The following is a 497,174-nucleotide window of genomic DNA, read 5'->3' as shown; positions in this document are numbered from 1 at the left end:
GATCCAGGTAATGGAGGCCCTAAATGCCAGGCCGAAGGAACTAAACTGAAATGGTGGAATTCCAGGCACTGTGTCCCCATAGCGGGAGAAATATTTGGAGTTCCAAGGAGTTCTTCAAAGACACTCAAACTATAAACTTAAGTGATATCCACTATTTAACTTTCTTTTTGAAAGCAGGACAGTGTGGGGTGAAGAGTAGGAGCTCTGGCGTTGGAAATGTGGTTCAAATACACAGATTTATTACTGTGTGGCTTTAGACAGATGACTGCACCTTTCAGAGCTGAAACTTCTCCATTTCCACATGAAGATGACAATATGGACAAACATCTATTGCTATGTCACTAAAAGGTCTGAATGCGAGTGTCTGATTATTCAGGTGGGAGAGTAAATGCCATGAACAGCAGGTGAGTTTAGCAAATATGCCTGTGCTTTAACTTTTGCATTTTGACAGAAGGGGGTTCATTGAAACTAAAAAAGGACATAGCTTCTGGGAAGAAGCAGGTACCAGGGGGTATTGCAGGTAGAAAAGTTAGTTTCTAAGTTGACAGAGGCATGTGGGCAATCCCGGTATAAAGAATCTCAGCCTCTGGATCAGAAGAGACCAAAGAAGGCAGTCTAGGGCCCTAGAAAGTGCTCAAGAACAATTGCAACCCAGGCGTCTGATAGATTGGCTCTGAGCTTCTATCCTCCCCCTCATACCTACTCATTCTTGAACTCTCAACCTAACTTTTAAACTATCTAGTTGTCAAAGAGACTGCTATGGTTTGAATGTTTTTATCCCCTCCAAAATTCATGTTGAAACTTAATCCCCAATGCAGCAGTGCTAAGAGGTGTGGTCTTTGGGAGATGATTGAGTCTGGAGGGCTCCACCCTCACGAATGAAATTAGGCTCCCATGTAAAAGTGCTTGGTTGAGGGAGTTTGCCCCTTTTAGCCCCTTCTGCCCCTTCTTCCATGTGAGGACACAGCAATCCTCCCTTCTGGAGAAAGCAGCAACAAGGTTCAATCTAAGAAGCAGAAACAAGACTTACCAGGTGCTGAACCTGCCAGTGCCTTGATTTTGGACTTCTAGCCTCCAGGATTATGAGACATAAACTTCTGTTCTTTATAAATTACACAGTCAGGCATTTTGTTATAACAGCACAAAGTAGGACAGGGTCCTTGGATTTTTCCTATGACACTTAATATCTGTGGGACCAGAGTATTCTATTCATTTATTCATAAGTGAACAAACAATGAAGCTGTCATTCTTCTGGGTTAAAATCTCTAAGATGTTTTTAAACATGGTTTGCTCAACACTGCACACATGCTTTGAAACCGCAAACTAAATTCTCACAGTAACCTTCAGGTCATGTTATCATCAACATATTACCAATAAGGAAACGGAAGTCCAGTGAGATTATATTACTAGAGCAGAGTGAGCCAGGATTTTGTACCCAAACCTGAATTCTTCACTGTATCATTTTCTATACTGATAGCTACTTGAGGGCAGAGAGGGAAGTGATTTTGTTTTGTTTTGTTTTTCCATCTCTTAATCCTAGCTCTCAGCATAATTTCTGATGCTGATTGGTTGCCCGATAAGTATTTGTTGAACAATTGATGAATGAGTCAGTGAGCCAATCTCTCTATGTGTAAGGACCACATCTTGTGACCTCAGTAGGGTCACCACAGAGATGTCCATGTTGTAAGGAGATCTGGCAGGCTCCCCAGGAAGGGTGTCCTATTCCTCTGGTCATTGCACAGTTCCTCATCTTGGGAGGAACCAAAATGTCGGATCAGATCTGGTTCCAGGGGCAGAGTCTTGACAGATTGTCCCAGCCGTCTGGTGGAGCAGGGGAAAGCTTTGGATGATAAAGCGGAGAAACCAGGAATATCTTCTTTATAATTTGTCGGGGGCCAGGCTGGGCTGGTTATACTGTGTCCTTCCTTAACCCAACATCACAATCACCGTGTTTCTTAGAAACAGAACACCCATGGGGTATGAAGGACATGTGTGCAATGTGCTGTGATTGTTACAGTCCACTGACAGGAAGGAAAATTGGGAAATAAATCACAATGTGACAACTCCAAGTAGAGTCAAGTTCATTTCACTCAAAGTGAATGAAGTAGTTTAAAGTGTTATGATGTGTGTCTGTTTATGCAAATCGTTGTTCCAAATAAAGTTGTTTCCTTAGCTCCTGGAACTATAACAAGAGGAGCAGTGCTTCCTGAGCAAACTGCTGCAACATTTTTGTGTATATATGTAGAAGAAATAAATCTTGAAGATAATTTTTTTTAGTTCCAGTAATAGTAATATAGGCCTCTTATAGTCTTTTGTGCTGGATAAATTCCAGGGACATTGACTTAGAAAGCGATTTAGTTCATTTTATTTTCACTGTTATATAAAATTTAGTATTTTATGATGTGTAACCAATACTAAGGTTACAATTCCATTGTACTTGCCTTAATTTACCTTTAGAAGGGTTTCTTTATTGTCACTTTATGACAAGTAAACCAAGCTCTCAAGTTTACCAGCACCTCTACAATGTCAATTTATTTCTTCCATCTCCCTCCCTCCCTCCCTTCCTTCCTCCCTTCCATCCATCAGCAAGTATCCAGTGTCTTCCATATACTAGGCACTGTGAGGACAAATTGACACAGTACACATAAAACCCTTAGAAGAGTATTCGACATGTAGGAAGCGCTCAGTATGAGCTAACTACTCATTTTTGAAAACAAACTAATCTCTTCCATAAATAGTAACCCTAAAAAGTGGATACCATTAGTATCCCTATTTTACAGGTAAGAAAATTCTACTTTGTAGCAATCCAATGGAAAAGATTAGAAAAAATCAAACTAGACTGCTTTACTTGTCTCAGGGGAGACTGGAGTAGGACAGCATCATTTAAGTTGGTCTGTTGGATCCGTCTGAAGAATGACTTCTTATCCCATCTGGTAATGACAAAAAATGAGAAGAGAGTTAAGAATAAGAAAACTAGATAATTTTCCCAGAGTTTTCTTGACCCATTTCTATAGGAATGAATTTGTGTTGTTAGATAAGAATTCTCCAAATATCAGACACCCTAATAATCAAATGGAAGTACAAAAACACATTTCAAAATCAAGTGTAAAATGAATTTTAAATGATTATTTTAATTCATGTGTCCAAATTTCTGCCCATCTCTATTAGTTTAATAAAGGCACAAGTTGTCATATTAGGAAGGACTTTTACTATTATAATTTGAATATACTCAGAGGAGAGTAACTAGGATGTCCCACTCCACCACTGAGAGATCAAGTACAGGGGCCTTATGCAAATTACTTAACCTCATGGTGTCTCAGTTTCCTAATCTGTAGAATGGAAACAATTAAAATAGATTTTAACAAGGTTTTAAAAAGATGATGTATAAAGTGTTTGCCCATAATAAATGTTTAATACATCTTGGTTTGAGATGTGAAGGTTTTAAAACATGACTACAAATTATTTGACATTCCACTCAATTGAATGATTATAGCTATCCCCCTTTCCTTGAATCCATAAATGCTTCTGATCATTTTTACCAATAGCATACAAGGGAAGAAACACTGAGTGACTTGCAAAGCTAGTTCATAAAATCCTTGCAGCCTCCGCTTTGCTGAACACTGGCTCTTGGGGCTCTGAGCCACTGTGTCTGGAGAAGCCAAGTGTAGGTGCTCCCTCCAGCCAAGCCCCTTCCAGCCCTACCTGCACAGGCACCAGACACAGGAATGAAGCTGTCTTGCACCCTCTAAACCAGCCCATCCATCAGCTGAATATCACTAAATGACTGACCTCCACCAATGCCTCATGAAACGGATGGATCACCCAGCTGATCCCTGCCAGAATTCCCGACCCACAAAATCATGAGCTATATTCAAATATTTGTTTCAAATTTGCAGATAGTTTTAATACAGCAAAAGATAGCTAAAATGTTAGAACTGACTGATGTTGGGAAGTGGACAAGTCCCTTTTACTGCTGTGTTTAATGGAGTGAATCACCTCTGCAGGATAGTGATGCCTCATTTAGGTAGGAAGCCAGATTCAGATTCTGTTGTTTTTAAACTTTATCTTAGCAGTTGAAGTTTTTTGTACAAAATTCTTTTTTTTTTTTCCAAGACACAGTCTTGCCCTGTCACCCTGGCTAGAGTTCAGTGGCATGATCATAGTTCACTGCAACCTTAAGCTCCTGGGCTCAAATAACTCAATTCTCCTTCATTAGCCTCCCAAGTAGCTGGGACCATGCCTGGCTAATTTTTCTATTTTTTGTAGAGACGAGGGCTTGCTCTTGCTCAGGCTGATCATGAACTCCTGGCCTCAAGCAGTCATCCCACCTTGGCCTCCCAGAGTGTTATTATTACAGGTGTGAGCCACCACACCTGACCTACTTCTGTACAAATTCTAATACATAAGACTCATAAAAAGAGGATCTTGTCAGGTTGAAGCAGATGTCAATGACCCTGAGCACCAACCTGAGGGGAGCTGAGACAATCCAATCCATTATTTGTCTATGTAGACCTGGGAAAAGAATGGTATGAATTTGATTTTGTTTGATGTTGAAGGCAGAACACATGGTCCCAGCTCATGGGGAACTCCACAAAAGTAGGGCTTGAAAACCACTGAGCTAACGTCTCCCTCGGACTCCCTCTGAGCCTACTGAGCCCATTCTCTATGTGTCCAGGACAACCAGCCAGCATGCCCCGACCCCCAAGGTGGTCCCCAGAGCCCCTTCTCTGTCCAAAATTCCATAACTATAGATTCTCTTCCTGCTTAACTAAATCAATAGTTATCACCTGAAAAGCAGAACAGCATAAAATACTGGAGTTTGTATTAAATCCCATTAATTAGAATCCCATTAATTAAACTTAAACCCTTTACTGTCAAAGCAGATTATTACACTTCCGTTTCAGTAAATCCTCCATTACACCCCCACAACATTGCAGGGAAAAGACTCAGACCCAGTTAATCATTGCCAAAAGGTACAAACTCTTACTAGTGGTAAATCTCTAAAGCACCCAGGGTCCAGGGGATGGGACAAAATGTTTCACTTCCCATCAGGTCAGACTCTCTTGGATGGGCACCTGGAATGCCCTCTTCCTTTTTGGTCTCCCAACCTGTTTCTTTGTTTGCTGGTCAGCCCAGCCTTCTCCTCTGCCTCCCAGCTCCACCCCACCAGTGCCCCCAGGGATCAAGGCATTGGCTGTTCTGGCTCCTATCCAGCCTCAGTGGGAGGAGATCAAGTCTTCAGATTCTTCTGAGAACAGCTAACACAGCATGGATTCTTGCTCTTGTTGATCATTTCTCACAGTGTTACTTTTGAAGAGGACATTTGCCATGTTTCCATGCCCCACATCTATTCCCCTGTGTCTTGTTGGAGGGCAATTCCAGTTACCAGTTTCCTACTACAGAAGCTGGAAGTGACCTCCACTGTTTTTCTTCCACCCCAGAACAACAACAATATGGGGACACATGACCTAAACTTGTCCATATAGACCTTCTCTTGAGGGCACACCTGTGCACAGAGAGAGCAGGGGAGGCCATCGCCATGGTCCTGGCTGGACCGTTTTTCCTGGAGAGTGGTTTGCGTGCTTCCTGCCTCTAGCTTCTTAGCACTCTAAAGTAGCTCCAGTTCTCACCCATTGCAAATTTTGGTGACTCTGTGGTAAATTGTTAAGGCCAACTACAAACTTTTACAAGGAACCTTCTCCACACAAGGCTGCCTTCACTTCTGACACCAACTGCAAGTTCAGGGAGTTCCCCAAACCACTCTCAGTTTCAACAATTCATGAGAAGGACTCACAGAACTTACTGAAAGCTGTCATACTCACAGTTACAGTTTATTACAGGGAAAGGATGCAATTTAAGATCAGCCAAAGGAAGAGACACATATGGCAGAGTCCACAAGCTTTTGTTTTTCTCTCCCCATGGAGTCAGGGCATGTTACTCTCCCAGCACCAATGTATAACTTAAGTACGGAGTACTGCCGACCAAGAAAGCTTGCCTGAGCTTTGGTGTCCAGACTTTTTACTGGGGCTACTGGGGCTTCATAACGTTGGCATGATTGACTGATTGCCCATGTGGTTAATCACAGTCTCTGGTCAACTAATACCATGTGACCCAGAGTCCCCATGCCCCCCACCAATTACAGTATTGGTCTTTCTGGCATGGACAGCCCCCCCCCAAGACTACATGGGGGTAGTCAGCCCCTGCTCTAAATCATATTGTTAGACTAACCACTGTGATCCAATGTTTCCGAACAAATAAAAACACCAGAGATTACCTCCCAAAAGTTGAGGACATGTCAAGGCCAAATTCTTTACTACACACCTACTCTGAGTCTCATAATTCCTGTGCTCTCCCCAGTATTTTTCCAATCCTTTTGATTCTGTTGCCAAGGTTGTTTTCATCACTAGCAACAAAGAACCCTAACTGATGAAACATTGATGCCTTGTGGTGCTAAAAGATACCCTCCCCATTGGAGGAGGAAGAGTAGAACCACAGGGTGAAGGAGATAGAGAATTCAATGCTGCCCCTGTTGCCAGGTGAAGTCTTACCCATCAGCACACGTTTCTTAAGACTCTATTGATCTGAGAAGGGTGGTTTCCAAGGGTTTTCCTTGGTTAATTTATTTGCTTCAGGAGTTTTGTCATTTTTTGACACTTCCTAGCAGACAAGTAGTAGCAGGTGCAGCAGGCCTAAAAAATATTATAAGAGAAAAAAACCTTAAAAAATGTATCCACTAATTTGATTTTCTCTGAGAATTGAGTAAACAGTGGCTTTATTCAGTTTTAGTGTTAGAACACCTGAGTCCAGCTCATAGAAAGCCTAGTATCCACAAGATTATTATTTGAGACACATTGGGTTCTACTATGGATAGAGACATGAGTAAATGAAATCCACAAAAATTAAAACCATGTCTCCAGAAACATTAAATCTTCCTAATATAATCTACTAGGATAAACTAGAAATGAAGCCTCTGGGGAAATTGCAAGTAACTGCCAATTTTGCTAATGATAATAAGTTTATTTTAATTGCTAACATATTCCTAATTACTCTGGTTCTAAAATGTTTACTTCACTGTCAGTCATCGTCTCTGATTTATGTTCTTTGTGAAAAGACTTTGTCATATCAATCAATCCTTTTCAAGTTTGGTGGCAGCTGCTGAAAATGATCTCACCTTTTTTGTCACACAGCTCTGCTGGGTAACATTTGTCCAAAACCAGAAAGCGGCCTTACCCACAAAATCTTTCAGAATTCATGATTGCCCCTTCTAGCTTAGAGAGAAGTTGTATTTTCAAGGCTTTGATTACGTGAATGAAGAGGACTGACATTGTCTGTTTGGAGCTCTATTTTTTATCTACCACCTGCCTTGTATCTCACCTACCTGAATGTGTGTATGTGTGTGTATAAAAATAAAATCGCATTTCCAGAGGATGATGTTTACACTCATGAGCATGGATGAGACCTCTCTAGGAGTGAGTGCAGACAGAGGAGAGGCCTAGCATACCCCAAAATTTCAACATCGATGAAAATGTGGAAGATTTAGCAAAGGAGACATAAAACCAATGAGGTAAACCAAAAAGCCAACTAGGAAAAGTGCTTCGAGAAGGAAGAGTGATGAACTACATCAAGTACTGCTGCAGGTCAGGTCAAATGAAGACTAAAAATGGACTGTTGGACTTAACAACATTGAAAGTTGTTGGCATCTTTGACATGGACTATGTTGGTGGATGGTAGGAGTGAAATCCTGATGGGGTGGGTTTTAGAAAGACTTGGAGAAAAAGAATTGGAGACAAATAAGCGTAGAAGACAAATTCACTGAGGAATTTTGCTGTTATAATAAGCAGAGAAATGGAGAAGGGGAGTAGTTATAAGTGATGTGGAATCCAAAGAGACTCTTATTTAAGACAGGTGTTATTACAGCGTGCTGGCAGGCCACTGCTGTGGGAGAGAAGGGACAATTCATGGAGCAATTTCTATAAGTAGAGAAGAGAGGGTGGGCTGCAATGCATGAGTGGTGAATTGGCCCTAGACAGCAGTAAAGATTCTCCTTCCATAGAAACAGGAAGGAAGGCAGAGTAGGAACAGATGCCCGTAGGTGGGATATATGTGGCAGCAACAGCTAGTTGTGTCTTCATAATTGCTTCTATTTTCTTAGTAAAATTGGAAGGAAGGACATCAGCTAAGAATGTACTGGGAGAGGATGTACTGAAGGTTGGAGGAGAAAGGACAAGGTATGAGATAGTCACCTGGGGGATGGTAAAATGAATAAATAGGACTAGATAAGATGATTGCCATGTACCACCAAACACATTTTGAAGCTTGCAGTTATGAATTTAAAGGAAGGCTTGAATATGTGTTTTTTCTCAAGCCATGTTCAGTGTGGGGGTGAAGTTGTGTAATAGAAATAATGTTAGATTCCACCAGAATTATAGTTTTATTAGGAAAGCACAATGAATGGAGAGAGGTGCATGGGAATGATTTTATTGATTGCCACAGAACCTAAGCTGAATAAAAACACAAATGAAGACATGATACAGGACGAGTGAAAACGTGTCTGGATCAATAGAATTGATCCCAGTAGTTGAAAATTGTTGGTGGTGGAAAGGGAGTGAGCTGGAAAGATGGTGATGGTTAAGAGTGGAATGTTCAACATTGACAGTGCAGGGAAGGTACAGTTACTGGCAATGACAAGGTCCAGGGTTTGACTGTGAGAGTGTATGTTTAATTTAGAGTGGAAGACAAGATTGTAAGCAGAAAAGGAGTAAAGAAAGTGGGTGGCCAGACCAGAAGTATGTGAAGAGTTACTCAACCCCATTAGCCACCAGGAAAATACAAACGAAAACCACAATGAAATACCACTTCACACCCACGCGGAGCTGGCTATAATAAAAAAGATAGACATTGTCAAGCATTGGAGAGGATTTGGAGAAACTTCAGCACTCATGCACTGCTGGTGAGAATATAAAATGGTACACCCACTTGGATTTGATCTAGCAAATCCATTCCTGGGTAGCTACCCAAAAGAAATTAAAGTATATGTCTCCACAAAGTCTTGTATGCAAATTTCATACCAGCATTTTTCATAGTAACCAAAGAGTTGAAACAACTCAAATGTCCATCAATGGGTGAATGGATAAACAAATGTGGTATATCCATATAGCAGAATATTATTTTACTATAGAAATGAATGAAGTAGTGATTCATGGTACAACATGGGTGAACCTTAAAAACATCATGAAAGAAGTCAGACACAAGACCACATATTTAAGTGAAATGTCCAGAATAGGCAAATCTACACAGACAGAAAGTAGACGAGTGGTTGCCTGAGGCTTAGGAATGGGAATGAGGAGTGACTGCAAATGGCAGGAGAGGTCTTTTCAGGGTAATATGAATGCTCTAAAATTGGAATGTAGCAATGGCTGCATAACTTCGTAAATCTAAAATATCATCAAATTGTACACTTGAAACAAGTGCATGTTATCATATGTAAATTATAACTCAATAAAGCTGTAAAAATACATATATCCAAAAGTAAAAATAAAAGAAAGAAACTGATGGACCAAAGTATTGTTGAGATCATCAAGAAGAATGACAGGAGTTGTGCTGGAGAGAGTGACAATGACGGAGGTTCTAAAACTTTCAAGAAATGAGATGGTAGTTGACTACACCAAGACGTGGCAGCAGATGGTACAGTCTGGTGTCATGAGCTCCAAAACTGGAGGTTTCAGGCAAGGAGAGAGGAACAATTTACCCAATAGTAGAAATATCAAGAAGCAAGGAGGACACCAATCCTGCCTTCAGGTCCAGTGATACAATGAGTATGAGAGAGAATACAGAATGTATGTGCTTATAGTTTATAATTATTCAACACAAATAGGCAGGGAAGTGCAAGCAGAAAATGCCCTGGCCTTGGATCTTGTCTCCTCCAATGGTTAAAAAGTGACCTTGGGCAAGAAACTTACCCTCTTGGATCCTCAACTGTCAAATGAGAGTGATAATCCCTGCCAACCTCACAGCACAATACAATGTGGATGAGAAACCTGAACTTCAGAGAACTTACGTGATTTGCCCAAAGCCACACAGCACTGAAGGAGAACACAGGTCTTCTGACTCCTCCCAGCAATGATGCTGCCTCCCTGTTGCAAAACTGCCTCTCAGGAACAACTTTCTGAGGGTTTTTATGCTGCTTTGAGACAGAAATAGTAAGCAAGTATTCAGTTCCCTTCAGTGCTATAAAACAGCGGTCCCCAACATTTTTGGCACCAGGGACTGTTTTCATAAAAGACAATTTTTCCACAGACTGGATTGGGGTGGGGGTGGTTCCAGGATGATTCAAGCGGATGATTCAAGTGCATTACATTTATTGTGCACTTTATTTCTATCGGTATTACATTGTAATATATAATGAAATAATTACACAATTCACCATAGGTTGGGCACTCCTGCTATAAAATAATCACACCGGAGAATTTCTACAGCTAAATTAGGATGAGCCTGGTATAATGAGGGCATCTTGGGAAATCTGGACGCTGTTGACATTTGCACCACACCCTGTGCCCCTGAAGCTCTCTTTCCCTGCACTAGACACCACATACTCCCTGCCAGTTCTCCAGTGGGCCATGCCAGCCATGGGCTCATAAACAATTGTTTATTGAGTATTTTCTATATGCCAGGCACTGTTCTGGGCATTAGGGGACTTATTTGTTGGGGCTTCTGTTCTGGTGAAGAAAAGAGGGAAGAGCAGAGAGAAACCAAAAGCAAAAACTAAATCAAACTAACAAAAATCACACTGAAAATGAACAAGAAGGGTAATTTCTGATAATGAGATAGTTGAACGACAGGGGTGGTGCCGGTGAATGTCCCTAAGGTGGTAGAAACAGCCTCTCTGTGGAGGTAGCGCTTGCACGGTAAGAGGAAGGTGGCCTTGGTAAGTTCAGGGAGAAGAGTGTTTCCACCAGGGTGTCCCGCAGGTGCGAAGGCCCTGAGGTGGAGCCGAGCTTGGAGCACTGTAGGAACAGAAAGGAGGGCAGCGTTGTGGCCTTGACACAGTGAGCAAGAGGCAATGTAGAGGGTTGGAGTGTACTTAGCAGGGAAGTGAAGAGACCTGATGTGCGCTTTAGGAAGATCATTCTAGTTCCTGTGCAGAGACCGGACTGCAGCCTGGAGGAGAGTGCTAAGAGTAGAGCCCAGGTAGGAAAATTTCTCTGCCCTGGAATAAGCTGTTCCCTTTCCTTAAATGTCTTTTTTCATTTTCTTTACCTGCCAAACTCATACTTCAAGAGCATTTCAGAACTATTCCCAATAGCCAAAAGGTAGAAACAGCCCACGTGTCCATCAGTGAATGAAAGAATAAATAAGATGTGGTTTATCCCTACAGTGGAATGTCCTTGAGCCATAAAAACGAATGAAGTGCTGGTACATGCTAGGGTGTGGATGAACCTTAAAAACATTGTGTTGAGGGAAAGAAACCAGACAAGGAAGGTCAGATATTGTATGATTCCAATGATATGAAATACCCAGAATAGGTGAATCCACAGAGACGGAAACAGACTAGTGGTTGCCAGGGGCCGGAGAAGGAAGGAATGGAGAGCGCTGCTTAATGGGTACAGGGTGTTCTTTTCAGGTGATGACAATGTTTTGGAACTGGAGAGAGGTAATGGTGTACAGCACTGTAACTGTGCTATATGCCATTGAATTGTACATTTTTGAGTGGTTAGTGCTATGTCATGTGAATTTGATCTCAATGAAAATTGTTAAAGAAAAAGGAATATACTAGATATATATACATACAAGGGCTGCCCAGAAAGTATACAGTCATGTAACTATTCTCATTATATTAACAAAGAATGGATACTTTCTGGACAGTCCTTGTAATTTTTTTTCTTTTTTATAGCAAGCAAGATAAATTTAGTGTTCTGACTAAATTACATTAAAAGGAGCAACCTATTGGAAAAGTACTGAGGTTCTTCAGAGATGCCATGAAAGACCCGGACAACCAGGCTTTGGGGGAGCCAGCGGTAGGAGTGAGGCCGCGCTCAATCCCTGGGCTTACTCACAGCCTTCCTCCCAGCACCTTCTGTCCCTGGGGGAAAGAGAATCTGATTGGCCCAGCTTGGGTCTTGTGCCTCCATTGTCCCCAGGACTTGGGGGCTGAGTTCGAGATCAGGAGCCCCACTAAAACCCAGGGACTGAGGGAGGGGTAATTGCCCAAAGAAAGGGGTGTTGTAGGCACCAGAATAGGGGAGGAAGGGATACTGAGTGTCATTGTCTGTTTTGTGCTGCCGGACAGAACACTACATACCATGTAATGTATAGGTTCCCAGTTCTGAAGCTGGGAAGTCCAGGATCGAGGGGCTGGGATCTTTCGAGGGCCTTCTTGCTCTGTCATCCATGGAGGAAGGTGGAAGGGTAAGAAAAAGCAACAGGCGGCCCAACTTGCCCTTTTATTATGGCACCAATTCCACCCCGAGAGTGGAGTCCTCAAGATCTAATCCCCTTTTAAGCATCCCACCTCTTAATACTGTTAAAATGGCAATTAAATTTCAACATGAGTTTTGGAGGGGACAAACATTCAAACTATAACATCGGAATACAGAATAAGACAACAGCTGTTCACTACAAACACCACCCTGTTCACGTAGTTTTTCAGTGGCATCCGTCTGGTCAACATTTACTGAGCACCTCCCCAGGGGCACTGGAGATAGAGTGACAAGCACGACTGTAGTGGTCTCTGCTCTCCTGGAGCTTGTAGTCGTGAGGAAAGACAGACACTGGACCTAGCCCAGTAGGCTCAGCTCTGTGCAGGGAGGTACAGAGGATGCCTGGGAAGCCTCTCTGCCTGCCTCTCGGTTATCCAGGCACAGGCAAAAATGGCCACCTCAAGTCGCCTCCTTCTTATTGCCTGTCACACTGATGTCACTACCTCTTTGTCTACCCTGCTCTTAAGATGGTGAGCCCCTGAGCTCCAGGGACCTCAGAACTAATAACACAGTGGCTTAGAGACTAAAGAGGAAAGGAAGGAAAGGAGGGAGGGAGGTACACTGAATGCACTTGATTTTTGTTTGTTTCCTGCTTCCTGTGTGATAAAGTGTATTTAAAACTAACTTTCACTGTGTGTCCATCTTGCCCCCATGTTGGGGGTGGGGAGGAGGATGACACTGGCACAGTGTGACAGCTGATGGCACTTCCCTTGCAATAAATCCTAGCAGGGGGCTGGGCCCGTCATCTGCTAGAGCCCCCCCACTTCCAACAGGGGAATGGCCACATGATTGACCCCAGATGGTGGATGCTCCTATGGCCAAAGTTCTCTCTAGGCGGCCTGCTTTCAAATCTCATCAACCTCACAACCAAGACCCTTTTCCTGGATGAACACCAAGATGTTGGCAGTGACTGTCCTTGAGTTGAGGGATGATGGGTAATTCTTTCTCTTTGCTTATTTGAATTTTCTCTTTTTGTGTAAATAAAATGATGACGAGTCACTTTCAAAATAAAGGAAATTGAATTAAAGAAGTTACTCTTAAAGTCAATCCTTTTCCATGCCTCTATATATGCTCACTGTCTCTTATTTGGTCTTCTCTATAACAATAAAGTTCTATGATGCCTCCATACTGTAGCTAGCACTTCAGAGAAGGCCACAAGATATGAAACCATGCTTGTTTTATAGATGAGAAAAATGAGGTTTAAAGAAGTTGGGTGGTAGGTTCAATATCACAAAGATAGAAATGGCAGAACAGCCAGAAGTCTATGTCTATGTCTATGTCTACGTCTATATCTGTGTCTGTGTCTATAGGTCTGTCTGACTTCAAAAATCCATGTTTTTGTCTTTATATCACTCTGCCTTATGTTAAATATTGAAAGAAGTATATATTCAGCTAGATTAACACAGCCTTGGCCAAACCTCAACCCACAGCTAGTTTCTCCCTTCTACCATCTCACCCAGTAACTGAAAAATTCCCAGTGTCCTGGAAGTCATGAATAGTAACTACGACTGTTATTACCACTACTGCAATGATAAAAATAGTAATAATAATAATAACAATGGCAGCTCTCACTTTGGAAGAGCTTACTATTAATATAGTACTCTGTTAAGTGTTAAGCACTTTGCTTGTATGGACTCATTTCGTTTTCATAAAAATGCTATGAATTAAGTAATATATTTATCTCAATTTGAAGATCAGGCAGTTAAGGCTTAGAAAGGTGAAATAGCTTATCCAAAGTGACTCAGCAGTTAAGCAGCTGGGTCACAGCCTAGCCGCAGGTCTAGTCTGACCCTAGAGCTGGAGTATCATGCCCCACTGTTATGCTTGTGTTCAAAGGAGGAGAAGAAACAAGGAAGACGGGGAAGGTGGAAGGCTCTAGAATGTGGTTCTTGATTTTTTTTTTTCTTTTACTGAAAAAGAAAAGAAGAAAAGGAATAAAATGGAATTGCTGGCACTGAGTTTCAGCTATCTCCCCCACAGCAGATCACTTGCAGCCTGAACATGAGTTTCACCCACACAAAGGTATGCTGTTTCAATTTGGATTGGGCTGGAGGATGCGGGTGCCTGCTCTCTCCACAATGCAAATGAGCAATGTCATATTGCAAGTCCTGATACACCAGGCTTTGTTTTTCCTTTGCATTTTATTTTCTTTTCTTAAAATTTCATTTAAGGCTACAAAAAGATTAGAAAATTTTTGTAAAATGGTTGCCAGCTTTTAGCATCCACCTGCTAAATTGCCCCCCACTCCCAAGGTAGCCAGTCTGGCTCTCTAGCAGGTGTAGCTTGCAGCTGTAGCAGATTTCACCCAGCATGGGACAGATGGAGGGGATATAGTCAGCACAGTGGGATAGATTTTTTTTTAAAAAATGCATGATCAGACCTTCATCAAGGCCTGGTAGGGAAATGTGGCATTGATACAAAGTATGCCAAGTTGGCAGGTGTCTGTGTCTGCTGCATCATGTGAGTAACATTGGGATTCCTTCTGGGGGTGGTGGTTGGCACCCCCTGCAGCACAGGCAGATCATTTTGCATCTGAGCTGTTTTGCAGTAACTACAGTAATCTGCTTGGAGAATCATTGCAGCGGAGGTGTAGAGGCAGGGTGGAAGTGGCCTTAGACACCTGGGGTGAAAAGCCCAGCTCCACCTTTTTTGAGTTGTATGACTTAGGGCAAGCTATGCATCCTTGCTGAGATTGCCTGCCTCGTCTTTAAAATTGGGGTGGGTGTGGAAGAGCTGCTAAAGCTCTCCAGAGATCCACATGCTTACCTACTTTCCCCACTGCCTTACAAAAGTGGGGTCATGTGACCTACCCTATAAGGAAAGAGACATGACACTCCCCAGTCTGAATCTGTTACGAGAGGGCACACCAGGCAAGCCGATGGCACGATTACAGATGAAGGAGGGCTATCTGGTCCCATCAGATATTATGTGGGTTTGCCTATTGCAGCAGCTGACCCAAACCAAAACTAATCTTTGGTCAGATTATAGTGAGAATTGCAGACAAGGAAGATAAAACCTCTGGCATGTAGTAGATGCTCCATCAAAACGGCAGCTCTCTTTATGAGCTGCTGTAGCTACATAAGCCTCTACAAGCAGAGATGCTAAAGCAGGCTGGACAATGTGAGATGATTCCTCTTTTACTTTGCATCTTGCTCCTGCCAAATCTCTGACAAACTTGACTTGAGAACCTTGAGATATAAGACAAAAGGTAAAGGGCACCATCGTCCCTGAAAGATGGCCATTTTTATGTGATCTTTTGCCTCATGAAAAATGTTCCCCTGAGTTAACCATTTCTGGCAAGAGTGATTTGTGCAGCATTTTATCTTCACAGCACCAGGCCCCTCTCCTGTAACCTCAGGAGCAATCAATAGTGGGAGAGCAAGGCCTGTGGGTTAAACAGACCAGGCTTTGAAGCCTGAATCTCCCACTTACTACCTTGGTAAAGTTATTAAAACTCTGGAAGGTTATCTATTATTAGATATACAAAATGGAATTTATCATACCTGCTATATTAATCATGATTCTGCAGAGACACAGACCCAGTGGGATATGTATGATACATTTATAACGTATCATGTATCCCATTGGTTCTAATATAATGTATTACAAATATATGCTTTATGTATATTACATATATAATATACATATATCTATATTATATCATATATCCTATTGGTTCTGTTTCTCTGGAGAACCTTGACTAATACCGTGTATATATATAGAGAGAAAGAGGGTGGGGGTAGAGAGAGAGAGATTTTAAGGAACTGACTTACACAATGTGGGGGCTGCCAAGTCCAAAATCAGTAGAGCAATCTGGCAGCCTGGAGATTCAGCAAGAGATGATGTTATAGATTTGAGTCCATAGGATGGAAACTCAGGCAAAATGTTTATGTTGTAGTCTGGAGGCAGAATTCATTTTTCTTTGTTCAACCTTAATGTTTGCTGTTACGGCTTTCAACTGATTGGATGAGGCCCACCCACATTATGGAGGGTAATCTGTTTTATTTAATATCAACTGTTTGTAAACATTAATCACATCTACAAAAAAAAAAAAAAAAACCTTCACGGCAACATCTAGTGTTTAACTAAATAATTGGGCACCAGAGTATATCCAAGCTGATGTATAAAATTAACCATCACACCTGCCTAGAAGGGCTGTTATGCAGTTTAATAGAACTTGCAATGTGAAATTCACAGGGCAGGATTGCATACAAACAGGTAAGTTTCCCAATGACTGTATTTCCTGTTACTGTTCACTTATTGCCACTGTGCTAATTTCTTCTATTTTCTTCTCCTCTCTCCCTGCTTTTGATACTTGTCTTTTTCTTTCATGCCTCATCTTCTGTTGTCAAGAAGAGAATACAATACCACAATTCCTGTAAACCCAGAAAAAGAATTCACCTAAATTAGTGAAAATTCTGACTTAGTAAATGTTTTCAAGGAAATGCATTTTTTTTTGGCTCTTAAGTATATTTGACACTTGCAATTACATGCTCAGCCATTTCTCAGTCTGCCATGACATCTGCTCCTTGAGAATAGGATTGTACTATTGCTTTCATTTAAAAAAATTCCTGGTTCCTAGCAAGTACCAGGTAATTATCAGGCGATCAATAATTGTAATGATTGACTCAGTTATGGATGAGCTACAATAAGTATAAATTATTTGTACTTTCTAGAACAACACAATAATATCTCTAATGAAAGTCTTTACAAGACTTGCAAGTCAAAACGGTGATGTTCAATTCAGCAAATATTGAATCTCTACCATGTATTGAGTGGACATTTTGTGTGAGTATTATGCACTGAATGTGTCCCCCCCAAATTCCTATGTTGAAGCCCTAATCCCCAGTGTGACAGCATTTGGAGGTGAGGCTTTGGGAAATAATTAGGCCATGAAGTTGGGCCCCATGAATGGGATCACATCCTTATAAAAACAAGAGGAGACACTGGATCTCTCTCCCCTACATGTGAAGATACAACTGGAAGACGGCCATCTGCAAACCAGGAAAATGGTCCTCACCAGACACTGAACCAGCCAGCGCTTTGATCTTGAACTTCCCAGCCCTCAATTTTTTTAATTGTAAAAAAATTATGTGCATTACTTAAGCCAAGAAAACTACAGTATTCTATCAGCCCATGCTGACTACGACAGTGGGTGAGTGAGAAACCTCTGTCCTCCTTCAGCACCTCCCATCAGTACTGGTCTTGTGGTTCTCACCCTTCTTGCTTTAGGTGATGCTTTGTTCCCCCTATTAGAGATCAAGTTTCTTGAGGGAAAGCACCAAATACTAGTACATCTGTACCTGGCTCAGTTCTTACAGGTAATATGCTGTTAAAAAATAAATGCACGTTGAATTTTAAAAGTTGAGTTATTCTCTGTGCATTTTTTCAACACTTAACTTACTTTCCCAATCTTTTCATCATCTTGGTGAGATACAAAGTACATAGAGTTTGGGAGCTGGAAGGTATGATTTCTGAGCAAATCTGTGTATGAAACATAGTTTCTTCATATATATAGAATGATGATGATACATAGCATCTTGGCCACCTTTGAAAGAATAAACTAACTCCTTGCTTTGAAAATTCATAAATAAAGGAAAAAACTTTAGCATTCATCCTTCCTTTTCTATAAAAATGGAACCACTGGGTAATCATGTGGCAGATGTTTCTCTGTACAAACAAATAAATGATGACATGATGAAATTGGAATATCACCATTATTTAACCCCTATTAAATTAAAAATCTAAGCATTGAGCAGAAATAGCTGCTGACAACACAAAAAGATATTATGTCCAAAGCCTATGACACCACCCATGAAACAGTTATTCCTCATAAAGCTCAAAACTAAAAATGATTAAGCCTCTATAATCTACCAGCAGTTGGCAGGAAATACAGAAGACTGAGGGAAACATTAAACTTTACCACAGGAATGCAATCAGCAAAATTCTGATTGAGTAAACTCTGCAAGACAAATGATCCAGTTTTTAAAAGAAACAAACTTGAAAAGTCAGACAGGGATGGACGTTGGATGAAGAACCTATTCATTAAAAGAGACCCCAAAGACATATTAAACAAACAAACAAAAACAGGCAGAGCTATACTATAGTATTTAGGAATGTACACTGGTAAAAAAAAAATTTACAAAGCAAGGTACAGAGGTGATTATCATAAAATCAGGAGAGTGGTTATTCTGAGAGTGGGAGAGTTGGCAGGGGCACTTGGAGGGCTCCTGGTATAGCTAGCAAGATTTTGTCTTTCTATTTTAATGTTTGTTCTTAAAAAAGACATGCTTTTTTGGTTTGAATGTGTTCCCCCAAGTTCGTGCTTTGGAAATTTAATCCCCGATGCAACAGTGTTGAGAGGTGGGGTCTTTAAGAGGTGATTAGTTCATGAGGGCTCTGACCTCATGAATATCTTAATACTGTTATCATGGGATTGGGTTAGTTTTCACAGGAGTGAGTTCCTGATAGAAGGATGAGTTCAGCCTCCTTCTTCTCTCTCTCACCCTCTTACCTTCGACAGTGGGATAATGCAGCAAGAAAGGCCCTTGTCAGATCCGACACCTTGTTATGGGACTTCCCAGCCTCCAGAAATATGATCAAATACATTTCTTTTCCTTATAAATTACACTGTCTATGGTATTCTGTTGTAGCAACACAAAACAGACCAAAATTGGGCATTTGCCTTACAGTAATGTATTAAATTACATATTTGTTTACATCATTTTCTGTATTTTTGGTATTTTAACAATAAAAGGTTTTGCTTTTTTTTAACGGCTGTTTTGCCTATTTCACAGAGTTAAAGAAGTCTACATAAACATGATGTCTCATAAGTGCAGGAATCTCCTCTTTCTTCATTGTCATATCTCCAGGGCCTAGACTTGTTCTTGGCATGTGGTTGGACCAAACATGTATTTACTAAATGAATTAATAAGTGAAACTGTAGAATCAAATGCACACATACTGTCATATTCTAATTATTACTATAAACTTCAGTGAAGTTACAAACTCCAGATCATTGGGAATTTCTTGTGTCCTTCAGACAAGTTTCTTTATACCGGTGTTGCCTGCTAAGAGGGCTGCAAAGACAAATAGGACTCTCCGAGGCTTCAGGCTGGCCATTGGCAGAGTGATGGCATCCAGTGATGCACAGTCTGCCTGGCTGCAGGTATGTAAGCAATCTGTCACAGGTGGATCTGCAGAAGATGAAGGTCATAATAGCTGCTCCAGGTGGTGGGGCTCCAGAGCAGCCATCTGGCTGGAAGCCACTGCTAGGGGACAAGTCCTAAAACCATTTTTCACAGCAGCACACTTCATGAAGTAACATCATGGAGGATTCGTGGATATTGTGTTTGTTATCTGTTGTAACAGTATCAGCACAGCCCAGGAGCTTAGAACACACATTTATTATCTCACAGTTTCTGTGGGTTGGGACCACAGTTTAACTGGGGCCTCTGCAAAGCTGCAAAACAAGGCATTGTCCAGGGATGGGCTCTTATCTGAAGGCTCCACTGGGGAAGGCCTTAGCCATTGGGTCACAAGAACTGAATCCTAACGACCATGTGTGCTTGGAAGTGCATCCTTCCCCAGTTGAGGTTTTAGATGATGACAACCCAGTCCTGGTTGACCTCCATTGCAGCCTCATAGAGGATGCAACTAAGGTGTGTCCAGACTGCTGACTCACAGAACCGTGAGATAATAAATTTGCTGTTTTAAGCTGCTAAGTTTGTGCTTATGGGGAGGAGGTTAAAGCCATTTCCCAAAAAATACATTATCAATAATTCTCAGTGAAACTCTGTAAAGTAGAAATTTTTGTGTCTGTTTTATAGTTAAAGCAACTGAGGCTCAAATGTCACCAAATAAGTGGAGAGCAGGATTCAATTCTAGCTTTGTGTCTCCACGAAGCCCATGTTCTTTTTATCTCAGGATTATGCCTCTTCACAAAGCTTTAAATGAATCTTAAATCCTAAAGGAAAATTGTGTTTCTCTACTTACAATGCTTCTGACACCAAATGTGTGCATTTTCCACACCAAGCAATTTTCCAATTCTCTGTAGACACCTACTAGGTGTCCTACAATTTAGCTGCATTTTGGCACTAACTACCTGGAGTTCACACAGATCCCACAAGGTAAGAGCTCAGTTCCACAGGACTGTCCTCCACCTCTGATGCCAGTTGCAAGTAGCTACCCAGTTACCCACACTTCTGTCTGACTCAGCAGCAAATTGAGGCTTGCCACAGCTCCCTCCGCAGGTTCAGTAATTTGCTATAATGGCTCACAGAATTGAAGGAAACACTTCAGTCACATTTACAAGTTTTATGATAAGGGATATTATAAAGGGTATAAATGAACATGCAGATGAAGTGAGGTCTGGAAGGCTTCTGCCCCTGTGGAGTTGGGGTATACCACCCTCTCAGCATGCGAATGTGTTCACCAAACTGGAAGCTCTTCAAACCCCATAGCTTAGGAATTCTTATGAAAGCTCCATCGTGCAAGCATGATCAATTATTAACTCCATATCTAGCTCTTGTCCCCTCCCCAGAGGATGGAGAAAAGATCCTTGCACACAATAAATTATCATATGCATATAAACAATTATTATTATTTCAGCATCTTACTTTAAAAGACATTTAAATCAAGGGACCCTGTAGAAAAATGTGTGCAACACACAGGACACATAGCAATTGTCCATGAAAGCTCTCCTTATAGAGACCAAATGAAAGGCTCTCTGTGCATTTAGTTCTCCAACAAACCCCTCTTCAAAGCAATTATAGGTGTGGATTGAGGGTCACCTTCTTCTGATCTCTTATTAAAAGGCAAATGTATGGAACACATCCCAGACCTACTAAATCATTGTACAGATCTATTTCAAATAAGACTGTGGTAGGCTTACTAATGGTCCCTGAAGATTCTCAGGTTCTAATCACAGGAAACTGTAAATGTTACTTATATGGCAAAAGGGGCTTTGCACAAGTGATTAAGTCAAGGATTTTAGATGGGGAGATTACCTTGGATTATGAGAGTGGGCCCTAGATGTAATCTCAAGTGTCCATTAAAGAAGGAGATGGGCAGATTCGACTGCAGAAGAGGAGAGGATGTGATGATGGAAGTAAGGGATTGGAGTTGTGTGCTTTAAAAAGGAGGAAGGGGCCACGAGCCAAGGAATACAGGCAAGCCACTGGAAGCTGAAAAAGGCAAAAAAGCAGATTCTTCCCTGAAGCCTCCAGAAGGAAAACAATTCTGCTGACATCTTGCTTTTAGACTTCTGACCTCCAGAACTGTAAATAATAATTTTGTGTTGTTGTAAACTACCTGGTTTGTGGTGATTTGTTAAGGAAAATAATACAGTGTTCAATTAATGACCTTTCTCTGTGATTGCTTATATATATATAATTTCCTGATGACTCCATTTATTTATTAGTAAAATTTCTTTCAACACCCAAAGGCACTAGATACAAATGATATAAAAAGTGATATTTTGGGATTACCATTTTAAGCAAAGATAATTTTCTCCTTGCAGAATTTCTAGTCAGAGAATACCACATGGAGCAAATCTGAATTGCAGGCTGAATTTGCTTTGTGAACGACGCCGAGTGAGAGGGATGGAAAAAGAGCTCCATCTACAACCCTTCAGTCAGTCGTACACCTGCACCATTTTCACGCATTTCAAAGCACTCTGGTGTTTTGCCTTTATTTTGCCCTTAAAGCATTTCCTGTACTACCATCTTTATTTTAATTGCAATTTGAATGAAAGGAATCATGAGCCCCAAGAAGGGTAAAAACTTGGTAAAGAAAATGGTTCAAAAGAAGAATATACCTTCCAGAAAACGACTCTTTTCTGCCCATTTTCTATCAATCATCACCCACTGTCAGTACCTGATATTGAGCCACTACTTTTGGGGAAATAATGAACTTTTCCAACATGATATTTTATGTACAAACTGCCTTTAATCATATTCAAGTTGATATCTATTACACAAACTTGCTTTCATTGTTCAATTAAAGCAGTTCAGCAGGGGAAGGGTGCATGTGGGCAGGCCCAGGAATCTGCCCTGTTACAAATTCCTGGCAGAATTCTCTAATGAAAATTAACGTCTGAGAACCACTGCCTTAGAGAATAATAGAGGAACATGTACTCCAGGTGATCTATCCCATTCCCCAGGCCTTTCCCTTTCAACTGTTAGTGTTTGCAAAAAAAAACGCAAATTAATATTATTTTCATGAGGATATTACAATTATGAGGGAAAAATTGAGATTTTTTTTTAAATCACATAGTCGAATTAAATTTTTTTTCTCAATTATCCAGTTGCTCATTCCCTTCCAGTGAAGCAGTTGATTCCAAGTGGACTGCAAGTTCGACAATTTCTGGATATTCAGCTTGAAGACATTCATCAGAGGCATTGCTAAATGGTTGTCAAATTTTAGCTAACCTAGATTAGAGGAAGGAGAAAAGAAATGCATAATTCATCCACATACATGTGAAATGCAGTGTCTAATCACTGCATGCACCTGCATGCACACATACAAATGCACACACACAACTGGCTCAAATCATGACAACTAGGAAAAGTGGAGTTTCAAACTAGAGTAATTTTGTTTTTGTTTTTACCCCAGCAGTTCTTAGTGCTCTCTTTTTTCATCTGAAAGGCTCTAGAGGTTTTAACCTCTCAGCACCCTCTGGTACTTAGTTAGCTACCATTTCATACTGTTTTCTCTTCCCCTCTATACCACCCCAAGGTTAACAGTCTTTTGGGTAACACGTTGGTTTTCCCCATATTTTTATTCCCCAAAGTTTATTCATTCATTCACTAAGTATATGAACATCCATTCCTCCATCTAAGAGTAGAGAGAACAGGTGTTACTCATTTTGTTATTATGAAGTCAATGCATGTGCAAAATGTGCACTACTGATGGCAGCACAGGATACTTGTGGTGACCTTCATCTGCAAGGGGCATTCAGGGTGACAGTGAACAAGGTTGGATAGTCCCTATATTCACAGACTTCAAATTTAATGAAGACAGTTGAAGAAGAATTACATCGTTAGAAAAAGGGATATGACTTGAGAAGTAAGAAATGCTAAAGAGGCACCTGATCTAACCTACCCTTGCACAGTACAGGATGGGCGGGGGCGGCTGCTGCATTAATGTTTGCTGAACTGAAGTCAGCGCCTGCCCTCCACTTCCCTAGAATCTCATCATTGATTGTAAGAGACTTATGAGTCATTCTTGACTCTTGAGATGCATAACCTTATCTTTGGCTTATTAGCTTCTGGATATGTTTATATAAGAGGGAGAGTGTTGCAAAATCTTTAATATACAGGCAGAGCTCCTGGCTATCAAGGAAGTACTTCAAGAAATGATGAAGCAAATATATTCAATTTAATGAATATTTATGAAATACCTACTATTTTCAAGGCATTGAAAGGCATTCACAAAAATGAAGTCAATTGTCCTTGTTTTCACAGGTCTTAAATGCAAGTGTGGGTATGTATATAACACTGGGTGGGCAGAAAATAGGAAAAATGGAATGAGAACAAGAGAAGGACAAGTTAAAGTATGTACATAAAAAAATCAAAGAAGGAATTTTCCTCTGTAAATGAGGTGGTATATGAGAGTGTTTATTTAGGAGACAACAATGAGCTCGGAACAGTAGGAGGTGCTGAAAAAAACAACAGGTGATATGACCCCTGAAGGTCAGATATTGGCTCTTGGGAGACCTTCCTGCCCACACTCCCCACCCCTCCTAGTCTGGGGAAATGTCTCTCCTGTTGTTCCCTTGGCCTCTATGCTAACCCTGTATTTGCACTTATCATATTAAACTGCAACTTCACCTTGTCTTTTACATACCTGTTGGTCTAAGGAGACACTTGACATGCCTTGGCATTGCCACCCTGGCACCTAGCAAGGGTGTCTAAACTATGGTAGGTTACTCTTACTCACTTTTTAATGGGGCTGTTTGTTTTTTTTCTTTCTGATTTACTTGAGTTCTTTGTAGATTCTGGTTATTAGCCCCTGATCAGATGTATAGCTTGCAAATATTTTTTCCCATTCTAAAGGTTGTCTGTTTGATTTGTTGATTATTTCCTTAACTGTGCAGAAGCTTTTTAATTTAATCAAGTCCCATTTGTCTATTTTTGTTGTTGCTGTGATTGACACTGGGGTCTTCTTCAAAAACTCTTTGCCTAGCCCAATATCTAGAAGAGTTTTTCCAACATTTTCTTATGAAATTCCTATGGTTTCATGCCTTACATTTAAGTCTTTTTTCTATCTTGAATTAATTTTTGTGAGTGGAGAGAGTTATGGATCTTGTTGCATTCTTCTGCATGTGTCTATCCAATTCTCCCAGCACCATTTATTGAATAGGGCTTTTTTATGCAGTGTATATTGTTGTCTGCTTTGTCAAAGATCAGTTGGCTGTATGTGGATGGTTTTATATGTGAGTTGTCTGCTCTGTTCCAGTGGTCTATGTCTCTATTTTTGTGCCACTACCATGCTGTTTTAGTTACTATAGCCTTGTAGTATAGTTTGAAGTCTGGTAATGTGATGCCTCCAGATTTGTTCTTTTTGCTTATTGCCTTGGCTATTCAGGCTCTTTTCTATGAAGCATAGACTTATTTTTTCTAGATATGTGAAATATGCCGTTGGTATTTTGATGACGATTGCATTGAATATGTAAATCACTTTGGGTAGTATGGACATTTTAACAATGTTGATTCTACCAATTTATGAGCATGATATGTTTTTCCATCTGTTTGTGTCATCTATGCTTTCTTTCCTCGGTGTTTCATAGTTCTCTTTTTAGAGGTCTTTCACCTCCTTGGTTAAGTATATTCCTAGGTATTTTATTTTTTTGTGGCTATTGTGAATGGTATTGAGTTTTTGATTTGATTCTCAGCTTGACAGTTATAGGCATATAAGAATCCTCCTGATTTGTGTACATTGATTTTGTAACCTGATACTTTGCTGAATTTGTTTATCAACTCTACTCCCTTGATGGAGTCTTTGGGGTTTTCTAGATATGAGATCATATTGTCAGCAAAAAGTGATAGTTTGACCTCCTCTTTCCTGATTTGGATGCCCTTTATTTCTTTCTCTTGCCTGATTGCTCTGGTTGTATTTCTGATTAATTGTATATGCCCATCTTAAAACCCAGAGAGAAGGAATTTATGTAATTCACATTACCTGACAAACCATAATAATGTCTTCATTTCTGAAAGGTGGGTAACAAAATGGCTCTTTGGATGGAAATCTTTTACATTATTAATCCAGTCCTGACTAGTATATTATCACAGCCCATGAAGCTAAGCACACATGCAAACCTGTAGTAATGTTACATAAAATATGCCTCTAAGCCTCTGTATAGACCTAGGGAGCATCCTGTGTCTGGAGGGAGGGAAGTGGGTATCTTACAAGAGTTTTAAATGAATGTCATTAATTTCAAAGGTCAAAGGATAAGGATTTCTCAGATTACCCCAAGATCCAATTTTCTAAATATCAGGTTAAACAATAGTTAGCTATATCAATGCCCATCACCAGAAAGCTGGAATATGTAGAAATTACAGGAAACATCACTCAAAATGTAAGTCAATATTGACTAGAGTCCTAAACAAAACAAATCTTCACTAAACCCCATTGTGATTTCAGAATTAACACAAAGATTTCATAAACAGGGAAACAGAGTATCAAGAGCATCATAGTGAATTATAGACCTCGATTTTCAAGACAAGGGAGTTTGCCCCTGGAAGCCATATTGAAGTGAAGGTAATTAACACAGTCCATCTTGCAAGAGGATGGTGCCTTGCAGACTGTTTGAAATTCTGTGAGCATCTCACCCAGACCTCAATAACCCTTTGAAATATGCTGAACCATGGCACTCGGCACCCAGAGGGATCATAAAATGAGTAAGAGAGGGCAGAGAAATCACAGTTTGTAACTGAGATCATTTCATGGGCAGTTTGCCAGCTATTTGGGAAACTATAACATAAAGGTCTTCTTAATATGAGGTATTTATGAAATGCAGTGCTATGAATCTATAAAAGCCCATTTAAAAGGATTCGAAAGGACACTTCTTTTCTAAGTCCTGCTGCCTTAAAAATTAGTAATTAGTTCTATCTATTTTGATGTAAGAATTTAGGATGCAGCATGATAATACTATTAGATTTTAGCAGTAACAGAAAGTAGTCTTCAGGACGAATGATCAGGACATTTCCTGTATATAGTCATTGCCATCTATTATGCAGCAGAAACAATTCTCAGATATCAGATTATGGTCATCCTTGTCCAGACAATGATGATAACATAGGCAACACTTACCGAACACACGTGGTGGCTTCGAAATAGCTGGCAAGGCTGAGAAACAATGATTTCATAGCATCTTAGGTGAGAAAAAAAATATTTAAAAATTATTTTAAAATGACCAAAATTGGAACAAAATACAGGAATCATAGCAATATTTTTGGAAACAGTTACTTACAAGCTATAGTTATCAACAATGAGCATATGAAGATGCTGGCTAATTTTCCTTCCATAAACCATCTGAAACAACAGGATTGCTCAAGTTTAGCATGCTAATGATGCATTTCTAATCCATGCAATGTTCTTTTAGACTTACTATAGACTTATGATTTCGAGGTTTATTATAAAACTGCAGTAATAAAAGTAGTATGGTATTGACAAAATAACAGACATGCAGATAAATGGAGGAGAATACATAGCCCAGAAATAGACCCACCCAGACATAGTAAACTGATTTTTAACAGAGGTATGGGAGCAGTTCAAAGGAGAAAGGAAAGTTTTTTTGACAAATGGTATTGGAACAGATATTCACATGCAAAAGGATGAACCTGCACATATATACCATGCCTTATACAAAATTTAACTGAAAATGAGTCATAGACCAAAATGTAAACCATGAAAGTATAAAACTTTTAGAAGAAAACATAGGAGAAAATCTACATGCCCTTGTGTTCGGCAATGAGTTTTAAAATATAGCACCGAATGCACAATCCATGAAAGAAAAAAATTTATTAATTGAACCTTATCAAATTTTTAAAAAATTTGCACTGTGAAAGACACTGCTGAGAGAAAGAAAAAACAAGGTATAGTCTGCGAGATATTTGCAAATAATGTGTCTGATAAAGGACTTCTATCCAGAATACATAAAGTACTCTTAAAACTCAACAGTAAGAAAATAAGCAAACTGCTTAAAAAATGAGCAAAAGATCTCAACAGACAGGTACTTCACCAAAGAAGGTATACAGATGGTGAATAAGTGTAATAACATATGTTCAACATTATTCATCATTAGACTAGTGCAAACTAAAATAATGAGATATGATTACACACCCATTAGAATGTGAACCCAAAAAGCTGACAATCCCAAATGCTAGGGAAGATGTAGAGCAACAGGAACTCTCATTCATTGCTGGTAGGAGTGAAAATTGTGCAGACATTTTGGAAGATAGTTTGGCACTTCCTTACAAAGTTAAACATAAACTTACCATACAACCTAGCAATTGCAATTCCCTGGTATTTAGCCAACTGAGTTGAAACATTATGTCTATACAAAAACCTGCATGTGATTCTTCATGGAAGACTTATCCAAAATTTTCAAAAACTGGAAACAACCAAGATGTCCTTCAATAGGTGAATGTACAAACAAACTGTGGTATATCCACATTGTTTTTAAGGTTCATCCACATTGTAGCATGTATCAGTACTTCATTTTTATGGCTAAATAATATTCCATTGCATAGATGCACCATGTTTTTGCTATTTTATTTATTCATTCATTGGTTAATCATTGTTCCCACTATCAGACCATTATGAATAATGCTGCTATGAACACGGTTGTACAAGCTTTTGTGTGAACATACGCTTTCATTTCTCTTGGGCAAATACCTAGGAATGGAATTTTGGGGCATACGGTAACTCTCTGTTTAACATTTTTAGGAACTACTGAAATGCTTTCTAAAAGGACTGCACCATTTTACATTCCCACCAACAATTTACGAGGGATCCCAATTCTCCTCATCCTTAACAACACTTGTTATTGTCTATCTTTTTGGTTAGAGCCGTCCTAGTGGGTGTGGTGTGAATATAGCATATTTCCAGCATCTTATATTGTTCCTATCTCACTGTGGTTTTAATTTGCATTTCTCTAGAGGCTAATGATGTTGACCATCTTTTCATGCTAAGTGATTGAAACTAGACACAAAAGACCACAAGTTGTATGCTTCCATTTACGTGAACTGTCCAGAATAGACAAATCTGTATGACAGAAAGTAGATTAGTGGTTTTCAGAGTTTTTTGTTGAGTTATGAGAGGGAATGGAGAGTAAGTACTAATGGGTATGGGGTTTCTTTTTTCAGTGATGAAATTGTTATGGAATTATAGTGGTGATAGTTGCACAGCTTTGTGAATATACTAAGAACCACTAAAAAGTACACTTTTAAAAAATAATCTTTTGAAAATATTTTAAAATGCATCAAATACCTTCTACATGTCATTTTACAAATGTGCTAGTGTATGTGCAAGATGAATTCCTAGAAAGGGTATGGCCGGGTCAAAGAGGACATGCAATTTTAAATTTAGTAGAAATTGTCAAATCTCCATAGCTAGGGACCTTAATTATAAATTTTTAAAAATTTTACCAGCAATGAAGGAACATGTCTGCTACTTTATAACCTTGCCGAAAAAAGTGTGTTACCAAATATTTGGATTTTCTCCACAAGGTAGATTAATTAAAAAAAAAAAATAATGTCAAAAAAATAATAATATCTTTATTGTTTTTCCTTTCTTTTCTTTTTTTTTTTTTTTTAGGTCCTATGGGCTCTTTTTATTAGAATCTATATTCAGTTATCATTTGGTTATAATATGTTAAAAATAAATGTATTTAGAAAAAAAGAAGACTAAAACATAGAAAGTGATCTCATGAAGTTTATGATTGATGGGAAGCAGGAAAGAAAACTATGAGATTCAAATCACTGAGAGGAACTTGACCTGTCATTCTTAGCTTTAAAGGGGGCCATGAGCCAAGAAATGCAGTGGCCTCTGGAAGCTTAGAACTACTCTTGGATGACAGACAGCAAGAAAACGGGGACCACAGTCCCACAACCACATGGAACTGAACTTTACCAGCAGCCTAAATGAGCCCAGAAATTACTTCTTCCTCTCCTGACCCACTTTTGGTGCTTCCCATTGCTTCCCTGGTGAATCCCAGCATTTTCTCCTGGATAATCTATTCTAAATGTGAGAATCTGCTTCCTCTTCATGGAGGAGGCACACAGTACCTGTGTCTAGTTGGCCATCAGGATCCTATCTCCACTGGCCAACTCTTTTTTTTTTTTAATTTCAGGATATTGTGGGGGTACAAACATTTTGGTTACATGTTATGACTTTGCCACACCCAAACCATGATTTGAGGCATTCCCTTTCCCCCTTACAATGCTCACCGTGTCTATTAGTTATGAGTTTACCCACCCCCAAACCCCCAACCCCTGAAGAATGTTACTACCATGTGAGCACCATAGTGTTGATCAGTTAGTGCCAATTTGATGGTGAGTACATGTGGTGCCTATTCTTCCATTCTTGTGTTTTTATTTTCAAAATATGAATCATTGAAAGATATTACAAATAAATACAGAAGAGAAAGGAAAATATCGTAAAGAAATCCCACCATCCATAATCAGTAATTACTAAAATCTGAAGCATATCCTTTTAGACATCTCTTTATATGCAGCTTTAAAATTCTTTTTCTAAATTGAGCTCTAACATATGTACAATAAAGTATATAAAGTACATATATTTTGATTTTTTACATAAACCCCCATAATTGCCAGATCAAGATATAGAATATTTCCAGCACCCTATATTGTTCCTTTGTTATTTCTTCCAGTCTATACCCCTATAATTAACCACTATTAACCACTATTCTTATACCTATGATAACTGGTTAGTTTCACCTTTTCTTGGAGCATCCCTAATCTGAAAATCTGAAATGCTCCAAAATTTAAAACTCTTTGAGTGTCAACATGATGCCACAAGTGGAAAGTTCCACACTTGACTTCATGTGATGGGTGCACAGAATTATTTAAAATGTTGTGTAAAATTACCTTCAGGCTAAGTGTGTAAGGTACATGCAAAACATAAATGAATTTTGTGTTTAGACTTGGGTCCTGTCCCCATAAACATAAAATTATGTATATGTAAGCATTCTAAAATTAAAAAAAAATCCAAAATCCAAAACATTTCTGGTCCCCAGCATTTCAGGTAAGGGCTACACAACCTCTATGTGCAATCAATCATACAGACCCTTCTGTCTGTCATCTGTCACTGACATATCTGTGAGAAAATTGCATGCTCTTATAATCTTTTTTACCTAAATAACTTTTTATTTAGAGTAATTTAGATATGCAGAGAAATTGCAAAATATGGTGCAGAGGGTTCTCATGTGGGCCTCAGTCAGCTTCCTCTACTATGAGCATCTTATATCACTGTGGGACATTTGTCATCATTAAGGAAACAACATTGGTGCATTCCTGTTATCTCAATTCTGTATTTCATTTAGATTTTTTCAGTTTTTTCCTTTTTCTGTTCCAGGATCCCACCCAGGCTACCACACTACAGTTAGTCATCATGTCTCCTTAGATTCCTCTAGGCCATGGCAGTTTGTCAGCCTCTCCTTGGTTTTGATGCTCTTGACAGTTTTGAGGAGCTCTAATCAGATAACGTGTTGAATGCCCCTCCATGTGAGTTTTTCTGCTGTTTTCACCATTGTTGGACTGAGGTTTGGAAGACCACAGAGGTGAAGTGCAATACTCACCTCGTTACACCCAGGGTAACACAGTCAGCATAACTTATCACTGCTGATGCTGACCTGCTCACTGCGGTAGTATTTGCTCAGTTTCTCCACTGTAAGTTTACCTTTTTCCCTCTGTTTCCATACTCTTTGGAAGAAAGTTTCTAAATTCAGCTCACACTCAAGGGATTGAGAGTTAAGCTCCACTGCTTAAGGGGGGAGTATTTACAAAAACTAACCTGGGGAACATTTCATTAATTGTTCTGTGAAATAAGAGAGGGGTCCATGATCAACTTGGAGGTTTGGAAAACACTAAGTGAAATAAAGCTGAACATTTTCTTCACTACGTTCTTTCACTGAGCCTCTATTATATCAATGCACATTATGATCGTCCAGCTTGGAATATAGAATGCAGAATTTTGCAAATTTATTTTTAACCATAGGACCTCCCCCCTTTTGTTCTTTTGGTCCCATTGTGATCTAAAAATGCTTTTCAAACCCCATAATTATCTGGGAAGCTATTTTGAAGCACCGATTCTCACTAGATCTAAATTAGTATCTCAAGAAATAGGATCTAGGACTTTGTATCTAAGAAAGCAACACCCCCAAGTGGTGCTGAGGTATTTGACCCCCAGAAGGTGGGATTCGAGCAGGTAGCACTTGCTAGCGAGAGTTCAAGAACCATGAAGACCTCCGGACTGAACTACTTAGCATTGTTTCATTGATGCAACAAATATCAATGAACCCCAGCACTGAGGATAGAGCGGTGAGGGAGACACACAATGTCTCTGCTCTCAGGTAGTTCACATCCTTGAATGGAGAGATAGATCTCTGATGTTTAAACAAGCGAACAGATAACAGGTTAGGGGTGATAAGTGCTCTGAAAAAAGGAAAAGCAAGGTGTGTGTGACAAAGAGTGGTGTGCTATTTACGAAGAGTTGTCAGGGAAGGGCTCTCTGATGATGTAACATTTGGACAGATTTCAGAAAGAAGTAGGGTCACATGTTTTGAGGCTACCTGCAGAAGGCTTGTATGAGGCACAGTATGCAGCAAGTGCAAAGGCCCTGAGGCCCGAGTGGGCTTAGCACCAAGGAGTATCATCACTGCTCTGGAGACTTGGGCAAGGAAAGGACAAGAAGGCAGAAGAAGGACATGCAGGACATGCAGGACAGAGGGAAAGGCAGAAACATGCTTATAATAAGGCATGAAGAGACACTTTACATTAGCATATGCAAATATAGCAGGAAAGGTGGAGTCTCAGGAGGGACTCCAAGTGCCCTTGAACCCCAGGCGGTGTGCTTAGACTGCACCTATAACAGGAGTCACTGAAGCTTTACACAAAGGATGAGACATGGTAAAATCCAATTTTAAGCAAGATGCACTGGCTTTTGTATGCTTTGTGAGAAGATGGGAGGAGGTTGGTGTGAGATAAAGAGGTGCTTATCATGAACAGACAAATGAACCAATCTTAACAACAGAGCTACCTAAAAATTTCTGTGGAAATATGCCAGGAAGTTGTCAACCAATTACAACTTTGGTAAGTATGAAATCCCATTGCATGAAAACAAAATATGAATTACCTTGCACATGCAAAAATGATTAAGCACACAACAAGCAGGATTGCCTGAAAGGAGAGCTCTCGCAACAAACTGGTTTCTAATAGAAAGGACAAAAATAAATGAATTAGAAATCATTGCTGGTTAAATAATCTTGGAATAACAAAATAATACTAAAACTTATCTTCTACACACCAAAAAAGTAGTTGTCAAATGTACTTCAGTTTAAGCAATTTGGCATAAATAACAAAAATAATATCACATAATGTCATACAAGGTCATTCATCAGAAAATTTCCTCAATTTCTATCGATTTCTTCTATAAAGTAAAGACTATGCTATTTATACAGTTTGGGGCTTGCCTTTTGCTTTAGGGTTGGGGGAAAAGCTTTGTAGAGTTTATGCTAATGTCAGAAATCTAACTCTGATGAAGATGATAACAGTGACAATAATGTCTAAAATTTGTAGAGTGCCTTATAATTCACAAAGAGCTTTCATACATGAGTTCGTTTAATCAGCACAGCAATGCTGTGAAGCAGGTACCACTTTCTTAGTTTTGCAACTGTGAGAAGACTGAGACTGAGAGAAATGATGAAATTGTCTAAGGTCACACAGCTAGGAGGTGTGAGAGCCAAGATTTAAAAACCACATCTAGATGGAACATAATGTTTTTTCTGAAGTGGGGCAAGGATGGACAATTTCAACTTTGCATACCACAAGTCTCTAAGGACCAAAAAAGAGAGCATATATTATGAAATATTCCTCTTTGCAAAACTCTTTGCAATCAGTAAAATATTTCAGTGCTGTCAAGCTACAGTAGAAACTAAAAACCCTCCAGCAATTATAAAAGTAAGACTTAAACCAACCATGAACCTGAGGATTGCTCTAATTACCTCAAAGAAATCAGAGCTGGCTTAAGGATTACCACATAAAGACCTAAAGAAGAGTATAAACAGACCTCAACTTAATTTTTGCCAAATGCTTCAAACGCTCGATTTTGCAACAGTTCTTTAAAACTTGGAATGACTTTATGCTATGAATGCATTTATTTTTGCTATTTATGCTATGAATGAGGATTGAGTCAGCGAACAAAACCTATTTAGCCCACAATGCGGGTGGAATACCGAAGATTGGCAATTCAAAACATTGCTGTGGTAAATTATGTGACTGCAAATGTACAGTATTTCATGTACACTGTGAACTAAGTGTGTTATTGTGAGTTCAATTGAACACTAAACCACCCTTCTAAACTATGTGTCTATTCTTAGCCTCTCTCAATTTCATGTGGAATTTGGAAAACATTTCCTCACAGAAACAAATCCAGCTTGAAAAATTGCAAAGAGCACTAGACTTGGATACTGAAGGATGAATGGGTTTAAATTTGAGTTCTACAAAGAAATGAGTTGTGTGATTTTGGATGACTTATTTGCTGATTCCTTCCTTCAGTAGCCATTTATTTATGACCTATTGGGCTCAGCTCAAGTGTAACCTCCTTCAGGAAGCCTACCGTGATTCCTCCAGCTCCTCCCTAGCTCTTTACTGCTCCTCCCCTGTGCTGTCATTGTACCTTGCTCCTGTCTTCTTTAGCTCTCTTTTCACACTGTTAAAATTTCTGTTGTGTTTCTCTATATTCCCCTACTAGACAGTAAGCTTGTTGGAAACAGCCACCTATTTCTTGTACTCTGGGGGCAATGCCCATATGTTCCTTGGGGAATCACCTCTCTCCCTTCTCTGTTCACTGTTTAGGTGGAGTGATTGATTTCTCTGGTTTTCCTCCCAGCATTTGATTCCTTCCAAGCCTTTTGGAGTTTCACATTCTTATTGACAAAGGTTTGTCGATATAAATGGGCACTTCCAGAGCTAATGAATCTCAATTCTGGGCCTCTCATTTTAAGTCTAGACAGATACAATCTCTTTCTGCTAAACTGGAAACTGGAAAGGCTGAAAAGTTTAGGCACAGAGCCACCAGAACCCACCATGGAGAGAGAGCCTTTTAAAAAGCAACATAACACATAAGAAAAAAGGCAACAAAACAGACTGACATGACCCTGAACTCTATACCTGGAATTTTCACTAATATGAGTCAATAAATTTGGCTATTGATTAATCCACTTTGAGATGAGTTTCCATTCATTGGAACTCAAAAATTCCTGATATAGACGATGTTATACATGCCTATATGCTTAGCACCTGAAACATCACCTGGAACAGAATACACACACAAAATCTGCATGTGAAGGACTTAACTGAAGAGGGAGAGCTTGTCCACTCAGGACTTCATAGCCTTGTGAGGAAGACTAAAAGAAATAGTTTCAATAGAGATACATACAGAGTGCAAAGGAGTCATGGTAAGTAAAATACTGCCTCCACCAGCCAGAATGGGAGAGAGCTGGCCACAGAGGTGGTGCTATTTAATTTGGGCCTTGAGGAAGAGTAGGGGCCATCCAGGTATAGCAGGTAGGTGGGAGAAACATTCCAGACACAGAAAAGAGCGTGTATTTCTTCTTACAAAACTCTTTGCAAAGAGTACAAAGGCTTACTTGACCTGTCTGCATTTCAGTATTCTTCTCTGTAAAACAGAGGTAGCACACTTATTAACTGTTCCACCAATAATCTGCTCTGTGTCTATGTGGCAGTTTGGAATTCACAGATGACTGCCCTATAGTGCCCATTTTTAGGGAGCTCATGGCCTGATGGGAGAGACATGGAGGTAAACATGCAACAGCAGTGCAGACAGTGGGTGTGAGAGACAGAAGCCCTGAGAGCCAGAGAACACCAGGAAGGGTGGGCTCCCTGGAGGAGGTGGCTGTCAAGCCATCATAGGCGTTGATAACCCAGAAACTATCTAAACAATAAAATCTGCTTTCTCTGTCATCCCAACACCTGGAAAGGGAACTAAAAACAAAACAAAACAAAAATCAACCTTTAACATTTATCTAGTAGCTATACTGGGGGAAAAAATGATACAGAGAATATTGGTCTTTGGGGGTAGAAGAGTGATGGCCAGTGAAGTGAATATTCATGACGTTGTGAAGGCAAATAAATAGAGAAGATTATTTTTCCATTTAACCTCAATCTCATGTAATAATAGCTTCACATTTCCTGAGTATTCAGTAGACATGACGCAGTATGCTAACTGCTTTACATGAGTTATTTTTGTCATTACAAGACAGAAGCTATGAAGATCTCCATGTAGAGATGAAAATGTTAAGTTTGAGAGAGTTTGGTAAACTGCTTTTGAGTTACAGCTATTGAGTGGGGAGATGGGCTTTGAATCTCAGATGATGACAAGCTGATGACAGAACTTCGACCTGATGCAACATCACGTCCGAACACGATTAACCTAATGTCAGCAAGCTAGAGATTATGGGCTATGCTTGTTGAACGCATTCCAGATTTACTCCTCACAGGAAATACCAATATCTTTATATCTTTTGACTTTTCCTTGCCAGAGGCATAGCATTAAAGGATGTTCTTTTCTTCTTTGCCTTCTTTCTTTTTCTTCTTCTTATGTAGTATGTGAAACACACAGCTAAATATTAAGAGCAAAATAGTAGACACCTACGTACCCTCTACTCTGCTTTATTAAAGCCTAACATTTTACCAAATGTTTTCAGGGCTTCTAAAAAATACAACACCACAGACCCAGTGCACAGATGACACCCAAAGGCAGTCATCTCCGCTGTGAAGGTGGCACATGGGGTCTGGCAGAGGCCCCGTGTCCTCCCCTCCTCACACAGGTTCATGCCAGTTCCTAAGAGCACATTAGTCATCCTCGGGCCCTGAAAGGAAGGATTCTTTGGGTGTAGCAAAGATTAAAGAACAAAACAAAAAACCTGGACTCACTTGAATGATCCCAAATGTTCTCTTGGAAATGTTCAGATGCCACCAACTCAGACTGAAGCGAGGAATCGTGGGACTTTTCCCTGGGAGGCTGAGATACGATGTGGCTGGAGGAGAAGGTTACCGCAGTCTCTGCATTCGGCATTTCTGGCTCCCAGGCATCAGTCAGAGAAAGACAGTCAACATCACCTCCTGGAAAAGTAGAAGGATTCATAATGTGTGTGTGTGCGCACACGCTTATACACACTCACATGCATGCACGGTGTTCGGTGACTGTTCAATGCATGGTCCCTAATAACCACAACAACAGTAACACTGATACACTATTGGAGGAGGATGGGAGAAAGATGTCTGGCTGAGATGACATTTCAATTGTCCTTGTCTTTAAAGGTTGAAGAGAAGTATTTTCAATGCAGAAATAGAGGCCAGAGGCATCCCCAAGTGATGTTGGGGTTGTCTGAATGGATTTAAAGGATGCGTAGTGGGTATATGAGCCTCATTTCTTTATAGCACCAAACCTTAGAGCAGAGTCAATTCCTTCTTCTACTTCTGATTCATTTATTCATTCATTCAATATTTATTGAATGTGACAATGTATCAGAAACTGATCTAGCTGCTGGGATACAATGGCAGATTAGACCGAGGTCTCTGCTTTCCTGTGGTTTACATTCTGGTGGGGGTGGGGCAGGGGAGAAAATATCTTGTAATCAGTGTCATGAAGGAAATTCTTCCTCTATGCTAGACAAAATATAGCAAGCATCCATTTACGTATTTTTTTCATTCAAAGAGGCTATTTTATACATACATAGTTTCAAGAACATGGGCCCATTTTCTTCTATGATGGCTCATACACAAATAATTTTACCGGCCCTAAAATTAACCTGACATTCTCTCCAGACAAAAGTTGAGTTCATCTCAAAAGCATGCATGCAACATCAAGTTTTAAACATGCTAAGATAACTCCTAGTGAAAATTGACGTCTTCAATGTGAGGTCACCAAAGAATGATAATTAATCCTTGATTCTTGACTTGAGTCAGGAATGAAAGGGTCCAAAACTCCCCAAGCCAAAGCTTCCTTGGAAAGGACGAATTGTTAAAAATGCCTTTCAACCACAGGGAAAGTTAAGCACTGTACCTTTGACTCAACCACTGGTAGTCTCCCATTTGGTTCATCTGGAATAAACATGCCTACAAATTCTCTTGGTTCTCTTTGGTGATCTGTGTGATATCCACCCAAGGTGTAACTTTGCTCCTGTGCCCTTTGGTAAGAATTTGAGCCAGTTCAGAGCTCACTGACTTGGAGGCAAAGCTACTCGGAAAGAGTAGCTAGAAATCCTGCCTTGGGATATAGGTGTCTAACAGACGGCACATACCCATCAAAGGGTTTTTAACTCTGTGGCTGAGCTCAAAAGAAAGGGCTAGTCCCAGAGGCCATGGCTAGGAAACCTAGAACTTTAAACATGAACTGTAGCTAGGGCTGCTCTGATGGGTGGAGAGGGGGACTTAGAGAAGCCATAGTAACCAGAGGGCTGTGGTTTAAATAGCACTATAGGGAAAGAGAAAAGGCCTTGGTCTCAAGAGAGGAAGAAAGTTGAAACTGAATCCCTGCAGGGATTCAAAATGTTATTTCCCTAATGAAAAGACAGGCTAGGGGGAAAAAAATCTGCTATTTCCGGGAGAGGGCATGAAAGCTTATCTGTTTTGGCTTAGGCAGTGAGTGGGAGGAAAAGTTCTCCTCTAACATTTTATAAGTAAGTTTTAAGTTAAAATGTATACTAATCTGAAAACTTAATATTTTAAAAAGTCTCGGGCTGGTACTAGCCCTGTGCTGTCTGCCGGAAGCCAATGTAAAAAGCTCAGTACAGAAACACATTCTTAGCCCAATCTGCACAGATTTCCTCAGATAAAGCCCAAGGGACATGAGCTCACCTTACACAGCTGTAAATTACGCAGGGAGATGACCTTCCAACGGTACGGAGAATAAATATGGTGTTTGCGGAAAGGATGATCCTTCCCTGGGAGATGATACAGTGGCCATGAGGGTACTGCCTGGCTTTAAGCATTGAGTAGTGAGTATAGTGTTTGGGGAAATTTCTCTAATTTGCTTTACTTTGGGGTAACTATGAAAGGGATCTGTAAACTTTAATTTTTTTCCGCCCATATTATCCCCTTGTTTTTACTTTCTATGTCCCATATGAGTCTTACCTTCATGACTAAGGAAAATACTCAAATCAACTGGACAAATATTTACCAGACTCATACACTGTAGGACACTTAGCTAGATGGGAGGGATACATGAAAGATTAAGACACCAACAGTTCCTCAAATGAAGTTAAATCCTAGCGGGGGGTGTGTGTAGGGGGGTGGGTGTTTGTGCATGCACACGAGCCACCAGCAGGAGGCAGTAAGGAGGACACTGCTCATGGATACGGAATACATGTAAACAGATATCATGTGTTAAAAAGAGATAAAATGTAGTTTGGTGGAAACTTTGAAGACTTAGGCTTCAAAAAGATTGGAACATGAATCCTTGTAATAGTAATGCAGGCAATTTGCTGCATTTTTCTGGCCCTGAGTTTCTTCATCTGTAAAATAGGACAATGGTGTCTACTGTCATAGTGTTGTGATAATTGCAAGCAACAAGGAAAAAATGCAAACATCCTGACACATAGTAAAGAAGGAGGGAACTGGGATGTCTATCATGAACAGGAATTATAATAGATATACTCCCTAGTTCTATGACCAAATGGATAGTCAACTTCATGGTGAGGTGGGAGGGTGCCAGCTGTCATCAAGGCATGTTTCAAGGTGGAAGGGATTCTTAAGAATTTAACAACCTATAATAAAAGGAGCTTATTACTTGACCTTGGGAAAGGGAACTTTTTACTTTGAATTGGATATATAGAAAATTGCTATTCCGTGAAGTATTCCTTAATCTGTTTCTAGACATTTCTAGGCACAGTGTTTATCCCACATGGCTGCTTTATTCCCTTGGCTTCACTATGTAACGAGGTCCCTTCCTCTAGACAGTGCCCCAGGGGAGTGAAAGGACTGTGGGCTCTGCCACCTTCCCCTTTGCAGAGCTGAATACACATAGCAACAGGGTCTCCGGGAAAGACAAACTTGACCTGTGGTGGGGAATAGTCACAGCTCCTGAGGGTTTAGAGACAAAGACAAAAGAGCAGAGGAGAAGAAAAGAAGGAGTCAATGTTATTTTTACTGTTTAAGAGAAATTTCAAGAGAAAGAAGCAGGAGAATCTTAGCAGCCCCAGTTGATAAATAGCAAGACTTCCTCTGCTTTAATTTCTGTCACAGGATGTCTGGAGCATAAAATGATTAAGGAAAGGTACCAGCTGGGAGGAATGACTGAGGCAGCCCACAGGTAACATCCCCAGAGAAGACCCCATGCCAGAGGATGTGGGGAAATGGAGCAAGAGTAGAGGAGTATACAAAATCTGCCTGGCTTATATCCATTAATATATCTATTAATATATCTATTAATATTTATCCATTTAATGCAGAGTTATTGTATATACCGCACACATTGCATTGTGCAAGGAGCTGGAAGAACTGAGTCAAATTAGATACTGCTGTGCCCTACTCGTGGTCTGAAGAGGGACAGACATGCAAGTGAGCAACTGGAATACAGTGAGGTCATTGCGGTGATCAAGGCTGGCATGAGTTGCCTAGTGGGAGTCTAGGAAGGAGGTTGAGTCTGTCTGAGGGAATCCAGGGAAGCTTTCCAGAGGAGGCAGTACTTAAGTAAGAACCTGAAGGGTGAGTAGTTCTTCCAGAGAGGCAGCAGGAAGAGGAGAGGCCAGGCAGTGGCAAGAGGAGGATGGGGAGGAAGAGAACGAGGAGAGGGGGAGCGAGTTCTCCAATATGGCTAGACAGGAGCGTGTGTTGGGGAGTCCCAAGAGATGATTGTGGCTGAAATATTGGAAAGAGGCCAAATCATGAAAGGCTTTATGTCACACTCTGGAGCTAAGATTTGTGGGCAATGTGGAGTCATTAAAGAATTTTGACCATGAATGTCACATGAGAAGCTTTGTGTGCTAAAATTCTCACTCTACAGTGAGAGCTTTGAGAAATTCCCAGTTCTCCATTTCAGGAGCTGAGCAGCTGTGGAACTCCAAGCGACACTTGGGGTCTTTATTAACAGTGGCTCTTAATGGGGGCAGGATTCTCCTTCCAGGGGAAATTTGGCAATATCTGGAGACATATTTGGTTGTCACAACTTGGGGTGGAGGGAGGGGTACTGCGGGCATCTAGTGAACAGAGGCCAGGGATGCTACTAAACATCCTCTAATGTACAAGAGAGTTGCCACAACGAAAAATCATCTGGCCCAAAATATCGATAATGCTGAGGTTGAGAAACCTTGTCATTGAGAGAGCAGACCGAAATGTACACAGTGTCTTGATCACTGGACTTCTTTCAACGACTCTGGTAAGTGTTTAAAGTAGGGATCATGTGTCTGCATTTTCCTGGCTGCGTTTACTCTTGTCAAAACACCTGCCTTCTGCCTTCATAGGACATATTGCAATTTATGATTTTATAATTATTACATAAACACAGACTATAGAATATGTAATTTATATGATTTTTGCTTAATGTCACCTCCCTGACTTGACTAAGAGCTCCATGAGGAAAAGGTCACCTCATCTGTCCCAGACACCAGCAGTTAGTACCCAGCTCATAGTTAGCACTCAATAAGTCTCATTGTGTTAATGAGTGGAGAGTTCCAGGGAAGGGTGGGAGGTTGACACATGTGACATTGCTATACACAAAATCTAAGCTGGACCTGTCATAACAGGGCTCCAGTAACCATAGAGACAGTGGGTCACTTTTCACCCCCATGAAGGCTGGGGCCAACCTAACACTGAGACTTCAGGTGAGGAGTGTGGCCTCCTTGCCCAGGCCAGTGGGCCAACTCCGCCTATGGTCTGAGCCACTGAGCTAGCGCTTTTGGACCGGGGAATTGCAACAGCCCTGCAGGTTTCCTCAGGTCATCCTTCCCTTAACTTTTGGCCACTTGACAAAGCAGTCTGTGGTAGCATTCCTGCTGGTCGCCAGGGAGAAAGGAAGGAGCAGAACGTGAAACATACAGATCCCCCAGGAACGACCAGGCTGCAGAGGACGTCCTGGACCATGTGCATTGCAGCACTGTGCACAAGAGCCACGATGTGGAAACAACCCAAGCGTCCATCTACAGATGAATGGGATAATGAAAATGAGGTATTATATGTACCATGGAATGTTACCCAGTCTTAAGGAAGGAAATAATGTCCTTTGCAACAACATGGATAAACGCGGAGGACAGTGTGCTAAGGGAAACAAGCCAGTCACAGAAGAATACATACTACATGCTTCCACTTCTATGAGGCATCTAAAATAGGCAAACTCATAGAAGCATAGAAAAAAATACTAGTTGCCAAGGTGTGAGGTGCTGAGGGTGGGGAAAATGAGGAGCTGCTGTCCAATGGGTATAGTTTTCAGTAATGCTGGAAGGATGTGTTCTAGAGATTTGCTGTGCAACATAGTGTCCACAGTTAACAATACGGTACTTATTAAGAAGGTAGCTCTCATGTTAAATGTTCTTACAGCACACACACATACACAAAGGGACACAAAGAACCTTTCGGAGGTGTTAGATATGTCTATTACCTTGATTGTGGTGATGCTATCATGCATGAGTGTTTGCTTATGTCCAAACACATCAAATTGTATACATGAAATGTGCAGTTCTTTGTATATCAGTTATGCCTCAGTAGAGCTGTTAAATGAAAAAGGAGGCTAAATGATCAAATTAATGTGGAAGTGAGAAAGAGCATGGAACCTTCATGGCTAATTATTCATTCATGAGTGGCTCTCAGCTATGATCCGGGGAGATGTGGACTAGACTGCAACAACATTTAGAGGATCCCTGTGCTGTTTCCCAAGGCTGCCGGGTTGAACTTAAAGCTTTGCCACTGGGAGTTGGATGAAATAAAAAATGTATCCTATGTGGAATACTGGAATTTTACACAGAATTTTTGAAAGAAAAGATAGCATTCAACAGAGAAGCCACAAAAAAAAAGTGGTTTACAAAAATGATCAAAGAGTTTTTTCATTTCTGAAAAGACCTAATTTGCCTGCAAATCACACTTTTCCAAACTGACATTAATTTTTTCCTCCAACCTTAATACTAAATGAAAGAATTATGATGCAGAAAACATTTTAGCAAATAGCTTTCATTGGGTTCAATTTGAATAGTTAATTTCATTCTGTTTTGCCTGATTTTTTAAATTCAAGGTAGTTGACTTCTATTGGGAAGACTCTGTATCGTCCAAGCACCTCTTCCATATCGTTGCATGTAAAATGTGCATTATTTGTTACAGAGAGAAGCACAAAGTCACATACAGATGTTGCCACCAAAGATATTTATGGACAAGGCATTAGTTCTAGAGAAAACTGAGGCCTTCAAGCTCAGGTGACTTGCCTGGGGTCACTTGCCTTTTCCAGGGCTGCAGAAACAGAACCAGAAAGTCCTGTTCAGTCCTCCCTGTGTGAATGCTCATTCCCTTCCAGTATGATTCACAGGCTCTAGGAACACATCCTGAATTGCAGTATTGGGGTCTGGGGAGCTGCAAAATGCCATGGCTAAAGAATGAATTGCAACTAATGAGGAAAGGTGTCAACACAGCTGGGGAAGGGGTGAACCAAGGACAAACAAAACAGGCAAAAATCCTCTCTTGCCTAAAAATGAAGCAAGAGAAAATCAGGGGAAGTAACGTTTGATTGCATCCATTGCATAGAGAGAAAACAGCAAAACAATTTAATTTTGATTTCTTCTGGAGTCTTCTAACTAGGCATTTCCAGAGAAAAATAAATTGCTGGTAAAAGTCATGGGGCCTTGCTTGAGTAAATCCGGAAAACAAGAAGTCTGGGGAACATTTGATTACCATTGACAGTAGAGATGAGAGATGTTCAAAGTCCTCTGTGCATCCAGGTTGGCTAATTACTGATTTTGGAGGGGGCTGGTTTGATTTGTTATTTTTAGAAAGTATTTGGAAACCATGAGAATTTTAATAAGATACCTAATGCGCATGCAGCATTGCTGTGGCCTAATTGCTATAAAATGGGACATATTTTGAAGAGGCAGCTACGGGAAAATTAGATATTAATTTCCAAAAAAAGTGAAATAACTGCCTTTAGAATAGTGATTCCCAAACTTTAGTCATCCAAGCATCATTTTCTTGATTTTTGCCATATCTTGGAAACTGCTTGCTCTTAGCCATTTAGTATTTTCCTCAACTTGTCTCACTTTAGATTGTTACTTTACAGGTAACTTTGTATCAATCACTTAAATGCCCCAAAGAGAAAGTGAATGTAAAAATAAGTACAATGAAAATGTAATTTTATTTAATTTGGGTGAAATGCTAGTGTAGCAGAAAGCTCTGATACTGTTCTTTGTTAAAAAGAGATTTGTTAAAAGAAAAAGTAGCAAGTATTAGAGAGTCTGAAAGCCCCCAAAGCCTTAAACTTAGCTTATGTTCTTGGTTTTATCAGGATTGCAAGGGAATTGGAAAGGGAGCCACACCTTTTCTCTCATTGTGTGATTCCCTGTTCATTTCTGCTGTGTCCTAGAGGCATTTCCTCGCCCACCCCACACTTTGGTAAACATTGCTTGAGAACTGGGAATAGACTTGACACCTTGCTCCACAAAACCAGTCTGAAATCAATGGATGGAAACGTGAAAGAGCACATGCTAGGTCAGCCGAAGTAAGCCATTTCTGCAAGCAGTATTAACCACTGAGAGGACGAGGCAGCCTCAGAGAGTAGGGACGGGGAGATGTTGGTGACAGGGTATAAAGTCTCAGTCAGACAGAATGAAAAAGTTCTGGAGATCTATTGTATGGCATGGTAACTATAGTTAATGACCATAGATTGTATACTCAAAAATTGCTAAGAGAGTAGTTCCCAGATGTTCTCACCACAAAAAAAAAAATGGTAAATGTGTGAGGTGATGGATATGCCAATTAGCTTGATTTAACCATTTCACAATGTATACATATATCAAAAGATCACATTTTCCACTTTATCAACAATACCTTAATTAAAATTGTTTATAAAAATAATGAGAGTCCAAACTAGGCAAATCCACAGAGACAGAAAATAGATTAATGGTTGTCAGGAGCTGGTGGAAAATAAGGAATGATGGCTAATGAGTATGGGATTTCTCTCCGGAGTGATGAAAATGTTCTGGAATTAGAAAGTAAACTACCTTGTGACTGTACTAAAAATCACTGAATTGTACACATTAAAATGGTAAATTTTATGGAATGTGAACTATATCTCAATTGAAAAGTAATGGGAGCTCCTTATTACTGTCAGTATTTGTGCCAGTCTATCAGGGACAGTGAGAGAGATGTCCTCTCCTTTGCCTTCTGAGTGAAGCTTCCATGCATAACACACTTACCAGAGACTTCTTTAAGGCCACAGAATAATTGGATTGACTTCTTTATCAAGCTATATACCATTAGCCATTTCTGTATATTCTTTTCTTTCATAACACCACACTCTTCTGGTTCCTTGAATGAGAAATTTTCCCCCAAAGAGCCTTCCCCTCCATGTGACCAAGTGGTTAAGAGTGCACACTCAGAGTCTGAGCTTTCAATCCTGGCTATGCTGCTTACTCTAAGTGTGTGGCCTCGTAAAATGTACTTAATGCACCTTAGTTTCCACTTCTGGAAAATGGGTTTGGAGAGAAGTGATGACATGACATGTGGATTTGTGGAAAGTGTGCTGGCCCCTGGCACTCTCTGCTGTTAGGGGTTGAGACTACTGGGGCTTCTGTTCAACCTCCTGAACTCCTTTCTTGACTCTCCTTTCTGCTCATTTCCTTGTTTTCCATAAGTAGACTCCTTTATTCCAAAGAACTCTACTGCTTCTCAGGTTGGCTTCCAAATCGACACCTCTAGATCCTTCCTTACTCCTGAACTGCTTTCTCACATTTCCTAACCTCTATTGGTCATCTATTTCCCATAGGTACCTCAAATTCAACCCATGTGAAATAGAATTCATTGTCTCTTTCTCTGACCCCAACCTGTTCTTCTTCACCTTTTTAGAGCTAATTTACCTCAGCCCCTGTGTTGATATGGCACTTTTTATAAATTATTGCATTTCATCCTGACAACAATTCTATATGCAACTATTTTTCTTCTTTTATATATGAAAAACTGGAGGATCAGAGAGGTTAATTAACGTGCCAAAGAACACTCAAATGTGAAAAGGTGGTTCCAGGACTTAAACGAAGGTTCATCCAGCTCAAAAGCCCATTCTCCTCCCCACTCTGCCATAATATCTTCCAGCCCTTAGTGATTGGCAGAATTTTTCAGGCAGTCTTCCAAATTAAGCACTTCTATTTTCTTTGATCCCCCTCCCCCTTTCTCACTACTCCATTCAATCTATCACCAACCTGTCAATTCCACCTTGAAAAATATTCCTTAAATTTCTCCCTCCCTTTACTTCCAGAGCCACTTCTTTAGGGTGCTTGTTGGTTTTAATTGCCTCTAAGTTTCCATGAACTACTCTTCATTCAGTCCTCACATCATGCTACTGCAAAGGTAATTTGGAAAATCAAAATCAGATTCTGTTATTGCCCTGCTTTAGCTAAACATTTTTGATTGTTTAGATCGTTAGATAAAACCCAAAATCCTCAACGTGGCACAGAAGGCTCTTCAAATATCTCCCGTCTATCCTTCCAGTTCTGTCCCCTCTGTTCCCGTCTCTTTCTCCTTTCCTCATCCTGCTGATACATCCTTGTTATTGTGGGGAACTAAAATACACTCAATTTAATTAATCATATAAGGAATTGTTTCCTCATTTAACAAGCACTTATTGTAGTTTTGAAACTAATCTAGTATTACACACTACCGGAAAAAAAATGTAGTATTTGTGTTTTCTTCCCAGGAAGCAGGTTGATAAAAGTAGCAGACATATAATTAGTACACATTTAAATTATAAGATTATTGCATTATGTGACGCCTTTAACTTGCACTTTGGGGCTGGGCTATGAGACACATGCTGGATTTCTCCTTGGAAAGGAGAACAAAACCCTTCCTGGCAGTAGAGCAAAGTCTGGACTTTCAAATGAGACAGACCTAGGTTGAATTGCAACTCTGCTGTTTATAAACTAAATGAACTTGGGCAACTTACTTAACCCTGAACCTCAGTTTCATCATAATTACAATAAATATAATAATATGATCTACTTCCCAGTAGTTTTGGGGATATTTAAATAAGGTAATGTGTGTAAACAAGGTAACATTTTTAAAAATCAGAATGTAAAGTGTTCAACATATAATAAGCACCCTTGACCTCTCTTTCTCTCACAGCCCACATGGGCAAATCCTGTTGGCTCTACTTTTGAAAGGAATCCAGAATCCTATCACCTCCTACCACCATTCTGCTATCACCTTAGTTTGAGTCACCATTAATCTCCCACCTGAATTATTCCAACAGACTCTAAACCAGTTTCTTGCTTCTGTTCTTGGTACCTGACATCTAATCTGAACCCAGCAGCCAGAGTTATCTTCTCCAAATGTGCATTGAATCATATTTTCCTCAGCTTAAAATCCTCCAATGATTTCTCCTCTCTCTCTGTGCAGAAGGCAAAATCTTTGAAATGGCCCCACAGCTGTCCTTGTCCTTCCCCACTTATACCTTCCCCAACACCCACATCTCTGAGCTGCTTCCCTTGTGGCCTCCTTGCTCTCTCAGCCACATGCAGGCTCCTAGTCCAGAACCTTTGCTCTAGCATTTCCCCTGCCTGGACTGTTCCTCCCCCAGATGTCTGCACAGCTGTGCTGTTCTTGCTTTAAAGTCAAGGCTCAAAAGTCCTTCTCCAGGAAGCCTTCCCTAACCACCTTATTGAAACTTACAATCCCCATCAATTCCCTCTATTGTTCTTCATCCCACTCGTTACTTTTTAACGTGCCATATAATTTATCCATTGTCTATCTCCCCCTAGAAAAGTGCGAGTTCCAAGAGAACAAGTTGTTTTGCCTGTTTTATTCACCACTATGTCCACTGCAAAGAATGGTGACTGGCACAGAGCTCATCCTCAAAAAATCTTCCAAATGAATGAATGAATGAATTCCAGTACAGTGAGCAACATTAGCAAAGCCATGGCTGTGTGGAAGAGCATGGTCCTTTCAAAAAACTGAGAGCAGATCAGTGTGATCAGAGTGAAATGCACATAAGGGAAAGGAAGAAGATGGAGTTGAAGACAAGACCAGCAACATGGGCATTCAACAAGTGCCATGCACAGGGACCCACGCTCAGAAGGGTCTCATGTTTGGTTTAACGCTCTGCTGTCGACACGTGAAATTCTTAAACATTTTTGAACATGGGGTCTTGTAATTTATTTTGCACTGGACATGTAAGCTATGCAGCCAGTTCTGGTTGAAGTAAGAAATATTCAAAGGACTTTGTATGCTTTGTTAAGGAATGACAAGGCCACATTTATGTCTTAGAAAGCCCACCTCCCCCCAGTTTGGAAGATGGGTTGGGGAAGCAGGGAATATCACTCTCGGTCATCTCTGCCTAGCAATCTTACTCATCCTTTAAGACCTCCTCAGATATTGCCTCCCCCTGAAGACTTCCCAGCCTCCTCCAGCTAGAGTTAACACTGCCTCCTCTGAGGAACCCACTGGCATTCTCTTCACCCATTGCTCATAAATCTCTTACAGAGCTTCAGGCATTATACTCAAATTATTTGCAAATATTATTTATCTACCTGTTTTAAACCAGGGCTTCTCAAGGTTAGGGTCATATCTTATTCAGCTTTGAAGAACATGTGATTAGTACAGTGGCTGGCACATAGCATGTGCTCACTGAGTCTGATGAGTGAATGAATAAATGAAAGAATGACTATTAAATGAGTGTGTATTAATAACATGTCAAAGTAAGTAGATCTATTAATATAAACCTACTTTTATTTTAGGCCTGCTGTTGATGAAATGTCAGGTGCTCAAATTTTCCCCATTGATGATAGAAGGAGGAGAAAGAGGAAGAGGAGGTGGCAGAAGCTCACTCAATCTTCTCACTTGCCTCTACCTCCTTCCCAGCAGACATCAAAGAGTCTTCTACAGAACATGTCTTTATTTTTTCACCTCCCACTCTTCACCCTATTCCTGGTTATCTTCTGCCACCTTCACTCCACCATCAGTAATCTCCAGGTCAATGACTCCAGTGAACAAACACTCTCAGTCCCCATCCTACTTACCTTATCAGTGTGATTTGCCACCGTTCAGTGCTACCTCCCTCCTGAGCCACTATTGTTCCTGGACTGTCATTACACAACACTCTTGGTTTTCCACTCACTCTGCAGATGCTTCCTTCCTATCTCTTCTGCAAGCTATTCTGCCCTATTCACTCACTCAATGTTTGAGTCCACAGAGTTCCATTCTAGGCTCTCTCTTCTGCCAACTCTATGCCCTCTTCCTAATCCATCCCATCCACTCCAAGGCTTCAGTGATCACCTAGACTGAGACAACTCCCAGATGAATAACTTTAACTCAGATTCCTCCTCTGAGCTCCAGATTACAAATATCCACACCACCTTGACATTGCCCCTTGGATGTCCCAAAGGAGCTTAAACTCAACGTGCTCCAAACCACACATGCAGTGGTCTTCCCTCACCCAGCAAACCTGCTCACTAGGTTCCTCAGACTCTAGTCTTTTTTGTCTCCACAATCCAGAATGTTCTTGCCTTCCCCCTTTGCCCAGAAAATGCCCCTCTCCTTGTCTAGCTCTCGGCTCCACTGCCACTTCCACAGAGAAGCCTTCCTTGAGTTTCCAAAGGGGTCAAATTCCCTGTTATATACATTTTTTCATGGCACTTACCACAATTATTATATCATGCTTGTACAATTATTTGACCAAAGGCTGAAGCCCACCCCCAGTAAACCTTAAGAACCAGGAAGACAGGAGTTACATTGCTTGCATTCACCTTTGTATCCCCAGACCTAGCACACGCCTGGGAAATGGTAGGTGCCTGGTAAATATCTATTATTTCCATTGCAGTAATACAAATAATTATAACTACAACTTATTGAGCACCAGGCATTGAACTATGCCTGACAGTCATTTTCCTATTTTAATCTTTAAAACATGTTTTGAGTTCCCATCAATGTGTTTATATACATATATGTATATACACATTTATATATATTTATTTTAATATACATCACATAATATGTATTATATATCTAACATATACATATGGTATATTTCAACAGTTTTTAATGTATATTATGCATATAAAATATATATACATATATTTTGTTTTAAAAATGAAGACTTAGCAAAGGTAAGTACTATCCAAGTGTGCCCAGACTGGGAATTAAACCCTGACTCCAGCACACTCTCTCCAATACAGATCTTCTAAATCTGATTCCAGAATCCTCTCTCCAGCTATATCCTGTACAGAGAACATACATTGGAGATGTGCAAATATTTTTCTGGTATAATCAAATTAATAATTTAAACATTTAAATTAGGGTAATTTGCATGACATGGACACATATCCACTTTGATCACACAAGTAGTGTGGGAAGAACTTTAGGTGAATTTTAAAAACATGGCCCATCTCTGTCTCAAAATAGCTGTCATCTCTGGATTTAACATTGGTCCAGAACCACATGGTTGTCACTGCCCATTTGGAAATGACATTTCACTATGGAAAGGAAGGCTCAAACTCACCATTTCCATTGCAGTGGTCTCTATCCACACTTCTGACCCCTTCCAACCAGACATCTTCACTTGGGGAAGAGTCAACATCACCAAAGAAACTCCCATGCAGCCAGGATTGAGAGGCACTGGGGTTGAAGAGAGAAGGAAGAGAATGGCGGATTCTCTTTTTCTTTCTAAATATCCTGGAGAGAAGTGAAAGCACAGTGAACAATGAATTGCAGTTACCTCAGGTTCAAAACAGAACCTAGCAAAAGTGACTTGGTGCACAGAGTACATCTCTACAATCCAAGTCCATTGACTCCATTAATTCTACAGACATTTCTCAAAATCCTCCTGTGTGCAAGGTCCTTGGATTAATGTCAAGAATACTGAGATTTATAAAAGACGAAACTTTTGTGTGCAAAAAGTTCACAAACTATTATGGGAAAAAGACAAGAATAATGCCGATACAAGTTAATGCTTTCATAGAGCTTATTCTGTGCCAGGCATTCTTCTTAGTGCTTTACATGGATTAATTCACATTATTCTATCAAAACAGCTCTATAAGATAGATACTATTATTCCTTCATTATTCAGATCAGGAAACAGGCACTGAGAGGTTAAGTTACTTGGCTGAGGTCATGCAGCTAGTAAGTGACATAGCTAGGCTACAAACCCAGAGGGGGAATGGGACCCTAGAGTTCTGATTTGGCTCCTTCCAATTTCTTTTTTGCTTTCTAATCTCAAAAAATCTTTAGATGGGACCCATTTTTTTCTTCAGTTAATAATGTAAGAAAGACTGCATTGATGTGGTTAAATTTCTAAGACACTCGGTTCTTTAGAGATGGACCGAATGGCTGGTATCATCACTCACAAAAGTGTCTTGAACTTGATGGAGCATATGCTGAGAAATAAAGTTTATATTTTTTATTTTTATCTTTTAATTCCATTTTTCCACAAACTTTCTGAAGTCCCCTAGTATAAGTCTGGGGATCACCAATGTGGTAAATTGAATTATTGTTCAGGAAATATGCATCAGCAGGGTTAGAGAGTATTTTCTTTACCCGTACTTCAGCTTGCCCATGTGACGTGAACTGACCAGTGGGAAGTTAGCAGATTGATATACACACACACACACACACACACACACACACAGACTTGCCATGTACTTGCTGTTGGGGCATGTATTCTTGCATTTATGTGATTACAGTGGGAAAAACATTTTTCGTGTTCGCTGGTCCCAAGAAAAAGACTTACATGGGACATACTTCATTTAGGGACATTTAGCCAAGCTCAGCCTAGTCCGGACTAGATAAACCTACCCCAATTGACTTCCAAACATGTGTGCATTCATTGCTATATGTCACCGAAAGTTTGTAGTTATTTGTTACACAGCATTATTATGTTAATAGCTGACAGACTGATATAGTCAGCATGTGGGTGATTTTCAAGCAAAAGAAAATGAATATGATTGCCCAAATTCACTGATCTAAACTGAACACATTCATCTCCTTTCCTCCAAGCATGTTCCTCCCCTATTTCTGATCTTATTAAATGGTCCTGCTAGACATCCAGTTGACAAAGCCAGAGTCCCAGGTTTCATGCAAGTGTCCTTCCTTTGCTGACCTCCCACATTCAAACAATGACCAAGTCCTATATCTTTACTGTCCCTTTCATCCATTTCCCTAACTCTTTTATCCTTGCTACTGACTTTCTTTCAAGCCATGGATGGAAAGCCTTCAGTTTTCCCATTCTTTTCACCCTCTACTCACAAATCCACATTTCCAACAATCCATCATCTACATTGCAATTACTATTATCTTTATAAGACTAAATCTGATAATTTATCAGTGGCTCCTCCTTATCTACAGAATAATACCCAAACTCCTTAGCCTGAAATTTAACCCCCTCCATCCAGCCCCTGCCTTTGATCTCAGTCTTCTTTCTCACAGAGCACCCCTTCCCACCCTAAGTTGTATCCCTACCAAACTAATTGTCATTCCCCATGTTGTATCAGAGTCTCTCAGAACCCCATGCCTGTGGCCTCTCTCCTGAAGACCTCTTTCCTACTTTTATTTTAACTAACATCCTACATTTTTCAAGATTCAAATCAGTCATCACCATTTGTAGGAAGCTTATTTTTACCTATTCCTCAAGTAAAACAGGCCTCCCTTCCTTCCCCCCCCAACCATAGCATCTATGCAGATTTCTATCCCAGCACCCTAATCATTGCATTAATTTTGTTTGTTTTCATATTTCTATCCCTTCCCCTTATTTCCCTTTGTATTTCCAGTCTGAAGCAATAATGGCCTCCCTATAAATGATTGTTAAATGAATAGATGAATGAATGAATAACTAATGGATGGATTGGACTTGAGATTCGTTTATGTAATATCCTCTACTCACCTGACTAAGTTCTCCTTGTACATAACCCGGGTCTGGGATGGGTTCAGAGTTATGTTGCCATCTTTGTCGCAGAGGAAACTATCTTCTGTCCAAATGTAGTAGCCGTTGGTGAGCAGTCTGGGACTTCGGCGACAGGTATAGTGAGAGCCTGTCAGGGGATCTATGGAGCAACATTCAAAGGAACTGTCACCATCCAGGAAATCACAGGCAAAACTAAAGAAGGAAAAAGGAAACTCCTTTAAATCTCTACCCAGTACATACAGTCACACGAAAACCACATCTCTCCTTACTGTGAAGGAAAACAACCACTTTGCATTCATGACTATCAATTACTTCTGCCACCATTAAGAATGTCACTCTTAACCTTCTGGGCTTCATCTCCTCACTTGTGAAAGCACTGAACTAGAGGACTTTTAGTGCTTCTTTCTGTTTAAAACTTTGACAAAAACACTATGGTTAATCAGTTTCACCATATGATGAACCCACACTCTTGACATTAGTCTATTTTCTTGGATGGAAAAATTGTAAAGCAGCCTTTCTGAGATGTTGGAATCTCATAATCCCCTCCACCCTTTTACTGTGAATAGCCCTCCAATTTCTATCTCTTCATTCTTGTCACTGTAATAGAGAAATTATAACTATACTGTCACCAGAAATATCTAAGGTATTGGGGGAACAACATGTAGTCAAAGAGATCTTTTTACCCTTTGCAAATTTCCTTCTAGGTTGGCTAAACAAATAGTCTCCTTTCCTGATTTGGTATCCAGGAAAGTCTTATAATTCCTTGAGTAAATCTGTATGTGTCTTAGATTCAAAAAGCAATCACATTGAGTTGGGTGTTGTGGCATGTGCATGCAGTCCCATTTACTCAGGAAGTTGAAGCAGGAGAGCTGCTTGAGCCCAGGAGGTTTGAGGCTGCAGTGTCCTATGATCATGCCTATGAATAGCCACTGCACTCTAGCCTGGGCAACAGAGCAAGATCCCATCTCTAAAAAAATCACATACCCCTATAATTGAAAGGCAACTAAAATTATTATGAAGATATTTCAGAAATTTAAAATTTCTTGAGATGAGGTTGGTCAAAGCCTGGTGACAACAGTAATAGAACTGTATTGGAAAAAAGAATATGTTATTTCCTCAGGCAAAATGACTTGCTTTTCCCTCTCTTCTCCTACAAAAATTATTTTTCTTTGCCCTACACCCTAACTATCACTGTGATTTGTGTGTATGTATGTCTGCCTCAATAATTATTTTATACATTTCTGGAGGGCAGGGCTGTGAGACTAATAAATGTTCAATACATAAATAAATTCAATAGTAGTTGCTGCATTAAATCATATGACAGGCTATGAAAATCTGGTCTTTAAAAAATAGTGTGTGAATATATTTAAATTCTTGGGGTGTTTTTTTTTTGTCAATCAATCAATACCACTGGTACTGTAATATCTCTCATATGCTCTTTACCTTGATATTTTCAAAGAAATTCTGCATACATTTATCCTATGCAATTATATAAATCAGGAGCATATGTTTCCAGAGAATCATAGATTCTAAGAATCAGAGGAATTTTAATGGTCATGTCTCCAAACCCACCCAATTGTGCTTGTCCCATCTGCTGTATTTCCGACAAACACTGTCCCATCTCTGCTTGTACACCTTCAGTGATAAGGACCACACACATACTAAGCCACCCTACCCTTCACTGAGTATGGACTGTGGTGTAGTGGAAAAAACATGGAATTTAGAGTCATTTCACCCTAAGCCTATAATTTCAACTCTGTCATTGATTAGGTGAGTTAACTTAATCCAGTCATTTAGACTCTCTGGTTGTATTTTTATCTGTGAAATGATAAAATACAATCATCTCCCTTTATGGTGTTGTCTTGACAATCAAACAAGAAAATGAATAGAATGTGCTTAGCATATAGTATGTGCTTAATAAATGATTACTTCCTTCCATCCCTTCTTTCCCTTCCTTTTCTGACCCTTCCATTTTGCATTTGAGAGTTATTCAGCTATCTGAGGAGACATTTCACATCCTCTCTGGGTCTTCTCTTACCAATACTGAAAGTCTTCCAGTTCATCTAACTCACCCTTGTATGACACAATGTGGTTTTGATCCCTTCACTATTATAGTGTGACTACTCTTCTCTGAGGATTTTCCAGTTTTTAAAACACCCCTTAATATGTCATGGCAAGTATAGAGCCCAAGCTCTTAGGTGTGTGTCTGTCAAGAGGAGATTGGGACTATCACCTCCTTCATTATAGAATCCATGTCTTTAGGGATGATGCTTAAATCATGTCAGCTTGATTCTTTTCTCTTTTTCCTCCCAGTCACCAACATGTTGTTACAGTACTGAATTGATTGCCAATTTTTAGTCTTTTACCCACATATTTAGTCATACTTTCCCTCTTCTGGACTTTTGAACCAATTTTATCTTAGAAAGTCAATGTATAATAAAGACTTTGCACCTAGATAGAGCTAGGTTTATACCCTGGGTTTCAATTCTGGTTCTACCTCTTGCTAAGCGTTTATTCTCTCCAAGGCTTAGTTTCTTATAAATGGGAATCAGTACAATAAGTATTATCCAAAACCAGTCTCATAGGGTTGATGTAAATAATAAATGTCATAATTTCATGGAAGGTTATTAACGTGTATGCCTTTCATAGCCTACATGCTATAAGCTAAATCTGTTGGCTACAATTTGAACGAGCCCATAGGATTGCACTCTTAGAATTTTGAGGAATTTTATTTACATTATATGAAATTTTTAATATCTTTACATGATGTCATCCAAAAATGTTATCACTGGAAGCTATGTTTTCTTAATTTAAGTCATTGATGAAAATATTGAATAGTACAAGTAGAGATCTGAGATTTGGGCAACATCAGAAGAGACTACTTTCCAGACATGTACTGACCTACTTTATCAGCACATTTTGGTTATTGTTACCCTACTAACAGATAAGAAAATGGAGATTCCAGTAGGATGTTAATTGCTCAAGATCTCAAGGCTTATGAATGGGAGATGCAAGGTGAGAATCCAAATCTTCTGTCTTCTACTCTAGTACTTTTTCCCTCTGCATCATTTTGTGTCCCCAAAAAGTAATGGGGCAAATATAATGTGCTGGATGCTTAGGAGGGTACAGAGTTCTGCACCTGTATTTCTATCTGCACTCCAGTCTCTGAGGTTTCAACGTCCAACAATTATCACCTGCAGCCTCCCTAACCCCCTAGCAGTATTCCTTTTTAATGTCCCTAACTTTGTTCCTCCTCTCTTAGTCATAAACAAAATGAAGACACTTTTTCAACACTTGGCTTATAGTTAAAAAGATATTCCTCTCTACAATCTCAAACTCTTAGAATGAATACCAAAATTATCTCTAGATATTGACTCTTGCTTCGTTCTGCTATAATAATCCTAGTAGCTGATTCTTTTGAGTAGGTCCTTCCCGATTGGTTTCAGAAGTGCAACCCCACCCAAAGCCCAGCCACTTGCTCAACTGCTCAAAGACAAAGCCTTTCTCATCTTGTGAGGCTGCTAACTAGGCTTTGGAAAAGTCTGCATCTCATGCCTGCTATAATAGACTGGTTGGTGAAGGGACAAATATCATTAGGACCTTATAAAAATTTTTATATAATTATTTATACATTGATAGGTTGCAAAATGTCTCTCGTCCTTCTATATATCTCCCTCCTGCACTACTGAATTTCTGATATTTTTTTCATTTAAAAGCCTGCATGCAATTAACATATGCATGCAAGTTAGTATTAAAATACTATTTTAAATGAATTTTATTTATTGAGCACTTACCATGGGTCTGGGCCCACACTTTGTACTTTATTCTTCACAAATCTCTCTAAAAGCTAAATATCATTATTATCCTCAATGTAGCAAGAAAAAAATGAGGTGCAGAAGAGCAAATCACTTGGATATTTTATACAGTTAGTAAGTGGCAGAGATAGGATATGAACCCTAGTCTATCTGACTCTAAAACATGTGCTCTTTCCACATGTTCTGTTTGTTCATCTTTAGCTGATTCATTTGGTAATATCAGGAGCCCTAGAATCTACAAGAAAAGGACCAGGTCTTAAATTCAATGCATGATCCTTTTATACTACAGGAACATTTCCTAAAATACTAGCAGAAGCATCAACTGATGTCTGCATAAGGAATAAGAGACAGAGTCAGAAAAAAAGAAAGGAAAAGAAAAGAGACTCCGTTGCAATACTTGAACAACATGGTAGAATCTATATGTCTTAGTGGAGCATAAAATTTGGTCAACTTGTGCATTAGTATAGAATCCTGTTGCTCTTGTAAAACAAGACAGAAAGCACATTTAAGAGAACATCAATTTGAGAAAACGTAACCATCCATCAGTATTCAATGGTTGTGTCACTCACCAGAAAAACAATTCACACCTGCTCACACACTCTTTCTCTCACACAAACACACACACACACACACACACACACACACACAATCATTGTTACATCAGGCAGGTTTTCATTCTGTGTATGCATAGAACTAAGAATATATAACCATACCAAAACTGGATGATAGCTAAAATACTATTTTTAAACAAGGAATACAACAAAATGAGACATACAGGGAAAGAATTTGATTGCTTTTTGAGAAAAGCCCCATACCATACCTTGGGAAAATGTATGTGGCAGATAACTCTCCGGTATATTCTCTCTCCAACCCAGAAGAACCTGCATGAACACATGAGAGGGAAGTAGAAATTTAGCACACCTCACCAGCATGCATGACTGCGAACAGTGGAGCATGTAAGAGGGTGGGAAGAGCGGGTGCCCCAGCCTCTGCAGAAAGACTCCAACTAGAGTAGCTGCCCACTGCATCAGTCTAATACAACTTGTCACCAGGGCTCCACGGGAAGCAAGAAATAATCTAGGAGCTTCTATTTCCTGTCCCTTCACACACATAACGCTCCTTTAGAAGTTCCTTAGTGCAGGATGAGACAATAATAAATCATTAGCATCAAACTGAGCTCATGAAAAGAAGAAAGAAAACACCTTGTGTCGAGCTGGAGAAAACCCAAATCAATTATCCAATGTGTTGGTTATTGTAGCTTACTCAGTAGTCTAAGGAATTCAATCATCATCCCAGATTCTCCCTCATTAGTGCATTTTAAGACACTTCTACTGTAAAATAATGAGCAAAAGACATTAGTGGGGGAAAATAAGGTTTTGTTTTGTTTTATATATGACTTTCCAATGTATGAAGCCTGTGAGTAAGTATTCTTAATTATCAAAAAAAATCATCCATTCATGCATTCCATTTTAACCAAAGGCATGGCAACAGACTTCACTTGGGGAAAGTTACAGTTGATTAATATTCTAAACTCAAAAGCAGAATTTTATAATGTACAGTGATGCTATCAATACTTCTAATAGACAGGCTCTGTGAAACTTGATTCCATTACTGACAATATCTAGGACAAAGAAAGGAATGTAGACTTTCAGATTCAGTGGGTTGATTTGTAAGGAGAAAATTGTGGGTGTGTGAGGGAGGGTTAGAAATGGGGTTTGGGAAGAAAATAACAAGAGGAAGGAAGAAACTTGAAACCACTACCGTTTTAACAACGCCCTTATTTTCTGCAAGTAGCTATCAAAATCATTCAGCATTTTTTATAGACAAACAGTTTTGCATCTTAATAGTAGCTGATAAACAATCTCCTTTCACATTTATGCACAGGCGTCTAAAAAAAACCGGTAATTTTTTTTTCTACTAAAAGGAAAAATACCACATTTCTCTCAAGGAAAGAAATGAAGTCAAAATCATTGCCAAAGTGAACACTGGCATTTAAGAAGCACAAGCTACTGACAGATGGTTAATGGTCTGAGTATCAGCAAAATCAAAGCAAGGAAATTGCTAAAAGGAGTCTAATCGTTCAAAAGATAATTGCGTATAGCAGTTCTCCTACATTTACTTGCTACTGGTGTTGACATCAGTTGAGATATTCGGTACATCTTGGGAAGGCCGCTTGTTCAAACTTCACAGAGTCTCTGCAAAAGATGATAAAAAAAGGTGGACTATATATCAAAAATAGAAAAATTATGCCAAAACAGATGGCATCTACTAATTGCACTAGTCAGATTTGTCTACTGAAATAATACAGAGATAAAGAATTGAAGGCAGGAGACTAGACTGAAGACACAACTTCACTAAGGTTGCGTCTGCCTCCATGACTTTGTGTTACATTTTCCATGGTCTCATTTAGTGTACCTAAATAATCTTTTTATGAAAATAAGAACAACACTTTATTTGCAAAAGCTAGACTTACAAAGGTTGATTTGTAATCCAAATAAAATAATGAAAGTGAGTTATTTGATTAAAACATCTGAAAAATGACTGGTTCTAGAGCCCCCCAAACATTTTTTGTATTTCAATCAGTCAATGCAATTAATTTCCTTATCAAGTTTCAGACAGTGCTTGGAGATTTGTACCTGTTCTTTGCCCAACTGCTTGAACCATTGACAGGTAGTCACAGAGAATGCTTTTTTGTAGTTGTTATCAGCCTTTTACCAGCCTGAACATTCCTAAACAGCATAAACAGCATTGTACTAAAAATAGTTTACCACTGGCCAGATTTCAGAACTTGGTTCCCATGAACATATAATTTACTTTCTTAATTACAAATCAAACATGTATCAAAATGTGCAAATTATGTGAACTTTGATCCTTGACTTCTTATCAAATTGAACCACTTTCTGTTGACTATTGAATTTTGTGTATAGTATCATTATCGTAATAGCTTTATAAGGTAGGACTAAATTATTTTGTGATTCACCACCTCTATCCACATCTTGTACGATAATAACTAGTAATCGATTGTTTTTGTAGCTGTAATGCAATCAAACCAGGCTAATTCTATAGCTCCAGATTATTTCAATAAATTATAAACCAACCCTGCTAGAAAATTTAGAACCCGGTTTATAGAGACCTTTAAAGATGTCAGGAAGCTTTCTGGCATTCCTTGGAAGATGTCTAAATCAAAGCACACATTTATAGATTTCATTTGTTTAGGATATAAAATAATACTGTTTTCAATATATGTATATATTAGTATGTTACTTGTCCTTTTAATTTTCGATCAATATTCTATGAACATGCCCACCCCAAATTACTCTGTGTTAGTTTTTCCTAAGCATTAAGCTTAATTTTAAGTCAACAAATCCTGTGGCAGAAAGCAAGGTCTTACTGTTCCATATTACAAATGCTTGTAGCAGTCTACAGGCAGTACACTGACAGCTAATTGAAAATTAGAAACAGTGAGAAAAAAAAAAAACTTTAGTTACAGCTCTAAAACTTTTCAAGAAACAGACTCAAGCAGTTCCATTAAAGCAATACATCTGTTCTAAAACATATTTGCCTATACATGTTCCTTCCAAAGGGAGTTCCCAGTCTCTTCCAATTGACAAATGACAAAATAATAACTGAAATACAGAGCTTCTTGTGGTTGACAGCAGAGAAATCAAGGACTGAGCAGTTCTGAAGCTGAAAAACAAAATGTCAGAATGTCAACAGGTGCAGAAGTCTCTTAATAATGGGAATCCCACCTTCCCTTCTGGTAGATGGCTGCACACATTGCCATGTGCAGGCATTTGCAGAGAAGTTCTGTCTTCAGCAGTCTCTTGTTCTTTTGGCTGTTTCCTGGTACAGACGAGCATGTAGTTCCTGGGAAAGTCAGCCTTGCAACCCCTCTTGTTTTCTTTCAAAAACAGCCTGCGTAACCAGAGGCAGAGAAGCAGAATGAGGTCACACTTCCTGCTGGGCTCACATCAGTGGCATTTGCGCTGAGGAGCGTGGTGAAGATTTAAGATAGTCTCCTGGGCTAAGAGAAGTGAATGTACAGCCCATGAGTCAGGCCAGCTGGGGACACCATGGCCACTCGAGAGATGTTTTTCTGAACTAACTTGTCACCCCTATCTGCAAGAACATGAGAATAATTTTCAGCCAGGTGACATTTCTTGCTCATCATCTTCTGGCCACATTTGGTTATATTAAATAAGTTGTACATGGCAGTGCTCTTTGCCAAAATCATTTAAATTTATTGAGGATGATGCACTGATGCTATTAAATTCAGAATACCTTTAAATAGCAGGAGTCTGATCTTATGAAAATTTCTGTAGTGGCAAAATGTTGATCCACTGAAGGCAACTGAAGGTTGAGCTTTACAGAAAACTATAGATGGTATTTTGCATTTTATATTTATATTTTAGTAGAGCTGAAAGACTTGATACTATTCATGGTTCCCTACATATCTGTGCTATTCTAAGTGATAAAAGAAATATGAATTTCAGCAACACTGAGGTAGCTCTGAGTAGTGAAAAGAGCATGGGTTTTGGAGTCACACAGACTGAGATTCAAACTGTTAGCCATCCTGCATTGTGACCTCAGATTTGTGACTTTGAGTTGCAATTTTCTCAGTTATAAATGTAATAACATATACTTCACAGGATGGCTTGGAGAATTAAGTGAAATAAAAGAAATGAGAAAGAATTGAATCCTCAGCACAGACATGTAAGATGTAAGTCTTATTTGTTTTCAGTAAGTCAATTTCTCTTCTGAGGCACCAGTTGGCCAGGATGGCAGAAAAGTTAATCTCATCCTTTCTTGGGGTTCCCTTCTCCCCTGAGATTATACCGCATAGCAGGATCTTCTGTAAAACATATCCCAGGCGATAGAATCTATCAGGAGGGAGGCCAGTGTAATTTTAAGGTTTCCTGTCTCCTGAACTTCATGTCCTTGTCTAATCCCTTCCCCTTGAGTGTGGGCTGAAGCTAATGACCTGCTTCTTGTAAATAGGTGCTGGGTTGCCACTCTGTGATTAGGTTTCTGCTCTGCTGGACTCTCTTTATTACCTTCTTGGGTTGCCCACTTCGAGGAAGCCAGCTGCCACGGCGGAGAAGCCCACATGGCAAGGAACCAAGGGTTGTCTCAAAAGCCAGTAAGGACTGATGCCCTCGGTCCAGTAACCAGGAATCCAGCCAGGACCCACGTGTGTGAGCTTGAAAGTGGATGCTTCTCCAGTCGAGCCTTGAGATGATTCCAGCTCCAGCCAACACCTGATTGTAGCCTATGAAAGACCCAGAAACGGAGGACCCAGCTTAACTCTGCCCAGATTTCTGGCCCATATAAACTGGGAGGTAATAAATGGTGCTTCAAGCCACCAAGTTTTGAGATAATTTGTTGAACAGCAGTAAATAACTAATATATAGTCCTAACAAATGCTCTCTCCTGAGCCATCTGACCGCTGGTCAGTGGTTCTCTGCTGCTTTAGTGCCTCCCATAGAACAGACACATGTTGATTCAAGTCTGCCTCTGTGCACAACTGCCTGGACTTGTAGGATAGCCATTCTTTTCTACAGCTTGCTGGGAGTCTGCTGTCCTCTTTCTAGTAATTCACCACTCTCTCTGCTTCCTCTCTTCTTCCTGTTTCCCCTACTCCTTATTCCTCATCCTCCTCCTTCCAGCCATGGCTAATCTCTTCTAGATGACTGAGAAACTCCTTCTGACTTTTTAAAGACCCTCTGCTCTCTCTGTACCCACAAATCCACTTTCCCAAAGAGCTCACATCAGAAAGACTTTGGTCTATCTCTTTAAAGGTCTGACACATATTAGGACCTCATTATTAATGGTCATAATGATTCCTAACTCTATGGAGTTCTTACTATGTGCCAGGCACTTTTCTAAGCCCTTTCCATATATCAGTACATTAATCCTCATACCAACCCCTGGAGAGAGGCTCTATCATTACCCCCATTTTACAGATGAGGAAATCGGGGCACAGGGAGTTAAATATCTTGCCCAAGTCACAGAGCCAGTAAGCCATGAGTCATTAGAGTTGGGATTCCAACGCTGCCAGGACAGCTCCTGAGTTTGTATTTTTAACCTGTAAGTAGTAAATGATCATATCCAATGTGTTCAAGCATTTCCTATGATCCAGGCATTGCCCTAAACATTGTACATACAAGATCTTGTTTCAACCTCATATGGCCCTAGAAAATAAGCACAATTATTATTCATGTGCAGGACAGAGGTTTAGAGAGTTTACATAAATCTCTCAACATTGACAAGGGCCAGGGCTAGAATTCCAAGTCTGCGGCTCTGCCTCACTCTCCTCTCTTCACGTCCATTCGTCTCCTTGTTGTGTCTCAAACACTGAGCATGGGGCTACTTTGGGATCTTTGAGCTTAGTGTTCCCTCTGCCCCAGAATGTCCCGTAAAGACCACAGGACTTTCTTCTTCCATTGCCTTGCTGCTAACTAAATAGCCCTCCACACCACTCCCTATTCTGTATCTGCTTTACCCTTCCCCCTAGTGCTTTTCACCACGCCAGGCAATTTATTCTTCACAGTGATAAACATCCTCCTCAACTATAACATAAGCTTTAAAAGGGCAGCGAATATTGTCTCTTTTTCATTTCTACAGCCCCAGTATTAAGAACAGTGCTTCCCATATAATAGGTTATCACTAAATATTTGTAGAATCAACAAATAAATGAATTAAATCCAGGTGACTTGAGAGCCTTAATTCTGCATGTCATAAATGAGTGTTTCTAAAAGTGCGTTCCACAGAATGCTCAATTCTCTGCTATTATCAGAGGTTATGTGTGTTGGTGGAGAAGGACATGAGTGGTAAATTTAAGTACAAAAAGTCCTAGAAAACATAAGTCTCTTTAATGGAGGTCACTATGGAACCTTTTCAATGATATTGGGACTTACAACTGACTATGTGTAAGGAAAATGGTCTCAACATTTCCCAAAATTTTTTGCCCTGGGAACTTTTCAGTCACGTAACATCTCCTAAGACCAGTGATCCCAAGCTGAGTTTTGCAAACTTTAATGTGCTGTGAATCACATAGGACCTGGTAGGCGTAAGTAGGTCTGAGGTAGCATTTCTGACCTGCTCCTTGGGAAAGCTGACTGCTGGCCCATAGGATACTCTTTTGACAGGCAGGATGCTAAAGAACACATTCTGGGAAATGCTGACATAATTTGGCGAATTTGACAAATTCATTTAACAATACTATAAGCAATAAGCAAACACACCTACATGCTTGCTTCAATCCCTCATGCACTCAGGCTCTCCCTTCTACCCAAACTTCGTCCTCCTCTGGGACTTTGTGTCCCCTTGGACAGCATCCCTTCCACCCAATCGCTCATGCCAGAAAACTGGAGAAATCACGGTTACTCCCCATGTAACTCTCAAATGTGACACTCTTTCTGTCTCCACTGTCTCCTCTGGGGCTCCAGCTGCCACTTTCTCTTGCCTGGACTTCTGTACCAACACACTGTCACTTGGCCTCTCTCCAATACATCCACCAAGCCATGGCCAGAGCAATCTTTTCAGCGTGAATGTCTAATTATGTCTCTCCTCCGATTAAGTCCTTTGGTTGCCTGACCTTGCTCCTCTCTCACAGAAAGTTCACAACCCTCTTCATGGCCCACCAGGCCCACGGGGTCTGGTCCTGCCTATTTTCCGGCCTTGCCATTCCTTTCACTCGCCCCGTCCTTCTTTTAGAATTCCACCATATTGGCCTTCCTCTAGCTTCTCTAGCTTGCTCTACCTCAGACCCACAGCAGGCCCTTTGCTATTCCTTGGTCTCTTTATCTCTTTCCCTGGGAAGCCTCTCTGACCCTCCCAGAAAAAGTTATAGGTCTCATAGCTCTTTTCCTTCAGAGTATGCATCACAATTGCAGTTAATGAACCAAGTTTTGATCGATGTTGATCTTCCCTCCTATCCTGTGAGCTTTGGGAGAATGAGGACCATGCTTTTCTAGTTTGCTATTACAGTTTTTATGATTAGCATAGAGTCAGGTGCACAGTGGACACTTAATAATACATGAATAGGATTTTCTATCATCTCAGTCTGTCTGGGCTCTTTGCCACACATGGTACAGAACTTTATGGGGGCTAGAAGGGGATATATGGGCTAGAGCCTGGACAGGTTAATAATCTGGAAGGAGTTGGAGGCTAGCCATTTTATCACAACAATTATGCCTTAGTAAAAATCAACCTCCACATCTTAGTGGCTTATGGCAATAAACTTTTATTTTCCCACATGGTGGTTTGTAATATGTCAACATGCCAGAGCTGAACTCCATTCCCAGAATGTCTTTTCTTGTATGCTCCTGGTTGGGATGGGCCATAAGAGCAGTGTGTGCAAGATTTGGAAGGTAGAAGTAGACAGAACAGGAGCCTAGTTTGTTCCTGGAAGGTCCGTGTAGGTCAGACTTTGTTGCAGGTCATGCACATTTTCCCAGATCTGCTGGCTCACTGTATGGACTCAGTCCAAAGCTCCAGTCCCCAGGATTGCTTCCTTAAGCTTCACAAAACCTGGTTCAGGAGTGGGTCTGGCTCTGCAGCAAGAGCACCAGCTTCTCTGTAAAGCACCCCAGGCAATGAGGGTGGAGGCTCAGAGATAGGAAGAGGCCAGTGTGGCTCTCAATGATAGACAAGAGCGTGTTCTAGCTTCTTCTTTGTGGATTCCAGTTTTCCCTGCTCTCTCCTATTTCCTGCCCATCTTCTGATTCTAACCTACTGCCTGTGACTTCAGGTTCAGCACCCCTCCTAAGAAAAAGCCAAATTGAACTCTCCTATCAGTATCCACAGTTGTATTAAGGTTCAATCCCTGTCTTAAACAATTGCACATTCTATATCATTCTTCATGGTTCTGCTTCTCTGCTTGAATCTGACTAATACAACTTTTCCTGGGTTGGCTGCAAGTTGGCTGTAAGTTGGCTGTAACTTTGCTCCTTGTGCCATCATTCCAGAAGCCATGCTGGAGGATCAGGCCTTGTGAGGGATATCCTCTTCTTGGTGCAGAGGGAAAAGAACAAGAGAGCTGGCAGAGACACATATGGCTTTTCAAGCTTTTCAGGACTGGTATCTGAGATTTCCACTCATATTTCCTTGGTCAAAGCATATCGTGTGGCCAAGTTTGGGGAAGGGAAGTACATTCCCCTGAGAGAAAGCACTGCAAGTCACAGGACAATGGGTGGGAATGTATAGTAGATGCATACAGGGAGGAAAGGGAATAACTGGGAATGATTATGTAATCTACTACTGTCCTCCACATTGGTCACAAATATGTACATATCTCTCTTTTACTTTAAAAAGTACTGTATTCACTTTCTCTCCCCAGAGGATACCCCAAAATCCCATTCAATCATGACTTCACATCCAGGATCTCATAATAATCTCTACAGCAATGTGGTTCCTTCTAAAACATCCCACCCGCTATGCCCAACATTAGATACTTGAACAGAGACAGAATAATTTCTACCAAAACTGTCCCGTTCAGAAAGGAGTAATGGCAGATACCCAGCAGTGGCTATTGCATGGACATTCTAAAATGCAATGATCAGCTGTTACAAGAGCCCTGTATCCTGTGAGTAGGGAATGTTCTTTGATAATTCTGCTCCTCAGGTGTAGCAACTCAGGCAACTGTTTGTGGCTCTTGGCTCCACCCTTTGGAAAGTATTCCTTTTCCATCGCTCTCTTTGGCCACCTCTGAAGACTAGAGAATATGCCTTCCTTGGGAGCTGTGCGATTTTCTCAACTTACTTTCCATTTGTAGAACCTGGAAAATGGAAAGACACTTTGAAACCTTGAATCATCATAATGTCTTTGATACCAAGCTGGTGCATCTTTGGCTGTACATTCTATCAAGAACATAGCAAACAACTCTTTGGCTATTTGATTCTAATCAGCAATCTGTGCCAATATCCATACCTACAATTCTTTCAATACATGTCTACCTTCTGTTTTTAATTTATGGTGCCTTGAACTTATCAGACTGAGACTTATCCCATTGCTTAGGTATCTGTCATGTGTCATGTGAATAATTCATGGGTGCTGTTTTTGAGAAATTTCAAACTGTTTGGCTTTATGAGAAGTAGGTTATGTTGGCAATATGAGCAGTGATCAGACTGTGAGGTCAGAGTGCCACTAAGGGGTTGTCTTGCCTGTAGGTAATATAGGGATAGTGATGGGGATTATATATACAAATATTTGGAGAACATAAGAATAATTTAGTTGTGAATGATAAATATGTGAGGATTAATTTAGATTTATTTAAATTGGATCACTCTGATTCCCTTCTAGTAACACTGTTGTATCTCATGTCCAGATAGTGATAGAAGAATGAAATCTCTGATGGTTTCTTCAGATCCGTAGAGTCCACAATTACTACATAGTTAAATTCACTGCAGTACTTTCATTATTTGCGTTTAGATTTGATTTTCTTGTAATTAATGTTCTCAAACTTCCTTTGTTGCTAGTGTGTCTTTATCGGATTTATACAGTATTTCTTGTAACTAGAATTCCTGTCTCTCAAAAATGCTATAGATAATATCCCTACTGTTCAGGGTTCATAATTGAATTGCAGTAATTTTTTTTTAAGAGAGAGAGAGTGGGGCAAGGAGAGAGAGACAGAGACTGAGGGAGACAGACTAAAGAATGGGGGGAGGGAAGTGGGGTGTTGAGAGAGACTGATTAACTAGTGGAAACCCTGTAATAAAGCCTTAACAAAAGCTTACATTCTGAGTGGCAAGAACAGTGTTTTATTCATTTCTGTAATCTCCAGCAGCAAACACAGGGCTTGATGAAAAGTAAGTCCTCAGAAAATGTGTGTTTTCACAGAACTGTAGAGAATAAAACTTGGACTGCTCTCAGAGATTACAATGTCTAGATATATGGGTCTCTAAAAAGGGTGACAAAGGAATACTAGGAAACACCTGGCATTTGAATATCAATTATAGTTTGCAAAATATGTAAGGCTTGTTCTACCTAATTTTAATCCTCATTACAACTCTGAAAAGTAGGTTTAAAATTTCCATTTACATGTGAGGAAAGGTAAATCAGAGAAGTATCTAGTCCCCAAACATACCAGTAATGTGTCAGGTCTAACATATAATTCCTGGTCTTATTCCAAATCCCTTGTTCTTATATGGTTTAATATTTTAAGTTGCTATTTTTTAAAAAGACTAATAGCAAGAAGCAAGTTAATGGATTGATTTCTTTCAAATTTACAGTCTCCTATGATCTTCTAGATACTTACTGTTCTCAAAAAAAAAAAAGGGAAAAAAATAAAGAAAACCAAAGGTTATTTACCCCCATCCTGATAAAACTGGCTGTGTTTAATGTTTTGTAAAATACAAAAGAGGAAGTAATCCAATATCTGACCACAAGGTTGTGTTACCTCAATATCTTTGCTAAGGCAAACCATGGGCTGTGGCAATACTTGTGCTGACAAATTCTCTGCCCCTGCCCTGCCTCTGCCCACCTCCCTCCGCTTGCACAGAGGAGGAACTATTTCATTTGAATGTCCAGCAGTTACCTTGGAGATGTGGGTATTGTTTTCTGCTCCTGGCCATGAGGACAGACATTTAGACAAATTGCAAGTGACCAAGTTAGAGCACAGATGTTGATCTTGCGGTTCCTCCATAGCAACCATGACTTACACTATCAAAATTACCCGTTTGTGTGTTGGTCTACTTGGCTACACTGTTAAGTGACTTAAGGTCAGGAATTAAGCTTCTTCATCTTTATGCTCCTTGAACCTAGCACTGTACTTGGCACATTGCCGAAGTTCACTAAATGCATGTGGGAAAGAAATGGAAGTAGAACAATACTTTTTATTTGTAAGCACGTGAATCAAAACTACAAAGAACTATAAAGCAATAATTATGGAGTCTGTATAGAACTCTTATCTGACCCTTACTCACCCTTCAAAGCATATTTCGAATGTCGCTTCCTCTACACAGTCTTCTGTGATTTGTCAAGTCTGAAGGAACATATTCCTATAGTATCACTATTTCAAACTGAGGCATATTGTGTTTCTTATTGTGTTTGGTTGTTTCTGTACCCATTTCCCCATCATGGCAAGTCACCTTAGGATGGGTACCTAGTTTTATTTTTCTTTCGGTCCCTCACTCTTTATCAGGGGTCCCCAACCTATGGTGAGTTATATAATTATTTCATTTTATATTGAAATGTAATAATAATAGAAATAACGTGCACAATAAATATAATGTGCTTGAATCATCCTGAAAACATCCCCCTCTCCCCTATGCCCTGCCCCCAGTCCGTGGAAAAATTGTCTTCCATAAAAACAGTCCCTGGTGCCAAAAAAGGTTGGGGGACCTCTGCTACATCATCGAGTTTCTAGCATTAGGTAGGAATTCAATAAAAGTTTGTTGAGTGCTATGGACTTAATGTTTGTGTCCCCCAACCCCTCCTAAATTCATGTATTGAAGCTCTAATTTCCAATGTGATGGTATTTGGGGGTGGGGTCTTTGGGAAGTAATTATATCATGAGGGTTGAGCCCTCATGAATGGGATTAGTGTCCTTATAAAAAAAGACACAAGAGAGATGATCTCTTTTTACCATGTGAGGACATAGTGAGAAGGCAATCAAGTGCAAACCAGGAAGAGAGTCCAAGAAATCAAACCAATTGCCACCTTGCTCTTGGATTTCCCAGCTTCTAGAACTGTTAGAAATAAATTTCTATTAATTTAGCCTCTCATTCTATGGCTTTTTTGTTATAGCAGCCCAAACTGACTAAGACATTAACTGATTAAACAAATGAATGATGCATGCATGCTGTCTGCTGTATTTGAGGATGCCACTGAATTGCTACTAGCTCTGTTTTCAAGGCAAGCAATGATCACTAAGAGATTAAAACAGTTTTTGGTTACTGTTAATTTGCATAGTTGCTATGTTTTTACATAGTTTTAACAATCTTCAGCAATGGAAATTGTATGTTGTTGAGACTGCCTCTAAAGGCAAAGACCTTTAGGTCAATGTCTCACTAGATTTGCCTCTCAGTTGGCTTGTTTTTCTAACTTTGCAAACCAGGAAGAGCATTTTCAGCTTTGTTGGAGGGCTGTAACTTGTAAGTTGGAGTTACAGTTGCATTAATTATAAGCCAGTTGCATTGAACACAAGTTAATTTTGTTGTCCAAATTTCATTCTCTTTTTTTCAGCTAACAGCACCCAAATTTTGCATTTAAAAACTCTACTCATTCCCACCTCTCAGTCCATGATGTTTGGGACAGTCTCCACTCCTACCTGCCTGATTGGGAATTGGACCCCAGTTTAAGCCAAATCAGTACAAGTCATTCCCGTGGCCACCTAACTTAATTTAGACCAATGAGAGAATGAATTCTAGCACTTGTTGTTATTTTCACCAAGATGTTTTAACAAGTCTGAAGCTGCTGGGGACCAGGATGTGGATCATAAAAATTAAGCCAATGTCTAGGAAGTAGAGTGAAAGATGCTATAATTTGATTCCTAAATCAAACTGATCCAGAAGGCAGACTTATCCCTTATCTCTTATTAATTCCCCCAACTAATAAATTCCTTTTATGCTTAATCTTGTTTCCATTAAATTTTATGTTACTGGCAATCAAAAGAATCCTAACACACTGTAGGTCTGAAGCTTTCGTGTGTATATAAGAATCATTTAGAGTGGCTTGTGAAAATACAAATCTCTAGTCCCCAAACTCAAGATACAAATTAGGGCCCAGGAACCTGCATTTTAACAGAGTTGTTGCATTTTAACAGTTTTGTTAAAATAGTGCATCTGAACTGTATGCACACCTGCATAATGCAGATGATTAGTGGACCAAAGCTTGAGAAACACTGACATAGTGAATGTAAGTGATAGTAGTGAACAAAAACATCAAAAATCAGAGGAGGTGCAAAGTATCACATAGGGTCTGAAAGGAGAGTCCATCGTTTTTTTCTGGTATCACAAATGGGAAAATCCATTGAGGAACCAGGAGTGGACTCCATATTCCATGATTTTGTATTTAGAAAATCTTTACTCATTTCCCATTACTATTAATATTTCTTCATGCTTTATGTGACATGATCATATATCTCAGCTTGTCTGGGACTGCCCAGGGATCCACCTGTTATTCTGGTATAATTATTAATAGTACTTCTATACTCAAAAGTATCCAGGGTTGGATGATAAATTTTATGATCACTCCCTTGCTTCAGGGCAATCTGCACAAAAAGGAGTTCTTTGTCTTTCTTGCTGCATTTGCTGAAACAAACATATTTTTTTCTATTTTATGACCTTTAATAGCAGAGACTTTGATATCTTAAAATTGTTACTGCCAAGACTAAAAGTCTTAAAATCTCAGAAATACAAGTGTCTCTGGGTACCATATGAACTTATAGTCATGTTATAAAGTCATCTGTGACATCCCATTATTATTAGGATTGGCTTATTCTAAGAAAGTGGCACCTAAAACTACAATGGGAATCACAATGGGAAATACATCAGAAATGTGAACAGAATGCTATATGAACCTTGGGAGGAATGGTATCTCTGCTAGTTTGTATACAGCCTGGAGGTACACTGCCAGGGATTAATTCTGGAACAACCATAACTTCTGGCCAGTTGATAAAGAGATATGGTGACAGAAAGACAAGATGAGTGAGCTCTTTAGCAGTTAAAGGAAGTGATGTCAGTGTCATTGTCAAAGATTTTTAAGCACCTGGAATGGAGAGATTTGTCAGAGGTGTCTATCCCAGCAGTTTAGGTTTCCACTAAACTAGTCTATTTTTTAAAAATCTTGAATTTCTTTGATTTTCTTTACTAATGCTAATTACAAATATTAAACACACAAAATGCCTTTCTTGTGTTTTACACGTAATCAAGGAGTAACTGGTATTTAGTAGTGACCTTTTCCTCCCTTAAAATAGGTATACAGTTGTTAAATATTCCAGGAGATATTATGGTTCCATATTCATATTTTTAATGTTGGAAGAATTTAGTTCAGTGATTTCTGCCTAACAACTGTTGTTTCAAGATAATTTGCCCACTGCTTGTTTGGTTTTCCTCAAACACAGCTGTAAGTTCTTTCTTTCTATATTTGGAGACGGAGTGACTGGTGGCTAGGCATCAACCATCTGCAAGAGGGGTGTGTTAGGTGGAAGAGAGGAGAGGGGACACAGCAATGCATAGCTTCACTATATGGCTGGGGAGTCACTGCTAGACTTTTCTATGTCCTGTATCCCTGCCCTGATCCTGACCTCTGACTCTATGTGGTCAAAAGAATAAATGATAGCCTACATGAGGTTTTTGTCAGTTTTATTAGGCTTAATGCCTCCTTTTTAGAGTATTTTGTTAACACCCTTTCTACTTTTCTGAAATTAAATTCATAGATCAAGCTATGTACTTGCTCTTTTTTAAAAAAACAAATCAATATGACAATAATAATATAAGAACAAACTTTATGGAAACAAATCATAATAAAATAATATATATTTCAGTACATAATGTTCAGCCATGACTCCCAAAGAGACATAATAAAGTAGTCAAGTGCTTGAACCTAAATTTAGATTTACGCTGAATGTAATAGCTACAAAAACAGAGTGATATAGGTGCATTCTATCAGTGCCTCAAATAGTATGAGTAGCTTAGCCATTGGTGACACAATTTTTCAAAATGGGGTAAACTCTTGGTACCGTTCAGAAAAAAAGGACAGTCTTCGGTTATATTACATCGTCGTTTCATTCCTAGAAATTTAATGTATATTAAAACATTGCAAAAATATTTTGTGCTTATATGTGAAATTCAGTTCTAGGCACAATTATAAACAGGGTTTTTACCTATGTGAATGTCTGGAGGAACATTCAAAAGTCATGCATGACTTGGGGCAATTTTTCAAGGTATGAGACTGCACTGTGCATTTCAGCATGTCTAGAAGCCCTGATGCCTTCCCACTAAATAGTAGCAGTGCTCTCCACCCTAATCACGTGAGAACTAAAATACCATCCCCCGTTTCTGAAGTCCCCTTTAGGGGATGGCATTAACTCCCCTTAGAGGATCACTAGCCTATACAATCTACTCCAGCCAGGAATCATTTACATAAGAACTTGTTTCCATTTTCTTTATTTCAAGTTGCATTATTGGAGGGATCTATTGCTAAGTCCCAAAGAAGAATCTTTTCAGGATGGACTGGTGGACTGTCAGCAAATAGTGGAGAACAGATAGAATCTGTGTTATTCTTTATGAATGTCATTTTATTTAAATTACAAGCAATATCAAATTTTCAGTGGTGTATAATAATAGATATTTATTTTTTCTCACTTACTAGCTTGTGGGTCAGCAGGGGTTCTGCCAGTGTTCAGTAAAACTTAGCTCCAGTCTGAAAGTCAAAAACGATTGTTGGTACTGCCACTGATGTTGGAGAAAATTTTTCATACTTTGAACATCATTAGAAACTTTTGACACAACGTCCCCAGTAGAAGGGTCTAACTGGCATAGCTGAGGCCAGCACTTTAGCTGCAAGGGAGAATGGGAACATGAGTTTCTGACATTTTCATCTTACTTAGTAGGTGGTTGACTCTGCCTTCAAGATTCATAAGGTGGGTTTATCAGTCAACTTGGGTAAAGTTATGCTACTGACAAACAAACTCCTCCCAAAATTTCAACAGTTTAAAATGATAAATATTTGTTTTTTCTTATACGGCATATTGGTTGTAGAGTTTCAGTGGGTCTTGGGTTCATCATAATCTGTCTAGATTCTGGGTTGCTGGAGCAGCTATCATCTCAAACATTGCTATCCCATGTGCCAGAAACAGAAAGCTTGGTGAGCTGGCTTTTAGGATACCAAGTGGCCATGACAGAACTGACTTCTAATTACATTTTATTATTCAAAGCAAGTCAAATGGCCACATGTAATTCTAAGGACGGTAGAAGGTATAATCCTGTCATGTGTCCAAAGGAAGACTCTACAAATATTTGGTGTACTTAACTAATGACAACTATGGTGGGAAATTTCCCAAACATGGAAAAGGAGTTCAGATGTTGTGCAACCTAAAACACAAGAAAACCAATATCCACTAGAGATTGTTTTATTTTTGTCTTTTCTGTGTTTTACCATGCTCAATCTAGCTCAGTAGCTATTAATAACATAGTAGGTGCTGAATGAATGTTTGTTGAATAAAAGAATGAATATGAATATGGTTGTTTAATTTACCCAATCTCACTATAATTAAAGCTTAAAGAGAGTTACTTTGCTATTTTAATTCCACACTGTGAAGCAAGATAAATATAAGTGTCATTTGTATGCAATGTTGCACTTAGAAAACTTGAGACCCAGAGTGGTACAGTGGAAAGAGACAGAAAAAAGATGTTGTTTCATCTCAGTATCACTTTGAATGTATTCACTTGTTGGTTTCCCATCACAGCAGGGGCACTGTCCCCTGCACTTAGCACACAATTTAGGACGTGTTAGGTAGTCAATAAAAGTAGTTCTGCTATCTCTAGTTGTGTGGTCATAGGAAAGTGACATCAATGTAGCCATAGTTTTTTTTTTAGGTGTGCATGAGTGCACACATTCATACGCAAGCGCGCGTGCACACACACACACACACAATATCTTAGTATTTGTCTTGTGTATTGTAAGGGGCTCCAAGACTGGAGAGCAATACAATCGTACAATTGTGATTGTCATGTGATATATTTATATCATAGTGTCTGCCACAAAGTACCCATTCACGAACCGTTTATTGACACGTAACAGTAACCATCTGCTCTATTCTTAATGTGAAATAATTGGTGGATATCTAAGAAAGTGTGTGGTGCAATTAGAAGTTTGCCTAGGGTGCTGTGGAGAGCGGTTTACGGAACCTATTTCCCATCAAATAAACAATAATAATCAATGGCCTTCGTCGTCTCTTTCAAATGTCAAAGACTTCATACAGCTGCCAATGGGCACCCAAAGCTCGCGTTCATTCCTTTGCTAACCACGGCCCCTCCCGCTAGCCGTCGGCCAATGCCTCAAAGCCCCGCCTCCCAGGGCGGCCCTCCAATCGGCTGTGCGGCCCGGGCCCAACCCTTGGGAGTCACGTGATGCAGCCAGGCCCGCTTCCGGCACGTCGCGGGCGGCTGACGTCGCGGGGCCCGGCGTCGCGTCAGTGCTGGCCGGCGGCAGAGGCGGCGGCAGCGGCGATGGCAGCGGACTCTGAGCGCGCTTGAGGGCTCAGACCCAGCTCGCTCCCACGCAACCTCGGGCCGACCCGGTGCTGCAGCCCCAGCTCGCTCCGCTCCTGCTCCCTCCTCAGCCGCTGCCTGGGCGGAGGCGGAGGCGGAGGCCCGGGCTGGCCGCCCTGCTCGTGCCCCGGCTCGGCCCCGGACTGCCCGGCTGCTGTGCGGAGAGGAGGCCGAGTCGGTAAGAGGCGGCGGCGGGGCCTGGAGACCGCCTGGCCCCCGCCTGGCCGCCCGGGACGCCCCCGCTCTGGTGTCTGTCCCCGGCCCGCTCCCCTCCCGCCTCCCTCCCCATAGCTCGCCGGCCCTATTGTCTGGGCGCCGCCGCTCCCTCTACCCCTCCCTTCCTTCCCCCCTGCGGAGGGCCGGACGGCTGTCAAACCTGGAGGCTTCTCCGGCTGCCTGCCAGCCCTGTCTCAGCCTTCCTGCCTGTCTCTTGCCATCCCCCTCCCTGTCCCGCCTCACCTCCCTACCTTTTTTGGCCTTGCGGTCGTTCTCTGACCATTGCTTCACTTTCTCTGTGTCTGTCTTGCTAATTTTCTCTTCCCTCCCACTTGTCATCTCCCCAAACTTCCACCATCCTTCTATTTATTACCATTCTTTCTTGCTGTCCTTTCTGTTTTTACTCCTCTACATGCTTTCTGCCCCCTTCTTTCTAGTCCCCCCCCCAGTAGACTATCTTACTTGATAAAAAGTTCCTTCAAATCCCTCGTCATCTTTCCTCTTGCCCCAAGAAAAAGGAAATCTTGTCTTTTCTGGTACCTCATCTCTAAGTGTCAATAGGGGATTATACTTATTCACTCTTTCACTTATTATGCGCTCTAATTTGATGATAGAAGATGTTAGTGTAACTGGTGAACTACCCCTTACTGAGTTCTTATCAAGGACAGCATAGAAGGTTGATTAGGTTTCTACACAAACATTTAAGTAACTGCTTTACATGTTGCACACAAGACCTCTATTAAAAACACTCAAACGTGTCTTCCTTTTGCACCAATACATCCTGGCCAAACTTCTTGTTGACTTCTTAATACACTAATTTTTGCTAATGCCATGCCAGGAGGGTATCTCCCTCCCCATCAGGATTTATGTTTGATTTCGCATATTTTCATGACAAGTGTTGATGCTATTTTTTCCCTTGACCTATCAATAGAGTCTTTCAAGAGAGAGGAAGGGGCAGTTGGAATTTTATCTTGGCAGTTGTTTTGTCTATTTTGAATTGTGACCAAACCATTATTTTTAAAAAGTGTTACAGTTGTGTGGGTTTTTTTTCCTTTTTCAACTGGAGGGAGAATAGTCTAGTAATCTTAAATATCAAAAAATATTTTAGGGAATGTCTCTCCCAATAACAACAAATTTACCTTCCTGGTTATCTGTTATATTTTGATTAGGCTATTTCAAAATATATTCATATTCTTCAAATACTCAGTGAAAAAGAGGCCACTTCAAGTGTGCCAGGTGGCCAGTATGGCCAGAAAAGATAGGGAATAGTTTGCATGTGAATTATCTAGACTCCATTGCAGTTTTTTGTTTATTTTAACATTACAACCAGTTTTATTATCAATGTGGGCACTGTCCATATTGAAATATAGTAGAAATAAATTCCCAGAGTTAAGGAAATTCGTATCATTATTGCTTGTGAACATAAAGTATAAGAAAGAAATTTCCTTTGCAACATTATATGTTAAAATTATTGAATTATTTGATTCCCAAGTAGGAGATCATAAGTAATGAAAAATCCTAATCCCAAGGGGAATTAATATATCTTCACTTTTGGAGGGGTGTGTCTACTGTTTCGTCCATCTTTGTGTGTTTTTGTGTCTTATCTAGTGTTTTGTATTATGAGGCACTGAATAAATATTTGTTGAAACTAAATTAAAAACTTGTTTAACTTCTCAATAATTTCAATAATCATATTCCAGAACACTCAGCTGTCTTAATTTTTCAAAAACGGGCAAGCATTTTCAGCTGTCCTTGTGGAGAATTTTCTTGGGCATTTTCAAGTTTTAATGTTCTATTTATTCACTCTTTTTAAGTAGTTATCTTTTCTATGACCTTTTTCTTAGTTCATTATCAAGATTGCATGCAAGTTGCATAGTACTTTACCTAGAGATTATGGTAATCATTATTCAAATTTCTTACAAATTTGGCAAGTATTTTAACTTCTCATGTGCTGTTTTAGAAATTCTGTTTAATTTTAATTTTGCCTATTCCCTTATATTATGTTTCCTATGCATTTTATGCATTAGAATCTAACTTTTTTTTTTTCTCTTGAGGTAGTGAAAAGAGAATACTGAAGAATAGGATCTCAAGATGAGTAAAAAACCCCCAAATCGCCCTGGAATTACTTTTGAGATTGGTGCTCGTTTGGAGGCACTGGACTACTTACAAAAATGGTATGGAAAATACAAAACTGACCTAAAGCACAATATCCATAGTCTTACATATGTTGATTAATTGCCATTAATTCTACTGATGGTAGCAGAAACATGCATGTATTCACATTTTTAATGCACATATACATGATTTTTACTTTTCCTACTCTTCAGGTTTTTCAGGGTTAACATTAAGTGTTAATAACTCTTTTTAGCCAGAGTTATTTAGTATAATTATTTTAGGTGTTTTAGAACTAAAAGTAATTGTCTAGAATATGAGGTATATGGAAAGTATTAGTATTCTTATATATGTAACATGATTTATGTTGGTAGAGGTAGAGAGGGGGTTGATTCAGATAACCAGTTTCCCAAGTTTTGGGTAACTTTTCATATAAAGCTGTTTTCCTGGCCTATGTCAGAGGTGGTCTTTCAAACTGCAGAATATATTAATGGTTAGCATAGTATTTTTTCATAGTGTACACATTTGGAAGTATCTTCATTATTTACTGTCTCACCTAAAACCAAAATCACTCTTAACGTCCTCTTTTCTCAGAGGGCAGTAACCTAAAGACAGGTTGTTACTATCTCCAGTACTAAATGGGCAGTTCTCTCAGACATTCCATTTCTTCCCCTATTCTGGCCATTTGTGGTATGTGGCAATTTTAGCCCCTCACCCCCAACATATATAGTGGTGTAGGAAAAGTTGATTAATTGGTATAAAACCACCATCTGGGAAGGAGAGAAGGGGAAGCAACACACAGGGGCCATGGTAGAAGTAAGGAGGATCCCCTCTCTTTCCAGAGAGTGTGTTCCTCACTTGGGTTAGTTGGCCCCTAGTTACATTCTCTTGGCAGATGTCTTTTTGTTGCAGTTCTCAAGCTCCTAACCTGAGAAGGTCATTAGAGAGGTTCTACTTTCGTGAGTTGAGTTGCCTTTGTCTTCCTGAAGCTCATTTATTTTGATGAGGGGTCAAGGTGTTTAGCAACTCCTGGACTTTATCTTTCAGACTTTTTGACATTTTCTTTCACTTAAAATCATGGTGGGAATTTTGTAGATTTGCTTTTGAGTGATCTGCATTAAGTCAATTTCCAGAGTTGGCAGCGGCAAGCAGAGAAATCTTGTTTAGTCATGATATTTGACTTGAACCTAGCCTGGGGTTTCTGTCTCTTGTCCTCTGGTGTTAGAGCTTAGCACACACTTCCCTGATCTCCAGCTCAGTGGCCTTTTGTCTTGGGGTCTGCTTTGGGACAACTGGGACTCCATTTTGAGGTGGGGAAGCACATTTATTTGGCCCCGTACCCTAAGCTGCATCTCTACGGGTAGTTCTTTTTAGGGGGCTTAATTATTGCTCTTGTAAGTTGGAGAGTTGACAGGGTAGTTTTCAGGAGGGGCTTGGCAGTAGCAGTAGTGGTGATAAAAAATGTCTCCAGACATTGTCAAATGCTGACTAAACTGTTGACTAAAAAATGCTCCAGGTCAAGAACCACTCCATTAGACCACACAACAAAAGATGCTAGTTTAGGCAGTAATTGGCTATCTTGGTTCTGATTTGACCAAGAGGAACTTTTTACTCTGAAGGCACACTGTTGAATCTGTGATAAGAGTATGAGAATACAAGAGTAAGAGTACTTGTTACTTCTTTGATGTTTATCTTAAGTTATTTATTTATTATTTTAAGTTACTGGCTTTGTGAATAATTAGTTAATTTGTATTAATATATTCTCTCAGCCTTTCCAACTGACAGTGTTGCAATTGAACTGGCTTCCAGTTTTGGAGAAGCACATTAGTTCTCTTAGTAGTTTTCAGGGATATTAACATAACTTTGGTTTTAGTGAGAAATTTACTTTTGGTGGTGAAATGTTTTCTGATTTAACAGCTGTTAAATTTATGATCCAGTAGTTAGAAGACAAAGATTACAAAAAAGAACTACTTTTAAAACAATGCTTGAATGTCTTTTTAGAGTATTCTGTGCTTTTAGAGTATTTGGAATTTCAGAGAACAAATGAAAATTGTAGCTTCTTACCACAAAATTCATAAGTGCTTATTAGGTTAATATGATGCAAACGTACTCATTGATGAAGTTTAGATTTAATTTTAATGGTCTCAGTAATAATGATCTCTTTAATGTATAATTGTCTCTTTAATGTAAATAAATATTAGCCAGAATAATCACATATAATCATCACTGATGCTTGTCATCACTTTAATTTTTTATGAACTCATTTATATAAATATTTAGCATTTTGCTTCAGGTGGCTCCTTCATTTTAAAAAATTAAGAATATTATATATACATATTCTAGGTAATTCAAATAAATAATTTTCTTATTGTGACTTTGTTTATTAAAGTCAGTAGTCTCAAGAACTATTATAGGCTTGGGTGACCCTTAAATTGACTATTAAGTGGTTTACCATATGACAACTAGGTAATTGCTAAGATGTGTTAAATTTTATATGGGACACAAAAGTTCTATGAGATTAATGCTCTTAAAAGATTTTATTTCTAAATGGGATAGTAAACTTTATTCTTCATATTATTCCATTTGTAAATGACCATTCTATATTTTATAGACATTCTATAAATTTTTGCTTTAGCATTAGGTTAAAGTAAAGGATTATTTGTTGAGAAATTTTGACATTCTTGTGAAGGAGCAAAATACTATAGTTAATCATTGAAACTATACTGAAATATTTTTCTCCCTCTTCCCTCCCTTCTTCTCTTCTTCCCTCCTTTTGTTCATATTCTGGTCTTTGCATTTATATTGAATGCTTAGTTTTCCAAATTTATTCAATTCTGTTTGAAAAGTATTGAGTCATATTTGCTATAAATGTGGTTTGAACTATTACAGGCATGGGACAGGGAGGGAGGAGCAGGAATATAAATCTTGCTTACTGTCGCTGTACTCTAGACATTTACAATAAGCGGTATATTTATTATTGAGAAACTAAGTTATCACATGTCGATGCATTACCTTTTACAGAGAAGTGCAAAAGGACAGTGGTGATAGTGGATCACCAAAAAGCCGATTTGTCCTTAGATGTAAAATATACTTCATATATAAAAAAGGAAAATAATATTTCATATGTGCCTCGAAATACAAGGATAAACTCAAAATTTAGTGGGCAGACATAAACTGAAGTTAAGCTCCTACTTTTAGGTTTGGGGTAGATTTGATTTAATAGGAAGACTCTATTTTTCTCAGGAAAAGTGCATTACTGCTTTAACAAACCGTATCACATATTTTTTAAAGTTCAGAAAATATCCTTGAAAATACACTCTATATTTTTAAGTAGTTTTAAGTAGTGATTTATTACTTTTTATTTTCAAAGTAATTTTACAGCTACTTAAGAAAACTCATTGATGGTTGATTATTTACCAATACTAATCAACACAGGCCCTGAGAAGCCATTGAGAGGTCAGTCATATTCGGTTCCAGTATGTTTTTGATATTTGGATCTTTTTTTTTTTTTTTTTTGAGACAGAGTCTCACTTTGTTGCCCGGGCTAGAGTGAGTGCCATGGCGTCAGCCTAGCTCACAACAACCTCAAACTCCTGGGCTTAAGCGATCCTACTGCCTCAGCCTCCTGAGTAGCTTGGGACTACAGGCATGCGCCACCATGCCTGGCTAATTTTTTCTATATATATTTTTAGTTGTCCAGATAATTTCTTTCTATTTTTAGGAGAGACGGGGTCTCACTCAGGCTGGTCTCGAACTCCTGACCTTGAGCGATCCACCCGCCTTGGCCTACCAGAGGGCTAGGATTACAGGCGTGAGCCACCGCGCTTGGCCTATTTGGATCTGTCTTATACTGACTAAACCTAATTCTTAAATTTATGAAAATTTTGTAATTTTACTTAAAACATTTTCTTTAACTTCTTCCTCAGTCATCTGCATAAAGACTTCAACATGCTAATTGCAGATAACACAGTCAACCATTTTTATCTTATCCTGATGGTATTTTCCATTACAATCTCTGGACATCCAAATCTTGATATTGGGTTTTATAATCTCTTGAAAGCAGTAACAGCATAAGAATAAAAATGGATATAGATGTATTGATACAGGGGCATATTTGGGGAAAGAGAAAGTTCAGAGTTGAAGTTATATTGGGGCACTGTAAGTGATTGGATTTGGATTCAGGCTGTTACTAAGGCTGTAAATATGGGTAAGTCCTTTAAGTTAGTATGCTTATCATTAAAATGGAAGCAGTGTTACTGGCTTTTATTTATAGTTTGATTTTAAGGATCAGATAAAATTATTTAAACTTGCTTTAAATTCTACAAATTAATACATAATTATAAAGCATTGAGGCAAGGGGAGAGGGAGAGTTGAAAAATAAATCTGCGGGGATCTGAAGGCTTAAGTGTGTAAGTTTTTAAATGTAGCTTTGGTGTTGGCATGAGAGTGGCCTAGAATTATGGAAGGAAAAACATATCATTGCAATAAGCTATCTTTTTGAGACGATGATAAAATCCTCATATTTCCACAGAGTTTTACAGTTTATATAACACCCTTGCAAATATTAAAGTTTCTAATCATTCTGAATATTGTTTAGTAAGAAAAGTGATAAAATCAAACTGGTTTTGACTACTGATTTAACTTCTGTTTTTTGATTGAAATTAAAATAGTTATTCTATAGTAAGTGATTAGTTATGAAAACACAGCAGATCACATGGTATGTTCTGCTGTTAGTCTTAAAGGAAATTTGAAATATAGAATCAATTTAAAACATTCAGATGCGTTATGCTCCTCTGACTTCTTTTGGAATATTTCTATTTAATTCTCTTCTGGATCTAAAGAAAAGGAAAATGAAAGATTAAAAAATCTGGAGATGTTTCTAAGTATCAGAGTTTAATAGAACAGTGTAAATTTGAATTGGCAAATGCTGTTTCCACACATTTGGAGTTTTTTGATCTGTATGGAACATTTGCAAATGTGAGTTTTTAAGATGTTCATGAACAGAATTTTAATAAGGTGGGAAAATTGAGGAAATTTAGATTGTAGCAAGTACAAATACTTTCTAATTTAAATAAAAGTACTTATTTTCTGAATAAAAAGTTGCTTTTTTTCCTAATTGGATTTAACTATTTAAAGGAAAATCAAAGTAGGGATAATTTGTGTGATCTATACTTAGGATAGGAGAATGCTCCTGAAAAGTAGTATGTAGATCAAATTTAATTTTGTAGGAACATTAGGTGAATGCTTAATACTTTAATAGTTTAAAACAGAGATTTTTTGGCTAATATGAATAAAATTTTTGTTTTTGTATATTAGGTTTTTCTAAATTTGAAGATACATGAAAAGCAATGATTATTATTTTGAGTCACCACCTTTGAAAACCAATTTCAGCCATAGACCCAGAGAAAATGTACAATTACTGTATACACCAAAAAATAACTGAATTATGTATTATGATCATAAGTTCATAGAAAAATTATCCATGAACTCGAGGCTAAGAACCCTTTTTGCAGAGAATTCAGATTGAACTCTACGATTTTTTTTTTTAAATTTTGAGATACTTTACATTCAGATAGTCACAAATGTTGGATCTCAAGGTCTAAGTGAACCATTCAGTTTATCATCAGGAGGGTCTTTACCAGTACACAAATGTTTTAGTTCTTTAATTTTTAAAAGTTTTGCAAAAGAAAACCCCAAGAATTCCTTTTAACAATGCTAAAGATAAGAAAGTCCCCCTCGCCTCCCCAAAAAAGGTATCAAAAGCAAGATTAGAAATAGGGATGGAATATTTTTAATTATTTTAAAACACACCTGGTCTCACTGTACTTGTTCTTGCACTAGTGTTTTTCTTTTCTTTATGCTGATTAATTTTTTTTACACTTTTTCTGATTTATAAGCTTTTTCTGCTTATCTTAGTTTTCTTGAAAGCAAGAAAAAAGGAATTATTGGAAAAAATAAATTTAACTGGAAGTCAGAAAATATAGGTTCTAAGTGCACCTCTACCATGAACTATGTGACACTGGAGTGGTATTTCTCTGCTTTAATGTCCTTACAATGGAAGGTGTTACATTTTAAATGATTTATCAGATACTGTTGAATTCCAGACTCAAATTTTCTCTATTTCACCTATTCAGGGATGCCAGATTTTTTTTTTAAATCTTACTTTCAGATGGGTAAATAACAAATCTGAGGAAGAAGTAAAATAGACAAGAAGTCATATGTAGTTTGTTCAAAACTGCCAGTCGCTAAAAAAGAAAATGAGTTGAGAAAAGTGCAGAAAGATGAATATAACTTGGAACAAAAATATGGAGATTTGAAGTATTTGGGTCGTAGTCATATTGGGCATGGAGCCTCTCAGGTCTGAGTATAATGATCTTTCCATTACCACCCATTGTCTCATAGATTCCCTAAAGCTTTGAGCCTCAGTTAACTAAATGGGCTCAATGTTCATAAGCCATCTTAATTCCTGATTTACTCCAGTGGTGGTCTGTCTATGTCTGGCATTTAGAAGGACCCTGAAAGTCCAGCAAGCCCATGTCACTGTTGTTCCTTGGAGTTAGAGAGCTTGGAGAAGGCAGGTAAATTTCAGAGCTGTCTATCCTAGAGAGCCTTCCTCTTGAGCTTACCTTAGAATCAAGCCTTCAGGCTGATGACTTCCTAAATTTATAATTGTGTGAAGTTCGGGAATCTCAGGCTTATTGTGCTGTGTTTTGTGTGCATGTGTTCATGAAACAGCAACGGTTGGACCAAAAGAAGACAGTTATATTTGCTTATCTGACATTTGGTTGAAGTCCAGTCATCACATATCACACACATCCTAGTCCTTATTCATTACCTCATTCCTGCTCAGTGTTACTATTATTTATTGTGAGATTTCACACTTGTCACATCACATTAGATAAAGAGGTTGTTTTTTTTTTCTTTGGTGGGGGGTTGATTAAAGCCACTAGCTGGGAAACAGTTTATCTGTTATAGTGGTTAACTCTACTAAAAAGAATGTTTTGCAATTCTAGTTTTGCTGAGTAGACAGAACTGGCATCTGCAGAGCTAAAGTGTTTTTAATTTTGTTTTTAAGTGACTTTTTTTCAAGCTGAAGGAGAAAATACTAGTTTTAGTTTTAAGTTTTAAATATCAGTAGCATAATTTTTAAAAGAAATTAACAGGATATTGAAAAGATAGCTTAGTTTTGCTATTTTTCATAAAGGATCCCAATTTTTTAGTATTTTTACTATAAATTTATATTTTGAAGAACTGTGGACCAACCTTTATCACCACTTATCACATATCATTGTCAGCATATAAGAAGACCCTTCTTAAGTTAGAAATTGATATGCAAGTATTATGTTATTTCAGTTATTATAATTAACATTTAGAGATTTGTTGCAGTAAAGTTGAAGGAAGAATACAGATACTTATTTAATATTCAGAGTGTCTTTAAAAGTCTGTTTTCTCATTACCAAAAAAGAAAAAATAACCCTTTTCAATTAAAAATGAATATGCTTTTAGTATATCATGATTAGTTAAGCTACTTATATGAAATGATTTATATATAAGCCTAACATAGTAACTTACTCATAAAAGGTACCCAGCAAAGTTTATTGAATTTTGGTGGGTTTATAAAGAATGAATACAGTAGTTTGGGGAATATCTTGAAATATCTGGTTACCACTACAGAAAATTATTGCAAATGAATTGTAACTTATGAATTGAAAATTAAGCATAGGATGATATTTGTCAGCTGAGATAAGCAAATTTAATTTCACTTTTAAAGTCACATAATGTTTTCCTTAGTTCTGTAACATATAATATCCTAGATTTCCTAATTTTTAAATTTATATTATGACAGTTTTCAAACATGATAAAAGTTAAGCTACTTTGTTTTCTCTGAGTGTTTCATTTTAATAATATGATATTTCATACTTAGGCATAGTTGTCCCTTTTGTTTTGAGAAATTTTAATAAAAAAACAGAAGAGCCTTTTTTATTTGTTCAGTCATTTTATGCATGGGAGGTATTTATTTTGTATAATACTTTCCATGCTCTTTGAGCTGACAAAAAACAACTTTATTCATGTTTTGTGTGTGTGTGTAAAAAGCAAAAGACTAAAATTAAATTTTCAAGAAAAATAGAGAAAATAATTCAATTTTCATATTGTTTTTATCTGTTTTCAGTACCTCTTGATAAGAGCCACCTGTATTGAAACACTGCTGTTAAGTGTCAAGAAAAAGTTGAAAGTCATCAGTTGTAGGATACAGAATCTGTAATGATTGAATGCATAGTCTCTCTGGACAGGAATACCTGAGTTCAAGGATTCACCACTTACTACCTATTTTAACTTGAGCAAGTTACTGAACCTTTGTGGAGGATGCCTTTGTGTCCTCCCTTTAAAAACGGGGAGTAGTAATATCACCTCACTCAAAGGGTTCTTTGTTGACTGAAGCAAGATAATGCATGTCAAGAGTTTAGCAGTTTCTGCCACATAGTAGGCACTTAAACATTAGCTGTAGTAATAATAATATATCGCGAGCATTAGTTATTTTAAGAAAATAGAGTCAGGTGGAAGAAGAATCAATGTAAATTCTTAAAACTTTTTATTTTTTGTCTTTTTATTTCAGAGTATTATGGGGCTACAATGTTTTGTTTATATGAATTGCTTTTGTGCCGTTTGAGTCAAAGTTATAAGTGTGCCTATCACCAAGATAGCATGCATTGTACCCGTTACATGTGAATTTACCCGTCCTCTCCTCCCCACTCCTACCTGCTTGATTTCAACTGAATTTTACTACCATATTAAATTCTTAAAACTTTAGTCAATAGACATATAAACAGTATAAATGACTATCTATAGTAATAATTTTTTAAGTGCTAAATATTAAGAAATAGAACTGATAACTGCAGTCTGCTAGAATTTTGAGTTTTGCTGGCATAATTAACAAAGAGTTTAGTTGTAGTACACTTAAAAATTATACAAAGTACATGAACTTTGAGTTACATACTGGTGACAGGAAGAGCATGTTTTAGAAGAGTAGGAAAGAAATTCCTGATGGTCTAAGGACTCTTGTGGTAGGAGATAGTATTGAATACAGAGGCCGTGGCACAGGAATTTTGATTTGGTTAGAATTGACAGTGTGAGTGAATATAGACATGATATGAGATCCAAGTGCTAGGAGAGTAAAGGAACAGGAGTTTCAATGCGGTGATCTGAAATGAAACATTAGTTTGAAAGATGGCTGCCACAAGGTTCTAAAGGAAAAGACATAGCTGAGTCTCTTCTTACCCTCTCTTTGCTGCAAAGGTTGTAGACAAGTAGGAAACAGGATGTATCATGGGGATGTATGGGTCTGAAAAGAATACCTGAGAAGTAATGTGACAAGACGCTTAGAATTCGATGTTGGAGAATATGTGTTATTGACTTATAAGCTCTCCTCTGAATATTCTTGAAATTCTAGATTGTTTTGTATTTACATTTTATTTGGAATATAAAGTTTGAATTAATCCAAAGGGTTTTGTTTAAAGTGTGACACAAATTAACATGCAGTATCCGAAAGCACTGAATTTTAAGATACTAGAACAATAATAGGTGACATTGTTATTGCAGTTATAATCAATGGTGATAAAGCACTTTTGAAAATTATAAACCATAATGTAAATTTAAAGTACTTCCAGGAAACTAAAAATTTTAAAGGGTTACTAGGTTACAAGAATATTATGTTTGCTTTGGATTACATCCTACATTAATTTTTATTATTTGGCAGATAATCCTCCCCCTGACAATTGAACGTAAGGCAGTTCTTACCTTTCTGTTTCTAGCTCTCCTAATGTTTTAGTGATTTTTTTATGAATACCTTGTTGTAAAGTTCTTATCCACAAAATTATTTTGAATTGTTAATCTTAACTCCCTAGGATTCTGCTAACATTTAGATTAAGTCTTATTTTAAGTGTATTTCATACACACCATTCTTTAAAACGTAAAGAGCTACCTTGTCCAAGAGAACACCCTTGTTCACATACTTTCTGTGTGCTAGTGTAATGTCTTCATTAGCCATTACATTATATTATAATTATGTTAACTTATTTGATTCTCATTTTTTGTTGATTAAATGAAATTAATGGGGAACTGTCAATTTCTAAATTTACATAAATTAAAAATTTTGGCTCATCAATATAAACAAGAAAATGACTATTATTTAAAATATGTAATTTGAATAACTATTGGGGCGGTTTTTAAAAATATCATTGCCTTTTTGATTGATATGGCACTTATTCAAATTATTAGTTAAATCTCTACTCAAATCTCTCATGAATTCTGTTGGTCTTTAGGACATTTGGTATCATATTCTGGCCTTGCTGAGTCCATTGTAGCCTATTGATGAGGAATTTATCAGCTCTGTGCTTCGGATTAAGTGCAGGGGATTCTAGGCCACAAATATATCAGGAATTTCCCTTGTCATTTTGTCATTGTTGCCTCTCTTCATCAGTACGGATGAAAATCTAGATATATCAAACTAGATGACAAATTGGAATGAACTCCTTAAATTCAAATAATGTTTAATTGTTTTACTGTTTTACATTGAATACAAAGGAATTTTTTTTTATCAGTCCATCAGATTATATTTCTGACATAACTGAAATGAAAAGCCATTTCTTCTCTCTTTCATGCAAGGATAATGGAACACCAATAGTTAATAGATGATCTTGCCTTCGCAGAAGCTTTTCTTTTTATGAACATGGACCCCTTTGAAAATCTGATTAAATTTGGGAGTCCCTGCCTCAAAAGAATACATAAACATCTACACCAGGTACATAGCATTTTGCTTACAGCTGCAGGGAATTCACAGTCTCCTGACAGAATGGGTGAGTCAAGACCTGCCCATGTAAAACAGTTAACAATGTGAACCAGTATAGGAATTAACTGGTAATGGCTATTCCCATTTTGGATTTCTCATATTCTCTTTGTGTTTTGACAACACTCCAGAGTTCATATAATAAGGAGCCAATACAGTCTATTAAGAGTATAGCTCTTTGGTCAGTGCCTGTTCTTATTAGATTATGGGTTTAGTCTGGAATGTATAGATATTGCTGCACTCTGAATAGTCTTGTACAAGTGGGAGGCTAGTCGTAGTGTTAAAATGACAACATATTGGATAAGGCAATGAAAAGTTGTAAGAGTTCAGAAAAGGTGAAAATAACTTTTATTTGTGGTGATGACCTTGTTCTACTCTGTAGTTATGGCCACAATTTTACTTGACCATTAGAGGACTTTGATTCAAAAAAGGGCCCACACTGATTGAAAAAGTGTCCTAAAAAATCAATTGAGAGATTAATAGAATTGGATATATAACAATTTAGCAAATATCATTTTAGAGTCTTCTTAGTATTTTGGAATGTTTTTCATTTCCATTAACCGAAAAAGCTGGAAGGAACACATTTTAGAATGAATTATTTTTCTTGTTAAGTTTTGTAAGGTTAAACTTGGTTCTCTAGGATTCAAATATAAAACATACAAGAGCCAGGTAGACCCAGAGCAGTAGAGGCAATCCCTTATTTTCTGCACAAGTAAATAACATTTACTCAGTGCATACATTTCGAAGTGGGATTATAGCAGGGAAGGTAGACAGTGGAATTTTAAGGTATTTTTCAGTAACATAATAAGGGATAAGAAAGCTCTATGTAGAATTTTGGCATTGAGAAATCATAGTTTTAGTGAAGTTACCTTTTCTCCATCTCTCTCTGTTAAACCCTTGAGAGATGCCAACTATAGTTGTTTTCTTTTCTTCTTGTCCCTAATCATTGTTATTGGTGTCTTATTTATCACACTTTAAACTCTGAAACCCCAAGTCTTCCACTTCTTGAATCTTTTCCCAAATCATTCATAAATGTCTGTGGCTGGGCATAATCACTGTTGTTTACTTTCATAGCTTTCTATGATTCAACCTTCTAAAAAATGATAAACAAAAACATTAACACTGTCTGTTCCATATTCAATAAGAAAAATCTTATGTTCAATTCACAATTGTAATGAAACATAAATAGTGCATCAAAATATTGTTTTAGTTCAAGATAGAGAAGCATTTGTGAATACATTTGTTCAACAATATTTTTCCTTCACTGTGTGTATCAAAACATTATTACTATGGGCCATCTGCTAGAATAGAGAAATCATTTCACTGTATAGAACTATATGTTAAATTGCCAATTTTGGGGGCATTTTGCATGTATTACAAAGATCTTGATGTTTTTTTTCACCTAAGGTGTAACTAATAACCAAATTAAATACAAACTCTAAGTGACTCCCTGTTGTCTGTAGAAAAAAGGGTCGTTTCACTAGTTTGCCATTGCAAAGCCCTTCAAGTTTGAACACAGCTACAAAGTCCAATCTGATGTCTCACTATTTTCCTTTATCTACCTTACTGCTTACCATATAGTCTAGTCAAAGGGAATATTACTGTTTCCTTTAAATGTCCCTCCCAATCTCTGAACATGAGGTCCTTGAGGACAGATACTACATTCTATTTGTGTCTGAATCCTCATTGGTTGCTTGCCTAACCCAGAGTCACATGGTAGTTTTAAGTCAGTGAACATTGAGCAAATAAATTATACTCTGTGTATACACTTTAACTCCATTTGTACTATGTTCGTTAAGTCTAAATCCTAGAAGTCCTCCACCAAATCCAACATAATATCTCCCAAGAACCTTCAAGTAACTCTCAACTTTCTCTGAACTATTAAAGCATTTTATGTAAAATTTTTGTATATACTACCACTTTTATTGTGTATGATATATTCACTTAGATAGAGGCCTTATCCCATTTCTCCTACTGGCATGGAGCATAGGCTTTTGTGCCACTCAGTCTTGGTTTAGAATACTGGCTGTACCATGTGTATTCTTGGACAGGTCTTCATCTGTTAAATGGAAACTGTGCTATCTATACCTTGAATGGTTATCAAGATCAAATGAGATAATGTATAAAAAGAGCAGTTGACAGTAAAAATCATAGAGCCTAACATACTTGTGACAGTAAATGTTCTGACTCTCCTTTCTCCTTATCTGACTCTAAGCTCATTGGTGGTAGGAATTGTGTTTCTTTTTTATCTACCAACTGTGCCTAGCAAGTACATTAGTCTTAATTGATGTTCAGATATATGTTGAATGAATGAACAGAAATTTGGACATTCTTGATAATGGTAATATTTCTGGTAACTTTATTTAAGATTCAAAATTTGATTAGTAAACACTACAGAAATTAAAATAGATATTAAACTTGGGTATTTGTGTTACTTATGTAATTCTTGGGCTTCATCCCAAGTGTACTCATCAGTCTCTAGATAGTTATGTAGAGTGTATACTGTAACGTAACTTCTCCTAAAGAGGATCCCCCAAATACAATTTTTAATCTGGTTGTTGCATTAGGCATCTTCTCAGCCAACAGAATTTGAAATACTTTAGGAAAACCGTAAGTTACTTAAAAATACAATCCAAATTTAAATTGTTTGAACTCACTTAGATTCTGATTCTTTACTGAATTGAATCATGTCATGAAAATAAAAGTGTGTTTTTAACTCTGTTACTGTGGACTATTCTCACTTTGAGAAATGTTTCAACTATATAGAGTTATATATATTTAGAATTGAAGAAATCTCAAGAATAAAGACCTTATTTTTTATTCAAGATTTAAAAGATATGATAAATTAAGCATGTGAAGTTAAGGGTTTTTATGTTTTAAAAGAAATTTATCAATTTTTAAAATTGATAGACAATCTCTTTATAGTAAGTACTTTAGTGACTAGTGAATGTTCAGCAATAAAGGACAACCTTGTTCTGACTTTCTTTAATGCTATTGACAATTTTTATGTTTTAAAAACCAGAACAGCAAAAACAAAACTAGAGCAACACTGCAAAAGACAAGCATTATAGCATTGATTTTAAGTGGGTAGAATAGGTGTTTCCATGTCAGGAAGTATGTTGATCTCCTAGGTTTTCTTATTTTTATGCTTTTCTTTAATACAGTGTTCTCTCACCCACTCCCCCAAAAGACTAAAATCTAACTTAAGATTGTAATTGGGTCACCAGCCCTCTTAGTTCTGAAAAAATGTGCAGATTGCCTTTCTTTAACATCACTTCTTAGTCCTTTAGAACATTCCCTAAGTGGCTGTTGTGTGTTCTATCACTATGCTAAATACTGGTGGCTACAAAGATGAACATGAATCATTTATCCTCAGAAGCTTACAGGCCAGAGTAGCATTTCTAACTTCATATTCCTTATATTGTCTTGAGAAATGTTAATAAATATTTCATAGTAAAAGGGGTTACATATTTCCTTGAGTTTGGTAATAGTGAATGCTTTATCCCCATCTTGTTGACACTACCAAGAAGTCTTTCAGTAAAGTAAGCAGTGTAGCTTTCTGTAACCCAGTATTACTCTAGCTTATTTGACCATAGGACCCTGTTTTTGTGCCACACAAATCAATGTCTCAAGGGATATAAATACTCTTCAGCACCTAGTTTGGGAACCTGTGCAGACATATTTATAATGTGATGAGTGCTATGAGAATAGCAGGGGTAGGGGAGTTAGGGAAGTTTTCACACAAGCAGTTTCATGTTAAACCAAATCTTGAACCACGTGTTTATAAGGGAAGAGAAGAGCAGTTTAGGGCAAGGCAGAAAGAATAGAATGTACAAAAGCACAAATGCTTGACAGAGCAAGGTGTATTTGCTGAAAGTCCAAGTAGCTCAGTATCAATTACCCAAAGTGGGATTGACTGTCAAGGAAGAAGCTATACTAGAGAATCAGTCAGGGCCCTTGCAATGTATTAAAAATCTTGAATAGCATGATTGATTTATAAAGCAAGCAGTAACCTAAATTTCAAAGTTTTATAATGTCACTTGTGCTTTATATTTAAAGCTGGTTTTCCGCAGGGAAAAAAAAGACTTCAAATTTATCAAAAACTAGCAAGAATGTAAGATAAACTGTTATGGCTGAATCATTTACCATGTGCTGCTATTGAGTTCTTAATGTTATTTAATCATACTTATTAAAAAATTTGTGTTGTGCATGAACATTTTCATAAGTACAGTAGGAATGATGAAACAATATTCCTTGTAAAAAACTTCAAGTTAACTAATTTCTATTTTGGAATTAATCCTAGGAGAATCATCACACAGGAATACAGAACAATGAAATATTTTACATTTTTAAATTTAAGGTTTTACTGAGCTTTCTCTTACCATTATTGATGATTATTACAAAATCCTGGAAAATAAAGGAAAAAAAAAAGAAGAACAAAATACACTTATGCCATATAGAGGCAAATATATGTTGGTGTATTTGTATTTTTCTTTAGACAAAATCGACGTTTTTAAATTTCTACTGAATATAGTACTTTTTTACATTTTCCACATTATAAGTTCTTTGTAAACACCATATTTAAAGACTACATAATATTCCATTCAGTGACTATGTTAATATAATGCTAGACAGTCTTCAGTTTTTCCATCCATATTTTTACATGGTTTCTATTTTTTTGTTATTACAAATACTGTTTTGTGTACGTAGTTCCAGAATTGGAATTATTGGGTCAAAAAGAAGGAATATGTTTAAGGCTCTTAGTGCATGTTACCACATTACTTCCCAAAACAGTGCTGTCATTTATATTTCTACTAAGAGCCTATCGAGGGGTTTATTTCCTCAGATCTTGAAAACAGTCATTTAAAAAAGACAACTTTGAGAGACAGGGAATTTTATTACACTATGAATTCACTTAGGTTTATGTAAACCTAGCACATGCTTCAGATATATATTAGCTAGCTGACTGGCTGGCTGGCTAGATGGATGGGTGGATAAATGATATAAAAACTATAGAAGACACAAAGCAAAGAGAAAAATATCTGTGTTTACTAATCATCTATAATTTCTAAAAGTATACCCTATAATTAACTTTATGGTCTCTTTACCTTTTGCAAAATGTTATAACCCTCGTTGACATAGATGTGAAAATTGCATATATGATGTGAAAATAAAGAGTGCATTTATATGACTATCTTTTGGCAATGACCCAATAAAGAACTTTTAAATCTTAAAAAAAAAAAAAAAAGACAACTTTGTTGGTTTGATAGTTTAAAAATATGGACATACTGTTATTTTTGTGGGTTTAATGGTAAGCAATATTTTAGTTAAATGTTTCTATTTAACACTTTTTATAAACAAGTATAAGGATTTTTCATTGATATGAAGCCTTTTTATTTTTGAGGTATCCATCTCGAATTGAAAAAATCGACTATGAGGAGGGCAAGATGTTGGTCCATTTTGAGCGCTGGAGTCATCGTTATGATGAATGGATTTATTGGGATAGTAATAGATTGCGACCCCTCGAGAGACCTGCACTAAGAAAAGAAGGGCTAAAAGATGAAGAAGATTTCTTTGTATGTAGCAAGCTTTTTTCATTTGCTAATTGGGTAGATATGTAATGACATATTTTAAAAGTATTCTGTTAAATTTTACCGAAGCCTGTTTTTGTTAAGGAAATGCTTATTTATTATACATGGAATTTATCTTAAATGTTGTTTGAAATAGGATTTTAAAGCTGGAGAAGAAGTTCTGGCTCGTTGGACAGACTGTCGCTATTACCCTGCCAAGATTGAAGCAATTAACAAAGAAGGTATGTGTTTGAAATGATCTGACACTTAAAATGGGATTGATAGTAAAATTTTACTATGTTTTAATTTTAATTAGTGTATGTAATTGTTACATATATCTCTTCTCTTTGTTTTATATTTTACTGAATGAATTTCCTGCTAGTATTCTTTTTTGGTAGCATTAATTTGTTATATATCTTATAGAATAAAATCACACATAATTTATTGCCAAAATAAACTGTTTAAATTAGTAGAGATAAGTCGTTGGTTAAGATTTTTCAACTTTCAATTCCCAGGCTATTATATTATATGCATTTTATTTCTACTTCTGTTTCTCATTTGTGGCTGTTATATAAATGAATCTCTCAACCAGAGTGTGAAGAAAGGTTAAAGATATAAGGGAATTCAAATCAGTTCAACTCACAAGTGAAATACATACTGTATTAGAGGGTATGGGACTTTATGAGTTTGAGGATTTCGTTTATATGTCTCTCTCCCCTCCCCTATCATTAATTTCTACAAGTTGAGTTAATTTTCCTAATAACCTTTTGTGGACATTGTTAGAATATTAGATACTGATCAATAGTTACTTAAGTGATCAAAAATGTTGAAAATAATGGAAATTAGGTGTATTATTAATAGTATGGCATAAGGCTGGGAAATCTATTGGATAGGTAATGAATTTAAAAAATAGAACTCATAGACTGATTAATTTGGAAAGATGTGAGAATTCATATTTAAATATTACTGAAAATAAACTTAAATATTTTATTTTTTAAATTTCTAATTTAAAAAAGTTGTGAAGTACTTTCAAGGGTACTTTTCAAGTCAGTAATACATTAGTTTTCTATTACAACTATTTGTTAAACTTGACCACTTATAATAGTTCCCCGTTATTTGCAGGGGATACATTTCAAGACCTCAGTGGATGCCCGAAACCTCGGATAGTACCAAACCCTTTATATACTATGTTTTTTCCTCTACTGTACATACATACATACCTATGATAAAGTTTAATTTATAAATTAGGCACAGTAAGAAGTTAACAACTATAATAAATAGAACAATTATTAGACTATACTGTAATAAAAGTTATGTGAATCCTCCCTCCCCTCCTTTCTCTCTCTCTCAAAATACCTTGTACTGTACTTACCCATTTTCAGACCACAGTTGATCACAACCATGGAAAGCAAAACTGCAGATAAGTGGGGAACTACTGTGTTCACTGTTTTTAATAAAGAAACAAATATTGACAGGTTCCTAGCAAGAAGGGCATTTAGTCTAAGTAAAGGGGACAATTCCTTTAAACTGAGTCTAGAAAGACCACTAAGTTTGCTAAAGAAGTGTTAAAAGGGCTTTTCTGGCAGAAGAAATGATATATAGAAGAAAACAGAAGTGAGAGAGGAATGCCATGCCATTTTAAGGAACTGCTATTTATTTGAATTGGTACATGAAGTGTCTTATAATCTTGCTAAAGAATTTTAATTATATTTGGAGGTGATGGGAACCATGGGAGAGATTTAAGCTGAGGATTTAAACTAACAGCAAACTTGAGAGAAAATAGGAGATAAGAGAAGACAGAAGAGGAAAACATTTAAAAAGAGATATAGTAAAGAATGTTAGGTGTGAAAAGGTAAATCATAATAGTCTAGCTAGAAATCATGCTATAACTTTACAAAGACCTTAATCCAATGTATTACCACTTCTTGGCCTTTTGGCTAAGATCAAGTGTAAATACCTTAATCCAGTGTATTATTTTAATGAATTGAAATCATGAATATAGCTATGATTTTATTACCACTAGTTACCCTGCTATAGAAAGAATTGAGAGACATCTTGGTTGTTAGGTGCGGAAGTTATTTCTTCTTTTCTGGTGGGGCCTGTATCTCGCTATGCTCCTTCTCTTCTATGGAGCTGTGTTACGGAGTTTACATTGCTCAGTCTTACTCAGATTGGCCCCTGAGTGTCTAGTCCAGAGCCTAACAGAGAATAGACAGTCAGCGGTGATTTAAGGAAGGAAAGGAAGAAGTAATGAACCTTTTTTTCTTTTTGATCCACCCAAAACAAAACAAAGCAAAATAAAACAGTGCTTTCTATTTAATAACAGTATCTTTAAGTGTGGAGAGCTTTGGGCCTTTCTTCCATGATTACAGTTCCTTGAGTTTATGCAAATGAAAGTACGTACACGCATATGCACAATACATACTCAGGAAACAAAATCACCCTCATTCTTTATCCTATCCCTTTTATTTATAAGTATTTAACATAGAAAATTAACCTTGCATTAGTGGAAGAGTAATGATACTGATTGTGATCCCTGCCATTTTATGAGTAGTTTCAATGAGCCCTTAGTGAACTGTTGGCAGATATTATTTGTTTTTTAAAAATCTTCACTAGAGGTATTAATTTTGTGATTTCTATATGCCCCAAATTGTAGATGAGCCTACCCCTTCCAAAAAAAAAAGAAAGAAAGAAAGAAAAAAGAAAAAAAAAGGCGAAGGAATCCCTCACTTCCATGTAAAAACAAAACTAACAAATGTGAACATTTAAGTATTTCTAATACAGCTTATAGAAGTGAAGAAAAGGGGCCAGTGTGTACTGGAGTGAAGGCGAGATCAGAGAAGTTTGCATCTTGGGGTGGTCCTTGAAGAGTAGATTGGAGTTAAATATAAAGAGAGGAGGAGGTATCACAACAGAGGAAATAGTATGAGCAAAGGCAGGGAGTTATGAATGCCTGAACAGCCTGGTGTGCATCCTGGGCTTGTCTGGAATGCCATATTTAAGAAGGAAGAGGACAGACAGTTGCAGGAATTTTGGTAGTGCAAGGTGTATTTTTCTAATGTCTTTACATCCTTGCTGTTAACCTGATCTGTTCTCATAACTTGAGTTTAGATCTTTGTATCTGATATTTAGTATTATGGTAAATATTCAAATTACAATAGAAGAAAACTCTTTGCACATATATGCCATAGGCTTTGGTGCCAAATCCAAAGCTATTAATAACAGTTGTCATGTTTCTTGTTTATACTTCCTTTGTAAAAGGCCAAGTATCTGTTTACCTAAAGTGACACTCTGTCCTCATTTGGGAAATGGTAGAAAAACATTTATCTGGGAAATGATAGAAAGGCATTTGAATTTTTGTAAGGATAAAACATACATAATTTATATATTTTATAATATTACTGCCTTATATTGACTTGAAAGCATGGGGTCTATAACAAAAAGTGAATATGCTTCGTAATAGACATACAAATTGAGTCCTAAAAATAGAGTAAGTTAGTACGAAAGGCATAGATGTATAGATGAGATTGGGAGTGTTAGTTATGGCTGTGCTGCTGCATAGTTGAATGTCACTGGATATAGCATTTAGCCTTTCTGGAGTTCGGTGTCCTGAGCTGCATATGAAGACTTTTACCCAAATGACTGGTAAAGTATTTTCTAGCTTAAAAGTCTGGGAATCTGTAATTCTTATTTGCCAGTTGGTTACTATTGCAAAAGGAACAATCCTTTCCTGAGAAAGTGATCTTTTCCATGTATTAGATCTTTCTCTATGTTACTTATTTTGAAAGAAATATTCAAAAAGAGCAAATGATAATTCCTATGGAAATATTATACATTTTTTAAATAGGGATTTTATTTTTTTCAGCTATATTATAAATCTAAACATTTATTACAGAATAAATTATAAAGTCTCCCACTAAAAATCAGAATTACATGCAACTAACTTATCAAGACTTAATTTGTGTACTTTTTAAGGGAAATATGAGTTCAGACTTATATTTAGAGGGCCAGAGAAAGTAAACTTAAGAGTCCTTAAAAGAAGTATATGTTTGGAGTTATTGCAGTCCAAAGCATTTATTTATATCAGGTCACTACTTGTTGCTGTAAGTTTGATTATATTTTCTAATGATTGTGACTTGCTCCTATTTCAGGAACATTTACAGTTCAGTTTTATGATGGAGTAATTCGTTGTTTAAAAAGAATGCACATTAAAGCCATGCCCGAGGATGCTAAGGGGCAGGTAAGAGTGTTCAGTATTCCTGACTACTCAATGAGATATTTTCTTGAATGGTGACTGATCAAAATATATATATGTTTTAAAAAGTGAACTAATTGTAGGGTTATGTGCTGATAGCCCCAAATAGCAGCAAGAAAAAGAAGCTTAGAATGTAAAATAAATTATACACTTGATTTGTGCTTCTTTGGTTTTAGACCTGCTAAAGTTATAGGTCACTAGTTTCTGTTCCAGGTGAAATCCCAGCATCCACTAAGCTGGTGTTGTCCTATCGACCCAGCTGGATCGTGTAACCAGTCTATGGGAAGTGAGGTAAGTGCCTTTTTTTTCAAATTTTGTTTTGTTTTTCCTGGTATATAATATCATTTAGAAAGTTAATTTTTATATAAAATTTTACATTGAGTTTCTTTTCTTCTTCTTTCCTTCTACAAATCATAGTTATTCATCTTTCTTTAAAAGGCGCTTACCTGACACTCTGTAGGCTGTTCCAGGCAGGGCTCTGTGAGTTATATGATGGAAGCAGTGTATTATATGCTTTGTCACTGCTCAAAGCAAGAAAGAACGGTAAGCATTTGAAGGACGATCTGGGATGGAGTAAAAACCAAGATTCCATTTGTTGACTGTTTTCTGGAATACTGGAAAGAAAAGGTGCCATTAGAAATTTAAAATATTTTCTTTTATGTTCTGCTGTTATTTGGGATTTTCAGCACCTGGACCTACAATTAATTTTAAGAACTTGAGAGTAGTCTATAAAAATGTCTAATATGGAAATATGCTACATATTTATTCCATACTGTGCAGTGAAAAATGTCATCCTGAAATACGTTGAAATCACCTGGTCAGCTTCAGTCAAGTATCAGTATTTAATGATCTAGAAATGTAGATTTAAAAAAAGTTATTCCTGAAGAAATCTGAGAAGTGTGATGGTTTTAAATAACCTGGTTTTCAAAAATTTAGTTACAAAATGATCAGCTAGCAGAGTTTTTCCCCCATTAACATGTAAATGCAATTTAAAATGAAAATGCTGTTGGTCAGGAAATTGCTTTGTATCTTGCCACATGTATGTATAAATAAAATATTCTTTTAAACATTCAATGGTGTGATTTTTTGGTTACTACACAGAAAGATTGATTAAAAAGTTGGGAACCTAGTTTAGTTACATACCCATTTAAACAAAAGTCTCAGTTTTTTTTTTTGCTTTAAAATTATTATTTTGTTATTCTGCTTATTCAGATGTTCATCAAATGACACTAATACTATTGCCTTAGAACTTTCTTTTTTTCAAAGGGGGGCATTGAGCCAATTTGCTTTGTCGTAATATTGTAGGTTGTAAAAGTTAAATTTATTGGATGTTTTAAATGTTTATTTTTAATAAGTGTTTTAGTCACACCATGATATATATTAACATTCAAATCAGTTCCAAGAAATAAAACTACTGAAAGAATATTTGGGTGGTATATTTCCTTTAAGTTTTCATTTTTTCTTCACAATTCCTAATTACAAGCACATTAACCATGTTTGTAGAATTATTTTTTATAAACTGCCATTTTATGAGTGTTTTTTTCCAAAAAGTTTTTAACTTGTTTTCATGTAGGAAATAGGCTAAATCAGATGTTGTTTGGGCAAGGCTAAAGGAATGCTGTCTTACATATTATGTTCAGGAATTTTTGAGCACTTTGAGAATTCCTGTATAAAGTTATAAAGTAAAATTTCTTTTATTAAACTAGCCAAGAATAATGCATCAAATAAATGCACAGTGGAAATTGCTCTTGCCTAAACTTTCTGTAGGACCTGTATAAAATGTGACATTAATAACACTTTTCTATATGTAAACCTCCAGATTAATTAATATTTCTAAGGCAAAATAAAAGTCTTAATGCTATCATTTCTGACTTTGAAGGAGTTGGTTAGTACTAGTAAACCTCTCCTTGCATTCAGAGGTTAGCGTGAGCACTTTACAGAGCTGCTCATAGTACAGTGGGTGCAGTGTGAGCTGTAGTCCTTCTTACACTGTATCTGTAGACATATTTCTCACTGGGAAAGAAGGTAATGGTAACATGTTGACTGCAGAAAATAAGATCCTCTCTCTCCCTACCTACATACCATTTTTCCTTCTTTTACATAATTTTGAGTGGTGTAATAGTGTTAATACATAAATAGCTATAAAACTGACATATTTATAGAATAAGGATTGATTCCTTCATCTGATGAGACCTTACTTATTGTTACTTCTGATATTCCATCCTGATAAGAGCAGTAGTAATTATAGGGTGAGAGATTGAGCCATTGTATTTTTAATTTGGAGGCTTATAACAAGGCAAGTACTTGCTTTTTCTCTCCTTTTTTCTTCCTCAGAGTTTAATGATACAAAATTTACATTGTAACTCACTTGTGTCAAAGGTTGGCTTATAAAGTCCTTTACTATTTATAAAACATTTTTGCGTACATTGTTTGATTGGATTCTCATAGCAAATCCTTTGATAAAGGTATGACTGATATTTCTATTTCACAGTTGAGGAATTCAGTACTTAGAGAATTGAGTGACTGACTTAAAATTTTATTCAACTATTCTGTGAAAAGTGATTCCTTGCACCTAGATCTTCTGATTTCAAACACAGTGCTCTTTTTAGTGCGGTACTCTATTATGTTATCTACAGAGAACTTGGAAATTTATCATTATTAGTTATGATTCATGGAAACATCACACTTGAGTTGTTTTTGGCAGTGATGCTTTCCTATTTAAAATTTTAAGGGCAATCAAAATAAAATCTAAAACATACAAATAAATACAAGAGCAAAACATGGAAGAATTTAATCACCTGGCTGCAGTGATTGCCATGATTAACATGTCATATGATTAAGAAGCAATTTTTAAATATCTAATTTAAAGTTTTAAAGGTGCAGTATGATTCTTTTTCTAGTTTTCTCTTTATTGGAGGTAGAAATCAACTTGGAATGGAAATTACCCCTGACATTTTCCAGCATTTCTCTATCAACTTAAAATTTTGTTCACAATGTGGGACCCAGAATTAAAAGCTGTACTTTCCATAAGTATGCAAACATATGCTCTCTACTGCATTTAACACTTTGCTTTGCTTGTCTGGTTGTCCTTACTCTTGTTTCTCTTTCCATTTTGTTGATTGCTCTCTTACAATTTTTTTCCCCATTGACGGTGCTTTCTTTCCTTACTACTGAAATGTTAGTCTCAAGGTTCATTTTAGCCATAGTGCTTTTGGCTACCCACGTTGCTCCTTGAACCTTCCATCATTCTTTCCCATTCTGGTGTGCTTTGACTTCCAAGCCTTTGTCTAATGTTTTTCCTTTTGCTTGGAGTTGCCCTTTTCTCCTTTTCCACTGCCCTTTTCCCTAGCAAATTTCTGCTTATCTTCAGGGTTCAAGTCATCTGTCATTTTTCCTGAACACTAGTCTTTCTCTTCAGTTAAAATTAATCTTTTCTTTTCTGTTCTCCTATAATATTTTGGTTATTCCTGTCTTGTGTGTCACATTGTCATGTAATTAATTTTATTTACCTGTGAATTTCTTATGGGCAGGACCAGTCTTTTATCAATTGAATGCTTATCCTGTTTCCTGGCATATATGGCAGGGTATTCAATAGAAAATTGGTGATTGAATGTGTTTGGTGGAATCGTGTGATGTTTTCAGTTAATTTCTATTATGTTGGGGAGAAGTAGATATATAGTTTTTTTTAATGGTTTATTGTCTTCACTGTATATTTTCAAGACTGAAGAGCTACCAACCTATATTGCTTATTGCTTAATTTTGTTAACCTATATTTCTGAAATTTGTTAATGCAACTCATGAATTAGATTCATTTGATGTTGTGAAATTGTTTTTAGTTGCTTGGATTAAGTATTTAATGTATAATGTGTTTTGGATGAATCTGAATTGGTGGTCTGTTTGACAGAGCTTAGTCACCTCAGTGGAAGATTAACTTTGTAGACATATTACAAATATGTGTCTTAAAAAATCTTCCTGATTGTGAAAATTAAAATGTTAGTACCGCTTTACACTTTTTTGCACCTTTCCACATTTTTACAATAAACATTTTTAGTTAAAAATAAAATAGTAAAATTTAATTAGCAACACATTAAAAAAATTTACACAGGAAAAATAAATATTCACACCTCAGAAAAATGCTAACAAATACAGACCTAGGAAGTTACATTGGCACCTCAGAAAAATGGTAACAAACGACATACCTAGGGAGTTATATAGGGAGAGAAATTAATCTGGAGTTTGACAGTGTATGCTTTACCTTGGTCTAGTCAACATAGCTTTTTTCTTCAGTAATATTAAGCTTTTGTGATAAATTGCTATCCAAACTTTAAAAGTTTTAGAAAATATTAAAATTATACCTTCCTTGATTTCTGTGAAATTGACTATAATTTGAATGGCGTATTCTTCCTAATAAGGAATATTAATTTGGTCAATGGTATTATATATTTTTTTAACTTTGTAGAATTGCAGCATAGCATTTTTCTCTTCTTTTATGATGCTTTGTATTATGGAAAAGAAAAACAATGCAGCATTTAAACCCTAAAATACTAGGGTAGAATGTCATGTAGTATTCCATATTTGCCATAGGTTTCTTCTGTTTGGATTTTATTCCTGTAAAAATATTTCAAAGGAATACTTGTTACTGAATATTTTTCCTATTTTATGGAAGATTATATAATCCAGCTAACCTATTAGATTATTAAATTTGATAATCTACCATGTTGATGAGCTATTATGTAAATGTAGTTATCTCGATATTCTTGAGTAGCTTTGAAAATGTGATACTTTATTCATTAGTGTAATTACATTTTGATTAATTTTTAATACTTCACATGTTTTGTGTTTTTCCTTTGGAGGATTGGATAGCTTTAGTCAAAGCAGCTGCTGCAGCTGCAGCCAAGAATAAAACAGGGAGTAAACCTCGAACCAGCGCTAACAGCAATAAAGATAAAGATGAAAGAAAATGGTTTAAAGTACCTTCAAAGAAGGAAGAAACTTCAACTTGTATAGCCACACCAGAAGTTGAGAAGAAGGAAGATCTGCCTACATCTAGTGAAACATTTGGTACAAAATACGTTCTTATGTTCATTCCTTATAACCCTGGTAAACTCATGTAGTGAATAAGTCAAATCCCTTGGCTCCCTGTAATTTTGAAAATATAATAATATTATTAGGCTTTTTTCCCCTTGCATAATATGATGGCTAACTTATTTAGCATCTTACAGATAGATCTGAAAATTAATAGTCTAATATGAGTGTTTGATACTGAATGCCTCAATGTTCTGGAATAAAAATGAGTTGACATTTTGATTTGTAACTTCTTGGTAATAGGTTTTTATTTGAGGTTTTTTATTTTATGTTTTTTCTACAACCTTTTAAAAGTTTCTGCATATATTTCAATATGCAATATGGAAAAAGCAGTAAGTCATTCTTTTCCTGCTTTTTTCTTTTTTAAAGAATAACTAGGCCGGGCACAGTGGCTAACACCTGTAATCCTAGCACTCTAAGGGAGGCTAGGAGGATCGCTTGAGCTCAGGAGTTTGAGATCAGTCTGAGCAAGAGTGAGACCCTATCTCTACTAAAAATAGAAAAGTTAACTGGGCACAGTGGCATGGACCTGTAGTCTCAGCTACTTGGGAGGCTGAGGCAGAAGGATTGCTTGAGCCCAGGAGTTGAAGTTGCAGTGAGCTATGATGATGCCACTGCGCTCAAGCTGGGGTGAAAGAGCGAGACTCTGTCTAAAAAAACAAACAAAAAAGAATAACTGCTTAGTAGTCATTTATTTCTAATGTATCAATCTGGAGGGGTTTGTGTTTTTTAAAGTTCTATATCAAACACTAGATGTTAAAAATTATGCACAGAGCATTTTTACTATTTTGTTATTTTTAAAAAATCATGTGTTTTAATTTTGAATTCTAGATGAACTCTCATATATGTGTTCTATTAAAAGTAGGACTTCATGTAGAGAACGTTCCAAAGATGGTCTTTCCACAGCCAGAGAGCACATTGTCAAACAAGAGGAAAAATAATCAAGGCAACTCATTTCAGGCAAAGAGAGCTCGACTTAACAAGATTACTGGTAAACTACAATGATTCTTTTTTGGGGGAATGGAGGGTTTGGTTTTAGAGTAGTTTGTTTTTAATAAAGTAAAATAAAGTAGTTTATTTTGGGTTCAGTGTCATGAAGTGGTTAATAAGAAAGACAGTTACTTCTGGTTCTTCAAGGTCAAATTCTTTCAACATTGTTAGCTTTTTCTGTTGTCAAATGTGAAAAATACCACGTATCTTCCACCTACCTCACAGGGATGTTGTGAGGATTATTGATAAGATCAAATTCTAAAAAATTCTATAGTTTTCAAATCACTTTGGTGGTAGGAGTAATTTTCTAGAAGAATTGAATTATCTTCTTTTGTCAACCTATGGTGACATAATTTCTGAGATTCTAAATATTTAAACATTCTTATACTTGACCAGGCTTATTTAAGGTTGGTACTATATATGGTTGGAAAGATGAATATCTTACTTAAATTTACTTCTTAAATCTGTTAATTCCTGATGTAAAAGTACTTCTATTAATATAAGTTATTTTTTAAAAAAAAATTCCACCCTTATCTTCAGGTTGGTCTCTAGAATCTGGGCTTGTTTCCATTTTCTTTCTTGTAATTTAGGAAGTAGCAGTGCTGTGGAAAATACTGAAAATTCTATACTGGTTAGTGATCATAGAGGAGGGGATTGAAGTATTAGAATTGGGGCCAGTATTACTAGGCCCTGTCACTTCCAAGGCACTTTCAGCCGAGAAATTCTAGTCTTTAAAAGAAATTATGAACATATTTTATTTTTCTGAGTACAGTTAAAAGGGGGGCTTAAATACTTACATTCCTATTATAAGGATGAGATGGTTTTTAGCACCTTTGGCCTAATAAAACTGTATAAACCTTTGTTGGCATTCATTTAAATAATTTGAAGAAGCTTAGTTTCATTTGTCAGATCTAGGAATAAATTGTTTAAAACATTTTAACCATTTTCTGAAGAGAGGAGTCCACTGAAAGATGACTCTGGAGTTGAGGGTTCTTTTGAACTACTGTTTTATTATAGTGTTCATCTAAGTCAGCGGTCCCCAACCTTTCTGGCACCAGGGGCCGGTTTCATGGAAGACAATTTTTCCATGAACCGGGGACCCAAGACGGTGTGGAGCTCTGCTGCCCAGTCCCTAACAGGTTGTGGACTGGTAGCAGGGGTTGGGGACTGCAAAATTAAGTGATTGCAATTGGTTTCAACAGGTGAAAATACGTAGTCTCTTTCCATTTGTTTATATTATTTTCATGCCTTTCTTTATATTTGGCCAGAACAGGAAATATTTCAGATCAATTCACAGATTATACCTCTTCCCTAGAAACTATTAGCCTTGGAGAATGCCAAAATGTTCTCTAAGTGATTGTTCTGATGGCAACTTGAGATTTTAGTTTTGCCTTAAAGTACGGAACCCAATGCTATGTGCTGGGTGGAAGTGGAATAGTATTTCTACCTCCTGTGATACAAAGATTGAGACAGCATTATTGGAGGAGTGGAGATCAAGGAAGATGAAGATGACTCTGACATGCTACGACTGCCAGCTTACCAGCATCATGTTTTTTCCCTTCCATCTGGATAACCTGGTTTTGGTTTCAGTCATTATACCCTTATGTATGCCTTACTGGGAGGTTCACACTCATCATTTAAAGAGTAAAAAAAAAAAAAAGAAGAAGAAAAAGAAAGAAACATTGAATCAACAATGATGCATTATCTCTGTGTGGTCTTGAAAAGACAGTAGGGGCTGGGAGTGGGGAAGAACCATTTACGATGTGCCTCAAGTTGTAATACTGGTGGTTTAGTAATGCTCTGTGCCTTTCGTGGAGGAACTTTCTCTTCACTTTACCTTGGGAATGAGAAATGAATAAGTGATAGCTTTGTATAAGATGTTACAAATGTGAAACCATTATGATCCCTTCTCTCTGTTTACTCAGAAGATTTAAGTATATAATAATCCTTTTAATAGTTTATCTCTCTTCATCTATTTCTGGTTTCATGTTACAACTGTCATGCAGAAAAACAATAGATATTATAAGATTGTCTTCAATGGTTGAAACTCAGGCTTGCTCCTATATAGTAAATTTCATTTATAGTTTCTAAAAGGAAATTAGAACTAATATAAAATAGCAGTTTTCCATAATATGGAATTATGGTATATTTTAAGTTTATCAGGCTCACCTGTATGTGTCTTTTGTCCTTTTACTACTGAGAGGAATGGTGCTGGGATCATGGCAGTCTGCTCTTCTGTATTTCCCTCGACTCCATTTTACTATTTTTTAAATAGTTCTCTTAATAGCTGAAATAAGTAGACCGGCCACTAGATAATTTTAATTCATGTATTTATCACTCTTCCTATCCCGTTCCCCACATATGTAGCCTACAATGATTCTAAACCTGATTTCTGTATAGAGGATGATATAAGGATGGCTGTTTTCAAAGTTTCCAAATTAGATACACATTGAAAATGTAGTTGCATAGTGTGTGTGTGTGTGTGTGTGTGTGTGTATGTGTACATATATATTTACTATATATATTTTTTCTTCCAGAATCTTATTGATATTATTACATGCTTTATGCATACTGGCTTAAAATAAATTTTACACAGAAAATCAGGAGTCCATACTTTCGTGACAAAGTTGCAAGCAAACTGAATTTGAGTAGATTTTAAAAATACAGATTGTCTAGGGAGTGAAAGAAGAAACATCAGGAGTTGATGCATGGTCTGTTTCTAATAGTTGCTGGAAGTTTAGCCAATTTAGATATGTTTGTGCAACTTAGGGAATTTAAAGTTTAAAAAATCTCGAGGTTTGAATTGACCAGTAATATGTTTATTGATAATATCAAAAATATTTGACTCTTGGTCCAGCAAAAATATTGTATTTTATAATGCCTGGATGAAAAGTAGACCAAGAATTCAACTATTTGTTCTTCCTTTGCTCCTCTTTGCCATTCCAGGGAGCTCTGGCCTCTGCTCCATTTATTCATATTGGCAGGGAGAGACCAACTGTGTGTTTTATAGCTGAGGTTGAATTTTGTGAAGTTGTGAGTTTGTGGTGGGACTCATGGAGATTTGATGTTTTTCCACCTAATGTTTAAGTAATTTCTTGAAGTTTCATAGTGCATTGTTATAGGATAATTTTATCCTATAGATATATTCTTCTAGAGGAGGGCCTATTAGTAGTATATTGATAGTAAGTATTTGCTGATAACTAAAATTAATTTCATTTGTATCTTTATTTTCTTCCAATTCCTTTTCACTTTTTGTGGATATTGCATTTCTTCCCAGAATATTAGCAGGTTAAGATAATAGATTTTGGACTGCCTTATCTTAAGGTGGAAGTAGCCAGAGTCATCTCTTCAAGTACTTATTTTGTTATTTCTTCATTTTTGTTTATATTTAATAACTCTTTTATAAGTTGGTGTGAATATAAAGCATAAAAAACTTTATTGATCATACTTGGGCTTTTGAATTTTTCTAGGTACCAAGTATTGTAATTTTTAATCTAATTTTAAGTGGTTGCTCTTAAATGCCCCATTATTTTCTATCAACACATTACAAAGCTTTATTTTTCCTTCCCAAACTATTAAATGGGAATGGCTCTTAATTAATTGGGTCTGTAATATCCTAAAGTAAATTCACAGGTTTTGGGTTAATTATTTTGTTTCTTTTAAAACTTGTGGTAATTTAGTTTTGTGGTTTGTGCTCTATTCCATTTATTGATGAGTATTAAAATCTACTTCTGTAACCTATATGAAAGGAAACAAAAGATATAGTTATTTAATATATTGAATAGCAGATATTTGTCCTATTTGAATAGCCCTTAGAAATAGAACCTCTGCTCATCTATCTGCAAAAGAAAAATTTCCCTAATTAATTTTATTTCAATAGTTCATTGATTCTTAAGAATATTAGCAGAAGAAAAACCTAGGGAATGTGGTTTTAAATGTTACAGACTCCAAACTACATCTTTTTCAGTCATGTAAAAATATGGTTAGAATATAATTAGGATTGGATTTATGATTTAAAAACTTTTGTAAAATTGTCATATACTTTTCTTACCCATTTGAGTCTACACTTGATATAGTGTGAGACTGGAACAAACTATGTAGATTTTTACCTCAAACTGAGCTAAATGCTGGTTTTAATACCAGACATTGGCATATCAAAATCATTGTTTTATACTCAAACCTTTTTTATTTTAAATTACAGTCCAAGTGCTAAATATTCAACTTTCCAAGAAAGGAAAGGTGCCTTTTGTGTAAGTTACCATTTGGCTTTAGTACTACTTTAAGAATGTAATTTTAATATGTGAATTCATACCTAGATCATTTAACATCCTTGGTTATTTGATTAAGTCAAGTCATGTTGCCTCATGGATAGCTCTACCTTATGTAGCTTTGGGGAGTGCCTTTTTTTCTATTACTTGTGTTATAGACAGCTTCAGTAATATAGGTGGTATAATTGCTGTGGTAAGTTTACTATTGGTTGTTAAACATGCTTTCTGTGAAGCAAACTTTTATGTGGCCCACTTTGAAATGACACAAAAATGATTTTTGGTGGACTTTATGAGCAGGGTGGCCATAAACAAAAACATACTTATTACTATACAAGGCTTATAAACCTGGCTTTATTGAAGGTACCTGACAGGCTTAGCAAAGAATTTAACCAAATAAATGCCTACAATTTACTAATTAAAGCAGGATTTTAATGTTTTGTGAAATTAATTATACAACTATATACTTAAGATAAAATACTGTCTTCTAAAATTAACAATTAATGGTATACATTGGAGAAAACTGGAACTTCCAAGTTTTTTCATCGTTTGTAGAATAAAGCCCTAATATTAAATTCAGATGTTATACGAAGGACCCACACTTTTTTCCCCCTTTAACTTAAATGGATCCATCAGTGTTTTTGGAACTTGTGTAAGAAGATGAGGTATAGCTGGTCAGAGGTACACACATAAAGCTTAGGTTAAAGGATCCAAGTGAAATTAAAAATTGGGAACCTTTTATTTTAGCTAATAATGCAACAAAAAATCCTATTTTGTATTCTAGATGTTTGAAGAGATGTCTCATATCTTAATTTTATATTTTATTTCACTTGTATAGACAAAGCCTGTAATATAAGTGTTAGCAATCGAAGCAATCTTAATATGGACATTAAGCCATAGAACTTTTAATTTTTACAGAATAAATGTGTGTGTATCTGTATATGTGTGTTTAAGAATCTCATCAAGACTAATATTTTAAAAAACCCACACAACTATGTAAGTAACTCTCAAATTCTGATTCAGTCCCTTACTATTTCAGGGTGTTTGTGTTTTTAAAAAGTAAACATTTGAGGATATTAACTTCCTAAATATTGAAAAGTAGAGGATATTTCAACTACTAAGATTTTTGAGAAGTTAATTTGGGTGAAAATAAATATTTTTTCTAATAAGCAATTTCTGTACAATTTTTCTCAAGGTTTGTTGGCATCCAAAGCTGTTGGGGTGGATGGTGCTGAAAAAAAGGAAGACTACAATGAAACAGCTCCAATGCTGGAGCAGGTATGAAATGGTAGCATTTGATTTTTTTCGAGGTTCCCACTGGAATGATCACGGAGCTCTAGTATCTACGTAATTGAAATTGCCCTTTTGATCAGATAAGGGAATAGGAAGCTAATTAATTGATGATATATTTTTAATTCTCTCTTCTCCAAGTTATACAGATAAACTACAGACTTTATTAGTGTTTGTTTTCAATAGACTGGCATTTAAAGCCTTTGTCTCCAAAATTGGAAGGCCTGGAGACAGGCATCCCAGGGTATAAGCTTCCAGCTGGATCACCTTTAACTAGCTTACAAAAAGACCCTTACACAAATACTTTTCATTTGTGAGTTAAAACAGGGTTTTTTGACATCTAATAAAGCTTCTTTTGTAAGAAGTTTCTTTTATATTGTAACAATTGGTGTTGTTAGACTGTGTTTTATGAATTGATCAATGAGCCATACATTTTTGCTAGGATGTATATTTTAATAACTACAAAAAAAAGAGTTTAGAAAACTATTAAGGATCTGTCTTTAAACCACCTAATAGAGGAATTTAAAAGTGAAGGTTGCAGTTGCTAGATTTTGGATTTTGCCTTGGCTACCTTCAGATTCCCACAATACCTGTACATAATGAACGTGCATGCTTTTACATTCTCTAAGGGCTTAACTTCGTAGGCACTGTAAGACTATAAGAACATAATAATAGCCATAACTGGATTTCTTTGGTTCTCCTGTTTTAAAATCTGAGCCTTAATGTAGTTTTAAAATACCCTTTTTGTATTATTTTAATTTTCTTTATTAGTAGTCTAATAAAGAAGACTTTAAAATGAGTATCTTTTGCTCTTAGATGCATTTTAAAAAATAGTCCAAATTTAATTGATATTGTATTGAGTTTTTCAGGGTTATTTTAGGCCTGGTTTGATAACAGTGCATTGTTTTGGTGCCTCCATTAATGTTGTATTAAATCTATGGTCTTTTAAATTGATTAATATGTCATTGAATCATACCTTCTGATTTTCTGTGATCATCAAACGGTTAAGTCTTTGCCGTTATTGTCAGTATATCAACCAAATTTTAAATGACTTTTTTACTGTGTATTATTACTATATTCAACGTCCCAGATATAACAGTATTTTGTATTTTCACCACTGTTTATGGTATTCTCAGAATGCGATAAATCAGGGACTTGGGTAATAAAATGTTTCTGGAAAATTCATTACAATGTCAATCTTTTATTACGCACAATCTTGCTGAGGTGGATGTGATTGTTAAAAGTACTTATTATATATGTAGAAGTTAGTGTAGAGGGCAGTACCCACTTTAGAGAGAAGTACAGAAAACATTTTGAAATTGAATTTATGAAAGAAAGGGAAATTGTGTAACTCGGCTATTTCTATTTGCATAATTTAAAAAATTTTGAGAGTCCTTGCCAGTTTTGTAACAGAGACCAATGATCATTAATGAAAATTTTGTTAATTATTTTAGATTTTAGGAACATCATGCTGTTCCCTAATTTTTTGTCATTTAGGTTGATTTCAATGTGAAAATGTTTTGTAACCAAACTCTTAATTTTTATTCTACATGTTAGTCCTGCTTCAAAGTTAAAAAGCCGAGTTATAAAGCTCTTAATTACATCTCAGTTGGTATCAACAGTAGACATAAAGGAGAGGTATTGATTCTCACTAACCTCTGTTTCCTAATGAGTTAAAATAATGTCAGTCATGACATACGTTGATAATAGGCTTACAGCCAAACTTACTGTGCTAATGGATTTATTTATATTTTTTAAAAATTCAAACTCTGTGGTCTTAAACCCCAACTCTCAGCTTATTAATTATAGATTATTTAATTGTATTAGGGAAATGTCATGTTATATTTACTTTTGGATAAACCTTGCATTAGATGCATAATAATTCAGTAGGTTTTTAAAAATGTTAATTTGTCCTTGTTTAGAAGTTAAGCACCTTATCAAGATATTAATTTAAGTTTCAAAATCTTGTTTTATAACTTTGTAACTCGAGAGTAATGGATGCTGTAGTGATGTCTTTCACTTATGTGAAGATGAACAATAAAATTGTTTATTTACAAGTAATGGCTCTAATTACTTTTCTGGCAACACCTTTTATGATAAGCTTAGGAATACTTTCCATTTATGGAGTACCTTTCAAATAATTAATCCGCACTTATACACATTTATAATGAGTAGATTCAAGAGTAGAAGTGATGACAGCTGAATGAATGGGACACTTGACACCTGGCCTTTGATGTGGTATGGCCAACATGCCATTTGTAGTGCATTGAATACCAAAGATACACTTTTTTTTCCCACCAAAATTTGAATGCCTTGTATTTTAGTGGGAATAGAATTATTTATTTATTTGGTCCCCAGACAATGATCTTTCATATTCCAGAGAACTGCAGACCATAGACCTGATGGTCATCCCTCACAAAGATATGGAAGTAAAAAGGCTTCTTGGGGACAAGCATGTTGCTTATGGTGCTAGCAGTTTGACTCCTTTGTAGAGGTCGATCATAGTATAGATTTTGAAAAAAGGTGTATTATATATTTTGCTCTCAGATATATGTATCAGAAAAAGATATAGGCATTCCAGCACCATAGATTGCAAATTCATCCAATGTGGCTATTTTCTGTTGTCTTTGAACAATGGACACATTCATACATATTTTTACATATGTAGAAAATTTTACTGCCAAATGAATAAAAATATTCTTTATGAAAGAACTGACAGAGTTCTAATTTTTTTTTAAAAGTATCAGTTGGCAGGAAGAAGGTAAAAACTCTCATCTAAGAATGCGACGTATTTTGTTTTTAAATCCAATGTTTTTAACTTACACTTTATCTCTTTGGTTTTTTTTGTTGCTTGTTTTGTATTGTTTTTTAGTCTTTTAACTCTGTATTGCTGGTGGCTCTGATTTCATGATGCATTATGCATATGAAGTCTAGCTTTCAGCACTAAAATGAGTTAAAGATAATGTTTCGTTAATTTGGTCATTGTTTTCCTGTTGAGATCTTTCTTTAAAGGGAAACTGTCTACTTAGACCTCCAAATTCAACTTGATAAAGGAAATTATTTTATAAGAAAACAGTTGAAAGTCAAAAGCTTCAATGTATTCCTCTAATGCTCTAAAACATGAAGATACTGTTTATTTACCTAATTGTTATTAATGTCATTGACAAGGTTCCTAAAGGGGTATATCACAATTTACAAATGAAAATATTTGTCCAGTAAACTAACATCTTATATTCTGAGAATATTATGGATAACATTTAAGAAAACACATTTAGACTGGAAGTTGACAGCATCCCTTTAAAGACAGCCTATTCAACTTTTAGTTAATAATTTGTGGGGTTCTTTTTGGTTTTTCATTTGTAATAGAAATGTTATATGTGGCTTAACAATGTTTTTGGATACTAAAGTTGCTTAACAATCAAAATAGAATACAAGAACAAAAATGAAGAAACCAAAATAAAAATATCAATTTTTTATTATTTATTCAGGCGATTTCACCTAAACCTCAAAGTCAGAAAAAAAATGAAGCTGACATTAGCAGTTCTGCCAACACTCAGAAACCTGCACTGTTATCCTCAACTTTGTCTTCAGGGAAGGCTCGCAGCAAGAAATGCAAACATGAATCTGGAGATTCTTCTGGGTGTATAAAACCCTCTAAATCACCACTTTCCCCAGAATTAATACAAGTCGAGGATTTGACGCTTGTATCTCAGCTTTCTTCTTCAGTGATAAATAAAACTAGTGAGCACAGATTTTTAAAAAATAGTTACTTATCCTATAAGATACATTAAAATAGTTTGATTGTAGTTATATTGTATTTTTATGAATTTGCTTTTTAAAAATCAAACTTAAGTGGAGATGATAGGGAAAGCTTGAAACTATTTTAGAGGCAAAAACCATTTCTTACTGATTTATTGTTCAGAAACAACTGCTGGGTGAGAAACCTTACCATTTAATAACATAAATTCCACTATAGTTTGACTCTTCTCCACTAATAATCCAAGCACAATGAGAGGCCTGATTCATTACAAAAAAAAAAAAGAAAAAAAAAGAAGAAAAAAAGAAAAATAAATAAAGAAAAAAAAACAGATATGAAAAGATCTGTGGTAGATCTTTTTACTTAACTCCTAAAACTATTCCTGTAGATAGATTTACTGTCCCCACTTATCTGGAATCTCCCTCTGTGATACATTTTATTCATTCTTATTCTATTATTTAGTGTAGACTTCAGTTTAATCCTATTGATGAAAGAAAAATACCACCTTGATTATATTTTTAAAGATTTTACTGTTTCAGTACAACTAATTTTTCAAGAGTTAACTTAGTCTTTTTAAATGTAACATTTCAACATGGATTTAGATATGCATAAGACAAGATTTGTGTTGACCCTGAGTTTCTAATAGTACTTATTATCCTAAGTTAGAGACATATGAAAAAGTTATCTGGAAAGTCACTGGGTAAATGATACTTTTGCTCTTTATACAACAAATGAAATAATAGCATGATTAGTAAATGAATATAACACGTTTCCTTATGAACTATTCCATATTATATCTTCCAGAATAGTTAAAGATACTGGCATTGAAAAGACTTTTATTAATCAAACCTATTAACCTCTTTTCCATTCAGTTGCCATATTTTCCACTAAACCATATTTTTTCACTTTTGATCAAGTTTTGTTTTTGTTTTGTTCTTTTTAATTGATAGAAAGGATGGGAACACAAAAACTCAAGTGTTTCCTCATGAGCTTCATTTCATTACCGCATTTATCATGAAATAATGTCATTAGTCACTGGAATGTCACATGACATAAGCATTTTATTTTGAAATTGTTTTATATCTTGGTACTATAACCATAGTATTATAACAAATTTTATACTTTCATTTTTTTAGTTATCACCATGTCTTTTCATTTTGATTGTTATAAAATTACTCTGAAATACCCAAATATCAACTTCTTTAGAAAACTCTTATTTTCTCTTTCTAAATTAATATGAATATTTTGGCCTATGGAATCCTGCCTGTTCTAAATAGTTGATCGTGTTTATGTGCCATGTAGAAAGAAGAAATCTAAAAGTTAAAAGAAAAAGACATACATTTACAAGTGTTTATGTTAAATTGTTAAAAGATTCTTAAATGACTCACCAAGTTAGTTATTTTTAAAAAAGCAAAAAAACACGTGAGGGCAAGAGCAATGTCATAATCTTAGAAATCCTCATTATTTGCTCACAATAAGTATATAAAGTTGTATATTCAATTTTTTTTAATGAATCAGGCCCAGACATATGTTTATAAGACTCCATTTGGGGGAATGATGATGAGATAAAATTATTTGCATTAGTTTTACTTTGGCAAGTAAAGTTAAGCACTAACTCTATAATGTATGTCACTATGCCCCTGCCTTTTTTATTTCCTTAGAGTTTCTAGATTTGTAATGTAGCAAAAGGAATATATATAAATATCTTTTTAAATCTTTTGCTGTAAAGATACTATTTTCCCAAAGGAAAAGTGGCAATTTACACAATAATCTGCAATTAGAGAGTTAACTATAGTCTGTCACTTGGGGGAGCTACTTGAAATTAATGTTCCATGTCATTTTCTTTGAGTTCTAGTAGGTTTTAGAATTTTTGATTAATTCATTTTCTGAATGAGGGCACAATTTTTGCCTTTTATTGCCTTTGGAACATGCCATTCCTTGTGGATATCGTATAACAACATCAGAGGGCAGAATATGAATCCTTTTTCCCATTTATCTCCTTAAATATTTTAAGATGATCCTGGTATGTATCTGCTTCGTGAACATTGAAGATCTTTTTCTAGGTTCTCCACAGCCTGTGAATCCCCCTAGACCTTTCAAGCATAGCGAGCGGAGAAGAAGATCTCAGCGTTTAGCCACCTTACCCATGCCTGATGATTCTGTAGAAAAGGTTTCTTCTCCCTCTCCAGCCACTGATGGGAAAATATTCTCCATCAGTTCTCAAAATCAGCAAGAGTCTTCAGTACCAGAGGGTAATGTATATTGATTTCCTATAGAACCAAACATAAAGGAAGCTAAAGAAAAAACTAAGAGATAAAGATTATTAGTATATTAAGAAATTCCTGCTTTTTTCTCCTTACATCTTGCATCTTTTTGAGTTAGAAGCACTTTGTTTATTTATTGAGTGCCTTCTTTGTGCCAGGCACAGTTTAACCTATGTAACACTTTATTTAATCCACGTTGATATTAACTGAGCTATTTATTTGTGTTGATAATATATTACATTCTTTATTTTGTGTAGTGCCTGATGTTGCACATTTGCCACTTGAGAAGCTGGGACCCTGTCTCCCTCTTGACTTAAGTCGTGGTTCGGAAGTTACAGCACCACTAGCCCCAGATTCCTCTTATCATAATGAATGTTCCAGGGCAGAAAAGGAAGATACACAGATGATTACAAATCCTCCTTCCAAAGCAATGACTGATGGAAGAGGAGCCCCAACAACAGGTAAAAAGACTCAGGTAGCTAGGGTGGCTGTTACTGGATATAAACATTTTGATGTTTAACCGCATTATTGTAATTCCTATATAGTTGCTTTTCGTAAATACTTTTATGTAACATTTATGGAAGATAGAGCTTTTCTGTCTATTTAAAAGTTCTTTTGTGTGATCATTTTATGATCTTTTTCCCTGGACATACTTGTCACTTTAGTCTACTTCCTTTTCCCTGCTGCTTTTTTATATCCTCATTTCTACTAAATAGAAATATTAGAGCTAAATAATTACAAAAATTCTTACTTTTGAAGCCAGAAAATATTTATAGGCTTAGGTTTAGGGATTTTAATAGAATTTAGCATTTAAGAAGCCCTGAACTATATACCTGTATCTTAAATATAATCCAAAATTTTGGGACAGAATCCCCCAAATTGAATGTAATTTGTTGTAAAGTTATTTGGAGGAGTTGAATATGTAAAATCAACCATGTTTAATAATACATTTTTTGGATGATTTTGTGACACTGCAATCTGAAAGCATTTGGAGGTATTTTATCAAGTTGATATTTTAAATCTAACAACATTAATTCATATTTCCTTTATATGGTCACATTGTTTTATTTAGAAGTTTTATAGAATTACAACCTCATCCAAAGAGTACCTATAAGAAAAAAAAGTCAAGTACTAATTCAGTTGCTTTCTAGTACATTACTAATTTAATATCAGATAGGTGAAGGAAGTCTGAATTGAGTCAGTTCTGAGGTGGAGAAAAACATAAAGCAGATTGTAGATTGCAGCCAAGTGTATTGGGGATAATTGTATTTAATAGCATCTTCCCTGAAACCTCTTCATCTGCTTGTTGGATGAAGCATAAAATAAGAATTTGCTCTTTTCCAGTGGTGGCATGTATTGAAATAAAAGATTGAAGTAACTTAGGAAACATATACCTATTTTTTAGTTTACTTTCTTTACCTTCTTTCTTTCCAAAGTAAAAATGTTACTAATGTTAAATATACAATTTTTACAATTCCATTGTACCTATTAAGGTTGAAGTTATTTTGCACATGGTAGTCTTTCCTTATTTTTTTTTTTTAAAAAAGCCCAAATCTGAGTCTTTTTAGATTTTGAAACATTTTTTTTATAGTTTCTCAAGTTTGATCCATTATCTTTTGACTCTCTAAGGCCAGTCTTTCCTTACAGTAATTAATTTTGCTTTCCCCCTTTCCCACAAGATTTCTGAATTATCATTGACCCTTTGAGATATTTTTTCTTGAGAAAAGTCTTCTGTAGTTTTTAACAGTCTGGAATTTGTTACTGTATGGAATATGTGAAAAATATGCTAAAGTTATAATGATGTAGTGTAGCCATCGGGAAAATTATTTTCAGATGTGCATGTGAACCTAGATCTTCCTTAAAATGAATCTATTCTAATGGTAATAACAAGACTGAATTATAGACCAATATAAGTATCTATGTAATAACTAACAGTGTTGTGTTAACCAGGTTATGTATCCTCAAATGTCAAAGTAGTGATCATGCATGGAAATCCTTGACTCACATGATTTTGCTTCTAACCAGAGTATTACCCTAGTCTTTTTTTCAGAATTTCTAGTGTATTTGTGGAGATAACCGCTGATCGCCTTAGAGGGAAGGCACACCAATATTCTTTTCTTTTTTAAATATTGGCAGTAACTATTGGGAAAGTAAACATAGTAAGACTGTTTTCTGGGAAAGTAAAGGTAGAGAGTTTAGATTTATAACTGATGAATTTGAAGATTTGTGGAAGAGCAGGGATCATCTGGGTATGGTGAGCTTAATAGCACAGTGGCTGGCAACTCTAATTGCTTACATCAAAGAAATGCATAGTTTTAAATATTAATTACTGAAAGTCAGTTTGTTAGAGGGTTGAACATAGTATTTGAATGGGGGGAGGTGAAATTCTAATTTGTTTCTGTGACACTTTTTAATTTTTAATTTTTTGAGGGAATAGTGGAATTTAGGCCATATTCTAATTGAACACCTTTTGATTAAAACCTTGTGCTCTTGTCTCACTTGCATTGAAATTCTAAGTGATCTGCATGTTTTTCTCTTTTAACCTTACTGTTATCCGCCACCTGTACACTGTTTTGTGGTATTTATTGGACTTTTGTCTGCTCCCCAAGTTGTCTGTCTTACATCCATAGTCAGAGTGTTTTTATGTGTTTGTTTTGTTTTTGTTTCTTTTATATATATAATATATATATATTTTGTATGTTTCTTTTATATATATAATATATACATATATATATTTTGGTTGGTTGGTATCCATATTCATTCTAAGAGTAAATTTTGTTACTGTTGAATTTTAAAACTTCTGTAGAAACCATTTACCAGAACTTGTATCAAAGACATTTTCTGGATTATTTTTGTCAAATTAAAACTCTTGGAGCATTTATAATGAGGAGGATTTTAGCCATTAATTATGAAATAGTTTAACAAAATTAGGTTTTTACTTTTTTATGTGCAAGATATGGGCACATTTGTGAGTTTAGCAGTGACAATAAAGGATTGATTAAATTATACAAATGCTCCAATTATTATATACACCTGTTCTTAATGGGTTAAAATTTTGCTTTTCATTGGTTTTCCAGTAGAGATAATGACCTTTCACTAACGTATGTACATTCTTCCGCTGGGATGGATGCCAACATAACTAATCAAGGTTAGGAATACTATTGCTGTCCACATTACCAACAAAAGTAATTGGCACCTTTGTAAAAATTGATGCCTTTGTTTTTATTTTATTATCAGAATGCTTTATGTCATGGAGCCAACCAATTTTAGGTAGGGATACAGCCTCAGAAAAATTTAGTTGTGTTAGTATCTGGGAAGGTAGATTGGATCAAATTTTTTAAAACATATCCTTTTGGTAAAGAAGGATGTGCTCATGCGCTCTCAGGTATCTTAGGCCAAGAGATAACTATTGTTCCCTTGTCAGAATTCTCTCTTAAAATAGGGAACTGCCTCAGGAAACATAAAATCTAGAAGGGACACAAAGCTAGTAACTGAAATATAAATAACTATTTTAATGTAATAGATAAGTGCCTGAAGAAGCATATGGAGTGCTTTTGAGTATAAAGGAAGAAAACATGGCTTCAGGTAGGGAAGGAGATGGCTTTTTAGGTGGTCTTCGCCTGCAAAGACCTAGGAGTACTAGGGGGCAGCCCACCTGCCTCCTTTTCTTCCTTCCTCCTTGAAATTTAGTTCTTCATCTATGTGGTAGGGAGACTTCAGTAGATGCTGTCTGTGGTCACCTTTGGCTCTAAAATTTTGATGTTTTATTTATTGTATCATGCATCTGATAGAGTCTAACTTTATTCCAAAGAAAAGATCCAAAGAAAAGATCATGAAATGGTAGGATTATTAATTTTCAATTTATAATTTTCAAATTCTCTTAGAAGTGATAACTTCTATTCTTAGTACCACCTATAAAGACAAAATTGGGATTAGTAGATTATATGAATATAATTTTAAGCCTTTCTAGTTAGTTCTGTGTTGAAGGAAATAATTTCAGTAACACATCTTCATTTTCTCTTTTTTGAGCATATTAGCACAAAATATCAAGGAATATTTACAATCTCTGTTTCACTGCAGAATATTTTAGTTAGTATGAATAGAAAGGTTAGGTTGACATAGACATGAAGACTGAATCTTTATAACGTCAGGGTGGTCATTAGCAGGCCACTGAGTTTTAAGACTGAGTTTTAAGGTAGCATTAGATGAGATTCATTAGGCTTTTCTTCAGTGTCATTCAAAGTCTTACTGTAAATTAGTTTTTGAATGAAATGTGGGCATATGTAAGTAAATATTATATATATTTATCATTGTAGTTATGATAGTTGGACTCCTTAGTGAATTCTCTCTAGAGAGTCCATGAATTATAGTATTGATTGATTAATACAATACATTTATCACCATTAAAAAACAGATGTAGGTCATGGGATTAGTCTGAGATAGTAGGGCAAAAAAGCATGTCATAAACTCTACCTAATCTGAATGTGGCTGGTTTTGAAATGGGCTTCAATTTTATCCTAATATCTTATATAAACTTTACATTTATAATTTAAAAGCCTTTTTATTTTAAATTGTTTTTCAATTTATTTTCCAGAGTTGTTCAAAACAAAACTACAACTGGAGACTCTGTAATCTACCTCCACCCCCACACCAAATGTTCATGGCTTCTACAGAGGCTAGGGTTTCCATGGAGAGTCTCAGGGATTGCCTCTTTTTTATGCAGAAGAATCTGTAATATTTAGCAATCCAGAAAGAGGTTTAGGAAACACTCTACGTTACTAGTTTTAAATTGTGTGCAAGCAGGCATGGTTCAGAGATCTACCTCTCTTACTTTAATCAAAATAACTCCATTTGTTTTTTGGGCTTTGTCTGTGCATTATGCATTAGATCACCATATACTATTTTATTTGAAGAAAATGTTCTGTTGATAAAATTTAGTTTAAAGATCATTATTCTATAAACTAATATTCTAGTTCTTTGGTTTCCAAATTCTAGTACATGGTGAAACAGGGATAATATAGTGAACTTCTGGTAAAACTAAATTTATGCTTTTGTTGAATTCTATAATAGGTTTATGTTGTTATTCTATTTGTGTGAGAGTATTTTTAAAAGTCCTGCCATTGTTGCATATATGAATATTTATTTTAATATCCTTACTTGTGTAAAATGTTGACAATCATTTGTCAGTCCCCCAGTTTTACTTTTGTAATTTTACCATTTACGAAATCTAAAGGTTTGGGAACCACTAGAACATGTGAAAACTGAATCTAGAACTGAGTCTCCTGAAAACACTCTGGCAATGACTGACCATTCTGCTGTACTAACCTCTGTGTTCTAGAGCAATTGCTCATAATTATTTTCTTTGTCTTCCAAGTACCTTGAGGTGCAGCCCACATTCCAATCAATAATGGTAGCCCAATAAGGCAGTTCCTTTAGTCTGACTCCGTGGCCCTACTTCCAGGAGATTCTGAGCAATATAGTTCCATTTTTGCCCTGGAGACTCAGTGCTCCAGAGGAATAGGAACCTAAGAGGGAATATTCATTGTCAGCTGCTGCTTCTGAATATATCTATACCACTGAGGATTTAGAAAGCACATTCCTCATTGTTTGCATTGTGAATGCTTTATGGCTTTAAGAAAATTGCATAAAATTTGTAGGGTTTTCATGGTACAATATTTAGTAAACAGAAGGAAGTGATGCATTTGTTCAGTAGATAATAAGAAAATTTAATTATGTTTCTATTCATTATGGTGTGTTCCTTTTATTTTTTCTGTTATAACAAATGGAGATATTCTTACTTAATTCGAAACTTACATAGAGCCTTATTGGCATTTGATTTGAGTGAGTGGTACTGTTTTATTTTTGTTATGTTTAATTTAAATTATATAAAATGTTTGAAATAAGAGGGATGAAATGCTAGCTTTTTCCATACTATTATAGAGTGATTTAAAAAAGTCAAAAAGTAGTAAATGGTGATATTAAAGCATAATTTAATATACTATAATTATATTTTAAATGCACTGTAGTATTTTTCTGAGATTAACCCTAGCCACAAATGGATATTAGCATTGGGAATGATTGAATATGAGTTGAGTAACTTGATTAAATGTATCTGTGTCAGTTAGCTACACAGTAGTTGAGGTACAATATTGGTTTGAAAATGTATTTTGGACTATTAAATAATAATACCTCAGTGGCATAAAGATTATAAATATGCCTTTGTATTTTACATTTATATATAGACCAAAAATGGTTTGCAGAATAATTCTATTTTGGCTATTATTATTACCTAACAATGCATTCATGTTGGAATTCAAAAGTACAAGTTTGTTTTAGGTAACAAGAGGTTAAATATTAGTTTAAAAATTTTATACAGGTTGTTGAAAACCCGTATATTTTCATATGGAGTTTAATATTTCATTTGGATGATCTGAATAGCATTTATATCACAACTGTCACAGAAGCAGAAATAGTGCATGGACCTAATACCCAAATGTATTTTGATGTCTTCTGGAGTGCCAAAGGCGGTGATGCTAAGAGTAGATCCTAACTGATAGCCTAGTGCAGTTATCTTAACTTCTTTTTAATGGTTAGACATATATGTATGCTATTTCTGGAAATGTTGGTCTCAAATTATTATCCTACCACAAAAAAGAAAATAAGAAAAACTGTTTATGTACCAAGCACTGGTCTAAGTATTTTACATATTTTTGTCTCATAATCCTTTTAACAATGTGAGGTAGATATACTTACTTCTATTTGACAGATAAGGAAACTGAAACACAAAGACATTCTCAAGGTCATATGGCTAGTAATGGTGGAACCAGCATTTGAACCTGGGTAGTCTGAAAGAACAAAAATCATCTTTAATTTATTGCTTTTTTGAAGTAAGAAATCCCACTTCTTTGTTACTAGTTCAGGCAGTAAAATAATGTAGACCTTAAGGAGAAACAGAGTCTTATGTAGCATTTTTTGGACAATTGTAATTTAAAACATCGTCCCATACTTTTTACTCTAACTAAATTTACATATTTTTCCCCTAACCCACAGGAATATCGAAAACAGAAAAAAAAGTGAAATTGGAAGAAAAAAGCTCAACAGCATTTGGTATGAACAGAAAGTAATCTTTAAGCAAAAGACTATAAAGCTTGACAGAGAGGGAGGACATAGTCTGCCCCTTACTCTTTACCTGTTAATGCTTCTTTAGGTGTAAGTGATCATCTGTTTTAGTACTTACTAGTGTTAGTCAGCTCCAGATACATGACTTACTAAATACATACCTTGTTTTATATGTATTTTCTGCAAAGGGAGTCTCTGGCTTTCTTTGAGAACTTTTGTGTTTCTCATCCCTAGCTAAAATTATAGCTATGTAAAACTGAGCCTCTAATATTGTTGAGACTTAGGGTGCATTAAGATAGTCATTTTTTTTCAGACTTTCTTCTTCAACATACCTTATAAAAAAGTTATTGAGTTTTCTGCTATCTTTTCTATCCTTTGTGCTATAATGACTAAAAGTAATGAGATAATGGATAATAGTCTTAAATATTCAGTACATTGGCTAATGGGAGCTTGGGTCACTTAAAGTTGGTTAAATATGGTTGATGAATTGTAGGCTAAACCATTCTGACTTAAAACAATAACTACTAGGATATATGTAATGATTTAATTTGAAGTATGTTCTAGGATACTGCTCTAACATCTTTTTTTTTTTAAGTACATATGATTAGGAAAAAGAATGCTGTAAAATTTGGGAAAAAAATAGCTTAATGAAATAAGTTTTTTTCCTTCATGTTCTTAGCCTTCATTCTTGTACACACAGGGAAAGTGTTGAAAGACTGAAGGAATTATTTATGGATTTTTTTTTTTAATTTTTCCAAAGAAAAGTCCATCAGGTTTTTTTCTAATCTTCTACTATATTTTCTCATTAAATTATATATGGAAATGAAAGTCTCCTCAGTCAAGTCTTTTATAAATTATGGAGTTTAACTTCTTGTCACATCAGAAAATTGACTGTGTTACTCATTTATAGATTTTAACTACTGTCTGTATTAACTTTAAGGTATCAGTGGTTGGGATTTCTCAACATTACTAATGAAGATCCCTCTTACAGTCCAATAAGCTAATCAGCAGTTCCAGAGTCGTGACATGAACAGTTTAATTAAATCCATCCACTCTGGGCAGGTGACTGGAATAGCTGATTAAAACATAAATGCTACTTTTAGGTTAACCGCAAAGGAACAACTCAGGATCAGTCATGATTACTGATGTATTCACTTTTAATCTCTTAGGTAAAAGAAAAGAAAAGGACAAGGAAAGAAAAGAGAAGAGAGACAAAGATCACTACAAACCCAAACAGAAGAAGAAGAAAAAAAAGAAAAAGAAATCTAAACAGCATGGTAAGTATATTAAGATGGTTATTCCCATTTTTTAAAGTTCTAATATTTCTTGGACTCCCCTTTACCAAAATGGAGGTATGACAGGGTCCCCATTTCTTGAGAACTGAGAAGTTCTTATAGCTTTCCTTTGTCTTGTAATTTCAAAAAATATACCACTTTGTTTTACTATGGTCTATAAGTTAATCGTTGCAACTGATTAGAGACTTTCCTTTCCAGCATTATGGTGGACTAGATGCTCTGACCAAGCACCCTTCAGCATGCTCAAGAAATTATTCTCAATCTAGAATCATAGAGTTCCTTAAATTAGATTTCAAGAATGAGGGTGAAATAAAGGTATTTTTAGAAGAACTTGAAAAAGCAACAGAATTTGCTATCAACAGTCCATATCTAAAGGAAATCCTAAAGGGTGAACTTGAAGCCTGAAGGAAAATGATGACAAAAGGAAGATTCGAGATGCCAGAAGACATGATGAGCAAAGTGTAAATATGTGGGTAAATCTAAACACTGACAACATAAAACAATTTGATTTGTGGGGAAAAACAAAATGATAGCGAACAAAAATCTGAAAGAATGATAACTTGTATATTGGGAGGAGCATTCTTATATTTCAGTGTTTTTAAGCTCCTTGAATTGTTCTGGAGGAATGAAAGGAATTTGTTGCTTTTTTAGGCTTTAATAAATTAAATGTGTATTTAAAAATTCTAGCATAAGAACTAAAAGATTAGAAGGATAGGGTATAATCTCTGAAGTAGAGGGGGAAAAATATAGTGAGCATAAACCATCTAAAGAAGGCAATAAGAAGAGAGGAAGTCATAGAAAAAGAAAAATGTAAATTACAAAATATTAGAAATAAACCCACATGTCAGTAATTGTAGCAATATTATAAAGGTTATAAAGATTTTGAAATTGAGTTCTGTGTTACATATAAAAGACATATCTAAATATAAGGATAGAGAAATGTTGAAAATAAAAGTATGGAAAAAATATGGTAAGCAAGTACTAACCAAAAGGAAAATTAGATTAGATATATTAAAAACAGATAAAGTAGTCATTAAGGCAGAAATCATTCCTAGAGAAAGAAGGTTACCATATAATGATAAAGATTCAGTTCACTTTGTATCTTCCTAGATACAAAATTTCTAAATTTTATCACTGAATAACATCATATATTTCTTAGTGATTAATAAATTAATAAAACTAAAAGGTATTCTGTAAGGATAAGAAAGCAGTACAGTTGATCAAATAGATCTATACAGAACACTCCTCAGCAGCTACAGAGTATATAGTTTCCTTAGCCAGACACAAACATTTCTTAAAATTGACTATGTGATAATACAGCTTTAAACAAATCTCAACAAGTTGTAATGATTGGTGTAATACAGACCCCTGGTTTCTGTCCACAATATAATTAACTAGAGCCAGTATCAAAAGTATAAGTAGAAAAGCCCTGAATATTTAGAAATCAAGCAACACACTTCTACATAACTTACGGATCAAAGAAAAAGTCCAAAGGAAAAGTAAAAATGATGTTAAGAACCTGGAGGATGATAAAAATGTTATATGTCAAAACTTGTGAATGTAGTTAAAATGGTACTTACATGAAAATGTATTGCCATACATGCTTATATTAGAAAAGGATGAAAAATTGCCAAGTCTGCAGCTTAAGAAGTCAGAAAAGGAGAGGGCTTCCAGATAGCTCACTCGAGGCATTTCTTACATGCCTCTTTCACAAAGAAGAACCAAGTTAGTGAGTAGATAATCACATTTCAAATAGATCATCTAAGAGAGCACACCGGAATTCAAAAGAGAAGTGCCAGGAAACACCTAAAGCAAGGAAGGAGAGGGAAATGAGGCAGCCTGCTCAGCCAGAATCATCTGGAAGCATGGAGAAACTTCCCAATGCAGGGAAAGTGTAAGCAAGAGACCCCCAGCAGTCCACATTCTCACCAGGAATCCTGCAATCATAGCCACAGGAGAGCCTCTTGACCCTTGTTGGCCCTGAAACTAATATAGGAAACTGCCTGGAGACTGTACAATGACATTGTTCCAGAGAGAGAGTTCACCCTGGGTCCCACACACATGCTTGCTGTAGCTGTTGAGTCCTAAGCACCTTACAGCAAGGTGCCATTTTGAGAGCTCAGTGCCCAGTAGACTGCACACTTCCCTGGAACCAACAGAGCCTGCATCTCCATATCTCTGGAGCCCTACTGACGTCCCTAGCCTACAGCCACTACTGTGGCTGTCTGCTGCTGGTGCTGAAGCATAGCCTACTGGCAGTAAACCTGCTGCCTCTGGCAGTGGATCCTCCATACATTTTCATATACCCAGAGAGAGTACCCCACCCACAACTACTGTCACCGGGGCTGAAGTGCAAGCAAAGTGTGAGCTCCCGTCACCAGGACTGAAGTGCAAGCAAAGCACAGGCTGTCACTACTGTTGCTGAAGTGTGAGCAAAACATGTTCCTTACCTGTCTGCTTAGGCTACTGCCACGGAAAGCAATCTCTCCTTCCCCAGGAGCAGGGTGGCAGCATAGCTGCTGCCCACTACCCAAGAATTCCACAAGGGGCCTTGGGATCACCCTGCACCTGCCTACCACAGTCATCACCTACATGCACCATCAAGAGGCCCTAGGATAAGCCTGCCCAGCCCGGTTTTGATCTTGCCTCCCTTCCACTTGCCAGAACACGTAGTCTAGAGGACTATGGATCGCCAAGCCCAGTCCACCACTGTTGACACCTAAACACTCCTCTTGGAGTCAGGAGGTTGGGTCTACCCACACAGCCACTACCACCACAGCTGGCACCTACCTACATGTGCCATCTGTGGGACTAGAGATTGGCCCACACAGCCTATCAATAGCCACTGCCACACCAGTGTATACTGCTTGGGACATTGAGGGTTGTTCTGCTACTGCTGTTGCCATCATCCATGCCACATCTGCTGCCCGGGGGCCTGAGAACACACCCACTCACCTCGTGTACCACTGCTACTACCAGCATCCAAGGAAGGCATCTGGAGGCCCAAGAATCAGCTCCCCAGGACCCACTAACACTGGTGCCAGTGTATTAGGCTACTCAGAGGCCCAAGGACAAGCACACTCAGCCTACTGCTGCTACCATTGAAACCTAAAAACTACCCCCACCCCTGGCATCCCAATCCTCAGCAAAACTTCACTACAACCTCCAGTAATAACCACACCCTAAACCACTGAGGAAATCAGATACCACTGACACTGTTTCCAGCTGAAGAGATCATACAGAGACTACATTACTACATACAACCAAAATCAAAGCCAAAGTTGCCTATCCAACAAACACCATAGATACATCTTCAGGAAAAAGTCCTCCTCTATAAAAACAAATTCAAAAAATTGGAAGAAGTGTCTGCTGTATCAGATGCACAGATATCCATGGAAGAATGTGGGAAATATGAAAAATAAGAAAATATGACACACAAAGGGCCACGATAATTTTCCACCAACAGATCCCAATCATGAAGAATTCCTTTAAATACCAAATAAAGAATACCAAATATTGCTCTTAAAGAAGCTCATTGAGATACAATAGAATACTGGGAAACTATGCAAAGAAATCAGAAAAACCATTCAGGATATGAATGAAAAATTTATCAAAGACCTATATATCACAAAAATGAACCAAAGAGAAATACCTGAAATGAATTCATTGAATGAAATACAAAATGAAGACAGATTTAAAATAATCCAGTCAGACAAAAATTAAAAAGAATTGAATAAAGCCTACATGACAGTAACACAAAATAAATTGACCAAATATTTGAGGTTTTGGAGTCCCAGAGGGCACAGAGAAAACAAAATTATGAGAAAGCCTATTTAACAAAATAATAGATGAAAACTTCCCAAGTCTAGCAAAAGATTTAGACATGCAGTTATAGGAGGCTCAGAGATCCCCATATACATACAATGTAGAAAGGTTTCCTCCATGGCACATTATAGTCAAGCTATCTAAAGTCAAAGATAAAGAAAGGGAGAATTCTAAAAACAGCAAGAGAAAAGCAGGTAATCACTTTTAAAGGAGCAACCGTCAGACTAACAGTGGATTTCTCAGCACAAAACTTACAGGCCAAGAGAAAGGAATGGTATGTTCAAAGTACTGAAAGAAAAAAAACTAGCAGTCAAGAATACTATACCCAGCACAATTATCCTTCATACTTGAAAGGGAAGTAAAGTCTTTCCCAGACAAGCAAAAGCTGAGAATTCATCACCACTTGGCTGGCCCTACAAGAAATGCATAAGTCCTCTACCTGCAAGTGAAAGAATGATATCTACCATTGTGAAAACACACAAAAATATAAAAACTCTAATGGTAGAGCAAACACACAAACAAGGATAGGAAAAGGCTCAAGTGTTACCACTATAGAAAACCACCAAACCATAATGACAAACAATAAGAGAGAAAGAAAGGAACAAAAGGATATGCAAAACAACCAGGATTCAATTAATAAAATTACAGGAATAAGCCCTCACATATGAATAAAAACCTTGAATGTGAACAGATTAAACTTTGAACTTAAAAGAGACTGGTTGAATGGATTAAAAAAACATGATCAAACTATTTGCTACCTGCAAGAAACTCACCTCATCTGTAAAGACACATAAAGACTAAAAGTAAAGGAATGGGAAAAGATACTCCATATGCTATGGAAACCCAAAACAAGCAAGAACGGCTATACTTACATGAGATAAAATAGACTTTTAGGTCAAAAACAGTAAAAATGGACAAAGTGGTTATATAATGATAAAGAATTCAATTCATCAACAGGATATAACAATTCTAAACATACATACACCCAACACTACCAGACATAGAAAGAAAATATTAAGTTTAAAGGGAAAGATAGACTCCAGTACAATAATAGGAACTTAAACACCCCACTCTCAGCATTAGGCAGATCATCTTGGCAGAAAATTAACAAAGAAATATTGGATTTATACTGCCTCTTAGAGCAAATGGACCTTTTATACATTTACTGAACATTTCATCCAACAGCTACAGAATATACATTCTTTTCATTAGCACATAGAACATTCTCCAGGATAGATCATATGTTAGGGCACAAAATAAGTCTCAACAAATTTTTAAAAAATTGAAATATCAAGTATCTTCTAAGACCAAAATTCTCCTCAAACTATTTTATAAAATTAAAGAAGGGGGAATTCTCCTTAACTCATTTTAGAAGGCCAGCATTACCCTTATTATAAAACCAGAAAAGGACAAAACAAAAAGAGAAAACTGTGGGCCAATATCTCTGATCAACATAGATACTAACATCTTCAACAAAATACTAGCAAATACATCCAACAGCACATTAGAAAGAAAAATAATATACCACCACAAAGTGGATTTATCCCAGGAATCCAAGGATGGTTCAACATATGCAAATCAAGAAAGGTGGTGCATCATATCAACAGAATGAAAGACAAAAACTATATGATCATCTCAACAGATGTAGATAAGGCATTTGATAAAATTCAGCATCCCTTCATGATAAAAACTTTCAACAAACTAGACAAAGAAGGGACTTACCTCAATATAATAAAGGCCATATATGCCAAACCCACAGCTGGCATCATACTAAATGGGGAAAATCTAAAAGCCTTTCTTCTAAAAACTGGAACAAGACAAAGATGTCCACTTTCACCACTTCTATTCAACATAATAGTGGAAGTCCTAGCCAGAGCAGTCAAGCAAGAGAAAGAAATAAAAGGCATTCAAATTGGAAGAGAGGAATTCAAATTATGTACTTTTTGCTGATGATATGATCTTATATCTAAAAAAACTCTGAAGACTCCACCAAAAAACTCTTAGATCTGGTAAATTTAGTAAAATCACAGGATACAAAATCAACAAACAAAAATCAATAGCATTTCTATACACCAATAATGAACTTGCTGAGAAAGAAATCAAGACAGCAATCACATTTAAAATAACTACAAAAGCAAAAAGTATATAGGAATAAATTTAACAAAGAAGGTGAAAGATCTCTACAAGGAAAACTATAAAGCACTGATAAAGGAAATTGAAGTGGATGTAAGCAAATGGAAAAGATATTCTTTGCTCATGGATCGGAAGAATCAGTATCATTAAAACAACCATATTGTCCAAAGCAATTTACAGATTCAGGATTATCGTTATCAAAATACCAAAATAATTTTTCACAGAGTTAGGAAAAAAAAATTCTAAAATTAGTATGGAACCATAAAAGAGCCTGAAATAACCAAAGCAATCCTGAGCAAAAAGAACATTGCTGGAGGTATCACACTACCTGACTTCAAAATATATCACAAGGGTGTAGTAACCAAAACAGCCTGGTATTGGTATTGGTATAAAAACAGACACACAGACCAGTGAGACAGAATACAGAAATAAATCTACATATTTACGGCCAACTGATTTTTGACAAAGATGCCAACAGCATACATTGCAGAAAGGGCAACACTCTTCAAGAAATGGTGCTGGGAAAATTAGATTTCCATATGAGGAATAACGAAACTGGACCTCTATCTCTCACCATATGCAAAAACTGACTCAAGATGGATTAAAGACTTATAAGACCTGAAGCTATAAAACTACTGCAAGAAAACATAGGGAAAACACTTTAGAACATGGGTCTAGGCAAAAATTTTTATGGCTAAGTCTTCAAAAGCATGGACAACGAAAACAAAAAAGAGACAGGTTGGACTATATTAAACTAAAAAGCTTTTGCACAGGAAAGTAAATAATCAGCAGAGTGAAGAGACAACCTGTCAAATGGGAGAAAATATTTTCAAGCTTTAATCCAACAAGGAACTAATATATTTAGAATATCCAAAGAACTTAAATATTAAAAACAAAAAATATTCCCAATAAAATGTGGGCTAAGGACCTGAATAGACATTTCTAAAAAGAAGACATAAAAATGGCCAACAGGCATATGAAAAAATGCTCAGTATCACTGATCATCAGAGAAATGAAAATCAAAACCAAAATGAGATATCATCTCACCCCAGTTAGAATGACTATCATTAAAAAGACAAAAAATACCATTTAGTGAAGATGAGGAGGAAAGGGAACTCTCATGTACTGTTGGTAGGAATGTAAATTATTAAAACTATAAAATAGAACTAATATATAATCCAGCAATCCCACCACTGGGTATTTATCCAAAGGAAAAGAAATCAATATTTGATAGGGATAGCTGCACTCACATGTTTATTGCAGCACTATTCACAATAGCAAAGATATAGAATCAACTTAAGTGTCCCTTAGGAGATCAATGAATAAAGAAAATGTGGTGTATATACATAATGGAATAGTATTTGGCTAATAATAAAGAATGAAATCATGTCACTTGCAGCAACATAGATGGAACTGGAGGTCATTAAGTTAAGTGAAATAAGCCAGGCACAAAAAGACAAATATCACACGTTCTCATTCATATGTGGGAACTAAAAATGTTGATCTGATGGAAGTAGAGAATAGAATGATAGATACCAGAGGCTAGGAAGGAAGGTTGTATGGGTGAGAGAGAGGTTGAAGAGAGATTAGTTAATGGGTATAGACATAATTAGATAGAAGATAAGTACTAATGCTTGATGGCAGAGTAGTGTGGCTATAGTTGGCAACAATATATTATACATTTCAAAGTAACTAGAAGAGAGGACTTAAAATGTTTCCTACATGTAGAATGGTAAATACTCAAGGTGATGGATACCCCAGATACCCTGACTTGATCAGTACACATTCTATGCATGTAATAAATACTCAACATGTACCTGATAAATATATAAAATTATGTATCTATAGAAAGTTAGAAAAGAATAAGAATAAATATATTTAATAAAAATAGAGAAGTAAGTGATAAACATATGAGCAGAAATTAATGAACTGAAAAAAATGCTAGGAGAAATTCTAAATTTCCAAATTTATTTGGGAAAAAAACTAAAAAAAAAAATCAGACCTCTGGGAAGACTGATTAAGAATAAAAGACAAAATGCATAAGTAAACAATATTAGGAATAAATAGAACATAACTATACATGCTCCAGACAAGAAGACTGTATAAAAAACTTTATGCCAAGGTTTATTATAAAAGGTTAGATGAAACTATGGACAGTAGCCAGAAATCAAAATCAAGAAGAAGGTAAAAACCTGAATAGTCTCCAGACCTTAAAATAAATTTAATCAGCATTTTAAAATCTCCCCACAAATAAAAAGGCCAGGCCCAGAAAGTTTGCTATCAAGTTCTACCAAACATTAAAGGAACAGATTACTCCAAGCTTACACCAGTTCTTTTGGAATTTAGCAAAAGCGAGAACACTCCTACAGTAGGGTAAATAGTGTCTCCCAAAAACATACATATTTTAAGTCCTAATCCCTGGTACCTGTGAATGTGACTATATTTGGGATTAAGATCTTTGCCAATGTGATTAGATAAAGTATCTCAGAATGAGATTTTCCAGGATCTAGGATGGACCCAAAAGCCAGTGACTGATGTCTTATTTGAGGCACACAGGAGAGAAGGCCATATGAAGATGGAGGCAGAGATTGCAGTGATACAACCCAAGAAATTATTACAACGCATATATCTGACAGAAAATTAGTATTTAGAATATATTTCAAACTTTTACAAATCAAAAAGAAAAACGAAAATAACACAGTATGAAAATGGGCAGAAGACTTTAACAGATAGTTCACAAAAGAAGAAACCTTAATATGATAAGGTGACTATATAATAAAATGCTCAATCTTACAAGAAGCTGCATAAACACAATTTTTAAAACCTCGTGAAGTCTATTTCATACCTGCCATATTAGCAAAAATGACAAGGTGGATAATATTAGGTATTGCTGAGGAAACGGAGACCCCTGCGCAACTGCCGTGGAAACAGTGGAAGACAGGGATAAGCTTGACAATGTGTGTGCCATGTGGCCTCAGAATTCTGGAGGGAACTCACAGGATACGTACAGAGGCAAATAGGAGAGGGTTCATAGCAGCACTAGAAGCAGCCCGGCTCTGTCAGAAATGATATATTCCCTCAGTGGCGTCTGTATCACTAAGTAAATAAATGAATGAATTATAGCTACAAGAACCTCAGGAACAAAATGTGAAGCTAAAAATTAAATCACTGAAGAAAATGTAGTATGATTTCTTTTATGTAAAGTTCAAAAAACTGTTAATGCTAAACAGTATTTTTTTTAGGGATTCTACATATGTAAGAAAAGCAAGAGAATGATGAACAAAAGATTCAGGATAGTGGTTACCTCTAAGATGGGGAAGGAAAGTTGTTATCAGTTCAAATTGGAAAGTGGCACAAAGGGACCTTCAAAATGAAAATTACATGATTGGTACCTAAATATTTTGTGGTATTGATATTCTTTTATCAATATTTTTATCATTCATTAAATAATAAAACCAGTTTTAAAAAATATAAACCACTTTCATATTCAGTAGTCATTGTTGATAAATTCCTGAGATTTTAGCTCTCTCCATAGTCCAAAAATAACATCTAATTTTTCCACAGGATGTGAAGTTTCTACATTCTCTAACTCTAAAGCTGCCAGAGTAAATTTGAAGATATAGGATCAAAATGGGATTGAAAAGCTTGAAACCACTTTCCAAAGAGAGCTTTGGGGCCCTGTAAACAAAAATCATTAACCACAAATTCATTTGATTACTGAATAACCTCCTGTGAGTGACACATTATAATACAGGAGTAGGAAGCTTCAAACTGCAGATAAAACTGCCAAAATGAGTGTAAATAGCCCAGAATAAATTCTCCTCAAATGTAATAATTAATTACAAAGATGATGGTGATTACCACACTCAACACCTGCTGCATGTAACTAACTAGCAGTGCTTCTGTGAACTCCCAGCTGACCAGAAGCTCTGAGGGGATTTGGCTAGCTCGGATGTTCCAGTGGAGACACCAGCTTGTCAGTGCAGGAAACCAGCTATTTTAAGTTATCTTCTGGTACATCATTGAACTGAGAGGTCTGTTCCATTGTTTAGCAACAGACACAGAATATGCTAAAATAACCTGTGAAAGTGCAGGAAAAGATAACTATTAATATAAGACAAAATAAGAAGGCGGGCCACACTTGGTAGCAAAGTGAGGGATAGGGAGAGCTTATGAGAATACAGTAAGTGGTAACTTGAAAGAAAGACATGTCATTAGGATTAATAGAGAAAAAACTTGCAAAGAAAACTTATACTTTAGAATTATGATCAGCCCTTAACTACGATAACCCTTTATAAAGAGCCATTTGGAAAACACTTTAAATGTTAGATATTTTTACCATTTGATGAAAAAAAATGAACATTATATCTTTATTTACATTTTAAAATCAGGCCTATAAATTAAAATCTTAACCTTATAAATAGAGTCCTGGTAAATACTGAAGGTGCACAGAAGCATTGCTATTTATAAACAGCAGGTGTTGAGTGTGGTAATCACCATCATCTTTGTAATTAATTATTACATTTGAGGAGAATTTATTCTGGGCTATTTACATTCATTTTGGAAGTGACACTTTTCCCAGATGATTGAAGAGTGATCTTTAAGTGGGAAATATAGGATTTTAAATAACTTTAAAATTTTAAGGACTTCATAATGTTAAAGAATTCACGTTATTATTGAATGAGGTTCCTAGTATAATATGGGTTTTAGTCTATAATTAGCACCATGAGGGAGTTTTAAAAATTCTTCCTTTAATTCACCAGATAATGTTATTTTACATACGCTGTGGTACTTATGGACCAAACACTATCTAAGCATTTTATGTGTATTAGTTTATTTGAGCCTCACATTAACCTTTTACAGTAGGACCTGTTAATATTACAAACAATTAAACAACAGAGAGAGGTAAGGAGAGTTTTTTAACTGACATAGCGAGCAAGTGGTGAAAAGCAGGTTCAAACCCAGGCAGTCTGGCTTCAGAGTTTGAATTTTTAACTTTAACCACCATGCTATGTTGTTAATTTTATATCCTGTACCTTAAAGATTATTTACAAGACTATGTATTCTTCCCTTCAACAAGTTTTTACTTGTCTTTGTTACCACACTAAGCTCTTATCCTTATTTGTTGTTTTAAATAAATTTATGAAAAGTAATAATTTAGTTAAATACTTCTTTATGATTATTCCCTGTGGTATTGGGTTAATGTATGTTTTGGTAAACAGAAGTAGTTTATAAGATATAAAACTAACGTTGTATTCAATCTGTATATATGAGGAGTTGCCATGTTGTGATTTAAGAGTGATACCTTTGCCAGTTTTTAGCTTCGTTAGTTTGAGCAAGTCACTTCCTGTCTGTCTTTCATGTGTCTGTAAATATGAGGAAACAAGGCATATGGAGATTAAGAAGAATTAAAGGTAGAAAGGCAATGAGAATCAAAAGCATTGTGGAGTAAAAACAAAGATTTCCTTCATGGAGCTTGTAGACAGACATACAAGTATGTAGTAAGAGTGATGCGAAGCGTATATCAGTGTCTACCAGGAAGGTCTGATTTGTATGGTAAGAGTGGTACAAAATCTATTTGAAACTTAGGAAAGTTAGAGTCATCAAGGAAAGCACCTTATGTAGGAGATTACTTCTGATCTAAGCCTTGAAACGTAACAGTAAACTTTTATTCTTAATAGCCAGAAGGGATTAGAGTGAGGAATACAGGTAGGGTGTAGAATGCCAAGAAATTGTATTCATTTGCTAATAAAACAGAGAGATTAAATGTCAGCAATGTTTTATTTTTAGCACCAAATTGAGATTTCTTTCATTATTTTTGCAGTCAGACTCTACTTCTACTTTTGCTGAGAAGATAACATAGAATGTAGTCAATAAGAGGGCAGCTTTGAAAGTTTAATATAGGGTTTTAGCAAATCCTGTTCATAACACTTAGAGCTGGACAACTTTTGACAGATTATTTAAATTCTCTAAATCTCAATTTCTTAACTTCTAAAATGGTAATGATAGCTTCTACTGCATAGATTTGTTACTAGTATTAAATAACATAATTATTGTAAAGTACTTGACAAAGTAATTAGTGTTTAATATTGCTCTTTTCATGCCGGTGCCTAAATAACATGGTGTTAGTAGACAGACTGCAGTTACTTGCAGGCCACAAGAGACAGAGTAGCACAGTGCTACCCAAAGATGACTCTGTTGTCTAATAGCATCAACATTATCTGAGTGTTCCCACTCCTGATCTGCTAAGGCTGAGGCCCAGGAACATGGGTTTTAACAAGCTTTCCAGCTGGTACACACTTTAAATGTTGAAATCCACTGATTGTGCGTGTTCTTTGAGCCTGCCACTTCTGTAGTCAGGCTCCCTGGGTTTGAATGTTGTCTTTGCCATTGCATATCCTTGGACAGTTCTTTCATTTGTAAAATAGTTAAAATAGTGCTAGCAGTCTTACCTCCCTTATTGGATGGTTGTGAGGATTAAAAGACTTCATACAGGTAAAGAACTTAAAATTGTATTTGGCACATTGAGAGCCCTCAATCAATGTTGGCTGTGTTGTAGAATTTATGATAACCACTATATAAGTTTACCATTGCTGCTGTCACAAATTACTATATATCGGTGGTTTAAAACAATACATATTTATTATGTTAAAGTTCTGGAGGTCAGAAGTCCAACAGGGATCTTGCTGGGCTAAAATTAAAGGATTGGCAAGGCTGCATTCCTTTCTGGAGCTCTCAGGGATAATCCATTTCCTTGCTTTTCTGGCGTCTAGAGGCTGCCACATTTCTCAGCTCATGTCCCCCGCCCATCTTCAAAGCTAGCAGCAGCCAGTCAAGTCTTTCTCAAGACTCTTCTGCCTCCCTCTTTCACTTTTAAGGATCCTTAGGATTACCCTGGGTCTACCCAGATAATCCGGGATACTCTTCCTATTTTAAGGTCAACTGACTAGCAACCTTAATTCCATCTTCTACCTTAATTCCCTTTGCTACGTAACTTAGTGTATTTATAGATTCCAGGGAGTAGGACATAGACATGTTTGAGGAACCATTATTCTGCCTCCCACAACCACCAACTTCAAATGTATACTTGGTATAGACAGTGTTATTACTACTCTTATCTTGTAAACTTGCTTTACTACTCTCTACCTTTCCTCAACTTTCCCACTCTTTCCCACCTTTTATTCCCTAACCTGCCTCAACTGACATCCTTTGCCTCGCACAGCTGAGGAAATAGAAATAGATGAGTAAATTCCCATCAGGTGGAAACTTGCTCATCTTTTATCTACTACCTCTCCATACTTACCTGGATATATCTATGTTCTTCTTTGCCTCTGTTAAAATAGGGGACATGTCTGTCTTTCGATTCTTAATCCTGGCATTTCTTACCACCATCATCCTCCCACCCCCTCATCTTTAGGTTCGTGTAGATGATGTATCAGATCTCCCCTCTGAGGAAGCCCACCCTCTAAACTTGTATGCCTTCTCTGATTCCTCCACCTCCTGTTTACTCTTCAGTCCCCTCTCAGACCCATTTTTACCACCTAGTTGCTGAAGCAGAAACCTGGAAATCAATCTTGATGCTCTCGGCCTCCAGTCTATAACAGCACTATGTCTTCCTCTAAATCTTCCCCTTAGTTGCTATTGTCCCATTCCAAGCCACTGGGATTTCTTGCCTGAACTACTGCTGTAGCCTCTGAACTGTCTCCCTACTTCTCTGTGAGCATTCTTTTTTTTTTTTTCTGAGACAGAGTCTTGCTCTGTTGCCCAGGCTAGAGTGCCATGGCGTGCGTCAGCCTAGCTCACAACAACCTCAAACTCCTGGGCTCAAACAATCCTCCTGCCTCAGCCTCCCAAGTAGCTGGGAATACAGGTGCATGCCACTATGCCTGGCTAATTTTTTATGTTTTTAGTAGAGACAGGGTTTTGCTCTTGCTTAGTCTGGTCTCGAACTCCTGACCTTAAGCGATCCTCCCACCTGAGCCTCAGAGTGCTAGGATTACAGGTGTGAGCCACCACGCCCAGCCCGTGTGCCTTCTTGCACTCCATCCTCCATTCTGCAACTAAAATGATCCTACAGAAATGGAACTGGACTTGTGTCACATCCTGCTCCCCTGTATAACGGCTGAGTGGCTTTTGATTGCATTAGGATAAAACTTAAGAAAAATTTTTAAACTGATACGGCTCCTGTCACTCTGGGCTCATTTCTTATCCATCTCACTCACTGTATTCCAGCCACAGTCTTAGAGTTGCCAAATGAGCCACACTCTCTTCTGCTTCAGAGCCCTCCTACATGCCTAGACTCATACTTTCCCCTGTTTTTCCTTCCCCTCACTACAACTCCTACTTTCTGGTAAGCTGCATATGGCCTCTCCCCTTGTAGACATTTGAGAACTCATTTCAAGTGGAGAGGAACAGAACTTTGACAGATTTCTTCTAGAACCAATCAGTTTTCTTCAGAGTTTGGTTTTTGCTCGAAGGATTTATTGATCAGATTTTCACTACAATAATCAGTGTGCTAGACATCAAGAAAACCTCTTTACAGATCAAAAAAAAGGTTAATTTCCATCTTTAACATCTAACTGCAGTCATAGTTGTGATAATAATGGAAAACAGTGTAGAAATAGTCCTTTTTCACTTCTGGACTCTTTCGCAAGAGTTTACTGATACCAGTTAGAACCTGCTGATCCCTCTGTGTACATGCATTTCCTAAGTGTTCTTGCTAAACCCAATTTATAATAATCTAGCTGTTCATGAATGAGAAGAGAAAGTGGTGGCATGATTATTTTAGGTATCCTGAAACATGACTTTCTCGTTATTTTTATAGTGACCATTCTTGATTACCTGATACTTTATTAATATTTCTTTATGTATTTTATGTTACAGACTATTCAGACTATGAAGACAGTTCCCTAGAATTTTTGGAAAGGTGCTCTTCTCCACTAACTCGATCTTCTGGGAGTTCTCTTGCTTCGCGAAACATGTTTACAGAGAAAACTACAACCTATCAGTACCCAAGGGCAATTCTGTCTGTTGATCTTAGTGGTGAAAGTACGTGTTACCATGTAATGGTTAAAACAGGATTTAAGATTCCTAAATGTGGAACTGAGAATAAAATGTACTTTGTTGAGTGTCTATTTATGCAGGGCACACAATGTAGAAAGTTGTTACATAAACTAATATGAAAAGTCTTAGCGTTAGAAATTTGAGCTACTTTTTAATTTATGTAAAGTAAAATTGGCTTTATAGTGGAAGAGATGGTGATAAGGAAACTAATATTAGTGTCTGCTATATACTGATCTTTCTGTAGGTTTTAACATATATTTTCGTATTATTCATTACCAACTTACCAAGTAGATATTGTTATGCTCATTTTATAGATAAACAAGCAGAGACTACTTACAGGTTATGTAACTTTATGAGCTAGTTAGTGTTAGAATTAAAACTCTAACCAAGGTCTATCTTAACTCCAAAGATAATGCTTTTTCTACTAAATAGTTATTATAGTCTTACAACTATACTTTGAATTTCTGGTGACAGATACATATGTAAACCAGAGGTCTGGGAATGTGGTCAGGTCAGTGATTTAAACTCGGGAACTAAGCATTCTTAGGCAGGCAGAAGGCGATGTCAGGGGTGAAAAGAGCACAGGAGCTAGATTCTGTCCAAGTTTTCCTGCAGGTCCAGGCCTGACAGTGGAAGATGTTGAATACCTTACCTTCCTTCCAAAATTATAAGCAATAGGAAGAGAGGCTGTCCCAGCTCTAGACTTTGAAGGCATTGGCATGAGAGTAGAGCTCTAACAGGAGGGACCAGAGTCAGGGGATGAGGAATAAGGGGTAGGAGCCTTATGAATGAGCACATTTCCTGTGTGTTTCTTTCTTCCAGTTACCCTAGGTAGTGGATACTAGATTAAGTGTTTTCTTTTGCACTGTTACTACCTGCTTTCTTCCAGGTGTTACTACTCTCTGGCTTACTCTGAGGAAAGCATTTTCTTCCTTTTACTGTGAAAGAAGGACATAACACTTGTAAGATTGTAATTTTTAAAAATTTGAGATGGGAGAGGTGATTAAGGAAAAATCACTGCCTCTCTTTTTCAGCAGACACAAGCTCCCCCTTTCCCCTGGTCCAGTGATTCTTAACCCCAGGAGCACCTTACAGTCATTGCTGTGGGGCTTTTAAAATACACTGATCCAGGGTCTTACCACAGAGCGTAATTAAATGAGATTTCTGGAAGGATCCTAGCAAGATACAGTTTCTGGGTGATTACATGTTGCAGCATGTATTGAAAATCACATAAGAATACCCATGCTTCAAGCCATCAAGATCTGGAGATCATCTCTTTCCAGAGAGAGATGGAGCATAGGGGTTTATATCTGGGCTGGTAGTGGTGCTGGAACAAGAACAATTGAGAAAGGGTGGAAAGAGCACAAATGTGCACCCTCAGTTCTGCCTTGTCTCTGTCCTGCCCTTCATATGATCAAGCACTGAGTTAGGAGAAAGGAAGGGAATGTTAATAAGGGCAGAGGTCTTAGGCCAGAGGTTCTTAAATGTTAACGTGTGTCAGAACCACCTGGAGAATGTGCTAAAGCACATTTCTGTGCCTTACCCTCAGAATTTCTGATTTCTAACAAGTTTCCAGGTGATAATAATGTCGCTGGTCTGGGACCCATATTTTGAAAATACTGCCTCAGGAAATAGCAATGATAGCTCAAGGAGTAGGGGTTCGAAGGAAGCAGGTGTTCATGTGGCCACTCAGTTGGAACCATTGTCCACGTAGCTATCTGAGTGTAAACTTGTATTTACTTTTTTATATATAACTTCAGTGACCCATTTGCTCAACTTTCAAAATTCAGCCAAGCATATCTTTAATGCTGGGGAGTTATTCAAACTGGATTTTCTGGGGAATATATTAAATTTATATGCTAACACCATAAAACCTGGCAATTTGGGCCCTGCAAGTATATGTGAGATATATACTAATTCCTTTCAGTGACACAGTTTTCAATTAAATTCATTATTAACTGTGTTATGATTGCCATCTGTTTAATATCATGTATGTGCTGCAACAGTGTTTGAAACTGTTTATCCATGTTCTGCTCTGCCTTTTTGAAACATGAACTTGTATTTGGGAAAGCCAAAAGAAAATACTGATTTTGGATTTGAGCTATCAAGATAATGAATAGATAAAATTTTCTTCTTTAGGTTGTTTTAAAACTAGTTATGTTGTTAATACTAGATTTTTCATATCTAATTGATTTACTTCTTGCTCCATGAATATTTTCAGGTATTCTCTATCATTATCTTGTTTCTACTGACCTTACTTCCTCCCAGATGTCCTAAGACCCCAAAGAGAAGAAAACATTATTTTTCTATAAAACATTAACTTTAGTAAATCAAAAACAAACATTCAAAAACATTGAGTCAGGGAAAAATTAAGATGAGAGACTGATAAAAAGAAGCTCATATGAAATATTTAAAATATAAATAGCATAAATTTTTTTAGTTTGAATCCACCCAACGTCTATCTGGTGCAGTTAAGTCTGAAAAGAAAAATTTCTCTCTGTTGACTTCCTTCTTAGCTCTTCCACAGTCTGGAGTGGCTACTACATGTATCAGATCTCATTCTAAACACTGGGGATAAAACAGTCAGCAGTGCAAGGTGCTTGCTCTCATGGATTCTGACATTCTAGAAAGGGGAAATAGAAGCAGGTGAAAGAATAAGTCAGAATGTGGGGACTAGGATGGTGAGGTGGGAGGGTGACTCCTCTGTCCTTGCGGTACTCCACTCATCAGCCTCCATTCAAGGAGCTGGCAGGAGTGCTGTGGTCTTCTACCATGTGCCCCATGGTGACTCAGTTTTCCCAACATTTCTCCATCTAAACTACTGCAAAACCTTCTTTAGTGTTCTATCATCATTTCTTTCTATTTGTCATAAATAAAGATTCCTTTATGTTCATCTCAATTTATTTTGTAATAGACCGAGCAAAATGGTAGGCTTTGGCACTAACACTGTTATAAACACAAACCTAAAACCTGGCATTTAAATAAGTTGTATGTAGTAGTCATCCATATAATCCAGTTTCTAGAATATGCTTAATTTTTAGGATTTTTTTCAAAATGAAGTTAATATATTTAAAAAATTTCTTGGGGAACTCATAGTCCCATTTTAAGAAATATTGGTGAAGTGGTTAAGAACACAGGCTTGAGAATCAAGCAGTCCTGGTAATCAGTCAGCTTTACCACTTTCCGGCTGCATTCTTCAAGCAAGTTTTATCTTATATTTAAAGTGCTTGGTATAGTACCTGGTGCATATCAAGTGCAGTGGTAGTTGATGCTACTGGTACTATTACTAATAGTATTGGTATTAGACCCTAGGCAAGCTGCTTAATCTCTCTGAAGTTGTTTATACTACAAATAATAAAACCTATAAAACCATCCAGAGTTTTAATGAGGATCAAAAGGGATAAAGTTTGTGAAAGTATATGGAAACTATGGAAGTTTAACTTATGAATATCAACTTTAGCCATAACTTCTGTAAGCATGAAGACTATGGGATACTTTGAGTTACTTATAATAGTATATACATTAAGATGTAAAGCAGTCATAACTACCTAAGCTTCAAAAATCATTTGTTTCTGTGACCATAGACAAGTACAGTATTCTATTCCCATTTGTTTTCCCCCTCTTTTAAATGCTTAATAGCTTAAAATCACATCCCTTACCTCCTTTCTTTCTGAAAAATGACATAAAAATAGAAAAAACATGCTGAGTATACTTTTTATTTATATTCTAGACTTATCAGATGTGGAATTCCTTGATGATTCTTCAACGGAGAGTTTGCTTCTGAGTGGGGATGAATACAATCAGGACTTTGATTCAACCAATTTTGAGGAATCTCAGGATGAAGATGATGCTCTTAATGAAATTGTGCGATGTATTTGTGAAATGGATGAGGAGAATGGCTTCATGATTCAGGTAATTGGTTAACCTCTCTTCCCTGCAGCAATAAATTATTTCAGGTGCACAGCAACAGAGTGTTTTCTCTTTTTACTAACCATCTTACCAAAGACAGAGATTTCTAACTTATTGTTGTGTTTCAAATACCAATAGTAATGATGAGATCTTCTCATCAAGTGAAGTAGACAATGTTCTTATTTTAGGGTTGCTCTCCCTTTACTCGGGTGTTTAGTCTGAGGCCTTCAAAGCTGAAACACTTTTTAAAAGTCATCAGGGTGGATAAGCCTCCACATTGAAGGGTAGGCCACAGCCACCCTTCCCTTACTGGTCTGGATCCAGGTTGCTTAATAATTGACAGTAAATAGTCACCCTTTGGTAGGCAGAAATTGAAACATGAAAGCTACCAATATTTTCAAGAAAGAAAGGAAAACTGTTGCAAGGGTTAACAACCTCTCCCTGTAGGAAGGATATCTTTAAGAAAAAGGAAACATAACCCATATTTTGTGGTGACATATGAAAGATTTGGAGACATTAGTTATGAGAATGAAGAAAATGTAATCTCCTTTTTCTCTCCCTTTTTCTAGTGGTTTTCTAAAATAAAGGATATACAGATTTATAGCTTCCCCACACAAGTAGTGCTTTAAGAGATCATTGCTATAGGCACTGCTTACAAACTTGCTTTTTTTCTGCATTTTAATCAGCTACTTTTTAGAGTTTTAAGGATGTGATTATCTAAAAACCAATGGGAAATACATAAGGGAAATTATGATTTTTTAATGATTTAAATAATTTATCAAAGCACATTTTAATAGGTGTAAGAAAAGAAAGTGTTTGAACTACTTGAACATTTCAAAGGCAAAGTTCATCTCAAATCAGGACTTGCTTTTGTTATGTTGACCAAGAATTGACTGGTAGTGGCAGCAAGAAGCCAAGCCAGCAAATTCAAAGGAAGAGTGTGTACCCTTATTGCTAGTGAGTGGCAGGTGACTCCAGTGCTCCTGTTTCCCACAGTGTGAAGAGTGCCTCTGCTGGCAGCACAGCGTGTGCATGGGGCTGCTGGAGGAGAGCATTCCAGAGCAGTACATCTGCTACGTCTGCCGTGACCCACCGGGTAAGACTTTCTGCACTGTGCTGATCTCACAATGCCTACATGTCTTCTCACGGATTCCAGAGTGTATCAGCTGTGTAAAACACCTGTACTCTAAGTCCTCCCTTAATGTCATTGCAGTTGAAAACTGCAACTTTAATCAAAATGACCGTACTGTATGCCATAGGAATTTAACTCCTGTTTACATCAGTTAGCTTGTGGTAAAATTGGTTTCATTATCAAGTACATTGTTTTACTTGAAGTCACAGTTCGCAAAAACCTATACTGATGACACTAAGTGAGGACTGAGGGCTTACTATGCTTCTTGGTCAGTTAGGCTCTGCTTCCATATTAAAATTTTAATATATTTTTGTACTGTTATAGTTTAATTTTCCATATTAATTAGACAAATATATTAGCATAAACTTATTAACAAAATTACTACTCTACTAAAGGAAAAGAGGTATGGTTTTTCCCTGGAGAAGAATTAGCCTCTGTCTGCTCCTATGTATCAGTTTCTAGCTATGCTTATTTGTGGCAATTTGAGTGGTTCACCATTCTGAACTTGCACTCCTCCTGACCCGGTAGTGCTGCATAGCCAACTCACTTAGAGCAGATGGGGTCTCAGATCACCACCTGTGATCCCTTTAATACTGAGGATATGGCAGACTAAGATGAAACCTGTGCCTTTTGTGCTTTCTACATAGTGCCTTCCTCTATGCTAGAGGAACTAGCATGTTCTGCATATTGAATATAATTTCATCAGCCTCCAAGGCAGGAAATAACTAGGTATTCTCAAATAAAAGGCAAGTTGAATTGGTCCCATGACTATTGAAAAAAAGAAAAGAAGAAAGTCACAGTAAGAAGCAAGAGAATTATTCTGACCCATATGAATGTAGATATTTGTTATTCATTGGATTCATTCAGTAGCAAATGTAGACATTTATTATTCATTCAGCAGCATTTATTGGATGCCTTCTACTTGCCAAACATCAGTGAGGTGATTAAACCATGCCTTCAGCTATCTCATAATATAGTAGGGGACACAGATACATGTGCATCTAATTGTAATAGGATCTAATTTGTGTTAACATTGAGGAGATAGGATTATACGGAATTCTGTGAAAGCACAGACATGGAGGAGGGGGTCCCTATTCACTCAACTAGAAACTTTTTTTCATCTAGTTCAAAACAAAGGCTAATGAGGGATAGAAGAACCCCTGTCTAGTTTTTATTAGCCTTTTAACCCTTTTTTAGAGGACCTATGACTGCTACATAAAAATTGAAAGCAATACACTCAAGGTTCCTTTTGCAACTGTCATCTGCCACTGACCACATCCTTAATGGGGTTTCTTCTCCTTGATGGGCAGGAACCCTGAAGGTGCAGAGGAGCTCTTTCTGCACCAGCTCCTCAGAACTCTGTCTTACTCTTCTTTTGAATCTGCTCTTAGTGCTTGAGAGCTTGCCTTGCTTAATGAGTTATGTTAGTAGGGTAGCAGTGAAGGGAAATCTGAATAAGTGGAATCCTTTGTGACTTTAATGTCAACTTCATCTACAGGTCAGAGGTGGAGTGCAAAATATCGTTATGATAAGGATTGGTTGAATAATGGGAGAATGTGCGGGTTATCATTTTTAAAAGAAAATTATTCTCATCTCAATGCCAAAAAGATAGTTTCCACACACCATCTGCTTGCTGATGTCTATGGTGTTACAGAAGTACTACACGGGTTACAGCTGAAGATCGGAATACTAAAGTAAGTGAAGGGTGGCAAAGGGAGGGTCACACTTCAATACACATTTTCATTAAAACCAACATTCTTGGCCCTTTGAAGGTCCAGAGCAGCAGTTTGGAAGAGAGAACAGGTATTTGAATAAAGTTTCATTTTTAAAAATAAAAAAAGATTGATAACCTTTTTGGACAACTAGCTGCTTTCTGCCTATTGTCCTAGAATAGATAAGCGTGATTAAAGGTGGATACAGCATCTACTATTTAAAAAACTTTTGGTCTCACTAGGTGCACAAAATTAAGTGCTCATGCTGTGGTGAGCCCTATATTTTGTGCCCTCCTTTAGGAATGCTCTCAATATGAAATAGATTCTAGGCAGATGACTATATTTTTCGTTTACCTTAAGATTGCTTTAGAAGGCATGAAAGGAGCTAAAAATCGTGGAATCCACTTCTCTGCTCTGCACCAAATATTAATAAATATGTTTTAGTCATCCCATACAATTTTTCCTTAAAAAAAACCCAGACCCTCCCTAAACAACATAGCAGAATATTCTTGAAGTCCTTGTTTCAGTGCTTTCTAATGCCTGACTGGAATTTTTCTTTGAAAGAACAAACAACATCAACAACAAAAAAACCTCTATATAAAAACAGGATGATTCACTGGCTCTTCACAAGATTTTCTTCATTTCGATACACTTGCCTTGGCCAGAAACTTGCCCCTTCCCTCCTTCCACCCCATCCCTGGGTCTACCACGTCCTATCCATTGTAATCTCTAAACATTGTTCCGTCTACTCCTCTTCCTTCTCACTGGTACTGTCTCAGCCAGGCTGTTACAGTTCACATGAATGGTTGCCATACCTTTCACTTCTCTGTGGCTCCAGTCTTGTTCTCTTTCAGTTCATCCTTTGGACTGCTGCCAGCATGCTCTTAGTAAGAGATAAATATAAGCTTGTCTCCTTCCAGCTTAATGTACCATAGTGTCTTCCTGGTGCCCAATGGACAAAGTCTGAGTCCTTCTGTGACACATAATTCTGTCTACCATTTTGTTGCCACATCTTCCCTCTCCTATACTTTCCCCCCCAAATGTTCCAGCTATACCAAGTCATAATCCCTGAATGAAGCAAGCTTTTTCATAGCTCTAGGACTTTACTCATACCCAAAATAACCTCTGCTACTAGTCCTCCTAGCAGATGCCTTTTCATGATTACCTGCTCAATTAGGGTTGACTGTGCCCTCCTTGGCAAACTCCATGCATACTGGTGTCAGGCACTTTGGTATACTTAATTTTTTGTGTCTGTCTCCTCTTACTAAACCATGGGTTCCTTTAAAGTAGGGCTTGTTTCTTACTCATCATTTTATCCCTAATTGGTAGTGTAGGGATGAGTACTCAGTAACTATTTGTTAAATAAAATTTGCTTCAGTTGTATGTCATAAACCGGAATCTGTATTTCTTTATAAAAAGGCTGCGTAAATGCTAAGACTTAAAAGAGGGTCTAATTTATTAGACCTTTTTTTAAAACCTGATTTTCCTTCTTGGTATCAATATGAGTTTATCTACAATCATAATTTTGCCAACTATTTTAATTGGGCCATTTCTGCATTATATGCCTATAGGTCCTCTTTATGTTAATATTTTAATATTATTTGCTATTATTTATTGTTTATTACAAGTCTACTACATGCCAGAAATTGGTGCTTTTATGTGATATTTGGTCCTTACAATAAGCCTGAAAAATAGATCTTATCTCATTTTATAGATGGGTAGTCAAAGACAGTGGTTATGTAACTTATCCAAGTTCCTCAGTGGCACAGCAGAATCCAGCCTTTTGGACTATCAGACTACAAAGCCAACTTTCTTTCTACTATGCCTTTTACTGATTCAGAATTTTAGTATTTTCTGGATATTAAATCATTAGGGATCCAATTTATAATATCAGAAGCAATACTTGGGTATTATGAGAGGAAAGCTTATTTGACTCCTAGTGTTTATCTAATTTGGAAATTATTAATTTGCAAAGAAATTGAATTTTTTGAAAGATTTATGTCTCCCAAATGTCCTTCTTTCGCTTCAGCTCTAATGATTGTATTCTTGTTTTACTTACTGCAGAACTTTAATTACTGACTATACAATATCGTGCTCACATGTTTAGTGAGGATAGGGTAAATGGGCATTATCATAGACCATTGGTGGGGTTATAATCAGTATAGTCCCTTTAGAGGCCACTTGGGCAGTACCTATCAAAGTAAAAATGTGCATATGTTATCCAGCAATTCGATCTCTAGAAAGTTATCTGACTGAAATATTCTGACTCATGTGCAAAGATATACACACATCTATCAGTGGAGAATTGGTTGGCTAGACTAGATTGGTGCATTAGTACTATTCAGCCACTAGAATGAGAATAAGAGCAATCTGTATGTACTGATATGGCAAGATGCCCATAGCGTGTTATGTATAAAAAAGGCAAATTTTATTGAGTCCCAGTTGTGTAAAAAGAAAAAGCATATGTTTATCCATTTAAAAAATAATTTTATGTGTATAGAAAACATCTGGAAGATTATATCTCATTTATGATTGTCATGGGGGAGGAGATTTTTACTGTATATACGTTTATAGTCAGGATCTTTTTGTCATTAACAATTATCACTGAGTAAAAGTTTTAAAATATGCCCACATAAAAGTTTTTCATATTGTACAATGAAAAAACTATAATGAAAAATCAGTAGAAAAAGAAATGTATATGTCAAATGATGTGAACTGTCAACAGACTTAAATGGATATTGTTTTTTTTAAAATTGAGAAAATTCAAGTTTTGGATGAAATCGTGGAATGAGTTAACCCTGCAGACCCCAACCTCTGGGCTCTGCTGCTGCTAACACCAGCCCCCCAGTCTGTGGAAAAATTGTCTTCCATGAAACTGGGGGTCTGCACAGGAGGAGGTGAACAGCAGGCAAGCAAGTGAAGTTTCATCTGTATTTACAGCTGCTCCCCATCATTCGCATCACTGCCTGAGCTCTGCCCCCAACCCCGACCCCTGTCAGTGGAAATACTGTCTTCTATGAAACCAGTCCCTGGTGTAAAAAAGGTTGGAGACTGCTGAGTTAACCTAATGAATACCTTTGCTTTTGTCTTGAGTCCCTGACCTCCTCCTAACCTGGTTTTGAAATTTATTGTGGTATTCAACTTGTTAATAGATTTTTCTTTTTTATCTGAACTGCTGTTTCTGTAACTTTGTTTTAAGGAATAAACATCATCCTGACCTTCATCTCTGGGCTTGTTCTGGGAAGCAAAAAGACCAAGATCAAGTAATAGCTGGGGTAGAGAAAAAAATAACACTGCAAGACACAGTTAATCTAGAAGAAAGGAAATATGTACAAAACAACCATAAAGAACCACCTCGTTTGCCCCTAAAAACAGAAGGAACTTATATAACAAGTGAGCACAGCTATCAAAAACCACAAAGTTTTGGTCAGGACTGCAAATCTCTTGCAGACCCTGGGAGCTCAGATGATGATGATGTTAGTAGTTTTGAAGAAGAACAAGAATTCCAAATGGGAGATAAAAATCGTTTACAATGCTCAGCAAAAGAACATGGAATGCCTGAAAAGGTAAAACTGGTTCATTTGTGTTTGCCTCGAAAATATGATAGAACAACAAAGGAAAATTGTGTAAAATAAAACATACTGAATTCCCAGGTTTTACTTATATTTCCAAGTTCACAAATACCTTGTTAAGGTAAGGACATTTTTTGTTTTCTCTACAGAAAAACACTGGCCATTTGAACATTTTATTATCCCCTAATTCAGAATTTTAGTAATTTCAGTAAACTGTTACCCTAACAAATGTTTCAGTTTTATAAGCACATTTAAATGCCTCCAAAAACTGAGCCATATTATATTTCAAATGAAAATGTGTGTGAGAACCTGAAAGTATATGTGGGTGTAATAATTTGCCTTTTTTATGTGTGTTAGCTGAAAGGTGGCATTTTGTCTTTTTAAAAATTTTACTATATTTGTAAATGCATAGCGATCCCATTATGCAGTGCAGTAAGCTGGATTCTTACAGATCTATGTACATTGAACAGCTATAAACTTATGTCCTATTCAGTGGGATTATCTTAGAGATGTTGTGCCTTCATTTTTTATTGATTTTCAATTAGTAAGGCCACTTTGAAATTAGTTTTTTATTTTTCTGGCTATCAAGTAATCACTGTAAGTATGAATTAGTACTTAACTAAATTTGGAAAACTTACATTTTATAAAATTTGTGCTAATTTATTTTGTCAAATTAGTATCCCTCATGGGAAATGTTACCTTGGGCAAATCTAAGTTCAGATTCTGTGTATATGTTAAACTGTTTGCTCTTTTGAAGTTTTTGAAAGATTTTTTTGCCTTTTCCTCACCTCATTGATTTAACTGCAACAGTAAAGACCAATCTGTAGTTAGACTTTATACTGGTCTTTGAAAACTTTCTTGATTTTTTTTTCATTATTACTTTGCCCTCACTCCACTTATGTCACCAGTTGAGATTAACTGAGGAAGGGGCCATTGTAAATTAGCTGGGGATTTTAGTTACAGAATAGAATTAGTGACTTCATTTATTTAGCACATTTTATTGAAGCCTTCTTCCCTCTGTAGCACTATGCTAGGCATAGTGCAGAGATGGAGAGAGGTGGAAACAGTGGGCCTATCTGTTCTTAAGGACCACCAAGTGGAATTTGATTATGTGCCTTTACGATATACCAGGAGTCAGATTGGATTTCACCAGTCATTGTGGGTGATGAGGTGTTTAATGTATCTTTCCTTTATGACATTGCATTTCATCCATTTCTTTATGTTTATTTTCCAATGGTCCTTTGGAGAAGAATCCAGCTGAAGGGAATACAGTATTTGTTTATAATGATAAAAAGGGCACTGAAGACCCGGGAGACTCACATCTTCAGTGGCAGCTCAATCTCCTCACACACATAGAAAATGTGCAGAATGAAGTTACCAGCAGGATGGACCTAATAGAAAAAGAAGTTGATGGTAATTTAAGCAAGAACTAAAATACAGTTACTATAGTATGTTGATTATTATTATGAAGAAGTGATTTAAATTTTTTTAAATTGTAGAGTGAAAACTGCAGATGCTCTCCATATTGCTGGAGCTTTATTGCTCTCTTTACATTGTATTTAACACATACAGGACCTTTTAGTCTCAAAACAATATGGGTATGATCTTAAGTTTTTTTTTTTTCAAGATGGATATTTATTAAATACTGCCCATTGCCACTTATGCAGTATTTATTAGTTTTATTGAACTATGCTTTCTTTGGAAGCATAAGAAGTTTAAGAAGCATAAGAAGTTTAAGTATATTTGAAATAGGAGGGAAAAAGCATTTTGAATATTTATTTTTACTTAGGTTAGTATTTGTTGAGTGAAATTAATAAAAAAAAAACTTTTACAAGGTTAAGTAGGCAAACCTTAAGATTACTTACAAATTTTCAAATGGTTTTCTCTTTTATTTTTAAATTTTATCATCACACAGGAGCCCTGAAGAGTAGGCAGGAAAGATATTATCTGTCTGTTATATTTGAGAAACTAGAATAACTTAGATTACCTAATTCCTAATCCAGTGTTCTTCCTATGCTTTCTCATTCCTTTTTCCTCCTAACCTCATAGGTTGTATTCTGCCACCCCACACACACTTTTTATTAATTTTGCAAAAGCATGTGATACTTCTCCACTACTCTAAGTTAGAGTACCTACTACTTTTTTTTCCCCTTGAGGAAAGAAGAAATGGAAACCCATTTCAGAAGCATCTTCCACTTAGTTGTAAGTCAACTGTAGAGTTTAATGTTTTGAGTAGATTTTTGAAGAAAAGAAAATGCAACTTGACACTCCTGTATTATAGGAGTAAATTTCCAAAGAAAACATTAATAAAAAGTGTAGAGGTAATTAATTGTATTTTGCCTAGAACTTTAATACACTTGCATGTTTTTAAAAAAGCAATGATAAAATAGTGGAACTGAAAAGAATGCTGAGAATTGCTACCTCCTTTCCTTTGTTAAAAATAACTTCTAGATTTTTTTTAAAAAGTTTATAGAATAAGTTTTGTTTTAAATGAAATGGAGATGATTTAAGTCTAAATTAATAGAAAGCTTGAGCAGGCATAGGGAATAGTTGTTTCCTGTTCCAGAAGAGAGTAAAAGGAGACATTCAAAATGAAGTTAGTTTATATATATACATATATATGGAAAATTATCCTAAATGACAGATAAAGAGGGACTAGAACTTGTGGAGTAGGATGTGCATAGGATGCTAAACCTCTAAGAAATGGCTTCAGTATATTGGCTTTCTAGAAACAGAGAAGTGAACTCTTCTCTTTATCACTGTTCCAACCTCTAATTACGCCATTTTCTGTTTTTCCAGTTGCCATTTAAATTTGTTTGTTCTCTTCTCTTTTTTAGTTCTGGAAAGCTGGCTTGATTTCACAGGAGAGTTGGAGCCACCAGATCCTCTTGCAAGACTGCCCCAACTTAAACGCCACATAAAACAGCTCCTGGTTGACATGGGCAAAGTACAACAGATAGCAACTCTTTGCTCTGTATGACAACAGTGAACACTTAATGCAAAGAATGTGGCTTTCTTCAGTCAAATCGTTTTTAATAATCCACATGACTAAGTGGATAATTAAAAAGCTTAGTAATGTCTGGTCATTTACTGATTTGTGACATCAGTAGGATGACACCTTGGAAGGGAAAATGAAGAACAACTTTATCAAAGAAGCTAATATTTAAAAAAAATTTATGAGCAAGCTGCAGATGATAATGTGTTATATGCCAAGGATCAATGAAGTAAAATATAATCTATACTGAGGAAATTGAATTGGCAGAATTTTTGAATAGTTGCTTACATGAAGCTCAAGATACCTGTAGAAAGAAATATAGTTTTTAGTAGAAAGAGCCATGTTTATAAACCAGCATTTGGCCAAAAACAAAATTGTAAAGGCAATTTAAATTCCGGAGCATTCTACAGGGTTGCTCTAAGAGCTGTATTCTCAGCAGTTGATCCAGCTGCACAGAAATTTAGGGTTTTATAGAAATTTAAACTTTTATAGGATCATGAGCTATTTCTTGGGTGATGAATGTCCTTAATCAGAAAACTGACAGTAGAAGTCTCACTTCTGGGGAAAACAATTGTGAAATTCTTACTTCATTATGAATGTATTTAAAAACAAACACCAAATAATTGGAATATATTGCAGGCATTAAGCTCATTAAAAACAAACTGGCTTGCAGAAGGGTCTGATGTGCCAAATGATGATGATACTGCTGGAAAGAGGATTTTAAATATTATGGGGAGTTCTCCCACCCCGAGTCTTACATAATGCCATCAGTCCATCTAAAACCTATATATCACGTATGTTATATATATCTCATATATATTGAATGGCAGTATTCAGGCTTCAACGTACAGTTTGATCCTGAGTATGCTTGATGTTTGCCTTCAGAAAAAAAAATTGTAAATAACCTCAGCTGGGATGAGGAGTGACAAAAATATCAAAATGATTGTGGCTATGGATTTTTTTAACTGCTAGTAGTGGAATACTGGAAAAGCTTCATTTCTGAAGATGAATTTTATTTTTAAAAAATATGCGCGCACTCAAAACTTTTAGCTTTGATCACAAATGGACAAATTTCTGAAACCAAAGGCAACTAAGTTGCTGTACTAGCTCTTGCTGGATTTTGAGCCTAGGTCCTACTGTCTGTCAGTGCTCATGTGAGTGGTATGCGCCCCAGTGCTGCCTACGCAGGTATGCGTCAGTGTGTATGCTTGTTTTAAACAGACACTCAACGTACACGTGTACATAATCTACACATATTTATATCACACATATCTAGTTTTATTACCATAGTCTATACGAATTGGTGGTTAACATGAGATGTTACCTTTTAATAGACTGTTTTTAAAAATTAAAAATGTATGTATAGGTTTTGAAATTTTTCTAAAAAGGGGAAAAAAGACTGTTAAGAGGAGGCTATTTGATGACATATAACACTTGAATATTTTATGCCTCATTCTGTTTATCAGTTCTAGAGATCTGTATAAATGCATTTTAGAACTGATAGACAGTTAACTTGAATTTATCTTTGATAAAAATACATGCCACTGTACATTCAGATATTATTTAAATTTGCAAACACATTGTTCTATATGTAAGGGTACTGTATGTAAAACTCCTTATTAAAACGATTCCACATACCCTAAAATTTCAGCTTGCCTTTTTGCGGCCTTATATTTTAATGTAAAGATTAAAAGAATGTGCAAAATAGTCAAATTTTTATTGCCTTTTGAGATTCTCCAATTTGACGAATGTGCCAAAGATCAACAGACATAAAATATAGTCCTGTGTATTTACTTGTGATACTTTAACTGTGTGAAAGATCTCACTGATAAATGAAAAGCTTTAGCAGAGGTGATATTGTGGGCTAGTTGCTTAAATTTGCATATTAAAGTAAAAAAAATAGTGCCTGTATTTCATGCGTGGAGTAAATTTGCTAATGTCTATATTTCAAGATTGACACTCTTTCATTTGTGTTTTATAATAATGGGTCTAATATTTTCTCTGTCATTACTAAATTCTAGACATTGAATTTTATCTTCTTTTTTTCAGATATGGAGCAAATAGCATCCTTAACCCATGAATAGTGGTGTTGCCTAGATTCTTGTCACATACACAGAAGATGCTTTGCACTCAGTAGCATTCATCCTCTCAGTCCCTGGTGAACACTGCACATTTGTTCTTGTAGTTTCTTAAAATTAGATTACTATATTTGTTAGCAGCCTGCAAATTGGAAGTTACATTAATAATTAGATTACTAAAATTTTTGCTCTGCTTATATGTATATGAACTGTAAATCTGAATTTTTAAATTTAGATCTTTAAAATAAATCTATGTCAAATTATTTTATGTACATATCCATTTAATATGGAGTATATCAACAATTGGCTGAAGCCTTTCCTTCTTTAAGAGAGTGAATTCATTTCTGGAAAGTCAATTCATTATGAGAAGTTTCAGATGAGATGATTTTCTTTTCTTTCAGTCTTTAAAAATTTCAATATATATATTTTAATAGAAGCAATAAACCAGAGAGGGTGTTTCTTGAAAAGACAATGTTTTATTGGCCACCCAAACAGAATAGAATGCCCATTGGTGGGGAGGGATCCCTCTTAGTATGTTACTGATAAATATAACTTGTACTTCCTCTTACTGATTTGTGGTTCTACTGACTTCTTTTCAAATATAAGAGTAATGTACTTTTTCCTTAAAGGAACTTGGTTATTCTTTTAATTTCAGGTAAAGCCCCTTTTCTTAACACTCTTATTTCTTATTTCCACTGACTCACTTCCTCTTTGATATTCGTATTTCACATGTTCAAATTGAAGCATACTATTCCCACTCCATAAACTGAATCTCCTGCCAACTGCACTGTCTCTTAATAATGTACCCTAAGAGCCAAGGCTTGAAACACTGAGTCCTCTCTCATATCCATTTCATCAAAATAGATGATGTTGTCTTCCTCCCTCTCAATCCCACTGGAAGTTTAATATTTTTAATAAAATAATGTTATGGAGGTATTACCACTGGCCTCTAGAATTCTAACTTTGTCTTCATTGGAATCCATCAAAATTGTCACTACCAGACTAGAGGATTTACACTTAATGAGTGCCTGCTGTGTCCCAGTCATTGTACATGTTACCTGCAGTATCAAATTTGTTCATAAGATAGGTAAAGTGATTATTTTCTAGGTGAAGATGCTAAAGTTTAGAGACATTTAGAAACTTACCCTGAATAAGAAAATATAAGGAGCAGTTTCAGCATTCAAATTTTGTACAAGGTCATGTTCTTTTTCTAGCATATATGTTTCAACTGTTGTTGTCATTTCAGTTTTCTGCTCTGAAACTTTTAGTGACTCCCTATTACAAACTGTGTCAGGTCTGTATGATCTGGATCTTTTGCAGTTTACATAATCAATTTTCAAATTCATTTAAATATAGCCTGTTACGTGAACTATTCTTGTTTCCATCTCTTGCCTTTATTTTTTTTCCCTCTTGCGGAAAATTCTCCTTTGTTTCTTGTGTCTCTATAAACCCAGACAATCCTTCAAGCTTCAGTTTCTCTTCCTATGAGAAGCAATCCATTACTGAAGGCCTTTTATGATATCCTGCGTTGTAACAAGCTATAGAGGAACTACATCAGTGAATAATCATTTGGTAGAGTGGAACAGGCATTTACTTTGCAATCCTAGACTCAAACTTTGACTCTGCCAATTTACTAGTGGTCTAATTTCTCTGAGCTTTAGTTTTCATTTCTATAAAACGGGAATAATGCCTAACTTAGAACCTTTTTCTGAGAATTAAATAAAGCAAGTAAAGTACCTAGAAGCTATTGTTAAATAAATTGAAAATTCAGTAGACATATTGAGGGTCTTCCATGTCCAGCCATTAAGTTAATAGGCTGGGATGGCTATGGAATTAATGTTAGTAAGACCAGCGTATAGGCTAATGGAACACAGAAAACATTTTTCAATGAGATAGGTGCTATTAAAGAGTACAAGGAGGCAAAAGAAAGGAAAGATAACTAGACTCATAGACAAAGGGGCTTTGGGGAAATAGATAATGCATGTTAAGTAGAACAGTGGTCTCCTCATGTTTTTTGATTGTGACATCTAAAGGAATTTTGAAAAATTCCAGTCGACTCCTGGTACCTGTTGTTTTTGGGTAACCCTGAAAATAAAGCCAGAGACAAGAGACTTTGAGTACACTTAGCTTATTCGAGAGATGATCCAAGGAAGTCAGAGTGAGGAAAAAGGAAAAGGAGGGAAAAAGCTATATAAATATGCATAATTGGGGACACTGCTATGAGCAATGGGGCTTTGATTCTTCCACTTGAAGTTCATAAATTTATACAATTGCAAAGAATTTGTAATTTCCAATTTGTAAATATTGATGTTAAAATTAACCAGGTACATCATTTTAAAATGTATACAATAGAATCTGAATATAGTTTTACTGCTTACCAACATCTGTTTTAAAAATACATGAGCAAGCTCTTCTTTAACATTTAGAAATTTTACATATTTTATATTCTCTTTTCTGCCTTCCCCACAGAATGTTATAGTCTATACTTAAAGGTCTTTATCATCCTCTCATATTTTTGTCCACAAAAAAAGTGCATTGCAATTTTAAAATTTATAGATTTCTTAATAGAGTATCAAAACACACAAAGCAAACACTAATATCACTGAATAGATAAATAGGAAAATCTACAATTATGGTTAAAGATTCAATCCTCCTTTAGTGCTAATTGATAGAACAAGTAAACAGAATCAGTAAGAATATAGAAGACTGGAACAAAAATGATCACCTAACTTAATTGACATTTATGTAACATTCTATCCAACGACACAAGAACAATTAATGTCCTTTCCAAGTGCATATGGACCACTCAAAAAGATAGACTATATACTAGACCATAAAACAAGTCTCAAATAATTGAAATCATGCATAATATGTTCTCTGACCACAATGGAATTAAAACTGGGAATCAATGCTAGAAAGCTATCTGGAAAAATCAAACAACATAACTTCTAAATAATTTATGAGCCCAAGATAAAAGGTTATAAGTAAAATTAGAAAATATTTTAAAATATGAATATGAATTTGAAAACATGCTAAAATTTATGGAATACAGCTCAAATAATGTTAGAAATTTATAGCTTTAAATGCTTATATTTAAAAAGAAAGGGACACAATCACTGATACAAGATTTCATCTCAAGAAACTAGAAGAAAAAGCAAATTAAAACCAAATAAGCAGGGCAGGAAGGAAATAATGATGTATGTTGAAACCAATGAAATACTAAATGGACAAACAATAGGGAAACATCAATATAAACCAAAAAGCTGGTTCTTTGAACAGAGCTAAAATTCATAAACTCCTAGGTAGACTGATCAAAAATTAGAATGGAGGAGGGAACATTACAATGTATCCAACAGGTAATTTTTAAAAAGGAATATTATGACTACATTTCAATCAATTTAAAGCTGAGATGACATGGAAACATTTCTCAAAGGACCCAAATTACCAAAAAAAAAAAAGATTAAAAACATTGAATTTATGATTAAAAATCTTTCTTCATAAACTTCAGGCCTAAATGTAAATTCTATTATACATTTAAGGAAGAAGTAAACTCAATTTTATGTAAACACTGGCAAGAAAAAGAAAAGAACATTTAATATCTTATTTTTTGAGACCAACTTTGACCTCATGCCAAAACCACAGAAAGACATCACAAGGAAAGAAAATGACAGACCAATTCATATTCCTCCTGAACATAGACATAAAATCCTTAACAAAATAGTAGCAGACCTAATCTAGCAACCTATAGTGAGGATGCTATATCAAGGTCAGGTTGAGTTTTCCCAGGAATATGAAGTTGGTTTAATATTAAAAAATGTAACATACCAAATCCATAAAAATAAAAATTATATGTTAATGAAAAAGTATTTTACAAATTTATATATCCACTAATGATTAAAAGTTATCAGAAAGCAAGGAATAGAAAAGAATTTACATAATTTTATAAAGGACGTCTGCTAAGAAACAATCTAATATCATAATGGTAAACTCATATTTTCTTCCCTAAGACAAGCAATAGGCAAGAATGATGTCCACTATCACCACTTCTGTCTAGCACTGAGTTCTTGTCAGTATACTATGTCACCGGACAATAAAGAAAAAGAAATGAAAGGTACAACAATTGGAAAGGAAGAAATATTGTCAGGTGACATGTATACATAAGTCTATGAAATCTATTAATACCAAAATGCAACCAGAACTAATATTTCTATGCATTAGCAATGAGCAATTAGAAATTGGAAGTTTTAAAAATATATCATTTTCTATGGCATCAAAATATGAATACCTAGGGATAAAATTGAGAAAAAATGTGGAAGATGTATTCAAAAAACTACAAAATAATGCTGAGAATAATTAAAGATGACATAAATGAATGGAAAGGTATACCAGGCTCATGCATTGGAGGACTTCGTGTTGCTCAAAAATCAGCTCCCAAAATTGACCTATAAATATAATGCAATCCCAGTTAAAATCCCAGAAAGCTTTTTGAAATAGTAATTATCGTAACGCTTCTAAAATTCATATGGAAATGCAAAGGACCTAGAATAGTCAAGGAAATTTTGAGCAAAACGAAGTTGGAGGTAATACAATTTCTGATTTTGAGGCTTATTATAGAGCAACAGTAATCAAGACAGTGTAGAAGTGTCATAAAGATAAGAGTTGTAGATCAATGGTACAGAATAGAGAATCCAGAAATACATCTAAAATATATGGTCAGTTGAATGAAAATTCTGCTGCTCTACATCTTTGTCAGCATTTGGTGGTGTCAGTGTTTTGGGGTTTAGCCATTTAGATGTGCAGTGGTATCTTATTTTAATTTGCATGTGGATATCCAATTGCTCCAGCATCATTTGTTCAAAAGACTATTTTCCCTTTGAAGGACCTAGATGTCTTTATTGAAAATCATTTAATGATAATTATGTCAGTTTATTTATGCATTGTATATTCTTTTTCCATTAATCCAAATGTCTATCCTTATGCATATATCCAACTATCTTCATTACCATTGCTTTATAGTAAGGTTCGGAATCATGTAGCATAATTTTTCTTACTATGTTCTTCCTTCTTAAAATTTTTTTTGTCAATTCTAGGTTTTTTGTATTTCCATAAAATTTTTAGGATCCCATTATCAACTTCTTTTAAACACTGCTGGGATTTTGACAGGAATTACACTGAATCTATAGATTAATTGCCATCTTAGCAATATTGAATTTTCTGATCCATTAGCGTGGTGTATTTCTCCATTTGCTTAGAATTTATGAATTTTTTCTCAGCAGCTTTCTTGTAATTTTCAGTGTCAGATTTTGCACTTATTTTGTTAGATTTATTTCTATTTTATTATTCTTGATTATATTTTAAATAGAATTGTTTTCTTAATTTCATTTTCATATGTTTTATTACTAGAGTAGAGAAACAAAATTGTTTATATCTTGTATCCTGTGACATTACTCAAATCTCTCATTAGTCCTAGAATTTTTATATATTCTCTAAGATTTTCTGTATACTATATTGTTTTCTGTGAATAAAGACATTTATTTCTTACTAATATGCATATGTTTTATTATTTTTCATTGCCTTATTACACAGGCAAGAACATTTGGTACAATGTGAATAAAAGTGGTGAGAGTGGACATCCTTGCCCTGTTCCCTTGGGGGAAAGTATTCAGTCTTTCAACATTAAAGATGATGTTATTTGTAAGTTTTGGGTACATGTCTTTTATTAGATTGAAGAAGTTACCTTCCATTCTTAGTTTGTTGACAGTTTTTTATTATGAATGGGTCTTGGATTTTGACAAATTATTTTTTTGTTTCTATTAAGATGGTCATATAACTCTTGTATTTTTTTTTCATTTGGTCTATTAAATTAATTGTTTTGGAGGTTAAACCAACCTTGCATTCCCAGAATAGATAATACCCCCACACCCCAGTCATGATGTATAATCCATTGTTTGTATTGCTGGATTTGACTTGCTAATATGTTGCTAAGAATTTTTTATCATTTTCATAGGGATATTGTTCTGTAGTTTTCTTGAAATATCTTTGTCTGGCTTTGGTACTTGGGTAATACTGGCTTAATTAAATGAATTAGGAAGTATTCTCTTTTCCTCTAATTTCTGAAAGACTTTATGTGAACTTAGCATTATTTCTTCCTTAAATTTTTGGTACAGCTCATCAGTGAAGCCATTTGGGATTGGCCTTGTCATTTTGGGAAGATTTTAAATTACTGATTCAATTGTTTTAATTGATATAGGTGATCAGATTTTCAATTTCTTCTTTGAGTTTGTTTTTGAAGTTTGTGTCTTTCTAGGAATTTGTCTATTTCATATAGTTATCTAATTTGTTAGCATGATGATTTTCATAATTGTCCCTTATGATTTTTTTAAATTTATGATCTGTATTGATGTCTCTTTTACTCTTGATTTTATAATTAGCTGCTTCTCCTTCCTTCTCTCCCTTCCTCCCTTCTTTCTTCCCTTCCATCCTTCCTCTGTCTCTTCTTCCCTTCCTACCCTTCTTCCTCCACCCTGCCCCAAAACTCAGCAGTTTACCTAGAGATTTGTCAATTGTGTTATTTTTTTCAAGAAATTAACTGTTTTTTCATTAATTTTTTCTATTATCTTTTATGTTTCCTTCATTTCTGCTCTGATCTGAGTTTCCATTCTTCTTACTTTGAATTGTTTTGCTCTTTCAGCTTCTTGAGGTAGAAATTATGATTGCTGATTTTAGTGCTTTTTTAAATATAGGTATTTAAAGCTATAAATTTCTCTATAGTCAGTGACTTATCTGTATACCATATATTTTGATATGTTATAGTTTCCATTTTCATTCAGTTTGAGATATTTTCCAGTTTCCACTGTGGTTTCTTTATTGACCACGGATTATTTAGAAATGTTTAATTTCTGACTTCTGGTTCCAAAATAGCAGTGTAGAGACAAGCTGGCTTCTCTCCTTTCCTCCTTTGTCCCTTTGACAAAAAATCAAAAACAAATATAAACTGCCAAAATCTTCTCAAATCACAACCCAGAGCTCACGTATAAGGATGAGACAGTTCCCAGGACCGCAGAGAAGTGGAAAATCTCCAAGCAGATGGTAGGAAAACTGGGCTTCCACATCCACAACACCTCTCCCTTCCCATTCTGCCAGGCACCAAATCTGTGGAAAATATCCTCTCAACTCCTGGTGCCTACCCTGGAAAAAGTAAAATTGATGTGGTCAACCAGCTTCCCCACCTTCTTTGGCTCCCTGGCAGGAGACCTATCCTTGCCTTATCTCATGGGTATCATCTTGACTACCTTAAAGAAGAAATATCTTAAAGGGCATGCAAAGACAAACAGGGGAGGCCAAACTGCAATCTCTAGTCCAGAAACTGCTCTGTATCTCAACCACAGAACATACCAAATAAGAGTGACTATAAGAGGTACATTCTCTGGGTCCCCTCGACATGAACCCCTAGCCACTGTTGGGTTATTCCATACTGCTGGAATAATCACTTTGGGACCTCCCCCATCCAGGACAGGCAGGGCTCCCACCATTTACTAGAGCCAAGGTACACCTGAGCTTAATGTGCCACCTAGAGCTGAGAAGGACGCAGTGATCTAGCAGTGAAGAGTCACTAAGCAAGTATATTTAATAAAAAGCAAAGTGAGCTGGACAGAGAAAACTGGAAATAAGTAATCCTTCAATGGAAAGACATAGATATACAAGGTCTGTCCGGAAAGTGTCCAGCCATTGTTAACATAATGAGAATGGTTTGCATGACATTGATGTAACCTGGCAGCCAAAGAGAGTGAACTGGAATGCGTGTGCATGAACAATGATGCCTTCACTATACTAGTCAGTGGAGCACTAGACGCTGTTGAGTGAGCATGTGTACTGTGTGGCTGTCACATTCAAAATGACTGAGCGAGAAGAGCAACGAATTTGTATCAGGTTTTGCCTTAAGCTTGAACATTCCTCTGTGGAAACTATTCGGATGATTCAGAAGGCTTTTGGGGACAGTCCAATGAGTGTGGCACAAATAAAAGTGTGGTACAAATGCTTCAAAGATGGTTGAGAATCTGTTGAAAGTGATCCACATTCTGGAAGGCCTGCAACAAGCAGAACACCTCAGAATGTTGAACATGTAAGGATTAGGTTAAGAGGTGCTGGGAGAACTGTTTGAGGTTCCAAGGTGCCTACTTACAAGGGGATTAAGTAAGGTGTCATTGTCCTATGTACAATGATTCTTATATTTTGTATCTTCTTCAATAAATGTCTGTATTTTTCATATTACATGGTTGGATACTTTCCAGACAGACCTCATATACCCACAGGAAACATCAGCAAACAGGGAACCATGTCCTCTCCAAAAGGACAAAGCAAGAAATCCCAGACCCTAATGAGATGGCGATTTGTTAGTTCTCTAGCCAAGCATTCAAAATACCAGTTTTAGGGAAACTCGGTGATCTCCAAGATAACACAGAAAAACAATTCAGAAATTTATCAAAGAAATTCAACAAAGAGATCAAAATAATAAAAAATTCAGACAAATCTTGTAACTGAGAAGCATGTTTGCTGAACTGAGAAACTCTTTGGAGCCTCTCAACAGCAGAATGAACCAAGCAGAGGATAGAATCAGTGAGCTCAAAGGCTGGCTATTTGAAAATACACAGTTAGAAGAAATAAATGAGAAAAGAATGAAAAGGAATGAAGGCCACTTACAAGATACAGAAATTTACCTCAAAAGACCAAATATAAGAATTATTTCAGATGAGCAAGAGCAAGGGGTAGAAAACTTATTCAAAGAAATAACAGAAAACTTCTCAAAACTTGAGAAAGATATAAATATCTGGGTACTGGAAGGTCTTTGAGCACCAAGCAGATTCAACCCAAAAAAGAATATTCCAAGGCATATAATAATCAAACTCTCCAAGGTCAAGAACAAGGAGAAGATCCTAAAAGCAGCAAGAGGAGGTAAGAAGCAAATAACATAAAAAGGATCTCGAATTCATCTGGCAACAGACTTTTTAACAGAAACCCTACAGCCAAGAGGAAATGGAATGACATTTTCAAAGTACCCAAAGGAAAAAAATTGCAACTCAAGAGCACAGGGGAGAGAAGACGCAGCTCAGGTGTAGATTATAGAGGTGCTGGAGCCTGCCGGGAACATTGTGAAGCAGAGAAGGAAGAAGATAAAGGAAAAAGGATATGGGTGAGGATCAAATCCAGAGAGGCTCGGAGCCCATTGAAGGGATAAGGGTGGATCCCTCTCTCCCTCCCATGTGGCTTCTGTGACCAGTGGGCTACCAAGATTCTTGGAGACTTTTCCACCCCCATGAGCCCAGGCATGGCAGCAAACACAGAATAGTGGGGAGAACATGCATGATGATCCCAGAGCTTGGACATTCCATGCGAGATTCCTCGCCAAGGAGAAGGGGACTCACTACCATGTCATCCCTCTGATCCTGAGGTTGCTAGCCAGTCTGACTTCTCTCCACCTTTCACATGTTCTTATGTTTGTTTCACATACAGTGTCCACGGTTTTAACTATACTTAGTAGGAGGGACAGTGAGAAGTATTTTTACTCCATCTTTCTGGACAAGGAAATCAAGTATCAGAAATTTTTATTATTGCCCTAGCAACCCAGGAGAAGGAGGAATATAGCTTTGGTTCACTGTGTATGTGGAAGAGGGGGAGAAGCTATCCCCAGCAGTGGCTTGGGATGCAGCAATATGGTGGCAGGCTGGAGTTGGGGAGAAGTCGCTGGTAAGCAGTTCCCTGTGGTGGGTGACAGCTGATGAAAGAATGTTGGAAACAGTGGTGTCTGATGTTTCGTTTGAAGCCATTTCCTTCTCTGTATTCCAATTACTCTGCATTTCCTCCCAAATCTTTAGTAAGCACTGATTGTACACAGTACCCTAGTAGTACAGAATGAAGGAAATGAAGAAGGTTATACAGCTGTGTCTGGGGCCAGGGAGAGTGAGAGAGGTGGTGAGGCCAGTGATGAAGGGCCTGCTGGAGTGATGGAGGCCTGACCCATTAGCATCTGCTGAAGACAGAGCAGGACATTGCCAGGTAGAGTCACTGCAGGAGCCTGCATGTTCTCGGGGCTCAGTAGAGAGGCAGTGAAAGCAGGGACAAGTAGCTGAGTCATTATGAGAAAGAGAGTTCTGCGGTGGAGGAGGCGACACCTTGGCTTGGTTTTCTCAAAGCTCACCGCTCTGTTGCTGGGGTGAGGAGAAGCACCTCTCCTCTTGCGTGTGGAGGGAAGCTCTTTGTATGGATTCCGAAAGAAGCTCGTGCAGTTCTGGCCTACTGAGTGCTCTTGCTTCCACACACTGGGGACTTCTTGCTCTTCTCCAGTGGGGTCTGAAGTGGAGTCAGGCCATGGGCCTGCCATTCCTCTCCCTCCAAGTGCTCTTCACTCCAGCGATACCCTAGCCTGCTTCATGGACCCTGAGCTCAGAGTTCCTAAAGCACAAACCCAGTGGAGCAGAGATGCTCTCAGCATGGGCATGGGTGGTTGCTTCCCAGGGTCCAGGCCAGCAAGAATGACTCAGCACACCAGCCAGCCTGGGCAAGCTGGGTGCATGTATTTGGGGGCAATGGGAAGCATAGAGAGCGGGATTTGTAATAAACCTTTAACCATGTTCCACTTTTTCTAAGACAAATTTGCTTTAGAAACCTAGAAATGGAGAAACAATAAGGGGCTGCACCATGCTATGTTTATTATGTTCCTGGAGTGGAGAGGCTGCTGCTGGGTTTCCACAGCATGGGGTGACCTTGGCCCACGCAACAGGGCAGCAGACAGTCAGGCAGGAAGAGTTCTTCATCTGTGCCTGCTTTTACAGTAAACGCCAGCATGTCTCCCTAAACCATCTTTGCCTAACATCTAAGTCTTAATCTAAGTTATTGTCTCCTACTCCCCAGGGTGAACTGATCCCTCTGCCCATGGAGCACCTGTATGGTGAGTCTCCATCCCCACAGCGTGGGCTGTATTCCAGAGGACTGTCCCCGCGGCTGGTGAAGAAGCCCCAGGGAGGGTCAGTGGGGAGGGAGGCCGCTGTGGTTGGCTAGTCCAGAGTCGGGGACCTGGAGGAGGCGGGAGGGGCAAACCCAAGAAATGAGAATGAGCGGACTTGAGGGGAGAGATAGAAGGTGCTCAGAGCTGTTGGCACAGAGACAGCCGAACATCAGAGTCAAGAGAAGTGTGGATGAGCTTGGTTTGGGACGTGTTGAATTTGAAATGTCCTCAGCATGGTCCTGAGCTCCATGAAGAAGTCTGGCTGAAGACTGAGCTAGAGAGAGATTTGTGATGCATAGGAAGGGTGAGCAGAGCAGAGGTTCTTGCCTGGCTCTAATCCCACACCCCGGCACTTAAAATGACTATTGTGTTTTACTTTCATAGTTTGTATCATGAACTTAATAATGATGAGAGTAGCTGTTACCAGCTTAGTTGTGTCCCTCCAAAATTCATATATTGAGTTCCTACTCCCAGGACCTCAGAATGTGTCTGTATTTGGAGAAAGGGACTTTAAAGAGGTAATTAAGCTAAAGTGAGTTCATTAGGGTGGGCCCTAATCCCATAGGACTGGTGTCTTTATTAGAAGAGGAAGTTAGGACACAGACACACAGAGAAGAAAGACCATGTGAGGACACAGGGAGAAGACGGCCGTCAACAAGCCAAGGAGAGAGGCCTCAGAAGACACCAGCCCTGCCAACACGTCGATCTTAGGCTTCCCACCTCCAGAACGGTGAGAAATGAATTTCTGTTTTTCTAGTCCCCCAGTCTGCAATACTTTGTGATGGCAGCCGGAGCAGACTCATGCAGGAGCCAATACTGGATATTATTATTAATATGTCAAATACCGTTTTAAGCACTTTACATATTTTAACACATTTAATAGTCACAGCAACCCCATTCGTAGTAGGCGGTATAGTCCACTGTGCAACAGCTGTACTGGCCCCTTCGGCTCCCCCAGGTGGGGAGCACACCCCCCTAGCCTGTCCTCCTGCCTCCTCCTCTCCTTGGGGCAGTATTCCTCCAGGTTCTTAGGTGCCCCACCCCCTGCCTGCCACACTCAGCTACAGGTCCTGGTTGCCTGCAAGCCCCTCCCCCACCTGTCACCAGCCACTGCCCTGCGGGGTTGTTTTTCTGTATGCTTGTCATTACCTGGAAAGATGCCGTTGGCAAAATATGAAAGTCAATAATGATAATAACTGCTAGCATGTAATGGGCATGTACTCTTCAATGTCTCCTTTGTTCTGCTACAGCCACGGTAAGGAGTAGGGACACATTGTCCTTCTCTTTTTAACTTTGCCTTTTAGAGAGAGAGGGTGGGGCTCAGGGAGACTAGGTGAGTTTTCCCAGGTCACACAGGAACAGGAGTGAAGGAAGGAAGTGGGTTTGCTGGGAGAAACTGTGCTGCTATGCAGGCTTTACATGGAAGGCACAGTGCCTGTTCTCTGTGGGTTGGCAAAGTCTGAAGTCCTGGGACAGAGAAGAAAGGAATATAAATATGAGAATGAACCTGTGTGCATGTATTTGGCTTTTCTTGCTGAAATTCTTATTTTCTATATTAATGAAGGCAGGATTTTACCTGTTTTGTTTTCCGCCATATCCTCATTGTCTAAAATAGGCACCTGTTATTGTTGGGCTCTAAAAAAATATTGGAGACAGGAAGGAAGGAAGGAAGAAAAGAAAGGAAGAAAGGAAGGGAGGGATGGAGGGAGGGAGAAAGCACAGAGGAAGGGATTGCTCTTCTCCCACAGCAGGCCCGAGCCTATCACCCCCAAAACTATAAAGCTTTGACCTTTGTCTGTAAAGAAGAATTTGAAGCCACCCACCCAATGCTCCCCATGGTCTAGAAAAGATTCTTTTGCCCCACTGGCCACACGAGTGTCCTCAGAGGGAGCAGACGCAGGTGGAGGGAACTTCTTGTGACCAGCAGAGAAAACAGGGTGGGGCACAGCCTCAGCAAGTGCCCGTGGGTGGGGGGGAAGCCAGTGCCAGCAGAAGCTCTATAAAGGCTCTCTGGCTAGAGCATCTCCGGAGGGCAGTGGCATCTACCCCTGCATCCCAGGAAGGGGCCAGGAAAATGGCCCTGGTCCTGTGGGTCTTCAGCCTGCTGGGCTCAGCCTGCTCGGTGTCGGCCAACATCTTTGGTGAGTTCTGAGGCCGTGGAGTCAGGGGTGGGGAGGGAGCTCCAGTGTCAGCCAGGCTCTGCCCCGGGGCCTCTGAACATGTGCGATTTAATTTGGCCCCCCAAATGCCCAGATGTTTGGTTATTTGCTCTTTCCTCTTCAGATGAAGAGACAGAGGCTCAGGGAGGTGAACTGAATTGCCTGAGGTCACAGAGCTAGTGGTTGGTGGAGCAGAGATGGAAAACCCAGTCTTCCTAATTCAATCCTAGTTCCCCTCACCCCACCCTGTTAGCAGGTTTTGGTACCATGGCTTTTTATCTGCCTAGCTATCCCAAAGTCTATGTTATCTATGCAAGGTATTTAAGAAGTAGCTAGCGGGTAGTAGAAAAAACTAAACCTGCCTGTGCAGTGAAATAGACCTAAATTCTATCCTGGGCTTAGCCACTTACCTGTGTGACTTTTAGCAAAGTGCCAAGCTTCAGTTTCTTCATTAAAAAGGAAGCAAACAACACTTACTCATGATTCGGTTGTGATTTCTGAGTAAGATCTTGCATGTTGCATGGGTTCTCCATGTAACACAAGTACATTATTAAGTAATTTGTATTCCTACTGTGTGCCAGGAAGGTGCCACGACTGCAAGGAGTAGCTTGATATATTCAAGGACAACGTCCTTAGGGTGTTCTGACCTAATCCAGTAGCCCACAGGGAGTGGGAGCTGTGCCGTCCCCGGGTGGGATTTGTAATCCTTCCCTTGCCAGCTGTGTGACCTTGGGCAGTTACTTTCACTACCGGTGTCTTGGTGCCATGTGAGTAACATAGGAATATGACCTGTCACCTCTTGGGGGAGTGCTGAGCATTAAATGAGCTAACGTCACACTTGGAGAAAATGCGCCTGGCTGCCAAGTTCAAGCTAGGCTGTGACAGGTAATGAGATGCTGCTGGGAAGGCATCTGTGCCCACGAGAGCCTGTCCCTGCCACTGGGGCCCAGGCCACACGCTCCCCTGATGAGCCGCTCCCTTCCCCAGAGTACCAGGTGGATGCCCAGCCACTTCGTCCCTGCGAGCTGCAGAGGGAAAGGGCCTTTCTGAAGCAAGCAGACTACGTGCCCCAGTGCTCCGAGGATGGCAGCTTCCAGTAAGTCTGACGGCACAGAGGACTCTCAGGGTCCTCAGGCGCCAAGGTGCCTTCTCCCTTCTTCCTGAGCTAGCCCTTTCAACCCCTCTGCGCACATGAGACCTGGCCACTGTCGTTTGGAGGTGCCCCTCTCAGTTCCCCAGGCCAGTGAGCACTGGACAATCTGCCTGAGCGAGCCCCAAGCCGTACTTCAACCTGCCCTGCCCACCGCCCACTGCCCTGCCTTCTCTTCCTGCCAGCACTGTTACTGTGATTGTGACTGCTTTAATAAAAGGTGTCTGTGGTGGGGGAGTGGTCAAACGGTCTGTGCCCTGGCACCTCCCCTCCCCTTAGTATCCTCTTGAGAAGTTGGGGCGGAGGGAGGCAGAGGCAGGCAGCCTTTCCGGTCTGCTGCCCCTCACCCAGGCCAGCTGTCTGGGCCGCTGGGCTGCTGGCTCCTCAGTGAGCTCCTCTCTGAAAGGGGTTTCCCAGCTGCCCTAACACAAACTTGGGTCCTGAGACTCTGCAGAAAGTGTGGTGATAATATAAACAACTCTCCCCTGGAGGATAGATAGGAATCCTTGGAAATGTGCCTTCAGTGGAAATTTCCCCATGCTATTCCAGGGGGAATTCCATCTTTATGACTGTTCTGGGAAACAGAACCATGAAACACACCCCCTCACACCGCCCCGCTATCTTATATACGCTCATATGCCCGACCTCCCAGGAGCGCAAAGAGATGCTGCTCGTCCAGTCCCTGCTTGGATCTCTGGGGATTCGGGAGAAGCAAGGAAGGAGCTAAGGAGGGTGCCAGCCTTATTTAGGTTCCTAGTTTCATGTCTCTCATTCCAGCCACTTGCGGTGTCAAGCCTGCCCAGCTCTCAGGAGGCTTTGCATATGCTGTTCCTTTTGCCTGGAGCCCCTTTTACCTTCATACACCCCCTGACCATCCCGCAGGTCTCAGTGCAGCCATCACTTCCCCTGGGGAACTAACTCCACGGCCTGGCCTGATCCACGCCCATATGCCTCCCAATATAACCTGCTGCCCATGGCCTCGCTGGGTCCCCCACACCCTATCCTCATACTGAGGGCACTGCCTTTGCCCCCTGCAGCCTCATAACCACCAAGGGCACTCGGTAGATGTGGCTGAAGCCGTGCGTTCCAGGTGGGGTACTTGCTTCGGGGCTGGCAGGCTGGGTGGCCGAGGTGGGAGTAGGTACAGGTGTCGGCCAGGCCGGAAAATCCTGTCTTTCCTTTCTAAGTCAGCTGCCCCCTCCACCCCACTCTATCCCCAGTTTAAATGAGCTAAAGCTTGGAAGAATGGAAAGGAAGAAGGAAGGTGACCTGGGCTGGAGCCAGGGTGTGGCTTTGGGAACCTATCACAGTGTCACCGGGTGTGTCTCTCCTCCTCAGGACTGTCCAGTGCCAAAACGATGGCAGCTCCTGCTGGTGCTCGGGTGCCGACGGCACGGAGGTCCTGGGCAGCAGACGGCCCGGACGGCCAGTGGCTTGTAAGTGTGAAGGGGGCACCAGCTGGGACAGGAGGGGCCTTGCTAGGATGACTCATCAGGAAATGAGCACTGGGCTTGGGTGGGTGACAGTCAAGTCTCCCCTGGGCGGCTGACTTCTCTTTGAATGAGAATGGTCCTTAAAGACCAGGCAAGGCCCTATTTCCTACAGGACCTCTGTCAAAATCAAATAAGATGATAGAGTTATTTGTGCAGCAAATAGCTACCAAGTCCCTCCCACGTGCCAGGCATTGTGCCTGGTGCTGAGAAAACAGTGGTGAATGGACATTAGAGTCCCCTGAAATCAGACAGTGGCCATGGAAACAGGAAATGCTTTCTTACCTGCAGTGTGAAGAGTTTCTAACATTTGGGACTTGGGTAAAACTATCCAGTTACAATAATTATTATGGTGAGTAGTCAAAGAAATACAGTCCCTATTTAAAGCATGACATAACCCTAAAACAAAGGTCAACTTAAGCCAATCACCTTAAAATGATGAAATTGAGCCTAAAACCAAAGGTATCCTTTAATGGGTAAAAGCTCAGTTTTGGGCACTGGTTTTATGTGGCCGGCGTGGCTGTCAAGGGCTCAGGCTGGCTCTCCACGCTCTCCTGCTGCATGATTGTGGCTGTCATGCACCCTCACTGGGCTACAGTTCCTCCTCTGTGACATGAGTATAGGATCTGCCTCATAGTGACCTTGTGAGGATTCAAAACCCACATAAACACCAGGCACATGGTAAGTATTCAATAGGCGCAATCGCTGTTAACGTCTTAGTTCTTTGTGTTGCTATAAAAGAATACTTGAGGCTTAGAAATGCATAAAGAAAGGAGGTTTACTTGGCTCACAGCTCTGCAGGCTGTGTGAGAAGTACGGGCACCAGCATCTGCTCCTAGTGGGGGACTCAGGGTGCTTCCACTCACCGAGGAAGGCCAAGGGGAGCTGGCATGTGGACATCACAAGGAGGGAGAGGAAGCAAGAGAGACAGGGAGGGCTGCCAGGCTCTTTTTAACAACCACCTGTCCTGGGTGCTGATAGAGACCTCACTAGCCTCCGAGGGAGGGCATCCATCTATTCATGAAGGATCCGTCCCCATGACCCAAACACCTCTCATTAGAACTCACCTCCAACATTGGGGACCAAATTTGAATATGAGATTTGGAGGGGGCAAATATCCAAACTGTGGCAGTCCACATCCCTAACTTGCGCACCGGGAAGCAGGCAGCTGTATCTCGACTGCAGAGAAGGAGAGCAAGGCGCACACAGTGCAGCAGCTTCCCCGGGTTATGCAGCGAGCACGTGCAAAAGTCTGGATACAGACAAGCTCTGGGAAGGCAAGGCCTGGACTCTGTTCCCACCTCCCCTCTGCAGCGCCAGGGCTGTGGGGTGTATGGCTGATGACATGGCACAGTGACATCTGGCCGTCTCTGACTCAGTCCATGAGGTGCTAAAACAGTCTGAAGGCAAGGCCTGAGACTGCCACCAACTCACTGAGTGTCTTCAGGCTGGTCATTTCCCTCCCAGCTGTGTCCCTTGGGGAGGGAGCACGAGTCTCTTTGGGTTCAGCCCCTGGAAGTTTCCTGGCAGCACCACCTGACACTGCTCTTTGTACCCACAGGTCTGTCATTTTGTCAGCTGCAGAAACAGCAGATCTTGTTGAGCAGCTACCTGAACAGCACGGCCACGTCCTACCTCCCTCAGTGTCGGGATTCGGGGGAGTACACGCCCGTCCAGTGCGACCTGCGGCGGGAGCAGTGCTGGTGTGTGGACGCAGAGGGCATGGAGGTGTACGGGACCCGCCAGCGGGGCAGGCCGAGGCGATGTGAGTTTCACCGAGCACCAGCCCTGAGAGGAGGGGAGGGGCGCAGCCTCCCTCACTGTGTAAATCAAAGCATTCAGGGCCCCCTGACAACATGGGCGGAGAGCTTGGCCCCTCGATGGGGAAAATGAAAGCATTATGACGGAAGGTTTTATTACTTCTAATATTTCCGTTTGGTAGACAATCCACACGTGCTGGCTGATCATCGGATGCATAAGCAGGATTTAAATGAGGGTTTGCAGGTCTCCTGTTATAGACCTTAGTCACTGTTTGGGCCTCTAACTATGTGACGGTGAACATAGTTGGGTGTATGGGTGATAAACCCATAAGATTTACATGAAGCTGAAAGATTCCTGGGGCCTAGTGATGTCTTCATGATCCTGACCTGTGTAGGCCAACACAGGGGGTGTGTGTTTGAGTCTTAGTTTTTAACAAAAGAGTTTAAAAAGTAAATAAATTAAAAAATCTAAAAATAGAAAAAAGCTTGTAAAATAAGGATATAAAGTATTTTTTGTACAGCTGTAAAATATGTTTGTGTTTTAAGCTATTATAAAAGAGTCAGAAAGTTAGAATAAGTTTATAGAGTTAAGTTACAATAAGCTAAAGTTAATTTATTATTGAAGAAAGAAAAATATTTTTTATGAATTTAGTGCAGCCTAAGTATACAGCATTTATAAAATCTGCAGTACTATACAGTAATGTCCTAGGCCTTCACATTCACTCACCACTCACTCACTGACCCACCCAGAGCAACTTCCATCCTGCAGGCTCCATTCATGTTCAGTGTCCTATATAGGTGTACCTGTTTTTTTTAATCTCTCATAATATTTTTACTGTCCCTTTTCTATGTTTAGATGCACAAATACTTACCATTATGTTACAGCTGCCTACAGCACTCAGTACAGTAACATGCTGTACAAGTGTATAGTCTAGGAGGAATCGGCTACACCACATAGCCTGGGTGTGTAGTAGGCTGCACCACCTAGGTACACTCTACGATGTTCACACAATGATGAAATTGCCTAATAATGCATTTCTCAGAGCATATCCCTGTCGTTAAGCAATGCATGACTGTGTATACAGCTTGACTGCAGAAACATGTGCACCCACTCATAGAGAAGAATTTAAATTTTTTTCATTAAAATGTTTAGGTCCAAGGAGCTGTGAAATAAGAAACCGCCGTCTTCTCCATGGGGTGGGAGACAAGTCGCCACCCCAGTGTTCTGCAGATGGAGAGTTTCTGCCTGTCCAGTGCAAATTTGTCAACACCACGGACATGATGATCTTTGATCTGGTCCATAACTACAACAGGTGAGGGGACCCAGGCTGCAGAGCTCACATGCTGAGCTGGGGGCTTGTGTGTGTCAAACACACGGCACGATGAAAAATTAGGAGCTGCCTTACTCTCATATGCTGCTGCTAGGCATCTGAATTACTGCACCATTTTTAACAAAGCAAACTGGCTATTGCTATTAAATTAAAAATATGTGTACCCTCTGGCCCAGCCAGTCCATGGAAATGTAAAATACCACAATGTGAAGACAGATGTATGCGGGTGTTTACTGCATCATTTTTCACTGTAGCATAAAACTGGGGAACAAAGTGACTGTGAAAAAGTGGATAACTGAATAAATGTGTATCACCATAAATATTTATGCAGCCATTAAAAAGAATGCATTAGAGCTAGAACAGTTGACTTGGAGAGGACTCCACAATATATTATGATAATATGATTCAAGATACAAAGTGCAGATGATACAATATAATATGATTTACTTTTTAAAGAACAAACAAGCGAAAATATCCTTTATATATGCCTATACAATTATATGATGATGCTGGTGTCTGCACAGGACTAAGTGGGCTTCAAGGCCAATGTGAAGTGGCACATACTGTGTCGTTGTGATGGGCTGCTTCGAGGGTCAGGGTTGTTCTGCAGAAGGAAGAGTGGGCAAAAAGGGGTTAGCAGAAAGGGACAAAAGACAGCACTCCAGAAGCATCGATGTCATCATATTTATGAAGTTTTGTAAACTGTGTGTATGTGTGCACTTATAAATAACTTTAAAGATTTAAATAGAATATTTAGAAAGGGAGTTGCATTAAAGATCTTGGCCCCAATAGCTGGGTAGCTTCTGGTTATCCAAGACGGCCACTTGATTATTATAAAGGGCTCATGCAGACTTCAGTTGTAATTGAACCATTCTGAGTAAACAGAAATAAGAATACTAGTCTACAAATGCTCATATGAATTCTCTTGGACAGCTTGAGCCTCTGTGTGGCTGGCTTCTAAAACAACTAGAGTTTCTTTCCCTGTGTGAGAGAGGAAATTCTCACGGGCTGTGCCAGGAGGAGTCTCAGACTAGCAGCCTGTACACAGGATCTGTTTCTTAGACAGGTTTTGTTTGAGCTGCATAATATTTTTAAAACTGGGACCTTTTATTAGGTTATACTCTGTGAAATTCCTATTTTTTGCAGATAAAAAAATAGTTGGACATGTGTAGTTTTATATGTTCAACCTAAAACGCTAAATTCTGAATTCCTGATTTCAAAGAACAAGGTTGGGAGGCTGCATGCATTCACCCATGGCACTAAGAAACTGGGCTTGCACTGCCCCTTTTGGACCACGGGCACACCCGTCTGTGCTCCGGGTCCCTCTGTGCTCTGTTGTTATACCCCTACCCACTCCACCCATCTGCATTACCTGCCCGGTTCTGTACCACTTACCTTGGTGACCTGCATTCTACCTCTGCCACTACTTAGCATGGTGGCCTGGCCACTTACTTTCTCAGAGCCTCAGTGTTCCCGTCTAGGAAATAGAGGACAATGTCCACTCATTAGGTCATAGTGAAGATCCAGTGAGACCCCATCTATGAAACCATTGCAAATTGACAAAATTATAAATTACTATACATCTGTACGGAATTCTCATGTATTGCCCAGTTTTGGCAAATGTAGGTTGTAGGTTAGATCCCACCCCCTTGCCCAGGCCTAGAAAATGGCCCGTCTATAAACACATATAAATCTCCAACAGCCGGATTCACAGAATGCTCATCGATGCAAACTAATGTGTTCTCAGTTTGAGTTCAGCTGAGTGCTTATCATATACAGGGAATTTTATATCCTTTTATTTACTTGAATACTTACAGAAATAATTTGATACCTGTAGTCTCTAGTATAAATACGAGGACTCTGAAACACAGAGGTTAAGGAACTCACCCTGGGAAGCATAGTGGGTGCTAGAACTGTCTGGCTCCTATTACTAGACTACACTACTGTGATTCATCTTTGTTGCCATACAGTGTATAGTACAGAACTTGCACCCAGTAAGTCTACAATCAATACTTACAGAATAGGTGAATGCATCTAAGAACTTTTTCAGGTGCCATGTTGAGATGGAGGCACAATTCACAGCTACTTCCACCAGAGGGCAGTAGAGTTAAATGCAAAAGTTTAGCACTAAGCATCCATTGTTTAAAACAAACACACAAAAATTTACTCCTGAAATGGGATGCTTTTCTTTTTTGTAAGCAAGCATGTCTCAGAGCAAATTCTGGCTTAGGAAGATCATGGGAAGGGTTGGATGGTTGATTCTTGGAAGCCCAGCTGTAATCAGGGATTTTCTGATGCTTATGTAGACCTGGGTGGTCTCAGGCCCAATGACTCCTCTGGGCAAAGTGGAAGGAGCCACGTGAAGAGTCTAAGCTTAGCACCTAGGGTTGCCAGATAAAATATGGGACAGCCAGTTACATTTGAATTTCAGATAATCAAAGAGTAATTGTTTAGTGTAGGTAATTCCCCAATATTGCACCAAGCATTTTAAGCCTGGGATGGGGGTAAAGTACATCCTAATCACCCTCAGACTTGGATTTCCGAAAGAATGGAGTGGGGTGGGGGAGGAGCGGAGTGGGTGGGCACTGGGAGGCTAGTCCAGGTGAGAGACAGTGATGTGCAGTAGATGATGGAGAGGACAGCTGAGAGGTGGGAGAATTATTTACCCGGTGGAACCCACAGAACTTGGTGAAGGAATAAATATGGAGGGTGAGGGCAGGAGAGAGCCAAGGATGACTCCCACATCAGTTCTAGATGGATGGTCCAGGATGAGTTTGGAAAGGAAAAGCCCCAAAGTTGGTTTTGGAATGTTGAATCTGAGGGTATTTAATTGAGACACTCAAAGGGGGAAGTGGCCTAAGACAGTTGACTTACTTCCCTGGGCTGAAAGCCCATGGGCAGCTCATTTACCAACCCGTTATGAGTTCTTAATGTGCTGGGTGATGATTTGCACTTGAACTTGGCCATAGAGCTTTTGCATTTGAAGTAGGTCCCTTTGCCCTTGAAGAACGCCACTGCTCACTACACCTGTTTGGCTAGTGACTTTCAAAGTACTATGTCATGATGGGGAGTAGGCTTTGCTCGTCCTTTCTAACTCATGTCCCATCTCCAGCCGCAGGTTTTGGCCAAGCAGATTATAGGTAAAAGTCCTAGGAGCCTTCAAGCAGGACTGTTGTCATTACTGAAGACTTTAGTGATCTGAGTTAAAATTCAGTTAATTGGCTTCTTTATCAACGCTTGTCCTTAGTGACTAAACTCACTCAAACTTTTTAGTAAACAGTCTCACCGCAAACCCCTTAGTCACCCATGCTACCCAGATTGTCCCGTGGGAAGGGTCAGATGCATCATAATACTTGGTGAAGGTGCCTTGTAAGTGCAACATAGAAGGGGCTGTATGGAGAAATCAGGTACCATGCTAGGCTATGGCCCCTCCACAAAGGAGTACCCACTCTAGTGCAGGAGAAAATCAAATACATGGCTAATTTATTAACCAACGATTAGATTTCTGGAGGGACTGCCCATGGAGATGCTAGATGATCTGACTGAGCCCAGAGACATGAATCCTGCTCTGCACACGAACAAGACCAGATGCTTGGGGGGGGACCAGTGCTTCACAGACTTGTCGGGAATTTCCCTGCTTGTAGGCTGGGTGCAAGCTCAGAAATGCTGTCACCTGCCCCTCCACTCGCATTTTCTTTCTTGAGGACACTTCTATGATCACCCTGAGAGTTTGCTTTTTATTCAAGAAAAAGCAAGCATCCTTTTCCACTAGATAAAATACATACCATGTCTTATTTTTATTAAATATTGCATTGATTTTATGTTCCTTCTTTCTTCTGATTTTCCCAGAGTAGGATAAACGTGGAAATTAGAGGAAATCATGACCAAGGCAAAATAAGGGTAGAAAATAAGAATAAGGCAGGGCCACGGTAGGCCCACGTCAACCATTCTATGAAGTTATAACAGATGTGTGAGGCTGCGTGTTTGTCTCTGAACTCCCTGTATGACCAGAGAAAAGAGAAAATAGTCTAAGTTATTTGGTTTCTACCAAATAAAAATAAGCTGGTTTCTCAGGGAAACACAACTTTTTCTTCTATTGAGGATGAAGGAGACTTTGTTCCTCTGGTCCTCATAAAGGGGATAATTCCACATGCCAGAGGGGCCTACATGACGTGACAATTTCCTGCTGCTAAAAAGAGTGTCAGTTTCTTAAGGCTGGGGCCTGTGAGAAGCGACGGGCACAACGTTTTCACGTGCTGTATTTCAGTGACTGAGATCTTGGGTCCTGGCATTTTCTACCAGACTCGTACCTCCCTCTGTGACTGCCAGTCTCCCACCTTGAAGTTGGAGGCACGTTAATCACTCTTCTAGACATGCTGTTCACTTCTCCATTTGCTCCTGGTCAAATTGCCATTCTTGGCTTTAGAATTGCACTGAAACTCACCTCCTTTGGGAGCATTCTTTGGCCACATGATAGGTTCCAAACCCCGCTGGCCCAAGTGTAAGGATGGAGTTAGGCTGTCCTGCTTTCTTCAAGACTTTCAGTTCGGTTTCAGTGGTTTGACTTTCCTTGGTTGATGTGGGGCAGGGATCTAATATGAAGGCTGACAGCACGGCAGAAGCCCTGTGCCCTGGTGACAGCAAATCACCAAAGACAACAGCAAAAGCGACAACTAAACATTATAACAGTGCTAAATGTTATGCTGCAGGAAGAATCCAAAATTCATAGATGGTGATGTTGTGTCAGAAATTAGCCAGAAAAATCAGATTGTATCAAACTGAATTGTGGGAACACAGGAAATCAGGAAGATTTAGAGCTTGAACTCACTGTTGATTGCAGGGCAGGGCCCCCAAAGGACTGGGCTCTGTTGAAGTGGTGGTCTCACCTTCTGGCCCCCTGGGTTGCACTGGAAGTGAATTCAGGGTACCTGGCTCCTGGTCTTGGCTAGGTGACTTTGACCCAATCATGTCACCACTCAGAATCTCATTTGTGAAATGGAGATTTTTAAAGGGTTGTTATGAGAATTAAATGAGGTAAAATATGGAGAGTGTTGGGAGTAGTGTCTGATCGTTCAATACATATCACCTGTTATTATTTTTATGAGTGGTAATTAATAGTGACACTCATATTAGCTCTTCTCACCACACACAGAATAAGCAGGAGGCATTAAAGATGGCAGCACAGGGTGTTGGCCCCAGAGGTCAATAGGGGACAGCCCTAGAGAGTCTAGGTGGCAGCAGCTGGCCTTAGGATGGTCTTACCAGGAGTGGGGAGGATCCTCTCTCCAGCTGAAGCCAGGGCCATCTCCAATATGCAGGAAGGGGAGAGCAAGAGCAAGAGTGAGGTCCATGCAAAAAGTAAGTCTGGGTACTGGGCAGTTTATAGGGCCAGAAACCACAAGACAGGGGCTCTGATCATAAAGTGGTGGATGAAGATGGCTCAGAGACCCTAGAGGTTATGTCTGCCCAGGAAATTGAAGTGGGTCTCTGGGTTGAATCACAGAGCATGGGACTAGAGTGATTTCAACTTCTTGTGCCTCACACTGGAATGGGGTTCAGAAGCCAACTTGGGCCAGCACCTGTGTCATTAGCATCTATCAGATGCCAGGAGAAGCTCACTGCTTGGCATATGGAGCACAGTGATGGAGCAGAGTCACAGCCTTTGCAGGGTGTGGGACAGGAACCAGGTGCAGCCAAACACATGCTGAATAGCACCACTGGCAGAGAGAGGTTTCTGTGGGGGCAAGACCAGGGCTGGAACCTGAGTTTGCACCACTAGTTGAAGATAGTGGCCCACATACCTCACCTTAATCTCTAACACTCCTTTTTTTTTTTCAGAAGTGTTAAGTGGATTAAATGAGTCAATGTCTATTAAATATTTTGCAGACTTTTTTTACAAAGTAGTGCTCAATAAATGGAGGTGATTATTATACTCTTATCAACACTTTCAGAATTGAATTATCCCAGGTTTCAATGAATGACCTTTTATTATACACCCCCTGTCAGTGGCAACTAGGCAAAGTGGGTTTTTAATTTCTATTGTGCAATTCTCTTGCTATAACATTCTTTATTTAACCCACATACACACAATAGTGGACCAACAACGTGGGAAAAAACTCCTTATCCATATCCTATAGTGCTTTCATAGATTTTGTTTTGCATATTCATTTCTATTCAAATTAACTAATACTTGTTGCACCCACATGTTTGGGGTCTGAGCAGTTACTCTGCCATACATTGTCTTCCAACACCAGCTCATTTACATAGTGGTAACTGCAGTGTATGCATTCCATTTTATAGTCTACTGTTTTTATATAATGTTATACATGCTCCCTTTTGGCTAGTGTTTAGAAGTATCATCCTCAACTGTAGCATTTTATTCCATTTAGGAGATTTACTATAATTCTTAATTTTTCTATCATTGGATATTAAGGTTGTTTTCAATATTTTGCTAGAATAGATTACACAGTAATAGACCTGTCAGTGCAGAGAGCTGCTGTTTCCACTAACTTATTGTTTGAGGATATATTTCAAGATGTAGGTAGAAACATACTATGCTTGGACCTCATGTACAGCCATATAAGGCATGAAAACAAATCTCTCACTGTTGTAAAAAGATGAAAAATTCCTCACTGGTTGCTAAATCATCGCACAGGGGAAGAACTAAAACGTGGCTCTTTATACCTTTTCTGTTACTTCCAGGATGGGGAACCCAGCTGATGAGCTCCTTACAGCAATTGCCAAGCCAGACATGATTAGGGAATATCTTTCCTCGATTTACAGAAAGGGATGGATAGCCTTTGTTAGTGATGTCATATTGATTCATGTTTTTTCAACTATAGAACTGGAAAATTTCCTTCTTATGGGTTTCCTATGGTGGGATCTGGCTCCTTTTCAAGCTCTTGAAAAGTTGTAAAGGGCCCTGAAGTCATTTGATCTTCCAAAATGAGATCATCTGCAATGTACCATATGTTTGCAAAGCAAACTTAGCCCTTAGTCTCTAGAGCTATAGTCCAGTAAAGTAACCAGTTAATGCGATGCTCATGACTTGTTTTCTGCCTGTCCCTGTGAGACACATGCGTGGGATAAACTGGTCAAATGCCGTAAGTGAGGCAAACAGCTAATTAGTAGGTAACAGCTAAGCACAGCTTTATTTTATAAGGTCCAGCCTGGTTCCAGCCAGGTAAAACTAATTTAGAAAAGAAATGCATTTACTGAAGGAGGCATGGCACAACTGTCAGGAGATAAAAAAGCAGACATTCTTTTTCCCTCGGTGTGGACTTGGCCACATTTATTGCTACAGGAAGAGCTAGTGATGACTTGTCTTTTATAAAATGGTGATCATAAATCTCATTCTCTCTCAGGTTTCCAGATGCATTTGTGACCTTCAGCTCCTTCCGGAGAAGGTTCCCCGAGGTGTCTGGGTATTGTCACTGTGCTGACAGCCAAGGGCGGGAACTGGCTGAGACAGGTGAGTGAGCACACCTCAGGCAATGCTCACTGAAGGGAGGGAGAGCAATTCATCAGGTGCCAGAGCCTGGTATCATTGCTCATAAAGCAGAACTAGTAATGACTGCCGCTCCCCTGCCAGGCCACTGTGGGTATTGAATAGGACTCAGTCTTAGCAAACTTTCATCTGTGGTACTTTGAATGCAGCTGGCCCAAATGGTGCCTTTGTGCTTACTGGAAAGTGGCACCCCTCCCCCAACCCCAGGCAGATGCAGCTCTGAGGTTGGTGAGTGGAACACAGTATGGATTTCAATCTCTTATTCTCTAGGCAGTGCTCCTTTGTGCTGTGAACAACCTGCACAACCATATGCACCAGCCCTGACTTTGGAAACTATTAAAGTATTATTCAGACCTGATGCATAATGATGCTGGTGAAGGCTCTATCCCTCTTAATATCTCTTTGCATTGCAATGTCAGGGCTTCCTTTCTAAACGAGGCCATCCCTGAAATGCTTGCTGTCTTTGCTCAGGTGTGGAGTTGTTACTGGATGAAATTTATGACACCATTTTTGCTGGCCTGGACCTTGCTTCCACCTTCACTGAAACCACCCTGTACCGGATCCTGCAGAGACGGTTCCTAGCAGTTCAATTAGTCATCTCCGGCAGATTCCGATGTAAGTAACAAGCTGCCAACAGATGTGTGTGTTTCTGCTGAGGGAAACCACTTGGGTTTTAAGGTGGCTACAGTTTCCTTGGCTGTTCCATCAAAGTGAGTGCAGATATTTAAAAAAAAAAAAAATCTTAGCAGCAAACAGCAATGCATGCTATAAACATGTGAAGCATTGCTTACACACTGCCTTCTCCTTTCCTGCGTGGATTTCTTCTAGGCCCCACAAAATGTGAAGTGGAGCGGTTTGCAGCAACCAGCTTTGGTCACCCCCATGTTCCAAGCTGCCGCCGAGATGGGGACTACCAGGTGGTGCAGTGCCAGAAGGACGGGCAGTGCTGGTGTGTGGACGCCCGGGGGAAAGAGATCCAGGGAACCCGGCGGCAAGGGGAGCCGCCATCTTGCGGTGGGTTTCCTCTCAGGGGGCTTCCTCTTTTGGTCTCCTCAGATCGTACTACTGTAACTATTCCCCCAGCCCAACTTCTCTCGACCTCATTAATTCAACTGCCTACTGACTGCTCCACAGACCCTTCAAGTGCGACATGACTGAAAACCAGTTTGTCGTCAGCAGCTTCCAACATGTTTCTTATCTTGTGTTAGATATAGTTGCTTTCTCGGGGAGCTCAAGGAATATTGGGGGGCTCATAGGTGAAGAAAAAGAGAACAGAATTAAGTTTCCAGGTGCTGTGAGAGAAGTGTGTACAGGTAACAAAAGGAGCATAGTTGTAGGATGGGATGTGGTCCAATCTATCTTGCAGCACGTGTGAGCAGGGAGCATTTAGGGAGCCTTTGTGGAAGAGGTGACACTTGATCAGAGTTTTCTACAATGAAGATGTTTCCTGAAGGAGGAAAATAAGGAAAGGTGTTTTCTATAGAGAAAGCAGAAGAAACAAAGTTGTAAGGACAGGAATAATAGGCATTGATAGGCTAATGATCACTGAATCTGCAAGAAGGATAGAGAAAAAAATTTTGTAGGAAAGGCAGTAGTAAGTTGGTGAGGTCTTTCTTGTCATAACAAAGGTGTGAGATATTCATCCTGGAGTGAAGACATTGAGAGGTTTAAGCTGGAGAGTGTTATGGTAGCTTTTGTGTGTAAGACAAAGAAATTCTGGAGGAAGGGCTGATGGGAACATTAGACTAGAGGCAATGGGGCTAATTAGAAGGTCACTGCAATGTTTCGAACCAAGACGATGGGGTCTATATTAGTTTTCTAGGGCTGTTGCAATACATCACCACAAACTTGGTAGCTTAGAACAATAGGAATCTATTGTCTCACTGTTCTGGAGGCTGGAAGTCCAAAATCAAGGTGTCAGCAGGGCCACACTCTCTCTGCAGGCTCTAGGGGTGGATCTTTTCCTGTCTCTTTCTAGCTCGTGGTGGATGCCAGCAACCGGTAGCATTCTTTGGCTTGTGGCAGCATCAACAATGGCTGTCTTCCCTTTGCACCTGTCTCTGTGTCTCTGCTCCTCTTCTTATAAGAAGAGCAGTCACGTTGATTAAGGGCCCACCTAAACCAGTACGACTTCATCTTAACTACTCTTATCTACAACGACTCTTTTGGCAGATAAGGTTACGTTCTGTGGTTCTGGGAAGAACTTGAATTTTGGGGGGACACTATTCAACACAGTATGGGGACCAATCCTAAAGCAGAAGCAGTGGCAGATAGTGAGAACTATCACTAGGCATTCTAGCAAGACCCTATTTGATCTTCCCAGTGGGAGTTTGAGGGATGTTAGCGAAGAGGGAGGGATAAGAATCTAGGAGCACTCACAGGCTTCTGACTTGGGTAAGCTGTGTAGATTCAGAAAGGTTTGCAACAGTGAAGAAGAATGCAGGGTTTTTTTGTAGCTTCAAAATAGATATGTATTAACATTCGCTCAGTAATTCCTGTTAAGTCACTCCATTTCTCCAACCTAACATTTTAAATATTCTATGTGGTGTTTGGTAGTGCTCTATCTGCTGAGCATGAGAATGTTGAAAATGAAAATTTGGAGGTCCTGCCTTGAAGGTATTAATACTTACAATCACATTTCAGTTCTATCAAAACCTAGAGAGTGTGGTGCCCTTTAACTTCCAGGAGGAAATGAAGCACTATGGCTTTCCAAATGAAAAACAATAAATAGCTCTATCAAATGCATGGATGGTTCATATATTTTTACTTTTCCTCTATGGCATGTCAGTCCTCTTTCTGTGGAAACAAATGCCACATGGAAATGATATCTGAATTTCTTTGCCTTGGTAACACCACATAACAAATGGATGGAAGGGATAAGCTATGAATTTGGAAAGAGAATAAGCGGTGAACTTTATTCCTTCCATACCTTCCTGTAATAGCCATTAGAGGAGGCCATGGCCTTGGTGGGGGATGTGTTACATGCTATGATGTTGCCAGTCTTCTTTCCCCCCACTTCTCACCACATTTTCCAGTTCTTTCTCTGTTGCCTGGTTACAGAAGGAAATTGGCTGACTTCCTCTTTGGCATCCATGTGCATCAAGAGGAAAAAACTATTTTAAAAGTTGGGGGTGGGTTGAGTGGTTTAAAAGGTCCTCTAAGATTTGTGATTTTATGGAGAAAAAAAGCAGCTTACTTACTTCTACCTATGTGACTGAGGCCTCCACTTGCCATTTGAATTTTACATATTTTTTTCTTTAATATGATTACAGTCAACCTAGGCTGTTTAGATAGAATGACCTGACCATGCATGGAGTTCACTGAGTTGATCACTGTTTAATTAGCAATTTCAAGGAAGGTCAAGAAGCCCAGAAGAATGTCCTAAGTGTGTTTTCTGGGCACTACTGTATTATATTATAGGAAATATTATGTTATAATAGAGGAAAATATTTCTTACTATGGGAAACACCAATAGCATCTAAAGTATGGTTCTTATCCTCAAGGAGACCATAGGTAGCCTGGAAAAGACTATCCATGGGGAGGAATTAGGCAGTCACACAGAAAGCATATAGTGGTGCATTATAGTCCATTAAAAATTTCAATAAGGGAATGCTTTAAAACAACATTTCATTACATACAAATAGGAATTTGTTGGCATACTAGTTTCCTTGGCTGCCATAGCAAATCACCGCAAACTAGGTGGCTTAAAACAGCAGAAATTTATTCTCTCACAGTTCTGGAGGCTGCAAGTCTGAACACCAGGTGTTGGCAGGACCACTCTCCCCCAAAGTCTCTAGGGAAGTATCCTTCCTTGCTCCTTCCTAGCTTCTGGTGGCTGCTGGCAATCCCTGGTGTTCCTGGGCTTGTGGCTGCGTCATTCTAATCTGTGCCTCCATCCTCACATAGCCTCTTCCTTGTGTGTCTCTCTGTTTCTTTACATGATCTTCTAATAAGGACACCAGGCCCTGGATTTAGAGCTCACCCCAATCCAGTATGACATCATTTTCACTTGATTCCACCTGCAAAGATCCTGTTTCTAAATAGGTCACATTCTGAGGTTCCAGGTAGACATGAATGTGAGGGGAGGGACACTATTCAACCCAGTACAGTTGGTGAATGTGGTCAGATTTTCGGAAAGTAGGCCAGTGTCTGTGAGACTTGTTTTAGACAGAGTCAACCTCTAATGAAAGCTGAGAGATGCCACGGGGAATAGACACACCCCTAAATATGGCCTCTACAAGGCGGCTTTGAGGGAAAGGAAAAAATAAAAGGATGCAGAAAAAATAAAAGGACACCCCAATGTAGGTGTCCGTGATTGAACTGATTTAGCATCTTACCACTGGAAAGATCCGAGCAGTTGCCTCAGGACTGCTAACGATGTTAATGTCACTTTTCCTGTTTGGCTTTGTTTCGTGCAGCTGAAGACCAATCTTGTGCCTCTGAAAGGCGGCAGGCCTTGTCCAGACTCTACTTTGGGACCTCAGGCTACTTCAGCCAGCAAGACCTGTTCTCTTCTGAGGAAGGACGAGGCTCTCAGAGAGGAGCCAGGTTTGCCACATCCTGCCCACTGACGGTCAAGGAGCTCTTTGTCAACTCCGGGCTTCTCCGCCCAATGGTGGAAGGGCAGGGTCCACCGTTTTCCGCCTCAGAAAGTCTCCTCCAAGAAGCCATGCGAGTGCTTTTCCCCTCCCGAGAGCTGGCTCGACTTGCTCTTCAGTTTACTACCAATCCAAAGAAACTCCAGCAAAACCTCTTTGCAGGGAAATTTTTGGAGAATGTTGGCCAGTTTAACATGTCTGGAGCCCTTGGCACAAGAGGCACATTTAACTTCAGTCAGTTTTTCCAGCAACTTGGTCTCCCAGGCTTCCAGAACAGAAGGAGACTAGAAGAACCAGCCCAACTGCTTTCTGTGAGATTGGATTCAAATTCTTCCATGGAAAGTCCTGAAGCCTCTGAGAAGGGTGTTGCTATGAATAAGCCAATTGTGGGCAGCTTTGGCTTTGAAGTTAACTTACAAGAGAACCAAAATGCCCTAAAATTCCTTATTTCTCTTCTGGAGCTTCCAGAATTTCTTCTGTTCTTGCAGCGTGCTGTTTCTGTGCCAGAAGAGGTAGCAAAGGATCTAGGTGATGTGATGGGCATGGCACTCAGCTCCCAGACCTGTGAGCAGACACCCGGAAGGCTATTTGTCCCGTCATGCTCGATGGAAGGAAGCTATGAGGAAGTCCAGTGCTTCCTTGGAGAGTGCTGGTGTGTGGATTCCCGGGGCAAAGAACTTCCTGGCTCAAGAGTCAGAGGAGGACGACCGAGGTGCCCCACAGAATGTGAAAAGCAAAGGGCTCGCATGCAAAGCTTCATGGGTAGCCAGCCTGCTGGGTCCAGCTTGTTTGTCCCTGCCTGTACCAGTGAGGGACACTTCCTCCCTGTCCAGTGCTTCAACTCAGAGTGCTACTGTGTTGACGCTGAGGGTCAGGCCATTCCTGGAACTCGAAGTGTAACTGGCGAGCCCAAGCAATGTGAGTCTGTTGTGTACTCAATCTGTAGACTTACCGTCTCTCTTTAGGCCCTGCCCCAATGCACTGTAGTAGCAAGAATCCACTCATGGCTAAAGTCTAAATTTAAACTTCAGTTAATGGAAAAATTAACTGCTGAAAGTAAAAATTATCCAAGAACATCTGGATAATGTTAACCATTCTAATGAGTGAATTGGGAAATTTGTTTGGCCTTAAAGAACTGCCACATACATTGCTGCAGTGCTGTCAATAGCTGGTCTCAATGGTGCTGATTTAGTCATGGGGTGCTCTCTGTCTAGATGGCATTTACAAATTTAAGGTTGATGGAATTTCTATGGCCATATAAGATTTTTTGCTGGAGTTTGGACAGTTAAGTAGTTTCATCTATTATTAAATTTCTTAAACTGAAACCCCTGTTCATTGTTCCTCCCCAGGCCCCACACCCTGTCAGTTGCAGGCTGAGCAAGCTTTCCTCAGCACGGTGTCAGCCCTGCTCTCCAATGTCAGCGTGCCACCTGCTCTCTCTGCCATCTACATCCCCCAGTGCAATGCCAATGGGCAATGGAGACGTGTGCAATGTGACGGGCCCCCTGAGCAGGTCTTCGAGTGGTACCAACAATGGGGGACTCAGAACGATGGTCCAGACCTGACCCCTGCCGAGCTGCTAGTGAAGATCATGAACTATAGAGAAGCAGCTTCAGGAAACTTTCATTTCTTTATTCAAAGTCTGTATGAGGCTGGCCAACAAGGCATCTTCCCGGTGCTGACACAATACCCTTCTTTCCAAGATGTCCCACTAGTGGTATTGGAAGGGAACTTAACTCAGCCCGGGAAGAACATCCTCCTAGAACCCTACATCTTCTGGCAGATCCTGAATGGCCAGCTCAGCCACTATCCAGGACCCTACTCAGACTTCAGCACTCCCTTGGCACACTTTGACCTGCGGAACTGCTGGTGTGTGGATGAGGCTGGTCAAGAGCTGGAAGGAACACGGGTTGAGCCAAACAAGCTCCCAGCATGTGAGTAACTTCTGTGAAGAGCTGAATTTACTGTTTTTTTTTTAAAGGATGCTTAATAGGAGGGTATTGAGTGTCAAAGCTAGAATGGAGTTTAGAGACAGCCAGGTACACACCCCTTCAATGTATGGCAGAGAAAACCAAGGCTCATGAATGGGAAGATACTTCCCTGCATCTACACAGTCAGGTGTTGGCAAGGTTGATATAGTATATTTAAAATTTTTCATATAATTGACTATGTAAATCAATGCCTTAGATTTTACTGGTTATCTTCTGTGTGCAAAGCACTCTCTTAGAGCCAATGAAGGCTATAAAAGAGAAAATGACCTGGCCCTTGTCCTCCTATGGCAAATGTTTAGTAACCTCTCATCAGTTAGATGCACCATCTGACTAATCAACAAGGATCATAATGACCCTGCTATTTGCACAAAACACAATAGGTGCTGAGGACCCCAGGAGAGTGCCACCTAAAGTGACTTTAATTGACTTGGAGGGATTTAATGAAGGGATTAATTGGAGAGCTGCTCATGGAGGTCTCTGAGTTCAACTTTGTGGCAGGTAGACTTATACAAAAGTTGTGGTATAGGAGGCATAAATAGAATGAAACTGACTGTGTTTTCACTTAAAATTCCTTATTCCCAAATATCCATGCCAGCAATTTGAAAGAACAACCAGACAGATTCAGCACTGTTATTATCAAATCAGAATCTCTCTAACCAGCAGTTGCTAGTATTATAGGTAATATAATAGCTGTTCAAGTTCAAAGAAATCTCTCAATTTTTCCTTGCAATGTTCAACATTGTCTTGAACCTTTCTGAGTATATTAAAATTCATAAGGCTATTTTAATATTAGCCAAATTTTAGACTTTAGCAGCAACTGGATTTTTAGAATGTTGGATGAAAGAACCATGTGATGAGAACAGTAGTACCCTCGTCGTTTTGAACGACCTGGAGATAATGCTACCAGAATTCTCCATTAAAATGTCAAATTCTAGCAAAAGAACCCTTGAAGTTAACACCCTGATGTTGGTCTGACTCTTACATAAGAAGTCTTATTTATTTTTGTGAGATCTATAGAATCATTCTCCATACCAATGGTCGGGTCTCCTACATGGGGACTTTCCTATAATTTTTGATGTTCTGAGATTGAATTTGGTCCTCTTTGTATGAAAATTTAGGGGCCTGAGTTGTTGAAACCAAAAGTACCTAGTAACTTTAGTGACTACCTTTATTATACCTTGGTCTGACTGCTGGGCAGATCATTAGAACTAGACTTAGAGTAATTTGCTTTTTCACTGAGTAACAGGAGGCTGTGTAGAGTTGACAGCCAGGTGTACAAGATCATCCACTAGGGAGAAAATATTAGACCTTCCATCTGTATTCAGTATTTCATCACTTCCTTTCACATCTCTATTTTTGTTTGTGCAATTAAGTGTTAACAGCTGAAATAGCTGAGGACACGGCACGTGGTATATTATTATAGTGGAACATACATATGCTTTACAAAGAAATATCCATATCTTGGGGGTACACATTCAAGCTTTTTTATTGATAGGGGTATGTGATAGAAAGTTTTTGGTGACCATTGGTTCAGAGCCTTGATACTCAAAGTAGGGTCTAACAGCATCAGCATCACCTTGGGAACTTAACAAAGATTCAGGATCTCAGGCCCTACCTGCTGAATCAAAATATGCATTTCTTCAGTGTTCCTGGGTGAATCTAATGCACCCACAAGCTTGAGAAGGACTGGCCTGGAGGACAGAACACTAGTACCCTGGCTCTGCCATTTACCACTGTGTGACCTAAAGGAGGGTGACCCGTGAGTCTTAGTTTCATCTGTAAAATGGGAATTATAATACATAGCTACCTCAAAGGCCTGTTGGGGGAATTATAAGAATTAATAGATGTAAAGTGCCAGCTCTGGTACATAGGAGGTACTTAATACATGATAGCTGCATTAATACAATTGATAGTGAACAATGCAGTGACCAATAACTTCCACACACACACACACACACACACGCAGGGATGATGGCTCAGACCTCTAGGAGTGTGAGTCCACACTGCCGACTCTGACCTGTTTGAAATTTTGCTTTTTTCATTTAATACACATTTTTGGACCACCTACTGTGTGCACTGTGCTGTATGATGGTGACACAGTCATGAAAAGAATGATGTCTGCTCTGAGAAGCTCAGAGACCAGTATATGTGTGTATGTGTATGTGTGTGTGGTGTGTGAATGTGTGTATGTGTGTGTATGTATGTGTTTGTGTGTATATGTGTGGTGTGTTTATATGTGGTGGGTGCATGACTCGTGTGTATGTGTGCATGTGTGTGATGTGTGTGTATATGTGTATATGTGTTGTGTGTGTATGTGTATATATGTGTGGTGTCTGGTATGCATGTAGTATGTATGTGTGGTATGTTTAATGTATGTATGTCTGTGTATATATCTGTTCATGTGTATATATGTGCATGTGTGTATATGTGGTATGTGGCTTGTGTATATGTGTGCATGTATGTGGTATGTGTATGTGTGCACATGTATGTGTGTGTGCTTCAGGGAGGTCAGAAGGAGCTATCTATGGTGAGTCCATCTGTGATATTTCTACTCCCCTAGGTCCTGGCTCCTGTGAGGAAGAGAAGCTTCGTGTACTGCAGTTCATTAAGGAAACGGAAGAGATTGTCTCAGCTTCCAACAGCTCTTGGTTCCCTCTGGGAGAGAGTTTCCTGGTGGCCAAGGGGATCCAGCTGACCAGTGAGGAGCTGGGCCTTCCTCTGCGCTCCCCACCCCGGGAGGCTTTCTCCGAGAAGTTTCTGCGTGGGAGCGAGGATGCCATCCGTTTGGCGGCTCAGTCGAGTGAGTGTGCACATGTCAGGTTTGTTACTCTCTCTCTTTGGAGAAGCACAAGCTTAAATCAGTCTCTCCTCAGTCTTTAGGACTTTGTGCCTCGGCTTCCCCGCCTGGTAGGTTTCTGGACAAGAAAAAGCAAAGTGGTTCTGTGACACCAGTCAAAGCTGAAACGCTTCTCCAAAGCACCCCCAAATCCTCCAGCACAGCCGCGCTGGGGCTGGTCCCACATTCTGTACTACGGATGGCCCTACAGCTCCCACGAAGCCCAACATTCTTGTTAAAACGTGAAGGACTCCCACTCCCAAATACTCATGTAACCCTCATGGCCTGTTCCCAAACCTGCCTCCATTTCCAGGGATTCAGGAACACCGCAAAGAGGGAGGGAGAGGAACCCTCACTACTGAGGGACTATCACACGTGCGATCTCATCTAATCCTGACAGTAACTCCAAAGGCACGAATTATTACCTGTATATGACAGAGGAATAAGCCCAGAGAGCCCACAGTCCTCTAGCCCATAATAACAGCCAAACAATACTCAAAACTTACCTTTGACCAGGCCCTTACTGTGCTGCATAGATTATCAGACGCTTGCATTTAATCCTCTAACAGTTCCAGGAGGATGATGCTATATTTGCCACCAGCAGTTCTTCACAAATGGGGAAACTGAGTCTGAGGTTAAGTCACTTGCCTAAGCACAGCCAACTACTAACTGGTGGAGCCTGGATGGGAACCCTAGGGGTCTGGTCCTTGAGCCCATGCTCTCAACTCCTCTGTGCCCCTGCCGGGCTGATCCCAGGTGCAGTTGAAGTCGGTGCCTAGATCTGTCTCATCCTAAAGCTCTTGTTCTTCCTGCATGGCCCCACAGCCTGCTCTGGTGGGAGAGCCCAGTCCCCTTCAAGTTCTCTCAGGAACCCACATCGACTTGGTAGGGACAAATGATTCATCTGCCTCTGGGCCTTACCTGAGTTCCCTGTCCCTTTCCAATTGTCTCAGCTGATTCCCTTTCTGAAGTTTTCTAGTCTTGGGTCACAGAACAGCAAAGCAGTGCTGCCCAACAACATCTGCTCCTAGTCAAAGAGAATGCACTCCCGGGGGCTGGCAACTCCCCGCCTTCCCGCTGCTGGGCTTGGGATTGGGGCTCAGTTGTCTTTGTTCTCTTAACTCTCCAAGAGACTTTTCTAAGGGCCATCTTTGTTTCCTGCCTCTCTCCCTCACCAGACGTCTCTTTAGGAGGACAAGGCACCATGTCTTATTCATCTCTATATCCCCGGTGTCTGGTGCAGCGCCTGGCCCCAAGGAGGAGCTCAATAAACGGTGGTCAGCTGTCCTGTTGTTTCCTTCTGCCCCTTCCGCTTTTTCTTCCATTCACTACCCTTACCCTATGCCCAGGGACCTCTATTCTCTGTTCCTCAGAGACTTGGGGACTTCTGCTTTTGACAAGAAACCCATTGTTTGAAATTTTGTGCATGAACAGGATTTGACGTAACCAAAGAGGGAAGTGGCACTGATGCCCCTTCAGTCGTGACCATTCTGGTCAGGGAGGGAAATGTAGAGAAAGGGGAAAGAGCATTGTTGGTGCCATAGAGATTTGTCATTGAATGGCATGGAGGCATTTTCTTCGGAAGTCAAGCTGATGAAGTTCCTCTCCAACTAACCACATGGTAATTTTGCATGTCTGAGGCTGTGGGGAAAGAGGAAGGGTCCACAGAGAAGGACCGGAACTGGTCTTCTCCCTGGGAGTCTGGGGATTGAGGGCCCAGGACAAGAAGAGACTGAGGGCCACAGTGTGTCTTTGGTCAATAGAAATGGCAACAATGCCCTAGGGCCTCACAAGGTGGTAGAGGATGTGGGACTGTGCCTGGCATGAACGTGGTGCTTAATGCCTATTGGCTCTTTTGATAGACATATCACACTTACCCTGTTAGGTGAGTATTAGACCTATTTCATAGATGAGGAAACTCAGGCTCAGAGAGGTTGGGCAATTTGCTCATAATCACACAGCTAAGAGGTGCAGTGCCAGAATTCAGATAGAGGCTTATCAGACTCCAGAGCCCTGCCCACTACCCCAGGATGCCCCAAAGGTGGGTATTGCTGTCCCCAGATGGGTTCTGACTGCAGGTTGGTGGCATCCTTATATCTGTAAGCTCCCGCTTTGGAGCCACAAAGCCCATTTCTCAAGGGTGGTGAGTTGCGGAGAACTGCCCTGACATGCGGCAGGCGATGGCCAACTGGGCTGCCCCAGATGTGGCCATTCTCCTCTAGGATCCCTGGGAGGAGGCACAGCCCATCCAAGCACCTGCAGGAGTGGAGAGGAGGAGAGAAGTGGCCCTCAAGAGAGGGCCTGGGAGACATTTATGGCCACTGAAGAGGAGGGTGGGGGGGCAGAATGGAGTCTGGTGAGACTCAGGCCAAGCTGCCATGTGTCCTGCCCGCTGCCCGCTCTCTCTTTGTGCTTTCTACCTTATACATTCATTCTTTCTCTTTTGCCCACTCAGTGATTTCTTGAGTGCCTACCATGAGCCAGGCACTGCTCTGTGTGCACAAATCTCTGCACTAAAGAGCGTAAATGCTTGCATTAAAGAGATAAACCTAAACCAAATAAATAAGTGCACTGTTTAGTATGTTGCTGGTGGAGAGAGCCATGCGGAAAGGCCTGGTGGGGCAGGAGGATGCCAGAGCTGAGGACAGGGTGCCGTTTCATTAGTGGGGTGACCACTAGTTCATCACTTAACCTCTTTCATGGAGCTTCTGTTTCCTCACCTGGGGTAAAAGTTCTGACTTCGGGGAGCTGCTGTGAAAATCAGATATGATTTTGTGGATAACCAAGCTTCCTCAGAGGGCAGCTGACTTAGACTGACCTCGTGTTCAAGTCCAGCCTCTCTACTTCCCAGCTGTGAGGTCTCAGTTTTCTCATCCATTAAATGAGATAATATTGCCTTCCTTGTAAAGTGGTTGTGAGGATTAAATTAATTAAAGTGTGTACTTAGATAGTGCCGGGTATATAACAAATGCTTATAATCCTCAGCTTTTATTGCTGTTATCTCATATGCCTGACACTTTATTGACCTAATCAATTCTCTATGGAAGTCATTGTAGAGATCTGCAAAGATTATTTTAATTTTAAGCCTAAATGTTATTTTTAAGGACAATCTACTGAATGCCTACCCACTGTTCAAGATGCCTCTGTAACATTTTGCACTGAGATGTCTGTCAAATAAATTAGAGGACCTCCTTACGTTGGAACAGGGTTGTAATTGGTTGTTCTCAGTGACAGAGCCCACACTGGGCAGGTGGTCACGTTCTGCTTCTCTCCTTCCCTGACTCCAGCCTTAACCTTCTATCAGAGACGCCGCTTTTCCCTGGGCGACAGGGCTGGAGCACCCACCCTCCTGCAGTCAGGCCCCTATGTGCCGCAGTGTGATGCGTTTGGAAGTTGGGAGCCCGTGCAGTGCCACGTCGGGACTGGTAAGGGGTTGTGGGCACATCCAGGAGGCTGAGTGACGCTGCCTACTTTTCATTTAGAGGAAAGAGCCCCACACTTGGAGGCAAGTGAGCTGGACTCTCGGGCCCCTCTTTGGCAGCTGCTGACAAATCCCTTAGCTTCTCTGGGCTCCAGTTGTCTCACCTGTGTCACAGGAACAGGAACCTTCTACCAATAGGAAGGTCAAGTGGGTGGTTGCAGGGGGCATTGGGGCTCTAAGACCTGTGATTATGGACAATGTCAGCCAGGGAGTCTGGGCCAGTGGGACAGAGAGGTGACCTTGCTTTGCACTGCTATGAATGCAAAGAAGAAAAGTTGTTTATGGGACCCTGGGAAGCAAAGCCCCAGTGTGTTTCCTGAACTCCTGGCCCCTGCCTCTTTTTAGGGCACTGCTGGTGTGTGGACAGGAAGGGAGAGTTCGTGCCTGCCTCACTGACTGCCGGGTCCCCACAGATCCCTCAGTGTAAGTGAAGCCTGCGGAGCTTTCCACCTGGGCCCTGGGTGGGCACTCCAGGTTGGCGGAGCCAGCTGTGATCACTCAGCTGTGGGAGGCTCCGTGTCCCAGCCCGTGTCTCAGACCATCTGAGTGCAGCAGACGCATTTCCCCAAGTCCCAGGTCCAGAGGCTCCCGCTCACCTTGGCCCATTCTGATTGGTGCTCCCAGTTTCGCAGGTGGAGAGAGTGATGAGGGGGTCCTGGTTCCCCTCACTGTGCACCTGCTCCCTGGGCAGTTGCAGCCCCTGCTGCAGTTTTAGCATCTCCCATTTGGACTGCCAGCCCCAGCCTCTCCTGAGGTTCAGCAGTGTGTAATCACAGCCACTTGCTATCACAAGCTGACATGTCCCACATGGGTCTTTGTCCTTGACTTTAAGCCTGCTTCTCCTCCGGGCTTCCAGCTCTCTGTGAAGGGCACCTCCGTTCACCCAGACACATGGCTCTGAAACTTGGGGTCCACCTGGGTTCCCCACTTTCCCTCAGCTCCCATAGTCAATCTATTAAAAGCACCCTTCTCCCTCCCACAGGCCCCACGACCTGTGAGATTTCTCGAGCCCGTGGGCTGCTTTCTGGTTGGAAACAGGCTGGATCCCAAGGAAACCCATCTCCAAAAGATCTGTTCATCCCAACCTGCCTAGAAGTAAGGCTCTGACGGCCAGGAAGGGTGTGGGCAGAGAGCCAGGATGTGCTCTTATTGGTTGAGGATTTTTCTGGTTTTTAATACATTCAGTTTAGTTAAAAACTAACATGAAGTTCAGCCTGGGCATTTGTCCTGGGCCTGGTAGACCTTGGCTCTGTGACCTTGGGCAACTTACTTACCTTCTCTGTGCTCTAGTCTGTTTTTCTTTAATCATAAGATCAGGCCACATTTTGTCCTATCTAGTGCTAGGATTGTTTTGAGACCCCAGAGAAATATCTTTCATGAAAACTCTTTGAAAAATAATCAAAACATATACAGTTGCTACCATGTTTTTCCTCAAGGCATCTTGGCCAACACCTTATGCTCATTGCATCTCAGGTTCCCAACATGATGGAGGACATTGTCCTACTTCCCTCCCCAGCTCTCTGAATGATTGTTAAAATTCATAATTCAGTGAAGTACTCATGTAAAAGCTCCTGGAGAAAGGATTTAGGCCCCAAATTTTAACCACTTACTTGCCAAGTGATGAAGTCTCTAAAATAGAGATGACAGGAACACCACTGCTGCTCTGCTCAGCTCCTGAGGACTTTATGGAAATCAGATGAAATCAGCAAAGTAGAAGTTCATGAAACTGTAAAGTATGAGCAAAAGTTTCTTTATTATTATTGTTGGGTACTATGAACCTGGACCCAATTACAGTTAGTTTTGTAGAGAAATTAGCCAATATTATTTAGTCTTTTTATTTTGGCTGGCAGGCACCTACTGTTGGAATACAATTCTTTTCCATTTTCCTGGGCACTGGTGCTTGCTCGGGGGGAAGGAGATGAAGAAGCAACGACTTCTGAGGCAGGAAAACTGAGAGCAGAGCAGAGCTGAGTGGCGCTCTGATGCTGTGGTTCTCTGCCCACTCATGTGGAGGACCCTGGCACCAGTCAACAGCACCCAAGGCTCTCACTGCCCAAACCCCCAGGAAAAGCCAATAGTTAGAACATTCTCAATTTTAAGACTTTATCCCATAAAATTTTCTCAAGCCTTTGCTTGGGTTTGAACCTTACCTCCATAGCTTAACTGGATCTCTTTGGGACAGTGAAGTCCCTTGAATGCCACACTGGGGTGGGGATGATTGTCACAGGAGACCCTCATGGTTACATTCTATGTCCATGTCGGATGTCATGATTATTGTCACTGTTTGTCTGCAAACAAGGCATAGCAGATTATGAAATGAACAAGTGGCAAACAAATCCTGCAGGAAACAGCGATGGCTACTGAGCTCGGCAGCTGCTGCTTTTCTTCAGCACATCTGCTTGTGCTCGTGATGAGGAGAGAGGACATTTCCTACCACCATGTACTTGGAAGGAACATGCGAAACTGAGGCCCAGAGAGTTGAAGTGGCTCCAGACTGGCCAGGGAGGGAGGGGCTGATGCCGATAGGGTTCTGTCCCTTGAGTCCTGGCCAGGCACAGGGCTTGCCTGGTGCCGTATTCTTTCATCCCTGTTACAGACACTTTGGGCCTTCTCTTAGGGCTGTTCATTGAAATAGCCTGTGGGATTGGTGGGGCTGGTTCGGGAGAGCAGCTGGGATTTTGGGGCTGCTGGGTTTGTGCCCTTACCAGCTGTGGGTGCTGTTCCTCCACTTCCCCTCCCTGAGTGAGCCTCAGTTTCCCCCACCCTAGAGTGGGAGAACTGTGGTTCTTGCTTCATGGGGCAGTTATAACTATCAATTTAAATGACACATGGAAAGTGAGGGGAACAGGAGAGTGCCTCCCCCATCTCCTCCTACTTGGAAAAGCCATCACCAGTTGTTTTGGGAGGAACATTTTTGATGTCTTCCCACCAGCAGGTTGGTTGCAAAAGCCTCTCGCCCACAGTGCCTGACATGACCTCGGCTTTGTCTCAGACAGGAGAATATGCCAGGCTGCAGGCGTCGGAGGCTGGCACCTGGTGTGTGGACCCCGCATCAGGAGAAGGGATGCCGCCTGGCTCAAACGGCACTGCCCAGTGTGAGTGGTCCCCTGCCCCTCCCGGGAGCACTGGGTGTAGAGTGCCAAGAGCTGGCTTCGGGTCCCAGCTCTGCTGCTTCCACAGCTGTGGAGGCCCAGCCCCTGACCTCACTGCACCTTAGTTTTCTCATCTGTGAAATGGGGTAACATTCCCCAGCTCACAGGTTCCTAGTTGAAGCAAATGTGCAGGGAGCAGGCTGTGCTTTGTCACTGAGAAGCATAAGCCAGCATGGGTCCCTGTCACAGGGGCACTGGTGCTTTTGTGGGTTGACCCGCTGTGCAGCTCTGATGCACACAGGCCCTGCCTGGCCCTGGGCTTGCAGCCTGGCCCTGAAATCTGGTTCCCACAGTGAAGCCCAGGTGCTGTCCCTAAAGTGCAATGTGCTGATGTCCTTCCCTGCCTAAAATGGGCACTCCCATCATCCTCGGGGCCCCACTCAAGCTCCCTGGCGTGGGGCAGGACCCCATGTGCCTGGCTGCTATGTGGCTGCTTTGGCTTCTCCTGCTTCTTCATTGCTCATGCTGCACCATCCGGTTGTATAATAAATTCTGGTCAGACATTGGAAGATGGTGGATTCTCCTTCCACCTGGGGCCATCACACATTCTGGCTCTGCCACCTGCAATGTGTCCATCCATCCCCTCCCTACCCTCTACCTGGCTGATCCCTGCTTGGATCATGTGTCAGTCCCTCCAGGAAGCCTCCCCTGGCTCGTCTCTTGCATTGCTGAGCTCAGTGCTTCAGAGTCTCCACATGGCTCCTAAATGACACTGTTGTCGCCCTTATCTCACTGAACTATACCTGCTCATCCCTTTCAGACTCCTGGCAGTGGTGGGGAAGAGAGCACAGAGCTGAGCATGCACTGTCTTTGCCCTGCTGTAGCCCAGCATCCCAGTGGGGAAGCCACCCCAGACCCCGGAAGACCCTGCAGGCGGGTTGGCTGTGGGTGGCAGGAAGGACAATTGCACTGGAACGGAGTAGGAGTCCAACTGGCTTGTCTCTGTGTCAAGGCCCAGGCTTCTGTGACGTGCTCGAGAGTGGAGTCGTCTCCAGGAGAGTTGGCCTTGGCTTCATCCCAGCCTGCGGGGCCAAGGACGGGGGCTTTTCCCCAGTGCAATGTGACCCAGCCCAGAGCAGCTGCTGGTGTGTCACGGCGAGCGGAGAGGAGGTGCCCGGGACCCGTGTGGCTGGGAGCCAGCCCGCCTGTGAGAGTAAGTCGTGACCCCCCGGAGGGATCATGGGGCTAGTATATCTCTTCCTTTTCCCAGACTGGGTGGGGTTCCAAGGAAGCAGGGACATTGGGGGTTGCAGGGGAGACAGGAGGTACAGGAAGGATCTAGTTTCAGTTGACTCCCATGATATTGAAATTTACGTCTACTTCCTAAAAATGCCCCGACCAGGGGCTGAAATCAGAAGGAGCACGGCCAGGGATTCTCCAGACCTGGCATCTCAGGGAGCTGGGCGCTGGCCTGCTGAGGAACTCTGGGTCTTGCTCTCTGTCCCCAAATGGGGAGAGGCAGCCTGATTGTGAGTCTCAGTGTGATGGTCCATCCCTGCTGGATGCTCCAGGAATCTGTGTTGACATGTTTATTTTCATTTCTAATTTAAAAATATGTGTGGATATAAAATGTTGAAATGCACATCATATGAATATATGTTAGAATATTAAACTATGTTATTAAATGTAAAAATTATTTAGTTATGAATTACTTGCCTTTTATTAGTATTTCTCCAATGTATTTAAGTCATGGGACATTACAGTCATTTTAAAATTTATTTGAGCAGGTAGGTTAGACTATCTGTGATTCCATTTCAGGACAGGAAATGGAGACATTACAAAATATTTATTATAAATTGGGGTGGGAGTTCCAACAGGGTTGAGACATACTGTGCTGAATGATTCTGATTTTACTACAGTTGCCTTTCTTTTGATGTCGTTATTGCTTTATTTTATTTTTTTTTTAATTTTCCAATCTCTAAGCAACATTTTAGAATTGCAGAAAAATTTAATTAGGTCTAGTGATACTTCTGGTTGACATGTGTGAAGAGATGGGAGGAATCTGCAGGGTGCGTAGTAGGTGCTTGACGGCTGTCTGTGAGTGGAGCTGCCTGCCCTATGCTTCTGAGATGGGGAGAGAAGTGAAGGCTCTGCCCGAAGTCAGACATGATCAACACTCAACCTCCAGGTCATTTAGGAGTGGTCTGCACCAAGACCCAGGATGCAGGCCAATGTGTGGAACAGGTCTGGAGCGCAGCTCCTCTGGGGCTTGGGGAGGCTCTACATGGCTTGGCCCTGCAGGAATCCATGGTAATAGCTCACACATGCATAGAATTACCTGCTAAAAAGTGCTTTGTATTCCCTTATCCCATTTTTGCCTTCCAACGATACAGGTAAATAGAGCTCTCTTATCTCCCCATTTTACAGATAGCAAAATTGAGGCTCAGAGAGGTTTATAAACACATCCAAGGTCACACAGCTATCAAATGGACCAGCCAGGGTTTAACCCAGGGTCCTGCTGACTCAAGCCCTGTGTTGTGCAGCTGTGAGGGGCTTTAGGAGAAGACAGAAGGCAGGCTCAGGAAGGTTTTCACACAGCCTTCTTGAATAAAGAAAGAAAGGATAAATATGCCCAAAAGAACTTTGCCCTCCTCTCCTTACAACTGTGCAGGTTTCCTTAATTTGCTGTGTATTTTCGAGGCTGTAGAGCTAACATTTACCCAGGCTTAGCCATGGGGCGATGGCTGGGCAGGTGCTTGCCTGCTCCCCTGGACCGCACTGGCCTGTGGGACCGGGCTGGACATCTAGGGAGACGCGCGGTTCTTGCTGGGCACAGCAAACCCTCCCTGGGCTGGGCCCACTGTGAGTATTCGGTTAATTTTAGCTTCTGTGCTTCTTCCTTTCTCCTTAGCCCCTCTTCCCCAGCTGTGGGGGCCAGGTGATTCACACCACAGCCAGTGAGTCGCTTCATTTCAGGGAAATTGGGGAAGAAGGTCTTAGGGAAGCAAAGCAGGCCTGCTGGGGAGGTGAGGGGCACCAGCAAGAGAAGTGTCAGTGTCCCGGGCGATGGTGGTGACTGCAGGAAGAAAGCCCCCTCCCAGCCTAGTCAGAGAACTCACTGGCCCACTGCCCCAGAAAAGCCGCAGGTGCAGATCCTTCCCATGAGGTGAGAGGGGAAACCATATTTGTTGAGATCTGGGGGCTCACACATCACTCACCAACCCCTCGCTTTTTACTCATATACACATGTCCCCCTGGTGGGGGACATGGATTCTGGGATGGGAGTGGCAGGATTCACATCCTGGCTTGCTGCTTACCAGCTCTCTGACCACAGGCATTGGCCCTCTGTGTGCCTCAGCACTGGTGTCTGTAAACAGGGATGCTGGGACCTACCCCACAGGGCCGCGGGGAACATTAAAGGAATTGAGAGTAGCCTGTAATCCCAGCACTTTGGGAGGCTGGGGCAGGAGGATCACTTGAGCCCAGGAGTTTGAGAGCTATGATTGTGCCACTGCACTCCAGCCTGGGTGACAGAGTGAGACCCTGTCTCTAAAAAAAAAGTGAATTGATGTTAGTAAAGCTCTTAACAGTTAAACCTGGCACATACTAAGTGTCACATAAGGAGTTTTTAAATAAATACTCCTGCTAGGAATAGGCCTTATTGCTATCCTCTACATTTTATGAGTGGGGAAACTGAGTCACAGGGAAATTAATGAACTTGCCTAGGCCACTCGACTAGCAAATGACAGAGCCAGGATTCACAGCCCCAGAGTCCACACACTCGGCGCTTGTTAAGAACCAACTCGATAAGCCCACTGTAATCACAATGCAGAATCTTGGCCAGAGGCCATCGTTCTTGTTAAAAAGAAGCCCAAACTGTACAAAAGTAATTCTTGTAACCAAAATGTTTGTATCCCTGTAATATTCTGAAATAAAAAAATAAAGGAAATTATTTGACATCCCTTCCCCCATCGGAAAAAAAAAAAAAAAAAAGCCCAGTTTGAGCCCTGGAGATCAAAATAGATCATTCTTCATCTTTGAGGCCCCTGAATACCCTCCTATCACACAGAGATTGCAAGGTTTTTTTTCGTTTGTTTTTTGTTTTTGAGACAGTCTCACTCTGTTGCCCAGGCTAGAGTGCCGTGGTGTCAGCCTAGCTCACAGCAACCTCAAACTTCTGGGCTTAAGCAATCCTCCTGCCTCAGCCTCCTGAGTAGCTGGGACTACAGGCGCACACCACCATGACCGGCTAATTTTTTTTCTATATATATTTTTAGTTGTCTAACTAATTTCTTCCTACTTTTTTAGTAGAGATGGGATCTCGCTCTTGCTCAGGCTGGTCTTGAACTTTTGACCTCAAGCTATCCTCCCGCCTCGGCCTCCCAGAGTGCTAGGATTACAGGCGTGAGCCACCGTACCCAGCCAGAGATTGCAGGTTTAAAAGCCAGATATATACTGGTCAAGGCTGTGTCCAAGAGTCTGATAATTAACTAAATCCCTAATCACACTGAATGTGTTTGCTCATTAATTTACTCATTCACCCACTTATTTAACTCGCATTCATGTAGCTGTGGCTGGATCAGCATGGTGCTTTGGCCTGGGTGAACAGAGGAAAGGTGCCCTCCTTCTCCCTGCACTCGACACAGTGGGGAGATCAATGTGCAGATGGTTAGTGTTTCAAACGATGGATAAGGTGGAGGTCTATACCAGAGGGCCTGGGGATCCAGAGGATGGGACTGAAGTCTGCCAGAGGGAACCACAGAAGGTGTTAGAAAACTGAATGTGTTGAGCTGCTATTTGAGGGTCAAAAAGGAATGTTCTAGACAGATGAGCAGGCAGAGGGAAGGGCATGAGGATGTGTTCAGGGGAGGATGGGAGTGGAGAGAGAGAGGCAGGTCAGCAGGAACACTGGGGAATTGAGAGCCACGGTCCAGCTTCTGCGCAATTTCTCTGCCAGCAGCAGGGACTAGGTGGGACGGGCAGCAGAAAGGCAGGGGATGAGGCCCAGATGCAGGGGCCTGGCAAAGAGGCTGTGCTAGGAGTCCAGGCAGAAGATGAGGGGTGTCTAACTGAGGGAAGAGGCAGTGGGAGTAAAGAAACGGTGTGAAGGTGTGAGCCACGGCAGGGGTGGAGGAGACGGGGCCCTGCAGGAAGGCTGCCAGGCTGCTGGCCTGGGACCACTGTGTGGCTGGAGGTGCCACCCCTTGGGCTGGGGGCACTGAAGCAGGAGTGGGCCTGGGCAGCAGCTGCTGTTTCCAGACTTGGACGGTTGGCTTTGAGGTGGAGACACTGGGTGGTAAGTAATTGGATTAAGAGATGGGAAGGAGCTTGAGTGCCTGAGCTCGAGACGAAGCTACGAGAAGCATCCATGCTTAGCGGCCTGTTCAAACTAAGGGAGGATGAGCTGTCCGAGCAGAGGGCAGGGCACAGCTGAGAGCACAGTGCGCTGGAGAAGGGGAGGGGACGAGGGCCCGGTGTGACTGAGAAGGGAACACCCACAGGTGGGCACGCTCGGCCCTCCTGAGGCCAGGCACGTGCCCACCGTGGCTCTGCTTTCCTCCTAGGCCCGCAGTGCCCGCTGCCGTTCAACGTGTCAGAGGTGGCTGGCGGGGTGATCCTGTGTGAGACAGCCTCGGGCCCAGGGGGGGCCACCGTCCAGCAGTGCCAGCTGCTGTGCCGTCGAGGCTACCAGCGTGTGTTCCCGCAAGGGCCGCTGGTGTGCAACCTGGAGAGCGGACGCTGGGAGTCACCGCCACCTCAGCCACGGGCGTGCCAGCGTGAGTGGCTTTGGGAAGTCTGTCCTGCACCCTGATCCTTCCCAGAGCTGGGGCTGAGACCAGGGTGTGGATGCATCACTGCTTCATTCCCCACCCAAACACAGCGCTTTCGTGGTAAGCCAAGAGAGGAGAGAGGGCCCTGTGGAGCATTTTCTTCTGAAGGAGCAGATGTGCTTCATAGACCCCTGGAGTTAGGCTTTATTTGTGCCTTCTCTGGAACCATCTGCTCCTTGGGAGAATTGCCATCACTCCAGTTCTCCTGGGATATCTTGGATTAAGGACGAATACTTGGCAGGTAGGTGCTCTGACAGCCATCCTGGTGACTCTAGTGTTGGCATGCTCAGCACTGCTTATCCAGCCTCTGAGAGTCAGTCTGCCCCACCAGCCTCTGTCAGACCACACGGACCTCAGGGCTAATGCCTGGTGGAGCAGGGGGCCCTGGGCCCTGGAAACTGCTCCCGGTGGGGCAACAGTTCTGATGGCTGAGGCCTGTGCTCTATGTAAACATCAGCCCTGTCCCAATGCTCTGTGCAGAGAGCTTCTTTCTCCTGCCCACACTGAACCCACCTGACACACACGCAAGCACATGGACATGGCTGGGTGGCAGCACCAGGCTCTGTGCCACAGCCAGACAGGTCAGGGCAGACAGCTGGGACCTAGCACTTGGTCCACCCAGTGCAATGGGAGGGGCGTCTGGGAGAGAAACCAAGATCTTGGGACTGACTGTCACAGGCTCAGGGTGGCTGCCAGAGGGTCAAGGACAGTATGTGTTGCAAAGCACTCTGAGATATAGAGGGTCCCCCTCCAGGGTGGCCTAAGCTGAAATCAAGTGTGGGTCTTGAGCTCCTCAAGTTGAATGAAGACTGCTGTGTATGATTGTGCAGGTTGTGCACTGAACAACCTTAGAGGATGCCATTCCTATCGTCTATGGTGTCTATTCTTAACCTGAAAAACCATGTAATGTGGCTCTGTGTGCAAGATAGTTTGGAAAATTGTCCAAGGAGAATGTCCAGGACCCCCAAATGTAAAGCACTGTGGTTTAGAGGCAGAGGCAGGACTGAGCGTGGTATGAAGGTGATAAGTAATTTCGGAGACCAGCCATCATGTTAGGAAGTATTTAGACTCTGAAGATGATAATGCAAAATGGTGGTGCTTGTGTTCTTCACGCTAAAAAAGGAAAGGTTATTTTTGCAGAGGAAAACCCAAACAAAGAAAAGAATTCCACGGGTCTGTCACCTCTGTCTGCTGACCACTGGTGCTTGCCTGCAGGGCCCCAGCTGTGGCAGACCATCCAGACCCAAGGGCACTTCCAGCTGCAGCTCCCGCCAGGCAAGATGTGCAGTGCTGACTACGCAGGCCTGCTACAGGCTTTCCAGGTCTTCATATTAGATGAGCTGACGGCCCGTGGCTTCTGTCAGATCCAGGTACACACTTGGCCTTCCCCACCGTGAAGGCTTGGACTGAGCTCAGCGCCACTGTGTCAGTGACTTGGGCCTTTGCCCACCTTGCCGAGCCTTTCATCAGTCATCCATGAAATGGGGGGTCAGGTTGAGTGAGATAACACACAGATCCAAGCTTTTGCTCCTTACACTCTGCCAAGAGGTTAAAATTGAAGGTTCTGGGTTTAACAGGGGTTCGAATCCTGGCTTCTCCACTATTGACTGTGGGATCTTAGGCAGTTCCTTAGCTTCTCTGAGGCAAATTCTCCATCTTTAATGTGGAGTAATGACAATCTTGACTTCATAGATTTATTTCAGAGATTAAACAAGCTAATATTCTTAAGGCATTTTACACAGAGCCTGACTAACAGAACATGTTTAAAAATTGTGCCACATTGCCTTCTAAGAATACTAAGTGCCTGGCACATAGCAGGTGCTCATTAAATGAAAACTATGTGAATACCTACATCCACTTACCTTCACCGGGGTGTAGCACAGGGCACAGCACGTAGTAAGGGCTGGGTGCTGGGCTGTTGGAGTGAATGACATCCTGAACCTCAGGCTATGCCCATGTTGCTGTCCAGGGCCAGCTGTCAGAGCACTGTCTGCAACCTGAAGAAGATGGTCAAAGCTGCTATGCTGAGGGCTGAGGGCCAGGGCCATGTTGACTCCAAGTTGTGGGTTGGGGACAGGTACCTTCACTTTCCTTCCAGAACCTTCTGTTTACCCTCTAGACATCCAAGCTTTTGATAAACTAACTTATCCTTGGGCTGTATATAGATTCTGTTGTGATGTTATCTTTTGCTGTGGTCTGAATGTGTGCCCCTAAAATTCCTATGTTGAAATTGTATCCCCCAAGGTGGTGGTATTGGAAGGTGAGGGCTTTGGGAGATGATTAGGTCATGAGGGTGGAGCCCTCATGAATGAAGTTAGTGCCTTTATTTAAAAACGTCCCCCCAGAGAGATCCGTGCCCTTTCCACCATGTGAGGATACATGAGAAGACGGCCATCTATGAGGAAGGCCTCACCAGACACCAAATCTGCCAGCATGTTGGTCTAGGACTTCCCAGCCTCCAGAACTGTGCATAAGCGACCCAGTCCATGGCATTTCATTGTAGCAGCCCAAGTAGATTAAGACATCATTGGAAAGAGGACGATGTGAAGAGGGAAAGATGAAGCTTGTGTTGTACCCTGGACCTGTGCCTGGCACTGCCCTCAGGCTAACAGGCCTCACAACCGTCCATCTTCCCACCCTGCCCCGAGGAGCCTGCAGTCCTTCCATTCACAGACCTCCAGCAGGCACACCTTGGCCACACTCAGGCTGGGAGGAGAGACCAGGCCATGTAGCCAAAATGGAGGAACCAGAGGATGCTACAGGGGTTCAGAGATGTCCTGTTGGATGTATGTGTGGTGAGGGTGTTTGCAGAGTTGGCTGAAGTTGTTTCACCAATGAAACACAAAATTAGGAGTACGTGGCCTTCCATGCACAGAGCTCTGTTCTTCCTCTGCTTGGGCCTCTGCATGCCGTGCAGCCAGGGCAGGGTATTTAATGTCTCAGAACCTCCTTTACCTCAGGTGGGGAAAAGAGGGGTCCCATTGCCTCACCCCCTGAGGTGATGAGGGTTGAGGTTTTGACTCCTGCTGTGGGCCCAACACAACTGCTTTCTACTCTGCGTTCTTGAACTGACAGTGTCTGTCTCTATGTAGGTGAAGACTTTTGGCACCCTCGTTTCCATTCCTGTCTGCGATGACTCCTCCGTGCAGGTGGAATGTGTGACTGGGGAGCGTTTAGGAGTGAATGTCACATGGAAATCACAGCTTGACAACAGCCCAGGGGCCTCTATTCCTGATTTGCATGACATTGGTATGTTTCTCTGTAGCACTGCCTTGGAGAAGCTATGCAGCCTCTCTGAGTCTCAGTTTCCCCATCTGTCAAATAGAGCTAGTGGACCCCAGGGTGTCTTCCTGTGAGGATCATGGGGCAGCTGATTACTTAAAAATATATAAAAAGTAATAGAGCTCTAGTCAATAGCATCCCAAGTTAAATAATATAGCAAAGAGCCCGATTGTGCTTTTGTGAACATCTAATGCTTCTCTTGATTTTCTGTGTACAGAGAGTGTGAAGTGAGAGCAGATGAGGGAGTCTTCAGTGGTTGATACTTTATGTCTCATTCACTTTAGTTATAAAACATCTCAGACCACTTACACTATTTAAAACAGGGCAGTTATGATGTGGACAAATCAAGAGAGGAGAAAAATCTAGGAGGAGCAGACTGGATTTTATGGTAGCTACGTGAACATTCACTGTGTTCAGTTCTGAACTTTCTGGTAGGGCAGGAAATAATCCATATATTTCTGACAGGGGAACAGGAGGCAACTCCCCTCTGTCTTCTACCACTCAGTGGCCAAACCCCCAGCGGGCAGGACTGACTGGAGCTCTCCCTGTCTTCTGTGAGGAGGAACTACTGGAAAACATTTCCAGGAAGGAGACTATATTTCTGTCATTCTCCGTCCCTTAGGGCAACAACCTGTGTGAAAATACCACCCCCCCAATTATGAATTAGGGGTCCCCTTCCTTCTTCCTCCAGAGGGAGTCTGGATAAATTGGGTATGTTTGGAGCTGCCAAAGTGTGGGATACTCACTGCTGGCTTCAATGGAGAGGCAGTGACATGATGACTGTGGTTTCAGGCCCGGGCTGGCTTCACAGGAGCCTGCTGTAGCATGAGTGTCTGCTGCGTGCAGGGGTCCGCCCAGCTCCCCATGCGGCGCTCCTCTGCTTCCTTCATAGGAAACACTCACGGTACCACAGTGAGAGGCTTCTCTGTTTTGGCTGAGCGCCAAGGCAGAAGGCCACGTTGCCTCCTCAAGTCCTTGCCTTCCCTTGAGTGGCCCCTTCACATACATTCTCTCCTGGCATCCTCACCCACTGCAAGAGAGGCATTCCTGGCCCATTTTTCAGGGGGAAAAACTGAGGCTCAGAGGTGTTCAGTGCCTCGTGAAAGGGTGACGTGGATGAGGGTCTGGACAGTGCACCTTAGCTTAGTGACTGAAGACATGATCTCCGGTACCAACGTGGGTTGTGTTGGTGCCACAGCAATGACAAGAGCCAGGAGATAATGCCTATGTCTTCTTTCAGCCAGGACATTCTAGGCAGCCCTGCCCTCTTGACTCTCCCTGACTCTTGCAGAGAACAATGAGGTGACCTCTGCCTTGCCCTTTGTCTTACAGAGAGGGCCTTAGTGGGCAAGGATCTCCTGGGCCGCTTCACAGATCTGATCCAAAGCGGCAAGTTCCAGCTGCATCTGGATTCCAAGACTTTCCTCGCAGACACCTCCATCCGCTTCCTCCAAGGGGACCGCTTTTCCACCTCTCCCAGGACGTGGTATGGGTGCTTGGAAGGATTCCACCGAGTCTTGGCTACCAGCAAGGCCAGTCAGGACCCACTGGGGTGTGGTAGGTTCACCCCTTCTTCCCTGGACTGCTCTCATGGAGCCACGTGAGGCTTAGGGAAAGACCCCTGGAGCTCTGGAGAGAGTTGGTTGAGAAGCATTCATTTATTTAGTCCACAGAAGTTTTCAATCATCCAGGATGCACAGGCATCTGGTATCATCCACTAGACGGCACACAGAAGGAGGGATCTGATGTTGTAAGTTACCATTTCCATTAGTTCTCAACGAGCTTGAACCCTGGAGCCTGGGCTGCACTGTATTTGTGAAGATGGCTGATGCCCACCCTATTATCTGGGGTGGACATTTCTTAGTCTGGTTATGGCAATATGCACAGTCTCCAAATGGCCATTTATCAGCCCAAGACTTTACAACTCCAGGAAATCGATCCTGGTGGAGGCTATTGGGTTGCCCTTGCCTTTGCCCATGAGTAGCTTTGGAGGCCACTTCCACTGGAATGCAGCTGCACACTCCTTTCATGGAAACTATTAATTTCCTGTTGCTACCATAACAAATTACTACAAATTTTGTGGCTTTAAAACCATATATATTTATTACCTTACAGTTATATAGGTTTAAATTCCAATATGGGTGTTACTGGGCTAAAACCGAGGTGAGGTGTCGGCAGGGCTGCCTTCCTCCTGGAGGCCTTCAGGGGAAATCTGTGTCATTGCCTTTTCCAGTTTCTAGAAGTTGCTCACATTTCTTGGCTGGTGGCGTCCTTCCTTCATTGCCAAAGCCAGCAGTGTTGCAGCTCTCTGACCCTCTTCCCTGGTCACATCTCCTCTGACTCACTTTCACTTCTAAGGACCTTGTAATTACACACAGCTGCACAATCAAGGCTACTGCCCCTACTTTAAGATCGTCTGATTATGGACCTTAATTCCGTCTGCAACCTTAATTTCCCTTTTCCATGTAACCTAACATAATCACAGGTTCTGAGAATCAGGACGTGGGCATGTTTGGGGGCCACCATAATGTCCACTGCTGACGCTTCAAGGGTCTCATGATGAGGAGTCTTCCTCCCAGGTGGAGTGAGACAGGAAGTCATTTTTATTGAGCTGCAGAGAGAGGAGATGTTTCTCAGGTTTTTTTTTTTTTCCATTATTTATATTGGTTGCAACACAAAAGCTACATGGCCTTTCCTTTTCTGAAGTCCATGCCAAATTCTAAACTCCACACTGGATTTAAGATGCAGCTAAATCCTAACACAGAAAACAGAAACACAACCACTTTCTACTAATGTTTGCAGAGGATTTTGCAGTTTACAATGCACTTTTACAAACATTTGACTCTCACAGTAGCCCCTGGCAGCCGGTCACTTCCTCATTTAACAGATGGAGAAGCCGAGGCTCCGATGAAATGAGTCTGTGCACCTGGCGTGCCCAGAGCAGGCAGACTCAGGGGAGGGACTCAGCTCCCTGGACTATCAGTGGGCGAGCCACATTCTGGGACCAGAGCCAATGATCTTTCTTTCCCCCACACCAGAGCAGCCCCAAATGAAGACAAGATATGGGAGCAGGAGTGGATGGTGCCACCTGCTAGAGTGGGTGAAACAGGGTGTCAGAGAGGGAGAGTCACACGGAGAACACCTGGAACCTTGTTCTCGGACTTTATTGTGAACAGACTCTGTATTAGTAGTGGTGTGTCTGTGTGTATGTGTACATGTGTGTGTGTATCTATGGGTGTGTGGTGTGTATGTGTGTGCACACATGTGTATGTTGTGTGTGTGTTGGGGGTGGGCGCTGTAGGAGCCTGCTTTTATAGCCACCCCAGGTGGTGTAACAGGGAGTGTGGAAATTGCACCAGGAGGCTCCTCTGGAGCAGGGAGCTGAGAGGGGAGGGCAGGAGGTAGAGGTGGGGGGCAGGGCAGAGCGCCTGTGCTGACTCTGAGCCTGTAAGGACGTCCTGTCCCCTCTCGGGGGTCCTCCTTCTCCCCCACCCCACAGAGGTAAAGTAAAGGGGCTGTCCTGGCAATGTGTTCCCACAGTTCCTTCTAGGGAATCAGTTATCAGTTCCTGTCGTCTGGGAGATGGGAGGGAAACTTAGCTGGCTTTCTCTGAAGGGGGAGCCTGAGTGTGTGAAGGACTAGGGCCTGGCATCAGGGGGCAGGGGCTTCCGAGTGCCCTTGAGGGAGCCACAGGGCAGGGGGTGGTCCTGGGAAGGGACTGAAGGGGAGACCTCACACTGGACACACTTGCTGTAGAGCAGGAGCTGGCAAACTTCTTCCGTAAAGGGCCAGATGGCAGACGCTTTAGACTTTTCGGGCCATACGGTCTTGGACTCAATGACTCGACTCAGCCATTGTGGGAGAAACATGCAGCTGTGTTCCAATAAAACTTTATTTACCAGAAGGCGAGCTGAATTTGCCTCACAGTTGCAGTTGGCCGATCCTGGCTCTAGATAAACCTACCTTCTGTTTTTCAACTGATTAAGGGTTTTACTGACTCACAAATACCTGTCAATCACACCACTCAGCCCTGCCCGCTTACCCCAGATGGTTAGAAAGGTCCAGAATGGAAGTCACAAAACTGTACTGAGAGCCTTGGATTTTCTCAGTATTAATTACGTCCTGGCTCCCCCACTTTCTCATTGTGGGATCCCGGGAAAGTCCCTGATTCCCACTGGGCATAATCTGAACAGTAGGGATAGTAACACTTATTTCATTGGGTTGTGGTTTGCATAGCATGAAATAACTGATGCAAAGCACAGCACTTGGCACGTAGCGAACTCTTGATGAATGGTTTTGCTGTTACAATTGGCAGTACTGAGATCTACACTCAGGCCTCTCTGACCCCAGATCCTTTGTTCTGTCCTCTGCATCACGTCTCCCTTCTCAACACGTCTCCCTTATCAACACGGGGGCTCTTAGTGAAATCACACCCTCCAATTCTTGTATCTATTCTTATTGGATCTTTTCCTTCTAAAGCACATCTGGGGCACAGCTGTGATGTTACAAGGCAGAGCATTGTCTTGTGGCAATGAGCCAGGGTTTCTCTGTGTCATCTCACGGGGGCTAGACTGGATGGCTCCCTGGAAGGGCAGTGACTCAGGGGACCGGTTGGAAGATCCATCCCCCGTGACTCACATAGGCACAGCAGCTTGGACCCAGGGAACTGGATGCTGCCTGGGAGTGGAGGCCTTGTTTGCAGCTCTGATGGCGTCTGTTTTGTTCACCCTCTTGCCTCAAGGCCAGCCATGTGGCTGCCCCTTGTAATTACCTGCTGGCCTCTTTCATGGCAGATGAGTTTATTAAGGAGGATCCCAGAGAAATTGTCTAGATTTTCTGTTTTCTATTCAGGATGACATTAACTTTTACTCATTCACTATTAATTCTTATAATAGAGCTAGTTCCCTTCGGATTTTTTTTCTGAAGTAATATGTTATGTCTTGTTTCCTTGTTCCCTCCCTCCCTCCCTCCCTTCCTTTTGTCCTTTTTTTGTTTCTTCCTTTTTCCCTTCTTTCCTTCCTTCCACTCATCCATCCATCCATCCATCCGTCCAAGCTTTCAAAATATAATTACTTATAAAACACCCTGTTCATGCTCATGAACACTCTACTTTGAAGGAACTAACAACTCACTGTCTAGTTGGGGAGCGGTAGGTGACTAGACAGCTGGAATATCATGTGAGGAAGCCTGCTGCACCCCAAGCAAGGCAGTCAGAGCAAGCTCACTGGGTAGCAAATGCTGGCTCAAGTCTTGAAGGATGAGCAGGAATTACTGCTCAAACAGGATCAGGCAGGAAGTGAGGTATGTGTGCATGTGCACATGTGTGTGTGTGTGTATGTGTATGTGTTTACATGTGCACATCTCATGGTGGCTAGACTGGATGGCTCCCTAGGAGGGCAGTGGCTCAGGGACCGGTTGGAAGATCTATCCCCCATGACTCACGTAGGGATAGCAGCCTGGACCCAGGGGACTGGATGCTACATGTGTGTGTGTGTGCATCCATGTTGGGGTGCTAACATGTTGAAGAACATTCCAGAAATGGAGATGGGTACAGAAGCAACGTGGCTTTATGGAGACAGTGCTCATGATTTCTGCAGCCAAGGAATGAGGAGTGTGGGGAGTATGGCAGGAGGTGAGATCAGAGAGACAGTCAGGGACCAGCCAGGAGAGGCCGTGGGGCACTGTGAGGGGCTTGGGCTGGAGATGGGGCCACATGGGAAAATTTTAAGATGGAGAGTGACAGGACCAGGTATGGGCTTGAGCCACTTCCTAAGGGGCAGAAGACAGCAGTCACTGCTGGGGGTCTGTGGGGGAGGGTTGGCAGGAGGGGTAGCATGACTCCAAAGCTTTGTGATGCTCTCAAACTCAAATGGGCCAAATTGTCTCATTTTATGAAGGAGGGAACTGAGGCCAAAGGGGTTTTGCAAGGATTTTGAGGGAGGGATTTAATTGAGGCTAAGCACCCAGTTGTGGCAGTGGACCCAGTGGCCTTCAAGAAGAAGGATGACCATAACCCAGCTGCTGTCTCATTCTGACTTACAAAGTGTTCTTTTGGGTGGAAAGGACTCTTGACATCAGAGGCAGAGAAGAATGGGGGGAGGAAAGAGCGGGCACACTCCTTGAGTACAGACAAGAGCCAGGAAGTGACTGGGACGGCCGCAGGAGTTAGTCCCCAGCCCTCTTCTGCTTCTTCATCTGCACCTCAGGCTTTGGAGGCAGGGCCACTCAGCCTGGCCCAAAAGCTTTCGCTTTCCTTTAGCGATGAGTTTGGAGGCCACATATTTGAAAAATATAGTCACAGTTCTGGGGGTGAAGTGCTGGAGATAATTATCAACAACTTGACTCACAGAAATAATGAAACTCCACTCTCTGAGGGAGGATATTAATTGCTGGGGTAGACCGAAAAACACAAGATGTGGCTCCAGTTTCTCATTTACTCAGAAATGCCAAGCACCCATGCAGGCCAGAGATAGTAGTTGCTAAATCAACACTGGCTCCATCTCAGCCCATCCCACGCATTTGTGCTGACCTCTCCACCAGAGGGAGGTGCTTGGATTGGTGGATGGAGCAAAGCCTATGGTTTGGAGATGAATGAATGGGGTTTAAACCCCATCTCTATCACCTCCCTGCCTGGTCAACCTTGACTTTGAACCTCAGTTTTCTCCAATCTCGAATGGCCATGATACCTTCCTCATAGGGTTGTGAGTAAAACACAGTAAAACATCTGGTCCTGTACTTGGCATATTCTATAATTTTACTTCCCTGCTGCCCTCGCTGAAAAGCATGCTGGGAAGTCATGCACAAATGTCCTGAGGCTCAGTGTTCCCATCTGTGAAATGGGGATAAAATACTAACTCTTGGGAGTGGAGTGTTAATGCACATGAAGAACACAACAGAGTGACAGGCACAGAATAAGTGTTCCTAAGAGTAGGCAAGATTTTAGCTCCCACATTTTACTGGGTAAAAACTCACTTCTTCTGGTAGTTATTTGGCAAACTCATGGGAACAGGACACTGAAGAAAAAAAGCTAAAAGAACCTCCTTCCCCTGTCCCCTTCTCTGGGCTGTCATGATAAGTGGTCCAGTTCATGCACTTTCCTCAGAGCAGAGCCCTTGCACCCTAACTTAGAACTCTTATAAGAACTCTTCTTAGAGCTCTAACTCCAGTTGGTCTTCTGATTTCCCAGCCTATATCAGAGCAGGAAAATTAGGAGGAATTGGGAGGTAGAATCAGTGGAACAGAGAGCCCTGAGAATGGGTAGATTCATAGGGTAACACCAGGAAGGACAAGATGAGGGAGGCTTCCGGGGCGCAAAATTTAAGGAGGTGCCCACTCCTGGGGTCGTACTTGGCATTTCTGAGTCAACCAAAAGCCCAACAGCCCTGGTAGTGAGAGCCTCCCCTGCCCCCACCTACTTCTGAGTCTGAGCAACACAATTAATGACCGACCAACAGGGAGAGGGGCCACGGGAGGTAAGCGAGATGGTGCTGAGTTGTCGGGACTGCCCCATGCAGAGGGCATCCTATTTGGACAGAATGGGTACTGAGGTTGGCTACAAAAAAGGACTTCCTCCAAGAGTAAAAATATCATTTGTTGAGCATATATGTGAATCTGGCATTATGATGTGTACTTTATGTTGGTTGTCACTACACTACAATGAGATATTATTGTTAATCCCCATTTTATAGAGGAGAAGGTAGAGCCTCAGAAAAGTCCAAAATTTTACAGGTATAGTGGTCAGTGGGACTTTATTCAATCTGTTAGATCCCAAAGTTTGCACCTCCTCATCCCCTACTCTCCACCATGCCCTTAACTTTGTGAAGTGTTCCCATGGTAACCTCGGGATAGGCTCTCATCTTTCGAAGTGTTCTCCTACTTCATGCCATGCCGTTCTTCCTTTTGCAGACTAAGCTCTAGCACAGCATCTGGCTTTGTTTGGCTTTTTCCTTTCCATTCCTTGAATAATCCAAACTCATTCCTACCTCTGGGTTTTTGCACTTGCTGTTACCTCTACCTGGAATTCTTTTTTCCTAGATCTTTGTCTGGGCTGAATCTCATCATTCAAGTCCCAAGCATGATCTCTCGGAGAGCCTTCCCTCACTAACATGCCCTCCTCTCCTGCTTCATTTTACCTGTAGCTGAAGTTCTTCTCTGACTCCCTCACGTCCAACAGGCATGTCAGCTGCTGGAGAGCAGGAAGCTCGCCTGCCTTCTTCACAGCTGTCCCTCTGGCTCTCAGAGCCCGGCACACAGTAGGTTCTCAATGGACACTTGTTAAATGAATGTGCTCTTGAACCAATTTTAGGATTTCACGTACCTTGTGTGCTTTGGGATTGTAACTGTAAAGCGCATGTCTTGTTCTTTAATGTCATTTTTCTGCTTATGTTTTCTAGCTAAGTGTCCTGAAGGAAGCTATTCTCAAGATGAGCACTGCATCCCCTGTCCTGTGGGATCCTACCAAGAACAGGCAGGGAGCTTGGCCTGTGTCCTGTGTCCCATGGGCAGAACCACCATTGCTGCTGGAGCTTTCAGCCGGACTCACTGTAAGTTCTGCAGGGTCCTGCTTGGAAAGAAAAGCTCTGTAGTATAATGGGATGCAACGGGGTTTCTCAGTCTCAGCACTACTGACATTTTGGAACAGTAAATAAATTCCTTGCTTTTGGGGGCTGTCTTGTGCATGGTAGGGTGTTTAGTAGCATCACTAACTCTTAGATGCTGGTAGCACTCCCTTCCCCAAGTTATGACAACAAAAACATGTCTCCATTGTCAAGTGTCTCTTGGGTGGAAATTGGTGATGGTGGGCAGGGGTGGATTTCCCACCATTGAAAGCTACTGGGTACACAGCACTGTAATCAAAGGGGCCACCATCTGTGAATACCTGTCCCCTGTCAGGCTCTGGGCCAGGTATTTTACTGTGTTGTCTCATTCAATCTTCCCAACACCCCTTCAAAGTAAATAGTATTAACCAAACTTTTACAGATAAGAAGGTTAAGGCTCAAAGAAGAGAAACTTAGCCAAAGTCACTCAGCTAACTAATGACTTCACTGGCCTTTGATCTTGGTTTTGTCTGATTCTGAAACTTCCGATTTTTGTAAGTCAACTTTATCAGAATGAGAAGTGAAAGATATTTTCCACTGATAGTTATTACCTTGCATAATTCTTATTCCCTTTCTGGCCCTAGACATTTGTCAGGATGTCAGGACTGCTTGGCTTTCCCGTATGTCATGTGATTTCACTTGTTCTACTTACTTAATAGTCACCTGGGTATTGGGGTTTTCCTAGCAAGGACGCATAACTTGCCTTACTGTACATCTTTTCATCTTGGTCTGAAATTGTGTCAACATGAGGCAAACAGTTATTGCTTAAAATCTGAGTAATTTCTAGAATTTTTAAAACAAGTGCTCAAAAGATACCAAGTCACTCTCTTTGATGAGGGCAGTTTCCTTGGTCAGGAGAACAGCATAATAGGACAGTAATTCCAAGAAAGTAAAAGTAGGAGGAATTTTATAGGCTGAGAGTTCTGACATTCCTCCCGGAGAAGAAACAAACCCTTCCTCAAGTGTGCCTGACACCTGGGCATCACCCTCAGTTTGTACACCGACTCCAGTCCTTGTGCTTTGAGATGACTCAAAGTGCTATGGAAATGCCAGAGGAGCACTTTCTTAAAAGAGGGTTGATGTGATGTACTGATCCTTGTGTATGGAGGGGATATGACAAAAAAGGCAGAGAAGAGAGGACAGAGGCTGAGGCTTGCACTGGCCAGACCGGGTTCCATCCCTGCTGTCCCCTCTTACTGGTACTGTGACCTAGGCCAAATCACCTTCCTTCTCTGAATGTCAACTCCCTTGTCTATCAGGTGGAGCCAATGAGATCTCACTTACAATGTGGTTATCAAGCAGGTGTCAGTTCAGGCTGCCATTACAAATTACCATAGACTTGGTGGCTTAAACAACACTCATTCATTTCTCATGGATCTGGAGGCTGGAAGTCTGAGTCAGGGTACCAGCATGATCAGTTTCTTGGTGAAGGCTTTCTTCCTGGTTATATTCACATGGGCTTTGCTTGGTGCATGCACAGAGAGGGAGAGAGAAAGGTCTCCTGTCTGTCTCTTTTTATAAAGTCATTAATATCATTATGGGGGCTCCACCCTCCTGACCTCATCTAAACTTAATTACCTCCCAAAGGCCTCACCTCCAAATCTTATCACATTGGGGATTAGGACTTTAACTTACAATTTTGGTGGAGAAACATTCAGTCCCTAGCAAAGTGGAAACATAATGTTTAACATAAACAATAAACTTTCATCCCTCACCCCACTTTTGGAGTGAGCTTTGATTGCACTTCCATGCAGTAGTAGAGGCTGTGTTACAACATTGCCCCTCTCCCAGACACCTTTCTTGAGTAATAGGAGAGATTTTGGAGAATGGTTCTCCAGGGTCAAGGTTGGAGTCCTGCTAAGGGTCTGTTTATATCTAGGAAACTTATTCATGACTCATTAACTACATTGTTCTACCTGTTGAATTATCTGGTCTGTGTTCTTAGGTGGAATCGTATTGAAGGGAAGCACAGGGCAGGAGAATCTGCCAAGTTTTAAATGACACCAAGAGATTACAATATTCCCTTGGTTTCCTTTTGTTGTTAGGACAGCTTTTAGAATCCCAGTTTCTCTACATAGTTAGTTGAGGCCTATATTATAGTTCTGACTTATACTCTTCTATATTTCCTAACTTAGCTGGTCCACTGGGCCATGTTTGAAGTTCTGTTGATAACTGAGTAGCTCTTCTGAGTATTTAGTTGTTTGTTTATTGATGTATTAATTCATGTATAACATGTATGGCATGCAAAGTATTCTATTTAAAAAGTTGCTTTTATAACCTCCCCATAAAAGTTGTTATTAATCAGTGGTCAATCATATAACCAATAGTCTTGAAATATAAAACCCCAGGTGTTATCAAGTCTTTGGACTGCTATAAAATACCATTCACCTACTTCCCAGTCCCAGAAAACAAGATTGAGGAATTCCCCTTTGATATCATTCATCAAAAACTTATTGAGCACCTGCTTTGTGCCAAGTTTTACTGGGTATATTAAACAAGTAATGACAAAATCCCTGTCCTCAAGGAGTTCAGAGTCTTCTAGGAAAAGGAAGTGAGGGAGGATTAGCTAGAGGGCAGGTGGAGAGAGAACTTCCGGGAAGAAGAAACAGCTTGAACACAGGGACAGAGGCATTCATCCATAGGGTTGACTAATATTTCTTGATTTTGGAGAGGAAGCTTATTGTATGTGTCAGACACTGAGCAAGGCACTGGCATAAATGGTGAGCAAAACCAGCCCTAGCCCTGCCTTCCCAGAGCCTCTGCTGAGCAGGAGGCAGGAGTCATCAGCCGTCCATCCACGCAGATAAATGGAAATAATACCTGTGCTCCTGGCTGTGAAGGAGAGGCCTGGGTCTCAAGGAGAGGGTGTGACACTTGGGCCTGACCTAGGCAGGAGGTCTGGAAGTGTCTTAGTTCATTTGGGCTGCTACAACCAAATGTCATAAACTGGGTGTCTTATAAACAACAGAAATTTATTTCTTACGGTTTTGGGAGGGTGGGAAGTCCAAGATCAAGGTGCAAACATATTTGGTGTCTGATGAAGTTGTCATAGACTCTTTCTTCCTGTGTCCCCACAGGGTGGAAGGGGCAAACAAGCTCCCTTGGGCCTCTTTTATAAGGACACTAATCCCATTAATAAGGCCTCCTACCCTCATGGCCTAATCACCTCCCAAAGGTCCCACCTTCTAATACTATCTGGGGATTAGGTTTCAACATGTGGGTTTTGGGGGGGATACAAGCATTCAGGTCATAACAGGAGGGCTTCCCTGAGGAAATGTGGGTCGAGGTGAGAGCAGGTGAGCAGTGAAGAGTTCGTGTAGTGCAGATGGGCCAGCTGTGCACCAGGAGAGGGGCCAGATGAGCAAAGCCTGGGTTGAAGGAAATGGTGTCAAAGAGGGCGGTGTATTCAGGGCATGGAACGTAGCGGGTGGTGTGTGGAGCAGAGTGTGTGTATGTGTGTGTGTGTGTGTGTGTGTGTGTGTGTGTGTGTGTGTGTATGTGTGTGCAGGCACTAGGATGGGTGGGAGCCAGATCACAGGGGACTTATTGATCCAAACAAGGAGCCGAGTGTGGTCCTTTAGTCAGGGTGGGGACACTGAAGAGTTTTATGCTAGAATGTCTGGTTCAGACGTGTCGCTTAGACATCTGGTCAATGACCCAGAGCCTGGGAGTAGGAAGGGGAGGGGATCCTGGAGGCCCATGGTTGACCTTTGTGTCCATCTCTTGGTTCCAGGTGTCACTGACTGTCAGAGGAATGAAGCGGGCCTGCAATGTCACCAGGACGGCCAGTACCGAGCCAGCCAGAGGGACAGGGGCACTGGAAAGGCCTTCTGCGTGGACAGCGAGGGGCAGAGACTGCCGTGGTCAGAAACAGAGGCCCCACTTGAGGACTCCCAGTGTCTGAGTATGTTCTGGAGGTTAAATCGGTGGCAGTTACTGGGGAGGGGTTAGTGGTCTTGGGCTTTATGGAAACGGAGAGACGCATGAGATGAATTTGCCTCCAACTTTTTATTTAAAAAAATTTTAATCTATGTAAAGAATAGTAGGATGGATAAATATCCATCACCTAGATCCAATAATTGTTAATATTTTATTCTCTCTCTTTTTAAAATAATTTGGAAATGTAAGTTTCAGACATCATGAAGCCTCACCCCTAAATACTTTAGGATGCACAGAGGTTAATTTTTATAAATAAGAAATCTGCTGAGGCTTTCATTCTTGCAGGCAGCTTGTCTTGGTAAGTCTGGTCAGGACTTCCCCTCCATAGGATGCTACAGAAAGACTGTGCGCCAGTCCTTCTTCTGTAACTTATGCACTGGGTGACCCAGAGCAAGTTGCTCAACCTGTCTGATCCTCAAACCCTCAGTGGCTTCCTGTCTGTCTCCTGAGACATTGTGAGGGTCAACATCAACATATAATGTCAAAAATATTCATTGAGCACTATCCTGTGCACAGTTCCTCAGTGACATACTGGATGGAAAAGTCCCACATGAGCTATCAAATGTCCTACATGCAAGGTATGACAGGTACCTGCAGAGAGGAAGGCAAGAGCATGATTTGTGGAATGAGAAATAGTTAAATCCCAGTGGTGCCCTTTACTGGATGTATATTCTTGGATAATTCCCTCACCCTCAGTGGTTTCCTCACCTGTGAAATGGGGACATTAGTGCCTACCCTGCAGGAGGGCTGAGTGCATCAGCAGTGTCATGCCTGCCAGGGGTAATAAATATTTCAGAATAAGAAGTCTTGGTAACAGTAGTTGCCCTATTCCCTTATCTGTTAAACAAGGAGGGAGGCTGAAGCAATCTGCAAGGTCCCTTAATCCTAACATCCTCGCAGTTTTCAGAACTCCACTTCACCTTTCCACAGAGTCACCATCCTCTGCCTGAGGTCCGGGTCTTACCTTCATATACTCAGCAAGCCAGAGCCACCCCGCCCAGCAGAGTCTCTTAGTATCTCAGTGCAAGGAGAAGGCCTGACATGTGTGGGTTCACTACGTGCCTGGCATTTATATGTTTATCACATTTAAACTCCATGGTAGCCAAAAAAGGTAGATATTATTATTGCCAACAATTTACTGAGGAAACTGAGGCAAAGAATGTGTAAGTTCTTATCTTCATTCCATAGTTAGGATATAATATACCTAGGTTTTGAACTGGTGTGTGTCTGACTCCTAAATCCTTGTTTTTCTGTCATACCAATCTGTAATTCTACCTAGATTTATCTGTTTCCTCAACAAGCACACCCGTGAGCGCACACACGCACACACACACATACACAGCGTGCCTGTTCTCTAGGGAGGTTGGTACAGCAAATGGCAAAATATCAGAGAAAATCCAAGTGAGAAGTTTTCATTTTCTAATGCTCAGAGCAGTCATTTCTCTTCTCTAGTGAAGAGCTAACAAACTGCAAGGACTTTGTGTGCATGTGCACATGTTTGTGTTCTCATGGATAAACTGCAAATTCAATGAAGTCTTATTTTTTTCCAATATCCCTCCTCTTGGGAAAGAATGACAATCAGGGGAGTTAGAGCTGGAAGGTGCTTTAAGAGATCAGTTATGAATTTACCGGTTTCTTCCTCCTCCTCTCAACCTGCTTGGTTTCCATTGAGTTTTACTACTATGTGCACATGGGTGTTGATTGATCAGTTCCAATTTAATAGTGAGTACATGTGGTATTTGTTTTCCATTCTTGCAATGCTTCGCTTAGAAGAATAGTCTCCAGTTCCATCGGGGTTGTTACCAAAGGTATAAATTCACCATTTTTTTTAAATGTCTGAGTAGTACATGTAACCAAAACGTTTGTACCCCTATAATATTCTGAATTTAAGAAAAGAGGCATCAATGAGGTAGATCTTTCACAAATGAGAGAGAGGGTGTCCAAAGAAGGGAAGCAACTTGCCCAATGGCCCTGGTGATTACTGGCCATTCTGGGATTACTGCCCAAGTGCTGCTAGTCTTCTTTGTGTCCCTGTCAATGGATTAACCCTGAGGATTGTCACGTGCAGTTTGTAGGGCATTTCATATCTTGTTCCCTCCAGTGTTCAGAGCAGAAAGGACGGTTCAATCAGTGGCACCAGAAGCGTTCACGAGCCTCAGCTCAGCTTTGACACCTTTGATGCTGCCTCCCCGAGGTGCTGGCTTATGAACAGCCTCCAGATACATCCTCAGCATCTTTGGCTTCTTATTTAAAGCTCTGAGCTTAAGTTTCCCTTTCTGCATCTGCATGGGGATATCTATGTTAATAAGCCAGGCCCTCACTGGGCTATTAGCATGTCTCTTTGCAGAATTGCCTTTGAGAGGAACTTTCTCTTTGGAAGTGGCATTGCGGTTTCAGTTTTGAGGCTTTTGTCCTTCAGAAAAAGCAAAGTACTTAGCGGTTAGCTGTATACCTCCCCGTTGCCACCTCCTTTGTCCAAGCCACGTTGTTACCCACATGGTACTGCCATGCCCTCCTGACTCATCTTCCTGCTCCAGTCCAACAATTTTTCCATGATGCTTCTAATGCAATTATTTAAAAAGGCAATTGTGTTTATTCAATGCCCCTTAAAATTCTTCAGTGGTTTCGCACTGCTCTTGGGATAAGGTAATATTACAATATCTCATCCTCCTCTCTGGACTCTAGCCTCATTAGACCATATGTTCCTCTGGGGCTGGAACTGCCTCTTATTTCTTGTTCTATTCCAGGGCAGTAGGTACTTATTGACAGAATGAGTGAATTGCTCCAGTAATATGGGCTTCTCTGAAGCTATTTCCTAAAGGTCTTCAGGGAAGGAGATTCTCCCACCACCTGAATTCCTGTGGCCAATTTTACAAGCCCTGACACTTAGGCAAGATGTTCTGCAGAGAGAAAGGGGACTTGGCATTTACTGAGTTGTTACCACATACCAGGTATTCCATGCTATAGACTCTCAGAGGTTGAGATGTGCCAAAGGACACAGAGCTGGGGAGGTGTGGCAGCATCAGGACTTGAGCTGGGAGCTGACTCCAAAGTTAGTGCCCTTCCCTGACTGCCTGCTTCCTCCCTGTCCGAAATCCCTCCTGCCAAAGCTCCACGGTGCTCCCTGTGATCTTCTCTAAATTGCCTTAGTTTACTCACAGAGTTACTCTGACCTCGACCACTGGAAATATTTCAAGTTTATCTTCCCTTTAACTTTGGATCCAGTTTTCTTATTCTGTTCTTTGTTGACCCATGCTGAAAATTTCACATACCACATCAAGTGTCTAAACAGTTACACGACTACCATTGGCATTACACCATCGTAATGTTCTCTCCTGGTTGCCAGGTGTTATAACAATGTTGTTAGTCATCCATTAGACCATCCATCCATTCAATATACAGGAAACTAGCATCTCTGTCACTATCCTAGCTAGTGAGCGTTCAAATATAATCAGGACATTGTCTTCGCCCTGGAAGGAGACAGACACATAAATAGCCATGATATACTATGCAAGGATCATTATCAAATATATACTGTGCTCTAATGTTTACCTTTTTTTTTTTTTTTTTGCTTATTCAATAAGTTTATTGTATTTGGAAGATTCTCGTAAAAAATTGCTGTTTGGTTTAGCTTTCAGCAGCCCATTCCTGAGCTCTGAGGAAGCTTGTCTTTTATGCTTTCCCCAAGACATTTTTAAATATCTGCTAAGTAGAAATTTGATACATGGGAAATTGTGTCAACAGAATGTATAATTCTACAAATGGACTCAGTCTTTCATTGGCAGATCGGTTCATGGATTGTTTCTGTTTTGTTCCGCCACGAGCTTCTTCATAGAATACTGTAGTGTGAAGATCTCCATCACCAAGATGTCCCTTTCCTGAAAACCAGCAGATTCTCTAACTGAAGTGCTAAATTTACTGCATTTTTGGGTAGAATTTAATTAGAAGCTGAAAGACCTTTCAAATTTTATTTAGTCTCATAGAGTGTTTCGAGCATCTGGTCTATACCAACCAAGACTTAGGGATGCTATGATGAGTATAGCATGGTGTTTGGTATAAACAAGAGACTAAGGAATATAAAAATTAAAAAAAAGAGAAGAAGATGAAAGAAGGTGGGCTGAGCACATGAACTTGGCAACTTCAATGGTCAATATGGAAGGATTACTTTGTGAAATTAGAATTCTTTACTATTAAATATGTCAAACATTCTGAAGGCTTAAAGCATGTCATTTTTATTACATCAATGTTCCATTCTCCCAACCCCATCATTTTTTTCTGTGCTTGTTATAAAAGCTGAGGAAAGATTGCTTTGAATGACCTTGAATTTATTGACTTGATGAAAACCAATCTAGACAAAAGTTTGTTTTATAAAGTAATGGATGTGTATAATAACGAGTGCTTATGTGTGGTTATAATTATGTTAGCAAAGAATTGATACTCTTGTGCTTTTGGACTTGTAAATAAGTCTTGCTTTTTGATAGTTACCTACAAAATATTGACACTCTTGGGCATTTGTGGCTTGGAAGATAAATTTTATTCCTTGGGAGTTACCCTCCTTGCTTGTGTTTTTGCTTGGTGAATAGTGAGTTCCAAGTCTCATAGCCTTGAGAAATTATATTTCTTCCTCCTCACTTGTCTAATTCCATGAGCATGTGGCTATGTTTTTCCTATCAAATGGAGCTCAAATATGTTGATTGTAGGTGGAAAAACAGATGCTAGTGTACCACTTAAACAAATACTACCTTAAAAATGCCTGAGCCACATGACACATTTTTAAATTTACATGAATCCATATGGATATGTCTTATTTGCATTTTAAAAAAGCTTACCCCATTTCTGAAAGATTTCAAGTTGTTTTATGGAAAGAAAATTTTCAATAAAATAATTAGGTAATTAGCATGAAAAGATAAGGACAGGAAAATATAAGTTTAGATAGAAAATCGATACCAATGAGAAGAGGTGAATTGTAAGGATGAACATAATATTAAATTTTCCCCTTACTTCCTGACAGTGAGGTAGAGGAAGGAGACCTAGTAAGTTACAGCTCTCGAGATTAGACGTGAGGCTGGACCTACCTTCCAAAGGAATTATCTCCCTGGGACGTTTGTGCGACTGAGGGCTGCAAATGGGAAGAGACTTCTTGACCCAACACTCTTTTTGGCTTCTCTGCAGGTGCCCTATACCCTTCACAGTCAGATTTCAATAATATGATTTATTTTCAGTGATGCAAAAATTTGAGAAGGCTCCAGAATCAAAGGTGATCTTCGACGCCAACGTTCCCATGGCGATCAGGTCCAAAGTTCCTGGCTCTGAATTCCCACTGATGCAGTGCTTGGCAGGTAAGGGGTAGTGGGGAGAGGGGCACATGGAGAATGGTGGAGAAATAAGCTCTGCTGACTTTGTTAATACAAACCAAATCAAACCATTAAAACAATAATGAGAAAACATATTTTGTCAAAAACACTGTAAGTCAACTGATTTCCAAAATGTATATTCAATTTATAAGTTCATTGCAGAGTTTATAGTGTGTCTACTATATTCCACAAACTATGCCGAACTATGTTATGGACAGAAATGAACAAAATTAGTTTGGCATAGAGCTATTTGTCTAGGTTAGGATATATATCTTCTTATTTCAACAGTGAGGCCAGAGAGATGGTAATAAGTTACTGTTTACTGAGTATGTATTTTTACCAGGATTATTTCATAATCCCACAACCACCCAGAGAGTAGGCATTGTTATCCTAAGTTACAGATGAGAAAAATAAGGCTTTAAGAATTTAAGTGACTTGCTCAGTGCCACAGAGCTAGTAAGCATCAGAACTTAAATTCAAACCCAGACTACTGATGGCAAAGCCTACAGTCGTATCCATTGGTTTATGCCTCATGTGGTTTAGTTATTAAGTGGTTAACAGTGGGACTATGAATCTGTTTTGGATATCTGCTCTGGTTATGATAAATTTATACTATTGTTTGCATCACAAACACAGTTCAAGGCATGAAGTAGGAGCTGGAAAAAAAAAATGTTTGCAGAATGAAAGACATTTGCTGGAACTGGAGGGACAGAGCAAGGGGTCAAAAGAGTAGATGTCAGGAACCAGCACCAAGGCAGCACACTTGGGGTATAGTGATCGCAGGTGTTTGTCTTGACAAGGAATGCCATACACATACCCATGTGTGCACACGTACACTATGACACAGCTGAAGTTAGAAGGGCAAACTGATGGGATGGAAAGAAAAAGAGGATGCAGTATCCTAGGGGCTGAGGCAAGCAGGGAAGATAGGTCCATCTGTTAGTGTCAGGAGATGGTTTAACCCTGCAGTCCCCAAGCCCCAGGCCACAGACCAGTACCAGTCCATGTACTATTAGGGACTGGGCAGCACAGCAGGAGGTGAGCGGCAGGTGAGCAAGCAAGCTTCATCTGTATTTACAGCTGCTCCTCATGGCTCACCCCCCTATCTGAGTCCATGGAAAAATTGTCTTCCGTGAAACCAGTCCCTGGTACCACAAAGGTCGAGGGCCGCTGGTTTAACCAACTAGGCCAAACTCAGTATCAAAAATATGTTTTTGATACTTGATGTTTGAGAAAGACAGCCATGTCAGGAAGGTCTAGCAAGATGGTGTCCTATCAGACAATTGAGAGGAGGGCACTCCACGGCAGACTGTATTTGCAACTTTGAGTAAGTGAATGAACTGAGCTGTGCTTCAGTTTCCTCATCTATAAGATGGGGATCAATGATCCAATAACACAGAAAGCACTTAACACAACATGTGGCACATGGTTTGTGCTCAGTCAATGTCTCTTGTATGTATATTTGTGTGTATATGCTTATGTATGTGTGCATGTGCATTGTGTGTGTACTTATGTGTGTGTATTTGGGTATGTTCATGGGTGTGCATATTTGTGTGTGTGTTTGGGGGTGTGTCTATTTGGGTGTATATCTGTGTGTGTATCTGTGTGTTTACACTGCATGTGTATTTGGGTGTGTGGGGCAGGGGTAGGGGCATGTGTCTGTTCTGTCCCCAGCATTACCTGAGAGTCAGGTGGATGACTGTCCCATGGTGCTTGCAGAATGTGCAGAGGACGAGGCCTGCAGCTTCCTCATCGTGTCCACAATAGGCTCAGAGGTCTCGTGTGATTTCCACGCTTTGACAAATGACAATGTTGCCTGCATGACTTCTGGTCAGGTGAGGTGTAAGAGCCACCTGGCAGTTCTGCCTCTTGTCCATTCTGTGTCAGATATACATTCTGTGTCTGATGGCATTGACACCGGGGTAACCAGGTGATGTAATGAGATTGCTGATAGCTGATGCCCTATTGCTTCCATTTCTTCAAAGCGATGAGACTTTGGGAAATTGAAGTTGCAACAGGCAGAGACAGACCCAGGATGCAGCTGACGTAGCATCACCTGAGCAGTATCGTTTCCTGGTGGACCAGCCAGGAGAGACCCTTGACGTTGAACACCCCTTCCTATGCCCCAGCATTTACCTCATCCAGCAGCCCAGGCCCCAGATGCAAGGGGGACATTGTTCAGAGCCCTAAATACCATCCGCCCCTCAGTGTCCCATACCCCAGCTCCACTTTCCATTATAGAAATAAAATATGATTATGGTATAAAAAGATATGTTAAATATTTATAGAATTACATGAAATCGCTGTTTCTATAAGTCAGAGCTGGTAGAATATTGGCAATTTTATGTGGTACCATCAAATTAGGATAAAAAGGTATCCAGTGAAAAGCAGAAGTCTTCTGTCTCCTAATTTCTAACCTGTAAGCATATTCAAATTTCTAACCTGTAAGTATACTCAAATCTCCATTTTACTCTCTGGTTTCTTATGGATCCGTTCAGAAAATTTCCACATACTTATAAGTATGTTTTTTGTTTGTTTACATGCTACAATTTTATAATATGTATTCTTGTCTACCTTGATTTTTCATATTTATTTTTCTGTATATGTATTTTAAAAATTAACCTTATTCTTTTCACTGGAGCATACTGATCCATTCCATGGATGTACATAATTTATTTCACATTCTCTTGGTTAAGGGTATGTAGATTTGTAGCAGTTTTGCAATATCATCAACACCAACACTGGTGCATTGCACACCGCTTTGCCCACGTACTTGCATGTGAAAGAGTGTTTGTAAGTGACATTCCAGAAAGGGTGTGGAGGATGGACCCTAAATTTTACGACTCTTGAGCTGGGTTCTGCAGTGACAAGATGTAGAGAAGAGGTAGGGAGAGGTCTTGGGTTCAAGCCCCTGCTTCACCACCTGCTTATTGCTATTTAGCCCCTTGGTTCCTCAGATTCCCCATGTAATATGGGGATAATAATCATTCCCACATCACAGGATTGTTGTAAGGATTAAGAGCTCACAGGAGAGATTCTGCTGCAGAGTAAATGCTCAGTGACTGTTATTATAACCGTTACTGTTGCTGTTAATATTGTCATCATCCTCCTGTGAGGTCAGCAGGAAATTCCATCTCACTCATTATCCACTCCAGGGCCCTGGGTTCTTGGTCCTAAGGCATGGGGGTGAGATGGGGGTGGAGGGCCTTGATCACTGTTCATCAGTGGTTGGTCACACAGCCCAGTGCTGAGCCCCACAGTCCCAGGAGCTGCCTTTAGCCTCTCCAGCTGCTCTTCTTGGGGTACGGAGAAGACTTTGCCAAGGCAGGAGCTCCACTGCATTGGGTTTAGCCTCCCCAGGTGCAGCCATCCATTTGACGTCTTGCTGCCCTCTGCCCCACCAGGGCACAGCCACAGAAGGGGTGAGGGCTCCTGCCACTCTGGATCCCACCTGAGTCCTTTTCAGGTCTTTGGGAATCTCTCCACTCTCTGTGCTCTCCATGTGTCTTCCTTCCCTCCCCAGGCTACCGTCTCTCCCGTGAGTTCCAGCTTTCTGCAAAGCAAGAAGAGCTGTTGCCATCAAACAGCCTTTGCTTTAGCCCCTGCCCTCCAAAATCCCCACAGGAAACTCAAAGTCTGGCAGCCTTGAGGAGGAGGGCAAAATACTGGGGACAAAACACAGATTGAAACAGGCAAATTTATCCTACCCCACCCACATGGCGCGATTGCTGAGAGTAAGTCAGAAAGAGAGGTCAGAGGTGGCTGGGAATGGCCAGATCTCTGACCTCACCATTTCCAAGCTTGAGATCTTTTCTCTAGACACTCTCTAGGTAGAAGCTACAAGTTCTTCCATGAGCTGGCTCCTGCCTCTCTGGTCACTCCCCTCTTATAACTGACAGTCCCCAAACCGTGGGACCTAGTTCTGAAAACACCCATGAAATTCTGTGTCTGTTTCCTACTGCTTACATGTCTGCCTGCTCCAATGGACCGGGAGAAACTATAGAGCAAGAACCTTTTCTTTCTTACCTTTGCTGCCCTAGTGCCTAGCCGTGGTTAGAGTTGGGTAATGTTTGTTGAATTGAATTATTAAACATCACAGGACGATAACACAGCATCTTTCCATCTCCAGGAACAAGACGCACTGGGGAACTCAAAGGCCATCAGCTTTGAAAGTCTTAGGTGCCAGGTGAAAGTAAGGAACCGCCCTCAAGCTTCTCTGGCTGTGTATTTGAAAAAGGGTAGGTTGGTGGGGCTGGTTGGCTGGGGGCTTCTGTGGCTTCACGTGGTCATGTTTGGAGCAAGGTGCACTTGGGGAGGGGCCAAACTTTCCCACATCGCCACCCCATGCCCTGAGCCCAGCTTCCGTCTCCGATATCCTCCGGTAGGCCTGGCACAGCGCCCTCCGCAGACAGGCAATCATCTCCCCATCAGCTGCAAGGGACTTTACACATCATTTTCACTTGTGTCATCAGGTTCGATCCTCATGGCAATCTGGCAGGGATTGGGAGCCTCATTCTGCAGGCCAGAAACTAAGTGGTAGAGCAGACACGACGCTAATAGGTGGAGAGAGTCCGGGCAGAACACAGCTGCATCCGCCTGTGCCCCCAGGCAAGCCCAGGCAGCCCGTGATGTGGGGCACGTCCCTCCTGGGCCTTCTGACTCATGGAGACTCTCCTCCTCCCCTCTGTGGTCTCCACCCTCTCTGGAAGTTGTCAGATCTTTTCCTCACCCACGATCTGGACTTTGTAAAATGCAGATCCTCGCGGTGGGCCGAGATTCTGCATTTCTAATAATCTCCCAGAGGGGGGCCGTGCTGTGGTGGTCCAGGCACCACACTTTGAGTAGCAAGAATATAGTATTTTATAGTTTACAGCTCACTTTCCCGTTCCTCCTTCCCCCGCACCCTCACAGAAACTCTTGGAGGAGGGCAAAAAGGGGGTCGCCAGCCCCATGTCACACAGGAGAAAGCATCCTGGGCCACTGGTAGCACATGGGAGAAGCAGGGGCCTTTCCCCAGAATCCGAGGCCTGCGCTCATCAGTCCTGCCCTGCTCGCCTCTTGCCTTTCCAACACCGCCGAGAGGTGCAGCACTGCAGCGCCATGAGCCCTGGGCCGCAGCTAGGCCTGCCCCGGTGACTGCAGCTCCTCTAACTGCCACTGCTCTCTGGTCCCGGTTTCACAGCGGTTAAGGGCTTTAAGAGCAAGGACCCAGAGCCCGCTTGCCCGGGTTGAACCCCAGCTCTGCCATGCACTAGCTGTGTGGTCTTGGGCACATTCCTTGACATTCTAGGCTTCTGTTTCCTCATTAGGAAAACAGGACTCATAAGTGGACCAAGGTTATTGGCAGCTTGGAATGAGGAGACGCAGGTGAAGCTCTTCGAGCAGTGCTCAGCACTCGCTGGGAGCTCAGCAGATGTACAACATTTCCGTACTTGTTTGCATGCTTGCTAAAAAGTTTCCTGATGGCCTGAGGCTATGGCTGTGGCCCAGAAGACAGCCCAAGGAGCCTGAACTGGGACTTGGATGTTGGAAGGAAGGGGAGTGCGGGAGTCACTCTGAGGTCCATGATTCAGGGCAGGTGCCCGGGCTCCCAGCAGCTTCAGACTGGTGCCAGAGACAGCTGGTAGCAAGTGGAGACTGTGCCATGGCCCAGGCCCAAAGCTGCGTCTGACCTCGGTAGCAGTTTTCATCCTACGGCAGGGAGAAGTGTTTGTGTTTTCTTTCTTTTTTCTCTAGTCCTTTTTTTGCCTAACGCCTCCATCCTGACTTAGCTGAGCGTTTGCTTGGGAGATCGGCGTCTGGCAGAGCTTGGATCTCTCTGATCTGTTGCCAGGGTCACTGGGATTTCTGCCCCAGTGTTTATCCCAATTATCTTTACTATCCATTTTTAAAAAGAACAAAACATAAGGTTTATTTTCTAAAAACAAATACCAAAATAGAACAATAACTCCTACTCAAAATGTTCTTTAAAACCATAACTTGGCCTTTTATGACATTTTGTAAAATGCAATTGTATTTCTTTTTAAGTGTTTGTTATTTTTATTTTTCTTCCTTGTCTCCTGAAAGTTTGTTTTTTGGGGAAGATTGCAAAGGAAATTGGGAAACTTCCTTGTTGCCAAACTAAATCAAAGGCAGAGCTATGTCTTGCTGTTTTTGCTTAAGGCGGGAGATGCACAAACAGCCATTCGGCTCCAGGTGGAGGAGAAGGAGGCTGGAGTAGCCTGGATCTGGCTTCAGGGCCCGCCTCCCTCTTCCCTGCTCTGTCTCTGAACCATTTCTTCATTTCACTTGAAGCTCAGTCTCTCTTCTGTAAAACGGGAAAACATGTCACAGCTGAGGAAAGGACTCAGTTTCTGAAAGCCTCCCACATAGTCCTTGGCTCCTGGTAGGTAGTTAACCGTGTCCATTCACATCCCTGGCCGTTAGTGACCTGGAAGGTGGGACTTGAAAAAGGGCCAGAGACTCAGAGCTTGATCTGTCATCAGTGAAATCTGCTACCCATGCCCACTTAATGCCTGTGGGCCTTGAACGTGGAGGAGGAGCCGTGTGGTCTTTCAGAATCAAAGGGCATCAGTGCCTGGAGCTTCCTTTGAGATTGTCTAGCACAACCCCTCATCTCACAGATGAGGTCTAGGAAGATGAACCATCCTGCTACCTGTGACTTCCAGGTGGGGCCACCCCTGACTCTGTAAGATCTCCCTGACCTGCTGAATAGTCTAGGCCTCGACCGCGGTGTGGGGCAGCTCAGTGCCAGCACAGCCCTCAGCAGTTACTGAGCATCCCTGCTACGATAAACACCTTTGTGCACTCCGTGGATGCGGCTGTGGCAAGACAGACAGAATAACTGAGTGGTAGAGGGATTGAGCCAGCAATAAAATCGTTTCAGAGGGTGGTGAGTGCTCAGGTGAAAATGAACAGGACAGTGGGATAACGGGGGATGTGAGCTGCCCAGAGTGGTCAGGGGTGGAACCCCAGGGGTGGGGGCGGTGGAGCTGAGACCTGAAGGATGGGAAGGAGACCACCACGCAAAGGTCTCAGGGGAGGTGGCATTCTGTGCATCTTCCCTACGTGAAGGAGACCGAGGGGAGCTGGACTGGGGCCCTAGACCCCAGGGCAGCACGGCCCAGTAGGACTTCCTGCAGTGATGGAAATGGTCTATAAATCCGTCCACAATGGTAGTCTTAGTCACTCCTGATGACTGAACACTTGGAATGTGGCTATTGCAACATTAACTTTGATGAACTGAAATGGATATTTAAGTAGTCACGTACAGCTAGTGACCGCTGCGTCAGATATCAGGGAAGAGCTCCAGGGAGTCTCATCCCAGTAGGCGTGGCAGACAGTATCTCAAGTATCTTAAATACAGGGTGAGGGATGGCAGAGCCTTTAGTGGAGGCACAAACAGAACATGAGAGAGATCAAGAGAGAGAGAGATTAATTCTGGCTGTAAAAATCCAGGGATGGACCTTTCAAGTTAAGCTGGGCTTTGGTGAAGGCTGGGCGGGGGCTTTGCCTGGCAGAGCTGAGGGCGTTCCCGGCAGAAGGGGCTGAGTGAGCCAATGCTTGCAGGGAGAAGAGGCGGCTTTTTGGAGACATGTAGAACATCTGCTGAGCATAAACTAAGTGCCAGGCTTGTTGCTCAGCCTTTTAACATATATGACTATTTTTTTTATGTGTTCAATGTTTACAAGGATTACTTGTCATCATCCTCACTGTACAGATGGGCAAACTGAGGCTCTGAGGAATTAGGGACTTGCTTGGCAGGGGTGCTGCAGGGTCTGCACTCAGGGTTGTCTGATTCCGAAGCCTGTGCTCTTGGGCCCCACACTGTAAGCCCCTCCCTGACCTCCAGGCGCGTGAGTCAGTTAAGACCTGGTGAACTGCCAGGCAGATGGGAGGTCAGAGTGGCGAAGGGCACAGGTTCTGGTGTCCCCTCCGCCACTCACCAAACCATGTAAATCTGGGCAAGACAGTGCATGTGTTAAGACTCTCTTTCCTCAAATGTACAGTGGGCATAAGAATAGCGCTGACATTTTGGCTCTACTGCAATCTACTGCACATATCTCTGAAAAATCTCATGTTTGCAAAATGATGCTCAAAAATAACAGGGCTAATGGGAAAACTAGAGTTAGACACAGGCAAAACCCAAACCATGATACTTTTAACCAGAGGGCTGGAAAAAAACAATAACAGCCTTTCTTAAAATTCCAGCACAGTTTTTAAAAAGGCGCATTGAATTCATAATAAAGAAGTGCTACATAAATGTGAAAGGGCAAGGTGGGTGACTGCCCAAGGTGTGAAGAAGGATTGAGGCTGTTGAATCACCAGGACGAGGGCTGGTCGCACAAAGCGAAGGGAAAACCCTACAGTCTTTACTTTGAAGACTGAGCCCTGGGGCCCGGCTGAGGTTCCAACGAAGGCGGATGACGGGTGTGTGGACAGTCCCAGTTGCCCTGCGGCTTGCTGCATTTAGCTGCGTTTGTCTACGCCACATCCTTCTTTTGATGTTTGGTGGCACAAGGCAGTGACATGCAGGGAAAACTAGATAGAGCAGCCAATGTGACTCCAATATCACAGCAGCCAAGCTTCCCTGACTCCCATGTATTCAAACTAATTTGTGTTACAGAAGCACGTATGATAGCAGAGCAGGGCAGTGAAAATTAAATGAGATAATGTAGGGAAAGCACATGGCACAGTGTGTACACAGAGCTCAATAAATGTTTGTTGGTAATAATAAAAATAATAATATGCTCCAGTTTTCCATACATACCCTTTGGACCCTTGAACGTATGCGGGCCATCTGTCCAGATCTGTTGGTTTTGGGGGCACAGCCTTGGCCACCCCACCCTCTCTATGCATAGGCACGTCCAGAAGTTTCGTGGCACAGACAGTGTCTCGTCTTAGACCACACACTGCTCCAGTCACAATCAGAGCTAATTTAGCAAACTATCCTACGAGATCAGTAAACTCTGTTCAACTCTGCCATGTTTTTAGGTCTTTTTAAAATTTTTTTCTGCCTTTTCCCCAGGCCAAGAATTCACCACTGTACGTCAGAAAAGCTTTGAACCGACTGGTTTCCAAAATGTGCTCTCTGGGTTGTACAGCCCCGTCGTGTTCTCAGCCTCAACAGCTGACCTGACTGATGCTCACCTCTTCTGTCTTCTTGCATGTGACAGTGATTCCTGCTGTGACGGCTTCGTCCTCATGCAGGTCCAAGGAGGTAATGCTGGCAGCGAGGATCTGGGCCTAATGAGGGACAGGGACAAGCTGGGATGCAGAAGCCAGGGTGCACAACAGGGAGCTGCTTGGGGAGCTGCAGCATGAAGTGACCACACCCAGACAGAAGGCGGTATTCACATGCACAGAGTCAGGGACAGACCCTAACCCTCTCACCTATCACATACTGTGACTTCTCATCATGGCACTGGTTTATTCCTGACTGTTGTCTTCATGAGAAGTGAACAGCTAAACTGAGGTTCAGGGAATTTCAATCATTTGCTCATGGTCATATAGCTTGCAAAATGACAGAGCTGGGATTCTACCCGAGTTGTGGCTTTGCAGCATCTTACTGCCACCTGTGCAGCCTGGACTGGCCACATTTGGTCAAAAAATGTTACTGGGCTCTGTCTCCACACATGCACAGAGAAGACCATGTGAGGACACAGTGAGGAGGTGGCTGTCTGCAAGCCGGAAAGAGAGGTCTCACCAGAAACCAACACTGATGGCACCTTAATCTTGGATTTCTAGCCTCCGGATTTGTGAGAAAATAAATTTCTGTTTTTTAAGCCATACAGTCTGTGGCCTGTTATGGCAGCCCTAGCAAACTAATACACACACCTGGGTATATACCCAAGAGAAATGAAAACGTATATTCACACACAAACTTGTACATGAATGCTCATGGTAGCATTATTTATAATGGTCAAAAAGCGGAAACAACCTATCTCAGTTTATTTGTGCTGCCGTAAAAAATATGCCACAGGCTGAGTAATTTATAAACAACAGAAATTTATTTCTCACAATTCTGGAGGCTGGGAAGTCCAAGGTCAGGGCACCAGCAGGTCTGGTGTCTGGTGAGGGCTGGTTTCTGCTTCCAAGATGTTATCTTATTGCTGTGTCCTTACATGGAAGAAGGTGAAAGACCAAAAAGGGGTCTAGCTAGTTCCTGACAGCCCTTTTATAAGGTTATTAATCCCATTCATGAGGACAGAGCCCTCATGGCCTAATCATTTCCTAAAGACCCTACCTCTTAATGCTACTGCATTGGGGATTAAGTTTAACAAGAATTTGGGGGAAGACACAAATTCTCAAACCACAGTAGTACAACCCGCTATATATCAATGGATGAATGGATAAACAAAACATGGGAGAAAAATGTTAGTTGATTCCTTTTGCCCACAATCCTTCACTCAGTGATTATCTATTGAGTGCCACTGCATGCCAGGTCCTGTGAACAATAGGACTGTCATTTTTAATAGTCTCTCAGCAGTGGGAATTGCTTCTGCTCCTAGAAATATACCCATGCACATGGCTGTATAGCCTAGTGGTGGAGAGGGACTTTGATGTCATAGACCTGGGTTCTAGTCACTGCTCTGTCACTTTTTGGCTGTGTAATCTTGGACAAGTTTAAACTAAGTTTCAGTTCTCTTGTTCATAAAACGAAGATAATGACACTTCCTATTTGAATACTTACTATAAAGATAATGAGTGCAAAATGCTGGACATAGACTTGGCTCCTGGTGCTAACGGAGGACCTAACTGTGTGACATGAGAATCAACCTGACCTCCTTAGCAGCATCAAACTGTAACCAACTATTTGACTGGTCATATTAAGCTTATGGAGAATTCTAAAGATTTAAAAAAATCAAAGCAGGCCCACACTTGTCAACAACAAACGTTAATGGATCACTATGGATGTGCAATCCAACATTCTGGGTGTTAGGAACAGATAAAAGGGGCTTGGGGTCTAGTGGGAGAGGCAAGGTGCACCATGAAAGGGTCATGACCTTCACTCATTCATTCACTTCTGCTGTCATTCAGCAAATGTGCATGGAGCACCACTTGGCACCAGGCTTAATGAACGAGGCAGTGTACGATGGATGATGCCCGATAGGGCTAGAGACCATACAGCAAAGGAGGGAGATACCAGGGGGACTTAGTGGTCAGGAAGGCTTTCCAGAGGAGGAGGAACTTGGGCTGGGCTTTGTGGGATGAGCAGTATTTAGATGGCAGTGGGAAGGAGCAGTCTGGTTCAGAGTGGGCGTCTATGTAAGCTGAGCTAGAGGCAGAGAGATGCTGTGTGTTGTGAAGACCATTAATGGAGACATTGGGCTGCTTGGGGAAGGTGTTTCCTAGTATCCTTCCCAGGGCTGTAGCTCCCTCCACACAACCCCTCCAGGCTCCGGGCAGAAGGATCCCTCCTGAGAACGACCAGCCCTGCCTGCCTGGTGCCCCCACCCTCTCAGGCCATGCCCCTTCCTTCCTTCATTCCTGCTCCCCACTTAGCAGCCCTGGGCCCTCCCAGCTGTCCACTCTGAGGCATGGCAGTGTGCTCAGCTCCCCTCCCTTCTTAAAAGTCAAAAAGCTCATGGCACCATGCAGCCCTCGACCTCGTCTTCCCTCGAGCGCCTCTCCTTCCCCACCAGACAGACCCTGCATGCTGAAACCCCCTCTCACCCGGAAACTGCTCCCACCCAGCTCGCCAGGGGCCAGGGGCCTCTTCGGGCCGCGCTTAGCCTGGTTGCCTCTGGCAGCTGACACTACTGCCCTCTCCTCAGTTCTTCTGACTCTCTTCTCCCGATCTCCAGGACGCCCTTCTCTGGCTCCTTGGCGAACACCTCCCCCTTCTCATTCAGCTTCCCGGGCTGCCATAGGTGCTGCTTCACCCCTCTTGGGTCTCTGCTCTGGCTGAGAACTCTCTGCAGAGGTCCACATCCCTCACTCATCTGCTGTCTGGATATCCGCTTGGATGTCAACATGTCTCCAAATAAATGGGCAGTTTTTACCCGAAATGAACCTACCTCGGGGAAGGGAATCATGCTGCATTTGGCAACCCTGCTTCCCTTCGGCCAATTCATCACTCCAACTTCAGGATCAAGATTTATTCCATTCCCACTGCTGCTGTCTATTTGGACCTGTGTTATTTTTTCTTTGTATTTGTGCCGGTCTCTTAATTCTTTGTATTTGTGCCGATCACCACCCCCCAGCCACCTGCCTAGATTCCCCATGCTCCACGTCACCCTGCTGACTTGAAGGCCTGCTCATGATTTCCTGCTCCTGGAATGCTATTTTGTCCCTTCTCTTTGTATGCAAGTCCACATGTTCATCTCCCCGGTGGCTTGAAACTCCCCCAGGCTACGAAGCAGCCATTTATCCTCAGCCTTTAGGGGAGCCATGCAGACTGCAGGCGCAGAGTGAGGAAGTGACCTTGCTGACGCCCACCTTCGGCTGGGCCACTGCGTGGAGCAGGACTCAGGTTTCCTGACTCATGGCGCAGACAGCCTGTGCTCTACTCCCCTGTCTCTGCCACCTCCTCTCAGGTCCAGAGGGAGGAAAGGATGGTTGTTAATTGCTACGCTCTGAAGACAAGTTAAATGTTACTTTGAAAACAAATAATAAATATTTTGCCTTATCCAGAGTGATAAACTAAGACTTCCTTAAATCTTGAGCAATATGTAGGTTTAAACCAGGTGAAGAGAAGAGGGAAGCGGATTCTAGAGGGAGAGAACAGCATGTGCAAAGGCCCTGTGAGAAGAGGGTGCAGGATGAAGGGGAGGAGCCTAAGGAAGCGGTGGTCCTGGGCAGGGAGTGTCAGGCGGGAGGCTTGAGAAGGGGAGGGGGACAGGGGAGGCCAGAGCACGTAGAACCTTGTAGGTTGTACCTAAAACCACTGAACATTTTAATCAGGGAGGCGTCATGATCAGATTTGAGTTTTGGAAGGAGCAGTCTGGCTTGAATGTGGAAAAGGTCATGGGTGAGGGTTAGAGTGAATGTAGAGCCCAGCTGGGAACTGCCACAACAGTCTAGGGAGGATGGGGCAGTGGCCGGGCCTAGGGTGGTCGCGGTGGAGATGAGCAACAGGAGGAATATTCAACAGGACTTTGGATATGGGGCGGAAGAAGAGGCATCAAAGGTTATTCTTGGGTATTTGGCTTGTTCACCTGGTTGAATGGTCTAGTCATGTGGTGAATAATGGAATATATCAGATGTCAGATTTGGTGATGGGAGAGGAAGATTTAGAAAGGTCATGAGACCATTTGGGGTGCTCAGATGGGAAGTCTCGGAGGGAGATATAAAGGTGTGAATTACCAGCATTGAGGTGGTATCAGGAGGTGGGGGTGTGGGTGAGGGTCCAGGTGAGGAGAGGAAGGGGCAAGGGCTGACCCTGGTGAACAGCTACATAGGGGTAGAGAGTGTGCAAAGAGGTGGGAAAGCAGCAGCCCGGCAGGGGTAAGGAGACCCAGGAGAAGGCACCTCCCCAAAATGAATGCCACTGAGAGTTCAAACAAGGTAATTACTGAAAAATGCTGAGTTTAGCTTATTGTGGTCAGTGGCGGCTAAAATGAGAAAGTTTTGTTGGAGTGGTGGGCAAGAACCCAGATTAGAGCAAGTTGATTTTTAAAATTCCTTCTAGGTTTAATGCTCTATGATCATGTGATGTGGATGCAGGTTAGTGTTTAGCTAGAGAAAGACATGTTTTATACACACACACACAGGCACGCATGCATATATCTCCACATATATGTATACGTCTTTATGTATGCCTATATTTAGAACACATCCATGATTCCTTCTTTGAACTAAATGTGTTTTCTGAGGATACCACAATTTCCCTAGATGCTCAGTTACTCACCAGACCGTATGATTTTTCAAACTGGAAAGGCTGACTTCATTTTCCTTAGGTTCATATATGGCAGAACTGTTTTGTTCCGTGGAGCAGTAAACCCACAAAATCCTGGCCAGCAGCTCGCTCGCTTCTCCCTCGCAGTGTAACCTGTGATCTGTGAATTATGTGAGCAGAACAACCACTTCGCAATGCTGAAAGTTAAGCCTTCTTTGAGGCACCCGTGAAGTGTCGGGCAGATGTTTTCCCCAGTCTTGTCCAAGGGGCAGATTTGGAGTTTTAACTTACGAAGCTTTGGCAGGCTTTGCTGACGACCAGGAACAGAATCCCGCTACATCCTTCACCGCAGTCTGGAAAGTCATTTAACTCTGGTGGCTTCCCCCTCCTCCCCCTCCCCTCCCTCCACCCCTGCCAGCGACTTTCCAGCCCCCTCCAGCCTCCAGCCCCTGAGTGGCTTTGTTTTCAAAGAATTCATGAGGCCTCTGAATCTACATTTCAGTTGAGGCTGCTTGGAAGAGGGGCACAGAGGGCCTTGCATGGCCGGAAGGTCACACAAGTGTGACTGGAGCTGACAGTATGTGACCAGCGAAGTGACTTCCAGTCTCTCCCTGGCCCCTGCCTCTCAGGCATAGATTTCTCAGGGACACTTTGGCACTAGTTAAAGAAGAAAGCTGCGTTGGTTTCTCTACTGAGATCTGAGAGCAAAAGGAAAAATGTACCCCACCTCTTGTTTAATTCTGCTTTCTGGCTTGCGAGAGGCCAGACCGCAGTGCTCAGACTTCCTCGAGCTCTCGCAGGCTCTGCCTGGGCCCCATGCTGGTGTTGCCCTTGGGCCCAGGCATTCGCTGCCTGCTGGCCATTCCGTGATTCCTCAGCACCTAGAAAAACCACTCTCCCTTTCCTCCCTCAGTTTCCCCATGTTTGAAACGAGGTGGTCTAACTAGGTCAGCAAATCTCCTCTGTGGTGCTCTTTACAAACACTGACTCCCAAATGCCACCCGCCCCATACATGCTACCTGCCAAGTCAGAAACTCTGCGGTTGGTGCCTAGAAATGAGCGTTTTCAAAACTCTCCCTGTGTTTTTGACACCATCAGCCCATGTGCGTGGTTTGGGAACCACCACACTGGATGACCTCGAAGGCCATTTTACCAACGCAGAGACGCTGCTGCTGGTTTTTAACTACTGCTGTTCAAAAGTGGCCAGTAAAAGGGAAAAGGACAAAATGTGAAATCGTAAGCCAGACAGCCATGAGTCATCTACTCTGGGGCAATGTTGGAAATAGAACAGTTTGAAGCTATATCCAGATTTGGACATAAATTAGGAAATTAGGATAAGGAACAAAGTAGGAGTTGTGGGTTGTGGGGGGACATATTTCCTTTTTTTTTCCAGGAGTCTGAATAACCATACAACCTATAAAGGTTATTTATCAAAATGATGCATAAATTATTTAATTTGCAGATCTGAGTAAACTTGGGTGATTTGCCTAACTTATGAGACTCAGTTTCCTCATCCGTAAAAGGGAGATAATCCCTGGCTTGATTAAGTCACATTGTGTGCCTGTGTCAAAACATCGCATGTACCCTGTAAAGATATACAACTATTGTGTACGCATAATGATGCCCCCAGGGCATTGGGAGGGGCTGTCATTGCTGTAGACCCCCTGAAGAAGAGACTCTAATGAAGAAGGAAGGACCGGCAGCCATGGTGGTCTCCCCTAGGGAATTTGCCAGTAAGAAAACTGCAGCACTAGAAAGGAATATCGTCCCAATTTAAAACCAAGCTATTGAGTTCCAGTGTCCCTGTCTTCTCCTGAGATGTTGTCACCTGTCCCCATCCACAGGCTCTCAGGGCACAGAGGTGGGGCTACGGGACCCTGCTGGTGCCCCTCCCGTGACCTCTTCTCCCTCTGGTTGGTCTGCAGGTCCCATCGTTTGTGGGTTGCTGAGCTCCCCTGATGTCCTGCTTTGCAATGTCAAAGACTGGAGGGACTCCTCTGAGGCCCAGGCTAATGCCACGTGTCCTGGTGTGATGTATGACCAGGAGAGTCACCAGGTGACGTTGCGTCTGGGAGGCCAGGAGTTCATCAAGCGTAAGTCTCTGCCTTTTGTCTGTATTCCTTCAAAGTTATTCTTCCAACCAGCAAGGCACTCCTAATAGAAATGACATGTAGCACACACTATGAGTCAGGCACTGCTCTGAGGCCTTGATCTATACTCGTGAATCCTCAACATGATGCTTCAAGGGGGGCACTCTTATCATTATGCCCACTTTACAGATGAAGAAACTGAGGCACACGGAAGTGAGGTAATTTCCCAAGGTCTCAGAGCTTGTAAACATGAGGGCTGAGATCTGAAACCATGTATTGCAATTCCCAAACTGCTATTCTTAACTAATTCTCTGCCTCTGCACTTGTGGATAATACACATGAAGAACTTAGTGGAGTGCCTGTCTCATAGTGTTGTAGATGATATTATTATTGTCATTATTTTTTAAATTTGTCATTGTGTTTTGTATTTTAAGACTGACTGTGTTTCATTAGTGTCTGGATTCACACAATCGGGCATAAAACCTGGCATAGGAAATATACACATCCGTGGAATGCATGGTTACTGAAGCCTGGAAAAAATATTACAGAATTTGGTAGAATTCCATGAGGCTTAAATAGTTTCTTTTGGGATAAATAAAATCAAATAGCTTATTTATATGATGGGTAGTAAACATATGGTATTCATTACTCTGAGAGGTAGCCCAGGGTGAAAACAGGCATTTCAAGAAAGACATATGATAGATTCATGGGCAATAAATCCAGAACTGCTTAACTCAGAGCATGTGCTTGGGATGTGCCCAAAAAATGAAGACTGTGCCCTTGTCTGGCCTCCCAGAAAAGGAATGATTACCAAGAGACTTTTGAAGTTTTTAGTGTTTTTCAGTGCCTGGTATGTGTGTGTGTATTCTGGGGTGAGGGCAAAGGTTCAAGAAAGGTGCCCTATGTTGGGGATTTTAGGCAGCCTGAGGTATATTCTTGATATTTTAAAGTGGAAGTTCCCTTATACATAGACTGATCAGGGGGCTAGCTCCAATTGAGAAAAATAAGGCACAAATTTTTCCTTTCCCAAAGAAGAGGTTAGTCTTTAAGTATAATTAACCCCTGCAAAAACAAATGTAGTGGTTTAAATTCTTACTAAAGTGTGAATAGCTGATAGATATGTTTTCCTAACAACAGATATTCATGGAAGGAAAGAGGAGGAGGATTCTAGGGATATGAACTACTGCAGGGGAGGGAATAGAATTAGAATAGATTGAGAGAACATAGGGAGGGGGCTAGGGACAATAAAGGATAAACTCTATCCCTGCCAAACTTGGTTGAAGGTTGGCTTCTTCATTCCCACTTTACAGTTGTGGATAGATGTTCAAATTTAGACTTTGGAATCTGACTATAGGATTCAAATCCCAGTGTGACTGTATCCTCACTGTATGGCCTTGATGGCTTCCCAATTATAAAGTGAGGATAGTGATGACCTCTGACCCTTAGGGCGGTTGGGAGGAGTAGAGAAGGAATGCATGTGGCGCAGCAGGATGGTGCTAGAGCAAGCAGCCACCAAGGCTGGGATTTAAAATTCTCAGAACTGAGTCCCCTTTTTCCCCTTGCTCTGTGACCTTATTCAAGACACTTAACTGCACTGAGCCTGAGGGTCTCCATCTGTAAAATGGGGCATGTGTTTATATATTACTGAATGAAGTGCTGGCATGCTGTGCAGGCTATAGTATAAGGCATTGGTCCCTGGTCCCTGGTCCCTGGTCTGCCAACTGTATACCCAACAGAGGCACTCACTAGGACCTCTGGGTATGGACATCTCCTTCATTAATCAGCTCACTGGTACTTCCAAGACCTGGTTCAGCAGGTGGCCTGGTTAATGGAGAATTAGCATTTACTTATAAAGCATAAGTGAATTTATTGTCAGGAGTGGGCAATCACAACCCAGCAGAATACACTAAATTCAAATAGTAAGCATGTTGATATCTGTATTGCATTATACAAAGTACTCTTATGTACTCCAACTCAATTCATCCCTTCGACAATCTGGTGAGGCTGTGGGTTACATCACTGTTCTACCCATGAGTGAAGCTCGGAGCTGTGACATGACATACTTCAACGAACAACCTTTGCATTAGTGCCACGGCTGGGCTCAAGCCTTCAGCTTTGAAGGCAGCACTGTCTGTGGAAGCTCTCCACCCATCTCCTAGTTCCATGGTCCCATGTATAATGTCTGCTTCTGTGGTCCCATGTATAATTTACTGGAAGCAGAAAGTGCTTCCGAATTGTCATTGCACCAACAAATTAAGGAGTCTCCAATAACTGAGAGTTTCATTCTTCAGATATCTCTCTGGGACCTGCTATACTCCAGACATTGGTCTTAATGTCAGCTAACAGCATATTCTATGGCAGGGATTTCAAAGGGCTACTGGGAGAAGAGACAGAGTATTCAGGAAAGTTGCAGGGTCAGTGTGAGTTGCAGAGGTGAGCTGGGCAATGTGTGAACAGCTGGAAAGGAGGGGAGTGGGTGGCAAGTCCTCACACAATGGCCACGGCCCTTGTGCTCACTCCTGCCTCCCTCATATCTGAGCGCCTGCTAGGCAGGTATGTGGTGACCAGGCCAGGTGTGGAGTGCAAAGATAGGCAGAGTGGTTTCTGCTCTCAAGGAGTCACAGGTTAGTCGGGGTGACAGATGCAGAAATTGTTAAATACAGCAGGCCTCCTGTTTGCCCATCTTAGTGGACTGATGAGGATTACAGGAACAGAGAGTGAGTTAGCCCACAACAAATAAACAAATACACAAACAACCCTACAAAACACCTAGAGGCCATTTTATCCAATTGGAAGACACAACACTTTTTGCCATGAGGTTTCTCTTTCCTGCTGTCATCAGCTAGAGATGGCTGAGAAGATGAGATTCCTGTGTAACCCTTGTGCCGGCTTTGGTGTGTGTTCTCAAGAGAGGAACCCACCAAGGGCTGCATCTCCCGGATTTCCAATGAGCATCTGTGAGAGTTTGCAACCATTTGGTGTCGGCTGGATCAACCTTCCTACTTCTAAGAAGAATATCTTAGAAAGCTCTGGGACTGCATATGGCTAGTTTGGACAGTATCTTGAAGTGAAAATGGATGAAAAACAGATTAAATGTCCCTTAATGCCCAGGGAAACTTAAAATTTGATAGGAAAAAAAGACCTTGGCAGAAATACTACTGGGTTCATTCTGAATCCAAAAGGCTTAATGCTGTTGAGCAATTGAGAGGCTCAGCCTGATGCCTGATGTTTCCTTTATAGGAGGCTGTTTTGTATTGGTGATTGTCATTATCTTGGGGTTCCAGGAGAGAGGTGGAGAAACTTACGATACATCTATGGTACCCATTGTAACCAGATGCATCTAGATTAGATGTCTGATGAGTATCTAAAACTAGGATGGACCATTTAAAAATGACCCTATTAGTTATTTCCAATTGCTGCCATGGGTTGTGTGTTGCCATGTGCATAGCACTATAGTTTGCATCTTACTTTGAGTTCTCCCAGAATCGACCATGAGACAAGGATCCAGGAGTGTGTCCACTTAGGAAGGGCAAGGAATATAAGCAGAGCAATTGGGAAAATGATGCAAAGAAGACAGCCAATAAAGGGTGAGCTCTGAGGCTAGTTGTGCTCAATCCTGTGAGTCAGTAAAAAGCACACTCTGGAATGATCCCAGTGACTGGGCCAAGGAGCTGGTGTGTCCATTCACCAGCGCTCTGGAGTGCTTGGTTGAGCGCCGCCGCAAGGGTGACTGACTCCTGGTCCACCCCGCCTGCCACTGTGGCAAGGGCAGCTGTGGCTTCCTGCAGCTCCCCAAAAAGAGCCTGGGGCATAGACCAGCAGTTCATTTCGCATATGTTATCTCCATTAATCCCCTAAGACCTGGAGGGAAACAGTGTTTTCTGCCCTCACTGAGGGGGAGAGTGAGGCATAGAAATTCGAGCTAACTTCCTCAGGTTATTCCGCTTCTGAGTAGCAGAACTCAGATTTCATTAACTCCACGATCACATATTCAGCTCTGCTTCATTCTGGGAGGTGCACACGTGGAGATTCTGGTATCTGGCTCCTGCTAAGGCAGCTAACTGTCTAGGAGAGGAGAGAGGTAAACCCACGACCTTCTGGGCGAGTGCTGTTGTATTGGTACAGCTGGCAAGGACCCCGGGAACCATCTGAAGGGCAGAACCTTAGGAGACTGTCTCAGCCTCACTACATGCCCCTAGGCCACGGGAGTCAGGCTGAGCCTGGCCAGGCCTCCAGCAGCTACCACAGCTGTTCTGAGCCTGCCTAAACCAAGCTGGAGGCTCACAATGGTTAGGTGAATCTTAGTAATGGTGATCTTTGACGACTAGAAGTCTCACAGCTCACTAGTGGATTGTAATGCAAGCAAGTCTCTGAATTCTGCCATGTATCCAAGCAGCTATTAGCAAACAGGCACAGAGACTGTCACAACCTGTCACTTGTTCAGTGAGCCCAATGAAGTCCTCGTTCTCTGTCCTTTTAGGTATTCCTATGGCACCTTGTTTGAAAGGTTTATTTAAGACAGAACCTGTAATATTCTCACAGCTGCACTCAACTCACCTTTTCATCAAAATCAGATGAACAAGAATCATTCAGATCGGTGACTAGTCACAGATTGATTTTGATATTGGTCTCAGGAAGCTGCACACTGTCTTCCTGTTCGGGTAGGTGTGAGACTGGGACATATTTAGCCAATCCACGTATTTTGAATGTTGCTAATCTGACCAATAAATATGTACATATTTCCAGAATTCATTACGCTAACTAGCAAAACCCAAGGTGTTAATTGGGGATGGAGAGAATTGAGTTATCTGTGGCTGGTGGGGGAGGTGTTCCTGGACAGCCACTTTTTAATGCTACGGGACCACTCCCAGAGCGCGGTTTCCAGTTTAGCATCCTACCCACTCTGAGGGCGTAGATTAAGACTAACCACCACAGATGGCAGCCTGTGATTTCCTTGGAAATGTTCTGGGTGTTCCACACAACACCCACCAATGCTGAAGAATCATGCCCCATGCCAACCCCTCATGTTATAGGTGTGCGTGTCCCTGCAGCCTGGAGGGTGTGTGTAGCAGGGGTGAGGAAGGAATGGAAGAGACACATGGCCATCAGAGCTGTTAGCATTTGTCAGGGAAGAGGAGGAATAACGCTGGCTTCAGTTCTGTGTCCCTTCTTACCGCCAACGATATCGCACTAGGGAAGTTTTGGGGCGTGGAACAAAGGGTCGGAAATCTGCTTTAGGAAAACTGATTTGGTGGCTTATGCATGGGGGGGACAAAGCTCTGTGTTTATCTGAGGGGCTCTGGGTATCACTGACGGCTTTGGTTCTCTCATGCATTTCTCCTGCGCTCACCTATGTACTGAACACCAGTTCTATACCAAAGATTGTGCCGGGGGTGGGGGATGTAAAATGGAACAAGGGCCAGCTCCCAACCTCAGGAGGCTCAGAGCACATCCAAGGGGCTGCACAATAGCCACCAGGTGTGCGATGAGAGAAAGGTGTTCTCTGAGTTCTGTGCAAATCCAGAGGAAGGGCATGTAACCCAGATGGGAGGGTTCAGGGAAGCCTTCCAGGAGGAGAGGTGCAGAACCTGATTCTTAAAGAATGAGTAGAGGTCAATCAGGTGAAAGAAACAAGGGTTCTAGGCAGAGACAAAAGCATGTGCAGTGCTTCAGGGACCTGATACCAACCATTCAAGGTGACTGGGAGGGGTTGTACCTTGGAGGCAGAGCTGGGCATGAGACTGCTCAGCTGTCGGGAGCCAGATAACAAGGAACCAAATTCTCAAGTCTATGTAGCTACTGCAGGATGGAGGCAAGCTTACCTTTCAGGAAGAATGCTGGGGGTGGTGCAGCTGAGGGATGGGGGGAAGCCAAGGTCAAGGTGAGCGGTCAAAGTTGAATGATGTTACGACATGGGTAAGGCCTGAGCTGGATGGTTCATGGGAGCGGATGGACTGAAGAGCAGTTTAGGAGCTAGCCTGGCGGGATACGCCTGGTGGGACACAGAGACTGATGGGTGGGAGGAGTCAAGGATGGCCGGGAAAGAGGTGGCCCCACTAACTGGTTTAGAGAGGCTATAGAAAGAGGTGTGTTTGGATGTAGAAATGGAGATGGGAGCTGAGGAAGATGAGAGCACAAAGGGCGATATCAGTTCTTTTACCTTGGTGTTCTCTGCACACTCCTATGGAGACCTGGCGATCATTTTAATAACGAAAACCAACAAGTGACTATGACTTTCCTTGTGGTGACTTACAGAGATGCTTCTGAGGACACAGTAGTCTCTGTCTATGCTGCCCAAGTGACTTTCTGGACCTACCCAGGTACTCAATGTGTAGGCTGAATTTAACTGAATTCCACTGGACTGAATTGTGTTGAAATGGGCAAAAACCAAGGCTGAAGTTAAGTCTTGCCATATTTCCCAGGCTGGAAGACACAGGGCTCCACTGCCTTGATATGGGCAAAATATGTAAGAAGGCCTGCTTCATATCACAGTTCAGTGCATTCTGGGCCAAAAATGCAGTCCGAAACCTGTGTGCACCTGTGTGGAGCACCCATTTTTCTCTGGGTGATGGAAGGCACCTATGATTTTCCACTTTATGTAAAGCAGGACACACATACCTACAAAAATAAGATGGTCTGGACAGAGTGAAAGGTACATCAACTCACCCCAGGTCAGAAACTGAGACTGCAGAGAGGCAAAGACCCTCCTCTTGGGATTTCCTAATGGAAAGGGGCAGCTATGGGGATGTCAGTGCGATTTTGCTGAGGACTCATAATCTAAATGCCCAATATTACCCCATGGTAAGCTATTTCTTAAAGTGGGCATTGGTTTTAGTCTTGGATTTGAAAACAATAAAGCATCCTAGAGATAAGACATTGTTTCTCCAACTTTCACAGGTTAAACAAGAATCACAATGCATGACCTAAAATATTTTTAAAACTTTATTTACTTTACATCAGTATTACTAAAGATTATTTTTATATATCTACATATAGTCTATATATTTATCTATCTTGAAAGAGTCAGTATATCAAATAGATTTGGGTATAAAAATATTTAAAAAATAAATTATCTGATTTCCCCTGTGAAAAGTCTAAAGCCTCATAGCCTGACCTTTATAATAAGCAAATGATGCTGTCATGAAGAGACAGTGAAAATGGAACACAACCAAGCAGGTGGCTGGCTGCCCGCTCTGTGTTGGGGCATGTGGTGAGGTCTCCTCTATAGTGTGGAGAACAAGTCTCAGAATTTCAGAGATCCAAGTCCAGGTCTCCCAGATATCATAGGTTTTCAGATATCATAGGTTTTAACTTCCCCAAACTTTTATAAATGACTTCCACCTTCTGAAGAAGGCTACGAGAGAATTATGAGTGGATCCTTTAAAGAAACATGTTATCCCAACATTGGGCAGCCTGAGAAGTTCTAGTATCCTTGTTTACTCCATTTCAGAAGTAAAACAAAACGGAAATGCAACTCAGTATTTGAGGGTCACCCCCATGGCATAGAACATGGTCATCCTTAATGGGGCTCATCACTTTGATAGCCAAATTTTCCGGATAGTTCAGTGTACACCTCTTTAAACACAAGAACTTCTAAAATTTTTACCATTCTAGATGGACCGAATTCTAAAGTACAATCATGTACCTCATGATACTTTGGGCAATGATGGGCCAAATACATGAAGTTGGGCCCATATGGTTATAACAGAGCATGTCTAGAAACCTGATATATAGCACTTGATATTGGCTTTTCAGATCAAGTAGGGGACATGACTGATATTCAGTAATGGTGCTGGGCCATTTTGTTTTCCACATGAAAATACACACACACACATACACACACATATATATATACACATACACACACACACACACATATATATATATACCATCTAGGTTTATAGGTGCATGCAACAAAATCCCATTTCTCAGAACATATCCCTGTTGTTAAGTGGTGCATGACTGTACATTATCCTCTCTCAGTGTGGCAGATAAGAGAGAGTGTGGGATTTGGAACAAAACAGGTGGGGTTTAAATTCTGGCATCAACCTCTCTTGGCTTTGATTCTTCCACCTGGAAACTGGGGACCTTACCTTATAGCATGCCTGTGATATTTAAGTTAGGTAATGTATGAAAGGTGCTCATTATAGATTTAGATTAATGATAATAACTGCTTATCAGTAACTGGCTCTTAATAGTAATAAAAACCAAAATTTGATCATGTCTTGACATCTTGGGTTGTCAGCCAGGCACCTCCTGCCACATGTGGGGCTTTTTGGCTCCATACTCTGCGCTTTCTGAGCAATTTCCTCAGCGTTTCATATCACAAGGGGGTGGGCAGGAACTAAGAGCTGAGTGGGGGCCAAAGAGGCAACACTGACCATCAAGAAATGGTGTGGCCAATCCAATCAAATCCAGGGTGGCACACGAGGGAGTATAGTTTTTAGAAAGGAAAACTGGATATTGGTAATAAGTTAAATAGTGTCAGTTGCCAACAAGTGGTTACATATCAAATGTTGAGGACTCCAGAAGACAGTTTATACACAGTATTCCTATCCTAACAATGACCACCCCCATTTACCAGTGAGGCAAGAGTGTCAGAGGGGTTAAATGATACGGAAAACTAACACAGCCCTCTAGTCCTAAGAGTCTTTTTTTCTTTAAGCCAATCTTCAATTCTTTAAGTGATTCTGTGTCAAAGGTTCACAGCCCCTCACCAAAGTGGTCCCCTTGATGCTCTGAGTGTGACACCTGAGGTCTGACCAGCTCTGGTTTGTACCAGGGAGGTGGAATAGGGCTCCAAAAAACTTTTGGGTTATATCTTATGTGAGAAACAGAGTTCTCACGCTCAGGTAAGGCCAGTGTGAGGGAGATGGGGCAGTTGTGTTAATGGTGGGTTCTTAGTGACTGCACACTGATTCTCACAAAAATAAACATCTTCCTTTGCAGGTCTGATGCCCTTGCAAGGAACTCAAGACACCATTGTCCTTTTCCAGCAGGTTTATCTCTGGAAAGGTGAGCTCCATGGTGGAAGGGGGGGTGGCTTAGCAGGACGTTGGTTGCATGAGATTGTCTGGCTCCACTTCTCATTCGCAGGGCACTCTGCTCCCCATAGGGGAATGTGGAGAGATTTATTAATACTTGCCAAGTGTATGCTTTCTGTGGAATAAGAGGGCCTCAACCCTTCATCAGATAAGACACCAAAGTTTAAAAGAAAAATAAAAAGTGTAGAAACTCAAGAAAGGATGGAGGGAGAAAGCACTAGATTCCTGTGCGATAACGTTCACTGACCACAAGCCGCCCTTGTTACCAGGAGGGGAGTTCGGAGCCACTGCAAATGCAGGAGGCATTTGTCCCAGTGTCCCTGGCCCCGGCCCAGTGTGCCTCTTTCCCTGGGGCTCAGGGCTCAGGGACAGGCCCCCGGTTGGGTGGTGTCATAGTCTCCTGTTTAAAGATCATATTGCTGTGGGCCATGGGGCAGGGTGGGACAAAACATGAGGCTCAGGCCAAGCATACACTCGGCACTTCCTTTCTGCTTATCTGTCCTCCTTCGAGTTTCAATATATTGGACAATAATAGTTCTATTATTGAGAGGTTGGATGATGTTCCACGAAAGGCCAAAGAGTGCTGACCTATGCCAAGGGCCCTGCTCCGGATCTTGTCTCAAGCACCTGGCTGTGGACCAGGAGGATTTCCCACATTGCTATTGCCATTTTGTTGACCCGAGGAGCACCACCCATTCTCCCCAACATTACAGCTACTCTCCTCTTTGTCTTCCTAGATTCTGACATGGGAGCTCGGCCTGAGTCTGCAGAATGTAGAAGAGACACGGGACTGAGGCCAGCATCTCCAGCAGAAACAGGTACCAACCCCCAATCCTTTGTATACACTTGGATGTCCACCTGGAGACAAAATGACAGTGCCAAGGATTTAATCAATGAATAGACCCATTCACATCACTCTATTCTGCAGCCACAGACTCCCCTCTAAACTTCTAACCCGATTTCCATCTCACAAACATGGGCAGCTCCTCAGATGGGTGGTTGGCACAGAAAGTAAGGCAAATTTGTTGCAAATTTACCACTGTTGTGGGAAACAAAAACAACCATAATAACAAAACTGGAAAAAAAAATTTAAAGAGCAAGATTCACCTGTCTGTGGTCAGTGGCTTCATTTATGTCAACCCTGAAGACTGTAAGGACAATGTCAATCAATATTCTGAAATTGTTTAATGAATGAGCCGTCTGTGCGAATCGGAGTGTCATGGCCACGCCAATCCAAACGTCGATAGGGACAGCACATATGTGTGTCTGAGGCTTCCCTGCCTCCACAGTCTATGGTTGTTATTCCTGAGGCGGAGCTAAAACTCAGAGAGAGGGAGAGGGAGAGGAGGGAAAAAAGGAGAGAGAGGCCAATGAGTCTGCTGGCACAGGAAGGCAGTGTGGTGCAATGAGAGCCACCACGTGATAAAGCAGATAGACTAGAGCTGCAGCCACATTCTGCCACTGGCTACCACCTGTGTGGCCATGGGTAATTTACTTACCTGCTAAGTGTAGAATGTATAGAATCTCTCATCTCATTAGGTGGCAAATGCTTGGCATATTGCCTGGTACTTAACAGATGCCCCCAAACTGCCCAGCATACAGCACTCCTGCTCTCCCCTGCCTGATCAGGGGCATTTGCTTCTGTGAGTCCCAACCTTGGCGGTGACTTTTAGGGGCAGCCACACAGCTCGTGGCGATGTAAATGTGAATGAGTTAGCGGCACTTGAGAACATTCTGTAAAATCCATCATTATACACTGTTCTAGGGCAGCGCCTACAAAACTCTCGTGTGATTTCCATAGGGAGGAATGTCTGCCCCCCTCCCTTCTAGGCAGGGAGCTTGGCCTCTGTCCAAGGCCTTGGAGGGATTTAGAGTGAATAGACAAAGCTCAGCTCGGTTTCCCCCTTCTCAGTTGATTGCATTCCTGGGCTTATAAAGATAACAGTGCCTACAGAAGAAATTGCACTGAGCCTGGGCCCGGGGGCATCTCCATGTGCTCACTTACTGGGGCTACGCTTCTCAGCATCCATGAGAATGGCCTGTCTGATTCAGAGTGCAGGGAGGAATCTTCCCCTTTCTGCTCAGGTTACCGCAATCAGTCCAAGTGAGACAAGCATAGGAAGCCAAGGAGAGTGATTGTTCTTGCCTTTAAGGGGGGTGAAAAGATTTAAGAGAACAAGTAGGAAATGTTTTTTCTTCACATGGCATGTAAACTAGGTATAAAATGAAGTGGCTATAGTATCCATTCATTCATCCAACAGACGTTTTTGGAACACATATGCTGTGGCCTTGGACGTGCATAGCCTAGTGAGAATTCCCACGTGCCAGCGACTGCATGACAATGGGGCAAGGGCTGCAATGCAGACAGGTGTCAGGTGCAGTGGGTACGCAGGGGCAGGGGGAGGCTGGGCATTCTGTTGGGGGCAGGAAAGGCTTCTCAGTGGAGCACAGAAGGATCTGCCAGACACTTCAGGGGACACCTAGGAGAAGGTGCCTGTGCCAAGTCTCTGAAGGCAAGTGTGGTTGGGGGCACCTCAGGTGTGCCTTTAGTTCTGCTGCCTTGTATTTTCTCCCTTACCTGCTGTCTTGAGAGGTGGTCTGTGCTCTCCCTGAGCTCATACCCTGTGCTAGGCACATTTCAGTGGGGAGACAGGCATGGGAACTGGCCATTAAACAGTAATGTGCAATGTGTGCTGGGGTGGTAACATGGTTTCAGGTCTCTGACAGCACCAAGCTTCTGGCCTTGCCAGCTGCTTGTAAAGCCTTTATTCCACCTGGTGGTTATTGCTAGTGAGGAAGCTCCGTCTCCATGAGCCTGCTTTATGGAGTGCAGAAGGCAGGCAGCTGAGAGATGCCCAAGTCCATGGCAAAGTAGGGCTGGATGTGGGCCTAAGGCCCCTTATTTCAGAGCCCCAGATGAATGAACATTGTAAACATGCCCCAGCTCATATCTCTGATCTGCTTCATGTCCCCACTCTAAGTCCCTCTGGAAAGACAAAGGCCTTAAAGGCTACACAGCTATCCCCCTGGGCCTGGATGTTGGGGCCCTCAGCCCTGGAGAACCTCTTTATAAGGCCACAGATGTCAGAGAAGGAGGAGACAAAGCTGCTCCTTGAAGCACAAGCAGCAGGAGCAGTCATATGGGGACTGTAAATGGCGTGGTGATGACCTAGCATTACCAGGGTTGCACGCTGCTGGGGTGCAAATCTAGGCAATCAGAGATGAGGCTCAAAATGCAGGTAGATCTCAGACTGAGGACAGAGCTTGGACTTCTGTTCTGTAGGCAGTGGGGATCCCAGGAAGGGGCTTAAACTGGGATCATGGTGTATGAAGACACAAGGAAAGACTCAGGGAATGGTTGAGCTAGATAGAACTTTCAGGTTCGGGGTTGAGCAAAGCTGAAAGCTGTTTTCTTAGATGAAGGCTGCCATATGGGAGAGAGGCTGGGCTTCCATGTGGCTTCAGAAGACAGGAGGCTCAGTGGTTAAAAGTTACAAAGAGATATACTTGATTCTACAACTCACTAACAACAAGGTGAGCTGCTGTGGTTGGCACAGAGATGTCATGCAGGGTGATGGGCATATTAGCCAGAAATCCCAAGGGGAAAGGTGCTCTGTTGGGTGAAAAGGTGGACCAGGTGGCTCCCAAGGTTCCTTCTAAACCAAGACTCTAGGATTCTGCAATTTCATAATTTTTAGGACTTTCTGGGGCCTTCGGAATATTTCCTGCCCAACCAGACTCCCAATTCTACTGACTTTACTCCTTCTCTGACCTCATTTAGGCTAAAAATGTCTCTGCCTCTGTCTCTGACTGTCTCTCTCTGTTTTTTTCTTCCTGTGTCTTTCTCATATTCACTTTATAGCAATAAGGGAAAGCAAGTTGACTCTCTCCTTTTTCAGGTTTGACAACAGAACTCTTCTCCCCTGTGGACCTTGACGGGGTCATTGTCAATGGAAACCGATCCCTGCCCAGCCAGCAGCACTGGCTTTTCAAACACCTGTTTTCAGCCCAGCAGGCAAACCTGTGGTGCCTGTCTCGTAAGTATCCTGAGACCCCATCCTTCTCCCCTGGATCCTGTGAGCAGGTGTAACAGCCTATTTGGCAACTCCTGAGAAGCATAAGATCAAAATCAGTGGTAAAACTCACGGATTATTACACTCCTAATACCATGGGTCACATAGAAGAAAGATAGGATATAACCCTTATTGTCAGGAAGTTCACAGTATACTTAATCTCTACTCTGCTCCCAGAACCTGTCATCCATCCATCTACCCATCCGTCTGTCAGTTATTGAGTATGTGTTATGTTTTGGGCCTTGTGTTTGACTTCAAGGAGAAAAAGAGCCACCACCAAAAGCATGAATCAACCATGTTCCTTGCCCTTGGAGAGCTCATGTATATTAGAGGCAGAGAGTGACATGGGCGTGGAGGCAGGGGAGATCATCCACAGTGTCCACAGATTTTACAGTCCTGTGGCCTTTGGTGTGCAGATCTTGACTGTCTCTGAGATGGTCATGGTTAGACCCAATGGAATTTTATCCTTTCACCACCCGTATTGTCGAATGTGAGGCTTACCCCTCACCCCATTTGACTCTGCCTTTATTTGGGGCCACACGGCCCCCTCCCCAGCTAGCAGAACCCCAGTGTTTTTGCTTGGGCCTTCCAGACTGCCTGGTCATGACTGTCTTGGATCTGTGCCCTAACTAGGAGGGATCCCTGCCGGGTATTTTTCCCTAGATAATCCTGTAGAGATAATTCTCCCCTGCAGGCTCCCCAAGGACTAAAAACCAACTGTTCTCTTGCCCATAGGATGTGTACAGGAACCCTCTTTCTGTCAGCTTGCAGAGATAAGAGAGAGTGCACCCTTGTACTTCACCTGCACCCTCTACCCCGAAGCCCAGGTGTGTGACAGCACCATGGAGTCTGGTGCCCAGGGCTGCAGACTGATCCTGCCCTATCGACCAAAGGCCCTGTACCGGAAGAAAGGTGGGTGCTTGGTGGGATCTGCATAAACCGTATTTCCAGTGGGCTGCTGGCTGTGGTTTTAGAAATGCCCAGATTAATTTCTTCTTTTTTAAAAAATAAAGTTATCCTTGTAGAAATGTGAAGCCATTCAGAAATCCATCAGGTTGACTATAGAGAATTGTCCTGCTCTGGAATCTCACTCCTCAGAGGGAGATGCTGTGAATGGGTGTATCAGTTAGTAGTAGCCCATATGACTGTATGCTACAGAGGATTTCAGCAGCAGTGACTGTAGCAAGATGGAAGGTGATTTTTCTCTCTGAGGACATTAGGGATGCCATTTTTTGGAGTTTTTTTCCACTCAGTACAGTCTCTGTTTCCTCCAGAAGTTGTCCCCCTCCACTCAGTGTCCGTGCTGGAGGCCTTTCTCAGATATCTGGTGACCCCTGTTTCACCACTCAAACATCAGAGGGCCCACAGCTGATCAGGCAGCTCCGAGTGTGTGGTGGCAGCTTCTTGACTTCAGGTTTCTTTGTAGGATAATCTCATTGGGCCATCCTTTGGGGGATCCTTCATGTCAGTACTTTTAGGTCCTTTCTCCAGAGAAATCGCTCAATTCTTGGCCTTGGGTAAAAGTTGGGCTGCTAGTGGTTTAGGTGTCAAATAAAGTTGGAAGGTAGGGAGGTCTCAGCATTCGCCATGTAGTCTGAATTGTGGTGCTTATGCCATTCACTCTGCCTGATGCACCCAAGAGACGCTCTCCAGAGAATGAAACTTCCACCTTCTCCCACAGTGGGGAGGGGACAGTTGTCCACTGTGGAGAGCAGAGGAGGGCGTCTGGAGACCTCGTTGTTTCTTAAAGATATTTTCAGCCAAGCCTTCTGTTCTAGGCACCTCTACATGAGTGCTGCCATGCTCCAACCCTGTGGGATTCTAAAAGGCATATTGAGTTGCTTTTTGGTTCTTCCCACAGAGAACTTGAGTCAGCCTTTTTAGGTCTATTAAGTCCATTTTTATTCCTCTATATGCTTTCTAGCTTCCAAAATCTCCTCTGTTATATCCCCTCTCTTATTCTCCTAGTCTTTGTGGGTTTACGCCTTTATAAGAATCTCTTTACTATCATTTTAGTGAGATTTGGGTTGGGAGCTGAGAGTCAGTACATGATTTTAATGTGTCATTTTGAATTAGAAGCTTTCCGTCTGGTTTTTGCTCCTTTGTCCTCATATTTTTGTGGATACAGCAAATATTTCTCTAAATAATATAATTTCTTTCTTCCTTTGTGCAGTGGTACTGAAAGATAAAGTGACAAACTTTTATACTCGCCTACCATTCCAAAAACTGACGGGGATTTCCATTAGAAACAAAGTGCCTATGTCTGAAAAATCCATTTCTAATGGGTAAGCTAATTCCACTCTACCCCTATTTTGTATTATTAAGACCCTTCTATTAATATTTCCTTAGAGAAGGTGATGCAATAACAGTTAAAGGCAGAAGCATTAAAAAAAAATTATACAGGTGTGATGGTGCATGCTATAGTCCCAGCTACTTTGGAGGCTAAGGAGGATTGCTTGAGGCCAGGAGTTCAGAGTCCAGCCTGGGCAACATCGCAAGACCCTCATCTCATAAAAACAAACAAACAAAAAAACTTTTTTAAAAAACTATAAAACTCAAAGATAAGGGGAAAAAAGATAATCAGGAACTAACCATATCATAAAACCTTGGCTAAGGTAAGTTAGTCATCTTAAACATAAAATTTAGCCCTAAACCTCCAGTTGGCTGATGGGAAAGAGACAGACTGAGCTACATCTTGTCAATTAATAAAAATTATCAAGCTCATAATGAACTTGATCCTCAAAGCCTTATAGTGCTGTATTCAGAATCTGAGAGCAAAGAGAACTTTTACTAGAACCATGAGCTTCTAAGGACTTTTTACGTATTTTATTTGTTATTTTAAAATTTCATTTTACTGTTTATTTATTTGCTCAGTTGTTCTTTCATTAGTTTAATCTCATCTATCAGAATCCCCGGAAGAGCTTTTTATAAACCACATTCCTCGGTCCTATTCTGGACCCACTGACTCAGCATTTCCTGGCATGAGGTTCAAGAATCTGAATTCTAAGGAAGTTCCCCCTGGTCATTCTTTTGTACTTTAAAATTCGAGAGTCATTCATTCATGAATTGTTGATCTAGGAAGTGTTGTTGAGTTTTGACACTGACTCATGTTGCTGGTGTTTACAATCTACTTTTGAAAATGGAGATAAAAAGATGACTCGGCGAGTCTGTCTTGAGACCTGGCTGGATACCATCGTGTGGAAGAAAAGGAGGGCTGGGGCCAGGGAGCAGCCTGACCATCGAGCTGGGACGGGAACTAGGGAAGCAGAACCTGTGCGTCTGAGCTCAGGGGAGGGTAGTTGCCTGGGGACAGTGCACGGCCCAGGGTAGCTTAGCAATGGGTTTCCAAGGAAGGAAAAGGAAGTGGCAGGTGGGCAGGTGGGCAGGTGGGCAGATGGTCAGGGCCCCAGGAGAGGGAAAGGCAGGGAGGTGGCCCACAGGCATCAGGACACAGATGCAGCCATCATTGGTGAAGCTGCCAGCAGATAAAAGCTTCAGCTGCTGGGATGTGACTTGGGTTCAGGCAAGCAGAGCGGCAAGAATGAGGCAGGGTCCCCACACCAAGAAGGGGCTGAGAAAGCTCTCAGGAGTCAGGAATGAGTGGTCAGACTGGGACATGTGGTCAGGGCAAGGGGAACTTAGCACTAAATCCCTCCTTCCATGACTATTCCTAAGAAGCCGGGGCCTAGTAGCTACATTGAGTGGGTGAGCAAGGTAGGTCCTGACAGAGAGCCTGGGTGGGCTGGCCCAGAAAACAGAAATGCATTGGTCCAGTGTGACGAGTCCACGCTGTGCAACGAGTGGGAGAAGAATTCAAGGGGAGCATGGGCTCAGATCCTGCTGCTTCAATAGCCCCCTGCTGAGTCACCCCAACTGCAAGCCCAGGGAGTCTCCCCCTTGTACAGATTCTTCCATCACTATGTTTTCCTATTCCCAGAATCCAAAACGGAGACTTTCTGCTCCCCTGAAGGGATTGTAGAAGCACAGTTAGGATCCTGGGTTAGCGTGGCTCAGTGCCTGGCACACAACAGGCACAGAATATGTGCATGATGAATGAATGCAGGAAGGAATGAGGAATGGCAAGACTACATTCCTGAGAAAAGTAGACTTTGTTTTCAGAAAGAACCTCAAAGCTAGAAATCTACTCATGCACATTGGTCAAAGCACTCCCAATTTAGGTAGTCATAAAAAAGCTGGTCCCCAAAAGTCAGAATGACTACAGCCTTGTAGGACCTGGGCCACCAGCAGAAGCCTTCGGGCCTGTTCTTTCTCTCCTTATGTCAGGTTCTTTGAATGTGAACGTCTGTGTGACATGGACCCATGCTGCACTGGCTTCGGATTTCTGAATGTTTCCCAGTTAACAGGTAATGATAACATACTCACTGTCCCCTGTGTACAGCACTTTACAGTTTAGAAAACACATTCAGATCTGTGATCTTATTTAATCCTCACCATCCCCTCTAGGGGGTAGTGAGGAGTGATCCTCACTCACAGATAAGGAAGTGGGGGCTTAGAAACGGAGGGAAGTGGCTAATAAATGTGACAGCTGGGACATGGGTCCTGGCCCAGTGATGTTCAGCTCTACACATGCAGTTCTACCGACCAGACTTCCTTCCTTCCACATGCCGCTGAGCTGTCTTCTGCTCAGCTTTCAGGCCTTGGGTCAGGTGGAGTGGACTTCAGATCTATGTTCATGATCTGTATTTAATACTTGGTTCAGTCCTTTACTAGTGGTGTCATTCTGGACAACTCAGTTAATCTCTCTGAGCCTCAGTTTCCTTATCTCTACGTAGGGATACAAATGCTACCTTCCTTCTAGGGTTGTGGGAGGATCAAATGAAATGATACAAACAGAGCCCCAGCCCAGCCCTGGGCACAGAATAGGTGCTTGGTAAATATTAGCTGCCTATTAGATCACAGGCTCCTTAAGTTCAGGTACCAGGTTTTCAGCAGTGGCTGAGATTTTACCTGAAATATAGTGTTGCACCCTGGATGACTGCTGAACAATAACTTTGCAGGATTTCTCATTCAATTCGAATATTCCATCATGCTCATTTTCTTGTTCCTGGCGGTTTTTTGCCCCAGGAGGAGAGGTGGCGTGCCTCACTCTGAGCAGCTTGGGACTCCAGATGTGCAGCGAGGAGAATGGAGGAGCCTGGCGCATTCTGGACTGTGGCTTTCCTGACATTGAAGTGCGCACCTATCCCTTTGGGTGGTACCAGAAGCCCAGTAAGTAGCCTGCCCCTGACAGCTGTGTGTGTCTTTAGTTCACTATTTCCCACGCACTAGGGCAGCATCCTTGGGTTGGGAAGTAGATTAGTCAGGATTCATTTGGTGCAAACAACAGAAACTTATTCTGTTTAATTTAAGCAGAAAAGAAATTTATTGTAAGTTTGCCCATTGCCTCAAAGGAAAGATGACAAAGTGGGCCTCAGAAAAGATGGACGTGGACCAGCTCTGTTGATGTGTTTAGCAAGAACAAACGGACGGCTTCTTCATTCTGCCACTGTTGTCACTGATCCACTGCACAGGCTCCGGTTGTTGTAGTCAATCTGTAGATTCAAGGGGGAGAGTTGGCCCTGCTTGGGCTCTGAGTCCACCCACTGCCAGAGGGCGGGTGGGGCGGCCTGACCAGTCCCAGCGATTCTGCGTGCACTGGGGGGGGGGGAAGCTTCTCAAAGCAGAGAAGGAACCGCTGCTGGACAGGCAGAATCAACAGGTGTGGACCCTGCCAGGTTCCCTTGTTCTTCTCACCTTGATTATTCATCAGGACAATGCGGCAATGGCAGTCTCAGGGAGGGAAAGGGGAACAACTGATGTGTATTTGACGATACACACAGAGTAAGGATTTCAAGGCCAAGGTGATATTGGCCCAGTGTGGGTCCTTAAGGCATGTGTGGTGACTATATCCTGGCACATTTTAGAAGTTCACTTCAAAATCAATGAAGGAATGAATGATTGGCCTCCACAGTGTGGTGGAGCAGTTACTGGACTCAGATGAGTAGACATTAGTGTTTCCCAACTCTGTCACCCACTATGGATTTGTCCTTAGGAAAGCCATACCACTTCTCCAGTTTCCCCACTGGTAAAATAAGTGAGTGAAACTCACTGTGGTCCTGTCACCTCTTACTTCCTGGGTGTTTCTGCTATGGCAGTTCCATGGAAATTAAACATCCTCTCCCTGTGTCCCAGAAGCAAATTCACAAAGATGTCCTAGATCCAAAAAGCCCTGTCAGTGCAGGAGGAGTCAAATGGAGAGCATGAGCTGAAGTTTAGTGTTTCCAACCTCTCCCACTAGTGGCTTCCTCCTGGGTTTCAGGGTAGACATAGGATGGTGCTGGCCCTTGCTTAGTATTTGCCCAAGAAATTAGAGTCATGCAATGTCTGATCTGGGAGGAGTCTTGGACCCAATATAACACTTTGCCCAAAGCAGGCAGAGAGGAGAACTGACATTCTTCGTGTGCCTACTATGTGCCAGACACATGATGGGTCATATCATTTCATGCTCATGATACCCCTGTGGAGTAGGTAGCATTTCTTCTACTTTAAGATGAGGCGGCTGTGGCATGGAAAGTGGAAGTTAGTGAGCTAGTAAGAAGCAGAGTCAGGTTGCAAGCCCAGATCTGATGATCTCAAACTTACACTCTTCCCTTTTACACTGTTGCCTCCTGGTGGGTCTTCAATATCCCATAAGTGAAATGGGATATGAAACTGTCTAAATACCTTGTCTGACTGGTTTTCCCCCAACTTAATTAACTAACAAGAAATTGGCTAATAAGTTGAAAAGAAAAAAGAATAATAAATTAACAAACCAAACCAGTTGGTGGTTTGGCCTCTGGTTCCCGAGCCAGGTCCAACCTGAAAGGTCCAGACAGGGCTCCGGGGCAGAATCTGGCCCTCAGCCTCTGTTCCTGAGCCCACCGGTCCCTACGTGTTCCTCACTTCATGGCAGATTGTTTTGAAGTTAATTATTACCAGGTTGAATGGAATCTTCCCGCTCATGTCCACCTTTAGCCTCCTGTGATTCGATCTGAATTTACTCTGTTGGCTTTTTATTTTAGTTTAACATCTTGAATTGTTTTAGGAGAAACATCAGGGTTGTGTAATGAAATAGCCTCAGTGGTTTTCTATTTAGGGAAGATTTTTCCATACATAGCAGTTTCCCTTCTTTAACTCACAGGGGCAGGGAGAAAATGCCTGCCTAGGACTTTAGCCCTGAAGGAGATCCAATGCCAGCTCTAGGGTATTTGGAGGGTTTCAGAACTGAACTCTCATCTCTCAGCACCTCCTTTCCCCATCTGTCCTCTCACCTCCTCACCTTACCAAAGCCTGAAAAATGTCATTTTCCATCTTTGTATTACTCATGGAAGAGCTGGGTAAAAAGAAGCTTAGAAAGTAATTCATTTGTTCAGAAATATAATGGGAATCAGACCAGAGTGTCCCAACATTTTGACAGGAGTTGGCAAGGAAAAGAACCCAAGGTACTCATTGTCCCAACTCATTCCATCTGTTCTGTTTCTTTTCATCTGACTTCACGGACCACTAACTTTTTCCAACATATGTTCTGTAGGGTCATTCTGGGGACTCAGGAGTTTTGACCAGGAACTACAGGGCAGGGAGTTAAAAATTCACAGAGGGGCACTCTTTCAACAAATACTGAGTGATCATCAGACATGCCTGGACTCTCTGGCATTACAAATCTAGCTTCTGTGTGTTGGGCTCTGACCATGTGCCTGGCTGGATGCCAAGAAGTTTGTAAGCATCATCTCATTTAATCCTCACATCCAAGTCAGATGAGGAAATAGGGGCTCAGGGAGGTTAAGTCACTTACCCAAGGTCACACAACAGATAGATTACAGAGTTAGAAGTTGAACCCAAGTCTTTCTGACTCTAAGTCACTGTGTTATATGGCTGAGTGTGAATAAGATGTGATTACTGTTTTCCAGGCACTCTCAGTCTAAGGAGGAGTTATAGACTGTAAAGAAATAAGCCATTCTTGTGCTGCGTCTCTCTTATTGTAAGACGTTTTAAAGCCTTGCTGAGTGTCTCTTTTGGGCCATACACTGTGCTGGGTACCGGGAAAAGTAGGGTTAATAAGATATACTCATTTTCCTTAGATGCTTACAACCTAGTGAAGAAGACATGAGGAAATATGATTGAATATAGCAGAAAAGACTAAGTACTAGAAAACATTCTTATCAATAAAGTGTCATGTGAACACAGGAGAAAGAAATTAATTCTGCCTGGGAGATGTCTTAGTCCATTTTGTACTGCTTCAACAGAATACCACAGACTAGGTCATTCATAATAAACAGAAATGTATGGCCCACAGTTCCAGAGGCTGGCAAGTCCAATATCAGGGTGCTTCTTGCATCATCATCCCATGGAGAAAGGTGGAAGGGCAGAGAGAGAGAAAGGGGGCTGAACTTGTCCTTCTATAGATACATTGATCCCACCCATGAAGGCAGAGCCCTCATAGCCTAATCACCTCTTAAATGTCCCCCCTATTAATACTATTGCAATGGCAGTTTAATTCCAACATGAGTTTTGGAGGGGACAAGCACTGAGACCATGGAGGAGATTCGGAAGTCTGTTGCTGGAGGCTCCTCTGGGCCCTCCTTGTGGCCTCGATGACTAGCTCCTGCAGTCCCCTCTGCCTGCTGGCACAGAACTGCCCCAGCAGGTGGTCTTCACACCATGTGCTGCCTGCTTTCGGTGTTTGGGCGTGTGGGGAGAGAAAGAAAAAGTGCCACAATGCCATCAGTCTCTCATTCTTCCATCCGTGACCCCTGGGTAGGAAACACCTTGGGATGCACGTATTCTGGCCTGTGTGGCTCTGCGGTTCCCCTGTCAGAACTAGAGGAGGAGGTTTGGCTGTCAGAGGATGGTGATGACGCGGTGTAGTGTGACTCCATCAGAGCAGGATAAGGTTCTTTCTCCTCCATCTTCATCAGAAGTGGGTGGTGGGGTAAGTCTTAAGACCCTGTGGACTATCTCCTCCCAAGAGCTAGGCAGAGAAAAGGAATTTTACTTCAGGAGACTGGGCTAATAAATAAGACTATTTTCCCAGCTGGGGCATGTTGGCCAGTACAAAACTATAAAAAAATCTTTTGATTCATGATATATTTTGAGCCAAAACACACTAGCTGAGTTCTGATTATTAGTATGGTCTTGGATTCTACTTTCTCTAGTAGACAAAACCACACCAGTATACTGTTGGAAAATCCCACCACTGAAGCTGACATTGTTATTACTTTTCTCGCACTCTTGTCTTTGTATTAGATAATTGCTTACATAATAGTAGGAAATAGCCTCTATGGGGCTAGGGAGGGCTTTATGCAGGAAGGGGCGCTAGGCCTGGGACTTGAAAGATGGCTAGGACCCTCACCTCTACCTCTGAGGCAGCGCTGGCTTGTGAGATGTACATTTGCTAATGGAAAAAAAACAAACTCGGTAAAATAATTTAAAGAGGTTTATTCTGAGCCAATGTGTTACCATGGCCCAGGGATCCATAAGTCCAAGAAGCCTTGAGCAAGTGGTCCCAAGGTGGTCAGGTTGTAGTTTGGATTTATGCGTTTTAGGGAGACAGGAATTTCAAGTAAAAAATCATAAATCTATACATGGAAGGTATATATTTGGTTTGGCCCAAAAAGGCAGGATGTCTCGAAGCCGAGGCTTATAGGTTATAGGTAGGTTCAGAGATTCTTTGATTGTAATTGATTAAAAAAAAATAAAGCTTTATGTAAAAGCTTGAAATGTTTTAAGTTAAGATAAGAAAGTCTGCTAATTGTAAACAAGCCAAAATATACCCGCTCAAGTGATCTGCTAAGGAAACTGATAGCCTGCAAGTGTGACTTCACATTTGTCTTGCATGGCCTTAGGTCCTATTAATAATTTAGTATCTTATTGTCCCAGAGTCTGTTTTGTCAGTCTTCTGATCTCTGTTTTAACATTACTGCTGGTCAGCTGTGTCTAAACTCCAAAAGGGAGGGGGTAGAATGAGGTATGTCTGATCTCCCTTCCCTTCATGGCTGGGAACTCAGTTTTAAGGTTTTTCTGGGGTTCCCTTGGCCAAGAGGGGGTCTGTTCAGTTGGTGGGGGGATTATGGTTTTATTTTTAGTTTGCACATTTTTACAAAGGAATTCTGATGGAGGATTTCAATAATAGACTTTGGCCTTGCTTCAAATCCATGGTTTGATCGTTCAGTGCAGCAATGTCTATATCGAGTGGTTACCATGATCCCATTAATCTTAGGTCCCCTGTTTCTGAGGACCTACCCCTAGGAAGGATCAGGAACTGATATTTATTGAACTCCTACTATGTGCCAGACACGATAGAGGCACAAGGGGTTGAAGTCCCTGCCTGACAAGGATTGGTGGTCTGGCCAAGGAGGCAGATTGAAAGAAAATGAACCTCTCTTAAGCACTCACTGTATGTCAGCCAAAACTCTAAAGCCCATTTCCCGTGTGGACTTACTCACCCATCTCATGAGGCTGCTGCGATTCCTCTCCCATCCTGAGGCGATAATCACTTTCTCTGTGATCAGAGAATCACAGCACTGTGGCTTGTGTTATTGTGGTGGGATCCCAGGGTGGGATGGGGGTGGCGGTGCTCCTTCAGAGCATGAAAGGGGAACAGAAAATTCTGCAGAAGTGACTAAAGGGGAAAGCTGGGCGTAGATACAGGGGAGTCGGGTGAGGGAGCAGCGGCCTGTTCCCAGCAATAGGCAGCAGGTGGGACGAGGTAAGTAGGTTCCTGCTGTCGCAGACATCGCAGCCTCAGAGGGAGAGACCTGCACACAGGTGACTGTAGCATAACCTTCTTACTGGGTGTGTTCACAGAACAAAGGACACAGCTAAGTCTTCGAGCATCTGTCCTGGAGGAGAAAGGCACAGGCTAGAGCAGGGAGCACCAAAAGGGGAGTCCAAAGAGCCTACAGCCACAGCCTTCTGCCTTTGCTGTCTCAAGTGAGCAGAAAGGTCCATATGTCCCAGCACAGGACCACAGAGGCTCAGCCTAAGCAAAGGTGAATGCAAACGAGGCTGTTTGAGCCCCTTCCTGGCAGTAGGACCCAGAGAGGAAACGTCAACCTTCAGAGGACCAGGGTGGAAGTGCAGGGAGTACTGAGGGGGCTGCTCTGTGGTCAAACAGTGCCCAGAGCTCAGGGCTTCCAGGAAGGGGTGAGCCTTTGGGGCTCTGGTACCTTCTGTTCTTTGCAGAGAACTAAACTGGGACTATCCGCAGCTGCAGGGCAGGGTCTTTGGTTTGTTTACAAAGTTAAAAGTGACTTCTAAAATAACAAAGCCTCCCAGTTCCTCTCTTCTGCTGAGCAAATGCATTTGGACCTTGTTGCAATTCGAGACACAGGAACAGAACCTGGAGAGGAAATGACAAGTTGTCCTAATTATGCCTCTCTGCAGCCCACGTAGAAACTCCCACATGTAGGTAGCAGTTTACTGTACAAGCCGTTCTTTGCCACCATTCACATCATCTCAACAACCGCTACCTTCTCCCAAGCACAGTCTGTTCTAGGCACAAGGCTGGCGGTTTTCCATGTAATATGTCATTTAATTCTCTAGCAGTCCGATGAGGTGGGGCCTATTGTTACCCCCATTTGGTGCTTGCTGGCAAATATTTCACAAGTGCCGAAGGTGGGGATGAAAGCTACTTTTTACTTCAGACACCAAATATGTTGGGTTTTTTCCCCATACCAACCAATTCTACAACTGTCTGGACACCAATTTGGTGTCAATTCAATTCAATTCATTCTGACACTAACTACCTGGAGTCGAAGTGAGAGCCCACAGGGATTAGTCCCAGGAGACCACCCCTCACTTCAGATGCCAATCACAAGGCTTGGGCCTCCTGTACTTCTGACCAACTGGCTGTAAGTTAAGTGGGGGTCCCATGATTCCCTCCTTGGGTTTGATAATGTGTTAGAACAGCTCACAGGACTCAGGGAAGCAGTTACCACTGCCAGTTTATTACAAAGGATATAACTCAGGAAGAGCCAAATGGAAGAGAAGTGTAGGGTGCCGGGGGCTGGGGAGGGAGCTTCCACACCCTTGTAGGCACACTGCCCTCCCAGCACCTCTATGAGTTCCCCAACTCAGAAACTCTCCCAACCTAGTTGTCTAGGGGATTTATGGAGGTTCCATTACTTATGCATAATTGATTGCATCACTGGCCGTTGGTGAAGGAGCTCCCTGCAGGGTTGGGGGTAGGGCTAAAAGTTCCAACTATCAAATAATGCCTTGGTCTTTGTGGCCACTGGCCCCTATTCTGAATCTATCTAGGGTCCCCCTGGCCCCTAGCCATCTCATTAGTGAACAAATAGATACTTTTTTCACTGCAGAGATCCCAAGGGTCTTAGAAGCTCTAGTGTCAGAAACCAATGACAAGATAAAATAGTGTAACAGAGGATGCTTCTATCACCCCTGTCACTCAGGAAATTACAAGGGTTTTAGGAACTCTATGCCAGGAACTGGGATGAAGACCAAATACATATTTCTTACTATGTTACAATATCACATGTGTTTGCCATGCTCCATGGTGTAAATATTCCCATAATGGCCGATTTCAAGCTAACAAACTTGCCGCTGCTGAAAGCAGGGCTGGGCAGGCGCCGTGCACTATTCACTGTTGAAAGCTGTGAGTTGGGTTTAGCACACTGTTGCGTGAATCCCGGGAAGGTTAGTGTGTATGGCATCTGTTTAACTCCCCCAAGGTTACACAGTAAGCGTCTTAGCAGGAGGGTCCCCAAGGGAGTTTTCAGTCCTCCCAGGGACTGAGAGTGTGGAGGTTTCCAGTGCCCCAGGCGCAGAGAAGCTGGGAACACTCAGGGCTCAGCTTGGTCCTGTACAATGAAGAAGGTCCCACTCACAGGCTAATAAGACCTATTATTTTTTCTCACTTTTACTCACTGAGAGAAAGTGAGTGAAGCCACAGCAGCAGAACTACATGACAAATGCTCTGCTGAAGTGAGATGCATGGTAATAGCCCTAGGAGATGTTCTAGAGTCCATTTAGCCACTCTCCTACTGTTAGACCTTGGTGTTTCCAGATTTCCCTTAGTATTGAGAAATGTTTCCTTTGCAAACCAAGCTTGCTTTGAATTACAAACTAAATTTCTAGAAGCTGATTTACTATATCCAGGGGCAAGGACATTTGAATGTCTTTGATACAGTTAGCCAAATTGTTCCCTGAAGATTGTACTCTCAGGATGCTTGTTCTGAGAATCTCTTCCAGGAAGAACAGACATTTTAAACAAATGACAACAAAAGAAGGTGACAAGTGTCAAGCTGGCCAGCTGGGTGTAGTGGAGCATGAGAGTAGTTATTAGTAATTATGAATGTTGTACGAGGAGCTCACAGAATGTGGGATGACAGAAGCCTGAGCTCAGTGTGGACCAGCAGCATCAGCATCTCTGGGGAACTTGCTAGAAATGCCACATCTCAGGCCCCATCCCAGACTTCCTGAATCAAACTCCCTGGGGGTGGGGCCCAGCAAGGTGTGTGTCACTGTGCCATCCAGGTGACTCCAATGTCTGGCGATGTTTGAGAACCAGGGCCTTAGGATGATGGTAGCAAGTGCTTTCAGGCAGGTAGAGCCAAGCCTGAAAAGACACAATAAGCTGAAGGCTCTAGAACCCAGAGAGGCTGGCTCTTGGCGTTTCTGACCAAAGTGAAGGAAGTGGGGGAGGAGGTGGATGTGAGGGGACTCACACAGGGACGTTGGAGACTGGAATAGAGCATGACTCTGTCCCGAGGCTTTTCATGGATGCAAACAGGGACAAGAGACATGGCAATAGTCTGTTATTATAAAATCAATAGTAAGAGTGAATAATGGGCTTATTAAGTGCTTGCTGTATGCCAAAAACTGTACATTTATCCATTCACCTAAACCTCACAACCCTGAGAGAGGTACTGTTATTACCTCCATTTTATAGACAACAAAACTAAGGCCAGAGAGGTTAAGTAATCTGCTCAAGATCACATAGCAGGAAAGTGGCCAAGTCAATCTTACCCTGGGCTGCTGACCCCAAAGCCCCTACTCTTGACTGCAGCTCCCAGTGAAGGAGGACATCCCGTGCACAGTCATAGTTTGGGCCATTGGAAGAGAAAAGAATGATGAGACTTTGAAGACTTATATTTGTTCAGAAGAGGAAGAGGGAGGGGAAGAAGATAATTTGTACTTATGTATCACATTACTGGGTATGAATGGTTTCTTATTTAATTTTTACACTATCCTCATTTTACCAATGCTATAACTGGGGTAGGACACGCCAGTTAGAAGCAGTCCCTCTACACTACTTCCCAGTGGTGTATCAAGGTTCAAATCCAGGCCTGTCTGCCCATAAGTCCTGGCTGTCCACTGTGTCATGCCGCCTGCTGGTAGTAGCTGATGTTTGTTGAGCTTATGCCATATGCCTAGCACAGTGACAGGTGCAATAAATTGCATTAACTCCTGTAATATCACAGTAATTCTTGAGGTAGGTAATACCATCCCCATTATATAGATGTAGAAACTGAGGCTCAGAATGGTTAGGTGCCTGGGCCAAGTACACAGGGTCAGTAAGTGCTGGCAGCAGGCATTTGTGGTGTTGGCCACATGTTTCTGGCTCTCCAATCTCTGGAACATGGTAGGACTACAATTCCTCACTCCTAGCTTTGGTCAATGTCATGGGCACGGAAGTGATGTGTGTCACTTCTAGGCAGAAGCTGTAAGAGCAAGACTGAAATTTACTGCTTCGGCCTTGCCCTGCTCTGGCAATTGTTGAAGCCTGGGGCAAGAAGGAGCTTGTTCGGCCTGAGCCTTGAGGAAGAAAGACATGGAGCAAAGCCCAGGATATCTGCTGTAGTCACGTGGCGAGAGGGAGAGGGACCCTTTGCTGTTTGCAGCTGCTGTGATGCTGAGATTGCTACCTCGGCGCAACCGAGCCCATCCTGACTGATACAGGGTGGTGCAGTCTGTCTGCCTTCCGAGTCCAATTTCACGATCACCATCTTATACCTCTATTAACGCCTTCAGAACTCAATGATATTGAGGGGTAGAAAAGAACTAAAAGTCTGCCTTTTTTTTCTTTTCAGTCACTCAAAATAATGCTCCCAGCTTCTGCCCTTCAGTTGTTCTGGCTTCCCTCGCAGAGAAAGGTAAGTTCGTTGCCTTTTCAATCTCTCTTATGAGAGTACTACCTCGTTCATCTTCTCTCTCTTCTTTCTCCTTTTTCCTCTTGCTTCTGTCTAGTAGTTTACAGCTTGCAAAGCACTATCACATTCATTAATTCCAGCTGCTAGGGATTATACACATGCGTAGGTAGGGCAAATACCGGCAACATGCCCGCTTTACAGATGAGGAAACTGACTCACGGAAATTCAATGATTTGCTCAAATAATGCAGCTGATTGCAAGCAGAGTGGGACTTAAGACCAGTTCTCTCAATATTCATTCTAAGGATTGTTTCACCCTGTCAAGTAATGACTACATGTGCATAGTCCTTGAGCAATGTCAAGAATGATGGTATTTGTGGCCCAAAGTGAAAGATGTCAGCTCTTTACTAGTGTAAAAGTGTTGGGGCCCACAGTTATCGGACACACAGGGCAACACTGTGACATCTAAGGAGGAAGCACTGGCTCTGAGCCCGGGAGCCCAGAGGCCCAGGAGCCCCGGAGCCCGGGCAGAGGCTGCACGTCCTCCTGCAGTTCACACTGACCCTCGCTACACATGCTCTGTTGCCCCATGGGGCATCAGGAAATGCAGGGAGGTTGGGCACAGTGGGGACATCTGGGTGCTCTGGGGGGTGGGTGAGCTGGGAGGGTTGGGGGACAGTGTGGGCCTCAACTGCAGCATCCCCTCTTCTGCTTCCCTTTGTCAAAGAGAGCTCTGCCTGGGCTGCAGACACTGCCAAGAGGCCAAGCGACGTTAATTCCTGTCCTGTGACATGATGTCTGAGGGGTCCTAGACGTCTGTCATTACAGCTCTGGCTGAAGAGCCAGAACATAGCTCATGGAGGAGGGAATTATTTAAAGCCAGGGCTGTGGCTAAAAGTATAAAAATGTCCTCAACCCAAGTTATTAGTTTCTTTGACTCAGAATAGCTAACTTTGGAGATTATATACATCTATATAAATACACACACATGCACTCACGTAAATTTTTTGAGAATTCTGTAGAGAATGTCTATGCCAAGCACTTTACATATATGATCAGGTGTTAGCTTCCTGAAGTATTGTGAGGTTGGTGCTGTTACTGCTATGTCATGGGATGGCAGAGGTGAAACTTAGAAATTAGGACACCTAACATCAAACAGATAATATATGTCCCAGCCGGATTTTAATCAAAATTGATTTTGAGTTTTATCAAGGTAATGTACAAACACAGTTGAAAAAAACAACCCCCCCCAAGAGATTTACAGTTTAAAAAACAAAACAAACTGGTATCCTGGCCCACCTCTACCCACCTGCCCTTTCCAATCCCTGTGGCTACCATCTTCAACTCTTTTAGTTATTTTTTCTCATCCTGGCCTCCATGTTTCTAAATTACAGTCATCCCTCCATATCTGTGAGTTTCATATCTGTGGATTCAACCAACCATGAATCAAAAATATTCAGAAAAAGAATTCTACAAAGTTCCAGAAAGTAAAACTTGAATTTGCTGCCAAGTACTATGTTGACTCATGTGAATGAAGCAATGTGTAGGCATTGTATGAGGTACTATAAGTAATCTAGAGATGATTGCAAGTATTTAACATAATTTTAAGGTTAAATGTATTGGGGGCTTATCAATACTTTTTTTAAAACACAATATAAATCGATTATTCTTTTCCTTCAATATTTGGAATAGTAGAAATTATTTCTGGTCCCTCCTTAGATCAACCAATACCATTTTTCATCATGTAAAACACTGAAATTTACAGACATCCCTGAAAAGGTTTTAAGTAAACGAGTGCGTCACAGTGGAATCTCAATCAGTTAATAGTGTAGATCCATTAAAAAAAAATAACTGACTATTGAAAGAAAATCTTCAAGTTAAAAACCAAAAACAAAAAACCCTCCTAAGAACTAAAACCAAGAGTGTGTTAACACTGATTCTATACTTTCATCCCCTGATTGATTAGACTCTTCCTTATCTATGTTGTAAGACGTGTTTGCTGAAATCTTCATGCCAAGTTTTTGGGATGCTTGCGTGAAGAAGCTATGCTGCTGTAGCATCTAAGGGAATATAGTGGCACCATTTCTTCCCTGATAGACTTGGTATCCAAGAGGAGCACTGAGTCCCACTCCTCTGTGTTCACCAGTGTCTTATCAGGAGATAATACTTGCTGTGAAGATCAATGACAGCTGATCCTCCCACTCCAGCCCCTACCAACATGAGGTTATCATCAGTTTGTCATTGTATGCACTGGCCTGTCACTCTTTCCATCAGAGAAGTTGTGTCTTACTTAAAAAGGGGAGGAGGGAGGAGAGGGGAGCAATGAAAAACCAGAGTCTAAAGGCACAAAGTCATGTAGCTGCTCAAGTTGGAGTTTATTATAGGGGAAATACAAATGGCTGATAAATACCAAAGAGTTTCAAAAGCAGCTTAATTTAAAAAGCACAAAGAGATTCTAGCTTTAAATGCCTAAATCTCAATGCTTTTATAGTTGCTGAGCTAAATAATGTGATTATTGAGTTTATAGATCTAAAAACTGTCACTGAAAGGTTAAAGTATCTTCTGTTTTCATGAAGTCAAACTTATGCTGCCTCAGAAATCCCCTGGGTACTGAAGTGGTGACACAGAAGTAAAGAGGTCAGTTCAAAACATTGGTGAGTCACAATGATTAAAAAAAAGGGTCAGTTTACAGATAGTCATAAAAAGAAAAGGTTATTGAAATAATTACTCAACAGCACATTTACTCTCTAAAAAGTAATCTCATGGGTTGAATTTTTAAGATCAGATTATCATAATTTTGATATTTGTCAAAATCTTGTACCTTAGGTTACTTAGAGCCAAATTTAACATCATGTGGCTTTTTCTTTACTGCACATTTGTGGAACTTAAACCGAATATATTGCTCTTTAAAAAGTAACTTTCTTTTGTTGATTGCAAAATACAAGTCTATAAATAAAACCCATATATATGTATATATATAAATGCTACTTTTATTGCAGAAGTTTGGAAATTATAAATATAGAATTTAATTTAAGTTTGAGTCTATATTGGACAAAAGCACTATGCTTTTCAAATAATTTGAAATTCACATTCATTTGCCTCTTTATTTTGATGGTGGTTTGATTTTTTTTTTTAAGTAAAATCATTGAACTTGTACAATGGTAGCATGGCAAAATCATCTGAGGTGTCCTGTATGATTGTACTTTAGCCACGGTGGACATAAATTATAAAAACTAAAGATGAAAGTGCAAGGAAGTATAAGTTCATGCTGCCTACTTCTAAAAGAACTTTCATTCTTCTTAACTATGAAACGTTACAATGCCCCTACTTCATGGGGGATTTAAATTCCATGGGGGAGTATACCAGAATTATTAGCGTTCATTTTCATCTAAGATCTTTATTCTCTAATGTTCTTGGTCCTATGGAAAAATTTCAGTATACGAAAATACTGCAGTGTTAATACCCAAGAGAAAAGCCATTATCATGTGTGTGCTGTCATCATGATCAGTGTGGTACAATTTTTAAAATAAACTATCATGCCGTTCATAAAAAAAAAAAGTATATGGGAGGATGTGCATAGGTTATATGCAAATACTATGCCATTTTATATCAGGGACTTGAGCTTCCGTGGATGTTGGTATCTACAGAAGGGTGGGTGAGTGCTGGAACCACTGCCCACTGATTCCGAGGGACAGCTGTGTAAGCGAATGCCACTATTTCTTGATTTGTTGATTTTAGAAGTGACTATTTAGCTCTTGCCTTGATAGCTGAAGACTTAGCTCTCTCTTTTTTATCACCCCCCCTTTCAATTTTCCTCCATCCTCAAAATATACTAAAATCAAGATTTGGGGTTGAAACCAGAGTAAATATTTAATTATTATGACCATGTACATGTAAATATGGTTCACAGCAGAGCCCAAAGGAGCAACAGCAGCATCCTGTTATAATTGCCAACCTCTGTGCCCAGCGTCTTCAGCTGCCTTGCTGTGGGTCAGCCCACATTCTGCCCAGCCGGTCCAGGCACCTTGTACTTCTGGGCTCCCTGGGTCTGTGGAGCCACAGGCCACGTCACACCCCTCTGCGGGCACTGGAGTGTGCTTGTTCCCCTCTGCCGAGTCAGTTAACACGCCTCTGTCTCCTGTTCTTCATCTAAAAATGTGTTGAAGTCCTTTATCTGCTGTTTGATTATCCTGTTTTCTTTTTCTTTTTTTTGTTATCTTTGTGGGTTTAGATGTTTTTATTTCTTTACTTCATTTTGCAGGGGATTGTGGATGGGGAGAAGGTAAATGGCTGTATCTAATTAAAAGCAATACTACAGTATTTTTCAGAACTTTTGAATGTTTAATGAAAACTCATTTTGTTTTCAATACTGTGCAAAGCATTTAATCTTTGCATAAACCTCAAGAGATGGGTCCTATTATAATACTTGTTAGTTACAGAAAATTCAAACAATGCAGACATACAGAAGGAAAAACCACATAGTTATTTCGAAGTTATTCCATGTCATTTAATTCATATGTTTATTTTCTTCCAATCTTTTTTAGGTTTTCTGTATGGTCTGATATAGTCATAACCTATATATAATGTTGCATTTTTTGGTTGTTTTTACCTAATATTTCCAAATTGTTACACATCTCTCTAAATCACACGTTCATGCATGGGTGTGTATTCATTCACTCATCCATTCAGTCTTCTACCTTCCTACTTGGTGGTTGCTCACAACCTAGCGAGAAACAAATAGGCGAGGACAGAACAGTGTTAATGGCAACAGGTGTTGTAGTTTTCTACCCGTTCAGTAGCCCCTCCCTCTGTTCTTAATTATTTATGACTCTTCATCATTGTAAAAATAACCACAGCGAATGCCTTGGTACCTAAAACTTATTCCAAAGTCCAGATTATTTCCTGGGGATTGATCCTCAAAAGTGGAATTATTGAGTTGGAGAAATTTATTTCTTAAGACTCTAGATTTATATTGCCAAATTAGTCTTGAACAGTTGTTGCTAGTTGCATACTTACCAGCCATGAATCATCACATACTTGCCATTCTTAAGTACCATCACCAAAAAAATATTTATTAAATTTATAGATAAGGACTGCTTTGATATGAAATATTTACTGTTAGAGATGTATGAAGCAAAGCATAATCATCTTTGGGTGATTTTACAATACTTCCACTATTATGAAGACTAGAATTACCTACAAAAGGTAAAAAAAATATGGGATATTGAACATCTCCTTTCACAAACACCCAGTCTGTGCATCTGAGTAGATGTTTCCAAGGGTAGAGATGTCACAGTATTTTTAAATGTGTCTTTAACAAGTGTATTTAAAAGCAGGAGAGATGTCAGAGCTGACATCCCATCTGTGCTTAGAGTTCCCAAATTGGAATTAAGAATTTGGGCTTGTTTTTGATGTGAAATCATAGGAGGGGTATAATTCTGCCTTCAGAGTATCGATATGTCAACGTGTGATTCTGACATGGTGTGTGTGTATGTGCGTGCACGCACAGGCATGTATACACTGTGTATATGTAAAATATTCATCTTTATGTACTTTCTACTCAGAGAGAAAAGGAAATATTTACTAAATATCTGACATTTATAAATTAGTTAATGCTCACAAGAAATTTCAGTGGTAGCATGGTCTGTTTTTCAAATAAGGAAACTAAGGTTAAATGACTGAGCTGGGGTTTGAACCCACACCTATTCTGGCCCCTCTCAGAGTTAGATAAGGTTACTTGATTGAGTTTCTGGAACATATTGATAGACATGGACTTTTGGTCTAGACGTGTCTGGAGACATGATCTCTTGGCCTCGTATCTTGTATGCATATATGTGTATAAACTGCCCACTCAAAGTCTAATTCAAAGAAAAAATTCTGATGGTCTGATTGGTTGATGGGGATGGTGTGAAGATGAAGGTGAATTGTTAAATCTCACAGGCCTGTCTTGAGTACACACTATGTGCTAAGGTCTGCTCTAAACATTGCATTTCTGTTGTTTTAGAGAAGCCTTCTAAGATACTAGCTTGTTTGAAGATAGCAGGAATTTACCAGTCAGAAAAGTTTTAGAAAACCTTTCCAGAGATGGGGTTTGCATGTGCAAAGGCCCAGAGGCACGAAACAGCATGGTATATTGAGAGACACTGGAAACAGTTCAGTATGGCAGGCATTGGGCAGCCTGTGGGATGACGTCTAAGACAGGCAGTAGAGAAAGACTTTAACTTGAGTGTGGAGCCCATGAAATAAATGTGCGCTGTCAGTGTCTTCAGACTGGAACTAGACCTTGGCCAGATCTCTTTGGGTAGGTGAGTGAGCAGAAATGTGACAGCAAGCTCTGGGGCAGGCAAGTGTAGGGTAGTGTGTTAAGAAAAAACAGATCATCTTTTATTTCAGTTTAGCTCAATTCAAAGAATACATATATGATCGCCACTTTTTAGATAATGGATTCTGAATTCCAAAAATGGCACCATGCTGGTGGTTGGAGATCTTGATTGCAAAGATTGGAGCTCACGGTCTGGTCAGGAGAACGGTGTAGGGAAACAGTGCAGGGTGGTGGGCCATTGCACAGTGCACTTGCTTCTAAACTGCAGTGGGACCCCGGAAAAGGCTCCACCAAATTCACCACAGACAGGCAGGGAAAGCACCACGGATGTGTCATGACCACACTGTGACGTACAGGATGAGTATGCATGTGTGGGATGGTTGGGAGGAGAAAGGGACGTGTCCTAGGCAGAGGGGCTGCGTGAGCCAAAGCACAGGGAAACGTATCAGCAAGGAACACACAGGCACATGCATGCAGTTCAGTGTTGCGGGACCAGCAGGGCAGGGGGGAAGATGGGGGGTACCAGGGCCAAAAGTTAGAGCGCCTTGGGTACCATGAGTCCTTGAAGGCCTTTATGCAGTGGGAAAATGAGCTTTAAAGCTATTTGAAAGCTTTCTCTTTGTGCTATGATGCAGATGCATTGGTGGGTGGACTAGCTAGATTTTGAGAAAATGAGGACGATTGCATCAACTGTGTTTAATGTGCAATTGTACTCTCTTTGGGGAAAAACTGTGTTTTTAAAAACAAGGGGAAAAGTAAAGATGTCATTTTCTTCATAAGAGAAACGTCCATTGCTTCTTATAAGACCCATGGCAACCAACCCAGAGAGGCTGCTGGGGGTTAGCGTGAGCTGTCTTCTCAAGCGCTGGAGCCTGCTGTGTGGTAGCTGCTCTCTCCCCCTCCCCGCGGCCCAAACGTGGGAGCTTCCAAGGCCTTACTCCCAGGACAATCAGCATGTAGCTTTCCATTCGCTATTTCAAGGACACTTCTTTTAGATGTACGTGCCGTTCAAGTAAGTTTAGTATTTGGATCGGAAACTAGGGGAAAACATGGAATACGAGTCTTCAAGATTTTGTCCTCGACAGCCTGTGTGTGTTTCACTTGAGAAACTTCAAAATTCCCTTTGGAAAATGCCCTGCCCTTGGCTTTGAGCCCCCTTGGAGCCTTAGGTGCAGCACAGGTTGCTGTACGTGGAGAGAGTTGGGAATGAGGCTGCAGCTAAGAGCCACACGGCAGGGAGAGCAGGAGGCCTCGTTCACGTGTGCCTGCTCAGCCTTCCGGCACCTCACTCCTGACCTCATCCTGGACCTCAGCAACAGGGACAAGACCTGAATCCAGATAGGTGGGAATGGCAGTGGCTGCACGAGCAGCCTTTTGGGCCATGCTGCGGAGGGAACCCACTTTGTCTCCTGTGCCTCCGCGCTGTGCTTTTGGCCGTGGCAGTGGGAGGATGGAATTCACTTGATCTTTTCTGCAAATGTTTTCCATGAAGCTGGAGACAAAGTCTCGTGATCCTAAAAAATGTCAGCGCTGGCAGGAAGTGTGCACATCATCTAAGTGAGGGGAGCCATGTGACAATTGCGGTGCGACACACGGGCTCTGAATCTCATCTGCTGGCCTCCCGGAGTGCCTGGGTGAGATTTCTCAGCCTCCCAATGCCTCCATTTGCCTCTGTGAAGTGAGAGTGATGGTGAAAGACAAGAAATATCAATCTGGTAGGCTTGCGTCAGAGAGTAAAAAAGCACAGTGCTCAGCACAGAAGTTGCTGTGCAGTGGGTGGTCAAGAGATGTCGGCAGGAATTCCCTAGTCCTAACCCTAGTCTTTCTCCAGAGGGGGGCACTGAGGCTCAGAGAGAAAATATGACTCTCCCAAGTGACAGCCAGTTAAAGCAGAACTATGAAATTATGTAGACATATATATCTTTTTAGGTTTTGATAGAAAACCTTTATTAAGGTTGAGAGTTTGCTAATAGTTATATCATTTTTTCTTTTTTTTTAGTTGACACATAATGATTGTACATGTTTGTAAGATAGAGTGATATTTAGATACATGTGTATAATATGTGGTGATTAAATCAGAATAATCAGCATAGCCATCACCTCAAACATTTATCATTTCCTTGTGTTGTGAACATTCAAAATCTTCTCTTCTAGGGTGTTGAAAATATACACTGAATTATTGTTAGCCATATTCACCCTTCAGTGAATATGGAACAGAACACTAGAACTCATTCCTCCCATATAACTGTAACTTCATATTCATTAATTAACCTCCCCGCTTCCCAGTCTCTAATGAACACATAATATAATTAAAAAATTCCTGTTCATTGAATGACTATGCCAATCACCCTGCTCAATGCTTTCCAATATTTTAATCCTTGTGAATTAAATGAGCATGTGCACAATTGTGTCCATTTTCCAGATTGGAAGCTGAGGCTCAGAGAGGCCCAAGGTCACATAGCTAGGACACGGTAGACCTGGGATTCCAGCCCAATCTGGATCCAAACCCAGAGCCTCCCCACTGAAGATGGTGACTGTCACTGCTTGGGTTCCCCAGGAATGAGACTCAGAGATGGAGTTCAGCATGCAGGTGGATTTTTTAGAGAAAAGAAAAATCTGTCAACAGGGGTGGGTGGGGCAAGAGAAGGCCCAGGACTGGGCCAAGGAGTTAGCTGAGCTGTGATAGTGTCTCAGTGGAGGCCTCAGCTGGCCCCTTAGGGCTGCCGAAACTGGGGTGACTTTCAAAATTGTCACATCCTCATATTGGTCACTCACTGATATGAGGTGCCCTGAGAAGGGGCACGGCCTTCAGCTGGAAGTGGGGTGATGGTGGTCTGTTAGCAGCACCCATAGCCGCGGGGGTGGAGCCCTTCAGTCCTGAAGGGGGCTGAGTGACCCCATAGGCCCCTCCACAGTGGCTTTGCACTTTGCTAGTCCAGGCTGGGACACGTCTGAGGGCAGAATGTGTGCTATTAAACACTGTGCAGGCTCTCTTGCACCAGCTTGGGTACCCTGTCTTCTTCTGACTGTGGCCACCAAACTGATGGTGTGTTAAAGCCACACGGGACTGATTCTTAATCCTTTTGGTCCTCAGACCAGAAGGCCCAGGTGAGCAGGCACTGACTCCAAAATTTTATAATATTTGTATAAATCTTAAATCTCCTTTTCAGATATGCACACAGCTCATACACACACATACCTGCATGCATGCCTGTCGAGGAGGCTCACGGTGCACACTCACCATTGCATGAGAGTAGTTGTCCAGGGATAGGTTCCATGTCCCGGGGGCCAGCAAGGCAAGGCTGGCAGGCGCACCGTTTCCTCCCTTTGGTTGAGAGCACCGAGTGCATCACCTGGTTAGCAGCTGCCATGCTTGGCATGGGCAACTCCACCCCCAAGCTGGATCCCTATCTCTCAGGGACCGCGCTGCCTAGGTGACTGTCATTTCTGCATTTGGCAGGGCTGAGTGTGCTCTGGGCACAGCCTCACATCCGGCAGCCCCTGGACCTCTTCTCTGCCTCTCTGAGACCCAGGACAACTGGTAAACAGGGGCTGCAGCCATGGCAGGTCTTAGGAAAGTGGGAAATGTGGGGGAGCTAGAAGGCTTCACTTCTTCCCACGGGTGCAGAGAGGAACCTCCAGCCAACAGGGGAGGTGCTGGATTCGAAACCCAGTTATGGTTTCCTTTGCCTCGGCTACCCTTCCCCATTATTCACTCACTTATTCATTCAACAAGCATTTACTGAGCACTTACTCTGTCCAGACACCAGGTGCTGGGGCTATGGCACTGAACAAGTGGCATGAGTGTCAAAGAATCTGAACTGTAAGCCCCCTCGACAGGTGTGTGGGTGTGAGTGTGTGTGACTGTAAATTCTGTGTATATTTGGAGAGAAGATTAAAGTTTTACACAAACATTAAAAAATTTTGGAGTCAGTGCCTGCTCACCTGGGCCTTCTGGCCTGAGAATCAAAAGGATTAAGAAATGTGTCTTGTGTGGCTTCCACATGCCATCAACCCAGCAGCCACAGTAGGAAGGAGGCAGTGCTGGTGCAAGAGAGCCTGCACGATGTTGAACAGCACCCATTCCGTCCTCAGACGTGTCCCAGCCTGGACTATCAAAGTGCAAAGCCACCGTGGAGGGTGCTGTGGTCACTGAGCCTCCCTGCAGGACTGAAGGGCTCCACCCCAGCGGCTGTGGGCGCGGCTGGCAGGCAGACCACTGTCAGCTCCCTTCCTGGAAAAGGCAGCATCTCCATAGGCTTGTCCATCCTCTGCTCTGAGCCCCAGGTCACCTCCTCAAAGGGACCTCTGACCACTCCATCCAGAGTGGCTCCTTCTGCACTCTCTACCCCTCCTCAAATAACCCACCAAATGAAATGTTCCCATTTTTTTACTTGTTGGGCATTGGCTTTACCCCTCCGGAAGGGAAACTGCACGAGGACGGGGACCTCATCTGTCTTTTCCACTGCTATATTCTCAACACCTAGAGGAGAGTCAGTGTTCGGTAAATATTTACTGAATAAATGAATGAATGGAATGTTCTTTCCTACGTGTTAGATTTTGTGCTCCCAAAGAGCAGATGTTTCACAACTCATGGTTGGATTCTTCACACTTAGCAAAATGACTGGCATACAGTAGATGCTCAATATGATTTTATTTATAGTTACTTGGTTTTACATATACAGATACAGATCTCCACTTTGATCTAGGTCCATATTTTTAAAGCTAATAGTGATTCAACTAATGATTGTTGAAAGAATGAATAAATAAATAAATGAACCAGTGAGTGAACGGTGGTGGTGGTGTAGAGTATTAAAAGCCACATGGGATATGGGTTTGGGCAGCCTGGTTTTGAATCCTTCTTTTGCCACTCCTTAGGTATGTGACCTTGACCAATTTAATGGATCTTTCTGAGTCTCAGTTGCCTCACCTATAAAATGGAGATGATGATGCCTACTTCAGAAAGGTTGTTATTAAACTTGAAAGACATATTATATTATATGATAAAATTGCTACACTCAATGCCTGGTGAAGGTTGGCAGTGTTGGAATAGTTGTGTTAGGCCATGCACTGCCAGTTCTAACTAAGAGGTCCCTTTTACAGGTATTTTTTGTGAATGCTGCCCCTGCAGTTATATAGTGCACAACCTATACAACTGTACATGGTGAGCCTTGGAACCACTTGATAAATGTTTGCTGGATAATTATGTCTTAAATTCTCGTTAAATCTTAGAGTCTTAGAGGATGGTGAAAACCTAGGATTTTTTTGTAGTAACTACTTCCCCAGACAGCACCAGTTTTGTACCTTGCCCAACAAGAATTTGCTTGGTTGAATTTAATGGATATAGAGCTAAGAACAAAATAATATGCCAATTTAGGACCTACTTTTTGGGTTTGGTTGTCTAGGCTTTATCTTTAAATGTTCTCCCTTCCCCCACATCTCCTGCGTAGCTGTAGAAGATATTCTTTCAGCCTGGCATCAGTCAGAAACCACATGATCAAACATGATCTCAGTCAAAACTGTGAGGTAAAGGGAGTTGTCATTTGGTACCACCTTGTCTTTCTTCTTGTTGCCAGCCTCTGCCCACTCTGGGAACTCCTAACCTCGTGCTTCTACTGTCACCCCTGTACTCTTAAGAGTAAGATTGAAGTAATGAGCTCCCTGTCATTGGAGTATTCAAATACATTGAAGATTCCATTGTTGTGTGAGGGGTCAGCTTAAATGGCCTCTAAGTTTCCCTTTAAGTTTTCTATTTTTGTAAGTCTGAGGATTGTCTCAGTTGTGCTGTAGGGTATGGTTTTCCCTTCTGTTTTGTGATAGCTTACCCACAGGCAAGCAGAAGGAGCTTGGCAGAAGCAGAAGCTGTGAGATATAGAGACTTTGGTCCTGGGCTGGTCTCAGTTTCAATTCCAGTTCCATCCTTGCTCTGTGTATAACCTAAGCAAGCTGTTCCGAGCCTAGGTTTCCTTGAGGTGGAATTTGTAATATTACCTACATCCACAAGTTGAGATTTGGGTAAAGTCATACATGTAAAATGCTCAGCACATTAAGTGCAGTCCCGAGCACACACAGCAGGTAGTTGATACGTGGCTCCCAGTACGGCAGCGACTGCAGCGGCATGGGACATGGAGGGTAAGTGTGCGGCCCCGGGGGTGGGACTGCCTGGGTTCAAAGTAGCTGCGTGAGCACAAGCAAGTTCTCTACAGTCCTCCGATGCTCTCGTGCGGCACCCTGAGGGAGGCCTCCACAGGACTGGGATGACTTTGTTCAGCTCACACTGGTTCTGCACATGCATTTGTGCCTTAGAATTTCTGCAGTGTTGCTTGGCTACCCAGGGTCACGCGCAGTGACCTTAAGGAAGAGAAGTTCAGAAACTCTCAGGAAACCCAATTCTCACACCATTTCCAGGTAGCTTTGTGTGTTTGGGGGAGTTGGTGGTGATGTCCGCTCGACAAGAGTCAGACTTCTTAGAGAAAGAGACTAAATCAGATTCAATCTGAGCCTTGAATTTCCACTAGGAATTTTGCCGGTGATAAACTTAGTAATTTGTCATGAGGGCAGAGAAGGAGTATAAATGCAAGTCGGGTTTCATGTGTGTGGTTTTTTCTTAGTTAGAAATTTCCCTACAAGTGTCTTTGAAGTTAGCAGCATAAAAGATGGTTACTCACCAACACACAAGCTCATAAACTCAACAGTTGCTGGCCCACAGTGATGTCTTTGGAAACTTCTGCCTATGATGGGCGTGCCATTGAGGAACCACTTTATGGGGCTGGAGCTGAGTCACAAGGAGAAGTAGGCAGCTGTGGTGGAGTGGGACTTGAGAGGGGCAGTTTGGGTCAAGTCCCTGCTTTGACAGTCACGAGCTGTGATCTTGGCCCTGTTGTGCAGCACCTCTGAATCTCAGTTCAGTTCCCTGCAGAACAGTAATGCTATGAATGCATGGGCTGAGGTAGTTATAATCCTTGCAGTGGAAGTGAAAGTGTTTTATAAACTGAAATGCATCACAGAAAAGTAAGATTTTATGAAATCAGCTGCCAATCATTGCTTCCTAGGTGACTAATTACATTAACTAATTAATTTATTTAATAATTATTGAGGTCTTGTGGTATGTGAAGAATAATAGCCTTAATCTTTATAGAGATAGAAAAGAGGAATTAGTACCCCATTGCTCCTTTATTAATCAAGGAACCTCCTTAATTAATCCATTCAATACATATTTACAAATGGGGTAGTTTATGAAAAGTAATGATATTATTATGTCTGTTTAGTACATAGAGAAACTTAATGAATGCTAACTCCAACTATATTGCTACATCTATTGTTAATATTTTTTTCACTGGCTATTATGATAGGTATTGGAAAATCAATGAAAACTGAAGCAGATTCTTTGATCTCAAGGAGCTCATGGTTTAACAGGGAGATAAAAACATAAGTGAACTGCAATGCAGTATGTTGGTGGAGCAGCAGACATATCTAGGCACTTGGAGAAGAACCATTGAGGTGGTGGTGGAGGCAGCCGTAGACTCAAAACCCAACAGAGCAGGAGATATCCGAGTTGGGTTTTGAAGGATATGAGTTCATCACGTGAATAACTGACTTCATTTTGTAAGTGAGTAGTGCTGTTCACATTAATAGTGAACAAAGTCACACAACACAGAATGTTTGATAGACCACCGAGGGCGAGTGTGGAATGGTAGGAGGTAGATTGGAGAGAGGTGAGGCTAGAGAGGTACACAGATCATGGGGAGACTTGGGCTAGAAACCCAGACAGAGGGTGTTTACCCCAGGGAGAGTATCCACTTATAATGGTGGAATCTGAAATTTAGACTTGAAAGGATATTTATTCTGACTCTCTTTCTATAGTGTCCTCTGTGAATGGACATTCAGTGCACTTGAGCACCGCTTAAGGACAACACTTAAGGCTTTGAGTCGAGCAGCACTGTGGCTGAGGGTGCCAATTCCCAAGGTAGAGAATGTAAGAGGAGAACGAGTTGAAGAGTGTGGATGAGGAGGGAGGCAAGATTACATGTTCAGCTTTCAACATGCTGAGTGTGGGACATCTGCTTAGAGGGTCCCGTGAGCACTGAGCATATATAAGCATGGAGCTTGGGCTACAGGCCCGGCCTGCCTGTGTTTGGAGATCATCGGCATGTCAGTGGTATTGGACGTCATGGGGGTAGTGAGACCATCAAGGAGGGTGTGTCAGATGTAAAGAGCAAAGGCCATGGACAGCCCTGCGAGGGCAGTGGAGGAGGAGAAGCCCGAAGGAGCAGCTGGAGAAATGGGAGGTGCTCTGGTCACATATGGCATCGCAGAACCCAGGCGGGGAGACGCTGTCAGTCATTTCGAGGAAGACGGACACTGGAAATGTTCCCTGAGTTAGTCATGAAGAGCCCTTTGCAAATTTTTGTGGAGTACAAAGGGAATTGTAGCGATTTGAGGAAGTGGAAACTATTAATACAAACCTTTCCCAGGCATCTTGGCTATGAAGAGAAGGAGAGAACAAGATTGACAGGTAAACAAAGAATTGTGGAACATTAGTTGGTAATCATGTTTAGGTCATGGACCACCCATGACACTGAATTAAAAACAGTATGCCTCTGTATACATACCAAATTTTGCTTATATTTTCAGGAAATTGATCACCTGAAACCCAGACCATGAGTTAAGAAACTCTTTGGAGTGTTTCTTAAATCTTGAAGTGTTGTTTTTGTAATGGGGGATATTTGAGCCTGTTTTTGTGCAAAGAGTAGTATGAGTGTCAAGGAACAGACTGAAGATATAGAAGGCATGGGAGTGGGGCTGGGTTGGAGGGTAAGGGCTAGATGGATGCCTGCGAGGGGGTGAGGAGGAATGAGCTGTACAGCACAGGTGGAGGAAGCGGCTCCGGCAGCCATCCTTCTTCTGTATTAGGAGAAATGAAGAGGAAAGGATGTGACGGCTTACAGAGGGCAGGAGGGAAGGAGCCCTTGCTGAGAACACAGGGCTTGGGATGGGTCTAGGCCTAAGAGAGCAGCAGGCGTTGGAAGCAGTGGTTGTAGAACATGGGAGAGGGTGGTGACTGAGTGATGGGGCTGTGCTGGGGTCCAGCTGAGGCTGATGATCCCCCAATCTGTTCCGCTGTGGCTGTGGGATAGCTCTTTGGACATGCGCAGTGGGCTGACACAAGCTACAGAGAAAGCAGCCCACTGGGTTAATCCAACTGGGAGGGAAGGGAATTGAGGGCATTGGTCAGAGAGAATTTGAAATGAGAGACCAATGGGAGGGCTTGGTTGGATGATAAGCCGGTGAAGACGGATGACACAAAGGAGGTAAGAGAGTAGAAATCATGGTGAAACTAAAGAGCGGGTTTTAGTGGGATCAAGTGTGCACGTGCTGGAAAGAAAGGGAATTGTGATAGATGTAAGCAAGTGGAGCTTAGAAAACCTGAGATCTACATGGCAGTGGAGTTCAGTGCTGTGGCAGGGTTTGGGGTGTGGTCCTGGAGGGTCTTGGCTGGAGTGAATTGAAAATAAAGGTCTCAGAGTATTGAATGGGCTTCTACCTTCTGCAGAGATGATAAAGCAAGCCCGGATTTCAGCGGGCATTGGAGTGGCAATGACGTTGAGGAATGGGGGAGAATGACCAGGAATTCCAAGCTAAGAGGATGAGAAAGACTAGAAGATTCCATAGCCAGAGGGTGGGGCCTCCAAGGAGCTGTGCCCCATAATGGAGGTGGTGGTATTGTGGTCATGGTCAGGACCCTTGTTTCCAGGATACAGTAGATTGGGGAAGGCGGGGACAGGTTCGGGGGTGAGCAGTGAGACCACGTGAGATGATTTCAGAGATGGGAGCAGCGGAGGCCAGACCGGAGTGAGAAAGGCCGGCTGAGAGGTGCAGACGGGATGCGGGGGCAGACAATCTGCTTTCTTTCTTTTATTTTTATTTCTTCGAAAACACCTGAATCAGTATATAAAGGCATTCTGCTTTCAACTGGAGGACAGTGTATGGTTGCCAACCTTTCATTCTACCAAATAAGAATAATTTAAAAACAAAACAAACTAGAATCCCTCCCCACCATTATTTTATAAAAGAACTTTCACATCCCATGTTAGGAAGGACAGCTATCAACATGTCATAAAATTATGGTATTTTGCCTTCCAGATGGCATCACCCACGCTACTGCTTATTCCTGGAAAGAGCATAGCTCCCTGTCACGTTGCCTGTAAGATTTTTGGGTCCCAGATGTGGACTCCCCACCTGTCATGGTGCATAATGACTGAACTCATGATCCTCCTCAGCCTTTTCTGTCTGGACCAAGGGTCGGCAGATGGCAGCCCATAGCCTGCTCTTGTATAGCCATGAGCTGAGAATGACATTTCTAAAGGGGTTTGTGTCCAAATTTCTCCCTGTTACAAGGACATGAGTTGTATTGGATCAGGACTCACCCTAATGACCTCATTTTCACTTGGTTACCTCTGCAGAGATCCTATCTCCAAATACAGTCACATCCCGAGGTCCTGGGGATTAGGACTCCAAGATACGAATTTTGAGGGATGCTATTCTGCCCTAAAACTCACTGTCACTCCTCTGCTGAGCACTGAGACACAGAGGCTAAGAGGAAAGCATGCTCACTGGAGAGCTCAAAAATAGGTACTTGGAAGCAGAACAGAGGTCCATATGTCTGGGTACTTTTCTAGTGTTATGAATGTTAAAAGAGGCCTGGTAGCGTCTGCTGCAAGTGTAAGGAATTCCTCTCTGGAGAAATCTGAAACCAACAGGCAGCTGTTGTCCCATTTTCATCTTTCAAATGATCACAAAATAACAAGCGTGTCTTTGTTTTTTCTTCTCTTCTTTCTATTATCAAAGGAACATCTGGTTTTTCGTGAGTACTATCAGGGCAAAAATAGCCCTGTGTGACGCGGTTCTCACTCGAAAGACGTTCTCTGGCGAGAAACCAGGATGTCTGAGTGTCGGTCCTTTCCTATGATGACAGGCGTGCGCAGTGCGCTGGGCTTTTCCCTCGGGTGAGCGTGTTGTGGCCACACAGGCTGTGAAAACAGCGTCGAGTTGGTTCTATTCTGCTTATCCTGGAGGTCACAGAGGTTTTCTGTGCCCTGAGAGGCTCTTCAAAATTTCTGCTTGCCGCAGCCAGGCTGGGCAGCCTGGAAACCACCTCTGCCACTTCCTCCGGCTTTTCCATGCGCAGGACCCATTATTTTGAGTAGTGCTGAGGAGCTGAGAGGAACTTCTTTTGGGTTCTGATTGCAAGGAGAATAGTGAGAACCCTGTATGCTTCTGGACGCCTTAGAGCTTATACTCATTGTTATTTTTATTTTTGGTGATTTTAAGAAAACCATGATCTTTTTACTAAAAAAAAAAAAAAATGGTTCTGCAGTTATTTGAACATTGGAGAGCATGTCAGACGTTTGCTACTGGTTTGACATTTCTGTACTTGGAACTGATATGAAAGTGCAGGAACTTCCCTTCGGTTCCCCAGCCAGTGTGGCAGACCTCTTCCTGCTCTATTAACATAGCTCTGCAGTTATGTGTGATTGTTTTTTCATGGCAATTTTTAACAATTGAAAATATTTTAAACTTTGAAATCAAACATTTTCTTCTTTACCTGATGTCTGGAAAGGAAAAAAGGAAAGAAGTAGAAGAAATGAGAAAAGGAAGGAAGGAGGGAAGGAAAGAAGGAAGGAAGGGAGGGGAGGGGAGGGGAGGGAAGGAAGGGGAATTAAAAATGGTTCTCTATATATCAATGAAAAATTGCAAATATATTCTAGTCTAGCTTTTTCTACGTATTATACATTAAAAAGGGAATCAATGTGAAATGATTAAATCAGTCTAGTTAACATATTCATCACCTCAAATACTTATAATTTTTTTGTGGTGAGAACATTTGAAATTTACTCCCTCAGCAGCTTGAAATATGCAATACATTGTAATTAACTGTAGTCACCATGTGGTGCAATACATCTTAAAAAACTTATTCCTCCATATCATATACATATATCATAACATCATATTATACTCCATAAATATATATAATTATAATTTGTCAATTAACAAATAAAAAAATAAATTTAAAAGAAAAGGGATACAATGCTTTTCCGAAGGGAATAGAAGTGTCCCTATGTCTCCCAGAGGCCTGCCATTGCCAAAGCTGCAGGCCGTGCTGCTTGGAGTTGTGGGGTGGCCCTAGCTGCCCCTTGCTGCCTACTGCCTCCCTCCCAGACCATCCCCTCCCCCCGTCCATGTCCCCTTGGCAACTCTGTGGCTTGCAGGGGGATATAATGCCAGGGGCTGTCCTGGGTTCGAATACTGACTTGCTGCCTTTTAGTAGCTTTTCTGTGGTCTTGGGCAAGTCAGTGGCCCTCTGTGAACCTCACTTTTCTCTTCTGTAAAATAGAGATAATATTGTTCACCTCAGCAGAGTATCATTAGATGGTATCAGACAATCTTCACAGGAATTTTCAAGCCTCAGGCCTGCGTAAAAGGTGGTTGCACTTGTCGGTAGTTTATCTGGTCAAGAGGAATGGGGCTGTGTGACATGGGTGAGTCTCTCTTCCCTTCAGGGCCACCGTTTCTCCTCTGCTAATGGAAGGGGCACGGCCTCTTTCCTCCAAGGGCGTGTTCTCCTCCCAGGTCTTAGGACCTGACGGTGAACTATTTCATAGCCAGTGAAAGAGTCACCAGACCCTTAACCACCGCAATGTGGGCCTGGCCGCTGAGGTGTACGCTTGCTGCTGGGCTGATCTGTCAGTCACAGCCTCATGGACGAGGTCCCAGACTACAGCATGGCAGAGGGCGAAGAGCACAGTCCCTGTGCCACACTGGCGGGGTCTCAGACTGGCTCCGCCCTGGACCTACTGGGGGGTGCCTCTGTGACCTTGGGGGTTGCCTCTGTAGCCATAGGGGGCAGGTCTGTGACCTTGGGGGTTGCCTCTGTAGCCTCAGGGGGCAGGTCTGTGACCTTGGGGGTTGCCTCTGTAGCCTCAGGGGGTGCTTCTGTGACCTTAGGAGCTGGCTCTGTGACTCTGAGAGGGTGTCTCTATAGCCTTAGGGGATGCCTCTATAAAACTGGGAGGTGTCTCTATGACCTTGGGGAGTTCCCTGTGACTTTCCTTTCAGGACCTCAGTGTCCCCATCTGTTGTAAGGAGGATCAAAGTGAGTTAACCTAAGTAACCCACTTACATATTAAATCGATATCTGTTTCCACTTCTTATGATTGTGCGGTGTGTTTGGGGAGTGGGTGAGAGTAGGGGGCACCCAGGCCCACCCTGTAAAAGCAGAGGGTCAAGATGTAGCTGCAGACCCCAGCGGCCTGGCCCTGCCGACCACAGGTGTGCCTGGTGCCTGGAGGGCATAGGCGGTGCGTGCCGTAACCAGCTGTGGAGGTTACAGTGGCTGCCCTGGCAGCAGCCTGAGAATGGCCTGAGTGGGGAGGAGGCTGGTGACAGGGAGGCCCGTTGGGAGTCTGCAGCAGTAACTGCAGTGAAATTGACGAGGCCAGAACTGGATGGCAAAGGAAGGACAGTTCCCAGGCTGAGAAGGCAGACTGGACAGGAAGAGGCGGTAGGATGGTAGGACTTCTGGTTTGGACAACGGAGTGGGAGGTGGAAACATTCCCTGAGGAAAGAAAGAACACAGTGTGGGAGTGCAGAGGGGGGTTGGGGGCAGCAGTGGCTTCACTTTGGGTTGCGCTGAGCTCATTTAACCTTGGAACGTTGCTGTTTATAAATGTTACTGCAGGTCAGCAGCAGGTCCCCTGTGGAAACTGAGGTCCTGCTTATGGCATAGGGAGCACACTGCTTGGGCTACTGTGTAATGACCTAGAAATTGCAGGGCTAGAGGGCAGGAGATGAGGGGCCGGAGACCCTCCTGGGCAGGAAGCAAACTACCCTGGAGCCAGGCGGGTGGTGGGAAGAGGGAAGGAGGGGGCAGATAGAAGGCAGGAGAGGAGTATTTGCTGGAGACATTGCTGGCCGTGGTTTGGGCTCCTGTACCCCTTAAGGAACGTCCCCTGGTACTTCAGTCTAAGCTCAGACCTCCAGGGTTTTGGAAATATGGTGACCGACTGCAGCAGGAACACAGCGGCTTGACCCGGAGACAAGGAGGGAGGCTGGGCTTGCTGAGCGTTTCCCTGTGCCGGCTCTGTGTTGAGCAGCTCATGCACCAACTCATTCATTCCTGATCACAGCCCTAGAAGAGAGTATCTCTTGATATCCCCGTTTTACAGAGGAGGAAACTGAGCCTCAGAGAGGGGGTGTGGTCACAAAGAATAGTCTGGCTGCTGAACTGTGCGTGTCTCATTGATGACGTACACCAGAGCCCATCATTAGTTTCAACTGCTGGGTGTGTTCAACTCTTTCTCTGGTCTCTGGCAATTTGAGGGGAACCCCTGCATTCTTCTCAAACCAGTGTTGGCTCCTGGGGAGGTTCCCAGAGGGCTGTGTGGTCCAGCACAGATAGGGAGCGTGCCAGTGGGCACTGAGGGACATCTGTTCCTACCAGGCAGGGCTGTCACCCTGGAGGAGCCAACTGATCCTGTCTCCCTCTCTGGTCACCTCTCCCTCCTGCTCCAACTTCTTCCTGCTCTGGGAGAGAAGAACTAGTTTCCTAAGGCCTGACTCAAAGAGGCTCAGAGCAAAGGAGCTGATGAGTTAATTTATGCCACAATGTCATTGGTCAATGTCTTATCTACTCAGGACATCTACTCAGGACACCCTGGCAAGTGCGATGCTTAATACAAAGACATGATTTTTAAAAGGAGAGTTTCTCAGAGTAGTTAAGAAACTTGCCCAAGGACAATCAGTGTCAGACTGAGTGAGGTTTTGAACTCATAATGCCTCTTTTCACTTAGCCTGAGCTCTTTTCTCCGGCACTTATGGCCAAAGGAAATAAAACAAAAGACCAAAAGGAATATTTCAGAGTCTGTGCTGGGCAGTCGTTCTCAGAGGTGGGTGTATGTCAGAATCACTGGGAAAGTTAACAAAGAACCCAGAGGGCAGACTCTTGGAAGTGAAAACAGGTCCTGGACTTTGGAATTTTTGTCACGTTCCTCAAGTGAGTCTGATGCTCATCAAAGTTTGAGAGCTATTGATGGACAGTAAGAATGATCCTAGTTTTGTTGACAGATTAGCCTGTTTTTCAGGCTGCTGCCTTTGTTGGGAAGTGTAGTCCCCAGGGTGTTGAAGGAGGCCGCTAAATATTATAGTTGTTGAATGAATAGGGGAATGAAAGAACAAACACGCAGCTAAATTAGTTGATATGGCGGGTTCTCAAACTAGAGCCCCACTGAGGCATGTCCTTGCTAGATCTGGAATATAGTTTTGGTCCTATATTCAAAGTAGCCACATAGCAACGAGCCCAAGTTTCACCCATGTCTCTGAGCTGCCTTGGTGATGAGTTCAGTACGGTGTCCTGTTAGAAAAAGTAAACACACACATAAATAGCTTTCCTTTATGCCAACAAGAACCATTTTGAAAATATAATTTTAAAAATCCTATTCCATTCTTAATGGCGTCAAATATTAAACCTAGTAAGTTCAAACTAAAAACTGTTCTCTCTAATTAATGTTTAACTTTGAGATCATTCCAAGTAATAACCCAAAAAAGATTTCTTAAAACTTGACAAATGTTTTTGAATTTCATTCTCCAAAATAAATAGCCAAGAAGATAATGTGGGGTGAATTTTACCTTTAGATGATAAAATGTATTAAAGTGACTATGATTTAAGCAGTGTGAGGGTAGAGCCAGAATTTACAAAGAGATAAATGGAAAAGAAGAAATACCCACCAAAATAAATGTATTCACAGATAAGTATTTAATATGATAAGTATGCATTTCAAATTCCAGGGGAGATTATATTTTCTAATAAATAACACTGGCATTACAATCTATAAGCTATTTTTTAAAAAGAAAGAAGAAAACAAAATGAAGATGAATCAATGAACCATACTCTGGTTTTTAGGAGAAGAGTCACCCTGTGGGTGAACTTGAAAGCTGCTACCACCTCGTTCATTCAGAGAGGAGGTCACTTTATGATGACTCTGGGTTCTGTACCCGAGGGCACTGGGCCCCCGCCCCAGCTAGCACTGCACTCAGTCTGCCGGGCGAATGCTGGCTAAGCCAGTGGGCTAAGCAGGAGGGTGTGTCACTGGAGCACCTGCTTCCTCATCTGTGAAACTTGAACAGTAACGGTGCCCACCTCGTGGGTTATCATGAATATTAAATACAATCGTGTTGCCGGTTCCTGATAAACAGTAAACTCTCACAAAATGCTACCAAGACCCCCAGCTTTCCTGCTTTTGCATCCACAGAGTTCGTTCTCAGAAGTTTCACGAGATGCATGTGGGCCCCCTAGATGTTGGATTCAGCACAATAGCGGTGGTTCACCCAGGGGGCTTGTGCAGGCCGGGAGGGGGGCGAGGGGGTGGGTGCGGACATGACAGGGACTCAGCTCCAGGCCCTGGGACGGCGCCAGATGAGCTGGCTTTCCCTGGAGATGAAATTCACTCTTCAATTACAGCACTGTCCCCCAGACTTCAACCCAAACACGGAGTGCAGCCAAGCCTTCCATTTTAAGACCATAATTGGCAAGTTTGGTCCTGAAACCCCATCATAACTCTTCTCTAAAATTGTAGTGTACTCACCCTCTAAAAATACGCAGCTCAGTTTGGTCATGTTGCAAAAATGCCATTTGTATTGACCATGAAAATAGCACATGTGGCGGGTGCTTAAGAAAATGAAAGCCCAGTGTCTCTCACCACCAAGCCAGGTCCTGAGTTTGTAAAGATACAGTGCCTGGTTCCGAGGATGGAGCCCACCGTGCCAGGACAGAGGGTGGGATTTACCTTCCTCTTGCCGAGCTTGAATGAAATCTGCTTACGTTATTTGGCAACTTCTCTGAATGAATTTTTTCTATTTTTAATTAAAAAAAATAGTGGTATATTATGGACTCCATGTTTGTGTCTCCCCCACAAATGTATATGTTGAAGCTCCCAGTGGGATGGTACTAGGAGGTGGTGCCTTTGGGAGGTGATTAGCTCATAAATGTGGAGCCTCAGTGACGGGATTAGTGCCCTTCCAAGAAGAGACACCGGAGGGTGCTTGCACACTCTCTTTGCTCTGTGCCCTGTGAAGGCAGAAAGTAGTCATCTGGAAAACAGAAGAGGGGCCTCACCAAGAACCCAACCATGCTGACTTCCTGAGTTCAAACTTCCAGCCTCCAGCACTGTGAGAAATGCGTGTTAGTTATTTAAGCCTCCAGTCTGTGATGTTCTGTTAGAGCAGCCCGAGGCAGCCAAGACATGGCAGTAGGTGGTTTTGTTGCTTTATTTACCCTTATAATTTTAGTGACCCCCCTACCAGTGTGCTGGATGTCAAAAATAGGTTTAAAGTAAAAATTATAAGCTTCTCTATATAGTCAAGGGCATGGTGCTCTCAAAGGCAAAGACCCTTTCATACCAGGGATGATGCTCCCTAAAGGTTGCTTGGCTACATTGGAAACTCAGCAGGGATGGAAAGAGCTTTGACTTAGAGCCAGGAGGGCTGATTCTGTGCTGGCCTGGTCACTTTCCAGCTCCTTGTTCTTGACAAAGTCATATAACCTCTCCTAATTTCTGACTCCTCATTTGTGGAAGAGACATTAGAGCCCCTGCCCAATCCCTCATTTGGGTGCTGTGGGAAGCAAATGTGATGATGAAGTGAACACACTTTGTAAACTGTAAAGTGCTATACCTATGCTTGCCACTGTGTTCCTCTAGCATAAGGTTAGTGCTCACAAGTATTTATTAAAAGGGTACATTACTGGCTAGGCGTGGTGGCTCACGCCTGTAATCCTAGCATTCTGGGAGGCCGAGGTGGGAGGATCCCTCGAGGTCAGGAGTTCTAGACCAGCCTGAGCAAGAGTGAGACCATGTCTCTGCAAAAATAGAAAGAAATTAGCTGGACAACTGAAAATATGTAGAAAAAATTAGCCAGGCATGGTGGCACATGCCTGTAGTCCCAGCTACTCAGGAGGCTGAGGCAGAAGGATTGCTTGAATCCAGGAGTTTGAGGTTGCTGTGAGCTAGGCTGATGCCACGGCACTCTAGCCTGGGCAACAGAGCAAGACTCTGTCCTCCCCCCACCAAAAAAAAGGGTACACTACTGTGGTCTTCTGGAAAAAAAGGAAAGAGAAAAGCACGAAAGAAAGAGGGAGAGAGACATTGTCTCCATTAATTGTCAATGATGCCCCCACTAAACATCTCTCTAGGGTGATCTAGAGTCAGTGCTTCTGAATGGTGATACAAGCCTATGTTGAGAGAAAACATCTGGTCTCTTTAATGTTATCTGTGGACAGCGTAAGAGACACTGACCACTGTTCAGGATTAGCTCTGTCCTTAAAGGGACACCCAGCCTGGCTCTAGACGTGGCCTTTGCACCAAATGGGACGAGCTCCAACAGACCTCTGCCCCTTGGCCCAAGCTGTCCTTCTGGCGCACACCTGCGTCTCCCTCCCTTGTGTGGAGACAGCCATGCCCTGTGCACAGGACTGGGAGGCAGGCTGGAGAGCAAGCAATGGGAGGGCATAGGCTCCCTAGATACAATGAGCCAGTTCCAGTCTTGTTCCACTACTTAGGAACAGTGCAATCTCGGGCAAGTCATTTTAATCTCTGTGTCTCATTTTCTTCATATTTAAAAGAGGATGTCTTAGCTGGGGTTTTCTAGGAAACAGACTCGGACATGGAGATTTGCATGCAGGCAGTTTGGTGCAGACTGATCTTGGGATCAGCACCTGGAAGGAAGTGGGGGCAGAGGAAGAAGAACTTTGATGCAAATTAAGCAATGGCCCCACAGATCCCCTGAAGCTGGGCTGTCCCTTCAGAGTTGTCCCATCTTGAGGTCAGGGGGCCAAGTCTTTGTCTACCCACATGGGTTTTTGGATGCAAGCTGTCACTGGGAAGGGGAGGCAGCTCTGTTTGGCCAAGGGAAATTCCTGGAGAGGGGCTCAGCTGGTAGCCACCAGCTGTCAACTTCCCAATAGTTGGGGAAATGAGAGCCTTGGTCTTGCAGGGGGGCCTGGGCAACACACCACAGCATCCACTACAGACAGGGAACAGCGGGCTTGGGAGGATCAAATGGTACAGTGTCAGTGAAGACCTAAGCACAGTACCCCATGATAAACCTGACAAGTCTGTTTTTGACATTATTACCTAGTATTATTCTAACTATTACTTTGTAACAACTGCATCATGACATTTTTCTTATCTTCTTGAATTCTCTGTCATTCTGCTGTGAACTGCTTCACAGAAATAGCCATGCTCTTCGTTTGTTTTGTTTTTAATTTTTGTATTCCTAGGCTTGAGCACAGAGCTTGGCTCATAATTAGTAAATAATCATATAATGGAAAGACAGATAAAGGTGCAGGATTGTACAACAATGAGACCACAAGGAGTATGCCCCGGAGGTTGCCTTTGGGGACATTAGGAGTGTTCTGAGTTCTTCATCATGCACCGGGTAACAACTTTGTGTAACTGTCCCCTCCTTTCTGTCCTAGTCTCTCTGGACTCCTGGCAGGCCCTGGCCCTCTCTTCAGTTGTTATTGATCCATCCATCAGGAACTTCGATGTTGTCCACGTCAGCACTGCTGCCACCAGCAACATTTCTGCTGCCCGAGACCTCTGCTTGTGGGGTAAGAAGGATTTCCACCCCCCAGATAGGGTGGGAAAGGGCCTCACACAAGTGCCACTTAAGACTCTGATCTCAGAGAAACACACAAGACCTGAGATAATCTGGGGTGCTCAGCAGGAAGGGATTAACCTGGAGGGGTCGACCTGGGTGGGGTCTCCTCATGTCCCTGCAGGGCAGCCCGTAGTTGAGGTCTCCAAGGGGATAAGCCAGCCAGCAAAGGAGGCCATAAAACCAGGTCAGGGGCAGGTCAGAAGGATTTAGCAAGCTTAGTCTGAGGCAGGAGAGATGCATGAGAGCTCCGACGGCTGTCTTCAGGTGACAGGTGGGCCATCGTGGGGAGGAGGAAGTACCCTTGTTCTGGCCAGGCTCATGGGGCAAAGGTAAGACCTATGAGTAAAACTACAATTTCAAGAGACATTTTTCAATGCAATTTCAAGAACTTTCAAATAGGCAAATCTGTTCATAGGTGCGTAATTCCTCTAGAGAGTTTCCAGTCATTGGTGGCATTTAAACAAGAGTTAGGTGACCACTTGATAGGAATGTTCTACAGAGACTTTTTAGCTTCTGAAAGAGGCTCAGATCAGTTAAAATTTACACCCCTCCAAGATTCTGAACCCCTCTGGAATGTCATGAATTCCATGAGTCTCTTCCTCTACGAGTTTGGATAATAATATGCACAAAGCTATGTTTATCTTACAGATTGGGCCACCATGTGCAGATGTGCAAGTTGTGCACTGCACAACTCTGGGTGGTACCATTCACAGAGATTGAGCTATGCAAAGGGCCTTTACGCTGTGCACAACCTGCCCAATCAAATGTAACAGCACTATTTTCAGAGCTATTATTAGTACTGAATGCTGTTGAAATAGTTTAAATTATCCAGTGCAGAACCTGGCATGCATGGGAAAGGGTGTGGTTCCTGGCAGAACATGGTGGGTATGATGCTGGACGGGGAGGCTTTGGAGGAGGCCAGAGGGAGACAAGGCTGGAGAGGAAGGCAGGGCCTGGAGTACGGAGAGCCTTGTCTGGTATGACTTAACCTTTAAGCCTGTGGGGATCCATGGAGGTATGTTAGGAAGGGAAATTACAAGGGAACACTTATGAATTAAATAAACAAGAAACCTGAATCTTGCGTGAAAATACATTGATGGGAGGTTTGGGTTGCCCACTGCCACCATTTTAATTCCCATCATCTGGCACAGTGCCTAGAATTTGTAGTAGGTACTCAAATAAATGAGTGATTCCATGATGAATGGATGGATGGATGGAAGGATGCATGGATGGATAGATGGATTGATGGATGCATGATTAGGTGGAAGGGTGGTTGATGATGCATGGATGAAAGAACGGATAAATAGATGATTGTATGTATGGTTGCAAGAGAGAGGTAACATCTCTGAGGCCCAAGCCTCACTCTTCTTCTTCTTCTCTACAGAATGCTCCCAACACGAAGCTTGCCTCATCACCACTCTGCAGACCCGACCGGGGGCTGTAAGGTGTGTGTTCTATGCTGATACCCAAAGCTGCACACACAGCCTGCAGGGCCAGTACTGCCAAGTTCTGCTCCATGAAGAGGCTGCCTACATCTACCGGAAGCCAAGTAAGCCAAGACCTGAGCCTCTGCAGCCACTCCTGGGAAACGGGACATGGCTGGGAGGGACTGTTCAAACATGTGGTGACTGGGTAGGCTGTGGCTTGGTTGGCCAACGTTATCCTGGGCTAGCTGGCACTCACCTGGAGTGGACTGAAGGAAGGTAGAAAAAACTCCTACTTCTGTATATCACTTTTCTTCATTTATTCCTTTGAGTTCTAGAAGCCATCTTGGCCTTTGAGTTTCTTAGTAAAACAATTAAGTAGCTTTTTATTACCACTTTGTAGTTTAGAAAGTTCTTTCACAGGACTTATCTCATTTGGTCCTCATACTAGTCTTGTGAGGTGGCAGGATAAGGCTTTATCCCCATCTCAGAGATTGGGAGACTCCAGCCCAGAGAAGTTAAGTTACTTATCTGGTTTCACACAGCTCGTGATGATAAAGCAGGAACTTGGAGCCAGATCTCCTATCTCGAGATGCAGTCCTCTCCACAAAACCACACTGCCTGCCTGCCACATCATAAGCACATTGGAGAGGGAAGCTATTCCTGGCTGAGTTTAGTGTAAAAACATGTGGCAAACATTGTGTTAGGTGCTGAGGCTCCGGGGATGAGTCAGGCAAGGGGGTGTAGCGTATTACATCGCTAAGTAAAACTGCTAGGAGCTGCAGACTGGGAAACAGGAACTGGGAATCTGGGGGAAGCACCTCGCCGCTAGACATGCTTATTGGATGGAATTAATAACTGTTAAGGTGTTGGCTGCACCTGCTATCTTGTCTACTAGAGTAGATGTTGCAAATTTTCTCTGTAAAGGGCCAGATGATAAGTATTTGTGGCTGTACAGCTGTATGTTTCTGTTACAACCACTCAACTGCCATTGCAGCATGAAAGCAGCAATAAACAATATGTCAACCAATAGAGATGACTGTGTTCCAATAAAACTTTATTTACAAAACTAGGTAGCAGCTGGATTTGGCTCTATCCCATCCTAGAGCATTGACAGTCCTTCAGTCCTCTCTTGATGCCAGAGATATCCTCCTCTTCTGTCCCCTCCTCGACTTTAGCCTTCAAACCATGAGAGTGTCTCCCAGACGTGGAAATGCTTTGATTCCTATATGCTGAGATCTTAGCCCCTCAATCTCAAGTTTTATCTTCTATCTAGCTGGACACTTAACATTATTTAGTCAACCTAGATAGATTATAGTAGTATATGTCACCAACAGTATAGCTGATCTATGTGATAGTTCTGCTGAGACATGTCTTAACATTGAGTTTTGGGTTCTGTAAAACAAATCAGACTGCTCCTCTATTAATTCAGTGTGACTAAAATTCAATGTGAAATGCTCACTTCCAAAAGAAGGTGCATGTACACATGCATCTACAAAGATGTCAGCTTTCACTCAGGCATTATGTGTTTGCAACTAATGTTCATAGCCACAGATAATTTCTTTAACCCAGGTAGTCACATGGCCTAAATATATTCTGGAAAGAATCTACCGTTTCTGCAAAAGAATTCAAAAGAGAGAACTTCACATCTAACATTTTTTCCATGTTTGATTTCATTTGGTTTGGGAATCGTTGGGCAGCCTCTGAAGGGAGGATTGAATGCCACTGTCCCTGGGAAAGCAGGCTTGCATTCCCTCGAAATTCTTTAGCCTCTGTGTTTGTTCTGGCTTTGCTTCTGCCTTTGGGAGGTGCCACGTTTGTGAAATGTGGCCGTTTTTTGCATAGCAGAAGAAGGTTTTGCCACTGCAGCCGCCATGGTCCTAAGTGCTTGCCTGACACCCTTTGATTTACGATTGTGACAGGAAACCTTGTGAGAAGGAACTGTGTGGGTGAGATCAGTCATGATTTGTGATGGAGGGAGGCTAGATTAAAAAACAGCAACTGTTTCTTTCCATCCTGAGTTTCCATTTTGAGTGCTAACTCAGATTCCAACGTTTCTGCAACAGAGGTGGTTTCATTTGCTCTTTCTCTTTCTCCCTGCCCGCCCCCCATTCTTTCCTGTCTTCCTTCTACTCATTCATTCATGTGTTGAACTCCTAGCATTTGCCAGGCACTGGGCTTGGAGCATTGTAGGTATTGTTATTTATTACTGACATTGCTGTGTTGTAGGAGCTGCTGTTGTTCCTATGCCACAGATGGGACAATTGAGGATCAGAAAGATTACAAAGTTTTTCCAATAAGTAGCTTTTCCATAACATAAAACACAGGTCAACTTGTCTTCCCAGACATCTTCTCAGACCATCTATTGGTTCCACTGCACCATGCTGCCCCGCAGTGACCTGGAAGTCATGAGCAGACATTATACCTGGGTTTCTCAACCTCAGAACCCAGTGACATCTGGGGCCAGAGAATTTCTTTGTTGTATATTGGTGGGGGTTGGTGGGGTGGGACTGTCCTGTTTATTGTAGGATGTTTAGCAACATCCCTGGCCTCTCCCACCAGATGCCAGTAGCATCTCACCCCCACCCTTGTGACAACCAAAAATGTCTCCAGACATGGTCATATAACTCCTGGGGACACAGTAACTTCAAATTGAGAAACACTACATTATACCAAGCTCTTGAGGAATGGGTGGATTTCTGCCTGTCTGCCTATCTGCCTGCATGCTTCCTTTCTCCATAGTCCTGTTCAGTCACTATTGTAGCTTATATATAATTTATATATATATATGTGTGTGTGTGTGTGTGTGTATAGAGAGAGAAACAGAGAGACAGAGACAGAGAAAGCAGAAAGGCTTTGTCTTTCAATCGGCCAAGTGTGCAGTTGAGCAGACCAAACCTACCTTTTAGAAACCCTAAGAGACTTCTCGCACAAGAAGTGTCTCTTCAAGAGTGTTTATTGCTTCCTTTGTGAAAGGCTTTAAGTCTTTCGGGGAATCAGACAGGCCTGTCTCAAGTCCCTGAAAATGGCACTTGGCATTGAGCTCAGGCCCAACAAAATTTATTGAATCAATCAATAATTGAGTCAATTATTTAATTCAATGAATGAATGAAAATGACCTGAAGGAAACCAGACCAGGCTACAGAGAAGGGATGAAGGTTGAGTGGGGAGGGCAGGCCGCTCAGTCTTGGCCTTCAGCAAGTAGGAGGGAGGGACTCACAGGCAGGGGCACCTGAGACGCAGAGAGGGGCAAAGCTCCGAGGTGGGTTAAGAAAGGTGTGGCTTTAAATCCCACATCACCTTGTAGTCCTGGCAGGCGCTAAGCCCCCACCCCTAAATCTATTTCCTTACCAGTGAACTACAAATATGGGTTCGCAATCCCTTGGCTGCAATTCTGAAATCCAAAAGTTCTAAAAGTTAATTTCTTTTTCTAATTTTGCAGCAAACTCATTTGGTGACAGATCTGACCCAAAATGCCTAAAGAAATGATATGCTTTACTCATCCCTCTTAGTATGAATAATGCATACATTTCACCACATAAACGAAGGCTGATTGCTGTTTGGTGAAGGAGCTTGGCCCCCGACCACCCTGGGAGGGTTGAATGTTGTCCACCATGTGCCACTGTGCTCTTTCGAAAGGCCCAGGGTGCTGGGGGAGAGGCTGTGGGCCTGGGTGAGTGGCCCCTTGCAGGCCAGCTGGGAAGACCCACGTGTGGAAGGGATCTGTGCTACACTTTGCACATATCTGGTGCCTAATAAACATCAACTGTCTTTGCTATTATTTCTTTTTGTTCTCATTGAAAACTTGACTAGACTTAAGTTATGGAGGTCTCAATGAGTTACTGACATTTTCGAGGCACAAAAAGCAGTGATTTTTCCCCCTTTTGCTTAAAGCATGTTTAGAATGCCAGAGGAGAGGGCACTGACTTCTGCCCCCCACCCGCACCCCCTCCCCTCCCCACAGGCACCCCTCTGCTCAGCTATGAGGCATCTGCACCTTCCGTGCCTATTGCCACCCATGGCCGGCTGCTGGGCAGATCCCAGGCCATCCAGGTGGGCACTTCATGGAAGCAAGTGGACCAGTTCCTTGGAGTTCCATATGCCACCCCACCCCTGGCAGACAGCCGCTTCCGGGCACCGGAGCCCTGGAACTGGACAGGCTCCTGGGACGCCAGCAAGCCAAGGTATGAGATGAATGGAGTATGTTTAGTGAATGCCCAGAGAAGCTCTTTCCCATCCTAAGCCATCCAAGTGAGTCTCGGTAGCAGAGCAGTGCATTCTGGTATGAGCAACATATGAGGGTGAGGGATGTATTAGTTAACGTAGCGTTAAGTGCTGTAATAGATACACTCCGAAATATCTGTAGCTTAACCTGTTCCCTTCATGTGAAGTACATCTCGTGATGCAGGGGCCTGTGTGCTCTGCTCCAATGCAAGGATCCATGGACCCAGCCCAGGGGAGGCTCTGAGTTCTTCCGAGGTCCCCTGGGTGTTGCTCCGGGAAGGAGAGGCTGTGGAGTAATCAGCAGGAGGTTCCCATGCCCGAGCCTGGAGGTGGGGTACACACACCACTTTCCCAGGATTGCAGTGGCCAGGCTCAGCCTCCTGGCCACCTCTGACTTTAATGAAGCTGGGAAACACAGCACTGAAGGAAAAGTCAGTGAACTAATGAAAACCATTTTGATGATTTCTTCCCCCCCCCAATATTATAAGTTTTTTTTTTTAAAACACCCATATCTCATCTTCTTCCCTCATCAAAATTTTCAATTTTCCTTTCCATGCATGCACCACTTTAAATAGCAGATGTATTGAAGGACACTTTTGTGATTTTTTTCTAATTGAAGCATGCTCAGAGTACCTGTGGGAAGAGCACCCATTACTACTGCCCCTCTCCTCCCCACCCACTCCTCCCTCCCAGCTGGCATCTCCTGGCTCTGCCTCAGGCAGCTGCACCCTCCATGCACATTACCACCCACAGCTGATGCTAAGTGGGTCCACAGGCCCATGGCCAGGCAGAGTGGTGAGCTAGGAGGCTCTTGAAGTACTCCAGGACAAGGATAGTGAGGGTTCAACCAGGACAGTGGCAGTAGGAAGGCAGAAAGGCATGCCTGTCTGTTCTACCACTGGGAAACAAAAAGAACAAATACACATGAATTAGAATACCTTATCACATTAGGATGTACCCATCTGTCAGATGAGGTGATCCAGAGACATAGGTCTTGAGTGGAGAGTGATTGCAGAGTGTAGGTCACTGCGGCTCAGGGGTTAGGTGATATTCAAGTCACCTGTTGGGTGGCTGACCACCATGCTGCTGTTAGGCATGGTCTCGGCTGTGGTCTCAGCTCTTACCGTAGGACATGCTCAAACCAGCACCCTGGGACTCTGTACTGATGTAGGATGCAGGTCAGACATCCCTTCCAGAGAAAGGTCTACACACTGGAGCAAGGAAGAGCAATAGTCCCCAGAGACTTCCATTGTCCTCTGCTCTATCCTGGGCTGTTGGGTCAGCACCCTTCTCTCTGGGCTGGTGCATTGTCCCTGGGAAACATTCCTCCACAGGCCAGTGGCCAGAGAATGAGGGGCACCCTGTTGTTCCTTCCATGGACTGGCCAATCCCATTTCTGGAAGCTGCCTAATTTCCACAGAGCTGGTGGGACATCAAGCCTTCGGAGTGGGGTGGTGGGCTCTGGCCATAGGCAACAGGTCTGGAGGGGAGATGGGGCATGTGCCCTTACCTGTTTCTCCTGGAAGTCACACAGTCTGTATCTGCAGGGCCAGCTGCTGGCAGCCAGGCATCCTGACACCCATGTCTCCAGAAGTCAGTGAAGACTGCTTGTATCTCAACGTGTTTGTCCCTCAGAACCTGGTGAGTCCCAAAGCACTTGCTGTGTCTGCCTTGAGAACTCTCCCCTTGGAAATTGACTGTCCCCCAGTGCCAGCACTGTCCGATCACCTCCCCAGTGGCCCACGGAGCCTGTGCCCCTTCAGTGCTGCCTGCAGCTGGCTCTGAGTTTCGTGGAGGCTGGATGGCAGGGAGTGAGCGGAGGGGTCTCCCGCTTCATACGTGGCCCCATCTGCTCCTGCCCACGTCCTCACCCACTGCACCAAGGGGGTGGATGGCGCACGTCAGTCATTCTAAGGGCCTGTGACAGGCGTGGCACTGTTCTGGGAGGGGCACAGCTGTGAACCAGAGCCCTCGTGAGGCTTATATGTTAGGGAGAGGGGCAGGAATAAATAGATAGGCAAATAAATATTGACTAATTACAGGATTAATAAGCACTGTGAAGAAAAATAAGCAGGGCAAGGAGATACCAAGTGACAGGAGGTGTCAGCAGGGGATCCTGAGGTGACACTAGCACAGGGGCATGGAGGAAGGAGGGTGTTGAGCCATGCAGCTACATGGGGGTTGGGATGAAGGCCACAGCCCTGGAGGCCTATGGGCTGTGGAGGGAGGAGCCCAATTCAAATGAGTCTGCCAGTGTGGAAATGGGGTGCTTTCCTTGGAAAGACCCTTCCAGAAGCATTTCTCTGGAACTTTCCTTATGGACTCTTGTCTGAGGCAGAAGAGGGGTGAGGTTTTGGACTGTGACCTTAAATCCAGTTATGCCTGTTTGAAGGCTTATATCTTGCCTGAGTAGTTGCCACAATCCTGGTGCTGAGTGTTTGGGTCTCCTGTTTAGGGGCAAGGGTCAGAGCTCCCCATGACAGAAAGAGGAAATGGCGAGCTTGTCCTCCAAAGACCACCAGGGCGGCTACATAGTAGAAAGGAGAGCATCATTTGCAGTACCAGTTTGTAAACTGGAAAGAGCTAGTCTCTGGTGTGTACTGAAGGTGCTTTCTCCTTGAAGAGGGAAAGAGCAGGTGGGGTTTGTTATACCTCATAGGGTCCATAGTACATAATAGAGTCATACATATTCAGCAGGTTTGGGGGGAAAGCTATACATATTTATGAGGGGACTCAAGCTCATGCACAATGGGTAAACATGTATATAACATACATCCTGTGTTCAGTTCGGGATGGGGATTAAGCACTAAAATGGGGTAGATTTGGGCTCTTTACATGGAAAGATGAGCTATAGGACACACAAACAGTTTGTGCACAGCCTCTATAATTTGGGCGAAACTGGCTCAGGGTCTGCAGGCCGGTTCTTTGTCTAATCAGGGCTGTAGTGGTCTGGGCTGTAAACCAGAGATGGAAGGGGGCTGATCATTTTCCTCATAGCTCCTACTGTTAGAGGGTCTAGAAAGAATGTGGTTTTCCTTGTAGCCATAGGAATTTAGAAAGCTGCCATGTCAGCTGAGCCTTGACCCCTCAACCCGTAAGTAACTTTTGCTTCCTTAACATTAGGGTCCGTGGTCTGTCTTAGTGGATAAAGGGGCATCTATTTTGATCTTTCAGATCACAAGTTTTAGGAAACATGAGTTTCTGAGGATGCGGACCTAGTCAGTGTAGAGGGGTCCAATCCCATGGCAAGTGTGACAAGCCCACCTCTTTCTTCCTGGTCCCCAGGCTACTGGCAGTGAGAGCAACTGCACTTCGGAGGTTTGGCCCCAGGTCTGCAGTGAGCTGCCATCCCTGCCACTTTCTTCCTCTGCAATGTGGGCTCAGCATCTCCACCTTCTGTGAGCCTCAGTGTCTTTATCTATAAAATGGGGCTTGATGGTTTGCCCAGGCTGCCGTAGCAAAGTACCACAGGCTGGGTGGCTTAAACGTAGGAATTTATTTTCTCACAATTCTAGAGATAGGAGTTCAAGGTTAAGGTGTCAGCAGGGCTGGTTCACTCCGAGGCCTCTCTCCTTAACTTGTAGATGGCCATCTTCTCCTCCCTGTGTCTTCACATGGTCTTTCCTCTGCACCTGCTGTGCCTTGGTCTCCCCGACTTATAAGGACACCAGTCCTATTGGACTAGGGTCCACACTTATGACCTTACTTTACCCTCATTACCTCATTAGGCCTTATCTCCAAATACAGTCACATTCTGCAGTCCTGGGGGCTAGGACTTCAACGTATGTATGGGGGGGATACAGCTCAGCTCATTGCACAGGGCTAAGTGTGCCCACAGGGCAGAGTCAACAGGGGGAGCCGGCATAGACCCAGAATCTGGCTCCTAGCGTGGGAACGGCCTCACCAAGCTCTTGCAGGTGAAACAGGCATCAGTTCCTCTAGCCATGTTTCTCCCACCCTGCAGGCCCCCAACGCCTCAGTGCTGGTGTTCTTCCACAACACCATGGAGGGGGAAGGGAGCGCAGGATGGCCAGCTGTCGACGGCTCTGTCCTCGCTGCTGTTGGTGACCTCATCGTGGTCACTGCTGGCTACCGAGTGGGTGCCTTCGGCTTCCTGAGTTCCGGTGAGTTACTGACCCCTGAGCCAAGGCTCAGCCCCTTCTTCCTAAAGCCCCAACCCCTCACTGACCCTGCCCCTCCTCCAGCACAGCTAGGCACACAGTGGAGATTCCAGCATATTCTGAGACCTTCCATCAATGCCGACACCTGTAGATGAGAACAATAGCTGCCACTTATTGAGAACTTACTGAGTATATGAAGCTGTTCCAAGTACAGCTATGGGTGTTAGCGTGTGTGTGTGTGTGTGTGTGTGTGTGTGTGCGTGCACGTGTACATGCATGTGTGTGTATGTGTGTGTGTTGAAGAGGAAATTGAGGCCCAAGGAAGGTAGAAACTGGCTCAAGGTTATATAGTTAGGAAATAGCAGAGCCAGGATTCACCAGGGCTGAACTTGCTCTAAGAGTGGGTTTTTGCCCTCCTGCCCACGGGGAAGCCATCTGCCTTGGAGTGAGGGCCATATAAATAGTGATTTCCACCTCCTTTAATTCTGGCCTCACTTGTGAATATTGTCCTGTCCCATACCCAGGCACAGCCCTGTTTATCACCCCGGCTGTGCCTCTATCCTCCCCACCGACCACCAGGACAGAACTGAGCCCTGGACCAACCCCAGCATCCTCCACCCATGTCTTCTCCTCCATCTCCAGACACCACCAGGGGTAGCGGAGGTGTCAGGCCTCAGTGGCAGAGAGTGGACGCACTGGCCTTGGAATCTGAAGAGCCAAGGGCCAGCTCTGCCACTTGTTGGCTGTGGGACCTCAGACAAAACCCTTTCTTTCTCTGAGTATCAGTTTTCTCCTCCAGAAAATGGGGAATAATTTTACCCAGCTTCTGTAGTTACTGTGTGTTCAGGTGGGGGAATACCTGGGAAGGGCTTTAGGGACTGCAGTGTGTTGTACATGCCCTCAAGGATGGGGACTGAACTTCATCTCTATTTAAAAAAGGTCTCGTTGAAGACCTGGAATGTTTTACATCCTAAGTAGGCGCGGGAAGGTGGGAGTGATCTACAACAGACTAGGATGTCTGGAGGGGAGCAGGTTTCCCGAGGAGCTGAGTGACCACATGGCATGAGGCCTTGGTGCCACAGTGAAGGTTCTAGGCCTGGACCACAAACAAGAAGATATCAGGCTTAGGAAACAGGCAAGAAGTTAGGGCAATGTGCAACCAGATGCCAGTGTGGGAGTCGGGGATGATGAACACATTCCAGATTTTCCTTTAGAGATAGCGAGGTCAGCTGGGAATCCAAGAGTGGATACAGCTTCCCCCTTCCTGGCCTCTGTTCTATGTCTTGGAGACTCTGGGTCCCTCATTGGACCTTTCCAAATCCCAGTTTTCTCACCAGTAAAACAGGGAAATTATTCCCACCCTCTTTCACATGTATGTGGTGTTGAGACACCAATATGCTGACTGGGGTTTTGTGGAAGCTTTTTGGAGAGTATAGATAATTATTCACATGTGAGTTTATTTTCTTTTTTAAAGAGAGAAAACTCTTTGCCTGGATTTTCTTTGCTCTTTTTGAACATAACACTGACCATGATTTGTTAAGTCAGGAGCCCCTGTCTCTGCAGAGGTGGTGACATTCAGGAGGGGTCCTGCTGGAGGCCCCTGGAGCTTTCCCAGGCATGACTGACTTTTTGGCTTAGAGCATTTCTAGACAGAAGAGAGCGACTTTCCATATGTCGTCTGTCGCTGAGGGGGTGGAGGATTCTGATTTCACGGAGTGTAATCTCGTTGTGAATTCATGTGTTTCTGGAGAGGCAAACTCATTTTGGCTGCTGGCAGGGGCAGCCTGTGGGGAGGTGACGGAAGCTTCCAGAACACTCAGCTCCACTCATTCCTGATTGGCACCAATGCTGCCTATTCATTTTGCTCAAAGGAAAACTATCAGCAAGAGAGAAGGAAGACTGCACTGACGGAACGCCTCTCCTTACCAGATCCTTCTCCTGGATGCCCCGCTTGGCTCTCACAGAGCTGCAAGGCCGGCAGTGTGGCCATTTCACAGATGACACAGCGAAGCTCAGTGGGACTTTATCACCCACGGTCACACGTGGCAGCCTGGGTGCTAAACTCCTATGGTTGAACAGTAGCAAGAAATATGTGTTGCAGCTTGCTCCCTCAGGTGTCTAGAAATGCCCTTTGATGCCTTGTTCCTCAGCTGTACAAAGCAGGATCGGTCTTTATTTAGCCACAGGCCATTTTCTTTGCTTTGTTTAGGAGCCTTGTAGCACGTCCTGCATTCCCAAAGAGCTTTTGGGTCTTTTGCATTGCACTTCCCTGCAGTTCACCCTGAGAGGGGAGCAAAGATGTTAGTGTCCTCATCAACTGGTCAGGAAACTGAGTCACAGAGACAGGACACTGGGCAGAGGACAGCAGAGCCATGATAGGGACACAGGCCTCCTAGCTGCAGAAGAGCCGGTTCCTGCCCATCTCCTGCACACTTGGTGACCAGGCTCTGCAGAGCAGCACTGGAAGCAGGTGCCCACCTCCCCGAGAAGAAAGGAGCAGGCCCCTGGCCTCCATTAATCCCCCCAGTAAACCTGCGGCACAGATACATCATCCATCCCTTTTTCCATTTAAAAAAAATGATCAGTAGATTTTGCTGTTTAAAGCTAGTTTAAGTTTACAGAAAAATTGAGCTGAAAGTACAGAGAGTTCCCAAACACTCCCTCTCCCCTGCCCTTGGTTTCCCCTGCTGTTGTTAACACCATGTCCTGGGTAGGTACATTTGTTATACTTGATGAACCAGGAGGGATATTTTATTATTCACTGACGTCCACAGTTTACATTAGGGCTGGTGTTCTAGGTTGTGCATTCTCTGGGTCTTGCTGAATGCATGACGTCCTGCGCCCACTGTCGCGGTACCCTACAGCAGAGTTTTATTAACTTACAGCTTCCTCATGCTCCTCCTATTCATCGCTTCCTTTTTCCATTTTAAACAGTTGCAAACTGCAGTTCAGAACATAGGTACGGAAAGAGCTGGTCGTGCTGAGTGCCAGCCTTGGCCTGGGGTCCTGGAGGTAGTGCAGCTTCACATCTGAGCAGGACGGGAGCTGAGAGCTGCTGTCGCCCCGTGGGGCTCTGGGCAGTTCCTCCCTTCTACCTCCCATCGCAGGCTGCCCATGCATCAGTGGAAGATGCCTCCACATGTGGAGCAGCTTCCATGAGCTGGGGCAGGTGAAAGACAAGCACCAGGACCCTGCCTGGTACCTAGCAGAGCTCACACATGTCAATCCTTCTTTCTTCCCCCAGACAGGGGCTCTTTCAGGGCAGGGCTGTGTTTCGCCATTTCTCAGCCCAGTATCTGGCCAGACTTGGGCACAAAACTGCCTCTTAATGGCAGTTTCAGCTGCCTTGTCATTTACTGTGTCAGGCAGAGTAGCTGCTGTGTGTGTCATCTCATCTCATAATGTGCTGCAGCATCTGCTGCTGTGTCCCAGTGAGAAGACAGTCCCCTAGAGCCCTGTGCTCCAGAGGCTATTTTCAAAAGAGACGGGAGAAAGATAAAACAGAAGCTCGTGCCGCCCTGAGGCCGACTAGACAAACCCACTCTCTGGTGAGGAAAGGCAAGCCCAGCCCAGTATTTAGAGGGAGCCTCTGCTCCTGTTGAAATGAGCTGTTGGAATAAACAGTGAGGCGTCCCTGGTGTGCCGGGGGAGCCATTTCCCTAAGCCTGGGTCTCGCAGGCAGGATAGACCCCAGGGGCATCTGGCACTCAGTGATCGTCCTCTGTCTGGCAAAGCAATGCAATGAGGGGAGCTGGGGGGCAAGCCAGACGAGGGTGGGCAAGGTGCTTGCTCACGGGCCCTCCACAGGGCGTGGGGGTGGAGGAAGTGTGCTTTGGCCAGGAGCCAGACAGAAGGCCTGGCTGCCAAGGGTGACCACTCAGTGCATGACCTCATCGTCCCTGGGACACTCAGAGGCTTGTAGATAGAGTCTGCTGTCCTTCCTAAGCAGAAAGGCAGGCATGGAGTGCGGCCCCAGTGGGCACCCGTCACAGGGGCTATTCCTGCTGCTGAAGACAGGACAGGCCCTGCTAAGAGCATCAGTGAGATAATGTTAGGACCTGAACCTGTTCTATTTTAATAAAAAGTTAATCTTCTATAGCACTTTATGCCAGGCTCTGATCTGTGCCCTTTTGCAAATATTAGCTAATTTATTCATCACAACAACCTAAAGAGGTAGGTGCTATTATCATCCCCATTTTACAGATAGGGAAAACCAAAGCACACAAACATAAATAACTTGTCCAGGGCCCCACATGGCTAGTCAGCGGTGGAGCCGGGACTGCAGCCAGCTGGTTTGGCTCCATAGCCGCTATGCCATGCTGCCTCTCATCCATGTGCATTGGCAAGACCTGGTTGAGGACCTACCATGAGCCCAGAACTGCACTAAGGGGCTTCTGCCAATGGAGCTGTTGAATGTGTGCTGGCTGGTCCTGATCCAAGGGGTAGGAACCTGGAGGTGGCAGGATAGATCAGGGTGGACAGGGTGGATGGGATAAGTGTTATCACAAGTCCAGAGCTTCCATTCACATCATCTCCCCACCAAGCTGTGGCCCCTGGGCAGCCCAGAGCAGCCCTCTCCTGTCCTGCCTGCCAGGGCCAAGCCTTCATGCACGTTAATCTGCAGTGCAGTGTGTGCTTGTGGCAAGACTGAGCGAGGTGGGACCTGAGCGGGCCCTGAGCATGAGAACTGGGGCTGAGCCACACAGACTGCAGCAGTGTGGGCCTGGGCATGGCGGGCAGCCTCTGGGCAGCAGTGGGGACCCAGACTGCTCAGACAGGCTGACGGCACATCTTAGTGGGTCTGAACAGCCAGGAAGATGTTCAAACTTGATACAGTAGGAATGAGGGAGTTACAAAGGCTCTTTGGGCAGAGATAGTTCCAGAAATAGAGCACTTACATTTTTTAATGTGCATCATTGATTTTTCAACAAATGTTTGTTGAATTGGATTGAGTGTTGGTTGTGAATTAGGATTTGAGTCCCAACTTGATCTCAAATTTACTTTTTGCATCTAAACAAACTCTCTCATCCTTAAGTTTTAATTTCTTCACCAGTAAAGGGTTGAACTAGACTTCTCAGACTATAATTGCTTGTTAACTGCCTTCTGAGTGAGTGTCTGAGGCTGTGTGCCCACGGGGCAGCACCTAGCACGGTGCTGGCCCCAGCTGGAGCCCAACTTGCACTGGTTTGATGAGGGGCCCTGGGGCACACCCTCACCTCTGACCTCCTGAGAGTGTGACCCCAGAGGTCAGTACTGGCCCTGCTCATGCAGTGGGAAGCTAAGGTGATACATGGGAAGTGAGAGTCAGGAACGCCCCCCCTTCCCCATCGTCACTGGAAATGCAGGCCACGGACATCACCTCTCAGATTTGCAGGATTTGGTCCTACTTGGTTGGCACCCTGCTTTCCTGGGCTCCCTGACAAACAAACACATTCATCCTAACAAATGGAACATACGTGCAATCCAGAAAAGTTCACAGCGGGGACCATGTCCTACCAATGGCTTCACCAATCCCCAGAACATGAAACACATTTGAAGATATTCTGAATGTCTCCCCAGCTGGAAGAATAATTTGTATTGTTATGCGCCTGGGCTGGTGTTCTCTTCAGCTTTGTGAATGCTAGACTGCAGAATCAGGATGCAAGATTTTTTCTATTTTTCCCTCTGTTTTTCCTATTTGAGAATATGGGGTCTTGTCAGTAGTTTCTCGTTGGATACTGAATCCTGTTAATCACAACTCTGGCGCCTTGTGGGGAAATGTGAGGGGCTGGAGCTCTGGGCGTGGTCTGAGCTGCTGATGGACGTTCACTTGACAGTCATCAGCATGTAGGTGTCATGGAAGCTGTGAAATCTGTTTCTTAGAGCAAAGTCAGAAAAGAAGGGTGGGAACCTCAGTCCAGATGAGAATGTGGTTTAGTGATTCAAGGTTTTTAAAGGAGGACAAGTTAGCGAAATAGCTTGCCAAGGAACATCCACTGAATTCACAGGACAATCAGAAGGGTGTGGGCATGGAGTGTCCCGGAAAGCTAAGGAGAAGAGCATGTTTTTTCTACACTTCTTTGTGTCTGAATCATTTCATTAAAAAAAAAATAGTGCTGGGTTTTCAATGAATATTTATTGACTTCCATGAAAAAGGAAAGAAATCAGTTCAGTTGCATGATATTAAAGGCACAGAAGATGAGGCAGGGGGAGGAATGGGATCCAGAGCCCCAGCCTGGCCTGGCCACTGTCCAGGACGGCCACATGCCATGGGGTCCAAGCTGTGGGGCATTGCTTCTAATCTGAGCAACTGCCCCCATCTAATGATGTGGAAGCCACGGCCCAGGGAGGTAAAGGGATATGTCTAAGGTCTCCTAGCTGGCAAAGGCTAATGCTAGAATTCAAGCCTAAGTGTGTCTGATTTTGAAGCCCATGTTCTTTCCATTGTCCCTCACTATATTTGGAACCCTTAGTCCTGACCTATAGGACAAGAGCCCAGGTCCCCTGGAGGAGCCACATGCCTGCCATAGATAGCACCATGCGTGTTAAATCCGAGGTTGCAAAATCACAAGGGGTAATGGCTGTTCTCTTTTCTGAAGGGTTGGGAGAGGTGAGTGGCAACTGGGGGCTGCTGGACCAGGTGGCGGCTCTGACCTGGGTGCAGAACCACATTGGAGCGTTCGGCGGGAACCCTCGACGTGTGTGCCTGGCAGCAGATCGTGGCGGGGCTGACGTGGCCAGCATCCACCTTCTCACAACCAGGGCCACCAACGCCAGACTCTTCCGGAGGGCTGTGCTGATGGTGAGTCTCCAGCTCTCTCTCCAGTCTTACTGCAGATGCTGGTGGGGAGGTGGTTCTCCCCAGATGGCTTCAGTTGCTTGGGTTTTCCTCGTCCTTTGTCCTGAGTATGGATCCTGCTTATCCTTCCATGTGCATGTGATTGTAGGATGCAGGGCTCCCTGAATACTTTCCACTCGTGCCAAATTCTAGGTGGTGAAGTGTTTCGTTTCCCGGGAGTACCTCATTAGTGTTCAGTGGTGTGAACCACCCATTACCTCCCTTGTCAATGAATGGTAGTTAAGAAGAGAAGTCAGTACTCATGATTCTACTGGATGGTCTGAAGTGATTATGGTGATGATGATGATGATACAATGATGTTGATGATGACAATAATTAGGGTGATATAATGATGTTGATGATGATGATGATGGAAGGAATAACCTGGTTGGCCACAGCATAAGCCCTGATGTCTGTTGTTCTGCTATTAATCAGTTTGTAATGTTTTTGTGCATCCAATTAGTGCCAGGTGTGCTGTGCTAGGTGCTGGAAATGCCATGATAAATAATACATGTCCCAGTTCTTAGGAAGCTTGTAGTTACTGAGGGTGGGAGACCAAGACTTAAAGCAGATATTTAAAAGAGGATCTTTAGGTGGCCCAAAGGGAAGACCCCAACCAAGCACAGGGGACAGAGCGAGTATGGAGGGACACATCCCTGGAGAGGGACTGTCTGAGCTAAGTGCTGAAGGTTGTGTAGGCGTTTAACTACAGGCAGAGTCCTGGCAGCAGGGAGAGCTTGGAGGACAGGGCCCTGGTGGGCAGCAGCGTGGAGGCAGACAGGGGCCAGACCACCCTGAACAGCTTGAGTTTTATCCTGAGTCCATGAGGAGCCTTCAAAGGGGTTTGTCTGTTGGTTTGTTTGTTTGTTTCATTTTATGATTGTAACTATTTTAAAATGTCCAGTTCAATAGCATTAAGTACATTCCCAATGTTGTGTGACCATCACCACTACCCACCACCAGAACAGAAACTCTGTATTCATGAAACACTAACTCCCCACTCCCTATCTCCTCGGCCCTTGGTGACCTCTATTCTACTTTCTGTCTTAGGAATTTGCCTGTTCCAGTTACCCCACACTAGCAGAATCATACAAGATTTGTCCTTTTGTGTCTGGCTTATTTCACTTAGAATAAAATCTCCAAGATTCATCCATGTTGTGCCATGTATCAGGATTTCTTTCCTTTTTAAGGCTGAATAGTATTCCATTGTGCAGATAGACCATGTTTTATTTATCCAGTCATCTGTTGACAGACATTGGGTTCTTCCCTTTCCTAGTGTGAGCAGTGCTGCTACGAACACTGCTTTGCTGTCAAAATGTTTTTAAGCAGGTGGGAAACTTGCTTAGAGCAGCCCTTCAGGAAGACTTCTATTAGGAAGGGATTGAGGATGGAGTTAAGAGGGGCAACACTGGAGAGAGAGAAAGCAATTAGGAGACTATGAGGTCCCCCATGGAGAACCACTGAGACCTGCACCATGGACTGGAGCCCTCGTCATTAACCTGCTAGCAATTCTAAGACCATATAACTGCACCCCAGCCTTGCCCAGCCTTTCTGGGATCCAAACCCTTGATCACAAGACAGAAGAAGTACCACTGCATAGGGCTTTAGGAAAAAATGATGCTAGATGGCGTTGTCACCATTCCCAACAGAAAGCAGTGACACCTGTCACTTCATCTCTCTCCGTCAGCCACAGGAGCCCTTATAGTTCCTTGGAGTCCATGCTCTGTTCTGCCTCCTGCAGGTAGTGTCCTTTGTGTGGAGCACTTTTCTCCCAGCCCCCTCTTTGTCTGCCCTTCTTGTCCTTTAAGAAAGCCTTCCTGGCTTTTCAGCCTAGAACAGGGCCTCCTGTCTATGGCTTGTGCTGCTTGTACTTCTTCACAGCATTTTCTACTATTTCCATCAGTAAGTAATCGCTCTTAGGGCCAAGGCTGCCCCCTTACAAGGCTGTGAGCTCCAGCAGAGCAGTGTATTTGCCTGGCTCTCCACAGGGCCCCGGGCACCCACACAGCATGGCCTGCAGTGAGTGGATGCTCCATAATTAACATGGCGGCAATGAGCAGATGGCTGGGGGAGTGTTCAGATGTTGTTCTTGGGGACCCGGGACTCACAGCTGGCTTCAGTTCCCTCCCTCCCACCTCTTCCTCATGTTTCTTGCCCTCTGATTCCAATTTTCTTCACTCTGTCTCTCTGAAGTTGGTCCATCTCAGTGGCAGGAGATTTGAGCACAAATATCTTTCAATTCCTGGTGTTGAAAATAGATTATCCTGGCCGGGCGCGGTGGCTCACGCCTGTAATCCTAGCTCTGGGAGGCCGAGGCGGGTGGATCGCTCGAGGTCAGGAGTTCGAGACCAGCCTGAGCAAGAGTGAGACCCCGTCTCTACTAAAAATAGAAAGAAATTATCTGGCCAACTAAAAATATATATACAAAAAATTAGCCGGGCATGGTGGCTCATGCCTGTAGTCCCAGCTACTCGGGAGGCTGAGGCAGTAGGATCGCTTAAGCCCAGGAGTCTGAGGTTGCTGTGAGCCAGGCTGATGCCACGGCACTCACTCTAGCCCGGGCAACAGAGCGAGACTCTGTCTCAAAAAAAAAAAAAAAAAAAAAAAAAAAAAAGAAAATAGATTATCCTGCTTTGGGTTGATCCTAGAGGGATTTCTCCAGGGCTTTCTCAGAAATAAGACACTCACTAGGACCCAGAAGATGCTTCAAGTACCTTCTAATAGGCCTAGAAGACAGATTTTTCTTTTTGAAGGTTTAGGTGTTTGGGGAATTTCAAAAACTAATCTGTTTTAACAAATGGCAGCGTATTTAAAAATAAACCCTCCCGTCTGTTTTAGTCATTTGGAAGCAGATTTTACAACTGCTCCCAGCAGTCTTTGGGATGCATGTGAAATTATTTGGAATCAAGAGAACTAAAATACTTCAATATATTAGCAGTTCTTAAATGTGTTCTTTACCAACAGATGTTTGGGGGAATGAATGTGAGTTGGAAGTTTATTCTTGGATAAAATCTTAAGTCTCTCTGCAAATCTTGGGTCCAGAACTGTTGAAACATTGGCTAAGGGAAATTCTGGTGATGATAATTAATAACCTATTATTGCTTAGCACATTGGAGACCACAGAGCACTTTCAATATCTCATCTCATAGATTCCTCACATTGATTGGCATGGGGTCTTTATTTTATTTTTAATCTAGAGATAAGAAATGTGATGCTCAGAGAAGTTCAGTGACCTGCCAAAGAACACACAGCAAAGGGGTGCTGCATTAGGGTCTAGAACGTCATGCCAACTCCTGTGTTTTCCCACCCTTTATGAGGCTGCTGTTCCAGGAACTTGGGACTCGGTTAGGGTCTCAAGGTGTAAGAGAAAGAGCCCAAGGCTAGAATCAGATAGGCCTGCATTAAGATCTTGGTCTTGGAGGCAACCTTTCATCTTTCATTCTTCACCTATAAAATCAAATCAGTATGATTAATTCTATCTCTCAAGGTCTCAAGATGCTGTCATGACATGAAGGTTGCAAAGTGTCCTGTACACCATACGAACTCAAGACATCCAAGTCCCTCCTTCCCTTGCAAAGGGAAGGGAACTCCAAACAAATGCAAGTCCCAGGACATTTCACCTGTCCTGGGGCCAGGTCAGACAAGGAAGGGAGGCTTCTTGCAAACATGCATTCTGTGGCTCTGCACCCGGCCACAGTTTTAAGAGAAGCCAGAGGAGGTCAGGTCCTCTGTGGTATGATTCTTGGGACCCAGAAAACATTTTCCTTGCTGTCCTATGACATTGCCCCAATTCTGTGTTCCTCAGGGGGATTCCTAGCCTCATGAGTTGGCCTCAAGCTAAACTTTCCCATCTCCTTTCTTGCTCTACTCCTGCATGAACCCTGTGTGAATCCAACACTCCAGGCTCACCAGCTGTCTCCCTTCCTCCCTTCCTAGGAAATGCCATGCCTTCTTCTAGGCCCTTCCATCTCTCTTCTGTGGTCAGCATATTTAGTATCCACCTGAAAAGTTCCTCGCATCCTTTGGCTCAGCTGAAAGGAGCCTCCAAGCCTTTCCTCACCTCTCAAAGCAGAAAGAATCTCACCTTAGTAAAAAGGCTTATGTTTAGCAATTTTTAGAAATTTTGTCTTATTTTGCATGCTTACAACTTTTCTGTTATTCCAATTCTATGGTGGTTTGGGCCCAGAGTACAGTTTTTCATTGTTTGTAGAGACAGGATCTCACTCTATGGCCCAGGCTGGAGTTCAGTGGCATGATCATGGCTCACTGCAGTCTCAAACTCCTGGGCTCAAGTGATCCAACTGCCTCAGCTTCCCCAATAGCTGGGACTACAGGTACATACCACCACGCCCAGCTAATTTTTTATCTTTATTTTTTGTAGTGATGGGGTCTTGCTTATGTTGCCCAGGCTGGTCTTGAACTCCTGGCCTCAAGCAATCTTCCTGCCTTGGCCTCCCAAAGTGCTGGGATTACAGGCATGAGCCACCATGCCTGTCCTGTTTTTTATTGTTTTTGAAACATATCTCCTAGTGTGAATGCCCTCCCCATATTTTCTAGTTCATACATACTGGCATAGGGAAATGAGTTGATTCAACAATTTGCTAAGCTCTTTCATCATGTCTAATGGTTTCATTGGGTTTTCCATGAAGTTACCTCATCATTTGCAAAGAATAGCAGATTTATTTCTGTACCTGTTGGAGCAAAATACTCAGCTGCTGCTATAACAAGGAAACCCATCACTAAAGCAGCTTAGAGAATAGATAAGTTCATTTTTTTCCCTTTGTCTTTCTCATATCATTTCCCAAGGTGAGCAGGCCAGGTGTCTCTTGACTACTGGGCCCTAGTTTCTTCTAAGTGTTTCTCTGCCATCCCTTGGGGACTTGTCCTTATCTTCAGGGTTGAGTCTGGGCTGCCAGGGGTTCCAGAAAGCAGGGAGGGTATGGAGAGGGTGGAGCGCTACCTCTTACTGTCTTAGGGCTTGGCTGGGAAGGACACACTCTCTCTTGCCGGCACAGTGACAAGTGGAGCTGCATTTGATTTGCTTTTGTTCTCCTTCTTTGTCTTTCTTGATCATGCTTATTCATGTTTTTCGTCTATCACATTAATCTTACTGTTTACACAATTGTTTTTCTTTTTAAAATCTTCTCTATGATTATATTTTAAAAATGCTATTTCACTAATGTCTGCTCTTATTATCCTCTCTTTTCTTCTTTTGTTGTTCTTTCAGCTTCTTCAGCTGAAAACTGACGTCATTGCTTTCATTCTTTGTTTGCTGATCAATGTATTTCAGGCAATAAATTCTCCTCTTACTATTTTATTAGCTATGCTCCAGAAATTTTGAAAAGTAGCAATATGTCATTTATTTTTTTCTTGCATTATTCTTAACCCAAGGATTTTTTTTTTAGATTTTATTAAATGGATCCCTAGAATTTGTATCCATCCTTTTGCTATTAGATTTCCAATTGTATTGCATTATTATCATAGAGTGTGAGCTGGAAGATGCTGACTCTGAAATTTATTAGGACTTTCTCGGTGACCTAATGGAGTCTCCATTGGTTGTCAGAAAAATTATATAGTGTTATCGAAATTTATCTACCTATCTATTTATATACTTATCTTTGCTTAGTCTATCAGTTTCTGAGACTTTTGTATTAAAATCTCCAAATAAAATTATTGATTTATCTATTTGTTCCTATAATAGTTACTTAATATATTTTGAAACCATATCATTCCATTAAGAGGTTGCAATCATTGTATCTTCTTAATGTATTGTTCCTTTTGTAATGTCTTTGCTCTTATGTAATTTATTTTCACCTTAAATTCCATTTTGTCTCAAGATGCAGCACAGATTTTCCTTTTGTTCATTTTTGCATGAAAACTTTTCCACCCCTTTATTTTCAACCTCTCTTCTCCTTTCCTTTTAAGTATGTGTCAAGTAGACAACACAAGGCTGGAATGTTAAAAATTCACCCTCCAGAGTGATCTTTGAAACATATCAATGAGATGGTATCACTCCCCTACTGGGACCCTCCCATTGGGCCCCCATTTCTCCTAGAAAGACCATGAGCCCCTCCCACTCCCCCCTCCAGGGCCCTGCAGGACCTACCTGCCTCCTCCCCTAGCTCACTCAGCCCAGCCACCTGCCCTTCCTTTAGTTCCTTCAGCAGGCAATCTTATTCCTGCACACAGGAATGGCCCCGCTATTCCTACTGCCTTCATTCGCTGCTTAGATCTTTGTGGGGCTGTCTGCTGCTCACCTTTTGGGCCTCAGCTCAAATGTTGCCTGCACTTGGAAGCCTTTCCTAAGCACAGATCTAAAGGACGCCAGCCTGGCAGGCTGCTGCTTCAGAGCTTGCCATTTTCTGTACTTCACTCACCATCGTCACAAAGTGTCTGGTTTATTATGACATCAGGGACCCTGATTTCATGGTATCAGAGACCTCATCTGTTTTTCACTGCTCCAGCCCCAGCCCCTGAGCTCTGTCTATTTAATAGCTTTCCAAAAATTACTTGTAGAAAGAAATTCTTGTAAGAATACATAGCTTAGGTATGGGCCAGGCGGTGGCTCATACCTGTAATTCCAGCACTTTGGGAGGCCAAGGCAGGAGGATCGCTTGAGGCCAGAGGTTTGAGACCAGCCTGAGCAACATAAGAAAGGACCTCTACAAAATCCATCTCTGCAAAAAATAGGAAAGTTCGCCTGGCATGGTGGTGTGCACCTATAGTCTCAGCTACTCAGGAGGCATAGGCAGGAGGATCCCTGGAGCCCAGAAATCTGAGATTGTAGTGAGCTGATTACACCATTGTACTTCAGCCTGGATGACAGAGCAAGAACCTGTCTCAAAAAAAAAAAAAAACAAAAAACAAAAAAAAAACCCACAAACCAACAAAAAACAAACAAACCTAGGTCAGGTGTCATAAGCAGTGTGCAGAAGAATCTAGGCTGGACACAATTTTCATAACAAGAATTTGTTCTCTCCCTCAATCTCTCAATCCCCTATGCCTACCTTCAAGTTTGACAAGATACCCTCAAAAGTCATACAATCTGGTTTTCTTAAGGCTGCACTTCTAGAAGATGCTGAGCAACCAGTAGTGGGGTTCTCTTGATGTCCTTTGCTCCCCTCTTTCTTTCCAGTTGCATATTTACTTGAAAATTTGCAACCCATAGAGCTTCTGAATGAATCACCCACCTATCTCAACCCAGAGGCTCTGCCCACATCCCAAGGGTTAAATATTTATTAGGTTTATTTTAATAAGGAATAAATACATGATTTAGCAATGTGTAATGCTTTCCAATTAAGAAATCCCTCCAAGTGTTCCCCAGACATTCCAGTCACATTCGTCACAACAGAAAACAATACATGAGACGCTGTACAGACATCTGGAGCTCAGGAGGTCGCCCTGCCGGATGGTGGAAGTCAACGTCCACAGTGTTACATTCACATCCCAGACGTCAGCTAGGCCCTCCGAAACAGCCTTTGGGATTCTTGAGAAAACCACAAATGCCTCCTTGTGTAAACACACTGGAAACCGAAGGTTCAGAAAATCACGTCAATGCACATAGGCATACCACCGGCACAGTGAGCTCAGACGGACGGAACGCCGGTGGCAAGCAGACAGACTTCACAGGCAGCAAGCACGCACCCTGCCTGCTCCAGAATCCCTTTCAAACAGGGAAGAGTAGTCACGGATTCATCTGTCGCCCCCTCTCTTCCTGGCAGGAGCCAGATGGGCAGCCTGGAGATCCCTGCTTCTTCTCGGGTATACTCTGTTTTCTCCTTCATCTCTTAAAACTCTGTATGACAGAAGTAATCCACTTGGACTCCCTATCTTTCGTGGAGTTCAGCGTTTTTATTCATGTGGATGCCAGAGCCTTCTTAGAATAAAATACTGGATAAATTAATTCTTTAGAACTTAACAGTTTCTCCTCCCCCCCAACCATTCCTACCTATCCAATCCAGCCAGCTGGCATACTCTCCGGGGATCAGCTAAAATGTTACCCTCATCTGCCCCTAATCTCCTCCTAAGCCAGGAGTTGATTTCTCCTTTCACATACTATTTTCTAATACACTTTTTTCTCTGTCTACATTGTGAGCACCTCTTTTGAGGGTGGGTTTATGCATCTTTTCTTTTCTTTTTTTGGCCTGACATCTTACACAGGACTGCACAAAATGCCTCCTCAGGCACTTATGAATTAATAGTTGATGTGTTAATACAGGCAAGAATCCCAGCAACCCAGAGAAGCTCTTTCTGCCCTGCAAAGCCATGGCTGGGGACAGCGGGAGAGCTGGTGCAGTCCCAGGCTGGCTCTCACTGGCCTTGCCCTCCTCACAGCAGGGGGGCCATCTGGCGTCTGTGCACTGGCTTGCAGGTGCTTGCCAAAGGCTTCTCCTGATTCAGGACTAAGAAGTCCTTTGGACTAACATTTAGTGTCACGGAGTTCCCTTAAAAAGAGAGGATGCAACCAAGGGTCCCTATGGTTGGCTAACAAAGTTCCATTTAGGGGATGCATCTGCAAATCTAGACCTTCTGCCAGGCAGCAACTTTTGGTTCATCTTCCTCTCAGGCTCGCTGTACAGAGGTTCTCTCCAATGACCTCCGAGTGCAACCAGACAGTTTTTTGGAGAATGGTCCTGGTGCACTTTCTTGTGAGAGTGGCTTTGTCCTTCCCACACACACAATGTGCACACACACACATGCTGGGCTCTTCTAAGTGTTGCCCAGTGACATCATGATTCAACATTAAGTGATGTCCCAGGACTGGTCAGACCCCAGGGTGGGGCTCCTTTGGTCATGATGTGGACAGAGAAGATGCGAGTTTGAGTCGCTACATGGCTTCTCTTGGCTTCTGAAAGACATGAGGTTTCCCCGGGGATCAGGGGACCTTTCTTTTTGCAGGATCCCAGGTGATTGTTGGAACCTCTGTTCCTTTTGGGTGTGAACGATGGAGTGTTTTCTCTGGCTAGTCTTCAAAGTAAGGTGGGGATGAGAAGAACGAGCTCTTCCGCTTGCTCCCGCTGTACATCAGGGAGACACTTTTCTTCTTTCGGTCAAAGGAGGCGCTGTCATCGCTGGTCAGAGACAGGTAGGAGGCGATGCTTTCCCGAAGGCCATAGCTGAAGAGGGACTCATCCACCCCCAGTGGGTTCTCCGCTCCCTCAGGGTCCTCCTGCAGTCTGTGAGTCCGAAGAAAGGGGGACAGAGGAAGGGAAAAAGAGAGGGACATGGAGAAAGGAGGAGATGGAAGGAAAGAGAATGAGGAAAGGAAGCAAAAACAAAAAAACAAAGAGCCTGGTTAATATTTCTCTAACTTGCTGTTCTCATTCTGGTTCGTACATCTGTGGGCTGTGTGATCTTGGACAAATCACTTAACCTCTCTGAACCACTGTTTTCTTGGATGGCTAAAACTTCCAACTGTAAATTTTAGTGAAAATTTCTTTATGTTGCTTACAAGGAAGAGCAATTTTATTCATCTCCCAGGTAATTTTGATCTCTGATTTTCTTTGAATTTGACAATAGTATGCCTGGATTAATGTTTAATTATTAAGATAACCCACCAATCCCAGACTACAGATAACCCTTAAAAATTCAATAGCTGGCAATGGAATAAACAGAACAAATCAGTGGGAGATGTTTTTCCTTTAGAAAAATGAAAGTCACCCTAAAATCTTGCTGGTGTGTTTAATCTCTGTGAGTAGGTTTTAAATAATATTAAATTTATGCAAGATGTGAGTTACTTTCTAGAATCCTGGCTATTGGAAAATCAAGGTGGTATATTTCTGCTAGAAAATGTACTGGTCACATTGAATAGGGACTCAGCAGATGTTTCCAGAACCAGGGGGCTGAGGGCTTGGCAGGGAGTTGCCATGTGCCTCATGAGGCCTGAGGCTGGGTCTGCCTCCCAGGGTTAGTGGGATTCCTGGGGGCTGCACCTGCTTGGAGTGCCCACCCCCACATTTCAGCAGGGCCGGCTGACACTCACTATGGTTTCCATGTGCCAGGCTCACACACTGTTCTGTGCTTACATGTCCACGGAGGACACACAGACACACACACACACACACACACACACACACACCTGGACACCCTCTTCCAGTCCACAGGCTTCTGGCGCAAGGTGACAGGTGAGCTGGAAGCCCTCACTGCTGGGGCAGCTGTGCTTTGTGTCAGGCAGGGCGTGGTGAGCACACAGCATAGGCCATCAGCCACCTCTGAGGAGGGAAGCAGACAGTGGATCAGGGACTCTGGGGACGTTCAGCTGGCGTGGAGGGCAGGCCTAAGGAATAGCTCCCTGGTTGTCGCCATGGGGAAACTGAGCCCAAGATCTGAAATGCTGAGAAAATGTTAATGTGCCCCAATATGCTCTGCAGTTAGCAAGGCACAGGAAGGGAGAGAGGCTTAGAATCTAGAATCAACCAAACTTGGGTTTGAATTTCAGCTTTGCCCTGATAGTGAGTTACCTTGAACCTCTCTGAGCCTTGCTTCCCTCAGTTGCAAAATAAGAGGTAACAAGTGATGCCCACAGGAGGACACAGCCTTCAAAGGCTTCCCACTGAGGCACAAGCCCGTTAACATCACGGGGTGAGCTCCTGTGTTCAGGAACGGGGCTGTGTACAAGGCCAGCTCCTCCAGATAGACAGAATAGCACTCAGTGCAGCACGGGCGCTAAATGCATTTGCAGTAGGGAAGGAAGATAAAAGAAATGGAAGGAAGAAAGGGAGGGAGGGGGAAGAGAGAAGTAGGAAAAGGCAAGATGAGAGACAAGTAGAGAGAGGAAGGGAGGGAGGGAAGGGAGGAAGTGAAGAAAGCACAAAAAGTGTAAAAGGCACAGGAAGGGAGGGAGGAGAAAAACAAAGATAAAGGGGCAAGAGAGAGAAAGTGCACAAAGAAAGAATGAAGGAACATTTCTCTTCTATTCTAGATACCTGCACCCAAAGAGAATTAAAATTAAGCAAGGCAGATTCTTATTTTCCCCTGGCAAGTACGAAATCTCTGAGCTCCCAGGTGCCCTCACCTTCCCAGGCACATTAAGTGGTGCCTCTACCTCTTGAAGCCCTCCCCAGCCCACGCCATGGGGACAAAGTTGTGATTCTGCTGTCCCTGGGCATCTTAGAGACTGAGGAAATCCTATGCAGCCTTCCTTATTCAGGCTGAAGACCCCCGTGCTTCTCCTGTGCTGGGGGAGACAGAGTGGCCAGGGATGCCAGGGGCTGCTGGGGTCCAACAGGACTGAGCCATTCCCGCCCCAGAGCTGCTGCGTGGCCAGGGTCTAGGAAGCACACCACACCTCTGGCCGGCCCCACCTCCCGTCTGGTTATGGAGCTCTCTTTTGGCAAGGGTGACCTTGCCCAAGGACAAAAGGAAATTGTAGCTGAAGAAGCACCCCTAGCCTCTCACACGGGGACAATCAGCAGTGCCTCGTTTCGTGGTGTTCAGTCTGACTTTCACTGTGAACTCACATGTGCCCTTGCAGAAATGGGAGGTGGGACCATGAGTTGAGGGGGAAGCTTAATTGGATGTGAATCTAAAATAATGACCTGTCACGGGTTGGAAATTGAAATGACCTCCCAAGTTATGAGGCCAGGAAGATGGAGTCAGATGCAAAGACTAGAGAAACCAGCTGAAGTCCACAGCTCAGGCAAAGACACTTTGTGAATGTTCTTCCTTACAGAGAAAGAACATAATACTTGGAGTGAAAAATACATTTTGATGAAGAGCAAAAGAATGAACATTTGTATGCATGTGCCTTGGGCCCGCCGCTCAGCCAGCCTCACCCACTTTGTCTCGTTGAGGCTCCACATCCACTTTGTGTGGTCAGTGTTTTCATACCCGTTTTAGGTATGAGGAAACTGAGAATCCTAGGGCTAAGTTACTTGCTCAGAGCTACAGAAATGTGACCAAAGCCAATTTTATTGACTCATTCCAAAAGCAACTCATTGCCTCTTAAATGGGGAAGAAAAACATCCTACGACTGTCTCCGGTGTCTGGGTACACTGATCTAATTCACCCTCGCCTACACGGCTGGCCAAATGCTCATTCCTCCCACGCCCTTACACTCCAACAACTCTACATTCAAGGGTTCAATTCCCCATCGCTCTGTTTTCCTAGCCATAGTCTGGAACTCATTTGTGCCCCCTAACCCTGTTCTCTAATTAACCACCATACATGGAGTACTTTAGGTGCCAAACTTGTCACAAGCATAATTTTTTTTTGGTCCTAACAACGAGAAGATAGTTGCATTTTAATCTTCATTTTATCAATGATAAAACTGAGGCTCTGAGGTGTTAGGTAGTTTGCCCAAAGGCACCAGGATAATAACAATAAGCAACCTTAAAACACAGATGTTTGTTCAGAGCCCCGGCGCACAATTCCCGATTCTGTGCCTTTAGGAAGAAGCTAGGAGGAGGTGAAAGGCGCTGTGCTCTTTCCGCTTTGGGATTTTGAAGGGGCACAGAAAGCATTTTAGGTTTTCAGAACCTCTTCAGTGTTTCACAGAGATGAACTGATGACTGCAGCCCATTGGGTGCTGCAGTGGCCAGGAACATGTTTCCGAAAGGCACGTGCTCTGCACTAGTGTGAGAGCCTCCCCGTGGTCACGCGGCTGGCACCAGGTGGACTTGGGTGTTCCTGGCCTGGTAGCCTCGTGGCCTCCTGGTCCTTAAGAGATCTGCTGGGGCAACACCCTCTTCGTGTTTGCTTTTGTCTATGCAAAACGTATGGTCTCCACACCCCTCAGATGATTGTTATTAAAAGCCAAATACCACAACCAACATTTACTCATTAGCAGTCTAAGTTGGCTGTTTCCAGGACTCCCTTCCTCTTTCATTTTCAGCTAGCTGCTAAGTTTTCTGGTATTGCAGAAGTAATGTTTGTTATTTATTTTGCATCTGCTCTGTGACAATCTGTGCTAAGCACGTCACAGGAGCGATTACTCATTCGATCCCCTGCTAGGGGGCCGTTCTTACCCACCTCCCGTGAATGGGGAACCCAGGCTCCGAGAGGTGGAGGACGGGCCCAGTCTCACACCGTGCAGATCCGAGCTTGGGTCTCCTTCATGCCCTGCTGCTTTCTCGTGGGCCAGCTGTGATCACTGCAGGCCATGGGGACCCCTTTCTTTTTGAAATGACCTTTGCTTCTTCAGTTCAAGGCCCCTTATCCTACAGAATGCTAGCCAAGTTGCCCAGGGCACGAGGTCAAGCATCCAGAACCCGGAAGGGGGAAGATGTTAACAGAGCAAAAGCAGCTTCTCCTTTACCTGCCTCCAACACGGCACAGGAAGCAGGGAAGAGGGCCGTGTTCTGCCTGAGTAACCGGGGCTGATATTTAGTAGGAGCTCGCGGTTTGTGCCAGGCACTTTTCTCCCTGCTGTCTGTGCGCTAACTCCCTGAATCCTCACGATGTCCCAGAGAGGTAGGGACTGTTAGTATCTGCATGACGCAGATGAAGAAAGTGAGGCCCAAGGTGCAAATAACCAGCCTGAGGTTGCCCGGCCAACAGTGAGTGGATCTGGGACACAAACGCAGAAATTCGCCAACCTTTTACAATTCCTCCCTTTTCCATAGGGAAATGCCAGCCCCTGACCTGGCATTCAGGCCTTTCACAGTCTAACTCAACCTTCTCTCTCCTGGCTCCACCTTAAACCATGCCATGCTTCCGCCACCTCGGAGGATGCACACTATCTTGGTCAGCCTAAGAGTGTTTGGACCTCTCTCCTGGGTCCAGGAAGGACACACAAACGAATGAAATACAATCCCTAGGCTTTAGGAGCTTATCGGGAAACACAGACTAGTACAAAATCGACTAGGCCATGTGGCAGAAGGATTAGAATGCCGGGGACAGAAATACCTGGCAGGCTCAGGGCAACTGCTTTTACTCCTATGGCTCCATCAGAGTTGGGTTGATGTTGGCTGTGAAGGGTCAAGAGGATTTTGACAAGCCGAAAGGGAGAAACGAGTGGCATTTCAGGACAAAGCCCCAGAGGCTCAAAAATGTATGGCCTCACTCAAGGAGGTGCCCCCTGTTTGTGGTTGTGACCACAGGAGCACCCCGGTTTGTCTTATCTCCAGGTAGAGGGCGGATTTGAGATGAGCTGCCTTTTGCTTACTAAGGCGGCATTCACAGCAGTCTGTTTCAGCCTGAGTTTACAGCTGGGATTAGGGAGAAGAGAGTGTATCAAGGGGGCAGCGTGGGTGGAAAGTGAGAGCAGAGCGCTGGCGTTTACTGGTGACTTGCGCCACTTCCCAGACAGATGGCGCCACCGGGCACTTAGCTAAGGGGGCTTCCTCAACCACAGTTGCCCCCGAGTGTTTCTTACCAGAATAGTGATTGACCAGGTCCTCCAGGCACTGGAAGGTGAGCCGCGGGGAGATGTAGTACCAGTTGTTCGGCAGGCGGAAGATGCGGTAATGCTTCACCTGCCTGTGCCTCACCGACAGCGAGTAAAACCCTGTGGAGGTGGGGACAGGTCAGCAGTGTTCCACGTGTCCCCACCACCAGCGGTGGCCGTGAGGTAGCCAGCCCTCCACCACAGCAGCAGAGAGATCTGGTCACCATTGGGACACGGCGACAATGCTGGGACGTGGCCCTCCCACCGCTAGGACCCTCTCTGCTGAGACATAGCTCCCTGTTTAGCAAGCGCAGGCGTGTGTTATTTCAGCAACCCAGATGTACTGATCACATCGTCATTATGGGTCTTCAGGTGCACGGGCCTAGTCCTCTTCGCTTTTAGGGGTAAATATATGGGCGCTTCCACATTCTTTTGTGACTCCTGAGGCCAAAGTGAGTGATTACAGTTTGGTCGTAACCTGTAGATCCAGGACTTGTGGTTGTTCTTGACTCCTTCCCGAGGACTCTGAACTGTTCTCCTTCTTCATCCCCAGCCCCCAGAGCAGCTATACCGCACCTTTGGGGGGCCTTAGAGTTATGCCCCCCTTCCTGGCTCCACACCCTCTGACTTACACTTGGTTTTCTCAGAAATTTGGAGCAGTGGAGACATTTTTCTGGGTATCCTTAAGAAACACATGAAAGGTGTATTTCTCCATCTGCATCATTAGAGTCATGACCCATCTGGGTTGGTGAGAGGAGCAGCTAGGGCATGTGCTTGTATTTCCCCAAACAGCAAGTGAGAGAACTGTACTTAGGTCACATTTGAGGGTCCTCCCTGTTCTGTCTTTGGGGGTCCTAGGAGGGATAAATGCTGAAAAGGTGGTGAGAGGGGAAAGGGAGCTGGCATTTAGCTAGTGCTTGCTGTCTGTGCTGGGCAGGGGGCTAAGCTATTTCCGAGCAGCATCTCTGTTAATTCTCAGAAAGGCCCTGGGAGGTATTGGCTGCAAGTATTTTGTAGATGGAGAAAGGGAGACTCAGAGCCTCTGAGGGGTGTGGCCAGAGGCACAGGGCTTGGGAACAGCTGCCCTGGAGTGTGAACCTTGTCCTCAGCAGGTCCCTTGGGTCAACCTGGTGGCGTGTGCCTTCCTGTAAGGTCAACCGGAACTGGGAGTGCGGTGAGCAGGTCAAGGGTAGCAAGTGGAAACTCATCAGAACTTTGCATACCCAAGGGAGGGAGCTCGCCACGCCCACCCCACCCTGGAGTGACTGTAGCGCCTCCCTACAGCATCTTTATTTTAAGTGAGTAGTGGCACCTATGCTCTGTTCTTCCCCATGACCAGGCTGGCTTAGGAGTCTCCATATGAGTCTGGGTGTCCTGCCCCAGGGGACCCCAGGCCATGCACAGGATGTTTGGTCTCTGCTTTGATCTTGCTCTCCCCAGCACATTTGGGTTTTTGAGGGAAAGGTTGTTTGTTTGTGTTTGTTGTTGTTGTTGTTGTTGTTGTTGATATATATATGGCCTCTGCTCCCCCAAAGCTAGGCTGGTGCCCATTTTGGCGAAGGGCTCTAGCGGCAGGTAGCTCTAGCACTTAATAGGTGCATGGAAAATACTCCTAGATACTATATTTTGTCTTCTTTGATAGCATGTGTACAAGAAGCAGGCTAAGAATTTGAAGGTATGTTCTATATTTTAAAAGTTATTATTATTTAGCCTGAAAAAGTTCCAGCTGTTAAGTGTTTTGCTGCTGTCAGTTTAAGCACTTGGAATGTCTCAGACATGGAACTAAGTGCTTTCCTGTCGTTAACCCTGTATTACAGATAAGGGAGCTGAGGCTTAGGGAGAAGAGGTCACTTCTTGGTAATTCAATAAGGCTGAAACTAGAATTTGGGACCCCTGCTCTGAACCATGACAGATAGCCCCTGTTATTTGTGAATTAGTGCACAAGATGTAAGGAAAGTACAATACAGATCATGGTGAGTACGTGAGAACATGCACCTGCTTGCCCTGATCCTCTGAGCTGTCTAATCTAATTGTGGGGCACAGAGGAACTGATATTGGGGCCTCCTGCATGGCAAGAACACTACAAATATCATCACATTTGAATCTCACCACAACCTTACAAGGGAGGGGTTTTCTCTCAATTTCACAGATGAGAAAACTGAGCTCAGGGAAGTCAGTCACAAAGCTTGAGAGTCCAGGCTGGGCCTGCAGCAAAGCCCACGTCCTGCCTGCCCAGCACGCTGCCAGCACATGGCTTTCAGTTTCCCGCTCTGTTGATGGAACATTTTCCAGCAGGAGTCAGTGGGGCCTGATAGTGGCCAGGCCCGGGGCAGTGCCCTGATGGGTCCCCACAGCCTGTCGCCAGTCCCTTTGTTTTCATGCTGGCCTCAGTGGCAGTGTGTGGGCTTCAGGGAGCTAAGGATCCATTTGCCGGTGTGTGGGAGGAGGGAAAACTAAGCCATGTAATGAGTCAGCCAGGGACAAAACCTGTCTGTCCCACCCGGGCATGGAAAGATGAGTCGGAAGCCAGTCACCTTTCTTTGTCTCACTCTCTCTGATCATGAACGAGCCGACTTTCGTGTCTGGCAGCTGCAGCAGTTCCTCCGCCTTGTCTCTGCCCAGGCCTTCAAACAGCCAGCTGGGGAGTAGGAAGACAGCCGTGAGCATCCCGAGTGTGCCCTACCCAACAAAAGGCGGGAAGGCAAATGCTAGGATCTACTTAATGTAAAAGACAACATAAAATTCAGGTCCAGTTAACGTAAAGCTGCTGTAATTAAAAGAGGAGGGCAATTGGCTGTTTGCTCATGCATTCATTCATATTTTTAATCTTTCAGATAAAATTTCCTGAGTACCTATTATAAGCTGGGTGTTACATTGGACAATGGCACAAGGATGCATGAGATCTTACTTACCCCAGCTACAATGTGTCCATGCCACTTTATGTAACATATATGCACTGTACAATGTTGCAGTGTTTCATGTGTGTCTCCCTCCCACTCCACCCACCATGCCCCTTCCGCACAGCTCTCTGAGGGCAGGGACTGGGTCTGTCTTGTTGTTTCATCTCTGTGGCCAGGGTATGGTGCTTGGTATATATGTGAGCATGAATGAATGGACACAAGAAAGAAGGTAAGGAATAGTGGAACTTGACTTTACCACCTTAACAAGCCCTACTTTGTATTCATTATATTTCCTTCTTATCTTCTCTACTTTAATATATGTTAAACACACTGTCATGGTGCCACACACTTATATGTGTTTTGTGTCCTTTCCACTTAGCAGTAAGGAAAAGCAGTCGTAATGCTGTAGCCCTGCTATAGCCCGGTTTTACAGTAGATGCTTCACCTTGCACGGGAGAGCGGACATTTTTCAGTGCTGTTCGAAAGCTGCTCTGCACACAAAGGCATCTGTGTCCTACGGGAAAGGGCCCCTACTCATTTTCCAGATCAGGCTCTGCCAGCTCTCGGCTTGGAAGGAAACACTTTGTTAGCAGTTGGCTGGTGTGTGTACTTGGAAGCAATTGCCCATCGCTTCTTAACAGACTCTGTGTTTCAGTGAATAGATCCTGGCTTCCATGGGTCCAAATTAGTGTATTCTCTGGCAAATATTAATACTTTACTATTTCTCAGGCTTTAACGTTCACCGAGGTGCACAAGCAGGTCGTTGCAGCAGGCCCGCTGGGTGCTCCCAAGGCACCATGTGTGAGAAGACACGTAGGCGTAACATCAGATTCTGTCTATTTATGTCCTGGTTGCTAGATCACTTTTGTTGTTTAAGAGCATGATTATCCCATATTTGGCCAAATATTTCAATGATTCTGTTTGTTCTGCACCATGCATGACATATTAATTATTTTAGTGTATGTGACAAACATCTTTATGCATTCCAGTCCTTACATGAAGTTCTGCTTATAAAGGTGAAGACAGTGAAACAGTAACGACAGCCCTATATGTGTCCTAATTATGGGCCACCCGTCATATTAAGCACTTGAACTCTAATCCTCATCTCAACCCCGTAAGACAGGTAGTAGTCTATCTCTTTCACAGATGAGGATACTGAAGGCCTGAGTGATTATGTGATTTGTCTAAGTCACCATGTAGCAATTGATAGAGCTAAAATTAGAATGCATTTTTCTGATACATTCAATTCCATAACCACTGTACTTCACTACTTCCCTTCCTACTAGATATGTGAAGGAATTTTATTGCATCTACAGCCTGGTTGCCCTGCTGGCTCATAACTATGCTACTTCTCTGGGTTCCTCCCCACTCCCAGCTCTTGCAACTGAAGCCCCACGTCTTCAACATGAAGGCACCCATGCACGTTTGCTACTGAATGAACAAATGGACCCATGGCAAGCAGCTGGCGCAGGAAAGCATGTGACTCACGTCTCTTTCAGAACGTGACTCACACACACAGCAGCTGCTGCTCCACTGTTGTTCACCTTTGCCATCCTAAGCACGGCAATGATTTCTAATATTCATAATTATGATCATTAGTACTGAAATTAAATGCCCTGAATTCTAGTGATCTAAGTTTTCGGGTAGTTATCTGTGCCTCACCAGGCCAGCATGTGGCCTGCGTTTCTCTGCATGTAAAGTCATTATTGAACATTTATAAAAGTGGTGTTCCCTTCCTTCCTCCTCGCTATGTCCCTGATGCTCTGCACTTCTTTGCCGATGTCTGGCCTTGGTAGCTTGACAGATGAGACTGGACTGCAGCTTAAGGAGGTTGAGGAACTTTTCCAAGGCTCTTACTTGGAAGGAGGGTGGCCAAGATTTGAGCCCACCTGCGCCACACTCCAGAGCCACCCGGAGGCTGCAACAGCCTCACCTGCATGACTGGAGGAGACAGCAATGCACTGTTTTCTCATCTGCCAAACCAGAGTTTTTTAAGTTTCTCTTTCTCTTTTTCTTATCCATTTGTCTAATTTGGTACATACAGTAAGCGTTCTCTGGGTGCTTCTGGGTGTGTACTTGATAAGAACGTAGCTGGTATTTATCAAGTGTTTGCTGTAATGCCTGGCATCACTCCAGGAACTATACTTGTGTTATCCCATCTCAATCTCCTGACAGCCCTATGCTTTGGGCCATGTTATTATGTTATTTCCCTGTTATTCTATATCATGATCTCTATCTGACAGGAGAGGAAAAAACACTCATGCATAAAGCTGAGTAGCTTGTCTGTTGTCACATAGCTAGTAAGTGACAGAGGCAGGAGCCCAGACAGACTGACTTTTAGCCACTGCACTGCTGCACCCTATAATCCTTGTTCCTGAGTGTGTACTGTTCCGTGCCAGGAAAGCCGTGCTAGATCTGAAAGGTCCAACTTCCTTCATTTTCCTGATGGATAAATCAAGTCCCAGAGAGCAGAGGGGTTCCCCAGCCCACGGTCACACCTGTCCTTATTGCCTGAGTGGGGAACAGCAGCGTCCCCTCTTGGCCCAATGCCTGCCCTCCCACGACACCAACTTACGAGTCACCAGCATGAATATCATACTTTATCGATTCTATTTGAGAAACAGACTCACCCGTGGTAAACTCTGGCCACGCATATCCCGGGAATATAACTCTCTCGACCGGTGCTGAGAGAGATGGCTTTCCACCAGCCGCCTTCACTGCGAGAACAGAAACAGAGAGGGATGGGAGTGGGTGGGGGTGAGTGGCACAGCAGAGGGATGAACAAACAGAGTCACCAGATGGAACCCACACACGGCAGGTTGAGATGTTCCCCTTTTAAGCTCTGTCACTGGCTGAGTTGACCCAAATTTCTGCATCTGAGAATTAGTTGTTACAGTATGTGTATCCAGTGGTTGTCCCCCATTCCAAGCCAACTGGTGTGCTCCCACATGCTGCCAGTAGCTGCCTTTCAGGGGTCAGCAACTGATGTTCCCAACTGATGTCCCATTGTTGGAAGGGTTTTTAAAAAATAAATGTTTACTAGGTTGATTTGTACCCTGCAATATATCTAAAGACAGTCTCGTGTATCTACATCAATGAGGATCCAAATAAAAGGGGCTTTGAGCTTCTAACTTGTTCTACAGCCCATATTGAATCTGACTGGAGGCAAGAGGAGAGAAGACGATACTTTTTGTTTATAATCAGAAGAGTTTTCAGACCCTGGTCCTCCTTCCCATCTTTCATTGCTGCACATCAACACTGCACATGTGGTGGGCAATGAGGCCAATGTAAGAAGAAGTTGGATCCCAACGGGTCTCAAAAACCAAGTCAAGGAATTGAAATTTTATCTACCAGGCAATAGGGAGCCATAGAAGGTTTTAGAGTACTGGCCACATTAAAGAGGAGGGTCACAGTATGGGCCCAATTCCTCACCTCCCAATAGGACCAGGGCCCATGTGGAACTAGATTACTATAGCTAAAAATCTCATGATTCCTGCTGAAACTGAGTTTACCCTCTTCTGAGGATTGTAAAAGTGTTAGAAAGCTAACTCACTCAGAAATGATGCGCAGTTTCTCCCCTCGGCGGAATATAGGGGGGCTGATGTCAGGAGACGGGTAATCACTCAGCACAGCAAGGAAGTCACTATCCAGCCCTGGGGAAACAAAGGCAAAGCGGTGTTTTTATTTACAAGGAACCTAAATGCAGCCCAAGGAAGGGAGGGTGCAAAGGTGAGTTGCTCTTGGGCATTTTTCAGCAGGAGATGCCTCACTTGTTTTGAAACACTGTTCACCTCAGCCCTCCTCTCTGCAGAGATGGTGTGTAGGTGCTGGAGGGAACCCTGAGGGGCAGGTGATAGACTCCTTTTCTCAAGCCTGCCTTGACCCTGATGTTCTCGTCTGAGAAATGGGCATCCTGAGGCCTGTGAGTTGAAGTCACAGGATTCTGTGAGTACAGCTCACTACAGAGTAGAAATAGTGATTAGATGTGAGTTTGCCTTTCAGCACTACGTGATAACTCTGTTTTATGCTTTCATAATTTGACATATTAATAATTCAGATGCATTAGATGCAGGATAATATTCAGGTACATTTTGGGGGAACATAATAACATATTTTACAAAAGCAGCAAACACAGTAATTGTTTGCTATGATGTTTATCACTCCACCTGCTGGCTGGGCTTCTGAACTCAAAATTCTGGGTAAGATGTCACCTGTTCATGCCTTCAGCAATTATTTCCTGAGCACTGACCACAAGCCCAGTGTTGGTGAGCAAAGCAAGCCCAGTCTTGCTGCTCTCATGGAGCTCACATTCCAGAGAATACATGTATCATCACAGGAGAAGTCATTCCCTGGTCCCCTCACCCCAGGAAAACCTGGAGAAATCCCCGCACGCAGGTATGTGGGCTTGGGGGCCCAAACAGGCCACTTTCTAGGATCCAGACACCCCCATGCTGGAGGGTGAAGACCTCCAGAGCCCGCCTTTTCCAGCTCATATGCCCTGCAGTCTGACTCAGAAGTCTCTTGGACAGAGTAAGTCTAAAGGGAAATTAAGTACTAGAATAAGTAAGAAAGATGAATGAGGTTTTTGGTAAGGGGTTCAATTGTCAATTGATAAATGAATCAGGACCAAGTTATCACAGTGGGATGGTGCACTCACATATATTGTTCACTTGGGGAAGCTGAGTCACAGGCAATAAGCCACGTAAAGGCAAGAGTTGGGTGTAAGATAGAAACCAGAAGTGATCTTTGGTGACCTTATGGGTCTTAGAAAGGGGTCAGAGCTTCTAAGAAATATTTGTAGCCATGTTGGGTCTCTGATCTGTCCTACCATGGACCTTCCCCAAGCCTGCTGGGGGATCTCCCTCACAGTGTGCTTCGCTGAATTAAAAAAAAAAAAAAAAGAGTGAGGGGGGAATTCTTCTGTTGTGTAGCCCAGGCCCCACCCCAAAAGTTAGAGGCAGCATTAAAGTTGAGTTGGGTTTGAAGCCAGAAGTCCCAAGTTCTAATAAGGGGTGGGTCCGGATTTGGCGAGGCATGAAGCATATGCAAATGCTCGTTAAGGTCCTCATTAAGGAAAAGAGTATGAAATTGCAGATACAAAATGAGGTACAGACCCTAGGAAGGTGCTTTGTTTAGCTTCCCAGCAAGTGTGCCCAGACGCTGAGGCTGACTCTACCACTCACTGCATGTGGACCAGTCCTTCCCCTCTTCGGCCTGGGTTTCCTACTCTGGAAAATGAGGGGTTGGAAGATGCCTTCGTGATGGAAATCTGTTCTTCTTTGACGAATGGCCCCGACTATGAAAGGGCCATTTCCTAACATGCGCTGCCTCAGCTAAGTGTGATGGACTTTCTCAAACTTGCCAGTGTCCCTGGTCCTCAGCACCTCTGAGCAGGCTGTTCTGTCTGCCAAGAACACACCAGCTCTCCCCTCCCTCAGCGCTCCCACCTCTATCAGCTCCAAAATCCCCTACCCAGAGGAGGCCCTGCTGCTATGCCAATACCCACTCTCAGCCTCTAAGATTCTCCTTGGAAGCAACTACCCCAGATGTGTTTTCCCATCTGTGTGACCGTGTGGGGAATGTCCATCTCCCCACCTGGCTGTGAGCTCAGGGAGGGCAGAGCATGCGTCTTCCCTGTCTTAAAGCTCGGTGCCGTGCCTGTTCCCACGCAGGATGCTCAAAGCAGGTTTACTGAGCGGAAGTGTGGCGTGGTCCCTGTGCCCATAAACACACCCACCCCACTGCGTTTCTAAAGCGATCCAGGCAGGAAACCTGATGTGTGGGGGTGGGAGGGGGCTGTCATGGAACCCGCCCCTGGTGCAAAACGAGTGTTGAAATGAGAGGCATAGCAGGTGTTACCTGTGACAGTAACAGAACCTTGGGAAGACTGTGTGTCTACAGAGGGTTTGGGGGTTGATGTCTGATTCAAGGTTAAGACTGTGAAACCAAACAACCGTCTTTCATAACATTAAAATGAACAGAAACAAAAACAAAAGCAAAATCCCATTATAAAAACAATCGTTCCGATGAGGGAGAAGGGGGCTTAACTGGGTGGAGAGTTTCCATTCACAATAACAAAGTTAAGTTTCCTGTGGAGTTTCCATAATAGTGGCGTTTTCATAGCTGTAACGCTTAAACACCACTGAGGACATTTTGCATGTGGGCTTCTGCTTACAGGTCTGGTGACTTGTGCCTGGTCCTTGGCAAGGGCTTCCACCTGCGTCCCTATCGCCCTGATCGTCAGCGTTAGAAACTTGCAGTTTGTCTGAACTTGTGTGGAGAAGGCGGCCGTTCTAGGCCAGGTCTGGTGCCAGGATTCCTTCCCAGTCTTGCCTGAGCTTTGGTCCCTACGGTGAAATAAACGCGACGTAGGAAATTTAAGTTTGCTTATAAAGTTGAAACATATTTTCATGTGCCTCCGGGAGCCCCTTGGCTTTCTGAAGAGCTCAGCATTTGAATTCAATCAGATAAATGAGCAAGGCAGCACAGAGGAGAGCGGAGGAAGTAGATGGGATTATTGCAGATTTAAAATAAGGACATGAGTTAAGTGAAGACATGTGTGCTGGCCATGAAAGGAGGAATCCAGAGTGAGTTTTTAGAAGAGCTTTATGGAAAGAGAATGGGCTTTGGAATCAGTTAGACCTGGCTTAAATTCTACCTCCACCGCTTAACAGTGCTGTGATGTGAAGAGAGATTTGTTTTTAACAAATCTGACCTTGATTTCTTCATGTATAAAAATGGGAAATATCAAAATGTGCCACCTGTGATTGGGTTAAGGATTCACGACGCATCCTGTGTGTAGGGCCTGCCTCAGTCAGTGGTGGCTGATTTCATTTTCATGGGGGATGAGGTTACTATGCTATAATCCAAGACCAATTTCAGCCAATAATATTCTAAATTTTGAAAACTGGTAGTGTAAATTTGAATATCATCTTCTTACTGTCTAAAAACAAACACCATTTGGTGAGAACAGAAGATAAAATTCCAAAGACCAAATATTTGCTGACAGCCCAACTCAAGAACGAGTCAGGTTGAAGAAAACGTACAACAATGTAAAACAGGAAGTGAGTCCAAAAACAGAAGGGGACCCAGGCAGGACTTACTGAAGTTGGTCAAAAGAGGACAGGCCCTTTCTTCATGGTCATTCCTTGGAGCATTATGACCATTTCGTTTTAAATGCTGAAAACATTCTCAACAGCTCCCACTTCTAACTGTCTAGCAAAGCTCATCTTTCCTTACTTCCTATGCTCTGCTCAGCGCTACAGAAAATAAATGATTATTTAAAGTGTGAAGGAATGAGAGCTAGGACAGTTTTAGTGATGTGTCCGGGAGACAGCATAAGGATTTCAAAGCCCATGGTCATTTCACTGAGCCACATCGCTCTGCATGGCACGTAATTCCAGGCTCCCCCCACCTCACCCAGTTAACACTTGATCCTTAACGGGATCTGCGAAGGCTGACTCCACAGTAGCAGCTCAGGGCAGCTGCGGGTGAGGAGCTACGCAGCCCAGTGATTTCAGCTTCTGTTCTTGCATTCCCTGAAGTCATGCCCAAACTCATGGCCTCCTGGGGGTCTAAGCGAGGTCTGATCTTAAGTATCTCTTTTGGGAAACACACACACACACAACGAACTAATAGCACGGAGCTGGGCGGGCCAGCCTGACAGAAGGTCGTCATGAATCGTGGGGCCCATGGGTCCTCTTATTCATATGTCAAGGGCTGGATGGCGAGGCCCAGTAGTCCAGAAAGCTCTTTTCTGCTCAAAGCTTTGTTTTCTCCACTTGTTAGTGGGAGCATATTGGAACTAAATGGACCCTAAATTTTTTCGGGGTCAGTTTCAACACTTTTAGCTGCTACAGGGACTCAGGTGGAGCTAGCACAGAGCAGAAGCAGAAAATAGTCAAAACAAATATCTGGGCTCCGTAGACTTCAGACATTTTCATTCTACTTTCTCTATGTCCTCGGCACCAGCAGCAGCAGGGCGCACACTTCTGGGGGCAGCCCGGCACTGGGCTGTGCGCTGTGCACACTCTACCCATTTAGTCCTTACAACTTCCTGTGAAGTCGACGCACTGTAGCCACCTTCCTGTAAGTATGAGGATGCAGACGTACAGCAAGGTCCAGAAACTCGCCCAAGAACACACAACTAGTGAGTGCGGCGCCAGGCTTCAAAACTAGGTCACCCCTGGGCAGAGCATGCACCTGCGCTCTGGGTCACCACTCTCCTTTACCACAGTCAAGTGCCACCTATGCTACTAGTTGCTTAATAGCATTTTTCTTAATATTATTTCACTTAAAAAAACTTTTTGTGCTGTTCTGAGCAATGTAAAAATCATGGATTTGTTGAGCCAGTTATATTTTTTATCACACTGATTAAGCATACAATGATATAAAAGCTGGATGATCATGTTCCACCTAAAACCGTCTCAGGTACCAGCAGTGCTATGGGTAAGACCCGAATAGGAAACGAGAGTGTGGTCACAGGTCTGCCACGGGTTCTAGTGTACGAACCCCTCGCAAGGGCACTCAAGTGTCTGTGTGATTAAATCGGGTGGCCAGGACACGATCCCCCTACTCCCTCGGTCTAGAGAGAACCCACCCTCTCTCAGGACATGTTGGCTTCTCGAAAGCGCCTCCTCTCCAGGCATAGACTGTGGTGGGGACAGAGGGACTCTGGAGTCAGGCAGCCACCTGGCTTTGAATCTCAGCTGTCTCCTCTGAGCTGTATGGCTTTGGGCAAGTAATTTTACCTTCTTGTGCCTCAGTTTCTTCGACTGTAAAATGGAGATGATAACAGTGACTACCTTGTGGAGCTGTTGTGAGAATTAAGAGTTCGTACGTGTAAAGCATTTGGAATTATGCCTGGCTCACTGTGAGCACCTAGTAACTCACCAAGTGAACAGAGAGATGCTAAAGAGATACATTCACTTCTTACTTCTCATGCGTTAGTGCAGACGCAGGACTAAAATCTGGTCTGTGGTCTGCAAGCTTTTGGGGGCTTAAGATTCACCAGGGTCTTATAAAATATTCAGCTTGCTGCTACCCACCATCCCTGGGTTCCGATTAGTAGGTCCAGGGTGGGGCCTAGGAATCTGCATTTTAACTGCTGACCTGGGGATTCTGAGGCAGGTGGTCTGAGGACTGAGAAGCTGTAAGGCCATGAGACTTCCCTGCCCTCTTCTTCCTCCCCTGAGCATCTCTCATCTCCTTCTTCCCCACCGGGGCAGCTATGGGAATCCACTGCCTGGAGTTATTTCTAGAAAGGGGGCTTGGGTCTGCACTGCCACCTCTATCAAAAAGTGACATCTCACTTGAGGTCCAGTGATAAGAAGGGAAGAAACAGAGGGGTAAGATCACAGCAGAGTGACTGAATTCTCTTTTCAAAGTGGGAATATGCTGTTTCCCGCCACACTGGGAGTGCCCCAGGCCTTACTCAGTGCCGCTCCCCATGTCTGGCACAGAAGTGTGTATAGAATTGCACAGAAGATTAACTATTTGGGATGATTTAGAAATAAGTCATGGAATTGCCAATGCTACTGCTTTAAAATTTTTGGGGAATGGCCATGTGGATACAGCCCTGTGCAGTCAGACAAGCCAGATGGAGTTTTCAGAAGTTTTCACACCTTCCTTCATCAGGTAGCTGCTTTGTGCCACGCTGGTGCTGTGAGGGAAGGACTGTCCTGATCCCGGTTTACAGCCAGTCCCTGGGGGAGGCTGAGGGACTTACCAGAAGTCACACATCTTCCAAGGGACATTACCAGGAGCTCAGTCAGGGTCTGTTGCCTCTGAAACTTGCCCTGTTTCTACCAAGGCCTCCTTCCTCTGTGGGTTTTGTGACATTAGTCCCTGGGAACTAGACTAATGAGGAATGTTCTAGAAAGTTTAGTTTAGGAGAAAATAAGTGGGCAAAGCCATGTTCCAAGGCATCCACAGTCCCGGTCTGAGAGGAGAATGATCTCCCTAAAGCTCAGAAAATTTGTCTGTCTGAAAGTCCACAGGTGGGGCTCGGTGCCTTGAGCTGTCTGCCGGACTCAGGCTAATGTCGGAGGAGGCTCTCATTGCCTGTTGGCCTAAAGCCATCAGCAAGGCCCACACTGCCTCCCAGGTTGCTCGTCTGAGACCAACCAAAGGAGTAACCATGAGGAGCTTTGGCTGGGCAGGAGCCCATTCCGTGAGACCCTAACCCTTCACACCAGGCAGACGGGTACTAATTAAGGCAGCATCAACCATACCACCATCTCCCTTATACACGGTGGTCCCCAACCCTTTTGGCACCAGGGACCGTGTTTATGGAAGACAGTTTTTCCACAGACCAGGGAGTGGAGGGATGGTCTCAGGATGATTCGAGCACATTACATTTATTGTGCACTTCATTTCTATTATTATTACATTGTAATATAAAATGAAATAATTATACAACTCACCGTAGGTTGGGGACCCCTGCTTATTCAAATAGGCATGAGAGAAAAGAGGAAATAAAGTTAGGACCCATGATAAGGGAAACTTTCTAGAGGTGGGGGGTGGAAAAGCGACCCACCAGTGCTTGATGTGGTCGCCTGGATCACAGACTGGGTATGACCTGGGGAATTCTCTCACCCACAGGTGGTGGGGTGGGGAGACCCCTCTCTCTACCTCCTTTTTAGGGGTGACCTCCCACCCACACAGTGGAAAAAGAAAAACTTATTTCATGGCGATTTGCATCTTAAAAAATAAAGGCAAATGAGCAAGTCCTTGGAGGCTGCTGTTTTCATGGGGTTTGCTCAAGCGTGCCGTCCCCTCCACCCCAGGCTGAGACGTGGCAACAGGAGACGGGTTTAGTGGGTGGGTGGGTACGAGCAGAGGAGGAGGCTATGAGCCAGTCTGGAGGAGGTGAGGAGGGTGCCCAGGGCCCCACACGCTGCTCCACCTCATCACCTGGTTCCAGCCCTTGGTCCTAGGAGACACTCTTTCTGTTTTTCCTCCTTTGGTTTTGGGAGGGGAGTAACTAGGCTAGAAAAGTCAGAGCCCCTGACCTGAAAGGAAGGTGGGGTGGTCGGTCTCGGCATGGTTACTTGGGGACATCTGAAGGGCCATCAACTGGGCTTCATGAGCGGCCCTGTCCACTTTGGAGGAAGTGAGGAGGTTCCTCTGTTAAGGGGCCACAGAAGCTGTGGATAAGCAGTGGCTGGAGGCCACAGGGCCCTGGCTCAGTCCACTCTCGTGTGGAGCTTGGCAGAGGGGTGGCCCTCTGTGCCCCATGAACTCTGCCCAGCGCACTGCTGAAGGGGTACTGGAGACCAGGTATGGTCGCCTTGCCAGGAGATGGACACCAGGCCCCGAGTGCTAGGATTTAGAGGGTTTTGAAAGTGTCCCAAAGTGTGCCAAGTCTCACTCTGTGGACACTGATGGATAACTGGCCTCCCTGACTGTCCCCTTCCCAATCCCCCAGGGGACCCAGCCAGTGCATCCCCCACTGCCCCACTAGGAATCTGTGGAAACAAAGCAACGGGGTTAGAAGCAGCCAGAACAGCCCAGCCCAGAGAACAGTGGACTTGACTCAGCCTTTGCCTTCTGCTCACTGATGATTCCTCTCAGGTCTCTGGCCAGTGGCTTTGGGGATCTGGCCCAATCTGGCATCTCTCCAAAAAACTAACTTTTGCCATCACTGATTAACCTGCAGCGTTAGACTCCTCCCTCTAGAATACTTGGCACCTTGCAGTCCTACCAGCTGGACACAAGGATTCCTTTATTTTCAGGAAGATGTCACAGGGATAGTGTCTAGCTTAGTAAAGTAGCACCGATAAAGCTCTTGCACAGATGACTACATGGCTGATAATATTATGTCCTGGGCTGGCATGAGTCTAGATTTCAGAATCAGATGGCCTGAGTTAGAAATCCATTAGCAAATTGCCAATGACATGAATGCCATGCCCTTTGTGGGCCTCAGTTTCCCCACCTGTAAAATAAAGGGATTGAACTAGCTGATCCTAGAGCTCCATCTCAAAATACCAACAGTTTAGCATCCTTCAAGGGTGCCAAGCACCCATCGTTTTTAAACTTCTAATTATGAAGTATTTGAACCACAAACAGAGCTAGAGAGACAAGTATGATGAGCCCCTGGGTACCCATCGCCCCATTTCAACAATGATCCGTATCCACTCTCGCCCAGTCTCTGCCCCAGGCTCTCATAGCGCAGAGTTAAGAATCTCACCAAAGAAGTCAGACTTACCCTCGGGGCTGGGCAGAGGCCTCTCCGGGGGCGCAGGGGTGGATTTCATGCTGTTTCCCATTTCTCTCTCTCCCGGGGCTGTCGGGGACGCTCGGAGCCTATGGTACAGGAGATACACAGGGAGAGTCAACCGCGCCCCAAGCCCTCCGAGTGGAGAATGACCCAGTTTAGAGAGCATCGTGCATCATTTCTCGGGCAGCCTGCTTCTTGAAAGGCGGCTGTTTTCATGTGAAGATGAGATTTGTGAAGGTTGGTTACATTTGCGCAGCTCGAGTTCTTTTATCAAGGGAATGACAGAGAAAAACCACAGAGAGGGAAGTTGCTAGCAAATGCTGTTGGTGGCAAAAGTTTCCATTCCTCCACACCCTAGCTGAAGTGGGTGAGCAGCCCCAGCAGTGTTTGTCTGAGAAGTCAAGCAGCATTTCAGGTGGCCCAGGACGAATCTGCACTTAGGAGCCCTCACCATTAATTCCAGGCACTAGGAATTCAGAAAACGTAAAACTCAGGAGTTGCATGGCTATTTAACTAAAAGGAGTGAGGAGAGGGTACTTTCTGCTTCTACTTTTTCTCCTTAATTTGAGTTTTTCAACATCCCTTCTTTAACAAAGGATTAGAAAGGAAAACTTCCTAACCATACTGTGTACTTGCTGCGTGCTTTGCATACTGCTAAGGCACTTTTACGTCTATTGTTCCTTTTGATCATTGCAAAGTCCCTGTCTCATGCTTACACCCATTTTACTGTGAAGGAAACTGAGTCTCAGAGAGGGGAAATGACTTGCCCACAGTCACATCACAAGTAATGGTGGAGCTGGGATTTGAACCATTGATGCTACATCTCTGGTTTGCTCCATGTTGGTTTCCAAGGCGACCACCCGGGCTTCAATTCTGTCTGTACACTTAAAACTGGATGACCTTGAGTGAGACATCAAGCTTATTCTGCCTGTTTTAGAGGGACAATAGTAGAATAGCATTGGGCTGTGGCTACAAATTTAACAGAGATGAAGATGAGGAACCACTTAGAACTTGGCCTGGCATAAAACACGTTAGTTATTGCCACTTACAGTCTATTTTCTAATGGTCCTTAGTGATAAATATTCAAATTCTGGGCTCTCATACAAATATTTTGGAAAGGGACATAGATGATCAAAGAATAGTGTCTCTGGAGGGTTGAGACACGGAGGAGAAGGTCACAACTATAGACAGAGCCGTGCCTGCCCTGTGGGGACGAAGAGAAGAGATGGAACAGTGTCCCCCAGCTGGCATCCAGCCTCCACCTGTCTGCGTCTGCAGTGTTGGATCAAAGCCTTACAAGTTTGGAAGGGCACAAAAGTCAGCCAGTCCAACTCCCACCCTGGCCTCCAATCCTTCTCTGTGCCCTTGTGTGCAGGTTCCAGAAAGAACTACACTCTCAGAGCAAGGCCTTTCTGAGGTTGAAGGAGGTCTACATGGGATTTCTAGTATATTAAGAAACAAGAAAAATCAAAATGAGTTTTTCTTAAAAGTTCATATATTCTAAAGGTTCTCATGAACCTCAAGTCACTTATAGCGCAAACCAATGTGTAGTAGTAGTCCCAAGAAAATTAAAAGGCTTGCAAAACTGTAAACTCGTGGTGCGTTATAGAAACTGTGGCAGTACCAGGCCACACCTCTGAAGCAAAGTGTGAATCTGTCCTCTGAATCCTGTTGGTCTTCATGATGGGAAATGGGGGGGGCCTTGCAAATTCGAGGCTCGGGCCCTTCTTGCCCTCTCTCTCATCTAACCTCCTCATACACAAGCTGGGGATGACCCCGGTGGGTGGGACCCCTCTGGCAGCCAGGTGGGTTCTGACAGCACCACTCTGGCTCCAGGAGGGCAGGGACAAGGTGGGCTTGTCTCCGGCCCCCAGCCTGGTGAAGGCACTCAAGAAAATGTGCCCCCCCCAGCACCTGCCACCAAATATTACGGAAATGACAGGTGAAAGGCCCGGAACCTGCTTTCCCTGCAGTCCGGCAGACGCTTCCTAAGCATCCACCCCGAGCTGTACGGGGCCAGCGCCTTGAGAGAGGCAAGACCGTGGGATCCCACGGACCTAGCAGGGCACTGCCCTGCCTCTGAGGCCCAGCGTAGATGTTTCTAGGGAAGAAGCAAACCAAGTAGCCTTCCCAACTCCGAGGAGCATTTAGCCACAGAGGCTACCCGACGCAGGCTGCAGGTAGCGTGTGTGTGATATGCACAGGCTGTCTCTCGAGGGCCTCAGGAACCACACGTGTGACTCAGGCCTTGGGAAGCAAACATGTGTCGTGAACAGCCTGTCCTACGCAGGCCTGCCTCTGTCCTGCTCCTATCGCTTCCTGGAACCACCAGCTTCCCCCATCCCCCAGCCTCCCTGTCTGGCATCTCCAAGGCCTTTGGGCTTCCGGAGAAAGTTCTCAGCATGCAGAGCAAACTCTGAAATAACGCCACCTCCTTGCCATCTCCAGTGTCCCAGGACACAGTGCATTGGCTCAATGCCTTTTTGTCCTTTTAGCCTGACAGTTGGCGTCAGGTGTCATTAACCACCTAGTGATTGTGCCCAGAGTCCCCTCTGGATGCCCTGGGTCCCCTGCAGCCCTGCTGGCCTCCCCTCCCACCCCATCCTCTCCACCCCCGAGCCGTTTCCAAGCAGCAAACTTCTGCCATTTTTAAAATGTCTGGTCTCTCCCTCCTTTACATCACAACTATTCCATAAAAGAGTCAGGAAAAGACTTCACTCTCCATCAAATTCTCCATGAATTCTAACATCACCCCTTTTCCTAACAACTTTATGATTCTTTTCAAGCATTAGTGTGATGTTTTTTTTTTTTCCCTATACTGGAATCTAGTATAGGGAAAAAAAGAAACAGACTTAAAACTTGCATTTGTCACATGGGAAAACTGAATTCCATTTAAGAAAAGGAACATACCCAGGGTCGCAAGATGAGAAAGGTCCGGTCAACCCAGAAGCCTGGGTTCTTCTACTCTAACACAATCCTCTCTCTATTTCTTGGACTCTGGCCTCATCTGCCTTGCTGGTTAGAGTTCACTCCACATGTGAAAAGGGACTGTATCTGGCTATACACCCACCAAAAGCCCACCAGGTCCCAGCAGCCCCCTGGCAGTCTGCTCCCTGGCCCCATGCATTCTCCAGGAAGGGGTTAACTTATCTGAAAGAAGCTTTTATTTGAGAAGAGTGAAAATGCCCCTGGAGAGTGAGAGCTGGAGTCTCCCTAATGAAATGGCTGAACAATTTGATTTAATCTGTGACAGTTTCATGCAGTGGCTGGAGGTGGGAGAGAGGGTACAAGAGACATAATTGCTTCTAGGAACAATAAGAAAAGGGCAAAAGAGAAATGAGTTAATTAACACTGGCTCTGAAAATCCTTGATTTCTTTCTCCCTTTTCTTGGTGGTATAACTCCTAGGTTTCTAGGTCAAAGGACCATGACTGGCATCCACCTTATTTTCTCTCCAGTCTTTGGACCGATGCTGTTTTCCTTGCATGACCTTGGACCTCAGTTTCCTCTTCCGAAAAATGAGATGAGTGGAAAAGATGATCTCCAAAGAAAGAGCCTTTTAACCCCATTTAATGTTAGCAATCAAGACTCAATGGCTTTTTGAAAATTATTAATAAGAGGAGAGAACCATCAGTACGTTTTCTATGAAGTCCCATTAGGCAGAATCCAAATCTTGTCTTTATCTTCTTCAGGATTGAGGGAAGATAGTTAATGTGTACAACACCCACCTTCTGGTAGGCAGTTTGCAAACCCCACTGTGTTTAATCTTGCTAGCATTCCTGAGAACATATATTCCTCTTTTACCTTCTTAGTGTGAAGGCCAGGGGTTCTCTCACCTGCCCACCATCCCGGAGCTGGAAACTCTGCATGTCCTGACTTCAAAGCCCACACCCTTTGCTGGGGACTATGCTGCTATCTCTCCAGTGGGAGGTTTCTAGCCAGTGTGTGACTAGCCGCCATCTGAGGATGCATGATGTGGAGGGGTCACAGGCCTGCGGGGAGTTGCCATTAGCAACATGGGATGTGCCTGCTCTGACCAGGTTTCTGTTTGAGCACATCCAGCATCCTTTCGTTGTGTGCTCTGTGTTGTCTTATAAATAAGGGGGATGGGGGGAGCAGGCTTCTCAGACCTTCCATTGCTGGGACAACATCCCAGGACAGGTCTGTGCACCTTTTCCACCCTGTGCTTTGAATGGCAAGGCCTTGCTGTTGGGCAGGAAGGTAGCCTGAACCCCTTCATAGTAGCCAAAGGGGAAAGAGCCTGAGGAACTCTGACCAAGGGAAGGCAGGTTGACTCTGTAGTAAAACCAGGAACCAAACCATTGGCAACAGTTGGGATTAATATGAAACTCTACTTAGGTTTGCAACCTTCTCTTTGGCCTTAGTGTGACAGTGGTACATCCATTCGTATGACCTTTGCCTAAGGCACGGGAGCATGATGCCACGAGTGGAGAAGCCTTAATGTCCACCATGTACGTTAACTCCAGCAGCAACAGTGATACCCAGAATACCACCACCACTGCGGCTGGTCCGGCTCACACCCTGCCAGGCACGAGGCTAAGCATTGCACAGCCAGCATATCCTAGGTTGCTCACAAAAACCACACTTTATAGATGAGATAAATTAAGTAACTTGTCCCAGGTTATATGACTAGAAGAGATAAAGCTGGGGTTCCAACCAGGTCTGCCTGAGCCCCAAACCTGTGCTCTTAACCGCCACAAAGGGCTGTCCTGTTTTCCTGCCCTCTGGTTAAGCCTAAGAAAGCAACAGAAAGTGATTTTTTAAAGTCATCAAAGCAACCTCAGGAACAATGAACTTTGGGGGGAACTTTTAAGACAAGGGACATGAAGGCTCCAAGGGGTCTCTTGGACATCACTTGGCAATGCTTGGAAGCCCAGGTGTGGGGATCCAGCCAGCAGGGGTGGGGAGATGAAGGGACAAGAGAGAGAGGCCGGTTGAGGCCTGCTATGGTCAAAGGGGCAGGAGGGAACCGTACGTGATGTTTTCCAGCCTTTCATGGTGGTATTTTAAAAAAACCTGTTAATGCTGTGGGACAACAAAAAACAAACAAAAAGAAATACTAGCTATGCTTATAGTATCTCAGTTTTATAAAAAATTATCATTGAAATGCAGATATATATATATATATATATATATATATATATATATATATATATATATATATATACATACACACACACACATATACACTAAAGGAAAATTTCCAAAGTGTTTCTAAGGGCTCTCTGTAGATAATGATGATTTAGGTGCATATATCAATTTCTTCTTTACTTACACATTTCTAAAATATCCAAGTTTTCTCCTAAATGCATGAATTGCTTTTATAATCAAAAGCTTGGAAAGAATGAGGGAGCCTTAAAGAAGGAGTTTTCAAAGCAGGCAGGTCTGAGTTCAGATTCCAGCTCCCAACCTACCGGCTGTGTGGCCTTTGGCAAGTTACTTCACTTCTCTGAGCCTCGATTTTCAACTCCATCAATTTGGGATACGAATATGTGCCTTACAGGGTTGTTTTGAGCATTCAATTACAGATCGTATCTAAAGCAGATGTGTTTGGGAAATGATAGCTAAAAGCATACCAAACCTGGACCCCTTAGGCGAATTGGGCGGCCAGCTAACTCACTGCGCAGGCTTGAGCAAATCTTTTCCCTGGCCTGGGCCTGCGGGTCCTCAAATATGATGGGGAAAGTGATGGGCCAGGCAGCCACTCAGGGCTCTTTTGCCTCAACTGTTCTCCATGGCGGGTACCCGTCACTCTTGCACAATTGACTCAGGCTTTGCTCGGGGCTGCCTGTGGTCTCTCTTTGCTTCAGGAAAAATAAGAGCTGGCACAGGGGCTTAGCATCAGTTGTTCTCCCTGTCAAGGACCTCACAGGATTTCCGGGGGCACCTGCCACATCCTGTCCTCTCTCGACAGGTGCACCCCCCTGAGCGTGAGGCTCAGGGCTGCCAGGCCTCCTGCCCTGTGACCCACATCGTTCCCTGCTCTTCTCGCGGGGCAGGTGCAGCCGCCACCTCACCCCCATCTGCTCCCCAGTTCCCTGCACAGCAGAGGAGGCCTGTGCACCCCGTGGGCTGGGGGGGCACCAGGTGGGGCAAGGCCTACGGTAGCAGGCGCTGCTCAGAGCGGCGCATGCAGCCCTCCAGCCTCCTTCTCATGCCTGACGCAGAATCAGAGGCCCTTGAGAGCCACTGGGAGGAGAACTTGGCATCCCCTCATCCAAGATATTTTAAAGTTTTTGGTTCAAACTGTATTTTAAAGAAAATTTCCCCAGAAATTCAATACCTAAGCGAGATAAAAGTGAGTTGCTGGCTGGGGCTAGGGTTTCAGCATCTTGACCCTCTACTACTCTTGATAGGACACTTCAATCCTGGGATATTACAAAGCACTGATTGAAAAAGTAGCAATTCGGTGCCCTCATAGGACAAAGAGAAGGCTGGGCGAGGGCAAGCAACCTGCTCAAGGTCACACAGTAAGTTTGGACAAGTCTCGTGACTCCCTGCCCAGCTCTCTGCCCACTCCAAGAGAGGCCCCACGTGTCCACAAGCCTGTGCTCTGGCCCCTTCTGCCCTTGGGGGCCCAGGCCAGTGGGGAGGCTGGCCTTCAGCGTAAGACCAGAACAGGATGGACGAGTCCTAGTACATACTCTGTGGCCATGTTAAGATGTCAAGGAAAGAAGCCAGACTTAAGGCCAGTCAGTGCTGGCACGAATTTCAATTTCACCCTTCATTAAGTCACTGAATCTCTCTCTATATTGTTTTTCTTTGTTTTTAATGGGCATAGCCATATCTGGCTCGCTGGGTTTTCACAAGTAAGGGTTGGCGAGAGTAAGTGTGGAAGGCTGAGCACACTGCAGTCTCACAGGGCTCAGCACCTGCGGATGCGAGGGCCTGGGTGACCCCGCCGGGTCCAAACAGCAGGTGGGCTCTGTGTGAAGTGGCGTCTGGCATCTACAGGTGGGCAATACATGCCATTTCTGGAACAGCTCTAACACTTCATTGAAATAAAATGAGTTTTCCCCCAATTTCTTTCCTTCTTGACCGGCTTTCCATACACCAGGGACCCCGATACCCAGGGGAGGGGGTGGGGTGCCACCCAGTCTGTGACTCCTTCGGACTCAAAAACTGTGTTACAGATGGAGTTTAGGCCCCGGCCAGGCCCTGGATAGCTACATAACCTGCAAGCTGCTGGCATAGCAAACACTGGCAATGAGAAAAGAGGGGTAAAGACAATTATTTTGATACTAGCTATTACACAGAATAGGAAAACAGTGAATACGAAATAGGCCCTTTCATTTCCAATGTGGATGCTTGGGAAATGCATGTTGCCTCAGAGAAGGAGGTAGGTGGAGACTTTCATGGAGATGCTAAAAATCTGGGCACCTAGGCACAGGGATTGTAAAGTTTGTGATTTGTCACATCATATTTCCCAGTAAGAGTCAGTTTTGCTTTTTATTCACATGTTGTGAGTCACCAGCATTACTCATAAACTTCTCGTGTGCGATGGAAATCGATATTGTACCTAACACACTTGCAGATGATGAACGCCCTGCTCTGGGATCTCCACCGTCAATGTCAGCGTGAATCACTTGTCAAAGCACGTGGGTGCCAGAGCCCTGCGCCCTGCAGTCCCCAGGCAGTGGGTCTAATGGGGCTTGCTCTCCCTAAAGAGATCAGCTCCCAGGGGCGAGAGGCCCTCTGCTATTCTCTTTGATCTCCTTGTTGCATCCTTGGCTCCGCAGGAAGCCTGCATTGGCCCTGGGGTGAAGTATGACGTCACGAAGATTTGTGTGGTTGGTTGATGAGTGACTGTCTCCCTAACTTGACTGTAAGAGCCGGGAAGACAGCCACCAGGTCTGTTTCCACTCTCTGCTGTGACACGGTAGATGCCCCACAAGGAAATGGAACAGATGAAAACAGAAGAAACAGCATGCCTAGGAGAGAGTGGATCAGTGCTGTGCTAGTAAATGTTTCGCAATCAGTATTGCAGGGGGGCGGGGAATTCCTAACTTGTGTGTTCACCAATTTCTGTGGTGTAAATCCTCCCAGCACGGCTGATTTCCAGCTTCCAATGTGACCTCTCTGAACATGGAGTTGGGAGGAGATGTTTCGAAGGGGCCTCCCAAGCTGGTGCAAGCTGGCTCCAGTTCACTGGAGTGAATAGACTCATTACTCATCTTTCTCCTGGCAATTACCCTTACTTGGAACAGCTGCCTGCAGACAGACATCTCTATTTGTTTGCAAAAGAAAAAGTGCACTAATCTAAATGGGCATCCACTGTGTCAGATGGCCTAAATTAGATGTTTAAAATACACTGACTCATTTGATGCCCCAAAGATACCATTTCACAGATGAGGAAAGTGAGTCACAGGAAGGTTAAGTAACTTGCTTGGGGTCACACGGCTAACTCAGGGATGAGGCCAGCTTTCAAATCCTGGTTCTTTTTACCCCACCCCTAAATCCTACAGTTACCTTTGTCTCCACTTACTGAAATTTTAGTTATAGCAACAGAGGCTCTAAGAGCTGGACTTGCTGGTGAGACCAGGGGAGCGTGTGCACAGGCGTGGGAACAGGCATGCCCACTGCCCTGTGTCTGCAGGTGCCTTGCTCTGGCCCTTGTGAGGCCACCCCTTCCCACCGGACAGTGACCAGCCAAAGACCCGGCTGCCAGGGCTCCACCTGTTTGCTCTGTGCCCTGAAAGTGTCAATTTTGTCACAAAATCATTTGAATGGTGACTCCGATACTGTGAAGGGGAAGTTACCTCCATTTTTCCTTCTAACTTTTCCTAATTTTTACTTTCTGCACAGTATGCCTTTGGAACTCACAGGGGGCCCGCTGACTTCCCTGAGACTCCGGGCAAGCCACAGTCCCTCTTTGGGTGCCAGTTTGCTTTCCTATAAACGGTGGGTGGACCAGCTGGAGGGCTCCCTGCGTTTACCCCAGATTGGTGCCAGCTCTTTACGAAGCTTAGTGTATAGCGACAGGAGGAGAAGAGGCGCTCGTGTGTGTGGAGAAATCACAGGTCCTGAGTGTTTTATATGGACGCTCAGCTCACTGGCCCTCCACAACTCTATGCAGTATGCATAATTATACTTAGGCCTTTTGTATAACTAGGGAAACTGAGGCCAAAGCATTCATAACTTGCCAAGGTTCCCCCGGCTGGTAAGTGGTAGAGGCAGCACTGGAGTCCGGGGTCTGGCTCTAGAGCCTGGCTCTCAGCTTCTGTCCCTTAGGCCTGAGGCACATGCAGATCTGGCCTTTTCTGTGGCAAGACTATGGTGCTCTCTTGCGTGCTAGAGGGTCGTGCACATGGCAGGCACTCGGTAGGTGGACCTGTAGGCACTGGTAGAGCGGTACATTGACAGGTGGGTCCTGACACTCAGGCACTTGAGATTCGTGTTCAGAGGATGCAGTTTTTAAGCCAATTGTGCATGTGGCTTGGAAGGCTTGGGGGTGGGGGAGGAATGGGGAAGATGGCGCATCTGCCAACTGGGGAGGAACAACCAGGTCAATGGGAGAATTAACCCACCTCCCAGGCTAATGGGACAATGAAATGAAACTGATGGTGCTGGTTCCCCTCTGTTGTCTCTCCCTGGGCTCTCTGTTTCCCTCATGGCACACAGCGTGGTGTGTCCTTAAGTATTTGTTTCATTAAGCCTTATTGACCACCCCCACACCTAAGACAACTTTCTGAGGACAGGGTCCATGTCTCTCATGTTCCTCAATGAGAAACCATGACCTAGCAGGGGCCCGGCATATAATACGTGCTGAATAATAATTTGGCTGAATGATTGGAGGTCTATATAAAGTGCCTGGCATAGTGCAGGCAGGGGGCAGTCTGCTTCCAGGGCTCCCTGACCAATTCCAGGTGGTTATTTTTCCCCTAAAATCTAGTCAGAGGACAATTCCCACTTTCTTCGGAAGCTCTTTGAGTTTCTCCAGCTTCACTCACCACCTACACGGTGCCCTCCAGCCACGGTCCCAGGCTGCCTGGTGCCAAGGAGGGAAGTGTGACTTTACAAAGCTGCTTGACAACAAAAGTGAGCTACTGAGCCCTTGAGGCCTCACCGTTTCTGTCTGTAGCTAGAGTTACCATAATCAAATACGCCCCTCCCCTAGTGGTTCTCAGATGGGAGGAAGTGGTTTGGACATGGTGTACTTATTTCCTCTGGAACTCTTAGGGAGGTTGGGGGTGGGGAGAGTCGGTCACATGGTATGACCTCAATGCATATTTATTGAGGGAAGGATGGATGGATGGATGGATGGATGAATGAACAGCTGGGCAGACAGACACATAAATGTACTAACAGAGCCCTCAGGTTGCTAACAAGAACTAAATGGTTTGGTCTGACATACTGGAAGACCTTGGTGAAAATTTTAATTTCCAGCCTCTCTCAGAGCTAGAGAAAATAAATGATTGATGAATGTCAAATAAAAACTTAAAAACCAGCAGCATCTATTAATGCAAGACACTGATTTGGGTGTACTAGAACGAATAATTTCTAAGTCTTTAAAAAACACGCATTTCCCTTGGAAGAAAATTGCCGGCTTTCACAACTCAGAATGGAGTTTTTTCTGTATTAGGAAAATGACTCAAGTTTGCTGCAATGCAAACCTACCATGTCTGTTTCATTTATATCAGATGGAGGAACAAGCAGAAATATGTATTCAGAAAAATGAAGAAGGAGTGCCCAGCTCATTGGTTTTACAATTTGGATCCATTATATTTAACAGTGTTTGTTAACAGCTTTCTGCTTAGCCATACCAAAGGGACTTGATATACTTTAACTGCCTGGTGTAGGAATGATATTAGTAGCCCCTATTTTGTATTTAGCATCTCCTACATATTACATATAATTTACAGTTCTTACAAATGCACAAGGAAGCTAGTTGTCTTTTTATAAGGAAGAAACTAATGCTCAGAGAGAGAGGCAAAGTGACTTGCCTGAAGTCACACAGCTCTTTGGTGGCTGATCCAGAATGTTGTACTAGAATGAATAATTTCTAAGTCTTTAAGACAGATACATTTCCCTTGGAAGAAAATTGCTAGCTTTCACAACTCAGAGTGGAGAAGTTTTTTCTGTATTAAGAAAATGACTTCAGTTTGCTGTAATGCAAACCTACCCATGTCTGATTACAGCACTGTCTTTCCAAGTTGCTATCTTGCTGCCCTGATCTAGATTCTAGATCTGTTTAAGAAGGAGTGTAAGTAGATTTCAATTTGTCTGTTCCATAGGTTTTCAATATTATTATACTTTCAGAGCATATTAAGCACTGTTGCATAATATTCTTCTCATTGGAGAATATTAGTTGCAATAGAATTTGCTAGAAATTTTGTTTGGTCTTACCTCCCCAGTTTCTCAGCATCTCATAGCAAACCACAAAATGACAACTTACAGACTATGGGATGTAGTCCTTCTAAAATGAAGAGCACTACTTTAAACGCTGTCCTGTCCTGCCCCAACTTGCTCTGGCTGAGCCCCCCACTCAACCCCCAGAGCCCTTGCTGCCTCCACCTGCCCATAGCTGCATGGCTTGGGCCAGTCACTGTACCTCTCTGAGCCTTGTTTTCTCATTTGTCAAAAGCAAATAACAATCACCATCTCACAGGATCATTCTGAAGATCAAAGAGAAATATCTTCCCATGCAGTGTTCCTTGCCGTTACTCAGGATGGTGGATAGGCACGGCCCCAATTTGGGACATTCTGAGGCCAAAGCCCAGGTTGCTTTCCTGACACAAGGCTCTCTCAATACGTAGGTGCCCAAAAGAATGTGGAATGTTCCACATTCCTTAGAAAATTCTAGTCCTCCCAAATCTCATCCAAGTCTAAGAGTTTATATTTTCAGAATTTGTATACCTCACGTTTGCCTTTGCTTTGATCCCCACCCCATGCACACACTTAGAACATGATTAGATTCTTATTATCTTTGGCATATTCCCAAAGGAGATCCAAACCAGACTCCTAGCAGCGCTAATCCATCCCTCAACCCACCTGGGCTGGCTCTGTGTACCTTTAGACGTCATGATTCCAGGATGATAGCATTCGTTGAGCACCTGCTATGTGTCTGAAACTGGCCTGGGCACTTTGCACATATTAGTTCATTTAATCTGCCCAATACCTTTGTGAATTAGTACCATCCTTCTCATTTTGCAGTTGAGAAAATGAAGGCCTAGAGAGTTTTAAATGACTTGCTTGAGGTCACACAGCTAGGAAGTCTGATGGCAAGCCCTAGTTGTCCTTTGTAAGAAGGCTGCTACGTGCCAGGCCATTCTGTGGTGAGAATATCTCCTCTGGCAGTCCCCTGCCCAAGCTCCCCCAGCACTTCTCTCTGTAGAATTATGCATAAAATATCCACTGAGCGGCTGCAAACCTGAGTGCAGTGCTAGGGACGGGGGACACTGCCACACCTGTTCCCAGGGAGCTCTTCTCTGGCTCCAGAAAGCCAGCCCCCTGCCAGCTGTGTGTCGGAGGGGTCCTGAAGTCTCTCCCCACCCCGTCCCTACCACATGCCACATCCCCCAAGATACCTTCAAACACTGGGCATGGTCTCCCCTGGGAGACGGCTGCCGAGGGGCCACCAGGCGCACGGTCACTGCCTCTCCATCAGCTGCTGCTGCTCTGGAATGAGCGTGGCCGGACCTCCCACGGGTGTGGAGAAGCAGCCCATGCTACCAAGAAGAACTGCAGTTGCTAAACCGGCTACACACTTCCTCTGCTAGAAACGAGGAAGGCGTGCGGGGCTTGCAGAAGGGCAGGTTCCTGTTTTCAGTAACCACTCTGAGCAGGCTTCTCTCTGCAAGGACTGGGAAGATAAAGACATTATTAGCCTTTTTACAAAGCACTTGAGACTGTGGGCAGCTTTATTCTCGATGGCCAGGCCACGCTCAGGCTTTCAGAAACTTGGTCTTTTTCCTCTAATTAGTAGGCAAATACATGGGGCCATGAATTTGCTCCTGTGCATCCACAGAGCTCACTGGGCCCACTGAGGCCATGGCTTAGGGCTTTAGCTTCTCTGGTCTCAGTTTCCCGATTTTTGTAGCTTCCTATGTCACTGCTGGATGGACCCAGAGCAGAGCTTCTAGATTAAAGGAGACTGGAGAGACATGGCAGCATGATGTAATGTGTGATCCTCACTTGGACCCGGGGTGAAGGGAAAAAAAACTAGAAAGAACATTATGGGATGGGGAGGGGGCATTTGAACACACAGTGCATAGTATTATAGATAAAATTGTATTAGTGTTAACTATTTTGGGTATGATAGTGACAGTGTGGTTATATGGGAAAATGTTTATTTAATAGTTGTCAGGGGCCACAGACACATGGTGACCTATTGGAGGTCATGTGTCATGATGGCTACAGCTTTCGAATGAATCACTAAAAGAAAAGCTTTCATATGTATATCAAGCTATATGTATGTATATGAAGACATAGAGAATGAGACAGACAGAAAGCAAACATGACAAAATGTTAACACTTACTGGATCCAGGTGAAGGGTATGTAGATGTGCATTGTTCTACTCTTTCAACTTTTTGGTGGGCTAGAAATTAAAATATATATATTTACATATGATAAGAATATATATTTTATATAAATATTACATATAAAATCTCCATATTAATAGTGCATGTCTCAAGCAGGGAAACTGGGGGCCTAAAGGCATGTTGGTGGAGCTGAAAGCTTCTGGAATGCTGACCCCCGGATTGCCTGCGAATTGCCTGGGAATGCTGGATGACGGTGCTGGGGTGGCTCTCAGAGCCCCCCACAGACCCTCCCACCTCCCAGAAAGGACAGAGCGCCAGAGAGTCAATGACCTGCCCACAGTCACATAGCTAAGCCCCAATGCAGAGCCAGGGCTGGAGTCTGGGGCTGGTGACCTACAGCCCCAACCCCGGGACAGTCATTTGGAAACCTCACTCAGTGCAGTTCATGAAGATAAATTAAAAACCTCAGGTCTGCATCTAAATTTAGAAGGCACTCTGTACTAGAGAGACGCTTCCTTAGACAACTTGTGAAAACACCCGCTCTGCGAAGAGCACGCCGGGAAGGGACAGAGGAAATATTACAAAAGACAGAGTGGGCGATTTGCCTAAATGGGGAAGAGAAGATAGGCAGAAATATGCAAAAGTGGAGTTTTTTCCTCCAAATTCACACAAAGAAGTAAAAGAGCTTTGGACTTACAGTCAGAGGTGTGAGCTTTGTGACAATTTTTCCATAGACATTTACCGAGAATCTACTGCGGGTTAGACTCCGTATTCCTCCCCTAATCCTTCCTTCAAGAAAGCTTTATTGAGCAGGGGGCTGTTCCAGGCACTGGGCATTGGCTGGGAACAAAAACCAGCAAAAGCCCTGCCCTTACTGAGCTTACCTGCTCCGGAGGCGTCACATGAGAGAGACTGAATACGGCAGCTGTCACTGACGATAACTGCCCTAAAGGAAATGCCTGGGGTCAGAGGGACAGAGGGCCTGGAGGCGCTGCTCTCCGCAGGTGTCAGTGGCTGGGGGCTGGGGGTGGCTCTCCAGCGGTGTCACTGGGCTGAGACCTGCCGGGGGAGAAGGAGCAGCTTTGGGACAGACCAGGGTGCGAGAGGCACACGCAGAAGGACCTGCTGGTTTAACACAAGCTGTGGAAGTTTGGGGGAAAGACACAATCAGGCCCCGAGGACACCCGAGCCAGGTGGCAGAGGCAGTCGAGCGGGAGGCCTGCAGAGCGGGTTCCTGTGAAAGGCGCAGCCGGGAATGGGGAGCTGCCGAAGAAGGAGCCCCAGGGGTCAGCGCTGCAGCCTCTTCTCTGCCCCTTGCCAGTGGGTCACTGCTGCTAAGCCCTGCCCCGGCCTTGGGTGTTTCATGACCTCCCTTTCATCTCCTGGGGGAACTGTGAGGACACCCAGTGGATTTGAGAAAATGTCCCTCAAATCATACACTGTGCTGCCTGGAAGCCTGGGCTGTGGCCGCAGCAGAGGAGCCAGCCCTGGGCCCAACCAGTGAGAGCAGGGCTGAAGCCCAGGCGCCGTGCTAGGCAGGTGACTTAGACTTTAGGCCTCTGTTTCCAATGACCCCAGGAGCTTCTCAACCTCGGCACCACTGGTGTTTTAGACCAGACCATTCTCTGTCGTGTGGGTGGTGGGGGCTGTGCTGTGCATTGTACGATCCACAGCGTCCCCGGACTCCACCCACTAGATGCCAGGAGCACCCCCGCCCCCACCAAGTCATGACAACCAAAAATGTCCCAGACATGGTGCAGTGGGCCCTGGGGACCAACACTTCTCCTGAGTGAGAACCGCTGGATCACACCCGTGCCATAGAGGTCCTGAGAGCTTTCAGTAAACAAGACACTCCACCCGTGCACCTTGTTCTTTCTCGGGTTGTAAAGTACAACCGGGACCAGTTGGTTCTCTTGTTTCCATAGGGACTCAGCTCTGCAGAGGTCACCCTGTGCTCCCTGGTACATGTCTCAGACAAGTGTCCTATGGCAAGGCACCCATCCTCCCTCTCCACCGTCATATGGGTAGCCCCAGAAGAGGACCGGTATGTGGCAGCCTGTAGTCCCTGGGAATCAGGCCTGGGAGCTACAGCGTGGGTGGCGCATGGGCTGCATCTCTAAGGAGGCGGCCATTTGGCGGAGGGCACGGGGGCAGGAAGCAGTGAGCTGGGAGCCACTCCGGCATGGTGGGGTCCTGTTGATGGTGGAGAACGGGCCAGGGGCTTCTCCCCACAGAGGCCCCGCACAGGAGAACAGATGTCTGCCACGCATCACCCCTGCTCCTCTAGCGCCCTCACCTTTCCCCTCTCTCCTGCTCTCCATGCTGGTCCTAGTAGCTCACACACCTTCCTCTCCCAATCCATGAAGGAGCCCTGAGTCCAAGAACACTGTCATTTATTTAGGCATGCATTTTGTGCTCCATACATTCATTTGTTCAGTCATTCAACATACTTCTGTCAGCACTTAGTATGTGCCAGGCAAGACTAGGCCCCACCCTGGGAGCTCACAGCCAAACACTCTCCATCCCCAAGGCCCAGCACAAGGCAGCGTTCTTTGCATATTTGTTGAATTACTGAATTTAGCAAACATCTGTTATAAACTTCTTGTGTGTGTAACCTGCACTGGGAGGACAGACAGGGAGGGATCCACAGGTGGAGCATGGGTGTGGCTCCCTCCCTCCCTGCCACCCTCCAGTAGGTCTAGTGGAGGAGACAGCACACATCAAAACTCCAGGTGTAAGGAAGGTCACGGGAAGGCGGGGGCCAGGAGAAGAGCTGGAGGGGACTCCAGAACTCCTGGTTTCCCACCTCAGTGGCACTGAGGTGTGGCAGGACAAGGTCGGAGTGATCTCAGCAGCACGGTCTTCAAGGTTGATGTTCTGCATCAGCACAAGGAGCAAAGACAAAAACACTGAGCAGGTGCTTCCCCCCCCATGGACCCAGGCTTCACTGTCCTGGCCCAGTGATGCCCTATCAGGACGTTGGGCTTGAGGGCTCACAGAGACACCCAGGACCATCTGTGTAGAAGGCACCTGATTTCCGGAGGGCTTTGCAAATTAATTAGCTATTAGGGCCTGGACTAATGGCCACAGGCAGATTACCAAGGTGCCGCCATGCATGGGTTGAGGGTTGCTCAGTTAGGTACGAGGGTATAGTCTTCACCTTTATTGAAGTGAAAGTTTCCCCTACGTAAAAACTAGCTTTGCACACTTAAAGTTGTCTGGAGTCAGTTGTTATGTTTCCCCAGCTGGGGGGCGGCAGGTCTCCTAAGCCCGGCAGTAAGAATCCGACTCTCCAGCTTCAGGTCTCAGAGGGGCTCCAGGTTCTGGGATGTTAAGAGCCCCCAAGGTGATTTGGTGTCGTGTGGCAGTGGTGCGGTGTTGAAGCCCCACGCTGGGTCAGAGTTCACGGCGTGGTCCAGTACAAGCAGATTCCCAGTTCTGTTTCCAGGTTTTTCCCCACTTCTTTAAACATAAATGTCGCCAAGCTTGGAAGAAGAGAAAGGCGACCTTGGGAGCCAGCAAGGTTGTTAGGGGAGTCCAGCACTTACGGGGTGCAGGGCCTTGTGCTTGGTGCTGGTGTTGATGGGATTCTCACAACCAAAGGAGTTAAATTGTGTGACCTTGGAGAGTTGGTAGCAAGACAGACGTTTTCTGAGAGTGATGTTTTTGCCCCTTCTGTGGCTGCATGGGTGCTGACTCATTCATTCAGTCGCTTGTTCGGTGACTGTTTGTTGAGCGCCTTGTATGTGTTAGGCACTGCTCCTGGTACAGAGTTGGAAAAACGAACGAGTATTGTTGTAGAAGGGACCTGGGGGATGAGGACAGTGAGAGGGACTCTAGCCTCAGAAGGGCTTTTGAAGTGAGCCCAGAGTGATTTCGGTGTGAAGATCTAGAGGAAAAACCACAGGGTACAGGAAATGACAAGTGTGCAAAGATCTGGGGCTGGAGATGCTTGTGTTCAAGGAGCAGAGAGAAGGGAAAAGAACTAATATTTGGGGAATGCCAGGAAGAAACGTGGCTCTTGCTTATGTTACCCATTTGTTCTTCCCATCTGTATGTCTGGAGTTCACTTGAGGAAACAGGCTCCTAGGGTTTAACATACTTGCCCTTGTTCACACAGCTGATGAGGGACACCATCCTCATCCAAACTCGTGGGCTCTGGAAGCAGTGAGCTCACTGTCACTGTTGTTCTAGTCTCCCACTGGGACTTCCCACATGCCCCCCCTTCCCCACAAGGCTTCCCTCCCACCCTTTGCCAGCCCTGTGTCCTCAAATGAGACTCAGGGCCTGTTGTCCTCCTCCTCAAGCACCTGCCCAGACTCGGACCGACTTCATCCCTTTCGATGCATGTTGGTCTGTTGCCCACCCTCCTCACCACCCCCCACAACAACCTCAACACCCAAGGCCTCCATGCCCTACTCACCGACTCCTTTGCCACTGTGCCCTCCAGACAAGCCTCCCACCTCTTCGTCACATGCTGTGCCACTGCCCTTCCCCTGCCTGTGTGGACGCCTTCCCTCCTGTGTATTTGCCCCTTCACCCGGAACTGGTTGCTCCCTCTCTAGACACCCCATGGAGTTTCATCTGTGCCACAGGAGTAGCGCACATTGCCTACTGGAGTCAAGTTCAAGAGAGGGGTCAACAGACTTCGGGGCTGTGTGACCTTGCATGGTGTTCTGAGTCTCTCAGCCTAAATGAGGTGCTGACACTGCTCAGTCATGAGGATCCATGAAATGATGTGTATAAACCACCTGACACTGTGCAAGGCACCTGGGAGGGTCTGCAGAACGAATGCCTCCCTTTCCGTTCAGATCGGAGCGTAAGCTTGGGATGGCAGGAGTGTGTCAGACGCGCGACCACTGAGCTTAGCACAGAGCCTGGCCCCAAAGAGATGGTCCGTACCGATCTGTCGGGTAAAGGACTCAATGAAGGTTATGCCTTTTGAACAAAAAAAGTACATAAATTATGAATGTTGACTTTTCACCTTTGGGAAAGGCAATAAGCTAACAATGAAAACCATTTAGGGGACAGCAGCCCCAGTTGTTTCATTGGAGATAAGAGTTCATGTTTCTGGAACTGCCTTTAAAGTTGGATAAATAGTCCACGTGGATGAGCTGAATTCTCCAGGTGCAGGAGAACTTAAATGTGCATGTCCTCAGAATCCTTGTGTTTCTTGGGGAGGCTTCCTGGCACTGACAGTATTCTCAGGAAAAACAAAAAGACTCGGTGCTTTATGTGCACCGCCTCTGCCGTGAAGAGTTGCACAAATATGTTGATTCATTAGAGCTGTTCTCTTCTGTTGTTGCTCAACCTCAACCTGCTGCCCCTGCATCCGGGGACCTTACTGTTCTCAGCTCTGCAAGGTTGCTAAAGAGGTCAGTAGCTTTCCCAGAGGTTGGGAAGTCCTCTGAGCAGGGCCAAATTTCAGGTTTTTTGCAACTTTGTCTTCTTTACTAACTTCCCCTAATGCACTAATCTGCAAGCCTTTTTGTGTCCTAGAATCTAACTCAGGTACACATTTATTTAGGTGGATATTTATGCAGTTGCTCCCCTGGGCAGCTGTGAGGCTAAGCCGTGGGGGGGGCAAAGGTGGTGGTGACACACACCTGGCTTCCAGGAGCTCAGCCTGGGTCGAACAGGGGCCAGGAATGAGCCACGATGACAGGTAGCTTGTAGGGCCTCAGTGGTGAGAGGAATGGAAGGAAATGGCTGGTCATGCTGTAGTGGACCTAGGCTTGACCAAAGCTGGCATTCAAGGTTCATCTTGAACATGAGAGGACTCCACTAACGCTAGACATTCAAAGTGCGGGCCAGGATATTCTCTTTGCACCCTCTTGATATATTTTCATTATGGGAGGACTTCAGTTGCATCCTGTCTGGAGTGGGAAGTGACTTCAACGTCTGCCACTCATTGGTCAGCCTGCCTACCACCCTCTTTTTGCCCCTCTTGAATCCACTGGAGCAGGCTGATGAATCGGCCTCCTCAAATCAGTCCAGGCTCCATCCTTCTCCAGACTTCCCTGCCTTTCTTTGCTCTTGGATTTCTCACCATTGCAGGGATTCCTCGCCAGGCCCTCACTGCCCCAACCTGCCTTTCCAGGTACCTGCCGCTGTGGCCTGTTTGCTGGACAGACTCTGCTGGGTTTGGCCTCTGAATTTACCCTTGCTCTTCCACAGACCTGGGATGGATTCCCCCTTCTTAGGATCAGCCAGGATCAGAGATGAATCCATGGCCAGCTAGGGCGTCTTCCTTCCATCTGATGAGTCAGAGTCCGGCGGAAGGACTTTGTGCTCCCTTCAGCCATGCCCCGCCCCCGTCCCCTGTCCTCTGCCCAAAAGGGGGAAGCTCTTCAGTTGTCCAAATGGCCTGTGCCCCAGTCCTGGCTCATGTCACATGGCTTTAGGGGTGAGAATGAGTGGCAGAGGTGATATAATCTGCCTGCAACCAAGACTTTGCCAGGCTGACTTACAACTATCCCGGGGCAGGAGGTCTGCTGACCACTTTCACTCCTGTCAGCAGAGCAGAAACTGTGGGACTCTGGTGACCTCTTAGCTCAACTTTTTTCTTTAACCCACTGACAAAAGGGCCTCTTCTTGTTGTCTAGTGTAGCCCTCTCCAAACTTTTCATCATGTACCCAGACAGCAAAAACAGTAAGCATCCTTAATGTATTCATATTTAGTCATTAATTATACACATAGATGATTCTACTAATATGTACATTATAAATATAAAAATATTTTAAAAGGATAAATTATTTATAAGTAATGTTCTTCCTGCACTCCAATGGACTGTCGTGTGCACACCATTTGGGAGTCCACGACTCTAACAGAAACATAGGGGGAGAAACAGACATCATTTCTAAACAGAGATCTTAACAAGGAAGTTTGAGACATTCCATTTTATCTTCCCTTGGTGCTAATTTACAGTCCTTCTTCTGGGAAGGGCACAGAGATCCCTGTGAATTCTGCTTAAGGACAAAGGGTCAGAGTCTTCCCATGAGAAAGACTCCGTGCATGGCTTATGGTAGTGTTGGAAGGTGCCAGGCTCCGTGAAGGGAATTTCTTCAAGGGTGTCTCATGACACCACCCTTCCCTATCTCTCTACTGGTCTGACTTTCAAAAACTGTAAGTTCTAAGAAGGCAGGGAATGTATCTGTTTTGCCAGCGAGTGACAGCTAGCACTGGCACTTGGCAGGGCCGAGCAACCAGCGAATACCCACTGGAAGGAAGGAAGGGAAGGAAGGACAGAGAATGGAGAGTGGAGACTAAGGGAGCAAGTTAAAAAAAGAAAACTCCCCTCCTCGTAGAGTGCAAACTTCCTTGAGGCCTTAATCATTCTGGATTCCCTGTAGCATGAGGCACATAGGAGGAGCTCCCAGACGCTTATGGAATTATGCTGATAATAGACTAGCTCGCTGCGGCAGAGCCGGCTGTGTCCCAGGGAATGTGGAAACAGCGGCTGGACGCTTAGTGATAAGGCCTTTGCGATTAGCCTCCAGAGTCGGGCCTCTTAACTGCCCTGCCCTGGTGTCTTCGTCTCAGACACAATAGCACCAGCAAAACCTGCTCAGTCACCTCTCAGGTCTGTCACAGAATTATGATGGCTTTTATTAAAGTCCCCTCTAACACTCTCATTCTGTGATGCCTTAATGCTTCTGTGACATACACTTTTTTCTAATGACAAGATTATGTTGCTGTTATCAAAAGAAGAGAGCAAGCTCAAAACGGGCCGTGATGTAATTTAAAATGATGCCATCCAGTTCTAACCGACCGGATGGGTGTGAAATTACCCGTCAGCATCTATTTCAGTGCCCACTGAGCCACATCTAATTACACCTCGCCGCGTGGGGCAGCCGTGGAGGGAGAGCCTGGGATAGGGAGGCCTAGTTGCCATAGCAATGTCCTCAGCCAAAACAAAGTCCCAACCCCAAAAGCCTTTTGTTAGGCTGAAGACTATTTCATTATTTTTTATTTTAGTTTGAGTAGCAATGATATTATAAACAATAATAACTGACATTTATATAGTGCTTTACAAGTTGTAAAGTATTTTTCACATCCATTATTTCATTTAATTTTCACAAGAACTCTTTGAAATATGAATTGTTATTTTAAGAACTGCTACTACTATTTGTTGGAAATTTGACACATACAAGTGCTTTACATGTTATCTTATCAATTCATCTCAACAATAAGTGAGGTATTCTTCTTACCCTAATTTTACATTTGAGGCAACTGAGACACCGGGACTTTAAGTAGCTTTCCTAAGAACTCACAGCTGGTTAGAGGGGGTGCTGGACTTGAGCTTGGGCTGATGGACACCATGGCCTTGCTCTTGGTGCCACACTGTGTTATCGCATACCCATTTTACAGATGATAAAACTGACACCCAGAAAATGAAGCCAATTGCCATGTTGTCAGTTCAGGATTCAGTAAGTTTTCTCTAATCCAAAAGGTCATGCTCTGTCCATTTTTCCTACATCTCTTTAAAATAATAATAATGTATACTTATTTTCATTTGACACATTTGAAGGGGATAATGTTGGAAATGATGTGGAATGAACTCCAGGGGCTAAGCAGACACAGGGATTCAGATACATACCCAGTTAGTTCATAGAGATGCATCAAAAAGGTAGCAAGAGACCCCCCCTTCCCCCCCCCCCCCCGCCGCCGCCACGAGCAAAGTTTGAGGTAAGAATCTGCTTGAATTATGAGCCCAGGGGCTGTCAGGGCTGTCCTCATTCCAGGCCAGGGGCTGGCTCAGAATTCAAGATAAGGAAGGAAACAAGTGCTACAGTGAGAATGCTGAACCCATCTGAACATACCAGACCACGTCAGGGGCATTGGGGTGTGAGGCCCCAGGCTGGAAGAGACAGACGCCAAGGCAGGCAGGGCCAAGGATTCTGATTCAGCTGGTGGATAAACAGTTTGCCCTCAGGAACCCCAGAGGGAGTGTCCGCAGCCTTCTTGCTGGTCAGGACGTTGGGTCAGCATCCTAGATGTCCACTGACAGTGCAGGCTCCTCTCTCCCGTAACCTCGCCTGCCCCTGTCCCTTCCCCCGGCCACTGTGGCCATTGCGAGCTTCTTGAGTTTCAAACTTGATTCAGTCCCCCCCACTGAACTCCCCCAGTGGCTTCTCACTCACCCCTTTCTACATACACACGGAGGCAGGGTGTGGAGGCCTTGCCCAGACACCCGTGGGGGAGCCCTCCAAGGGGTCCCTCCCAGACAGTTCTTCAGTTTGGAATTAAAGGGGTAACAACGTGGTAACACGCAAAGGGCCAGCGCCAGCCTCCCCGTCCAGCCTTTAGTCACCTCCTTCTCAGATGGCCCCCTGCTCTGGGTGGCTTCCCACCTGTGTTCTCGGCCCCTGCGCTTTCTGCAGTGGTCACCCCAGACCCCCCGGCACCTTCTATGCCGTTTCCTCTCCTGTGCCCACCCGGCTGTCCCTACCCACCAGCATCTGAGAACGTTCCGCACACAGGACGGTGAGTCCTTTCTACAGGTCGGGAGCTGGCCAACGGCGTTTACTGGAGGAAGGATGGAGGGAGGAAGAAACTACAGGAGGAAGGACATGGAGAGAGGGAGGCAGTCTGGGGTGCCTGGAAGGGAAACAGGGAGGGAGACTTTGCCTCCCCCGGACAGGCCCGGCTGACCAGCCGTCCTCCTGGGCCACCGGGTCCCTGGAACAAAGCTACGGGAGTAAATGACTAGAAGGAAACAGTGAGGCTCTTTTACAAGTTATAATCATGGAATTATTTTTAAAAGGAAACATATGCCCATGTGTATGTATGAAGTGCTCATTGAGAAGGGGGTGGGGGGGCGGCCTCAGGAGCTTGCATTTAAATTCCCTTTGAAAGAAGAAGGCAGCCATCACCTCGGCTATCACTCATGGTGTCACTTTTAATGTGTGACACCTTTGCCTGGGAAATCAGTAATTTTCAAGTGCCAAGCATTTAAATGGCTTCTGACAGCCAGAAGGTGATGGAGGCAATTAGACTTCATGTTTGTGACAGATGGAAAAAGGCATTTTGTCAAGTCTGCAAGACCTGGAGGGAAACATGACAGGTGCATGCTCTGAGCTAAAGGGGCAAAGCCAAGGCCCGGTTCTCTCCAATTCCAAGCTGAAGAAGTTCCTGGGAGGGACCCCTTTGAAGGCTCCCCACCCCCCGGGTGTCTGGGCAAGGCCTGCACACCCTGCCTCCGTGGGCAAGGGGGCAATGACACAGCTTAACCACATGCACAGCCATGTTTTCCAAAGCTGTCTGGAGAAGGGAGGCTGGGTGCAGATTCTGCTTGGCATATGGAGGCTGGTAATATGGTGGGTTTGGACACACATAACCTGAATCAAACTCCCCAGCAGTGGGTTATTTGGGGCAAGTACCTTATCTTCTCTGAGCCTCTGTAACTCTTGAGTAAAAGGGGCACAGTCATCTCTCCCTGCTTCAGAAGTTTAGTGAGCACAAATTGAGAACAGCATGTAAGCATGTAAAGTGCTTAGAACGCTGCTTTCTGGTACCTTCTTTCTCTTTCCTCTATGTGTAGACACAGTGTTAGGCAATTTAAGTTTGCAAATATAAAAATACACCAGAGTACAATCTTTCTGAAAGGCAGTTGGCAGTATATTGTTTAAAAAACGTTTAAAACCATAAATATCTGTAGAATTCAAGGTGGGACTCCTGGACCTTGGGTTAGACAAGGGTTTCTTAGGTATGACAACAAAAGCCCAAGCAGCAAAAGAAAAAATAGATACATTGGACTTCATCAAAATTAAAAACTTCTGTGCTACAAAAGATTCATCAAGAAAGTGAAGACAACCTGCAGAATGGGAGAAAATATTTGCAAATCATGTATCTGATAAGGGACTTGTATCAAGAAAATATAAAGAACACTAACAACTCAATAACAAAAAGGCAAATAACTCAATTTAAAAAATGTACAAAGGAGCTGAATGGATGTTTCTCCAAATAAGAAATGTACAAATCGGCCCACAAGCACATGAAAAGATTCTCGACATCATTAGTCATTAGGGAAATGCAAATCAAAACCACAATAAGATACCACCTCACACCTACTAGAACAGCTATAATAATAATAATAATAATAATAATAATAAAACCAAAACAGATGATAACAAGTATTGCTGAAGATGTGAAGAAATAGGAACATTCATGCATTGCTGGTGGGAATATAAAATAATTCAGCCACTTTGGAAAACAGTTCGGCAACTTTTCAAAAGATTACGCATAGAGTTGCCATATGATCTAGCAGTTCCACTCCTAGGTATACATCCAAGAGAAATGAAGACATACATCCATACAAGGATTTGAACATGAACTTTCATAGCAGCATCATTTGTAATTGTCAAAAAATAGAAACAACCCAAACACTCATCAGCAGATGAATAGATAAGCAAAATATGGTTTATTTATATAACGGACGGTAATTCATCAGTAAAGAGGAATGAAGTGCTACTGCACTCTATAACATGGTTGAAGTGAAAGAAGCCAGGCACAAAAGGCCACGTATTATATGATTCCATTTATATGAAGTGTCCAAAATAGGCAAATCTATAGAGACAGAAAGTAGATTAGTGATTGCCTGGGGCTGGCAGTGAGGGTTGAAAATGGGAATGCCTGCTAATGGGCACAGCGTTTCTTCATGGGATAATGAAAATGTTCTAAAATTAGATTGTGATGGTTGCACAACTCTGTGAATATAACTAAGGACGATTGAATTATATGATGTGTGAATTATATCTCAGTAACACCGTTTTTAAAAAGTTAGCTATAGATGCCAAGAAACATGGCTTAAAATATTACATAAATGTTCATCATATATGAGATATAAAAATTCTCCTTTAATAAAAATTTTCACATGATATCTATTTAATGGGAAACCACTAAAATGTTATGTAAACAGTCCATTCAATAAATTTTTATTATCTTTCAGAAAAGAATTATACTTTTTGACCGAAAAATTCCTTTGTATAAGGAAATCATGGATATGTGAATAGATTTAGCTATAAAGATGTACATTACAGTGTTGTCTGTAACATCATAAAACTGGAAACAATAATAGCTATCATTTATTAAAAGGTTACAACTTGTAATTTCACTATACTGTTATGTGAAAACCTTCCCATTTCGTCAGTATGTGCTATGGGAAGCTATCAAACTATTACAGTCCTTCTTACAGAGGAAGAAAGTCCCAAATCAGATAGCCACGGATCAGAGCTGGGATCAGGGTGATCATACTTCATGGCCTGCAGGCACTCCTAACTTCTCTCTGACTCTCGCTCTAATAGCCTAAATACCTAAATTTAAGTAGCGTGCTGGCATTAAAAACAATCTTGTGAATGAATAGGTAACAGCACAGAATGATATTCACGATGGACTATTAGGTGAAAAAGGTTAAAAAACAATATGCTCTTTTTATTTCCTACTTATAAATATGTAAATAAATATATATATACACACACACATAAATATATCTACATACACACACACTCATATGGAAGAGACATGCTGGAGGCTAACAATATTTAAAAGTGGTTCTCTTTGGGAAGATTATGTGTAATTTTAATTTTCTTTGTTTTGCTCACCTGTATTTTCTACCTTAGATTTTTGTATTACTATTTTTGCTTTAAAAATTGTGAAAGGTTTTACTTTTAACTAAACTAAGGTAATGCCTGTGGATGTAGGGCAATGGGGATTGCACATGGGCCAGTCTGTGAAGACAGCTTGTTGGGACCTCTCCTCTCAGCCAGCACCACCTCCTTCCCCTCTCGGGGCTCTCACTTCTGCCGCATCTCTCATTTTCCCTGTAAAGTGTCCCTCAATAGACTTGGCCATGCCGCTTATCCTCTGATCCGCTTACATGGTAAGCGATAATGACTGCTTTCCTCTTGACATGAATCAGTGGTATTTTAGTGTGGAGTTCATCTTTTAAGTGTAATTTAAATTTTTCCTAATTAAAAATTTAATATTAATTCATGGGAGAAAAGTTATAATATTCTGAAAAGTATAAAAAGCCAATGGTCATGCTTGAAGGTGCTGACTCAGGGAGGTGAGGGGTGGGGGGAGGGGATGGAGGTATGACTACATGGTGAGTGCCAGGCGCACTGTCTGGGGAATGGACACGCTTGAAGCTCAGACTCGGGGGGATGGGCGGGACATGGGCAATATATATAACCTGAACTTTTGTACCCCCATAATAAGCTAAAATAAAAAAAAAGCCAATAGAATGCCCTCATCATTCCCTCACCTTGAATTGCTCGAGGGCTCTGGGAGTGGTCCAGTCAGACTGTCCAGAGGAACCTGGTGGGGAGGTGCGGTGGGGCCAGGACGCCCAAGACTCTCACTTGACCTCCACCAGGTGGCATGGATGCGTGGGAAGCCACTTTGGGGTCAGAAAACGCGGGTCTTAACCTGTTTCACCTGGAGTTAGCAAGTTCTTAAATGTATTAACCACTCTTTCCTGAGTTTACCCAAATTCTTCTTGGAATGAAGTGGGGCATGCACAAAAGAAGGATTAAATAAGCAGTGTATTTGTGTTTTAAGTAGTACTGGTTCTTCCTACTTGCTAGGATGGTGGTGGGTATTTACATGAGATGATATAAGTGAGAGCTCTGTCTTAAGCAGAACGCAGTGCAGTTGTAAATGCATATCGAAGTGGCCTGGCATGGATTCTGCTTTGTGTCAGGGAGGCCTTTCTAGTTTACAGACACGAAAAGTCACCTTTTGAGCCCTTATGGGACACTGCCTTCCACTGGGCACTCCTGCCGTGGGAGAAGCCAGATTCCCCTCCCCACCACTGTCCTGGCCAGCCTGCAAGGACTTTGGTAATGAGTTACCATCTGCCAGCCACTCATGGGGGCGTGGAAAATAAGGGTCTGTGGTGTGTTTCGTGGTTGCTGTTTTCGGTGGTAGGTGGTACTGTGTAGAGGACGCAGCAAAAGCTTCATAATCCTGGCTCTGATACTGATCAGTTCCAAGACCTTGGACAAATTACCCTACTTACTCTGGGCCTTAGTCTCTGCATCTGTAAAATGAGGATAATAATTCCTAGAGGGTTCTTGTGGGGATCACAGGAGAAAATGTGAATAAATGACCTGGCTCTTAAAGGTTCCTAATAAATGTCTAATTATTTTCTGCTTCTCTTTAAGTAAACACACACACACACACACAAGCACACATTTACATACATAAAAGAGTAGTTTTCAGTACGCATCCTTCAAATCTTCCATGCCAGATACTCTCCTAGGTCAGGACTAGTCCCCGCACACTATGCTAATGCCTTTTAAGAAGGCAAGAGGGAAACCTCATTCTGATATTTGACAGTCATGGAGCAAGGCCTAAGCTGCACTATTGCCTTTCTCCTCCAAGTTCTGTGGGCTTTCACCGGGTAAAGCCAAGAACGGCTGATTCCTAAGAAGAAGAAAGGAAAGTAGACTCTTATGCCCTAAGACTAGGGTTTCAAGATGAAAGTTGTGTTAATTATCATTTCTCTGCTGGAAGTTTTGCCAAAACTGAAGTGCAACAAATTAGAGTAAAACTCAAGCTTTTCGGGGTCAAGAAAAGATGACTTCAGTGTAGAAAACACTCAAGAGAATATGAATATGAACTTGGATGTTTGGCAGTTGAAGAAAAAAGTCTGTCTTTAGTTTCCAGAGTTCTCTCTTTGAGCTGTCCTGGCCACTCAGTAGCATGCCCCAGTTCAACTGGTCCACGGTGCTTCAGGCTTGGACACATTCCCAGGAGAGGATTAGTGTGGGGCAGGGACGTGGTGCTGTGGCTCATGCCCTTCTCCCTTTATCCTTAGATCACACAAGTCACTGCTGGACTCCCTGCCCCAGACGCTGTCCTCCCTGGCTCATTCATCCCACACTTACCTGGTCGAGTCACTGTTCCCGTAATTCACTCCAGTTCAGTTCCGTTCCACACATAGTTCCTAAAGCCCACTGTGCACCGAGCTTTGCACAGAACTCTGGGGTAAAGGAATAATGTCCCCACAACTCCTGCCAACAGGAGCTCATATTCAGGAGGCATCAATGCTCAGTCCTTACTGAGGGCCTACTGAGTGCTATGAACCAACTTCAGCACTGAGGATGCAAAGACAAACGACCCAGTGCCTGTCCCAAATACTTCTCGTAATACCCTGTTCAAAGCTATTCCTGACTCCCATTGCCTGTAGGACACCCGCCTGCTTCCCAGCGTCAGCACCATTTAAATCGCATCTCTTGCTTAGTCTGGGGTTTAACATCCTCTAAACTCTACTCCTCACCACCCTCTATGCAATTTCTCTCTTCATTCAGGAGCAGTCATTGGTCCATCCATTCATCCTTTCACACCCTCACTCACACAGTCATTTGCTCACTCACACGACACATAATTTTTTGTGTTCCAGGCCCTGTTCTGGGGATGCTGGGACACATAGGACCCAGCTCCTACCTACAGCTCCTTTGAGTAACCGGATCTCTGACTCCCTGTTGTCCCTGCCCACTCCTCCAGGAGGGGTCACCCACTCGATTCTTCTTCCCATTCATTTCCTCCCATCCGAGTCCACTCAAGTCCTACTGCTGCTCTGCACTTCCTCTGGGCCGTCCTCATGCCCAGAAATCCCTCGCTCCTCTGAGTTCCCAAAGCACAAGGGCTCTTGACTCTCTCCTGACCCTGAGAATAGAGAGCCTCATTTTGAGGTCACTGGTATGTGTGTCTTGCTGGACACAGTCTGCATTTTCAAAAAGCATCTACCTAGCTGGAGCTTGGGACTTCTTCTTCTTTGTGACCCATTTTGCCTGGAATAAAACAGACTCAAAATAAATACAGGGTTGCCAACTCTCAGATGTTGGTACTTGGTAATGGATTTTGGCACATCCGGTAAACCAGCTAGAGGTGCTTACGTTTCTAGAGCCCAGTGGTCTGGTCAGGGCTTGGGAGTCACACGTCTGATTTCTCCCAGAAGAAGTGAAGAGAATCCCTGAGTGGGGAGTTGGAACCTCTGGATTCAGGTTCTGTTCAGCAGAGAATTTCTCCCTAAAAAGACATAGTCTTCTCTGCCTGATCCTAACTTCATAGTGGTGTGGCAGGAACTAAATCATGAATAGTGGGCAAGTGTCTTCGCCTCAGCCCTGGAGTTTTGTCACCTCTAAAGTTGAGATGACTCTGTGTGAGTCTGGGTTTCTCTGGGTGTGTGCATGTATGCGTGTATGTGTCTCTGTGACTGCGTGTGTTTCTGTGTGTCTGTGTGTCTGGCTCTCCGTGACTGTGTGTGTCCCCGTCTGTGACCGTGTCTGTGACCCTTGGCTAGGCACAGTCCTCGGCTCCGGGCTGACTGCAGTGGCTAACTGAGGTCAAGGCTCCTTACCGTGTTCAGAGCTCTAGGATGAAGAAGCAGTGATCAGCAATTGTGGTTTTGGCCTGCACTATTTTTAAAGTTAAAAAAACAACCACTAGCGGAAACTCATTGCCACTTAATAGCTAGGTCAGATTTAGATAATGCTGGCGCCCAGGGCCGCGGCCCTGCTGGCATGACTGGGCGGACTGAGGAGGCCCGATCCTGCCAAACCCCACGGGGTCCCGTGAGACGCGCTGCGCTAACAGCAGTGCAGCCACCACTCTCGCTACACCGAGGATCCTGCCGTCTTCATCTGCGAGGCCTTGTGCACCCTTGCGATGACCCTGTACAGTGTGGATTATTGTTGCCATTCACAGAGGGTCACATGCCCAGGCTCACTTCATCGGGGAGTCACAGAGCTGGGGCTGAACCAGTCCTTCTGCCTCGAGCCCCTGCCCTCTGCAGGACTCTGCACAGCACTTGCCCCCACCCAGTTCCTTATCTGTAATCAGTGCTTTCAAGTGAGGGCTGGGCCAGCCGTTGGTCTGCTTAACCACTGATTTTCCATGGGGAAAGAGGCTTCTTTCAGAAAGATCGATTGCAACGAAATACTTTAAGAGAGAGGAAAGTATAAGCCACCCTGCAATATCAGTGTCACCCACGCCTTTAACCACTTCCTCACCGTGTCAAGAACACAGGCTTTTTATAGCTGAAGAAAATGTTGAAAACATCAGGGACCCATATTAAAGTTCACGTCCCACCCTGGCAGTCCTACAGTTGGCTGTTCAGAACACGGGGCTTTGACCTTGGGTATCTCAAGTGTGTGTGTATGTGTGTGTTTTCTGCTAAGAAAAAATACATCCGGTGGTTCTCAGAAAAGCTTCCCCCCCTCACTGCTGGAAAAAATAAGCCAGAGGGCACAGGAACCCAACGACAGCACTAAATCATCTGGCCCCTGCACGTTGCCCCGTCACTGCATGTCAGGCCACAGACAGGCTAGGTATTTCACGCTTTTGCTGCTTATTCTCAGAGGAGCCTGGGGGTTGGGATTCTCCCTCTTTTATAGACACTGGAGCTCAGAGTGAGCCATGGGCTGGTGATCGCACAGCTCAGAAGCCTTACTTTGTGCAACTGGCAGCGACCCAGTCAGTACCAGGAGACTCTGAGTTGATCCGAGTGCGTTAAGGACAGAAAACCGTGCAGTCCACCCAGCCCAGTGCGGGCTCTGTGGACCAGGCTACGGGGCCTGCTCTAAGCAGCTCAGAGCCTTTGGAAAGGGCTCCTTGGACACCAGGTCACACAGTGGCTGTGTCTAGGATACCCCAGCTCCACACCCATGTGCTTTCCTCTCCCATGGCCAAGCTTCCGACTGCCCAACCTTGCCCCTGACTCTGGCCATATGGTCCCTCCGTGGGCCTGACAGCTAAACAGAGATAATAGTAGTGATAGTGCCACCACCTTTCATCAAGAACCTGCCAAGTGTATGAAAGATCCACTTCATGGTGGCTGAGCGCTTGGTCACCGGATTCAGACCCTGGCTCTGCCTCTTCCGAGCCCTGTGATCTTGGACAAACCATTCTCCTCTGTGCCTCATCTGTAAAGTGGGACGATGGCATCATCTGCCCTGCAGGGTGGTTGGAGGCTTAGGTAAGTTAATATCTGTGCAATGCTGAGAAGAGGCCTGGCACAGAGAAAGCTGCCCCCAGGGTGGCCTGTGATTATTAGGTGTCTCACTCCCAGGGGAGCCCCACTGTGTCCAAGTTGCCGAGGAGGAAAAGGTGTTAATTGACTCTCTGAAGTTGTCCCTGTGGAGTTGGAAGCCAGGTCTGGGGGCTGAGAGCTTCTCCCTATGCTGCCTTTAGCTGCCTCTGACTACATTTAGCATCTTGGATTTGGGGTCCCCGTCCTGGTCCTCCCCAGTGGCCTTCGGGCTTCTGTCCACGCTGTGCCGCCCCCGCTCTCAGGCCTGCCCACAGCACAGCCCATTCTCACTGCGACACCCACGCTTTGCCCGTGAGGCTTCCATCCTGACTCTGAAGCGCAAAGCCCGCCGGCACCTTCCACGAGCAGTGCTTAACAGCATCCCGTGTGCCAGGATGTGTGTCCAGTGTCCCTCAGCCTCCCAGCCGGGCCCCTGGGAGAGTGGGTCTCCTCCCATCTGGGCATCTATTGTCTCTTTCACACAGCGGGTCGCGGCCCCAGTGACAGGGGCAGGCGTGGGTACCTCACGTCTGGGTTGCAGGTCCTGTCAGGGCCCAGGGACAGCAGCACGACTCCAGTACACCAGTGTTGTGTCCGGGGAAACAGCTCCGCATGTCTGGTATTTTTAGGTTCCGATTTAGTTAGCTCAGGGTAGGGCCTAGAATTGAGACAAAGATACCCCGTGGAGTCGGCCAGGCCAGCGCTGTCTTACAGCAGAGTAAGAGCAACCAGTTCAGCTCAAGGATGCACCACCTTGTTCCCGATATAAAAACTCAATCCCATATACAGAGTCCCGGCTCTGACACTCACCAGCTGTGTGACCTTGGGAAAGAGATTGAACCTCTCTGTGCCTCAATTTCTTCCTCTTTAAGATAAGGAGGTAAAGGACAGCTACATCCTAGGGTTGTGGAGATTTAAAGAGTTAATATGTGCTGAGTGCTCAGGACTATGGGCCCAAAACTTAGTGAGTACTCAATAAATGTTAGTTGTCATTATTATTTTTTGTTGTTGTTGTTAAGCTCCTAGGTCCTGGTACATATTAGGAACTTGATAAATGAGAATTCTCTCTTTCCTTTCTGAGCCTTAGTTGGCTTGTCTGTGAAGCGAGGCAATAATTGTACCCACCTCATGTTGTTGCTGTGAAGATTACACGAGACGTAGCAGACCAAGTTCCTGGTAGGATGGGAACCTGGCCGGTGGTGGTAGGTGGTCCATAAGTAACAGTACTCTCAAGCCCAGCTTCCCCTCGTTACAGACGAGGGGCCTGTGGCCCAGCAAAGTGACTGATTCAAGGTCAGGCAGCTTGTTCATCATAGAAGTTAGAGCCCTTCACTCTCCACCGGGGTCCTGCGGCCGAACGTGCTCTGGAGCCCAGCTGTCTGCAAGCACAGGCTGGCTCTGCCTCTTACAAGACCTTTGACCTTGGTCAAGTTACTTCGTTCCCCTATTTCTTTATGGCTGTGTTTGTAAAATGGAACAATAACAGCAACTAACCCACACAGTTGCCGTGAGGATCAGATGAGCTAAAACTGGGGACGCTCTTGATTTAATCTAAGCCCCGGATCCACAGTCGTTCCTCTGACCACCATCAGTCACAGCAGCACCAGTCACGGCAGTGGCACGAGTGCCACCACCGCCATCACCCCGTGTTGTCCCTGATTCGTCAGGGCAGCCAGTCTCTGAGCTGAGGTGGGGTGACCCGCAGAGGAATACCCTGGAATCCTGCACTGGCCAAGACCCTACCCAGCTCCTCCGTCCCACCCGGGCAGAGGACCCGATCACACCAGTGGTCCAGGCAGAGACTGGCTCCCTGGCACCCGGCTCCCACCAGTTACGCACGTTCTTAGAAAGGCCGTGCCCAGCAGCCTGTCATTTTGACAGAGGTTACACTGACTTTGAGGGAACAATTTACACTCACAGTAACGGTGTTTTCATTGCCTTCTAGGTGGGCATCTATTTTAAAGTCAACTCTATTTTAATTGAGCCAAGAAAGCTTGCTGTTTATGGAGCCCCCAGGAGGTGGTGGTGGGATGTGGTCCCACCTTTGCAGAGTTGTCTTCCCAGAGGGCTTTCCTAGTCTTTATCCCTGTTCAAAACCCATTGGCTCTTTGCCTCCACATGCACTTCCACTGCACGGCCAAGACCGAAGACCACCTTGCCTGGTGCCCTCACTGCACAAGTGGGCAGACGCCTAGGGAGAGGGACAGCTGTTCCAGATCACGCAGCTGACATGCTGTGGACCAGGCCTGGCCTCTCCACACGTGCACATCCCCTGGGACCTCCAGGTGTGGAGGAAGGATGTGAGCTCTGACGTGGCCTTGGGGTCTCTGGGCTGAGCAGGGGCAGGAGATGATCCAGGCTTGACCTGCTCTCTCTTCCAGGGAGGCTCTGCGCTCTCACCGGCCGCCGTCATCAGTCCAGAGAGGGCCCAGCAGCAGACAGCTGCTTTGGCAGAGGAGGTTGGTTGTCTCACCTCGTCCAGCCAAGAAGTGGTGTCCTGCCTGCGCCAGAAGCCCGCCAACCTCCTCAATGACGCCCAGACCAAGGTGGGCACTTGTGTGCAGGTTGGGGAGGGGCATTCTCTGGTCTTTTACAAATGGAAAACCAAGGCCTAGAAAGTCGACGTGACCCACCCAAGCCACACAGCAGGTTGAGGGGCAGGTGGAGATAGAATGCATATTCCCTGACCCCCAGTGCCGTGCCTGGGCAGCAGTCCGAGATGGACCAAGCATGGGCACTGAAGGGAGGCAGGCCTCTCTGCAGCTCGGGTTTCTTATCTATAACATGGGCATAGTGATGCAGACCTTAGACAGTAGGAGGATAAAATGAAGTAGCAGAGGTTAAGGGGCCTGTCCCATGCCACATGGCTTCATAGACGGGCAATAGCCTGGGGCCACATCACTCCCTTAGGACAGCTGTGTGCTCCCTTTCTAGCTACAAAAAGCCTGCTCAAGGCCCAGGTCTCTGGCTGGCCCTGACATTAATGAAGGGGACACTAGCAGCAATAAGTGTTTTCATCTCAACTCACGGCTCCATCTCCTCAGCAATGAGTTGGGACTCACAGCCTTGAGTGGGTCTTATCCTCAACTCCCCAAAATCTGGGCTAATCTGATCATGACTGAAGCTGATGAATTTCACCTGTCAGAGCCAACACCTCTTCTTCCAGCACTGTATCCCCTGCCTCCCCTGCCTTATCCACCCACCTGCAGGCTCAGGCACACCCCCTCCTCCCTGTGGATCTGTGGTTACCTTGGCAGGGAGGCTTTGGGGTGCTCCCCTGGGGCCACCATCACTGCGTGTGAGCTTTGCCTTGCAGCCCCCGACAATGCTGTGTGGTGTTCTCCTGCCCGTCATTCTGGTCATTTTACTCTTGTTTGCCCAAGAGCCCCAGATAGACAAGAGCACTGGCGTTCACTGTGGTTAAGACCTGATTAAGCAAAGCGATGCCGCTGGTTATCCCAGTACCATTTTTGCCTCTGATGCAGCTCCTGGCTGTGAGTGGCCCTTTCCACTATTGGGGTCCTGTGGTCGATGGCCAGTACCTCCGAGAGGCTCCAGCCAGAGCGCTGCAGAGATCCCCACGGGCGAAGGTCGATCTGCTCATTGGGAGCTCTCAGGACGACGGGCTCATCAACAGAGCGAAGGCAGTGAAGGTGGGTGGGGCGTGGCCTGGCGGCTCTGCGCTGCCCTGTCTGACTTGGTCAAGAGTCACTGACTAACTTGCTTGTTTACAAAACAACTGGTGAAAAACTACTATGTGCAAAGGCTGTATGAGTTTGGGAAAAGGCAATGGGGGGAGAGGGAGTTCAGAAATCAGAAGACCCTTGCAGGATAATGAGCAACACATATACATTCACAAATGACAGTTGTGAATGAATCACTGTAGAATCATTGAGCTGGAGCTGATCCAGGGGCTCTGCAGCTTCAGGGCTCCAAGTCGGAACACCCAGGTTATGGGCTGTTAACACCCCTGAGCCACAAAGCGTGCTTGTCCTGCTGAGAACCGAGGTTAAGAGGCAGGTGGTTGCGGGGACTCTTGTGAGAACGTTACCCTTTCCTGACCCTGAAAGGGAAACCCAAACACCAGCCTTCCGAGTTGGTTTCTTACCCGAGAAAGCTCATACAATGCACCTGGCACCCACACAGCTTTGTGCAGCTTGCTGGAGGCACAGCAAAGTGGGAGTGAGCTGTGAGGTCTTTTATCTGCCTGAACACACAGTTGCTGCTCTGACCAGGAGCCGTTCACTAGGATGAGGCTAAGCCTGCAAGAGGCTCAGCACACTTTCCTCCGCCCCACCCACTGGACAAGCAGCTCTTGGCCAAAGCCCTTTAGGTAGTCACATCTGGGGTGGGGTCCCCGTGTGCATGTCACACAGGGAAAGGACAACTCTGGATGTGGGAAAAATCCACTCTCCCTACATGTACCAACACGGCTCTCTGTTGGCTCTATTGAATATAAGACAGTATTACTGGAATTTCAAAAAACAAATCATTAATGCAACCAAACAGGGTCCTACATTTCTTTGCATTATTCTATTTCCTTTGGGTGATATATCTCACTTTAGAGACTCCATTTTACAGCAATAAAAACTCTAGTTTTACATGACATATGTACAAGGGTATTTATCACAGCATTAATTACTGTGGCAAAAAATTGGAAGCAACTCAAATGTCCATTAACAGGGAAATGGTTGACTAAATTAAGCTACGCACAAACTATTAAGCATTATGCAGATGTTAAAAAGAATGAACTAGATATATCTCTATTGGCCTGAGGGATGCCTGTGATATGTTGATAAATGAAAAAAAAGATGTAGAAGAATGTGAAATTAAGATAGCATTTATATTTTAAAAAACAATATGTATGTATCTGTATATATAAAAAGGTGTTTATTTTTGTGTGTTTCTACATGAAAGGATAATGGTATGGGAAGATATACAACAAGCAATTGACATTGGTTACCTCAGGAGGTGTGGAGATGTGAGAAAGAATAGTATGAATTAATTACTAGTCTTGCTATCTATACATATATAATATGTTATGTATTATATATGTACATTTATTTGTGTGTATATATATTTTATATATATATATTATATGTGTGTGTGTATGTGTATAGTGAGGAGAGAGAGAGGCAGAAGCAGGGCTGGTGTGGCCCAAATAAGGTTGATTTCTGGAGGTTCCCATCTGGAAGGTGAGGTAGCACGTAGGCAGTGGCAGAGGGTCCTTTCCAGGGCCCCGTGTGTAAGTGTGTTGGAGGGGGTGGGCTAGAGTAGAGCTTAGTCACTCTTAGCTTCCATCTGGTTGACTCACGACCATGGAGAAATACCTTTTGCACCGGATCCAGCTCAGCGTTTTTCTGCCGAGCACCAGTATACAATATAGCCCTTAGCCCAAGGGGCTGCAACTTTATTCTTGGACCAGACCACGATTCAGGAGGTGCTGAAAAGATGCCAGTCCTCCACTAGCCCCCGAGTTTTCTTCTCTAAAGTAGAAGTCTTCGAGTTGTTTTTGGTCAAGCCCCTCATCAGTTAAGAGATAGCATAATCATTTAAGTGTAAATTATATACCTGTTATATTCCTGCACTAATAAGGCTGTTTATATTATAAAACATTTATACAAGCAAAATATGTTAAAGTATGAGAAAGAAACGCAAATCCTAATATTAGTATCCTCTTGCTGCCCCTAAACACACTCCACTCTGGAGCCGGTTCTCTGAAGCGTGGGCAAGGTGGGAGTGAGCTGGCCATCGGTCCCGGACCCTTTTGGGCAGCTCCTCGTTCAACATTGTCCTGCAAGGGAGGATGTGCACTCTTTATGCAGAAGATACTGTGTCCTCACAGCTCTGCTTCTTTGGACCATGTGCTGAAAACTTATCCCAGCCATCTCTGACTTTTAAAAGACAGAAAGGTCTATTTTTATATTCCCAGGAGCCTTGGGATCACCCTAGACAGGGCCAGTGGGGGTGGGGAGGGAGGAGCCCTTGCTGGCTGTTCCCAAGCCCCTCCTGCCACAGTGAGAATGCCATCCATCAGGGGAGGTGAGGGGTGGGTTTCTCACTGGCAGATCTGGGGCTGTGGTGGTCCAGAGGGCAGCCCAGGTTTGCACTCTCTGATTCTGCCAGCCCACTGTGAGAGGGTTGCCGGGGCATGTAGCTGCCTTCGATTTCCTGGTTCAGCACTGCCTTAATGGTGTCTTTGGGGGTTCCTAACTCAGTCATGAATTTCTCAGCCACTCCAGCCTGAGCTCGAATCTAGAGGACTGGGATCCCTACGCAAGGATGCATTTCAGTTTCTCTCTATCGATGAGTTTCTCTCTCTCTAAGGTTTTTAAGGAGAAGTTTCCATTGCCCACTTGCAAAGAAAGATGGGCCCACCAATAGGAGGCTCACTGCCCAAACCAGGCCTGGCTGGGAAAGCACACACTCAAGCCCGGGACCCTGGGATAGAGAGACTCCCCCAAGGGTAAGGCAGAGCAGTTCCCAGCCCGGTTCCACAGCTGCTACCCAGAACCCCACCCACAAGGCAGTGTTTTGGCAGCACATGTATTTGTTGGTTAGACCGTTCCTTTCTTTGCTTCACTTCTTCATTCTTTCTCTTGGAAACATGAGTTAGTGCAGCCATTGAGCAGTTTTTGTGAGCCTGCATCCTGTCTGGAGCTCATCTGGGTGTTGGCTGGAGGGGAGGACTATGCGGAGGAGGGGAGTAGTGGCAGGTGGGATCGGAAGCCAGCCTGCGGCTTTCCGTGCCATTTCATGCTGACAGCTCCTAAATGTGTATCTTCTGCCTGGACTTGTCCCTCGAACTCTGGACTGGTTTAGCCAATGGTCCATTTGACATCTTCACTGAGATGTCTCCTAACTTCCCACCCTATCATGTCCACATCCACAGTGGGCCTCTGATCCCACTTCTGTCCCCCACCCCGAGCCAGCGTGCTCTCCTGTAGTCTTTGTCTTCGCAGCAATACATCTCCTCAACTCAGGCTCAAAACTAGGAGCCATTCTTGATGCTGCTCTCTCCTATCCCACCAGCATTCTATCAGCAAGTCCAAGCAGTTTTCTCTTCAAAATGTATCCAGAATCTAACATCCTCTCCCCACCTCTTCCACATTCAGCCTGATCCAGCCATGCCCTTTCTCCAGGATCTTGCCGTAGCCCCCACTGTCTCTCTGCGTCTGCCTCTGCCCCTTAGAATCTGCGAGACCCACAGCAGCCAGAGCAGTCCCTTTGCAGTGTAAGTCAGAGCGTGTCACTCTTCCACTCCCAGCCCTCACCCCCATGGCCTCCTCTCATGCAGGGGAAAAGCCACAGTCCTTCCAGTGGCTTCCAAAGCCCCGTTTGATGTGGCCCCTGCCAGCTCTCTGACCTCACCTCCTGCCTCTCTCCCGGCTCACTGTGCGTCAGCCTTATTGGTCAGTCCCTTTGAAGTTTCTCAAATATGCTGAGCACACTCCCGCTTTAAGTCTCAGTATTTTCTGTTCCCTCTTGTAGAATGTTCTTCCCCAGGTAACTCGCTGCCTCACTTCCTTCAGAGTCTGCTCATCAGAGAGAACTTACGTGGCCACTCTGATTGGAAGGGAAGCCACATCCCTGGCATTCTCTCCCCTCTCATCCCATGCCCACCCCAGCACTCATATTTCCAGATATTGATATATTTATTTGTCTCTTGTCTTTCTTCCCCAACTAGAATGTTTGAAACTGCTATATTTCTGGTGCCCAGAAGTGTGTCTGGTTCTACCAGACACATTACACACAGTAGGTGCACAATAAACATTCATTGGGTTGAATGAATGAAACTTTGAAGAACTCACTATGTGCTGAGCCTTAACCCAGGCATCTTCAATGAAATAATTCATGCTCACAACTATTCTACGAGGCAAGGATTATTACCACTATTTTTCAAATGGGAAACTAGTTCAGAGAGAAGCTAGTATTCAAATCTAGGTCTATCTGCCTCCAAAGGCATCCTCTTTACTTTGTAGTACTCTGAGAAAAGCGAGGCCTTCCTCCAAGAGCCTTCTGTCCACCGGTACTCAGATATGTGCGAACCCAGCTAGAATGAGGTCTACTGTGTGCAAAGCGCTTTGCAATCCCAACCACCTTCTTACTTTGTCTCAACCGTAAGGCTGTGAGGTAGGGAGCCGTGACCCAGTATTTAACATCATTTGCTCAGGAAGAAAGGCTTAGAGAGGTTTAATGATTGTCCCAAGGTCAGCCACATAGCTATCTACAAAGCCAAGTCTCCACTCTGGCCCCAAATGGGGTGCTGTGTCCATGACCCCTCTGTTCTTGTCTCCAGAACAGGGGTGGTAAATGCACTCGCACCACCTCTACCCTGACCAGACATGAGCATCACCCAGGGGAATCCAGAGCAGTCCTGCCCCACACAGGACCACGGTAGGGTGCTGTGGACACCCGGAAGAACCCGAGCTACCAGCCGTGCTCCCACACTCCCGACAGTGCGGAAGCTCCCCCTGAACTTCAAACCACGCTGCTCCCGGGTGCCCTCAAATTGCCTGCCCTGCCTCAGCCTGCTCATGACCTGCAGTTAGAGTTGGGTTTGTGCATTTTTCCATTCCCCGCCGACGGCTCCATGGCACCTGCGTCCAGCCACAATTAGCTGAGGGGGACCCGAGGATGGCACATTCCCAAGGGTCTTGTTCCCACCAACTCCTTCTCCTCCTCCGTCCTCTGTCCTTTCATGCCCACCCAGACCCATCTGGGGCTGGGAAGCAGGACGTACCAGTTGCAGAAAATCACCACATCCACCAAACAGGGTGTCAAGCATGTTCTTTCTAACACCAAGACCTGTTTGTTCAGTTATACAACATTTACGAGGTCACTTACTATGTGCCAGATTCTGGGCCAGGTGTTTGGGAGATAAATACAAATTAAATTCCTCCCCTCAAGGGGGCTCACAGTCAGCTATGGAAATAGAAAATGAACAAGGCAAGCAACTGAAGAACAATTTGATACACACTATATGGAAAGATAGACATCTATCTATTCCAGGACCTCAGGGGGTGGGGGTGGGGAGCTGTAGCCTCACGGCCAGCTGGGGTGACACAATGGCCAAGGAACTGACCAGGACACTGCTCCCTCAGCTGTCTGTCAACAGAGTGGGGGAAGTGTCCTCAGTGTCCTTGGCTTGTAATCAGGAGCATTCAAGTTTCCCAGAGCCTGAGCCTCCGTTTCCCTAACTGTAAAATGGGGAGATTATATTAGTAAATATCCCCATAAAGTTGCTCAGAGGATTCAAACATTTACCAATATCTGGAAAATAGTTTTGCCTCCATAAAGGTTAGTTTTTTTTATTTAATTCTTTAATTTTACTATTAAGATTAATGTCCAAAGCTATTGTCCCTGGTCCAGAGAATTATCCACGGAAAGCAGGAATACAAAGAACATGCAATCACTGAATCACCTCGCCTGACCTGAGACCAATTGTCCCAGTCGTAGCACACACACACACACATACACACGCACACACACACACAGTGTCCTCATGCCAACCTTGCATAAATACCCCCTGAAGCCCACTCCACAAACACATACAGTCCAGCTCCCTGGGGAAGTCGCAGGAAGGACAGGAGCCCCCTTGCCCCAAGTTCAGCCCCCTGGACCCACCCATCAGCTCAGCAGAGACCCACCAAATTCCATCAGACCCAAAGAGGGTGGGTGGGTAGAGGCTTACCCACTTACCACCCCAGGCCAACTAAGGCCCACCCAAGGAATCCTAATGACACCCAGAAAAGTTAGCAACCTACCGGTGGAGCTTCAGGGCTGCCTGAGGTGTTCTCCATTCGCCGTGAACGATCTTATTTTCTGAAGTAGCAGCTTTCTGTTGAAATTCTCCATCAGTCGCTGTGGTGGGGAATTGTCCCCCCTTTTCTCTCTCTCTTCCTAACTGGTGAAATTGACAGTCTGCCTACATTAACGGGGCATTCATTTGCATGATCAAAAGCAGATTTGTTCCAAGATACAATGTTCTGCCTTCCCCTCCAAGCACAAGCATCTCCAAGGAAGGCAGGAAAAATCCGAAGCAGAGCGCGCTGCCGTGCCCCTGAGCTTGGCCAGGAGCAGGTGGAGTGGGGGCCTGTGGGGAGCCGTGGGGGAAGGGCAGCCCGTCTGAGAGTTGGAAAGCAGCACCTGGCAGCCCGAGGCGCTGGCACCAGCCCCAGCACAGGAATATCGAGCCTTTGGTGACAGATTATAGTAAGAGGAGCATGCAGGAGTCCCCAGCGTGTGCAAGAGCTTTCCTGGAAAGAGGCGCTGTTGCACCAAATCCCCAGCACTCAGGGCGGGGGGTGTTAGGCACTGCACCCAGGGCCTAATGGGGACCTGGATTCAGAAAAATGTGTCTCAATTCCTGGCTTTAGCCACGCAATTTAGGCAAGTTGCTTAACTAGTCTGAATTGCAATTTCTTTAGCCTTCAAATGGGCACAGTGAGAACCCCCCTGCCTGTCTGCTGTGGTGTCATAGGAGGATTCTGAGCAAAGGAGACAGGTCCCAGCTCCCGGGGAGCCCTGTCGGCCTCGCAGCTCTGGGCTGCCCTGGCACCCTGTAGAGCCTCACGCCAGCACAGTGACCCAGGCCTCAGAGCCAACGCTTACGTGGCAAATACTAGAAATTATATTTCATAACTGTGTAAGTATTAATATGATGATGAGTGCAAGCCAGACTGGATTCTTTATTATATCTTTGTTATTATATATTTATTTATTCTGATTTTAAAAGATGTTAAAAGGAAAATACTTTCGAGGGTCCCTAAAAATGTCATGAGCCCTCAGCACTGAGCCAGCCGTGCCTGATGAAGTCAGCCCCTGTCCCTTAAAACCACGGTGAGTGGCACAGTCGGGAGTCACCCGTGTGTCCATTCACACATGTCCCAACATCAATTTGTTAAGAGGCTGCTATGTGCTGGATGCTCTTCTAGGCTCTAGAGGGAAAAGTTGTAACCAAAACAAAGCAAGCCCCTGACTTGTGGAGTTTATGTTCTCATGAGAGGACACAGACCATGATGTGTGCGTAAATAAAGAATTTCAGATCTGAAAAATTCTGTGAAGAACATTGAAATGGGGTCATTATAGAGGAAGTGACAGATGGGAAAAGGCTTTTTCGAGGAGGTGACTTTTGGACAGACCTGAGTGATGAGAAGGAGCCAGCTCTGGGGACATTGAGAGGAGCTGATGCAAAGGCCCTGAGGCAGGAATGGCCTTGGCTGTTTGGGGGACATGGGAAGGCCAGTGTGCCAGGAAACCCAGGGGGAAGGAGGGAGTGGGAGGAGAGGACGCCGATGTGTGGAGGGCAGCAGTCAGATGGGACCTTGCAGCCCAGCAGAAAAGTGACTCCATTCTCCTTACATGGGCAGCTACTGGAATGTTTCCAGCTAGAAAGTGATTATATTGATTCACCTTTCTTATTTTTTAGCACTTTTTTAGAGACAGGGTCTTGCTTTGTTGCCCAGGCTAGAGTGCAGTGGTGCAATCATAGCTCACTGCAGCCTCAAACTCCTGGGCTCAAAGGATCCTCCAACCTCAGCCTCCTCAGTAGCTGGGACTATAGGCATGCACCACCACGCCCACCTAATTTTTTAATTTTTTGTGGAGACGGAGTCTTGCTATGTTGCCCAGGCTGGTCTCAAACTCCTAGGCTCAAGTGATCCTCCTGCTTCAGCCATCCAAAGTGCTCATATTACAGGCATGAGCCACAGCACCTGGCCAATTTACCTTGTCTGAAAAGAGCATTCTGGTAGCTACATGGAAAATTAAGGAGAGGTAATAGAAGAAGTAGAGACTAGGTTGCACTCTGTTGCAGAAATCCAGGGAGCAAGCTAGTAACTTAAATTAGAGTCCTAGACTTGGTGACAATGAGAAAGGATCAGATTTGAGACATAGATTGGAAGTTGGGTGTATGAGTTGGGAGTGTAAGAGAGAGGTCAATGCTGTAGATACAAATTTGGAAGAAAATTAGGAAAATGTGTTGTCTGAAAAGCCAAAAAAAGAAAGCATCTCCAAAAAGAAGCATAGGTCAAGTGTCAAATGTTGCAGAGTGGAATGAGGTGAGGGAAGATAGCAAGGTCTTGGGCCTGGGATCGTGGGGTGGAGGTCACAGGAGGCCTTGATAGGGGGGCTTTCAGTGGAGTTGGGGGAAGGGAGGCTGATTGGAGGAACAGGGGAGGGAAGAAGTGGTCACTGTGCATCACTCTGCATCCCAAACCCACCCTCTTCCCACTGGACGTGAAGGGTCAGCCACTGTCATGGAGCATTCTGCTCACTCCCGAGTTGGCCTCTCTGACTTTACCAGGCTCTGTGCCAGGGCAAGACTTGTGTCGTGTGCATTTCGAATGCTCAGGTCCTGGCCAACAGTAGGTTGGTCTTCAATTCATGTCCCTCAAATGAACAAAAGGATGTTTATGTCTCTATCTACCCCAGCGCTCCAGAGAATTCTGGGGAACATTCATTCATTCATCCGCTCATCCATTCATACAGTCTTGCAAGAATCAGATCAACTCTGATAGGCTTCCTGTTTTTCCTTTGAGGATTCAACTCTGGGTCTCCTCCTTCTCAAACCACTTTGCAAAACTTTAAGAGTAACCAATGCTCAAAAACTGATCACAGACCTTCTGTGTACAAAGCAATCCTTCCACCCCCCACTCTCCAGAGCAGCACCCCGGCTTCGGCTCTAGGATGGGTAGGGGGTGATGGGGAGTGAGCTAGGGCAGCAGCAGGGGTGGACAGGAGGGTGGGGTCAGTCTCACTCAGAAGGAGAATCATCAGGAAAGGCTACTGCAGAATGTCGGGGAGGAGAGGGATGCAGGAGGAATCAGGAAGCATCTGCTTTTTGATTAGGGGCCCGGGGGCTCATCTTATCTTAGTCCCTGAAGATAGAAAAAGAGAAAGGGAAGAATGTGCTAGAGATGAAGAAGAACACACGTAGATGACCATGTTAAACTGTGCATATGTTGAGTTTGAGGGGCCTGAGAGATTTCCAGGCTATGGGAGATATTTGGATGTGCAGGAACTGTTAGCTTGCAGGCTATTGTCCAAGCAGAGAGGAGATGGCCCCACCCCTGAGCATGTGTGGACAGAAGGGGAGGAGAAGGGGGCAGGAATGGCAGCTGGGGCCTCGAGTTCAAGAGTTGGGTCCAGAACTGAGCCTGAGGCAAAGTTTACTGGGAGAGAAAAATGCAGGGGTGGGGGTTGAGACCATCAGCGACCTTGCGTGGGGTCTCCTGGATGGGACAGGGAAGCCAGATGGCAGTGGGGTGAGGAGCAAAGGAGGGTGGACAGATGGAGACCACCATGTAGACATGCTCACTGAGTGCCTGCCTGGGCTGGGAGCGCCAGGGTGCAGCAGATGGAGGAGACCCTGCTGTCGAGGACTCCCATGCTGTGTGCCCTGGCAGGTCGCATCTGCAAGCCACGGTGGAGGAGCCCTTCTGGGCCCCATCTGAAGCAAAAAGTGGGGTGAAGCCACCCCGGCCACCCAGCACCCCGTTCCCTCTGGCCTCACTCCTGCTCCTCTGCCCTGCCAGCTCCACCGACCACACTGCTGCGTTCTCACCCAGCTGCCCACAGGTCTGACCCACGCCCCGTCCAACCTGGGCCCACCTCTCCTGCATGCTGCCCACTCCGACACCCCAGCCAGCACCCCTCCCCCTTCCCTGCTCTGTGCACTGGTCTCCTTCCTCCCCGAGTACTGGCTGCCCCTGGACAGGCCACATGGCAAGGTGTGCTGTGTGTCGGCCGTCTGTCCCGCTGGCTAGAAGCCCCCTGCGGGCAGAGAACAGCCTGTTTTGCTCACTGATGTGTCCCACATGCCTAGAGCTGCTCCTGGCACCGGCAGGCACTTGACGGATAGCGGTTGAACGAGCAGTGACTTGAAGGGCAAGGGCCAGCAACCGAGAGTTTTCCTCACACTTCTCAGACACCACTTGGCGTGAACACAAGGACATTTCTCACCTGCCTTATAGATTTGATTTTTAATAATTTACTAGCTAGAGTCTGTCTCCAATACATCAGCCACTTTATAATCATTAATTCATTTCAGTCTAACATCGACCCCATGTACTGGCCCGACGTGGAGGCACAGACGGGCACATTCACTGAGCAAGTTTGCTGTTGGAGATGGGTCACCTGCAGCACAGCCCAGGGCCGGAACTGACCCTGGGTCTCTCCAATGCCAAGCTCCATGCCCAGGCCACTCGGCCGCAGGCATCCAGGCTGACACCGAGTGTCTCTCAACGATTCCGAGGTGCTCTGACGTCTCATGAGGACGTGTTAGTGGAGGGCCTATAAACTCACACCCCGAGGGCTCACCCTTTGTGGTAGCCCCTTCAGGGAGGCCCTGCCTGTGACAAGTCCGCTGTCTGCGGCAGATCCCGCCTGTAATTACAGCTCGTGGCAGCCAGCGTCGCAGGCACATGGTGGCCCCGGCTCCCTCCTGCTGACTCTCTAATTAAACTGACAATGGCATCTGCGCCCCTGGTTCTTGCCAAGCATGAAGAGATATGGGTCCCAGGTCTTGCTGGAAATGTGCCCCTCCATGCTCCCTGGTGTCCCCGTGGTGCTCGGGCCCGTGCTCTGGCCGGCTCTAAAATATTGACTGGTCAGCAAGGCCACACCCAATGAGTGGCTCAGATCCCCTGAAGAGGTGGAACTCTAGTCTCAGTCCCGTGGAAGCATAAACTGGGCCCCTCCCTCAAGCTTCCTAGCTGGGAAGCTCTTTAGACCATTTACGTAAGAGGCACTTCCTTTCGCAACACCCTGCGCTTGGCATCCTGGTGCTCTCCCAAGCTATCGCATCGTGGAAGGAGTCTCCCCAGCACCCATGAAGGAGGCCCCTTCCTTGAGGTGGGGTTGGTCATTCTCCAGCAGTGATTTGGAAGAGGGTTCCCAGTGCTTGGGCCCGCTCTCCATGGGGACAAGCGCTGCTCAGGCCTGTTTCTCTAAGACAGGGGCTCTCCCTGGCCTGTCTGAACTGGCCTCAAGGCCTAGTCTCCAGATATCTAGCAGCATGACAGCAGACATGGCGCTAAGCACTTCATGGGTTTTATCTCACTTGACCTCATGGCGGTTTGATGAAGGGCAATATTGCTTTGTGCCTGTTTTATAGATGAGAAAACAAGGCACAGAGAGATTAAGTAACTTGCCTAAGTTCGCACAGCGGAGAAGTGGTACAGTTAGCATCCAAGACCAGATCATTCCAGCTCTGAGATTTGAACCCAAGAGGCTTGACTTTAGAATCCTGCGTTCACCCTCTGCCTGTATAACCTCCACAAAGGCCAGTGCCGCCTCTGCTCATTCACGCAGCACGTATTTACCTGTGAAGTGCCTGGCACTGTGCTGCCCCTGGGGCTGCTGCCACGACCCTGGCCTTCGCTGTGTGCTGGTTCTGGAGCAGGAGGCAAATAAACTGGCAGCAACAGCACCTGGGGCCCCGCCTGGGACAGGCTAATAGTAATCACTCACATTTATTGACCACGTACCGCGTACTGTGCTAAATGCTTTAATGCACATTTCACTGGAATCTGACGGTAATTCTATGGAATAGGCAATTTTCATTATCCACTTTGTATAAATAAAGAAACTAAGGTACAGAGAGATAGTAAGTGAGTTATTTGCTCAGGGTTGCAGACTGCAAGGGTAAAACTGGGCTTGGATCCCAGGAGGTTTGAGGCCAGGGCCTGCCTTCTCAGCCATTACCTGTCCTGCTTCCTGGAGGAGGTGACCCCTGAGCAAACTTGGATGTTCTAGCACCTTGCTACTGCTCGTGAAATCCCCAGACCAAGAGCACCAGCATGACCCGAGAGAACTTGGTAAAGTGCACTTCCTTGGACTCCACCCTAGACCTGCACGTCTGACACACGATGGGTGCTCAGTGCATGGCGCCCACTCCGTGGCTGGCTGCTTCAGATCACGACTCAGTCAACACTATCCCCATAGCTCAGTGGTCTCATCTAAGTTCCAGCAAGCAGCCTTGTACAGGGCAGATATACCTTATTAACTCAGTTCTACCGCTCTGTAGCCCAGGAGGGGCTGGTACCTGGGCTGGAGGCCTCACTATGGCCCCCTTGTATGTTATGTATGAGGAAATGGTGCCCAGAGAGGGACAGCCACTTCCCTGAGTTTGCACAGTGATTGCCAGCACAACTGGTGCTGGGACTCAGAGGTCCTGTTGCCCAAGCCCAGCTGTGCCTCCCTCATGTCAGGACTTGAAGCCAGGTTGTGTCTCCCAAGTGGCAAAGCAGCCTGGGGAGAAGCCACTTCAGTGCTGCTGGTACCCTTGTGCTTGTACACCCCCGGCGCCCGCAGAACTGAGCCCCCCTCCCAGGGCTTTAGACCCACCCAAAATCTTGGACAGAAATGTTATGAATCCCCTTATTATTATGTAAATTCTCTGAGCAGTTGGCCACCCTGGAGTGCGGCCACTTCCACCTGTCCCTCTCTGCCCTCACTTATCACCCAGTTCCCTTGGTCATGGAGCAAGGCGAGCAAACAGGCTGTGGCATCGTGACAGCCACCAGAACAACTGGGCCACTATATTGTCTGCACAGTTTTTTAAAAATTTATATGAAGAAATGAGGACAGAATGAAAAGTAAGAGGTAGCTTTCTTCCACGAAGATAGACACACATAGAATGTTTAAATGTTTTCCTCCTTTAATAAGGTGGTTTAGGGCTTTGTGTTCATCCTTCAGTTTTCTAATTGAAGTCAATGAAGCCCACTATTAATAAAAATAGGTCTGTTTTATTAAGTGCTGTATGGCAGACCTTTTGCTAGGTGCTTTAAAATAGTATTTCTTCAAGACAACACTGAAGTAGATTTTATGTAAGTCCATTTTGCCTATGAGGATCAGAGAGGTTAAATGACTTGCCCAAAGTCACACAGCTGGAAAATGCAAGAAATAGGATGCAAACTTGTGTTGCTGGCTCTGGGCCCATGCTCTGTGCACTGAGACTTGCTGTTCCTCTCAGCCCACATCCACAAAAGGCCAGTTGCGACTTGCCGTGGAGCACTTTGCAGGTGGCTGCTTTGGTCCCTTAATCCTCACAGGAGATAAAAACAGGGCCCATCTCAACATGATCCTACCCATTTTGAAGATGTAAGGCTCAGAGAGAGATAAAATATTTTTTCCAAGGGCCCCCAAAATTTGGCAGTTGGCACTTGGACTCTAAATTTTGACCCCAAACTTAAGGCTTTTTTCATAGCTCTGGACAAAACACCCCACAGGCAGACTTTCCATCCTGCCGTGTGCTGAGTCCCCAGTGTCACAGCTCTGATGTGGGGTCCTGGTTAAGTCACAGCCAGGGGGAGAGGGCCTGACTCTCACCAGCAGCAGGACCTGGGGCTAAAGCCCGGCTCGTGCTTCCTGTGTGTCACCCCAAACCAGCTAGGTAGATGCCCTCAGCCTCAGAACTATGGTTTGTACAAAGGGATAACGTGATGCCCAGTGCACGTGATCATTTTGATGCTTCAGCGAAACACACATGTGAAATGTTTAGCACAAAGTTTAGAAATAATATGAAGCGTGACAATGGGTATTAAAATAATCTTTGTAATAAAATATTGCAGTCAGAAAGGGATAGAGAATAATATAATGCGGTTTTCCCCCTAAACCATTGGTAGATTGTGAGGTCAAGATAATAGATTACAGTAAGCATTTTTTGAATACGCTAGATTGGACTAGAATGGAACAGAAAGGAAATTGTCAGAGACATCGTATGTGGTAAGAGTAAGGAGTGTGAATGTTATTCATGACTTGTTTCAGGTGTGTGAATGTGTGTGTCTGTGTGTTTTATATGAATAAAATAACTTTCTTACATGATCGAGGGCTTTGATGATGCTCAGAAACATTTAAAAGTCGCTGATATGATGAAAACTTGTGTATTGACTATTCAGATTTAACAGATGTTAATATGTTGTCATATTTACTCTGGGCTTTTTTCCAAGAAATAATAACATGTTACAGATAGGATTAAAGGAAGCCTCTTTGCACACTCCCCCGGCTTAGCTCCTGAACCTCCTCTGAAGCTGGCGCACAGCTGCCGGTGGACGTGCCTTTGATCAGCGATTCCACCGCCTTGGTCCGGTCTCTCCTCATTAAGCCGGGCTGAGAGGCAAGAATGTCCTCACCCAGGAGGGGGCTGCTCATGGATCGTACCCACTCCTTGAATCCTAATCACAGGCCCTGTGTGCTTGGAAATGTTTAGAGAAGCAATTTAAACATGCCAGGGTGTGCTGATAAGCACGTTTCACTGCTTCCATGAGATCCTAGAAATATGTAAACACGTATCACAGGGCTGCGCGAGGGCCGAGGAGCCCAGGCCTCACACCCGGAGCTGTGTCCCTGACATGCCGCCGCCCCTTGTCTTCCTCAATGAGGAAAGTGAGCCCTGGGGGAGGAACGATCTGCCCCGGAGCCCCATGTAGCAGATAGCAGCAAAGCCAGGGCGAGGGAGGAACGGAGGGAGGGAGGAAGAACAGAGGGAGGAAAGAAGATAATGGGGAGGGAAGGAAGGAACGAGAAAGAGAGAACATTGTTCCAGTCTGGACATGCCCCTCGCAGAGAGCCACACGCCCTCCCTGGACATCCTATATAGAGTGGCCCCTCACCCCGGCGTTCCCGAGCCCTCGTATCCTGCCTCATTTTTCCTCATAGCACCTTTTCCCTGACGAACTGTACCCGTATTTGCTTATTTCCCGTCTCTGCCCACTGGAAGGTGAGCCCCATGAGACAGGGAGCTTGATCAGCGTGTCCACGGCTGCTTCTCCAGGCCTGGCATGTGGCCGGCCCTGGACGAAGACATGTTTATCCGTAGAGAAGAGTGCACAGAGTGTCAGGTGATGGACGGCGGAGCTGGGGAATGAAGCTGAATGTAGCTCTCCCAACATCAGAGCCCAGTGACTCAGGAGCTGGCTCAGAGAGCCGCCCAGGTGAAGCGAGTGAGACACAGGTGTGTGATGTGTCCTCCGGTTATGACAATGGCTAACACCAACTGAGCACTTACTAAGCACAGGCACCATTTTAAGCACTTCCTGTAACCCTGTGTGGAGGGAAGCACAGAGGGGCATAGCCATTTCTTTAAGGTCGCACACCAGGCGGCAGAGCTGGGATTCAAACTCAAACATCTGGCTCCAGCACCCATGCACTTAATGCCATGTTCTGCTGCTTCCCAGAGAGAAAATTCTGGAAGAAAGTCTTGAGGGACGCTGACTTGGCCTTTCAGAATCTAACTGAGGAATTCCATGTCTGCTTTTTTAGCAATTTGAGGAAAATCAAGGACGGACCAGCAGCAAAACAGCCTTTTACCAGGCGCTGCAAAATTCCCTGGGTGGCGAGGACGCGGATGCCGGCGTCCAGGCCGCTGCCACGTGGTACTACTCCCTGGAGCACTCCACAGACGACTACGCCACCTTCTCCCAGGCCCTGGAGAATGCCACCCGGTAAGCCAGGCCACGGGGGGCCCCAATTCCCGCTGCTCTGTTTGGAGCTGATTCAGTTCAGGTCGTGAATGAGAAACGAGGGCTTCTGGCTCTGTTTGTGGTTCCCTGTGCGTCACTCATTCAGTCTACAGCATGGGGTGACTTCCCACCAAGGGGCGGCCCTGGGGGATGTGTGGGGTAGACCCTCCTTCCAGGGAACCCCAGGCCAGAGGGAGAGATGAAGGGAGGCCCCAACTCTCCGGGAGCCATGGAAGGGCAGAGACTGCACCTGCCAGATGTGTCTGTCCAACATGCTCCGCGAGATGAAGGCACCGCTCAGCAAATGCTCAGGGACAGCCTGCTACACACCTGGCCTCGCACTCACCAAGCCCAGTGCCCCAGAGCCTGGTGGCACATCAGACCCTCATGGGGGCATTTAAAGGGCAGTTGACACACAGGCCTGATGTCAGCTCCCCCGGCTGACTCCACTGGGTGGCCAGAGTTCTGGGAAGCAAGGCCTGGTTGGGGAAGGTTTTGTGCCTGAGGCCACACCCCAAATGGGAACAGGCCCAGGCTCTGGTGGCCACGCTGGCCCTCTCCCTGGGGGCAGCTGTTTCTTGTGCCCGCTGCTTATATACCTAGACCTGGTGCAGCCTGCTGGGACCCCACCCCTAGATGGCACAGGCCCTGCTGTCCCCAGTGTCCCCAGCGTGAGCTTGCTGGGGCCAAGAACTATCTTACGGGAGCACACAGCAGATACACAAGGAATGATTTTTGAATGAAAATAAAGAAATAACCAGGGTTCCATTTCTCTCTTTCTTCAGGGGCCCCTGGGGGTAAGACCAAACTGGGGACATGGCTCTTGGGTCACCTTCGAGCCCCTTCACAGGCCCTGACATGCCCTCAGTTTCCTTTGCAGGAAGAATGTGGTGTGGAGTGTGGGGTGGTTGCGGCATCCCCTGCCTTCCTTTCTCTCTCCCTCTGGGGGGTCCGCGCTCACCTACTCCCTTCTTGCTCTTTGTCCCTGGGGACAGAGCCAATATCGTGGCCTTCGCTGAACTTGACTCTGTGGGTGAGGGATGGGCTGGAGGGTGTCAGACACCCACTGCTCTGCTGCTCCCTCAACAGGGAGTTTGCGGTTTCCAACCTGAGGTCATTAGTTGAGAATAAAACTTTGTACCACCCACTTGGATCTCGGGGACCAGAAAGCCTTTAATTTTCCCTCTAGTGGAGAGCTCCGCTTTCAACCAGACACCCAGCAAATGCTATTACTGGAGGCCTTGCCTTGGGCTGGACTGTCAGAACTCACGGATGTCCAGTCCCTGACCCTGAGAGGCTTGTAATCAAGTCAGCACTGGCCCAGATCATGCGTGGAGAGAGCCCAGGGCTGGAGGTCAGAGAACCTGAGCTCTGGTTCAACTCTGCCTTGCCTGGCTGTGAGGATGAGGGCTGGGCGAGGGCTGAGGGCTGAGGGAGGGCGGTGTGACCAAGGGAGGCGTCACTGCAGTCTTGGCTCGAGGGCCTCCCTGCCCTCCGGTGTCCCTGGCAGGGCCCCTCCCTCGGCCGGCCAGTGTGCGACTCTTCCCATAGGTCTGAGCCCATCCCTGTGCTGTGGCTCACACACCTTAGGGGGCAACACAGCTGCCTTCATCTGACCCCCACAGCTGCCCCACTGGCCTCACCTAGAAGCACTCGAGCCGCCCTGCAAACTCACCAGAGGTTTCCCTCTCAACGACCAGAAAGGCGGGTGGGCCGCCCTCCCGGCTGAAGGCCTTCTGTGGGTGTTGCTAGACTTGGTCACTGCAACATCCATGCAGGGTAGGGACATTGGCCCCATTTCTCAGCTGGGAAGACGGAGATTCAGGGAGGTGAAGGAATTGCTGAGAACCTCACCTCTACTCCACGGCGCAGATGGATTCACACCCGGTGGCCTGACTCTCACCGGGCCTGCGCCCTCTTTGGGCACACAGCCCACACCTCACCACATGTAGGACCCCCAGCTGTGAGCTGGTGCTTCTGAAATTTATTCATGTTACCCACAAAGGGGGAGCACATATGAAACTTCGGGAGTCTAAGGCAGAGTTCCGCCACCTCCTCACTCCTGACACTTGGGCTGAATCCTCCTTCCCCGTGGGGAGCCTGTGTGTTGGAGGACGTTCACTGCCCCCTGCCCCCTACCCCTACCCACCAGACACCTACCCCAGCTGTGACAACCAAAGATGCCTGCAAACATTGCCAAATGTTCCCTGGGGGGTGGAAGAGTGGGGGGTGGCAAAATCCCCTGTCGAGAGCCACTGGTCTCAAGGTGTCACAAGCATGGGCTATCCTTGAGATATCTTTGAAATACACAATTATTTTATGTTCTTCTCCATAGTATATTGCATTTATTTTTCTATGACATGTTTTGCTCCCAATCTTAAAGTAAAATGGATGTTCTAAGATGATGTATAGCCCATGGGTTGACATGAAGTTGGCCCCTGAGATACATCACCACGGACACCAGTTTCCATCATGGCTACATATCTGAGGGACCATGTGCTGTGCCCGGGCTCTGCCTTCAAGGCAGCAGGGGAGCCACGTGGAGAGGACCGCTGGGGAGTGTGAGGAGGGCGTCCTCTACAGGGCAGGGCAGTGGGGGCCGAGGGAGCCCTTTGCCGGGAGAAGCCCTTGCCAGGCACAGTTGTCCACAGGGCTACGTGTAACCAGACTTCCTCCTGTGTCCTCCTTTTGCTAGGGACTACTTCATCACCTGCCCCGTGATCGACATGGCCAGGGTCTGGGCAAGGAGGGCCCGAGGAAACGTTTTCATGTACCACGCTCCGAAAAGCTATGGCCGTGGCAGGTAAGGCAAGGAAAAGATTTTCAGAAGAAGAAGAAGAGAAGAAGGTTTTCTTCTCATAACTCTGTTAGCTGAACACAGAAAGCAGAGATGCTAAGTGATGGGGAAACACGGTCTGAGCCACAGAGTCAGAGACCAGTGAAGGAGGGCGGGGGACGTGGATGTCCAGGGTTTTGCAGGGAGCACTGTGAGGCCGCCTGTTCTATGTCTCATGACCTCGCAGTCCTGAGCCATTCACCATGTGCAGAAACCCCGGAACCCTTCCCAATGTGGCAGTGACTCCTCCATTGAACCACATCAAATTCGCCTCTTCACATTGCAGCATCCTTGGGAAGACTTGATACTCCTCCAAAGGTAAGAAAGTACCGAGGTCCTCATGCCCCCCATAGGCACTCACAGGTAGCAGGCCATCAGGGCACCCATCTCCAAAGAGGCAAGAGTGTTACTATTTTCTTCTATATATGAGTGGAAGCAAGACCTGCCATGTGGGGTCAAGGGCATTAATCACCCACATCCATGGTCTCTTTTATGGGCAACAAGGAGATAGGGTGCAAGGATACCACTTTCAAGGTGGGGGTCCAGCCCCACCACTCCCAGCTGTGCCATCTTGGGCAGGCTCCTTTGCCTCTCTGATCCTCAGTATCCTCATCTATAAAACGAGCCTCATAATCTTCCCTCTCAGGCTTGGCATTAACAATATCTGGGACATAAATCATCCAGCGCGTAGCAGGGTTTTACCCTGTGTTACTTTGCAAGCATCAAGGGAAGTCTTAGGAACATACATAATTTATTGCTATAATTAGCAATGTCCTCAGAGCAGGCTGAGTAATGGCCAACTAGAGATATCAGGTCCCAGTCCCTGGAACCTGTCACTGTTATCTTATAGGAAGAAAAGTCTGGGCAGGTGGACTAAGTTAAGGCTCTTGCCATGGGGGAATTATCCCGGGTTATCCTGAGTGGGCCCTAAATGTAATCACAAGTATCTTCATAAGGCAGAGGCAGAGGGAGGTTCGCTATATAGAGAACAGAGAAGACAATGTAACCACAGAGGCAGAGATTGGGGTGGCGTGGCCACAAGACAAGCAATGCCAGTGGCAACCAGAGCTGGGAGAGCAAGGGAAGGATGTTCCCCCAGAGCCCCCGGAGGAGTGTGGCCCTGCTGCCACCTTGATTTTGACTCAAACTGATTTTGGACTTGTGGCCTCCAGAGTTATAAGAGAATAAATTTCTATTTTATGCCACCAAGTTTGTGGTCATTTGCTACAGCAGCCATGGGAAACTAATACTGTCCCCGAGGCATTCTAATTTCCCCGAAGCACCCGTCATTTACCTGGTTTCCTCAAATTGATGATTCCATTTTTATAGCACTCCACAAAAGCGTCCTGAGTCCTTGTGGGGTTGGCAGGGTTGAAGCAGTTATCTCTATAGGGACACAGACCTAGACCATAGTGTGGTGTTGAAGGAGTTCCACACGATCCCATAGAGGACAATCAGCTGCTTAGTTACAAAGGAGCAACCTACTCAGCTCCTCTGAGCCCCAGAACTCCCTTTCAACTAAAACATGTGGTCTCTCTGCTTAGAACTATTTATAATTTCAACCTAATCCACCTCCTAGACTCAAGCAACTGCCTCCAGGTTGTAAGAAGGAAAATGAACATCAGGCCAGGGTTCCGGTAAGGTCCGCAGGAGGGAGCGACGCAGAGAGCCGTGTGGTTTGGGTGGAGGTGAAAGGTACCCTGGTAATCCAGTGGTCTGTGGCTGCCCACGACCGAGGAGGCCCAGCGAGGGACATTGTTCCTAGAAGCAGCCTTGGCAGTATCTCCCAACACCAGGGCTTTCAAGAATCCACTCCCAACGCGCTGGTTCTTTTGTCTGGTTCTCTGCCTTCCTCCCTTTCAAGGCAGAGATTATAGTGGAAGGTATAATTCTCCTGCAGCAAGTTCAGTTCATTAAAAGCCTTACAGATGTGCATATACCTTTAGACCCCAAAATTTGCAGTGGCAAAAAGAAGAAATACATCTTTTCCATGGGGCAAAAGCCATCAAAGCAAAGCAAAATGAAAGCATTCATCTGGGTCCAGCCAGAATCAGTAGTGCTTGGGCCCTGCCTGGATTGGTTTCACAGGCTGCTGTAACCAAGTGCCACACAACTGGATGGCTTACAGCAACAGAAATGCGTTGTCACGAGTTCTGGAGGACGGAAGTTTGAAGTGGAGGTGGCGGCAGGGCCACGCTCCCCATGCAGGCACTAGGGAAGGATGCATTCCAGGCCTCGCTCCGAGCATCTGGGAGCCGCGGGAGCTCCTTGGCTTACAGACGGCAGCCTTCTTCCTGGGCTTCCCCGCATTGTGCCCTTCGTGCATGTTTGTCTCTGGGGCCGAATGTCCCCTTTAAAAGGACACCAGTCATAGTGGATCAGGTCCCACCCCAATGACCTCATTGCCACTTGATTACCTCCGTAAAGACCCTACCTCCAAATAAGGTCCCACGCTGAGGTCCAGAATCTTTTTGGGAAGACACAATCCAACCCACAGCACCACCCTTTGCCTAAAATAACAGAGCCCCGCCAATGGACGCTCCTGAGTGGCCAGGCCCAGGCGTTCTGTCTGGGGCCTGGGATGGGGATGGTGCTCAGGAGAGCAGTCGTTGAACAGATGGAATCACGACTCAGTCTCCGTGGCCAGTTTGGGCTTCTCTGTGGCCCGGTGGCGTCCTCATGTCCCTGCAGGGATCCATACACAGGGCTCCACTGTGAAATAAAGCCTTGTCCACGCCCCTCACAAGTGTCCCCCGAGTCCTCAATGGCTGTGGGCACCTCAGAGCCCAGTGACCCCCCTGGCATGGACAGGAAATCATGGTGACGGGCAGAAGCTGGCCTCACCACCTCATGTGACAGGCAGGGAACGAGTCCTTTCTACTCCAGCTTTTAGGCTCCTCGGGGCTGGGTTTTGGCCTGTGTCAAATGAGAGCAGGAAGGCAGGAGAGGTCGAAGCCGGAGCCCAGGCCCCGTGAGGAGGAAAGCGAGGCGGGGGTGAGAGCCCCCAGCCCTTTCTCCCCATCGCACAGACTGAGCTCGGGTGACATTTCAGTGTTGTGCAGTCTAGAGAGCATGAAAATCCACGGAACTCTGTCATCTTTAAGGCATCTTCTAGCTCTCAGGTTCTGTCATTTTGGGAGGAAGGAGACACACAGGGCCACCGGAATGCTTTATGCTAGCGACGTGGCTACTGGCGCGGAGGCAGCGTGGCGCCCTGAGCAGAGGCAGGACTCTGGCGTCTGCCGCTTTGGGTCAGAAACAAGCCCTTGACTCTCACCAGCTCAGGGACCTAAGGCAAGTCACGTAACCTCCTTGGTGACTCAGTTTCTGAGTCCTATTCCTCTGGGGACACACCTCAGAGGGTTATGATCAGTAATTTTTATCTAGAATGGGGTCTGGCAAACACCAGGTGCTGAGAGTGTCCTGCTGTTCTTGGCCCTCAGGACACATCCTTGACAACTCTCCGTGTGGGCGTCTCCCCCCGCCACCCGCGGTCACAATATGCTGCCGTCCCCGTAGTAAGTGGTTGAATCAATGAATGACTCACTGAAACGAACTCATTTGATTTTTGGCAAGTTTATCTTTTTGTCCCAAAAAGACATCTTTCTCTTTGTCTGCCCTGGAGCTGTCCCATCTCTCATTTTATTTCTGGCTCAAATCTACGTACTTAAAATATATGTGTGTGTTACATTTCCAGCCATCTGTCTCGTTCCTCCATTTCTGTCGGCATATATCAGCTTTCTGGCAACAGCTAGTGAACAAAGCACGATAAATCAGTGCTTTCTTACTGACTATTGTTAACTGATCATGGAATGGTGTGGTTTTCTTACTGCCCACCTGGGTTATAGATGATATTTCCATCCCTGAAATCGAGGACAAACTTCCACAAGGAAAGAATAGGCATAATAGATAGAGAGAGACAAACTGAAATCTATAGTGTGAGAAGAAGCCTCTATTTTAAGATTCAGATTCAAAGAATCACGGAATATGGGTGATGAGTGCATCTTTCTCCTTCATTTTACAAATAAAGAAACAAAAGTCCAGGGAGGCAAAATGATTATGTCCCAGTCCCAGAGCCAATAACTGGCAACCTGGCCCATACTCTGTCTCCTATCCTCTCTCCAGTTTTCTTTCCATTGCACCCACTTCAACCCAAACCCTCCTGAGTGCCTGCTGTGGCTACTTACAAGCTGTGTGGCCTTGGACAAGTCACTTAACCTTTCTGAGTCTCCTTGTACCCTCATGTGAACCTGGGGAGAGTAATAGGGCCTGTACCATAGGGCTGGGGAACGGCTTGGGGGACAGTGCCTGCATGGTGTTTAGCCCAGAGCCGGCATCTGGTGTGTGTGTCTGCGTGTGTCCGTGTGTGAGTGTGTGTGTGTCTGTGTTTGCAACACCTGGCAGGGCTGATCACCAAGGTTACTGATGAGAAGAGAAAACTCACCAGGCTTGTCCTGCTCAGCTCTGCCCAGTGGGGACATTTGGGGCCAGTTTCGTCCATGGTTCCTCTCCATGGCCATCTGTTTCCGGAAGTGGGATTTCCAACGATGACTGTAGTCCAGGGTTTCTCAACTTGGCACTGTTGACATTTGGGACCAGATAACGCCCTGTGGTGGGGGCTCTCCTGTGCATTATAGGATGTTTAGCAGCGTCCCTGGCCTCTACCCACTCAGTACCAGTCTCCTAAGCTGAGACAACTAAAAATGTCTCCAGACATTGACAAACATTCCTGGGGGCACAGTCGCCCAGGTTGAGAACCACTGCTGCATCCATTAAAACTGCGGTTATCACTAACAGCACCTGAAGGGGAGTGGCAGTGGCTCCCCCCGATGCCACCCCTAAGTCAAAGCAGACCCCTGCCAGAGGCTGGCCCTGGACCCCGGGGGCCCCTCAGCAGACAGAGTGAATCACAGAACCAGAGAGGGCAGCGTCCACGCTTCTCTTTTACAAAGCTGACCTGGGAGGCTGATAGGCGTCTCTCACATGGTCACAGCCGGAGAGTCCCTGGACTGCTATCCCCTCCCGGGTCTGAGGCCCTGCATGTTCTCTCCAATGCCTCCTCTCACCTGCCCGGGCATCGCTCACGGTGCCACCTGCACACTCTGCCGGGACCCTTCCCTCCCCGCCCGACCCCAGCATTTCCACCTCCACGATTCACAGGTGACATCTTCTCTAAACAGCCCCTTTCCAAGGATGCACTGGCCCAGGTGTCTCCCCCAGAGGAATCCCTTCTGAGTCCTCTGCAACTCACAGGCAAAGGACTGACACCCTGTGGCCAGCCCAGGTTTCGGGAACTCCACCCCCAGCCCTAGTCTGTGCTCTGGGTCCCAGCGAGTGTAGACGGGAACACCGATTTGTTCTCCATTGTTGTCTGTCCTTACAGGGCTCTGCATCTGACTTGGCCACTCACTGTGTGCCGCTCTAGGCTTTGGTTTCCTCCTCTGTGTAATGGGGCTAATAACAGCGGTTACTGCAGGAGTTTGTCCAAATTAACTAAGACAGCGCATGCAGATGGCCAGCATGGGGGCCCAACTGCCTGGCACAGAGTTAGCTCTGACTGGGTGACTGTCACAGATACTTTCATATACTGTGCTGGAAAAATCCAAGTTGCAGGTCAAGGCCCTAGGAAGAAAGCAACCACAGCTGAAGTGGTTTCTGAGTACGGGACACTGAATGAGGGGCTCTGGCCACTTCAGAGAGGATGTGGAGGCCTTGGCTCAAGATTCCTGGGGGCTGGGCCAGCTGTGGAGTTCGCAGTTGCCATGGAAATTCATCATGAGGCTGTGTGTGGGCGATGGCACTTGAATCGTGTGCTGTGTCTGGTCCCTGTTCTGAAGGCCTTTGTTTCCAGTGTGCTGGGCTGTCGTTCCCACACCCTGATGGTGCAGAAGATGCTTCAGAGAGACCACATTTGACTTATCTGTGAATGGAGAAGGGCCTCAGTGGGGCTCTTGGGATTAGACACCTACTCAGGCTCCACATAGGATGTCAGACTCTTCGATTTGGGGAGAGGCAGCCCAGTGTAGGGAAAGAACACATCCTTTGAGGATCAATCAACAGAGGTTTTAATCCCATCTTTTCCATTTATTAGCTGTTTGCGTTTAAACCAGTTCCTTTACCTTAATTTCCTCACTTATAAAATGGGAAAAGTTACATCTACTTCATAGTATGAGATTCAAGATAATGTATGGTAAACACCTGACATGCTGCAGATGTTCAATATTAAGTAGCTAGGGTTATTTTCCTTTTAAGAAAACTAAGACTCCAACAGGAAAAAAACAATCAAAATGACTAAAGATATAATAATGTTCCTCCTTTATAAGTTGTCCCAACCCTGGAAAACAAAGCCATAAATTCTAGACTCCAGACATTTTGTACACCACTGCATTTGCATTCTAGATATTTCTGTGCATTCCAGGGGCCTTTAACATTCCAGATCTAAAATATTATCTTTTTGGTTGACTATCTTGGTGAGTTTGTCGGATTTAACAAACCAAAGAAAATATTAAGTGGCTAGATTCTTGAATCAGACCCATTGGCCTGGTTACATCCTGCGTGATGAACAAGATTATTTCCCAGCGTAGATGGAAATAAATCATTTTCTGAAACTGGCCACTCCAACCCCACAACATGATAGGGTTTACACTACATATCTTCTTCAGCGTCTACGCCACAGATCCTGTTCCAGACCCCTGTGAGGCAGAGAGGGGCTGCCCTGCTGGCAGGAGACTAGTTGGGGCTGGAGCTGATGGGTGTGTAGGGATGGTGAGCGAGGAACAGACACTGCACACATAAATTAGCAGAGTAAGGTCAGATGGCAGCATTAGGAAGGAGCTACACTAGGGTGCTGTGGTCCGTGATGAGGTAAGAATGTTCTTAAAAAGGTGACATTTGAGCCGAGAACTGAGAAGTAAGGTGTGACCCTCCCGTAGGAGGGAGCAGTGAACAGTCTCAAAAGAGCTCATCAAATGCCAAGGTCCCTAGGTGGGAAAGGGCTCGGCATGTCTGATGATAAAGAAGAAGGACACAGAGCTGGAGTCTACTGAGGAAGAGGAGAGTAGTTGAAGGAACAAGGGGAGAATGACAGGGTCCTGTGTATAGTTCATGTAAGAGTGCGTGAGCCACTGGAGGCAAGGGGGTGGAATTTTATCTGAGAGTGATGGGAGGGTGTTGCAGATTTTTAAGAAAGCATGTTCTGTATTATACAATGCCCAGTGGTCTTTTCATTCACACCCACAACACAGCTCACTGAAACACCAAGTGTCTTTAAAAAAAAAAAAAAACAAAACAGGCCGGGCGCGGTGGCTCACACCTGTAATCCTAGCACTCTGGGAGGCCGAGGCGGGTGGATCGCTCGAGGTCAGGAGTTCAAGACCAGCCTGAGCAAGAGTGAGACCCCGTCTCTACTAAAAATAGAAAGAAATTATCTGGCCAACTAAAAATATACATAGAAAAAATTAGCCAGGCATGATGGCGCATGCCTGTAGTCCCAGCTACTCGGGAGCCTGAGGCAGTAGGATCAGCTTCAGCCCAGGAGTTTGAGGTTGCTGTGAGCTAGGCTGACGCCACGGCACTCACTCTAGCCCGGGCAACACAGCGAGACTCTGTCTCAAAAAAACAAACAAACAAACAAAAAAACAGAATGTAGAATATAAACCCTGTTATCCAATGTGATGGTCAGTTAGAAAAGTCAATTAAAAGGAGAATTTGTGAAGAATGAATGAGATAGGTATACATCTTAAACATTTTATTTTGACTTTAAACATATAAACCTGCATTCCCTTGCTATTCTTTTGGGGCAGGGTCAAAGGCTTGAGTCAAAAAATGCTGTTTGGAGTCTTGCCTTTGATTGTCTTGCAAAACCATAAACATAATGCATGGTTTATGATTTCCAGTTTGGGGTTCTTAAAAGTGGGGCATCTGCACAATATTCGAAAAACTTAATGAAACTATATAATCACAATAACAAATACAGCTGCTTAGACATTTGGCTCTTGGCAAACACACAGCCTAGTGAGAATAGATGTGTTCGGCCTGGGAAGGTTGGCTTTCTCTGGGTAATAGCTGTCATGCTTTACAGGGGAAATGAAATGTTCAGGTTAATCCAGCAAGTCAGTTGAAAGCTTTGACTATACTGCAAAACGATTTTTCATACAGCTCTGCTGGGCTTTTGGGAATTAGGGAAATATTACAAGTATTTCACTGGGGGCTGGGGATAGGACTGCATCATTTAAAGTAAATTAGGGAGCTCGTTTTTTTTTTTAAAGGATTGTATAGCAAATCCCTTCGTAAAACACAAGCAATTTGCAAAGCAAATAATTACTTCCTGATTAATTCATAGGCAGAATGTGAACTTTTGCATGTTAGGTTTGCCAAAGAGAGGCACACTTAGAGGCTTCTATGCATAAGTCATTTAACACTTCAACTCCTCAAAAAAAAAAAAAAAAAAAAAAGAATCCTGGGAAGCAGAAAGACTTTCATTCCTCCCTGTTCCCTAATTTCCTCTGGAGGAAGCTATGTGGAGATGCTGGCTGGGGATAAGAAAGAAAGTATATTTTATGTGGATGAGGTCAACAAACTTCCTCTTGCAGACAGAACAACAGGGACAGAAGTCCCTGCACCCACAGGCTCTCTGATCAGTCCAGTCCAGCGGGCTGGAATGCAGTGGGCCTTTCCCCATCACAAGCCTCCTAACCCCATTACCAATAGATAACTTCGGTAACGCAAAACCACGTCTTGTCTCTGTCAAGAAAGATCCTCCTCACCCCTCACCTCACCTTGAGGGGAGCCCAGGCTCAGCCCAGCCCATCTTCCCAGTGGAATCCGATGTCAGGGGCACCCCTCTGAGGACATGACCTCAGTCATCCTACTTCCTGATGCACCCCAAGCATCCATGAACTTGTGCGATGCACGAGCTTTGGGCTTGCTCTGGGGTGCAGGTTTAGCCTCCCTGAGTGTCTGCAGCAGCATGGGCAGGATGTAAGGGGAGCAGTGGGGCAGAGGTGAGGTTGGGGAACATTAAGTGAAAAGAACCCATGTTCTGTCTGTCCTGGACAATGGCAGTAACCCTAGGATCTCTCAGTTCTAGTCTCCTTCTCATACCACTCTAGTAATCCTTCTAAAAGTCATGCAACTTGCAACTCACTTGCTGAGAAACCTTCAGTATTCCCAGCCCTTTGAAACATGACCCTCAACTCTTCTGACCTTCAATTCTTCATCTATTCACTAACCCCTTATCTGTTCAGGCACACGTCCACTGCGGCTTCCTAACTTTCTATAAACTCCTCTCCAATTTCTTGCCCGAAACAAATGGTATCTCCTCTCTCTCTCTTCTGTGGTACTTTGTAAATAATTCTGTCATTCAATAGGCAACTATCTGTCTATCACACAACGCCCAGCATTTTATTTTTGAAAAATGGTGGCGTATCTCCATTTCCTATTAGACTGTGGGCTCAGCAGAAGGGATGACTTATTCCTCTTTTTACCCTCAGCGTCTATGCAGGGCACAACACACAGTAGACATTCGGCAAATGTGGGTGGAGTAGGGTCTTAGTCCTGACATCCCATGTCCTGCTTGACACAGTCCTCACTGAACTGCATGCACATCTTGAAACTGAAACAAAAAGCATGTACACACACACACACACACACACACACACCACAGAGTCATGCCCAGAGCTATGTGGCTGGTCAGTTCTTTCCACACTCTGGGTAAATGTAACTTTACCAACATCGGCAACATTAACTCTTCCTCAGATGGCAATTTATAATGGTTAAAGAAATTCCCATCCACACTCTGTGAGCATCCAGTGATGCTCAGGTGGCAGCTGCACAAGGGTGGTCAGACCCATTTTACTGACAGGAAAACTGAGGCTCAGGGAGTCAGTGGTAGAAGTGGGGTTTGAGCCGAGCTTGGCCAGCTTGGGCAGGGAGCTTTCCCAAGGTCGCACCTGCCTCTCCATGCGACAATGAGAAGATCCAGATCTCACCTGGGCATAGGGTGAGTAGCTGTCAGATTAGAGACAAGTCCCACTGGAGTATTATTACCAAGACAGCTGAAGGCACCTAAAAGCTAAAGACAACCAGCCTGACCGTGTACTGATACAACCTCCAGAGGGGTGGGCCCATGATTTGTCAGTGATCAAACAGCACAGAGCAAAGAAACCAAACCAACACGCGTGAACTGTCAGCCCCCAACCTGCAAACACGGTGGCCGGTCGCTAGGAGCTTCTCTCCTTTTACCTCGTCGGGCCCTGGCGCGTTCTTCCACGTCTCCCTCTGCTGAATCCAAATCCCCTCCTCTTCCTCCAGAGGGTCCTGGGACTCCCGGCCAGCGCCCAGATTCACTGAGGACTTGGTCCCCTGATCCCAAATCCCCTCTTCAGAGGCTCCCTCTGTGTGTCCCTCCTCCCGAGGTCTGCCTGAAACTGCTCAAAATAACTCCAGCATCCTGATAGAGATCAGCTCTGGGGAGGAAAAAACAAAGCAGAAATCCTCGTGCTCAACAGGCTCTAGAATGAAACAGACTGGACGGGCCGGAATGCCAGGCCTTTCCCCGAAGCTGTGCTCAGTGGCCTTTCTGAGGTCTCAGACAGTGGCCTGGAGCCTGCTCACAGTAGTTGACAAAAGCCAGTTGTGCACACAGCAATGTGTCTGCTCACTGAATGGCTCCATGCTCAGGGACGTCACTTTGGTAGTTTGAAATTGGCTGTGGAGGGAGTGTTTATACCATGAACGTTGGCAAATGCTGCAGATAGGACTTCCCTCCACCGCAGCCGCTCCCCGAAGCCAGTTACTAAATATTTACCTGCACACCTTTGGCACAGGCTCCTTGAGAATGTGATGGAAGCTATAAAGCATCTCTCAAGAAAGATGCACCTATCCACTTCACATTTACATGTAATTTCAGGGAACTTGGGGACCTCTTAAACCCTCTAGTGGGCCTCCCCCAAGTTGAGGACCCTACCCTTAAGCTTTCAGATGCCTCTCACAGGAAAAGGACCAGGGAATAAGCCTGTGAGCCGGAAACTGGGTGAGAAGTTTGAAATACTCTATTGCGAAACCTCATTCAGCACGAGGTAGGCACGATTGTGTCACCCTTTCACAGATGAGGACACTGGGTCCCTGAGAGGTCAGATATCTCACCCAATATTGCACAGATATTAAGTGACCGAGCCAGGATTTGAAATGACCACTCAGATTTCAAAAGCTTATGTCTGTTCACTGGAACACGTGGAAGGCAGCTTTCTTTGGGGGAAGCAGTGGACAAGGCCACTGTGGCAGGCAGAATACTGGCCGCTCAGAGTGGCCACTTCCTAAACCCTGACACCCGCAAACATGCTCCCTTATGTGGCAAAGACACTTTGCAGGTGTGATTAAGGTGAAGGAGCTTGAGACGGGGAGTCACCCTGGCCGGCCCTGTCTAACCACGTGAGCCCTTCACAGCAGAGGAGGGAGGCACAGCCAGAGAGATGCCGTGCGAGGAGGTGGCCCTGGACAGCAGCCTCTGGTTGCCGGGAATGGCCCCCCCTGTATAGCCAGCAAGGAAACGGGACCCAGGTCCTCCACCACAAGGAACCGAATCCTGCTGCCAGCCTGAATGGGCAGGACAAGGACTGTCCCCGGGAGCTGCCAGCAGGAACAGCCTGCTGATCCCGCCACTTCAGTGCAGTGAGACCCTCCCTGGACTTCTGAACTGAGGGGGTCCTGGGCGTGGTTGTAAGCCACTGAGGGTGGCAATGTCTTGGGAGAGCAGCAGAAAACTAACACAGCCGCTTCTCGGAAGGGCCCCCTAGGAAACAGGCTCTTCCCACTATGAGGGGAAGGACCCCAGCTCCAACGGGGAGAAGGGACCGGGAGGCCCCTACTAACCCTGGGCTGCCTGGCTTCCCTGTGGCCGGCACAGAAGGGGCGTAGCGACTGAGAAAGCACAGACCCTCAACAAGGCCAGCGATGAGGCTGGAAAACGCGGTGGGGGGCACAGGCCTTGGGATCTGCAGACTGAGGCTTAAGTCCTGGCATCGCCACTAAACAATTATGGGGCCTTGGCAAGAAAATGGCCCCTGTGAGCCTAAGCCTCCTGGACTTTTGAAAGGAGTAGTAATAATGCCTACTTTTAGGGTCGTTGAGATAATAAGGGTGAAAGTGATTTGTAAACTGCCAGGTTGGGGTGTAGGTGCGAGATTATTTTTATTGCCATTGTTACGACAACTTCTGTCTGCTTGGCATTTTTTGTTTTGTGTTCCTTTTCCCTGCGTGGGTCATAAAACACCATTAACAGCTGACACCGTGATTACTTTCGAGGGATCCTCAGTCCCTCGCCCGTGGGTAGACTACACAGGGCACTGGATTTGGAGTCTGGGAGGCTCAGGTTTGAATCCTGGCTTCCTGTGTCTCGGGCGTGTCACTGTATCATTCTGAGCCTCAGGTCATCCCCTGGAAAGTGCGTGGATGGTGACATTTCCTTCTTCAGCCGGCCCTGAATGTGGCGATCACGGGTGTTAAAGCCCTGCCACGGTGCCTGGCACACCCCGGTGCTCAGGAAACTGTAGCTCTAAACACGTGCCGGGTAGAGCTGGCGGCCAAACAGGCCACCTCGGCAGCCGCAGAATCGAAGGCTGTTTCCTGAGCTCTGTCACAGACATTTCTGATATTGGACAAGGGACTTAGCTCTTTGGGTCCCAGGTTCCTATAAATGCCAATGACACTTGCCACTTCCTGCTTCCCTCTCTGAAATAGGAAAGCTTCTGCTGGCTCTGAGAGGGCCAGGACACCTGCCAACGGCTGCAGAGAGACACCACACTTTGTGACTGCTGCTCTCCTCTTCCCAGCCGTGCTGTGTGGCTTTAGCAGTTTCATATCCCTTCCACGATGCCTTCCGGTGTAGGGGCCCAGTACTGACACATAAGGACCGTCGTCATCATCATAACCAGCATTTGTAAAAACGCTTGTCTTAGATAGAGCTTCCACATGCGATAGCTCACTTGATCTGGTGTTTTACAATGAGGAAACTGAGGCATAGGGATGGCAAAGGACTCATCCAAAGTTGCACAGGCGATCGGTTCCGGGGCCGAGTCTCAGCTGGGTGATAAGTTTATGTCTGTTCTACGCCCTCCTGCCAGTCACACGTACACCCGGAGATAATTCTTACGGCCATCGTAGGAATGCAGGCTCGTGAGTCCTCAGGCCCCAGTGTTAAGAAAGTGCCCCCACACCTGGGCTGTCATCACTGTCCCCAGCCTGAGCAGGGCAGAGGCAACAGGGAAGGTGCCTTCTTCACTTGAAACCTTTTCCTTCAACGCCTGAGCCTAGGGTTCCTCTTCCCGGTCTCTAGGGTAGTCACACTGAATCACTCTGATCTCAGCTGGAGTCAAACTGTCCGTGCAGAAAGCATTGCAGTTCACTTCGTATCATTTAACCTCCACACACATTACCTTTACCTGGGAGCCACCCTGTTTGAGTCCTTTCCCAGAAAACATCTGTCCCTTGGCTGCAACTGCCTGCTGTATCAGCACATTGAGAACCACTAGAGACCCTCTGTACCCCGGGTCAGAGCTGCTGCCGTGACCTTAAAGACAGGCGATTATATCAGCAAGTAGGATGATGTGGCAAGAAAGAGTTGGGCCACACTTTACTTCCCTTTTAAGTACCTTCTGCATACACCATTTTATTTTGACCTTCACAGCAACCCTGAGAAGTAGGTATTTATGTGTCCATTCCACAGATGAGTAAGTAGGGAGTCAGGGAGGTCAAGTCATTTGCCAGAAGTCGCCCAGCTTGAAGGTGGAGGAGCCCAAACTCAGATGGGGCAGCCGCTGGGCCCAGCATCCCGCATCCAGAAACCTCTGCTCTGGTCCAGTTCTGCGGTTCCTTTACTGTATGCCTCTGGGCATGTAGAGAAATCTCGCCAGACTTCATCTTCCAGGTCTGTGAAATCAGAGTCCGGCTCTTGTGATTAGTTGGGACCCACATCAAAGTTAGAGGACACGGTCTCCACACAACACCATCCTTGCTTCTGACACCAACTGCAAATTTGAGGGTTTCCCAAACTACCCTCAGGTTCAAAGATTCTCTGGAAGGACTCACAGAATTCACTGAAAGCTGCAATACTCAGAGTCATGATTTTTCACAGGGAAGGGACACAGGTTAAGATCGGCCAAAGGAAGAGCAGAGCACAGAGCCCAGGAAGTTCCAAATGCGAAGCTCCACTGTCCTCTCCCTGGAGAGTCAGGACATGTCACTCTCTGCGTTGACGTGTGACAATACACACAGAGCATTGTCCACAGGGAGGCTCCCCCAGCCTTGGTGTTCAGAATTTTACTGGGGCTCCATTATGTAGGCATCATTGATTGATTGCCCATGTGTTTGACTCAATTTGAAGGTCACCTAATGTGACCCCAAACTACCACCCTAAGTCGCACAGTTGGTCTTTCCAGCATGGCCCGTCCTCACGCTAAGGCTGTCGGGTATGGCTCCGTCCACCCTGAGGTCCAGAGTGGCAACCTTTGCCCTAAACAAAGACGCTCCCATCAGGTATCACTTACCTCCCAGTTGCCGAGGGCAAAGGCCAGCCCTCTCTCTGGGCAAAGCCAAAATCTTACTACTCAGCCGTAAAATCCCTTCCCGTTTTCCCACTCTAGTCCTCCCCCAGCACAGCGTCCCCTCCCCCAGCCCGTGTACCACAGACTCCCCCAGCCACGTCCAGCTCGGGCCATCAGGCCACTGTTCTAGTTTCCAAGTCTGCATTCGTATCCGCCTGCTGCTTCCTGGGTATTCCGTTTGGCCATAACACGTGTTTACTGAACAATGCCCGTGTGCCAGGCACTGTACTAGGGCGGGCTCCGTGGGCCAATGTCACCCTTGAAGAGTCGTGAGGGTGCAAGTTAATATATGAACAAGGATGGAGTCAAATACAAGCTATTATTAATATTATTTTTTTCAGTAACTAGAGGAACAAACAAATATTGAATGAGGATATGGCCAAAAGGACACTTTCTTGGAAAGTTGCACACAGGCCTCATTCCAGGAGAGTTCAGTGCTCGGCACTGGTCACACGCAGCCAGCAGGTGTGCCACGGGCTGGCCCCAGGGGCCGCTGGACTAAATGTAGGCCCAGGCAAACCTCAGCTGAACTGAGCCCTGAGCATAACATAAAGAGAGAAAGTCTTTATTGGGGGAGGAATATTGGTTTTTGGCTCATCTGGGTTTTTGAGTGGTTTACTTTTTCTCTAACTTTTGCTGCTTCTGTCCGTCTGGTTTCCAGCCTGGGGTTGCTGGCGGATGTGCAGTACGCCTTTGGACTTCCCTTCCACCCTGCCTACGAGGGGCAGTTTTCTCTGGAGGAGAAAAGCCTGTCATTGAAAATCATGCAGTACTTTTCCAACTTCATCAGATCGGGGTAAGTGGACACTTGTCACAAATCCTGTCACTGTGTTTCCCTTCCCTCTCCCTTTAGTCTGATTGCAGAAGCTCCATTTTGCACCCTTTCCGCCCTAAATGTTGCAATCCCCGGCCACCGGCCTCCCTGTCTCAGTCTCCCTCTTCCAGCCAAAACTATCTTTGTGTAGATTGATCTCCATAAAGAAAGGCTCCAATTAGACCAGCCACACTTGGCGGCTCTAGATCAGGGTTTTTCAACCTCAGCATCATTGACATTGGGGGTTGGCTAAGTCTTGGCTGCGTCCTGTGCTTTGTAGGACATTTAAAAGCATCTCGGGCCTCTACCCACTAGGTGCCAGTGGTACCCACCCTGGCCCAGCTGTGAGAACTGAACGTGTCTCAGACATTGCCCGATGTCCCGTGGGGGTACCACTGCCTTAGGTCCTCAGCTCCAGTCGAAATGCTCAAGGCCCCCTTTATCTGCCTCTGGGCCTCCCCTCCTCCCCCGCCTCTGCTCTGGCGTGGTGAGCACACTCACCCTTTCCACATCCACCACTGGTTCCTGCCCTGCGCTCTTCCTGGTAGCTCACCTGTCTCCCCTTATCTCTTTGCCAGATGTGCATTGAATATCTAGAACTGTGCTAGGTCCCCTAGAAAGGTAAAAAAAAAAAAAAAAAATGAAAAAATCATGTCTCAGCTATCAGCTACTGACAATCTAAAACATAGAACCCAAACCATAATTCCAAGCAGGACACAATAACACGTTATGCAGTTTGTTATGACAGCTGAGCAGAAAGACATTTCTTCTAATTAGGGGTTTAGAGCATATTTCACTGAGGAAGCATTTCAGCTTCCTTGAAGGGTGAACAGAATATTCAGATAAGCAAAGGAGAAGCAGGCAGTCCCCGGAGAGGAGGGGAGATGACGGGACGGCAGGCCTTGTTTGGGAGCATCAGGTGGGCGGCGGGGCTGGCATGCAGGCCACATCGGGGGACAGACAGGCAGGCCACATCGGGGGACAGGCTGGGAGAAGGGCTTGGGCTGCAAGTTTGGCAAAGAGCCTGTGTCTGAGCAGATGTGATGACTCCTTTGTGGAGAAGGTGACCTGTAGGTGGCAGGTGGGTTCCCTGGCTCTGGGTCCACCCTCCTGCCTGCCCAGGCCTTGGACAAACAAGGGAATTCCAAAGACTGGCTATGGTGTCTAGATCAAAGGACATCAGGAAAGCAAGGGACACAGTGACCCGAACATGCACAAAGACAGAAGGGCAGTGTTCGGTCCTGAGTCATGTAGCCAGCTCGCGACCCTGGCGTCTTTGCTTTCCGAAGTGGCCCAGGAGTGGTGACTCGGGCAGCCTCGGTGCCCTGGTGCTGCGCGGTGTGCAGTTGAGATCACGGCCCCAGGTGGGCTGGGCTCAAATCCAGCCTGACGCTTCAAGATGCGTGGCTGGCCATCGGAGACCACGTGCCCCTGGGAAGTGATCCCAAGTGATAAAAGGAAAGACAAGTTCCTCCTATGGATGTTTCTTTCCTCTCATTTTTGCAGAAACCCCAACTACCCTCATGAGTTCTCACAGAAAGTGTCTGAATTCGAGGCCCCCTGGCCTGACTTTGTCCCCCGAGCGGGTGGAGAGAACTACAAGGAGTTCAGTGACCTGCTCCCAAATCGACAGGGCCTGAAGGCAGCGGACTGCTCCTTCTGGTCCAAGTACATCCGGTCTCTGAAGGTGACGGCAGGTAACTGAGCCCTGGGGCATACAGGGGCCAGGTGGGGGCGACTGCTGGTTGACTTCAGCATCCGCGGGCTCCTGGGTGGCAGGCCTGCACCGCAGGGTGCCTGGGCCTGCCTGGGAGGAGCTTGAAATCTGCACCGCTCTGCTCTGCCGAGGGCCTCCTGATCCCTGGGAGCTGGACGGGAAGCAAGAAAGGAACAGGGAGAGGACACGGGAGGACAGGGGGCCAGAAGGGCTGCGGTCGGATGGAGGGAAGGGAGGTCTGGAGCCTCATCCTCACAGCCCCTAAAGGGCTGGATAGAAAATCTAGCCAGGGTCAAAGTGGGCATTTCTGCCTCTTCCTGTTCTGCGATGTTAAGGACAGAAAGTGAATAACAAGCCAATGGGGATAGAGAGAAACTTCAAAAGAGTGGGTCTGAGTGACATCACCCAGGGGACACCCTCAGCTTTCCTGGAGCCATGAGGGAGATCTGCACCCTAGCTGGTGGGAGCCCGAGGTAGTAGGACTCGTCTCTCCCTAGAAGGTCTGGGAAGGGTCCCCAGGAAAAGTGATGCTTGGGCAGAGGTTTGCAGAGTGACAGGAGTTCCTGGGTGGAGCATAAACAGAGAAGTGACCTTGTCCTGCGTGTGCTTTAGATTCTCGACTCTGCTTTTAGCTTCCAAGGCCCAGTGGCTCTCTGTTGGCAAACTCAGGTACCAACGCTCTCTCAGTACATCCCTGCCGCTCGGGGATGAATCTGGTGTCCCAGCCACAGGAAATGTCCCCCTGGAGGGCATTAGCAGGGAATGCCTGCTGGAGGTGGGGGTCTCTTGGGGCCACAGGAAGGTACCAGAGAGGAGAAGTCTCTGGCCTGGACCGACTTGCCCTACCCGTCTGTTTCAGATGGAGCCCAGGATGAGCCGCCAGCAGGGAGTGAAGAGGAGGAGTTGACGGCTGGATCTGGGCTGATGGAGGACCTCCCGGGCATCCCAGGGCCAGGCTCGAAGAGCTACAGCAAGTGACCATCCCCCGAGCCCGCTCACCAACCACACCTGAGGCTGCCCACCACGGTCACCTTGTTCTCCAGAATAGCCACTTACTTTCAATAAAGTGTCTACATGCAGTGAAGTATTGGTGACTGTGATTTGTGAATTCAAGACAATTTGGGGGTGGTACGAACTATATCTTAATAATCTTTCTGAGGTTTGAATCCTGGGCTGCTGTTTCCTCTCAACAAATATTTATGAAGCATCGGCTGTGCTGCAGGCCCTGTGCTGGGTGCCGAGGCAGTCAGGACCCTGCCCCCTAGAAGGAGAGAAAGGCAGGCAAAGGGACGGCCGTGCAGAGAGTGGGGACCCACCAAGGGCGGGCCCCAGAGCAGCGCAGTCCCACCTGCGGGGTAGGAAGGACTTAACTCATGAGGGTTTCAGACGGACGTGGGAGACCAACTTGGGCTGATCTAGGGAGGGAGGATGCGCTCTGGAGTGTGGGGGTGGGGAGGGAACAGGGCCAAGGGCCCTTTAGGTTACAATCACCAGGACTCGCTGGATGTGGCAGGGAGCTGGTGCGAGGAGATGGAGTCACCTCAGCTTCCAGCTGGTTTGGGTTCCCAGGGAAGCAACCGATTTTCTCATTCACCCTCCTAAGGGACATATCATAAAGGCGAGTCTTCTGTTTAGTGCACACATACACACACACACACACACACACACACACACACACACACACACACACACTCATTTCACCCAAAGTAAGAGCATGTGGAGCTGCTTAACAGTCTCTGTCAGTTACATGACACATCATAAAATGCACTTACACCCATCATCTTATATGAGTTCAGACCAAATCATTAATGGTTTGTGGGTGGGGATTATCACCCCATTTTGCAGATGTGGAAGGTGAGGCTCAGAAAGGCTTATGGTGAGCCTAAATTCACACAGGGAGGAGGAGGAGGAGAATCAGAGTTCGACACATGTTTTCTGACTTCTCTGCACTGCATGGACTGTAAAAAATAAGCCCAGGGCCACACTGTGAGTGCTATACAACCCACTGACAGCACCGAAAGCCCTGAGTAGCCTCCATACTACATTATAGGCTCTATTAGATGATTTAGTGACAGCCACTAAATATTAAACTAAAAGGACTTAACCAAAGGAAACTCCAACAGGTAGGTGGTCCCAGAATTGGTCAGTGTCTCAATGATGTCATCAAGAACTGAGACCCTTTCCAGCCCTCCTCTTTGCTGTCTTAAGCACAGGGATGGTGTTTCAACTCACTGACACATCTTGGCTGCCACAGCTCCAGACGTCACACCTCCCTGACAGCATCCTTTGCTGTAAGCAAGTGGGAAGGGGCTAAAGGGCTTTTCCCTTCAGTGCCTCTTTCTTTTCTTGGAGGAAAATCTTCTCCAGATGTTCCCAGAATTCCCTTTACCTCTTATTGCCTAGAACTTACTCATGTGCTCACTTCTAAACCATCACTCGCAATGGGAAAGGAATGGGCCTGCTGGGATGCAAGTACCCCAGACATGACTTATCCCCTGGATTGGGAGATACTGCTGTCCCAACAGAGCTGGGGTGCAGCTGGCAGTGGTGAATGAGGAGACAGTTACTGGGTAGACAAATGCTCCCAAGACTATGAGAGTTGGTCCCATCCCCCCAACCCTGGGGCCATCTGGCTTGGCCCCGGGTTGAAGTTGGCCTCAAACACTGCTTTCCTCCTTTAGTTCAGAAGGCTGTGAAATCGTGTGCTGTGTTTGGAGGTGCTCACGAATTCCCTGGCATCGGAGGTCATGCCCTGGTGCTTCCCGGTGCCTTGAATCCAGACTGCGGCCCCAGGCTGTGGAGCACAGACAGAGGGAGGAGACGGGCACAATGGGCAGGACGCTGCCCTGCAGCTGTGTTTGTCTTCCCCGAGCTACCCAGACTGAGGTGTGGATGAGACCGCTATTGGTTTCCTGTGGCTACCGTTACAAATGACCACAAATCGAGTGGCTTGAAACAATATAAATTTATTCTTTCATAGTTCTGGAGGCCAGAAGTCCAAAATTGGGGTGTTGGCAGGGCCACCTCCTTCCAAGACTCTGAGGGAGGTTCCATTCCATGCCTCTCTCCTCCTGGCTTCGGGTGGCTGCTGGTGACCAGTGATGTTCCTCAGCTCGTGGCTGCCCCCAGATTGCTGCCTCTGTCTTCACATGGCCGCCTTCTCTGTGTGTCAAATGTCTCTCTCCTTTCTCTGCAAGGACACCAGTCGTTAGACTGAGGGCCACCCTAAACCCAAAATGATCTCCTCTCAAGGTCCTTAATTATGTGGAAAAGACCCAAATTCCAAATAAGTTCACATCCACAGGTACTGGGGGTTAGGACTTGGACATGCCTTTTGCAGGGACACAGTTTAGCCCGGTACAGGACCCAGGGCCTGGGGGCTGCACATGGTGTCAGGGAGGGGAGGGGGCTGGGCTGATGCAGGGCCCTGGGCTCAGACCCCCGCAGGGGAGGGGGGGGGCCATTGTGGGCTGAGGCTTCATGTATCTGGGAGGCGCTTCTGGCATAGCCCTCCCCATAGCCCGTCCATAATAATTATAATAGTAATAATAAAACAATGATGCCATTTATCAAGCTCTCATACCCTAAACAAGTTTCTACCCTATGGGCACTGTCTCATTTTTCTCCCACGAATTAAAACTTGTTCTTTTGTTGCCATCAGGAAATGAGTGCTTGATATTTTACACCTGAATCCTTGTTTCCTCAATTTTAACCACAGTCTGTTTCTAGTTAAAGTAAAAATTCTCTCCGGAAGCCATGTAGGAGGTTTCTCCCCCACCAACCCCTTACTGGGACTTTGCGGTGAGGTGGACCGGGCCGCAGTACTGTTTTCGGCCAGATTTCTGGGTGAATTCGAGTAATTCCTTTGCGCCAGTGGTTCCAGCCTTGGTCATTCAGAAGTTTTACGAAATCCCAACACCCAGGCCACAACCCAGACCAATTAGATCAGAATCCCTGGAGGATGGGACCCAGGCATTAGGGGATTTCGTTGCACAGTCAAGAATGGACACCACTCTCTCTCTCCCTCTGATCTTCAGGTTCCTGCCCTGGACAATGGATTCAAGTAAGTTTACTGGGCGAGCAGTGCTTAGCAAGGTGCAAGCTGGAAGCAATTTTCTTTTTTCCTACCATTCCACATTTGCAGGAGGCAGAATAATGGGCTCCCAAAGACAGATAGGTCCCACTTCCCAGAACCTGTGAGTAACTAAGGCTACATGACATGGGGAAATTGAGGTTGCAGATGGAGTTGAGGTTGCTATTCAGCTAACTTTACAATATCTGGAATTACCCAGATGCCTCCAATGTAATCACAACTGTTCTTAAAAGTAGAAAAGGGAAGCAGAGAGAGGACCAGAGAGACTGCAGCATGAAAAGAACTTGGCCTGATGTTGCGGGTTTTGAAGATGGAGGAAGGGGACCAGGAACAAGGAATCTTGGTGGCCTCTAGAACCTACAAAAAGGCAGGGAAATATTCTCCCCAGAGCCTCCAGAAAGAAATGCACCCTGCTGATACTTTGATTTTAGCCTATTTGAGATTCGTGTCATATTTCTGACTGACAGAACTGTAAGGTAATATATTTACGTTGTGTTAAGGCTGTCGATTTGTGGTAACTTTTTACAGGAGCCATAGAGAACTAGTGCATCGTTATACCTGTAAGGATATATATTTTATCCTACCCTTGGACCAAACTTCAGGCATAGCTCACTCACTGTTTTTCTGATAATAAAAAGTCCACTCAGGTAAAATACGGAAACAGATTGTTCACGTTCTTTCACGTGGTTGGAGTTGAGTAATGGACTAATGTTGGTGGAACAAGTTTTTGACCACCCCCTTTGTAAGCCCTGCGTGTATGGTCTAGCACCACTGGATGACACCTACTATTTTGTTCTCAGCCTTTGAAACCTGAGATAGAAAACACCCCATTTTGACATCCTGTTATAATAATAATGCCTACTTTGCAGATTTGCCCTGATGATTAAGCATGTTAATGTGAGTGAACAGAAAAGAGTAAAGTGCTGTTCACAAGGCCCTTGTAGTTAGCCATGGATTTGGGGCACCTGCTACACACCAGGCCATGAGAAAGGTAGAGACAGGCAACAGGAGAGAGCCATAGGCAGGGCCATCACAGCCCCTGACCTGGACCAGCTTTCAGAAAACTATGGTGGAAAAGACAACATCCAACAGCCAGGATGTGTGAGCTGGAGGAGACTCGAGCTCCTATTAAGACAAAGAAGGAGAAGTACATGCCCAGGGCCCCACAGCCAGCCATGTTGGAGCCGGTTTCAGAGCTCTGGGCTCTGGACTCACTCTGTATTCCATGCTCTTTCTCATGCATTGCAGAGATTCCCCTTGAACTCATGTGGGATTACATAACCCATTCCCAACCGAGATGGGCAAACGTGACTGTGTGTCAGAGCAGCCACGAAGGCATCATACAGTCTTCTCTCCATCTGTAAAGGTCAGTAAGGTCACAGCACACCCAGCATCAAGCTTAGGGTCACCCAAAAGTCAGAAGGTGAATAGGACATCATCTGACATTGTAAACCCGAGTGATATTCAAGATCATCTAAGATGTTAATCAAGAAAGGAAACGCAGAAATTAGCTGGAAGCCCACTCATCAGTCTGAGTCAGCTTCCTCCTGAGCTGGAAGTAACCGGGAAGGGCAAGAATATGACACAAGTGATCTCCTCAAAGGGAAGTTGTGAAATAGCCTGACAAGGTCCTCTGCCTCCCAAGCGTCTCCACAGAGGCAGCAGAAATGCCAAGAGCTCAAGGATTCCTGGGTTCTCACCAAAGCTGGGAAGACAAGAACCCCTCCTCCCAGGCCATCCAAAGCCACAGGCAATGGTTCCAAGACAGGGATGAGTGAGAAAACCACCCGAGTAGCCATTAGAAACACTAATTCCAATTCCCAAACTTTTGAGAACAAATAGTTCCATGGCATGACTGATAAATCTATAGTTTCAAATAAATAATATCTCTACATAGGAATTATCTTCTGTTACCTCCCTGTCTGCCACAATCCTATTCTCCAGAACAACTTCTTTTAACAGTTTCCATCTTAGTTCAGTGACCCTATACCTTTAGGTATGTGAGTTTACCTCTATTTGTGATTTATCAACTTGATACTAGACCTATTGATTTCCTTCTGAGAAAGAAGATTTAGCTTGCTTGTACCACCCACCTCCTGTACTTTCAAAAGTTGGATAACAGTATAATTTTTGTTTTTTTTTTCTTTAGGTTTCTACTTAATTTTAAATGGAATTATTCCTTCAATTTCCTGGCTTGCTATTTAAATAATAAACATGTTTGCATCTGCATTAGTTCATTTTGTCTTGCCATAACTGTATACCACAGACTAGGTAATTTATAAAGAACATAAGTTTATTTGATTCATGGTTCTGGAGTCTGGGAAGTCCAAGAACATGGCACCAGCGTCTGGCAAGAGTCATCCAGTGGAAGGCAGAAGAAAGCGTGAGACAGAGAGAAAAATGGGGCCAAACTTATCCTTTTATCAGGACCCCACTCCTCTGATAACTAACCCATTCCCAGGACAATAGCATTCATCCATTCATGAGGGCTGTCATGAAGTCCTGTTGAAGGCTGTACCACCCATTACATTGGCAATTAAGTTTCAATGTGAGTTTTGGGGAGGACGTGCAAGCTGAGGCAGCATTCTTACACCCACCCCCACCACACACACCTTTTCCTTTTTTGCCTTCATCCCTGTCCACACTCCCTTTGCCGTCCACACTCTCAGATTTCCTTTGTCCCACAGCCTCACTCAGCCTTCTGTGTTTCGTTCCACAAGGCAATTCCAACAACTGAAAACCAGTTAACTTCATTTATCATATTAAGACTTTATATATGTTGTTTGCAGGCCAAGCGGCATGCTAGAACTACACTTTGTGTTCTCTTGGTCCGTGTGAGAGCCCTTGGGCATTTAAAGAGGAATATTGCTCACCTCAAGATCAAAAGATTCTCTTTTATTACATTCTGTTGCTTGCTTAAAATCATGCTGTGTTTTCTGTTTAGACTATCATATTATGATTCAACTTCTTATTTTACCCAGCACTTATAACTGCTTTTCTTCCCTCTCTTTACTGTTCTCTTTTTCTTGCTCTCTTGATCTCTCCCTCCCTCCCCCTCTTTCTTCCTTCTTTTTTCCTTATCATATCTTCAAGGAATTTGTGTGTTTTTACATCACTCCAATGGTCTCAGCCCGGTTTGGGGTATCACTGCTTTAAGGCTTTTGGTATAGAGGAAAGGATATGCTTTTCTGGAGTCAGACAGCGGTTGGAGTTCTGACCCTGCAGCTCACTAAGTGAATGACCCAGAACAAACCCCTTCATCAACGCAGACATTAGCTTCAGCTGGAAGATGTGAGTAGCTAATTACTCTCCTAACACTGCTGTGAAGCTCTTAGAAGGCACGGGAAATGAATGCCCTGCCTAATTAGAAATTGCTGAGCGCTAATTAGAAGGCGTGTTCATTACCAATATAGAGTCCTGTTGAGCTCGCTCACCACTTTGGGCTGGGCGCCCGGCTTGGTGCTGAAGGTACTAAGGTGGGTAACCCCACGCTGGCGGAGCCCCAGGTCTAGAGGGAGGCTCGGACAAGGAAGCCGCCAGCCACAATCCCGTGCAGCAAGTGTGATGAGAGGGATACGATGAAGGGGAAGTTTCAGGTGCCTGGAGCGGGACACCCACATCAGACTGGGCATGGTGTTTTAGACGCTAGTCTGAGTCCAACGGGAGCCCTTGAGGCCTTAAAGCATCTGGTGAGTTTCCCCAGCCCAGGCTCAGGGCTGTCTCTCCTGCCTGCCGGGGAAGCCCCAGGTCACTTCTAGTTCCTTAGCAACTGCCCGTCGGCTCCCTGTCCTCCCAGGGATCCTGGGACCCGGCCCGTCCTCCTCTCCTTCAGTGACCCCAGGTTCCTGCCCCAGAACAAGACTGCGGGGTCTAAGACAGTGCCTGGCCCTCCCCCTCCCAGTCATGCCTATGTGAGACACTCTGTCCTTTCAGAAGTCACCAGGGGTGACAGACAAGGGGGCGAGCTAACTGCAACACAGGGGAAGTGACAGATGCCTGGGCTCTGCCAAAATGCCACCCCCGGCCTGGGGCACCATCTGCTTTGAGAGGTGGGGTGGGGCCACTGTTTGTCCAAGAACTCTGACGTCCTTCTCTAAGATAACACACCCTTGGGATTTTTCTCATCCTCTTTCTTTCTTTCTCATTCAAGTTGGAGCTCATTAGGTCTCCCCAGCCTCTGAGTTGAACTCCCAGCCCTTCCTCCCTTGCCCTTGTCCAGCTGCCCCCAAACATCCTTTGACCTTAGGTGTGTGCCAGGCAGAGGTGGGTGTGAGGGGGAAGGAGGGGCCTGGGTCCCCTCAATGAAGAGGTGACACCTTTGTATGTCTGAGTGATGAGCTGGAGCCAGCCGTAGAGGAGCTGGGAGAAGGGTGTTCCGGGATTCTGGGTAGAAAAAAACACAGCAAACAATGAAAGATAAGAAGTCATTCCCTATAGGCAGAAAGAAAACCTATGAATTCTGGACTTGTTTCATTAGAGTGGAAAAGTCAATGTGTTCTTAGACACCAGCCCAGGCCTCTGGACCAATCTGGCCCCAGAGAAGGACAGCACAGCATGGGAATGCCAAGGTTTTGGGCTCAGGCTGCAAATCCACCATTCTTTCCTTCTTCTGGTGCCCTTCCTCACATGGGCCCAGCCTTTTCGAGAGAATTGCCACCTTGTTGTGGGAATAAAATGAAATCATGGACTGGGAGGCATCACTGGTCTCTCTGTGGCCTGGTGGGAGAAGCACAGGTGAGCGTTGGCACAGGGCACACCTGCGTTTGAGGCTGAACTCCGTACCTTCCTAGCTCTGTGTCCTAGAGCAAGTGACTTAACATCTCTGAGCATGTCCTTAGTTAGTGATAAAAATATTAGGTCATTAAATATGAAATGTCCAATTTTGAGTCAAAAGTGTAGTTTATTATATCTCAAACAAGAAGCAGTGCAATTAATCAAGTACGCCCCTATTATCGACACAGTTTTGCCATCTTAAAAATAGCTAGTCTATGCCAGCAGCGAAGAAGCCTAAAGAGTGATGGTGATGAAATTGCCAAAGGTGTTTTTCACATCTTGTTGAGAATTGAATATTTTTCCTTGCAAGAAGTGGTCCAAAGCCTGCGAGAAGTGGTAGTCAGTTGGCACAAGTTCTGGTGAATACGGTGGATGACAGAATGTCCAAGTCCAGCATCTGTACTTTGAGTAGCATTGTTTGTGCAACATGTGGTCCAGCGTTGTCTTGCAAGAGGATTGGCCTGTCTCTATTGACCAATCTTGGCTGCTTAACCACAAGCATCCTCATCATTTCATCCAATTGGTTGCTGTAGACATTAGCTATAATTGACTGACCAGGTTTCATGAAACTGTAGTGGATAATACCAACACTGGACCACCAAACAGACATCATTAGCTTTTTTTGATGAATATTCAGTTTTGGACTCTTTGTCACTTCATTGTTATTGAACCATTGTGCCAAATGCTTGTGATTGTCAAAAAGAATCCATTTTTCATCACACATAACAATCTAGTGTAGGAATGGTTCACCTTTATGTCATGAAAGCAAAGAAAGGCAGGTTTCAAGACGATTTATCTTCTGACATCTTGTTTAATTCATGCAGAGCCCATCTATCTAGCTTCTTTACCGTGCCTATTTGTTTCAAATGGTCCAATATTGTTGGAATAGTAACGTCAAACCTTGCTGCTAATTCACATGTAGGTTGAGATGGATTCGCTTCCACTGCAGCTTTCAGCTCATCATTGTCCACCTTGGTCTCAGGTACCCACATGGCTCATTTTCAAGATTAAAATCACCAAAACAGAACTTCTCAAAACATCAACATACTGTGTGTTCATTAGCCACATCCTTTCCAAACACTTAGTTGATATTTTGAGCCGTCTGTGCTGCACTGGTTCCATGATGGTACTCATATTCAAAAATAACACGAATTTTCGACTTTCCCGTGGTTTCACAAAAATTGCTCTAAAAAAAATCTTTGAAAGATAATCACAAGCCAAATCACAACAGATAATCACAATTAAAATAAAACAAGAAGTGTCAAAATGAAATGTCAGAGATATCAACTGTCCAAGTTAGTACTTAAGGAAATCAGACATTTCATACTTCATAACCTAATACATAAATCCCCACTTCTCAGGGATGTTGTGTGGAGTAAATAAATTAACATACAAAAAGAGCACACAAAAGTGTCTGCTGCACTGCAACTGCTCAAGAGGTGATTGTCATGATGAGAACGTTAGAAACTGGAGGTGGATCTCTGAATTTTGCTGGCTTTTCACTGTGGGCCTTCCCACTGTATTCTACAGCGCGTGTGAAGCACCTAATTTGTTCCAGGTTCTCTACTGCAATGTGAAGACTGGTGCCCACAGCTCACTGCCCTTTGAAGGAGGAGCTATAAATAATACACTGGGTCATTAAAAAGAGGAAGGAGTGCACCTGGACACCAAAGAACATGTAAATTCTGCCAGAGGAGACTTCAGGTCCCAGAGCCCACTCATCGCCAGAGCCCCTGCCTGGCTTCTGCAGCACTCTGGGTGTCTGGGTCGAGGATGGCAGGTCAGCCAGCTGTCACCTCCAGCTGCCTCCAGAACCCCCCAGGAGTCTCTCAGGAAGGTCCCAAACTCAGGCTGGGGGGAGTCACGGACCTGCAGTCCTAGGCACCCTTAGGACTGGGGAAAGAGGGAAGATGACCCCTGGTGGGACGGTCCAGGGCTTGGTCCCAGCAGGTGTGGTGCCTCCCTCTGTAGATAGGCCTGGAGGTGTCCTGACTGCTGGAAAGGTGAGTCTTGACCGTGCAGCATAGAAGCTGGCTGACTTTGGCCAAGTCATCAGGCCCCTGAACTCCAGTACCCCAGTTTTCTCATCTGTACAATGGGATGCCCTTTGAACATTACAGAGAATGCAGAAAATGTGCCTGGCTCTTCCTCCTCCTCCTTAGTGGTCTTTGCACTTCCATTTTGTATCCCAAGCACTTAGACAAGTTCCTGGCACGCAGTGAGTGCTCAGTGCGACTTCTTGAGAGAATGAGGGAGAACCCGGATATCCCAGCTCCAAGTCTCTGCCGTTCTCAGTGGGACAGAATTCACTGTGGAGTGTGGTAGGCCCAATAATGGCCTCACAAGGATGTCTGTGCCCTGGTGCCTGGAGCCTGTGAATGGGTTATGTTAACAGAAAAAGGTTAGGAACCTTCATCTAGAGAGATTTCCGGATCGTCTATTTGGGGGCCCAGTCTAATCACGTGATCCTTTAAAAGCAGAGAACTTACATGGCCAGAAGAGAAAGGCAGAAGAGACGCAGCAGACTTGGAGAGATGCCAGGCCTGAGAAGGATTTGATGTGTCACTGGTGCCCTAAGACAGGGCCCATGTGCAAGAAACCAACAGAGGCCTCTGGGAGCTATGGGTGGCCCTCAGCTGACAGCCAGCCAGAATAAAGGGACCTCTGTCCTACGATTCTGCCAACACTCTGAAGAAGCTTGGAAATGAATTTTTGCCCAGAGCCGTCAGTGAGGAAGACAGCCCTGCTGACACCTGGATTTTAACCTGGTGTGGCCCATGTCAGACTTCTGACCTACGCAAACTATGAGATGATAACGGTAGATTATTTTAAGAGAATAAATTTATGGTAACTTTGCATGCTAGTGATAGAAAACTAATACACAGAGCCTCCAGATTAGGAAGAAGTCAGAAGCACCAGCCTCTGGCTGACACAGACCTACCAAGCACGCCAGGAGTGCGACCCTCGCCACCACCTGCAGGTGTCTGGGGAGAGCCGAGCACCACGCTAGCAGCTCCACAGACCTCTCTTGCGTAACCATCCTGCCACACTTAGAATTACCTTAGTGCTAGGGCTACCAAGGCCCACGGTCCATGAGGCTGTGGCCCCCAGGGTGACAGGCAGGGTGATTGTGACCAAGGCCTTTAGGCTGGGACAGTCTGGGGAGAATTTCGTAGAACTAAGTGTATCCCATTGCAGTGGGAGCCCAGTAATGTTCCAAACAAAGTCACATTTTCCCCCAAAGCTTCTATAAGCTTCACGGTACATTAATGCCCTAACTTTGCTCTCACTGATGTCACCCCTCACAATTGTGTGACACCTCACAGCCATTTGATGGGCTGGTGGTGGTCGGGAGTTGGTGGAGGGGACTTCTGGAAGAGAGCCTGTTGGTAGTCCCATCTTAAACTACGGTATCTCGAGTAGGTTATGCCCAAACACTCTGGGGTCAAAATCCTTTAGTTGTGGTTTCACATGCCAGAAAGGCAAAAGCCACCATTCTCCTCCTCTCAACCTTCTTTCTTGCTCACAAGGGTTGAAACTGGGTCAAAAATTTGGGCTTGTGATGGTTTAGAGTGGGGTGGGGACTCTGCAGCCTCAGGGACACCTGTGGCCCTCCAGACCCCCACGTGTAGCCCCCTGACCGAATGCAAACTTCACAGAACAAATCCCTTTATTTGCTCTGTAAAATTTGGATTCAGTCAAAAGGCCACACTCAAGGATCCAGAAGGCCACATGTGGCCCCAAGGTGGCAGGTGCCCCACCTGGTTGAGCTCCATCAGCTGCACTAAAAAGAACCAAGAAATGTTTCCTGGTCTTTCAACGAGCTCCTCTTTAAACATGGCCGCTGCACCTGGGAGAGAAGAGTGACCAAGTTGGATGTTTCTTTCTGAATTCATTTCTAGTTTTAATATTAGATATCTGTCCTGTTTCTAATAACTGTCTGTGTTCTCCTTTCCCCGATGAGAAACCGAGGTTGGGGGAGTTTGAGTTGCCAGAACATTCCAAAACATCCAGAAGAAGGAACAGGGCTCTGAGACCCAGGGAGAGGGGATGATTTGTCACATAAACAGTAAACACTGACCCCGACAGAAGCCAAACTATGTCAGCTATTGTTCTACACACTTCTACATAAAATCCCTCGTTTCATTCTCACGTGAGGTGAAGGGTGAAAAGTCCATTCCACTCTATTCCAGAGGGGTGAGAGATCCTGCCCAAGGCCACACTGTTGGGAGAGGGATTTGCACCTAAACCGGACAGATGTGAGGGCCGGAGCGGAGCAGAGCGGCAGCCTCAGCAATCAGAGGAGGAGGAGGAGGTCTGAGCAGGCTCTTTCAGGATGGTTTGATACCATGGGGTGTGGGGGTGGAGCTGTCAGAAGGGCGGGGCAAAGGAAGGGGTGCTGGGCAATAGCATTTGACCTTGAAGGTCTCCCCCAAACTCCAGTGGATAGGACTGCGACTGCAGAGTGGCAGGAAGTAAGCAGGCGGGGCAAGACAGGGAGGGACTCAGGACAAAAACATCCCGAGGCCTCCAGGCCCAGGCTCCAATCTGCCAGCCCAGTGCAGCCCTGGAGCCTCTAGAGCGACTCTGGTGCATTCCTGTGGCCAGAGGTGGGGAGACAGCTCCCTGGGGGAGATGTGGGCCTCCAGGACCCCACCCCACCCCCACCATGACTTCACTGGCCACAGAGACCAGCCAGGCAGCAGATGACATAACCACAGCCATGAGCTTGCCAGCCAGGTGACATCACGGACCCCAAATAGTTCTGACATTTGCCAGCTGTTGGGAGAATGAGCAGGGTCAGCGTGGCGTCTATTCCTGGCCCTTCCCCATCCCTGCGGGTCCCTCTGGGAACTTCCCCAGCCTCTTCTGGGATGCATCGGAGATTAATAACTTTGGTTACAGAGGCATAAACAACCATTACAAAAGGCAGACGAGCCAAAAGAGAGAAATGACATCACCCAAAACCCAACACCCAGAGAGAGTGTATTTTGGAAGATTGCCTTCCAGACTTGGTATGTTTATTTATTTTTTAAATAAATATTGTTGCATATATTTAAGGTACACAGCATGTTATGGGAAACATACAGATGGGGAAAAGGCTACTAACGTGAAACAAATTAACATATCCATCATCTCATATAGTTGCCCATTTTTTTGTTGCTGTGGCAAGAGCAGCTTAAATCTACTGATTTGGCGTCCTCAGCCGACACTCCACATTCTCAGGTCTGCACCCCTGGAGTCAACCCACCACAGAGCAAGAATATTCAGGAAAAAAATTAAAACTAACAATAAAGCAATAAGGGTAATACAAATAAAAATATGTATAACAGCTATTTACACAGCATTAACATTGTATTAGGTGTTATAAATAATCTAGCGTTGACTAGAAGTATACAGGAGAATGTGTGTAGGTTATATACAAATACTACACAATTTTCTACAGGGACTCGAGCATCTGTGTATTTTAGTAGCCGCTGGGATCCTGGAACCAGTCCCCCACGGACACCGAGGAACAACTGTACAGTACAACTTGTTTAACCTGTACTCCTCACAGACTTAGTATATTTAGAAACATATTCCTATGTCATATAATTATTTTCATATGTATACCAAAGGGGCTCATTTGCTACATACTACTGTGTAGTCTGCTTTTGAAAAAAAACTTTTTAATAAAATGTGAACATTTACCATATCATTAATTAATCTTCTAAATCATTTTTAATCGCCGTGTACTACACTAGTACTGAATCTTGCATTGTTGGGAGGAAGTTAGGTTCTGACGTCTTGGGTAAAAATCCCGTATTGTCAAAATTGACATGGAACATCTCCTATAACGTGCCACAGGTACAGCTGTGGTTTAGAGTACGGCCTCTCAACCCTAACAGTCAGTTTTTTCTCCAGTGTTGGAGCAGAGCCCTGCTTCTTTGGTTGATCATAAAAAAACTAGATGGCTTGCATTTGTGGGTATTTGATGCAAAATATATATATTTTATCATCACCATCATTATTGTTATTTGCTTTGCATGTAGAGTTAAATATTCGTAAGTTACGATTTCATAACATTTTACCCTGTGGACCTCCCCTAATGCTGGGAAATCCTTGAGCTCATTTACACCTCCTCACTGAGGACCAAGAAGATGTTCTGAAAGTTCCAAATAGTCTCACCACAGCTGAATTGTACATGTACTGAATTGTACATGTTTGTGTAGAATGTCAGAGCTTGAAGGGACTTTTGCGGTCTTCTCACCTCCCCTGTCCTCCCATTTCCTAGATGGAGGGTAAGGGACCCCGACAGGCTGACAGTGGTGGAGCCTGGCCGGCCTCACCCCATGTACCAAGGACATGTTCTCTCAGGGGCTCCTGGCAGGGCCAGCAGGAACCTTGGGGATGCTGTCACATGGCCCCACCAAGTGGCTTGATACACGGTCCATCAGAGGCCAAGTGGGGTCACCAGACTTTCAGCCCTGGCCTCTCGTGTATAAATACTACCACCCCGTGGGTGTTCATGGGCTATGAATGTTCATGACTCAGCTGATCCTCGTGGCAACTGTGGCGGGTAGGTCAGATTATTACCCCATTTCCCAGGTGGGAATACTCAGCTCAGAAGGGCTGAGCAACATGCCCAGGGTCACAAAGCTGGCCCGTGGGGTCTCCTGGGAATCATTATCTGACACCAACTTCAGGGCACATTTTTCATCATGGTTTGCCTCCTCCCACTCCGTGTCCTGTTTCATACCCAGTGGCAGTAATAAAGCCACTTCTCTAGAGTCAGGCAGACCCCGCTGACGAGTCAGGGTGGGACTAGAACACAGGACTCCTAACCTCAGCCACTGTTTCCATACAGAGGACTCGTGGTACTCAGGGGAGGCCGCCCTCTAGGCTCACAGAGTGGCGAGCAGGGCAAGGGCAGGGCTGGAGTTCAGCCACTCCTCTGGCCCTCCTGTCCGGCAGGAACTAAGCTGATGCCATGCACTGCGCAGGACACAGTGTCCTCAGACAGACACAGCAGCCTGGTCTGTACCTGCTCAACCGAGTCCTATCCCGGTATCGCAGGTCTCTGCCGCACTGGCTGGTCACATCTCTGTGGTGGTCACATGTTCTGTCTTCAGCTCATTGTCCAAGTCCTAAAGATGCAGAATTTCCTCCAACTAGCCACTCACTCCTCAACCCTGCAGGGAAAATGGGAGAAGGCAGTAGGCACATCTGGGCTGTTAAACACTCAAAACCAGTACTTCCTGGCTGAACCCTTCGTGTTTTGGTTGTAGACAGTGAGCTTGGGGGAGGTCAAGAGAGAACAGTCTTCCAGAACAGATCCTTGCTGAGGACAACCCACACCTCCCCGCCTTTGCTCAGGCAGCGTCCCCTGCCTGGCGCGCTCTGCCTCTCTTGCCCCTGGTGGCCTCCTCTTCCTCTTCTGGGCTCCCTTTCTGTGGGCCCTGCCTTGACCTTCCTAGGCAGTTGGGAGCTCTCCACTCTCCCACAGCATATCCCTGGCTGCATTTGCCACTTGGAATGCTGACTTGTAATCAATCACGTGCCTGTCTCCTCCTCTGGGCGGTGAGCTGCTCGGGACTGTGGAGGTGTCCTACAGACTTCTGTGGCTCTAGAGCCTGTCTAAATGACCTTTTCCCCCCAGACTCTCCAGTGTTTTTTGTGGTCACCTCTTCCTTTAATGGGAATAAATGGCTCAAGTTCCCATCCCCCACACCTCTGGAAGCCCCTCGCCCTCCCCATGAACCCTGGGCAGAGTAGTGAGAACGATTGTCTGGAAGCGGCCTGGGCAATCCCTCTGGGCTGCCTGGAGGTTGAGCTGTCTAGGACGGAGACCCTCTCCTTCCAGTGAGAGGCTGCTCCTAAGCCAAGCTTGCTGCTGGACTGGGTCTTCCAACCCTGGCAGCAGGGACTGCGACATCCCATGGTGCTCACGATCTCCAAACATGGAGCAGATGGTCTCCAGACAACATTTATAAACAACTGACACCCAACTGCAGACCACCCAGAACTCAGCAGCCTGTGCAATTAATCCCTCCCGACGAGTCAGCTTTCTTACCAGTGAAGCCAGGGCTCCTCCCCTGGGAAGGAGCTCCCTGCCTCCCTGAAGGGTAATGGGAGGATGGGGTCCCTGGGCCCTCTCCTCTTGCCAACCCAGCTTTGGAAGTTTCCTTTTCTCCAGAAAACCAACTCCATGCCAGCAACATTGGACTTCATCCCCAGCCCCGATGCCTGGCCTATGGTGACGCCCAGTAGTAAGCCGGTGTGTGCAACACAGACATTCCCCAAACAGGCCTGTTCTCCTGCACCCTCCTCCACACTGCAGCCCTCTGAATTCCAGCCCACCCCACTCAGCATCTGCCTCCTGAACCTGCTGCCTTTTCCCTGAAGCGCCTCACCCCTCATTGGCTTCTACCCTCACCCTTCATGTCCCAAACCCTGCTGCTGCGTGGCAGACTCTTACTAAAGGCTAAAGTCATGAACCTGAACCACAAAAGATCAGGGAACCACTCACTCTACGACACTAGATCATTCAGAGTTCTTGGCCATCATACCATTGGACACATATCATCTCCATCCTTCTTGCCAGACGTAGCGCCCACTGGCAGGGACTTTTCTAGTGAGACTGCTCTTATATTCTCCTATGCTCTTCTTCCAGACACTGGTCTCTCCCCCCACCCCCCGTCCATTAGGAAAAAAATCCGGAATTCCTATTCTGTTATCAGAAAAGTCATCTCCATCTATACCTAACCTATGTTTCTGTCCAGAGTAGAGCAAGGGAGAGAAGTTTGCTTTTCTTAATCCAAAAGGCCCATATGGCATTTTTCTAAACCAAAGAGCCATCCGCCTTTGTTTTCCATCTTTAGCTCCACCAAGACACTCAGAGGCTTTGAAATTGTAGGAGTTCCTCGGAGTGCACTCCAGCAGCCTCACTCCTTGCCCCTCCCAAATATACCCATGACAATGGGGTGGGGGGCGGTCCCGCAGCCAGTGGCATTTCCCCATTGGTCACATGATGTGTGACTTCTTCCTTTCATGCTAGCACAGTGTGAGTGAGTGGGTGGGTGAGTGGATGCTCTACCCCTGTGCGTGTTGTCAGGGTAAGAAGGCACAAATGTGTCGGGAGGCCACGTGCACATGTGCGTGTGGATGCACTCCCGGTGCTGGGCTGGGAGGAGGGTGTGTGCATGTGCACGTGTGAGCTTCCATGTGCTGGGGCTGGAGGTCGGGTAGGATGTGGGAGAGGGAGAAATTTATATAGGATTTGAGATTTCTCAGGCTGCCTCTTGCCAAGTGGTTTCCTCTGAAGCTCAGAATCAGCGCATATGGGCCAGTGTGGAAAATACCACTGTACGCTCTCAGTCCTGACTCATTCTGAAAGCCTGCAGGCCTGCCACTCACTACGACGTGCCTCACACTCAAATCTGCTCACCCTCCAGGCTGTGCCTCTGAGGACCCATGTTCCTTCCCCAGAGCTCACAGGGACCATGGAGACCCTGTTTTGCGTCCATCATCTCCACTCCCTCCTTCCTGCCTGGGCCCCTTCCGCAGAGCATAGCTTACCCTGCATCTCTGCAGACTCTGTACTCAAAGATCTCCCTGCTGAAGCTTCCCCCAATCTCCCCAAGAGTCCTGGAGAGTGTCTTCAAGTTCCTGTGGCCAAGTCTGCCCTGCCATCCCTTCTTTCTCTCCTACCTGCACTCACTGTGGGGACCCATTACCCCAGAGCCATGGAGAAGGGACTGCATATGGAGAGAGGGCACGCTGAGACTGTATCTAACAGAGAACCCATCAAAAAGTCTGCTTTCGAATTCAATGGAATGTGCAGCCCAAACACCTCATCCATCCAAGACCCTTCCGCCAGCCCTGAGGTGAGACTCGTGAGTATGTGTTGAGTACATGAGTCAGCTATACGGGCAGCCATTTTGTATTCACACCCAGCCATCTCAGTGCATCATATGGTGGTTTCAAAATGGCTGCCTCAGAGCATCCTGCTTTTCTCCCAGAAAAATGCCACTCGCTGTGCTTGGAGCTGAATCCTCCATGCAGGATATTGCCCTGAGCTATGCCACCTAGAGTTGAACAGCATGTACCTTCTGCTAATGACAGGAGAATCAGTGTTGATGCTCAGCTGGAATGCGTTGACACCACTGGTTATTTATAGCCTGCAAGTGTGCCGGTAGGCTGGCATCCTCTAACTGGCCTATGCTCTTCCTGTACCAGTGGTTCATATTCTCACCACCTCTATATGCACCCCTTACACACTCACTCCTGCATTTGGAAATTGCTGCCAAAAGACACCTCAAGAAAACCCCTCCCAGGCTAGCAATTTCTTCTGGGACAACTAAATGATCTATTCAGATTTCTGCCTATAGCCTCCTCTTCCTAGGACTCAACAGACCCTGAGCAGAGCCAAAGGAAAACTTCCCAGAGCCTTCTAAATCCCAGAGCCTTCTTCCTAAATCCTCTCGCCTAGATCCTCTGTTCTTCCACTGCTCTGCTCCTTGGTCTCTGCATAAAGTCTCTTTGCTGCCAGGGTCCAGGGATGCCCTAGGGAAGGATGACAGTAACCCAGCATGGACCTCCACACAGCCCAAGAGGTCCTGCCCCACGAAAGCATGCTGGGCCCAGGGGAAACAGATGTTATTGCTTCCTGGTTGAGTTGTCCTTGTTGAAAATCCCTCTGACAGGCAGCTCATTACCTTGTGAGGCAACTTCTGATTATTAACGCAGTGGATTATGAATTATACAGTCACAAAAACATATGAACTAAAATTTAACTTAAAGTCTATTTTGAGCCCCCATCTTGGCAGGTAATAGAGAATGTAATTTAGTCATTTCTTGACAAATTGAGTCACTGCAAGTACATGTGTAGTCTCTTTGGGGTAAACAGTTGAGAGAAAACCCTTCCCATCCCTCCTCCCCAGCCAGGTGATATCTGAATTCTGGGGTCTCAAGGCACTGACTGGGAGTGGGTGTCTGCTCTGTGACCCATCTGTTTGCCAATGACATGGCCTAATGTAATCTTTTCTTTGAGGATTTGGTCTTTGCCTGTTGGGATGGCAGGGAAACAGCAGCTGTGTGGGGTGGTGAGAGGCAGAGCTAAAACCCTTCTCTGGCCTCGATCCACCTGTTTTCAGCAATTACAAGACAGGTAATTAAGTGATTGATCTCTCAACTTAGACTATATGCTGCATGTTATTTTTTGTTGCTATACATTTAATCTCTGATGGTATTATGGGTGATGTCAAGGAAGTTGCTGGGGAAGAAGGCTGTGCCTTGACATATAGAAGCTGCTACTTAACACATACAGAGTAGGGATATGGGCTTTGGAAAAGATAGATATGGGTTTGTCAGTAAGAATGTGAATTTCCTGACTCACAAATGTTAAAATGTGATCAATAAACATTCTTCACTGCAATGAGTGAATTAACATTCAAGCCACATCTTATTAAGTGTTCTTATGTCTTTCCTTAAAAATGTTCATTGCTTTTTAAATTTAAAAAGTCACACAAATTCATTAAGGGAAAATTTTTAAATGTATAAATTGCATAAATAAATTGAAAGTCACCCACAATCCTACAGCCATTCAAAAAATAACTAGTGGAAATATTTTGAAACATTTTTTTCTCCTGGTCTTTTGTCTCTGTGTGTGAGTGTGTGAAGATTTACATGATTACCCGAATTGTTTATGTATACTTTGCATTCTTTCTTTCTTTCTTTCTTTATTTTTTGGTTTTCTTCCACTTGCTGTATATTATGAGCTGTTTCAATTTTCCACTAAAATATCTGTGAAGCCACCGAAGACAAAGTTGAAAGAGAAACTATTTAAAAATATCTATCTTTTCTTGAGACCATATTATGTGCCAGCCATTGTGTGAGTGTTTAGTATGTCTTATCTCATCTCCCTTACCTCTCACAAAAATCAACTCATGGTGGGTAACAGACTTAAACCTAAGGTGTGAAACTATTCGAATTTTAGAAGAAAACGTTGAAAAAACTCTTATAGACATTGGCCTAGGCAAAGAATTTATGAAGAAGACCCCAAAGACAATCACAGCAACAACAAAAATAAATAAATGGGACCTGATCAAATTAAAAAGCTTCTGCACAGCCAAAGAAACTGTCACAAGAGCAAACAGATAACCTACAGAATGGGAGAAAAGTTTGCATTCTACACATCCGATAAAGGGCTGATAACTAGAATCTATTTAGAACTCAGGAAAATCAACAAGAAAAAAATCAAACAACCCTATCAAAAAGTAGACAAAGGATATGAACAGAAACTTTTCAAAAAAAGACAGAATAATGGCCAACAAACATGTGAAAAAATGTTCAACATCTCTAATTATCAGGGAAATGCAAATCAAAACCACCACGAGATATCATTTATCTCCAGTGAGAATGGCCTTTATCAAAAAGTCCCCAAACAACAAATGTTGGCATGGACGCGGAGAGATAAGAACACTCATACACTACTGGTGGGACTGCAAACCAGCACAACCTCTGTGGAAAGCAATATGGAGATACCTTGAACAGATATAAGTAGACCTACCATTTGATTCAGCAATTCCATTACTGGGCATCTACCCAAAAGAACAAAAGACATTCTATAAAAAAGACATCTGAACTCGAATGTTTACAGCAGCACAATTCCCAATTGCAAAGATGTGGAAACAACCCAAGTGCCCATCAATACCTGAGTGGATTAACAAAATGTAGTATATGTATACCATGGAGTACTACTCAGCTATAAGAAACAATGGTGATACAGCACCTGGATAGAGCTGGAACCCATTCTACTAAGTGAAGTATCCCAAGAATGGAAAAATAAGCACCACATGTACTCACCGTCAAATTGGTTTTCACTGATCAACACCTAAGTGCACATATAGGAATAACATTCATCGGCCGTTGGGCAGATGTTGGGGGAGGAGGGGATGGGTGTATACATACATAATGAGTGCAATGAACACTGTCTGGGGGATGGACACACTTGAAGCTCTTACTCAGGGGGGAGGGGGAGCAAGGGCAATAAGTAACCTAAACATTTGTACCCCTATAATATGCTGAAATAAAAAAAATAGGTACTATTTTCTCCCTGATTTTACAGATCATGAAACTAAGATTTAGATAAGTAATGTGTACAAGGTAACAGAAAGTTGTGGAACTATGAATTGAATTGATGCCCAAAGTCAAGGTCTTAAGCACTACACCATACCATTCATTCATTCATTTTTTTCATTCATTCTAGAAATGGTTGAGTACTTGCAATCACCAGGCATTGCTTTAGAATGTATCCACGACCAGAATAAGCAAAGAGAAATGCCTCCATGGGTTACATTGTACTGGGGGTTGGGTGGGCTGAAAATGGACGATGACTAAGACAGATGCAGAAATGTTACAGTACAGTGAATGGTTGTGAATGCTATGAAGAATAACAAATCAGGGAGGTGAGATGGGGCAACACTGCCATTTGAAACAGGATGCTTCGTTCGGGTAGGCCTCACTGAGAAAGTGATATCTGAGCAAAGTCTTGGAGGAAGATGGGTGAGCTGTGCAGATGTCTGCAGGAAGAGCCTTCTGGCAGAGGGAACAGTGCATGCAAAGTCCCTGAGGCAGGGGTTGCTTGGACTGCGTGAGGAACAGGAGGAGGTCAGAGTCGCTGGGGTGAAGGGAGGAGGAGGCAGCATGGAGAAGATGAGATTTGAGATCTGGGTCACAGGGTCCAGTCACTTTGTAAACCCATGTAAAGACTTTGGCTTTTCCTTTAGGACATATGTATGGGAAGGCATTGGAATACTCTGAACAGAGAGACATGAATTTTAGAAGGATCCTCTGGGGAAGGAAAACCTGCAGAGGGGGCAAGGATGAAAAGACAAGTTGGGAAGGGAACGCAGGAGTCCAAGCAAGAAACAAGCAGGGGCTGGACCAGGATGACGGCAGGAGCGTGAGAGTGGTCAGCACGGGGGTGCTGCAAGTCACTATGGATAATAGTTAAGGCTTTCAGATGAGATCACCAAGAGATGGGGGTTCTAGAAAAGAGGAGAGGCTGAGGACTGAGCCCTAGGCCATTCTAACAAGCAGAGGTTACAAAGATGAAGGGAAACCAGCAAACGGGACTAAGGACATTTGGGGGTGAGACAGAATTCTAACCTCTTTTGAGAGTTAGCCTGGGGGAAGTTGCTTGATATGCATTATTTCATAAAGTATCTACTCCAATCTTGTGGGGAAAAGTATTCTACCCATTTTATAGAAGAGGGAAATTGAGGCTCATAGAGAAAAAAGAAATTATCCAAGGTTCAAATAAGTACGTAACAGAGCCGGGACTGAAGCCTTTCTCTAGATGTCAAGGGCAGGTTTCTTGCCTAGACAAGGTCACATGGAAGGCCACATTTTTCTTGCTATGCTGGTCCCCAGGAAACAGCTCCCAGTCGTGACAGAAAGAGAGTTGGTTGGTGCGTATTTCAGCTTCCTCCTGCCTTGGGTGGGATAATTGTGAGACATGTTCTGACCTCCTCCCAGGACTGCCTGGTGAGGCTGAGCACCAATGCCCATGGTCACTGCTGGGGACTGAGAATGTCCCCTGACTGGTCTCTCAGTCCCTGTCTCACCAGGCCATTCCCTTAGTGGCATTTCCCAAATTGCCTCCCAAACAGATCCCTTGCACGTATATGCCTATGTTAGGGGCTGCTTCTGGGGGAACCCAAAGGTACACTCTCGTGTGAAGAACAAAGACACACAGCTTGAGCATGAGAACAGACGGGTCCCAGTGGCCCTGGCCACCTCTCCCTGCTGCACTACAGTCCCTGGTGTGCGGGGGTGGGTCCCCGTGCATGCCGTGTCTGCATGTGTGAGACACATGTGTCTAAGGACGCATCTATGTGTGGCTCTGGGTGGGTGTCCACGTCTGGGTGCCAGTTCTTATGTTAAAAACAGGAAAGGAAAATTGAAGCAGCTCCTTATGTAAATATTGGGCCACCAGAATACTTTCCTTTTGCTTCTAGTCATTCGGAGTTTCTGAAACTTTGCCGTTCCTCCCCTTGGATGGAGGGTGGGCGTGAAGGTGGGGGGAAATGAGGTTATTTTTGGCCTGGGGATTTCAGGGCCCCCCACTGACATGCATCTTCCCTCTCTCTCCCGCCCACCCGAGCCCCCAGAGAGGAAGATGTACTGCAGAGAGGGAGGCTCTTGTAACCCCTTGGCAAGGCAGGTGCCACCTCTGCTGCTCTGAATAGCAGAGAATTCACTGAAAGACACTAGATGCCAAACAGCTCCCCCATCCGCCCACCCCAGTGCTTCCAACTCGAGAGAAAAGGGGTGAGCGGGCACGAGTCAACCAGTTCTAGATTCCATGATCGAAACCATAGATTTGTCATCCACTTCGGTTTGTGTCCGTGGCCAAGACACTCAAGCACTGTGAGTGTAGGGCTCTTGCCTGTTGAAAGGGGATGATGGAGCCTGCCCGCGGTCCCACAGGATGGCTCTGAGCCGCAAGTGAGTCCAGAAGCCAGAGGAAAGCATTTGAAAGAACAGGTTTAGAACCAGACAGACACAGGTTCAAATCTTGGCTCTGCCGTTTCTGTGACCTGACCTTGGGGAGTAAATCAATCTCTCTGAGCTCTGTATTCTCATCTGTAAAATGGGGATTAAAATGTTTTAATATTATTTAATTAAATAAAGTAACATATAAGTCACCCATCCCATTCTCTGGTACACAGAATGTGCTTATAAATGTCCATTTCCTCCCTTCTGCACACCCAGCTACTTCCTGGGAGAGTGAAGGAAATAGAGACAAATACAGGTAGAAAGATGGGAAGGAAATGGTGTGTTTCTTATGGTCAGCCAATGCAGAGGCTTATGAGAGTGTTAATTTAATCCAGCTCACAAAGTTTACTGCAGCAGATGAGAAAGGCACAGGTGGAGAATGAAGACCTGTGATATACAAAGATCTCTACTGTTAATTGATAAGAAAAGCACAAACCACTCAATAACTCAATAAAAATGGGTAAAAGTTTAAAATAAAGTAACCCGCATGAACAATAAACATATGAAAGGGTATTTAAATTAACTAGAAGTCAAGGGAATAAGGGAATAAACATTAATGTAATGTTGAGACATGATTTTACATCCATCCAACTGGCAATTCTAGCAAGAGCATTGCAGCTCTTGCTGGTAGGAATCTGTGAACAGGAGAGCTTGCAGATATTGCTGGTGGGAATCCAAACTGTCACAGCGTTTTTATGGAGTGATGAGGCAACATCTGTTAAAACTGTGCAACATATATTCTTTAATCCAGCAATTCCACTGTGGGGGCTCAATTCCATAGGAATTAAAGCGTCAGCACATCAGGCTACACACACATGTTTAAATACGTAATGCTCCATTATCCTATGCACACTGTGTGATTATTTAGAAGACTATATTTGAATTCTGTCAGTTGGATTTCCATGACATATTATTGAACACTATGAGTAAGACGCAAACAAGTGTGTTTGTATTCTATAACATCACTTTGGTAAAGCAAACGATGACCAAAAATCTCTACACGTGGAGGCACACATTTGCATCTGCTTCTACAGGCAGAGTGAGAAGTCGGAGAGTGGACCATCGCGTCGGCATACAAAGATCTCCACTCAAGTCGCTAACTATTACTCAGGGTGGGGTTGAGGGGTTGGGTGGGCTCACCAGATGCAAGAAAAGGAGTGAAGAAAGCAAAAAGGGAAAAGAAGACAGAGGCAGGACCATGAGACCAAGAGCATGTACAATATAATCCTATGTATGTGTGTGTGTGTGTCTGCATTAAAAAGTTCAGAAAAAATAAAAGATGGCTTAATGGATGACATTACACATTGTTGAGTAAAACAAAAAGTAATAGTGACAGTGAAAATGCTAATGAGCAGACTTGAACTTCTGGTAGTTTTATAAGGGCAGCTCCAGCAAAGGGATGAGCGGGACACAGACATGAAAAGGTGGCCCGGAGCGGCCAGTGCTCAGAGGAGCTGGAGGCAGGAGAGGCCACAGCAGGGGTGCAGTGACAGTCACAAAAGGAAGAAAGCTTTCCTGTCGAGGGACAGCCAATAGAAGTTTTGAGAAAGAGGAGAGACAGAGGCAGAAAGAGTGAAGAAAAATAAGGGAAAGTTTGGGGGTGCTGATTTTCTCATCCTGCACGGCAGAAAATGCATAGGCCCCATGTCAACTGGATGTCTTGAAAATAGCAGCTTGAAGTCTGATATATAAAACTCTAATCATAATGAATGGAATTAAAAATTAAACTATAACCAATAAAATAGCAAGGGCGGGAGCGAAAGGGGAGAGCTATCCCTTGCCTGCCACGGCCGCCAAGCACTCTGCTGGGATGACAGAGGTGAAGGAGCGAGGGTGGTCTCTGTCCTGTGGAACTCACAGTCGATGAAGGAAGACTGGAAATGAACAGGTGCGTGAGTAATTCTACAATGCGGTCAGAAATAAGCAATAGCAGAGAATGATGGGCGTGGGGTCCTCAGTTAGACAGGGTGGTCCAGGGAGCTCCCGGAGGGGACAGCATTTCTGCAGAGATATGCAAGATGGGAGTAAATGGCCAGAAAGGGTGTTCCAGGCAGAGGGAATCTCAGGACAGGGGGCTGGAGCAGGAGGGAGCTTGACTTGTCCGAGGACTCCTGTGACCCCTGTGGCTAGAGCCGAGTGAGGAGGCGGGAGATGGCAGGCCACAGAGGAGGAAAGGCAGACAGGAGTCAGGCCATCACCAGCAGTGGGGACCTTATTCCCAGGGCGATGTGAAGCCATTAGTGTGTTTTAAATGTGCAAGTTACAAGATCAAAGTTATGTTTCTGAAATATCACGTGTAGGCAGAAGAGGCCACTGAGGCTGCCAGGCACAATGCAGGCTGCAGGCAGGTGCTTTAGCAGGGAGGACAGAAGAGGCTGGACCCGAGTGGTGGCGATCGGAAGGGGAGAAATAACAAGATTCAGATCCATGTAGGGCCTTGTAGTCCAGAGGATTTGTTAAGAGATTAGATAAGGAAATGAAGAAACATCCTCATTTTTCTGGCATTAGCAACCGAGTGGATGGTGTTGCAATTTGTTAACATGGAAAGGCTATGGGAGGGACATCGTGGAGATCCCACCGAGAGCTCAGTTTGGGACATGCTGTCCCTGCGATGTCTATGACACATCCATTGGACATACTCATCCAGGGTTCAGAGGGCTGGGTGAGAGGTGTACTTTGGGGAGTAGTTGGCACACAGTTGGCATTTAAAGCCACTGGAATGTATGAGGTCACCAAAGCAGAGAAGAGACCCTTGAAAAGTTCAAAACTCAACTCAGTTATGTCCAAACAAAATACCCAGATCCTTGAGGATTTTTGAAAATAAATGACTTGGAAGGATTTCCTCCACAGCACTTGGTTCTGCTCGTCATCTTTGGCTGCAGAAGTGAGGCTGCTGGCTCCGGTCCTTGGCCTGCTCACAGGAAGACACTAAGCCAGTTTGAAAACCACGTCTCTTCCAAGGGTCCACGTGCCAGGCCCCGTGACCTCACCTCCTTCCTGTCCCTTTCCTTCCACTCCACCTCTGCCAGGAGACAATAGGACCTTGGTCTTGGAGCTCTGGAAAGGGCCAACTTTTACAAGATTTTGCCTTGTGCTGCAGATGGCGAAAGGTGGTGTGAGCCTCCTTCTCGGGCAAAGTGTGGCTGCAGGAGACAGCTCCCTTCTGCCTTGCCTCTCGCACGGCACAAGCGCTTCCCAGAACAGATGCCTCCTCCTGTGTTGCCAACCGCCTGCTTGATACGCCCGCTCAGGTTGTCTCCTGGGCTTTTCTCACCCACTACATCCAGAACAAAATTTTTGATGCATTTTCTTTTCTCCATTGCTGACCCTCATTCAGCCTTCCTGATTTCTGCTAATGGCATCGTCATTCATCACGTTGCTTGAACCATAAGGAAAAGATGGAGCCAGTAGAGATCCCTCGGCCTCCCCCAGGGCCCGTGTCCAACAGAACGTCTGCCTTCTACTGACTCTGTTCCTGGCTGTCACCTCTGCCCACTCTCCATCACTACCTTAGCCCAAGCTTCCGCCAATCATTGCTTGTCTGTCTTTGCCTGGAGACTCATCACCCTGATCCCCCTGCCATACACACACACACACACACACACACACACACACCATCCTCCACACAGCCACCTGATCTTTCTAAATCACAAATCCGATTCTCAGTCTCTACTGCAAAACCCTGGCAGAGTTCTCCCACTCTCTTAGAGTAAATTCCAAGTTCCTTAGAAATCCAAAGGCATCCACGGCTCCCAGGTCTAACCTTCCCCAATTTCATCCCACTCCTTCCCTTCAACCTTAGTGAGCTGCCAGTGCTCCCTGATGCTCTACTCACACGTTACCCCCTGCCATGCCCAGGTGCCTTATCTGTCCAGCTACATCTTCTCATTCTCCCCTGATGCCCTCCCCTACTCACTGCCCCTCTTCTGATCACCACACCGCCTCCTCTGAGATCCCATTGTCATGCCATGGGACACTCGTCACACTGCACTCTTCAGTGGAGTTAGTGGCCTCCTTGACTAGTCTGCACAGTGGGCCTGTGGCCCTGGACTTTATTCCAGGGCTGACCACAGTGCCAGACCTGGAAGGGGCTTCAACAAATGAATGGTTATTGAATGAGAGAATGAATGACTGTGACAATATCCTCATGCACACATCAGGCAAGACACCTGAAGGATATAGGAACCATGCCAGGGGGCCTTTGGAGAGGAATTTTTGGGGGGACAGTTGATTGAGTGGTGAAGGAGGGATGTAAAGGACCAGGGCCCAGCAAGAGTGCACAGCATCACTACACCTTTGTGGGGCCCTGGAGCGGGGCCTGGCTTTCCTACAAGCAGGTGAGAGCTGAGAGTGCAGAAGACAGGCCACTTGGCAGGAGCTGTAGGAGCAGTGGTGACTGCCAGGACGTTGGGATCATTCCTGCTGGCTTAGCTGCCCATCTTCCTTGTGAGCCTGTGGGTTCCCTGATGAACCAGGGCTCGCTCTCTCTACATCCCCGGAAGTGAGTGCCAGGCCTCCCAGTGAGTGCTAGTTACTCAATTAATTGGGTCATTTTGATTGCCTAAAACCATCAGCTCCAGAATGGTGACCTCCTTGACCTGCCACGTGCTTTCCCCAAAAGAGACGTCCAGGGCTCAGCTGACCACCTCATCCCAAAATGACCACACACAGGCAACATTCGGTTTACATGGGACGTACATCTCTCCAGACAGGGTGCCGAGCTCTGGATCTGACCCCCAACCCTGAAGAGCGTTGCACATTGACTACGCACATGGCTGAGCAGAGCAAGTCATGGCCAAATTTCTCTGGGACCCAGCAGAGAACTCATAGAATTCGAGAATCTGAAGTGACTGGGACAGCCAGAGGAACACCTTTGCAATGTCCCTTCAGTGTTCCTGCCCTCTCAGAGTCAAAATGGAAGCAGGGAGGCAGGCTCAGTCTCTAGAATCCCCCAGCTCAGTGTTTCAGGAAGAAGGGTTAGATCATGTTCTCCTTATCTTGTTTCCAAGCAACTTTTGAATCTTCTCATTCTTTCTCTCCGCACAGCCACAGAATGAAATTCATTCATTCATTCAATATGTATTAAGCACCTACACCAAGATCCTAGTCTAATGCAGGAGACAATAATAAATAATCAGCTTGATAAATAAACTAATTATATACAATTTTAGAATGTGAGAAGTGGCATGGTAAAAAAATAAATAGGGGAAGACAAAGAGGACTGGGAGTGAGTGAGATGACTATGATAACAACAATAACGGAGAAATTCCCATCGGCATTTAAACAGCTTTAAACGAATTCTCTTTCTTAATTTCTGGTCACTCTTTAGCTAGTACCCCATTTTTCTGCTCTCCTTGAGAGCACAGTTTCAAAAAAAATTACATAATCATGGCTGTGCCTGTTCCCTCCCATTCTCTTCCTCATCTCCCTCTCCCTCCTCGAGCAGAGCTCTCCCATTGCCCCACGGGGCAGCTCTGAGCAAGGATACCAGCCACCTGCATCATTCCCGTCTTAGCCTCTCAACACGTCTCCTTGCATGCTGCTTCTCCAACCTTTGGCAACACTTCTCACCTGGTTCTCCCCAACCTCAGTAGTGTCTCCTTTTGAGTCTCTTTGCTGCTGCTCCTGCTGCTGCTGCTTCCACTTAACCTGTGCATGCTGCAGTGAATAATTGGTCAGTTACTACTGTACAGAAACCACCCCCAAAACTCAATGGCTCAAAACGAAATATTTATTTTATCTTACAATTGTATGGTTGATCTAGAGATTCTTTTGCTTCATTGGGTGTCTCCTGGGGGTTCTCAGACACCTGAAAGACCAAATGGCCACACTCACATGGTTGGCAGTTGGTACTGGCTGCCAGCTAAGCGTATCGACGCTCTTCCACGTGATCCTCTCCATGGCTGCTTGGGCTTCCTCACAGCATGGCAGTTGGGTTCAAGAGTGAGCATTCCAAGAAAGTGAGCCTCAAAGTGCAAACAGTAAAAACCTTCACTTGTATCTTGTTTGCTAATATCCCACCAGCCAAAGCTGGTCACACAGCTAAGCCCAGAGTCAATGTAGAAAGGGGGGCATGAAGGGATTGAGTACGAGGCATGTGGTTCACTGAGAGCCACCAATGTGACTATGCATCACAGAGGGCCTCCAGGGTTTTGGCCTGGGCTATCTTCTCTCCTCTCTCACTCTCTCCCTAGGTGATTTAATCCAGTCTTATGGCCTCAAATGCCTTCTAAACCTGAGGCCTTTCAAATGTTATTTCTGGACCAGATATCCCTTTACATATTCAACATCTTTTTTTCAACAACAGTCATCTCAAGCTTAATATATCCTTCAATTTCAAGCCTTCTCTTTTTCCACTAGTTAATCAGGCCCAGATCTGAGGAATCCTCTGTGATCTTTTTATTCGCTCATATCTCACATGCATACAAGCTCTGCCTCCAAAATATTATATCCCAAATGCACCATATCTCACCAACAGCACCATTCATCCTTCATCAGACCTCTAGCTGGCTGCCTGATTTCAATGTGCACTCCTATATCCCATCCTCCACACAACAGCCAGCATCTTCTTGCTAAGAGTAAGTGGATTATATCATTCTCATGTTTAGAACTCTTGAGTGGGTCCTCATTGTACCTAGAACTAAACCTGAGCTCCCTCTGTGGCAAGCAGGGCCCTTTGGGATCTGGGCCTGCCTAATTCTCCTTCCTTACCCTGTTCCACACCCCTCCATCCACTGTGCTTCCCCACTCGTCACTCCCTTTCCTAGGGCACTCTTCCCCCAGGTCATCCCATCCTGCCTCTTCCTCACTACTCCAGTAACAACACAAGTGCCACCTGCTCTGCATGGTCTTCGCTGATCTTGGGAAGGAATTTGCTGCCTCCAAGTTATTCTCGACCACATTCCCTTATTTTTTCCCCATCATAGCACTTGCCAGCACCTGACATTGCCTTAGTTATTAGGTAGATAAGTGTCATCTGACTTTCCTATTAAGGGCACATGCAGTCTGTCTTTGATGCCATTATATCCTCCATGTTAAGAGCAGTGCCTGGCACACATGAGGCAATTAATAAGTAAATCATTGTTGACTGACTACTAACAGTAACAATGAGGGCTAATATTTAATAATCACTCTGTATACTTGGAAAGATGGCATTTTTATGTGAATTTGAACTGCAGATTCTAGTTCTACCCCATATTGGCTGTGTGGTTTTCCTAGCTTACTTAACCTCTCTGAGTAAAATGGGCATAACAACAGCCCTTCCTTCAAGGGACTGAAGATGCAAACCTCACCGGAGTTGAGAAGGTCAATGTTTTTTTTGAATACTGCCAGTTCTATCTTTTAAGTTTTCCAAGCTACTACGAAAATGAGTGTTTTGTCCCATTTTACAGGTGAGAAGACTGACAGAGATCAGCTGGCAGATTCCCTGGAAGTCACACCTATTACAAGTGACAGAGCAGGATCTGAGCACTGCTCAGGCCTCCCCTTCCTCTCACCTCCAGTTTACATTTGGCCAGTGGAAATGACCCTCTACGTCGGCTTTCCTTGTTAGTTTGGTTTTAGCCTCTCTTGGCCTCAGCTTTCTCATCTCTGAAATCAGCAAGTAGTCGAGATAGCGCCCACGACCTCCCAGCTCCAAGTCTGTGACCCACAGCGGGGCCGTGAGGACTAATGAGGCTCACGCTGGCACTCACTTTATTCCTGGAATGTCTGGTCGCCTTTCCAGAGTTACTCATGGCAGGGAAACAAAACCAACAACCAAAGAACATGAGGTTCAGGAGATTTAAGTCTGAGGTCCAATGTTGGCTTTGGGTGCTTCTAACCAACCACAAATCTCTCCCAAGCCCAAGGCAGGCTTGTCTTATCCAACGTTTATGGAGTCTTGCATGGCTCACGAGTGAGCTCATGGTGGGTGAGCTGTGAGGACCGCAGGATCAGCTCAGATTGCTCCGGCACATTGTCCAGCCACGAGAGAGAACTTCCCTCTTCCAGATCCATGGAATGGCCCTAGCCCATGGGTTGGCTATAAAGATGCCAAAGCTCTGAAATTGTCAGCCCCATAGCACTACCAGCCAAACCTCAGCCCTGGCCCTGGTTAGGCTGAGAACAGGGGAGGCAGCAGGAGAGGAGGAGAAAAGGGATCTCATTATGGCCTTGGGGCGGTGGAGGGAGGGGCTGGTGCAGGAGGAGCACCACCGCCTGCCTGCGCCTCCCCTGAGTTCCCACCCCAGCCTGGTCTTGCTGACTCTGTCTCATCTTTCAGACCCAGTCTGCAGACACTCCGTTTTTAACAATAGTCAGGCCCCTGATCATTTATCATGTAGCAGAATAAAATTTTTAAAGTTATTAATAGTTGGCACCAGAGTCATTCATTTATTCATTTTTGCAACAAATCTATTGAGCCTCTGGGATGCGCTTGTGCCCTTTTGGGCTTTATGGCTTTAACAGTAATGATAACAACACCCCTGCCCTCCTCGTGTTTGCATTCTGATGGGGAGAAAAACAATTATACGTTCATAAAATATGCATAATTCAGATAAGGATTAGTGCTTTGAATAAGATGAAGAGTAAAGAGGTAGAGAGGGAAAGGCTGGCCACTTTTGATATCACGGTCCAAGAAGCCTAAGGAGGTAACATGTTAGCAGAGATGTTTGTTTAGGAAATGACTTTGATCAGCAACATGAGGTTGATATTGGAATCTTAGGAGCACAAGTGGGTAAGAGGCAAGAAACCTGGAGATATTAGAAATAAAGATGGATTCTTGGTGCAGGGGTGAGGAGAAAAGAGAATAGAGAGGCCAAGAAACATGACGGAGAGGCTAGTAGCCTTTCAAGCTTAGGGGTAGCTACAATTCTATTTTATCTTGTTTATCTTACTGTGAATAAATTTCCATCCATATTCCTAAAGCTTTATGCTAAATTCTGCCACATACGGAGGCTGTGGGTGAGTGTACATCATGCATGTGTTTGTGCATGTGTGTGCATGTACATGTGTGTGTGCATGTGTATATGTGTGAACGTGTATGCAAAGAAAAGATGGAGTTCCAAGTTTGAGTTTATATGAAGACAACCTGCTGACTATTGAACAAAAATTCAGTGGTGGCAGGAGGAGGTGACAGCTGGTGGTGGAACATGAGTCTCTCTGAACTCCTGATTTTTCCCCCCAGGTAGAGGGAATCTAATGAGGGAACCACCCCTGGTCTTTCTGCACCTTCACACATCCTACCCCAAGGAGAAATCAGTGGCATGCTCAGTGCACCTCTTGCCCTCTTTCTCTGGGGCATGAGCTTCCTACTGGGAACAGGCATCTTTCTTGGCTTACCCAAGTCCAAATATTATCTAGGCAAGGCCTCCACATGAATCCCTTGAGTAATGCAAACCACCTTTCCCTGGATTCAAGCAGAACCATCCACTCAGCTAAATATCAGTTATTGTTATCATAGGTGCTATTATTGATTGTAGAGTCTTGTGTAAGCAGGCAACACTAAGCACAAAAATGAATCACAGATCTGAGACTTGGAAAACCCAGGAAGCTTCTTAGAGGAGGCATTTCACTTATATCTTGCTGCATAACAAACAACTCCAAGAAACCATTTCATTTTGCTCACAATTTTATGGATCAGGAACCTGGGGAAGGCTCAGCTAGGTGGTTCATCTCTGATCCACATGGCATCAGCTGGGACAGCTGGGGCTCGATCATCCAGTTCCAGGATGACCACGTCATCTTGGTACCTCACAGCGATGGCTGGAAAGCTGAGCCTGAGTGGGCACCTCTGTCTCTCCATGTCATCTCAGGACCTCTGCGGTAAGATGCCAAGAGACCAAGGAGGAAGCTGTTTAACCTTATAAAGGCAAAACTCAGAACTGAGTCACTTCTACCTTATGCTATTGGTCAGAGTAGTCATGGAGACAGGCCAGCATTAATGGAAGTAGAAATAGACCCCATATCTCATTGGAGAAGTACCAAACGGTTCACAGCTGCCTTTAATCTCACCAGAGATCCAAACTCAAGGATTTAGTAACATGCATCAAGCACTTGCTAGGTGACAGACACTGTTTTGAGCACTTTGTATGTGGTAACTTCCTTAATTTTCCCTGGGACCCTATGATGTAGATACAATCAGCCCCATTTTAAGTTGTTGAAATCAAGGCTCAGAGGGGTTGAATGACTTGCCAAATGCCATAGAGAGAGAAAGTGGCAGAGTCAGCAGTAGAACCCAGACCGTCTGACCCAGAGCCCACACTGTGGGGTGGATGCTCTTAGGAGGGACCGGGGAAAGGGGTTCATGAAAGAAGGTGGTTTTGTTTCCTGGGAAGTTATAACACATTACCACAAACTGGGTAACTTAAAACAACAGCAATTTATTCTCTCACCTTTCTAGAGACCAGAAGTCCAAAATCAAAGTGTTGTCAGTGTTGGTTTCTTTTGGAGGCTCTGGGGAGAGCCTGTTCTTGCCTTTCCCCCAGTTCCTGGTGGTGGCCGGCAGTCCTTGGCTCTGCTGGCCGTACAGCTGCACCACTCCAGTCTCTGCCACCCTCTTCTCCCGGCCTTCCTCCCTTTGTGTCTCTCTGTGTCCTCTCCTTTTCTTGCAAGGACACCATTGGATTTAGAACCCAATCTAAACCCAGAATGATTTCACCTGAAGATTCTTAACTAATGACATCTGCAAAGAGCCTATTTCCAACTTTGGACATACTCTGAGGTTCCAGGTGGGCATGAATTGGGGAAGGGATACCTTTACCCAGTACAAAAGGTAAGATCATCTTCCAGGCCAAGAGGATGGGATGAGCAAGGTTCAGCGAAAGAGAGAATGGGGACCCCACAAGACCCTGAGTGCTCGGGGAGGGCACAGAGTGGGGGAAGCATGAGAGCAGAGTGCTGCCAGCAGCGGACGCGGTCCACAGGGGCTTGAGACCAGGCTTAAGGACTTCGATCTTACCTCAGGAGAAAAAAAAAAATACCACAACTGTTATGGATTTTAAGAAGGAGAATAAATGAAATGGTTAGATTTCTATTTTAGAACAATGACGACAGCAGCTGGGTGAGAATGGATTCGGGACGGATTGCTGCAGAGAGAACAAAGAGGGGTTTCTGCAAGATGCCAGTTTGGGTGCCATGACCTCAACAAGCCACCTCTGCTGAGCCCACCTGAGATCCACTTTAGGGACACGTCCACGCACAGCAGGAGGAAGGGGGCTTCAGCCAGCACCCAGAGCTGTTTAGACCCGAGTCTGCCCCAGTCCCTGGCAATGTTTTCTTAAATGTGGAGTCAGTAGAACCAGAAACACATGCTGCTGAGTTTCTTTCGCTTAGAAACACAACAACATGCTTGAGGATTTACAACAGAAACTTCTGAACTTGTGCTTTGAAGCTCTGGGCCAAACCCTAAAGAAGAAGAAGAAAAAAAAACATTCTTAACAAATACTGTCCTTCTCATCCACCTTTATGTGGCATCTCCCCTCAGCCCCCTGGGCCCTGAGCTCCCTTCCCTCTCCCTGCTGCCCGGCCCGGCATGTGGCAGGGAGCGGGTGCCGGCTCTGCGAAGGGCACATCTGTGGCTCCTTAGGAGACGTGGGTGGTGATGGGACTGCTGGGTTCTGGAGGGAGACCCAGGGAGACGCCGTGGGGGGTGAAAGCAGAGCAGAGATGGAGTTTGAGAAACTTCAGAGAGATCGACGGGACGTCGATGCCTCTGCCCCGCCACAGGAAGCCCTCCCGGGTGACAGAATCACCACGTGCTTCGGGCTCCAACAGAGCTGGGTCCTGGTCCTGAGCCTGTGGTTCGAAGCCAGAGCAGGCTCATGTCCACCAGCAGGGCATCGTCCTCACGGTCACAGCGCGTCCACACGTGGGGCGCGGTGCAGCCGTTCCAAACCAGGCCCTCAGGGGGGATTCGAGACACAAAAATGCTTATCTTATAATATTAAGTAAAAAGTAAATAAATAAAATTAGCATGACTTCAGTTTCTAAATATACATGTAAGAGAAAAAATACTAAAAGGCACTCAGTGTAACAGCACTTGCCTCTGGGAATGAGTCTATGTGCATCTTTTGATTTCCTCTTTAAAAAGTTTCATTGATAAATATTATTCTAAAATGCATATAAATGATATATACCTATACACACAGATACACATAAGTTGGTATTAAAAACGGCCAGCATGTCTCCATACCAGTCATTTGGTCAGACTCTTTATAAATGTTCTATTCTAATTTCCACAAAAGCACTTTCTGGCTAATTATTAATAATTTTCACTTACAGATGAAGAAACTTAAACGTTAAGCAGTTTGTTTGAAGACACCCAGCGAACGAGCAGCAAAGTTCACACTCACCTCCCTGCAAGCCCACAGTGCCTAGACCTGAGCCCGAATCCCTCCCCAAACCCCACCCCCAGGCCCCTGCGCACCTGCTGAGTGAGCCTGTGGGCGCAGCGGGATGTTTTGGAAACCAGTCTGGCTGTTTATCCGGTGGAAGATCACGCTGAGCTCAGTTTATTGACAAATGCCCAATTCCCACTGACCTGGCAGCTTTTCCTAGGGCAGAATTTGCTGAAACTTTTAGAAAATAAGAGAAAAGACGAAAGCAGACAGTTTATCTAACCCAGATCTCAAAGAGAGAAGACAGGCAGCATTGTGCTAGGGAGAGGCGTGCAGGCCGGGGACAGTGCGGATCTGGCACACCCTGGCAGGGCCGCCCACACAGAGCCAAAGACACCCCAGGAGTCTGTAAAGGCAGAAGGATCAGGTGCCTTCCCAGCCAGGGGCTGCCAGGCAGGCAGGTGAGGGTCTGGCCCTGACTCCCCTCTTCTCAAGGGACTTACGTTTGCCAGGGAAGTCAGAGGGAGCCAGAGACGTAAGGGCCCTCAGAGAGTCAGTCCAATCCCTGATTCTACAGAACGGGAAACTGAAGCCAGAAAGGTAAAGGACCAACCCAGGAATTCACAGTGAACCCCTGTGCCCAAGTGGGCTGCAGAACCCAAACACCCTGTCCTCTAACCCGAAGGGGGAGGACATTAACTCTGTGTGGCACTGTGCTAAATGCCAAGGAACCAGCGGTGAGCAAGGTACACAAGGTCATTGCTCATACCCACATGATAAGCATTGCGTCCTCATTTACAGAAAGAGAAACTGAGAGCTGAGAGATTATGCAAGTTGCTGCAACACACCATTAAGCGGGAATATTGAGATTTTCCTTACTCTCTTTGTACACACACGTTTTTATAAGCAGAGATAGCCCTAAATTCAGAACCAGGACTCAGGTTTTTAGGCCCAGCTCCTGCAACAACCAGCTAGGTGACCCTCTCATTCTGAGACCCCCGGAGTATAGACTTCAGGGCTGGCCCTGCCCACCCTGTGGTTTGCAAAAACTCGAACTTTGATCTTCGGTTTCCACTGATTCTTCTTTCTTCATTTACTCATGCATTTAATCACTATTCAGCCGTCCACGCATTCATCTACCCATATATTCATTTGTTTTTGCCATTTATGCTTTCTCTTCCTTTTTTCTCTTTCTTCTTTGTTCTATCTCTTTCTCTTTTCAGTCATCCTTTTCTTCCCATAAACACATAACTGATCATAGATCAGACACTCAGCACAGGGTAGATACAGCTGAATGAAGCCTCAATTCTGCCCCCAAATAGGTCATGATCTGTTGAGAGAATTGACAATATAGCCACATAATTATAACACATGTAGGACACATGTATATTTTATATGAAAAATACCTGTCATTTGAACTGTACAGGGAAAAATAAAATGCTGTAGCAATAAGGAGGAGGGGGATCTCTGATTGGGGGTTGAGGGAAACCTACATGGAGGAGAAACATTGAATGTGAGAGGGTGTAAAGCATTCAAAGCAGCAGGAATGGTGGAGAAAGAGGGGAGCTGATCAGAACCCCAAAAGACACATCCCTGAATGTTATAACCCTGAATGTTGAAATCCTGAAACATCAAAATCCCAAAAAGATAATTTTGAAAAAAAATTTAATTCTTTAAAAGACATTAATTTTCATTTTTAAAAGGGGATTTATTTGAAAAACGTGACAGAGCCCTTCATAGGCCAATTTAAACAATAAAATAGAGAGTAATAACATACATATTTTGCAAGCATGAACATTCAGGTTACTAATGACAGCTGCATGGATGTAACAGTTATGAGTAGATAAAACGTGTTCATAAAGAAATAGGTCAAAAAGCAAAATGTGTAAACGCATATGGCTTGGCAATTGTGTGCCCCGAGCTTTCTAACTGCAGCCATCTGAAATACCACAACAGACAGCATGAGTCTTTTGATGAGATTGACCAAAACTCACAAGGGGTCACCAACGCATATCCAGTTGCCCAAAGAGCTGAGAGCTTGAGAAATTTTATCTTTCACAAACACAGATGTACAAAAAAGACATGGCTTGTTTTACTGAGGAAGTTTCAATGTTTTTACTTTGAGAACCAGGGAAGCCGATGGAGCAACAACTCTCAGTGTGAGGCTGAGAGCCTCAGGCCCGGGGGGCTGCTGGTGTGAATCCCGGAGTCGGAAGGCCAGCCAGCCTGGAGCGCCGGTGAGCAAGGCAGCAGGGGAAAATCTGTCCCAGCTCCCAGTTCAGCTTCCGGGCCCCAGCAGATCGGAGGGTGTCCGCCAGCATTGCGGGCAGCTCTCCTCCACCTGGTCCACTCAGACCCACAGACACACCCTCACAGACACACCCAAGACAACGGTTTACCAGGCTTCTAGGTATTTCTTAATCCAGTCAAGTTGACGACTAAAATTAAGACCACAAATTCACCCCTTATCAGTTTGGCACCCATACACATCTCCTTAAACACCTACTCGATTTCTGAATAAAGACAGTGACAGGATGTGTCGCCATCTGCCTAACATGACGCAACTATCCTACGATTTGGGGGATTTTAGACATTAGGACTTTTGGATTTTGATCTTTTGGGATTTCAGTATCCAGGGATTATAGCCTTTGAGATTATGACCCAAACCTGATAAAGAGATGTCATCTGTCTGCGGCTCTGCCCTCCATCGTTCCTCCAAGCCCTCTGCCCTCTTGTTCCCCAGCTGTACCCAGTGCCACGTACACTGCCGGATGGTTGACTGAGTTGTTCATCTCTCCTCTAACCCTCCACCCACACCTCCTCTTCTTATAGAAGTGGAGTTGAGACCTTGGGGATCAATGCTCAGATTTTTAAGCCAATCACCTCAGCACCTGTTACAGTTGCTCCTCACCAGTTGTCACCCCTCCAGGCTATTCCCCAGGGAATATGGATGGGCAGAGGCCACGGACTGCCTCCCCCTCCTGTTCTTTCTCCCCGGCACTGCCAATCCACCCATCCACCCACCTATTCCTTCATCCATGGGTCTTTTCACACACCTCTCGCCGTGGCCTCTGCTGGAGGATGAAGTCCCCGTCTGTCCTGACGCCCTCTCCTTTCCTCGTGGAGCCTGTGTGTCACTGTTCCCCTGGTGCACCCTGAGCCCCACCCTTCACCACACCCCGTTTCCAAACCCCACCAGCAGCAGGCTCCTGACTGGCTTCCCAGCTGCCAACACTTCCCCACTGTGCTCCTTCCCCCGCAGCCATAGGGTATAACCTAGAAGATGAGATTACCTCACTCTCCTATTTACACCTTTTCCAGTGGCTTCCACAGCCTCAGAGGGACGCCACACTCCTCCGCGGGGCTTTCAGGGTCTGGCCCCTTTGCAGATCTCCCAACAGCCCTCTCCTCAGAACCCCCTGCTCCTGCCAGGCTGAACTTCGTAGGACCCCACCAACATGCAGTGCCCATCCCCACCCTGGGCCACCTGCTCTTCCTTCTGCTGGAAATCCATGCTCCCTCTCTCCAACTGACTACAGTCTACCCCTCAGCTTCCTCCACCTGCAGACTCTCACCCACCTCTGGCCCCCCAGTCCACACCTCCCTCCCCTAGGATGAGTGAAGGGACACCCCTGTATTCCCACAATTCCTTGGGCTTACCTCGAATGCAATCCTATCACAGAGGGTCAAACTGGACTACTGGCTTATATATTAATGTCCTTGGGGGCCAAGGCTGTGACTGTTTGACCACCGTAATCCCAGCTCCTTCCAGTGTCTGGCACATAGTAGGTGTTCAGTGAACAGAGCATGACAAATGGGAGAGTCTCAGTCAGCACTGCAGAGAGCTGGGTGAGGGGTGGATTCTGGAGCCCTCTCTGCCACTTGCCGGCCATGAAATTTGGGGAGTGTGATTTGATTTCTCTGCACCTCTATTCTCACATTTAAAAAAATGGATCTGAAAGGAGGAAAGCTGTGTGTTTGTTTAGTGGTGAAGATGAATGAATGAATATGTGTAAGGTGCTTTAAATGGCACCTGGTGCATGGGAGGAGCTTGGTAAATGCTAGATCCTATGGGAATGTGCACATTTTCTCCTCCACCGAAATCTGAGTGTCCCTGTACCCCTACCCGGAGACAGGACTCCTATTCATCTTTTATGTGCCCTTCATGGCCCTTCCTGGGTTTTCTCTCCTTAGTCTGCCCCAATATGCCATGTGAAGAAGCTGCATGGGGACCTGCTATGATCCCCCACGGCCCTGCAGGCGCTGGGACACTGGCTTGTCCCTTTTTTCAGGCTGTAGACACTTGATGAGTTAAATGGACTCACTTTACCCCGACACCAGTGGGAGAGTAGACACTAGAGAGGCGATCATCTGGGTTGGTGCCATGGCAGGGCAAGAGATGGGGCCACCACATCGCTTCATTACAGCGACCTCAGCATCTCATCTGTGACGTGGGAGCTGGGCCCAGAGCTTTGAGAGCACCCCAACCCCAGAGAGCAACAGCACTGCACAGAGGCCCTGGGAAAAAGTTCCAGACACGTCTGAAAACCCCAGATGGTCTTGGCAGGAAAAGATTCCAAGCTGTGGACATTGTCTGACCCTGAAAACCTCCTAAGTGCTCAAAATTCAAGAAGAGCCCTTGGCCAGATTCAGAGTTCATGTCCAATTCCAGCCAGCTGACCCCTAAAGCGGAAGCCAGCTGAGCATTGGTGCTAAGGGAGAGAGTGGCTTCTTCCAGCCCTCCGCAGACCTGCCATCTGTCAACGCCAAACACGCTTCCCATACTCCGCGGAGGGAACACAAACCCAGCAGCGGCCAGGCTTCCCCAAACCTCGGCCCACATTCTGCTCAGCTGGGTCAAGCTGTGGCCACTCTCCACCCTGCCTCTCTCCACGTCCACTTGCCTGGCCTTGGAGAAGCTGCACTTCTGATTGATTTAAGGGGATTAGGCAAGAGCACACGCAGAGAGCCGGGACCCCAGCCCAGCCACGCTTGGGTCACACAGGTGTGTGACGATGTGTGTGCTGCACACCAGGTTCTCAGTCCTCTTGCCAAGCACCTGCAGCTTCTGAATCATGGTTTGTGGCTCCGTTGGCCTAGCGAGTGCCCCGCACATTGTGAGTACTAAGACCAGGCCCAGAAAAACTCCTATACATTCCAGTAAATATTTGTTTATAGGTAGATAAAGGACTGAACGAGTCCCAATGTCTGGGTTCAAATGCCAGCTCTGTGGATTACCAGCCATCTGTGATGGGCTGAACTGTGTCCCTTCTAAAACTTACAGGTTGAAGTCCTGACACCCAGCACATCCGATCTGACTGTGTTTGGAGACAGGGTCTTTAAAGAGGCAATTACACTACAAGGTCATATGGGTGGCCCCTAATCCAACATAACCAGTGTCATTGTAAGATGAGATTAGGACATGGACACACACAGAGGGGAGATACAGGGAGAAGACGGCCGTCGCCAAGCCAAGGAGAGAGGCCTCAGGAAAAACCAACCCTGTCAACACCTTGATCACGGGCTGCCAGCCCCCAGAACTGTGAGAAAATAAATTTCTGTTGTTTAAGCCCACAGAGTCTGTGATACTTTGTGAAAGCTGCCCTCACAAACTAACATACCATGTGATCACTCTGAGCCTCAGTTTACCTCACTGATCTCCAATTTCCTCAGTTGTAAAATGGGCATCCTAATATGTGGCATTATAAGATTATTGTGCAAATAGAATGAGTCATGAACTTAAAAATACCTGGAACATGGGAGATTTCCCCCAAATTTCCATTCCTCTTTCCTTTCTGTGACCAATTTCTAATTGTTCTTTTCTGTTGCTGAGCAGTATTCCATGGTGTGGCTACCAAAGTGTCTTTAAACATCCACACATCGCAGGGCACTTTGGTTGTTTCCAGTTTGGGGCTACTACAGACAAAGCTGCTATGAACCACCCTGCGAGGGTTTGGGGACAACTATGTTTTCCTCCCTCCTCTCCCCCCTACCCCGCCTCCTCCTTCCTCCTCCCCTTTTCATTCTCTTCTTCCTCTTCCTTCCTCCTCCTCTTCTTTCTCTTGTCTTTCTCTTTCTCCTCCTTTTTCTTCTTTTCTAAATTCTCTGAATTTTGTTGAGCTGCTCTGGGTGCAGAGGAGTGGGGCTAACTGTATTCTTCAGTCTATGGCTGGTTATCATCTGCGCAAAGTTCCTCCCTTGGGTCCCTGAGCTGCCTTCCTCCACTGTCCCTCTCCAGTCCTCTCCTTCATGGCCACAGGCAGCATCTCTAATAGGTGTGTCCTTGAACATGTACATGCACTTGCAAAATAGGGAGCGTGGTGGTGTGCATCTGATTGTAATTCACATCACTGGTGGTGGCTGAGGCCTCACTCCTATTTTACTTCTTTCATTCAGCTCTGGGTTGTAAACTCTCTCCCCATAGCTGTGTGCACATCCATCCATTCTGTCTAATGTTGTATGGGACTTCACAGGATGCAACACCCGAAGTTTAATTCTTCCCCTAAATTGGACACCCAGGCTGCCTCCAGCTCCTCACCAGTACAAGCAATACCTGGATGGATCTGTTTGAATATCTTCCCGCATACCCCTTTATGGCCCTTGGGAGAATCTCTCTGGGCATATACACAGAAGAGGGGTTGCCAGGACACAGGGCATATGCTTGCTTTATTTCATGAAGCAGTGCTGGATTGCTCTGCAGAAGGACTGCCCCCGCCTACACTGGGAGACGGCATGGCCATGCAGGCATCCCATCTTCAGTCATCGCCAGGAAACAGGAGCAGTGGGAGGGTGCAGCTTGAAGAAGGCAATGACTCCCAGCCCCTGGTCCCAAGCATCCAGCAGGTGACAGATGAGACCACCCATGGCAGACACCACATTCCCCAACCAGAGCTTGAGAGAACTGGGAATATAATAGAATATCATGTGTCTAGAATGTTTTTCCCCTAGAACAAGCATGTGAACAAGTAGGAGATACAGGCATATAGATACAGATAGATGCAGGTACACATATACAAAGGCTGTCAGGAAAGTATCCAGCCATGTAAACTTTCTTGTTGTGTTAACAATGGGTGGATGCTTTCCAGGCAGTATATATATATAAAATATTTAAAATTGGCTTACGTGATTATGGGAGCTGGCAAGTCCAAAATTTCTAGGACAGGCCTGTGGGCTGGAGACTCAGGCAGGAACTGATACTGAAGTCCACAGGTGCTACTGAACATGGAATAGGGAGAAACTATCTACTTGGGATTGTCCCTTAAGACAGGACAGTAGGCACTCAACCCTGGGACCTTTCTTGGCTATCTTTCCTGTCTAGGATGTTCTGCCTAGGAGTAGGTCTTATTTAATCAAGTCTCAAGTTTCTCCTCTGTGCATTTTCTCCCTCCCCTTGCCCTTTCGTCTTTCCTGCAACCATCTCCCCAATTCTCATGCTGTCCAGTCACGGCACAGTGACAGAGACTGCAGACTCTGGAGACTGCAACCCGCCTGGCCTCCCAGACTTCAGATCCTGGCTTGCCACCATTAGCTGGGTGACCTTGGGCAAGTTACCTAACCCCTCTGTGCTTCAGGTCTCTGATCTGCCAAACAAAGATGATAAAATATCACCTACGTTATAAGGCTGTTCTAAAACTGAATGACGTATCACAGAAAAGGAACCTAGAACAGGGTTGGCACATGGAAAGTTCTAAGTAAATAAGAGTTGCTATTTATTTATGACAAAAACTAAAGTTACAGTCTTTGCCTATGCAGAGCCCCCAGCTTAAAAGGGGTAAGGAACAAGAACACAAGTACAATTCAATGGGGTAGGTAAGACAGTAGAAGCACCAAGTTAAGTGAACGACATATAGTGGGCTTGTAAAAATGCCAGGAACTCATGAATTAAGCAAGGTTTGATGAAAGCATTGAGAAGGGGCATTTAACTTAGTTTCTGGGGTCACAGAGGGTAAGTTGGATTATGTGTGTCAATTTGGCTAAGATTGAGAACTAGAATAATCAGAACTCTCTGTCTGGCTTTAGATAGATTTGGCCAGAAGTAGAAATCGCATGAGATTTGAAGGGCAGAAGTAAAGATGAAGCCATCACTCTCAGATCAATGTGATTAAATTCCCACCTGGGTCAAGAACCTACATCATGCAAAGCTTTGGGGGACCCGGCACCTGCTCTCCTAGAACATTTTTGTGGTAACAAAGCATTTAAGCACTGTGGGTTGGGTGGTTTCTCCCAAGTGCACTGGAAAACTTAGAGAAAGAAAATGATGAACTTGGTACTTTAAATTCCCAGCTTAAAATCTGAATAAAGAACCATAAGGCTTCTACTATGTTCCTGAAAGAAATCCTTGTCTTCTGTAGCCACAGGGTTGAGATCTGTGAAAGTCAAACCCAACACCAAACCCTAGGGTTGCTGAATTGTGATGCACATTGAATTCACAACCCAGCAAAACAAAAGAGGAATTGGGTGAGATCCTCGGCATTGAGATGGGGACATGTGGACATATTCCCATGAACCTGAGAGCCTTGAACTCCATCCTTCCCCCCACCTGAGAGGCTGATGTTCTCATGTCTGTGGAACCTATTATGAAATGCCCTGAGATAGCTGTTAATCCCCCAAAGATTCAGCCCACTGCCTCTCTTTGCAGCTGGACTTATAACCAGACGCAGTCTCCAGCAGCACTGGGGATACACTCTATCACCTGCAAAATTTTGCTAATTTGTATCAACAGACACCTAGAGCTTATGGATTTGAATAATTGATAAGAATGTTGGCTCAGGGTATAAGATGTTGAAACAGGCCATGTGCATTGACATGGGCTCACTCACTAGAAATTCTGGCTTTAATGCATCAAACAGCTGGGAGTGACTCTAACAGTTTGGTAGAGTCACTGAAACCTGAACCCAAAGGTGACCAAAGTGGAATAGAGTTGAGATGCCAGAACTTCCCTGCTGTTCCACGATGGACTTAGGGAGGTCAGATTGCTGGAGTGGGTTTTTTATACAATGTCCTCACCCAGCTCCAAGCTACACTCCCCTCCTTTGGGAGGTACATTGGTAAGGGGGCACCAGTGTCCTCGGAGGTCTCTGCTGCGGCACCCTCTGCAGGCCAGCGCTGACAGCAGGATGTGCTGCTGCCAAATGGGCTCCCTGAGTTCACTGAGGACAGTGGAGTCCCAGACTGGCGTCCACCAGAGACCAGGTGGCATGGGTACCAAATGCGCAGCGGGGTCACAACCAAAACCCGGTGGACTGATTAGTGACTGTTCTCTGACTCCACTCCCTGCTCCTCCCCCCGATCTTCACTGCCCCACTTCCGTGTAATCGCCAATGCCTGAAATTCCCATATGGAGTCAGTTCCATAAATAAATTGCCATGTGCAATAAATGAGATCCGGTATTCCCTTACCACTCACAGCAGTGCCGTTTGTCTCATGGACTCCTGAGTGATGCAGAAGCCTACTGGAGGATATAGACCCACGCAGAATCTCGAAGGAGGAGTAGGAGTTTGTAGCTGAGGATGTGGTGAAGGGCACTGTGGGAAGAGCAGGACACTGGGCGGAGACTGGCCCGGTGGGAACTCCGGGTAGACGGGCCTCATCTGCCCTTAGAGAAGGGGGGAGGGGGGTGTGGCGGGAGAGGAGGTGGAAAGTAGCCAGGCATGGGCTTGGGTGTAAGGCTAAGGAAATTGGTGTCTCACATCTAGAAAACCCCACTTTCTGCTGGAGCCCTTGCTAAGCTCCCTTTGCTCTGAACCGCTGCTGCCTGCACAGCAGATGAGACATTCACATGCAGAGTTACATGTGCCGGTGGCCTCCTCTTCATCACACGATGGGGTCCCAAGGCCCAGAGGAGGCACTGACCTGCCCAACACCCCTCAGGAAATACCGGGCAGCTGGGCTGACTCTTAAAAGCCCAGTTCCCCTGAGGGCCAGCCAGGCTCTGTCTCTATGTCTGGTGAGGCCGCACCCTGCACCTGTGCATCCAGCTTCAGTGGACAGCTCAGCCCTCAGAGTAGCCACTCAGCTCTCTCCAGGACGGCCACTCTCCTGGGGGTGACAACAGCCCTGGTGCATCCAGGTCACAGTGCCTGCATGGTGACAGCAGAGATGGTGAGAAGTGATCCAATTGTACATGTTAAGGTGGGAATGACAGGGCGTAACAACAGAGAAACAAGAAAGGGTGGAACAGGAAATTAATATACCTTGAGCTCCTCTCAAGCCCCAGGCATTTTCCTCAGAGTTTTTGTATATGTTGCTTTAGTGGGTTGAATGGTGGCCCCAAAAGATACGTCCATGTCCCAACCTCCAGAGCCTGTGGATGTGACTTTATTTGGGAGAAGAGTCTTTGCAGAAGTAATTAAGTCAAAGATCTTGAGTTGAGGTCACCCCGGATTATCTGAGTGGGTGGGCTCTAAATCCAATGGCACGTGTCCTTATGAAAGATGCACTGAGGACAGACAGAGAAGAGGCCATGCGAGGCCCAAGGCAGGGACTGGAGTGACGCAACCACAAGCCAAGGAACACCTGGGGCTGCCAGGAGGAGGCAGAGGCTGGGCAGGAGTGGCCTCTAGAGCGTCCAGAGGGTGTGCTGCCAGGCCAACACCACGATTTCTGGTTTCTAACCTCCAGAACCGAGAGAGAATAAATTCCTGTTGTTTTAGGCCACCAAGTTTACGGTAATCTGTTATGGCAGCCCCAGGAAGCTATCATAGTTGCTTCATTTTATCCTCGTTAACCTCCGATTAACACGTCATCGCCTATTTTACCGATGAGAAATCGGAAGCTCAGGGAATGTAAATAGCTGCTCCACGGTGAACCCCTGGCAGAATGTGGAATCAGATTCAGCCCCACTTGCGTTCCCAGCACACGCTTTTTTACTCTGCCCTGTTTCTCAAAGCAGCCTCCAAGGAAGCTTCTCTGACTCACCAGGAGGTGTTTGTTTAAGAGCAGATTTGCAAGTCCTTCCCAGACACACTGACTCAGAACCTCTGGGTTGCGCTCCCAGGGATGTTTTAAAGCTTCCAGGTGAATCCCATGCCCATGAGAGTCCCCATTTAACACGGCACTGAGGAGGGTCGAGAATCTAATCTCATGCCTGTCCCAACCTGGCCCCCCGTGGTTCCCTGGGCATGGTTCAGATGCGAGGGTGGCTCCTGGCACAGGCTGGCTTTGAACCTGCTTGTCTGCCATTCTTTCCACGGGGTGCTTAGAAACGCTGAGCACTGAGGACAAGCACAACATCACTCTCCTCCCCGTGGCAGGGCTGCGCGGCAGCTGGAATGCCCATGTCCTGGCCGCTGCCAACCCGAACCACGCAGCTTCCAAGCCCTGTATGCACCCAGCTCTTCCACCAAGCCTGCCAGGGACTGCAGCCCAACTCTCCTCCTTCGCTGAACACCTGGAGGGCCCTGGAGCTCCAAGGGCCCCTCGCTTGGGAGACACGAACCTGGAGCATGGCAATGACCCAGCCAGGGTCCGAATCCCAGCTCCTGCCCCACACATCACTGTCGTCAATTACTTGCCTCTGTGAACCCAAGTTCCTGCCTCTGTAAAATGGGGAGGGTGTTAACACCCGCCTCACCTGTGGCTCTGTGTTAATGAATGGAAACCTGAGGAGGACTTGGTGGAGGCCCCAGCATGTAGATGCAGCCAGTGTTGGCTCTTGTCACAAGGGATCTGAGACAGAGCGGTGTACACTTCTATTGATTTAATACTCACAAAAACCCCGTGAGGTAGGCAGCATTTTTCTCTTTTCCTAAGGAAGACATCTCACCTTCACTTATAAAAGTGAGAGAGCCTTATTCTTGTATTGAAATTATATTGAGTGCCTACTGCATGCAGGGCACAGGGCCAGACCACAGGCTGCAGAGAGATGAAAGGACTTGATGTGGCCCTGGTGGCCCATGGCAGCTGCCTCCCGTCCAGCTGGGGATCCACATGCCTGGAGCCCAGGTCCAGGGGCAACAGGGGTGAAATCTGGGCACTGAGTCCCCGGGGTTCCCCTACAGCAGAGTCTGAGGCCTCCCTGCACACCAGAACTGGACAGCAGGAATACGACGGCATCTCCGCAGCCCTGACTCCCACAGGCGCAGTGTGGAGTCTAAGGAGCCAAGTGCAGGAGGCATGGGCTGTACACTTCCATCCGTGCGAAGTTCAAGAACAGACAAAGTGAATCGAGGGTGAGAGAAGTCAGAACCATGATTTCTTGAAGGTGGTTAGCAACAGTGGGTGCAAGGGAACCTTCCCATTTTGATCTGGGTAGGGGGCGTGTCTGGGAGTGCTCAGAAATCATGTATAAAATTTATCAAGCTGTACACTTCAGATGTGTGCATTTTGTGTAAGTTATACTTTAATAAAATAAAAGTTTTTAAAAGAAGGAGGAGCCTAACCACCTCTGTCTCAGGGACTGCCCGTGGGGCTGGCAGAGCCCTGCAGGGCCCCTGTCCTGGTCTGAGGGCCTGGGCACCCCACCCACATGCCAAGGGCCCCCAGAGACCCTGCCGGTCCAGGGCAGGGAAGGGTCTCTGGGTGGGAGAGTTCAGGGTGTCTTTGCACTTGGTTCTGAAGCTTAGGTGAGCTTCTTCTGCCTCCTCCAGTGTAGGAGAGAAACCCCCATCTGCCAGGGACGTCGGGCAGGGAGTCGGACCGGGGGCAGCTCTGTGTGCGTCTCACCCTCCCCACCTCCTTTCGCTCTCTGCACACGCTCCAGTTAGACACCAGCAGAAATCTCGCCCCGAGGACACGAAGGACTGGGGGCTCTTCCTGGGGTTGACAGGGATGGAGGGGAACCAAGGAGACCATGTCCCAGTCCACAGCCATGCTGAGGGGAGGTGACTCAGAAAGAGAGAAAAGGGCGTCATCACAGGCACACGGGGTGCAACACAGGCCGAGCCCCGTGACAAAGAACAATGAGGAATATGAGTAGCAACTGCTGCTTCAGCTTCTACCACGTGCTAAGTGCTCACTTAGCCTCCATCACAGCCCCAGGAGGTAGATATCATTCCCCCCATTTTACAGAGAGGAAGACTGAGGCTCAGAGAGGAGAAGTGGCTTCCCCATGAGCTCCCAGCCGGCATGTACCAAAGCGAGGCTTTATTCATTGATTTAACAGAGGCCAGCCCTTCAGCCTTACCTTCCCAGGTGGGAAGTGGGGAGGACTGGGAGACCCCACCTGCGGCCAAGGCTGCCCAAGTCAGCTGTGGCTCAGGAATGGAGTGGCAAGGGGGGAGCCGGCCAGGGGCTGCCCAGTGACCCCGGCCTCCCAGAGCAGACCTAACTGTTCAGGGCAGGGCATGAGGGACAGTCACCTTAGCCCCTCAGGCCTTCAAGCAGGCCTGGAGCCCAGGCTGCCCCTTCAGTGGCTCCTCCACTGTTGCTTAGGCCCCAGGAAGACAGGCAGAGCCTCCCCCAGGCCACCAAGCCAGCATCGCAGGAGGCAGAGGGCTAAGCAGCCCACCCCCATCCCCCGCAGCAGCTTTTCCAAAGCAGCCAGATTAGCTCGGCAGAGAGGCTGCCGCCGCACGGGTGACAATGCATTGTGTGCATCTGAGTTGCCCCAGGAACTGGCATCTTGCCACCGGTACAGTGTGGGCTCTGTGCATGTCCGTGGGACAAATAAATGACAAACAAATAGGCTGTGAGTGGATCTGGTGCAGATGGCAGCTGCGAGTGCCTCCGGGCGCCTGGTCCTGAGACAGTCTCTGGAATCGTCTGTGCATCTGGCTCTGGTCAAGGCAGCCTTGCTGTTTGGCATAGGAATGCTCTTGCCTGGCCTCTGTTCTTGAACCCCCTCCACCAGCCCCTCTTTGGAATTTATTTACAGCTTCTCTGGGAGGTCTGCTGCAGAACTCCCCTGCAAGCTCTGCTCAGAGCTGGGTGCAGGGACCCCAGGCCAGGCCCGAGAGGAGCCAGTGGGAGGCCCCGCCCCCATACCTGGATGAGGGCTGGATCCCAAACACTGTCCCCACCATGGACTCCCCTGTCCTTTGCCACACACATCTGAAGCACCTAATGTGTGACAGGCCCAGATGTGGGACACAGCAGGGACCCAGGCCAGACCCTGCCCTCGAGGTGTTCCCAGTGCAAGGGCTGAGTGGTAAGAACATGCATCATAGATGAGGGCTTCATTGAGCACTTACTATGTGCTCAGCTGTTTAATAAATCCTTCTACATCTCTTACTCCGTGCCAGGAGCAGTTTGGAGTTATTGGTACCTCTTGCGAGGTACCAGACGAGGAAACCAGAACACACAGGGGTCACACGACTTGTCCAAGGGCACATAGCAGTAAGCAGCAGGAGGCAGGAGTTCAACCCAGGCCTGTGCAGGCAGCACCGAACCATCTGCCGCATGGGAATTGCATCAGCTACGGTGACAACTAATCGGTGAGTCCTGAATCCTGGAGAAATTCCCCAACAGGCCCATATGGGTGGTACTGGATCTTCCGGTGGGAGTTGGAGGGACCATGCATGCCCCATACTAGGGGGAGGGGGTGATGAGGCGGCACACTGGGGAAACCAAGGCAGCATCCGGGAGCCATGTACTAGGAAGAAGCAGCCAGAGAGATCCGAGAAACGGAAGGAGGCTGCAGCACCCGCCATTTACCTGTATTAAAAACCCACCGACGCACGGGGCTCGGGAGCCCCCCTCTGGCTTGTCCGCAGCCTGACACCTACTGGCTGTGTGACTGGGGACAGGTGCCTTTAGCTGTCTGTGCCTCAACTTCCCCAAATATAAAGAGGGTATGGTATGAGCACCCACGTCAAAGGTGCTTAGTACATGGCATGTACTCTGTACGTGATTATTAAACGAACAACCACGGTATGTAGTTTACAAGGACACGCACAGATGAGTCATCCAAGCTCAAGGGTGCAGATCCTTGTTGTCAGTGGAGAGAGGACGGGAGGCGCAGGTAGTTGGGATAAAGGGAGTGCGTAGATAAATTAAGTTCAGAGGGGGCCCCGTGTGGCTTTGGCAGCACACAATGAACCCTCTACGGCACAGGGACCCATAAATCACCAACGACCATGAAAATAAATCACCCTGTGTGATGCCCCTGGGCCTCGTGCCTGGAAAAAGGCAGATTTCCCCTCCAGCCCTGCAACCCCCATGCGGGCTCCTGCTTGTCACCTGGGCTGGCCGGGGACGCTGCCCTGCTCTTTCATGCACTCCCTCGCCTTCCCTCCTGACAAATGGCTCCTGAGGACCTACTGTGGGCTACATGTTCTCTTAGGTGCTTCAAGGAGCACAATTTGGCCTGAGTGACATGTGGACGGATGCATTTGTCTCCTTTTTCAAGTGTGTATTCATTCCTTCTTTCATTCATTCTTTAGTCTGCCCACGCCGTCACCACCTCATCCATCGGCTTCTTCTTGGTTCACGTGGTCATTCCCTTAAAATACACCTCAAGTCCCCTCCGCAGGCCAGGTTCTGTGCAGGTGCCGGGATCCAGTGTAGACAGGAAGACGTGGCCTGGTTCTGCCCTTGGACCTCACAGTCTGCGAGGGAAACGGTCAACACCTAAACAGATGACAATGACACACTGGGCTGGGACCATGAAGGCTAGGACCCAAGTGGGATATTGAGCTAGGGACAGACCTGGGGCGTGGAGGCGCCTATTGAGACAGAGTGATTAAGGAAGGGGGACACCCTCGCGGAAACCTAAAGATGCAGCAACTGTCCTGGGAAGACCTGGGAAAGTGGAATGTTCCACGCGGTGGAATCATTTTCCTACACTTTCATCCATCTGTCCATTCATCCATCATCTACTCACTCATTCCTGTCTTTATTCATTTATTTGTTCAATATATAAGACAGCTTATTCTACTTGGGAAAAATTTGTTTGGAGCTACATAGATCTAAGTTCTGATTGCAACTGCCACACACTAGCTGAATGGTGGAGAAATATTACATATCTCTCCATGCCTCAGTTTCCCCATCTGCAGAATGGGGATAACAATGTCACATGGGAGATTGGTTGTGAGGATGCACAGAGATGAGGGTTCATGAGAGGGTGAGCATCACCTGGAACATGGTGGATACTCCATAAATGGCGGCTATTGTTGTGGTCCACCGGCCGGTTGTTAGTGTTAGTCTGCCTTACCTGGGGAGGGACATGTGACAACCAATCTCATGGCTTGTCCCCTTGCTCTGGCTCCTCCAGTCAGGAATACTGGGACACAACAATTATCTTTTCTGGGCCCCTATTTCTTTCCACCTTATTTCTTTAAATAAAGAAAACTGAGGCACAGAGAGGTTGTTGATTGTTCAAGGGCCCCCCAAGGAAGTGGCAGAGCTGGGGGGACACCCCAGGCATTTTGCCTCTAATCTACCCACCTGAGTCACTAGTCGTCCCTCTGTAGGTTTCACTGGTGATGAAGAATGGCCAGTGCCATGAGGCCCGCTGGGCCATCTGAGGTTTCACCGGCAGGTGGAATGGTCAGCATTTTAGTCATGCTTTGGGGTCTCTGTTCCAACTGCTCGTGGCAAATAGATTCACTAAAAATGATAGTGGCATTCTCTGGGTTACAGCTCAGTAGGCTCCTGTCACATAACATTGAGAGGCTTTAGCAGGTCACCCAGCTGGGAGATGTCTGGTGTGACCCTGAGCCTTGCTAGAGACCCATAGCCTTTAGCTTCAGCTCCAGACCTGCTGCCGTGTGTCCTGAGGTCACCTAGCACATCGGAGTTGCTGTTTGGCCTCTGTTTCGTGATACTATCTACCTTGCAGTCATGAGATATTTCACAGCATACGGCCTGTTCATACTTGATGTTCGTCCAAAGGTCATTGAACCTGGACTGGCATCTAGCACCTTGGGCAATTTCTTTAATGACACCTGTTGATAATTCTGGCCTCCTGGGATCTGTTTTTAAGAGCATATGGTAAGTTAATGAGAATGAAATGGGGATTGGCATCATTGGGCAATCTCTATGTGCCCCCCACACTTCTCCCCTTGCATTTTACATATATGATTTTAGTAAATCCTCATATTTTCGTTAGTATGCAATTTGGCTCCAAGGAACAAAAAATCTGACTAACTACAGCTTAAGCAATAAGCCATTAAGTTTCTCATGTAACAGGAAGTCTAAAGGTGGTGGTTTCAGGTATGGTTCAGTAACGACATAAAGTCCCAAGGACTCAGTTCTTCCCTCTGCTCTGCCAACCTCAGTATGCCGGCTTTGTAGTCTCAGGCTTAGGCCTCATATACCCAAAATGGCTGCTGCAGCTCCAATCATCGCATCTGCACATAAGGAGAGAGGAGGATAAGCAGAGATACTCTTTCTCTTCCGAGACAGGAAATCCTTTCTAGCAGTCCCCAACAGATTTCTCCTGGTATGTCATGGGTCAGAGGCCCATCCCCAGGTCAACAAATGGAGAAATCATCAATGTCACCTCTTGTGGGGTCATGTCTATGGTAATCATAAACCCCTTCCATGGACACAAGCCTGCTGCCACCCCCAAGCTGCCACACATGCTTTAGCCTCCCCTTGTTAATAAACTACAGGAAAAGGGAAGAGGAGTAACTGTTATTTAAACTATAGGGGAGAACCTCCCTACTGAGGCCTGGGGACAGGAACTTGCCCAGGTGTGAGAGGAACCCAAGGAGACCGTGGTGGTTGAGCTTAGTGCGTGCGAGGGAGAGAGGAAGCAGCGTTCACAGAGGTAGCTGGCCCCAGAGGTCACGCCAGGACCGGGGCCATGCTAAGTGCCACAGGCAGGCTCTGAAGAGTTGTTCCCGGGAGGTGACCCGTGTGTGCCATGGTGCTCTGACAGTTTAAGGATCACTCCGGTTGCTCTGGGACACATGGATAGTGGGGGTGGGCAGGGGAGCTGGGGGCCTGTCGGCCGGAAGTGGCAGTGGTGCACGTGGAGAGGACAGGCTGGTCCCGTGCAGGGCAGACCCTCGGGGAGGACCCCGCATCTCCCCTCACATCAGGAAGAGGCTCCTGTGACAATGGTCCCGCACTGGGCGAAGACCAGGAACCCCAGCGGGGACACCGAGTGTCCAGGGATATGCGGAGCGAGTCCCAGCACCTGAGGGCCTCCGGCCAGGAGCAGAGAAAAGAAACCCGTAGCTTGGTCCCCACGGCTTCAATTTGCAGCGAAGGTGGTGATGTGATATTCAGCCTTGGAGCCAATTTCATTCATGAATTCCTACCATTTCTAGATCGGTGGAGTGAAAGCCATCCTCCCCAGCGAGCGAGAGAGGAGAGAAAGACGGCAAATGGAAACCAGAAGGAGGAGCAGCCTAAAGAAACGAGAGGGAGTTGGTTCTCCACTGGGAGCCCTTTCAAAGCCCCCGCGGCTGCTCTCGGGTAACAGTATCCCTGCCTCCCGCCTGTCCCCCTCCCTACCTTTGTGAACTACCTGGCAGAGTGACCCCGGCTCCCCTGTGAGAATTTCACACCCCGGTGTGAAATCACAGCCCTGTAACTTTCCCTTTAAGAACTGTCAGAGCAGGGGAGGCCGGCCAAGCCAGGGCTGGAGGTGGGGACAGAGGGAAGAAAGAAAAAAAAAAGAAAGAGAGGCAGGAAAAGTTTTTTCAGAGGAAAATGCAGGGTTTGTCCTTAACCCTGACGTCAGATCTTGCTTTAATAAAACCCCCCAAGGGCCGCGGAAGAGGCATATCTGGGGCTCCTCATGGGCCAGGCCAGTCTGGGCCCAGCTCCCCCGAGAGGTGGCTGGATCCTCTGGGCTCTCGGTCGATGCCTTTGCCACTGACTTCCAGGCATGAGGTGGTTCCTGCCCTGGACGCTGGCAGCAGTGACAGCAGCAGCCGCCAGCGGCGTCCTGGCCACGGTGAGTTCTGCCCGGAGGGGCTCAGAGGGGACCCAGCTCCCTGCCCCACCGGGTCCTGCTGTTTGGGGTCTGGTGGGAGGACGAGAAGGGCAGAGAAGGTGGGGGCAGGAAGTTGTCCGCTTAGGGGCCAAAGGCGAGGCCCAGGCTGAGGAGTGGGGCTGCCCGGGGTCTGCTGGAGCTGGCAGGCAAGGAGGAAGGGGCAACCCTCGGGGAACAAGCCACACGGGTCCTGCACGCCCTCCCTCCCCACCTGGAACACAGCAGAAAGAATGGGGCAGTCAAGGAAACTGGGAGTCAGGGCTCGGGCTCCAGACCCGGCTTTGCCAAGACTGGCTGCGTGGCCTTGGGCTAGTCACTCACCCTCCCGGAGCACCACGAAGTGAGGAAGTTGTCAGGAGAATCTTTGAGTTTGAAAACTCCAAGACTCCAAGCATTGGAGATACTACAAGGATGGGAGATGGAAAAAGCTGAGAAAAGCTGGAAAGGAAAATGCCAGCTTTCAACAAAAGCGCCTCACTCGAGCGCATAGTGCTCGGGGTAATTTCTAACCCCAGCTGCTGCCGCCTTGGGTTTGCACAGCCCTCTGCAGTGTGTACCGTGTGCGCACTTTGGTCCTGCAGGTGAAGCCTGCTCTCCTGTGGGGGGAGGGGGCATCCTGAGGATCCTCTCTCTCCCACCTGCATCCCAGGGCGCACCAAGGACAGGGACAAAGGTCTGTACCTCCAAGAAGCCAGGGGACCAAGACACGTGGCAGCACAGAGCCAGCTGCTGGAGCTAGGTGTGGGGCGGGAAAGGCAGACAGGAGGTGGGTACGGGGCGGGCAAGAGGTGGGAGTCTGGGCGGCTTCCGAATCCAAGATCCCACAGCCCCAGCCAGGGCCGGCTGCCAGCTGCAAAGCCGAGAGATGGAGGGGAGACGGCAAGGGGGTCCTTATCACCCCCTTACACGGATGGCTTCCTTGGGGATTAATGAACCCCTCCACAGATGAGGAAACTGAGGCTCAGCCTTAAGCTACTTGCCCCTGGCCCCAAAGACTCTGGGTCTGCTTCAGCCAGTTCTGAGGCTGAGAGCTAGAGCTCCCAGCTGACTGAGAGCCGGTGACAGGTATTCCTCCAGGGAGCAGGTCTGTCGGCTTCATGGTCAAGCCCTCCATACCCCGCATGGTGCCTGCACATAGCTGGTGCCGAACCACCCTCCAGGAACGATACTAGCCCTATTTTGCAAATGAAACAAATGGAGACTCAGAGCAAGTGAGGGACTTGCCCAGGGTCTCTCAATGAGTAAGTGGCCAGGGCTCAAACTTAGATCTCGTGATGCCAAATCCTAACGTTTCTTCCAGAGCTCTCCCGGTTAGGGGACGCTGAGCATGTCCCACCACAAGGAGCCAAATCAGCCTTTATTTCTTTCAGACGCCGGGTGCGGCTGTGCAGGTTGCAATGTGTGGGAGGGCAGGGCGTGGATGGAGAAGAGGTGAGGGCTGTAGGGCAGCCAGAGTCTGAGCGAGGAGAGGAGGGAAGTTCAAGGCTGGGTCCAAGTGCGCTGGTGCCCGGTTACCTCCCAGAGCAGCCGGTGCTGGGGACGTGTGGAGGACAGAGCCCAGGGCTCGGCCAGAGGAGACCCCAGCGGAGGAGCTGAGAGCAGAGGGGCCCAGGCGGTGGGATGGAGGGAAGGAGGAGGAGGAAGGAGGAGCTGGGGCAGGCACTTCTCCCAGACCACACACCCCCGCACTTATGATTCAGGAGCTCCCGGGACAAAGGCACAGCGCTTGGGTTCTGGCGGCAGCCTCAAAACCCGCCGTGTGGGCTGGGACTGACAGAAACCAGCCAGACGGAGCTCAGAAAGCAGCGCCGTGCCTCGCAGACACATTCCACACATAGCCTCCTCCCCGACTGACACAGAAAGGGAACGCAGGTCCAACACGGGCCCAGTGGGACTCTACCGGAAAAATGCTTATAAATGTTCATATGGAAGAAAAAGTATGTGAGAATTGCCAAGAAAATTTTGAGGAACTGGAGTTAGGAGGGAGAACTTCCCTAAGAGATATGAAAACATGATGCAGAGGTTCCAGAGTGGGAGGAGGAAGATGCCAGCCCAGGAAGAGCTCAGTCTAGCAGGCAGGTGGGAGGGTGAGCTCAGACACACAGCCCAGCGCACGTGGGCTCTAAGACACGCTGCAGGCGTATTACAGCCAGCACTGGTTTTTCACCTCTTTATTCTTTTCTTCCTTCGACATCTGTTGGGTGTCCACCATGGGTTGGCAGGAAGGGACTGCTAGGTTTAGTGAGTGCTGCCAAGTGCTGTGCCGAAAGTCTAATGTTGTGCAAATATGTACATTCGACCTACCTCGGTTCATCCCACAAGCATGTATTAGGCACAGCCTGAAATTCTCATAACAACACTATTAAGCAAGTGTAATTACCCCTCTTTGTAGACGCAACACAGAAGCTCAGAGAGGTTAAGTAATTTGCCCGAGGTCACACAGCTAGTAATCAGGGAGCTGAGGTTTGAACCTGGGTCCAGCTCTTTGCAGCATAGCCGCCTGCTTCCCTGGTCCACGTGCTTGTGCAGAAATGTGAAGCGGTCCCTGTCCCTACAGGCTAACAAGGGCAAAGTCATGTAGTATAGAGAGGCTGGGAGGCAGGCTCTGCCACTGGCTGTGCCAGCTTCCGCAAGTCCCTTACCACTCCGGACCTCACTTTCGACATCTCTTAATCGGGACTAACGACCTCACCCCCACCAAGCTCCCTGCTGCAGGACGTGAACACGTGGCTGTTTGAGGGAAACCTCTCAGAGGCATATAACTGGGCAGACACATGCTGCAGCGACAAATTCCTGGGCAAACGCTGGGGCTGTGGTGGTCTGTGTACAGGTCTATAGGTGAGACCCGTGTCCTCCTTCCCCTATCAACATATATGGGCCGTGCATAGCTGCACAAGCGTGTGTGTGTGTGTGTGTGTGTGTGTGTGTGTGAGTGTATGAGCCTCACAGGTGGGTCAGGACACTAACTCATTCTCCACTCCTAAAACCAACTGCAGAATAATGTGGATCTGGGTGTGTGGCAAAATATCCCCTTTAAAAAAGAGAGAGAACCTAACTAAACAATATGCCTTTTTTACACCTCCTGTTTAGAGTTGGAATCTGAATGAGCATTTCAAACCCCACCCAGGCCCCACGCCCACCAGCTCAGGGCCTCTTTGGGCTCCTTGAAGCCCCTGCTCCCGGCTCGGTGCCCTTCCCACCTACGGCTTGTCGGGATGCTGGCGCTAAAAGGCATTTTCCCCTTGGCCTGGCATTTGGCGAGGGAGTGAGCCTGGGAGCAGGTCTCCACGCACCCAGCTCTTTGGAAGACAAAATGCTGCCCTGCGGGCTGGGCAGCACCTCCCAGTTCTTCAGCAAACCCAGCCGCCTACCCCCGGGGAGAAGGCCCCTGCCCCGTGCCAGCGAGGCAGCCAAATGCCAGGAGGCTGCCTTGGCTTTGTGCACACAGCAACCCTGGGATCCTCCCAGGAACCTCCGCCGTCTCTCTGGGCAGCAGGAGGGTGTCACTCCACACCCTGCGGGCTCGGACAGGGGAGCAGGGAAGGCAAAGCAGCTATAGTGCAGGTGGGGACCTCAGCCCAGGCAGCAAAGCAAGGGTTCCCGTGAAAGTCTTGGAGCAAGACTCAACACATTTGTTCACTAGTTCAACAACAGCATGGAACACCCTACATCCACGAGATATGACTGATGACAACGGCTAACACTGATCACGTGTCTGCTTTGTTCTGGGCACAGCATCCTCCCACATGAGGACGGGGCAGGTAGCGCCGTCACCGTCTAGCCCAGCGCCGTGCAGCCAGTAGCCACGTGCAGCCAGAGGTCACTGAGCACTTGAAAGACATGCTGGAAGAGTCAAATACACACCAGATTTCAGAGCCTTATTATGAATACAAGAGCATAATATTCTCAACAATAATTTTTTTATATTGACTCTGTATTGAAATGATACTATTTCGAATATACCATATGAGGTTAAACAAAATATGTGATTCCACTAAATTTCACCTGTTTCTTATTACTTTTTAATGTGGTTGCTAGAAAATGTAAAATTGCTTGTGTGGCTCATTATATTTTACTAGATAGTGCTGGCCCCAAAGACTCAGAGGTATGATAATAGGTTGGCGGGGCTGCGGGGACTGGCGAGGGCTCTCATCCCAGAGCTCTGCTTACAAGCTGTGCACCCTCAGGCAAGTAACCCAGCCTTCCTGAGCCAGGATCCTCTCTGTAAACAGGGATATGCTAAGAGTGGCTTCTTGGGGTTGTTGGGAGGAGTGAAGAACGAAATGGAAATAAAACACGGGAAGCCCCAGGAATACCCAAGGGAAATGATTCCATTGTTCCAAGAGCAGAGTGGGGGAATCGCGACCTCAGTGGCAGCTGCAGTGGCAGACAAGGCCCGGGTCCAAGCGAGCGGGGGTTTCTGAAGACCCCAGGCTCAGCCCCAGGTGGGTGGGACGAAGGCCAGACTAGCTGGTGGGCCGTCCCGGCTCGGTGCTGGGACTGTCTTCTAAAAATCCCAAAGACTTCTACACCTGGCCAGCCTCCCCAGCGCATCCACAGGGGGGTCAGTTCTGGGTTATTGTGTGGGAGAAATAAATACCGATGATGATGATGATGATGATGATGATGACGGCTGTAGGTGACACTGGTGTCTTATAGGCCAGAGTCAGGTTGACAGGGTCCCTTGACGCTGACTGTACTGTTCCACATCCCGCTGTGTGCCCAGCCACTTCAGCTTCTACAGGTGTTGTGGCAAACAGTCGGCTCTGCCCTTCCCCTGGAGACGGTTTGCGTTGGAGACAGATGTTTACACCAGCAGACAGGAGTGTATTGAGGACCCAGGGGTGCGGTGGGCGGGGTGGGGGGAGCTCAGAAGGCTGTGGGGGGTGGTGAGAACACACATTCTGGGGCTCTGAGCCTGAATTCCTAGAAGGACCCCACGTACCTGCGCATTAACCTGCACCTGGCGATTCTTATGTGCACTTGATTTCAAAAACCAGTGAGTTAGACAGACAGACTCTGGTCTCTTCCCAGCTCTGACATTCCGTTAATCAGCCAAGTCTCCTCCTCCTCCTCCTCCTCACTGTGAAAGAAGCAAGGGAGACAGAATGAGGGGAGAAGAGACTGGGCCTCTCAAAACGTGAATGATGGGCATTCCAGGGTGTGCGATAAAATCTGAGCCCGCCCACCCCAAGGTCTCCAACAGGAGGCAAGTTCAGGCTTGGGGCTTTGTTTGTGGATCTGCTAAATCTTGACTGGGATGGTGAGGGGTAGGGGAAGTGGGGGAAAATGAGAGCCCAGGCCCACAGGAGGAGAAGGGACGGGTCTAGGCGTAGGGAGAAGAGAGGTGCTGTGAGCCTGCCGAGGGCTGGGTGGGGTGGGGTGGGTATCTAGGGGTAGAGGAATATCTGGGAGAGACAGACTCTTAATGCTGCCCTTGGAGAGAGCAGTAGACTCCTTGCCCGGATACCCACAAGGCCTGGGGAAATAGTTCATGCTGTGTGACTTTAGGCAAGCCAATTGCCCTCTCTGCTCATTTGCTCATCTTGCAAATGAGGAGGTTGAACTTGACCCTTAAGCTTGCTTCCAGCTGGAGCCACTGTGTAATCCTAGAGTCCACTCATTCATTCATTCATTGGGCAGATCCATCATTTAACAGGCAGCAGGTGTCTGTAGGATAATTCTTGATAGGAAAACTCACGGCACTGCCTCTCTGGAAAGGGTGTTGTTGGCACCCAAAAAGGTGTGCCCATGCTCTAGGATGTCCCCTCTACCTGCCTTGCCCATTTGTTCTCTCTCTGAACTGGCCATTGTCCCTGCTCCATTTCGTCTGTCACTGTGTCGCTGGCACATCACAGGTGCTCAGGACGTACTTGTTGAGTGGATCAACTAATACAGCCAGAGCCAGCCCTGGCGTGGGCTGGGTGCACTATGTGTACAGGGGTTGGGGGAGGCTTCATGCTGGGGTGGGAAGGAGGGACTCAGACAGCAGGGCCCGGCCCTGCCTGCTAAGAGGACTGACCGGCAGGTGCCCCCTCACGGGCTTGGTCCCAGAGCACAGAACCAGGAGTCAGGACACTGGGTTCTGCACAGGCTCCGCTGTCGTCTCTGAGCCTCAATGTCTTCATCTGGAAAGAGGGACAGGAAGACGCACTTTGCCCATGCTCCAGGCAGGACAGTGTGGTGGTTAAGAAGAGGTGGCAGCACACAGCCTGGGCTAGGAGCCAGCCCCACCATGTCCCGTCTCCAAGCCCTCAAATCCTCTGGGCCTCAGTTTCTCATCTGTAAAATGGATGCAGAATCTCATTTCATGGAGCTCTTGAGCCTATGAGAGAGGACTCAGGGAGGGTGCTGAGTGTGTGTTGAGAAGGGGCTTGGAGGGGACTTAAATGATACAGTGAATCTCAAGGTGCTTGGGATGAGGGGGTGTTGTTTTCAAAGTCTTTTCGGGAGCTCTTAGCAGTACCTGGCAAATGCTGCATGGATTGAAAACTGAGGCCACCTGTCCTCCCAGCCGCTGCCTCTTGTATTTAAATCTGCCCCCTACAGACACACACACACACACACACACACACACACACACACCAGTCAACTTCCTTGACGGTAGTCTCTGGCCCTGTGCACCAGTGGTCAAGTCCTGACGCTTGCAAACTTCAGCTCTTAAATAATCAGAAGAGCCAGGCTCTGCTGGGCCCATGGTGTGTGCCAGGGACCACGCTAAGTTCCTTGGCACACATATCTCATTTATTGCTCACAAGAGCCCTGTGTGGCAGGAACCTTTATCAACCGCATTTTATAGAGGCGGAAACTGAGGCACAGAGAGTTTTACTCATTCCCATGGCATCCAAGCTTTGGAACACCTCTGTGTCCCCCAAGCAGGGATCCTAAGGATGTCCTTGTATGTCAGCCCCTTACACTTGTTCTGTTCTTCCCTGTCTTACTCAGGGGTCCGATCCAGGAGGAGGGAGGGGAGATGGCGTCACCCTCGGGCAGTGGAGGGAGGACAGCGAGCAGAGCTGGAAGGCCCATAGCTGTTACCTCATCCAGGCTGATCTTGTCACAAAGTGACTCATCCAAGGCCACCAGTCTCAGCGTGGGGACTGAAGCCCAGGGTTTCTTCCCTCCAGGGTGTGGGCTCAGGAGTCCTGTGCAGATGTTCACTCCTCCCTTGTAGGTGGACCAGGTCTGAGCTCAGTGGATGGCATCTTCCTCCACCCTTGTCTGTGTCAGCTGTAGCTCTAGGGCTGGCCCCTCTCTGGTCACTCCAAGGCCACTGCCCTGCCCGGGCTTGGGACATAGGAAGCCCTGCGTTGCTTTTGGTTCCTTGAATAAACTGGACAGCAGGCAAGAACAGAATGCTTTAGGGGTCACTGGAGGAGGACGGGACCCAGAGTCAAACAGCTGAATGTGTCAATTTCCTGCTGTGTCTCAACGTCTGTGGGTCTCGGTTTCCCCATCTGTCAGATTGGGACCATCAGTGCTGACCTCACGGGGTTGTTTTCATCATCACCTTGGCTGACTCAGAAAAGATTCCTGTCTTTTCTGGGGGAGGGGACACACATCCTGCCACCTTGGCCCCTGCCTGTCATCTCCATGTCCTTGAATCCTAAGCCTCAGCAACACTGATGACTGGTCCCGTGTCCTGCTGTGTTCCTTCAACCTGCACACCCTTGCTCATGCTGAGCCCCAGCTCAGATGCCCTCTCTGCCCTTCCTCTGGACAACTCTCCCTCACCTCGTGAGACTCAGTGCAAATGCCTCCTCCTCCAGGAAGCACTCCCTGCTTCTACCCTCTGTCCTTCCCCTATTCATCCTGCACCCAGAGCCCTTCCCTAAACTGAGCTGAACTCCCTGTGGTGTGGCCCTTAGGTGTGATGACTTAAGAGACAGGAGCTTTGAATCCCAGAGTTGAGATCCAAATCCGAACTCCGCCATTTGCTAGTGCCCTTGGGCAAATTATCTGACTTATTTGTGACTCAGTTTACTCATCTGTAAAATGGGGATGATAATAATAATAAAAGCAGCCTGCATCTTAGGGTTATCACAAGGCTTAAATGACTTAAAGTGTAGATGATCTTGAGTCCAAGAAACCATCTAATTAAAAAAAATCTTTGAGACAATCAGTGCAATTTGAATGTGGACCGGGTATTAACTAAAAAAAATTACAAAATGGTAACTAATTTTATCAGTGTGATAACTGCGTGGGGATTGTATTTTTTTAAAATTCCTTACACTTTAGAGACACACTGAAGAATTTCAGGTAAGATCACAGGACGTCTAGGATTTCCTCGATTTTCAAGAATAGAAAGCATGCTTATGTGTGGAAGCAACAGAAGAAACAAGATCAACAAAGTGTTGAAAATTATGAAAGCTGGTGATGGGTGTGTGGGTCCGTTACATTATTCGTCCAACTTTGGTGAATATTTGAGCACGTCTCTAACAAAGAAGGCATTTTAAACTTGGAGATTATGTATGTATGTGTGTGTGTGTGTTTAAAATATAGTATTCACTGTTTTTGTTGTGGTTTTCTCACAACCCTGTAAAAACGTGAACACCATGCTTGGCCTTTACCAGAGCTCCAGGAGCCAGACACGGCCCTGGCTATAGAAAGCAGTTGCCCATTGTACATCCCTGCGTCCTCAGAGGCTGGGTGTTCTCGAGGCTTTGCCCGCAGCACTTAGCCCTGCTCTTGGAACTCAAGGCTAGATATTTGGAAGGAAACCTGGCTTCCTGCCCGTTCTATTCTCTCCATGTAAAGTTGACTTCCCCACCCGACGCTCACAAGGCTGCCTGTTTATAAAACCAATTAGTAGAAAATCTCAGAAAACCTTCCACATCCCATGACATGCAGCCTGGCCAAGGCTGAATCAGCCACGGGGCCTTCAACTCCCTGGAAACAAGGCTCTGGGCACTGAGGGGGCAGACAAAGGCCTGGGGGCCCAAGCTTTTTGGCACCAGGGACCATGTCATGGAAGATAATTTTTCCATGGACCAGGGGGAGGCAGGGGATGGTTTGGGGATGATTCAAGTGCAGTACATTTATTGTGCACTTTGTTTCTATTATTATTACATTGTAATACATAATGCAATAATTATATAACTCATTGTAGGTTGGGGACCCCTGTTCCAAGCCCTTACCCCAGGTGCTTTGGGGAATTTGGAGCTTTCCAAGCTAGTGGTCTGTGCAGGGCAGCTCTCCCAGGTCCCGCATGAAGGGCAGCCCCCACCAGGGGCTGGGGTGCAGGGGCCTGGGGGTGCACTCCTCAGAGGTGCTGGGAGAACAGGTGTTCATTGCCTTGTGGCTGACTTAGATGCATCCCACATGTAAAAACAAGGCGGTGGGGAGGGAAGGTGGGCCCACAGCTCTGGGCCTAGGCCTATCTGCATTCTCCACCGCCCCCATGGCCTCTCTGTTCAGCAAAGCAGTGAACAGAAGTCACTTCTAGCAGGGCAACCCTCTCCTGAGAGCCCCCAGGGCCCAGGTGGGGCCGGCTCAGACCATTCCTGCCTCAACGCTGCCCCCTTGTGGAGCATCTAGGTTTGGCTCTCAAATGCAGGCAAGCCAAGACCTCTGCCCATCAGCACTGTTCATTGAACGCTGGCCCAGGGTGTGCCAGGTGCAATGCCGGGCACCGAGGAGGCAGAAAGGGCAACCCATCCCTGAGAAGCCCTACAAGAGGCTCCCCGTTCCTCTCCCGGGGGCCCTGGGCAACCTGGGCCCAACTCCATTACAATCCTCCCTGTGGGCGAGGACCCTGCCTTGTTCATTGAGCACCAGGCACACAGTGGATGCTTGGTGCGTATGTGTGTGATGGGCGAGTGGAGGAATAAATGAATGCAGGTGAATGAATGAGGGAGTCATGCAGCACGGTGACTACAAGTAAGGGCTCTGGAGGGACACTTGGGTCTCATGCCACTTCCCAAGTGCAAGACTTTGAACAAGTTACTTAAGATCCCAGCTTCAGTTTCCCTATCTGTGAAATGGGTATAATATTACTAACTGCTCATTAGGGCTGCTGGAGGATGCTGTCATCACCACCATTTGACCAATGAAGGAACAACCTCAGCCCCAGGTCTTAGAGCTGGGAGTGGCGGGGGTGGGGCTGCCTAGTGGTGTCCCCTCCCTGCAGATGCTGTGCCCTGTTCACCAGTGAACCCCTGGGTGGTGCAGCCCACCACCGCCAGCCTCCTACTTGCTGCTCCCATGCCTATTCCTAAGCATTTTTTGTAAAAATGAAGTAAAACTAATGTGCAAAGGCCAAATTCTAGACTGACATCTTCACGGGTCCATTTTCAGAGAGCCAAAATGCACTATCAAAGCCACAGTTACCACTCACCTTTAAACGTTACCTCAAAAATACATATGTCACATTTCCTACGGGGCCTTTATGTTTTTCTCCTATTTTAATCAGCTCAGGTTTGCTCCGTAGGTGTGATTGAAGGGGCCATTTCACTGCTTCTAACCTGCATACTGAGGACCCTCTTTGTCCAGAGGGGTTGAGTGAGTAGGCAACACTCAGGGGCTTATCACTGGGAGGTACGCCTTTTTGTTTTTTCTCATTTTTCAGCCATTTTCACACCAAGGGAGAAATACATAATTTTCATTCAACTGCACAAGACCTGCTTGCCGGGGAGCGTGTCACCCGAGGGATCACAGCATGATGTGCCGGTTACGCAAAAGTCAGGTGTGAGGAAAGGAAGTCGGCCGAGGATCCCCACTCCTCTCTCCTCCCCTGCCCAGTGTTCTAAGGCCGTGGTTCTCCTTCCCGTAAGCATCGCCAAGGGTCGCAGGGCAAACTACAGATTCTGGGCCCCAGCCTGGAGGAGCCTAAGCCGAGCGTTCAGAGTGGGATCCAGGAAGCTGTGTTTAACAAGTCACAGGCCAGTGGGGCACTAGAACCACCTGGAAAAATCCCAACGCTCAGGCCCCTCCCCAGGCCGCTTAATTAGGGTCTGTGGGGACAGTGGCCCGGCATTAGTGCTTATGAAAGCTCTAGGGCAGTTCTAATGTGCAGGAAAGTTTGGGAACGCTCAAGGTAGTTTGATTCTGTTGGAGGTTTCCTGACCTGGGTAGCTGGGAGGGGTCCCTGGGGAGGGGTCTGGGGGGGCGGTGGGGGCTGGGGTGTGCAGGCTGCAGCAGTGGTAACTGGGCAGGACCAGGCTGTGCCGGGCAGGCCCTGGGCATCTTGCCCGGGGAGGCATCTCAGAGTTGTCACCACCTCTGTCTTCCCCATAAACACAGTGGTATCTGTGGAGAGTCTAATTCCAGAAGTATATCATAAAAGAGACTTTTATATGAATATCTGCCATTTGGAAGTGCCAAGGCTGTGTTTTTCTTTCTCTGGCCCTAGACAATGCTCTCCTTGATTTACAATATTTTTCCCCCTTTTTTCCTCCTTAGCTTCTGCTATTGGAAAGAATGATAGGGGAGTGTGTTTGCAAAGATCAGTTTCTCCACCTGCAGAATGGGCCCCGTCACCCCAGCTCGGGTAGCTCATGGTGGATAAGAGGACAGCAGTCAGGACCCAAAGCAAAGCATTTGATGCCTTTCTTGATCTATGCTGCCCATTGAGTCCATCCTCATCTGTCCCAGCCTCCACCTCCTCCCGCCTCCACCCTGCACCCACACTAGGCCCCGGGCACGAGCACACGTGCCAGCTCAGTGCACTTGCATCCGATCCTTGTGTGTGGGGTGCCCCTCCTTGCTCACCTCTATTCCTCCTCCTCCTTCAAGACCCACACCTCAGGCCTCTGCCCTTGAGAATCTCTCTCCAGCCCCAGCACACACAGCTCACCCTCCTCCGTCCTCCCAGGAACAGGTCCGCTTGGTTCCCCCACTCCCTCCCCAGCATATAGTGCAGCACCTGGCACAAAATAAAAGCAGACTAGCAATGTGTTGAGTGAACAAATGAAAGGGAAAATGAATGAAGGAATGTATGAGAGGGCGCCGTCATTACAGCATTTGTCGCACTGAATTGCAATCGTCATTTATGTCTGTCGTCCTCATCAGGTGAGCCAGTGAGGCGAGGAACTCTGTCTTTGCACCTTTGCTTCCTCGCAGCCTAGCACAAAGCCTGGCACGCAGTAGGTGTTCAGTAAGCAGGTGTTGATAGAACGAGTGAGTTGATGTACATACCCCCGGCTGGACTGTCAATCCCTGGGGACAGAAACCACCCCTGCGCCAGCCACCCGTGTTCCTGTGCCCACACACAAACATGAAGAGAGGGGTGGGTGGATCATCAGGAGTCTGGACTCACTGGTGACCTGCAGTCACATGCCCTAGGTGGCTGGACCTAGATGCTGGACAAGGCAGCCAGGACTCAGAGGGACATTCACCCACCCAGTCTGCAGGTTTCCCCACGCACCTGTGCAAGACTCTGCCCAGGCTGAGTCTGGGAGTTTTCTGCCCACTAGATGGCGCCAACAGCAAGGGCTGGCTCAGCGGATTGCCCAGAGCCCGTCCTGCCCGGCCCACGGGCCACAAGCAGGGTGGCTGTGCAAAGGGAGGCTTTCTCTGCGGCTTCCCTTAGCCAGCTGCGTTTCCTGGTACCTCCAGGCAGGTACTTGGGGAGGAAGCTTCCTTCTGGGACCTCTAACTTGGGGTGGATGGTGACTCTGTGAGTGGGGTGGCCCCCAGGTAAAAGCCTACTCCAGCTCAGCTCCGAGCGTCCAGAGTCCAGCTCTGTTCTGGGCGCTGCGGGCTGGGGGAGGTGAGCAACCACATCAGTGCCAGGCCCTACTTAGAGCTTCCGCCGCCCAGTGCCCCTTCCAACTGCCCCTGGGGCGGGGTGGGCGTGATCATCCCCATCTCACAGAGGGGATGCTAAGGATCGGAAAGAATAGGACGTTTGCCCAGGGCCACCGGGAAAGAACCCACGTCTGACTGGCTCAGGTCCCATGTCTTTTTCTTGACACCAAAACTTGGCGCTGAGAGGAGAGGTTCGGGTTCCAGGATGTGATGTCCTGAATATCAAGTGACACTAAAGTCCTTTCTAGCCAACAATCCCCCCTCCATCCAGCCATCCCACCGATCCACGCTTGTGAAGCCCTGCTGTGCACCAGGTGTGTGTCTCAGGCACACGGGGAGAGGCAAAGCCCAGACCCCGCCCTTTACAAGTCCACATCCAGTGTGGGGGGCAGCTCCTCTAACTCAACACAGAAAAGGCCAGGAAGGCTTCCTGGAGGAGAGGACATCTTTATTCCTTTGCCAAGAGCACATCCCGGTAGCGTGGGGACTTGTCAGAGATGGTCTGTTGGTGCTTAGGGAGCTCCAAGGCTTCTAGAGCTGTACCCTGACAGAGAAAACCTCTCTCCACAGCACCAAAAAGAGGGGTGTGTGTGTGTGTGTGTGTGTGTGTGTGTGTGTGTGTGTGTTTGATTGGTTTTACTGATTGAGGAATTTGGGGGTTTTCTTGTATCCCGTTGTGTTTTTGAGGAGGCACAGAAAAGGGTAGTCACACTAACACCTCCCAGGTGAGTGTCAGCCAGCGCTGCCAACCCCAGAGAGCTTTGTTCTCTGCCAGCGAGGCCTTCCACAGCCACAGCGCCCACAGGCCGTCCTCCCTGAAAGGGGCCACAGGCATTATTCTCTTGGCCATCCTGGGGTCTGTCTTGGCCCTAACAGAGAAGCCACCCACCTGTCCCCAGTGAGGGCAGACAATGCTGGTCACCCTGCCCTCGTCCCCATGGAGTTCAAAGGCACAACCTCCAAAACACACAAAGGTCTAATTACGAAGCGTGCACGGTGCCTTAAGTGACAGCCAGGCACGCACAGGTCCGGCGGGGCAGGACAGTCCACCAAGGCCTAAAACCAAGCCTACAGGTGATGAAAAGCCCAAATCAGCATTTGCCTTTTTGACTTTCAAAGACCCTTTAGTCCTTGCAGCAATATTTACTGAACTTACTACATGCCAGGCCCAGAACCAAAAGTCAGACTAGTTCAGCAGTTCGGCTGGACTCTGGTCCTCCCAGCCAAGTGTGCGAGGCGGGACCCTGCTCGCCTGGGCAGAGTGATTCTTGCCCTGGTGGTCGGAGAGTGTCCGTGCCTCCCCAGGACGCCTGGAGCTTTGCATGGTACTCAGTGCCCCAGGCTGTAATAAACTACCACTGATACCTGCCTCTTCCATAAGCTGTGGGTTCCCCAAGCACAGGGAATTTTTTAATTTATCTTCGAATGCCTAAAACTTAAGAGAGACTGTGAGCTAGCTCGGCAGACGTCTGTTGGGTGAATGAAAGAGCCCAGAGGAGGCAAAAGTAACGGGTGTCGCAGCGAGAGTCAGGAGATGCGTTTGTGTCTGGGCCTTGGTGTGAGCTGAGTCGTCGTTCCCAGACTGTCCTCCTGCCTCTCAGGGTCTGGGTTTCCACTCTGTGACAGGGGTGAAGGCTCTGTCTGAATATCTATCTCAGCACTGGGGCGTCACTCAGAGCGGGATGCAGATCCGTCAGCCCGTAGACCAGGCTCCTCCGTCCCGTTCCAGATGGGGGGAGCAGCCTGGAGCCCAGCCCGGCCCCACGCTGGCCCCGTCGGCAGCCGTGGGCTCAGCTCTGCTCACCGCAGAACCCAGGCATCACGGGTGAGAAGCCCTGGGCAGGACGCTCCGTGGCCCAGGAGCGGGAGGACTGGCCAGTAGCCTGGCTCCGGCCCTGCTCCCCGTGTCCTCAGGCGATTCTCCTCCTCCCAGGGACGCAGGTCTCCTCTGTTGTACAGAGTGAGGGTCCCAGATGGGATTGAAGGAGGCATCCAGAGAGGCAGGAAGGTGACTGGATCCCAGAGATACAGGCAGCTTGAAGCTCCCGTACTCGGACACCAGGGTGACCCTCTGCCTGTTCCTCAGGGCAGGCAGCTCTGTGGGCCTTGGTTTCTCTTCCCTACTGGCCCACTGTTAAGCCATCTTATTTACTAGGATAAAGATGGCGTCATTGGCTGGGGGATGGGAAGGGGATATTGGGGAGGCTGGGGCGGGGGCGTCCATAGCCCTGAGTGCAAAATGCAAAGACTCCTCTATGCAGGGCTTGAGCTGGCAAGGAGGCACCATGCATGTCCCTGCAGGCGGGGGACATCCAGATGGCAGGAGCTATAATGTCACGTACCTGGTGCTCCACTCCACCAGCCTTTCCTGATGCTCAGAGGGAAAAATAATAACAACAGGTCTGCTGGCGAAACCTGTGTTGAACAGGAGTCCCCTGACTCAGCGAGGTCCTAAGAACCCTTGATGGGGTAAAGAGGGTGGGTGCAGGTCGTAGCAGAAGGGCCCTGGGCTGTGAGCCCACTGCAGCCATGTGACCCTCAGCAGGCTTTGAACTTCTCTGAGCCTCAGTCTCTCTCTGTAAGATGAGGCCAGTCACTTGCCTCTGGGGCTGTGGGGACCACCAGGACTCGAGCGTGGGGCTGAGAATGATTTGATGGCAACCTGCTGAATACCAGGAAGACGGGAATGTGGTGCAGAGCCCCCTGCCTTGGCAGCCCCCTTCACCTCTGCCCTCCCCCCGCAGGCCCTCTCTCCAGCCCCCACGACCATGACCTTCACCCCAGCACCCCTGGAGGACACATCCTCACGCCCCCAGTTCTGCAAGTGGCCGTGCGAGTGCCCAGCATCCCCACCCCGCTGCCCGCTGGGGGTGAGCCTCATCACAGACGGCTGTGAATGCTGCAAGATGTGTGCCCAGCAGCTCGGGGACAACTGCACAGAGGCCGCCGTCTGTGACCCCCACCGGGGCCTCTACTGCGACTACAGTGGGGACCGCCCGAGGTACGCAATAGGAGTGTGTGCACGTAAGTGAGACCTTCCCTGCCTTCCCGCCAGCCCCCAGCACCCCCGGCTCTGGCCCGAGGCCCCCCTCCCTTGGCACACCCACCGCGGTTTCCCTGGCCAGGCTTCCGCCGCACAGTCCATGGCTAGAGGCCAGAAGCTGGGCCCTTCCTGGGGCGAGAGGGATGCCTGCATTCGTCATGCCTGCGCGACCTCGCTCCTTGCTCTGCTCTTGGTCCTGGAGGCACACTCGTGGCTGTCCCCGGGAGAGAGACAGACACCAGGAGAGACCTAAGCCTAGTTTGAGCTCCGAGTGGTAGGATCCTTTAACATGCTTACAGCCTCCCAAGGAACACCAGGGCACTGCACAATTCCAGATATTTTAATAACATTGTAAATTAAAATAATATGGTTTTACAAAATCCAGTAGCCTTGAAAGAATAAAAACCAGCAGTGAGCAACCATTCCTTCCTGCCACCCCACCCACGTTCCTCTGGTTACTACGGTCACTTTTAACTTTTTAGCCCTTTCTTCTGATGGCTGCCACTATATGTTCCATGTCTTCTGCTGTATCTTGATTAGCTTGATATATCAATTTTGTATATATTATTAATATATTTCTATATAATAGCCGATGACTCAGCTCCTCTCTACCACCAGATACTTCCCCTGTATTCCAAATACTGTCCTAATTTGTGGTTATGCAGCCATCAGTGTCTACAATGTCATGGCCAGGTAAATACTGTGCAGTATGAGATAGTGTACTGGTCTGAATTTTCTTTCTTATGATGCCTGTTGTTATTCCTGGAGTTTCTAATTGCCTTTGCTTTTTCTTTAACCTTAGTCTATGATAATATTTTCATGTTTGGAGGGAGGACTGTTGCTGTCTGTTGTTTGTTTGCTCCTCAAGTGTTCCGTCACGGGTATTCTGTCCTTTCTCATTCCCAGAGACCTCATTTCTGAGACTTTCTGACATCCTTCTATCTGGACTTGTATTCCCTTAGCTTGAATCACCTGAGCATTACCTGAAATACAAGGCCCAGCATGACGAAGAGAGGTAACTAGGTGTGATGACACAACAGCCTGACTTCTGAAAGGTTCCACAAAGTCTCAGAAACCCAAGAGCCCCCTTCTTCCCGCAGTGCTAAATCAAGCCTTCCCCATAACCATGGCTCCATATACACCCCATCACCTGTTCCCATACAGCAGTCTCTCACCCTCAGCTAACCCGTTATATTTCCTGCAGTCGGTTGTTGATGAGGGTTATACCCATGATTCCCAGTCGGACAACCCTATCTGAGCCTCGTGGTTAATGCACAGCACTTTGTCTTTTATCATGGATTGGTTCAGCCTTCAACTTTCATACCAAGTCATGTGTCTTCAGCTTTGCAAGTAACCACCCCACTTCCTCCCATCCTTCCAGTTTTCCTTTTATTGAACAGTAAGTTCAAAGAGAACTTGTAGCATCACCTGCACAGAATCATCTGATATGTTGGCTAAAAATATTATTCCTGAGCCCTACCCCAGACGTGTTGAGCCAGGTTCCCTGGAAGTAGGAATGGGATCTATACCTTTCACGAGACGCCCGGGTGGTTTTCATGCACGCAGAAGTTCCAGACTGACTGCTGATACACACACAAACACAGTCTGTCATCTACCTCCTCCTCATGACCCAGGTAGGGAAGGCTGGCCTGGTTTTCCTGCACTAGAACCGTCTGCCTGATAATTTCTTTCCCTTTTTAAAAATATTCTTCAAGATCATTGCAATTATGTTAATCTCTAAAGCTATATTGAGATCTTATCATGTGCCAGGCACCATAACTTTATAGACCGTCTCTCTTGGATCCAAAGGTTGTGTGGGCCAAGAAACTGCCTCTCCCTCCTGCCTTCCCCATGGGGGCCCTGGAAACCACCTTCCGCACCCCGACCCCCGTCTCTTTGCATCTCGGGTCCTGACTCTGTGCATTTCCTGTCCTTTTATTTGGAAAAACTATGGTCCAAAGGAGATTGTAATACGTATTACACTTAACATGAGTTCGCTGGTCGGGTAGGCTTGAGATAAATACAACTAAATAGGAAGTACAGAAATTCTCAGAGGCTTCAAATTTTCATGTCCACTGTTAAATTCCGAAAGGGGGCTATCATGAGCTCTGTAAGAAGCTTTTTCTTTTCTAACAGAGTTGAACACTGAACTCCTGTCCAGGCAGATTCTTACCCACCGACCTCACCCCCCACACACATACACACACACACACATCACATGCACATGTGCACACACATGCAAACACACACACACCCCTCACTAGGACTCTACCGGACATGTTCCCAGAAATGCTGCCAGAGTGTCTGAATTCATGAGACCCTAATAAAGAAGGAGGAGAGTCCAGGGAGGGTCTATAGGTAGAAGAAGAAGGCATTTCTGGGCCAGAAGGAAAAGAGAAAGAAAGGTCCCTCTAACAGACAATTTTTCAGCAAATGATCAGCTCAGCCAATGAATGGACAGTCCCCAGGACAGGCTAAATCTGTCCTTGGATATTTGGTTGTAATTAGGCCATGACAAGGTGGATAATAACAGGAGCAATTGCAACCCTGGCACGTATAGCTCAAAGGACAGTGGGGGCTACAGTAACCTGCTGAATGTGAGCTCTTGCTGCCAGAGATGGCCCGGCTGTGCCCAGCCACGGTAAAAGAGCAAGGTCTTGTCCAGACTGCTCTGTTTTCAAGAGAGTCCAGAAATCCAGATTTGTGTATTGTTTGTAAATGTTGGCAATGCATTCAGAAATCTTTTAACAAACATGCTGTGGGCCAAACTAAATACATCTGTGGGCAGAGAGTGACCTCTGAATTAGACCATTTGGCTATTTTGGTTGTACAAACACTACTCTACATTTAATGCAGCTGGGTCAGGCCTGAGGGCATTGTGGTTTGCTGGAAAGATCATATTTACAGGCAGACAGACTTGGCCCAGCTTTGCCACTTGCGAGCTACGTGACTGTGGGCACATCACTTAAGGAGCCTGATAAAACCAACCTCACATGGTTGTAAAGGAATTAAACAGGGGAATACAGAAAAAAAAAAATGTGTTTGGCTGCTCTTAGTTTTCATTTTATTTGCTTTGTTTTAACTTTCCTTTGCAGAAGACATCTCTGTCTTGTCCATGGTCATCCTGAGAGGAGGGGGCAGGTCTAGTTCCAGGACTAGACTCCCCAAGTCTAAGAGTGAGGAAGCAGTAAACTCATGCTTGGTTTTTGGAGCTAGACAACCTGAGTTCAAATCCCAATGTCATGGCTAACTAATTCTATGACTTTAGGCAAGCTGCTTAACCTTTTAAGGCTCAGTTTTCTCATCAAGGGAAATGTGACAAAGAAAGCCTGCCTCCCTGGGTGGTTGGAATGCCAAGTGCCTGATACATGGTAGGAACCCAGTAAAGATCAGGGTTCACCCCAGCTCACATCCATCCTTTGATTATTCAAACAATGAGCATAGGTGAGTGACAATACAAAAATGGGTTTACAACAAGGTATGACCTCCTGTCCTTGTTCCCACAGGGCAAACAGTCCTTGGGGGTGTGAGTGAGGGAAGTAAAGGCTCTGATGGTAGAGCAAGGCGACTTGAGTTTCTGGAAGTTTTTCAATAAGAGGAAGCTAACCAGGTCACGTCTGGACTTGCAAGTCTGAGATTAGATAGGAGGCGGCGAAGGAAACTGGCTTCGCCATCTCGCCAGGAGCAGGTCCTTCGATTAGTTAGAAAGAAGTGAATGAGGAGGGAGCTCTCGAGTGGGGCCCTCTGGGCCTCCCGCTAGCCTATCGTGGGCAGGCTGCCCACGCTGCAGCAGCACCTTCTAGATGCAGTGAGTCTCAACCTCCACAGCGAACTGGATTTACCCGGGGAGCTTTAGAAGCCACTGAGACCAACAAAAGAAAAATACTGAGACACAAGTCCACCCCCATGTCCTGAGGCATGATGTGGGCAGTGGAATTTTTTAAAGCTCCCCCGGTTCCACTTCAGTTCCCTTGTGCAGCTCATGGTGAGAAGCCAAGGACTCCAGGCACCCCGCACTGACCTCTGCCTCCTAAGTGTCCATGTAGGGGCTCAGAGCTGCGGGCTTAGCCTTCTCCCTTCTCGTCAGCTTCTCCCACACACATGCGCACGTGCATGCACACACACACACACACACACACACACACACACACACACACACACACACATGCCCCTTCCTGGAGCAAGGGTGCGGGCAGGGGTGACTCAGAAGGCAGAGAGAGAGACTCACCCAGCGCTTCCTCTGCTCTTTCTCCCGCTACTTCCCCTCCTCCACTGGGGTCTGGTGGGAGGACAGGGGCTGTGGTCAGATCCCCCGGGTTTGGGTCCCAGCTCTATCATTCACCAGTTTCATGACCTTGAACAAATGAGTCGTTTAACCTCTCTGAACTTTCCTGTCCACCAAATGGGGAAAATAAAACTGTCCTCGTGAAGTGACCGGAGGACTGAATGAGATAACGTATCCGATGGTGCCTGGCACAAGATCAGAGGGTCAACAAATAGCATCCTTCCTTTCTGCACCAGCACGATAACCTTCCCCGGGAAAAACAGCAGCCGCAGCAACATTCACTCACAGATTCTGCTTCCGGCTCTGGTCACCTGGGACTGGTGACTTCACCTCGCTGCGACTCAGTTTTGCTGTATGGAAAATGAAGATGACAATGTGATAGTGTTTCTTTATGGAACAAAATACGTAACAAGCATGACACAGAGGAGATTCAGTGCCCAACCACAGAGACAGTACTTACAAAACCTTCCTGCCCTCTTGGTATTAGGGTTATTATTATTAATAACTACCTTTAGGCAAACCCAGGGGACAGGACAGAATTATTGGCAGACTGCAGATTCCAGATGCCCCTCCTTGGGCAACACTCTTGCTGCCCAGGGGCTCCCTGCCTGTATTCCACAGCTGTCCTCAAGAGAGAACATGGTATCAGGGGTGGCATCTGGCCCAGCAGCCCCCAAACTTGCCCTGGAGCTCCGGGCTGGCATAAGCAACTCCACATGGCCACTGGGATGTCAGCCCAGCATCTCAACGGCTAATGAAGGACAATGGCGTCCACTACCCCAAACCCTGCTCCTGCTAGGAGGAGGGAGCATCTCTCTCCTTCCAGGACTCGGGTCGCAGGACTAGGAGTCATTCTTGACCCCTCTCCCCTCTCCCTCACCCCCCTGCATCAGCAAGTCCTGGCAGCTCCTTCCAAATCTGTCTAGAAGCTGTGCCCTTCTCCTGGTGGCTCTGGGCCTCTCCCTCTCTCCTGGGTTCCTGGGTGGCCCTGACGTTACCCTTGACCTCTGCAATCTGCTCTCAGCTCAGCACCATGAGTGTCCTTGTAAGCATAGTTCACTCACCCACTCAGCAGTTTCTTATCGAGCACCCCCTGCGTGCCAGGCACAGTTCTAGGCTCTCCCAGCTTTGCATCCTCCTCTGAGCCTAGGAGGAAGCCTTCTCTGATCTCCTCTTCTTCTCCCCCCAACACCTGGCCCCCTGTCCCATCCCAGGTCTCTCCCACCTCAGGCCTTTACACCTAAGGTGGCCTTGTCCCTACCTAGGAAGTTCCTCCTTGGGGCATGGGCACTTCCTCGCCTCCTCCAGGCCTGTGCAGCAGCAGCACCGCCTCAGCAAGGCCTTCCCTGCCCATCTGACTTGAGTTTGCAACTGCCCCCCACTCCCAAATCCCCCTCTCTGCTCCCCTGTTCTACCAGACACTTGTCACCATCAACGTCAACACCAGCACTACAGGATCTATGTGTCTTTCCTCTGCCACCCCCCACTACACTGTAAGCTCTTTGAAGGCATGACTTTTGTCTATTTTGTCCACTACTCAACCCCCAGCACCTAGAAGGCTCCATAAATATGCACTGAGTGAATGGAACGCATGTTTCCAGGTGTGCTGGCTTGTTTTACATGCCTGCCTCCCTCGGACCCATGAGCCCCAGCGGCAGGTGTTTGGCGGTACCAGGCTTTGTGCCAGGTGCTGGGGACACTGCAGGGAGCAGCCACCTGGGACCCCACCTGTGAGGTGCTGTATCCTTTCACCCAGTGCTCAGCCCACGGAGACTGGCGTGGATGTCACTGGGTGGGTGCTGGCTGGGGCTGTAAGGGAATTCCCGCCCACCCTGTGCGGAAGTCCCACCCCATGCCCATCCCCGCCCCCTGCCCAGCCCTCTCGGCCTCCCTGCATTTGTCCCTGCGGCACCCGCCCCTCTCGCGTGTTGGGAGACAACCCCAGGGTTCGGGTGTGGTCCAGGGTGGGAGGCTGCCACGGCCAGGGGACCCTTCCCGCTGGGCCTGACCCGCCGCCGCCTGTGTTGGCAGAGGTGGTCGGCGTGGGCTGCGTCCTAGACGGGGTGCGCTACAACAACGGCCAGTCCTTCCAGCCCAACTGCAAGTACAACTGCACGTGCATCGACGGGGCGGTGGGCTGCACGCCGCTGTGCCTCCGCGCGCGCCCCCCGCGCCTCTGGTGCCGCCACCCGCGGAAAGTGAGAGTGCCCGGCCGCTGCTGCGAGCAGTGGGTGTGCGACGACGACGCCAGGAGGCCGCGCAAGACGGCACCGCGCGACACCTTCGGTGGGTGTGGGCCTGGGTGGGCCGCGGGCGGGCCCTGGGGGCGGGTTGCAGACCCTCCTGGAGCTCTGACCACCCGGGAATGATTCATGCTGTCATTCCCCAGTCCACCACTTACTAGCTGCGTGACCTTGGGAAAGTTACATCTGCCCCGGGACCCTATTTCCCCAGCTGTAAAATGGAAATGCTGCCTTCTGTCCTGCCTATCTTACAGGACGCTCTGAGTATAAAACCGAGTGCGTTGTAAAGAACAAAGCTCTACACATGTGGCCCTTATCATCCTACTAAGGAGTTTAGGGGTGGGGTGGGGATGGAGGAAGTGTGGGTGTGTGGGAACTTGGGGAGGAGAGGTGTGAGCAGGAGGAGATGGGTCTAGTAGAGATGTCTTTTTGTTTCATTTCTGCTTACTGGAGCCTAGCCCAGTGCCAGACACTTAGCAGGTACCCAATACATGTTTGTCATATTGGTGGATAGATGGATGGATGGATGATGCATGGATGGATGATGCATGGATGGATGGGTGATGGATGGATGGATGGATGATGGATGGATGATGGATGATGGATGAATGGTTGGGTGAAGGATGGATGAACAGACAAATTGATGGATCGATCAGCTAGTGAGGATCTGAACCAGGGCAGTGGAAGTAGAGAGGTGAGGAAGGGACAGATGGAAGGGACATTGCTCGAGTAAGCCTGAAGGTCTTGGTGTCAATCCAATGCCTGGGGTGAAGGAGGAAGAGGAGTAGAGGAGGACTCCCGGGGCTCCTCATTGCCTAGGCTAGAATACAAGAGAGGGAGCACGTACGGAGTGAAGCAGATCTGCTTTGTTTGCAACAGGGTGAGTTCGAGGCAGGTCACCCTGCCCATGGGAGCACGAGGAGGAGTGCCCAGGGGGGGCAGCCCAGGGAGGAGGGAGGGGGTGGGAAGCCATCTGCTTGGAGCTGCTGATGGTGGTGTCGCTGGGGTGGCCTGGGGCCCAGGTCTGGGGAGGCTGACGCTTGAAGGGTGGACAGGAGGTGAGATGGGAGGAGACGGACAGGAGGGTCGAGATATGAGAGGAAAACCAGGAGCAGACAGCAGATGACGACATTTCAAGAGAGAAATCTCTACTAGGAAAGCGGACAGGAAGAAGTGAAAAATGGCAATAGAGCTTGGGAGTTTTAAGAATACAGGTAATTTTCTAAAAATTATAAGAGCATGAGATTGCTCGGGGACTGTGTAGGGCAGGATTTCTCAACCTTGGCACTGGCAATGTCTGGGGCCAGACACTTGTTTGTGGTGGGCCTGTCCTGTGCACTGGAGAATGCTTAGCAGCATCCCTGGGCTCGCCCCACCAGATGCCAGCAGCACCCCTTCCCCGGGTTGTGACAACTAATAACACCTCCAGACACTGCCAGTTGGAGAAGCAGTGCTGTGTGGATGGGAGCAGGCCCGGGGTAGCTGTCCACCCCCCCCCCCCCAGGAGGGCCACACAAGGGTCACCAGGGAAGCAGGGAGGCAGAAGCTGTCTGCCCATTGTGTGTGGCCCAGTGACCTCATTCTGACCGAGCACACGCAGAGCCCCTGCCTGGATGAGGCGACCCAGAAACCAAAGCCCTTTTATCCTCCTAGGCAGATCGCTCCCCGCCACCTGCCAAGCCCCTCCCAGCCCTGCCCCTCCTCTGTCCTGGGACGCCTCCCTTTCTTTCCTCTGTTTCTCACCCTCTCCCTCTTAAACTCAGTCATTCCTGCATTCATTCGTCAGTGTTCCCTGCACCCTATCAGCTGGGAGGGCTGAGTGTAAGGCACTGACTTTCTCCTTCTCTCTCCTTCTGGTCCTAGCTAGATCTCTCCTCTCTCCTGTGTTCTCGCTCTTCCTCTCTCTTTGACCTGCTCCATGTTTTTGTTACTTTTCTCACCTTCCCTCTGTTCATGCTACCTCTCCTCCTCTCCCTCTCTCTCTTCTCTGTGTCTCCATCCCTTGCCCCCGCCTGTTCCTGCCTCTTTGGCTTCCTGTGCAGTGTGTGTCGGGTGGGACTGGCCCGCTCTCCAGCTCTTCCTCTCATGCATCTTGCTCCATCTTTCCGGGGGCAGTTCTCTGTCTTGTGGCTCTTTCCCTGCCTCCATCTCTAGTTCACCACCATTTTCCACTTTTCAGACAGTGAGTGAGCACCTGCCATGTTCCAGATGCTGGAGATATGTGTATTCATAGAGCCACCCAGCAGTGGGTCATTGAGTTGGCCACAGTCAAGTGACCCCACACGCTCACATTGACTGAGCTTTCTAAGGGCCAGGGACAGCCTGGCTGCTTTCATGGGAGTGCAATCATCTTGCCTAACCACAGCCCTGCGAGAGGCATGCTGTTCTCAACCCCATTTGCAGGTGGGGAACCTGAGGCATGAGGTGTAGGCAGCTTTTTGGAAGTTACATAGCTAGTAAGTGGCAGTGCTACCGGAGGAACCCTGGTAATTTGACTCTGAAGCCTGTCTGTCCTCGTAACCACTATGCTTTTGGTGTTACTGAGACGAAATGTTAGGTATTAGGACGTAGGTATTCACCTTTGAACTCCCCCCAAATAAATTTAATCTCTGCGGAGTCAGGGACAGGGACTATGTGTGTGTGTGTGTATATATATATATATATATATATATATATATATATATAATAAGGGACAGGTTCTTGCTCTGTCACTCAGGCTAGAACCCCTAGGCGCAAGGGATCCTTCCACCTCAACCTTCTGAGTAGCTGCAACTGCACCCAGCCCAACAGTGCCTTTTTAACCTCCTATTCTCAGTACCTAACAAGATGGTTGATCCATAATCAGTCAAAATCTAGACCTTTTTATTGTCCTGCCAGCCCACAGGCAGATATTATTGTTCCAGTGAGGAGGCAGGCCCCGAGTGGGTTATCTAAGATCACACAGCTTGTAGGTGATAGAGTGGGATTTGAACTTGGGTCCACCTGTCTCTAAAGATGGTTTTCCTTCCAAGCTTCCGTGCTGCCTCTCCTGATCAGAAAAACATAAGGACCTGAGAATACATTCTCTGTTCCCTGGTTATAAGCCAACTTGCCCTCCTGTAGGGAGGGACACCCAACCCCTGTCTCCCTCTTTCTCTCTCTCTCTGAGTTTCGGGGTGCAGTGACATGAGGGTCTGGGGCTGGTGGGGGCTGGAGACTCATGGGGATCTTGTCCCCACACCCAGCAGCTGCGGATGAGGTGGAGCCGTGGCACAGGAACTGTATAGCCTACACGAGCCCCTGGAGCCCCTGTTCCACCAGCTGCGGCCTGGGGGTCTCCACGCGCATCTCCAACGTCAACGCCTGGTGCCAGCCTGAGCAGGAGAGCCGCCTCTGCGACCTGCGGCCGTGCGAGGTGGACATGCGGCTGCTCATCAAGGTGGGTCCAGGGCAGCGGCAGCATCTCGGACTTAACAAGCAGACAAACCTGGCTTCGAGCCTGGCTCCTGGACGTCCTCGTGGGCACCTTTTGTACAATGGGAATAATTAAGCCCACCGGGTGGGTTTGGTGTAAGAGTTCTGTGGGATAACGCATGTTACTAGGCTGAATTCCACTCACTGGAAGCTCTGGAGGTTACCGTATTATTAGAACCAAGCTCACGCTGCAGAGATGTCCGGGACCCTCAGAGGTGCTCTTCTGTAGTGATTCTGAGAGCCCCGCACCAATTCCCATCCTCCCTCCCGTCCCGTGCCGGCCCACCCCCGCCTGCACCGGCACATAGTTATATGGGGAGCACTGGACAGGGCCTGGGACCCTGGAGTCCAAGGCCTGTTTTGCATTAATGGTGTGTGACTGTGACCAAGGCCCCAGGCCTCAGAGTTAGACACAGATCTTACTTACCTAACTCAACCCCTCCTCACTCATGCCTTAGGACTGGTCAGCCTGTTGTCAAATCAAAACCAAAGCAAAACAAAACAAAAATTCAGCACTGATTCCAGTTTTGGAGCTGAGGAGAAGGTTGCCCAGGAGACAAGACAGTCCAGTTCCTGTGGTCCTCTTCCGACGTCCAGCATGGCTCCTTGTCCCCTGGCAGCTTCTCCCATCATCTCTGTGTTGGTCACCCGGATCCACCCTGCCTCTTCTTTCTCCTCCTTCTCCTCTTCTCTCTTCTTCCTTCCCTCCAGTGGTTTTTCTCTGTCCTGCTAGCCTTTGCATTCTCTGTGCTTGGGACACAGTAGGTACTCAGTAGACATCTCGCGACTGAAAGCATAAGTGGAAAAGGTACCAGCAGCAGGAGAAATGGGAGAAAGGCCCCGAGCTGGGTGAGATGGATCTATCTGCCACAAAGCTAATGCAAGTTCCTCATTGTAGGCTCAGAATTCCCACCGAATTTTGTTTCCATAATCGTGTGTCCTAAAAGGGTTGCCCCATTGTATAAGCTTCATGCCCCCCGAGAGCCTGCATCTAGCATAATGTGGGGATATAGTAGACCCTTGTTGAATTCTTAATTCAACAAGTTTGGTAACTGGCTGCTGTGTACCAGGCACAGAATTACACTGTAGAGACACAAAAAGGGCCCCAAATCTTGAGAGGCTCATAGCCCAATGGAAGGATGGAGCTTCCTTTAAAGAATGTCCATCCAGTAGAATAAGTTGCATGAAAAGGGTGTGTGTGAGAAGCCACGGGAGGCAGAGGATGGGGAGATGAGGGTAGAATGTGTCCCCTGACTATGGAGTCCCAGTGCTGACTCTGCTAGTAGCTAGCCAGGGAGCTTGGATGGCTGAAGGAGCCAAAAAGGCTTCCCGTGTTGGTGAAACTGTGAAGAATTGGGCATTGGCAAGGCAGAAATGCAGGACAGAAGAGAAATCACAGACCACAGATACAACCCAAGCGAGGCAATTGCCTCTGTGGTCCTCAGTTCCCCTCCGTGTAATCTTGCCGGCTCTCACTCTATTTGCTAACGTCTCTCCTTGCTTGAACATGCTGCGGTTCTGAAAGTAAGGTGGAGTGCCCCTGTGACATGCCAGAAGGAAAAAACCGAGGGCTTGGAGGGAAGACGGTGGTTGTTCGTCCTCAGAGCATCCCCACTGACAGCGCCTTTCCTTTCTCCCAGGCAGAGAAGAAGTGCTTGGCTGTGTACCAGCCAGAGGCGCCCATGAACTTCACCCTCGCGGGCTGCGTCAGCACACGTTCCTACCGGCCCAAGTACTGTGGGGTCTGCACGGACAACAGGTGCTGCATCCCCTACAAGTCCAAGACCATCAACATCTCCTTCCAGTGCCCCGATGGGCCTGGCTTCTCCCGCCAGGTCCTGTGGATTAATGCCTGCTTCTGCAACCTGACCTGTAGGAATCCCAACGACATCTTTGCTGACTTGGAATCCTACCCCGACTTCTCAGAAATTGCCGATTAGGCAGGTACAGATCTTGGGCCTTGGGGCCTGGCTTGATGCCTGCAAAGCCACCAGCCCTCTGTGGCCATAGCTTCGCATCATTGAATCTTATTTTATCCACTTCCCATTCACTCCAGTTACCCTGGTCAGGACCCTTGGAATCCTGTCCTGTCCCTAACTGCCCAAACGGCCCCTGATGGTGCTGCTCAGGCCCACACTATGGTCCCCTGCTTGGCAGCACCAGTATTCACTCCAAAGAAAATACCTGTCTCTAGCCTTTCTGGACAAGACCCAGGCCTGATCCAGCCTGTCCAAGTCACCGAAGTTCTGCTGGATCTTGCCGAAGTCCCAAGGAATGGAGTCTACTAGATAGCCAGTACCCTAATTCCCTCCTTATATGCCAAACTGCAACATTCTTTGGGTCCATTCCGAAGGAGAGATGGGATTTGGAACAATAGACTAATCTAGTATTTGGACCCTGCCAAGTGGCAACTTAATGGGCAGTTCTGACCTCAGCATACCAAAACTATCTCTGATTCCAACAGTGTGTACTTCCCAAGGTCACCAGACACTTGCCAAGTAAAGTGAATGGCTGTTTGATTTTGATTTTTAATGGAAAGTTGCATCTGGGTATCGTTGAAGTTAAGTTTCTTTTAACCCCTACACTGTGAAGGGTATAGATTAAGTTCATCCCAGTTAGAAATGCAATTTGATAAACATTCTTGTTGATGGGGAAAGTCCCCAGTTAATACTCCAGGGACAGGGCAAGGTCAGCCATTTCAGAAGGAGCCCTTGACCCGAGCACTGGCCCGCTGCTGACTGCCAGGGTGTCGGGCAGTTGCCCAGGCTCTGCCCTGCATCCTCACCTTCTCCCTGCTTGGGACTCATGGGATTGGTGGAGCCCCTGGATTTGCCTCTCTCTCTGGTCCCTGAGAGTGGTGCCCTGGAACATTCCTCTTTCCTACGGAGCCTCGAGAGACCCAGCTGCAGACCAGGCCAGGCCTTCCTGAAATGACCAAGACAGATCCAGGTCAAGTGTGGTCAGACCAAGAAGTGAGTCCACTCTGCATCCGCCCGACCTGGCCTCTCAAGTTGGAGGCTCTGGGACCCCAAGAGTCCCTGCCTGTGCCCAGGACACATCTCTTTCTGCCTCAGCAACCCGCTTTCCAGCCTTCGGGTCTGTGACCAAAACAGCCAGTTTTCTGGTGTGAAGACAAGGGTTTACCAGTTGTTTAGAAACAGAAATACTTAACAGGGGTTAAAAGCCAAAAGGAGTTGAAGCTAAAAAGAAGAGAAGGTTGTTATTCATGGAAATGAGGCTATTATTTATTTTATTAGTAAAATATAATATTTACCATTATAATTCTTTAATTTAGCACCTTTTATGTGCCAGACATTGTTCTCAGTGCTTTGTATACACTAGCTCATTGAATCTTAGCAATGACGTTGAGAAATTTCCATTATTATTTCTGTTTTTACCAATGTGAAACGGAAGCTCAGAGAGGTAAGAGAACTTGACCTGAGTCACCCAGCTGGTAAATAGGGAAGCTGGGATTCAAATCCAAGTTGGACTGACTTCATAATCTGCATTTTCCTTCTTTTTATAGAGCTTCCAAATAGGTCAGAATAGGAAAACATATTAGAATAAGTGACTTCTTGCTGTCCCTTTTCCCTCATCATTCTTTTTAGCTCCTTTCCCAAGACAAGAGTGTCTGATTTTCTGACAATTTAGTCATCTAAGCATCAAAACAAAGATGAGATAGACAAAAATCCATGCATCCCCTATAGGTCATCCCCTCCTTCAAATCAGAACCAACATTAGTACTTGGAGTGAATTGCTCCGATGTGCTTAGGTGAGGGAGAGGGAGGGAGGGAGACCTGAATTCACCAGACTAATTCTTGCTAAATCTTATTACAAGCATTTGGGGAGCCCTTCCCACATGCCAGGTCTCGTGCTTTACTCCCGTATCTCATTTAATCCTCATAGCAAACCTACAGGATATGGCGTTATCATCATTTAAAGACAGCTGGGTCTCCAAGAGGCTGAATAATTTGCTCAGGGTCTTGCCAGCTAGTGAAGAGCAGACCAGGATCTGACACCTGAGCCATCTCTCCTGACACTAAGCCTAGCTAGCCTGCCCCTAAAATCCAAAGGTATGACCTTTACAAGAGGTGCTTTACTGACAATAGCTGCAATTTTAACTTTGAAAGTGATTCGGGGAGTGATGAAAGAAAGTAGATTCAAATGATAGGATTGTGTACAGTCTCACTAGCATTGTACTGTGTATCCATAGGGATATTGTGGGGAAGTAAACTAGGCCATGACTATGATGTTGAATTATGTCACTGCTTTTTGCAGACTTGTCTTGATGCAAAGTAACCATGATGATAACCCCACTAGCTGGGAATCATAAATGGTCCTAACGGTCAGCTGCAAATCTCTGCACATGTATATGTGTTTGTGTGTATATATGTATGTATAGATCTATTTTCAAACTGTGATTTAATATTTAAATATTCTTACTGCCATTTTTGTGACTTAAAAAATATATATGAAGAAATGTCTTAGAATTTCCCAGTAAAGGAAAAATAGCACTTGGGCGATCTGTCATGTTTTACAAGTTCTCATTCTTCTCATGATTTGTGTAGTGTGGAGAATATTTGCTCAATGTAAAGGGTTTTCTCTGCTTAAATTCTCTGTTTACAGCTTTTCTCCTTAAAGTAATAAATCATCAGCAAAGTCATTTACTGAGTTTGGTGGCTCTTCCTGTGTATTCAGTTGTTATGAGACAATGATGGAACATTGAGCGTGTTTGATAAATGTTCAGATCGTGGAAATGAGGTCCCAGATATTTTATATATGGAAACAAAAATAGCTTAAAATTTGGAGATGGGCTTAGAAACATGAATTCCAGAACTCAGAGAAGACTAGAGCAGCCAGTGTATCTAGGCTGGAAGACAAGTGATGTA

At 44.6% G+C, this 497,174-nt stretch overlaps 5 protein-coding genes and 1 long non-coding RNA gene across 13 annotated transcripts; 3 read left to right on the top strand and 3 right to left on the bottom strand.

The window, feature by feature from the left end:
- Positions 1-22,411: 22,411 nt before the first annotated feature.
- On the bottom strand, positions 22,412-60,534 carry TMEM71 (transmembrane protein 71). Of its 3 annotated transcripts, none has more exons than XM_045560874.1 (10): positions 60,382-60,534; positions 58,752-58,827; positions 57,453-57,513; positions 52,797-53,009; positions 50,421-50,593; positions 36,677-36,865; positions 32,856-32,931; positions 26,950-27,011; positions 26,790-26,850; positions 22,412-22,906 (listed from the first exon to the last, which is right to left on the bottom strand). In XM_045560874.1, the coding sequence occupies exons 2-10, from the start codon at positions 58,789-58,791 to the stop codon at positions 22,891-22,893; spliced, it is 891 nt and encodes a 296-aa protein (XP_045416830.1). In that variant the 5' UTR covers positions 58,792-58,827; positions 60,382-60,534; the 3' UTR covers positions 22,412-22,890. The 3 variants fall into 3 exon arrangements, with proteins under 3 accessions (XP_045416830.1, XP_045416829.1, XP_045416831.1); XM_045560873.1 differs by having other exon boundaries at positions 58,746-58,827; positions 60,382-60,515; XM_045560875.1 differs by lacking the exon at positions 26,950-27,011 and having other exon boundaries at positions 58,746-58,827; positions 60,382-60,515.
- A 14,197-nt stretch (positions 60,535-74,731) lies between these two features.
- PHF20L1 (PHD finger protein 20 like 1) lies at positions 74,732-154,160 on the top strand. The gene is made up of 21 exons (XM_045561805.1): positions 74,732-75,025; positions 77,122-77,237; positions 93,423-93,594; positions 93,746-93,830; positions 97,740-97,828; positions 98,057-98,134; positions 102,697-102,904; positions 103,794-103,919; positions 109,379-109,461; positions 112,962-113,214; positions 115,294-115,482; positions 115,752-115,955; positions 122,545-122,601; positions 123,783-123,890; positions 138,750-138,914; positions 142,660-142,841; positions 143,835-143,934; positions 145,469-145,664; positions 148,882-149,248; positions 150,505-150,667; positions 152,092-154,160. Exons 2-21 carry the CDS (start codon positions 77,155-77,157, stop codon positions 152,232-152,234), a joined length of 3,051 nt encoding a protein of 1,016 aa, XP_045417761.1. The 5' UTR covers positions 74,732-75,025; positions 77,122-77,154; the 3' UTR covers positions 152,235-154,160.
- Positions 154,161-167,361: 13,201 nt separating this feature from the next.
- On the top strand, positions 167,362-412,046 carry TG (thyroglobulin). Its single transcript, XM_045561428.1, has 48 exons — positions 167,362-167,470; positions 168,476-168,584; positions 169,977-170,074; positions 171,690-171,893; positions 173,042-173,201; positions 180,584-180,690; positions 181,198-181,341; positions 181,555-181,740; positions 185,145-186,242; positions 186,674-187,258; positions 189,876-190,115; positions 193,439-193,576; positions 193,978-194,055; positions 194,615-194,727; positions 196,625-196,727; positions 197,737-197,937; positions 202,289-202,501; positions 203,771-203,925; positions 205,648-205,804; positions 207,170-207,394; positions 214,231-214,380; positions 218,168-218,338; positions 223,596-223,712; positions 225,447-225,562; positions 227,857-227,965; positions 232,756-232,947; positions 239,493-239,660; positions 248,607-248,672; positions 249,439-249,519; positions 252,601-252,738; positions 253,510-253,686; positions 254,948-255,059; positions 257,059-257,138; positions 257,860-258,003; positions 267,864-267,926; positions 293,773-293,907; positions 295,342-295,506; positions 299,346-299,565; positions 301,153-301,246; positions 303,570-303,729; positions 310,305-310,507; positions 373,911-374,075; positions 375,015-375,182; positions 390,796-390,977; positions 393,691-393,798; positions 409,093-409,227; positions 410,752-410,942; positions 411,822-412,046. Exons 1-48 carry the CDS (start codon positions 167,404-167,406, stop codon positions 411,938-411,940), a joined length of 8,310 nt encoding a protein of 2,769 aa, XP_045417384.1. The 5' UTR covers positions 167,362-167,403; the 3' UTR covers positions 411,941-412,046.
- Positions 317,771-381,788, bottom strand: SLA (Src like adaptor). 4 transcript variants are annotated; one of them, XM_045561431.1, is made up of 9 exons: positions 381,297-381,788; positions 352,537-352,811; positions 339,978-340,075; positions 331,323-331,422; positions 330,400-330,486; positions 327,404-327,507; positions 324,858-324,989; positions 320,622-320,754; positions 317,771-319,719 (listed from the first exon to the last, which is right to left on the bottom strand). In XM_045561431.1, the coding sequence occupies exons 3-9, from the start codon at positions 340,036-340,038 to the stop codon at positions 319,506-319,508; spliced, it is 831 nt and encodes a 276-aa protein (XP_045417387.1). In that variant the 5' UTR covers positions 340,039-340,075; positions 352,537-352,811; positions 381,297-381,788; the 3' UTR covers positions 317,771-319,505. The 4 variants fall into 4 exon arrangements, with proteins under 4 accessions (XP_045417387.1, XP_045417389.1, XP_045417386.1 ...); XM_045561433.1 differs by lacking the exons at positions 339,978-340,075; positions 381,297-381,788 and having other exon boundaries at positions 327,404-327,548; positions 352,537-352,797; XM_045561430.1 differs by lacking the exons at positions 352,537-352,811; positions 381,297-381,788 and having other exon boundaries at positions 339,978-340,490.
- Positions 412,047-466,182: 54,136 nt separating the features above from the next.
- LOC123644783 lies at positions 466,183-467,254 on the bottom strand. 2 transcript variants are annotated; one of them, XR_006737257.1, is made up of 3 exons: positions 467,153-467,254; positions 466,836-466,917; positions 466,183-466,544 (listed from the first exon to the last, which is right to left on the bottom strand). It is a non-coding gene; the product is annotated as an uncharacterized LOC123644783 (long non-coding RNA). The 2 variants fall into 2 exon arrangements; XR_006737258.1 differs by having other exon boundaries at positions 467,196-467,254.
- On the top strand, positions 466,214-496,948 carry CCN4 (cellular communication network factor 4). 2 transcript variants are annotated; one of them, XM_045561066.1, is made up of 5 exons: positions 466,214-466,475; positions 482,006-482,285; positions 488,621-488,875; positions 492,060-492,250; positions 493,926-496,948. In XM_045561066.1, the coding sequence occupies exons 1-5, from the start codon at positions 466,407-466,409 to the stop codon at positions 494,223-494,225; spliced, it is 1,095 nt and encodes a 364-aa protein (XP_045417022.1). In that variant the 5' UTR covers positions 466,214-466,406; the 3' UTR covers positions 494,226-496,948. The 2 variants fall into 2 exon arrangements, with proteins under 2 accessions (XP_045417022.1, XP_045417021.1); XM_045561065.1 differs by having other exon boundaries at positions 492,057-492,250.
- The last annotated feature ends 226 nt before the right edge of the window (positions 496,949-497,174 follow it).

The sequence above is a fragment of the Lemur catta genome, chromosome 9, assembly GCF_020740605.2.
Source record: "Lemur catta isolate mLemCat1 chromosome 9, mLemCat1.pri, whole genome shotgun sequence".
Taxonomy (NCBI): domain Eukaryota; kingdom Metazoa; phylum Chordata; class Mammalia; order Primates; family Lemuridae; genus Lemur; species Lemur catta.
The sequence above is the reverse complement of the archived record's forward strand: the minus strand, read 5'-3'. Positions and strand labels throughout refer to the sequence as shown.

Coding starts and splice junctions, on each gene's coding strand:
- TMEM71 (XM_045560873.1), bottom strand. CDS start 58,791: ATGTACCGAATATCTCAACTGATGTCAACACCAGTAGCAAGTAAAT. Junction 57,514..58,745: donor AACACCAGTAGCAAGTAAAT/GTAGGAGAACTG, acceptor GTGTTCATGCAG/GTTCTTCTGGGTTGGAGAGA. Junction 36,866..50,420: donor AGACCACTGCAATGGAAATG/GTGAGTTTGAGC, acceptor CTACTTTTCCAG/GAGGTGATGTTGACTGTCTT.
- PHF20L1 (XM_045561805.1), top strand. CDS start 77,155: ATGAGTAAAAAACCCCCAAATCGCCCTGGAATTACTTTTGAGATTGGT. Junction 123,891..138,749: donor AAAGAAATCTAAACAGCATG/GTAAGTATATTA, acceptor TTTATGTTACAG/ACTATTCAGACTATGAAGAC. Junction 145,665..148,881: donor CTGAAGATCGGAATACTAAA/GTAAGTGAAGGG, acceptor CTTTGTTTTAAG/GAATAAACATCATCCTGACC.
- TG (XM_045561428.1), top strand. CDS start 167,404: ATGGCCCTGGTCCTGTGGGTCTTCAGCCTGCTGGGCTCAGCCTGCTCG. Junction 227,966..232,755: donor GGCTGTGTATTTGAAAAAGG/GTAGGTTGGTGG, acceptor CCTTTTCCCCAG/GCCAAGAATTCACCACTGTA. Junction 267,927..293,772: donor GGCTTCCCTCGCAGAGAAAG/GTAAGTTCGTTG, acceptor TTTCTGTCCTAG/TCTCTCTGGACTCCTGGCAG.
- SLA (XM_045561430.1), bottom strand. CDS start 340,155: ATGCTCTCTAAACTGGGTCATTCTCCACTCGGAGGGCTTGGGGCGCGG. Junction 324,990..327,403: donor AGAGAGTGAGACAAAGAAAG/GTGACTGGCTTC, acceptor CCACCTCCACAG/GGTTTTACTCGCTGTCGGTG. Junction 319,720..320,621: donor GACTGGAAGAGGGTGTCCAG/GTGTGTGTGTGT, acceptor TCGGACTCACAG/ACTGCAGGAGGACCCTGAGG.
- CCN4 (XM_045561065.1), top strand. CDS start 466,407: ATGAGGTGGTTCCTGCCCTGGACGCTGGCAGCAGTGACAGCAGCAGCC. Junction 466,476..482,005: donor CCAGCGGCGTCCTGGCCACG/GTGAGTTCTGCC, acceptor CTCCCCCCGCAG/GCCCTCTCTCCAGCCCCCAC. Junction 488,876..492,056: donor GGCACCGCGCGACACCTTCG/GTGGGTGTGGGC, acceptor CCCCACACCCAG/CAGCTGCGGATGAGGTGGAG.